The sequence below is a fragment of the Pan paniscus genome, chromosome 6 (assembly GCF_029289425.2).
Source record: "Pan paniscus chromosome 6, NHGRI_mPanPan1-v2.0_pri, whole genome shotgun sequence".
In the NCBI taxonomy this organism is placed as follows: domain Eukaryota; kingdom Metazoa; phylum Chordata; class Mammalia; order Primates; family Hominidae; genus Pan; species Pan paniscus.
The window spans coordinates 91,505,278-91,992,864 of NC_073255.2; the positions used below are offsets into that span (position 1 = coordinate 91,505,278).

The 487,587-nt window shown below is 44.6% G+C and overlaps 6 protein-coding genes, 1 long non-coding RNA gene, 1 other non-coding gene and 2 pseudogenes across 26 annotated transcripts; 5 read left to right on the forward strand and 5 right to left on the reverse strand.

The window, feature by feature from the left end:
• Positions 1-38,269: 38,269 nt before the first annotated feature.
• On the reverse strand, positions 38,270-68,091 carry FKBP6 (FKBP prolyl isomerase family member 6 (inactive)). Of its 4 annotated transcripts, none has more exons than XM_003815576.4 (9): positions 67,770-68,084; positions 67,563-67,680; positions 66,793-66,882; positions 65,890-66,092; positions 64,466-64,585; positions 56,118-56,312; positions 55,568-55,677; positions 54,054-54,146; positions 38,270-38,727 (listed from the first exon to the last, which is right to left on the reverse strand). In XM_003815576.4, the coding sequence occupies exons 1-8, from the start codon at positions 67,824-67,826 to the stop codon at positions 54,056-54,058; spliced, it is 984 nt and encodes a 327-aa protein (XP_003815624.1). In that variant the 5' UTR covers positions 67,827-68,084; the 3' UTR covers positions 38,270-38,727; positions 54,054-54,055. The 4 variants fall into 4 exon arrangements, with proteins under 4 accessions (XP_003815624.1, XP_008966786.1, XP_054970483.1 ...); XM_055114508.2 differs by lacking the exon at positions 38,270-38,727 and adding an exon at positions 52,943-53,571 and having other exon boundaries at positions 67,770-67,978; XM_008968538.4 differs by lacking the exon at positions 64,466-64,585 and having other exon boundaries at positions 38,283-38,727; positions 67,770-68,091.
• On the forward strand, positions 57,751-57,857 carry LOC112440540 (U6 spliceosomal RNA). Its single transcript, XR_003028577.1, has one exon. It is a non-coding gene; the product is annotated as a U6 spliceosomal RNA (small nuclear RNA).
• TRIM50 (tripartite motif containing 50) lies at positions 68,020-87,014 on the forward strand. Of its 3 annotated transcripts, none has more exons than XM_055114507.2 (7): positions 68,020-68,128; positions 71,445-71,861; positions 75,996-76,091; positions 77,185-77,415; positions 77,528-77,550; positions 79,545-79,669; positions 82,718-87,014. In XM_055114507.2, exons 2-7 carry the CDS (start codon positions 71,463-71,465, stop codon positions 83,305-83,307), a joined length of 1,464 nt encoding a protein of 487 aa, XP_054970482.1. In that variant the 5' UTR covers positions 68,020-68,128; positions 71,445-71,462; the 3' UTR covers positions 83,308-87,014. The 3 variants fall into 3 exon arrangements, with proteins under 3 accessions (XP_054970482.1, XP_034807965.1, XP_034807968.1); XM_034952074.4 differs by lacking the exon at positions 68,020-68,128 and adding an exon at positions 68,173-68,348; XM_034952077.4 differs by lacking the exon at positions 68,020-68,128 and adding an exon at positions 68,173-68,348 and having other exon boundaries at positions 77,531-77,550.
• A 344-nt stretch (positions 87,015-87,358) lies between these two features.
• Positions 87,359-97,069, forward strand: NSUN5 (NOP2/Sun RNA methyltransferase 5). 5 transcript variants are annotated; one of them, XM_034952068.3, is made up of 10 exons: positions 87,359-87,523; positions 87,669-87,791; positions 88,469-88,643; positions 88,724-88,832; positions 90,987-91,125; positions 91,222-91,337; positions 91,675-91,853; positions 92,047-92,257; positions 92,343-92,483; positions 92,554-92,854. In XM_034952068.3, the coding sequence occupies exons 1-10, from the start codon at positions 87,431-87,433 to the stop codon at positions 92,666-92,668; spliced, it is 1,401 nt and encodes a 466-aa protein (XP_034807959.1). In that variant the 5' UTR covers positions 87,359-87,430; the 3' UTR covers positions 92,669-92,854. The 5 variants fall into 5 exon arrangements, with proteins under 5 accessions (XP_034807959.1, XP_063461974.1, XP_063461976.1 ...); XM_063605904.1 differs by lacking the exon at positions 92,554-92,854 and adding an exon at positions 96,909-97,069 and having other exon boundaries at positions 87,364-87,523; XM_063605906.1 differs by having other exon boundaries at positions 87,364-87,523; positions 91,679-91,853; positions 92,169-92,257.
• On the reverse strand, positions 92,853-149,626 carry POM121 (POM121 transmembrane nucleoporin). Of its 7 annotated transcripts, none has more exons than XM_063605903.1 (14): positions 149,447-149,626; positions 139,842-139,939; positions 114,811-115,026; positions 114,325-114,483; positions 112,817-112,897; positions 111,171-111,342; positions 102,603-102,694; positions 101,876-101,949; positions 101,317-101,438; positions 100,768-100,870; positions 100,291-100,467; positions 97,776-99,443; positions 95,442-95,564; positions 92,853-93,704 (listed from the first exon to the last, which is right to left on the reverse strand). In XM_063605903.1, exons 1-14 carry the CDS (start codon positions 149,537-149,539, stop codon positions 93,667-93,669), a joined length of 3,216 nt encoding a protein of 1,071 aa, XP_063461973.1. In that variant the 5' UTR covers positions 149,540-149,626; the 3' UTR covers positions 92,853-93,666. The 7 variants fall into 7 exon arrangements, with proteins under 7 accessions (XP_063461973.1, XP_034807955.3, XP_054970490.1 ...); XM_034952064.3 differs by having other exon boundaries at positions 92,853-95,014; positions 111,165-111,342; positions 149,447-149,506; XM_055114515.3 differs by lacking the exons at positions 139,842-139,939; positions 149,447-149,626 and adding an exon at positions 127,160-127,178 and having other exon boundaries at positions 92,853-95,014; positions 111,165-111,342.
• Positions 149,627-149,813: 187 nt separating this feature from the next.
• Positions 149,814-160,872, reverse strand: LOC129398159 (uncharacterized). The gene is made up of 3 exons (XR_008955801.1): positions 160,597-160,872; positions 158,870-159,031; positions 149,814-149,931 (listed from the first exon to the last, which is right to left on the reverse strand). It is a non-coding gene; the product is annotated as an uncharacterized LOC129398159 (long non-coding RNA).
• Positions 160,873-166,927: 6,055 nt separating this feature from the next.
• LOC117978805 (speedy protein E18) lies at positions 166,928-174,967 on the forward strand. Of its 4 annotated transcripts, XM_055114519.2 has the most exons (8): positions 166,928-167,403; positions 168,355-168,452; positions 169,957-170,107; positions 171,140-171,198; positions 172,420-172,505; positions 174,542-174,645; positions 174,706-174,785; positions 174,908-174,967. In XM_055114519.2, the coding sequence occupies exons 1-8, from the start codon at positions 167,244-167,246 to the stop codon at positions 174,965-174,967; spliced, it is 798 nt and encodes a 265-aa protein (XP_054970494.1). In that variant the 5' UTR covers positions 166,928-167,243. The 4 variants fall into 4 exon arrangements, with proteins under 4 accessions (XP_054970494.1, XP_054970491.1, XP_054970492.1 ...); XM_055114516.2 differs by having other exon boundaries at positions 168,355-168,573; positions 169,877-170,107; positions 174,542-174,785; XM_055114517.2 differs by having other exon boundaries at positions 168,355-168,476; positions 170,005-170,107; positions 174,542-174,785.
• A 32,582-nt stretch (positions 174,968-207,549) lies between these two features.
• Positions 207,550-216,340, reverse strand: LOC117978804 (ribosome maturation protein SBDS-like; annotated as a pseudogene).
• Positions 216,341-216,534: 194 nt separating this feature from the next.
• TYW1B (tRNA-yW synthesizing protein 1 homolog B) lies at positions 216,535-486,878 on the forward strand. The gene is given in 16 exon segments (XM_063605909.1): positions 216,535-216,877; positions 218,290-218,420; positions 219,043-219,181; positions 234,814-234,915; positions 239,629-239,823; positions 242,931-243,221; positions 253,333-253,455; positions 278,395-278,512; positions 312,814-312,863; positions 312,865-312,932; positions 328,474-328,583; positions 343,599-343,776; positions 362,701-362,836; positions 428,398-428,508; positions 440,372-440,539; positions 485,672-486,878. Coding segments are annotated over 14 exon segments (1,962 nt in total). The 5' UTR covers positions 216,535-216,877; positions 218,290-218,420; positions 219,043-219,091; the 3' UTR covers positions 485,894-486,878.
• Positions 286,409-287,106, reverse strand: LOC103785385 (DGAT1/2-independent enzyme synthesizing storage lipids-like; annotated as a pseudogene).
• Positions 486,879-487,587: the final 709 nt, after the last annotated feature.

Genomic DNA, 487,587 nt, shown 5'->3' on the forward strand with positions numbered 1-487,587 from the left:
AGGTGATCCACCCGCCTCAGCCTCCCAAAGTGCTGAGATTACAGGCATGAGCTACCGTGCCTGGCCCCAGAGCTACATTTTAAACAACTCCCCATCCCCGTGCAGCTCCAAGAGCCACTGTCCCTGCCTTAAGTATCCCAGGCCCTCCCGACCTCCACTCTGATGCAGCCCCCACCAGAAGACTGGCGCCTTGGGAGGTGGGAGGCGGGACAGGGTCAAGGTGTCCCTCTGTGCCCTCCCTGCCATCCCTTCCCCTTGGGCCAGCCAGTTTTCCAGCTGTCTCTAGGTCAACAACTGTGGGAAAAAGTGACCGGGTGGAAAAGCAACCTATTTGGGGCATGATCACACTCTGCCCTGGTCACCCAGTTCTCGCGTGTCCCAGCCTCTCTCTGAAGGATCCATTCCTGGCTGGGGGTGCAGGGATGCAATCTTCCTAGGGATCAGGCTCCGGGTCAGGTCTGGGAAGGGCCGGTGGGGAAGGACCTGCTAGGGGCCATTCATAAGCACATTCATTCAATCCACACAACACGTTTTTGCAGCAGCTATTATTATCTCTATTTTTACACACTGGGATTTGAACTGGGGTCTCTCCAACCACAACCCAGGGTCTAGATCACAGTGGAAAACTCCAAATTCCTTTTGTGTCCAAGCTCAGGACTGTCACACAGCTGCCTCCAGCGTCTCTCTCCCATAATGTCCAGGGTGTGGGCGTCCAGCCTCGGCCTGACCAGCGGGTGGCAAGGTGCCCTCTCCACCCTCTCTGGAGTCCTGGAGTCCGGCCCTCTTCCAGGGCAGTGGCCTCTGCCTGGCAGAACATCACCATGCCCTGGGCACTGAGGGGAGAGGCTCTCGTCCTGGCAGAGGCTGCAGGCACTTAATTCATCTAATTGGACTTCAGCGGTGGTTCTGGCCACACCACACCCCAGGAGACCTCGGAGGAGTTACTCTTCTCTGAGCTTCCTTTGTGTAACTGTCAGAGCCGTTTGAACCAGAGTGACTCCACCTTGAAGAGCAGCTGGGTAAAATGAGGCTGACACTGGCTGGGCTGCATTCCCAGGTGGTTAAGGCATTCTAAGTCACAGGATGGGATAGGAGGTCGGCAAGTCCGATATCACAAGATACAGGTCCAAAGACTTTGCTGATGAGGCAGGATGCAATAAAGAAGCTGGCCAAAACCCACCAAAACCAAGATGGCGACTAAAGTGACCTCTGGCCACCCTCACTGCTCATTAATGGTAATTAAAATATATTAGCATGGTGTCTAGGCACAGTGGCTCACTCCTGTAATCCCAGCACTTTAGGAGGCTGAGGCAGGTGGATCACGAGGTCAGGAGTTCAAGACTAGCCTGGCCAATATGGTGAAACCCCATCTCTACCAAAAATACAAAAATTAGCCGGGCGTGGTGGCGCACGTCTGTAGTCACAGCTACTCGGGAGGCTGAGGCAGAAGAATCGCTTGAACCCAGGAGGTGGAGATTGTAGTGAGCCGAGATCGTGCCACTGCACTCCAGCCTGGGTGACAGAGCGAGACTCCGTCTCAAAAACAAAATATATATATACACACACACACATATATATTAGCATACAAAAGACACTCCCACCAACCCCATGACAGTTTACAAATGCCATGGCAATGTCCAGAAATTACACTATATGGTCTAAAAGGGGGAGGAACCGTCATTTCTGGGAATGGCCTGCCCCTGTCCTGGAAAAGTCATGAATAATCCACACCTTGTTTAGCATATGATCAAGAAATAACCATAAAAATAGCCAGTCGGCAGCCCTTGGGTTTGCTCTGCCTATGGAATAGCCATTCTGTATTAGTCTGTTTTCACACTGCTGATAAAGACATACCCAAGACTGGGTAATTTATAAAGAAAAAGAAGTTTAATGGACTCACAGTTCCATGTGGCTGGGGAGGCCTCACAATCATGGTGGAAGGTGGAAGGCATGTCTTACATGGTGGCAGGCAAGAGAGCACTTGTGTAGAGAAAATCCCCTTTATAAAACCATCAGACTTGTAAGACTTATTCACTATCATGATAACAGCATGGGAAAGACCCACCCCCATGAGTCAACTACCTCCCACCGAGTCCCTCCCAGCACATGTGGGAATTGTGGGAGTTACAATTCAAGATGAGATATGGGTGGGGACACAGACAAACCACATCACATTTTTTTATTCCTTTACTTCTCTAATAAACTTGCTTTCATTTGATGGACTTGCTCCAATTCTTTCTTGTGCAAGGTCCAAGAACCCTCTCTTGGGCTCTGGATCTGGACCCCTTTCTGGTAACACAAACAACACTTGATGAGCACAGAACCCACAGACAGGCCCCTCTTATCCAGTTCTAAACTGGGAATTCTCTCATTCATTCTACAGGCATTCATGGAGGACCTCTTATGGGAAAGGCGTTATTCCTGGGTTGGGGGTAGAGCAGGGGACAGGACAGGCAAGGTCCCTGTACACCTGGCACTTACATTCTAGAGAACATCAATGCTGGACACAGTGTCTCACGGCTGTAATCCCAGCACTTTGGGAGGCCGAGGAGGATGGATCACCTGAGGTCAAGAGTTCAAGACCAGCCTGGCCAACATAGTGAAACCCCATCTCTACTAAAAATACAAAAATTAGCTGGGCGTGGTGGCGTGCACCTGTAATCCCAGCTGCTTGGGAGGCTGAGGCTGCAGAATCACTTGAACCCAGGAGGCTGAGGTTGCAGTGAGCTGAGATAGTGCCACTGCACTCCAGCCTGGGTGACAGAGTGAGACTCTGTCTCAAAAAACAAAAAACAAAAAAACCAAAAGGACCCGCCCTGACCTTCTCCCCAGATTGTTTCCCTTGGGACCACAATTGACAACCTCCCAAACGCTTATGCAACTGGAAGAAGGGCTTGGGATTCAGCAGAGAACACAGATATCTCCTTCTGCCTGACGTGGCTCAGTTTTTATATTTCTGTTAATACAATCTGTTCACAAGTAGACATTTGACAGTTGTTTACCTTCTGCTTGCTTCCCGTTAGCATCATGTTGGGAACGTGACTTAGGTCTGTCGGTTCCCCAAGAAGCAAAACCCCTAGTCCAGCCCCAATGGGAAGAGAGGGATCTATAGTCGCAAGGCCCCTGTGTCTGTATGCAAACAGGACAGAGCTCCTTTCAGCTCTGCGGGGTCCAGCATGCTGACTTAGAAAAGCAGGTAAGAGGCCGGGCGCGGTGGCTCACGCCTGTAATCCCAGCACTTTGGGAGGCCAAGATGAGTGGATCACAAGGTCAGGAGATCGAGACCATCCTGGCTAACATGGTGAAATCCCATCTCTACTAAAAATACAAAAAAATTAGCCGGGCGTGGTGGTGGGCGCCTGTGGTCCCAGCTACTCGGGAGGCTGAGGCAGGAGAATGGCATGAACCCGGGAGGCAGAGCTTCTAGTGAGCCAAGATCGCGCCACTGCACTCCAGCCTGGGCGACACAGCGAGACTCCATCTCAAAAAAAAAAAAAAAGCACGTAAGAGTGTGGTGTCCAGTTAACAGTCCTGTCCCGATGACTGACTGTCCTCGGCAATTGGTCTGAGCTATAAGTGGATCAAAAAGTAATAAAAGAAAGGTTAGGTGTGGTGGCTCCCATCTGTAATCCCAGCACTTTGGGAGACTAAGGTGGGAGGATCACTTGAGTCCAGGAGTTTGAGACCAATTTGGGCATCATAGTGAGACCCTGTCTCTACACACACACACACAGACACAGGCCCCCGCCCCCCACAAAATTAGCCAGGTGTGGTGGCGCATGCTTGTGGTCCCAGCTACTTGGGAGGCTGAGGCAGGAGGACCGCTTGAGCCCAGGAGGTTGAGGCTGCAGTGAGCTTTGAGTGCACCACTGCACTCCAGCCTGGGTAATAGAAGGAGACCCGGTCTCTTAAAAAGAAAAAGAAGAAAAAAAAATTTATAAGAGACAGCTGAAAATGCTGGAAAATCTAGTCATCTGGGCTCTTCCAGTAAAAGGGCAAATAGTATTAAATCTGAAAAACCAGAGCGAATCTTTACATTAAGAAAATCTTGGGACATATTAACAATACTAAGACTGCCTGTGTGCCAGACACTATTCTAAATGCTTTTCAGATCTTAATGCAATAACTTGTAACTGTTTTATGAAATAAACACTATTGTACTATTATTTATCCCCCAGTATCAGAGAGGATGGGCTGGAGCAGTGGTTCTCAAAGTGTGATCCCTTGACCCCCAGCATGGACTTCCCTTGGGAACTTGTTAGAAATGTGAATTCTGGCCGGGCACAGTGGCTCATGCCTGTAATTCCAGCACTTTGGCAGGCCGAGGCGGGCAGATCACTTGAGGTCACGAGTTTGAGACCAGCCTGGCCAACATGGCAAAACCCCATCTCTACTAAAAATACAAAAATTAGCTGGGCATGGTGGTGGGTGCCTGTAATCCCAGCTACTTGGGAGGCTGAGGCAGGAGACTCGCTTGAACCTGGGAGGCGGAGGTTGCAGTGAGCTGAGATCATGCCATTGCACTCCAGCCTGGGCAACAAAGCAAGACTCTGTCCCTCCCACCAAAAAAGAATAAGACCAGAAATGTGAATTCTTAGACACCAACCCAGATCTGCCGAATCAAAAACTCTGGGAGTAGGGCCCAATTTTCACAAGGCTTCTCGATGTTTCTAATGAATGCTCAAGTTTGAGAAGCACTGAGCTAGATTTGCTGTCGTATCGAAAACTCTCTAAGGAGCTTAACACAGCAAAGAAATAGTTCTTCCTCATGCTTCTTGTCCACCGGGGGTGGAAAGCTCACCACAGCACTCAAACACCCTTTGGAAATGGTCCTAAAGGCATTTCAAAAGATGAATAAACATTTATTGAACAAATCTACTCAAATTTAATGAGAACAGTGAGAGTCTGTGGTATTGAAATTAAGACCCACTCCCCACCCCCTGAGCTCAAATAGATGGAAATTCCATTCCAGACTAAAGGTCCCCTCCCTCCTGCTCCCAGTAGGAAAGATTTCCTCCCAGGAGGGGCAGGAAATCAGAATTTCTCACCTTGTCCCCAGCTACTGGTTGGTGAAACATTGTTCTGGGCAAGTATGCCTGTAACCGCCCAAGGGGTTCACCTTGCCCACTGCAGACAGAGCCCATTTACTGAGACAGGGGAATTGCAATGGAGAAAGAGTAATTCATGCAGAGCCAGCTGTGTGGGAGACTGGAGTTGTATTAATTACTCAAATCTGTCTCCCCAAGCATTCAGGGAGCAGAGTTTTTAAGGACAACCTGGTGGGTAGGGGGAAGCCAGTGAGCCAGGAGTGCTGATTGGTCAGGGATGAAATCATGGAGAGTTGGAGCTGTCTTCTTGCACTGAGTGTGTTCCTGAGTGGAGGCCACAAGATTAGATGAGCCAGTTTATCGAACTCGATGGTACCAGCTGCTCCATCAAGTGCAGGGTCTGCAGAATATCTCAAGCACTGATCTTAGAAGCAGTTTAGAGAGGGGTCAGAATCTTGTAGCCTCCAGCTGCATGACTCCTAAACCATAATTTCTCATCTTATAGCTAATGTTAGTCCTATAAAGGCAATCTAGTCCTCAGACAAGAGGAGGTCTGCCTTGGGAAAGGGCTGTTACTGTCTTTGTTTTAAACTATAAACTATAAACTAAGTTTCTCCCAAAGTTAGTTCAGCCTATGCCCAGGAATGAACAAGGACAGCTTGGAGGTTAGAAGCAAGATGGAGTCAATTAAGTTAGATCTCTTTCACTGTCTCAGTCATAATTTTGCAAAGGCAGTTTCATGCCCAAGAGGTGAGGTCTCCCACCTTCCACGCAGCCCCTACTCTGCTGTGGGCATGGCACCACTGAGGCTATTGGGGTCCTCAGCCTCTTTGTTCTGGCTTGTAAGACAGAAGTCACTTGGCTGGGTGCGGTGGCTCACGCCTGTAATCTCATCACTTTGGGAGGCTGAGGCGGGCGGATCACCTGAGGTCGGGAGTTCGAGACCAGCCTAGTCAATGTGGTGAAACCTCTCTGTACTAAAAATACAAAAATTAGCCAGGCGTGGTGGCGGACGCCTGTAGTCCCAGCTATTTGGGAGGCTGAGGCAGGAGAATCGCTTGAAACCAGGAAACGGAGGTTGCAGTGAGCCAAGATCATGCCACTGCACTCCAGCCTAGGCGACAGAGCAAGACTCCGTCTCAAAAAAAAAAAAAAAAAAAAAAAAAGACAGAGTTTCTATGGTGGGAGAAGCAAGCCAAAAAGACCTGAGGCTACTTCTCCTCCACTGAGTGCTCAGCCCCTAAAGCAGGAGTGTCATTCAGAGAGAAGCATAGATTGTCCCATCCCCCAGCTATACAGCAATGGCACAGAGATTTTGCCCAGAAAGTGAGGTGGGCTGTAGCACAGAGATTTCCAAGTCTCTTCCCAAAGGAACTGACTTCATTGGCAACTGAATGTAGAAAGGTTGAAGCCTAAGGGTGCTCTCAAAAACAGTAGAGGTTGTGGTGAAAGATAATTGGAAAGAGATTGGTAGATTCATTGGAGAGGTAGGCTAAACTTTAGGCTGGCTAGTTTTCTGGAAAGAGCCAGGGAAGGAGACCACTGAGAGGTGTCCTTCTGGGGTCAGAACAAATCTCAAACACTGACCTTGGGACCTATTTCTTTAAAAATGAGCCTGAATTTTATTGGATTAGTCTGATTGGGACAATTTATGTCCCAGGGGAATGTTGAGAACAATAGAGCTCTATCAGGTATAGGTTTTATTTAAAAAAAAGAGAGAGAGAAAGAGAGAGAGACAGAGAGAACAATAGAGCAATCAACTAACAATTAGTAGAGCTTAACAACTGGGTGTGGTCAGGGAAAAAGATGGTCAAATAGAGACCTTCCCAGACCACTGTCATCTCAGGGCGACTGGGGCATATCCAAGGCTGCATCCCCTAAGAAGCAACATCAGAGGCCACACGCTTAGGAGAGGAAGAGGGTGGAATAGACTATGCTAAAATCATCCATCCAGACCAGCTGTGGTTGTTCATGCCTGTAATCCCAGCACTTTGGGAGGCTGAGGCGGAGGATCTGCTTAAACTCACCTGGGCAACACAGAGAGACCCTGTCTCTATAGAAAAAAAAAAAAAAAGGAAAGAAAAAAGGTTATCCGGGTGTGGTGGTGCATGCCTATGGTTCCAGCTACTTGGGAGGCTGACTTGGGAGGATCACTTGAGCCAGGGAGGTTGAGGCTGACGTGAGCTATGATTGCACCACTGCACTCAAGCCTGGGTAACAGAGTGAGACCCTGTCTCAAAAGGAAAAAAAATCCATCCAGTCATTAAACAAATAAGCAAGTAACAAAAATAACCCCTGGAAGTGGATGATCAGTACTGTGTTGCTACACTATATTATCTAAAGTGTTTAGTTTCCAACAAAAATATATGAGACATGCAAAAAAACAGATGAGTATGACCCATACACCAGGAAAAAAGCAGGTAACAGAAACTGCCTGTGAGAGTGACCAGATGTCAGATTTAACAAAGACCTCAAAAAAGCTGTTAAAAATGTGTTAAAAGAACTGTCAGATGTGAGTTCTAAATTTCTCTTCAAAGAATCAATATGACCCATCCTGGCTAACACAGTGAAACCCCGTCTCTACTAAAAATACAAAAAATTAGCAGGGCGCTGTGGCAGGAGCCTGTAGTCCCAGCTACTCGGGAGGCTGAGGCAGGAGAATGGCGTGAACCTGGGAGGCGGAGCTTGCAGTGAGCAGAGATTGCGCCACTGCACTCCAGCCTGGGGGACAGACGGAGACTCCGTCTCAAAAAAAAAAAAAAAGAATCAATATGTCAGTATGTTCAATTCTTTGCTTTCTACTTTTAAACTTAAATTCCTTGTAAAGCAACCTTTTCCGATTACCTGCTCCACCCTGACTCATTCTGATTACCTGCTCCACCCTGAATCATTCCGATTACCTGCTCATTCTCCACCCTGACTCATTCCGATTTCCTGCTCTGCCATAACAATTTTTCCCGCCCAACCACTCACGCCGTCACTCTCTTTAAATTAGCCAATCGGAATTAGTTTAGTCTGTGTGGTCTACCCCTAGCCAATAGGGGAATGACACAGCAGCAGGGGCCACGTGCGTAAGGGGTAAGAACCCCTTCCCCTCCCTTGTCCAAGTGTGCACTTACCATTGCTCCATCTGTAAGGGTGCACCCTTCTATAGAAGTACATTGTCTTGCTAAGAATTAAAAAGAAAATTTTATATTTGAGTGCTGTTTCTTTTGCAGCACCGAAACTTTATTTATAACAAGAACTAAAGAAAACCATGATTAAAGAATTAAGGGAACGTATGATGACAAAGTTGCATCAAGTACAGAATATCAATAATGAGATAGAAATTATAAAAAAAATGGAAATACTAGAATTGGAAATACAACAACTAAACTGAAAAATACACTAGAAGTACAGCAGTAGATTTAAACTGGCAGAAGAAACAATTAGTAAACTTGAAGATAGCTTAATAAAGATTGTGCAGTCTGAAGAACAGAGATTTTTTAAAAGTGTGAAGAGAAATGAACAAAGCCTCAGAGAAATGTGGGACATCATTGAACACAATGGCAGTACCAGAAAGAGAGGAGAGGGAGGAAGGAACAAAACAAAATATTTAAAGCAAGAATGGCTGAAAACCACCAAAATCTATTGAAAAACATTAATTTACGTCTTTAGGAAGCTCAACAAACTCCAAATAGGATAAAGAGATCCACAAATAGGCATGTCGTAGTGAAAATATTGAAAGCCAAAGCCAAAGAGAAAATCTTGAAAACAGGAAGAGGAAAACAACTCATCACTTATAAGGGAACCTCAGGAATGACAGCTAGGCCAGGTATCGTGGCTCATGCCTATAATCTCAGCACTTTGGGAGGCTGAGGTGGGAGGATTGCTTGAGGCCAGAAGTTCAAAATCAGCTTGGTCAACATAGCAAGATTGTATGTCTACAAAAGAAAAATAAAAAAATTGGCTGGTAGCACATGTCTGTAGTTCTAGCTACTCAAGAGGCTGAGGCGGAGGATTGCTTGAACCCAGAAGTTCTAGGCTGCAGTGAGCCATGATTATGCCACTGTACTCAGGCCTGGGTGACAGAGTGAGACTCTGTCACAAACAAACAAACAAATAAACAAAAAGAATGAAGGCCAAAAGGCACTGAGATAGATAAAAAATATTCAAAATGCTCTAGGGAAAAAAAAAAAAATCTGTCAATCAAGAATCCTATATCCAGCAAAGCTATTGTTGGAAAATGAAAGCAAAATAAAGACATTCCCAAATAAACAAAAAACTGGGATAATTAGTTGTTTGCTGGCCTTCCTTATAAGAAATACTAAAGAAAGTTCTTCAGGCTGAAAGCAAGTGACCCCAGACAGTAAATCACATAAAAAACAAACAAAAAAAATCAATAAAGACAATTATGTAACTATAAAAGACAGTATAAAGTCATATTTGGCCGGGTGCAGTGGCTCATGCCTGTAATCCCAGCATTTTGGGAGGCCAAGGCAGGCAGATCACTTGAGGTCAGGAGTTCGAGATCAGCCTGGCCAACATGGTGAAACCCTGTGTCTACTAAAAATACAAAAAAATTAGCTGGGTGTGGTGGCATGTGCCTGTAATCCCAGCTATTTGGGAGGCTGAGGCAGGAGATTCACTTGCACCTGGGAGGCAGAGGTTGCAGAAAGCCAAGACCATGCCATTGCACTCCAGCCTGGGAAACAAAACAAAAGTCCGTCTCAAAAAAAATGAAAAAAATAAAAATAAAGTCATATTCCTTCTTCTTTCTTCTCTTAACTGTTTTAAAAAGCAAAAGTATACATCTGTATAGTATGTATTGTTGGGCCTATGACATATGGAAATGTAATATATTTGCCAATAACAGTGCAAAGGAGATGAGCGGGAGGAAAGCTGTATTGAGTGAAGAAAATGACTCAAGATAGTAACTTTATTATTATTATCACTATTATTTGAGACAGAGTCCCACTCTGTCGCCCAGGCTGGAGTGCAGTGGCATGATCTTAGGTCACTGCAACCTCTACCTCCCAGGTTCAAGCAATTCTCCTGCCTCAGCCTCCCAAGTAGCTGGGACTACAGGCACCCACCACCATGCCTGGCTAATTTTCGTATTTTTAGTAGAGATGGGGTTTCGCCTTGTTTGCCAGGCTGGTCTCGAATTCCTGGCCTCTAGTGATCTGCCCACCTCGGCCTCCCAAAGTGCTGGGATTACAGGTGTGAGCTACCATGCCTGGCCTTAATCTAATTTTTACCTTTGCTGTTCAGTAATAATTTAGTTAAATAAATAATTCTAAGTTCATTCTTATTTTCTCTTAGCACTTTAAAGATAATTCTTCAAGATAGTCTTTATTTTTAAAAAAGAATTTTTTTTTTTTTTTGAGACAAGTCTTGCTCTGGTTCCCAGGCTGGAGTCCAGTGGCACAATCTTGGCTCACTGCAACCTCTGCCTCCCGGGTTCAAGCAGTTCTCTGCCTCAGCCTCCCGAGTAGCTGGAATTACAGGCAGCTGCCACCACACCCGGCTAATTTTTTGTATTTTTAGTAGAGATGGGGTTTCACCATCTTGGCCAGGCTGGTCTTGAACTCTCGACCTCAGGTGATCCATCCGCCTCGGCCTCCCAAAGAGCTGGGATTACAGGCGTGAGCCACCGCGCCTGGCCAAGTTTTTTTAAAGTTTTAGAGAAGGAATGAAAGGAAGTACACTTGGAAGAGGGCCAAGTGGGTGACTTGAGAGATTCAAGTGCCCTGTCCAACCCTTGCCCTGGGTTTTGTCTTTTGAGACAGGGTCTTGCTATGTTGCCCAGGCTAGACTACTGTGGCCATTTACAGGTGCATCCACTGTGCCCTCCAGCCTCAAACTCCTGGGGCCAAGGAATCTTTTTGCCTCAGCCTCCCATGTAGCTGGGACTGTAGGTGCATGCCACTGGCTATTCATTTATTTGTAATTGACAAATAAAATTGTCTATATTTATAGTGTACAACATGATTTGAAATATACATACATTGTGGACTATCTAAATGAAGTTAATAACAAATCCTTTGCCTCGCATATCATTTTCTTGTGGTAATACTTAAAACGTACGCTCTTAGCAAGTTTCAAGTATCCAATACATTGTTATTAACTAAAGTCACAGCTGAGTGTTGTGGCTCATATCTGTAATCCTGGCACTTTGGAAGACTGAGTAGGGAGGAATGCTTGAGCCCAGGAGTTCGAGACCAGCCTGGGCAACATAGTGAGACTCTCATCTCTACAAAAAGTAAAAAAAAAAAAAAAGAAAGAAAGTTGGGTGTGGTAGAGTGTGACTGTAGTCCCAGCTACTTGGGAGGCTGAGGCAGGAGGATTGCTTGAGCCTGGGAGGTGGAGGCTGCCATGAGCTATGATTCTGCCACTGCACTCCAGCCTGGGCAGTAGAGCGAGACTCTGTCTCAAAATAAAATAAAATAGTCATTATGTTGAACAATAGATTTATTGCACTTATTCCTTCTGTCTAGTTGAAATTTTGTATCCTTTGACCAACATCTCCCCAGTCCTTTCCCACAGCCTGTGGTAACTACCATTCTACTCTGTTTCTATGAGTTCTGCTTTTTAAAATTTCACATATAAGGGAGATCATGTGGTATTTACTTTTCTGTGCTTCGTTATTTCACTTAATATAATATCCTCCAGGTAGTCACAAATGATAGGGTTTCCTTTTATTTACTTTATTTTTATTTATTTATTTTTTTGAGACGAGTCTTGCTCTTGTCACCCAGGCTGGAGTGCAATGGCCCAATCTTGGTTCACTGTAACCTCTGCCTCCTGGCTTCAAGTGATTCTCCTGACTCAGCTTTCTGAGTAGCTGGAATTACAGGCATGCACCACTACACCCAGCTAATTTTTGTATTTTTAGTGGAGACAGGGTTTCACCATATTGGCCAGACTGGTCTCGAACTCCTGACCTCAGGTGATCCACCTGCCTCGGCCTCCCAGAGTGCTGGGATTACAGGCATGAGCCACTGCACCCTGCCAGATTTCCTTATTTTTAAAGGCTGAATGAATAGTATTCCACATTTTATTTATAAGACAGTCTCTGACTCCTTTTTTTTTTTAAGACAGAGTTTCACTCTTGTTGCCCAGGCTAGAGTGCAATGGCGAGATCTCAGCTCACCACAACCTCTGCCTCCTGGGTTCAAGCGATTCTCCTGCCTCAGTCTCCCGAGTAGCTGGGATTACAGGCATGCGCCACCATGCCTGGCTAATTTTGCATTTTTAGTAGAGATGGGGTTTCTCCATGTTGGTCAGGCTGGTCTCGAACTCCCGACCTCAGGTGATCTGCCCGCCTCGGCCTCCCAAAGTGCTGGGATTCCAGGCATGAGCCACCACACCTGGCCGACAGTCTTTTGACTTCTAATGTTGCTATTGATGAATCTACTGGCAGAATAACTGTCATTTCTTTGAAGGCAATCTTTCTTTTCTTTTTAAAAATAGAGACGGGGTCTTGCTATGTTGGCCAGGTTGGTCTCAAATGCCTGACCTCAAGTGATCCTTCCACCTCAGCCTCCCAAAGTGCTGGAATTACAGGCATGAGCCACTGTACCTGGCCAGTCTTTTCTTTTTCTTTTCTTTTCTTTCTTTCTTTTTTTTTTTTTTTTTTTTTTGAGAGGGAGTCTTGCTCTGTCTCCAGGTTGGAGTGCAGTGACACGATCTTGGCTCACTGCAACCTCCACTTCCTGGGTTCAAGTGATTCTCCTGCCTCAGCCTCCTGAGTAGCTGGGATTACAGGCATGCACCACCACACCCAGCTAATTTTGTATTTTTAGTAGAGACGGGGTTTCTCCATGTTGGTCAGGCTGATCTTGAACTCCCAACCTCTGGTGATCTGCCAACTTTGGCCTCTCAAAGTGCTGTCATTACAGGTGTGAGCCACTGTGCCTAGTCTGTCTTTTCTTTCTGATTGCCTTTTAGATCTTTATGATGTTTGACAGTTTCATAGTGATGTGTCTAGGTGTGGATTTATTTATATTTATCTCACCTAGAACCAGTACTTTTTGAAACTGAGGACTGATATTTTTCACAGAAGCTGCGACTTCATAGACATCATCTCTTTGGATATGTCCTCTCCACCATTTGCCTCTTCTCCCTTCTATAGAACTCCTTGTAGATGTATGTTGGAATTTCTCATTCTATTCATGTCTTTTATTCTCTCTGTATCAGCAAGCTTTTGCTCTGTAACAAATCATCCAACATTTACAAGCTTAAAATAACAACTGTTTATTTATCTCATGATTCTGTGGATCATTGGTTTGGGCTAGACTCAGTGGGGCGGTTCTTCTGTTCTTGGCTGGTTGGCTGGGGTCACTCATGCATACACAGGCAGTTTCCAGGTCAGCTGGGAGCTGGCTGGTCTAGGTTGGCCTCAGTTGGAATTTTCTTTGCTTCACATAGTCTCTCATCCTCCAGCGGGCTTGTCTGAACGTACTCACTAAGGGTTTCAAGAGAATGAGCAGAGTTGTGCAAAGCCTCTTGCAGCCAAGGCTCAGAAACCATCACTTCTGTTTTTTTTGTTGTTGTTGTTCTTTGTTCTTTTTTTCCTTTTCTTGAGACAGGATCTCACTCTGTCACCCAGGCTGGAGTATAGTGAATTGAACACAGCTCACTGCAGCCTAAACCTCCTGGGTTCAAGAGGTCCTCCTGCCTCAGCATCCCCTGCTGCTGGGACCACAGGTATGTGTTGCCACATCTAGCTAATCTTTTTATTTAAATTAATTAATTAATTAATTATTTTTTTAGACAAGGTCTTGCTCTATTGCTCAGGCTGGAGTGCACTGGTGTGATCACGGCTCACTGCAGCATCGAACCCCTGGGCTCAGGTGATTCTCCCACCTCAGCCTCTTGAGTAGCTGGGACTACAGGCACACACCAGCATGCCCAGCTAATTTTTGTATTTTTTGTAAAGAGAGGTTTTGCCATGTTGCCCAGGCTGGTCTCAAACTCCTGGCCTCAAGTGATCCTCCTGCCTCAGCCTCCCAAAGTGCTGGGATTACAGACGTGAGTCGTCATGCCCAGCTTTACTTCTGTCACTTTTATTGGTCAAACAAGTTGCAAAGTGGTGGAGGAGAAGACTCTATTTCTAGATGTTAGAAGCATTAAAATCACATGGTGGAAAACTGAATTTTATAAAATAAGAAAGTGACATTTATTACACCTTTGTATTGGTGGCCTATATGTGACAGTGGTTTAGATCATAAACTCTGGGATCAGGCTGGGCACGGTGGCTCAAGACTATAATCCCAGCACTTTGGGAGGCCAAGGTGGGTGGATCACCTGAGGTCAGGAGTTTGAGACCAACCTGGCCAACATGGCGAAATACCATGTCTACTAAATATACAAAAATTAGCCAGGTGTGGTGGCGGGCGCCTGTAATCCCAGCTACTCAGGAGGCTGAGGCAGGAGAATTGCTTGAACCTGAGAGTTGGAGGTTGCAGTGAGCCAAGATTGCACCACTGCACTCCAGCCTAAGTAACAGAGCAAGACTCCACCTCAAATAAATAAATAAACAAACAAACTCTGGGATCAGAGTGGAATTTTGGCCATTTTTGCATGCAATCTACCATACTCTCTGTCATGGGTACTTTTTTTAAAAATTCTGTACTTCCTTGTAGGGAAATCATCTCATATCTGTCTTCTAGTATACTAAATCTCTCTTCAGCTATGGTCAATGTGGTGTTTAACCAGGCACTCAAATGTTTAATTTCAATTACTATATTATTCATTTCTAGAAGTTCCATTTGATTTTTCTCAAATCTATTCTTTTTTCTTTTCTTTTTTTCTTCCTTGGGATGGGGTCTCACTCTGTTGCCCAGGCTGGAGTGCAGTGGTGCCATCTCAGCTCACTGCAACCTCTGCCTCCCAGGTTCAAGCGATTCTCCTGCCTCAGCCACCCAAGTAGCTGAGACTACAGGCATGTGCCATTATGCCCAGCTAATTTCTGTATTTTTTGTAGAGACGGGGTTTCACCATGTTGCCCAGGTTGATGTTGAACTCCTGAACTCAAGCAATCCTCCTGCCTTGGCATCCCAAAATGCTGACATTACAGGCATGAGCCTTCTTCTGTAAAGAAGAATCGGCCAAACCCATTCTTCTTTCCTAGTGTTAGTTCTCGCTCTTGTGTTTTTGACTTCTTTGATCAGTTCATTGTCTCTATGAGATTGTTCTTGGGTCTTTATTCTGCTGTTAGTGTACCTCCCGAGTTTTCGTCATGCCTGCTTCCTTCTGTCCACATCAACAGGGCTTTATCAGTGGGAGCCCCACACAGATATCATTAGTCCAGGATCAATATTTATGTCGATTTCTGAGTTTTAGGATGAAAAGGGTGGAGTTCATTTGAATCTGAAACATGTGAGCACTGGCCCACGGTAACAAATCCGCAGGATAAATTTTTTTCTTTTTTAATATGGGAGAGTTTTTTTTTTAAAATGGTGTCTCACCCTGTCGCTCAGGCTGGAGTACAGTGGTGTGATCTCAGTTCACTGCAGCCTCCGCCTCCCGGGTTCAAACGATTCTCCTGTCTCAGCCTCTTGAGTAGCTGGGATTACAGGCTCCTACCACCATGCCTGGCTCATTTTTGTATTTTTAGTAGAGATGGGGTTTCACCATGTTGGCCAGGCTGGTCTCGAACTCCTGACCTCAAGTGATCCACCTGCCTCGGCCTCCCAAAGTGCTGGGATTACAGGCGTGAGCCACCCACCGTGCCCAGCCTTTTATGGGAGGGATTTTTTTTAAAAACAAACTCCACCAGCTCAGGTTGAGACAGGCAAATTTCTTTCTTATCTTTCTATGCCTAAAAATCTTCTTTCTCAAGCATTTGTTTCACTGAGGGGATAGCTTGGATAGCCTCATTTTAGTTGATGTCACCATTTCAATCCCTACTTTAGTTTTTTTTGTTTGTTTTTTGTTTGTGTTTTTTTTTTGAGACAGAGTCTCACTCCGTTGCCCAGGCTGTAGTACAGTGGTGCGATCTTGGCTCACTGCAACCTTCACCTCCCATATTCAAGTGATTCTCCTGCCTCAGCCTCCCAAGTAGCTGGGACTACAGGTGTGCACCACCACGCCTAGCTAATTTTTGTATTTTTAGTAGAGACAGGGTTTCACCATGTTGGCCAGGCTGGTCTCAAACGCTGACCTCTAATGATCTGCTCGCCTTGGCCTCCCAAAGTATTGGGATTATGAGCGTGAGCCACCATGCCCAGCCTCTTAATTTTTTTGAGATGGAGGTCTCATTCTATTGCCCAGGCTGGAGTGCAGTGGTTCGATCATGGCTCACTGGAGCCTAGAATTCCTGGGCTCAAGCAATCCTCCTACCTCAGCCTCCAGGAGAGCTGGGATTATAGCCCTGAGCCTCTACTCCCAGCTGCATTATTTTAAATTAAGAAATAAGTGGCACGTGCTTGTTATCTCAGCACTTTGGGAAGCTGAGGTGGGAGGACTGTTTGAAATTAGAAGTTTGAGACCGGCGGGGCACAGTGGCTCACGCTTGTGATCCCAACACTTTGGGAGGCTGAGGCGGGTGGATCACAAGGTCAGGAGTTTGAGACCAGCCTGGCCAACATGGTGAAACCCCGTCTCCACTAAAAATACAAAAATTAGCCGGGCGTGGTGGCGGGCGCCTGTAATCCCAGCTACTCTGGAGGCTGAGGCAGGAGAACGGCGTGAACCCGGGAGGCAGAGCTTGCAGTGAGCCGAGTTCACGCCACTGCACTCCAGCCTGGGCAACAGAGCAAGACTCCGTCTCAAAAAAAAAAAAAAGTTGGAGACCAGCCTGGGTAACAGACCAAGACCCCGACTCTGGAATTAAAACAAAAAACAGGATGTGGTTGGTGTTTTGTAACCAAGACGTTTAGAGTAGGATGGTTTTCAGGCTATCGAATTTACTACTATATTGCTCACACCAGAAGTCCAAATATACACACAAATTAAATATATTTTTTTGAGATGGAGTCTTGCTTTGTCACCCAGGATGGAGTGCAGTGGCACAATCATAGCTCACTGTCTCCTCCAATTTCTGGGCTCAAGGGATCCTCTTGCCTCAGTCTCCTGGGTAGCTGGGACTACAGGCATGTGCCACCATGGCCATGCCCAGCTATTTTTTTTTTTAATTAAAGAAGATTTTTTTTTTTTTTTCTGAGACCAAGTCTCACTCTGTTACCCAGACTGCTGTGCCGATCTCAGCTACTGCAACCTCCTCTTCCCAGGTTCAAGCGATTCTCCTGCCTCACACTCCCGAGTAGTTGTGATTACAGGTGTGCCACCACGCCAGGCTAATTTTTGTATTTTTAGTAGAGATGGGGTTTCACCATGTTGGCCAGGCTGGTCTCAAACTCCTGACCTCAGGTGATCTGCCTGCCTCAGCCTCCCAAAGTGCTGGCATTACAGGTGTGAGCCACCGCACCCGGCAGAAGGTTACTTTTGTAGATGGGGTCTCACTATGTTGCCAGGCTGGTCTCAAACTCCTGGGCTCGAGCAGTCCTCCCACCTGGACCTCCCAAAGTGCTGGGATTACCAGCATGAGCCACTGTGCCTGGCCTAAATATATATATTTAGATAGTTAGAATCATACTTTCCAGGACCCCCAATATGAACAAAAGCTCTGCAGAAAACAGTTTGAAAACCAGGCATCCAGCAGGGAGAACCTGGGCTTCCCATCACCCGCTTTTTCATCCCTACCCTAGCACCCTCATGCTCCACAACTTGGGGACAAGCTAGTTGTCTTCTCTGAGCCTTCTTTTTCCCTTCTGCGAGGATAATCTTACTTGACTTCCCTGACCACAAGAGACTTGCCTGGGAACATGCATGGAAAGCTCTGTGATGAGCCCTGAGATGTTTGAAGTGAGAACTCTCCAAACAGCCACCGTGGGTATAATCTGGAAAATTCCCTCAGGTGTAACGCCCCTCTGCCCAGCAAGTGAACAAAGGGCTGACTGGTGACAGTTTCCGGACACTGTGGCAGGCTATTTAAGCCCACAAGCAAGCATCAGCACAGAGTAGGGTATAGGGCTGGGCACGGTGGCTCACACCTGTAATCCCAGCAATTTGGGAGGCCAAGGCAGGAGGATTGCTTAAGGCCGGGAGTTCAAGACCAGCCTGGGCAACATAGTGAGACCCCATCTCTAAAAAAAAAAAAAAATCAAAACATTAGCTGGGCATGGTGGCACTGCCTGAAGTCCTAGTTACTTGGGAGGCTGAGGCAGGAGGATCATCTGAGCCTAGGAGGTAGAGGCTGCAGTGAGCTATGATTGCACCACTGCACTCCAGCATGGGTGACAGACCAAGACCCTGTCTCAGAGAAAAAAAATAAAAATAAAAAAGAGTAGGGTCTTTCCTAGCAGGACTGATGTCCTGTCTCCCTTCCTACCCGCTCTGGGAGGACAGCCCCCGCTGGCCACACCTGGTGACACCATTCTCTGACCAGCTCCGGGGAGGGACCCCTGGAGGAGGCGCCCACCCCTCCCTGCTGACCCCAATTTCCAAAAAGCCCGTTCATTCACCTCGGGGTTGGGGATGTGGGGGTGGTCGGAGGAGGACCCCCCCCATCCTGTCCTGCACCCCCAGTCCCCGGAGAGGGGGCGCAGGATGGGGGACCTTAGCAGCGGTGGCGACCCCGAGGAGGCCCGGGCACAGGAAGAAAGAAAGACATTTCTGTCTCCCTCCCTCTCCGCCTCGGGTTTCGCCCTTCCCTTCCCGGGGACAATCCCGACCTTCACCGTCAAGGCCTTTTGCAAACACACACGCACGCACATGTATTTTTGGAAGAAGGGGAAAAATTCCAAGAGAACCTCCGCTGGGTTAAAAATGAAGTGAAGATTATATTAAGAGTGAAAGGCAAGCGGGGCGGCTGGGGCGCAGACAGAGGCCCCTTTCATGCGCCCGGCCGCGAGCCGCGGGCCGCTGCCAACACAAACGCGGGCGGAACCGAACCCGCGGAGCGCCGGCCGCGCTGCCAGGCCCCATCCAGCCCGCCCCGGCTGGCGCTGCTCCGCGTTTCCGCTCTGCTGACGCGCAGGAATTGCGGGGCGGCCGGGCGGGCGGCGGGGACCCCTGTGCGCCCCAAGCCCCCGGGTGGGGGCCGCACCACTGCCCGTCTCCCCTCCCTCTGCTCTGCTCCATCCGTTTTCTTCCAGGCCCTGGCGGATCATGGGTGCCCAGGGGCTCGGAGGCCGCCTCCTCTGGGAAGCCTGCCCAGGTTCCGATGGACTCCCACAGGCAATACCCCTGGGCCTTCCTCGCGGCCCCTGTTGGCCCCAATTCCCCCACCCCCTGCAAGGTCTGTGCCTCTCCTGCAGCCCCGCTAGCAACTAGGGCGAGAGGAGCTCGCCCCCACCCAAACGTATTGGTGTGATGAAGGAAGCGCCCCTGGTTCTGCCACTGGCCCTGGACACCCAGTGCTGGTTTCCCGTAGAAGTCCCCCTGGACTGAGTGGTGGCTGGGTGCTCTAGTGATTTGCGACCTGGGGCCTCTGACTCCCGTCATGTTGGGAAAGTCGTTGAACCTCACCGGTGAAACGGGCACAGTGAAGTCATTTCCCCGAAGTCTCAGGACTCTGTGTAAGGCTGGGGACAGGGGCTGTGGGGGCCTAAGGGCACCTTGGGAACTGCAGAAGCCCGTCCTGCCTCCATAAGACACTCACTCCTGGCAGGGTCCCCTCTCTGGGCACAGCCCAGATCCGCCGCCATCATCCCTCTCCATCTGTGGCTCCCTGCCCCTCACAGAGGGTTCATCACTCTGTTCAGAATCCCCAGGACTCCCTGGGGGAGGAGGTCACAGCCTGGCCTCCCAAGACCCTGCCTCCCCAATTCCAGGACCTCCTCACGTGGCTCCTACCTCCAGCGCAGAAGCAGCACTAAACCAGGTGGTCAATCAGGGAGCACCACCGAGCTTCTGATTGGTCCAGGGATGAGCAGTGATGAGTCAAGCTAAGCCAATCAAAGCCTTCCCTGGGATTTTCTGGGTCTCAGTACTGGGAAAGGGTGAGGCTGAGGCTGCCTGCTGTCCTGGGGGCCTCACCCTGCCACCAACAGGAAGCCACACAGAGGGAAGCAGAAATGAGACGCAGCCAGTGAGGGCAGGGGACAAAGGCGAGATCCCAGAGAGACAGATGCTGGGACATCATCCTTGGGTACTGGATCCAACAGTGCCTGCAGATGGAGCCAGCCTCGGACAGTCCACAACAGCAGCCAATCCATTCTGTGCCTGTCTGAGCTACTTTAAGTCGGGTTTTTGACTGTTTGAATGAGAGTCCCATCTTGGCTAGGCACCATGGAGCAACAACTGGGGAGGTGGAGGTAGGAAGATTGCTTGAGGCCAAGAGTCCCAGAGCAGCCTGGGCAACCTATCAAGACGCTGTCTTTACAAAAAGAAAAAAAACTGGCTAGGTGTGGTGGTGCGTGCCTGTGGTCCCAGCTACGGGGGAGGCTGAGGTGGGAGGATCGCTTGAGCCCAGGAGGTGGAGGCTGCAGTGAGCTATGATGGCACCACTGTACTCCAGCCTGGATGACAGAGCAAGACCCTGTCTCAAAAATAAATAAATAAATAAATAAAAAAGAAGTCCCACCGAATACCTTCACTGCGTGAAGGTCACCCCATCTGAAAAATAAAGCCTGGGCACTTGGACTTGGTATTGGTGGCCTTTGCAAGGTGTAAGATGCGTTCCCCTCCTTGGGCCCCCCTTAAGCTTGTCCTGCACATTTCATTTACAAAGAATGAATAGAGGTGATCCCCACCACACCTCAGGTTTCGGATAAGGAAACCGAGGCTTCAGTAGGAAGTACTGTAGCCCACGTCACGCAGGCAGTGGGGGGGATATGAATGAACTTGAGCCCCTCATCTGACTCCACCCCCCGCTCTCACCTTCACTCCCCTGCTCTCCCGCCTCCCCTGAGGACTGACTGTTCCTGACCCCCCGCACTTGGGCGTCTTCACCATGCATCGTGACTCAAACGCTTCCTTCTCCTCTCTGCTGATTCAGACCAGCTCAGTGTGTGCCACCTCCCTTAGGCGCTTTCTGCAGAAGCCCCTTCTCCTGCCCTGGTCTTGCACCTGCCTCAGGTGTTGACACCTGAGCTCCCGATGCTTAGGGCTGGGTGGCTGCCAGCCATCTTGTTACCCAGTGTGCAGAATTGGGTGCTGGAGGCACCAAATAGAGTCTGCTCTATACATCTTTTTACAATTTTTAAAAATTATTATTATTATTATTATTATTATTATTATTTGAGACGGAGTTTTGTTCTTGTTGCCCAGGCTGGAGTGCAATGGCACGATCTCGGCTCACCGCAACCTCCGCCTCCCAGATTTAAGCGATTCTCCTGCCTCAGCCTACCGAGTAACTTGGAATACAGGCATGTGCCACCACGCCTGGCTAATTTTGTAGTTTTAGTAGAGACGGGGTTTCTCCATGTTGATCAGGCTGCCCTTGAACTCCTGACCTCAGGTGATCTGCCCGCCTTGGCCTCCCAAAGTGCTGGGATTACAGGCGTGAGCCACTGCGCCTGGCCAATTATTCTTATTTTTTGAGACGGAGTCTCGGTCTGTTGCCCAGGCTGGAATGCAGTGGCACAATCTCGGCTCACTGCAACCTCCGCGTCCTGGGTTCAAGCAATTCTCTCTGCCTCAGCCTCCCGAGTAGCTGGGATTACAGGAACCCGCCACCACGCTCGGCTAATTTTTGTATTTTTTAGTAGAGACGGGGTTTTGCCATGTTGGCCACGTTGGTCTTGAACTCCTGACCTCAGGTGATTTGCCCGCCTTGTCCTCCCAAAGTGCTGGAATTACAGGCGTGAGCCACCACGCCAGGCCTCTCTTTAGAGCTGGTTTAAATTTATTTTTATTTTTATTTTTTTTTTTGAGACGGAATCTCGCTCTGTCACTCAGGCTGGAGTGCAGTGGCGCGATCTCGGCTCACTGCAAACTCCGCCTCCCGGGTTCAGGCCATTCTCTTGCCTCAGCCTCCCGAGTAGCTGGGACTACAGGCCCCAGCCACCACGCCTGGCTAATTTTCTTTCTTTCTTTTTGTGTGTGTGTGTGTGTGTGTGTGTGTGTGTGTGTGTGTATTTGTACTAGAGACGGGGTTCCACCGTGTTAGCCAGGATGGTTTTGATCTCCTGACCTTGTGATCCACCCGCCTCGGCCTCCCAAAGTGCTGGGATCACAGGGGTGAGCCACCGCACCTGGCCAATTTTTTTTTTTTTCAAACAGGATCTTGCTCTGTTGCCCAGACCGGAGTGAAGTGGCATGACTGTAGCTCACTGCAGCCTTGAACTCCGGGCTCAAGTGATCCTCCCGCTTCAGCCTCTCCAGCAGCTGAAACTACAGGCACACACCACCACGCCCAGCTAATTTTTATTTTATTTTTTTGTAGAGACGGGGTTTCACTATGTTGCCCCGGCTGGTCTAAAATTCCTGGCTTCAACCAATTCTCCTGCCTCCGCCTTCCGAAGTGCTGGGATTATAGGCTTGAGTCACCACTGTGCCCAGCATAGATCTGCTTTCTGAATATTTGAGAGGCAGAAGGCACAAGGCGTGACAACTGATGGGATTTGGGATGTAAAGAGCAAGAGAGGACTCAAGCACAGTAGGCTCGAGGTTTCTAGCCCCGGCTGCTGTCACCAACCACTCTCAGGAAGGTAGGCAGAAGGTTACGCCGGAGAAACCGGAAGGGGTAGTTCTGAGGCCCCGGCAGAGGTAGTTCTGAGGCCCCAGGGGTGCGGAGCTGAGAGTCCAGGGAAGAGCGGTGAGGCTGGAGGAAGGTGAGGCTGGAGGAGCAGGTTCAGGAGGCTCTGAGGTAAAGATGGAGGCTGGGGCCTTGGGAGTCGAGGAGTTTACCCAAGACGAAGCATCTGTGTGGAAGAAAAGATGAGGCTAGGCGCAGTGGCTCGCGCCTGTAAACCCAGTACTTTGGGAGGCCGAGGTGGGCGGATCATCTGAGGTCAAGAGTTCGAGACCAGCCTGGTCAATATGGTGAAACCCCTTCTCTACTAAAAATACAAATATTAGCCGGGTACCGTGGTGCGCACCTGTAATCCCAGCTACTCGGGAGGCTGAGGCACGAGAATCGCTTGAACCCGGGAGGCGGAGGTTACAGTGAGCCGAGATCATGCCACTGCACTCCAGCCTGGGTGACAGAGCAAGACTCCCTCTCCAAAAGAAAAAGAAACTACAAACATCATTGAAAGAAACTAAAGAAGACCTAAATAAATGGAAGGAAATCATGTTCATGGATTAAAAGACTTAATATTATTAAAATTTCATTACTTCAGAAGTGATCTACAGATTCAACACAATCCCTATCAAAATCCCAGCTGTGGCCGGGTGTGGCGGCTCATGCCTGTAATCCTGGCACTTTGAGAGCCAAGGTGGGAGGATTGTTTGAGCCAAGAAATTTGAGACCAGCCTGGCAACATGATCTCTACAAAAAATATAGAAATTAGCCAGGGGTGGTGGTGTCAGCCTGTAGTCCCAGCTACCCAGGAGGCTGAGGAAGGAGGATCGCTTGAGCCCAGGAGTTCGAGGCTGCAGTGGGCTATAATCACGTCACTGCTCTCCGGCCTGGGCAACAGTGCAAGGTCGTGTCTCAAAAAAACATCCCAGCTGCCTTTTTTTTTTTTTTTTTTTTTTGAGATGGAGTCTCGCTCTGTCACCCAGGCTGGAGTGTAGTAGCGAGATCTCAGCTCACTGCAACCTCCACCTTCCAGATTCAAACGATTCTCTGGCCTCAGCCTTCCAAGTAGCTTGGGACTACAGGCGCCCACCAACGCTCCCAGCTAAATTTTGTATTTTTAGTAGAGATGGGGTTTTCACCATGTTGGCCAGGCTGGTCTCGAACTCCTGACCTCAGGTAGTCCACCCGCCTCAGCCTCCCAAAGTACTGGAATTAAAGGTGTGAACCACCACGCCCAGCCTGAAAATAAGTGTTTAAATAAAAACATACACAAATGTTCATAGGAGCTTTATAAAAGGCAAAAAGTGCAAACATGCCAAATGTTCACCAACGAATGAACAGATAAAAGATGTTGAGTAGCGCCATATAATGCAATATTATTCAGCCATACAAAAGAATGACAGGCTGGGCGTGGTGGCTCACACCTGTAATCCTAACACTTTGGGAGGCTGAGGCAAGCAGATTGCTTGAGCCCAGGAGTTCGAGACGAGCCTGGGCAACATCGGGAGAACCTGCCTCTACGAAAAATACAAAAATTAGCCGGGCGTGGTGGCACGTGGCTGTGGTCCCAGCAACTTGGGAGGCTGAGGCAGGAAGATGGCTTGAGCTGGGGAAGTCGAGGCTGGAGTCTGCTATGATTGCATCATTGCACTCCAGCCGGGGTGACACAGTGAGACCCTCTTAGAAAAAAAAAAAAGCTGGGGGGGTGCCAGGTGCAGTGGCTTATGCCTGTAATCCCAGCACTTTGGGAGGCCAAGGTGGGTGGATCACAAGGCCAGGAGTTCGAGACCAGCCTGGCCAGCATGATGAAACCCTGTCTCTAATAAAAATACAAAAAATTAGCCGGGTGTGGTGGTGGGTGCCTGTAGTCCCAGCTACTCTGGAGGCTGAGGCAAGAGAATTGCTTGAACCTGGCAGGCAGAGGTTGCAGTGAGCTGAGATCGTGCCACTGCACTCCAGTCTGGGCGACGGAGTGAGACTCCATCTCAGAAAAAAAAAAAAAAAGGAATGACGGAATGACATATGGACATGGATGAACCTGGACAGTATTGTGCTAAGTGAAAGAAGCCAGACACAAAAGTCTACGTATTTAATGATTCAATTTTTTTTTTTTTTTTTTGAAACAGTCTGGCTCTGTCACCCAGGCTAGAGTGCAGTAGTGCAATCTTGGCTCACTGAAAGCTCTGTCCTCTGGGTTCAAGTGATTCACATGCCTCAACCCCCCGCGCCCTGCCTCAAGGTAGCTGGGATTACGGGCGCCCAACACCACACCCAGCTAATTTTTGTATTTTTAGTACAGATGAGGTCTCACCATGTCGGTCATGCTGGTCTCAAACTCCTGACCTCAGGTGATCCACCTGCTTCGGCCTTCCAAAGTGGTGGGATTACAGGCATGAGCCACTGCGTCTGGCCAAATATGATTCCATATCTATGAACCATAGAAAAGGCAAATCTGGGCCGGGCGCGGTGGCTCATGACTGTAATCCCAACATTTTGGGAGGCAGAGGCGGGCGGATCATTTGAGGTCTGGAGTTCGAGACCACCCTGGTCAACATGATAAAAACCCGTCTCTACTACTAATAAAAAATTAGCCGGGCGTGGTGGCGTGTGCCTGTAATCCCAGCTACTCGGGAGAGTGAGGCAGGAGAATCACTGGAACTCAGGAGGCAGAGGCTGCAGTGAGATGAGATTGCGCCACTGCACTCCAGCCTGGGCGACAGAGGGAGACTCTGTATCAAAAAAAAAAAAAAAGTATATCTGGAGTCAGAGTTGGGGAGTGACTGTTGTGGGGTGAGGGTTTCTTTTTGAGGTGATGAAAATATTCTGGAATTAGATAGGGTGATAGTTGCACTGTACTTAAAAAACACACTCCCTGTATTGTATACCTTAAAAGAGTAAAATTCAGGGTATGTGAATATCTCATTTTATTTATTTATTTGAAACAGAATCTTGCTCTGTTGCCCAGGCTGGAATGCAGTGGTACAATCATGGCTCACTGCAGCCTCGAACTCCTGGCCTCAAATGATCCTCCTGCCTTGGCCTCCCAAAGTGTCAGGATGATAGGTGTGAGCCACTGTGCCCAGCCAGTATCTCAATTTTTTTTTTTTGAGCTGGAGTCTCGCTGTCTCGCCCAGGCTGGAGTGCAGTGGCGTGATCTTGGCTCACTGCAAGCTCTGCCTTCCGGGTTCACGGCATTATCCTGCCTCAGCCTCCTGAGTAGCTGAGACTACACATGCCCGCCACCATGCCCGGCTAATTTTTTGTATTTTTAGTAGAGATGGGGTTTCGCTGTGTTAGCCAGGATGGTCTCGATCTCCTGACCTCATGATCCGCCTGCCTCGGCCTCCCAAAGTGCTGGGATTACAGGCGTGAGCCACCGCGCCCAGCCCTCAATTTTTTTTTAAATAGGGAAGAATATATAAAGATATTGTCACGTAAAAATTGCTCACTCTCAGCTGGGTGCAGTGGCTCACGCCTGTAGTCCTGGCACTTTGGGAGGCTGAGGCAGGAGGACTGCTTGAGGCCAAAAGTTTGAGACCGGCCTGGACAACATAGCAAGACCTCATCTCTCCAAAAACTAAAATAAAATAAATTAGCCTGGTGTGGTGGTGCACAGTTCTAGTCCCAGCTTCTTGGAAGGCTGAGGTGGGAGGATCACTTGAGCCTGGGAGTTTGAGGCTGCAGTGAGCTATTATTGCGTCACTGCGCTTCGGCCTGGGCAGCAGAGCTAGACTCCATTAAAAAAATATAAATTGGGTTGGGCACAGTGGCTCACGCCTGTAATCTCAGCACTTTGGGAGGCCAAGGCGGGTGGATCACCTGAGGTCGGGAGTTCGAGACCAGCTTGACCAACATGGAGAAACCTGCTCTCTACTAAAAATACAAAAAATTAGCCGGGTGTGGTGGTGCATGCCTGTAATCCCAGCTACTCAGGAGGCCGAGGCAGGAGAATCGCTTAAACCCAGGAGGCGGAGGTTGCGGTGAGCCGAGATCACGCCATTGCACTCCAGCCTGGGCAACAAGAGTGAAACTCCGTATCCAAAAAAAAAAAAAAAAAAGTCACTCACTCTCCTTGAGGCATGACTAAGAAAATGCTAACAGTGAGAAGGGCCTAGAATGGGTGAGACACAAGGATGAGTGGGAGGGCACTTGTTGAACCTCAGTTTTGAATTGTGTGAATGGATTACATTTTCAAGACATAAATAAGTGGAATAAAATGAACGGATCTGGCTCTGGGTGAGAGGAAGAGGCAGGCTTGGAGGACTGTCACATTTGGAAGGAGGCACGGGGCTGTGCTTGCAGGTAGAGGATGGCAATGGAGCCGGTGGGGCCAGTGTCACTGGCACAGACGAAGAGGCATGTCTGCCCCTCAAGGACCCAGAGGAGGCAGTGAGGGTGGGTGAAGATTCAGGAGTAGGAGGAGGTGTGAGGGAAGGGGTCTTTGGCCCATGGGAGGGCTTATTTCCCGCCTGGTGGCTTTTATTTTCTCTGGGCCTGGAGAGGCGTGGGGCTGCCTGGAAGGGAAGGGGGATGTGGGCGTCAAGAGGGAAGCTGGGAAGGGCCTCCTTGCAGAATCAAAAAGGAGCCAGTGACACAGGAAAGGGCTGCTGAGTAATTCTGAGGTTGGAAACACACCTCGGTGACTTTCACGTCTATTCCATGGAGCCGGAGTGAGGCTCTCTGTACGCACCGTGGAACACTGTGCTATTGATGGCTGTGAGCTATGGGCTGTGTCCACACAGGGTCGCCCATCTAGGCGCCTGCTTTATAGTCCAAATGCCAGGTGGGGTGGGGCAAGTGGACCTTCCAGTGCCCTTTGAGGAGCTGCTGCCAGGAGGCAGGGCCACGTGTGTGTGTGAAGAGGGGATGGAGGTGCCTGGCCCAGGCAGAGGTGCACAGTGTCCATGAGGGTCAGGGGTGCCCCCTGTGATGGCTCCTCCTCTAAACTGGGTTGGGGGCTGGGCGCGGTGGCTGATGCCTGTAATCCCAGCACTTTGGGAGGCCATGGCAGGTGGATCACCTGAGGTCAGAAGTTCGAGATCAGCCTGGGCAACTTGGTGAAACCGCGTCTTTACTAAAAATATAAAAATTGGCTGGGCGTGGTGGCGGACACCTGTAATCCCAGCTACTCAGGAGGCTGAGGCATGAGAATCGCTTGAACCTGGGAGGCAGAGGTTGCAGTGAGCAGAGATCCTGCCACTGCACTCCAGCCTGGGCGACAGAGCGAGGCCCTGTCTCAAAAACAAAGCAAAACAAAACAAAAACCAACCTGGGTTAGGGACCCAAATTGGTTAGGGGACGTAGAAGAGGTAGGTGACATGGCTTAGGGTTTCAATTCTTCCAGTCAACTGTGATTTTTCTTTTTTTTTTAAGACAGGGTCTGGTTCTGTCACCCAGGCTGGAGTGCAATGGTGTGATCTCCGCTCACTGCAACCTCCACCTCTCGGGTTCAAGCGATTCTCCTGCCTCAGCCTCCCGAGTAGCTGGGACTACAGGTGCGCACCACCAAGCCTGGCTAATTTTTGTATTTTTAGTAGAGACAGGGTTTCACTATGTTGGCCAGGCTGGTTTTGAACTCCTGACCTCAAGTGATCCACCTGCCTTGGCCTCCCAAAGTGCTGGGATTACAGGCGCGAGCCATCGTGCCTGGCCTCAACTGTGGTTTTTCTGACAATTATTCACAACTATGTTTCAAAACCTCCCTGCATTTCTAGCCAACGGGTTGCTTTCGGAGGCCCTGGGGCTCTCCCGACACCCCCTCTGTGTGTCTGGCAATGCGCAGGTGCACCTGAGGGTGTCATCGGATCTGAGGGCCACAAACAGCATCAAAGGAGGGAGCCCCGTTGCCCCCGGTGGAGAAAAGCCACAGAGCATGACTTTGTTCACTCCATGTGCCCCCCGGCACTTCCCTGGGTTGGTGACTGTCTTCAGAACGGCAGCCTGCAGGCCTGCCTGGGGTCCCGTGGCAGGAGTGTGACCTGGCACACTCCAGGGGCCACCACCAACCTGGATGGTGGTCAAAGAAGGCTGCCCAGAGGAGGAGGTGGAGCTTCAGCTGTTTTTTTCTGTCCAGGTTTGTGTGTGTGTGTGTGTGTGTGTGTGTGTATGTTTGAGTCAGAGTTTTGCTCTTGTTGCCCAGGCTGGAGTGCAGTGGCGCAATCTCGGCTCACTGCAACTTCCACCTCCTGGGTTCAAGCGATTCTCCTGTCTCAGCCTCCTGACTAGCTAGGATTACAGGCCCATGCCACCACGCTGGCTAATTTTTGTATTTTTAGTAGAGATGGGGTTTCATCATATTGGTCAAGCTTGTCTCGAACTTCTGACCTCAGGTGATCTGCCTGCCTCGGCCTCCCAGAGTGCTGGGATTACAGGTGTGAGCCACCGTGCCGGGCCTATGCATGTATTTTTAACTACCTTCTATGCATGGTTCTTGTATAAGGAAATGAAAATATTTCTTTGAAAACATGAGAAAGGAATATTTTAATACCAGGCAAAGAGGAGAGTTCCTGTAGTTTTGTTTGGACTGGGTAAGAGTTCACTCCTGTGCTGAGGGGCCCCTTTTCCATGGCTGCTGGGGCAATGGTGCCTGGACTCCTGGGTCCTGCCCCCTGAGGCTTGTGAACTGTGGGACCTCTGCTGTTTTGGAAAGAGGCGGAGATGCAGTCCAGGAGGATCGAGCCGCTGGCGGGAAGGCACGGGGTGGGGGTGGCCGCTGTGGACATTCAGGACCCGCAGTGGTTCAGTGCGGCTGGAAGGCAGAGAGCAGCTGTTGTGGGGGGTAGCGGGTGGGCTTCTGTGCTAAATAGAGAGTTTGGTCTTGGTCTCAAAGGCTACTGAGGCGACTCAAGGACTTCCAGCTGGCGGGAGGCAGGGCTGGCAGGTGGAGAGGGGAGGCCGTGGGGACAGTTTGGCAGTAATCAATCTAGGTGAGAAGTGTTAGCATCCCATCCGGGCAGGGCAGAGAGATGGAAAGGAGGAGTGGGTACCTAAAGCCACAAAGCCCAAGGCCTCAGAGACCAGTCGGATGGGGCTGTGGGGAGGAGGGGCAGCAGGACAGAGTCTGGCTCAGGGGCTGGGCAGCAGGTGGAGATAAACGACCATTTTTTTTTTGAGCCAGGGTCTCGGTCTGTCGCCCAGGCTGGAGTGCAGTGGCACAATCATAGCTCACTGCAGCCTCAACCACCTGGGCTCAAGTGACCCTCCTGTCTCAGCCTCCCGAGTACCCAGGCCACAGGCACACGCCACGACCCCTGGCTAATTAAAACAATTTTTTTTTATAGAGACAAGGTCTTCCTATATTGCCCAGGCTGGTCTCAAACTCCTGGGCTCAAGCGATCCTCCCGCCTTGGCCTCCCAAAGCTCTGGGATTACAGGCGTGAACCACCATGCCTGGCTGATAAGTGACTTTCCTGTACCTTGTGTGGAGGGTACTGAGGTCCACACTGTGTGTGTGGCGGTCTCTTGACCTGTGTAGGAGGCGTTTTGAAAAAAACCAACCAACCCAAGTTTGGCGAGCCTGTTCAGGAACAGACCGCGACTCCAGCCACCTCTGAGACTTCTCCATCTCATCGCCTACCTCAATGTGAGAGCCCACATGGTCAGCGTCAGCGACTTCACACTCCACTGGCACTGCTCGAGCACCCACAGCGCGCCCAGCACAGAGTGACAGAAGCTCCCTTGGGACAGCCCTCATGGGCGCCACTGCAGTGATGCTGGGGCTGTCACCTGGCAGGAGAAAGTTCAGGGCTCTTTCTGGAATGCCATATGGCCCCTTTTCCAGAATCTACCTTTTCCACTGTACTTGTTTTCCAGAGACTGGCCTCCTGGTGCTGCTCCTGTCTTTGGGATTTCTCCAAAAGCAGCTACTAAACCTCCAGCACCCCCAAGCTCTTTCCCTTTTTGGGAGGCGACTGTCTGGGTCTGAATGGTTCTCCTAACTAGAGGGGCCGTTCTGCCTTGACCTGAGCAGTGGGGTAAGCTCAGCAGGAGGGAGCGGGAAGAGGGGCAGGATGGGACAATGGAGATTTGACTCAAGCCCCCCCACACCAATGCCCCTCCGCAGCACATTTATATTTTTATTAATTCCATTTTTTCCCCCCAAGATGGAGTTTTGCTCTGTCACCCAGGCTGGAGTGCAGTGGTGTGATCTTGGCTCATTGCAACCTCCGCCTCCTGGGTTCAAGCAATTCCCCTGCCTCAGCCTCCTGAGTAGCTGAAATTACAGGCACCCGCCACCACACCCAGCTATTTTTTAGTATTTTTAGTAGAATTAGTATATTTAGTATTTTTAGTAGAGATGGGTTTTCACCATGTTGGCCAGGCTGGTCTCGAACTCCTGACCTCGTGATCCACCCACCTCAGCCTCCCAAAGTGCTGGGATTACAGGTGTGAGCCAATGTGCCTGGCTTTCATTTTTATTTTTAACAATATTTTCTGGCCGGGCGCCGTGGCTCACACTTGTAATCCCAGCACTTTGGGAGCCCGAGGTGGGCGGATCACTTGAGGTCACGAGTTCGAGACCAGCCAGGCCAACAAGGTGAAACCCCCATCTCTACCAAAAAATACACACACACAAATTAGCTGGGTGTGGTGGCGCATGCCTGTAGTTCCAGCTACGCGGGAGGCTGAGGTGGGAGAATTGCTTGAACCCAGGAGGTGGAGATTACAGTGAGCTGACATCGCATCACTGCACTCCAGCCTGGGCCACAGAGTGAGACCTTGTTTCAAAACAAAACAAAAAACAAAAAAAATTTTGTTATTTAAAAAAATATATAGAGGTGAGGTCTCACTCTGTGGCCCAGGCTGGTCTCAAACTCCCGGGCTCAAGCAATCCTCCCGTCTTCGCCGCCCAAAGTGCTGGGATTGCAGGCGTTAGCCACTGTGCCCAGCCTCAGCTGCACTTTCAGTTTGAATGGTTGGGAATTAAAGAATATCACACATATAAGATGAAACACTTTTTGGTTTATTACAATATTTATATTATATATATTATATATTGTTATTTATCTGCTGACATTTGACATTTCTGTCTCTTTCTACAGTGTTTGCCTCCTGGACACACACACACACACACACACACACACACACACACACACACACACACACACACTGGCTTAGCGGTCGCCGTGGGTGAAGTCCCTCTGCTGAGCATTACTGCGACCTTATCACGACTGCGGTGGTCACAGCAGAGTGCTTAAGGGAAGCTTCTTCACCTGCCAGGAGAGAGCAGGTGCCAGGAAAGCAGCTCCACCTCTTCTCCGCACCAGCCCGGTTCCTGAGCCCGTAAAAGAAGGGGCCTCTAGCACTGATTTTCCCCGGAGGCTCAGGGCCCCCTAGGGCTCCCCTCTGCAGACAAGAGGGGCTGGCTGCCAACATTTCCGGGCTCCTGCCACTGTGCCTGGAGGACTCCCCGTGACCATGCCCGCCGCCTTTCCTACTCTTGGAGGGCAAGGGTGGTCTTTGTGTCAGCCCCCAGTGCCCTTTCCTGGGGACTGTGTCTAGCATTTGGGTGGCAGAGAGAGGCCAAGTGCCCTTCTCAGCAGCGCCCTGGCACCCAGGCTCAGGCCATAGGCAGGGGGCCGAGGTGGGTGATGAAGTTCCCTGGGGCCACCAGGCTTGCCCAGAAAGCAAGGAGTGGGTTATGTCACCACCTATTGCCGGATCTGCTCAGCAAAGGTCAGCCTACCCTGAGCCCGAATCCTCTCTTCAAGAGAAGGACCCAGGTTCGGGGAGGAGAGGACTCGAGGGCCCAGTGGGAAAAGCCTGCGGCTCCAGGCTGCAACCGGGGTCTCCCTCAGCGCTGCCTCTGTCCCCCGGGGCAAGTCCTTCCTGCCCAGGGTCTCATGACCTTCCCTCTGAAATGACCGTGGAGATTCCACCGCGGGGAGAGGTGGGGCGCCACAAGGCAGGCCCCCAGGGCGGACCCAGCCCACTATGCCCCGGATGAGGCCAGAAAGGCAGCCCCCGATGCCGGGATCTGACAAGTAGGGGGTCTCTGGGAAGCCTCTGGGCCCCTCTGAGCCAGCCTCCTCCATCCTTGCAAAGTGCAGAGACTTCAGTGGTCTCCAGTGTTGCTGGGGGAATGAAGGGAAGCCCCGGCAGAGGCGCTGTCACTCCTGCACCATACTGTCCCACAGGCCACCGGGAGGCTGGCTGGCTTCAGGACATCCACGGTGGACACGTTTTGCAAGAACACTCTCAAAGATATACACGAAGCACGTGGGCACGGCTGCCTGTGGGAGAGTGTACAGGACTAGAATAATGAGGGTGTCGTGGACGGATGCGGTGCTGTGCATGACTGTGGGGCGTCATCAACTCCATGCTCTGCATCTGAGCTTAAAAAGGGGGCACTCAACCCCGAAATCCACCTCAGGGGAAAGGTTGACTGAGAACTGTGATGCCCTAGACAAGGTCAATGCCACCTGGGGACCTGCGTGGGGGCCTCTTCGGCAGCTGGTCTATGGACCTCCAGCGTGGAATTTGGTTTCATGTGCTTCAGGGACCACGCGTCTCCTTGGCAGACACAGGGCACACCACCATCCCACTGACCTCCTGCGCGATGGGTTAGGGGCACCCAGCTTGCCTTCCTCCTTGGTGCTCCCTGCACGTGCCTCCAGCACAAGGCCCGGGCGAGCTGCGGCAGAAGGACCCCACCGCACTCCTGCGCTCCCCAGCTCCAACCCCACAGTCCACGAGGCAGGCAAGTCACATTCCTTCTCATTTCTAAAGTGCACTAACAATACATGGATGCATCTCAAATTGTATAGAAGCACCCAGGAGAAAACACGGGACCTCTTTCCCCTCCTGGTGCTGTGCTCGCCGTAATGACAGTACATTTGAGCCTGTGTCCTCTGGTGCTGTGTACACACACGAGTCTCCGTGTTTTTTTTTTTTTTTTTTTGAGACAGGGTCTTGCTCTGTCACCCAGGCTGGAGTGCAGTGGTGCAGTCACAGCTCACACAGCCTCCAACTCTTGGGCTCAAGTGATCCTCCCACCTCAACCCCGCGAGTAGTGGGACCACAGGCATGCACCACTAAGCCTGGCTTATTTTCTAAAATATTTTCTGTATAGACAGGGTGTCTTTATATTGCCCAGGCTGGTCTCAAACTCCTGGCCTCAAGGGATCCTCCTGCATCAGCCTCTTTTTTTTTTTTTTTGAGACAGAGTCTCACTCTGTTGCCCAGGCTGGAGTGCAGTGGCGCAATCTCAGCTCACTGCAGCCTCCATTTCCCAGGCTCAAGCGATTCTCCTGCCTCAGCCTCCTGAGTAGCTGGGATTACAGACGCCAGCCACCATGCCTGGCTAACTTTTTGTATTTTTAGTAGAGATAAGTTTTCGCCATGTTGGCCAGGCTGGTCTCGAACTCCTGACCTGGTGATCCGCCCACCTCAGCCTCCCAAAGTGCTGGATTACAGCCCCTTATTATTTTTAAAATGCAACATACTAACTTTATTTAACAAAGGTAACAGAGTAACAGGTAAAGCACTTATCATGAGAGAAGAACTGACTGGAAGAAATGTTTGGAACACCATGCAGCTTCATCTCGCCAGGCACTGGGGCTGTCAAAAGCTCAGTGCAGCGCAGGGCTAGGGGGTCTGTACCTTCCTCAAGTGCTCACTGAATACCCCCCTTACATACACGTGTGTTAAATTTGAAAAAGATGTAATGGGGGCCAGGCACGGTGGCTCACACCTGTATACAATCCCAGCACTTTGGGAGGCCAAGGTGGGTGGATCACCTGAGGTCAGGAGTTTGAGACCAACCTGGCCAATGTGGCAAAACCCCGTCTCTACAAAAAATACAAAAATTAGCTGGGCGTGGTGGCGCACACCTGTAATCCCAGCTAGTTGGGAGGCCGAGGTGGGAGAATTGCTTGAACCTGGGAGGTGGAGGTTGTAGTGAGCTGAGATTGCGCCACTGCACTCCAGCCTGGGCGACAGAGCGAGACTCTGTCTCACCAAAAAAAAAAAAAAAAAAAAAAAAGCCATAGAGTCCTCCCCAGGCAGCTGTGCTGGGGTCTCTTTCACCAGTCCCTCTGAAGGCCTCACAGCGGCCTCCAATTTTATGACCTCATCAGCAATGGTGCAATGAATGAACATCCTCTTAGTCCACAAGTGTGCATGTCTTTGAAGGCAGAGTCCTACGAGCAGAAGTGCTGCGTGCAGTGTTTTCTTCCATTTTTAATATTCTTAAGTCAGAAGAGCGACTTCCTGAAACACCCATCTCTTCACGGCACTTCTGTGCTGAAGTCCTTCCAAAAACCCTCTTCCAAGGAAAAGCCTAGAAAGGAGGCTGGACAGGGGGCAGGCAGTGATCAGTCAGCTCCCACCACTGCAGGCTGCAGGGGGCATGCCTGTGCTGTGGGGCAGGAGGCTGGGCTGGGGACAGGGAGCCAGGCCACAAGAAATGAGGCAGAGGAGGCCCAGGAAGGTAACCACAGCACCATTTAGAGATGACGGGGCCGAACTTTAGAAAGACCATTCCGGGGGCCAGGTGTGGTGACTCATGCTGATAATCCCAGCACACTTTGGGAGGCCAAGGTGGGAGGATCGCTTGAGTACAGGAGTTCGAGACCAGCCTGGGCAACATGGTGAAACCACATCTCTACTAAAAATATTTTAAAAAATTAGTTGGGCACAGTGGTGTGCACCTGTATTCCAGCTACTCAGGAGGCTGAGGCAGGAGAATCACTTGAACCCGGGAGGTGGAGGTTGCAGTGAGCTGAGATTGCAGCACTGCACTCCAGCCTGGGCAACAGAATGAGACTCCATCAAAAACAAACAAAACTTTTTTTTTTTTGGTCCTTATTTACAATTGTGATGTTTTTTATGTTTTTTTCTTTCCTTTTTTTAATTATATTTTAAGTTCTAGGGTACATGTGCACTATGTGCAGGTTTGTTACACATGTATACATGTGCCATGTTGGTGTGCTGCACCCATTAACTCATCATTTACATTAGGTATATCTCCTAATGCTTTCCCTCCCCCCTCCCCCCACCCCACAACAGGCCCCAGTGTGTGGTATTCCCCTCCCTGTGTCCAAGTGTTCTCATTGTTCAATTCCCACCTATGAGTGAGAACATGCAGTGTTTGGTTTTTTGTTCTTGCAATAGTTTGCTGAGAATGATGGTTTCCAGCTTCATCTGTGTCCTTACAAAGGACATGAACTCATCCTTTTTTATGGTTGCATAGTATTCCATGGTGTATATGTGCCACATTTTCTTAATCCAGTCTATCACTGATGGACATTTGGGTTGGTTCCAAGTCTTTGCTATTGTGAATAGTGCTGTAATAAACATACGTGTGCATGTGCCTTTATAGCAGCATTATTTATATTCCTTTGGGTATATACCCAGTAATGGGATGGCTGGGTCAAATGTTATTTCTAGTTTTCGATCCTTGAGGAATTGCCACACTGTCTTCCACAATGGTTGAACTAGTTTACAGTCCCACCAGCAGTGTAAAAGTGTTCCTATTTCTCCACATACTCTCCAGCACCTGTTGTTTCCTGACTTTTTAATGATCGCCATTCTAACTGGTGTGAGAGGGTATCTCATTGTGGTTTTGATTTGCATCTCTCTGATGGCCAGTGATGATGAGCATTTTTTCGTGTGTCTGTTGGCTGCATAAATGTCTTCTTCTGAGAAGTGTCTGTTCATGTCCTTCACCCACTTTTTGACGGGGTTGACAAACTTTTAAAAAGACTGTTCTGGCTGTATGGGCATGTTAGAGAAGGCTGAAAAGAGACAGCTGGGCAGGTGACAGTGCTGGTGGCTGATGCAGGGCTCAGCAGCAGGCAGAGTGTGGTGTGGGGTCTGGGCCTTCCTGAATCAGGAGGGACTAAGGGACGTCTCATGCCAGATGAAGCCAGACCGTGGTCATGAGGTCTGGAGGTGTAGATGTGGCAAACATTGCCAAGTTCCTGGTGACCTCTGAGAAAGCCACTCTTCTAGAGCCACCACTCCAGCAACGCGGGTTGAAGGGAGCACTGGGGGAGGGCAGGCACTTCCAGGGGAGGCCTCTTGATGATACCCTGGTCCCCTGGTGGCATTACCCACCCTCCTCCTCCACAAAGAGGGGCAGTGCAGCCTGCTCCCCCAGGACTTGGTTTCTGCTCTCTAAGCCGATTCTGTCAGAAGGTGAGGCCCTGGAAGGTGGGGGCACAGGCCAGGGGCCTCCTAGGCCAGGCAGCACGCCCAGCCCTCGAGAAGGACCCATGGCCTGGATGGGTCCCTTTCCCAGCCCTTCGCCGCTGGGTTACATCTGAAATGCTCTGAAGTGTTTTTGGGGTGGCGGGAGGCAGGCAGTGAAGAGAGTACAACCAATGGGCAGCCTTCCCAAAAGAGGAGCCAGGAAATCCCGGAGCTGGAAGCTTGGAAATTCAAGGAAGACAGTGTCTTGGGGAGGAGGAAGTTTCAGAGTAGTAAAGTCAGGTCCGATCGGGACAAAGAAATGCCTGCTGGATCCCATGGCCCGAGCAGATCAGCAGCGAGATGGGACGGCAGCGGGGCAAGGAGTCACTGGCTGAGAGTGGAGAAGCCAGTGTAGACGGCACCCTTGAGGAAGGAGGGTGACCAAGGTCAGGGAGGATAATGAGAGGGGACACGGGGTCGAGAAAGGCTTCGGGGCAGTGTGGGCACTGTGGGGGAGACCTGGAGGCACAGCTGTGGGTACTCGTGGAGGCTGAGAGGTGGGGCAGAACAGGGGAGGGGAGCCTCCTGCCTCAGCCCCATGAGGGAGCGTGGGACCCTGGGAAAGGCTCAGAGACGCCTGTGTGGGGCAGGAAGCCCGGGGTGTCGGGGCGCAGGAGGGTGAGGTGGCCTCAGGGCTGTGTGGGGCAGGGAGCCCGGGGTGTTGGGGTGCAGGAGGGTGAGGTGGCGTCAGGCCTGTGTGGGGCAGGGAGCCCGGGGTGTTGGGGTGCAGGAGGGTGAGATGGCCTCAGGCCTGTGTGGGGCAGGGAGCCCGGGATGTCGGGGCGCAGGAGGGTGAGGTGGCCTTAGGGCTGTGTGGGGCAGGGAGCCCCGGGGTGTTGGGGTGCAGGAGGGTGAGGTGGCCTCAGGCCTGTGTGCGGCAGGGAGCCTGGGGTGTCGGGGTACGGGAGGGTGAGGTGGCCTCAGGGCTGTGTGGGGCAGGGAGCCCGGGGTGTCGGGGCGCAGGAGGGTGAGGTGGTCTCAGGGCTGTGTGGGGCAGGGATCCTGGGGTGTCGGGGTACAGGAGGGTGAGGTGGCCTCAGGGCTGTGTGGGGCAGGGATCCCGGGGTGTTGGGGTGCAGGAGGGTGAGGTGGCCTCAGGGCTGTGTGTGGCAGGGATCCCGGGGTGTCGGGGTACGGGAGGGTGAAGTAGCTTCAACTTTCCATTAAGCTGCTGGCATCAGCTCCCCACACTGGGAGCGGGCTTAGGGAACCCCAAGCCTGGTGTGCAGCGTTTCGTTATCAGGCGAATCAGAACCGCTGGCTCCAGAGCTTGAGCCCCAGCCCCACTGGCAAATGGCCTCCGCCTGCCCACCTGGGGACTCTGGAAGCTTAGCTGAGTCCACGCAATTTACTTATACTGGATCTTGCAAGGACAAGGAAGTGTTTTATTTATTTACAACAAAAACATTTGTAACATAATTCTGTCTTCAAAACAGAGAACCCTACAAAATACACAAAGCAATCTCTATTGGTGTTGACTCAGGGACATTCGCAGCCGGAAGCAGGGCTGGGACTGGGAGGGAAGCCAAGGACTAATTCCGTCTAAAAAAACAAGAAACTGCCTTAAAAAAAGTAGCAGTGTTCTACTTGTCAGTAGCTGCGCTTTCCCCTCCCTTCTGTTACGAACACGGAAAACAGAAAACAGCACCTGTGAAAACACGTTTCAGCCGCGTCCATGAGAGATGCGGCCACAGGACATTCCAGCCCCTGCTCCTGGAAGGTGGCTGCCACGGCTGCGCTGGGAGCTCCCTTCCACTCCCCCAACGATGGAGAACCACAGCTCTCTCCCCTCGTTGGTAGGTGAAGAACCTGGGAATCAAACAGCCATTAAAAACATCTCAGGACTCAGCAGCTGCCACACGACGTCACAGTCACATGTGCTGAGGGCTAGCAACTGAGGTCAGGGAAGGGCATGGCCGGTGACCACACAGGAGCCAAGAGACAGATGCCATCACTGTGTGGCCCTACTAGATGGGCTCTGGGAAACTTTTTTTTTTTTTTTTTTTTGAGACAGAGCCTTACTCTGTCACCCAGCTGGAGTGCAGTAGCACAGGCTCTGCTCACTGCAACCTCTGCCTCCCGGGTTCAAGTGATTCTCCTGCTTCAGCCTCCTGAGTAGCTGGGATTACAGGCACGCACCACCACGCCTGGATACTTTTTTTTGCATTTTTAGTAGAGACAGGATTTCGTCATGTTGGCCAGGCTGGTCTTGAATTCCTGACCTCAAGTGATCTGCCTGCCTCGGCCTCTCAAAGTGCTGGGATTACAGGCATGAGCTACCCTTTCCCTTCTCTTTCCTCCGGACCCCAATGCAACCAAAGGAGCCAGCATCTGAGAGAGGGAAAAGGAGGTGGGGTGTCAGGAACAGACCCCTTTCCAGTCAGACTTCCAGAACCACAGGCAACGCGACAGAAGTAAGTAAAGACTGAGGTGGTGGCCAGGCGCACTGGCTCACACCTGTAATCAAAGCAGTTTGGGAGTCTGAGGCGGGCGGATCACTTGACATCAGTAGTTCGAGACCAGCCTAGCCAACATGATTAAACCCCATCTCTACTAAAAATACAAAAATTAGCCAGGCATGGTGGCTGGTGCCTGTAATCCCAGCTACTTGGGAGACTAAGGCAGGGAGAATTGCTTATACCCGGGAGGCAGAGGTTGCAGTGAGCCAAGATCGCACCACTGCACTCCTGCCTGAGTGACAGAGTGAGACTCCGTTTCAAAAAAAAAAAAAAAAAAACCAAACCAAACAAAAACAAACATTTCCATAACATGATAAGAAAAAAATACAGCTCAGCCAAAGCCAGCATGGTGTTTAATGGTGGAGCGAGCAGCAGCTCCATTACGGTCATGAGGCACACCCATCGCTACTGTTCTGGAAGCATGCACCCCACCATCAGGCTCTGAATAAGACATGAGAGGAGGGCCAGGCACAGTGGCTCATGCCTGTAATCCCAGCACTTTGGGAGGCCAAGCTGGGGGGATCACCTGAGGTCAGGAGTTCAAAATCAGCCTGGCCAACATGGTGAAACCTCGTTTCTACTAAAAATACAAAAATTAGCTGGGCGTGGTGGCAGGCACCTGTAATCCCAGCTACTCGGGAGGCTGAGGCAGGAGAATCGCTTGAACCCAGGAGGCAGAGGTTGCAGTGAGCCGAGATCACGCCACTGTACTCCAGCCTGGGTGACAAGAGTGAAACTCTGTCTTGTGAGGGGAAACAAAAAAGATACAAGAGGAGAAGACAAAATGACCATTACCGGCATATGGTATCACATACCTGATGCATGCAGTGAAACTGCTGATAGAACTCACAGAATTAATGACAGAGTTATCAAAAATAACTTAAAAACATCAGAAAGGTGTTTGGTTATAGAGAAACAATTAGGCAATTTACAGAGAGGCCACCTCAGTCTGGAAACATGTGAACAGAGACCTGGTCAGGGAACTGCTAATGCTAGTAATGAGATCCTATTTGAGATACACCAACCTGGCAAATATTAAAAAGTCTAGCAATCCAAATGATGGCAAAGCGACGGAATGGAATCTCTCAGACACTACCAAGAGCAAACTGGTACAGCCACTGGAGAGGTCAGTTTAGCATGACCTAGTTCAGGCAAAGACACACCCATCACAACCAGTGATAGGACTTTGACTGTCACAGGAAAGTCAGGCGTGAGGATAGCTCCATGACCATGTTTCTGTGTGTCTATCTAATCTCTACCTACCTACCTGCCTACTAATCACTGTGAAAACCATTTCCATATCCTGACAGGGTGGAATGCTATCCAGCCACTTCTTAAAAACGACATAGTTCTCTTTGTGTTAACTTAGAAAACACTCAAAATGCAATAAAAATATATTCTAGTACAAAATGTATAATTCTTTTTGTGGACAAGTTACATATACACTCACATTTTTTTTTTTTTTTTTTTTTTTGAGACAGAGTCTTGCTCTGTCGCCCAGGCTGGAGTGCAGTGGCACGATCTCTGCTTTCTGCAAGCTCCGCCTCCCGGGTTCAAGCCACTTCCTTGCCTCAGCCTCCCGAGAAGCTGGGACCACAGGCGCCCGCTACCACACCCAGCTAATTTTTTGTATTTTTAGTAGAGACGGAGTTTCACTGTGTTAGCCAGGATGGTCTCAATCTCCTGACCTCGTGATCTGCCTGCTTCGGCCTCCCAAAGTACTGGGATTACAGGTGTGAGCCACTGCACCCGGCTGGCATGTGGCATTTTTATAATTCAAAATTAAGTACTACCAAAAAATTGGAGAGTGGGTACAGGAACAGCAGAAAGATGTTCACTGTCAAGCCTGGGTAATGATACATGGGTAGTGATCATGTTATCATTTTTTTTTTTAACCTTTGGAGACGTTTGAAAATGTCCATAATGACAAGTTTAATAATAATCAAGTGAAAAAAGAAAGTTTTGATCTAGGGTGTGTCCCATGAAATGACTTTAGGAATAAGCCCTAAAATCAATATTCTCCAGGCATGAATGCAGATGGGGGGAGATCAACTTCAAGCTCCCTACAGACGAAGGGATCCCACGAGGTTCAGGTAGTTGAATTTTCAAATCGGAGCCAATAAAAAGTAACACTTTAGCATAAACGAGAATGCGCCAACATAGGAAAGCTCAGCTCACATTTCATTTTGAAAACCCAATACATGTAGCGCACAGAGGTGCAAAGTCAGAAAAAAGCTGTATCCGTGGCTCAAGGAGAAATAAGTCCGGAGATCAACAAAGACAATGGCAGTCAGGCTGAGGCAGCGAACACAGACAAAGGTCCACAGCCGACTCCAGCTGAATCCATTCCTACGAACCAGGCTGCTTCCACAGCGGGCGGGCCCCAGGCCTCGGAAAAGGCACAGGGACTGTGAACTAGAAACCCAAGCAGCAATGCCAGTGGTGTCCACCATAATCGCACAACATAATAAGCAGTAATCAAAGAAGGGTGTGAAATGTAACAGAGAAGACAGAGGAGTGATGTAATCGCGGAGCCACGGGCTGGAGGCTGTAGAGCCCAGGATGTTTCTGTCGGAAATCTGAGGACAAAGAGCTGAGGATCAAGGCTCAGCAGGTGCCGTTCCCACGGTGGCGGTGGGTGTCGTGTGCCAGCCCTGCCTCGCAGCCCCAGCCTCAAGCACTTCCCTGTACCCTGCAACGGGGAACTAGAGTAAACTCAGCCATGAACATCATCTGGTGAGAAGACCCTGGAACCCTGCATGGGTCACTCAGCCCTTCAAAAACACTGATCAAAGTTATGGCTGCCTCTTCAAAATCCCAGCAGATGAACCAAGGCTGTACATAGTAAACGTGGAGATTGAAAGACCTTCCTGAAACCATTCAACTGGTTCCCCTTCCCAAAATGCATTACTCAGCCAATCTTAAGAACCTAATCTGGATATCTCCAAAAATATCAACTGAGGGGGAAAATTTTTTGAGGAGTCCTCACCCCTTGGGACTCTGCTGTGACACTCTGGCCAGCCTGCAAGGCGGCAGTCCTCCGGCCTGCTGGGTCCTCCACCTGCCCCTTCCACTCCTGCCAGGCGGCTTCTCAGAGCCAACCCTCATTGCAGGGACTCCCTGACCTGCTTCTCCCCACCCACCGTGTGGCCCTGGCTCTCTGGCGGCCACTCCATGCTGACTGCTGAGCTTCCCGCAGCCACCCTCGTGCTCCACCAGCCCAGCTCTCTGCTCCTCCCTTGGCCACATCCCTCTGCAGGGAGTGCGATTACTTCCCCACTGTCACAACTGGCCACCTAGTCCCATGAGAATGCGCATGGAGCTGAGTGGTCTGGAGCCCACCCTTTCCAGGCTGACATGGAATGAGAGCGCCTGCAGGTACCTCCCGGTTTTGGGGGTGGGGCCAGGCCTCACAGCATGGCTCTGCTGCACTTCCTCCAACAACTGCAGCTCACCACCACCAGCTGCCACTGTGCTGTGATACATGGTCAAAGAAGGGTCAAAGTGCCATCCAAACTGCCACGCTTGTTTAAAAACAAGGTTTAGGGAGGCCAAGGCAGGAGGATCACTTTAGGCCAGGAGTCTGAGACCAGCCTGGCCTACATGGTAAAACCTCGTCTCTACTAAAAATAACAAAAATAAGCCAGGCGTGGTGGCGCACGCCTGTAATCCCAGCTACTGGGGAGGCTGAGGCAGAAGAATTGCTTGAACCTGGGAAGCAGAGGTTGCAGTGAGCTGAGGTCGTGCTACTGTGCTCCAGGCTGGGCAATAGAGCGAGACTTTGTCTCAAAAAAAAAAAAAAGAAGAAAAAAAGAAATACTGTGATAATTACCAAAATGTAAATCAGAGAAATAAATTCAGCACATGCTGTTGGAAATATGGCACCAACGGACTTGCTTGATGTGGGGTTGTAGCAAACCTAGCATTTGTTAACAATGTAAACAGTACAGCAACCCTCAAGTGCAGTAAACAAACAGCAGAAAGATGAGGTGAGCTGTGTCCATCAGGCCCCAGCCACCAGAAGGGAGCACGAGAAAGGAAATGTTCTGAAAGACGGCTGTCAGGATGATCTCATCTGGGATGGAAAGGATTAAGCCGAGAATGCTGAGGATGCAGAGTGCTGAGTTATCTCTGCATTGGCAAGATGTGTAGTCCCTCGCAGATGCTGATCTGTAACAGAGTATGAGAGATGGGAAAATGCCCCCCAAGATATCCTTGTTCCAATTCCCGGAACCCACGAATACATTACCATACATGGCAGAAGGGATTCTGTGGTTAAATGAAGGATCTTGAGCTGGGCGATTATCTTGGTCAGCCCAATGTAATCAGATCCTCGTAAAAGGGAGGCAGGAGGGTCAGAAAAAGGAGGAGACAAAATGACAGAAGCAGAGGGGAGAGAGGGGCTGAATGAGAGATTCACAGAGAGGGTGAGAGAGAGGGAGAGACAGAAAGGGAGAGAGGGAGAAATATTGGAAGATATCATGCTGCTGTCTTTGAAGAAGAGGAAGGGGCCACTAGCCAAGAAATGCAGGCAGCCTCTCTAGGCCATTTCTTGGAGAAGCAAAAGGAAGTTAGTGCAGATTTGCTCGCATTCATGGCCATGATATTCAGCTCACCAAAAAAATGAAGCTGTATGACCTCAGGATGCCAAACATCCTGGAGATGCCCCTCTGTCTGCCTCTTGCTGCCTTTTCTGTTTGGACTGATGCTGACAATGACTGCTGTGGGTGCACTCACAGTGACGGCAGACCACATTCTTCTCACCTTGTGAATGTCTGAGTGACCTCTGAGCTAGAGAGAACTTTTGCTCATAGCTCTTCACTTCTTTTATCTATTAGATTTGAAAACCCTTCTCTGGATTCTTGAGCCTCTGAGGCTCACCCCAGTTCATCTCAGCTTCACCCTGGGTCGGTGGCTGCTTGGGAGCGTAGGGGAGCATCAAAAGTATGACAGTCAATAACAGCTACAACCAAAGGTCTTGAGAACAGGATCAGCACCTGCAGAATGGGGGTCAGCCAGCAAAGCTGGCGGGGACTCATGCTTTCCCTAGAAGGTACAAGGCACTGGCTTGATGTCAATTCCTTATTGCTTAGGCTCACTTCTTTCACTCACTACCTGTACACTTAATTATCCAGGTTGGTGTTTGGGATTATGTATGCTTGGAGGCAGGGCTTATGCACCTAATGAACCCAAGAAATTAAAAACAGACTAAGCCGATATCTGACGGTCTTCAAGAAGCATAAACAACTCCACAGTGATCTTAAAGATGTGACTGCTCCATGGCTGGGCCCGAATCCCAGCACTCTGGGAGGCCGAGGCAGGAGGATCACGTGAGGCCAGGAGATCGAGATCAGCCTAGGAAATATAATGAGACCCCATCTTACAAAATAAAAAAAATCAGCAGGGCATGCTGGCACACACTTGTAGTCCCAGCTACTCCAGAAGCTGAGGCAGGAGGACTGCCTGAGCCCAGGAGGCTGCAGTGAGCTATAACTGCACCACTGCACTCTAGCCTGAGTAACATAGGAGACCTTGTTTCTCTCTTAAAATAAAAAAGTGATTCAGCTTCACCCTGCAGACAATGCAACCAAGGCCCAGAGAGGTGAAATGACTTGGCTAATGTCATAGCAAGAGATGAAACTGAGGATCCAAACGTTCTGTCTTTCAACCCCATCATGAATCATAAAGGGCACTTCCATGATTGTGGACGATCAGCAAAAGGAACCCAGTTATCTCCAGGATTGAACTTAGTAGCTGTCATTCGTACCTCATCCGCAAAGAACACAGAATCCACAACAGTAAATCTTAGCAGGAAGCAGGGTTGAGGCCTATTACGGCTGCCAAGAGAGGATGTGGAGAGGGAATGAAGGGCCAAAGCAACCCTTCCAGAGGAAATGCCTTCCCAGGAAGGGGTATGATGAAAAGGCAGCCACCGAAGTTGAGGTATTTATAGCCACACAACAAAGGGATGACTTCAGGGACACCTCCAGAGCTGGGAGAAAAGGCACTTCACAGGTACGTGGAAGATTAAGAGCCCAGGTCACACAGTTTGCCTGGAACAGGGCATGGCCTTCATCTGACAATAAGAGAATGCCTTCCTGGCCCAGATGCCCGGCAGAAGATGCAACGCCATTTAGAGGAGGGGGAAAAAAAAAGTAGAGGCATAGGGAAGGAAAGTCAGAAAAATTAATTACAAAAATTGCCAGGTGCGGTGGCTCACGCCTGTAATCCCAGCACATTGGGAGGCTGAGGCGGATGAATCACCTGAGGTTAGGAGTTCGAGACCAGCCTGGCCAACATGGTGAAACCCCGTCTCTACCAAAACTACAAAATTTAGCTGGGAGTGGTGGCGCATGTCTGTGGCGAAGGTTGCAGTGAGCTGAGATCGCGCCACTGTACTCCAGCCTGGGTGACAGTGCAAGACTCCGTCTAAAAAAATAAAGGAAAAAAAAAATTACAAAAATATATTTAAACAAGTCTTTATTCAGGACTCAGAAGTGTCTCACTGGATGCACGAAGTAACTTTGAGAGACTCAACACTAGATATTTCTTAATCTCTTTGGGAAGAAGGGGATCAAACAGATTCCCTACCTAGATCCAGTCACATACCGAGAGAGATGATGATCTGCTCCCGGGGTTTCCTGGCAACTGAGCAGGACAGCCGGGTCACAGGAAGGCTATTTTGGAACCAGGGAACCCCTGGCCCCAGAGGCCTCCTGTGGCCTCGGCGTTGGCACTGGGCTGAGGGCCTGCTGCTCCGGGGCTCACCTCAGGCCAGCTCTGAGCCAGGACCAAACCCCAGAATCTCAACCGACCAGAGAGTACTCTCCACAACCTCGCCTTTACTTCCACTTGGGCCTCCTGACTTTCCAGAAAACATTGTTTTTAGTCTGTTAAGATCCTCTTTCCCCAAGGCTGGCCAAGTAGCAGGGCTCAATACTCTACAGCCCAAAGGCTTCAGCTTCTCTTCAACAGAAAAAGCAAAGGAGGGGGGAATTTCCTCAACATCTGAGAGAAGGATAAAAGTGCATGGCCGCTTCGGGGTCACGCACCACCTGAATACAGCAGCTGAATATGTTTGAGGCTTCAGGCATCATCTGGGGCTTAACATTTCAAATCCAATGAAAACACTCAGTTGTTTATACACACAGAGGCCTCCTCAGGGAAAGGGTCCTGGTTCTCTAAGCTTTACTCCTTCCCCAATCTGAGGCAGAAACAATCATTCTTCCTCACAAGAATGTCAGGAAAGTTAAGTGGGTTTACAGACATGATGATAAAGCACTAAAGACAGGGGATGACACTTCCACTCTGGGCCCACATGACGATGGACTGGACTCTTTATTCATGGCTACATGGGATTCTAGTAATATGCCAGTACCTCTTAAGCTGCACATCATTTTGCTATTAAGGGGTCTGTGGCCGGACAGCAGGGGGTGGACTGTGACATAGTCAGAAATATATATTTGGTCTCTATCCATTTCCTGACACACAGTTCCTAAAACCCCCAGAATCTCTGAAATGATGGGTGTTTCTTTGTATGCTAATGACATGACTGGTGGCTGGGGATTCTCGGACAGCCTCAGAATGGGGGCTGGTTGCCAGGGAACCAACCATGGGACAAGGGAAGGGCTGAAGCAACCTTCAACTGGCAATCACCAATGGCCAACCATTCAACCAATTGTGCCAGAAAGAACAGGGTTTGGAGAGCTTCCAGGCTGCTGAACACGTGTGGGTGCTGGCGCATCCCTTCCCTCACACCATGCCCTGTGTGCCACCCCATGTGGCTCTTCATCTTTTTTTTTTTTTTTTTTTTTTTGAGACGGAGTCTTGCTCTGTTGCCAGGCTGGAGTGCAGTGGTGCAATCTGACCTCACTGCAACTTCTGCCTCCTGGGTTCAAGAGATTCTCCTGCCTCAGCCTCCCAAGTAGCTGGGACTACAGATGTGCGCCACCACGCCTGGATTTTTTTTTTTTTTTTTTGTATTTTAGTAGAGACGGGGTTTCACCATGTTGGCCAGGATGGTCTCGATCTTCTGACCTCGTGATCCGCCTGCCTCGGCCTCCCAAAGTGCTGGGATTACAGGCGTGAGCCACTGCACCTGGCCTTTTTATTTATTTTTTGAGATGGAGTTTCGTTCTTGTTGCCCAGGCTGGAGCGCAGTGGTGTGCAGCTTACCGCAACCTCCACCTCCTGGGTTCAAGCGATTCTCCTACCTCAGCCTCCCGAGTAGCTGGGATTACAGGCATGCGCCACCACGCCTGGCTAATTTTGTATTTTTAGTAGAGACGGGGTTTCTCCACATTGGTCAGGCTGGTCTCGAACTCCTGACCTCAGGTGATCTACCTGACTCAGCCTCCCAAAGTGCTGGGATTACAGGCGTGAGCCACCCTACCTGGCCACCCTTTTTAAATTTTTTTTTGGGACAGGGTCTCACTCTGTCACCCAGACTGGAGTGCAGTGGCGTGATCTGGGTTCACTGCAGCCTTGACTTTTCAGGCTCCAGCAATCCTCCTGCCTTAGCCTCCCAAGTAGCTGGGACCACAGGCACACACCACCACATCCAGGTAATTTTGGTATTTTTGGTAGAGAAGGAGTTTCACCATGTTGCCCAGGCTGGTCTTTAACTCCTGACCTCAAGCGATCTGCCCACCTTGGCCTCCCGAAATGCTGGGATTACAGGCCTCAGCCACCACGTCTGGCCCATTTGTATCCTTTTAAAAACCTCTGTAATAAACTAGTGACTATAAGTAGGTGTTTCTGAGTTCTGAGCACCATTCCAGATGACTCAACCCAAAGGAACAGGTATGGGAACCTCTGATGTATAACCAGTTAGTAAGAAGCACAGGGACAACCTGGAATTGTGACTGGAGTCTGAAATGGGGTCAGTCTTGTGGAAATGAGCCCTTAACCTGTGGAGTATGCACTAAGTCCAGGTCAAGTGTCAGAGCTGTAATGTAGGACACTGAGCTGCTCTCAGTGTAATGTAGCTGAAATGGAGGACACTGAGCTGCTTTCAGAATTGGTTGGTGTGGGGAAAATCCCTACATGTCTGGTGTCAGAAGTGAAATGTTCTGGAAGTCCTGAGTGTTGTGAACGAGAGTATAGAAGGAAATAGGCTTCCCTGCTATACAGGGAGGATGTGGGCAGAAGCCTAGAAGGAAACCTTGGCTTTACCTTGGTAACTGTTAAAGCCAGAGGTTGAGCACATGGGGGAATCTTAGTATTATTTGTTACGTAACTTTGAGATTTTTCAAAGAAGGGGGGGAAAGGCGTGGCATTATGAAAAAGACAAATCTGAGAAGAGCTCTTAGATTCAAACATTTGATTGATGAAATGAAGATGGAAGAGTTGGAAAATTAAGAACATTTCACAAGGGAGAAAAAAAAAGATTTTAAGGAGACAGAATAGGAGATCCCTGAAGGAGGTCCAACTTCCAGTCAATAGGTGTCCCATAACAAGATGACAGGGAATAACGAGGAAGACGTGATTTAAGAAATAGTATAGAGAAATTTCTCGGCTCTTAAAAGCTTAAGCCTCTAGAAGTAAGGGACCTATCTAAAGGACTTGAGCAACAGGGAGTACCTGGACATGCTACTGTGTAATTTTAGATGAATCAAGAATAAACAGATATGGCTGGGTGCTGTGCTCACGCTCATAATTTCAGCACTCTGGAAGGCCAAGGAGGGAGGATCACTTGAGCCCAGGAGTTCCAGACCAGCCTGGGCAACATGGTGAGACCCTGTCGCAACAAAAAATAAAAAAATTAGCTGGACATGGTGGCACATGCCTGTGGTCCCAGCTGCTCAGGAGGCTGGGGAGGGAGAATTGCTAGAGCCTGGGAAGTTGAGGCTGCAGTGAGCTATGATCATGCCACTGCACCCCAGCCTGGGTGACAGAGCGAGACTCTGTCTCTAAAAACAAAGTGGAGCACAAGAAATACTGTCTTTAGCTGTATGAAGCCAAGAACATCAGTATTGAATTATTTTTGTTATAATAATCTAACAGAGGATCTACAAGTAGTAATGTAAGAGAAGAAAGAGTTATATTATAGCAGGAAGTCAACAGATAAATATCCAAAACATAAATCAAGAAATGGTAATAGAAACATAGTATTGAGCCCTGTGGAAGACTCTCCAGAAGAAACTGAAATTCAATTCGGGTTCCCTGTGTATATGCAGTGTTTGACTCCGGCTCTATCACTTAGGAGCTCTGCAACCTTGGCAATTACATAGCTTCTTCACATCTAATTCATCAACTGTAAAATGGGGATCATATCTACATTATGCAGATCTTACATTAAAAATATTAACACATGTGAAACATGTAGAAGAATACCTGGCATTTAAAATATGATTAATAAAAATTTTGACCAAAATTAATAAAAATACACTAAGAAAAAAGTATAAATGCTAGGCAATACTAGCAAAACAACCTAGAAGAAAAATGTTATGATAAACCAAGAGCAAAAGAATGAAAGCCACGCGTAGGTAAGCTGACCGTGTGGGTGGTCACCTCGCCCTGCACCCCTGGTCCTGCCAGGTAACCCAAGACTCCCTCAAGTTCTGGCCGCCCCTCATGGAGTTTTCCCAGTCACTCCTGGTACATGGGGACCAGCCCTGGACTCCTGGTTCTGGCCTCTGCCCACCCACCTCTGTTAGCAGATGGCTGACATGTCACTAAAGCTGCCCTCCTCCACAATCAGTAACTTCGGTTAGGGCATCTTCAGCCCCTCAGGCACTATGGTCATGCTCCCTCAGGTAAGGTCTGGTTTGTCAGGAGAACTCTTCACAGAGAATACCCTCCTGTCAGTTCCAGATGGGAGGCTGCATACTCCTGCCACCTTTCCGCTCTTGCCAGTAGGTTCACGTCCAGGCTGCCATCACCTCTTACTCAGACACCTGCCACCTGATGGACCTGCCACTTTAAATGTGTCCCCACGCTGCCCCTTTAGCCCCTCAGAGCAGCTCAGCTCTGGCCAGGTCTTCTCCTCCTCTATAATGCCCTACAGGATGCCACCCACATTCCAAGGAGGCCCCAAATGAAAGGACAATATCAGGACCTCTCACAACTCCCTCCTGGGGCCCCTTGGGCCCATCCCCCAGGCCTAGCTCAGCAAAGCCTCTTTCTGATCAGGGGTGCTCCCTCACAGCCCACTCTTGAACACTGTGATTTAATGGACTTATCTTGTTGTCCCTGTTTAGACCCCCAATCCCTGCAGGTCAGGGCTGCAGAAGTGGTACTGGAACTCTCTCTATATGCCACATAGCATCTAGAGTGCCCACCAACAGTCGGCTCCCCACAGGGATGGCAGGAGACAGTGTGAAGGCGGGCCACGCGGGGCAGGGCAGGCATGGCTTTCCCCCGTTCGGAACACTTTCCTCTGGCAGCCATTCCTTGCATTTGGTATGTTTGGGAACAGCAGGCAACAAAATCTGTCTGCTCTTGAACGAGGCCCCTCCTGCTACTTCCTTTCCTCGGGTGGTGTTTTTTGATGCTAAGTATAGGATGTCATATTTCATCTCTGCTGTGTGCCTTGGGGATGGGAGCTGCTACCTCTGCCTTGAAGGTCTGCAATTACCTGATGGTAAAAACGACCAGGAAGGTGATCTAATTTCTCCCTTCACCCACCTCTCAGGCCCTCCAGCTCTGCTCGGATAGACCCTAACAGGGACTGCACCAGCTCCCGAGATGCCCCACAGCCCCGTGGAACACAGTGGAGTGGCCCGGGAACAGATGTTTCCCCAAAAGCAGTCAAAAGTGGCCCCTTCCACTGTGTACTCCATGGTGGGAGAACTCATGGCAGGACATTTGACTGGTAAATCTCCTATCAGGTCAGATTCTGTCTTCCTATTGTGTCAGCTTACTGGTGCTGACCTTTGGAAACCACAGAACAAATTTCACCTGTTGTATGTTAACCATTTAAATGCCTGAAAATAGCTATAGAGCTCCCTTCACAGCTCCTTTCCAGACACAGTAAAATGATCACAAGGGCCTCAGATACCAGCATGTCAGGATAGGAAGGACAAAACACAAACTCCCATTCATGGGGTTCTACATAACCCCAACCAGGCCGGAGTCCTGCCCAGGATCTTTCAAACTGAAGAGTTATGTTTGGGGCAGGAAGAGGAGGGACTTTTAGGGTACAGAACTCTCACTCCATTAGGGAGGAGGTTGCAGAAAGGGATGTATGGGCACTCCCTACAGGGGGAGAAAACAAAGCCGAGGGGAGACTGAGTCCCTAAGGCCCTCAGAGCTGCCTGGTCACTGTTTGCCCAAGGACTGCCAAACTCCTCCTCAACTCTGTGAGCCACTCCCAGGACCCCTTCTGCAAATCTTTTTTTTTTTTTTTTTTTCTGGCTGATGCTAAAGATAGGTTTCTGTCCCTGGCAATACCAACGGTCCAACAGCCAATCCCAGAGCCAGCCTGGAGGATGTTTTATTAGAGGCTGGTCTATTGCTTCGGCTATTTCACACTTAGTCCAACCAACATTTCCTGAGCACCAATCGTGCACCTGGCATGGCTCCAGAAGCTAGAAAATGCAAAGATGGAAAAGGCATACTGTCTACTATAGTCAGAGGCTTAGAGCACATAACTAATACTTAAGAGAACACTCATTCCACCAGAAGTAATCTTACAAGTCAGTGGTATCTAACATCTAAGATGAAAAGAACAAAAGTTAAAATTGTCCTAAGCCAGGTGCAGTGGCTCAGGCCTGTAATCCCAGCACTTTGGGAGGCCAAGGCGGGAGGACCACCTGAGGTCAGGAGTTTGAGACCAGCCTGACCAATATGGTGAAACCCTGTCTCTACTAAAAATACAAAAATTAGCCAGGCGTGGTGGCTCACACCTGCAGTCCCAGCTACTCGGGAGGCTGAGGCAGGAGGATCACTTGAATCTGGGAGGCAGAGGCTGCAGTGAGCCAAGATTGTGCCATTGCACTCCAGCCTGGGTGACAGAGGGAGACCCTTAAAAAAAAAAATTGTCCTGGTTAGTGACAACTAGGTTGTCAAGATGACCGGATTTTTAGCTTATTTTAAATGACTAGGCCTCAAATACTACAGAAAAAAAGGGGAGCAGGGAGAGCAAAGACACAAAAGCTAAAACTTATCACAGCTGTGACAGCAGTGGCAATATGACAGTGGTGGCTACTTTAGAACACAAATACAGTCATTGCTGATGGTAAGATAAATGCTGGAGTTGGAAATCTGGGGGAAAGCACCTGAAGATCAGCAGCCTCCAGTCCTACAGACTGAAAAGGCTGGGAAGCAAACATGATGGCGAGGAAAACTGCTGCCCAGCTGGGCTGCCCAAGCCCTTGTCTGGGATGGACCCTGGCAGACCTGGGTCTTCATTCATGACAGGACTTGTGGGGTCACAGTCCAAAATGTTTGGCAAACAGTCACTGCCCTTCATTTTTACTGGATACTAGAAGTGACCAAACAAGGGAAGTCCTCTGGCTCACATCTCAGTTCTGAAGACCTGCAAATATGTACTCCAAAGGCCACTGAAAGACCTGAAGGCCAGGGTTCACATGGCCAGCATCAGTGACAAAGGCAACATTTACCTGTGATGCTGGTGGGCGCATCTGAAAGTGCAGATAGCAGCAGTTTATGGACCGCTGTGAAAATGTCGGGGATGAATAGGCCTTTTCACTGCCTCCTCCTCTCAAGCCCCTTTTGTAGGGAGATGGAGGAAGCAACAAAGGAGAGATTTATCACCATGAGCCCGTTCAGCAGCTGTTTTCTTGTTGTTCCTTGTTTAACTTCTCTGAGAGAGCAGAGTTATCTGTGCAGCTAAGCAGGTGTTTCAGGCAGGTGATTTTGTTTCCATTAATTTTATTAAATAGTAGACCAGACTGGAGGGTTCAGACTGGAGGGTTATCTCATGTGCTTGGGAACTCCCGCCCTGTGCCTGCAAAATTACTAGGTGTGATCTTGGGAGGAATGCTATATTCTGCTCCCTGTTGCTTTCAGCATCTTCAAATCTCTAAGTCTAATAGGAAGCAGAATTTAAGAGCCACAGCCCATCCCCACCCTGCGATCTTGTCTGCTTTAGTAATGTGTTAGAGACACAGTCAAGTTGGAGGCTTTCGAGTTCTCAGGAGAAAGAAGATGAACAGAAGCTTGACACGTCAAAGCCCAGCTCTATCAACCATCACATTCATGACTCTATTCAGTCTCATGTTCCAAGCAACTGCAAGGAGAGTTTCACATAAAACATGAAAAAAAAAAGGTTTTTTAAAAAATAAATTTAGGCTGAGCGCCACAGCTCACAGCTGTAATCTCAGCTACTCAGGAGGCTGAGGCAGAAGAATCGCTTGAACCTGGGAGGCGGAGCTTGCAGTGAGCTGAGATCGCACCACTGCACTCCAGCCTGGGCAACAGAGTGAGACTCTGCCTCAAACAAACAAACAAACAAACAAATAAATAAATAGCTCAAGGCCCCCCTGAACCTATACATTTAACCCACAGGTCTGGGCGAACTTTCTTCTCACGGGAAAGGTAGGCGTACAGCACGTGCATCCTGCACTACCGTTGTGTTGTTCTTTACAGCAAGGAACTTGTCTACCCCTCGTCCACCCTCAGCTGCAGACAGCCACCATTCACTTGGGGGCGGAGGAGAGCAGCACGCTTCTCCATCCGGAAGCCTGTGTGCCACCCTGGCCCTTTGATTACCTTCAACTTTCTCCTGCTGTAGAACCATCACCACAGGGCGCGAACATGCGGTGCCACATTTCTTTCTCTTTATCCACATAGTCCCTGTAACAGCTGGAGAGGGAAATACACACTCATTAGAGGAGGTCTGTGTTTGGAGGAGGTGACATCTGGTGGCTGGAATTCTCCACTCACATCCAGAAACACTGAAAATTTATCAGGACTCAAACTGAGTTGGGAGGGATGGAAGTAAGCTGGAGAGGTGGGGAGGCAGGGAAGGCTCCCACAGCTGGCCAAGGAGCCAAGCCCCTGGACAAAACCCCCTAACTGGAAAGGACAGCTGCCTTGAAGGGCAGGTGCCTCTGGCCACCAGGCTCCGGGCTGAGTCTCGCCAAACGACCCCTCACCCTCAGCAGCCTCTAATCTCTCCTGATTTTCTCACTAAAGAATGACCAGATCTGACAGGATACTTTTAAATACCAGAAAGGAAATTGCTGGCAAGTCCTAAAAGGCTTGAAATGTAACCTAAGAGATACTCACATCTCAGACACTAATGCCAAGCAAGCTTTAACTAGCAATCTGGACTGAATGTTTAATATTAAGACAAGTAGAGAATTTCACCATTACAGAAGAAGATATACCTTAAAAGCCATGGACCTATTACCAAGTGATGGAGTTATGGGGGACTCCTATTTATAGGTAGACATTTTCAAGGTTTTCTACAATGGACACAAAACTTCTATAATGAGAAAAAATTACATCACTAAAAGACTGGTGTGCTTAGTCACATGGTAACAAGGAGGTCAATCCATGGGTATGAGTCAGACCCGAAACACCTGTTTCTGGTCACATGAGGACCTACGAGGGGCCTTTCTGCACTTGGTTAGGAGCAGTGGTTCTCGGTGGAGCACGCAGGGAAAAGCGCACCAGAAGACTCTTTTTAAGTGACACCGGGGCCAGTTGTGGTGGCTTGTGCCTGTAATCCCAGCACTTTGGAAGGACGAGGTGGGGGGATCACCTGAGGTCAGGAGTTTGAGACCAGCCTGGTCAACACGGTGAAACCCTGTCTCAACTAAAATACAAAAACAATTAGCCAGATGTGGTGGTACACGCCTGTAATCCCAGCTACCTTGGAGGCTGAGACAGGAGAATCGCCTGAACTTGGGACGTGGAGGTTGCAGTGAGCCGAGATCATGCCATTGCCCTATAGCCTAGGTGACAGAGAGGGACTCCATCTCAAAAAAAAAAAAAAAGTGACACCCTCCCGCCTCTCTAGGGGTTGTTTATTTGCGGTAGGGGAAACAGAAAGGTGGGCAATGATGGAGATGTATAGTCTGGCAGTCTGTCTCACCTGCTTGCTGGGAACTGCTGGTGCAGCGCACGGCCGAGCACTTCAGAAACCCAGCTGTAGAGGGGGCTGCCTCCTAACACTCTGGGCAACACCGCCAGACTGTCCTTTGTTGGGGGGGGTTGGGGGACAGACCAGAGTCACAACCCCACCCATCTCTCTTCATGCTCCTGCAAACACAGCTCACCTAGCCAGTTTCTTCAGCTCATTATTGATGTCATGATTGAAGGGTTGCTCCTTCTGGGCTCGAACTAGAAAATCCCGGGCCTTTTGATACTCAGTCAGGAGAAGACAAGCCTGTCCCAAGGAGAGAACTTTAAAAGCACAGTTAGAAAAGATATCATTTGGCTGGGCACGGTGGCTCATGCCTGTAATCCCAGCACTTTGGGAGGCCAAGGCGGGCGGATCAACTGAGGTCAGGGATTCCAGACCAGCCTGGCCAACACGGCAAAACCCTATCTCTACTAAAACTACAAAAATTAGCTGGGTGTGATGGCGCATGCCTGTAATCCCAGCTACTTGAGAGGCTGAGGCAGGAAAATTGCTTGAAGCCAGGAAGCGGAGGTTGCAGCGAGCCGAATTTGCGCCACTGCACTCCAGCCTGGGCAACAAGAGCAAAACTCTGTCTAAAAAAAAAAAAAAAAAAAAAAAAGACAGCATTTTTGCAGTAGCTGAGTTGAGCACTGCTACTACCTTTTCCTGGGTGTTTATTCCCAAGTCACTGGCTTCCAACTCACCTGTCCACACCTGAAGAGGGCCTTGGCATTCTTTTGGTCAATGATCAAAGCCTGCTCTCCATAGCACAGGGCTATGGTGGGTCGGTCTAGCTTCAGGTATGTAAAGGACAGGTTCAGGAGAACAGGAAGCTTGGCGGCCTCCACCAGGTGCTGCTCTTCAGGGGGTGCTGATCGCCGGCGCAGAAGCAACAGGGCCTGTGGAGAGGGAAGGCAGATGGTCAAGAGGAGTAACAGTCTTATGTACAAAACCCTAAAGAATCCACACACAAAAACTATCAGAGCTAAAAATCGGCTGTTACAGGTTGCAAGACACAAGATCAACATAAAAAGTCAGGTATATTTCTTTTTTCTTCTTTTTTCAGATGGAGTCTTGTTCTGTCGCCAGGCTGGAGTGATCTCAGCTCACTGCAACCTCCGCCTTCTGAGTAGCTGGGACTACAGGTGTGCACCACCATGCCTGGCTAATTTTTTCATATTTTAGTATGACCATTTTGGCCAGGATGGTCTCGATCTCCTGACCTCGTGATCCACCTGCCTCAGCCTCCCAAAGTGTTGGGATTACAGGCGTGAGCCACCATGCCCGGCCAAAAGTCAGGTATATTTCTATGCTCTAGCAATGAACTACCCAAAAATGAAATTAAGAAAACAACTCCATTTACAATAGCATCAAAAAGAATACAGTAAGTAGCAATAAACTTAAAACAACGGAAAGACTTGCACACTGAAAACTACAAAATGTTGTTGAAATAAATTAAAGATGATTCAAATAAAATGGAAAAATATCTCATGTTCATTAATTGGAAGACTTAATATTAAGATGGTAATATTTTCCTAACTGGTCAACATATTCATGCAACCCTACCAAAATTTCAACAGCCTTTTTTGTAGACACAGACAAGTTGATTAGATAATTCATATGGTGGCCAGGCACAGTGGCTCATGCCTGTAATCCCAGCACTTTGGGAGGCTGAGGCGGGCAGATCACCTGAGGTCGGGAGTTTGAGACCCGTCTGGCCAACATGGTGAAACCCCATCTCTACTAAAAATACGAAATCAGCTGGGTGTGGTGGCAGGTGCCTGTAATTCCAGCTACATGGGAGGCTGAGGCAGGAGAATCACTTGAACATGGGAGGCGGAGGTTGTGGTGAACCGAGACCACACCACTGCACTCCAGCCTAGGTGACAGTGCAAGACTCCACCTCAAAAAAAAAAAAAAAAGAAGAGTCACATGGAAATTCAAAGGACCCTGAATAGCCAAAATACTCTTGAGAAAGGACAAAGCTGGAGAACTCATATTTCCCATTTCAAAACTTACTAAAAGACAAAAAATAAACAAAAAACACAAAACTTCCTAAAGCTACAGTAATTACGCCAGTGTAGCACCAGCATAAGGACAGACATGTAGATCAATGAAATTGAACACAGAGTCCAGAAATAGACTTATATATCTACAGTCAACTGATTTTCAATAAGGGTGTCCAGACCATTCAATGGGAGAGAACTGTCTTTTCAACAAATAATGCTGGGATGAGAGACTATCAACATGCAAAAGAATGTTTACCTTACACTAGATGCAAAAATTAACTAAAGTGGAGCATAGCCCTAAAAGTAGGAGTTAAAACTCTAAGATTCTGCGCTGGCTTCGGCAGCACATATACTAAAAATTGGAAAGACAGGGAGAAGATCGCATGGCCCCTGTGCAAAGATGACATGCAAATTCATAAAGCATTTCATATATATTTTTTAAAAACTATCAGACTTTAGAAGTACACATAGGTGTAAATTTTGTGACCCTGGATTAGAAAATGGTTTCTTAGATATAACACCAAAAGCACAAATAAGCAAAGAATTAGACTTCATCAAAATGTAAAACTTTTGTGTTTCAATGGACACTGCAAAGAAAGTGCAGACAGCCCACAGAACAGCATAGAGCATTTGCGCATCCTGTGTTTGTTGAGGGTGTAGTATCCAGAGCACAGCAGCAACATTTACTCCTCAGTACAAAGACAGATGACCCAACTTTCAGATATGCATAGACTCCGAATAGACATTTTTCCAAAGAAGACAGACAAATAGTCATTAAATGCATGAAAATATGTCCAATGTCATCAGTCATCAGGGAAATGCAAATCAAAACCACAGTGAGATACCACTTCACATCCGCTAAGATGCCTAACTTTAAAAATATAAAATAAGTGTTGGTGAAGATGTGGAGAAATTGGAAGCTTCACACATTACTTGTGGGAATGTAAGATGGTACAGCTGCTGTAGGAAGCAGTTTGGCAGATCCTCAAAAATTTCGACAGTTCCCACACAATCCAGCAATTGCACTCCTAGGCACATACCCAAGAAAACTGAAAACGTGTTCACACGAGAACTTGTACATAAACGCTCACTGCATCAGTCATAATAATCACGAAGTGGAAACAACCCACATGTCCAACTGATGAATGGACAAAAAGCAGCAGAGCCATCCAACGGAAAAGTAGCCTTACAAAAGAACGAGGGTCCGGGTGCGGTGGCTCATGCCTGTAATCCCAGCACTTTGGGAGGTTGAGGTGGGCGGATCATCTGAGGTCAGAAGTTCAAGACCAGCCTGGCCAACATGGTGACACCCTGTCTCTACTAAAAATACAAAAATTAGCCAGGTGTGGTGGCAGGTGCCTATAATCCCAGCTACTTGGGAGGCTGAGGCAGGAGAATCCCTTGAACCCGGGAGGCGGAGGTTGTAGTGAGGCCGAGATGGCGCCAGTACACTCCAGCCTGGGTGATAGAGTGAGACTCTGTCTCAAAAAAAAAAAAAAAAAAAAAAAAAAAAAAAAAAAGAACATGGAAGAACTGGAGAAAATGTGTCAGGAGATGGCAGCACAGGCAGAAAGTCATGAGCCTTCCTTGGTCCTCCCTTCCATCTCTAAACTCTGGGAATTCACCAGGCAAGTTCCCATCAACTGTCTCCACACCTTCTGAATGGATTCAGCTCCCATTCACATCACCAGCTGGAACCTCACGCCTGAACCCTGCTCTCATACCCAAATGAAATCGTGAAGCAAGTTGTCAGCTGGAAACAGTTTTCTACAGGCCCTGCTTACCTGCTCATTCCCATGAGTAATCAAAATTGAAAGTAACACATTTCTTTCCCAGTTATTCCTTGGTTTAAATTTTTTTCTCAGACCAGGAAGTTTCAAGTCATTCCCTTCTTCTGTTTCCTTGATCTCTTATATATACAACTTCATCATATACAACGTCATCAAGTCTAACCATCCATTTTGTGGGAGTACTTCCAGAGCTTTTTCTTCTATTTGCACAACTCACAGCTGCTTTAACACATTCCCGGACCCTGTTAACAGATTCAGCCGCAGCACACCCAGCACGGTGCCTAACATGAAACAGAGCCTCATTAAAATGAAGTTTGTCATTTGACATGTCCTGCCCACAGTGGTGTGCTGGTACATGTTTAATAGCCAGCTCTCGGGGGAGGTGGACCCCTGTTTGTAGCATTTGCCTATTCCTATGCTGTAAATATTCCTCCCAGAGCTGATTTCAAACTACCAAAGTGACATTAACGAGGGCACAAAACTCCTGAAAATTTTACAATTGAAATTTTGAGTTTTCACGAGCTCCAGCACAACTACTGCCTCTTCCCCGAATATGACTTTTATCAACACACTCTTCCTCAGTGGTTCCCTGCCATCCACTTCATCAAGTCCAAATCCATCCACACATATTTGAATGTCTTCCTGAATCTGGCCGCCTCCTATCACCTATGATTCCTTAGATGTAACCTATGTTTCTGACTAGGAATCTACCAACTGTGGCCTGAATAGGTTCTGATCACTTTGTTCATCTTTTTTCCTGCCGAAAATTTATGGTGGAAAGGACAAGACAGCTCTCAGGGACCTCTTTTATAAGGCCACTAACTCCATGCAAGAGGGTTTCATCTTCATGACCTCATCATCTGCCAGAGGCCTCACCTCTTAATATCACATGGATGATTAGGTTTCAACATACACATTTTGGGGAGACACAAACATTCAGACCATAGGTATTGGTTAGCTGTTGGAGCTGCATTTAACTCCCTAACTAGATTCAAATCCCTTGAAAGCAGGAAACCCCATACTTGTGTGACCCAGACAATGCTGAGCAAAAGGTGGAGACACAGTGGTGCTGACAATGTCAGTCCGCTGCTCCAAAGACTGAGAAACTTTCCACTAGGAAAAGACGTGCAAAACCTCTGGCTCAGCAAGGCAGGCTCCACACACATCCCTACTTTCTCCAACCCTAAGGGACTAAGACAGGTAGTACTCCAACACAAGCAAAGGACAGGAAAAGGACCAATAAACCCAAAGGGTCAGGGTGGGTGGCAGTGTGATGACTGATTTGGCAGAGTGGTGCCAATGTAAAAGGGACCGGTCTGCCCCTCAGAGCCTGGAGAGACCTAGGAACTGATGGAACCAGGAATTAGAGCTATCTGGTGGGGCTGAATAAAGGAGGTCAGGTCAAATGTTCCCCACCCCGTCCACTGCCCCTATGTGTCCAGATGGCCTCAGCAATCACGAGGTCTCCTTTCTGGGAAAATGGAACCAAAGAGGCCCTTGACTTGGGGGCAGGCTGGAGCAGACAGCAGGAAGGTGGTATACTGGTAACGCGGCTATGAAAAGGAATCTCAATAACAGACAGTGAGAACCTCTGTCCTGCTGCCCAGCTTGGCTCCCAGAATGCCGGTCCCTTGGCACACACACGGGGCAGAAAGAGGAGGACTCAGTGGACCCTGAGGAAACACCTACATACTTTAATGTGTGCAGGCTGTCTTTGACCACACTGCAACCTGCCCCACCAAGCACCTGGAGCTCCCAATCAGCTTTGTGATGTCTCTTTTAAATCTTAGTGGTCAAAGATCACCAGCCATTTGAGGAAAGCCTCTGTGAAAGAGGTGGCCTCCTGCCTCCCAGCAGCTGCCCTCCCTTCATAGTAATAGGACTTTTTTTTTTTGGCCAGGAACACGTACAACCAGAATTTAGATATTTGCTAGGCTTCTTTGCAGCTAGGCAAGGCCTGGAGAACAGGTTCTGGAAAACATAATTCAGTAGAAGCATCATATGAAAAGGACCTTCCTTAACAGAGCTGTACATGCCTCCAGCCTTTCTTCCCTTCTGCTGCTAGAACTCAGAGACCCTCATCTTGGACTACAAGGCCAGAGTCTCACCCCAGAAATGAGAACTGGGTATCTGAAAATATCTGGAGCAGAGTCACCAACTGGCCCTAGCTTGCATGCCTCTACTCTAGCCTTTTACATGAGTGAGAAATAAACCATCTTTAGGTCATTGACAAACTTAGTGCAAAAGGACACAGTCCCCAATATGCAGAAGAACCAAACAGAAAAAGAATGAGATTAAATTATAATCGACAGTCTAAATATATAAAATAATATACACATGAAACAAGAACAGAATGCTAGGGAGGGGAAGAACAAATAGCCCTTCAATTTTCTAAAATTTATTTTTTGTAGAGATGGGATCTTGCTATGGTGCCCAGACTGATCTTTAACTCCTGGCTTCAAGCAATCCTCCCACCTTGGACTCCTGAAGTGCTGGGATTATAGGTGTGAGTCACTGTGCCTGGCCCCCCAATTTTAAATGAAAAATTCATCAGAAGAGGTGGCAAAAAGTCAAGGAAAGCTTCCATACATGACACAAACAGGAGAAAAGATGGAAACTAGGTGGGGAGGGGGGAGGGACAGCAGCCAGAAGCTCAGTGCAGGAGGTCTGATAATAGGAGTTCCAGACAAAGAGGGCAGAGGGAACAAGAGTAAATTATCAAAGAAATAACTCAAGAAAGTTTCCCAGAGTGGAGGAAAAGTTTCCTGAATGAAAAGATACACACACGCAGAGGCACATCACCGTAAAATTTAGGAATGCCGGGGAAAAACGATCTTCGTCTCTACAGAAGAAAAAACAGGTCACATAGAAAGGAATAAAGAACCTAAGTAGTAGTAAGATTTTTTTGTTGTTGTTGTTAGCTTTGAGCTCAGAACTAACAAGACCTTTTTTTTTGAGATGGAGTTTCACTCTTATTCCGCTGGCTGCAGTGCAATTATGCCATCTTGGCTCACTGCAACCTCCACCTCCCGGGTTCAAGCAATTATCCTGCCTCAGCCTCCCAAGTAGCTGGGACTATGGGCACCCACCAACACGCCCAGCTAATTTTTGTATTTTTAGTAGAGACGGGGTTTCACCATGTTCGCCAGGCTGGTCTTGAACTCCTGACCTCAGGTGATCCACCCGCCTCGGCCTCCCAAAGTGCTGGGATTACAGGCATGAGCCACCGTGCCCAGCCAAAAGACTTTTTAATAACAACTCTAGACAAATATGTATTTAAAAAGCAAGAATATTTTAGACATACATCAACATACTCTGTTAAAACAAAGGAGTAAGTTGAGAAAAAAACAGGAAATCCACAAACTAGCATTATAGGGCAGCCCCAGGACAAGAGCTGTGTGGCGGGCCCCAGGGAGATTCTCCCCTGGCCACGCATTGCGGGGTCACTTGGGTGGGAAGGAGGGAGGGGAGAAGAGTCTGGTGCTTGTGTTATGTTAAGAGCTTTCTGGAAGACCCTCCAGAGGTTTCCCTTTATGTCTCCTTGGCTAGACCCTTGTTACAGGGACACCCTAAGCTCATGGGAAGCTGGGAAGATGTAGTTTTTTAATTAGTACACGGATGCTTTGAGTGAAATGGGAGGTTCTGTTAGGAGAAGGGGGAATAGATATTGGGTGACAGGGTCGGCAACATTTGGCCTATGTGAGTATGTTCCAGAGACAGCGCACGCATGTGTGGTGTTTTGTTTTGTTTTTTTTTTTGGAGACAGAATCTTGCCCCGTTGCCCAGGCTGGAGTGCAGTGGCGCGATCTTGGCTCATTGCAACCTCCGCCTCCTGGGTTCAAGTGATTCTCCTGCTTCAGCCTCCCAAGTAGCTGGGATTACAGGCACCCACCACCATGCCAGCACATTTTTGTATTTTTAGTAGAGACGGGGTTTCGCCACGTTACCCAGGCTGGTCTCAAACTCCTGACCTCAAGCTATCCACTCGCCTCAGCCTCCCAAAGTGCTGGGATTACAGGCATGAGCCACTGCGTCCAGCCATGTTTGTTGAATGAATAAAATTAAAAAGGAAACAGAAAACCCCTCAGCATAACCTACACAAGAAGCAAAATCACAACAGGAGGCTTGATGAGGCTGCAATTGCCTCAGGCTAGAATTGCCAAACGAGCCTCCACTGTCAGAGACATGAAATGATGATGGCAAAGGGGTAGAGAAATCGGTTGGTGGAGGACCTAATAAGCACTGGGATGAGAATTTTTAAAAGTTAATAAACTGAATTGTTTTAGAGCAGTGAGATGGAAATTCTAAACACTTCTAGTTCAAGTACATATACAGAGGCAAATGTTTTTCACAACCTGAACACACCCATGTACCCAAGAACCACATCAAAACACAGAACATTCCCAGGTGCCTCCCAATCCCGTGAGTCCTCTCTCCAGCCCTTATCCCCCCGAGAGTCCCCTCTTCAGCCCTTATCCCCCCGTTAGTCCCCTCTCCAGTACTTATCCCTTTGGCATGAGGATTTTTTTTTTTTTTGAGATGGGAGTTTTTTCGCCTTTCTTGCCCAGGCTGGAATGCAACGGCACAATCTCGGCTCACTGCAACCTCAACCTCCACCTCCTGGGTTCAAGTGATTCTCCTGCCTCAGCCTCCCAAGTAGCTGGGATTACGGGCACCCACCACCACGCCCGGCTAATTTTGTATTTTTAGTAGAGACGGGGTTTCACCATGTTGGCCAGGCTGGTCTCAAACTCCTGACCTCAGGTGATCCACCTGCCTTGGCCTGGCATGAGGGTTTTTTTAAATGAGATTTTTCTTAATGGCTGCTCATGGAAAGTAGGGAGAAAGACAAAAATCTGTGTTTTTTGCCGGGCGCGGTAGCTCACACCTGTAATCCCCGCACTTTGGGAGGCCGAGGTGGGCAGATCACGAGGTCAGGACATTGAGACCATCCTGGCTAACACGGTGAAACTCTGTCTCTACTAAAAATACAAAAAAATTAGCCGGGTGAAGTGGCGGGTGCCTGTAGTCCCAGCTACTTGGAAGGCTGAGGCAGGAGAATGGCATGAACCCAGGAGGCGGAGCTTGCAGTGAGCCGAGATTGCGCCACTGCACTCCAGCCTGGGCGACAGAGCGACACTCTTGTCTCAAAAACAAAACAAAACAAAAATCACAACAAAACAAAACCTGTGTTTTTTAAACAAGGAAGTTTTCAGGATCTAAACTTACACTTAACTTTCAAAGCATTCTCACCCTTTTATATCTCACTTTGGCATCATAGAAACGATTCTGGCGGAAAAGGTAGTTGCCAAACTCCCGTTCCGTAGCTGCCACTTTCAGGACCTTCTGAAGTGGAAATTGGTCTTGCTGCTCCTGAGGACCAGAGACAGGAATATTCAGCAAGGAAACCAAAAGCAGTAATGCCACAATGGAAGTGTTAGTACACGTGAGCCCAGGAGTTCGAGACCAGCCTGGGCAACATAGTGAGAACATGTCTCCATTTAAAAAAATAGTAATTGAAAGAAAGGAAGTGTTACTACAGCTGTGAGCTCTTCTTTTTCAGATCATGCACTTCTGTTTACAGCCTTCTGTGTTGGAGTCACCTCTGAATCTGACAGAAGCCACACCAGTGTTATAACCTGTCCCATTTTACACCCTAGAGCCAGAAGGAAGTCTACGTCTTCAGTCTTCCCCTGATGTTCTCTGAGGAAGCAGTGTCCCATGGAATCAAAAACTGACGGAACTTGCCAAGCACAGAAGTCAGTGCTCAAAACCACTATTTGGCCACCAAGCACTGAACAGGTCTTGGTTCGCTCAGGGCCCTGGCGGTCTTTATGGTCATGATGCTCTGCCCTGGCCATCTTCAGAGTCACCCATAGAGCCTCTCTGGTCCCGGCCCCACCCCCCAGATCCTAAATGAGTTCACCACAGGTGGGACGAGGCATTTGCAAGAAACTCGAATCTCAGAATGATGAAAAAGGGTGAGCTCCCTCACTTGGAGTGCTGACAGTTTAGCTGGGGAGACTCCATGTGAAGATATAAACCCTGGCATGGACCTCTAAGGCCACAGATGGAGTCAGTGTGAGACAGCATGATAAAGACAGTGCCTGTGACCGCTGACAGGGTCAGAAGCCCTGCATCTACGGGACAGGGTTAAGTGAAAGGCTACGAAGAGGAGGCAAGACTTAAGTGGTGAGGACAGTGGCCATACATCCCAGTTTGCCTGGGACTGTCTCAGTTTAAACCCGATGTCATGGGTAACCCCTCCAGTGAACAGCCCCTTTTACTCTCACCTGTGCTGGGCTGGACAATCAATTATTCAGTCACCCTAGTTATGAGCTACCAATGCCTGCCTTGCTGGAAACCAAACGATGAAAAGCAAGTGTTCACTGTCTCACAGGGAGAACTAGGCAAAGGGTGACTGGAAAATCAGTTCAAACCACTAATCCTTAAACTCACAGCCTTACCTTGCCCAGCACATTTATCTACACATGAGAGCCATTACTAAGACAAACACAGACTAGGAAGCAGAGGAACTCCGCCGCCACCGCACAGGAGCCGCGGGGGTACCCTGGAGCGGACGATCAGCCTCAGGGCAGGCCATCTAGAAGAATTACCAATAACACCAACCCATTCGTCTCTCTATAAAGTGCTGACATCTGTGCTCTGGAACTTACAGCTGAGAGAGCACAAAACTTGTCTGACTCAGCACAGTCTAGGAAGTCAAGCAGCTCAATCTCAAACAGGACAGTGGTGTTTGGGGGGATCAAGGGAGGGCAGCCCAGCGTTCCATAGGCGTAGTTCGGTTTGAACAGAAACCTGGCCAGCTCTCCTCTCCGCATGCTCAGAAGGCCCAGCTCCATGCCCCACAGTGTAATATCTGTAAGAACGGACAAAGAAGGTGGGTGAAGCTTGCTCAGTATCCTGCTCAGTGCTATCAGTTTCTTCCCCCTCTAAGTCAGCAGTACTCTGGCCTCCATGTCTCCCTCACACAGTTCCCTCTTCCTGCAATGTCTTCCTCCTGAGCCTGTGCCCAGCTTCTACTGATAGAAATTTTATTCAAACTTCCGGGCTCAGTTCAAATGCCCCCACTTCCAGGAAGCCTTTCCTGAACCTCCCAGCTAGAATTAATCATGCCTTCATTAAGCACACCCACAACACTGCTTTCACCTCCCAGGCACTCATCCGATTCTACCAAGTGAGCTGAGTGCAGGTCAGTCTCCTCCACTACATTGTGAGGTCCTTAAGGGTGGAGATGTTCTAATCTTCTGAGTACAACCTCCCTTTTCACCATGTATTGTGGGAAGTAAGTATTCGATTGAGTTTTACTTAATAAATGAACAAAGAAACATTCCCAGTGGTTAGTTAAGTCAGAGTGCAAAGATTATACCTTGCCCGTTAAGCCATCTCCCAAATGCCTAGGTCTCAAGGGGAGAGAACATGGCTGTGTTACCAAAACCCAGCCTCAGCAAAGCCAACTCAAAGAACCTGCGCTCTGAGCAGTCTTCCCAGCCTGAGGCATCGTGCCTCATCTAGCCCCTAAACAATTCCTTCTTCTCCAGCTCCCACTCTGAACCTACCCTCTCCAAGTTTCATTAGCCGAGGAGTTTTCCTAAAGTAATTAGAATCGAAGGGTCTGTCCATGTGTTCCAGGTATCCCGAGTATTTCACTAGGATAGAAGAAAGAATGTAAGGAAAATGGACCAAAAACACCCACGCCTCCATAATATCGAGTCTCTCATGATCACACAGAAACAATGTGAACAGATGAGCTTAAGCTGCCCGACACCCGCCCGACACCCCGAGGTACAGGAATAAATCTTCTCTCTGCATTTTGGGTGCCGGCCCTTTGGCTCAGAGGTTCAAGAGCTTTGCGGAAGCATCACACAAAGGGGACATAGGGGTCCCTAGCTTTCGTCTTAAAAAAACTAATTCAGGCCGGAAGCAGCGGCTCATGCTTGTAATCCCAGCTACTGGGGAGGCTGAGGTGGGAGGCTCACTTGGGTCCAGGAGTCTGAGACCAGCCTGGGCAACATAGAGTCCCCCATATCTACAAAAATATTAAAAATCAGCCAGGCATGGTGGATCGCGCCTGTAAATCCCTTATTTGGGAGGCTGAGGCAGGAGAATCACTTGAGCCCAGGAGGTGGAGGCTGCAGTGAGCTATGATCGCACCACTGCACTCCAGCCTGGGCAACTGAGCAAGACCCCGTTTCAAAAACAAAAAACAAAAATCCACTTCAAACAAAGCATTTCCAACCCCATTAAGTGCTTTTTGAAAATGAGGCCTCTCTCTTCCCAACAGAGTGCGATGACATGGATCCTGCGGACAAACCGCCCCAGGGCGTACCTAGCACCGAAGCATCAGGCGCCACTAGGTCTCCAGCTCCTTCTCGGATGACGTCCTTCAGCACGCCCCGGTCCCCCGAGATGTCCAGCATCCTCTGACTTAACCGCTCGTACAGGGACTGATGGAGAATGAAAGCCAGGCCTCAGAGCCGCAGACCCACCCGGCCACCCCTCAGCGTCTACGCCCCCGAAACGTCCGGGCCCTCACCTGGCCGGGGGCGTCGTCCCTTTCCAGGACTCCCTGGTTTAAGGCGCTTCCCCCCATGTCCTAGCTGCCCTCCCTGTGGCGTGAGCCTTCGGCCTGGTGCGCCCCGCTGCCCTCCTTGGCTGTGACTCTGGTGGGGTTCCGAAGGCCCCTTTATGCCCGGCAGACCCCTACCGACGGCGGCATTCCATTCTGGGGCCACGAGGAGGCACTCATCGTTTCGTTCCAACCGCCGCCAACGGCCCTGGCCCTCGCGAGCTCTGGAACTACAGAGGCCACGCGGTGAGGTGCGAGGTATGACCAGTAATGGGAGCGCACGAAACATGATGGCACACGTAACGGGACCACGCAGGGCACGTTGGGTACGTGCAGGGGCGCGAGGTGGCGGCACGTAATGGGAGCGCGCAGAGCATGATGGGGCACGCGCGGTAGCGCGAGGCGGGGCATGTAACCATAGCGTGCCGGTCATGATGAGGCACGGACGTGGGGGGGGGCACGTAATCGGAGCTCGCGGGGCAGGATGGGGCATCTAACTGGAGCGACAGAGAGCACGATGGGGCACTTACAGGTGCCGGAGGCTGGGTACGTAACGAGAGCGAGCGGGAAATGATGGGGCACCTAATGAGCACGCAGAGCATGATGGGGCACGGGTGCGAGGTGGGGCGCACAGTGGGAGCGCGTGGGGCATGATGAGACACATGGCGAGGCCATCAGGGCATAGGGGAAGCACTTTTGGAATACGTGAGTGACAGGGCTGCCGCCCTTGAAGGAGCCCTCGGAGTGGCTGCTTGGTGGGGCACGTGGGGCAGGTTCAGGAAAAAGGATGCAGCATGTGATTGCAGGGCAACCTGGTGAGGACACGAGAGCCACCTGCCACCAGCAGGGTTCAGGGCTCCCAGCTGTGGGTTACTTCCACCTTCTTTCACTTTCTCTCTTCCATTGTGTTCTAGAGAATTTAGGCCCAGACAAGACACTGATTGATTGATTGATTGATTGACAGAGGCTCGTTCTGAGCCCAGGCTGGAGTTCAGTGATGGATCTCAGCTCACTGCAGCCGCCACTCCCTGGGCTCAAGAGATCCTCTTGCCTCAGCCTCCCGAGTAGCTGGGATGACAGAACTGCACCACCAGGCCCAGCTAATTTATTTTTTAGTTTTTAATTTGCTGGAAAGATGGTTTGTAGCTTTGTTGCTAGGCTGGTCTTGAACTCCTGGCTTCAAGTGATCCTCCAGTCTTGGCCTCCCAAAGTGCTGGGATTATAGGCGTAGGCTACAGCCAACTTTCAATACTGCCCCATTGGGGGTTAAGTTTCCAACACATGAAATTAGGAGGATACATTCAAACCACAGCAGTATATTATGACCATAATATTCATTAACTGTATAATAGGCCAGGCGCGGTGGCTCACACCTGTAATCCCAGCACTTTGGGAGGCCAAAGCCGGTGGATTGCTCCAGGTCAGGAGTTTGAGACCAGCCTGCCCCACATGATGAAACCCCATCTCTACTAAAAATACAAAGAATTAGCCGGGCATGGTGGCAGGCGCCTGTAACCCCAGCTACTTGGGAGGCTGAGGCAGGAGAATCACTTGAACCCGGGAGGCGGAGGTTGCAATGAGCCAGATTGCGCCACTGCACTCCAGCCTGGGTAACAAGAGCAAAACTCTGTCTCAAAAAACAAACAAACAAAACCTGTATAACAGAGTATCATTGAATTTCTAAACATTGAAAGACTTCACATTAAAAAAAAAACTCACAATTCAATATTATTGAGTGAAAGTAACCAGACACAAAAGAGTACATTCTATATGATGCTGTTTATGTGAAATTCAAAAACAGTCCACATGACAACATGGTAATAAGGACAGTGGCTGTCCTTGTTAGGAGTTATGACTGGGAGGAGGCAGGAGGGAGCTTTCTGGAAACATTCTACATCTTGTTCTTGAGAGTGGGTGTATATACATCAAGTGTTTATCAAGCTGTGTGGTTAAGATTTGCACACTTGTATATGTTATACCTTGATTTAAAAAATCTAAGTAAATAAGGATACCTTTGAATATCTTAAAAAAAAAAAAAAAAGAGGCCAGGCTTGGTGGCTCACACCTATAATCCCAGCACTTTGGGAGGCTGAGGTAGGAGGATTGCTTGAGGCCGGGAGTTCAAAACCAGCCCAGGCAACAAAGCAAGACCCCTGTCTCTACTAAAATAAATAAAACAATAAAATGAAAAAAAATAGAGAGATTGAATCATCATCTTCCAGTTTGTATTAGAAAAAAAGAGAGAGAGAGGGAAGGCTGGGTGCAGTAAGGCTCACGCCTGTAATCCCAGCACTTTGGGAGGCCAAGGTGGGAGGATTGCTTGAGCCCAGAAGTTGAAGACCAGCCTGGGCAACAAAGCAAGACCCGGTATCTAAAAAAATTTTTTAAATATTAGCTTGGCATGGTGGCATGCACCTGTAGTCCCAGCTACTCAGGCAGCTGAGGTAGGAGGATGGCTTGAGCCTAGGAGTTGGAGGCTACAGTGAGCTATGACCACGCCACTGCACTCCAGCCTGGGCAACAGAGCAAGAAGCTGTCTTTCCCCACCCCCCAGCCCCCCCGCCCAAAAAAAGGAGAGTAAGAGCAAGAGTTTGAGATTCAGAAAGAACTGTTTCCCAGCACCTATCTGCTCCTGTTGGGGTCATGAGGTGTGGACGGTGTACCCAGTCCCTCTGTTTCTGCCCCTCCTCCACAGTGGCCAAGGCCAGCACCTGAATGTTATCAGAGCAGGCCCAACAAAGGCTGCCTCCCCAGTCCCGTGATGTAACCCAGTTTCCACCTGATTCTGGTGACCTTGGGGACACAGGGGTGTTGCTGGGAAAGGGGAGGAGAGAAGGGGCAGAGACCAGGCAGTGGTGCAGGCATCCAGCTGCATTTCCCACTTCTGACTCTGTGCCTGCTGTTCCCTGCTGGGAAGAAGGAAAGCCAGTGATGCTGGCTTGAGGCTGTAGTGGGAGGCCCAGCGGATTGTGAGAAGCCAGGTACTCCAATGTCGGGCTCCCCCGGGGGCTGCTGGTGCTGCTTCTGTCTCATTGACAAGCTTTCATAGGGGAGCAGATGGGAGATCAGGGTAGAGGCCTTGTAGGTTCCAGGCTCTCTAGAATTACCTGGGAGTGTCACCTATAAGTGTAGAGTTCTGGGTCTCACTGGAGACCCCCTGAAGAAGATCCTTTGAAGGTGGGCCTCTAGAATCTCTATTACACCTATGCTTTCAACAGTTTCCCGAAAGTTTGGGAACTGATCTAGAAGGTGGGGAGCTTGCCTGGGTTTTGCTGTCCAGTTCTAGGTCCGGATGCATGCTGGGGCTGGACCTTGCATTATTAGTGTCACTGCAAATGACCCTGCAGATGGCCCCTTTCATGCTTGTCTCCAAATTTGAGTAAAAAATGTAGACACACACACACACACACACACACACACACACACACACACGTATCTTCAAGGGACCAGTTTTTTTCACTGCAGTCTTTTGTTTTACAGCTGCGGAAACTGGGGCCCAAGGTCATGTGGGTTAGGACTGGGATCCAGGACTCAAAGTGTTTCCTCTAAAATTCTGGTGCTCCTTAGGGTTGAGGGTGGTGGATGAGTGCTGGACAGGGGGAGGGGAGGGGACAGGACTGAGGTCGGATGCCTGTGTTTCAGCCCGGGCAGTGAGTGTGGATGGCTTGGCAGGTGAGCCTGCCAGAGCTGGAGGACCGGCTTCAGTGTCCCATCTGCCTGGAGGTCTTCAAGGAACCCCTGATGCTACAGTGCGGCCACTCCTACTGCAAGGGCTGCCTGGTTTCCCTGTCCTGCCACCTGGATGCCGAGCTGCGCTGCCCCGTGTGCCGGCAGGCGGTGGACGGCAGCAGCTCCCCGCCCAACGTCTCCCTGGCCCGGGTGATCGAAGCCCTGAGGCTACCTGGGGACCCGGAGCCCAAGGTCTGCGTGCACCACCGGAACCCGCTCAGCCTTTTCTGCGAGAAGGACCAGGAGCTCATCTGTGGCCTCTGCGGTCTGCTGGGCTCCCACCAACACCACCCGGTCACGCCCGTCTCCACCGTCTACAGCCGCATGAAGGTGGGGAGTGAGGGTGCAGGAGGGGCTGGAGAGGCCCGCGGGGACCAGATCCTGTGCTCTCTGGTGCCATCACCTGGCACCAAAAGGATCCAGCTATCCTCAATTTCCCTGCAGCTGTGCCCTGGCGCATTCATTCCTTAGCGTTTGAGCTGCAGCTCAACCCAGGTGCCGGGGATTGAAGCCACACGCACAGGATGGGAGCTCCCTGGTGTCACGTGCTCACCCCTTCCTGTTTTTTTATTTGCAGTTCTGGTTTGTTCCTTTTTCTTTTCTTCCCTCTCCTTCCCTCTTCCCTCTTCCTCTCCCTCTCTCCTTTCTTTTTTTTCTTTCTTTTTGGAGACAGCATCTCACTCTGTTGCCCAGGCTGGAGTGCAGTGGTGTGATCATGGCTCACTGCAGCCTCCAACTCCTAGGCTCAAGCAATCCTCCCACCTCAGCCTCCCGAGCAGCTGGGACTACAGGTGCACACCACCATGCCCAGCTCATTTTTCATATTTTGTAGAAATGGGGTCTTGTTATGTTGCCCAGGCTGGTGTTGAACTCCTTGGCCTCCAATGATCCTCCTGCCTGGGCCTCCCAAAGTGCTGGAATTATAGGCATGCACCACTGCCCTAGGCCCCTTGTTTGTGTCTGGACACTCCCGTTTGCACTCTATGGTGCATGAGGGTGGGGACTTCATTTTGTCCCCTGGTGTATTTCAGTGCCTGGAGCCATGCCTGGCACATTGTAAATGTCCAAAATGCTGAATCAGTGAATTCCTGCCTTTATAGGCCATCACCAAACCTAGCAGATCATTCTTTAAGACGAGTAATAATAATACCTGACTGGGTGTTATATATATAAAACACCTGTTATAAAACACGTGACTGGGTGGCTTATGCCTATAATAACAGCACTTTGGGAGGCCGAGGTGGGTGGATCACTTGAGTCCAGGAGTTTGAGACCAGTCTGGGCAACATAGTGAGACCCTGCCTCTACAAAAGTTTCAAAATTAGCCTTGTTGGCCAGGCACAGTGGCCACTCCTGTAATCCCAGCATAAGGCTGGAGGGAACATCGGTGGGGGTGAGATAGGGCCAGCGAGGTAAGCTGCGGCCGGGGCATGGAGAGGCCAGTGTGACCCGGGAATGGATTTGGAGTTTATTCACAGGATGAGGGAGCAAGGCGGAGGCTGGAGGGTTTTAAGGCAGTGATGACATGCTCAGATCTCTCTGGCAGAGGGGAGCTTTGAGGGTGAGGCAAAAGGACAGTGAGAGATGAGGGTGCCAGGACCTAAGTCGATGGGAACTAGGACAAAGGCCTGGGGCAGACCAAAGACAAATTTCAAACAGAAAAAAACCCTGACAACTGTGTGTGGCAAGGAGGGTGAGGGACGGGAAGGTTGACTCCAGCTCTGTAATTCCCCCTTGCACAGAGGAAGTGATCGCAGGGGAGGATCCAGCGTGGGCAGGTGGAGCCGGAGGTGCCTGGATATGTGCAGTCGGGTCGAGGGGTGTGCAGACCAGGACAGCGGTGGGGCTCAGGGCAAGAGGTGTGGAGGGTCCTTCCTCCTGGTGGTCACTGAAGTCCCCTTTGGTGGAGAAGACCAACCCAGGAGAGTCTACATAGTGATAAGGGAAGACACTGATGATGACCCCAAGGGGTACCAGACTTAAAATCTGGATTGAGAGAGAGCCCTGAAAAAAGGGATAGAAAGAATCCTCAGAGCGGGAACACCAGCTGAGTGTGGCCTCCCGGAAATCAGAGAGACAGAGACTGAAGGAGGAGATCACGTGTGTGAAATGTCTCTGAGGACTGAAAAGTGTTAGATGTAGCAGTAAGAACTGATTATCTTGGCAAGAGCAGGTTTAGGGGAGTATGGAAGGTGGAAGCTGACTGCAGGTGAGGAAGCCGAGTTTATGTTTTATTAGTTAATGGGAAGGAGGGAGGGAAACAGGCTGGGAGCTTATCTGTCCTTTGTGGTTAGGATCCAGCAGCCCAGCTTGGGTCCCTGTTTTAGATTTGGGCTTAATTTTGTTGTTGTTGTTGTTGAGACAGAGTCTCGCTCTGTCGCCCAGGCTGGAGCGCAGTGGTGCGATCTCGGCTCACTGCAAGCTCCGCCTCCCGGGTTCACGCCATTCTCCTGCCTCAGCCTCCCAAGTAGCTGGGACTACAGGCGCCCACCACCATGCCCGGCTAATTTTTTGTATTTTTAGTAGAGGCGGGGTTTCACCGTGTTAGCCAGGATGGTCTCGATCTCCTGACCTCGTGATCCACCCGCGTCAGCCTCCCAAAGTGTTGGGATTCCAGGTGTGAGCCACTGTACCCGGCCAGATTTGGGGTTTGATGATCCCGAGGCTCTTCTCTGTTGCAACACAGAATACAACTAAATTGCACTCCTTTATTGCCCTCTTTTAGGTGTTCCCGTTGCCCCCTGTTTATTGAGATTTTGAGATGCTCGATTGATGGGTGCATTGATTTGCATAACTTAGTTCCTCTCACGGGGAAGGAATGAGTCACGTCTGTCTGCCTGGGGAGAGTGACATTGGAATGTCGTTCTTGGGCCGCTGTGAAATATTCTGATGCCTCGTTCTCCAGAGCAAGGACTCTGTCCGTTTATGCCAGCAAGTGCTTGATTCTTTACCCAACTCCCTTCCTGAAGGCCCCTTGCAGCTCTCTGGTGCTTGGGCACGATCCAAGCCAAAAATTCTGTATATTGCATGGGTACAAACCGATGGGGGCTCTGGTCAAATCGTGCAGTAGATGGTGGTCCAGGGGTCCCGGTTGGCATCCCCAAGGCTAGGTCAGATTTGGGGCCCGGGCAGTCCAGGAGAAGTGCATTTATGTCAGCTTGGGGAGGTCGCAAATCCGTGCTGTGTCCAAGCCCACCAGGAATGGATTCAGGTGTTCATAGGTGTGGGGATTCACCAGGTTTAACCCAGGCCCGTGTGAGCACCACTGGCCCTAGAATTAGTCTCACCTGGCGCCGGCCTTTTTGTGATGGCTCCTGATTAAGTACCCACTAATTCTGGATCTGCTGGTGACCACAGAGTTCACCTGATGGGTCCCCTACAGGCAGCATTCAATCCAGGAAGTGCCAGCATCACATGGTGACTTCTGGTAGCTGTAACGTTTAGTGACTCTCTCCATGTCATGCAGAGGGGTGACATTGAGACCCTCTTATGCCTGGGAAGTTCCTGCTGTCAATGCAGAATATTCTTTAAAAAAAAATTAGAGATGGGATCTCACTGTGTTGCCCAGGCTGGTCTCAAACTCCTATCCTCAAGTGATTCTCCCACCTTGGCCTCCTAAAATGCTGGGATTACAGGCACGAGCCCTTGTGCCCAGCCTAGAATATTCCTTTTTTTTTTTTTGAGATGGAGTTTCGCTCTTGTTGCCCAGGCTGGAGTGCAATGGCGCGATCTCGGCTCACTACAACCTCCGCCTCCCAGGTTCAAGCAATTCTCCTGCCTCAGCCTCCTGAGTAGCTGGGATTACAGGCATGCACCACCACGCCTGGCTAATTTTGTATTTTTAGTAGAGACAGGGTTTCTCCATGTTGAGGCTGGTCTCGAATTCCTGACCTCAGGTGATCCACTCGCCTCGGCCTCCCAAAGTGCTGGGAGTACAGGCGTGAGCCACTGCGCCCAGCCTAGAATATTCTTGAATTAATTTATCTTATTTTTTATTTTTATTTTTTTGAGACAGAGTCTCACTGTGTCACCCAGGCTGGAGTGCAGTGGCATGATCTTGGCTCACTGCAACCTCCACCTCCCAGATTCAAGCGATTCTCGTGCCTTAGCCTCCCAAGTAGCTGGGACTACAGGTGTGTGCCACCACGCCTGGCTAATTTTTGTATTTTTAATAGATAATGGGGTTTCACTATGTTGGCCAGGCTAGTCTCGAACTCCTGACCTCAAGTGAAGTCCCACCTCAGTCTCCCAAAGTGCTGGAATTACAGGCATGAGCTTCTGCGCCCAGACTATTCTTGAACAATTTAACCTGTTTTGGACTCAAGGGTACCTGGGTGGCTCTGGTTCCCGCCCTGGTTTCCCTGGGAGTGCTTGTGGCCATTGGGATACTCCCAAGAAGGTGATCCAAGGAGCTGAGAAGGGGAGGGATCAGAGGCTCATGGGGCCATGGCCTGTTGCCTCCAGGAGGAGCTCGCAGCCCTCATCGCTGAGCTGAAGCAGGAGCAGAAAAAGGTGGATGAGCTCATCGCCAAACTGGTGAACAACCGGACCCGAATCGTCGTGAGTGCCCCTTTCCTCTGCCCCTGCCTGGGACCGGCCACCTTCACTTTCCTGTAGAGCTCAGTTCTCATTGGTCCTTTACAGAAAACCATGCCTTCCATATAAAGCCAGAACTCAAAGCATTCCGGGGCGGGGTGGGGAAAGCGCAAATCCTCTCAGGGGAATTCAACCCAGTTGTCGTTAGGACTGGCTCCAAGTTGGCTTTTGCCCTCTGTGTCCTTGAGACTGAGATAACCCAGGACTTGAGTCTCAGGGGGTAAACAGCTCAAAGCATGGGCGTGACTCCTCCGCCCCTGTGCCACCTGTGTCTGCTTGACCTTGCCAGCCTGTCATGGTGCCCTCCCAGTACCTGGGTGCGCAGGCTTGGAGAGGCTGGCAGCCCTGGGCCCTGGCTGATCTCCCGAAATGAGAGGCACATGGGGCTGGGAGGCATAGTGCCCCGGCCCTGGAGGTGGCTGTGAAACAGAAACAGGAGCCGAGCAAGATCCAGAAGCACTCGGCCTCCCTCATTTACCCTCCTCACCCTTGCGCTGCAGGCGGTACCAGCCCTGCCTGGTGGAGGCGGAGCTCAGGGTTCTGCAGGGAGTTCTGGCTCCCTCACAGCAAAGCCTGCTCGCCCAGGGCCTTCCTGCTTTCCTTCAGTTGTGGAACTCTGGGATATGCACATTTAATAGCTGAAATAGGCAAAGTGGGGTGTGGTGGTGTGCATCTGTAATCCCAGCAACTCGGGAGGCTGAGGCGGGAGGATTGCTTGAGGCTGGGAGGTCAAGGCTACAGTTAGCTATGATCGTGCCACTGTGCTCCAGCCTGGGCAACAGAGTGAGACCCTGTCTCTTAAAAAAAAAAATTAAAACAGGCCAAAACAGAGCCTCTCCATTTGAAACGGGAGCTGGGGTCACCCTCCCCACGGCCACCGCCAGGGCTCCCCATGCATGGGGTGAACTCCCTGCCCGGCGCCAGGCCATGCAGCCTCCCCTGAGACTCAGATCCCAGGACCAGCCCAGTCAGGAAGGCCCTGGGGACACCGAGGCCAGCCAGACAGAGCCTGGCAGCTCGGCTGTGACTCTGCAGTGACCAGCCCTCCCTGTCCCAGAATGAGTCGGATGTCTTCAGCTGGGTGATCCGCCGCGAGTTCCAGGAGCTGCACCACCTGGTGGACGAGGAGAAGGCCCGCTGCCTGGAGGGGATAGGGGGTCACACCCGTGGCCTGGTGGCCTCCCTGGACATGCAGCTGGAGCAGGCCCAGGGAACCCGGGAGCGGCTGGCCCAAGCCGAGTGTGTGCTGGAACAGTTCAGCAATGAGGACCACCACGAGTTCATCCGGGTGAGTGGACAGGGAGGCGTCCCATCCCCATACCCGCCAGGGCCTTCCCCTTCCCAACAGTGCCCTGGCTTCCCACCTTCTAGCCTTAACCTCCCTCTCTCTTGCCTTCCAGAAGTTCCACTCCATGGCCTCCAGGTAATAACCTTGGAGAGAGCTCAGCCAGGGTCTGGTGGCTGCGGGCACGGGCATCTCAGCTCCACTGGTTCCTCCATTCGGTTTAACCAGCGCCTCCCAAGCAGCTGCCTATAGCTGGCTCTATAACTGAGCCTGGGGAAGACAGAGGAAAGTCATGTCCCTGCCTTCAAGGGTCTCGCAGACAGGTGGGGAGGCAGATGGTGAACTGTGGGTACCTAGAACAGCAGAAGTTCACTCAAGCTACAGAAATACTAGAGGAGGGTAGCTCATGCCTGCAATCCCAGTACTTTGGGAAGCCAAGGCAGGAGGATTGCTTGAGGCCAGGAGTTCGAGACCAGCCTGGCCAATGTAGTAAGACCCCATCTCTACAAAAAATACAAAAATAAAAAAATTAGTTGGGCATGGTGGCATGTGCCTATAGTCCCCGCTACTCATGAGGCTGAGGCGGGAGGATTGCTTGAGCCCAGAAGTTTGATGCTGCAGTGAGTCGTGATCATGCTACTGCATGATCCAGCCTGGGTGACGGAGCGAGACCCTGTCTCAGAAAACAAAACAGAACGCTAGAGGAGGAGCAGGTGTCTGGGGGACCTGGCAGAGGGGCACAGGCCTGATGGCTGAGAAGGACCCAGGACCTGAGTTTGCCAGGCAAGCCGAGGAAACGGTCCTGTAAAAGGGGGAGAGGCATGTGGACTCTGGTTATGAGTTCAGGGTGGCTGGGTGTAAGGCAGGATATCACCAGGAGTCAGAGCTGGGAGAGGTGGGAAATGGCCAGAAGCAACATCCAGGAGCACCGGGCATCCCTTGCTTACCGTCCTCACCCTTGCGCAGCAGGCAGTATCAGCCCTGCCTGAAACTTGCTCTGCAGATTGTGGGAAGAGAGTGGATCCATGTTCTAGACCCAACAAACGAACACGTGCAGTTCCCAAGCCTTCCTCACTCCCTGTTTATGGGAGACTCCGTGTTTCTCACATTTCTTTTAGTCTTAGAGACAATTTGGTCAGAAGACATGGGTTTAAATGAAGGGACAGAGGCTGGGCATGCGGCTTACACCTGTAATCCCAGCATTTTGGAAGGCTGAGGCAGAAGGATGCCTTCAGGTCAGGAGTTCGAGACCAGCCCAGCCAACATGGTGAAACCCCATCTCTATGAAAAATACAAAAATTAGCTGGGTGTGGTGGCGGGCACCTGTAATCACAGCTGCTGGGGAGGCTGAAGCATGAGAATCACTTGAACCTGGGAGGTAGAGGTTTCACCGAGCTGAGATCACCCCACTGCACTCCAGCCTGGGCGACAGAGCAAGACTCCATCTCAAAAAAAAAAAAAAAAAAAAGTCTTGGCATGGTGGCTCATACCTGTAATCCCAGCACTTTGGGAGGCCGAGGTGGGTGGATTGCTTGAGCTCAGGAGCTCAAGACCAGCCTGGGCAACATGGTGAAACTGTCTCTACCAAAAATAGAAAAAAATTAGCTGGGCATGGTGGCACATGCTTATAGTCCCAGCTGCTAGATAGGCTGAGGTGGGAGGATCACTTGAGCCCAGGGGGTTGAGGCTGCACTGAGTCGAAATCATGCCACTGCACTCCAGCCTGGGTGACAGAGTGAAACTCTGACTCAAAAAAAAAAGACACATTACTTGGCCCCCATAATTGGTTTCTGATTGGCAGGTCTGGTGTGGGGTCTAAGAACCTGCATTTCTGACCATTTCCCAGGTGGACCATTGACTTTCTACTGGGAAGGGGTTGGACCATTTTCCAGCCAACACTGCTGGTCCCCAAACCTGCACTCTAGAAGCACTGCTATAGAGCGTTTCCCCTTCTAGGAAGGAGATGGGTCCTCCCTGAAGGGGCTGTGCAGGGGAGGGGATGATGGGCATTGATGGGCATTGTGACTGCAGTCCTGCACTGTGGATCTGGCTGGGCAGACATAGATAGGATGGAGGGGTGGGGTGGGCTACGTGATACCTCACTCTCTTGTACTGTGAACTGTCACCTGCAGAGCAGAGATGCCGCAGGCCCGGCCCTTAGAAGGCGCATTCAGCCCCATCTCCTTCAAGCCAGGCCTCCACCAGGCTGACATCAAGCTGACCGTGTGGAAAAGGCTCTTCCGGAAAGTTTTGCCAGGTGAGGCCCTGACCCGTCCTCCTTCCTGAGGGCTGCCGCCCAGGGCAGGTGGCAGTTCATCGATTGTATCAGAGAGATAATAAGCTACAGAGAACTCAGATGGAGGTTTGTGGAGGGTCTAGTGAGAGCATGGGACTGAGTTTCCGAACAGCTTGGGTTCCTGCTTACTCTTTCCTTTCCTAGCTGCTGGCTGGGCAAGTTGTGTCATTTCTGAGCCCAGGTTCCTCATCTGTAAAGTAGGGCTATTAGCACCCACCCGGCCAGGCTGCAGAGCTTGTATATAGACATATGTATGTTGCAGCTTAGTGCTTCATAAATGGTATTAGGTTGGTGCAAAAGTAATTGCAGTTTTTGCCATTACTTTTAAAAGTAATGTACTTTTTGGCTGGGCACAGTGGCTCATGCCTGTAATCCCAGCATTTTGGGAGGCTGAGGAGGGCGGATCTTCTGAGGTCAGGAGTTTAAGTCCAGCTTGGCCAACATGGTGAAACCCCGTCTCTACTAATAATACAAGAATTAGCCAGGCGTGGTGGTGTGCGCCTGTAATCCCAGCTACTCAGGAGCCTGAAGCAGGAGAATCACTTGAACCAGGGAAGTGGAGGTTGCAGTGAGTTGAGATCGCGCCATTGCACTCCAGCCTGGGCAACAAGAGCAAAACTCCGTCTCAAAAAAAAAAAAAAAAAAAAAGTAATATCCTTTTAAAAATGTCCTTCCTACTCAAAGGACAAGTGGTCTTCAAAGTAATGGCAAAAACCACAATTACTTTTGAACCAACCTATTAGTTCTTGTTCTCTGTCAAAAACAACTCAAACACATTTCATTCCTTTATTACTAGCATGCTGTCTTGTACATAAGGGAGACTGCTAACAGAGCGATTTCATCCACCAGAAGCAAAAATAGGGTTTATATAAAAGAAGGGGCTGGGCACGGCGGCTCACGCCTGCAATCCCAGCACCTTGGGAGGCCAAGGTGGGAGGACTGCTTGAGGCCAGGAGTTCGAAACCAGCCTGGGTAACATAGTGAGACGCCATCTCTACAAAAAATAATTAGTGGGGTGTGGTGTTATGTGCCTGTGGGCCCAGCTACTGAGGAGGCTGAGGCAGGAGGATTGCTTGAGCCCAGGAGTTGGGAGGCTGCAGTGAGCTATGATTGCACCACTGCACTCCAGCCTGGGTGACAGAGGAGACCTCATCAGTAAAAAAGAAAAGAATGAAAAAAAAAAAAGGAAAGGAAAGAAGGAAAAAAATTGCAGTTTGTGAACTGTGAATCCTGTTTGTACATCTCACATTTCTTTTTTTTTTTTTTTTGAAGGAAAATTTGTATTATTTTCATGTACAGAAAACTCAACAGTGTACATTTTACCCAGTTTAGTGGTAGTTTCTTTAGTCTTTGCCTTTTTGAGCTTGGCAATGTGAGCCACAGACTTGGGACCCAGGACACTGCCTCCCCAGTGATGGCGGATCTCATCACATTTGTTGTTGTAATTGGTCCTGGTAGCTTCCACCAGCTTAGCCCAAGCTCCTTTGTCTTCCAAGTTAACCTGTGTGAAGGCGACAGTGGTGCAGGTCTTCCTGGGGACTAGACATCCCAGGCTTGCCTTCCCCTTGATGATGCAGTCAGGGACCCCAGTTTACAACACAGGCACAGGCAGGAAGACAGCCAGCTTGATGGGACCCATGTTGCGTGGAGTCACCACCAGCTGAGCCTTCCTTTTTTTTTTTTTTTTTTTGAGACAGAGTCTCTGTCACCCAGGCTGGAGTGCAGTGGTGTGATCTCAGCTCACTGCAACCTCCGGCTCCCGGGTACAAGTGATTCTCCTGCCTCAGCCTCCTGAGTAGTTGGGACTATAGGCGTGTGCCACCATGCCCGGCTAATTTTTGTATTTTAGTAGAGACGGGGTTTTTCATTATGTTGGCCAGGCTGCTTGCAAACTCCTGGCCTCAAGTGATCCACCCGCCTCAGCCTCCCAAAGTGCTGAGATGACAGGCATGAGCCACTGTGGCTGGCCCAGCTGAGCCTTCTTGTTCTTCATCAAGGTGGTGACGGTGTTAATTCCTGCTCCAAGGACAGGTGGCCTCTTAGTGGGGACGTCCCCTTTGCCAGCAGCTTTCTTCTCAGTCAGGGCCAACAGTCTCTGCTTCTTCTCTTGCTTTGCCCCTGGTCTGTATTTCTGGGCCAGCTTAAGCAGCTGAATAGCTGTTTGGCGGTCCAGGGCCTGGGTGAACTGGTTAATAGCAGGAGACAGTTTCTGCTACTTATACAGGATGGCTGTCCGCCGCTGCACCCTGACCGAGCAGGACCATTGCACAAAGTGGGTGAGGTCCCTTTTGGCCTGGAAGTCCTGTCCAGTGCCAAAAGTCTTAGGCCTTTTCTCAAACGGGATAAACCACTTTCTTGGCCTCCTGCTTCTTCACGCCAGCAGGGGCCGGAGCCACCTTCTTCCCCTTGGCCTTCTTTCCTTGCGGCAACTTGGGTGGCGGGAAGGGGTGGGAGGCGGGCAGGGGGGAGCACATCTCACATTTCTGGGGTAAACGGATCAGCTGGTAACTAGCAAAAAGCTCAGGTGGGCTAGTTCATCCTTGAATAGGCTGACTAGGCTAGCAAATCCAACAGCTGCAGTTGTTATGGGTTCTCCAGAAATCCCTGAGGGCTGAGCTATAGGCTCACGGGACAGGTGTCTTCCGGGTCCTTTCCACAACACCTCTGCGTCAGGCAGGCAGGCCAGAACCCCGAGCCCAGTGTCCATTTCTTTCTCCAGCCACCTCAGCCCCCCACAGCCCATCAAGCCGCTCCCTTTTATATAAACACTGTTTTTGCCTTGGGTGGATGCAATCAGTCTGTGATTGATCTTCCTTATGTAAAACTTCATTCATTCATTCATTCATTCAGGGAGCAGCCCTGTACTGGCCCCTTCTAGACCCTGGGGCTAGAGAGATGAGGAAGACACAGCCCCTCTCCTTGGGGAGTTCAGGGCCTCCATCAGCTTCTGTGGGCCGGGTCTGCTGCCCTCCACGTGGCCTCACAGACCCTCTGTGATCTCCCTCCCAGCCCCGGAGCCTCTCAAGTTGGACCCTGCCACTGCCCACCCACTCCTGGAGCTCTCCAAGGGCAACACGGTGGTGCAGTGCGGGCTCCTGGCCCAGCGGCGAGCCAGCCAGCCTGAGCGCTTTGACTACAGCACCTGCGTCCTGGCCAGCTGCGGCTTCTCCTGCGGCCGCCACTACTGGGAGGTGGTGGTGGGCAGCAAGAGCGACTGGCGCCTGGGGGTCATCAAGGGCACAGCCAGCCGTAAGGGCAAGCTGAACAGGTCCCCCGAGCACGGCGTGTGGCTGATCGGCCTGAAGGAGGGCCGGGTGTACGAAGCCTTTGCCTGCCCCCGGGTACCCCTGCCTGTGGCCGGCCACCCCCACCGCATCGGGCTCTACCTGCACTATGAGCAGGGCGAACTCACCTTCTTCGACGCCGACCGCCCCGATGACCTGCGGCCGCTCTACACCTTCCAGGCCGACTTCCAGGGCAAGCTCTACCCCATCCTGGACACCTGCTGGCACGAGAGGGGCAGCAACTCGCTGCCCATGGTGCTGCCCCCGCCCAGCGGGCCTGGCCCCCTCAGCCCCGAGCAGCCCACCAAGCTGTAGGGCCGCCCGGAGTCCTGCCGGCCCACAGGCCCATCCCGGCGGGGCACCGGGGACTCACGGGCTTCTGCTGGGTCCCGCCTGAGGTGATATCGTCACTGTTTAGGAAGGTCTTCAGGCCTGTGTGTCCCTGGAACATGTAATGATAGGGAACAGGACCCCAGTCCCTTTCCCCTCAGCCAAGGGTGTATTTGTAAACTTCGGCCCCCAGGCCTTGGCAGCCAGGGACACACTGAGCTCCCCATGGTTCCTGCCACTTGCTAACCATGCTATCTGCGCAGACGCTTCCGAGGGCAGAAATAGTCCCATGTATACCTTTTCCATATTACTGTGAACTTTCAACTACTATCAAGGATAATAAATTTGACATTATTTCTTTCTCTTTAAATGATTTGCAAATATTAGTTGCTATACATACTGCTTTATGCTCGAGTCTTTTTTTTTTTTTTTCCTGAGATGGAGTCTCTCTCTGTCACCTAGGCTGGAGTGCAGTGGCACGATGTAGGCTCACTGAAACCTACACCTCCCGGATTCAAGTGATTCTCCTGCCTCAGCCTCCCGAGTAGCTGGGATTACAGGCGTGTGCCCCATACCCAGCTAATTTTTGTATTTTTAGTAGAGATGGGGTTTCGCTGTGTTGGCCAGGCTGGTCTTGAACTCCTGACCTCAAACGATTTACTTGCCTCAGCCTCCCAAAGTGCTGGGATTACAGGCGTGAGCCACCGTGCCCAGCCTCGAGTCTTTAGTTTTAGAGACAGGATCTTGCTCTGTCACCCAGGCTGGAGAGCAGTGGCACAACTGTAGCTCACTGCAGCCTTGACCTCTCAGGCTCAAGTGATCCTCCTGCCTCAGCCTCCTGAGTAGCTGAGACAACAAGTGTCTGCCACCATACCCAGCTAATATTTAAATTTTTAGTAGAGACAGGATCTTGCTATGTTACCCAGGCTGGTCTGGGCCTCAAGCAATCCTCCCACCTTGGCCTGCCAAAGCGCTGGGATTACAGGTGTGAGCCACTGTGCCTAGGCTCTCATACCCCTTTGACTCACCATACCCACAGGCTAAGTGGGTCCTGGAAGCTCCGGGGTAGTCCTCTAACCAAGATGCTGGCTCTGGCCACTGGAAGTCAAACTGGGTGCACAGACCAATAAGAGGGCCTGAGGGAGACTAGCTGGGGCAAACAGCAACCCTCAGCCTCCCCACAATCCTGACTTTCCTCCCTCCTCTCCTCAGTCTCCTTCGAGGATTCAGCCTCTCCTCCTGGCCACTCATGGCCTGAGGACCTCCAGGCTCCTCTTCTGGCTGTCTACCCCTCCACACCCACAGCTCCAGTCATCACTTCCACAGGGATGACTCAGAAGTTCCTTCTCCAGGAGACCCGTCCCTTACATGCCACATCCAGTAGCGCTCCAGCCATTCAGCAGCTCCGCCTGGACATCAAGGGCATGTCCAAAACCGCACTCATGATCTTCCTACTCCCCCATCCCTGAGATTTATCCTGTGGCTGTGGTGTCCTGTGGCTACTGTAACAAATGACCACAAACTTGGTGGCTTCAAACAAATTTAATCTCTCATGGTTCTGAAGGCCAGATGTCCAAGATCACGATGACGGCAAGGCCGCGCTCCCTCTGGAGACTGTCGGGGAAAACCTGCCCCTTTCCTCTTCAGCTTCAGGTGGTGGCTGCCATGCCCTGGTGTTTCCTGGCCTGTGGCCGCATCATTCCAATCTCTGCCTCCGTCTTCACGTGGCCTTTTCTATATGTGCCGGTCTAATCTTCCTCTGCTTCTCTCTTATTTTTTGTTTTTTGAGACAGAGTCTCACTCTGTTGCCCAGGCTGGAGTACAGTGGTGTGATCTCGGCTCACTGCAACCGCTGCTTCCCAGGTTCAAGCAATTCCCTTACCTTAGCCCCCTGAGTAGCTGGGATTACAGGCGTGCACTCGGCAAATTTTTGTATTTTTAGTAGAGACGTGGTTTCACCATGTTGGCTAGGCTGGTTGTGAACTCCTGGGCTCAAGGGATCCACCAGCCTCAGCCTCCCAAAGTGCTGGGATTACAGGTGTGACCCACTGCGCTTCTCCCTATAAGAGAGGCCTTCCTCTGCCTCTCTCTTATAGGGATACTTGTGATGCCATGCAGGACCTGCCCAGATAATCCAGGATAACCTTCTCTCCAAATCCTTCCCCTGATCACTCCTACAGATCTCTTCCATAGAAGGTGACATTTCCAGGCTCTAGGAATTAGGACCTGCTCTCTCTGGGTGGCGGTTGTTCACTCCACCACCCCAGGTTTCCCCATCCTACCAAAAGACACAGCAGCATTGTGTCAACTGCCCAAACTGAAAACCTACGAGTTATTCTCAACCTGTCCTTTTTCCTGAGCAAGTTGTGTGGATTTAACTTAGCGGTCACACTGCCAACTTCAACCTAACTCCACTGCCACCAACTCAGTCCAGGCCACCAGTTCTTGTTTAGGTGACTCCCATGACCCCCATTGGTCTCTCCCTGCCTCAACTCTGCCCCCTCCATCCTATATCCCCACACTGTAACCAGACTGATTATTTATTTATTTTTTGGGGAAAGAATCTTGCTCTATCCCCCTGGCTGGAGTGCAGTGGCACAATCTCAGCTTACTACAACCCCAGCCTCCCAGGTTCAAATGGTTCTCCTGCTTCAGCCTCCCAAGTAGCTGAGATTACAGGTGTCTGCCACCATGCCTGGCTAATCTTTGTATTTTTAGTAGAGACGGGGTTTTGTCATGTTGGCCAGGCTGGTCTTGAACTCCTGGCCTCAAGTGATCTGCCTGCATTGGCCTCCCAAAGTGCTAGGATTACAGGTGTGAGCCACCGCACCTGGCCAGACTGATCTTTTAAAGAAGTATATGTGAGCACAGCACTCCATGACTTAAAAACCTTAAGAGGACTACCATTTCTTTCAAGATAAAAGAATAAAATCCTCGCTGGGCACAGTGGTTCATGCCTGTAATCACTGCTTTGGGAAGCCGAGGTGGGAAGATCACTTTAGGCCAGGAGTTCAAGACCATCCATGGGCAACATGGTGAGACCACATCTCTACAAAAGATAAAATTAGCTAGGAGTGGTGGTGCATGCCTGTAGTCCCAGCTACTTGGAGAGTGAAGTGGGAGGATCGCCTGAGCCCTGGAGTTTGAGACTGCAGTGAGCTATGACGGTGCCACTGCACTCCAGCCTGGGTAACGGAGTGGGACCTCATCAAAACAAAAACAAAAACAAAACCGTTATTGTGGCTTTGAGGCCTGGATCATACCTACATCACTTAATTTGGCCAAACCAGCCCATTTCAGGTACCCAAATACCCCACGTGCTTTCTTGCTTGGCTCTGGGACTAATGTGGTTACTGGTGCAGGGTGAATGGCAGGTATTGTAAACCACATTGTGGACCTAGAGTTGCTAGGACCTTTTTTGCCATTACACAGAAGCCTCCCTGAGAACACAGCCATTGGATGACACATGGCAGAGGAAGATAAGACAATAAACGGAGACACAAAATTATGGCCAGCGCGGGGGCTCATGCCTGTAATCCCAGAACTTTGGGAGGCCAGGGTGGGCAGATCACCTAAGGTCAGGAGTTCGAGGCCAACCTGGCAAACATAGTGAAACCCCATCTCTACTAAAAATACAAAAATTAGCCAGGTGTGGTGGCGTGGGCCTGTAGTCCCAGCTACTCGGGAGGCTGAGGCAGGAGAATTGCTTGAACCCGGGAGGCGGAGGTTGCAGTGTGCCGCGATTGCGACACTGCGCGACAAAGTGAGACTCTGTGTCAAAAAAAAAATTATATATATATATATATATATATAATGGCTAATACACATGTGAAGATATTTAACCTCAGTAACTTCAGTTAAACAGCAGTAAAATCCCATTATTTGCCCATCAGATTGGCAAAAACTTAAGAACTAGAGAAGAAGTGGCGAAACGGGCTTGCAGCGTCGCACTCCCTACCCCGGCAGGTGCGCGATCACACACACGCCTGGCAGGGGGACTTCGACCGGCACTTCCGGTCCCGGAAGGTCGTGCTTTTTGACCCCGGAAGTCCGGGCGGGCGCCGAGCCGGGTGCGTTTTGCCACAGAGCCGTAAAGGCGCGCGGGAACATGGGGCTGTACGCTGCAGCTGCAGGCGTGCTGGCCGGCGTGGAGAGCCGCCAGGGCTCTATCAAGGGGTTGGTGTACTCCAGCAACTTCCAGGTAGCGGGCCCGGGCGCGAGTAGTAGGGGTGGGGAGTGAGGAACCCGGGTTGGGGTGGGACGGGCCCGGGTGGGGTCGGGAGGTGGGGCCCGGCGAGGAGGGCCGGGGGAGCCCCCGACCCAGCTTGTCTTCCTCGGCCACACAGAACGTGAAGCAGCTGTACGCGCTGGTGTGCGAAACGCAGCGCTACTCCGCCGTGCTGGATGCTGTGATCGCCAGCGCCGGCCTCCTCCGTGCGGAGAAGAAGCTGCGGCCGCACCTGGCCAAGGTGAGCGGAGGGGAGGGACGGGGAAGTGAACCCCGACGGTCAGCGCTTTGTCATCTGGTCTCAGCTCTGCTGCCGTGCACGGCGGGACTGGAGCAAGTCGCTCATCTGAAATGAGTATGAGCCGACCTTCCCTGGTTTACGAATTAAGATGGGATGAAAATGCTTTAACTTTGAGTGTTCTGAAGGATTAAATAACCGAAGTACAAAGTGGTAGTGGCGGAGACTGTAAGGAAGTCGGGCGTGGCGGCGCGCACCTGTGGTCCCAGCTACTCGGGAGGCTGAGGGGGGAGGATCACTTGAGCCCAGGAGGTCGAAGCTGCAGTGAGCTATGATCTGGCCACTGCACTTCAGCCTGGGCGACAGAGCTAGACCCCATTCTAAAAAAAAACAAAAACCCCAAACCCACACGCACGAAAGGGTAATGTTGGCAAGAAGTTGGGTGCAGAGGTCTACTGGTGAACATCTGTGGGGAAAGGGTCTAAGGCTGGGAAGCGAGACGCCAGGTTCCGATCCTGTTCTGTAGTTAATTTCTGGTGTGATCTTGGATAAGGTATCCCACCTGTATCTTGTCAGGTGATCTGTTTAGCCATTCCATTGCCGGGGCTCCATTAGAGTTAGTTCTAAGGCATTCATGCTTCATGCTTAGGGGGTTTTTGTTTTTGTTCCCTCATTCCCAGGTGCTAGTGTATGAGTTGTTGTTGGGAAAGGGCTTTCGAGGGGGTGGGGGCCGATGGAAGGCTCTGTTGGGCCGGCACCAGGCGAGGCTCAAGGCTGAGTTGGCTCGGCTCAAGGTTCATCGGGGTGTGAGCCGGAATGAGGACCTGTTGGAAGTGGGATCCAGGCCTGGTCCAGGTGAGCTGGAAGGAGTTGGGGGGTGGGGGAGGTGGGGAACTTTGCTCCTGCCTACTCACTGCTCATTGCGTCCTACCTAGCCTCCCAGCTGCCTCGATTTGTGCGTGTGAACACTCTCAAGACCTGCTCCGATGATGTAGTTGATTATTTCAAGAGACAAGGTTTCTCCTATCAGGGTCGGGCTTCCAGGTGAGAGCTTAGAGCCCTGGCTGTCCTCATTTAGGGAGGTGTCTGGGGTACTGGGAAGAGAAGTGGCTGGACAGTTGTGACTTTGCTCTCTGGGCTTTCTTCCTACCTTTCCAGCAGTTTCTCCATCTCCAAGGTTTGTCTTCCTGCCATCCCTTAAACATCGAACTCCTAGGAGCCTCATCCTACATTCTTCTTGATCTCTCTGTTTTTTCTCTAGCTTTAACTCCTGCCTCCCACCTGGTGATTCTCACCACCCAGTGTAGACTTCCCTCTTGCATTCTTCCCTCCTCAGGTTCATACGAACGCACCACAGATGCTAACAGTCGCTGCATTTGTCATCTTTCCTCTCAGACTTTACACCTAGTACATCCCCAGTTAAATCTAACAGATGTCACCATCTTCCACCCATTTGGTCCAGCCAGAAACTGAGTCATCCTAGGTGCTTCCTTCTCCTCCCTCCAATCATTTACTCCCCTACCTTGAGCATCTTTCTCAGCTCCACTCCTCTCTTTTTTTTAGACTGAGTCTCACTCTGTCATCCAGGCTGGAGTGCAGTGGCATGATCTTGGCTCACTGCCTCCCGGGTTCAAGCGATGCTCCTGCCTCAGCCTCCTGAGTAGCTGGGATTAGAGGCTCCCACCACCATGTCCAGCTAATTTTTGTATTTTCAGTAGAGATGAGGTTTCACCATGTTGGCCATGCTGGTCTGAAACTCCTGAACTCAGGTGATCTGCCTGCCTTGGTCTCCCAAAGTGCTTGGATTACAGGCGTGAGCCACCACATCTGGCCTCCACTCCTTTCTCTTCAGCCCCTCGGACACTGCCTAGGTTAAGCACTCATTTCTTATTGGGATGACCACAAGAACTTCCCAGACTGGTTTCTCTGCTTCCAGACTGTCTCACTGCATTTTCCTTGAGGTTGACTGTAGGAAGCTCTAAAGCCAGATCTGATGCTGTTACTCCTCTGCTAAGCGTTTGTTTTTTTTGTTTTGTTTTTGTTTTTGTTTTTTTTGAGACAAGGGTTTTGCTCTCGTTGACCAGGCTGGAGTGCAATGGCGCGATCTCGGCTCACTGCAACCTCTGCCTCCTGGGTTCAAGCAATTCTCCTGCCTCAGCCTCCTGAGTAGCTGGGATTACAGGGATGCAGCACCACGCCCGGCTAATTTTGTATTTTTAGTAGAGACGGGGTTTCTCCATGTTGGTCAGGCTGGTCTCGAGGCTCCTGACTTCAGGTGATCTGCCCGCCTCGGCCTCCCAAAGTGCTGGGATTACAGGTGTGAGTCACCGCGCCCGGCCATGCTAAGTCCTTTCTTGGCTCCATTGTGCTGTCCCTCCTGCTTCCTCTCCAGGTCCATCTGCCACGGTGCTACGTGCACCAGCGTGCCAGCAACAGTGGCTGGTCCCTGCCCCGTGCCTCCTCCACTGGGCTCACACCTGTCTCGTTTTGTCCATTGTTGGCTCTGAGAAGCAGCCTCTGCCCCTCTCCCTTTCTCCCACTCTTAGTAAGATCCTCTTCCTTCTGCCTCTACCATGTTGCTTGGACACCAGGGTGGAATAGCAGAGAACGGCTGCTTGCGTTTGAATTCCAGCTCTGCCGCTTTGATAGATTTCTTAACTGAGAGATGTGACTCTCTAGGCCCATTTCTGCATGGGTCGGGGAGAGTGGGCGGGACTCCTTTACTGAGTTATAGTGAATGTAGTTTTAACCTAAGCGCCTCACATGACTAACTCCTCATCCATCAAGAATGAGCTCAGCTCTCACTTCCCCGCATCCCCTCACCCCCCTGTAAAGTAACCTTTCTCCAAGGTTATGCTTCAACAGGAATAGCTAACATTTATTAATTTGTGCCAAATAAGTATCTTGAATATATTGGCTCATTGAATCCCCACACCTACTATTTTACAGAGATGCCAGTGGGGCTTGAGATTAAATCACTTGCCCAGGCTCCCACTGCTGGTAAACAGTAGAGGGGGCTCCTGACCCATCAGTCTGGCTTGACAACCCATTCCCTCAACTGCGGATTCTGCCGTCTCTAGCTTATCACCCTGTTGATTTCTCCGTAGCTGTGGTAACATTTGTTGCATGAATGGACCGTTGAAATGGGGCCTGGCAGGGAGAAATTCAGGAAATGAATGAATGGTTCTTCCCTGGCAGCCTCGATGACTTACGAGCCCTCAAGGGGAAGCATTTTCTCCTGGACTCCTTGATGCCGGAGCTGCTGGTGTTTCCCGCCCAGACAGATCTGCATGAACACCCACTGTACCGGGCCGGACACCTCATTCTGCAGGACAGGGTAGGCAAGAGGAATAGAAAAGGGAAGAATGTGTAGGCACGGGAAGGGCCTAGCCTGGGGTCTCTGTTTACCTGGCCCCTGTGCTCTGCCTGCCAGGCCAGCTGTCTCCCAGCCATGCTGCTGGACCCCCCGCCAGGCTCCCATGTCATCGATGCCTGTGCCGCCCCAGGCAATAAGACCAGTCACTTGGCTGCTCTTCTTAAGAACCAAGGGTGAGTGCCACAGTCAGGAGCAGGAGGAGGACATGGGGTTTGATTCTGTGCCTTTCAGTGGGTAAAGGCTGAAAGGATGACTTTCGCTTAAGTCTTTCCTGCTGCACCAAAGCAGTTCACGGTATTTGCCCCAAGCTGCTTTCCCCACTGTAGGTGTGAGATGTGGATCCCTTAGCCCTTGGGGCAGAGACCCCAGGCCAGTTACCTCTGACTGTGAGCCCTTTAAACGTAGGCCATTTCAATATTGTGTGTCCTGGCTTAACCTGCATGTTCTGGTTGGCTGTGACAGGCCCTTAGCTGCTCCATGCATGCTCAGCTCACCCCTGCTTTGCCCTAGGAAGATCTTTGCCTTTGACCTGGATGCCAAGCGGCTGGCATCCATGGCCACGCTGCTGGCCCGGGCTGGCGTCTCTTGCTGTGAGCTGGCTGAGGAGGACTTCCTGGCGGTCTCCCCCTCGGATCCGCGCTACCGTGAGGTCCACTACATCCTGCTGGATCCTTCCTGCAGTGGCTCGGGTGAGATGGCGAGAAAGCGTGGCCGAGGGACTCGCAGGTCCACAGCAGCTTAGACCTGGAGTCATTTGTTTTGGTCTTAGTTCTGACACTAATGGGCTTGGGACCCTGGGACAAAAGTTCTCCTCTGTGAAGCGAGGATTTCAGGACTGAGGCAGCCTGTGAAGCTGTGTAACCAAGACACGCTTTTCCTTAGGTATGCCGAGCAGACAGCTGGAGGAGCCCGGGGCAGGGACACCTAGCCCGGCGCGTCTGCATGCCCTGGCAGGGTTCCAGCAGCGAGCCCTGTGCCACGCGCTCACTTTCCCTTCCCTGCAGCGGCTCGTCTACTCCACGTGCTCCCTCTGCCAGGAGGAGAATGAAGACGTGGTGCGAGATGCGCTGCAGCAGAACCCGGGCGCCTTCAGGTACAGGGCGTGCGCCAGGGTCGTGGGGAGTGGGGGACGGGGTGAGCTGCTCTCTTACCCAGCATTGGGGCTGTTTCTCTTGCAGGCTAGCTCCTGCCCTGCCTGCCTGGCCCCACCGAGGCCTGAGCACGTTCCCGGGTGCCGAGCACTGCCTCCGGGCCTCCCCTGAGACCACGCTCAGCGGTGGCTTCTTCGTTGCTGTAATTGAACGGGTCAAGGTGCCGAGGTGAGTGAGTGGGGGCGTGCTTGGGAGGCGCAGGATGGCACCGGCACATCTAACATCTACACTTCTCTAGCTCAGCCTCACAGGCCAAAGCATCAGCACCAGAACGCACACCCAGCCCAGCCCCAAAGAGAAAGAAGAGACAGCAAAGAGCCGCAGCCGGTGCTTGCACACCGCCTTGCACATAGCAGAGGCTCCAGGCTGACTCCTTCCTGGTGGGAAAGGAAGATGCCTGTCTTCTCCGTGGAGGACCCTGGGCCCTCACCGCAGGCAGCAGTTTGGGTTTTGAAAGGTTATTGGGTCCCTTCCTCGGGCTGTGTTCTTGCTGGTGAGCAAAGTGTTGCCTGCAAAAATAAAATGCAGAACGTACTCTACGATAGATCACAGTTTTTTATTCTTAATGTCACAAGCAGGAGAAAAATCTCACATTCATACTAAAAATTCCAACTAGACTCAACAGGAATGAAGTCTCTATTTGTAATGGAAAGTCCCAGCCTCCCGCTGCCGTCCAGTGCGTGTACTGTACACATCCACACTCACACTCACTCAGGGTTCCCGGACTGGCTGTCCTGCCTGCGGAACTGAGGTAAACTAGCTCAGGTACTGACACTAGGAGGGTCTACCTTACGTAAGGTACAGGTAGAAGCTTGATTGCTAGGCCCAGGCCCACCCTGACCCTCCAATCCTAACAGGTATTTAGGCTTAAGGTTCACTCCTTCCTCAGCTGCACACGCAGCCAGGTATTAACGAGGATCAGAGCTGTTCTGAGGGGTGGGAAGGAGCAGCCCCGCCACCACTCACTCACCCTCAGTCACATCGGGGAGGGGGCACCAGTTACATTTACATCACATTATTTATAAAATAAGAATTACATTTCATATAACATGGCCAGAAGGAGCTCTAGTCCCCCAGGAAAGCTGCCGGGGACAGCATTTGAGCCTCTTCTTTGCACAGGCATAACTTAACTATACAGCTAATTCCTAGTTAATAGCATTTATACTTAACCACCTCAATGAACCAAGCTTGAAGGAGTTTAAAAGGCAATTTAGCTTAAATACAAAAATAAATTTTTGTTAAAAAATGTTTAAATAAATATTTTTTTATTTTAATTTAGACACACGCATTCATACTTCTCCCAAAGAGGTTGGGCGTGGCAGCAAGGCGCTTGGGCCTGGGGTATGTGGTTTCAGAAGGACGGAAGGAAAGGATGAGCTGCAGAGGGCCCTGTTTGGGAAAAATAGGATTTTAAAAATATGGTTCATTAATTTAGGTTTTCTAACATCTACTTTGGGTGATGTAGCCTCCAGTGAGGTCAGTTAAGTGGGACAGAAACAGCAGAGGGAAGAGGTCTTTGCTTCCCCTGGGCCCATTCTCCCTGGCTGCCAGCCCTTGAAGTCAGAACACCATGGGAAAATTCAGGAGTCGGCACTTGTAGCCGTCAAGTGGTGCTACTTTCCACATTCAATTAGCAAGGCCCCAGAAAACTTGAAACAGGAAGTCCGGCACTACCAACATGCCGCCACTCATACAACTCAACTCTTCCTCCAAACTCGATTCAAAAAGCAATACACTGAGCATCAGACAAAGGAACACAGGACAAGGCTTGAAACATACAATCCTGGAGAGGCAGACATGGGGCCAAAGGGTAGCTGGGCAAGGAGGCAGCTAAAGCAGCGGTGGGCATCCTGCCTGCTCCAAGAGCTTCTCCCTTCACCCCCGGCTCTGCCAGGCTAACAGTCTTGAGCCACCAAGCTTTGAGGGGCCAAACTGGCAGAGGGTTGGAGATGAAACATTGATTCAGGCTTGGCAGGAAGAAAACGGCAGGAGCAGCACCCACTGGGGTCTCCAAGGCAAAGCTAGATTCAAGGGCATTTAAAAACGAAGGAATCCTGCAAGGAACCGGTGAGGGACACAGCAGCAAGAAATGGGGAAACAGAGTCCCCAGAAGGGACCAGAGGAAAAGAACCACTTCTCACAGCTAAGCCAAGCAAGATAAAGCTTTAGGGATAACCCATTTCCCAAATCCCATCAGGTGCACACCACCGATCCAGGCGGGCTGGACCCTGCACCCTCCAGCGACGACGGCTCTCAGGGAAAGGTGGAAGGGGCGCCTGCCTAAGGGTGTGCTAAGCCGGAGTCAGGGCAGCGGACACTATGTACAGGTGTTTCCTTAGTTCTCCAGCCTCCCCAGTGGAACTGTTCAAGTAGAGGTCCCGGGCTTCGGCCCTCCGCATCCTGCTTCCCCATCCCTGAGGCTTGTGCTTCCTCCAGGAGAAGGGAAAGGGCCCCAGGGCTGCCACTACCCCCTGGCAGCTGAAGCCAGAGATCCGGGGTAGGTTTGCTTTACGCAACTGGAAGGGTCCAAGGCTCTTCCTAGCAGGTGCCAAGGTCCAGATTTAGGGAAGGGGTGGGGGGAACAGGGACAGGGGACAAAGGCTACTTTTTGCGGGTGTGCTGCCTTCGGGCCTGCAGTCGCTGTCGAGCCCCTAGGGTCTTGGATCCCACACCAATGGAAAATGAAAGGGCTGCCGATCCTGGAAAGATTCAACAAGACCTCATCAGGGCAGCTGCTACCTGAGACTCTGACTCTGGGTGCCCAAATCTCTGGAAGGCCAGGCCAGTAATAAAACACAGGGTGCCTCAATAGGGCTTTCCCCGCTGCATCAGAAACACTGTACGAGAGGAGCCTCCTGAAATGCAAACTCCCAGAGAGTCTCAGAGCGAGGCCCACGAATCCATTTTTACCTGGCTTCCCATGGGAGGCAAACTTCCACCCCGGACAGCTCCTCTCTGATCTCTGCCATCCAACTCCCATGCCTGGGCTGTGGGGACTCCTAACCCAAAATGTCTTTCCTGTGCTGAACCTCATCTTCACGGGGCCTCAGAGGACCAGGAGCCTGCCACCCCGCCCAACCCCTCCTCAGACAGACGAGCAGGGCCACAGGGTGGCTTGCTGCTTACCGAAAGGTGCAACACCAACAAAGCCTTGGGCGGGTGCTGAGGATGCCCCAAAGGAGAGGCTGCTGCCCGATGTGCCCACTCCAGGCGCAGGGGTGTTCAGACCAAAGGTGGGGGTGGCGGTGCCTAGAATGAAGAGAACAGAGAGCTGGCCAGTGAGCAGAGGGCGGAGGCAGGCGAGGAGCCGGGCAGGAGCCTGTGCTCCGCAGGGCACTTCCCACGGGACCCTCAGCCCCACTTCTGCTTCTGGGGCACTCCTCCATCAGCAGCTGAGCCAGACAACCGAGTCTTCATGCCTGGTGCCCCAGCTCAGCCTGCTTCTCCCACCCGCTAATGGCCACGCCAGGGCAGAGAAAAAGCCCCCCTGCCCCGCAGCCACCTCGTGGGCCTCCTGACCATTGCTGCAGAGGGGAGTACTCTGGGGCCCCCGCCTCCTAGCGTACCTGGGTTGGCCACCTCCTCTGTTCAGGCCTTTTCCCCCTAGCCACCGTCCCCTCCCCTCTGAAGCCTGGTTTGTCCGTCCCGCGTCTTTTGTGATGCCCCGTGGTACCCTCCCTTCCCCGGCCTTGCCCTGACGTACCTGGGTTGGCTACCTCCTCTGTTCAGGCCTTTTTCCCCTAGCCACCGTCCCCTCCCCTCTGAAGCCTGGTTTGTCCGTCCCACATCTTTTGTGATGCCCCGTGGTCCCCTCCCTTCCCCGGCCTTGCACTGACTGGCTCTGGCTGCCTGCCCGAGGCCCTCTCTGGCAGCCCCTCTGCAGGGTTGGCTGCTCTCAGGGCTTGGCCTCCGGCCCGGACAAGGGGAAGCTCCCTGTGCTCCCACGCTGCTTCCACACTGTTTCTCTTCCTTTCCTAAATACTGTAACTCAAGTTCAGATCACTTTAATCTGCCATGTTCTCATGTCACCTGTCAACTGCCAGGTCACTCCCTGATTCACAGAGGACCCTTGGCTCACTGGCTTCCTCCCCATCACCACTCACGGTGACTTCGCCCTGTGGGGCTGACTGATGGTCCTCTCAGCCCCTCGACCCTGCCACCCCCATGACCTCCTCTCCCCGACCCCTGCCACCACTCCTGCAGCCACACTGTCACCACAACTGCTCCGGCTCCCGAATCTCCTGCAGGCACCACCCCTCCTGCAGCTGACTTCACCCACTCTCCGCTCCTGCACCCCCTGAGCTGCATCAGGGCACTGACCCGCTGCCCCTCCTGCTGTGCTTGCTGGGGTCTCCACAGCCGGGTGGCACCAGCTGTCTGCTGACCTTAGGTCTACACCCACAGTGTCGCTGGGAAACACACGCCATGCTAACTGGCCTCACTTTAACTTCACAATCACAATTTTCCAGCCCACAAACTGCCTGGAAACTGATCACACTTTTTAATATGATGTTCCTTTCCCCCACTGTCCAAAATGACTATTTCAAAAGACCCCTTTTTTAATACACTTTATCCTGACCCTCTCTCTCCCAGATTTTCTCTACTTCACGAAGCAAACAGAAGCCATGGATCTACACTCATCTTCCACACGGGAGGAACCATCACTGCATCCTTCTGCCTGATTCTGCAATGGTTTTCCTGAACACTTAAGACCCAAACACCCAACCCTGGCCACAAACAATCCTTGCCTCTTGGCCTCCTTCCACACCACTGCTTTAGCTCCTGCCCTCCTGCCATGCTTGTCTTTGTTCTGCTCTTCAACATACCAAACATGTTTCTGCCTCTAGGCCTTTGCATGCGCCATCCTGGGCCTGAAAGGCATGTCCACTTGTGCTGTGCCCACCCCCACCCCACCCCCATATTCAGCTTACGGTTTGTTTTTTGAGACAGAGTCTTGCTCTGTCACCCAGGCCAGAGTACAGTGGCATGATCTTGGCTCACTGCAACCTCCAACTCCTGGGTTCAAACAATTCTTGTGCCTCAGCCTCCCGAGTAGCTGGGATTACAGGTGGGTACCACCATGCCCGGCTAATTTTTTGGTATTTTTAGTAGAAACAGGGTTTCGCCAAGTTGTCCAGGCTGGTCTTGAACTCCTGGCCTCAAGTGATCCACCCTCCTTGGCCTCCCAAAATATTGGGATTACAAGCGTGAGCCACTACGCCCAACCTTCAGCTTACAATTGTTACCTACTCAGAAGGCCTTTGACCAGTTAAATCCACAATGGCTCCTCCAGTCATTACTACATTAGCAAAACATGTATCGTGCCCTGGCATCTCACTGAGTTCTATATTCAGTGCCTGTCTCTTCACTGCCACAGCATAAGCTCCCCGAGAACACAGGCTTCGCAGGCACAGCTTTTCAGTGTCCGGCCCGGTAGCCCAAGTCCACGCCCCTCCTTACCTCCAAACACAGGTTTGCTCTCAGGTGTGCTGCCCACGTTGAAGGCAAACGGTGTGCTCTGGCCGGTGGTGCCCAGGGCGTTCTGACCTAAGCCCCCTGCGAAGGGGGTGGAGGTGGCTGTGCTCCCACTCTGTCCTGCTCCAAAGCTGAAAGCTCCGGCGGTGGTGCTGGAGCCTGGGGTGGCCACATTGATCCCAAAGCTCCCACTGCCAGCGGGGGCTGCCGAACCCCCAAACGTGAAGGGTGATGGTGTTGTGCTGCCAAACACTGAGCTGCTGCTCCCGCTGCTGGCGGTCTGGGTGGTGGCTCCAAAGCCGGAGCTGGTGGCTGCACCGAAGGGGAAGACAGCAGTGGAGCCACCAAAGGCGGGCTGTGAGCTGGCGGGAGTGCCGAAGGCCGAAGCCGTGGCTTTCAACCCAAACGCCGAGTGCGTGGCACCACCAAAGATAGGGTGGATGGGCGTAGGCACGTACGCAGGCACGACCTTGATCATGGACACAAGTGCAGGTGTGGGTGCAGCAGCCGGGGCTGCAGAGTTTCCAAAAGTGAAAGAGCTGCCAAAGCTGGGGGCAAGGGCCGGCTTGGCGGCCCCTGGTGGCTGCCCCTCAGCAGCCCCAAATGTGGGCTGGGGGTTGGCTCCCGGATATGATGGGAGCAGGGACTTGGCGCTTGAGCCAAAGGGAATGTTGAACGTGGGGGTGCTCGTGTTACTGCTGGTGGCCGGGGCGGAGGTGGTGAGGGTGCTGCCAAAACCGCTAAAGCCGGCAGCGCCGCTGCTGGTGGCCGTTGGCACGGCAGTGGGCAGGGACTGGCTGAAGGTGGTGACTGTGGTGGTTGTGGGCAGGGCAGGAGGTTTGCCAAACTGGAATATGGAGCCCATGGCCGGGATGAAGCTGGCAGCAGAGGCCTGGGGCGCCCCAAAGAGGAAAGGCTGTGAGGCGGCAGTGGCGGTGCTGGTCGTGGTACTCACACTGCTGCTGCTCACACTGTTTATGCCAAAGCCAAACGCAGGCTTTGAAGCAGAGTCTGTGGATGGACTGGCAGAGGTGATGGGAGCCACAGCAGAGGTGGCGCTGGCCAGGCCAGTGAAGAGCGGGGCAGTTGTGGTGGGAGCAGTGGTGGGAGTAGTTGTCTGCTTGAAGAAGGGAGCAGGCAAGGGCACAGATGCAGGTGGCCCCATGCTGCTAAAGACAGGCTGGAAGGTCGGGGCTGTGGTGCTGGTGGTCGTGGGGAGGGAGGAGCTGGAGGGCGCTGTGGCTGTGACTGAAGGGCCAGGTGGTGTGAGGCCTTCCTTCTCACTCTTGGGTGGGGCCGTGAAAATGGGCTTGAACATGGGAGATGCTGAAGATGCAGCAGGGGCGGCAGGGCTGGAAGGTGAGGTGTTCTGTGTTCCAAACAGGAAGCTTTGCTTGGGGGCGGGGGACGGGGCAGATGTGGCTTGGGGTTTGGTAGCCGTCTCTGCCTGAAGGGTTGGAGGTGCCTTGGTGTCAGTGGCTGGTACCGTGGATGGAGCAGGGATCAGCCCCAGCAAAGTGGTCAGGGGTTTGGAGTCTAAGGAGGGGCTGGGGAGTGGCCCTGGCGGCCCTGACTGTGATAAACCCAGCGGGGGTAGGAGGCTGGGTGTCTTTGGAGGTGAGAGGGCCTCAGTGGTTGCTGCTCCAGCAGATTCTGGAAGAAGAATAGAAAATGTGAAATTGGAATAAACACTTCAAAGATGATGGTATTCAGTATTTCAGTGTCCTCCCCATGCCTACCACAGAGCCTGGGATCCAAGAGTCAGTCAATAAACTCAGCTAAGTCTACACTACAGGCCTGTACAGTAAATCAAGGAAGTGTTCATTATTTCTACCTCACAGATCATCAGACAGAAGGGGATAAAATGGGGCCTAAATGGGGGCCTAATGTGTAGAGACTAAGACAGTCCAATTGTCTGAACTCTGAAGTTCATGTATGAATCTAGATACACTTTATTTGCCTACTAAGCTCACCTGCCAGGCGCTAAGAGCACGCAACTATGAATGGGGAAGTCTCTGCCCTTGAGCAGGAAGGGTGAGTACGAACCCCAGGTTACTGTCTGATAAAGAGGTGTGCGCGCGCAGTGCCGTGAAGGCCTGGGCCGGGAACACCAGCAGCCCTCGAAGTGCTGGAGGGAAAGGAAGCAGTGCTGTTCTGGACCGGTGGTTCTGACAGGCAAGGATATCCTGACCACGCCACCACATTCACACTTCAGAGGTGCTGCACCGGGAAGATCATTCTCATCTGACAGATGAGGAAGGCGAGGCTCAGGGCAGCTACGAGCCAGGCTTCAGATCCTGAGCGCCGCAGCACCCCTTCTCTAACACTTCCTGATGCGGGCTCCGGCGCTGTTAAACGTGAGCCCGCTCCAGTGTGCTGAGCCAGGGTGCGTTCGGCCTGCAGAGCAATCTCCAGCGACTGACAGGCACGACGCCCTTATTCCAACCCAAGCCGGGGATGCTGCTCAGAAGGCTGGATCCACGGCCCCACTCCAGCTCACCTGGGCAGGGTGGCAGGCTCGGGGGAGTCTGCATCTTCTTCAAGCTCTCTAACAGTGGGTTGGTGCTTGGGGCCAGGAGGGAGGTGGGTGGGGAGGCAGTTGCAGCAGCAGGCAGGGTAAAGGTAAATGAAGGCTGAGTGATAGGTGGGGTCTCAGTGACAGAGTTCGAGGCAGCATCTAAGAAAGAAAGAAAGGTGAAGCAGTCCTGGCTTGTCTGGGACTTCTTTCCACATGCCTGTCGGACAGCAGACTCTCAGCACAGCTCATGGAGGAATGCCTGCCCTCAATTGCAGTGGTCCCTGCTGTCCAGTTCCCGTGAAGACCAACACGGATATCTCAGGTGAGAAAGACCACAAGAAAACATGGAACCCTACTTGGGATTTTCCCAGAGAAACCCATTTTTCCAAACACCAAAATAAAACCAAAGAAAACAGACACCTGAAACCTCTCGAGTGTGCAACGATCTGTGCTCCTTACCGCTCTTGTCCTCCAAGGCCTGGTTGAACCACTGTAATGCAGCCTTCTTCTCTAAGTCTAGGTCCTCGGCAGTGATCGAATAGCCAAGCTGGGGAGGTGGAGGCTACCAAAGAGAAAAAGAAGAAGTCAGGCCAATCAGAAAAAACGGGAAGGCTGGGCATGGTGGCTCACACCGGTAATCTCAGCACTTTGGGAGGCCAAGCCAGCTGGATCACTTGAGGTCAGGAGTTTGAGGCCGGCCTGGCCAACATGGTGAAACCCCATCTCTACTAAAAACACAAAAAATTAGCCAGGCGTGGTAGCAAGCGCCTGTAATCCCAGCTACTTGGGAGGCTGAGGCAGGAGAATTGCTTGAACTCAGGAGGCAGAGGTTACGGTTAGCCAAAATCGAGCCACTGCACTCCAGCCTGGGTGACAGAGGGATGTTGTCTCAAAACACAAAAACAAAAATAAATTAGAAAAAAAAAACAGAAGAAACTTGTCCTTAGCATTCCTAATACTTAGGAGAGCTAAGCCGGGGAGGGCAGGAGTAGATGGACAAGACCATACCAAGGTCAGCTGTTCCCCTCGCCGAGAAGGCAGCAGCTGAACTTTCCGCTTACGCTGCCCAGAGCTGCCAGGTGTAGACTGAGAATTCGAGTTTTGTTTCTTCCTTGGGGTTGTATCTGCAGCTAAAGAAAGAAATCAAGACTCGTTTGCTTCCTTCCCTCTTCCAGAAATGGATGGTTGTGTCTACCCACTTGGCATTTCACACTGAGTTTTCAATGGGTATCTCTGAAAAGATTCAATCTTCTATGGTTTGGTTGCTTGGATGATGTTTGCAAGATTAAGGCGCGCACACAAACCGCTTACTGTGCAGTAATTACTGGGATCACCCACAGGTGACTCAAACTGAGCTTACCTCTATCCAATCGTTAGCCCCCGTCTATAGCCTTTCTCCCTCATCAGACTATAAACTTCTGAAGGAGAGGAAATCTCTCTCTTTGTATCTAACATGCCTTAGACATAGCAATGCTCAAGACCTTTTTTCAATAGGTATTAATCTCTACATCCTCCACAAACACCTCCACCACCAACAGCAGCCCCTCCTCCTGGCTCAGCAACCTACCCTTTTCTCCCTGGGACTCCTTGTCTGCTGCCAATGGAGTTGAAGAACTGGAATGATGACACAGCTCCTCTTCTCTGTCAGGAAAAAAGGAACAATTTAGTCTAGAAAGACTTCTTGGCTGAAGTATTAAATAATTTCTCACACCCTCCTAACTACCAAGTGGCCAATGTCTAAAACAACCATCATTTAAGATCTCAGTATGCCAGGATAAAAAAAGTCAACAGGAAATTCCAACAGAATGAAGGGAGGCTGTTCACAGAGGCCATGAAGACAGCTTTTGTCTTAAAACAAGCACAAAACAATAATCTTCAGACCTTACTTACAACCTACCAAGTCCCTGGGAGTTCTAGACACAGATGTGATCCCTGAGGGAGTGGCATTCCAGCCAACTGCAAGCACCTAGGGGGTCAGCTCGAGTCAAGAACCTGAAGGCGACTGCCCGCTGACTTGACTCTCTCTGCTCTCCACTCTGCATGGCCTCTGTGCTTGCACCCGATCCCTCATGCTGGAGTGGGAGGCGACAGCCAGAGGCCACTGGAGTCAGTATCCAAGACTGTAGGGATGACAGCACTTCGGGTGGGTACTGCATTGTCCCTCTCAGGGACTTAGTTTCTTTGATTCTCCAAGTCACAGCAGCACAAAGCCTAAGAGCCAGGTTCGTTTCCCACCTTTCCTCACCCCCGTCTGTCCACGCAGCAAATGAAAACTGCAGGAGAATGCCAAGTACCTTATTTTCTTTGCTGGCCTCTCCGGTGTCTGGGAGCGGGAGGAGGCTGGGCTAGAGAAGGGTGATGAACTGGGGCCATTTCTCTTCCAGAGCTAAAAATCAAGAGGGACATGACTGAGCCTGCTGATAACTCAGCATCTGACCCTCAACACGACAAAGTCTCTTTTCAAGTGACTAAAAAAACATTCTTTATGGTTAAATGGTTAGTCATGCCTGTAATCCTAGCATGCTGGGAGGCCAAGGTGGGAGGATCGCTTGAGCCCAGGAATTTGAGCCCAGCCTGGGTAACATAGCGAGACCCCTGTCTCTACAAAAAAACTGAAAAATCAGTTGGGTGTGGTGGTTTGCATCTGTGGTCCCAACTACTCAGGATGCTGCAGTGAGCTGAGATTGCCCCACTGCACTCCAGCCTGGGTGACAGAGTGAGACCCTGTCTCAAAAAAAAAAGAAAAGAAAAGAAAATGAAAAAAATTTGTTTATGAAGAAAGACCCCTGAAAAGAAAGTCAACTGCCAGTATTAATTATGAAAGCAAAAGAAGAAAAGTCTATAAAAGTAATGGAATGTGAATAAAGGTAGAAGGGATGGACACACTTTTGCATATATTAGGTGGAACGTTAGCCTCAGTAATGAAGAGCCAGGACACATTCAAACCTGTGCCAGACTGTCTACGGAAAGGATAGAAGTAAATTAAAGAAGATAACCCAGTAAACTAATTTAGTCTTGCTTCTATTAAATTTTCTATTTTAATTTACTAACTTCATTTTAAAAATATGCTGTCGTAATGTTTATGACTTTTGCAACAACGATGGCATTTATCATCATGTGATGATTATCCATACATCTGCCTCTTCCACCAGGTGAGTTCTTGACAGCAAAGACGGTGTTTTCATCTCTGCTTCCTCCACAGACCAGCAGCAAAGTAGATGGCACAGAGCGGACACTGCAAATAGTCTCGTAAGTGCTGAGCCTAATTACAAAGCCACTAAACTGTCACCTCAGACTGTCTTTCCTACTTGAAAAGCTGCTAGTGATTTCTTACCCAGTACCAGCTACATCATATAAGTACAAACAAGAAGCCAACAATGCTTAATAAGAGTTCAAAAAGGGAAAAGAGGAAGCTTCAGACAAGTGGTAAGCAGCAGAACAGTTCAGTGAGGCCACCATCAGGAAGCCGGGCCCAGGAGGAGCTTGAGAAGACTGCTCACGGCAATAACAGTTGAAGTTACGCTCAAACAGCAAGAAAGGCCAGAGCACAATGGTTTAAAAAACATGGGATTACAGGCATATAAAAGAGCAGAATACAAAAATTCATCAAAGGATCCAAGGATTGAATATATAAGCGGCATTTTCAATCACTTCAGATCCCTGACACTACCTCACTGGTTCTCAAAGGACGGCTCAGTCACCTGTGGAACTTCTTTTTTTTTTGAAACGGAGCCTTGCTCTGTTACCAGGCTGGAGTGCAGTGGCGCGATCTCAGCTCACTGCAACCTCCGCCTCCCTGGTTCAAGTGATTCTGCTGCCTCAGCTTCCCGAGTAGCTGGGACTACAGGAACATGCCACCACACCCAGCTAATTTTTGTATCTTTAGTAGAGACAGGGTTTCACCATGTTGGCCAGGATGGTCTTGATCTCTTGACCTCGTGATCTGCCTGCCTTGGCCTCCAAAAGCGCTGGGATTACAGGCGTGAGCCACCACACCTAGCCACCTGTGGAACTTTAAAAGCACATAGATGGCCTAGTGCGGTGGCTCACACCTGTAATCCTAGCACTTTGGGAGACTGAGGCAGGAGAACTGCTTGAGCCCAGGAGTTTCAGACCAGCCTGGGCAACATAGCAAGACCTTACCTGTAGTTAAAGTAATAAAATTAAAACAATAAAAACCATAAACCTTACATTTTTCTTCACAATGTGCTCCAGACACTGAGGGATACACATCACTGAGCAAGCAAGGGTCAGAAATGCCAAAGGGGCCGGATGAGGTGGCTCACGCCTGTAATCCTAGCACTTCAGGAGGCTGAGGCAGGAGGATCACCTGAGGTCAGGAATTCCAGACCAGCATGGCCAACATGGTGAAACCTCATCTCTTCTAGAAATACAAAAACAAGCTGGGCGCGGTGGCTGACGCCTGTAATCCCACCACTTTGGGAGGCCAAGGTGGGCGGATCACGAGGTCAGGAGATTGAGACCATCCTGGCTAACATGGTGAAACCCCGTCTCTACTAAAAATACAAAAAATTAGCCGGGTGTGGTGGCAGGTGCCTGTAGTCCCAGCTACTTGGGAGTCTGAGGCAGGAGAATGGCTGGGAGACAGAGCAAGACTCCGTCTCAAAAAAAAAAAAAAGGCATACAAAAATTAGCCAGGTGTGGTGGTGCACGCCTGTAATCCCAACACTTTGGGAGGCCAAGGTCGGAGGATCACTTGAGCCCAAGAGTTTTGAGACCAGCCTAGGTAACATAGTGAAGTCTCATCTCTACCAAGAAAAAATAAAGAAAAAAAAGAAATGCCAAAGGAGACTGTAATGATTAGCTAGGACTGGAAGACAACTGAACAACTCGTTTAACAATTAGGGGAAAAAAGTATTACTCCTCTACTTCATTGACTGTACATACACACTCATTTCAGATCTAACAAGACAAGGATGTTTATTATCATGTCTATTCAACTTAAAGTCCTAGCCAAGTGCAGCAAGACATAAACAGAGTAAGATTGCAAAGGAAAGGAAAAACTCATTATCATAGACATGAGTGTATGTACTAAAATCCTAAAGAACATACAGATTTAGCAAACTGTCTGAATACAAAATGAGTTCTATTTCTATACACCAGCACAGTCAATCACATTTTGAAGGCACTATTTAGAATAGCATATATGAAGGCACTATTTAGAATAGCATATACCTAGGGCAAGGCGCCGTGGCTCACGCCTGTAATCTCAGCACTTTGGGAGGCAGAGGCAGGTGGATCACCTGAGGTCAGGAGTTTGAGATCAGCCTGGCCAACAAGGTGAAACCCTGTCTCTACTAAAACAAAAATTAGCCAGGTGTGGTGGCATGTGCCTGTAATCTCAGCTACTCGCAAATCTGAGGCTGGAGAATCACTTGAACCCAGCAGGTGGAGGTTGCAGTGAGCTGAGATTGTAAATCTAATAAAAGAGAAGTAAAACCTCTACAGAGAAGAATTAGAGATGATGTAAATAAATGAAGGAGGCAGGACATGGTGGCTCACGCCTACAATCCCAGCACTCAGGGAGGCCAAGGTGGGAAGATTGCTTGAGCTCAGGAGTTTGAGACCAGCCTAGGCAACATAGTGAGACTGTGTCTCTATTATAAGTTTTTAAAAATTAGCTAGGTGTGGTGATGCATGCCTGTGGTCCCAGCTACTCAAGAGGCTGAGGCAGGAGAATCACTTGAGCCTGGGAGTTCAAGGCAGTAGTGAGCTATGATCATGTCACTGCACTGCAGCCTGGGTCACAGAGCAAGACCCCTTGTCTCAAAAGTTAAATAAATAAATGAACGACATTCCATGTTCACAGATTAGAAGTAAACAAGGTCAATATTATAACAATGTTAATTCCATCCAAAGTAATCAGTAGATGAAAGGCAATCCCAATCAGTATCTCAGAACTTTTTTTGTGTGTGTGGAAACTGACAAGTTGATCTAAAAATTATATGAAAATGCAAAAGGCCAAGATACAAGACAGTCCTGAAGAGAAATGAGAAAGTGGGATGACTGACTCTATCAAGACTTAAAGTATAAGGCTAGGGGTAAAACAAAGACTGGCACAAGGGTAGGTAGAAAAATAGACCAATGGAACAAAACAGAGTCTAGAAATGGACCCACATATATACAGACACTTAAATTAGACAAAGACGGTGCTGCAGAGAAATAAGGATGGTCCTTTCAATAAATGTTGCTAAGAGAAATGGGTATTTCTACAGTAAAAAACAACAACAACAACAAAAACCACCAACACCACCAAACACAAAAAAAACTAATTTTGATCCCAACCTCACACCATATACAAAAATTAATTTCAGGTGGTTTATGGATTTACATATAAAAGTAATAATAAAATAATAAAGCTTCTAGAAGGTAGCACAGAAGAAAATTATCATGACCTTAGGTTAGGTAGGCAAAGATTTCCTGAATACTACACAAAGTATGCTAACCACAAGGAAGTAGAATGGCAAGAGCAGGACACTTTTTTGTTGCAACACATACATGACAGACAGCTTGTATCTAGAATATATAAAGAGCGTATTCAAATCTCTAAGAAAAAGACAACAACTTGGGGCCAGGTGTGGTGGCTCACGCCTGTAATCCCAGCACTTCGGGAGGCCAAGGCGGATGGATCACCTGAGGTCATGAGTTCGAGACCATCCTAGCCAACATGGTGAAAACCCATCTCTACTAAAAATACAAAAAGTAGCCGGGCGTGGTGGTGGGTGCCTGTAATCCCAGCTACTTGGGAGGCTGAGACTGGGGAATTGCTTGAACCCAGGAGGTGGAGGTTGCAGTGAGCCAAGATCACAGCACTGCACTCCAGCCCGCGCGACAGTGCGAGACTCTGTCTCAAAAGAAAGAAAGAAAAAAAAAAGACTGTACAGCAAAAAGTAAATTTCCTTTTTATCTCAGTAACGATTGCCAGTTTTTAATATATCCTGTAAGAATTATTTTATGCATATTAAAAGATTTTTAAAAGCCCGAATAATAGAGGATACTATACAGTTCTGAGCCTTGTTTTTATGTAATTGCTTTTTGAGATCATTCTCATGAGTACTTCTTCAGTTGCCTTATTCTTTTTCATAGTTACATAGTATATTCCAACTTACACCAATACTGTAAGTTATTCAATCAGCTCCCTGAAAAGATAACATGTACATTGTTTCCAAGCTGCTATTATTAAAACAATGTTACATTAAATCCTTATATCCATTTCCCAGTATGTGTGTAGGATAACTTCCTAAAGGTAAAGCTGCTTGATCAAAGGGTGCATGTATCTCTTATGTGGACAATTCCTGTCACAAAGCCCTCTAGAGAGCTGTACCAACTGACACTCCCACCAGCAACGCGTGAGGAGCCTGTTTCTTCTAACACTGCACTTCTATGGTTTCTATTTTACGTTCAAAACTTTGCTTCATTTGGAATAGGTTTCTCTACTATAGGAAAAACTCTTGAACATGAGATTTGGCTGGTAGCCCTTCAGAAAAATGGGTAAAGGATATGAACTAAGACTCACAGAAACAGAACTGAAAATAATCATTCAACATATGAACAGGTGATCAAACTACTCATAAGAGACAAAAATTAGATACCTTTTTTTCTTTGAGACAGAATCTCACTCTGTCGTCCAGGCTGGAGGGCAGTGGCGTGAGCTCGGCTCACTTGACCTCTGCCTTTCAGGGTCAAGCAGTTCTCCTGCCTCAGCCTCCCAAGTAACTGGGATTACAGGCACACACCACCACGCCTGGCTAAATTTTTTGTATTTTTAGTAGCGACGGGTTTTTGCCACGTTGGCCAGGCTGGTCTCAAACTCCTGATTTCAGGTGATCCACCTGCCTCGGCCTCCCAAAGTGCTGGGATTACAGGTGTAAGCCACCAAGCTCGGCTGGCTTTTTTTTTTTTTGAGATGGAGTCTCACTCTGTCGCCCAGGCTGCAGTGCAGTGGCACTATCTCTGCTCACTGCAACCCCTGCCTCCCAGGTTCCTGATATTCTCCTTCCTCAGCCTCCTGAGTAGCTGGGATTACAGGCATGTGCCACCATGCCCAGCTAATTTTTATGTTTTTAGTAGAGACAGGATTTCACCATGTTGGCTAGGATGATCTCGAACTCCTGACCTCCGGTGATCTGCCTTCCTCGGCCTCTCAAAGTGCTGGGATTACAGGCATGAGCTGCCACGCCTGTCTTAGATACTATTTTTTACCTGTGAAATTGGTAAAAGCCCAGAGCTACAATAACCAAATCTGCTGGTGAGGCCATGGAGAAATGGTCCCTCTCATACAACGCTGAGGGGAATGCTGAGTGGTGCATGCTCTGTAGGGGGATTTAACAATATCCAGCAAAATTACATGCGCATTTAACCTTTGACCTGGGAAATCTGACTTCTAGGAACTTTCCAGAGGCAAAATTGCCAAGGGTGAAATGATATATGAACAAATGTATTCTTTGCAGCATTATTTGTGATAGCAGAAGACTGAAACAACCCAACATTTGTCAACAGAGGACTAAAGTACCTATGCAGTTGTAAGACCAAAGATGAGTTTCTGTGTACTGCTATGGAATGACCTCAACTATCTATTATGTAAAAAAGCAAGGTTCAAATCTGTATATACTGTCTACTACCTTAAATGTTAGAAGGTGGTGGTTTTCAGATACACTGATATGCATATCGTTTAAAAAACAATAAAGGATAATCAAAAAATAAAAATGGAGAGGAAGGAAAAATGTAGAGTGGAAAGGGATGGAAACTGAATTTTTGAGTGTATCTTGTTTTAGTGTATTTTTTTTGAAACAACTTATTGTTTCAAAGATTTTACATAATTTAAAACAGAACTATTTCAAAAAGGAAAACATGGAAATCCCTGTAACTTTCAAACATACTGAACAAACGAACCTCACTGTATATAAAGTTGGTGTACCCAAAGGACAATTAACATTACTTTAAAACACGATATATTGATTACATGTCCCTAGGATTCACACAGGGATATAAAGACAAATGAATCACAATTCTTAAACTGACTTCAGCCATCTTAATAATGACAGTGTTAACAATGACACTGATACCGCTATTTTGAAATTGCATGGGCCAGGCATGGTGGCTCATGCCTGTAATCCCAGCACTTTGGGAGGCCAAGGTGGGTGGATCACCTGAGGACACGAGTTCGCCAGCCTGGCCAACATGGTGAAATCTCGTCTCTACTAAAAATACAAAAATTAGCTGGGCATGGTGGCGGGCACCTATAGTCTCAGCTACTTGGGAGGCTGAGGCAGGAGAATCGCTTGAACTCAGGAAGCGGAGATTGCAGTGGGTCAAGGTCGCACCACTGTGCTCCAGCCTGGGCGACAGAGTAAGACTCTGTCAAAAAAAAAAAAAAAAGAAATTGCGTGTTACTAGGATCAAAGTAATTATAAACCGACATTTTTGGTGTAATACATAAAAATATAAAATCAAATAAATTACATAAAAAATCCTACTATCATAAATTTGAATTTGGAATATTATGAATTATTTACATTCCCCTTTCTAGAGGATCTGTCTATCTTATCTCTCCTAAAACTTAGACTGTAGTCTCTACAGTTCTAACTGGAAGAAACCAAAGCTTTTTGAAGAAACACCCAACTTCGGTATAGGCTAAAAATGGACTTTGGGAAGGTGGGCAAAAAGCAATGAAGCTGTCTGTCAAAGACTGCTGGGATCAAAATAAAGGATACAGGAGCCAGTTTGGAACCCATAGTCCAAAGCTGGAAAAGTTTGCATATCAAAAATAATAACTAGATATTAAATAATATTAATTATCCCTCTTAAATTATTAAGAGGGATAATGATATTACGGTCATTAATGTTCATTTATATGACTGTCAGAGCCTTCTGGGCTGATGAACTCGTCTCAAAATCTTCCTCCTCTCAAAAACATTTCTCCATACATGCTTTACATCTTTTTGTCTGGCTGCTGTATACTGGGTACCCACTTACTGACAGCCACTGTAATAGGTGCTTTTTAAATATTACCCTCAATCACTGCAACAGCACTTCAGAGATAAGAAAAACAGATGTTATGTGATTGTCTGCCCAAGACCTTATAGCTACTAGATGTCAGAGCCAAGCATTTTTTTCCTTTTCTTTGAGACACAGTCTCGCTCTGTTGCACAGGCTAGTCTTGAACTCCTGGACTCAAGAGGTTCTCCCACCTTGACCTCCCAAAGTGATGGGATTACAGACATGAGCCATCCCGCCCAGCCTCAGAGCCAAGATTTGAATCTAAGTCTGTCCAGCAGCAAAGCCCGCCCTGTTCCCTATACTATGCGATAATCCCTTTTCCAAAAAATCATGACCACTTGTTTAAAAACCCTGCGCTCAATTCTAAACGCCTATAAGATAAATCTCTTTTACGACCCAATACAAGCTGGACTCAGTCTACCTTTCGAATCACCCTCTGTCCGTTTATCTACAACACAGCTCTGTCTGGAATCAGCTCGCACACATGCACTGCTTTACATTCTGGGCTTTCTACTCCCTTCCGCTGGCCTATATTGATCACTCAATGATCTGTATTTTCTATTAGCTTAAAGACAATTCTAATGTCTGACAGATAGAAGGTGATTAGTAAACCTTTGCTAATCAATTACTTTATTTAAAAAATTTTCTTTAAAAATTCTTTTGTACAGACAAGGTTTCACTATATTGCCCAGGCTGGTTTTGAACTCCTGGGCTCAAGCAATCCTCCCGCTTTGGCCTTCCAAAGTGCTGGGATTACATGGCTAAGCTACCATGTCTGGCCCTAATCAATGAATGAACGCTGGGAATTCATGTCCCCCACATTACAAGAGCTGTACCTCTACCTGCGAGATGCCTCGAGTGGAGCTGTAGGAACTGGTAATGGCATTGCGGCTGGAGCTAGGGATGCCATTTGTGTAAGCGCCTGTCAAGAAGCTCATGGAAGAGCTTCGGGATCTCTTATTCAAGTGGTCATCTGAGCTCTGAGAATTGAGGCCTCTCTTCAGAGACCCAGGCCTAATAAAAGAGAAGACAGTTAGATGCTTTATTGAAGGCAAAATTCTTTTACGATTTCATCCACGGTCATGACATCTTTCTTAATAACATGAAGGGAAGAGAATAATGCTTTTAATTTTTACTGCTAACAATCTGGCCAAATCTATCTGACAAAATCAGTAAAAAAAGCCAAATATTTAAAACTTAAATGTATGATTTCCATTTATAGAATATTCTGGAAAATGCATACCTATCTACAGTGACAGAAGACAGATCAGTGGATGCCTGGGAACAGGGGTGGAAGTAAAGAGAGGGATTACAGGCATGTAGGAACTTTTGGAGGTGATGGATGTTCATTATCTTAGTGGTGGGATGGTTCCACAGGTGTATGTGTGTCAAAATGTCACATGCTTTAAACAAGTACGGTCTATTTTATGTCAATTATACCTCAACAAAGCTGTTAAAAAAAAATCAGAGTTAAGAGGAACCCATCATTTTACTAAACCTCCAATGGAAACAGAAATCTCCTACGCATCTTTTCTGTAGGACAGTCATCCAACCTGTTACAATATAGACAACTCTCTCCTAGAGTGACCCACGTCAACCATGAACCAGTTTATTCTTACAGTGGATTACAGTGTATTTCCTCTTTCACCCACGGATCCTATTTGAAGTCAAACAGAGCAAGTTATTTTGCTTCTTTCAAGGGACAGTCCTTTGGTTTTTTGGAGACCATTGTCCTTCCCTCACTTATTTCTTTATTCCCCCTGAGACTTTTCTCCTCTGGGCTAATACTTCCATACCTCCAAAACCCCATCATCCACCACCACCCCTTTGGGCTGTTGCAAATCTCCTTAACATCTTCGTTGCTTCACTGGGAATGAATTTCCGTTTGTGTACATCCTCCCTAGCAGTGCAGTACACTTATCTGACCACAGTGCTCCACGGACAGTGAGCAGAACTACGGAAGGCAGGAATACCATCCACCTCCCTCATTCTAGTCTTTCTTCTAACAGCACAGACCAGGAGCACTTTAGCTTTCCTGGCGGCCACATCACACTGCTGACTCAGATGAGGTACCTAAGGTATCCTAAGTCTTTCCACACATACTTTTGAGCCACTTTCCTTTCCACCCAATTCTTCCTCAAATTTGTTTTTAAACTGACATGCAGAAATTTAACATTTAAGTTTCATACTGTTTTATCCACTGCACAAACTTTGCAATCCTTCTGTGTATGTGCTTGGTTATTAAATATATTTATAAAACCTCTTAAGTCTCAGCATATTTCATCCATATTAATGTAAGAACATTAAAAGGAATTAGACAGAAGGCAGTTAACTGTGGCAAGTTACTCAAAACGTTCCTAATTTCAAAGACGTGAACCTGAACTAATTAAGCAATGCAAAAAACAAAGAGGAAAATCTATAGGGCAACAGCTCTGATCAGGCCTTTTTCCAAACAGTTGGTATTTCATCCGGATGGACTCGCACTTACTTAGGCACAAAAGAAGCGGGGACTCCATTGGCCACCAGGGGCTCAAATGCTGAATGTCCACTGCCACTGCTATCATGGCACCTGCGACAAATCAAAAAAGTCTCAATGAAATGACATGACTTTTTTTGTCCCTTTAAAGTGTATTCTCATATTTCTGGGACCTTATACTATCTCTATGGAGCACAGATTCCATGCTAGACCAGAAAATGGTTGTTTAAAATCCCTAAGCTTCTGAAAGGTAAATTTTTTTTTTTTTCAGACAGAGTTTCGCTCTTGTTGCCCAGGCTGGAGTGCAATAGCACGATCTTGGCTCACTGCAACAAACCTCTGCCTCCTGGGTTCAAGCGATTCTCCTGCCTCAGCCTCCAGAGTAGCTGGGACTACAGGTATGTACCACCACACCTGGCTAATTTCTTAACTTTTTGTAGAGGCGAGGTCTCACTATGTTGCCCAGGCTGGTCTTGAGCAACTGGGCTCCAGCGATCCTCCCATCTTGGCCTGTCAAAGTGTTAGGAGTACAAGCGTGCAGCACCACACCCAGCCTTATAAAATGGTGTTTCCCTCAAGAGTCCCATGAGAGCAGGGATTTTCTCTTGTCCACCACTCTATCCATAGCACTTGGAGTAGGGTCCCATACACAGTGGGTGCTCAATAAATGCTCAGCCACTTCAACTTCCTTTCTTTCTATACTTAGAAAACTATTTATTTATTCCATTTTCATTAGCTTATTCTATAAACCACATAAGGATTTTTTTTTTTTTTTTTGGAGACAGTCTCGCTTTGTCACCCAGGCTGGAGTGTGGTGGCAGTCTCGGCTCACTGCAACCTCCGCCTCCTGGGTTCAAGCAATTCTCCTGTCTCAGCCTTCCGAGTAGCTGGGATCACAGGCGCCCACCACCACATCCAGCTAATTTTTGAATTTTTAGTAGAGATGGGGTTTCACCATGTTGGCCAGGCTGGTCTCGAACTCCTGACCTCAGGTGATCCACCCGCGTCGGCCTCTCAAAGTGCTGAGATTACAGGCCTGAGCCACCTTGCCCTGCCAGGAAATTGGTTTTAACCTCATTACTGATAAATCTACCAAACTCTAGTTTTCATTTTTCTTTCACAAGCATTTCCTTCAGCACAATTAAGACACTGGAACATGGAACTGGTGGTTACCCAAGTAACTGAACACCACAAAATTCCGACGGGAAGACTTAGAGCCTTCTTTCTTGAAAATAAACTTTAACACATTTCTACAAAAGTATGAGGGTAGCGTGGCTAATAGCAGTCAGCTTATCTCTACTACTCATGGAAAAGGTAAATTACAACAGCGATCTAACCTGTGCCTTGAAAAGAGCAGCATTAAAACCCTTGTTATTAGATTCCTCCATGAAAGCCAAAGAAGGGGGCCTACGAAGGCTCATAAACTGGAGATGGCCTCTGTATCTATATGGGAATGTCTACATCTCATCCCATAGGAGTCCAAGCGCGAAACCGGCTTAGTACTCTCCTGAGCCTGTTACCTTCTTTTATTTCCCTGGCCATCAAGGAATATTTGGTCTTCTTCCTCCACTGTCCTTTTCTTCTCCTCTTTGAGGGCACTCAGTACAGTCTCCTTTGCACATGGGTCTGGGGCGTTACTTGATGGTGAGGACAGTGTTGAGCTGATTATCTGCTCTGGTCTACAATGAAAGACAAGATTCTAGCTGTAAGATATTTTAATTCCCATGCCATATAGCACAGACTTCAGAAACAAGAAATCAGAAGCTAACCAACAGGCCAAAGTATAATTTATACACTCACAGCAGTTCCCGTTAGCAAGTAAAGCTACTTTTTCGTTAAGGGCAAAAAGTAAAAAACAAAAGGGTTTACTAGAATTTGGTATTTCTCATAAAATAAGCAGCTTCGTCCTTTCTTTGCTGCGTTGTAGTCATGTTGTCATAGGAACAACTGGAGAAGAATAAAGTGGACACGAAAAGGGAGAGTATTCTTCCAACGATAATACTCACATCGCAGAATGCGAAAATCTTCTGTCAGGAGGGGCGATCCTCACAGTCACTGGGCTACACACCATCCTGGAGTTGCGAGGGGACAGCACAGCCTTCTTGTGATAACCATTCCAGCACACTGTGGGAAGTACCCCCAGACAGGAATACTGGGCCTGATGGATCGGATAGCGTCTTCGAGGTGTTATTACAAACCGATTTGGTAAAGTCCCACGATCCCTGCAGAGAATGCGAGACAAATCACGGAACCAAAGCATAAAAGAATGTCAAATTTTTAAACGGTTAAAAACCCACCAGTTCAGACATTTTCCAAAGAACTTAAGTCTCTTTCTAAGCAACACAGAACACGGTGTTTTTATGGCAACTTTCCCTTATTCCATCTAAGGCCAGAGAGTGACAGCTGCTTAACAGCTATCTCAACAATGGATTTCAACAGTTTGAGAGGGAAAATCTAAATCTAGACTACATCTAGGCTGCACTAAAATTCGAGGAGTTTTTAGAACTGGAAAGAAGAGAATCGTTTTGGCAACACAACATCTCATTCCAAGAGTTAGAGGCCATGAGACAGCTGGCACACACCAAGGTGTTAAGGAGGGCAAAACCACACACAATCCCCTTGGGACTTGATGAAAAAGCAAATCGGATTTAAAAGTCAAGTCCTCGATTTCAAGCCAGCCGAGCCAGAGGATGATCTGACAAAATCAGCGCATCTTACCGTGGGGAAGGCCTCCTGGAGAGTCGGAGAAGAGGAGTGGGGAGAGAGGGGTAAACGTGGTGAACGCGATGGGCCGGCGGGGAGGGCGGTGGGGAGCGCGGCGCCGGGCGGGCGGGTGGGCGGCGGCCAGGCCTATTCCGCAGGTCCTGGCCCTCCGGAGCGGGGGCGGGCTGCGGCGGCCCGGGCTTGCCCATGTAACTGCCCATGAGTAGCAGTTCCGCAGGGTCAGGTCCTTCGAGCAGGGTCCGCGGCTCTAGGAGGTTTCCGTTGGCTGTCGACTTGGCCGGAGGCGAAGCGAACAGTGTTCGACTATGACGCGCCTTCCGAACGAATGAGGACAAGGGGCGCCGATGACGCGCCTTCCGAACGAAGGAGGACAAGGGGCGCGAACCTCGGGGCTCGCGGCTCAGTCCCCACCAGGCCGCGGTAGCCCCCACGGCCAGCCAGGCCAGTGCAGCCGCAGCCGGCACGAGGTACAGTAGGAGGCCAACCAGCGACAGGCCCAGGAGCGCCGTCCCGGCCGGCCCGCCGCAGCCCCGGCCCCGGCCGTCCCTGACACTCGCTATGGGCCACCGCCGCTCGCCTGCTCCAGCCGCCGCAGCCGCCGGAGACATCGCGGCTCCGCGCCGCGGAGGAGACTTAAATATCCCAGCGTGCACCGCGCCGCGCGTCGCGTCATCGCGCGCCCTCTACGTCATGCGCGCGCGACTCCGGGAGACGCTACCGCCCGGCAGCGCCCGAGACCCAACTGGTTTGGAAAATGCCGCCTGCCTTTAACGCCTGTTTCTGACTCTTGAGGTTTTCCGCGTGGCTCCCAGCGCCACATCCATCCGGAAGCGATCCCGTGGAAGGATCGCGTCCAAGATAAAAGGGCCCGAGACCTATGCTTACGTAATTCCTAATCCGTGATCTTTTATGGGGGCTGAATTCCCCTCCAGCACAGCCTGTTACCAGGTACTTTTCACAAACGCTACTAGCGGTTGTGAGTCCCTACCCCCTCCATTTCTATGTTACAAATTGAAAACGTGGGACGATTACCTACCAAATTTCACATCATGGCCCAGATATCGGGTGGATTTCGTGGCTCTGTGATCGACTTATACCTATGCTAAAGTTAACGGTCTGAGAAGGTAGATTAGTGGTTGCCTAGGGCTAGGGAGTGGGTTTGGGGGTGGGGAATAGAAAGTGACTGCTCATGGTTATAGGCTTTTTTGTAGCACCATAAAGATAGTTTAAAATTAGATTGTGGTGGTGATTGCACCACCCTATGATTTGCATGGTATGTGAATTATATCTTAATAAAGCTGTTTAAAAAGTCTGGTAGTCTGCCAATACACTTTGGTGTAGTTCAGTTTCCTCAGCCATTCATTCATTGATTTATTCATTCCATTGTTTATGTACATTAAAGAGATTAAGGGGGAAAATATAGGATCTCTGATCTTTAGAAACTGTTTAGTTAGGAAGATGTGTAAGTAGAAGATTGCAATTCAGGCCGGGCGCGGTGGCTCACGCCTGTAATCCCAGCACTTTGGGAGGCCGGGGTGGGCGGATCACAAGGTCAGGAGACCGAGACCATCCTGGCTAACATGGTGAAACCCCATCTCTAATAAAAATACCAAAAAAAAAAAAAAAAATTAGCCGGGCGTGGCGGCGTGCGCCTGTAGTCCCAGCAACTTGGGAGGCTGAGGCAGGAGAATGGCGTGAACCCGGGAGGCGGAGGTTGCAGTGAGCCGAGATTGCCCCACTGCACTCCAACCTGGGCGACAGACCGAGACTCCGTCTCAAAAAAAGAAAAAAAAAATTGCAATTCAGTGTTATCAGTGTGATAACGGGAAAAAAATAAGAAGGCCAGGCGCGGTGGCTCGTGCCTGAATTCCAGCACTTTGGAAGGCCGAGGTGGGCGGATCATCTGAGGTCAGGAGTTTGAGACCAGCCTGACCAATATGGTGAAACTCCGTCTCTACTAAAAATACAAAAATTAGCTGGGCATGGTGGCGCCTGCCTGTAGTCCCAGCTACTCGGGAGGCTGAGGCAGGAGAATTGCTTGAACCTGGGAGGTGGAGGTTGCAGTGAGCCGAGATCGTGCCTCTGCACACTCCAGCCTGGGCTGTCGACAGAGCAAGACTCCGTCTCAAAAAAAAAAGTTATGATAAAGGGGAAGGTAGACAGGGAAGTGCTCCTGGAGCTGAGAGGTCTGGCAGGTTCAAGGCAGATGAAGGAGCACTGTGCAGAAGTCCAGAGATGGAATTGTTCAGTATCGCTGGAGATTAGGGTGTTTAGGGGGATAGAAAAGTTGGAAAGGTATAGATCCCTCTGGGGCAACACAGAGAGATGAGAAGAAAGCGCAGTTTGGGTTCCAGATCCTCCCCAACCCAGTCCCAAAGCAATTCTGCTTCTATTTAATATACTGCGATTTCACATAAGACTTAACTTGGAAAAAAAAAAAAAAAGGCGGGGGGGGGGGGGTTGGGGGGAGCTGTGTTGCTTAAGAAAAAAATCTCACTATCAGTAGACTAGTGGGACAAAAGCCAGGCTGCTGTGGGTTGAACAGTGACTGGAAGGTGAAGAAATGGAGGCAGTGACTGCAGACTCCCTACTCAAGAAACTTGGGTAACAGGGGAAGAAGAAACATAGTATCTAGGTCAGTAGGGGCTCTTTAAATTATTGTATATGGCTGGAGTTAAGTGGAGGAGCTACACATGAAAGCCGTCAGGGTACAGATCTCCTGAAACCAAGCAAGATGATTGAGAATTAATGTAAATAGAGCCATAGCCTGAGCCCTCGGGGCACTCTTGTGTTTAGAGTTAAAGAGATGAACACACAAAGGGCACAAATCATTTAGGAAAATATAGATAAATATGACTACATTAAAAGTTAGCACTTCTGGGCCGGGAATGGTGGCTTACACATAATCTAGCACATTTGGAGGCCAAGGTGGGCGGATCGCTTTGAGCTCAGGAGTTCGAGACCAGCCTAGGCAACATGGTGGAACCCAGTCTCTGATAAAAAAAAAAAAAAATTTGCCTGGTGCCACGTGCCTGTAGTACCAACTACTCAGGAGGCTGAGGCTGGAGAATCGCTTGAACCCAGAAGGCAGAGGTTGCAGTGAGCTGAGATCGCACCACTGCACTCCAGCCTGGGCAACAGAGTGAGACTCCGTCCCCCCAAAAAAAGTTAATACTTCTATATGGGAAAAGACAAGATATGCATCTAAAAGACAAGCCAAGACTGGGAAAAACAACTCTAATACATATAACCAAAAAGCGATTAGTAAGTAGAATTTAAAAAGAACTCCAAAGAATCAATAACAAAAAGATAACCCAATTTTTAAAAAGGACAATTGATACAAAAAAGCTATTGAATGGGAAACACAAATACCTAATATACACATATGTGCATATATATACATACACATATACATTTAACCTCACTAGTAATCTAGTAAAGACTAAAGTAACAGGATTTTGCACTCATTTACACACTAGAAAAATTAATTTAACAAGATCAAGTCTTGGTATGGATGTGGAACAAACAGAACTCATGCCGTTGTGGATATATGAAACAGCACAATTTGGAAAGCAATTTGGCAATATCTAGTAAAAAATAAGGGTGAAGAAGTATGTATCCTATAAACCCACAATCCCATTCTGGGTAGATAGTCACTGAAGCATTATTTGTATCACAAACAATTCGAACATACTTCATGGGTAATGTTTATCAACACAAGGATGGGCAAACTGGTATAATTCATATAATAAAATACTATAGAGCAGCTGAAAATTAATCTTTCCAGCTATAGGTTAGTCCTCCCACCATAAACAACTGTAGACATGGACAAAATGTATTGATTAATAAAGCTGTTAAAAAAATCTGGTAGTCTGCTGAACCAGACTTTGGTTTAACGCATGCTGTGGTGGATATATAAAACGGTACAACTTGGCAAGTACTTTCAGGCAGAGGACAACAGGAAGCAAAAGACTGATCCCTAAGTGTAAGGAAACTTGTGAGATGAGCCCCAAAGTCACCTAGTTCCTCTACCTGGGGATAATTTCCCAACTGCAGTGCAGAGAGCTGGAGTCTGAGCAGAGTAGGGAGATCTCACTGGGCTGAGGAGGCAGAGATCAGGCTGAGATGGCTGAAATGGCAGAGAAATGGGGCAGAAAAAAGAAAGGAGGGCACTATGCAAAGAGGGAGTTCTAGAAATCTATATATGAAACAAACCCACGGCTGAAGGCTGGAGTGATGGGTAATTTCAAGTGTCAACTTGAAGGGACCACGGGGTGCACAGATACTTGGTTGAACATTTATTTATGGGTGTGTCTATAAAGGCATTTCTGGATGAGGTAGTCTTTTCTTTATTTATTTACTGATTTTTATTTTTTGAGATGGCGTGTTGCTCTTGTTGCCCAGGTTGGAGTGCAGTGGCGCGATCTGGGCTCACTGCAACCTCCGCCTCCCAGGTTCAAGCGATTCTCCTGCCTGAGCCTCAGCAGAGTAGCTGGTATTACAGGCACCCGCCACCACACTCGGCTACTTTTTTGTATTTTTAGTAGAGACTGGGTTTCACCATGTTGGCCAGGCTGGTCTCAAACTGCTGACCTCAGGTGATCTGCCCACCTCGGCCTCTCAAAGAACTGCTAGGATTACAGGCATGAGCCACTGTGCCCAGCCTCTTTAATTTTTGTAGAGATGGGGGCCACCACAAGTCAGACTGGAAAAACTCACAATTTATAGGGCTCTGTGTGGAGTACTCAAGCACCGCAGGAATGGGAAAGAATCAGTCTTAGATTGAGCATTGCTCTGGACCCACCTAATGAATCATAAAAACAAGACCTGAAAGGATCCAACTTTCCAATGATCTTAAATACATCCCAAAACAAAGCTCAAGAAAATGTATATAGGAATAAAAAATTGGCTGGGCACAGTGGCTCACGCCTGTAATCCCACCACTTTGGGAGGCCAAGGCGGGCAGATCATGAGGTCAGGAGATCGAGACCATCCTGGCTAACATGGTGAAACCCCGTCTCTACTAAAAATACAAAAAATCAGCTGGGCGTGGTGATGGTGACTGGTGCCTGTAGTACCAGCTACTCAGGAGGCTGAGGCAGGAGAATGGCGTGAACCCAGGAGGTGGAGCTTGCAGTGAGCCGAGATTGCGCCACTCCACTCCAGCCTGGGTGACAGAGCCAGACTCCAACTCAAAAAAAAAAAAAAGACCATTACTCAAACAAGGTAAAATTTCCAATGTGTGGCATCCTGACATCCTATTACTAGGCATATAAATAAGCAAGAAAACACAGCCCATAATAAGAACAACCAATCAATCCTTATTTTGATCCAAACTAACCCCAAACTGACACATATTAAAATAAGCAGAGAAAGACATTAATTTTAACTATATCCCACATGTTTACAAAGTTGAGACATAGAAAAATATTAGAAGAAATAATGGCCAAACATTTTCCAAACATAATGAAAAATATAAACCCACAGACCCAAAGCTCAACATCAAGTACAAGAAATACAAAGAAAACTGTAACAAGTCACATAATCGAATTGCTCAAAACCAATGATATAGATCAAATCCTGAAGGCAGCTGGGAAAACAGTACATGTTATTTACACAGGAACAAAGATAAGAATGATACCAAATTTCTTGTCAGAAATAGTGCAAGTGAGAAGACAGCAGTGCAACTTGATCTTTAAAGGGCTGAAGGCAAAAACTGCAAACCTAGAATTTTATGTGTGATGAAAATATATTTTAGCAAAGTGAAATAAAGATATTTTCAGACACATAAAAGCTGGAAGACACTTTAAGGCTGAGGTGGGCAGATCGCTTGAGCCTCAGAGTTCGAGACCAGCCCGGGCAACATAGTAAGACCCTGTCTCTAAAAAAAATACAAAAATTAGCCAAGCACAGTGGCACACGCCTGGAGTCTCAGTTACTTGGGAGGCTGAGCCTGGGAGGTTTGCTTGAGCCTGGAAGGTCAAGGCTCCAGTGAGCCATAATTGTGTCATTGCACTCCAGCCTGGGTGACAGAGCAAGACTCTGTCTCAAACAATAAATAAAAAGCTGAAAGAATTCATCACCAACAAACACTATAAGAAATGTTAAGGGATGTCTTTCAGGCAGAAGAAAAATACCAGATGGAAATCTGGATCTACACAAAGGAATGAAAGGAATGACAGGCATTGAAAATGGTAACTACCTGGGTAAATATATATGCCTGTTTTTCCTTTTTAAATCTCTTTAAAATATAATTGAGGAATGATATCAGCAAAAGGGCAGAGTAAGACAGCTCCAAGCTCCCATCACCCAACAGAAACATTTAAAAAAAAAAAAAGGCTGGGCATGGTGGCTTACACCTGTAATCCCAGCACTTTGGGAGGCTGAGGCGGGTGAATCACCTGAGGTCAGGAGTTCGAGATCAGACTGACCAACATGGTGAAATCCCACCTCTACTAAAAATAAAAAATTAGCCTAGCACTTTGGGAGGCCGAGGCGGGCAGATCACAAGGTCAGGAGATAGAGACCATCCTGGTTAACACGGTGAAACCCTGTCTCTACCAAAAAAATACAAAAAATTAGCCAGGTGTGGTGGCGGGTGCCTGTCATCCCAGCTACTAGGGAGGCTGAGGCAGGAGAATCGCTTGAACCCGGAAGGTAGAGGTTGCAGTGAGCCGAGATCGCGCCACTGCACTCCAGCCTGGAGACAGAGCAACGACTCCATCTCAAAAAAACACAGAAGAAACAAGCAGAAATGCCAGAGACGTGCAGAGAAAAGGTCACATGAGGACACAGCAAGAAGGCAGCTATCTGCAAGCCAACGAGAGAAGACTCTGAAGAAGTCAGCCCTGCTGGTGTGGGCAGCAAGCCATCCAGGTGCCGAGGCAAGAGACCGAGGGCACGAGCTGTTCCAGTATAATAAAATATATAAAACAACAAGAGTTATACTAGATCTTGAGCATAGACATGATTATATATGAATATCATTAATCATTAGTTTGTAGCAATTACTCTTTATTCCAATATTATAATAATCCTCGCTCTACAATCATAACCTAGGAAAAACCAGGCCATACAGAGATAGGAGCTGAGGAGACACAGTGAGAAGTGACCAGAAGACAAGAGTGCGAGCCTTCTGTTATGCCCAGACACGGCCACCAGAAGGGCTCCTTGGTCTAGCAGTGACGCCAGCATCTGGGAAGACGCCTGTTGCCAGGCAGACCGTGGTCTAGCGGTACCAAAAAGTGTCAAGGAAAAACACCGGCTACTTAGCAGACCGGGAAAGGGAGTCTCCCTTTCCCCAGGGGAGTTTAGAGAAGACTCTGCTCCTCCACCTCTTGTGGAGGGCCTGACATCAGTCAGGCTTGCCCGCAGTTATCTGAAGGCCTAATTGTCTCCCTGTGATGCTGTACTTCAGTGGTCACACTCCTAGGCCGCCTTCATGTTCCATCCTGTACACCTGGCTCTGCCTTCTAGATAGCAGTAGTAAATTAGTGAAAGTACTAAAAGTCTCTGATATGCAGAAATAATGGCGTAAGCTGTCTTTCTCTTTGTCTCCTCTCTCTCTCTCTCTGCCTCGGCTGCCAGGCAGGGAAGGGCCCCCTGTCCAGTGGACATGTGACCTTACCTATCATTGGAGATGACTCACACTCTTTACCCTGCCCCTTTTGCTTTGTATCCAATAAATAACAGCGCAGCCAGACATTCGGGGCCACTACCGGTCTCTGCGCATTGGTGGTAGTGGTCCCCCGGGCCCAGATGTCTTTTCTTTTATCTCTTTGTCTTGTGTCTTTCTTTCTACACTCTCTCGTCGCTGCACACAGGGAGAAGCCCACCGACCCTGTGGGGCTGGTCCCTGCAGCTGGCACCTTGATCTTTGACTTCTGGCCTCTAGAACTGTGAGAAAATAACTTCCAGCTGTTGAAGCCACATGGTCTGTGGCATTTCGTGATGGTAGCCCTAGCAAACTAATACAGACTTCCTAAATCCGAGAAGGAAAGCTGGGGAGAATTCCTCTGGGAAAGCAGGGCAGTCACAAGCACTCAGGTGTTACACGGGCTTTGTCCAGGGCAGGATGCTCGCTCAGAAAGACCTAAGCTTTCACCTTGGCCTGATTACGAGGGTCAGTGCAGGCCTAGCTAAGTGCTGAAGAAAAGCTGTTGTGCAAAGGCAAACTTCAAAGACTGGGAGAGGTGTTTTCTTCCATTTTTAGCTCCTAGTATTCAAGAAAATCTCTATCAAAATGTGAGCTGAACACAAGCTAAAAGAATCAGAGACTTCAGTGACCACACATGAAAATGATAAATCTTTGCAAAAATAGTTTGGAAGTCACTAAATGTATGTACTACTACAGCCTTCAATGATTAAAAACACACTCACTCACAGACACATAGCAAACAATGAGAAGTATCATCTAAATGCCAGAGTTACTACCTTGCAATATTCAAATGTCCATGTTTCAATGACAGTCACAAATCATGCCAAGACGAAGGAACGTATCCAAAATAACAAAATAAATTGATGGAAATCAGCCCTTAGGAAGCCCAGACGTTGGACTTAGCAGACAAAAACTTTTTAAAAACTCTCACAAATCATGAAGTACCTCTTCAAGGAGAACTACAAACCACTGCTCAAGGAAATAAGAGAGTACACAAACAAATGGAAACACATTCCATGCTCACAGATAGGAAGAATCAATATTGTGAAAATGGCTATACTACCCAAAATAATTTACAGAGTCAATGCTATTTCCAACAAGCTACCACTGACTTTCTTCGCAGAACTAGAAAAACTACTTTAAATTTCATATGGAACCAAAAACGAGCCTGTATAGCCAAGACAATACTAAGCAAAAAGAACAAAGCTGTAGGCATCACGCTACCTGACTTCAAACTATACTACAAGGCTACAGTAACCAAAACAGCATGGTACTGGTACCAAAACAGATACATAGACCAATGGAACAGAATAGAGACCTCAGAAATAACACCACACATCTACAACCATCTGATCTTTGACAAACCTGACAAAAACAAGCAATGGGGTAAGGATTCTCTATTTAATGGTGCTGGGAAGACTGGCTAGCCATATACAGAAAGCTGAAACTGGACCCTGTCCTTACACCTTATAAAAAACTAACTCAAGATGGATTAAAGACTTAAATGTAAAATCCAAAACCATAAAAATCCTAGAAGAAAACCTAGGCAATACCATTCAGGACATAGGCATGGGCAAAGACTTCATGACTAAAACACCAAAAGCAATTGCAACAAAAGCCAAAATTGACAAATGGGATCTAATTAAACTAAAGAGCTTCTGTATAGCAAAAGAAACTAGCATCAGAGTGAATAGGCAACCTACAGAACGGGAGAAAATTTTTGCAATCTACCCATCTGACAAAGGTCAGGTCCAGATCTTGTAGATTCGTGTAGATCCAGAAACTACAAGGAACTTAAACAAATTTACAAGGAAAAAACAAACAACCCCATCAAAAAGTGGGCAAAGGGCCAGGCACAGTGGCTCATGCCTGTAATCCCAACACTTTGGGAGGCCAAGGTGGGTGGATCACCTGAGCTCAAGAGTTCAAGACTAAAAATACAAAAATTACTAAATTACTCTACTAAAAACACAAAAATTAGCCTGGCATGGTGGTGGGCGCCTATAATCTCAGCTACTTGGGAGGCTGAGGCAGGAGAATCTCTTGAACCCAGGAGGCGGAGGTTGCAGTGAGCCTGGATCACGCCACTGCACTCCAGCCTGGGCAACACAGTGAGACTCTGTCTCAAAACACAAACAAAAAGCTTGGGCGCAGTGGCTCATACTTGTAATCCCAGTGCTTTGGGAGGCCAAGGCAAGTGGATCACCTGAGGTCAGGAGTTCAAGACCAGCCTGGCCAACATGGGGAAACCCTGTCTCTATTAAAAATACAAAAAATTTAGCCGGGTGTAGTAGTGCACACCTGTAATCCCAGCTACTAGGGAGGATGAAGCAGAAGAATCGCTTGAACCTGGGAGGTGCGAGGCGGAGGAGGAGCCGAGATTGTGCCACTGTACTCCAGCCTAGGTGAGTGAGACTAGTCTCAAAAACAAACAAAAAGCAGTGCATGTTGGCTAGTTTGTTAATCAATATTAGTTAGTTATTAGCTCTGAATAGATGCCAGGTAATATGCTAGGCACTGATGACATACTCATGACGCAGAGCTGGTCCCAATGCTAGAATGATCTTTGTTCCTGAGATCCAGGTTGCTGCTGCCACTAGAGGGCAGCCGAAGCTCATCTGTAATGGTACAGTAATGGTTAACCCCAACAATCTAACATTACCAGGGAAGAACTGTCCTGAAGGGCAAAGTACCAAGCTACCTAAAGTTTGTATTGATTCTCTCAAGATTGTTGCTAACAAAATTGTAAAACTGGTCAAGTTTGTGTTTGGAGCCCCTAAGCCTCTCATTTCTTCACCCTCTTCCCTGTAGAGGTGGAGGGAATAATACAGGTACCACCTGTAAGTAAAAAATGTGGCAGAAACAGTCAGTTGCATCTCACCAACAGGTGGGTCAGGGTGGGGAGGGAGAGGAGATTCCTGGAGAGGAACGGATCAAGCTGGGAAGCACAGAACTGCAGGCCAGAGACAACTCTGGAAGCAGAAACAGGTGTGTGCTTCCAGGCGTGCAGACACCAACTGTGTGACACCCACAGGAAAAGGAGAAACACACACCTTCTACTCGCAAACTCACTATTGACAGTGCACCTACTACCACCACCTGCTTTGTGCAACACAGGAAACACCAATAAACACTGGAGACAGTGTCAGGCCAGGCATGGTGGCTCACGCCTGTGCTCCCAGCACTTTGGGAGGCTGAGGTAGGAGGATCGCTTGAGGCCAGAAGTTCAAGACCATCCTCAGCAATACGGCGAGACCCTATCTCTACAGCGAGACCCTATCTCCACAAAAAGTTAAAAAAAAAAAAAAAAAGACACAGTCTCATTCCTTAATGAGTATAAAGAAGTAAAGTCTGTTTCAGTTACTAATTGCACCAGAAACCAATCCAAAACATAGTGGCAAAAAACAATTATCATCATCAGGGATTCTGTGATTCCAACAGGCCTGGCTTGTCTCTGGTCCACGACATGTGGGGCCTCAGCTGGGAAGACATGGAGTCTTAAGTGTGATCAATGGGAGGGGGCTGGAATCATTTAGAGGCATCTTCATTCACAAAACCAGGAGCTGATACTGGCTGTCAGCCAGGACTTCAACTGACCTATGTGGAACCTGTCCATGTGGCCCCTCCTTGCAGTCTCCCCATTTCGGCTGGTTTGGGCTTCATCACAGTCCGGCAGCTTACCTCTAAGGGCAAGCATTCCACGACAACACAGCAGAAGGGCATGGCAGTTTTACAGTGCAGTTTGGCAATCTCATAGCGTCGCTTCTGTCCTACTTTATTTATTGGTCAGGGCAATCACAAAGATGTGCATAGGCTCAAAGAAAAGAGACATAACCCCGATCATGCGATGGAAGAAGTGACAAGGTCATGTTATGAGAGGAGTGTGTGGGATGGGAGATAGGGCTGTGGCCACCTGCAGAAAACAGCATCTGCTACAGGCTGTCATGGTAGCACAGGATGGGGATTTAGCCTACCTGAGGGGTCAGTCAGCAAAGGCCTCTGGGAGGAAGTGAGATCTTCGGCTGAGGATGTGAGGGGCTAAAAGGAGAATGAGGAAGAGTTTCAGGGAGAGGAATCAATGAGACGAGTCCAGAAAGGCTGGTGAGTTGGATGGTTTGCTTCAGTATGATGACAATACAGAGGGGCAAGGAGACTGGTGCAGGAGAAGAGAGAAGGTGCCATGTGCTCTGGGTCGTGTCTTCTATGCCAGACTCCCTTAGAAGAGGAGCAGCCTCCAGTCAGCGGTGTCCCAGGAACACGGAGGCTGGACAGGACAATGGCAGCCAATCCCTGCTCCCAAACTGGTGACAGTGGGGAAAAGCTGCATGGTCTAGATCCACCCTGCTCCCTGGCCCCAGTATAGAAGATCAAATTCAATCTGCCCAATCTTATCCAGGTAAAGTAAAGGAAGACTGGAAAAAAGAACTAATCCATGGCTCCATCTGCCCATGACTTTCTCTGCTGACGCCGGAGGCAGCTATGGATAAAGAGACGGCACACAGCATGTCCCGACGCAGTGGCGGTGGGGAGACCCCACAAGTCCACAGGAAAAGAGTTAAGTTGCTGCCACCTGGGCATCCGCTATTCTCTGCTCTTCTGCCTCATCCTCAATTCAGACCATGATGGAGCTGATTTTCTCCCATTTTATACCTTGGATTGAATGGTCTCGAGCTTCTGGTCTTGTCTCCAGAGTCACATCCAAGAGGTTTATCTTTCAAATAAATGCTGTGTATCAATGTACAGTATATATAATTAATGCATGATATCAGACTAAATAATAGATAAGACAAGAGATGAAATTAGAGTTAAGTAGGGACCTGATGATGAAGAGCCTTGTAAATCAGGGAGAGTCTGGGTCATGTGCTTCTCCAGACACAATTTCGACATGGCCGTAGGCATGTACCACTGATGACGCGGACACTGAATTACCCGCCGTGCTGGTCTGTGGCTGTCAAGTTTTGCTCATTCTGCTTCTGCGGGAAATGCCCTGACTCAACTTGGGAAAACCCACTTAGATCTTGTTTTGAAACGGAGTCTTGCTCTGTTGCCAGGCTGGAGTACAGTGGCGCGATCTCGGCTCACTGCAACCTCTGCCTTCCGGGTTCAAGCGATTCCCCTGCCTCAGCCTCCCAAGTAGCTGGGACTACAGGCATGCACCACCATGCCCGGCTAATTTTGTGTGCGCGTTTTAGTAGAGACGGGGTTTCACCATGTTGGCCAGGATGGTCTCGATCTCCTGACTTCATGATCCACCTGCTTCGGCCTCCCAAAGTGCTAGGATTACAGGTGTGAGCCACCACGCCAGGCCGGAAAACCCACTTATCTTTTAAGATTCAGCCCAACTGTCACCACCTCTGGGAACCTGTCCTCAGTCCCAAACATATGGCCACCCTCCCTTTGGGGTCCCCTCTCTCCCGTGTCTCTTTTCATTACATTCCTATCAGTTTACTGCACTGTGCTGCGTGTCTTATTTCTCCCACTCTGGCCTGTGGGCTCTTTGAAGACATGGGCTGTATCTCGCCTATCTTTTGATCCCTCACGTAGGATATGGTGCATGGCGAGCACTCACTAAAGGTGTGCAGAGTACTGCATGAGGAAAAACTTCATCCAGGCCAGGCGCAGTGGCTCATGCCTGTACTCCCAGCACTTTGGGAGGCCAAAGAGGGAGGACTGCTTGAGCCCAAGAGTTCAAGACTAGCCTGGGCAACATAGCAGAGATCTCGTCTGTACCAAAACAACAACAACAACTAGCTGGGCATGGTGGCGTGAACCTGTAGTCCCAGCTACTCAGGAGGCTGAGGCAGGAGGATCCCTTGAACCCAGGAAGTCAACGCTGCAGTGAGGTATGATCGCTCCACTGCACTCCAGCCTGGGTGACAGAGTGCAACCCTGCTCTTAAAAAAATAGAAGGTTCATTTATAAACAGAAGTGAACAGGAATCTGACTCTTGTACTTTGGTGGGAGTTGGGGTTATCTTTTACTTGAGGCTGAGGCTATGTCAAAACTAGGGATATAACAACAAGCACCATGTACCGAGTGCTGCTTCTGTGCCGCAGGCTCTCCTACATGCTTGCCACACATTTGTCTATTTCATCCTCCCAATAGTCCTACTCCATGTCCAGCAAGGAGTGAAAAGGCTGAGGCGAGTCACAGGGAGAAGAGGGCCCCAGTGAACAGACGAAATGAGGAAGAAGATCTGGAGAGGTCGCACGAGCCAGAGCGCAAAAGCACAGTGGCTGCGGTGCAGGCTCTTTAGCAAGGTGCTTTGGGCTGGAGATGGGGTTTTACTGCCTGTTGCGAGATGGGACATGAGACACAATCAACATGCAAATGGGTAGGATGTTTCATCACACGGAAGCAAAATGTATTGCCGCTAAAATGAGAAGTAACACCCTGAAGGTTATCAAGACAACAATTTTCAATGCCAAATGTTGTTTCCAGTTCCATAGGAGATGGAATAAGCACACCCATTACATTCTCTTCTAATTACAACTAAAAACCCTGTTCAAAATACATGAAGCAGCTGGGCACGGTGGCTCATGCCTGTAATCCCAGCACTCTGGGAGGCCGAGAAAGGCAGATCACCTGAGGTCAGGAGTTTGAGACCAGCCTGGCCAAAATGGTGAAACTCCATCTCTACTAATAATACAAACATGAGCTGGGTGTGGTGGCGAGCGCCAGTAATCCCAGCTACTCGGGAGGCTGAGGCAGAACTGCTTCAACCCAGGAGGTGGAGAATGCAGTGAGCTAAGATTGCGCTATTGTACTCCAACCTGGGGGACATAGACAGACTATCTCAATTAAAAACAAATAAATACATACATGAAGCAACAATCCAATCAATCAAACCAACAAATTCTGGAAAGGTAGAGAAGAGAAGGGCTGACCCAGTGGTGAGTTCCCAGGGTGGTTTGATGGTTTGTTCTTTGGCCTCCTATATACCCTGTCTTATCTGTTAGAGCAGAGTCTACAACCAGGAAATCCCAGTGCCCCCTTCATCCCCCAACCCCCGCAAAAGGAGCCTCATCTTTCGAGCCAAATGACAGCAAAGAGGGCGGCCCTGTGGGACAGTGCCCTTTTGACTACACACACCCTACTCTAGGAAAACAGCCTGAAAAAAGCTGCACCTTCCCCTGCCCCAGATACTGTAGAGACTGTAGAACAAAGACCTGTTGACCCTCCCCACCTTGGGCCAACACAAGCAGAGGTGGCATCTCTCCCCTCTCCACCAAGCACTGGAAAGACTGTGTGGAAGGGCCCTGCTGACCATCCACAACCTGCACAAGACTGAACCACAGTAACAAGGTGGCACCCCATCCTCTCTCAAAGACAGTGAGGAGCTAGAAGCAAGGATTCTCCAACCCATTTCCCATTCCCCGTCCCACCCGCCGCAGAATATTCCTCTCTAATCCTAATATAACGTCGTGTACATTTCTGTTACATTCGGATTAAAGACAAGTTCTGTTTAAAAATAACTCCAAGAACAGTTGATATATATTTTTTTCTTTTAGAACAGGAGTGAAAGTATATTAAAAAGCTTTAAAGCAGTAAAGAAAGGAAGGAAGGGAAGGAAAGTACACTTGGAAGGAGGCCAAACCCAGTTTTCATATTTTATTTTCGCATTGAAAATCAGTCAGATTTACTTCAGGCTCAAAAGTGTGTTTATGCAAAATTAAATGAACGCTAGCAGCAAGCTGCACTTTTTTTTTCCTAAATGGGAAATGGGTTAAATATGTGTAGAAGTCCTGGCCATGCCCTCCAAGTGCCCATGTGTGAAAACAACCAGGATCAACACAGCAAAAGCTTTGAGAGCTCAACGGCAATGTGGAATACTCTGAGGTTTCAAACTGGCCTCCAGGGCTGGGTGCGGTGGCTCATGCCTGTAATCCCAACACTGTGGGAGGCCGAGATGGGAGGAACACTTGAGCCCAGGAGTTCAAGATCAGCCTGGGCAACAGAGTGAGACCTTGTCTCTACTAAATATAAAAAATTAGCTGGGCGTGGTAGTGTGTACCTCTGGTCCCAGCTACTCAGGAGGTTGAGAAGAAGGAGTGACTGAGTCTGGGAGGTTACAGCTGCAGTGAGCTATGACTGGGCCATTGCACTCCAGCCAGGGCAACAGAGCAAGACACTGTCTCCAAACAACAACAAAAAAACAAATTGGCCTCTGGGTTGCACACAGGTGTGGGAGGCCAGAAGAGCTCTGCAAAAACTTAGAAAACTAAATTGATCTTAGAACCAGAGCCCTGCTGGCCACAGAAAGTGCAACCCGAATCTAAACAGGTTGAGTGCCTGCTAATATAGAATATTTATACAGGAACTACATACAGCCTCATAACATAACACTCAAAGTGTCCAGGATAAAATTAAAACTTATTCCTCATACAAGAACCAGAAAAATCTGAACCCAGAAAAATTACTCCTCATACTAAAAACCAGAAAAAATCTGAATGAGGAAAGACAATCAACAGATGGTAACACTAAGATGACAAAGATGTTGGAATTATTGCATAGGGATTTTAGATGAGCTATCTTATAAATGGCCCAAGAAGTAATTATGAACACTCTCGAAACACACTGAAAAATATAAAGTCTCACTGTGTTGCAGGAAGTCAGGGACCCCGAACAGAGGGAACAGCTAAAGCCATGGCAGAAGAACATAAACTGTGAAGATTTCATAGACATTTATTAGTTCCCTAAATTAATACTTTTATAATTTCTTACACCTGTCTTTACTGCAATCTCTGAACATAAATCGTGAAGATTTCATGGACATTTATCACTTCCCCAATCAATATTTTTGTGATTTCCTATGCCTGTCTTTAATCTCTTAATCCTGTCATCTTCATAAGCTGAGGATGTATGTCGCCTCAGGACCCTGTGATGATTACGTTAACAGCACAAATTGTTTAAACAATATGAAATCTGGGCACCTTGAAAAAAGAACAGGATAACAGTGATGTTCAGGGAACAAGGGAGATAACCATTAGGTCTGGCTGCCTGAGAGCTGGGTGGAACAGAGCCATATTTCTCTTCTTTCAAAAGCAAACAGGAGAAATAATGCTGAATTCTTTTTCTCAGCAAGGAACAGCCCTGAGAAAGAGAATGCGTTCCTAGGGGGAGGGCTCTAAAATGGCCGCTCTGGGAACCTCTGTCTTTTACGGTTGCAGATAAGGGAGGAAATAAGCTCCTGTTTCCCATAGCGCTCCCAGGCATATCAGGACGAGGAAATTCCCGCCTAATAAATTTTGGTCAGACCGGTTGTCTGCTCTCAAACCTGTCTCCTGATGTTATCAATGACAATGCATGCCCAAAACTTCATTAGCAATTTTAATTTTGCCCCGGTCCTGTGATCTCGCCCTGCCTCCATTTGCCTTGTAATATTTTATTACCTTGTGAAGCATGTGATTTCTGTGACCCACACCCTCATCATAGACTCCCTCCCCTTTTGAAAATTACTAATAAAACCTTGCTGGTTTTGCAGCTTTGGGGGCATCACGGAACCTGCCGACATGTGATGTCTCCCCCGGACACCCAGCTTTAAAAATTTCTCTCTTTGTACTCTTTCCCTTTATTTCTCAGACTGGCTGACACTTAGGGAAAATAGAAAAGGACTCATGTTGAATTATCGGGGGCGGGTTCCCCCGACATCATTGAAGATATGTAGAAGAACTACATTGTAATTTCAGAACTAGAAATTACAATAACTAAGTAAAAAACTCAATGGGTGAACTCAATAGCAGAATGGAGCTACAACAGAGAAAAAAATTAGTGACCTTGATGATAGAGCAGCAGAAATGATTCAATCTGTATCGTGACAATCTTGCCATAAGAAAAAAAATTACATAGAAATAATCCCATTTGACCAACAGAGAGAAAACAAACACACACACAAAAAAAGAACAATGGGACAACAGCAAAAGCTCTCACATTCATGTCACTGAATTCCCAGAAGGAGAGGAAAGAGTGCAGTGCCCAAAAAACATCTGAAGAGGCTGGGCGCAGTGGCTCACGCCTGTAATATCAGCACTTTGGGAGGCTAAGGCAGGAGGATCACTTGAGGTCAGGAGCTCAAGACCAGCCTGGCCAACATGGTGAAACCCCATCTCTACTAAAAATATAAAAATTAGCCAGGCATGGAGGTGCATGCCTGCAATCCCAGCTACTCAACAGGCTGAGGCAGGAGAATCACTTGAACCAGGGAGGTGGAGGTTGCAGTGAGCTGAGATCACACCAGTGCACTCCAGCCTGGGCGACAGAGTGAGACTCTGTCTCAAAAAAAAAAAAAAGCAATGAAGAAAAATCCAGAAAGATTTTTTTCAGAAGGAAAAGTATACAAATTAAATTTTAAAAAAGAAATTTAAAAAAGCAATAAGAGGGTAAATATCTGGGTGAATATAATTTCTTGAGTTTAGAAATTATATTTGATGGGCGAAAGCAAAATCATAACATTATCTCACGTGGTTCTCAACGTATGTAGAGGTGATATTCAAGACAACAACACCATAAAAAAGGGCAGAGGGGCCTAGAAAGCAGTAGAGTTTCTACATTCCACTTGAACTGGTAAAAGGTTGATACTAGCCAACGATCATAAGTATGTATAATATAAATCTCTACAGCCACCTATAAAATCCTATACAAAAATATATACTAAATGGCATACTGAATTGATTTAGCATGGCATATGAAGTTAAATGGCATACTAAGAAATGTCTAAATACCCCATAAAAAGGCAAGAAAAGGCAAACAGGTATAAAAAAACCCTGAGGGAACAACTTAGAAAAGAGATAATAAAAACCCATCTAAAATTAAGTATAAATCTTCTAAACACAGCAATCAAAAAGGTTGTTGGAATCTGTTTTTTTAAAAATGACTCATGGCCAAGTGTGGTAGCTTATGCCTGTAATCCCAGCACATTAGGGGGCCGAGGCGGGGGAATCACTTGAGCTCAGGAGTTTGAGACCAGCCTGGGCATGATAGTGAGACCCCATCTCTACAAAAAGAAAAAAAAAAAAAAGATTAGCCAGGCATGGTGGCACATACCTATAGTCCCAGCTACTCGGGAGGCTGAGGTGAGAGAATCACTGAAGCCCAGGAGGTCAAGGCTGCAGTAAGCCGTGACTGCACCACTGCACTCCAGCCAACAGAGTAAGACTCTGTCTCAATAAATAAATAAATAAATATCAATAGTCACATAAGATGGCAGAGTAGGAAGCTGTAGTGTAGAGATCAGTCCCTTCACTGAAGCAACCACTGAGCTAGAAAGAGTGATTGGAATCAGCTCTTTTGGAACTCTGAAACATGACCAGAAACTCCTAACAACCAGAGACATACTTAAACAATGAAGGGAGAGGCTGCTGATCTTCACCAGTGAGTGGCATGTGCCAACCAGCCAACACTCCCCCATTCCTGAGCCTGAGTTCCCGAAGCAGCTGGCTGATGCCAGGGTGAGCAGCGGAACTCTGTCCTCCAAAACCGTGGGTTCTGCACCTTGGTGGGTCCAATGGGTCTCTGAGGACCAGCCTGGATGCTTGCCTTGGTTTATTTGGCCCTCTCAGCAACAGTGGCTTCCCCAGGGACATCCTTCAGAAGATTTTATTAAAGAGACAAAATCCTCCTCTGCCCCACCCCATTTAAAGCCCCCTATTTAAGGAAATCGATGTTAGGTGGCTGGCTGACTGCAGAGATAATGAAACAAATTTCAGTGACCACACAAGCACAAGGAAGAAACGCTTTGCAAAAATAGTTTGGAAAAGTAACAAACGGAGAGCTCCAGACCTCAACAAGAAAACCCAGCAATCCCAGGTGACTGAGAGAATCACATTTTGAGGGTCATTACATTGTAACACTTAAAATGCAAGGTTCTCAACAAAAAACTATAAAATATACAAAGAAACAGGATATACGGAAGCTTAGACCATTACAGGAAAAAAACAGCAAAGAAAATCAGCAAACAATACAGTAACTGAACACCATCATCGACCAATGGAACCTAACTGACATTTACAGGAGACTTCACACAGCAACAGCAGGGTACACATTCTTCGCCCATAGAAGATTCAGCAAGATTTACCAGAACCTGTGTCATAAAATAAATTTTTTGAGATGGAATCTCGCTCTGTCGCCCAGGCTGGAGTGCAGAGGTGCAATCTTGGCTTACTGCAACCTCCGCCTCCTGGGTTCAAGAAATTTTCCTGCCTCAGCTTCCCGAGTAGCTGGGATTACAGGCATGCACCACCACGCCTGGTGAATTTTTTTATTTTTGAGACGGGGTTTTGCCATGTTGGCCAGGCTGGTCTCAAACTCCTGACCTCAGGTGATCTGCCCACCTCAGCCTCCCAAAGTGATGGGATTACAGGTGTGAGCCACCATGCCCAGCCAAAACAAATCTTAAGAAATGTAAAATAAGTGAAATCATACAAAATATGTTCTGTGACCGTAAAAGAATTAAACTAAATCAATTTAAAAAAGAAACCAGAAAATCTCTAAACACATGGAAATTAAATACACTTTTAAATAATTCATGGGTCAAAGAGTAAGTCGCAAGGGAAACTGGAAAACATATTGAATTATTTAAAAGTGAAAATATAACATGTTGACTGATCTCAGCAAAAATGGCAGAGTAGGTAGCTCCAAGTCCCCATCCCCCCACAGAAACATTGATAAACCAAGCAAAACTGCCTGAATCAACTTCATGAGAACTGTAGAAAAATAATCAAAGGTTTACAATAACCAAATCATCTGATGTGGCTCTTTGTCCCCACACACATCTCATCCTGAATTGTAATCCCCAGGGGTCAAGGAGGGACCTGGTGGAAGGTGATTGGATCACGGGCGCGGTTCGCCCTATGCTGTTCTCGTGATAGTGAGGGAGTTCTCACGAGATCTGATGGTTTTTAAGTGGCAGTTAAACTTCCCCTGCACTCTCCCCTCTCTCCTGCCAGCCAGTGAAGAGGGTACTTGCTTCTTGTTAGCTTTCCACCATGGTTTTAAGTGTCCTGAGACCTCCCCAGCCAAGTGGAAATGTGAATCAATTAAAACTCCTTTCTTTATAAATTACCCAGGCTCAGGCAATTCTTTCCAGCAGTGTGAAAACTGACTAATACTCCAAATGAACACTGAATCAAGAAAAAAGCAACTTCAAAATGGTAGGAAAACTGGGTTTTTTTACTTGCCCTTGCCCCACAACCTTCCATGGTTCAGTGGGAGCCTTGAAGATGGCAGCCCACATTCCCAGCATGGTTTCTGGTATTGAAGGCAGCAGAGCAGACCTTATTTTCAAAGCATTGTGTTTTCCTGTTCTCAGCTGCCCGAGGGCTGCCAAAAGGACTGATCTGCCTTTGTTTCACCTAACCCAGAACTCACGCAGGGCAGAAAAGTGGCCACACAGAGGGTATTCCTTGAAAACACTGTAAATCAAATGCATACCTCACTGATGCCTAGGCAAAAGATTACAGTTGAGGCAAACTAGAGGTGTGCTAACAGCATGGGAGAAGAAGTTGTGGAGTTTCTATGGGAAATTCGGGTACTGAAATTTGGACCTGCCCATGTGTACTATGGAATTTCAGTAGCCATGCACATGCTGAGTGCAGAGCACATTCTCAGAATAGACCTGAGAAAGGATGCTGAGCTTTCATCTGTGGCTCCTCTCCATCCTCCCTGCAGGGAGGGAGTAAAGCCTAGGGCAAAGCTGTACACAGACTGGGCCGGGTGCAGTGGCTCATGCCTGTAATCCCAGCACTTTGGGAAGCCGAGGCGGGCAGATCACTTGAGGCCAGGAGTTCGAGACCGGCCTGGCCAACATGGTGAAACCCCTGTCTCTACTAAAAAATACAACAATTAGCCGGGTGTGGTGGAAAATTAGCCAGGTGTGGCGGCACAAGCCTGTAATCCCTGCTACTCAGGATGCTCAGGCAGAGAATCACTTGAACCTGGGAGGCAGAGGCTGCAGTGAGCTGAGATCGTGCCACTGCACTCAAGCCTAGGCAACAGGGCAAGACTCTATCTTAAAAAATAAATAAATAAAAAGTTGTACACAGACTGGCTAAGCCCTGAAGGACTGCTCCAGTGCCCCAGCACAGTGGCAATCCACAAAGAGGGAAAGAGCTGGGTTTTTCTTTTTTTTTCTCGTTTTTGGCTCCTGGCATTCAAGGAAATCTCTGTTAAAACACTAGTTGAACACAAGCTAATGGCAGAGAGACTTTCAGAGATTGCACATGTAAAAGAAGACACACTTTGCAAAAATGGTTTAGAAAGTCACTGAACAAACAGCTACAGCCCACAGCAAAAGCAAACCCAGGGATGGTGGGGAGGATAAAATAATTTCCAGTTACCCCATTATAATACTCAAAATATCTGATTTTCTTTTTTGAGACGGAGTCTTCGCTCTGTCGTCCAGACTGGAGTGCAGTGGTGTGATCCCACTCACTGCAACCTCTACCTCCCTCATTCAAGCAGTTCCCCTTCCTTAACTTCCCAAATAGCTGGGATTATAGGCGCATACCACCATGTCCGGCTAAGTTTTGGGATTTTTAGTAGAGATGGGATTTCACCATGTTGGCCAGACTGGTCTTGAACTCCAGACCTCAGGCAATCTGCCCACCTCGGCCTCCCAAAGTGCTGAGATTACAGGCATGAGGCACTATGCCTGGCCTCTTTTTTTCTTTTTAATTTTACTTTTTTCTTTTTTTGGGGAAAAGGGATTATAGGTGTGAATCACTGTGCCTGACTCCAATTTTCAAAAAAAAATTACAAACCATGCAGTGACATAAAAGAGTACAGCCCATTCACAAAAGAAACAAATTGTCTTTAAGGAAGCACAGACATTGAAAGTACTAGACAAAGACTTTAAATCAGCTGTCTGAAATCTGCTCAAAAAGCTAAAAGAAACGATGAATAAAGAGTTAAAGGATACAAGGAGAACAATGTCTCAACAAAATGCAGAACATCGATAAAGAAATAGAAAATATTATAGACAGGTGAGGGGCAGTGGCTCATGCCTGTAATTCCAGCACTTTGGGAGGCTGAGGCGGGCAGATCACCTGAGGCCAGGATTTCAAGACCAGCCTCAGCAACATGGTGAAACCCCCTCTCTACAAAAAATACAAACAATTAGCCAAGTGTGGTAGCATGCGCCTGTAGTCCCAGCTACTTGGGAGGTTGAGGTGGGAGAATTGCCTGAGTGTGAGAAGTCAAGCCTGCAGTGAGCCAAGATTGCACCACTGCACTCCAGCCTGGGTGACAGAGTGAGACCCTGTCTCAAAAAAATAGAAAAGAATGTATTATAGACAAACTAAAGCTTACAGAAAAAAATAAAAAAGGAAAAAAATAGAAATTATTGAAAGGAATCAAAGTCTGAAGCTGAAAAGTATACAAAAATTAGCCAGGCATGGTGGTGGGTGCCTATAATCCCAGTTACTCAGGAGGCTGAGACAGGAGTATTGCTTGAACCCAGGAGGCAGAGGTTGCAGTGAGCCAAGATCGCACCATTGCACTCCAGCCTGGGTGACAAGAACGAAACTCCATCTCAAAAAAAAAAAAAAGAAAAGAAAAAGAAAAGTATAAAAATGGAAATGAAAAATTCACCAGACTATTTTGAATTCATTTGAGCAGATGGAAATCACTGAACACACGAAGACAGGTAGATGAAACTATCCTGTCCATGGTTTTTTTTTTTTTTCATGAGTTTCATTCTTGTTGCCTAAGCTTGAGTGCAATGGCGCGATCTCGGCTCACTGAAACCTCTGCCTACTGGGTTCAAGTGATTCTCCTGCCTCAGACTCTCAAATAGCTGGGATTACAGGCATGCGCCACCATGCCTGGCTAATTTTGTATTTTTAGTAGAGATGGGGTTTCACCATGTTGGCCAGGCTGGTCTTGAACTCCTGACCTCAGGTGATCTGCTCGCCTGGGCCTCCCAAAGTGCTGGGATTATAGATGTGAGCCACCGTGCCCAGCCTGAATTGTATGCTTTAAAATGGTATGTGGACTGGGTGTGGTGGCTCATGCCTGCCTGTAATCCCAGCACCTTGGAAGGCTGAGGTAGGAGGATCGCTTGAGACCAGGAGTTCAAGATCAGCCTGGCAACACAGTGAGATCCCATCTCTACAAAAAATAAAAATAAAAAATTAGCCTGAGTCGGGCCGGGCACAGTGGCTCATGCCTGTAATCCCAGCACTTTGGGAGGCCGAGGCAGGTGGATCATGAGGTCAGGAGTTCGAGACCAGCCTGGCCAAAATGGTGAAACCCCGTCTCTACTGAAAAGACAAAAATTAGCCGGGCACGGTGGTAGGCGCCTGTAATCCCAGCTACTCTGGAGGCTGAGGCAGGAGAATCGCTTGAACCCAGGAGGTGGAGGTTGCAGTGAGCCGAGATCACACCACTGCACTCCAGCCTGGGCCACAGAGCAAGACTCTGTCTCAAAAAAAAAAAAAAAAAATTAGCCTGAGTCCTAGCTACTCAGGATGAGGTGGGAGGATTGCTTCAGCCCAGGAATTAAAGGCTGCAGACAGCTATAATCACACCACTGCACTCCAGCACAGGCAACAGAGTGAGACCCTGTCTCAAAAAAAAAAAAAAAAAAGGTGCGTGACTTTCACCTCAATTAAAAAAAATAAAACATATAAAAACCTGTCAGCAGGGCATGGTGGCGCATACCTGTAGTCCCAAGTATTTGAGAGACTGTGGTGGGAGGATTCCTGGAGCTCAGGAGTTTGAGGCTTCAATGAGCTATGATTGCACCACTGCAGTCTGACCTGGGCAACAAAGGGAGATGCCATCTCTTAAAAAACAATGCCAAATTCTGTGAGATGCAGCCAAAGTAAACTTTAGGTAAATTCATAGCCCTAAATGCTTACAGAAGAAGCAATAATAAAAAAAAAAACTTAAGAATCTGAGCTTCCATTTTAAGAAACTAGAAAAAGAGCAAAATAACCACAAAACAAACAGAAAGAAGGAAATAGAATTAATATAAGAGCAGGCTGGGCGGGGGGTGGCTCACACCTCTAGTCCCAACACTTTGGGAGGCTGAGGTGGGCAGATCTCTTAAGGCCAGGAGTTCAACACCAGCCTGGCCAACATGGTAAAACTCCATCTCTACTAAAAATACAAAAATTAGCCAGGCGTGATTGCATGTGCCTGTAATCCTAGCTACTCCCAAGCTGAGGTAGGAGAATCGCTTGAACCCAGGAGGTGGAGGTTGCAGTGAGCCAAGATTGCGCCACTGCACTCCAGCCTGGGTGACAGAGCAAGACTCCATCTTAAAAAATAAAAATAAAAAAAAAATGTAAGAGTAGAAATCAGTGAAGTTAAAATAGAAACATTTAAAAAATCAATTAAACCAAATGTTGGCTCTTCAAAAAGATCAATTAAAAATAAGAAATCCCTAGCCAGACTAATCAAAGAAAAAAAAAAAAGCAAAGAGAGAGGATGCAAATGACCAGCATCAGGAATAAAAGGGAGGCTATTAGCACAGACCCTGCATGCATCAAAATGAGATCAAATATTACAAACAAATCTAGGCACCCAGCTCCCACCCTCATTTTTTATAAGTGGGAAAAAGACCCAGAGATCAAATGACTCACTCAAAATGACAGTCAATGACAAAGCAGGGCCTGGGGCCTTAGGACTGATTATCCAAATGCCATCAGAGAACGAGCTAAATCAGAAGCACCTAGTGAGCTTTTAAAAAATAATTCTCCAGGGCACAACCCCTGAGATTCTGATTCAGTACGTTTTGGAGTGATGCCTAATATTCTGAAAATGCCAAAAGCTCAACAGATGGTTCTCTTGCTTGGCCAGGTTTAGAAAATGCTGTGTCCCACATTACCACCTTCACTCATATGACGACTGTAGAGAAAAGCATAAAAATCTGGTGCTCAAATATGTTTAAATTTAATATAAAGCACCGGGCGTGGTGGCTCACGCCTGTAATCCCAGCACTTTGGGAAGCCGAGGTGGGTGGATCACGAGTTCAGGAGATTGAGACCATCCTGGCTAACACAGTGAAACCCCATCTCTACTAAAAATAGAAAAAAATTAGCCAGGCGTGGTGGCACATGCCTGTAGTCCCAGCTACTTGGGAGGCTGAGGCAGGAGAATGGTGTGAATCCTGGAGGCGGAGCTTGCAGTGAGCCGAGAGTGCGCCACTGCACTCCAGCCTGGGCGACAGAGTGAGATTCTGTCTCAAAAAAAAAAAAAAAGTAATATAAAGCAGGCAGAATAAATCCTGTGATGGTGACCGGGTGAATGCTCTTGAGAGAAATCATGATCTGGAACACCCGTCTCCGACATTTCCCATGGCAGTTAACATTTTTCCACTTTATTCAAATACACATTTATTTGTCAAATATTTGCTGGGTACCAATCACTCTGTGCTAGGTATTGGGGATACAGTCATTTGCATCACAAAGTCCCTGCTCAGTGTAATAAGCACTCATTGAGCACCTACCTATGTGTGAGGAACTGTGCTAGGGGGTATCAGAAACACACAAAATAGGCCGGGCACTGTGGCTCATGCCTGTACTCCCAGCACTTTGGAAGGCCAAGGTGGGCAGAACACCTGCGGTCAGGAGTTTGAGACCAGCCTGACCAACATGATGAAACCCCATCTCTACTAAAAATACAAAAAAATTAGCCAGGTGTAGTGGTCGGTGCCTATAATCCCCAGCTACTCAGGGGCTGAGGCCGGAGAATTGCTTGAACTGAGGAGGCAGAAGTTGCAGTGAGCTGAGATGGCACAACTCCACCCCAACCTGGGCAACAGAGACTCTGTCTAAAAAAAAAAAAAAGAAAAGAAAAAGAAACACAGAAACACAAAATAAAACAGAGCCTCTCCTCTCAAAGAATTCACCCTCGCCAGTCGGAGACAAACTATACAACGCCTTCCCAGGTATCTCATCCCGTTTCTTAAGTCCAAATTCTGTTTCCACATTGAAGACTCCAGCTTTTTTTTTTTTTTTTTTTTTTGAGACAGTCTCACTCTGTCGCCCAGGCTGGAGTGCAGTGGTGCAATCTCGGCTCACTGCAACCTCTACCTCCCAGGTTCAAGTGATTCTCCTGCCTCAGCCTCCCGAGTACCTGGGATTACAGGCGCCCACCACCACACCTGGCTAATTTTTTGTAATTTTAGTAGAGACAGGATTTCGCCATGTTGGCCAGGCTGGGCTCACACTCCCGACCTCAGGTGATCCACCCACCTTGGCCTCCCAAAGTGTTGGGATTACAGGCGTGAGCCAACACGCCTGACTGACTCCAGCATTTTTATCTTCATCTCAATCTCATCCCTAAACTCAAAACCAACATATGCAACTGCCTACTTGATGTTTCCATTTGGATATCTAACTAACACCTCAAACTAAACATGTGCAAAGCCAGGTGCAGTGGGTCATGCCTATAATCCCAACACTTTGGGAGGTCAAGACGGGAGGATCGCTTGAGCCCAGGAGTTTGAGACCAGCCTGGGCAACTTAGTGAGACCCCATCTGTCTATTTATTTTTAAAACATTAAAAATTGTTTTTAAAGAAAAAAATAAACCTAACACGTGCAAGACCAAATTCCCAATTTCGCACTCTCCCACCAAACTGGTTTCTCCCGCAGTCTTTGCCAACTCAATAAATGACAACTCCATTCTTAAAGTTCACCTAACAAAAATCCTGGAGTCATCCTTGACTCCTCTCTTTCTCTTACACACTGCATGCAAAGCATCTGCAAATCTTTTGGGTCTACTTTCTTTTTTTTCTTTCCTAGACAGGGTCTTGCTCTGTTGCCCAGGCTGGAGTGCAGTGGCGTGATCACAGCTCACTGCAGCCGTGACTTCCCAGGCTAAAGCGATTCTCTCACCTCAGCCTCCCAAGTCCCTGGGACTACAGGCACGCACCACCAAACCCAGCTAATTTTTTATTTTTTTAGAGACAGGGTCTTGCTATGTTTCCCAGGCTAGCCTTGAACTCCTGGGCTCAAGTGATCCTCCTGCCTTGGCCTCCCAAAGTGCTGGAATTACAGGCCTGAGCCACCACACCTGGCCAGGTCTACTTTCAAAATACATCCTGCATATGACCACTTCTATCTGCAGCCGCCTCTCTCATCCATACCTCTGGCTTGTTTTGCCTGGAGTGCTGCCTTATAACCAGGACCCCTGTTTTGACCAGAGTTCTCCTATGAACTGTTCTCAACAGAGAGGCCAGAGAGATCTTTTTAAAAACACTAAGCTGAATCTCATTAGTCCTCTGTTCAACCTGCAAAGATTCCCATTTTATTCAGAGTAAAAGACAATCCTTATGATCCTCACCAAGGCGTGACATGACTCCCTGCTCCCTCTTGGATCTCAACTCTCTCCACCTTTGCCTTTGCTGAACTTCACTCCAGCCTCATTGGCTTTTTCTGCTGTTCTAAACATGCCATGCATATTCCTCTCTGGAATGCTGTTCCTTTGGAGGTAAGCATGGCTCTCTCTCCACCTCTTTCAGCTCTCTAAGTATCTTATCAGTGAGGCCTTTCTCAACCATCTTATAAAAAGTAATCACTTCCACTCCCAAGGAACTTTTTTCCCGTCACAGTAATTGTCACCATTTGACACATATATTTTATTTTGTATATTATTATTATTTTTTGAGACAGAGTCTTGCTCTGTTGCCCAGGCTGGAGTACAGTGGCACGATCTCGGCTCACTGCAACCTTAGCCTCCCAGGTTCAAGCGATTTCTGGCTAATTTTTGTATTTTTAGTAGAGATGGGGTTTTGCCATGTTACCCAGGCTGGTCTCGAACTCCTGACCTCGGCCTCCCAAAGTGCTAGGGTTACAGGCATGAGCCACCACGCCCAGCCTTGACACATATATTTTAGTGTCCATCTTTTCCTGCAATAAAGTGTAAAATTATTAGGGTAATGTGTTCAGTTCACTATCTTATTCCCAGTGCTTAACAGTGGCAGGCAAACAGTTAATGATCAGTACATATTTTGTGAATGAATGTGACATGTTCTAATAGAAGTAGGAAATAAACACTTCGTGGGATGGGTAAACAGTGGGAGTCATGGCCAAAAATAGTTTAGAATGGATCATTTACTGCAATGGTTTTCAAGCACTTTTCTTTCTTTTTTTACAGAATCAGGGTATCACTCTTGCCCAGGCTGGAGTGCAGTGGTACAATCATAGCTCACTGCAACCTGAGAACTCTGAGCTCAAGCAATCCTCTTTTACCTCAACATTCCCAAGTAGCTGGGACTACAGGTGCGTGCCACCATGCCCAGCTAATTTAACTTTTTTTCTTTTTTTTGAGAAAGGGTCTCACCCTGTCACCCAGGCTGGAGTGCAGTGGCACTATCACAGCCCACTGCAGCCTTGACCTCCTGGGCTCAAGCAATCCTCCCACCTCAGCCTCCTGAATAGCTGGGACTACAAGTGCATGCCACCACTTCTGGCTAATTTTTAAATTTTTTTGTAGAAATGGGGTCTCCCTATGTTGCCCAGGCTGACCTCGAACTCCTGGGCTCAAGTGATCTGCCCACCTCGACCACCCAAAGTGCTGGGATTACAGGCATAAGCCACCATGCCCAGTCCAGCATATATATATATTTTTAAACTGGAACTCATTTTTTTAAATGGAAGCACAATCTGAAAAAGGAATAAAACCCAAAGATTGACAATGGGCTAGAAAACCAGAAATCCGCAATTCAGCTTCTTCCCCTTACTCTCCCGTTTGAACTCATGATGCATCTCAAAGCCCAGCTTGAAAGCCACAGATCTAGAGCTTGGATGGCATTCTAATGAGCTAAGCATCTAAACCGACCACAGTTGGGAGCCACTGAAAGTTTTTGAGCAGGTAAATGATAGATTGATTGATTTATTCATTTTGAGACAGTCTTGCTCTGTCACCCAGGCTGGAGTATAGTGGCGCGATCTCAGCTCACTGCAGCCTCTGCCTCCTGGGTTCAAGTGATTCTCCTGCCTCAACCTCTGGAGTAGCTGGGATTACAGGCGTGCACCACCACGCCTGGCTAATTTTTCTATATTTAGTAGAGACGGGTTGGCCAGGGTGGTCTCGAACTCCTGACCTCAGGTAATCCACCTGCCTCCACCTCCCACAGTGCTGGGATTACAGGTGTGAGCCACTGCGCCCGGCCTAAATTATATATTTAGATCCATGCTTTAGGAAGATTAGTCTCAAGAGAATGGGTAGACTGAACAATGACAGAAGAAGATGGCAATCAGGAATATCAAAGAGAAGACTGCTGCAATAGGCAAGCTAATACTTAAAAGTACAGAAGGAGGGGCCAGGGGAGAGCAGTGAGAATGCAAAGAACAGAAAAATGGAGACAGCTGTCTAGGACCCGGCACCTCCCAGAAGGAAAAGGACGTTCAGAGTAAAATCTGTCAGTTTCATGCCTTAGTGACTGGTGAATTTAGTGAACGCACAGGAGGTGAAAGGCTGGGAGAGGAAGCAAATACCACCACTTCAGATTTAGACAGGGTCTGAGGTATGAAAAAGGTACATACAACTGTCCTACAAACAGATGAAATGCAGTCCTCACATGTTATGCCCTGTTGGGAGCCTTTAGGAGCCATCTGGACAACCCTGGTCATTGAGATGGTGTGGAAGAGCAAGAAGTGCTCCAAGTGTGTCCAGAACAGACAGGCCGGGTGCTGTGGCTCATGCCTGTCATCCCAACACTTTGGAAGGTGGAGGTGGGAGGACGGCTTGAGGTCTGGAGTTGGAGACCAGCCTGAGCAACACAGCAAGACTCCACTTCTATAGAAAATTTTTAAAAATTAGCTGGGCGTGGTGGGCAGGCCTGTAGTCCCAGCTATGTGGAAGCTGAGGTGGGAGGGTTGCTCGAGCCCAGGAGTTCAAAACTGCCATGAGCTATGATCACGCCACAGCACTCCAGCCTGGGCAACATAGGGACATCCCATTTTTACCAAAAACTTTTAAAATTAGCCAGGCATGGTCAGCTGTGTGCACCTGTATTGCCAGCTACTTGGAAGGTGGGGTGGAGGATCTCTTGAGTCCAGGAGTTGGAGGCTGCAGTAAGCCATGATAGCACCTCCGCACTCCCAGCCTGGGCGACAGGGATGGAGATCTCTCTCTCTCTCTCTCTCTAGAAAGTTTTTTTTTTTTTTTTTTGAATGAAGTTTCACTCTTGTTGCCCAGGCTGGAGTGCAATGGCACGATCTCAGCTCACTGCAACCTCCGCCTCCCAGGTTCAAGCGATTCTCCTGCCTCAGCCTCCTGACTAGCTGGGATTACAGGCGCCTGCCACCATGCCCAGCTAATTTTTGTATATTTAGTAGAGACGGGGTTTCACCATGTTGACCAGGCTGGTCTTGAACTTCTGACCTCAGGTGATCCACCCACCTCGGTCTCCCAAAGTGCTGGGATTACAGGCGTGAGCCACCATCCCTGGCCTAGAAAGAGTCTTTATTTATTTATTTATTTAAGACAGAGTCTCGCTCTGTCGCCCAGGCTCTGCACCAGAGTGCAGTGGTGCGTTCTCTCCTCACCACAACTGCCGCCTCCCGGGTTCAAGCAATTCTCATGCCTCAGCCTCCAAGTATCTGGGACTACAGGCGTGTGTCACCATGCCCAGGTAATTTTTGTATTTTTAGTAGTCTCACTCTGTTGGTCAGGTTGGTCTGGAACTCCTGACCTCCGGTGATCCGCCCGCCTCAGCCTCCCCAAGTGCTGGGATTACAGGTGTGAGCCACCAAGCCCGACCGAGACCTTGTCTCTTAAAAAAGACAAAACGGGGGTACGGGGAGGGGGCAGCACAGAACAGAAACAGAACTCTGGGGAACAGAGACACGGCGCCGAGTTGAGCAGAAACCAGGGCAGGAGCACCAGGCAGAGATGGAAGACTGAGTTTCATCGAAGGAGTGGGATCCTGGGACCCAAGGGAGCGGGAGCACAGTAAGTAGGGATGAAGATGGCGAAAGCACGACCTGCCAGAGCACTTGCTGACGAGCCACACTCCACACCTACTACGTGCTGTCACGTGCTTGACAAAACCGACACACAACGCACAACGCTAAAGTTTATTGCTCAACAATGCAAATACAGTTAACATTACTGTACGCTTAAAAATGGTTAAGACGGTAAATTGTATGTTATGTTTTTGTTTTTTGAGATGGAGTCTGGCTCTGTTGCCCAGGCTGGAGTGCAGCGGTGCAATCTCCGCTCACTGTAAGGTCCGCCTCCCAAGTAGCTGGGACTGCAGGCGCCCACCACCACGCCCGGCTAATTTTTTTGTATTTTTAGCAGAGACGGGGTTTCACCGTGTTTGCCAGGATGGTCTCGATCTCCTGACCTCGTGATCCGCCCGCCTCAGCCTCCCAAAGTGCTGGGATTACAGGCATGAGCCACCATGCCTGGCCATGTTACCTGTTTTTTTAACCACAATTTAAAATTAAATGAAGGGGGCCAGGTGCAGTGGCTCACGCCTGTAATCCCAGCACTTTGGGAAGCTGAGGTGGGCAGATCACAAGGCCAAGAGTTCAACAGAGTGAACTCCTGGCCAACAGACTGAAACCCCGCCTCTACTAAAAATATAAAAATTAGCCAGGCATGGTGGTGTGCACCTGTAATCCCAGCTACTTTGGGAGGCTGAGGCAGGAGAATCGCTTGAACCTGGGAGGGGGAGGCTGCAGTGAGCCGAGATCATGCCATTGCACTCCAGCCTGGGCGACAAGAGCGAGACACCATCTCAAAATGGAAGCAAGGAAGGAAGGGAGGGAGGGAGAGAGGAAGGAAGAGAGGGAAGAGAGGAAGAAAGGAAGGGAAAATATGTATTATCTGGGCAAGTAAAATGCAGATGAAGGAAAAGGACAATGATCATTTGAATGGAAGATGGATCCACTGTAATCCAGGTATGGGAGAATACTGAACACTAATGTCAAAAGAAACAGAATGTGCTGACGATCTGCAAGGCATTTCACAGAAGACAAAGAACACAAACCATGGAGAGAAGACTAGCACAATCAAATAGTGGGAGGTGAGGAAGGTAGACAGAATTCATGATTTTGGAATGTGCACAGTTTATCATCAGACATTCTGAGAAAGAAGGAAGTGAACTATCTCACTGGTACTGCTATATTGTCAAGTAAAATATTCAACTAGGTTAAAACTGTCAGACATATCAATTTGGAGGCAAGCTGCAAAAATACACAGGAAAAAAGGTCTTAGAAGTTGAGATTAGATAAACTCTTTTACGGGATACAAAGAAAACCAAAAAAGTGGAAAATGGGTTCTAGGAGGACACTCCTGAAAAGGCAAGAAAAGGAACCGACATTCACTTATGAAATTCACACTTCCTGAATGTCTACTATGGACAGAGCATGATTCCAGTTATGGGGAAGGGGAAATGAACACACAGACAGGTCATAAATGATCACTGGGGAAAGAGGGGAAAGCTGAGGGAGCACTATATCATCACATCAACTGAGCATGGACTTGGGGAAATAAGGTACACCACAAGCTGTGACTCAATTCACAAGCACAGGTGGAGGACGAGGTTTTGGTATCTGAATGTCTAAAGAAATAAATAAAATCGAGGGCAGAAAATAAGTCCAAGGTATTTTTAAAGCAAGGAAGGAAAGAAAATGGAAGATAAAAAGAATGAACATAAAGTCTCAAGTTAATTTTTATGTCAGACTTCTGAATGCCCCAAAACGAAACAATTCTGTAAGGCCGGGAGCAGTGGCTCAGGACTGTAATCTCAGCACCTGGGGAGGCTGAGGTGGGCGGATCACTTGAGGCCAGGAGTTCAAGAACAGCATGGCCAACATGGTGAAACCCTGTCTCTACTAAAAATACAAAAATTAGCCAGGCTTGGTGGCATGTGCCTGAAATCCCAGCTACTCAGGAGGCTGAGGAAGGAGAATTGCTTGAACCTGGGAGGCGATGGTTGCAGTGAACTGAGATCATACCAGTGCACACCAGCCTGGGTGACAGAACAAGACTACGTCTCCAAAAAACAAACAAACAGCCCACAACAATTCTGTAATGGCGAGGGAGTAAATAAGTGACCAATAATGCTGGAGGAAGAGGAAGTGAATGGGTCCCCAGTATAGGTTAGAATGAAAAAATCCCTACCAATGTAAATCAAATATAAAATAAACAAAAGAGTTCATGTATGTGTGCGGGAAAGAAAGTGATATTTGGGGGTTGGGAGGTGTTACTGAGGGTACCAAATACATATAAACAACTCCTTAGTCACTCCCAAAGGTCTGGGATGAGCATTTTTTAACATTTGATACTCTACTAACTTACCTGGACTATGCTGACATGGAAATTCACCTCCCGTGATCCACGGCTCCTCTCCCTGCTCCAACTTAATGATGACATTTGGCTTGGTGATATCATATCTTGTTAATGGGAAAAGAAGAAGGACTTGGGCAAGTTGCTCGGCTTCAGAATCTCCGAAGTACAAGATGTTGCCACCTCATAAGCTGCAAAATAGAAATGCTCCATTTTTTACCTAATCAAAGTTAGAACCTTAGAATGAAGAATAATATAAACACTGCAGCTAGTGCCCACAAGGAATTAAATGGTGTCGTCGCTTATTTCTTCAAACTCGAGCATAAAACCCCATTCAACTGAGAGCATTCAGAAAGCAAGCTATCCTCACCCATGGAAACTAGATGGCTGTAGTTCTCCAACATCACATCCCCGTATGTTATCTTCTCATCAGGGTCCAGTTGCCGCCACTCCTCCTGGGTGAAATCCACAGCCACATCTTTGAATGACACTGGCCCCTGTAATGGCAACATGATCAGAATTGGGAGATATGGAAAAGGGATAGGGGGATAACATTTTACAAAGCTCACCGGTGAAGTTAACCATGAACATTGTATACCTTATTTTATGTTACAGATTATGGAAGGGAAATCATATTGGAAACACATATCCTTTGGGGTCCTTTATATATATACAAAAATAAAAACCCAAAACACAACTGAGCTCCTATTTTGCAACTCAACTGCGTTTTGGGGATATGAGATGAGTGAAACACCATGCCTGCTCTTAGAAAGCAGACAACCTAATAAGGAGATAAACATGTAAACAAACACAAGCATTTTACTCCTTGTCACTTCTTTTAGTCTTCTTCGCTGCCAGGCCCTCCCCTTCTCCGGGACCTCTTCATGTTGGAGTGCCCACCACTCAGTTCCTGGTCGTCTTCTTCCTAACTCACTGCTCTGGGGCTCTCACCTGGTTTCAGCTCCTTGTTCTTTTGGCTCTTTTATTCTCATAGCCAGTGGCCTCTGGCTATCTGCATGACTGATTTTATCTCAAACATCTCAATCTCACAGCAATAAATATTCGTTAAATGAATGAATGCCCAAAGCTGTTATTAGAGTAATGCAGACAAGGTGCAGAATGATTTAACAAAAGAGGATCAAATTATTTTAACTTTATGCCATCAGATTAGGCTTCACAGACTCAGTTAACTTGAAATCCTTAAAGATGAATTGTGTATTCTATGGGATGAAGGGGAGGAAGAACATGATGAGGTGTAAAAAGTACCAATGGCAAACATGAAGCAGCTTCAATTTTTAAGAGGTTGGGGCTGGGCATGGTGGCTCATGCCTATAATCCTAGCACTTTGGGATGCCGAGAAGGGAAGATCGTTTGAGCTCAGGAGTTCGAGACCAGCTTGGGCAACATAGTAAGAACTTCATCTCTGCTAAAAATAAAATTTTTTTTAAAAATTGGCTGGGCATCATGGCACATGCCTGTACTTCCAGCTACTTGGGAGGCTAAGGCAGGAGGATGGCTTGAGCCTGGGAGGTCAAGGCTACAGTGAGCTGTGAATGCAACACTGCACTCCAGCCTAGGCAAGAGAGCAAGACCTTGTCTCAAAAAAAAAAGAAAAATGCAAAGCTCCTGGGCTCCAGCAATCCACCTGCCTTGGCCTCCCAAAGTGTTGGGATTAGAGGCTTGAGCCAGCATGCCCCGCCCAAACTTGTAGTTTAGAAAAAGGAAGTGCCCAGTAAGCACATTGCATTATCCTATTATTTATAAAGAACATATCAACAAGGGGTTCAAACCCAGTGATACAGCTAGGACCATGTAGATCCCAAGAGATAGCAGAGGCAGAGCCGCTAGGCTGGTGGGCTGAGAAACTAAAGCAGAACATCCAAGCTTATCCACAGGCAGGCCACAGGAGCTGATAAAATCACCGAGAGAGAGTAATAACTTTCTGGTTTAAGTTAGTCCAGAAGGCAAGGAGGTGGTAGGGGTTAGAACACTGATCAGCCAATAAATAACATAAAATTACATGTCAATACCACTTACATCAATACAAATACCCAAAATGAAACATAACCAAACAAAATCCAGTACCAGATTAAAAACATAATATACAAGAGACAAATAGGACTTATTCCAATAATATAGACTAGTTTAATATTCGGAAATCTATTAATATGATAAGCCACTATAACACAGCAAAAAAGAAAAATCTTGTATCCATGAAGATACTTGAAAAAGCTTGACAGAAAAAGCTGATTTAAAAAAACAAACTAAAGAAAATAGAAACTGATGGATACTTCATTAACATCAATATTATTATATACACAAATATAAATATTACACCCTAATATGCAATAGTACGTATGATATGTGACGTATGTATTTCAATTACACACAAGCACATATATACAGTTTGCGTGTATACACACACACACACACACACACACACACATACACTCTTATGCCTCAGTCTTCTCGGTCCGAAAGTCAGGATTTTACTTAACAGGGAAAAACTACGTATCTTCCCACTAAGATCAAGAACAAGGTATTAATAAAATGCTCATTATCTACAATTAGAGAAGAGAAAACAATTAGAGGAATATAACTAAGAAAAAGTAAAAGTGCTTGGGCACAGTGGCTCACGCCTGTAATCCCAACACTTTGGAAGGCCGAGACGGGCAGATCACCTGAGGTCAGGAGTTCAAGACCAGCCTGGTCAACATGGTGAAACTCCATATCTACTAAAAATCCAAAAACAACAACAACAACAACAACAACAACATTAGTTGTATTATTAAGGTCAACTTAATAATACAGAGATATCAGTTTCCCTAAATTACTTTATAAATATGCAATCCCAATAAAAATACCAAAAAGCTTTTTCCTGGAACTAGATAAGCTGACACTACAGTTCATATGAGGTGGAAGAAAACCAAAAACAGCTCAGGGAAAAAAAACATTTGGACATGGATAAAACTGGATCCAGGCCAGGTGTGGTGGCTCATGCCTATAATCCCAGCACTCTGGAAAGCTGAGGCAGAAGGATTGCTTGAGGCCAGGAGCTTGAGACCAGCCTTGGCAACATAGCAAGACCCTATCTCTACAAAGAAAAAAATATATATATTAGAAAAAACATATATAGAGAGACATGAGGACTTCTGCCCTCAGGTGTGACAAATTAACAGGTACTGGATATACCCTCCAACCTGAAACAGCACACACCAAAGAACAACAAAATCAAAAACAGAAAGAAAAATAAAACGGAGAACATATATGAAGCAATGATTTTTTTTTTGTTTTTTGTTTTTTGAGATGAAGTCTTGCTCTTGTCTTCCAGGCTGGAGTGCAATGGCACAATCTCGGCTCACTGCAACCTCTGTCTCCTGGGTTCTAGCAATTCTTCTGCCTCAGCCTCCTAAATAGCTGGGATTACAGGCGTGCACCAACACACCCGGCTAATTTTTATATTTTTAGTAGAGATGGGGTTTCACCATGTTGGCCAGGCTGGTCTTGAACTCCTGACCTCGTGATCCGCCCACCTTAGCCTTGTTGTTGTTGTTGCTGTGATTACAGGTATGAGCCACCACGCCTGGGCTGAAGCAATGGTTTTCAAGGCACTGATTATCAGGCAGTAGAGTTATCTATGAGTGATGGGAAATAAACAAGGTGAACCAATCAACTTCTGCCTTGAGCATTTCCAGGCCATGGAGCAGGGAAGAAGAACAGAGGCAGATGTGAGGAGAAAGAGTTGTGAGATGGGAAAATGGGCAGGAAATTACAACCCATAAGGAAGAAAAGAATCAGTCCATCACAACTGGCCCAGAATTGACACAGAGTTCACAACCGGCACAGAGCACTGAGAGAGTTCATCGTTCTATTCCAAATGTTCAAAAAAATCAAGACAGGCAAGATGTAAAAAAGACCCACGCTAACCTTCTACAGATAGTACAATATCTGAGATGAAAATTATACTGGAAAAGATGAACAGCATCGTGGAAAAAAGAGATTAGAGAATATAAAGACAGCAACAGAAGTTACATAAAATGAAACAGAGAAAAAAGAATTAAAAGCAAATAAAGAGCAACAGTGTGTTGTGGGAAAATTTCAAGTGGCCTAATATACAGGCAACAAGAATCAATGGAGGGGAGGTGGTGGGTACTTGAAGAGATAATGATAAAAATGTTCCCCAAGTGATGACACCATAAACCCAAGATCCAAGAAGTTCAATGATCCCCAAAACAGAAACATGAAAAAAATGATACCATGACATATTGCAATCAAACTGTCCAAAACTAGTGACAAAAAGTTTAAAACAGTAAGGGGTGAAGAAAAAAAGATATGTTATATATAGGGGAACAAACATGAGTATGAGATCAGATTTCTCTTAGAAAAAAATGTAAGCAGGAAGACAACAGAGAAACATATTTAAAGCACTGTGGAGAAAAATCCAGCAAAAACACCTTTAAAAGCAAAGACACAATGAAGACATTTGCAGACATATAATAATCATCAACTAGAAGAAATGTTAAAGAAAGTCCTTCAGGCAGAAGTAAAATGACAGCAAATAAAAATTTAGATTTACACAAAGGAATGAAGAGTACCAGAAATGGTAACTGTGTATTTTCTCTCATTACTTATATCTCTTTAAAAGATACCTGGGCCAGGTGTGGTGGCTCACACTTGTAATCCCAGCACTTTGGGAGGCTGAGGCAGATGGGTGACCTGAGGTCAGGAGTTCGAGACCAGCCTGACCAACATGGCAAAACCTCGTCTCTACTAAAAATACAAATATTAGCCGGGCGTGATGGTGGGTGTCTGTAATCCCAGCTACCCAGGAGGCTGAGGCAGGAGAATCACTTGAACCCGGGAGGCAGAGGTTGCAGTGGGCCAAGATAGCACCCCTGCACTCCAGCCTGGGGGACAGAGTGAGACTCTGTCTCAAAATAAATAAATAAATAAATAATAACTGTTTAATTAACAACGTAATAGATAGTGTGTGGCACTGATACCACCTGTAAAAATAAAATGAACAACGGTGTAAAGACCAAGAGGAGAGAAATGGAAGTATCCTATTGTAAGCTTCTCTTACTCTAAGAAAAATGGATATTACTTAAGAATAAACTATGATAATTAAAGTTGCATACTACAAATTCTAACTCACTAAAATAACAAAACAGTGTGATAGCTAAAAACCCAACAAAAGATATAAAGTAGAATCATAAAAAATTCTCAACTAATCAAAAGGAAGGAAGACAAACAGAGACATTTTAAAAAGAAACGAAGATGAGACTAAAAGAAAGCAAAGACAATGGACTATAACCTAACTTGTTTCATCAATAATCACATTACATGTAAACGGTCTATACATCCCCAATTATGAGACAGAAATAGACTGATGAAAACAAGCAAGATCCAAATTTTGCTTCCTATAAGAAATAATACTTTAGATATAAAGATGCAAATAGGTTAAAAGTAAAAGGATGGAATAAGATATACCATGCATGCATTACTCAAAAGAATGCTACATAAATAACAAAGTACATTTCACAGCCTGGAATATTAGCAGGGATAAGGAAGGCCATTTTACAAAGTGGTTAATTAATCAACAGGACGTAATAACCTTGAACATTTATGTATCTAATATAACACATAAAGCAAAAAGTGGTAAAATTGCAAAGAGAAACAGAACCACAACTGCAGCAGATTTCAATCCCCTCTCCCCCACAATTGATACAAGTGGGCACACAATCAACAAGGATATAGTACACCTGAACAACAGAACCAACCCACTTGATCTCATTAACATTTATCAAACACTCCACCCAACCAGAGCAGAACAAGCCATCTTCTCAAGCATGCGCAGAATTTTCCCAAGACAGATCCTATTCTGAGCCATAAATTTAAGAGGTTCCATGTAGCATTCCAGACAAAAATTCACAATCTAAATCTAATCATGAAGAAAGATCAGGGAAGCCTAAATTTAAAGACTTCTATAAAATCACTGGCCTGTATTCTTCAAATATTTTAATGGCACTGAGGAACAAATCCATATTAAACAGACTTAAAAAGCATGAAAACTAAAGGCAATTAACAGTCCTAGACTGAACCTTCTACCAAAAATTAAAAATTGCTATAAAGGAAATTATTGGGAAATTGGCAAAACTGGAAAATGAACTATAGTTTAGATAAAAGTATTAAATCAACGATAAATTTCCTGAATTCAATTACTGTGCTATGGATATTTAATAGAATGTTCTTGATTTTATGAGCTATAATCTAAAACTTTATAGGGTAAAGAGGCATGACATATTATACCCACTCTCAAATAGTTCAGAAAATATATATATATAAATATATATATACACATATGTATATAGGCATATAAATGATTAATGTGGGAAAATGTTAAGAATGAAGTATCTGAACAAAAGGAAGTATCTGGGATTTCTTTGTAAAATCCTTGCAATTTTTCTGAAAATCTGAAATGATTTCAAAATAAAATGCTAAATAGAAAATAATGCTATCAAATATATGTATACATTTGCTATCAAATATATATTATATGTATATATTTGCTATCATATATATCAAATATATTTCAAAAGGACTCAGAAACCAACTTAAAGGGATTCCGTCTGGCCAAAGATGGAACCACTTAATTTTCAAAAAGAATCACAACTTCTATGTACTGAAATATTTACTATCTGTTTAAACCCATGAGCTCATGATGGTAACAAAACAAAATACCCTCCTGCTTAAAAGCCTACTCAATATTTTAGAAACTGTCTTTCCTGCATGAATTACATAAACAAATAGAGAATAGAAATTTATCTTTAGAAAAGTATTCTAGGCCAGCCGTGGTGGCTCATGCCTATAATCCCAACACTGGGAGGTCAAAGAAGAGGATCACCTGAGCCCAGTTCAAGACCAGCCTGGGCAACATAGAGAAACCTGTCTCTACTAAAAATTTAAAAAATCCGCTGGGCATTGTGGCATATGACTATACTCCCAGCTACTTGGGAGGCTGAAGTTGGAGGATCACTTGAGCACAGGAGTTTGAGGCTGCAGTGAGCCATAAACGTGCCAGCCTGGGCGACAGAGTGAGACTCTGTCTCCAAAAAAAGAAAAGAAAGGTATTTTGGCTAGTAAATAAAGAAGAAATGGTAGAATTAGCAGATCACCATTTTGCCTCTCCTAATGAAGGCAAATGACAGCAATAGTAAATCACAGCAATCATCAACAGTCAATAGTTCTTAACTTCACAAAAACAAAGAAGGTAACACGTGCCTCCAGAAGTAGACAAATGCCACGTATGGTATAGTTGTGTGAAAAGAACTGAACATAAACCTGATTAGACTTCCAGATCAAACTACCAATTTTACCAAGGCATACAAGATATTTTTTAAAAATGTGCTAAAGGTGAAACAAGGGTAACACAATCCAAACTGAGGATAACCAACCCAGTTTCTTCAAAACAATGAGCACGCAGGAGACATACTATGGGAACTATTAAAAGATTTAACCCAACTGCCACGTGTATTAAGGAAGAGAGTATTATGGGTTATTCCTAGCCCCTTTTAAAAAGATTACTTACTGGCCAGGTGTGGTGGCTTACACCTGTAATCCTACCACTTTGGGAGGCTAAAGTGAAAGGACTGCTTGAGGCCAGGAGTTTGAGACCAGCCTGAGCAATACAGTGAGAATACATCTCTAGGCCAGGAGCCGTGGCTCACGCCTGTAATCCTAGCACTTTGGGAGGCCGAGGCAGGCAGACTGCCTGAGCTCAGGAGTTCAACATGCATGACACGGTGAAAGCCAGTCTCTACTAAAATACAAAAAAAATTAGCGAGGTGTGGCAGCGTGCACCTGTAGTCCCAGCTACGCGGGAGGCTGAGGCAAGAGGATCGTGTGAGCCCGGGAGATTGAGGTTGCAGTGAGTTGTGTTCACGTCTCTACACTCCAGCCTGGGTGACAGAGCATGACCCTATCTCAAAAAAAGAAAAAAAGAAACAAAACAAAACAGACTTCACCATTTAAAGACAAACAAATACTTACAGATGAATCTTTTTAAAAGCCAAGAAAAGAGAGACTCCATGGAGCAACTATCAGTTTGAAAGTAACGGATGTCAAAGGCAGACAAAGGGTCCTGTGAGGAAGGGGCTAGGAAATGCCCGCTGGATTTGACTGCAATTAAATCACTGGTCATCTTTACTGACTGACTTAGCAAAGTGAAAAGGACAAAACGAAAACACTGAGAACTGAAATGAGAAACAGAAATGAGGAAATCTTCACAAGAGAGTAACTGTTTGTATTGTTTGCTGTGCAACCCGAACAAAAAGACGAACAAATATTTGACGGATGATCACGTCATTCATTCCCCCCATGATCTAGGACTCAACAGTAAAAACAGAATTGTTTACTTGGATCACGGTATTTCCGTCCCTGGAAAAATTATATGCACCAAGTTCTCCTTGGGCAGCAGGCCCTCTGCTTACATAAGCACCAAGAATAAGCCATAAGTTACAGTAATTTAATGGTTGTTATTAGGAAAGCTATCCACAATTGTATCAACTTGAATGAAGAAATTTTTCCAAGTCCTAGAAAATCTTTTAAAACCACAAGTAACAAAACTGGTTTCTCCTTATAATCAATGCAAACGATGTCATGCATGGTGATATGGTTTCGGTGTGTGTCGCCGCCCAAATCTCACGTTCAACTGTAATCCCCAATGTTCCCTCTTCCTCCTGCTCTGGTGATGGAAGATGCACCCGCTTTCCCTTCACCTTCCACCTGACTGTAAGTTTCCTGAGGCCTCCTCAGCCACGCTTCCTATGATAGAGCCTGCAGACGTGAGCCAATTAAACCTCTTTTCTTTATAAATTACCCAGTCTTGGTTATTTCTCTATAGCAGTGTGAGAATGGACTAATACAGATGGCATTTTCCTTTTGTGATGACTGCCAAGAATATCAGTCCTGGGTGCAGCTCAATTTCAACAGCCTTAAAATATACTACCCATACATACAAGCTTCACAAATCATTTTTGGTGCTGATCTGCCACACTAACTACATTTTACAGGATAATGTCTATTTCCACGTTCCCATTTTAAAGTATGAATCCTGGCTGGGCTCGGCAGCTCATGCCTGTAATCCCAGCACTTTGGGAGGCTGAGGCGGGAGGATCACCTGAGGTCAGGAGTTTGAGAACAGCCTGGCCAACATAGTGAAACCCCATCTCTTCTAAAAATACAAAAAAGTAGCTGGGCATGGTGGCGCACGCCTGTAATCCCAGCTACTCGGGAGGCTGAGGCAGGAGAATCACTTGAACCCAGGAGGTGGAGGTTGCAGTGAAGCGAGATCATGCCACTGCACTGCAGCCTGGGCAACAGAGCAAGACTCCATCTCGAAAAAAAAAAAAAAAAAAAGTATGAATCTTTACAAACCTCTTAAAATGCATCATAAAATAAAGTTGAGGAACATATACACAAGTAGGAAAACTCATCTGCAATGTGTTCATTTTCTGCTGCTCTTGAAAACTTGCAGAGACTGTGGCTGATAGACCTAGAGGAGCAGAAGCAGGTCACTGAAGTCATGAGGGCTCCGGCCTGCAAAGGCAGAAATCACCTGCATAAGAACCACAAAAGAAAGCTCAATAGGCTAACACCCTGTGAACACTCAACCTGCAAACACTCAGAAGGGTCTAAAAGAGTGATACAGGGTTTCGCCATGTTGGCCAGGCTGGTCTTAAATTCTGGCCTCAAGTGATCCACCTGCCTGGGCCGACATGGCAAAACCCCGTCTCTACTTAAAAATAACAAAAAAATTAGCCAGGCATAGTGTCACATGCCTGTAGTCCCAGCTACTCAGGAGGCTGAGGCACGAGAACCCTTTGAACCTGGGAGGTGGAAGTTGCAGTGAGCCGAGACCACGCTGTTGCACTCCAGACTGGGTGAGAGACACTGTCTCAAAAAAAAAAAAAAAAAAAAGATTGATAGGGGAAGCATGGGCCTGTAACTCTAAGATTATCAGGTAGTAATTAGATGAGTTAGACTCTCATGGGTAACACGACTCCTTTTACAAATAGTCTGCCATCATCATCAAATACAAGGTGCAAAAAGAAAAAAAATTCCCATTATACGGCTCATGTTTTTTGTGGTTTGTTGGTTGAGACAAGGTCTCAATCTGCCACCCAGGCTGGAGTGCGGTGGTGCATTCACGGCTCTCTGCAGCCTCGACCTCCTGGGCTCCATCCATCCTCCCACTTCAGCCTCCTGAGTAGCTGGGACCACAGATGCATCCCAGCATGCCTGGCGACTTTTGTATTTTTTGTAGTCAGGGTCTCCCTATGTTGTCTAGGCTGGTCTCTAACTCCTGGTCTCAAGGGATACTCTTGCCCTAGCCCCGCAAAGTGCTGGGATTACAGGTGTGAGCCACTGCATCCCGCCCACATTTTCTTATTGTCTCTTTAAACTGCTTAAAATAAAATAAGCCATAGGAATTGAGTATGTGAGCTCTCAGAAATGAAATGAAATGAATGTGTATAAAATATGGTTTTGTTTCTAAATTATCTAACTGAACTTGGTTATTGCTGCACCTAATAATCTTCTATTAAGAAAACTAGGATATGAGAGATAGAACACTGGCCTGGGAGATAAGACTCCTGAGTTCTACTATGAGCAGCTCTACCCACAAAGCCGGTGACCTGGTCAAGTCACCCACCGGCTAAGGCCCAGTCTCTTCCCCTAGCAACTGAGGCAGCAGGAGAGAATCCCTGCAGACTGTTCCTGCATTACTAAGATTCTCCTAGGGCAGATCTAAGGGGGGAATCAGCAGACACTTAAGTGAGAGAATAGAAGTGCTGACGGACGTTTAGAGGCGGTCGAAATCTGGAGCACGGAGAGGAGGAGGAAGGACTGTTAGGGGTTAGGGGGAGTGGAGACGACGTCCGCAGCTGAGGCTGGTGACACCCTCCACGCCCCCGTAAGCCTCGTCCTCCCAGATCTTCCCATGCAGCGCCTAGTTCGGTGCAGCCCGACCCTGCCCTCAAACCCAACACACGTCTCTCCGGCAAGCAATCGGGACCCTCCCTCTGCCCCACACTCTAAGGTCCCCAACACACGGTGACTTCACCCAGGCCTTTCTCGCTCCGGCCCGAAAACCCAAGACTTACCCTCCTGGGGCTCCGCAGCCTCTGCCCCACGGCTCCCGAGAGGCCGGGGCGGGCTGCTGTCGCTGGCGCGCGCGTCTGCTCGCGAGGTCCCCTCCTGTCCACCTCACCAAGGCTGTTCTGCTCCCGAAGGGCCCGGGCCGGGCCTACGGGGCAAATCCAGGCGGGTGTCCTTCTCGGGGCCCAGATCCGCCTCCCTGGGGCTCACCGTACAGCGACGGCCGGGGCCAGGCCGCCGAGGACACACACACGGGCCAGGCCCAGGTCCCGCCACCCCCTCGCCTCCACCGCCACCTCCGCCACCTCCCGCCCAGCCCCTCTGGCCCGAGCGCCGCCGGCTCCGGGGTTCACGCTCGGGGGTCCCGGCTCGAGCTTCTACCCGGCCCGCGCGAACCCTGGGCCGCACAGCTCCCGCCCGCCTAGGTGCTGGCTCGGGCGGTCAGCGTCCAGCCCCGCAGACTCGGTGATTCTCGTCCACTAGAGGCCAAAGCCTGGGAACGAGAGCAAGCGATGACCTGAAGACGCGCAGGAAGTGAGGGCAGTGCGGAGGTGGCGCGCATGTACGAGCACGCACGCGCGAACACGCACGCAGGGAGAGGTGCACACGCGCAGGAGTGCACCGGAAGTCCGCCTCCCAGGACACCCACCGCTGGTCCCGGGACAAGTAATGGATTCTATTTCCCATGAGGCTACGCGCCCCCCATGTTTAGGGGCCGTCTTAAATGTTTCTACCCTGCCTAAAGGTTAAGAAGCTCCAGCCTACGAGCTTTACGCGCACTCCAAGTTTAGGGGCCGTTTTAAATGTCTCTACCCCGCTTAAAGGTTAAGGAGCTCCAGACTATGGGCTTTGGCAGCCCTGAACCCCGGACTGAACTTCACCTTTGTCTTTACTCCCTTTTAGGGTCAAGTCCAGGGCTGCGTTACTGGGTCCTGGAGCCCAAGTCCTCTGGGTCAGAACCGAGTTTCCCATAAGGAGAAGGAAAGGAAAGGGTGTATCATGGTCACTGCTCTGAAATGCTGAGAAGTTTCACTCAAATACTAGGACAGGATAAATGCCCAGCGATGCTTTCCAGGGAAGAAAAAGAAAATAGAATTTGTAGCCGGGCATGGTGGATCACGCCTGTAATCCCAGCACTTTGGGAGGCCGAGGCGGGCAGATCGCGAGGTCAAGAGATAGAGATCATCCTGGCCAACATGATGAAACCCTGTCTCTACTAAAAATACAAAAATTAGCTGGGTGTGGTAGCGCGTGCCTGTAATCCCAGCTACTCGGGAGGCTAAGGCAGGAGAATCACTTGAACCTGGGAGGTGGAGATTGCAGTGAGCCGAGATCAGGTCACTGCACTCCAGCCTGGGAAACAGAAGAAGACTCCATCTCAAAATAAATAAATAAATAAATAGATTATTTATAAATAGATAAATAGATTATTCTGTTAACCCAGAATATTCTCTCCACAAATTCAGAGAATAAAGAAAACAATTTTATTGTTTATTGAATAAGCATTAAACAAACCAGACTGTGATGCCCATCACAGGTGATCCATTAATGAGATGCAAAGAGAAATAAACCCTCCTTTTTTTTTTTTTTTTTTTTTCTGAGACAAAATCTTGCTCTGTCGCCCAGGCTGGAGTGCAGTGGTGCGATCTCGGCTCACTGCAACCTCTGCCTCCCCGGTTTAAGCGATTCTCCTGCCTCAGCCTCCCAAGTAACTGGGACTATAGGCACGTGCCACCACACCTGGCTAATTTTTTGTACTTTTAGTAGAGATGGGGTTTCGTCATGTTAGCTAGGATGGTCTCGAAATCCTGACCTCGTAATTCGCCCGCCTAGGCCTCCCAAAGTGCTGGGATTATAGGTGTGAGCTATGGCGCCCGGCCAAAGCATCCTTTTTATATAGCCTGGCAGATACAATCCATTGCATACACGCTCTCAAGATAAATAGTAACTCATCCTCATGCAAAAGGACTTGCTATGCAGTTTTTTTTGTTTGTTTCTTGTGGTTTTTTTTTTGAGACAGGGTCTCATTCTGTCATCCAGGCTGGAGTGTAGTGGTGTGATCTTCTTGGCTCACTGTAACCTCCACCTCCTGGGTTCAAGTTATTCTCATGCCTAAGCCTCCCGAGTAGCTGGAATTACAGACATGTGCCATCATGCCCAGCTAATATTTGTATTTTAGTAGAGACAGAGTTTCGCCATACTGGCCAGGCTGGACTCAAACTCCTTCTTTCAATTTCTGTGTGGCTTCAAGTGATCCGCCCATCTCGGAGTCCCCCAGAGTGCTGGGATTACAGGTGTGAGCCACCGCCCCGGCCTGCTATGCATTCTTAAACATTCATCCTAAATTCACCTGGAAATCAACGTGGCCATCCATGCTAGTTAATTACCTGTATCCAATGAAAAAATAAAACTTCTCACATCTCCTTGACAAGCAGGTAGTAACAGCTCAAGGTGCCTGGGCTAAACTCCCTAGGCAACAGGAAGATAGGGACACTACCTTCCTCGAGGTTTACATCTCAAAGACAAGAGTCTTAGGCTCTTAAGAAAAAAATTCCTGGTTTGTGACCAGGCACAGTGGCTCACGCCCATAATCTCAGCACTTTGGGAGGCCGAGGCTGGTGGATCACTTGAGGTCAGGAGTTCAAGACCAGCCAGACCAACAAGGTGAAACCCTGTCTCTACTAAAAATACAAAAATTAGCCAGGTGTGGTGGCAGGTGCCTGTAGTCTCAGCTACTCAGGAGGTTGAGACAGGCGAATTGCTTGAATCCGGGAAGTGGAGGTTGCAGTGAGCCAAGATTGTACCCCTGCACTCCAGCCTGGGTGACAGAGCGAGATTCTGTCTCCAAAAAAAAAAAAAAAAATTCCTGGGTTGTAATGTTGGCAAGAAGTTCATTTACCTTTTTAAAAGATTTAGATACATATCAAAGGCACAAAAGAAGTTATTTATATTACAAGGTTTATCAAGGAAATACTCTTTAAAAAGGAGAGGAGATAAGGTTAATTTCCCTTTTGGCAAGTAAGACAAATGTAATCTTGTTTTTTTTTTAGAAAATCCATACAGTGAGGGCTGGGCATGGTGGCTCACATCTGTAGTCCCAGCACTTTGGGAGGCCAAGGCAGGTGGATTGCTTGAGGCAGGAGTTCGAGACCAGCCTGGGCAACATGGTGAAACCCCATCTCTACCACAAATACAAAAATTAGCTGGGTGTGGTGGTGTGTGCCTATTGTCCCAGCTACTCTGGAGGCTGAGGCACGAGAAGTGCTTGAACATGGGAGGCAGAGGTTGCAGTGAGCTGAGATTGAGCCATTACAATCCAGTCTGGGCAACAAGAGTGAAGCTCTGTCTCAAAAAATAAAAAAATGAAAAATAAAAAACAAAAACAAAGAGCCTCTTTTCCCTCTCCCTGCCAGAGAGTTGTCTTCGGTAATTTCATTCCCTTTTTTCCTGAGGGTTCACTGGGTTTCTGGGTCCCACAAGGGGAAGTTCTCTTCAAGGTACAGAAACCACGACTCCACAGAGAACCGCAGAGATGGCAGCATGACCAGACCTTGGACAGGTGTGGGGAGGCTGCTGGCCTGAGACTTGGACTGAACTTCCGCTGCAGGTCGACTGATTCTCATCAGCACCAAAGCCACTGGAGGGGGTCATCCACTAAAAAATGAAGAGGGGGTGTGGCTTCGAGGCTGTTTCAGAAGGTCCCACTGAGCCAAGCACTCAAGGCCTGGCCACAGCCCTCCCAAGTGAGGCCCAGATTATATTTCACCATGCTCAGAAAACCTTGTCTGCTCATTTCAGTCCATAGTGATTTTGCTTTCTTTAGGATCTCTCTTGCACTGTCCAACCCAGAGAGTTTCAAATCTGAATGGATTCCAATGAGGGAGCTAAATCAGGCCCCACCTCAGTTTTTGAATTACAATCAATAGGGCTGGGTCCCAGCATCTGTATCTTAACGTTCCTCCATGTGATCCTCATGCTGAAAGGCTGGTATTTGCAAATCCCTTTTTTTGGGGAGTGAAGGGTTTTTTTTTTAGAGAGAGGCCTCACTCTGATGCCCAGCCTGGAATGCAGTGGTGGATCACAGCTCACTGCAGCCTTGAACCCCTGGCCGCAAGAAATCCTCCCACCTTAGCCAACCAAAGTGTTGAGATTGCAGGAGTGACCACTGTGTCTGGCCAGGAAACCCTTCTGTTTCACTTGAATGATATTTCTGCAGCATACCTACAGCCATTGTTGTATTCAACTGCATCACTGCGGGAAAAGAAAAGGTGAGAGGTGACTGTTTTGCTTTTTTCTGAACATATCAGACCAAATCTGGGCTGTTTAGCCTTTTTTTTTTTTTTTTTTTTTTGCGATGCTGTCTCACTCTGTCACCCAGGCTGGAGTACAGTGGTGCAATCTCGGCTCACTGCAACCTCTGCCTTCCAGGTTCAAGCAATTCTCCTGCCTCAGCCTCCCAAGTAGCTGGGATTACAGATGTGCACCCCCACGCCCAGCTCATTTTTTCTGTATTTTTAGTAGAGACGGATTTAAACATGTTGGACAGGCTGGTCTCGAACTTCTGACCTCTGGTGATCTGTCTGCCTCTGCTTCTTAAAGTGGTAGGATTACAGGCATGAGCCACCGCGCCTGGTTTGCCAATTTTTTGACAACGTATCAACATCATTTACGATGGGCACAGCCTCAGTGTAGTGTGTCTAGACAAGGTGGCCGGAAGAGAGAGGAATATGCAAACCAGGCTTGAAGATGGGTTAAATCAGAGCTTTTCATTCCACAAAAGAGAAATTTTAATGGGGTCAGAACATTGATCTTCTAATATTTGAAAGCCTGTTAACTAGGAGAGAGAGAGCAAACTATTTTGTTGTAGGAGGACCCACCCAGCTCTGACGGTTTAAAGCATCATGAATGCGAATTTGAACTCCAGAAAAGCAGAGCTTCCTAACAATGGGACTTCCACAGCAATGGGATCGGCTTCCTCTTTCAGTGTGTGCCTTTTCTATGAGCGAGAGACTCCTAGGAAAGCAGCAGCCCATTAGGAAAATGTGTGGGAACTCACTCGCAGGTTCTTTATTTTTTTTGAGATGGAGTTTTGCTCTTGTTGCCCAGGCTGGAGCACAATGGTGCGATCTTGGCTCCCTGCAACCTGCGCACCATGAGTTCAAGTGATTCTCCAGCGCCCTCTCCTGAGTAGCTGCGATTACAGGCATCCACCACCATGCCTGGCTAATTTTTTGTATTTTTAGTAGAGATGGGGTTTCACCATGTTGTCCAGGCTGGTCTCAAACTCCTGACCTCAAGTGATCCACCCACTTTGGCCTCCCAAAGTGCTGGGATTACAGGCATGAGCCACTGAGCCCAGCCGGGAACCCACAGGTTTTTTGGATGGTCTCTGAATGTCATGTAACTCTTTCATTTTTTATCAAAAAAAATTTTTTTGACACAATATCTTGCTGTGTTGCCCAGACTGGAGTGCAGTGGCAAGATCATGGCTCACTGCAGCTTCTAACTCCTGGGCTCAAGTGATCTTCCTGTCACATGAGTCTCCCAAGTAGTTGGAACACAGGTGCCAGCCACCACACCTGGCTAATTTGGTTTGGTTTTGTTTTTTTAGAGATGGGCTCTTGCTATGTTGCCTATACTGGTCTTGAACTGCTGGCCTCAGGCAATCTTCCTCCCTTGGCCACCCAAAGTGCTGGGGTTACAAGCATGAGCCACTGTGCACAGCTGAAATTTTTTGACTTAGTCTTTTTGTACATGTGATATTTTATTCATAGAATCCATAAATGGAAGGGAAATTTCTGAGTTCAGAGCAATACATATGATACAAAACTTGATATATAGACTAGAGTTTCTTAGCCGAACTGGAGGGGCTGGCTTAGGTAATCCATGGATTCCCTGAAATTGGGGACACCATTGGAAATATGTGTGAGCTCAGGGGCAGTTTCCTATGATTTTTAGGCCTCAAAATGTCTCTTGGACTCAAAATTGCCTTAGGGCAGAGGACGTGTGTACCCCCAGTATAGAATCTCGGACAGTGAATGTGAGTAAACATTCGGCAGAAAAGCTCTGCCAAACTGAGTGCTCTGATATGACTTTTTCATCAAGTCAGTATTCCTGGGATCTCTTGTACATGATAATCTCACTCTTGTACATGATAATCTCACTCTTATAAGGTTTCATCGTTTCTGCTTACCCTAGTTTTCTTTCCCACTCTGTTCCCTCTCCCACCAGACTGGACTCTGAAATGGGCATGTACAGAGACGAAGAGACCCCAACATGCTTCAGGCTTTGAGTGGAGAGGACACAGCCTCTGCTGGGACAGGGAACAGAGGGATGTGGAGTCCCTGAAGATGCTTTTGGACAATGGTCTGAGGTTGGGACAGTGGCAGGAGATACCATTCACCCAGGATCTCCAGGACAAGAGATCAGCCTGGCAGTTACATGTGTTTTTTTTCAAACTGGTTGCCAGGTTGGCATGAGCCATGACATCAGAGATTCCGACCTTCCTGATTGGAGGGACCGGACTCCGTGGTGCCTGGAGATCAGTTGGACAACAGTATCTTCTCAGAGCTATTCTCCACTCCTGACTTCTCCTAGGCTTGAGAATTGATAACATAGTCTTCTGGATCCTAGCAGTGTCCAGAAGAAGGCCATGGACAGAACGGAGACTAGGTTCTGTAAGAGGGGACAGATTACGGGAAAGATCACGACCAGCCGCCAACCGCACCCCCAGAATGAGCAGAGTCCCCAGCGGAGCACCTCGGGGTACCCCCTCCAGGAGGTGGTGGATGATGAAGTGTTGGGACCATCAGGTGAGGGGACTGGTGGAAGAAGAGGTGGCATAGGATTGACTAAGACGAAGGAAGGGGGCCGGGTGTGGTGGCTCACGCCTGTAACCCCAGCACTTTGGGAGGCCGAGGCGGGCGGATCACCTGAGGTCAGGAGTTGAAGGCCAGCCTGGCCAATATGGTGAAACCCCATCTCTACTAAAAGTATAAAAATTAGCCAAGTGGTAGTGGTGCACACCTGTAATCCCAGCTACTCAGGAGGCTGAGACAGGAGAATCACTTGAGACTGGGAGGAAGAGGTTGCAGTGAGCTGAGATCACACTACTGCACTCCAAAAGAAAAAAAAAGAAAAGAAAAGAAGGGTCAGCGGTCAGGAAGGAGAACCTGAGGAGGGTGTGTGGGAAGAATGGAGAAATTCAGGCTGGGTGCGGTGGCTCACACCTGTAACCCCAGAACTTTGGGAGGCCAAGGCAGGTGGATCACTTGAGGTCAGGAGTTTGAGACCAGCCTGGCCAACATGGTGAAACCCTGTCTCTACTAAAAGTACAAAATTGAGCTGGGCATTATGGCAGGCACCTGTAATCCCAGCTACCTGAGAGGCTGAGGCAGAAGAATAAATGGAATCCAGGAGATGGATGTTGCAGTGAGCTGAGATTGCACCACTACACTCCAGCCTGGGTGACAAAGCAAGACTCTGTGTCAAAACAAAACAAAACAAAACAAAAAAGGAGGGACTCAGAGAGCCAGGGACCAGGGAAGGACATGAAGCAGTGTTCGGAGGACAGAGAGAGAGAAGAATGGGGAGGGGAAGGAGCGGCACATGGGGTTGAGCAGAGGACAAAATCAGAAAGATGGCTTAGAGAAGCCAGCAGTCTGCGAGTCTGGGGAGGATGGAGAGTGGTTTGGGGTTTGGGGTCGGGGTCTAAGGTGATCAGATGCAGAAGCATTACACGGTGGCCTGGTTTCTTTACTCAGCCCCTGGGGTAGATCCCAGCCCCCCATGTAGGTCCCTTGGCTGGAAAAGGAAGAGGGAGTGGTCAGATGAATCTGCGGAGGAGCTGGAGAAGGAGCTCGCCCCTGAGCCTGAGGAGACCTGGGTAGTGGAGATGCCATGTGGGCTCACGATGAAGCTGAAGCAACAGCGAGTGTCACCCATCCTCCCTGAGCACCACAAGGACTTCAACAGTCAGCTTGGTAGGAGGACACCCCAGAGAGCAGCTCCAATCCTGTTCTTTCTAAAAAGAGGAAACTTCCAATAACCACACTTTTCCAATGGGAAAGATACGCCCCCAGTGGGTGAGCTCTCCACGCAGGAGGACTCAGAAGTGATCACTCATGAGGGACACTTAGGAGACGATAGAGGACTAGGCTAGACTTGATAAAGGTTGGCGCTTGGGATGAGAAAGCTTGGTTTCGGGCCAGGTGCAGTTCCTCACGCCTGAGATCCTAGCACGTTGGGAGGCTGAGGCAAGAGGATTGCTTGAACTCAGGACTTTGAGGCTGCAGTGAACTATGTATGACTGCACCACTGCACTCCAGCCTGGGTGACAGAGCAAAACCCTGTGTCAAAAGAAAAACGAAGGCCGGGTGTGGTAGCTCATGCCTGTAATCCCATTACTTTGGGAGGCTGAGATGGGTGGATCACTTGAGGTCGAGACCAACCAGACCGATATAGCGAAACCTCATTTATACTAACAATACAAAAATTAGCCAGGCATGCCTGTTATCCCAGCTACTCGGGAGGCTGAGACAGGATAATCGCTTGAACCCAGGTGGAAGAGGCTGCTTTGAGCCAAGATAGCACCACTGCATTCCATTCTGGGTGAGAGAGTGAGACGCTGTCTCAAAAAAAAAAAAAAAAAAAAAAAAGGAAGGAAGGGCCCAGAAGTCAGGAAGGAGCACGTGAGGAGGGTGTGTGGGAAGAATGGAGGTACTGAGGCAGGGTGCAGTGGCTCACACCTGTAATCCCAGCACTTTGGGAGGCCAGGCAGGCAGATCACTTGAGGCCAGGAGTTGGAGACCAGCCTGGCCAACATGGTGAAACCCTGTCTCTTCTAGAAGCACAAAAATGAGCTGGGCGTTCTGGTGGGCACCTGTAATCCCAGCTACTTGGGAGGCTTAGGCAGGAGAATCACTGGAACCCAGGAGGCAGAGGTTGCAGTGAGCCAAGATCGCACCACTACACTCCAGCCTAGGCCACAAAGCAAGACTGTTTCTCAACAACAACAACAACAACAACAACAACAAAAAAGGGACTCAGAGAGCCAGGGACCAGGGAAGGATATGAGGAAGTGTTCTGAGGACAGAGAAATGGGAGAATGGGGAGAAGGAGCGGCACATGGAGCTCAGCAGAGGAGACAGACAGAAGGAAAGATGGCTTGGAGAAGCCAGCAGTCTGCGAGGCTGGGGAGGATGGAGAGTGGTTTGGGGTTTTGGGTCGGGCTCTAGTGTGATCAACTGCAGAAGCATTACACCGTGGCCTGGTTTCTTTACTCAGCCCCTGGGGTAGATCCCAGTCCCCCGCATAGGTCCTTTTGCTGGAAAAGGAAGATGGAGTGGTGGGACGAATCTGAGGAGTCGTTGGAGGAGGAGCCACGGAAGGTGCTCGCCCCTGAGCCTGAGGAGATCTGGGTGGCGGAGATGCTGTGTGGCCTCAAGATGAAGCTGAAGCGACGGCGAGTGTCGCTCGTGCTCCCTGAGCACCACGAGGCCTTCAACAGGCTGCTTGGTAGGAAGACACCCCAGAGAGCACCTCCAATCCTGTTCTTTCCAAAAACAGGAAACTTCCAATAACCACACTTTTCCAATGGGAAAAATATGCCCCAGTGGGTGAGCTCTCCATGTGGGAGGAATGTGAAGTGATCACTCATGAGGGACACTTAGGAGATGATAAAGGATTAGGTCAACTTGATAAAGGTCAGCGCTTGGGATAAGAAAGCTTGGTTTCGGGCCAGGCGCAGTGGCTCCCGCCTGAGATCCCAGCACGTTGGGAGGCTGAGGCAAGACGATTGCTTGAACTCAGGACTTTGAGGCTGCAGTGAGCTATGACTACATCACTGCACTCCAGCCTGGGTGACAGAGCAAAATCCTATCTCAAAAGAAAAACCAAGGCTGGGCACAGTAGCTCATGCATGTAATCCCAGCTACTCGGGAGGCTGAGACAGGAGAATCGCTTAAACCCGGGAGGCAGAGGTTGCAGTGAGCCAAGATCAGGCCACTGCATTCCAGCCTGGCCCACAGAGCAAGACTCTGTCTCAAAATAAATTAATAAATAAATAAAAATAAAAATCAAATAAAGAAAAACAAAACCAATAAACAAAGAAAGTGGTTTCAGCTGTGCCCTCTGGAACTTAATGTCTCCTACCGACTTTTCTAAACCTAAGTGTCTCCATCCATAGTGGGGGATCCCAAGGCCATGGTCACACCCTGATGTGTGACTGTCTCATGAGGAAATGATGGGAATTCCTTTATGACTCTGCAGTGGTCCCTCCGTGTCTGCTGGAGGGGGTCCTGGCTGATTCCCAGCTCTACATCCTGTAGATTCTCACACCCAGGGCCTCCTTCGGCCTCTTCTCAGGGGAGTCTCAGAGCAGGAGCCTCTCTCCCTTGCCCAGTGAAAGTCATTCTCCCCTCTCCCATCCACCTCACCCGCGGCCACAATCCTGAGACTTCCCCCCGGGAGGCACACTTCTCCTCGCTGCCCTGCTGCTCCCATGGAAACCCTGTCCTTCTCACACTGACATCTGCTCTCTAATCACAGAGGATCCTGTCATTAAAAGATTCCTGGCCTGGGACAAAGATCTGAGGGTGTCGGACAAGGTAAGGTTGTTCTCCATGTAACTGTTCCTGTTCCAACGCATGGCTGGGGGGAGGGCGCAGCTTCCAAACCCACAGTTCTCCCTCCACCACCTCCCACCAGATGCTCCTACAGTCTTTTTTTTTTTTTTTTTTTTTTTGTGAGACAGAGTCTTGCTCTGTTGCCCAGGCTGGAGGGCAGTGTCTCGATCTTGACTCACTGCAGCCGATGCCTCCCGGGTTCAAGTGATTCTCCTGCCTCAGCCTCCAAGCAGCTGGGATTACAGACATGAACAACCACACCTGGCTAATTTTTGTGTTTTTAGTAGAAACGGGGTTTTGCCATGCTGGCCAGGTTGGTCCTGAACACCTGACCTCAGACGATCCACCCGCCTTGGCCTCCCAGAATGCTGAGATTATAGACGTCAGCCACTGTGCCCGACCAGCTCCCATGGTCTTGAGTCTTGGCACCCACAAATTTTTTTTCTGAGACAGAGTCTAGCTCTGTTCCCCAGGATGGCCTGCAGTGGAATGATCATAGCTCATTGCAGCCTCTAATTCCTGGGCTCAAGCAATCTTCTTTCCTCAGCCTCCTGAGAAGCTGGGACTAGGCACATGCCACCATGCTCAACTAATTTTTGAAATGTTTGTAGAAACAGGGTCTCACTAGTTGCCCAGGTTGTTCTCAAACTGTTGGGCTCACGTGATCCTCCTGTCTCCACCTCTCAAAGTAATGGGATCACAGGCTTGAGCCACCACTCCGAGCTATTCTTGGTCTTTTTATGATTTGCCAGCATCTCCCTCAGGATTCTGCTGGTCTCTTGCAGAGTGAATGAGTGGCCCCTGCCTGTCCTATGGGTCCTTTGGGATCTGAGCTCTGGGCCACAGTCTGGCCGCAGCCTTGAAGCTCCTGGCCCCTCTACTCTCAGCTCTTCGGACAGTTCTCTGCCTGGCACACAAAAGACCCTCCTGACACCAGCCGACCTAGACACACCCCCTCCAAAGATCCCATCGGAGCCCACCATCCTGGGAGCATCACCCAAAACCCTTCCTCTGGCTTCTCGGATTTGCATCCGACCTTCGAATACCCCTCCATCCCGCAATTTCCAAATGAGTACAGTCACCCCAACACTGAGGTCCCTTCTCTGATGGGCAGCCCCTCCCCAGACCCTCATTCCCCCTCTCCACAATCTTCCTCTTCCAAGATGTGACCTCTCCCTCTCTGTGTTCCTTTCTCTCCATCAGTATCTCCTGGCTATGGTCATAGCGTATTTCAGCCGGGCCGGCCTCCCCTCCTGGCAATACCAACGCATTCATTTCTTCCTGGCTCTGTGAGTGGTTTGCTGCCTCCTATCCATCAATATCCAATGCCCTGGGACAGCGGAGGAAGTGGGATTCCAGCCTTTCATTTATTCTTTCACCTATTTGTCCTCTTTACTCTGTGTACAAAAAAGAGAGGATTATACTATCATAGACTGTTGTTTCTAAAAAGAAACTCAGGCTGGGCACAGTGGCATACGCCTGTAATCCCAGCACTTTGGGAGGCTGAGGCAGGCGGATCACCTGAGGTCAGCAGTTCGAGACCAGCCTGGCCAACATGGCCAAACCCCGTCTCTACTAAAACTAGAAAAATTAGCTGGGCGTGGTGGTGTGCACCTGTAATCCCAGCTACTCGGGAGGCTGAGGCAAGAGAACCCTTTGAACCCAGGAGGTGGAGGTTGCAGTAAGCTAAGGTCGAGCCACTGCACTCCAGCCTTGGTGACAGAGTGAGACTTTTTCTCAAAAAAAAAAAAAAAGCCAAAAAACAAACTCCAATGCCAGTGTACAAATAAAAGAATAAAACAAAAGGAACCATAAACCGCTCATAAGGGGAAAAGAAAAGGAGTGGAGGAGCGGACATGCCGCATCCTCCAGCAAGCAGATGTTTCTGGTTCTTCTCTCTCTCTCCTTCCCACATCAACCACAAATGCCATCGACCTCCTCTGGGTTCCCATGACAGAGGCCACAGTTCAGGTCCCCCTCGCTTCACTCGAATCCACTGTCAAATGCTCCCTGCTGGGGTCTCCTGGAGTCTCTCCCCAAGCCAGGGGGCTTCCTAGTGCAGCCTGAACATCTTTCCAAAGCACGACAACCTCACTGCCCACCTGAACAACTTCCTTAGCTGATGCCTTTCTCTATCGAGGCCAGGGTCCACAGTGTCAATTCTACCTCTCTACAATGTCTACAAGCACATTGGCTCACCATCTTGGTATTTCCTGGCTCGGCTTCACTGCTCCTTCCAAATGCCCTCCACTCGACTTTGTGTTTGTGTTTTCTGTCTGGGTGTCCCGCACACATGTGGCTCTGAAGGGAAGGACCCATTCCTTGAAGTCAGTTCACCCCACAGCCTCTGTGATGCCTTCCCTCATCTTCCAACTTCTGCATGCCCGTAGCTCTCTAGTTACATCCTGGACACTGGGATTAGGTCATCTGCCTTGATTACTCCCAGTCCCATTAGACTAGATGCCTGTAGAAGGCAGGGTCCTGGCAAAATATCAATGTATTCAATTTCTTTTATTTTTTTGAGACAGACTTGCCCTGTCCCCCAAGCTGGAGTGCAGTGGTGAGACCATAGCTCACCGCAGCCTCCATATCCTGGGCTCAAGCGATCCTCCCACCTCAGCTTCTTTATTAGCTCCGACTACAGGGCTGTGCCACCACACCTGGACAGTTTGTTTGTTTGTCTGTTTATTGAGACAGAGTCTTGCTCTGCCTCTCAGGCTGGAATGGAGTGGCCCAATCTCGACTCACTGCAACCTCCGCCTCCTGGGTTCACACAATTCTTATGCTTCAGCCTCCTGAGTAGCTAGGCCTAACGGGTGTGCCACTGCACCAGGCTGATTTTTGTATTTTTAGTAGAGATGGGGTTTCTCTGTGTTGACCAGGCTGGTCTCCAACTCCTGGTCTCAAGCGATCCACCTGCTTCAGCCTTCTAAAGTGCTGGGATTACAGGCATGAGCCACCGCGTCTGGCATATTTCTTATATTTTTAATGGAGACGAGGGTCTTGCTATGTTGCCCAGGCCTGTCTCAAACTCCTGGCCTCAAGTGATCCTCCTGCTTTGGCCTCCCAATGTGCTGGGATTCCAGGCGTAAGCCACCACTCTCGGCCACCAGTTGGGTTTTTGTCTCCATCCTGAAGGAGTGGGAGACGCCCTTGATCAGGTCTCTGTCCAGCAGAGCCCTCCTGAGGAAGGCGTGGCTCTCTGCATGGTGGGTGCCAGTCCTGAGCTAGGGACAGTCCCTTACCTTCCTCTCTGGGAAGCTGACCTCAGCCGGAGGTCTCTCCTGGTGGTGCCTCTGAGCAGCAACCTGATTTCTGTCCTCAGCTACCTGGCCAATGACATGGAGGAAGACGACGAGGACCCCAAACAAAACATCTTCTACTTCCTGTATGGGAAGACCCGCTCTCGCATACCCTTGGTCCGTAAGCGTCGGTTCCAGTTATGCCGTTGCATGAACCCGAGGGCCAGGAAGAACCGCTCTCAGATAGCCCTGTTCCAGAAACTTCGGTTCCAGTTCTTCTGTTCCATGAGCGGCAGGGCTTGGGTTTCCCCGGAGGAGTTGGAGGAGGTGAGTGGGGCCTGGGGAGGTGGAGGAGGTGGGGAGGAATTGGGTGGGCTGGAGGCTGGATGAGGGGAGACAGGGGTATCCTGGCGAGTCCCCGTCTTCTCAAAGGGCGTTTGTTTTTCCAGATCCAGGCTTATGACCCAGAGCACTGGGTGTGGGCGCGAGATCGCGCTCACCTTTCCTAGAGCTCCAGGGACCGTGGAGGCCTGAGGTCATCGGCCTGAGAGAAGGTACATCTGCATCCTCCGGGGTAAAGGCAGAATATTGGGGTCTATTTTGGAAATCCGAGGAACCCAATTGCTTGATCCGGCTTCAAGCCTGGGCAACATGGCGAGATCCCCTCTCCACAAAAATACAAAAATTAGCCAGGCGATGTGGGACGCATCTCTACTCCCAACTACTCAGGGGGCTGAGGCGGGAGGATCGCTGGAGCCTGGAAGGTCAGGGCTGCACGGAGCCCTGATCCTGCCACTGCACTCCAGTCTGGGTGACAGAGTGAGACCCTGCCTCAAAAATAATCATAAATACTGAGATTGGGGAGGTTCATTATGATTGACGCACTTGAGTTACCGATTTGGGTCGAGGGTTCAGTGAAGCTTTGGTTTACATCTTGTGTGGCTAACCACGGTGAGCACAGAGCATGAGACTTCATCATGAGGAGGTAGGATTAAGGATTAGGCTTCTGGACTTGTGGTTCGTGATGTTATCACATTAGAAACACATCTAGCATGGTTACAAGTTTAGATCTTAAGTGACACAAAAGGCCCCAGCTGTGATGAAGTCCAAAGCCACATTCTCTGAGGGTGCCCTACTCCCTGGGCAGACCCACCCAAAGTCCTTGCTATGAAGCAGATCACTGGGGCTGACCTTGGGTGTATTAAGTGAGTTTTGGAGTCATGGTCACCAAAGTGTGAGTTTCACAGTTGAACACGATGGTTCAGAAGCAGGGTATAGAATGAAAGGCAGGAGATAAAATTGCATTTCTCAATTGCTCTGAACTCTAGACTTGACATGGGATGTGAATAACCTTCCTGTCTAGAGAGCTGCCTCCTTGAAGTGTGACATCGTCTCTCTCACTTCCAGAACACCGGACCCAGGGGAGATGTGGATTTTCAGCAGGAACTTTATTCCAATGCTAATGGCAGACACCAGGAAGGAGGAGAGGAACCATTTGTGCAGATCATCTAGAAGAACCTGGACCATTCTTGATGGAGCTGAATACAGTGATCATGTTGTCCTCCTAGGAGCAGGGGTAGGGGGAAGGGGGTGGGGTCCTTCTAGGAGTCCTTGGAGAAAAGCAAGAAACCAGGAGTATTTCCAGTTCCACCCTTTCCTGCGGCAGCACCACCACCCTTTTTATGTTGCTGAATGCCCACCTCCTTGGGGCAGAACCTGGAGGTCCTCTTTCTTACGGACTTGGTTGCCACAGTCCAGGAGCATTTGAAGGCACAGGGCAGGGGCTCAGATTGGCACAGAATTCTTTGTGAAATATCAGTGCCACAGATTGTAACAGATAGCTTCATGCACACTCTGCATTTTATTGGTTTGTTTGGAAAATGTTGGCCATTGAATTATTCATAGATTTATTTCAAATAGTTTGGAAATTGTTGTACTTTTGAAAACATGCTGTTCCTGTAGTTTTTTGATGAGAGTTATAGCTGTTATATATACATAATTTTCTTTTCATTTTTAAGAGACGATTGTTTTTATCCTAAATATTTTATTATCTTTAAATTTGTTTCTGTATTATTATATGTGCTCCTGAAGCAAGCACTCTTTTTATCTATGATACTTCCATAATAATCTCTTCTATTTATAGCTATTGGTAGTTCCCCCAAATTCTGCTCATAGAAATTTTTATTTGCTGTTTAGGTTTGTGACTGAATTGTGAGAATTCAGTTGTGATTTTTAACATGTCTCAGATATATACACTAACATGTCTAATATATACTATCTATTTTATTGGTTTATTTTGAAAAACATGGGCATAGAATTATTTAAATATTATTTTATTTATTTAAATATTTATTAAATATATTTCTTTATTTAAATATTATTACTTTAAATATTATTTTAAATATTTTGGAAATACTGGTATTTTTGAATAGATGCTGTTTCTATAAAGCTGTGTGATGGGTGTTATAACTGTTGTATACACATACATATAATTTTCTTTTCCTTTTTAAGAGAGGATTATTTTCATCCTAAATCTTTTACCTTTCAATCTTTGTATCTATTATTACACGTGCTGCTGAAGAGAGCATGGTTTTTATCTATGATACTTAGTTAACATATATATTACATTTATAGCTATGTAGTAGTTCCCCTAAATTCTTGTAAAAATAAATTTTTATTTGATATTTCGTGTATATTTGAAATGTGATAATTTAGATGTAATTTTTTACCTTGTTTTGGCATGTTTGTATGTTACTTTAAAGAGGATGTGTGTTCTAAAGGAGGACATGAGCTGTGTGTTTTCAAGAGAACAATAGAGTGCGTCTCTTGGGGAAACGTAATAAAAATGAACTTTTCTCACCTTCACAGCAATTGTGATCATATTGGTCTGGATTGATTATTTTCTGCCCAGTGATATTTTTCCTTAATCGGGTTGTGGTTATTTGAACATATTTATTAGCTCTGGAAGATAATCCTGTGCTGTTTTTTATGTAGAAAAAAACAAAAGGCTGGGTGCAGTGCTCACACCTACAATCCCTGCAGTTTTGGAGGTCATGGCAGGAGGATCACCTGAGGCCAGGAGTTTGAGGCCAGCCTCAGCAACATAGCATCTACATCTATTTTTAATTTTTATTTTTTAAAGAAAAACAATAGAAGAGAAGGCTGATCCCAAGCTACAGGGTTTTTTTGTTTGTTTGTTTGTTTTGGAGATAGAGTCTTCCTCTGTCTCCCAGGCTGGAGTGCAGTGGCACAACCTCGGCTCCCCGCAACTTTCACCTCTGGGTTCAAACAAATTCTCCTGCCTCAGCCTCCCAAGTAGCTGGGACTACAGGCACCAGTCTGTATGTCCGACTAACTTGTAAAAATAGTAGGGACAAGGTTTCACCATGTTGGCCAGGCTGGTCTCGAACTCCTGACTTCAAGTGATCCACCCACCTCGGCCTCCCAAAGTGCTGGGATTACAGGCATGAGCTACCGCGCCCAGATGCCAAGCTAGAGTTTTAAACCAGGAAATGAGAGAAAGATATTGAGAGAGGAAACCCAGGTGGTAAGAAAACTCTAAAGGTGGCCGGGTGTGGTAGCTCACGCCTATGATCCCAGCAGGAGTTTGAGACCAGCCTGGCCAACATGGTGAAACCCTGTCTTTACTAAAAATACAAAAATTAGGCAGGCGTGGTGGTGCACGCCTATAATCCCAGCTATTTGGGAGGCTGAGGCAGGAGAATCACTAGCAGAGATTGTGTCTCCTCACCCCCTCTCAAAAAAAAAAAAGAAAGTTCCTGCAGCAGTTAAAGCTGTGAAAGACAGGCACTGTGCCATGCAATTCTTTGTGATTTTTCTTTTTTCTTTTTGGAGTTGGGGTCTTGTGCTGTCACCCAGACTGGGGTGCAGTGGTGTGGTCATAGCTCACTGCGGCCTCAGACTCAAGCTCAAGCGATCCTCTTACCTTGCCTTTCAAATTGCTGGGATTATAAGCATGAGCCACTGCATCTGGCCTGTGTGACACAATTCTGTTTTTTGTCTTTTTTTTTGGGGGGGGGGATGGAGTCTCGCTCTGTCACCCAGGCTGGAGTGCGGTGGCGCGATCTTGGCTCACTGCAAGCTCCACCTCCTGGGTTCACGCCATTCTCCTGCCTCAGACTCCCGAGTGGGACTACAGGCGCCCGTCACCATGCCCAGCTAATTTTTTGTATTTTTAGTAGAGACGGGGTTTCACTGTGTTAGCCAGGATGGTCTCGATCTACTGACCTCGTGATCTGCCCGCCTCGGCCTCCCAAAGTGCTAGGATTACAGGCGTGAGCCACCACGCCCAGCCTGTGTGATGCAATTCTGATGTCAACTCCCTGATGTTACCTCAAATGCCACAGGTCAAGGCCACCAGCCCCCACTAGGCTGCCCTCGCTTTAGACACAGCTGCAGGCTTGGGTGTCCTCAGACCACAAGTACTTCTCACCAACTGGCTGCAAATTTGGAGGTTCCCACCGTGCCCTCAAGTTTGATAATTCACTAAAACAACTCACAGAACTCATAAAAGCATGATACTTTCTTTCTTTCTTTCTTTCTTTCTTTTTTTTCTGAGACGGAGTCTTGCTCTGTTGCCCAGGCTGGAGTACAGTGGCCACCATGCTTGGCTCATTTTTGTATTTGTATAAGAGACGGGTTTTCGCCATGTTGGCCAGGCTGGTCTAGAACTCCTGACCTCAGGTGATCCGCCTGCCTTGGCATCCCAAAGTGCTGGGATTATAGGCATAGCCACCATGCCCAGTCGACTTCTAGAGTTTCAATAACAGAGATGTGATTCAAGAAGAAAAGGGAGACATGTTTTGTAGACGGCAGGAGCTTCATGAAAAGACGCCAATGAAGGGCAAGGATGTGTAGCTGTCTACCTATGGGAAACCAGCCAAGAGCCTCCCTGCAGGGACTTCAGCACAGAAGGCCGGGAAAATCTGCATTAACCTGAGCTCTGGACCTAAGACAGGACAAGGACTTGACCGTTTCTACAGACTCCCAAGATGCAATCTCTGCGGTCCATGCCCGTGGTGTGATCTGGGAAACAGGGGGCCTTCTAAATGCCAACAACAAGGAAATCAAATGTGCAACAGACAGAAATACTGGCATTGACGTGGGCCATGGAAAGGCCTAAACAGATGACTGCAGTCCACTGCCAAGGTCATCAAAGAGGTGACTCTGAAATAATAAATTTCAGATGCCATGGCCCAAATAGCTGCACAAGGTGGGGAAGTCCTCTACATGCCTCTGCTTCCTTCAGTACCTCTTCATGAAATAAGCCAAGGTACTTCCCTGGGGAATTTACTTTCTCTTTCTTTCTTTTGAGACGGAGTCTTGCTCTGTCACCCAGGCTAGAGTGCAGTGGCGTGATCTCACCTCACTGCAACCTCTCCCTCCTGGGTTTTAGCAATTCTCCTGCATCAGACTTCTGAGTAGCTGAGATTACAGGTGCGTGCCACCATGCCCAGCTAATATTTGTATTTTTAGTAGAGACAGGGTTTCACCATCTAGGCCAGGCTGGTCTTGAACTCCTGACCTCGTGATCCACTCATCTTGGCCTCCCAGAGTGCTGGGATTACAGGTGTGAGCCATCACGCCCGGACTTCTTTATTTTTCGAGATGATGTTTCGCTCTTGTTACCCACGGTGGAGTGCAATGGCACGATCTCAGCTCACTGCCACCTCCTCCTCCCAGGTTCAAGCGATTATCGTGCCTCAGCCTCTCGAGTAGCTGAGATTATAGGTGCATACCACTATGCCCGGCTAATTTTTTGTATTTTTAGTAGAGACAGGGTTTCACCATGTTGGCCAGGATGGTCTCGATCTCCCGACCTCTTGATCCGCCTGCCTTGGCCTCCCAAAGTGCTGGGATTACAGGTGTTACAGGCATGAGCCCCCACGCCTGGCCGTTTTTTTTTTTTTTTTTAATAGAGAAAGGGTGTCACTCTGTCACCCAGGCTGGAGTGCAGTGGCGCGATCATAGCTCACTGAGGCCTCCAATTCCTGGGCTCAAGCAATCCTCCCACCTCAGCCTCCTCAGTAACTGGGACTGCAGGTGAACACCACCACGCCCAGCTAACTTTTGTAGGCTTTTGTAGAGATGGGGGCCTTGTTATGTTGCCCAGGCTGGTCTTGGCCTCCCAAAAGAGCTGAGATTCCAGGCATGAGCCACTGCACCTGGCCCATATTTCTAGTATTACCATAGCACATGGTATTGCGGTTTACTGCTGTAAATATTTGCTTCCCCTCCCCAACCCAGATGTGAGTCCCTGAGTCAGGGACGGTGTCATCACCACTTTTTTTTTCTTTCAGTGCCAGATTTGTCACTCAGGCCCTCTGCAAAGCCATCATAACTATCTGCCCAAGAACAAATGTAGGAATTATTTCCTTTGGCAAACTCCCAAAATAACAGATTTCTAACTGCCCTAATTGTCCTCCATTCCCTCCTATTCAGCCAGTTCTCAGAGCTCTAATATCTCATGAATACTTTGTAATGGGCTCATTTATAAAATCATTTGCTTTTTTAATAAGTCAGAGGTAACTTGCCATGTCTCTCACTAATGGTCTCTTTCAAAATGCCTTGGCACCTCCTTTGGTTTTGAAAGGCCCTAAATGGTTTTCTGAGTTTGAGCAGGATTGATTTATCCTTTTAAGGTATACTAATCTGCCACGAGAACATTTTGGAATGAGTCATAATATCTATATCACAGCTTTCTTCCAGCGGATTCAAATTATTTTTGTATCTTTGATATTTTTGTCTGTGATGTGATGTCAGCAGACCAGGGCCCCCCTTTCAGATGTCTAAGGCTCCCCAGGATCTGCAGTAGTGTAGCTTATTTTTATTTTTATTTTTATTTTTTTGAGACAGGGTCTCACTCTGTCACCCAGGCCGGAGTGCAGTGGTGTGATCTCACCTCATTGCAACCTCCGCCTCCTGATTCAAGTGATTTTCTTGCCTCAGCCTCCTGAGTAGCTGGGATTACAGGGGTGCACCACCGTATCTGGCTATTTATTTATTTATTTTTTGAGATGGAGTCTCGCTCTGTTGCCCAAGCTGGAGTGGAGTGGTGCAATCTTGGCTCATTGCACCCTTTGCCTCCCAGGTTGCAGCAATTCTCCTGCCTCAGCCTCCCGGGTAGCTGGGTTTATAGGCACTCACCACCACACCCAGCTAATTTTTGTATTTGTAGTAGAGACGAGGTTTTGCCATGTTGGCCAGGCTGGTCTCGAACTCCTGACCTCAGGTGAGCCTCCTGCCTCGGCCTCCCAAAGGGCTGGGATTACAGGTGTGAGCCACTGTGCCTGGCCTGCAGTAGTGTAGTTTAGATAATTTGTCCCAAATATTCACTGCCCCTCTCTGGACTAATCACTTGTGCCATCCCTGCTGCCTCCCCTAGAATGTGGTGTACTTTCTTCTCATCCCATTGGTGTAAGGGATGGCTTTTTGACTTGCCAATGGCCAATGGCACGTGAGGCGACATGACAGACATCATAACCCAGCAAAAGTTATTTAAAAAAAAATTTTTTTTTTGAGATGGAGTCTCACTCTGTCACCCAGGCTGGAGTGCAGTGGTGCAATCTCGGATCACTGCAAGCTCCGGCCTTCCGGGTTCATGCTATTCTCCTGCCTCAGCCTCCTGAGTAGCTGGGACTACAGGCGCCCACCACCACACCCGGCTAATTTTTTGTATTTTTAGTAGAGATGGGGTTTCACTGTTTTAGCCAGGATGGTCTCGATCTCCTGACCTGGTGATCCACCTGCCTCGGCCTCCCAAAGTGCTGGGACTACAGGCGTGAGCCACTGTGCCCGTCTATTTTTAAAATTTTTTAAAGACAAGGTCTCACTCTGTCACCCAGGCTGGAGTGCCATGGCACAATCATGGTTAACTGCAACCTCCAACTCCTGGTCTCAAGCAATCCTCCTGCCTCCAGCCTTCCAAGAAGCTGGGACTACAGATGCACGCCACTACCTCTGGCTAATTTATGTTTTATTTTATATATTTTTTGTAGACATGGGGTCTTTTTTTGTTAACCCAGGCTGGCCTTGAACTCCTGGCCTCAAATGGTCCTCCCACCTGGGCCTCCCAAAGTGTTGGGATTACAGGTATCAGCCACGGCACCTGGCCAGCCCCCAGCATTCTGATGAATCATGTGTGCTCTGAGGTTGTTAAATTAAAACCAGTGCAAACAGTCCACATCTCTGCCAGGGGCTGGCATCAATCATTCTTCCCTTCTTACGTGGAAGACTTGGTTTTGGTTATTGCTTTTGTTTCACTAAAGAGATATACCTGGATATTTTAAAAGAGAAGATTCAGGCCGGGTGTGATGGCTCGCGTCTGTAATCCCAGCGCTTTGGGAGTCCGAGGCAGGTGGATCACCTGAGGTCGGGAGTTTGAGACCAGCCTGGCCAACATGGTGAAACCCCATCTCTACTAAAAATACAAAAATTAGCTGGGCGTGGTGGTGGGCACCTGTAATCCCAGCTACTCAGGAGGCTGAGGCAGGAGAGTCGCTTGAACCCGGGAGGTGCAGGTTGCTGTGAGCCGAGATCATGTCACTGCACTTCAGCCTGGGCAACAGAGTGAGACTTCCTCTCAAAAACAAATAAATAAGAAAGAAGTTTCAATCCTGGGCTGTGGAAATCAACAGCCTTATAACTTTCCATGCTTGCACCTGATTCTGATGGTTGAAGTGACTTGTGCCTGTGCCATTGCACACGTACCCTATTCTTGCAAGCTTGGCTTTGAGGCACCACAGGAGGGACTCCGTGACATGGGCCTGCAGCTGGGGAGAGAAGCCAGAAGCAGACCCAAGGCTGGCCCCCAGGAGTCTGCAGGCATGGCAGTGCCAGAGCTGGGCCACTCCCTAGCATCGGAGCAGGCCCCACGAGGCAGGGGCACACACAGCTGAGGACGGAAGCCTCAGAGGACAGAGGCCTGCATGTTGTGCACTGAGGGTCATGCATTTTCAGCCAGACTCTCACCAGCAGCTGGAGCAGGAGGAGAGGGTTGGAAAACAAATCCCAAAGAAATTGGGTGCCTAGGCCAGGCACGGTGGCTTACGCCTGTAATCCCAGCACTTTGGGAGGCTGAGGCAGGCAGATCATCTGAGGTCAGGAGTTTGAGACCAGCTTGGCCAACACGGTGAAACCCCATCTCTACTAAGAATACAAAAATTAACTGGGGGTGATGGCAGGTGCCTGTAATCCCAACTACTTGGGAGGCTGAGGCAGGAATAATTGCTTGAACCTGGGAGGCGGAGGTTGCAGTGAGCCAAGATCACACAACTGCACTCCAGCCTGGGAAACAGAGGGAGACTCTGCCTCAAAAAAAAAAAAAAAAAGAAAGAAAGAAAGAAAAAAAAGGGGAAATGGGTGCCAGGAGGTAGGCAGGGGAGGTCCCATTCTAGCAGGCAGGGCTGAACTTCCATCGCACCTGCCTGGAGTACTCTTCTGCAAGGCAGAATTCTCAGCCTGGTGCAGTGGCTCACATCTGTAATCTCAGTGGAAGGCCAAGGAGGAAGGATTGCTTGAGCTCAGGAATTTGAGACCATATTGGGAAACATAGTGAGACCCCATCTCCTAAAAGAAAGAAATAATAAGCCAGGCATGGTGGCACTTTCTTGTGGTCCAAGCTACTAGGGAGGATGCAGTGGGAGGGTCACTTGTGTTTGGGAGGCTGAGGCTTCAGTGAGCCATGATCGTGCTGCTGCACTCCAGCCTGGGTGACAGAGCAAGATTCCATCTCAAAAAGAAACAAAAAACAAACAAACAAAAAACTTTCAAAACACATACAAGTCAAACTTGCATGGCAGATTTGCACTGAACTGTCATGCTAGGCAATGCTGAGGGGAGAGTCCTTTGACTGAGCTTTAGGGGGCACCCGAGAAGTCCATGCACAGAGCTGTTGGTACAACATGCCTATTCCAGCCTCGCCAGTGGCCAGCCAGCTCGCTGCCCCAGCTGTCATGAGGTCCTTGTGGACCGTGGGAGGAGAAGCCCTCAGCCTAGGAGGGCCCTTCCAAGGCCACCCTTAGATTTGGGCAGCCACTCACTTCTCTCTCTGATTCTGGAAACTTCCTCTGATGGTTTCACTCTCTCAGGCTGATAAAATGTTCCATGTTTGTTCAGGTACAAATGGAAATTAGATGGAATAACATGCCCTAGAATTAGTTCATGTTTTTCTGATTTGAGTCCCGACAGCCTCTCAATCTCATCGTCTCATCATTGCCACAGAACAAAATGTGAAAACATTAATGAGGGATTTGGTCTCTTTCCTTTCTGCACAGAAACCGAAGCACATCCTTGAGAGAGAGTCTCCTCTATTTTGTCATAAATAGATGGATTCTATAAATTCATTGAAAGGCATTGAGTTATTTCTAAAGGAAAACCAAGAGAATTGTGTTCCTTTTTATGATCAACTTTTCTTTTCTTTTTTTTTTTTGGAGACAGTCTCGCTCTGTCATCCAAGCTGGAGTGCAGTGACTCCATCTGGGCTCACTGCAACCTCCACCTCCTGGGTTCAATCGGTTCTCCTGCCTCAGCCTCCTGAGTAGCTGGGATTACAGGTGCCCACCACCACGCCCAGCTAATTTTTGTATTTTTAGTAGAGATGGGGTTTTGCAATGTTGGCCAGGGTGATCTTGAACTCCTGACCTCAAGTGATCCTCCTCCTGCCTCTGCCTCCCAAAGTGCTGGGATTACAGGCGTGAGCCACCATGCCCGGCCTATCATCAATTTCAATCCATTTCCTCTTGTGTGTTTCTCCGGGGGAAGGTGTCATTCAAGAGTTATAGCAATCATGGAGGTTTGACCATCCTGAGATGTGCAGGATGCTTTTCTTATCAATCTGAGTGAATATTCCTATCTGTCTTCTATGTAGAACAGGGGCCTGGGTTGGGTATCGGATGGTGGTTTGCTTAGTTTCTCATGATAAACTTGGAAAGAGTGTCCTGCTGTACTTTCACCTGGGGTAGGGGTAGCAACTTCTGTCGTAGGCTCAGCAGGTGCCTGGGCCTGGTTGAGGGGCAGGTACATCTTTTCCAAAACAACTTCCCATGTTTCTAATGGAAGGCAGTGCAATGAGGGTTGATAATATCTGAATTTTCTGAAATGGTTTGGAGTGAGGTATTCAGCACATTGAGTAGGGTCATGCATCACTTAACAACCGGATTATGTTCTGAGAAATGGGTCGTTAGGTAATTTCATCATTGTGCAAACATCACAGGGTGTACTTACACAAACCTAGATCATATGTATGGCACACTACACACCCAGGCTGCTTGGTACAGCCTCCTGCTCCTAGGCTACAAACCTGTACAGCATGTTACTGTACTAAACACTGGAAGCAATTGTACACAATGGTAAATATTTGTGTATTTAAACATATCTAAACATAGAAAATGTTGTCCAGGCATGGTGGCTCATGCCTGTAATCCCAACACTTTGGGAGGCAAGGTGGGTGGATCACTTGAGGTCAGGAATTTGAGACCAGCCTGACCAACATGGTGAAACCCCGTCTCTACTAAAAATACAAAATTAGCCGGATGTGGTGGTGCACGCCTCTAGTCTCAGCTACTCAGGAGGCTGAGGCAGGAGAATCACTTGGACTGGGGAGGCGGAGGTTGCAGTGAGCTGAGATCACACCATTGCACACCAGCCTGGGCAATAAGAGCAAAACTGTCTCAAAAAACAAAAACCAAACCAAACCAAAACAAAACAAACAAAACAAAAAACAAAACGTAGAAAATGTCCAGTAAAAATTTGGTATAAAAGATTAAAATGGGCCGGGCATGGTGGCTCATGCTTGTAATCCCAGCACTTTGAGATACCCAGGAGTTTGAGACCAGCCTAGGCAACACAGTGAGACCTTGTTTCTACAAAAAAAATTAAAAAAAATTAGCTGGGCGTGTTTGTGCATACCTGTAGTCCCAGCTACTGAGGAGGCCGAGGTGGGAGGATCACTTGAACCTGGGAGGCTGAGGCTGCAGTGAGCCATGATTATGCCACTGTACTCAGCCTGGGTGACAGAGTGAGACCTGCTCTCAAAAAAGAAAGAAAGAAAAAAAGATTAAAATGGTACACCTGTCTAGGGCACTTGTCATGAATGGAGCTTGCAGGACTGGAAGTTTCTCTGGTGAATCAGTGATTGTCTCCCAAAGGCCCACTATCATATTAGGGAATAGGTTTACAAGATACATTCCTTCCGTCCTAATAGCCCCAAAAGTCTTATAGGTTGATGCAAAAATAATTGCAGATTTTGCTATTATTTTCAATGGCAAAAACCTCAATTACTTTTGCACCAACCTAATAACTCATTCTAGCATCAACTCAAATGTCTGAAGTCTAAAATCTCATCTCTCCTCTAAATCAGATATGGGGCCGGGTGAGGTGGCTCATGCCTGTAATCCCAGCACTCTGGGAGGCCGAGGCAAGTGGATCACCTAAGGTTAGGGGATCGAGACCAGCCTGGCCAACATGGTAAAACCCTGTCTCTACTAAAAATACAAAAATTAGCCAGGTGTGGTGGTGCACAACTGTAATCCCAGCTACTCAGGAGGCTGAGGCAGGAGAATCACTTGAACCCGGAAGGCAGAGGTTGCAGTGAGCTGAGATCGTACCACTGCACTCCAGCCTGGGTGACAGAGCAAGACTCCAACTCAAAAAAAAAAAAAAAAAAAAATCTGATATGGATGAGGCTCAAGGGAGGATTAATTCAGAGGCAAATTCTCCTTCCTCCATGTGAGTAGCCACACGCACACAAACATGTAGAGGTTTTAAGTAGAAAAGTAAAGACTTCAATGGGTTGAAAAGATTTTCAAAATCCCAGAAATACCCAACCAGTGTTTCAATTATTTCTAAAGAATCCTAACCGGATGGTTGTCCAGTTCATAACTGAATACTTCTAGTGATGAGGACCTTACCACACTCAGGGGAGCACACCTTTACAGAGATGAAATCACTGAAGATTTGAAATAAATCTTTTCCAGTAGTTTCCATCATTACTAGGCAATGAATGGGCTTGTTTCTCGATGTGCAGAGTGGCCAATGCCATGGGACAAGCTTTTGAGGAACGGAAAGCAAGTAAGGACTGGTAAGGACATAGGAAGAAACGTTCAGATCTGCCTCCCTGAGCTGAGAGCTGGGATAGGTTTTATAAGCATAGGGTAATGAGGTGTGATCAGATTGGATCTTGAAATGAGGTGATAAGGTGATACCGGGAGGCGTGATCTGACTGGATCCTGCCATGGGGTGATGCCAGGGATTCATCTGATTGGATCCTGACATGTGATGTCCATTTCTTAATTCAGTCCTCATTACTTGGGCCAGACACTTAGGTTCTGCTCATGGTTGCACAGTTGGTTCGTCTGGGCATGCTCAGATTATGTGACCTTTAACCCGGAGGTACATGGCAACTGAAAACTCTCCATTTTATTACACAAAGTTGAATTGAATTGGGCTGTTTTGGTGGTTACGGCATGTCCTGGTCCTGGTATGGGGAGCATAGAGTCAGTTAAAACTGCTTACTGAGCTTCTGTTCCCTCTTCTCCAAACCCATATACCAGTTACTTCCATCATTATCTGTGTGACAAAGGCTCAAATCCCTCGGATTTCTGGCACATTCTGCTTATCAGGTCTAAGGCAAAACCAGGAGCCTAGGTTTTCTGAACAGGTCTGTCACTCCCTCCACTTTGAGAACATGATGGGCAACCTATTTGGAAGCCACAGAACTCTGCACCAATCAAGCAACAACTTCTCTCATGTCTCAATGCAGAAAGAAGCCACTTGCTAATAGCCAAGTGGCTTGCTGAGTACTTCAGACTCCAGGAGAGGACCCCAGACTTTGGACTGAGAACTTTGTTGTTGTTACCAATGAATTTATTGAGATATAACTGGCCTATAATAAATTGCACATATTTAAAATACAAAGTGATACATTTGACATATGTATACACTCATGAAACTATCACCCTAAGCAAGATAGTGGACAGGTCCATCACCCCCACCAGTGAAATTTCTTTGTGTTCCTTTATAATTCCTCCTTTCATTCCCCCTCCCCTGCCCTATCCAGTGATCTGCTTTCTTTCACTAAAGATTAGTTTGCATCTTCTGGAGTTTTACATAAATGGAATCAATCATACAGTATGTACTCTTGTTTTTTGTTTGTTTGTTTTGCCAGGGGGCAGGGGGCCTGGCTTCTTCAACAAATGATGCTGGAACAATTGGATATTTATATGCAGAGGTGATGAGGGAAAGAGAGAAAGAGAAAGGAAAGTGGAGTTTGATCCATACCTAGCTCTATATGTAAAAATTAATTCAAAATGGATCAGAGACCTAAATATAAAACCCAAAACTACAAAACCTCTAAGAGAAAACAAGGAGAAAAACCTCTGTGACCTTGAGTTAGACAAAGATTTCTTAAATACAATACTAGAGGCAAAATACTACATGTATTTTGTAGATACTCTTGGTCAGGTTGAGGAAGTTTCCCTCTAGTCCTAATTTGCTGTGACTTTTTATCAAGAATAGACGTTAGAATTGTTCACATGCTTTTCTGCATCTGTTGGGATGATGGTATGTTTTTTCTTTTTTAGTCTGTAAATATGGTGATTTCCATGATTGGCTTTCAAATGTTAAACCAACCCTGCATTCCTGGGCTAAACTTCACTTGGTCATGATATATCCTTTTTATGTCACACAATTTTCTAAACTTTGTTAAAAATTTTTGCATCTATATTCATGAGAAATACTGAGCTGTGTTTTATTTTCTTTTAGTGTCTTTGTCTAGTTTTGATATTAAAGTAATGCTGAATTCATAGAATGAGTTGACAATTATTCCCTCTTGTTAAATTTTCTGGTTGAGATTGAGTAGAATTGGTTTTATTTCTTCATTAAATTTCTGTAGAATTCAACAGAAAAGCCACCTGGGCCTAGCAGTTTCTTTGTGTAAAGTTTTTGAACTACAAATTTAATTTTTTTGATATAAACAGTTCAGGTTCTCAATTTTTCCTGAGTAAGCTTTGTGATTTTCAAGGAATTTGTCCATTTGATCTAGGCAATTGCATTTATAAGCATGAAGTTGTTAATATTTCTTTTTTATCTTTGTAATATCTGTTGAATATGTAGTAATATAACCTCACTTATTTCTGATATCTTCTCCTCATGACTTCAGTCCCTTTAATTTATTGTGATGTGTTTTTATGGCCCATAATATGATCTATCTCAATAAATGTTCTCTGTGCCCCTGAAAATAATATGCAGTCTGCTATTGTTGGATGATGTGGTCTACAAATGCCAATCAGATTAAATTAATATTGTTCAACTCTACTATGTCTTTGTTGATTTTCTGTCTACTTATTCTATCAGTTACTAAGAGAAAGGGCATGGAATTTTCTGACTGTAATTGTGGATTTGCTGATTTCTCTTAGTGATCTCTCAGTTTTTGCTCATGTATTTTAAAGCTCTATGATTAGGTATATTCTCATTTAAGAATTTCTATGTTGACGGGGCACAGTGGCTCACAACTGTAATCGTAGCATTTTGGGAGGCTGAGGCAGGTGGATCACAGGGTCAGGAGTTTGAGACTAGTCTGGCCAATGTGGTGAAACTCCGTCTCTACTAAAAATACAAAAATAAGCTGGGCATGGTAACATGCGCCTGTAGTCTCAGCTACTTGGAAGGCTGAGGCAGAAGAATCGCTTGAACCCAGGAGGTGGAGGTTGCAGTGAGCCGAGATTGCACCACTGCACTCCAGAGTGAGACTCTGTCTCAAAAAAAAAAAAAAAAAAAAAAAAAAGAATTGCTATGTCCTCTTGCTTAATTGATCTTTGTATCATAATGAGACCTTCTTGGTAATCTTCACTCTGAAATCTACTTTGCCAATATTAATAGAGCCATTTTAGATTTTTTTTTGCTACTGTTATATGATACAACATTTTCAAATTGCTTATTTAAAAAATGTATATGTCTTCATTTATTCATATTTAAGTACAATTTAATAGCAGCATATCATTAGGTCTTTTTTTTTTTTTTTTAGGTTTTGATTTCTTTTTAACCATTCTAACTACTTCTGCCTTTTGAGATATTTAGAGCAATTCACTTTTTTTTTTTTTTTTTTTTTTTTTTTTGAGATGTAGTCTTGCTCTGTGGCTCAGGCTAGAGTACAGTGGTGCAATCTTGGCTCACTGCAAACTTTGCCTTCCTGGTTCAAGCTATTCTCCCACCTCAGCCACCTGAGTAGCTGGGATTACAGGCGTGCACAACCACACCCAGCTAATTTTTGTATTTTTAGTAAAGACAGGGTTTCACCATGTTTCCCAGGCTGGTCTTGGACTCCTGACCTCAAGTGATCTGCCCGCCTTGGCCTCCCAAAATGCTGGAATTACAGGCCTGAGCCAGCAAACCTGGCTTAGAGCAATTTACATTTAATGTGATAATTTAGTTAGGTTTATATCTATACTATTGCTATGTGTTGTCTAGCTGTCTTATCCACTCTTTGTTCCTTTATTTTTTTTTTCATTTTTTCTGCCTTCTTTTGGCCTAATGAGTATTTTTGAATAATCCTATTTCAGCCTCCTTCATTGACTCATTAGCTCTAAAACTTTAAAAAAGTTCTAGTGGTTGCTTCAGGGTTTATTGAATACATCAAGCGACATTATACAACTTCACATAGAGGATAAGAACCTTTCAATACTGTACTTTCATTTCTCCTCCCTCAACTTTGATGTGATTGCTGCCCTATATTTTACTTTTACATATGCTATAAACTTCACAATACATTGTTTTCAGGTGTTTTTTTGTTTTTGGTTTTGTTTTTTTGAGACAGAGTTTCACTCTGTCGCCCAGGCTGGAGTGCAGTGATAAGATCTCGGTTCATTGCAAGCTCTGCCTCCCGGGTTCAAGCAATTCTCCTGCCTCAGCCTCCCAAGTAGCTGGGACTACAGGCACCTGCCACCATGCCTGGCTAATTTTTTTGTATTTTTAGTAGAGATGGGGTTTCACCGTGTTAGCCAGGATGGTCTCAATCTCCTGACCTCGTGATCTGCCCACCTCGGGCTCCCAAAGTGCTGGGATTACAGGCGTGAGCCACCGCGCCCGGCCTCGTGTTTGTTTTTTTGAGATGGAGTTTCGCTCTGTCACCCAGGCTGGAGTGCAATGGTGCAATCTCGGCTCACTGCAACCTCTGCCTCCCGGGTTCGAGCAATTCTCCTGCCTCAGCCTCCCAGGTAGCTGGGATTACAGGCACACACCACCACACCCGGCTAATTTTTGTACTTTTAGTAGAGATGGGGTTTCACCATGTTGGCCAGGCTGATCTCAATCTCCTGACCTCAGGTGATCCACCTGCCTTGGCCACCCAAAGTACTGGGATTACAAGTGTGAGCCACCATGCCCGGCCTCTTAGCTTTTTAAAATTCTTTTTTTTAATCTGTGTGTTTTATTTTGGATAATTTCTCTTGCTAAATCTTCAAGTGTATGTATTGCTCTTTTCTTCTGCCATGTTTAATCTGCCATTAATCTCATCCATTGTATTTTTCATCTTAAACATTGTAGTTTTCATCTCTAGAGTCTTAAAAAAATATCTCCCATGTCTCTACTTAACATTTTGAACTTAAAGAATATAGGTCGGGCGTGGTGGCTCATGTCTGTAATCCCAGCAGTTTGGGAGGCTCAGGCAGGTGGATCACTTGAGGCCAGGAGTTCAAGACCAGCCTGGGTAACGGGGCAAGACTGCGTGTCTACAAAATAATACAAAAAATAACCAGGCATGGTGGCATGTACCTGTAGTCCCACTGTAGTCCCTTGTGGGGCTGAGGTGGGAGGATTGCTTGAGCCCAGGGAAGTGGAGGTTGCAGTGAGCCATGATCATGCCACTGCACTCCAGCCTGGGTAACAGAGTGAGACCCTGTCTCAAAAAAAGGAAAAAAGGAAAAAATGCCAGGCGTGGTGGCTCTTGTCTGTAATCTCAGCACTTTGGGAGACCGAAGTAGGTGGATCACTTGGGACCAGGAGTTTGAGAGCAGCCTGGCCAACATGGCAAAACCCCTTCTCTTCTGAAAATAGAAAAAATTAACTGGGTGTGGTGGGGCGCCTGTAGTCCCAGCTATTTAGGAGGCTGAGGCAGGAGAATTGCTTGAATCTGAGAAGTGAAGGCTGCAGGGAGCTGAGATCGTGCCACTGCACTCCAGCCTAGGAGACAGAGCAAGAGTCTGTCTCAGAAAGGGCAACAACAACAACAACAACAATAAAAAGAATATAATTATAATAAATATTTTAATGTCCCCATCTGCTAATTTGAATATATTTGTCAGTTCTGGGTCATTTTCAATTGACTGGCTTTTCTTCTCATGATGGGTTCTGTTTTCCTGCTTCTTTGCAAGCTTTCTATTCTTTGATTGGCTGCAAGACATTGTACATTTTATCTTATTGAATGCCGGGTTTGTTTTTTTCGAGACGGTGTCTTGCTCTGTTGCCCAGGCTGGAGTGCAATGGCACGATCTCGGCTCACTGTAAGCTCCGCCTCCCAGGTTCACGCCATTCTCCTGCCTCAGCCTCCCGAGTAGCTGGGACTACAGGCGCCCACCACCACGCCCGGCTAATTTCTTGTATTTTTAGTAGAGACGGGGTTTCACCGTGTTAGCCAGGATGGTCTCGATCTCCTGACCTCGTGATCCACCCGCCTGGGCCTCCCAAAGTGCTGGGATTACAAGCGTGAGCCACCGCGCCCGGCCTAAATGCCAGATTTTTTGTAATCCTATATTCATGACATTTCTTGTGGAATACAGCTAAGTAACTTGGAAACATTTTGATCCTTGCTTTTATGATTTGTTAGGTGGGGCTGGACGCAGTGGCTCACACCTGTAATCCTAGTACTTTGGGAGGCCAAGGTGGGTGGATTGCTTGAGGTCAGGAGTTTGAGACCAGCCTGGGAAACATGGCAAAACCCCATCTCTACTAAAAATACTAAAATTAGGCTGGACGCAGTGGCTCACGCCTGTAATCCCAGCACTTTGGAAGGCTAAGGCAGGTGGGTCACCTGAAGTCAGGAGTTTGAGACCAACCAGGCCAACATGGTGAAACCCTGTCTCTACTAAAAATACAAAAATTAGCCAGGCGTGGTGACAGGCCCCTGTAGTCCCAGCTACTCAGGAAGCTGAGGCAGGAGAATTGCTTGAACCGGGTACGTGGAGACTGCAGTGAGCCGAGATCACGCCATTGCACCCCAGCCTGGGCGACAGAGCAAGACTCTGTCTCAAAATAAATTAAAATAATAATAACAAATAAGAAAAAGAATACAGGTGGGCAGCCAAAGTTAGTTGTAGGCTCTCAGGATATCTCGCTGAATCCAGGGGCTGATTTGCTATGAGACAGAGGAAGGTGCTGAACCTGGCTCAGGAGAGAGCTGGAAACTCAGGTAACAGACCCCAGAGTCCTCTTTTTCTCCACGTGCAGAATGGGTTCTTTTGGCATCTGTATCCTTGTAGAGAAGCATGGCTGCCCCACAACTCCTGGAGTCACAGAAGACAGGTTCAGCCATCTGCGAAAATCCATGATTATTGTTCTGTCCATATGCTAAACTCCTTAGACAATTGTATCTTCTTAGCAAAGGTTATTCATTTTATGTGGTTGCATAAGTGTCTGTCTCTCTCTCTCTCTCTCTTTCTTCCCCCTTGTGTTGAGAGACAGAGATTCTAGAGAAGAAATGGAAGAATCGTGGGCTGGGCAGATACCCTAAAATGTGCCTGCTGCATACCAACTTTACACAACTAGTAAGGTTTAAATTCCTGTCTTTCCAACTCTGTTTCAAATAGACTCTGGACTGGTCAGCCGCAGTGGCTCACACCTGCAATTGTAGCACTTTGGGAGGCTGAGGCGGGCAGATCACTTGAGGTCAGGAGTTCGAGACCAGCCTGTGCAACAGGGCGAAACACGGTCTCTACTAAACACACAAAAATTAGCCAGGCGTGGTGGCAGGCGCCTGTAATCCCAGCTACTCAGGAGGCTAAGGAGGGAGAATCATTGAACCCGGGAGGCAGAGGTTGCAGTGGGCAGAGGTCACATCACTGCATTCCAGCCTGGGTGACAGAGCGAGACTACCCCAGCCTGGGCAATAGGGCAAGACTCCGTCTCAAAAAAAAAAAACAAAAAAAACCACTATAACAGGCCAAGCGAGGTGGCTCCCGCCTGTAATCCCAGCACTTTGGGAGGCTGAAGGGGGCGGATCACCTGAGGTCAGGAGTTTGAGACTAGCCTGACTAAAATGGAGAAACCCCATCTCTACTGAAAACAGAAAATTAGCCAGGCATTGTGGTGCATGCCTGTAATCCCAGCTACTCGGGAGGCTGAGGCAGGAGAATCATTTGAACCTGGGAGGCGGAGGTTGTATTGAGCTGAGATCGCCCCATTGCACTCTAGCCTGGGCAACAAGAGTGAAACTCTGTCTCAAAAAGAAACAAAGAAACAAACAAATGAACGAACAAACACCTCTGGCTGGGCTATTCCCACTTCCATAATATTTTAAAACAAATCTGATACTTTTTTTTCTTCCCGAGATGGAATCTCGCTCTGTCACCCAGGCTGGAGGGCAGTGGGGCAATCTCGGCTCACTGCGAGCTCTTCCTCCCAGGTTCACGCCATTCTCCTGCCTCAGCCTCCCGAGTAGCTGGGACTACAGGCGCCCGCCACCACGCCCAGCTAATTTTTGTATTTTTGGTAGAGACGTGGTTTCACCATGTTAGCCAGGATGGTCTTGATCTCCTGACCTCGTGATCCACTCGCCTCGGCCTCCCAAAGTGCTGGGATTACAGGCGTGAGCCATCGCACCTGGCCTGATACTTTAAGTCTCTGTCAGCCTCTCAAGAGGGCCATCACATCTATAGCCATATCCCTCTGAAACATCCCATCTCACCAAAAGGACCACCAGGGTTTGAGAAAATCTGCGGCAGATCTTGCTGGGCTGAAGTCTTACGTACGTTTGATCTCGGCATTTCTGTTGTGTTCCTCCCTACGCCCCCAGCTCTGAACTGTCTAAATGCCTGTTCTTACCTTAAAATATTGATCTACAAACTAGAATAGTGGTTCTGAAACTTTAGCACGCATCAGAGTCATTTGGAGAGTTTACTGACTTATAGATTTACAGTTTATTGAGTTTAAAAATTGCTGGGCCCTGTCTCTGATTGATTAGGTTTAGAATGAGGTTTAAGATTTTTCTTTTTTTTTTTTTTTTTTGAGACGGAGTCCCGCTCTGTCACCCAGGCTGGAGTGCAATGGTGCGATCTCGGCTCACTGCAACCCCCGCCTCCCAGGTTCAACCAATTCTCCTGCCTCAGCCTCATGAGTAGCTGTGATTGCTGGCGTGAGCCACCACACCCAGCTAATTTTTGTATTTATAGTAGAGATGGGGTTTCGCCATTTTGGCCAGGTTGGTCTCGAACTCCTGACTTCAGGTTATCTGCCTGCCTCGGCCTCCCAAAGTGCTGGGATTACAGGCGTGAGCCAGCACGCCTGGCCAAGACTTTGCATTTGTAACAAGTTCTTGTTACCTACGCAGTGGATGAGTTCAGTCGCTTGGTGGATTACAGACAGCTCCCAAAACATTGCCACTTGGAGAGTGGGGGCTGGGTTGGCTTTTATAAGCCTAGGCTAATGAGTCATGATATGATTGGATCTTGTAGTCAGGTGATGGCCAGGAGGTGTGATCTGACTGGATGCTGCAATGGGGTGATGCCAGGGCTCAATCTGATTGGATCCTGGATCCTGGTGGGCTGTGTCTGCTTCTTAATTTAGTCCGCATGCCCCGATCCTAGCACTTAGGTTCCCCCTGTGGGTGCAGGCTTGGTTCGTCTGGGCATGCTCAGGTTACATAATCTGAGGGTTCCAGGCAACTGATAAACTAACAACTTTGTTACATAAAAGTTGAACCAGGCAGGGCGCGGTGGCTCATGCCTGTAATCCCAGCACTTTGGGAGGCCGAGACGGGCGGATCACGAGGTCAGTAGATCGAGACCATCCTGGCTAACACGGTGAAACCCCGTCTCTACTAAAAATACAAAAAATTAGCCGGCCTGGTGGCGGGCGCCTGTAGTCCCAGCTACTCAGAAGGCTGAGGCAGGAGAATGGCATGAACCCAGGAGGCGAAGCTTGCAGTGAGCGGAGATTGAGCCACTGCACTCCAGCCTGGGCAACAGAGCGAGATTCTGTCTCAAAAAAAAAAAAAGAAAAAAAAAAAGTTGAACCAGATTGGTCTAGTGCAGCTACAGGCGCGGTGGCTCACGCCTGTAATCCCAGCACTTTGGGAGGCGGAGGCAGGCGATCCTAATGGTGTATCCCCACTTTGAGAACTACTTAACTAGAAGAAGCCAAAGTCACGAATACATCCCCTAACGCAAAGCCTCACAACTAGCAGGTGATCAATACATGCTTATTGTGTAAACTTCCTAAAGCAGAGAGTCCAATTTTTCTCTATTTCTTCACGTTGATTTAATTACTTAGATTGGAGTCTTTGTCAGCCGGGCACGGTGGCTCACGCCTGTAATCCCAGCACATCGGGGGGCTGAGGCGGGGGGATCACCTGAGGTCAGGAGTTCGAGACCAGCCTGACCAACATGGAGAAACCCCCATCTCTATTAAAAATACAAAATTTGCCGGGCATGGTGGTACATGCCTGTAATTCCAGCTACTCCGGAGGCCGAGGCAGGAGAATCGCTTGAACCTGGGAGGCGGAGGTTGCGGTGAGCTGAGATCACACCATTGCACTCCAGCCTGGGCAACAAGAGCGAAACTCCGTCTCAAAAAAGAAAAAAAAAAAAGATTGGGGTCTTTGTCCAAAACATTTTAGAATTGGGGCGGGGGGGGGGGGGGAATAATTGTAATAAAAAGTTCTGTTTGCCTTTATTATTTATGTATTTATTTATTTTCAGGACGGAGTCTCTCTCTGTCACCCAGGCTGGAGTGCAGTGGCCTGATCCTGGCTCACTGCAACCTTCGCCTCAGGGGTTCAAGCGATTCTTCTGCCTCAGCCTCCTGAGTAGTGGGGATTACATGCATGTTCCACCATGCCTAGCTAATTTTTGTATTTTTAGTAGAGACAGGGTTTCACTGTAACAGGACGAGCCACAGACAAAACCTCTCAGACACCGAGTTGTAGAAGGAAGGGCTTTATTCAGCTGGGAGCATTGGCAAGCTACTGCCTTAAAATCCGAGCTCCCCGAATGCACAGTTTCTGTCCCTTTTAAGGGCTCACATCACTAAAGATTTCAATGAAAGGGTCGTGATTGATTTGAGCAAGCAGCGGTATGTGATGGGGCTGCATGCACCGGTGGTCAGAGAGAAACAGAACAGGGCAGGGAGTGTCACAATGTTCTTCTATACAATGTCTGGAATCTATGAATAACATAGGTTTCTAAGTTATGATTTGATTTTTAACTACTGGGTTTAGACCAGGCAGGCCCAGGCGTGGTTTTGGGCATGGCGCTGGGCTGCCTGTCTTTGGTTTTACTTCCTTGTTGTTTTTTCTTAAAACAGGTACTGAGTATAAAACAATATAAAACAATATGAGAGGATCTCTCTCTTCTCTCATCACCGTGTTAGCCAGGCTGGTCTCGAACTCCTGACCTCAGGTGATCCATCCACCTTGGCCTCCCAAAGTGCTGGAATTACAGGCGTGAGCCACTGCACCTGGCCCCACGTTTGCCTTTATGAATAAGATTTATTTTAGTTCTTCTTTCTTTCTAATGCAAAGTACTTTAACACTTAATTTAAAAAAATTAAGTGTTTCAATCGGGTGGATGTGGTCCTCACGCCTGTAATCCCAGCACTTTGGGAGGCTAAGTCAGGAGGATCGCTCGAGCCCAGGAGGTTGAGACTAACCTGGGAAACATTGCGAGACCCCATCTTTATTTTTAAAAATGATTTCAATGCAGAAAATGCCTGTTATTGCCATAAAGAGCTATCTTGATAGCTGGGCCATTGCACTTCAGGAGTAGCTGTTGTATGGCAGCCGTGGAAGTTGTGCAGTGCTCAGCCTGTGCAACCACATGTGGCAGCCTGTTGGAGAGCTTCTCTGCAATAAATAGTAATGAAATATTTCTCTCCCTCCCTGCTTTTCAAAGCTTTTTTTTTTCTTTTGAGATGGAGTTTCACTCTTGTGGCCCAGGCTGGAGTGCAATGGCATGATCTCAGCTCACCGCAACCTCCGTCTCCCGGGTTCAAGCAATTCTCCTGCCTCAGCCTCCCGAATAGCTGGAATTACAGGCATGCGCCACCATGCCCAGCTAATTTTGTATTTTTGGTAGAGACAGGGTTTCTCCATGTTGGTCAGGCTGGTCTCGAACTCCTGACCTCAGGTGATCCGCCTGCCTTGGCCTCCCAACTTGCTGGGATTACAGGCCTGAGCCACCGCCTGGCCTCAAAGCTTCTTTTGTTAAAAGGTTTGGGCTAATTTTTAGTAACTTTTACGGTCTCATTTAATTTTTTCCCTGCTTCTTTTCTTTTTTTTAAAAAAATTATTTTTAAATTTTTTTTTTAAATTGAGACCGAGTCTTGCTTTGTTACCGAGGCTGGAGTGCAGTGATAAAATCTTGGCTCACTCCAACCTCCACCTCTCAGGTTCAAGCGATTCTCTTGCCTCAGCCTCCCAAGTAGCTGGGATTACAGGCGCCTGTCAGCACACCTGGCTAATTTTTGAATTTTTAGTAAGACGACATTTCACCATGTTGGCAAGGCTGGTCTCGAACTCCTGACCTCAAGTGATATGCCTGCCTCAGCCTCCCAAGTGCTGAGATTACAGGCATGAGCCACCGCACCCAGTGCTTTCCTTTTCTCTTTATGTGACTTGCTAAACCACTTGACAAAGAAGCTGAGGTTATTAGGTTTTTCTTTTCACAAATAAGGTGAATGAATCATAAGCCCATGTCTGCTGCTTTATTTACTGAATTAGTGTTCTAAAAATAAAACAGCACTCTTTAAGTCCAACATTTATACCTAAATTCTGGGCCCTGAAATGTAATTGTGCACCTGGGCCTGTATTTAACTTCAAATTCTCCATCTGTGTAAGATGCATAATACCAGGTCTACTTTGCAGACAGTTACGGTAAGTCAGATGATGTCTGAAAAACACTTGAGACACACAGTTGCCATGTTCTGTGTACTGACGGAAAGTATGAAATTAGCAAAACATGCAGGGAATATTCAGCTGTATTCATTACTGTGTTTGGGCAAAATACGGTAAAGAAATTGCTCAGCATAGTTTCTCTGAAGATGTTTGGGTATACTTAGCATGCTTTGCAAACCTTGGAATTGAATTTAATTTTTACTTAGAGAATTAAGCATCTAATTATTGCCACAAAAAATAGTAGATTAAGGCCGTGCACAGTGGCTCACGCCTGTAATCCTAGCACTTTGGGAGGCTGAGGGGGGTGGATCACCTGGGTTCAAGGGTTCGAGACCAGCGTGGCCACTGTGGTGAAACCCCGTCTCTACTAAAAAAAAAAAAAAAAAAAAAAAAAAAAAAAATTAGCCAGGCATGGCAGGGGTCGCCTGTAATCTCAGCTACCTTGGGAGGCTGAGGCAGGAGAATCGCTTGAACCCAGGAGGCGGAGATTGCAGTGAGGAGAGATCGCCCCACTGCACTCCAGCCTGGGCAACAGAGTGAGACTCTGTCTCAAACAAACAAACAAACAAACAAAATAGTAGATTAAGTTTGGGCAACATAGCAAGACCCTGTCCCTACAAAAAATTAAAATAATTAGCTAGGCGTGGTGGCACAAGCCTGTAGTTCCAGCAACTCTGGAGGCTGAGGCAGGAGGATTGATTGAACCTAAGAGTTCTAGGCTGCAGAGAGCTATGATTGCGCCACTGCACTCTGTTACAGATGTATACATGTACTGAGTCATGATGGAAAATGGATTGATTTAGAAATGTTTGGGGATGATGGCTTGCTCATTTGCCCTTCTATGGTTCACTATAGCCTAGGCTATTGGAGAAAAGCAAAACATTTGAAAGCTGAAACATTCAAAACATTCAAAGATTCAAAGCTGAAATCTGCGATCCATGCCATGAAACTCAAGGACAAAAAAAAAATGTGGCAGTTATTTTAGTGGCACGAAGTCCTGGGGCTGCTGGATCCCAGCCTAGGAGGAGAGGGACATGAAGAAAAGTAAGGGCCAGCACATTTTGACTGTTCTGGGGAAAAGGAACCGCAGCAAGAAGTAACTGCTCTGCTCAAAACATTCCTATTCTCTCTCTCTCTCTCTCATCTCACTCTGTCGCTCAGGCTGGAGTGCAGTGGTGCGATCTCGGCTCCCTGCAACCTGTGCCTCCTGGGTTCATGTGATTCTCCTGCCTCAGTCTCCCTAGTAGCTGGGATTACAGGTACCTACCACCACTCCCAGCTAATTTTGTATTTTGTATTTTAGAAGGGATTTCACCGTTTTGGCCAGGCTGGCCTCGAACTCCTGACCTTGGGTGATCCGCCTGCCTCAGCCTTCGAAAATGCTGGGATTACAGGTATGAGCCACCATGCCCGGCCAGCCTCTCTTTATTGGGAGCTTTCCATCCACTCTCCATCTCTTCTGCCTTTTCTTTTTAAATCTCCTCATCACTCCCTTGCAAACTCTCCATGCCTCCTAGTGCCTGAGGTAGGTATAAGACAGCTTGAAACCAGTAATCTGCAATTCTTTCCTGGGCTTTCCGTTCTCACAACAGAGTCTGTGTCACCTGCTAAGGTACTGAAACTGACTCAGTTCTTTCATAGAGCAGATGTTTATGGTTTCTTTTGAATAAACATAGAAATTGATCCTTCTAGCCTGGTGTGGTGGAGTGTGCCTGTATTCCCAGCTACTTGGGAGGCTGAGGTGGGAGGATCCCTTGAGCCCAGGAGTTCTGGGCTGTAGTGCGCTATGCCAATCAGGTGTCTGCACTAAGTTTAGCATCCACTTCCTGGGAGTGGGGGACCACCAGGTTGCTTAAGGAGGGGTTAACCAGTTCAGGTCAGAGACTGAGCAGGTCAAAACTCCCATGCTCATGAGCAGTGGCATCACGCCTGTGAACAGCCACTGCACTTCAGCCTGGGCAACATAGTGAGACCCTGTCTCAAAACAAAACAAAAGCAAAAGCAAAAGCAAAAGCAAAAAGAGAAACAAATTGACCTTTCCAGTCTTGAAATTTGAGAAAGTGACATTTGCCTTATTTGAGTTCCTTTCTCAGGAAATCAACCATCAGGCCTCCCAGATGGTATCAAGGAACTGAAACTTACCAGATCACTGCATTTGGACAAGGAGATGCGGGACCCCTCATCTGTCATAATGGCCTAACAGACCACCTGCTGCCTGTTGATCAACTCCTCTTCCTTACCCCTCCCTAATTCCTGTTTTACTGCATGTAGTTACATTTCTTCCTTCCTGTATAAACCTCTAATTTTAGTTGGTCAGGGAGACGAATTTGAAACTGATCTCCCATCTCCTTGGCTGGAGCACCCAATTAAAGCCTTCTTCCCTGGCACTACTGATTGGCTTTCTGTGCAGCAAGCGGCAGGACCTACACCAAACCCCCGGCATTTTGGCAACAGCACTGGTCATGCTAGGGAAAAAGTTCAAGATCTCAACTTCCAAGACCCAGGGAAGCCTCTCACAATTTTTAAAGGGCAGGGCAGAAGAGATCTTTGAAAGTGAATCTGAATGAGAATAAAAGTGCAGTTTCACTTTGAATTTTCCAAAAAGCTTATTAAATTAGTATTTTCATATGCTTTTGAAAACTTTATTTATTTATTTATTTATTTATTTAGAGACAGAGTCTCACTCTGTCACCCAGGTTGGAGTGCAGTGGCGTGCTCTCGACTCACTGCAACCTCTGCCTTTCAGGCTCAAGCAATTCTCCTGCCTCAGCCTCCTGAGTAGCTGGGATTACAGGTGGCACCACCACCATGCCCAGCTAATTTTTGTATTTTTTTTTTTTTGAGACAGATTTCGCTAGTTTCGCTCTTGTTGCCCAGGCTGGAGTGCGATGGCGCAATCTTGGCTCACTGCAACCTCCACCTCCCTGGTTCAAGTGATTCTCCTGCCTCAGCCTCCCAAGTACCTGGGATTATAGGTGCCCGCCACCACATCCAGCTGATTTTTTGTGTTTTAGTGGATGTGGGGTTTCATCATGTTGGCCAGGCTGGTCTTGAACTCCTGTCCTCAAGTGATCCACCAGCCTTGGCATCCCAGAAGGATGGGATTATAGGCATGAGGCACTGCGCCTGGCCTAATTTTTATATTTTCAGTAGAGATGGGGTTTCACCACTTTGGCCAGGCTGGTCTCGAACTCCTGACCTCAGGTGATCTGCCTACCTCTGCCTCCCAAAGTGCTGGGATTGCAGGTGTGAGCCACCGTGACTGGCTGAAAACTTTATTTCAAAACTAATCATGCTGGTTGTAATATGCTTGTGTAGGTTACATGTGTATTTTTCCACAGATTTTTCTATGCTCTTTCAACCGTATATAAACCTGTACACACATATTTAGGGTTTTTCCTCCAAAAAAGTGACAAAAATGGGATCACACCATAATACATTCCTCCGTAGTTTTATTCCCTCTTCCATCTCTACCCCTCCTCCACTTATTACCATGGACATCCCTATAGGACATACGGGAAGATGTCTCATTTGTTAAAATATACTTAATATTCCACAATAGGCTGGGTGCAGTTGCCCACACCTGTAATCCCAGCACTTTTGGGAGGCTGAGACAGGCGGATCACCTGAGGTCAGGAGTTCAAAACTGGCCTGGCCCAAATAGGGAAACCCTGTCTTTACTAAAAATACAAAAATTAGCCAGGCATGGTGGTGCGCACCTGTAGTCCCTACTATTCAGGAGGCTGAGGCACGAAAATCGCTTGAATTCGGGAGTTGGAGGTTGCAGTGAGCTAAGATTGCACCACTGCACTCCAACCTGGGCAACAGGGCAAGACTCCATCTCAAAAAAAAGAAAAATCCACAATAAGGAGATGTTACAATTCATTTAACTACAGGTTGAGTATCCTTAATCCGAAAAACCCCCAAATTAGAAACATAATGCTCAAAGGAAATGGTCCCTGAGTATTTTGATTTTTGAATTTTTTTTTTTTTTTTTTTTTTTTTTGAGACGGAGTCTCGCTCTGTCGCCCAGGCTGGAGTGCAGTGGCGCCATCTCCGCTCACTGCAAGCTCCGCCTCCCGGGCTCACGCCATTCTCCTGCCTCAGCCTCCGGAGTAGCTGGGACTACAGGCACCCGCCACCAGGCTGGCTAATTTTTTGTATTTTTAGTGGAGACGGGGTTTCACCGTGTTAGCCAGGATGGTCTCGATCTCCTGACCTCGTGATCCACCCGCCTCGGCCTCTCAAAGTGCTGGGATTACAGGTGTGAGCCACCGCGCCCGGCCGATTTTTGAGTTTTTGAATTAGGCATGAAAATATGCCAAAATCTGAAAAAATATCTGAAATTTTAAATACTTCTTTCCCAAGCATTTGGAATGAAGTGATACTCAGCCTGTATTTGCTGTTGATGGCCATTTTCAGTTTTTACTAATACAAGCAGAAAATAACATTGTACACATATCCTTAGAATCTAGGTAATTTTATTTCTGGCAGACAGATGCCTAAAGAGCCATCAATTGCTGTATCAAATAGTGCACATGGCCAGGTACAGTGGTTCATGCCTGTAATCTCAGTGCTTTGGGAGGTCGGTGTGGTAGGATTGTTTGAGGCCAGGAGTTCCAGACCAGCCTGAGCAACATAGCAAGGCTCTGCATGTACGAAAAAAAAAATTAGCCGGGCATGGTGGTGACTGCCTGTAGTCCCAGGTACTCAGGAGGCTGAGGTGGGAGGATCACTTGAGCCCAGGAGGTTGAGGCTTGTAGTGAGCAGTGATCTTGCTACTGCACTCCAGCCTGGGCGGCAGAGCAAGACCCTCCTCCTCAAAAAAAAAAAAAAAAAAAAGTGCACATATTTAAAAATTTTAAGATACCACCAGGCCAGGTGCAGTGGCTCATGCCTTAACCCCAGCACTTTGGGAGGCTGAGGCAGGTGGATCTCCTGAGGTCAAGAGTTTGAGACCTGGCCGGGCATGGTGGCTCATGCTTGTAATCCCAGCACTTTGGGAGGCTGAGGCAGGCGGATCATGAGGTCAGGAGTTTGAGACCAGCCTGGTCAACACAGTGAAACCCCGTCTCTACTAAAAATACAAAAATTAGCTGGGCATGGAGGCGAGTGCCTGTAATCCCAGCTACTGGGGAGGCTGAGGCATGAGAATTGCTTGAACCCAGGAGGCAGAGTTTGCAGTGAGCCAAGAACGTGCCACTGTGTGGAGGTTGCAATGAGCCAAGATCACACCATTGCACTCCAGCCTGGGTGACAGAGCTAGACTCCATTTCAAAAAAAAAAAAACAAAAAAAACCACAAAAAAAACAGAGTTTGAGACCAGCCTGGCCAATATGGTGAAACCTCGTCTCTACTAAAAATACAAAAAAAAAAAAAAAAAAAAAAAAAAATTATCTGGGCGTGGTGGCACCCGCCTGTAATCCCAGCTACTTGGGGAGGCTGAGGCAGGAGAATCGCTTGAACCCAGGAGGCAGAGTTTGCAGTGAGCCAAGAACGTGCCACTGTACTCCAGCTTAGGCAACAAAGGGAAACTCCATCACAAAAAAAAAAAAAAAAAAAAGATACCACCAAATTACTTTCCTGAAAGGTTAGAGCCAGTTATACTTCTATCAGTAAATGCATGAAAGTGCCTGTTCCTTCACTTACTTGCCAATATCACAATTAATCTTTTGCCTTTTCTTCAATATGATGGGTAGAAAATGATTTCTCATTGTTTAGCATTTCTAAGGGAAGTTGAATATCCTATTTTGCATTTAATTTTAAATTAATGTACCAATTTTCCCCATGCTCAGGGGTGAATATTAGACCTTTTTCTTGGTTGGTCATAAGTTATTGGCATTTTACCTGTCTTACCTGTTGCACATATTTTCTCCTAGCCATTTTTTTTTTTTTTTTTTTTTTTTGAGACAGTCTATTCTCTGTTGCATAGGCTGGAGTGCAATGGCACAATCTCAGCTCACTGCATCCTCCGCTTCCTGGGCTCAAGAGATTCTCCTGCCTCAGCTTCCCGAGTAGCTGGGATTACAGGCGCGTACCACCATGCTCAGATAATTTTTTTTTTTTTTTGTATTTTTAGTAAAGACAGGGTTTTACCATGTTGCCCAGGCTGGTATTGAACTCCTGACTTAAAGTGATCCACCAGCTTTGGCCTCCCAAAGTGCTGGGATTACAGGCATGAGCCACTGTGCCTGGCCCACATGTTTATTATTTCAGACATTTACTCCACATCTACTAGGTCCAAAGCATGGTGGGATATACACACACATTGCTAACTCCCTTTCCCTTAAGGAGCTCACAGTCTAGCCTGAAGGCAGATAATTAAGCAGCTCTAATACAAGTTTGAATAAATCTAGACCCATGAAGGAATTTAAGTAGAGTACTGGGTTCCAGCAACTGGAGCAAATACTTCTGTATGGGGTACAAGGGAAGCTTCAGAGAAAAGAACTGTGGTAAAAGAAGAGGCCGAAGTCTGAAATGTCATTGTGACCAAATGCACACACCATCAGCTTGCACTGAAAAAGTCAAATCAATCAATCGTTAAAATAATCCATTATGGCTGTGGTACTGGGAAGATGATCATGAACCAAAAATGTTAAGTTCTTTGATAATGAAATTAGTATAAAATTAAAAAAATAAGTTTAGATGATGACTCAGATGTGATCTACATTTGACATTTCTTGAAGTTCCAGCTTTTTAGAAAAAAATGAATATTCAGAATCAGAAAATCTTTGTTTTGAGATGGGGTCTGGCTCTGTTGCCCAGGTTGGAGTGCAGTGGGGTGATTTTAGCTCACTGCAACCTCCGCCTCCCGGGCTCAAGTGGTCCTCCTGCCTCAGCCTCCCAAGTAGTTGGGACCATAGGTGCACACCACCGTGCCTAATTTTTTGTATTTTTGGTAGAGATGGGGTTTCACTGTGTTGCCCAGGCTGGTCTTGAACTCCTGAGCTCAAGTGATTCACCCGCCTTGGCCTCCCTAAGTGCTGGGATTACCAGTGTGAGCCACTGCGCCTGGCCCCAGAAAATCTTAAGGAAATGTTTCATTAAATGTTTATATTTTCTTACTAAGATAGATAGAGCTATTGATATATTAAACAAATAGCTGTATCAAAACAGCAGCCTAGCTTTAGCATTAACAGAAAAAGAGTTCATTCCCATGTTATCAAACAAGAATATATTTTAACACTGTAAGAAAAAATTTTGACTTTATAATCTCAATTATTTTAAACTAAGGGAACATTTCTGAGAGCTTGTATTAGCAGGGAGTTCTGTGTGCTTATAAGTCAACAGGCTTCTTGACTTATAAACCAATCAGTACCTTTTTAAGTCAAGAAGCCTGTTTTCAGTTAAAATAAAAACTGCTGTCCAGAAATACATCTGTATATTTATTTTGAGTGAATTTGATTTATATTCTAGAATGTATCTCTTTTGAAATAGATTTTTTTTTTTTTTTGGAGCCAAATTTCACTCTGTCACCCAGGCTGGAGTGCAGCGGCACGTTCTCAGCTCATTGCAACCTCTGCCTCCTGGGTTCAAGCGATTCTCCTGCTTCAGCCTCCCGAGTAGCTGGGACTACAGGCATGCACCACTATGCCTGGCTAATTTTTGTATTTTTAGTAGAGACGGGGTTTCACTGTGTTGCCTAGGCTGGTCTCGAACTTCTGACCTCAGGTGATCCGCCTGCCTCAGCCTCCCAAAGTGCTGGGATTACAGGTGTGAGTCACCTCCCTGGCCTTGAAGTAGATTTTTAAAAGCTTGCACCTTGTCCATTTACGTGTTTAAATACTAAAATAATACTTCAGTTACATCCCAAGTGTTAGCAAAAATTTTTCAGGCGTTTACAAGTACAGGCCCTGTTCTAAGCACTCTTCATATGGACTTATTTAGTTCTCCTAACAACTCCCTAACCCTACCACAGACACAGGCAGAGAAAAGAAAGGGAGTTAGGAAGTTGTCTAGAAACACAAGCCATAGTTTAATAAACATAAGAGTGGTTTTATTGATTACATACAATTTTAGCTATATTAATATATATTACAAACTTTAAGAATTAGAAATAAAGTGACTTTTATTTTTTAACCAAGAATAATCTAAGTTATGGCAGCATGTTCAACGAAAATTATTTAAGTCCGGCACAATTTTTCTATATCTGTTTCTCAGATAATCAGGAACATCATCCAAGCTTTATATTGCGATACCATAATGACCCTCAGAACACAAGTTCCATTAAGTAGAGATGAAGCATCATGTTTTCCTTTTTAGGAAAGACCCCCCTTTTGTCATATAGACATACCCCTAATAATCTTACTCTACTGTACAAATAACTTTTCACCCACAAGAGCTGCCTCAAGTAACTTTCATTTTGGAAAGCTATCAAGGCATGAGACAGAGTAGCAAAATGCCACTCTGGACTTTGCATCCTGGAGTTTCAATTTTGCTTTAGGATTTAGACCCCAGTTTATAATGAAAACCAAATCATTCCCACATTATTATACTTATGTAGGTAGGCCTTGCTGTGTCCACTGTTAACACAAAGATAGAAAATGTCAAATAGTTTGAGCAAGTATTTGGCAGACCACAGACATGAAACAGTGCCGTCGGAAACGAAAACACTTTAGTGTTTTAGAGGTGAAGAGACTGATGGGTGTCATTCAAATTTCTCATCTCCTTCTTCCAAATCTTTCAGATTGAGTACTTCCAAAGAACCTTTGCCTTTGGTTTCCTTTTTTATTAGCTCATCAATTTCTCGGAAGCAGCCCAGGTCAATCAGACATACCTGAAACATTTAACGTAGCAGTTCACCACATGAGGATGAGCAAGACACAGAATAAACTCAGCCTTAACTTCCTTTGAGGCAAGCACAATGCTGTCCAGATCTCTAATAATACCACAGTTCTATGGTGCAATAGATAAGACAATGGGTAGGGCAGCACACTGGGTTCCAGTTCAGCCTCTGCCCTCAAGTATCCATGTAGCCCCCTGTGACAAGGCATTAATCCCTATGTTTAAACACTTATTCTGATTCTTCAGCTGTAAATGGAAGGGACAAACTAGAAAACTCTGATTCTTCTCATACTAAAATTTAACATTACATTTTATAGCTCAGTAAAGTCACCTCCACGTATGAAGGAGAAAAAGCAATGTGAAGACTTATGTAGACACCATGTGTATGTTTTTTTAAAATTTTTTTTGAGATAGAGTGCAGTGGTGTGATCTCGGCTCACTGCAGCCTCCGCCTCCCAGGTTCAAGTGATTCTCCTGCCTCGGCCTCCCAAGACACTGGGATTACAGACGCCCACCACCACACCTGGCTTATTTTTTGTATTTTTAGTAGAGACAGGGTTTCACCGTGTTATCTGCTCGCCTCGGCCTCCCAAAGTGCTGGGATTACAGGTATGAGCCACTGTGCCTGGCCCACGTGTACAGTTTTGCAAAGATTTTAGAACTTCAAGTAGTGTCAGATGGGTTAGTTCACATCTACAGTGGATACTCACATACTCAACACTTCTCTACAGGTCATTTACTTTTAAAAAGAAGCTGCAGACAGGGCGCGGTGGCTCACGCCTGTAATCCCAGCACTTTGGGAGGCCGAGGCTGGTGGATCACCTGAGGTCAGGAGTTCGAGACCAGCCTGACCAACATGGAGAAACCCTGTCTCTACCAAAAATACAAAATTAGCTGGGCGAGGTGGCACATGCCTGTAATCCCAGCTACTCGGGAGGCTGAGGCAGGAGAATCGCTTGAACCCGGGAGGCAGAGGTTGCAGTGAGCTGAGATCACACCATTGCACTCTAGCCTGGGCAACGAGAGTGAAACTCTGTCTCAAAAATAAATAAATAAATAAATAAATAAATAAATAAATGAATGAATAAGCTGCAAAGCCTTGAAAACATGAATTTGTAGACAGCTGAATTTACACTGTGTTTGAAGCTGTGGGGTGAGGTCATAAGGACATAATGGTTTCGCTGCTTCTTTAAAATGTTCTGTGTTTAGTGTCACCAGGTTCACACACTAATATCCTCTGGAAACACCCTCACAGACATACCCCAAATAATGCTTTATCAGGCTTCTAGGGATTCCTTTCCAGTCAAGTTGACACCTAAAATTACATCCACAATTCCACCCCTTATCAACTTGGCACCCAGACTCATCTCTTTAAACCATTTTTAATTTTCAAATGAAGACAATAACAAGGTCCTAGCTTTTCCTCACATGATGCAATTAACCAGACGCGACTATCCTGCATACAACTCAAAGAGTGCTAATCCTTTTGCCAGAATTCAGCTTTCAGAATTTCATCATTCAGGATTCAATCTTTTTTTTTTTTTTTTTTGAGATGGAGTTTCGCTCTTGTTGCCCAGGCTGGAGTGCAATGGTGCAATCTTGGCTCACCGCAACCTCTGCCTCCCATGTTCAAGTGATTCTTCTGACTCAGCCTCCCAAGTAGCTGGGATTACAGGGATGTGCCACCACGCCTGACCATTTTGTATTTTTAGTAGAGACAGGGTTTCTCCATGTTGGTCAGGCTGGTCTCGAATTCCCGACCTCAGGTGATCCGCCTGCCTCAGCCTCCCAAAGTGCTGGGATTACAGGCGTGAGCCACTGCGCCGAGCCAGGATTCAATCTTTTGGAACTGTGATTTTCAAGATATTAGAAGTTCAGGCTTTGGACTTTAGAGATTTTGATTTTTTTATGATTTCAACATTGGGATTGTGGTATTTGGGATTGCCTTTTAGGATTATGATCAGCACTGGAGTAAAGCACGCAATTGAGCTATCTCTGAAAACTCAATATAAATTCCCATAGTGTGCTTTGTACTAATTTTTGCAAAATTTTTCAGGTAATTGGAATTATCAATCTTCCACTAAAATAGCAATTTTTAAGTGGCTTATTTTAAATAGTTGCTAAATTTGCTAAAATCATGTATCTAAAACACTATGCATAATATATGACAAAAATAAATGCTGGGAAAAAAATAAAAGGATTTGTGGTAAACAAGGCTGACCAACCTTTAGTCTTAAGAGAATATCTGGCTGGGCACAGTGGCTCACGCCCGTAAATCCCTGCACTTTGGGAGGCCGAGGCAGGTGGATCATGAGGTCAGGAGATCAAGACCATCCTGGCTAACACGGTGAAACCCCATCTCTACTAAAAAGTACGAAAAATTAGCCAGGCGTGGTGGCGGGCGCCTGTAGTCCCAGCTACACGGGAGGCTGAGGCAGGAGAATGGCATGAACCCGGGAAGCGAAGCTTGCAGTGAGCCGAGATTGCGCCACTGCACTCCAGCCTGGGCAACAGAGCAAGACTCCATCTCAAAAAAAAAAAAAAAAAAAAAGAAAAAAAAAAGAAAAGAAAATATCTGACTGTTTACAACGTCTGAATGTTTGCTACAAATTTATTACTAGAGAATACAATATTTAGGTAACATGAAGCAAAGAAAATATTTGACTCTTACGATTTCTAACTGTTGGCCATAATCTTTACTTTCTATGACCTTGATCAGCGGCTTGAGCTTTTCTTTCAGCTTCTTGCCTTCATTCACTGGAAGGATGAACCGAAGCCTCATGTGAGCACGTTCTATCTGCATTTTCTCTTTTAACTGCTTTATCACTTCCAAAGCCTACCAAGACAAAATCGAGAATGCAATTTCTTCTACTATATTATTTCATAAGGTTTTCAAAAACAAAGTAGTTTCCATGTAGTTGGATTAGGTAATGGTTTCTTAGGTATAACATTAAGAACATAAGTGACCGTTAAAAAAAAAATAGAAAAATTGGACTTATCAAGAAGAAAAAAATTATGAAGAAAGTGAAGGCCAGGTGTGGTGGCTCACGCCTGTAATCCCAGCACTTTGGGAGGCCGAGGTGGGTGCATCACAAGCTCAGGAATTCGAGACCAGCCTGGCCAACATGGTGAAACCCCGTCTCTACTAAAAATACAAAAAAAGAAAAATTAGCCGGGTGTGGTAGCACACGCCTGTAGTACCAGCTACTCAAGAGGCTGAGGCAGGAGAATTGCTTGAATCCGGGAGGCAGAGTTTGCAATGAGCCAAGATCGCGCCACTGCACTCTAGTCTGGGTGACAGAGCAAGAAAAAAAAGGGAGCAAAGAACCTGAACAGAGATTTCTCAAAAGCAGACAGACGAGGCACCAATAAGCACATGGAAATATGCTCAAATCATTATTAAGGAAATGCAAATCAAAACGACGACAAGATACCACCAGGATGGCCATCATCAAAAAGGCAGACAATGACAAGCATTACTGAGGATGCGGAGAAACTGAACTCTTAAACGCTGTTGGTGGTAATGTAAAATGGTGCAGCTGTTTTAGAAATAGGTTTGGTAGTCCCCAGGTATACAGAAATGAAAACATATGTCTACACAAAAACATACAAGAAATTTTATAGCAGCATTGCTCATCATAGCTCAAAAGTGAAAGCAACCCAATGTCTATCAACTGATAAATGAATGAACAAAATATGTTTTTTTCCATACAGTGGGCTATTATTCCGGCATAAAAAAGAAATGACATGCTGATGCAGGTTACAACATGTATGAACCCTGAAAAGGCCATATATTGTATGATTCCATTTATATGAAATGTCCAGAATTGACAAGTCCATAACGACAGGAGATTAGTGGTTGGGAGGGGCCTGTGGGGGGAAAATGGGGGATGGCTACTAATGGACACTGACTTTCTTTTTGTGGTGATGAAAATGTTCTCAAACCAGGTAGCAGGGAAGGTTCCCAAACTTTGTTAATATACCACTTAAAGTGTACACACTTTATGAGTGTGAAATTTATTGTATGTGAATTATATGTAAATTAAAAAATTCAAAAAGAGGTGTTAAAATGACCCTTTAAAAACTCAAGTTTTGTCTTTAAAAGTTTGATTTGGATAGGAAGAAGAAAGTCCTATATACATATTTGTGTTTACTTGAAAAAAAAAACTACTTATCTTTACAACCCCGTCCTTTTCCTCCATCTCTTCCACAAAACTTCTACCCACTTGCTTCCATGCAAACCCATTTTTTTAAATTTAATTTTTTATATTAAAAAAATTAGAGGTAGGGTACGGTAGCTGACGCCTGTAATCCCAGCACTTTGGGAGGCCAAGGTGGACGGATCACCTGAGGTCAGGAGTTCAAGACCAGCCTGGCCAACATGGTGAAACCTCAACTCTACTAAAAATAACAAAATTAGCTGGGTGTGGTGGCACGTGCCTATAATCCCAGCTACTTGGGAGGCTGAGGCAGGAGACTTGCTTGAACGCGGGAGGTGGAGATTGTAGTGAGCCGAGATCGTGCCACTGCACTCCAGCCTGGGCAACACAGTGCGACTCTGTCTCAAAAAAAAAAAAAAACAATAAATAAATAAAAAAATGTAGAGATGGGGCGTCCCTATGTTTCCCAGGCTGTTTCCAGGCCTCAAGCAATCCTCCCATCTTGGCTCCCAAAGTGCTAGGATTACGGGTATGAACCATTGTGCCTGGCCCCAGACCCACTATTTTAATGATTTCTTCAGAGAAAACTGATTTTCATGGCTATATTTTGATGACATGAGAGACCACTCACCTGCTGTTTTGTACTCCTGTTGGTTTTCACCGAATAGTGGATGTCCTTCATGGCTCTCTCAATAAGGATCACGGTGTATGGTCTCTTTGTTTCAGGAGTCACACATTTGTCTGCCACAATAGTTGCAATGTCCCTAAACATCTGCTCCAGTTGTGTGTGTCTTTATCTGATACTTGAACTTCTCCTTTAGTCAAAATCTAAAAAAATGCCAACACAGTTAAGAAATCACTATCTTTCTTTATCACACACTATTTATTAACTGACGACAAAAAATGAGTAACTGGGGAGAAAATTAAATTTCATCCTCTCCAGCTATTAATATGTAAGTAATGGTTTGAGCTTTGCCCAAAAGATGCAAGAATCTTTTGGCTGGGCGCAGTGGCTCACATCTGTAATCCCAGCACTTTGGGTGGCTAAGGTGGGCATATCACCCAAGGTCAGGAGTTTGAGACCAACCTGGCCAACATGGTGAAACCCCATCTCTACTAAAAATCCAAAAATTAGCCGGGCAGGGTGGTGGGCACCTGTAATCCCAGCTACCCTGGAAGCTGAGGCAAGAGAATCGCTTGAACCCAGGAGGCAGAGGTTGCAGTGAGCTGAGTGCAGTGAAGTGCACTGCACTCCAGCCAAGGGCAACAGAGCAAGACTCTGTCCCCCGCCAAAAAAATAAAAGGGTCTGAAAGATGAAATACTTGAAAACAAATTCAGTTTTCAGGTATACCACATTCTATAAATGAGGTAATTTATAGAAAAATGAGGTAATTTAGTAGAAAATCTGATTTCAGGTTTTGGCAAAAAAAAAAAAAAAAAAACCACACAAAAAAACAAAACCACCAAGTTCTTTATTATTAGAAGTGATATTGTGCAGTTCACATTATTGCTTGGTTAGTCTTTCCTCCAGAAAAACAGGCTTTAATGTTTAATATATCTACAAATACGTTATAAATGGTTATTAGGGTTAGCTATGCTGCAGCTGTTACCCGCCTGCTTACAGATTTCAGTTTGGTCATCTGTTCCAAACGCACTGATGAGATCTTCCTTCTCGGCAACCTGACCTTAGGAAACATTTACAAACACTGAGTGGGTCTGCAGAACTTCATCAAGGTCTTTTTCCCTTGTGAGGGCAGGAGAGAAAGTCCTATGTGAATATACTTGAAACTTGGACATGCATTTACATTTAAATACGAGATGGCAACAACATGAACGGCAAGACACAACAAATCCCCCTGATGATCTTTAGTGTAGAGGGCAGTTTTCTTTTTCTTCCCCCCCCACCCCCGCCCCTAGATGGAATTTCACTGTTTTTGCCTAGGCTGGAGTGCAATGGCGCGATCTCGGCTCACTGCAACGTCCGCCTCCCGGGTTCAAGTGATTCTCCTGCCTCAGACTCCTGAGTAGCTGGGATTACAGGCATGCGCCACCACACCCGGCTAATTTTGTATTTTTAGTAGAGATGGTGTTTCATGTTGGCCAGGCTGGCCTCGAACTCCTGGACTCAAGTGATCTGCCCGCATCGGCCTGAGGGAACATTTTCAAAACTCAGAACTGTATTTGCCCTACCATTTGCTCACTGGAGAAAAATGTCATGGGAGGACGTAAGAAACACAAGGGTGGGGTGCAGACAGCTGCTGCCACGGAATGCCAGTCCCTAGATGGCAGCAGTGAAGACACTACGCACTTTAAACTGCTAGGGCTACTGAGATCTATGACAGTATTCGGAACACTAGGTTCTCAGCCATCATTATTCTAGGAAAAGGACCACAATTATGAGATTTCTTGGCTGCAGCTTTTATGACACCAACAAAACAAAACCCCAAACCAACAACCCAATCGGAACCAACTAAATAAAGAAACCCTTGGCTTAGGCGCCAAGCTCGGACAGCGACGTCTCATGCTCACAGCCGGAATGTTCCATTTCCTCCCCGGCCAACAAACACCCCAGCCTGGCCCATTCACTCGACTTGGGCAGAGACAGGCCGCCTCGGAGGTGACGGCTCAGGCCCAGGCCCAGGCCCGAGGGAGGGGGCTACTCACACGCCGCTCCGCCAGCCGACGACCTTGTTTTTGTAGCAGGCGATTTCGAAGCGCTTCCCGGCGCGCTTCATCCGTACCACGGCCACATTGGTTAGGCGGATCTGGTTGGTGGGGGTGAAGATCGACATCGCGGCTGTTCAAAGACCCAGAAGCCGGCGAACCAGGGCTGACCCGCGCTGCCCAGCCTGTAGGCCACCAGCGCCTCGCGGTAACGACCGAGCGGCGCGCGGCACTGACCCAACCACAAGTGCGCGGTGCCGCGACTCACTAGCTTCAGGCAGCCGCCACAGCGTGTCTGGCAGGCTTACTTACTGCGCAGGCGTCAGGTGGAGCAGAAGCCGGGAGGGGAAAAGTGAGCGATGACGCCTGCGCATTGTGGCTTTTTATGCCATCTTTCCACGCCCAAAAAGGGAGGTGCTTTTCCTTGGCGTTTTACTTTCGCCAATGAGCTGAGAGCTCTGACAGGATGCTCGCGGATGTTTAGTGACCGGGTTGAAACACAGCGTTGGCACCACCTCGTTCCGCGGAATTCAAGGGCCAGACCCACTTTATAATAGAAATTTTTTTATAATAGAATTATTTTATGATAAATATTTTTATTTACTCACCCTTTTATAATAGAAATATTTTAACATAAAATGTAGACAAAAAAGTGTAATGAACCTTCCATGTACCCATCACCGCGCTATCAACATTTTGCCATCCTTGTTTTATTCTTTTTTCATTTTTTTGTTGCTTTTTTATTTACTTTTTTTTTTTTTAAAGTCAGTCTCACTCTGTCACCCAGGCTGGAGTGCAGTGGCAGGGTCATGGCCCCACTGCAGCTTCGACCTCCTGGGTTCGAGCGATCTTCCAGCGTTAGCTTCCCAAGTAGCTGGGACTACAGGTGTGAGCGGCCACGCCAAGCTAATTTAATTAAATAAATAATTAAAAAAATTTTTTGTACAGACGAGGTCTCACTATGTTGCTCAGGCTGGTCTCGAACTCCTGGGCTCAAGCGATCCTCCCGCTTCGGCTTCCCAAAGTGCTGGGATTACAGGTTTGAGTCACAGCGCCCGGCCGGTTGGGGGTATTTTAAAGAAAGCATCATATGGTTTCAGCATTAAATACTCCAGCCTATAGCCCTTAACAGATACACGCGACGAGATTAACTACAATTCCTTAATATCATCTAATAGCAAGTCCATCCTCGGGTTTCCCAAAAATAATGCCTTTCTACAGTCTGTTTATTTCAATTAAGATCCAAACAGGCCCACATAGCATTTCCCCCGCTCCCCACTCCTTTCCTCTTTTAATTTTCCCATGCCAATCATTTCTCTCTGGACCCGCCTTTTCCCAGTCTGAGCCAATCCAAACGGAGGCGGAAGCGCTCCGCCTTCATCGCCCGGAACTCCGGGCGGTGCTTATTTCTGGACACGCCCCCTTTCCCCTCTGAGCCAATCGGAGCAGGGTCGAGAGCGCACCGGGCACTGGCTTCCTTTCCCGGAGCTCCGGGCTTTCCTCTGGGCCCACCTCTTCGTCCTCTGAACCAATCAGGACCGGCCTGGCAGCGTCATAGCTGCCCACAGTTCTGCAGGCACTCGGTACGCCGCTAACGCGGCGAGGTAGCTCGGTGCGTCTCGCAGTACCAATGCGAACCTTCGGGCTCTCCAGGTCCGAGATCGTAGTCTCCTGTCGGCTCTGAGGAGGATGGGTAAGGGCACTCGGCGGGCAAGGACCCTGGGGCGGCAGGGGAGGTAAACGTTTTACTGAGACCCTCTCCGGGCGGAGTGGCGTCCTCGGTCCCCTTCCTTCGGAGACTGTTGCACTTGACAGCACCGGCTAGCCGCCGCTGAGAGCAAGGAGGACTGATCCCTACTTTTGACCTGGCTTTTTGCCTTTTGAGGCTAGGGGGTTAGACAGAAAACTACCCCTCCCACTTTACCCACGTGTATTAGGACTTTTGCACCTGTAAAGCCTAAATTTCAGGCTTCGACTTTTGAAATTGCTCCCAGGTTGAACGTTTGAAGCCAGGTCCTTCCATATCTCTCTTAAAAAAAAAATGAGGCGTAAGGTCAGTTACTTGAGAATCTTTTACAAGTTTAACCGTGAGCCTTTGAAAGTACAGTTAGTAAAAAGAGTACTTTTACTACTTAAGCTTTTTTTATGGAGCAAGCACGACAAAACAATTAACTTAATTTCACATTAAGTATTTTTACTTTATGTTCCTTCTCTTGCTTCTAAATGCTCATTTCGAAGTGAAGATACAATTTTATATTCTGTTTTTTCTTTGAGTTAGTGTTAACAGTATGATAATTTTATTACGTTACTACATAGTGTGTTATTTTTATTACAGTTGATTTCCTCCCCCCCCCCCCGAGATGGAGCCTTGCTCTGTCGCCCAGGCTGGAGTGCGGTGGCGCAATCTTGGCTCACTGCAACCTCTGCCTCCCAGGTGCAAGCAGTTCTCCTGCCTCAGCCTCCCGAGTAGCTGGGATTACAGGCGCGCGCCACCATGCCCGGCTAATTTTTGTATTTTTAGTAGAGGCAGGGTTTCACCATGTTGGCCAGGCTGGTCTCGAACTCCTGACCTCAGGTGATCTGCCCGCCTCAGCCACCCAAAGTGCTGGGATTACAGGCATGAGCCACTGTGCCCGGCCAACAGTTGATTTTTAAATTAGATTTCTTAGCTGGGTTGTTGAATGTAAGGTTGGTTTTGTTTTCTTCTTAAAATCGGGAAGGGGCCGGGCGCGGTGGCTCACGCCTGTAATCCCAGCACTTTGGGAGGCCGAGGCGGGCGGATCACGAGGTCAGGAGATCGAGACCATCCTGGCTAACACGGTGAAACCCCGTCTCTACTAAAAATACAAAAAAATTAGCCGGGCGTGGTAGCGGGCGCCTGTAGTCCCAGCTACTCGGGAGGCTGAGGCAGGAGAATGGCGTGAACCCGGGAGGCGGAGCTTGCAGTGAGCGGAGATCGCGCCACTGCACTCCAGCCTGGGCGACAGAGCGAGACTCCGTCTCAAAAAAAAAAAAAAAAAAAAAAAAAAAAAAAAAAATCGGGAAGGATATCTTTGTATATGTAGCTTTAAATGAAATTATCTGTGTGTGTCATTTTAAATTTAGATCCTTCTGCGGATACATGGGACCTCTCCTCACCTTTAATATCATTGTGGATAAACAGGTTTTACATTTATTTGGGCTTTGCTGTTAGCATTAGCCTTTGGATTTGTGTCCAGATTGTCATCAAGATGCAGGTAAGTGGAGTTATTTTTTTTAATAGAGTATTTAGGCATCAGATTTTATAGAGGATTTAAACACTAAAAGGAACCTTTAATTACTTTTGTGTTTGGTCTTTAGACATTTTAATGAAATGCCTAAAATAAATTTCTTCTCTAAGTTTTTGGAGACTAAGTTATCTTGGATTAAGTTATTTACTTTTTCTTTGATAGGTGTGTCTCATTTTTAAGATACAGGAAGATTTTTGTAATGAAAAGTGAACCTTTTATATGAAAAACAAATTTGTTTTATACCTTTAAGGGTCAGTAGTCCTCTCTTTCCTTTCCATTAAGGATCAGAAAATAAGTTCCTACTATTATTCTACTAAAATACCTTATAGGATAAAAGTATGTAAAGTTTTTTCTTGGAGGGAAAGGAAATCATGAGCCTTAAAAATGTGGGTCCTGCCTATTAAAGGACCTTATTATACCAAGGGGCTAATATTTGAGGAATACAACCAGAAAGATTTAAGAGAAAAATACAGGTGTGTCAGATTAAGAGAAAAATAAAGTGTGTCAGTATCTGTGCTAACTTTCATCCCTGCTGAAGTTGGGAAACGATTTAGACTTGATGGATTTTGTGTAATTATTTGTCTTCAAGGGCAGGAACTTAACAGGAAAAATCTGTTCCAAAAGCAGCTCAGGATTTGATGACAAATGGTTATGTCTCCCTTCGAGAGAAAGACATTTTTGTGTCTGGAGTGAAGATTTTTTATGATTCTCAGACTGGAACAGCAAAGGTAAGAACTTTATATGATGCTTTTCCTTTGGTTTCCTGACACTTTAAGAAAATCCCTTTAGCAGTGAACTTTAGCAGTGAACTGTCCTTTAGCAGTGAACTGAATTGGTCATCTAACCTTCTTTATTCTTTCTCCCAGCCTTTTCCTCTCAAATATTTTTCCTTTCTGCGATGGTAGGCGGGTTTCATCTCCCGTGCCCAGTTAGAGCTGACTGGTGGTGTCTGGTGGTCACTGTCTTGAGGGGGCCTTTGTTCTGAAGCTTGCTTCTGCCTCAGCAGGCTAGAGAAAGTTGTGAGTCCATTATCGATGCCCATGGGTATGGAAGTAGGGAATAGGGAAAAAAGGATGGCACCAATAGTTCCAATATGGGCCTGACTTTCACATCACACATCTATGTTTATTTTTTATTTTGTTTTTTGAGACAGAGTCTCACTCTGTCACCCAGGCTGGAGTGCAGTGGCACGATCTCGGCTCACTGCAACCTCCACCTCCACCTCAAGCGATTCTCCTGCCTCAGCCTCCCGAGTAGCTGGGATTATAGGTACCTGCTACCACGCCTGGCTAATTTTTGGATTTTTAGTAGAGATGGTTTTTTGCCACGTTGGCTAGGCTGCTCTCAAACTCCTGGGCTCAGGTGATCCGCCTGCCTCGGCCTCCCAAAGTGCTGGGATTACAGGCGTGAGCCACTGCACCTGGCCTCACGTCACACATCTATGTAATGAAACTTGTTTTGATTTCTGATAGTGCTAAAAGTGTTAAAGGTAGACACTAAAGTAAATACAGCTGATATCTAGTTGAAAGATGCTTCCTATTCTCTCTCTTTTTTGGGGGGGAACAGTGTCTGGCTGTAGTGCCATCTAAGCTTCAGTTGCTTATCTGTGAAATGGTAAATTGCAGATGGTAATAGTATGGTTATCTCAGATGGTAATAGCATGGTTAACCGTGCAAAGGTAGCATAATCACTTGTTCCTTAAATAGGGACTTGTATGAATGGCTCCACGAGGGTTCAGCTGTCTCTTACTTTCAACCAGTGAAATTGACCTACCCGTGAAGAGGCGGGCATAACATAGCAAGACGAGAAGACCCTATGGAGCTTTAATTCATTAATGCAAACAATACTTAACAAACCCACAGGTCCTAAACTATTAAACCTGCATTAAAAATTTCGGTTGTGGCGACCTCCGAGCATAACCCAACCTCCGAGCAATACATGCTAAGACCTCACCAGTCAAAGCGAATTACCACATTCAATTGATCCAATAACTTGACCAACGGAACAAGTTACCCTAGGGATAACAGCGCAATCCTATTCCAGAGTCCATATCAACAATAGGGTTTACAACCTCGATGTTGGATCAGGACATCCCGATGGTGCAGCCGCTATTAAAGGTTCGTTTGTTCAACGATTAAAGTCCTACATGATCTGAGTTCAGACCGGAGTAATCCAGGTCGGTTTCTATCTGTTCTAGATTTCTCCCTGTACGAAAGGACAAGAGAAATAAGGCCTACTTCACAAAGCGCCTTCCCCCATAAATGATATCATCTCAATTTAATACCACACCAATACCCACCCAAGAACAGGGTTTGTTAAGATGGCAGAGCCCGGTAATCGCATAAAACTTAAAACTTTATAATCAGAGGTTCAATTCCTCTTCTTAACAATATACCCATGACCAACCTCCTACTCATTGTACCTATCCTAATCGCAATAGCATTCCTAATGCTAACCGAACGAAAAATTCTAGGCTACGTACAACTACGCAAAGGCCCCAACATTGTAGGTCCCTACGGACTACTACAGCCTTTCGCTGACGCCATAAAACTCTTCACTAAAGAACCCCTAAAACCCTCCACTTCAACCATCACCCTCTACATCACCGCCCCAACCTTAGCCCTCACCATCGCCCTCCTATTATGAACCCCCCTTCCCATGCCCAACCCCCTAGTCAACCTTAACTTAGGCCTCCTATTTATCCTAGCCACCTCTAGCCTAGCCGTTTACTCAATCCTCTGATCAGGGTGAGCATCAAACTCGAACTACGCCTTGATCGGCGCATTACGAGCAGTAGCCCAAACAATCTCATACAAAGTCACTCTAGCCATTATTCTATTATCAACACTACTAATAAGTGGTTCCTTCAACCTCTCTACCCTTATCACAACACAAGAGCACCTCTGACTAATCCTGCCATCATGACCCTTGGCCATAATATGATTTATCTCTACACTAGCAGAAACCAACCGAACCCCCTTCGACCTTACTGAAGGAGAATCTGAATTAGTCTCAGGCTTTAACATCGAATATGCCGCAGGCCCCTTTGCCCTATTTTTCATAGCCGAATACATAAACATTATTATAATAAATACCCTCACCACTACAATCTTCCTAGGAACAACATACAATGCACACTCCCCTGAACTCTACACGACATATTTTGTCACCAAAGCTCTACTTCTAACCTCCCTGTTCCTATGAATTCGAACAGCATATCCCCGATTTCGCTACGACCAACTCATACACCTCCTATGAAAAAACTTCCTACCACTCACCCTAGCATCACTCATGTGATATGTCTCCATACCCACTACAATCTCCAGCATTCCCCCTCAAACCTAAGAAATATGTCTGATAAAAGAATTACTTTGATAGAGTAAATAATAGGAGTTCAAATCCCCTTATTTCTAGGACTATGAGAATCGAACCCATCCCTGAGAATCCAAAATTCTCCGTGCCACCTATCACACCTCATCCTAAAGTAAGGTCAGCTAAATAAGCTATCGGGCCCATACCCCGAAAATGTTGGTTACACCCTTCCCGTACTAATTAATCCCCTAGCCCAACCCATCATCTACTCTACCATCTTTGCAGGCACACTCATTACAGCGCTAAGCTCACACTGATTTTTTACCTGAGTAGGCCTAGAAATAAACATGCTAGCTTTTATCCCAGTTCTAACCAAAAAAATAAGCCCTCGCTCCACAGAAGCTGCCATCAAGTATTTTCTCACACAAGCAACCGCGTCCATAATTCTCCTGATAGCTATCCTCTCCAACAACATATTCTCCGGACAATGAACCATGACCAATACTACTAATCAGTGCTCATCATTAATAATTATAATAGCCATGGCAATAAAACTAGGAATAGCCCCCTTTCACTTCTGAGTTCCAGAAGTTACCCAAGGCACCCCCCTAATATCCGGCCTACTCCTCCTCACATGACAAAAATTAGCCCCCATCTCAATTATATACCAAATTTCTTCATCACTGAACGTAAACCACCTCCTCACTCTTTCAATCTTATCCATTATAGCAGGCAGCTGAGGTGGACTAAACCAAACCCAGCTGCGCAAAATCCTAGCATACTCCTCAATCACCCACATAGGCTGAATAATAGCAGTTCTACCATACAACCCCAACATAACCATTCTTAATTTAACTATTTACATCATCCTAACTACTACCACATTTCTGTTACTCAACTTAAACTCCAGCACCACAACCTTACTACTATCTCGCACCTGAAACAAGCTAACATGATTAACTCCTCTAATTCCATCCACCCTCCTCTCCCTAGGAGGCCTACCCCCACTAACCGGCTTCTTGCCCAAATGAGTTATCATCGAAGAATTCACAAAAAACAATAGCCTCATTATCCCCACCATCATAGCCATCATCACTCTCCTCAACCTCTATTTCTACCTACGCCTAATCTATTCCACCTCAATTACACTACTTCCTATATCCAACAACGTAAAAATAAAATGACAATTTGAACATACAAAACCTACCCCCTTCCTCCCTACACTCATTACCCTTACCACACTGCTTCTACCCATCTCCCCTTTCATACTAATGATTTTATAGAAATTTAGGTTAAACACAGACCAAGAGCCTTCAAAGCCCTCAGTAAGTTACAATACTTAATTTCTGCAACAGCTAAGGACTGCAAAACCCCACTCTGCATCAACTGAATGCAAATCAGCCACTTTAATTAAGCTAAGCCCTTACTAGATTAATGGGACTTAAACCCACAAACACTTAGTTAACAGCTAAACACCCTAATCAACTGGCTTCAATCTACTTCTCCTGCCGCAGGAAAAAAAGGCGGGAGAAGCCCCGGCAGGTTTGAAGCTGCTTCTTCGAATTTGCAATTCAATATGAAAATCACCTCAGAGCTGGTAAAAAGGGGCTTAGCCCCTGTCTTTAGATTTACAGTCCAATGCTTCACTCAGCCATTTTACCCTATCCTACTGATGTTCGCCGACCGCTGATTATTCTGTACAAACCACAAAGATATTGGAACACTATATCTACTATTCGGCGCATGAGCTGGAGTCCTGGGCACAGCTCTAAGTCTCCTTATTCGGGCTGAACTAGGCCAACCAGGCAACCTTCTAGGTAATGACCACATCTACAATGTCATCGTCACAGCCCATGCGTTTGTAATAATCTTCTTCATAGTAATGCCTATCATAATCGGAGGCTTTGGCAACTGGCTAGTTCCCTTGATAATCGGTGCCCCCGATATGGCATTCCCCCGCATAAACAACATAAGCTTCTGACTCCTACCCCCTTCTCTCCTACTTCTGCTTGCATCTGCCATAGTAGAAGCCGGCGCCGGAACAGGTTGGACAGTCTACCCTCCCTTAGCAGGAAACTACTCCCACCCTGGAGCTTCCGTAGATCTAACCATCTTCTCCTTGCATCTGGCAGGCATTTCCTCTATCCTAGGAGCCATTAACTTCATTACAATAATCATTAATATAAAACCCCCTGCCATAACCCAATACCAAACACCCCTTTTCGTCTGATCCGTCCTAATCACAGCAGTCTTACTTCTCCTATCCCTCCCAGTCCTAGCTGCTGGCATCACCATACTATTAACAGACCGTAACCTCAACACCACCTTCTTCGACCCAGCCGGGGGAGGGGACCCTATTCTATATCAACACTTATTCTGATTTTTTGGCCACCCCGAAGTTTATATTCTTATCCTGCCAGGCTTCGGAATAATTTCCCATATTGTAACTTACTACTCCGGAAAAAAAGAACCATTCGGATATATAGGCATGGTTTGAGCTATAATATCAATTGGTTTCCTAGGGTTTATTGTGTGAGCACACCATATATTTACAGTAGGAATAGACGTAGACACACGAGCCTATTTCACCTCCGCTACCATAATCATCGCTATTCCCACCGGCGTCAAAGTATTTAGCTGACTCGCTGCACTCCACGGAAGCAATATGAAGTGATCTGCTGCAGTACTCTGAGCCCTAGGGTTCATTTTTCTCTTCACCGTAGGTGGCCTAACCGGCATTGTGCTAGCAAACTCATCATTAGACATCGTACTACACGACACATACTACGTCGTAGCCCACTTCCATTACGTCCTATCAATAGGAGCTGTATTCGCCATCATAGGAGGTTTCATTCACTGATTTCCCCTATTCTCAGGCTACACCCTAGACCAAACCTATGCCAAAATCCAATTTGCTATCATGTTCATTGGCGTAAACCTAACCTTCTTCCCACAACACTTCCTTGGCCTATCTGGAATGCCCCGACGTTACTCGGACTACCCCGATGCATACACCACATGAAATGTCCTATCATCCGTAGGCTCATTCATTTCCCTAACAGCAGTAATATTAATAATTTTCATGATTTGAGAAGCCTTCGCTTCAAAACGAAAAGTCCTAATAGTAGAAGAACCCTCCACAAACCTGGAATGACTGTATGGATGCCCCCCACCCTACCATACATTCGAAGAACCCGTATACATAAAATCTAGACATAAAAGGAAGGAATCGAACCCCCTAAAGCTGGTTTCAAGCCAACCCCATGGCCTCCATGACTTTTTCAAAAAGATATTAGAAAAACCATTTCATAACTTTGTCAAAGTTAAATTACAGGTTAAACCCCGTATATCTTAATGGCACATGCAGCGCAAGTAGGTCTTAGTGAGGATTTAGTGAGATTATCTGGTATGTACTTTGATTTCTCCTTTTTGCTTTGCTTTTTTTTTTTTTTTTTTGGAGACAGGGTCTCTCTCTGTTGCCCAGGCTGGAGTGCAGTTGTGCCATCTTCACTCACTGCAACCTCTGCCTCTCGGGCTCAAGGCATCCTCCCACCTCAGCCTCCTGAGTATCTGGGACTATAGGTGCATGCCACCATACCCAGCTAATTTTTGTATTTTTTGTAGAGATGGGGTTTTGCCATGTTGCCCAGGCTGGTCTTAAACTCTTGGGCTCAAGCAATCTGCCCACCTGGCCTCCTAAAGTGTTGGGATTACAGTCGTGAGCCACCGTGCCCAGTCCCATTCTCTAATTATATCTAGATGCTACCTGTTTCTGTGTTACAAGGTCACAGCTATTTAAAAAAAAATTATTTTATTTTTGAGATGGTATCTCACTCTGTCCCCCAGCCTGGAGTGCAGTGGTGTGATCTCGGCTCACCACAACCTCCGCCTCCTGGGTTCGAGCAATTCTCCTGCCTCAGCCTCCCTAGTAGCTGGGATTACAGGTGCCTGCCATCACATCTGGTTAATTTTTGTATTTTTAGTAGAGACGAGGTTTCACCATATTGGCCAGGCTGCTCTCGAACTCCTGACCTCAGATGAGTCACCCGCCTCAGCCTCCTAAAGTGCTGGGATTACAGGCGTGAGGCACCGCTCCCAGCCAAAAAATTTATTTTATTTTTTTGTAGAGACAAGATCTTGCAATCTTGTCCAGGCTGGTCTTGAATTCCTGGCTTCAAGATATTCACCCACCTTGGCCCTCAAAGTGCTGAGATGATAGGCATGAGCCACCAGGCCTAGCCGGGTCACAGGTAGTTAGTGCTTTCTAGGAAAAGATTTTAAGGAAGGCTAGCATGAAAATAAATTAGAGGAAAAATCAAGGTCTGTTATTTTTGTGGACTACTTCAGAGGGTTCTACTGCCCTCTTGTGGAAATTGCGCAGAATAGTACTTCTTAGGTTTTCACTACTTGAGTGCAGATACTTTGCTTCATTTTACAGTCGAAGGTCACTTGTTAAGTTAAACCTTAAGCAATGGAGGTGGGAAACCTGAAAAAAAGCAAAAAGGTGTCTGAGCAGCCAAAGCAAAGTCCTTTTAATGTTACTCATAAAAAACCTTTTTCAGAGCCTCTTTATGCATGTTTTTACGTTTTTTAAAAAAATGATCAAAAAGATCAAACGAATACTTGCAGATGGTAACAAATCCAGGTGTACAGAAAGTTAATAATGAAATGTACTCTCCAGAAACCTTTTAACTATTTCTATTTTTAGTTCCTCTGATGCTTATGCTGTGTTTCTAGATTTATCAACATTACACAAAAGTTATTGACTATATTAATTAGTTTATACAAACAACCCTCAAGTCTCAGTGGCTTAATGTTGCTGTCCATATCATAGTTGATTTTGGGGTAGATAGCCATCTTCCACCTTAAAGCTGCGCCATCTGAATTTATTTTTATTTATTTTATTTTATTTCATTTATTTTTTATTTATTTATTTTTTTGAGATGGAGTCTCGCTGTGTCGCCAGGCTGGAGTGCAGTGGCGCGATCTCGGCTCACTGCAACCTCTGCTTCCCGGGTTCAAGCGATTCTTCTGCCTCAGCCTCCTGAGTAGCTGGGACTATAGGCGCCCACCACTACGCCCAGCTAGTTTTTGTATTTTTAGTAGAGGTGGGGTTTCACCATGGTGGTCTGACTGGTCTCGAACTCCTGACCTCGTGATCTGCCCGCCTTGGCCTCCCAAAGTGTTGGGATTACAGGCGTGAGCCACCGTGCCCGGCCTTTATTTTTATTTTTTAAGAGACGAGGTCTTGGCCCGGCGTGGTGGCTCACGCCTGTAATCTCAGCACTTTGGGAGGCCGAGGTGGGCAGACCACTTGAGGCCAGGAGTTCAAGACCAGCCTCGGCAACAAAGCAAAACCCCATTTCTACTAAAAATACAAAAAATTAGCTGGGCGTGGTGGTGCACACCTGTAATTCCAGCTACTTGGGAGGCTGAGGCAGGAGAATTGCTTGAATCTGGGAGGTGGAGGTTGCAGTGAGCTTAGATTGCACCACTGCACTCCAGCCTGGGTGGCAGAGTGAGAACCTGTCTCAAACAAAAAAAAAAAGGAAAGAAGAAAAAAAGAGATAGGGTCTTGCTCTGTCACCCAAGCTGGAGTGCAGTGGCATGATTTTAGTTCACTGCAGCCTCGACCTCTTGGGCTTCAGCAATTCTCCTGCCTCACCCTCCTGGATAGATGAGAATATGGGCTTGTGCCACCATGCTGGGCTAATTAAAAAATTTTTTTTTGTAGAGATGGGGTCTCCTTATGTTGCCCAGGCTGGTCTTGACTCCTGGCCTCAAGCGATCCTTCTGTCTAGGGTTAGAGGCATGAATCACCATGCCCAGCCCATCTCAATATTGGGCTAGGATTACAGGTGTGAGCCACTGTGCCCAGCCCATCTCAATATTTCTTCGTTCTGCTGTTGGATTTGATTGATTCGGATTTGGTCGTGTATAGAAGACTATTAAAAACTTTTGCCTCAGAAGGCGTAACTTCATTGTCTTCCAGCATGTTAGTATTGCTAATGAGAAGGCAAATTTGTAGATGACTTGATTATTTTGTTTCTGGAAGATTTTCGGATCATTTCTTTGTCCTTGATTTCTGGAAATTTTATGGGAAGGTGACTATTTGGATCTTTTTCAGCTATTGTTCTGTATACTTGATTTTTTTTGTTTTGACAATTTGTATGCATTTTGACGATTTGTGTGCATTAGTTCTGTTAATATTTCTTGGATGAATTTTTTTTCCCTTTTCATTTCTTTTTTTCTTGGATTCCTGTGGGATGTTCTACCTTTTGGATCGTCTTCTGTGTCTCAGATCTTTTCTCTTATATTTTTGTAACTTTTTCTTTTTCTTCTTCTTTTTTCTTCTTCTTCTTCTTTTTTTTTTTTTTGAGGCAGGGTCTTACTCTGTCACCCAGGCTGGAGTGCAGTGGCGTTGGCCTCCCAAAGTGCTGGGATTTTTGTATTTTTAGGGGAGACGGGGTTTCTGCATGTTGGCCAGGCTGGTCTCAAAGTCCTAGCCTCAAGTGATTCACCCGCCTCGGCCACTGAAAGTGTTAGGATTACAGGCTTGAGCCACGTGCCTGCCCCTAAATTTCTGTTTCTAATCTTAACTGTTTCTCTCAACTCCAGACTTTCATATCGAGTTACCTTTCTTAGAGCATCATATGAATGTCTAGTAAGCATCTTAACATCAGTGTGCTCAAAACTGAACTCCCAATTTTCTGCCCAAGCCTGCTCTACTTGTAATCCTTACAATTTCAGTAAATGACAACTTTATCCTTCCAATTGCTTGGTCCAAAACACCTTTTGACTTCTTTTTATACAACCCATGTCCAGTTTGTCAGCAGATTCTGTTTGTTCTACTTTAAGAATAGATTCAGTTTCCAATCACTTCTTACCACCTTCACTGCTACTCCCCTGGTCCATGCCATTGTCAACCTAAATACCATAGAGAGGCTCTCCAAAAGAAAAGATGTTTGTTTGGGAATAGCACGTACATTGCAATGGGGATACAATTGCCATAGTAAACTGCATGTATTCAGGGAAGTAAAGGAAGGCAAAGATTTTTAAGGGAAAAAATGAGGATTACAGAATTGTTTTGAAATAATTATTCTTGCCTACAAAGGTTAATAACAAAGGTGACACAATCCAAGGTTGGACATGAAGTTGCTGGGCAGATGTCCTTGCAGTAGTATTTTTTGTGTAAGGTTGCAGTGGTCTTTGTGCAAGGTTGTATTTTTTGTAGAATCTTTCTCATTATCAGGAATTTGAGTGTGAGGCCAGGTGTGATGGCTCACGCCTGTAATCCCAGCAGTTTAGGAGGCTGAGGCAGGTGGGTCACTTGAGGTCAGGAGTTTGAGATTAGCCTGGCCAACATGGCAAAACCCCATTTGTACTAAAAAATACAAAAATTAGCCTGGTGTGCTGGCACATGCCTGTAATCCCAGCTACATGGGAGGCTAAGGCACGAGAATCACTTGAACCCGGGAGGCAGAGGTTGCAGTGAGCCAAGATGGCGCCACTGCACTCCAGCCTGGGGGACAGAGTGAAACCTTGTCTCAAAAAAAAAAAAAAAAAAAAATCTAAGTGTGCGAATTCTTTGTCTTCCGTAGCTCTTACTGTCAGGGATATTTTCGCATAAGTAACTCCATGTTGTTGATTCTCACAGCTTTGACACTGCCATGATATTTTGTCTGGATTCGGACAGTCATCTCACCATTGACTTCTGCTATAATTTGTTGTTTGTTCCCCCAAAACTGATGTTGAAATTTGATCCCTCGCATTGGTGATGGGCCTAATGGGAGGTGTTTGGGTCCTGGGGGCAGATCCCTCCTGAATAGATGAATCCCTGGGGGAAGGGTGAGTGAGTTCTTGCTGTCTTAGTTCCCAAGAGAGCTTGTTGGTAAGAAGAGCCTGGAACCTCTCCTGCACTCTTGTTTCTTCTCTTGCTATGTGATCTTTGTGCTTGCCAGCTCCCTTTCACTTCTACTCTGCCAGGAGTAGAAGCAGCCTGGAGCCCTCACCAGATGTAGATGTCCAATCTTGAACTTTTTCAGATATCAGAATTGTGAACCAAATAAACCTTTTTATGGTGGCCCATAACAGTTTTTCCTTTACATAGTTAGCACTTCCTTAAGGACCTCTTGTAAGGCAGGTCTGGTTGTAATAAATTCCCTTAGCATTTGTTTGCCTGAAAGGATCTTGTTTCTCCTTCGCTTATGAAGCTTAATTTGGCTGGATATGAAATTCTTGGTTGAAATTTCTTGTTTTCTTTTTTGAGACAGAGTCTTTCTCTGTCACCCAGGCTGGAGTGCAGTGGTGCGATCTCAGCTCACTGCAACCTTCGCCTCCCGGGTTCAAGTGATTCTCCTGCCTCAGCCTCCCGAGTAGCTGGGACTACAGGTGTGCGCCACCACATCTGGCTAATTTTTGCATTTTTAGTAGAGATGGGGTTTCACCATGTTGGTCAGGCTGGTCTCTAACTCCTGACCTCAGGTAATCCACCCATCTTTGCCTCCCGAAGTGCTGGGATTACAGATGTGAGCCACCATGCCCTGCTTGAAATTTCTTTTCTTTAAGAATGCTCAATATAGGCCCCAATCTCTTCTGGATTGTAGGGTTTCTGCTGACAGGTCCACTGTTACCCTGATGGGATTCCCTATGTAGCTGACCTGCCCCTTCTCTCTAGCTGCCTTTAACATTTTTTCTTTCATTTCGACTTTGGAGAATCTGATGATTTTGTGTCTTGGGGATGGCCATCTTATGTAATATCTCACTGGGGTTCTCTGCATTAAATAAACCTTTTTAAAACATAGATTGGGCTAGGCACAGTGGCTCACGCCTATAATCCCAGCACTTTGGGAGGCCAAGGCAGGTGGATCACTTGAGCCCAGGAGTTCGAGACCAACCTGTGCAACATGGGAAAACTCTATCTCTACAAAAAATTCAAAATTTAGTCAGGCATGGTGGCGTGTGCCTGTAGTCCTAGCTACTCGGGCGGCTGAGGTGGGAGGATTGCTTGAGCCCAGGAGGTCAAGGCTGCAGTAAGCCGTGACTGTGCCACTGCACTTCAGCCTGGGCGACAGAATGAGACCTTCTCTCAAAAAAATAAAAGACATAGATTACCCAGTCTCAGGTACTCCTTTATAGCAAAATGGACTAAGACAGTCTTTCTGATTCAGTACCACTCGGCCCTCTTCTGACTCCAGTATACTCTCAACTCAGCAACCTCCATGACTGTTTGAAAACTTAGGTGAAATCATGTCATCCCTCTGCTTAAAACCCTGCGCTGACCCCTTCATTCAAGAGTCAATGCTTGAGTCCTCACAGTGGCCCAGAGATCCTACATGTGTGGCTCTTTGTTAACTCTCTTACCCCATCTCCTTGGTTCCCTTTTTTTCAGTCTTAATAACCTCCACTGGGCCTTTGCAGTTCACTGTTCCTGCCACCTGGGATAACCTCATGGTTCTCCCAGTTCCTTCAGCTTTGGCTCAAATCTCACTTTATCCTTGTGTTAGTCTCTTTTGCATTGCCATAAAGGAATACCTGCAACTGGGTAATTGATATGGTTTGGATCTGTGTCCCCACCAAATCTGATGTCGAATCGTAGTCCCCAGTGTTGGAGGTGGGGCTTGGCGGGAGGTGCTTAGATCTTGAGGGCAGATTTCGCATGAGTGGTTTAGCACCATCTCCCTTGTACCGTCCTCGTGACAGTGAGTGAGTTCTCATGAGATCTGGCTGTTGAAAAGTGTGTGGCACCTCCTCCTTCTCTCTCTTGTTCCTGCCATGTCATGTGCCTGCTCCTCCTTTGCCTTCCACCAAGATTGGAAGCTCCCTGAGGCCTCCTCAGAAGCAGATGTCGTTACACTTCCTGTATAGTCTGCAGAACTGTGAGCCAATTAAACGTCTTTTTTTAATAAATTGCCCAGTCTCAGTATTTCTTTTTTCCTTTTTTTTTTTGAGATGGAGTCTCGCTCAGTTGCCCAGGCTGGAGTGCAGTGGTGTGGTCTCGGCTCACTGCAGCCTCTGCCTCCCAGGCTCAAGCGATCCTTCCACCTCAGCCTCCCAAGTAGCTGGACCACAGGTATATGCCACCACGCCCAGCTAATTTTTTGTATTTTTGGTAGAGATGGGGTTTCACCATGTTGCCCAGGCTGGTCTCGAACTCCTGACCTCAAGTGATCCACCCACCTCAGCCTCCCAAAGTGCTGGGATTACAGGCATGAGCCACCATGCCCGGCCGGGTATTTTTTTATAGCAATGCAAGAATGGACTAATACTGTGATTTATAAAGAAAAGAGGTTTATTTGGTTCATGGTTCTGCAGACTGTACAAGCATGGTGCCAACATCCACTTGGCTTCTGGCGAAGCTTCAGGAAGCTTCCACCCATGGAGGAATAGGTACCACATGGTGAGAGAGGGAGCAAAGGAGTAGGGAGAGATGTGAGGCTTTTTTTTTTTTTTTAACAGCCAGCTATGAACTAATAGGGCAAGAACTCAACACCAAGGGGAGGGCGGCAAGCTGAGGTAGGAAAGTAGAGTCTGGAGACAGAGCCTAAGGCCAACCTGTGGCTGACTTCCTTGAATTAAACTGAAAGGAAAGCTTTAGCCTCTGATTGGCTGTGGGCTAATTCTTTATTTGCAGAGGGTGTAACTCCACTGCAGCCTGTGATTGGCCATGAGCCAATTCTTCATTTGCATAGGGTGTAACCAATTGGAAGCCTCCAAAGGGTACCTGGGGGTGTTACCAAATACTTCTAGCTTAATAAAAACCCAAGGAACATTACAACTGGAGCTCTTGAGCCACTTGCTCAAGCCTGCCTCCTCTCTGTAGAGTGTACCTTCCCATCAATAAATCTGTGTTTTTGTTGCTTCACTTGTGCATTTTTTTCAATTCTTTGTTCAACATGTGAAGAACCTGGACAACTCCTAGTCAAGACCCTCCACTGGTAACAAAGCCACTCATGAGGGACCCACCCCCATGACCCAAACACCTCCTATTCGAGCTCACTTCCAACATTGGAGATTACGTGTTAATGATATTTGGAGGGGACGAATATCCAAACCATATCAGTCCTTGAGGCCTGCTGCAGTACTGTTTTCTGACCCCCAAATACCTTTTTTCTTTTTTTTTGAAATGGAGTCTCGCTCTGTTGTCTAGGCTGGAGTGCAGTGGCACGATCTCGGCTCACTGCAACCTCCGCCTCCTGGGTTCGAGCAGTTCTCCTCCCTCAGCCTCCCAGGTAGGTAGCTGAGATTACAGGTGCCCACCACCACTCCCGGCTAATTTTTGTATTTTTAGTAGAGATGGGGTTTCACCATGTTGGTCAGGCCGGTCTCGAACTCCTGACCTCAGGTGATCTGTCCGCCTCGGCTTCCCAAAGTGTTGGGATTACAGGTGTGAGCCACCACGCCCGGCCAACCTGTCCTTTTTCTATACCAGTTCTCATGCTTACTATTGGGAGTTATCATTAGCCCACAAGACTGCCCCCACTTCAGACACCAGTCACAAGTCCCAGCTTTAAATTTAGGGTTCCACACCACTGCCTCCTCAGGTTCTATAGGATGACTCACAGACCTCAGGAAGTTGCTTGACTTATGTTTACTGGTTTATTATAAAGGATGCAACTCAGGAACGGCCGAATGGAAGAGCTGCACAGGGCCAGCTATGGAGGGGTGGGGGTTGAGCAGGGCTTCCAGGCCGTTTCTGGCCGTGTCTTCTCCCCAGCACGTTGGTATGTTCACCAAGTCAACAGTCTCCATTGTTCAGGGGTTTTTCTTGGAGGCTCCATTACATAGGCACGATTGATTAAATTATTGGCCTTGGTGATTAAGCTCAATCTCCAGCCCCTCTTCTTTCCTTAGTGTTCCCTGTTGGGGCTGGGGTAGGAGGTGCTGAGTTTAACCTCTCATCAGTTTCTCTGGCAATGAGCCTCTGTCCTGAAGCTACCTGAGGCCTCGCCCCAGTAAGTCATCTCATTAGCGTACAAAAGATATTCATTCCATCTTTTGTTGTAGTGGCTGCTCCCAACCCAGAGCTTCTCTGGGGTTCTGACAGCCCTGTGAACTCTTCCCTAGGGCTTTTTCCTGTCTGTCAACCGGCTTCTTTTCATGTTTCCCATTCTTTTCACTCTTCACTCTTTCTTTTCTTTTCTTTATTTATTTATTTTGGAGATGGAGTTTTGTTGCCCAGGCTGGAGTGCAATGGTGCAATCTTGGCTCACTGCAACCTCTGCCTCCTGGATTCAAGTGATTCTCCTGCCTCAGCCTCCCGAGTAGCTGGGATTATAGGTGTGTGCCACCACGCTTGGCTAATTTTGTATTTTTAGTAGAGATGGGGTTTTACCATGTTGGTCAGGCTGGTCTCGAATTCCTGACCTCAAGTGATCCAACCGCATCGGCCTCCCAAGGTACTGGGATTACAGGTGTGAGCCACTGTGCCCAGCCCATTCTTCACTATTTCTTTTTGCACTTCTTTGTGTTTATTGTTTTTTAATATGTTATTTTCTTTATGAGACAGGATCTCAGTCTGTGGCCCAGGCTAGAGTGCATTGGTGTGATCATAGCTCACTGTATCCTCTAACCCCTGGGCTCAGGGGATCCTTCCGTCTCAGCCTCTTGAGTAGCTGGGACTACAGGTGTGTACCATCACACCTGGCTAATTTTTAAATTTTTTTATAAAGATGAGGTCTCACTTTGTTGCCCAGGCTTGGCCTCAAGTGATCCTCCCACTTCAGCCTCCCAAAGTGCTGGGATTACAGGCATGAGCCATCTTGCCTGGCTGATATGTTTATTCTAGTAGGGCAAGGCAGATTGATCATCCAAAGCCAAATTAGATTCAGTCCTACGTAAACCCTGATCGGGTGAGAACAACACAATTGAATGATCTCGGTAATAGTGCCCAAGAAAATGGTAAGAGTGCGGATAGAATTTGGGTTCATATCAGTCACTGAAAACATTTTTCATGAGGAATGCCACATTCTTGTGCCAACAGGGGTAAATGAGGGCTATATTTGGCTCATTGAAGACTTTATTTGATGTTTTTTTTTTGTCCTATTAGGGATTTGCAACAGTTCTTGCTGAAGCAGTTATGTCCCTGGATCTGCCTGTGGCCATTATTAATCTAAAAGAATATGATCCAGATGATCATCTGATAGAAGAGGTTGGTAATTGTCTTTTTCTTCAATCAAAACTCTCAAATTTAACTGATCTGCAATCTTCACAGTAAATTTAATTAGATAACTAGAATCTTCAGAATAAATTTAATTTTCGTGCTAAGGGATTTCAGTTAGTTGAATTCCAGTGTGAATCAGAGAACTGAATGTGGGGTGAGGTTCACTGATTCTCACGTGGTGTGGGGCTTGTTCTTCAGGTGTGTTAAATTCTCCTGGGGCAGGGCTAGAGGTGAGAAAGCTTGGGTGGTTGGAAGTTCACTCCTTCCCACAATTTTCTTTTTCTTTTTTTTTTTTTTTTTGAGATGGAGTCTCACTGTGTCACCCAGGCTGGAGTGTAGTCGTGCAATCTCAGTTCAGTGCAGTGTCCGTCTCCAGGTTCAAGTGATTCTCCTGCCTCAGCCTCCCAAGTAGCTGGGATTTACAGGCATGCGCCACCATGCCCAGCTAATTTTTTTTTTTTTTTTTTGCTAGAGTTGAGGTTTCACCACGTTGGCCAGGCTGGTCTCAAATTCCTGGCCTCAAGTGATCCACCTGCCTTGGCCTCCCAAAGTGCTGGGATTATAGGCGTGAGCGACTGTGCCTGATCCCTACTATTTTTATTTTTTTTAAATTTATTTTATTGAGACAGGCTCTCATTCTCTCACCCAGGCTCTGGAGTGCAGTGGTGCAATTTCAACCTCCCGGGCTCAAGTGATCCTCTTTCCTCAGCCTCCTAAAGTAGCTGAGACTATAGGCATGTGCTGCCATGCCCTGCTAATTTTAAAAGATTTTTTTTTTTTTTTTTTGAGACAGAGTCTCGCTCTGTCACCCAGGCTGGAGTGCAGTGGCGCGATCTCGGCTCACTGCAAGCTCCGCCTCCCGGGTTCACATCATTCTCCTGCCTCAGTCTCCCGAGTAGCTGGGACTACAGGCACACGCCACCACGCCCGGCTAATTTTTTGTAGTTTTAGTAGAGATGGGGTTTCACCGTGTTAGCCAGGATGGTCTCGATCTCCTGACCTCGTGATCCGCCCGCCTCGGCCTCCCAAAGTGCTAGGATTATAGGCATGAGCCACCGCGCCCGGCCAAAAGATTTTTTATAGAGAGATGGTCTCACTGTGTTGCCCAGGCGGGTCTGGAACTCCTGGCCTCAGTCTCCCAAAGTACTAGGATTACAGATATGCCCAGCCTTCCCCCGTATTTCGAATCTCTTAATCAAGGAAGGGTTGTTATTGATGGCAGTGTGCTATGCTGGTAGACCATGGGCGATCCAACCAAAAGGTCAAGAGCAGAGAGTATGGGTTTCGGAATCAGAGAAATCTCTTATTAGCTGTGTGACCTCAATGCATTGGTTAATATCTTTTTTTTTTTTTTTTAATGGAGTTTTGCTCTTGTTGCCCAGGCTGGAGTGCAATGGTGTGATCTTGGCTCACTGCAACCTCCAGCTCCAGGGTTTAAGTGATTCTCCTGCCTCAGCCTCCTGAGTAGCTGGGATTACAGGTGCCCACCACCACACCTGGCTAATTTTTGTATTTTTAATAGACATGGGGTTTCATTATGTTGGCCAGGCTTGTGTCGAACTCCTGACATCAGGTGATTTATTTGCCTCGGCCTCCCATAGTGCTGGGATTACAGGCATGAGCCACTGTGCCTGGGCGCATTACTTAATATCTATGAAGATTTAATTTCTTCATCTGAAAAATATTCCTCCCCTTTTTTCTCCAGTCATGCCCAGTTAGGGGATTTCACCCTACAGCAGTGGTTCTCAAAGTGTGGGCCCTGAGCCAGCAGCATCAGCATCTCCTGTGAACTTGCTAGAAATGCAGAATCTCAGGTCTTAGCCTAGCTGCACTGTAGAGCTTAAACAATGCTCCTGGTGATGCTGATGCAGGTAGAGTTAGAGAAGCAGTTAGAGGCTGGGCGTGGTGGCTCACGCCTGTAATCCCAGCACTTTGGGAGTCCAAGGTAGGTGGATCACCTGTGGTCAGGAGTTCGAGACCAGCCTGGCCAACATGGTGAAACCACGTCTTTACTAAAAATACAAAAATTAGCTGGGCTTGGTGGTGGGTGCCTGTAATCCCAACTACTCGGGAGGCTGAGGCAGGAGAATTGCTTGAACCTGGGAGGTGGAGGTCGCAGTGAGCCGAGATTGCACCATTGCCCTCTAGCCTGGGCGACAAAAGCAAATCTCTGTCTCAAAAAAAAAAAAAAAAAAAAAAGAAGAAGTATGTAGAGCTGGGGTTGACAGACTTTCACGTAAAGGGCCAGGTAGTATCTTCACCTTTGTGGGCTGGGCAGCTACTCAGTTTTGCCACTGAGGCACAAAACAGCCATAGATAATATGTAAATGAATGAATATGGCTGTGTTCCACTAAAACTTTCTTTAAAAAAACAGAGGCCAGGCGGGGTGGCTCTTGCCTATATAATCCCAGCAAGTTGAGAGGTCAAGGCTGGTGGATCGCTTGAGCTCAGGCATATGAGAGCAGCCTGGGCAATGTGGTGAAACCCTGTCTCTATTAAAAATAGAAAAATTAGCCATGGTGGTGCACGCCTGTAGTCCCAGCTACTTGGGAGGCTGAGGCATGAGAATTGCTTAAACTCGGGAGGTGGAGGTTGCAGTGAGCTGAGATCATGCCACTGCACTCCAGCATGGGTGACAGAGTGAGACTCTGTCTCAAAAAAAAAAAAAAAAACCCAAAAAGGCAGCAAGCAAGATGTGGCTCGTGGATTGTAGTTTACCGGCCCCGTCTTAGTGGTTAAATATCTAGCTTTAACTCTGTCCATTTCTTTGTCCCCCAAGAAAACGTATTGGTGTGCACATGAGTGAGCTTGAATGTGCTCTAAATTATTTGTGAAAAATTATTAGCAAACTTTGATACTTGTAACTAAGAGATTACTTGTAACTTACCTCATGACTTGGAACTCTTAAGATGAATTCAAACACCAGGCTATCAAGACTAAGGATACACAGGTTGAGAATCCCTAAACCGCAAATTGGAAATGCTTTAAAATCTAGACTTCTGGAGCACTGACAGGAGGCCACAAGTGGAAAATTTCGCACCTGACCTCCTGTGATGGGTCAAGGTCAAAACGCAGTCGAAACTTTGTTTCATATATGAAATTGTCAAAAATATTGTATAAAGTTATCTACAGGCTATGTGTGTAAGGTGTATATGAAACAAAGGAATTCTGTGTTTAGACTTGATACATCCCCAAGGTACATCATTATGTATATGCAGATTTAAAAAAAAAAAAAAAACCTCTAAAATCCAAAACACTTCCCATCCCAAACATTCTGGATAACGGATACCCAGCCTGTATTTTGTTTCCCTGGAATTTGCAACAGTTCTGTTTAGATAATGGTGCCAAGTGTTAAATTACTTAATGTTTAAAAATTTTTATTGCTTTAATTTATTAGATACTTTTTTAGAGATCTCTCTGTATTTTTTCTTTTCTTTTCCTTTTTTTTTTTTTTGAGATGGAGTCTTCGCTTCGTTGCCCAGGCTGGAGTGCAGTGTGCAGTGGTGTGATGGTGGCCCACTGCAGCCTCTGCCTCATGGGCTAAAGCAGTTTTCCTGCCTCAGCCTCCCGAGTAGCTGGAACTACAGGCACCCACTACCACGCCTGCCTAGTTTTTGTATTTTTAGTAGAGACGGGGTTTCACTCTGTTGCTTAGGCTGGTCTTGAACTCCTGACCTCAAGCGATCCACCCGCCTCAGCCTCCCAAAGTCCTGGGATTACAGGTATGAGCCACTGGGCCCAGCCAACATCCACTGCCTTGATATGGATATTCACAGCTTCCTGCCTGAGGAGATGGTAATGAACCGAGAACATGGTTCCCCTATTCTTTGGAGATTTCAGAGATTTAAAACAATCTCAAACACCAAATACAACTCTTATTGGATAAGCAAGGTCACCACATTCCTCGTCTTTCTGACACCACAGAGCAGCTTCCACTCTAAGGAAGCAGGAACATGAACTGTTGTTTTCTGTTCAGGTTTGAAACTCAGGTGCCTTATTTTCCCCAGGTGTGTTCTTCCATTAGTAGCCACCGTGCCTGGCCATCTCTCTGCATTTTTTCTTCTCTTTTTTCTTTTTTCTTTTTTTTTTTTTTTTGAGATGGAGTCTTGCTCTGTCGCCCAGTCTGGAGTGCAGTGGCGCGATCTCGGCTCACTACAAGCTCTGCCTCCTGGGTTCACGCCATTCTCTTGCCTCAGCCTCCTGAGTAGCTGGGACTACAGGCGCCCACCACCACGCCTGTCTAATTTTTTGTATTTTTAGTAAAGACCGGGTTTCACCGTGTTAGCCAGGATGGTCTCGATCTCCTGACCTTGTGATCCGCCCGCCTCGGCCTCCCAAAGTGCTGGGATTGCAGGCTTGAGCCACCGCACCCGGCCTGTATTTTTTCTTGATTGATTTGGATTTTGTTTCCACTGTGGCAAATCAGCAATGATGAGAATGTATAGTCTGGATAATGGAATGGCGTATATGATGAAATATACCAGGAGGTATATTGGCAGGAGCAAGGGACTGGGTTTTCTCCCCTGTGCAAGCTGTTCTTGCTGTGTTTCTTAGTCATGCCCTTCACTTTCGAAAATGAGCCATGTTTATGAAGGTGCCCTTTGTTCTTTGAGATGAGTATGCTTTTTTTCAAAGGATTTTCTTCATTGAGATAATTTATGCCTTGTATGTTCCACTGAAACAATTACTTTCTTGGTTAGGTGACTAGTAAAAATGTCTGTGTCTTCCTGGTTGTGACATACACTGACGGCCTACCAACCGAAAGTGCAGAGTGGTTCTGCAAGTGGTTAGAGGAAGCATCCATTGATTTTCGATTTGGCAAAACTTACCTGAAGGGTATGAGAGATGCGGTATTTGGCCTGGGAAATTCTGCCTATGCTAGCCACTTCCACAAGGTAGGTCTATATTGAATTATAGGAATAAATTCTCCCCATAAACACACACACACATGCACACACACGTACACACAAACACACGTGCACACACGTACACACACATAAACACACATGTATGTGAAATAATCCACAAACTTTGGTAGCTAGTAATAAATACATTTCTTCTATTATTTTATTGATTGATTGATTGAGATAGAGTTTTGCTCTGTCGCCCAGGCTGGAGTGCAGTGGCACCATCTCAGCTCACTGCAACTTCTAGCTCCCGGGTTCAAGTGATTCTCCTGCCTCAACCTCCCGAGTAGCTGGGATTACAGGCATGTGCCACCACGCTTGGCCAATTTTTGTATTTTTACTAGAGACGGGGTTTCACCATGCCGGCCAGGCTAGTTGTGAACTCCTGGCCTCATGTGATCTGCCCAAAGTGAGCCACTGTGCCCGGCCTCTTCTGTGTTTTTTTTTTTTTTTTTTGGAAACAGAGTCTTGCTCTATCCCCCAGCTGGAGTGCAGTGGCGTGATCTCAGCTGACTGCAACCTCCGCCTCCCGCGTTCAAGTGATTCTCATTTATCAGCCTCCCGAGTAGCTGGGATTACAGGCACCCACCACCATGCCTGGCTAATTTTTTTGTATTTTTAGTAGAGACAGGGTTTCACCATGTTGGCCAAGCTGTTTGAACTCCTGACCTCAGGTGATCCACCCACCTCGGCCTCCCAGAGTGCTGGGATTACAGGTGTGAGCCACCATGCCCAGCCTGCTCAAGCTCTTTATGCAGGTGAACTCTTAAAAAAAATTTTTTTTAAAATTATGTTTATTTTTTTCAGGACAGGGTCTTGCTTTGTCATCCAGGCTGGAATGCAGTGACCTGATCAGCATTCTCTGAACCTTGAAGTCCTAGGCTGAAGGGATCCTCCCAAGTCAGCCTCCCTAGTAGCTGGAACTATAGGCGTGCACCACTACCCCTGGCTAATCTTTCAATTTTTTTAGAGATGAGGGTCTCACTGTGTTGCCCAGGCTTGGTTCAAACTCCTGGCCTCAAGCAGTCCTACCCACCTCAGCCTCCCAAATTTCTGGGATTACAGGCATGAATGTGTCCAGCCTGAGCTCAGTTTTAAAAAATGAATTTTTCGGCTGGGCCTGGTGGCTCACGCCTGTAATCCCAGCACTTTGGGAGGCCGAGGCAGGCAGATCACGAGGTCAGGAGATCGAGACCATCGTGGCTAACATGGTGAAACCCTGTCTCTACTAAAAATACAAAAAAATTAGCCAGCTGTGGTGACGGGCGCCTGTAGTCCCAGCTACTCGGGAGGCTGAGGCAGGAGAATGGCGTAAACTTGGGAGGCGGAGATTGCAGTGAGCCGAGATCTCACCACTGCACTCTAGCCTGGGCGACAGAGTGAGACTCCATCTCAAAAAAAAAAAAAAAACACATGAATTTTTCAAGGGAAATGGAGGAAAAAATTAACTTGGCTCCTTTTTCATCCTGTTCTCTACACTTGAAAAAATGAAACGATGGAGCCTCTCAGTTTCTTGGTCATTTGCATTGTGTACCTCTTCCTAGGGATGGGCCCTGCCTAGCTGTCTGTCTCTGGTGGAGTGTGAGTGACGGTGGAGGTGGGGAGTTTTCTTTAAAAGCTGTTTACGGCCGGGCGCAGTGGCACACGCCTGTAATGCCAGCACTTTGGGAGGCAGAGGCGGGCGGATCACCTGAGGTCGGGAGTTTGACCCCAGCCTGACCAACATGGAGAAACCCTGTCTGTACTAAAAATACAAAATTAGCCGGGCATGGTGGCGCATGCCTGTAATCCCAACTACTTGGGAGGCTGAGGCAGGAGAATCACTTGAACCCGGGAGGTAGAGGTTGCAGTGAGCCGAGGTCGTGCCATTGCACTCCAGCCTGGGTAACAAGAGTGAAACTCCGTCTCAAAAAAAAAAAAAAAAAGTAAAATAAAAGCTGTTTTCATTCTATTGTTATGTAGATTTTGCTCCATATTTTCATTAAAAACATTTTTGATTATGTGTTTTTTGAGACAGGGTCTCACCATGTTGCCTAGGTTGGAGTTCAGTGGCTTGCTGCAGCCTCGACCTCCCTGGGCTCAGGTGATCCTCCCACCTTAGCCTACTGAGTAGCTGGGACCACAGGCGCCCACCACACATCCAGCTAGTTTTTGTATTTTTTGTAGAGATGGGGTTTTACTTTGGTGCCCAGGCTGGTGTTGAACTTGGGCTTGAGCATTCTTCTCACTCCGGTCTCCCAAGGTGCTGGAATTATAGGCGTGAGCCACTGCATCTGGCCTCTCCCCATATTTTCAAATAAATTAGACTATGATTGGGAAAATTCAGATATGTAAATTTTTTTTTTTTTTTTTTTGAGACAGAGTCACTCTCTTGCCTAGGCTGGAGTGCAATGGCACAATCTCGGCTCATTGCAACTTCTGCCTCCAGGGTTCAAGGAATTCTCTTGAACTCCTGGCCTCAAACAATCTGCCTGCCTCAGCCTCCCAAAGTGCTGGGATTACAGACGTGAGACACTTCGCCTGGCGTAGATATGTAAATATTTTGTTTAATGCCTTGCCACTCAGGAAGCTTATTAAGTTTTTGAACTCTTAACTATGCCTCTGATAACCCCTGTTCCTCAGCTTAATTGCTTCATATCACAGTGAAATAAATTACTGAGTTTAGGAAATTACGAATCTTGCCAAATTGATTACATTTTCATTTTATAACGGAATAGGCTTAGGCCCCATAGGCTTTGTTACATTTTTGGAACTCATTTATTTTGTTAACTCCTGTTTTGTTCTTATCATGATATAGAATGGTAAGTTTCAAATTTTTTTTTAGTCATTAACCCTTCATTTGATAAAGGGGGTTTGTTTGTCCTTTTGTTTAAAAAAATAAATCTAAGGCAGAAAAGTAGAATACATTAAATGCAGCTCTTCTGGGTCAAGGCTGGAGCTTGAAGGCTTGAAGGTCATTTTGCCAAGCAATTTCCTCTTTCTTAGTGGCAGCCCATGACCAGGGGCCCCAGAAAGACTTTGGGCTTTTGCAGAGCAGTCTGGAAAACCCTGATTTAGAGAACCGTGCTTTTAGCCTATCTATCTTTTCCTCGCAGGTTGGCAAAAATGTTGACAAGTGGCTCTGGATGCTTGGCGCGCATCGTGTGATGAGTCGAGGGGAGGCCGACTGTGACGTGGTTAAAAGCAAGCACGGCAGCATTGAGGCCAACTTCAGAGCATGGAAGACCAAGTTCATCTCCCAGCTGCAGGCACTTCAGAAAGGGGAGAGAAAGAAGTCCTGTGGCGGCCACTGCAAGAAAGGCAAATGTGAATCTCACCAACATGGCTCAGAGGAGAGGGAGGAAGGATCTCAAGAGCAGGACGAATTGCATCACAGGGACACCAAGGTATACCGCCTGTGTGTTCATCTCTTGAGGCTTTCCCCCTCTGCTTGGAGATCTCGAGCTTGAGCTTTTCCTCAATAAACCATCTCGTTGGCTTCTGGTTAGAAGGAAGATCTGGCTGAGTGCAGTGGCTCGCACTTGTAATCCCCACACTTTGGGAGGCCAAGGTGGGGGTATTGCTTGAGTCCAGGAGTTCAAGACCAGCCTGGGCAACATAGCAATACCCTATCTTTACCACAATAATTTTAAATTTAGCAAGGCATGGTGGTGCATGCCTGTTGTCTCAGCTACGTAGGAGGTGGAGTTGGGAGGATTGCTTGAGCCCAGGAGTTTGAGACTGCAGTGAGCTGTGATCATGCCACTGCCCTCCAGCCTGGGCAACAGAGTGAGACCCTGCCCCAAAAACAAAGACAGAAAAAATAACAAAAAAAGAAGGAAGATGTGAAACTCATGTGGTGGTGTTTCAGAGAGAGAGAGAGGCCTTAGAAATTAAGCCATATCGTGCTAGATGCTTTCCAGAATCTCTTCTTTAGGCCGGGCATGGTGGCTCACACTTGTAATCCCAGCACTTTTGGGAGGCCAAGGTGGGTGGATCACTTGAAGTCAAGAGTTCGAGACCATTCTGGCCAACATGGCGAAACCCCACCTCTACTAAAAATACAAAAATTAGCCAGGTGTGGTGGCGGGCACCTGTAATCCCAGCTACTCGGGAGGCTGAGGCATGAGAATCGCTTGAACCTGGGAGGTGGAGGTTACAGTGATCTGAGATCACGCGACTGCACTCCAGCCTGGGTGACAGAGTGAGACTCAGTCTCAAAAAAAAAAAAAAAAACCACACACAACCAAAATCTCTTCTTTAATCCTTGCATTGTTAGAGTCAAGTAGATTTTTACCACATTTTGCAAGTTGCGAAACGGAGCCACAGAGAAGTTAAATTTGTCCCAGCCTGAGCTCACGTCTCATTATCCTGAGATCACACATACCTCCTGACTTCAGTGACTCCATTAGTCACTCAAACTGAAGGCTGCAAGTCATCCTAGATTCCGCTTTTTCCCTCACATTCTGAGCATTTCTCTTGCTTCCTTCTTTAAATACCCCAATTCCTTTGAAGCTCCTGTCTTCAGGCTGTAACACTCCTGTCATCTTCACAGCTGTTATCTTTTGGCCACCTGGTCAGTTGCATAATTCAGCAGCAACTTTACATTCTGACTCATTGTTTCTCTCTCCATCCCTGTTCCTATCATTATTCTTTGAGGCTGTGGCATCCTTGCGGATGATCTGTCTAGCACCCTGGCCTGCAGTTTCTTGGCCTTCACACCTCCAGCAACCATTTCTCCACTGACCTTGGTCTCTCCCTTACATAGGCACATCTGAAATTCAAGTTCCTCTCATGCTTACTATGACCTCATTCTGTGGCCTCTACTTTAACAACATTCCTTTTTTTTTTTTGAGAAAGGGTCTCATTCTGTCACCCCCCAGTCGGAGTACAACGGTATGATCATGGCTCACTGCAGCCTCAACCTCCCCAGGCAGTGGTGATCCTCCCACTTCAGCCTCCCAAGTAGCTGGGATTATAGGGATGTGCCACCATGCCTAGCTAATTTGTCTATTTTTTGCAGCGATGGAGTTTCACCATGTTGCCCAGGCTGGTTTTGAACACTTGGGCTCAAGCGATCCACCTGGCCCAGCCTCCCAAAATGCTGGGATCATAGGCATGAGCAACTGTGCCTGGCCTTTAAAATTCTTTTGATCTGGCCGGGCGTGGTGGCTCACGCCTGTAATCCCAGCACTTTGGGAGGCTGAGGCGGGTAGATCACCAGGTCAGGAATTCTAGACCAGCCTGGCCAACAATGGTAAACCCCGTCTCTACTGAAAATACAAAAATTAGCTGGGCGTGGTGGCAGGCACCTGTAATCCTAGCTACTCGGGAGGCTGAGGCAGGAGAATCTCTTGAACCCAAGAGGTGGAGTCTGCAGTAAGCCCAGATTGCGCCACTGCACTCTAGCCTGGGCGACAGAGCAAGACTCCATCTCAAAAAAAAAAAAAAAAGCTTTTGATCCCATCTGAACCTATACCTTTTTTATTGAGTAGTAGAAACTACTTACTTTATTTCCCTCCTTAAACTCCATTTTGAGTTTTATCCGCACTCTGTTATAAATCTCTTCAATTTTTTTTTCTTTTGTTTGAGATGGAGTCTTGCTTTGTTGCCCAGGCTGGAGTCAAGTGGCGCAATCTTGGCTTACTGCAACCTCTGCTTTCTGGGTTCAAGGATTCTCCTGCTTCAGCCTCCTGAATAACTGGGATTACAGGTGTGTGCCACCATGCCTGGCTAATTTTTGTATTTTTAGTAGAGATGGGGTTTTGCCACGTTGGCCAGGCTGGTCTCAAACTCCTGACCTCAGGTGATCCACCTACCTCGGCCTCCCAAAGTACTGGGATTACAGGCGTGAGCCACCGTGCCCAGCCTTAACCTTTTCAGTTGCTTTACCTCTCACTCACTCTTGTAACCCGATTGGCCAAACCCCAAGCCAGGCTGAAACCATCCCCTTCACATCAGCCTTCCCTGTGTCTGCTGCTGATTGTTTGACTACAGATTCATGACCACAGGCAGAAGTGCTCTACAGGCTCACAACTTCCCTTGCAGATTCCCCTTCTTACTCTCCAAGTTGACTGTTTCATACTCATTTCCTCCCCACCCCTTCCCCCAGCTCCCATCTGAAGCCATCAGAGGGGAGCTCTCTCAGTGTCTCCCCAGCCCATCTCCAGATCTTTACTACCTCTCCTGGCTCAGAAGACCAAGTATTTGGTTCCTGTCCCAGACTACATCTGTCTATGCTGTGGAATCAAGGACTGGGTTCCTTCATTGATTGCTTCTCTTCTCCTGTATCATTCATTTCTTCTCTCTACTAGATTGTTTCCATAAATTTATAAACACGCCCTGGAATTATATGTGTTTAAACAAACTTAAAAAAAAACCAAAAAACAAGTTGGGTGCAGTCGCTCACAGCTGTAATCCCGGCACTTTGGGAGGCTGAAGTGAGAGGATTGCTTGAGCCCAGGTGGTCAAGGTTGCAGTGAGCAATGATCTCACCACTGCACTGCAAGCCTGGGTGACAGTGAGATTCTGTATCAAAAAAAAAAAAAAAAAAAATCAGACTGGGTGCAGTGGCTCACGCCTGTAATCCCAGCACTTTGGGAGGCCGAGGTGGGCGGATCGCTTGAGGTCAGGAGTTCGACACTAACCTGGCCAATATGGTGAAACCCTGTCTCTACTAAAAGTACAAAAATTACCCAGGTGTGGTGGCACGCGCCTGTAGTCCCAGCTACTCCAGAGGCTGAGACAGGAGAATCCTTGAACCGGGGAGGCAGAGGTTGCAGTGAGCCAAGATTGCATCACTGCACTCCAGCCTGGGCAACAGAGCGAGACTCTGTCTCAGGAAAAAAAAAAAAAAACAACCCTTATTTAGTTTGTGTTGTTTTCTGCAGGAGAGTTGTTGAAAGTGTGCAGTCTATTATATGGCTGGGAACAGAAGTCTCTGTCAACTCTCAGCTACTCCAGTTTGGCTTTCTCTCCCCCTGAACTGCTCTTTTCTACACCCACGGGACTTCATGTCATCAAGCCTGAGGGGGATTTACAAAGGAAAATAGATTTTATTTAAGAGATGAAAGCTTCTTATTTGTATTTTATTATGTTATTTTATACAGGGTCTTACTTTGTTGCCCAGGCCAGAGTGTCATGGAGTGATCATAGCTCACTGCAGCTTTGAACTCCTGAGCTCAAGTGATCCTCCTGCCTTGGCCTCCTGAGTAGCAGGGATTTACAGGCCTGAGCCACCATCCTGTCTACTTTTAATTTTTGTTTTTGTAGAGACAGGGTCTCACTATTTTGCCCAGGCTGATCTTGAACTCCTAGCCTCCAGCGATCCTCCCACCCACCTTGGCCTCCCAAAGTGTTGGGATTAGAGGCATGAGCCTCCACACTGGCTGCAAGCTCTTTAAGTTATGGGACCCATAATCTGAATTGAAATTGATGTTTCATTCCAATTTCATTGCAGTCATAGCTTGGACTGAAATGAAATTGGAATGAAACATCTGTCATATCACTTCCCGTTTAGCTAAATAATTATCTCTTGAAGCCATCTGCTCTGTGGGCTTGACTCAGACTGACTGACTCCAGGTAGCCATAAAATGCTATTTGCATTGCACACCATACCTCATATCCTGTCATTCAACAGTGCATAGCTAATCACTAATCAATATTATCGCTATAAAGCAATGAGAATTTCTGTCCAACAACTTGGTATCGACCTCTCCTTGTTCCCTTTGCTTTTAAAAACCTGCTTGTAAGAAAAGCTAATGGAGCAGTCCCTTCAGCTGCAAAGTGTGTCTGAGGCAGCTGCCCTCATTTTGGCTCAAATAAACCCTTTAAATCATATTTTCGCTAGGTGCAGTGGCTCACCCCTGTGATCCCAATCCCAGTGCTGTCCGCGGCCAAGATGGGAGGATTGCTCGAGGCCAGGAGTTAGAGACTAGCCTGGGCAACATAGTGAGACACTCTCTCTAATTTAAAAAAGGGTTTGGGCATGGTGGCTCATGCCTGTAATCCCAGCACTTTGGGAGGCCGAGGCGGGCAGGTCACCTGAGGTCAGGAGTTCGAGACCAGCCTGGCCAACATGGTGAAACCCTGTCTCTACTGAAAATACAAAAAAAATTAGCTGGGTGTGGTGGCGGGTGCCTGTAATCCCAGCTACTGGGGAGGCTGAGGCAGGATGATTGCTTGAACCTGGAAGGTGGAGATTGCAGTGAGCCGAGATTGTGGCACTGCACTATAGCCTGGGTAACAAGAGCAAAAACCGCATCTCAAAAAAAAAAAAAATTAAAAAGAAAATAATGTTTTGTGTCTCACCTTCTTCCTTTTAGATCTACAAGTCTCATGGATATTTCTGTTTTTATTTTACTTGACTTCTCAACAGCATTTGTCATAGTTGATTCCTTCTTTGAATCTATCCTCCTGACTTTCATGACGTCATTGTCATGGAGTTTCTCCTTTTTTACTTGGGGTCTTTTCCTTTTCTTTGTTTAGCCTCTGCATGTTGGAGTGATTCAGGTTTGGTGCTGGATTATGCATTGACACTTTCTTCCTGGGTGATCTCATCCAGTTTCACGACTTTAAACATTGTCCATGTGCCAGTTATTCCCACATTTGTATTTCCAGATGCAGGGTCAACCCTGAATTCTCTTCTCATATATGCAGCTGCCTTTTTATAATTTATTCTTGTATATCTGATGCTTCACAAATCCAAAATGGAGCTCTTTATCTCCACCCTTCTGTTCTGTTCCGCTGTCGTGTTTCCCATCTCAAGAAACACTCCCACCATCTCAGTGGCTTAAAAAGAAACCTAAGACCTGTACTTGATTCTTTCCTTTTCCTCATTCCTGCATTGAATTCCTAAGTAAGTCTGGTTCCTTCTTTGTCTAAAACAGAGGTAAACAAACTTTCTATGAAGGGCCAGTTAGTCAATATTTTCAGCATTGTGGGCCACATGGTTTTTGTTGAAACTGTCAAGTCTGCCATTGTGTCAAGACAACAGCCATAGGCGACATGTAAATGAATTGTCATGTTGAGATCTGGCCTGAGGCTGCTTGGATTTGGCCATAGTTTGCAGACCTCTGGCTTAAAATATTTCACATCTGTCCAATTCCCTCCATCTCTACTGCTAACCTGCAAGTTCAAGCCATATTGCTTGACCAGACTACTGCAGCAGCCACCTATCTTGTCCTTCTATCTCTTCTCCATCTATCATTCAGAGTAGTCTTTTTTGGGGGCGAGGGGTGGGGAACAGAGTCTTTCCCAGGCTAGAATATAGTGGCACACTGTTGGCTCACTGCAGCAGCCTCCTGGGCTCAAGCGATCCTCCTGCATCAGCCTTCTGAGTAGCTGGGACTACAGGTGTGCACCACTGTGCCTGGCTAATTTTTGTATATTTTGTAGAGACTGGGTTTCACTCTGTTGCCCAGGCTGATCTCAAACTCCTGGGCTTAAGCAATCTACCTGCCTTGGCTTTCCAAAGTGCTGGGATTATAGTGGTGACCTGCCACACCCGGCCTCAGAGCAATCTTTTTTTTTTTTTTTTTGAGACAGTCTCGCTCTGTCTCCCAGGCTGGAGTGCAGTTGCGCGATCTCGGCTCACTGCAAGCTCCGCCTTCCAGGTTCACACCATTCTCCTGCCTCAGCCTCCCGAGTAGCTGAGACTACAGACGCCCACCACCATGCCCAGCTAATTTTTTATATTTTTAGTAGATACCGGCTTTCACCACATTAGCCAGGATGGTCTCGATCTCCTGACCTCGTGATCCACCCGCCTCGGCCTTCCAAAGTGCTGGGATTACAGACGTGAGCCATTGTGTCCGGCCAAGTAATCTTAAAAGTACAAATCAGACCATGTTACCCTCCTGTTTAAAAGTGATTTTTCATTGCTGCTTTCATAAAAACTTCATTGCTTAGTGTGACCTTAGCACCTAATCTGACTCTTGAATTTCTCCATCGTCATCCTATTATTCTCTCTCTTCCTCTCCAGCCTCTAGCCATGTGGTCTCCTTGGTTCTAAAAATATTTGTCAAGGCTGGGCGCGGTGGCTCATGCCTGTAATCCCAGCACTTTGGGAGTCCAAGGCGGGCGGATCATGAGGTCGGGAGTTCGAGACCAGCCTGACCAACATGGTGAAACCCTGTCTCTATTAAAAATACAAAAATTAGCTGGGCATGGTGGCAGGCACCTGTAATCCCAGCTACTCGGGAGGCTGAAGCAGGAGAATCGCTTGAACCTGGGAGGTGGAGGTTGCAGTGAGCCGAGATTGCGCCACTGCACTCCAGCCTGGGTGACAGAGCGAGACGCTGTCTCCAAAAAAAATAAAAAACAAATTTGTCAAATGAGTTTGAATATCCAACCTTCTGCTCACCTGTTACTCTTTAGTTCAGGCCAACATCTTTTCTTCCCTAGGGGATTGTCGTACATTGTTCAGATTTATCCTTGTCTATAGTCTTGTTTCCCTTAAATTACCTTCTGTCTTCCCAGTTGAGTGAGCTATTGAAATGCAGGTCTGTGTTATTTCTCTGTTCAGACCATGTTAGACACTTCTCCTTCTCTCTTTCCAGGACAGGCAAGATCCTTTGCAGTCCGGCCCACATCTTTCTCTGCTACATTTTCTCCCCATGTCGTGTGCTTTATTCTCCATCTGCTGGAACTTTCTGAGTGACTGATAGTAGCTGCATGCCTCCTGGTGCTTGCCTAAGTGACTTTGCCCATCCCCTTCCAACAGCGTTCCCACATGTCTTTCCCTGGCCAGGCCTGTTTACTTACCCTTCACATTTGACTCAGGTATCGTCTCATTCAGGCAGCCACCCGTGGATTTGGAGCCCACTGCATGGCTCCTTTTCATATTCATAAACCCTTTCATTAAAGCATTGCCCCTTTTGATGTAGTATCTGTGTGTCTCTTACTGGATTGGAATCTTTGTGAGGACCAGGGGAATGTGTCGAATTAATTTTCAAGCACTACTGGCTACCATGAGTATATGCAGTGTTCAAGATAACTTTTGAAGTTTCCCAAGGTCGCAGAACCAAGTTAGCAGTTTTGATTTGATTTGATGTGAAGACGAAATAGGTTCCTTTTGGAAAAAGTAAATTCTCGACATGAGTCTTTCCATTAGAAACTTGAGTCTAAGGAGAAGTTATCAAGGAGAGTCTAGGACAGGGATCAGCAAACAGGCTCACTGGCCAGATCCAGCTTATTGCCTGTTTTTTTTGAGACGGGCTAGTCTGTCCCCCAGGCTGGAGTGCAGTAGTGCATAGCTCACTGCAGCCTCTAACTCCTGGGCTCAAGTGATCCTCCTATCTCAGCCTCCTGAGTAGCTGGGCCTACAGGCATGCACCATCATGCCCAGCTAAGTTTTTTAAATTTTTTGTAGAGATGAGGTCCCACTGTGTTGCCCAGGCTGGTCTCAAACTCCTGAGCTCAAGCGATCCTCCTGCCTTGGCCTCCCAAAGTGTTGGGATTATAAGTGTGAGCCACTGCACCCAGCTTGTTTTTTAATTTTTTAAAATAAAAGTTTTGGGAGCATAGCCATGCTCATTCATTTATGTATTGTCATAGCTGTCCGTGATAATCCTATCATCTGGCGCAGGACAGGCGTGACCTCGCCTAAGAGGGGCTGTTTTATTTTGTATTGAACACTTGATCAGCAGCATCTGATTATATGACATCTCTCTGCTATACTGTGGGGCATATTGGCCAGCATATGGTTATTGACACTTTGTTTGTTTTAATTTAATTTTTTTCTTTTTTTTTTTTTTGAAATGGAGTCTTGCTCTGTTGCCAAGGCTGGAGTGCAGGGTCACGATCTCAGCTCACTGCAACCTCCACCTCCTGGGTTCAAGCAATTCTCCTGTCTCAGCCTTTGGAGTAGCTGGGACTACAGGCGCACGCCACCACGCCCAGTTAATTTTTGTATTTTTAGTAGAGACAGAGTTTCACCATGTTGGTCAGGCTGGTCTCGAACTCTTGACCTCAGGTGATCCATCTGCCTCGGCCTCCCAAAGTGCTGGGATTACAGGAGTGAGCCACTGTGTCCAGCCTGTTTCTTTTAAAGTGACCCTTGAGTTACTGAGAAAGTACCTGCTGTTGAAAACAAACAACTACTTCACCTCTTAAAAATCTCTTTATCAGCTGGGCACGGTGGCTCACATTTGTAACCCCAGCAATTTGGGAGGCTGAGGCAGGCGGATCACCTGAGGTCAGGAGTCTGAGACCAGCCTGGCTGACATGGTGAAACCCTGTCTCTACTAAAAGTACAAAAATTAGCCGGGTGTGATGGTGCATTCCTGTAGTCCCAGCTACTCTGGAGGCTGAGGCATGAGAATTGCTTGAACCAAGGAGGTGGAGGTTGCAGTGAGCCAAGATCACACCACTGCACTCCAGCCTGGGTGACAGAACGAGACTCAACAACAACAAAGAACAAACAAAAAAATCTCTCTAACGTTTGATTCTGCCTTATCCTTCATTGGAGAAAGGGATGAAGGCTGCCACGTATTAGCCGTGATTTCTTAACTTCTCTACCTTTAATTTCCTCATCTATGAGATGATGTTGAACCTGTCTACATCATAAGTAGTTAAGGATGAAATGAATGGGTATATGAACATTGTGTTGGGGTACGTAGTAGATACTCAGCAAATGTGTCTTCCCAGTGATGTCACATTTCCTCTACTTCTGCTTGGCATGTGTCTCGTTCCCCTGAGCCCAGCTCATGTCACTGTGACGTGAGAGGGCAGGTGAAGTGTTAGTTGTTCCCACTCCGTCATGCCCTTTCACAGTTGTTACTCTGATGCTAAAGACTTAAGATTTATTTCTTCATTGTTGTTGTTGTTTTTGTAGAGATGAGGGTTTCACTATGTTGCCCAGGCTGGTCTTGAACTCCTGGCTTCAAGTGACACTCCTGCGTCAGCCTCCTAAGTAGTTGGGATTATAGGCATGTGCTACCACATCTGGCTAATTGTATACATTTTTTGTAGCAATGTGGTCTTGCTATGTTCCCCAGGCTGGTTTCAAACTCCTGAGGTTTCAAAGTCCTCCCATCTTGGCTTCACAAAGTGCTGGGATTATGGGTGTGAGCCACCATGCCCAGCCTAGATTTTATTTTTAAAGTAAGAATTTATAGACAGCCGAGCGCTGTTGTTCACGCCTGTAATCTCATCACTTTGGGAGGCTGAGGTGGGTGGATTACCTGAGGTCAGGGGTTCGAGACCAGACTGGCCAACATGGTGAAACCCTGTCTCTACTAAAACTACAAAAATTAGCCAGGCGTGGTGGTAGGCGCCTGTGATCCTAGCTACTTGGGAGGCTGAGGCAGGAGAATCGCTTGAACCTGAGAGGTGGAGGTTGCAGTGAGCCGAGATGACGCCACTGCGCTCCAGCCTGGGCGACAGAGCGAGACCCTGTCTCAAAGAAAAAAAAAAAAGAATTTAGAGACATAGTGAATTCTCAGTGTGGGAGGGAGGGTAAGAGAACTTTGCCTTTGCCCCTTTGAACAATGTATTTCTGAAGCATTTCTCTGCCAGGAGGAAGAACCCTTCGAGAGCTCCAGTGAAGAAGAGTTTGGTGGTGAGGACCATCAGAGCCTAAATTCCATTGTTGATGTTGAAGATTTGGGCAAAATTATGGATCATGTGAAGAAAGAAAAGGTACCATTACTTTGGGAAATGTTGCACTTGGCTCCCGCAGTTGGTTAACATTTAGTATTTCTTTATTACTGTGTAGTCCATCTGAGCTCACAAGAGGAGTTTCATTTCTCTAGCTTCTGTCTTGAGAGTTTTATAATTTTTTTTGCCATTTTTCATGAGCGTGGTGAGCATCTCCCCTCTCAGGCCTGTGAAAGTCAGCTCATCAGAGGATAAGCAGGAGATTTGAGAACAAGGACTGAGGACATTGTAGATCGGGGGTGTCCAATCTTTTGGCTTTCGTGGGCCACATTGGTAGAAAAAATGTCTTGGGCCGCACATAAAATACACTAATGATAGCTGATGAGCTAAAAAAAAAAAAATTGCAAAATAAATCTCATAATGTTTTAAGAAAGCTTACAAATTTGTGTTGGGCCAGTGGGCTGTGGGTTGGACAAGCTTGTTGTAGATGGTTAGAAAGATTTTATTCAGGGCTATTTGAAGATGAACAGCATGATAGGACTTATTATGGTTGAGATTCCAAGTGAAACTCCAGTGTAAATTTGCTTCTCTGCTGTATAGACTAAGTGGTGTTGGGGCTTAAGGATGGCAGCCTGGTCTGTGGGTGTGGAGATCAGCATGAGTGGGGCCCCTAGGAATCCAGGAAATACCAATCTGGGATGTGACTGTTTCAGTGACTAGATGAATGTGAGAATGTACGATGCAGTAGGATTTCATGCAGATTCCAGTGATCTAAAATTGAAGTAGTATTGTACATACTATACTATAAAAATAACAGCCTCAATTTAACTGTGAGTTTTGGAAAATGAGACTCCCCTAAATTAAAATTATATGTAGTCCATAAGCCTTAAAAAAAAAAAGCTACTAGAAAATCCAAGAAAATCAATGCTAAAACCTATACAAATTCAAATGAACTCAGTAAGGTTAGCAGGATATCACAATGTAGAAAGTCAATAGACTTTATATATTTCCAAACAATAACCAGTTAGAAGCTATAGTAAAAGAGAACACCTCATTTGGACTAGCTACATAAAGGATCAATAATTACCTACCGATTAATTTATTTTTTATTTTTTTGAAATGGAGTCTCATTCTGTCACCCAGGCTGGAGTGCAGTGGTGGGATCTCGGCTCACTGCAACCTCTGCCTCCTGGGTTCAAGTGATTCTCCTGCCTCAGCCTCCCGAGTAGCCGGGACTACAGGTGCACACCACCACGCTGAGCTAATTTTTGTATTTTTAGTAGAGACGGGATTTCACCATGTTGGCCAGGCTGGTCTCGAACTCCTGACCTCAGGTGATCTGCCTGCCTTGGCCTCCTGTGGTGCTGGGATTACACACATGAGTTACCACACCTGGCCTACCTACAGATTAATTTAAAAAGAAATGTCTTAAACCTACGTTGGAAAACTTTAAAACATTCCTGAATGATATCAAAGTGGACTCGAACAAATGGAAAGACATTCCTTGTTTTAGGTAGAGTGACTCAATGGTAAACATGTCAGTTCTCTTAATATATAAGTTTGATGGAATCCCAATAAAAATTCTAGTAGGTCCTCTAGCCTCCTAGATCTAGGTTGATCTAGTCATGTGGAAAAAATAAACATGGAATAATAGTTATGAAAACCCTGGTGGAAGTAGTGATGAGAAGGATAAGCCACCACACCCAGCCAGGTCTGCCTTTTTTTTTTTTTTTTGAGACTTTTCGAGTCTTGCTCTGTCAAGACTCCCACATATTGAAACATACCACAAGGTATCTCTAATTAAAACTGTAGTACTGGCTTATGATGAGACAAAGACCCTTGCAACAGAATAAAATTCTAAGAATATGTAGGAATTTCATATATATTAAAGGTGGACTCTGAAGACCTGGAGTTTAAAAGGGACTCTAAAAATAAATTATGTTGGCTGAGTGCGGTGGCTCACCCTGTAATCCCAGCACTTTGGGAGGCTGACGTGATGGGAGGATTTCTTGAGGCCAGAAGTTTGGGACCAGGCTCAGCAACATAGTGAAACCCCATCTCTACAAGAAATAAAAAAAATTAGCTAGATGTAGTGGCATGTGCCCGTAGTCACAACTGCTTGGGAGGCTGAGGTGGAAGGATTGCTTGGACCTGGGAGTTTGAGGCTGCAGTGAGCTGTGATTATGTCACGGCACCCCGGCCTGCATGACATTGGGAGACCTTGTTTCAAAAAAAAAAAAAAAAGATGTGAAACATCTGTTAGCTTGTATATATGTCAGAATAATTTCCAAATGGATGAGCGAGCTAAATGCTGAATGTTGAAAAAATTATATAGATAGTAGAATCAGATGGATTATTGTATAACCTGGAGAAAGCTTTTCTATATGATTCAAAATCTAGAAGCAATAAAAAATATTAAATTTATGAATGATTTTAAAGTGTTTTATGTGGCCATAGTAGAATCAGATGGATTATTGTATAACCTGGAGAAAGCTTTTCTGTATGATTCAAAATCTAGAAGCAATAAAAAAAATTAAATTTATGAATGACTTTAAAGTGTTTTACATGGCCATAAGGAAAATCAAAAGGCAAAACAGGAGGAACTATTTGCCCCTTATATCTCAGACAAGGTGTTAATCTTTTTACTATACAATGAACTCTTTTAAAAAAAGGCAGACCTGCAGGTGCGGTGGCTCATGCCTGTAATCCCAGCACTTTGGGAGGTCGAGGCAGGCAGATCACGAGGTCAGGTGATCAAGATCATCCTGGCTAACACGGTGAAACCCCGTCTCTACTAAAAATACAAAAAATTAGCCAGGTGTGGTGGTGGGCGTCTGTAGTCCCAGCTACTTGGGAGGCTGAGGCAAGAGAATGGCGTGAACCTGGGAGGCAGAGCTTGTAGTGAGCCGAGATCGCGCCACTGCACTCCAGCCTGGGTGACAGAGCGAGACTCCGTCTCAAAAAAAAAAAAAGGCAGACCTGACTGGGTGTGGTGGCTCATGCTTGTAATCCCAGCACTTTGGGAGGCCGAGGTGGGTGGATCGCTTGAGGTCAGGAGCTCGAGACCAGCCTGGCCAACATGGTGAAACCCCATCTCTACTAAAAAATACAAAAAAAATTAGCCGGGCATAGTGGCGCAAACCTGTAGTCCCAGCTACTTGGGAGGCTGAGGCACGAGAATCTTTTGAACCCTGGCGGCAGAGGTTGCAGTCAGCCAAGATCATGCCGCTGCATTCAAGCCTGGGCAACAGAGCAAGACTCTGTCTCAAAAAAAAAAAAAAAAAAAAAAAAAAAGGCAGACCCGGCCAGGTGCCGTGGCTCATGCCTGTAATCCCAACCCTTTGAGAGGCCAAGGCAGGTGGATCACTTGAGGTCAGGAGTTCGAGACCAACCTGACCAACATGGTGAAACCCTGTCTTTTCTGAAAATGCAAAATTAGCTGGGTGTGGTGGTGCGTGCCTGTAATTCCAGCTGACCAAAAACCTAGTAGAAAAAGTTGGCAAAACACATGAATAAGAATTTCTCAGAAATGGCTCTACAGAGAGATTTAAACATGAAAAGATGCTTAACTTTACTCATAATAAGAGAAATACAAATGAAAACTACACTGATAAACATTTCTCACCTTTCAGAATATAATAACTAAACTCCAAAGCTGGATGACATACTCAGTTAGGCGAGGCTGTGAGTAAACAGGCACTCATACCTTGCAGGTGGGAGTCCAGGATGGTCTAGCCTGTATGGAAGGGCTTTTGACAGTTTTTACCAAAATCACATATGCATTTATCCATGATCCAGCAGGCCCAGTTGTATGAATTTGCCTTAAAGATACGGCTTCATTAATGCAAAACAGCATTTCCACAGGCTTATGCATTGCAGCATACATAGCAAACAACTCTGTCGAATACTGGTTGAAAAAAGCATGGTATATCCACACAATGGAATATTGTTGTGTGGCTCTGAATAATACTATGGTGGATTGATATGCATTAATGTGATTTCCAAGTGGTGTTGGATTTTATTTGGAGGCTGATATCAACTTTTTTTTTTTTTTTTGAGACGGAGTCTTGCTCTGTCGCCCAGGCTGGAGTGCAGTGGCGCGATCTCGGCTCACTGCAAGCTCTGCCTCCTGGGTTCACGCTGTTCTCCTGCCTCAGCCTCTCGAGTAGCTGGGACTACAGGCGCCTGCCACTGCGCCCAGCTAATTTTTTGTATTTTTGGTAGAGACCGGGTTTCACCGTGGTCTCGATCTCCTGACCTCGTGATCTGCCCGCCTCGGCCTCCCAAAGTACTGGGATTACAGGCATGAGCCACCGCACCCGGCCGACTGAGACGGACTTAAGATTTAAAAAAATGTGCATTTATATTTGCAAACTTAGTTTAAATATGCATGTATATATGTGTGTGTGCGTGTGTGTGTGTGTATATATATAAATAGTATTTTCTAGCTGGGTTCACTGAAAGACTTTGCATGTTCTGACATCGATCTGTGGCACCAAATGGGTATCCTGTAGTTCAATTCAATTCTGATATGTCCTACCCAGAGTTAGTGTCTGACTGGACAGGTTTAGGGCAGAGTCCTGTAGAAGACTGCCCTGACTTCAGATACCTGCTGGAAGTCTCACGGCTACCTACTTTTCTGCCGGAATGACTCACAGAACTCCCTGAAAGCACTATAGTTAAGATTGCAGGTTTGTTTTTTGTTTTTTGATGTTTTTGAGACAGGGTCTCACTCCTTCATCCAGACTGAAGTGCAGTGGTGTGATCACGGCTCACTGCAACCTTGAACTCCTGGGCTCAAGGGATCCTCCCATCTTGGCCTCCTGAGTAGCTGGGACTATGGACATACACCACCATGCAAAGGTCATTTTAAATTTCTTTCTAGAGACAAGGTCTCACCATGTTGCCCAGGCCGATCTAGGTTGCAGTTTTATTATAAAGGCCACAGATCAGAAACGGTCAAATGGAAGAGATACTCTCGGGCAAGGAAGAGATACTCTGGGGAGTGGGCATGAGGGAGAGACACAGAACTTCTGTGTCCTGTCCTCTTGGAATCCAGGCACATCAGTGTGTTCCTCAACCAGGAAGCCCCACTGAGCTTCAGTGTCCAGGGTTTTTATTGGTACCCCATCATGCAAGCACGATTGGTTAAATCATTGGGCAGTTGATTAAGCTCAATCTCCAGTATACTTCTTTTCCTCAAAGGTCAGGCTGGCCCTAAATTCTAATCCTCTAATCACATGGTTTCTTTCTGGTGATCAGCTTTCATCCTGAATCTATTACTTAGGAAATGCCAAGGTTTTTTGAAGCTGTGTACCAAGAACCAGGGTCAAAGACCAGATATATATGGCTGGGTGTGGTGGCTCATGCCTGTAATCCCAGCACTTTGGGAGGCTGAGGCAGGCGGATCACCTGAAGTCAGGAGTTCGAGACCAGCCTAACCAACATGATGAAACCCCATCTCTATTAAAAAAATACAAAAATTAGCTGGGCATAGTGGTACGTGCCTGTAATCCCAGCTACTCAGGAGGCTGAGGCAGGAGAATCGCTTGACCCCTGGGAGGTGGAGGTTGCAGTGAGCCGAGATTGCACCATTGTACCATGACTGGCCCAGATATATTCTTTATTGTGCCGCAGACCCAGAAATAACCAATGTACTAAGCACTCAGATCTTGTTTTTCTGAATAGCATTCCTTATGATAAATGGCTGGTTTCAGGACTGGTGAAAGAAGGGTTAACAGATGAGCCCTGGGACATCTTATTGAACAAGTGGGGCCTCAGAGACTTATGGAGACCTGCCAAAAAGACATAGGAACCAACTCGAAGGGTTTCTTACAGGCCAAACTTGGAACAATTTGAGCTTCAAAAAGATTAATGAATGTAATAGATTATATTACATCAAATTAAAAAAAAAATTAGTTGGCCGGGCGCAGTGGCTCATGCCTGTAATCCCAGCACTTTGGGAGACTGAGGTGGGTGGATCACCTGAGGTCAGGAGTTCAAGACCAACCTGGCCAACATGGTGAAACCCTGTCTTGACTAAAAATTAGCTGGGCGTGGTGGTGCATACCTGTAATCCCAGCTACTCGGGAGGCTGAGGCAGGAGAATCACTTGAACCCGGGAGGCGGAGCTTGCAGTGAGCTGAGATTGCGCCATTGCACTCCAGCCTAGGTGACAGAGCGAGACTCCATCTCAAAAAAAAAAAAAAAATCAGTCTGTGTGCTGCTCAAACAGGAGGCGTGTAGTGTAGCAGAAGGCTTCTAGATACTAACTATGTAAGGCATGAGAGAATTAGAAAATCAGCTGTTTGCAATTCCTAGTGTAATAATTGATTTAAGCAAGGATTCAGCCGGGTATGGTGGCTCACGCCTGTAATCCCAGTACCTTGGGAGGCTGAGGTGGGCAGATCACCTGTGGTCAGGAGTTTGAGACCAGTCTGGCCAACATAGTGAAACCCCGTCTCTACTAAAAATACAAAAATTAGCCAGGCGTGTTGGCACACACCTGTAGTCCCAGCTACTGGGGAGGCTGAGGCAGGAGAGTCACTTGAACCTGGAAGGCGGAGGGTGCAGTGAGCTGAGATTGCACCATTGCACTCCACCGTAGGCAACAGAGCAAGATTCCTTCTCAAAAACAAAACAAAACAGAACAAATTGATTTAAGCAAGGATTGTGTGAAATGTCTTTGGGGAATAGATATTCAGTGTCTCAAAATATCATCCCACAAACGAAACCAACTAGAAATGAGGAATGAGTGGGGAAAACCCCCCACATACTAGTTTCTAATTACAGAGGGAACAATGTGCCTTTACAAATGGAGAGATCAGGTGATTCCCACCTATACCAAGCAACTAAATTTAGCATCATCATTTCTAGTAAAATTTGACCCATGTTCCTCCCGATATGATGTGTAGCAAGATACACACACATGATCATCTCTGTAGTTTCGCGTCAAAAAATGTTTAGCTTGAATCTCATCATGGGGAAACAATGAGACAAATCCAGTATTTGCCACAAGCCTTTTAGACTTTGTAAATGTCAATATCATAAACAATAACAAAAAAACATGGCGAGGCGATAACCGTTCTAGGATTAAAAGAGACAATGAAAAAAACCCCAAAAGCATTTTGTAAATTTTAGTCTTGGATCAAAGAGAAAAGACCATTGTCTGGACATTTTGGGAAATTTGCAGTGGATTTTTTTGTTTTATTTTAATTTTATTTTTTTTGGAGACAGGGTCTCACTCTGTCACCCAGCCTATTTGTTAGCTGCTGTTTTGGATCTCCGTAGGGTTTGGGAGCAGCTGGGGGGAGGCAGGACAGATAAACAGAAGTAGGAGGCCGGGCGTGCTGAATTGCACATGTAATCCCAGCACTTTGGGAGGCCGAGACGGATGGATCACTTAAGCCCAGGAGTTTGAGACCAGCCTGGGCAACATGGCAAAACCCTGTCTCTACCAAAAATACAAAAACAAAAATTAGCCAGGTGTGATGGCGCCTGTAATCCCAGCTACTCGGGAGGCTGAGGTAGGAGAATCGCTTGAGCCTGGGATTCAGAGGTTGCAGTGAGCCGAGATCGTGTCACTGCACTCTAGTCTGGGCGACGGGAGTTAGACCCTGTCTCAAAAAAAAAAAAAAAAAAAAGAAAAAAAAGAAAAGTGGGGAAGTTCTTACTTGATCACTGCTGTCATAGAGGTCTTTGTGCTCACTCTCCTAGTCATGTGTTTTGAGTTGACTCTCTTTCCAGGGAATGTTTTCATGGCTTCTTTGGAGATATCTTCCATGACCATCTCCCTGGCAAGTCCCTTGCGCTGAGCAAAATGTACTCTGAGAAGCTGAGAAGTGTACTTTGTCTTTCTTTTTCCTTCTTTTTTGAGCCCATTTTCCGGCAGCAGAGAAGTATACCTTTTTTTTTTTTTGAGACAGAGTCTCGCTGTCTCATCCAGGCTGGGGTGCAGTGGCACAATCTCAGCTCACTGCAACCTCTGCCTCCCAGGTTCAAGCGATTCTCCTGTGTAAGCCTCCTGAGTAGCTGCGATTACAGGTGCGTACCACCACGCCCGGCTAATTTTTGTAATTTTAGTAGAGATGGGGTTTCACCATGTTGGCCAGGCTGGTCTTGAACTCCTTACCTCAGGCGATCCTCCTGCCTGAGCCTCCCAAAGTGTTGGGATTCCAGGCGTGAGCCACTGCACCTGGCCAAGAAGTATACTGATGGCTGCTTAGTTCCTCCTCTGTGCCCTGTCCCTCTGGCTTCTCTTTTGAAGTCTGTCACCTGCTCTCTGCTCTACTTGACCAATGGGTCAAGATCTGAGATCTCCCTTGCCCCCATCCTGCTGTCAGGGGAACACTCCTGAGTTCTTTATTTGGAGGGGACAGGCCAATTCCTACCCAGCAGCAGTGCTCACTTGCTAATGCAAGTAGCTGATCCGTTTGCTTCTGAATTTCCTAGGCAGCAGCCGTACGTCAATCTGTAATCCTCTGAGGGTGGGGGATACAGCGCAACTTCTTTGAGAGGCTGGATTGGCAGTTTTCTTGTGGGGCTAGAGGTAAGAGGCTGACAGCTCCCTCTAGCCTCTCTCTTTTTGAGGGAGTGGAGAGAACTTACAGTACCTTACCAACATTCTCTAGAGAAATCTTCAAAAACCCTCTCTCATTACCTCCATGCTCTCTACTCTTTCATCTCTGTGATCTGCGGGAGCATTTTTTTTTTTTTTTTTTTTGAGACGGAGTCTCGTTCTGTCGCCAAGGCTGGAGTGCAGTGGTGTGATCTTGGCTCAATACGACCTCCGTCTCTGGGATTCAAGCAATTCTCTGCCTCAGCCTCCCGAGTAGCTGGGATTACAGGCGCCTGCAACCATGCCTGGCTAATTTTTGTATGTTTAGTAGAGATTTAGTAGAGACGGGGTTTCACCATCTTGGCCAGGCTGGTCTTGAACTCCTGACCTTGTGATCTGCCCACCTCGGCCTCCCAAAGTGCTGGGATTACAGGCGTGAGCCACCGTTCCCGGCCAGGGGAGCCATTTTTAATGTTGTAAAACTGTTTCTCAGATATTTCTTCGAAAATTTTTAACTTGATGTGATCTTCTCTTTGTAGTTTCATTTAATTAATTTATTTATTTTTATTTTTTATTTTTTTTTGAGATGGAGTCTTGCTCTGTTGCCCAGGCTGGAGTGCAGTGATGCGATCTCAGCTCACTGCAGCCTCCTCCTTCTGGGTTCAAGCAATTCTCCTGTCTCAGCCTCCCGAGTAGCTGGGATTACAGACGTGTGCCACCACACCTGGCTATTTTTTGTATTTTTTTAGTATAGACGGGGTTTTGCCATGTTGGCTGGGCTGATGTCAAATTCCTGGCCTCAAGATATCCACCTGCCTTGGCTTCCCAAAGTGCTGGGATTACAGTTGAGAGCCACCGTGCCCGGCCTCCTTTAATTTAAAACCCTGTTGACATGTGTTTTAAAATTTCACAGACAGCAGTCCTCTGTTCCTGTTTTTCCTGGATCCGCTTTTCATAGTAACCACAGTTTTCAGTTTGACAATATTCTTGCAGGTATTTTATTGCCTTTTATAAACACATTTGTTTTGGTATAATTTTGTTTTTTGGCTACACAAATGGGATCATTTTGTACTCCTGGTCTACAGACTGCTTTTCTTTCGCTTTAACATGACAGCTTTCTGGTCCTGTCATATTAGATGAATTCAATGTAAGGTTCATTTTAAGGTAGTTCGTAATGATGGCCCACAATTTATTTGGCTCTTGTTCATTAACATTCAGGTGTTTTCTCATTTTTGTAATGGATACTCTTGCTCATATTTTTTGTGGCTGATATAAACTTATCTGAAGAATAAATTCCTAAAATTGAAATTCCGGCATCAAAGGGAGTTTGTAGTTTTGATATTTCCAAATCGCCTTGTAAAAGTTGCAAAAAGTTTCCCTTCTGTTTCCATTGTAGAAGAGAAATGAGAGTACTTGTTCTCTACATCTGAGATGTTATCAATCTTTCAAATCTTGTCAATCTGAAAAATAGTAGCTTTGTGTTAATTTGCATTTTTAAAATTTTGAGTGAGATTGGATGCATTTTGTGTTTATTGTTCATTTGCATTTTTTCTTTCTTTTTTCTTTTCCTGTGAAACATTTCTTTCTCTTTTTTTTTTGAGATGGAGTCTTGCTCTGTTGCCCAGGCTGGAGTGTAGTAGTGTGATCTCGGCTCACTGCAACTTCCGCCTCCCAGTTTCAAGTGATTCTCCTGCCTCATCCTCCCGAGTAGCTGGGATTACAGGTGCATGCCACCATGCGCAACTAATTTGTATTTTTTCTAGAGATGGGGTTTCACCATGTTGGCCAGGTTGGTCTCAAACTCCTGGCCTCAAATGATCACCCGCCTCGGTCTCCCAAAGTGTTGGGATTACAAGCGTGAGCCACTGCGCCTGGCCTGAATCATTTCTTTCTGTCTGCCTGAAATTAGACAAACTGCAAGGTCTGAGACCACAGTCTCCAAGACTGCTCCCATTTTTGACACCAGCTACAGATTTGTTGCGGTCCTTAGACCATCCTCAGGTTGATAATTTGCTAGAAAAACGCACAGAGCTCCCTGAAAGCTTTTATACTCAAGGGTATAGTTCATTGTGAGGAAAGGATACAGAAAATCAGCTAAGGGAAGACATGCACAAGGCAATGCCTGGGAAGTTCCATTGTTCTTTTTGTTTGTTTGTTTGAGACGGAGTCTTTCTCTGTTGCCCAGGCCAGAGTGCAGTGGCGCCATCTCGCTCACTGCAACCTCCACCTTCCAGGTTCAAGCGATTCTCCTGCTTTAGCCTCCCGAGTAGCTGGGACTACAGGTGCATGCCACCATGCCCAGCTAATTTTTTGTGTTTTTAGTAGAGACGAGGTTTCACCGTGTTAGCCAGGATGGTCCCGATTTCCTGATCTTATGATCCGCCCACCTTGGCCTCCCAAAGTGCTGGGATTACAGGCGTGAGCCACTGTGCCTGTCCTGTTCTATTGTTCTTAAGTCCAAGGCTCCCATTGTCCTCAGTTCAGAATAGTTTTGATATTTCCTTTTTTTTTTTTGAGGTTTAGCATCAGTCTTTAATGCTGTCGCGCTGCATTGACAACTCACACACTTTGGTGTCATGTTGGCAGTGGCAACTTATAATGAGTCTAAAGGTCTGAGCACCAGACTGGGCTCCAGGGAATAGACATTTGTTCCAACTCCCCCTCCCTCCCCAAGGTTTCTTTGGAATCCTATTATGGCCCTATACAGAGAAGAGCGGCTGCTGGGGACTGGTATTATGTGAGTGCATACCAATTATACATGGGATTATAAAAACATGTTTACAGACGTTCCATAGCGCTCCTCTAATCAGAAGCAAAGACCCTTTTATCAAAAGAGATTATATCTAGGGCTGTGCAAAATTCAAAAGGATCAGATCCCTTTGAAACAGTCCATAGTCCATGAAACAAAAATTACCTGGGCCACTGGTAAGCCCCAGGTGTGCCAAGATTCTTTACAGAAATGGAAAGAGTGTGACCCATAAAGTGAGGACATTCAGCTTCACTAGAGCCAGATGTCAGGAGGGCCCCTTGCTGGGGCCAGGCTCCCAGACCCTCAAGGGAGAGGTGACCGCACTTGCTGGAGTCACTCACTGGAGGCTGGCTCCCTTGGTCGTGCTGGAACAAGAGGTATTGCTTGTGGGTGCCAGCCAGGCAGTTCTGCAGGAATAGTTTAGGATTTCAATTTGAGATGGCCAAAGAGAAGACAGGATTCTTCAGGGGAAAAGGAAGACATGAGAGACAAATAGAGAATAAACCATGAACTGGTCACACAACAGAAGTTGAGTTGTGTACAGGGTCTGGCAGCCAAGGCAGCAGGTTGACATCATTTACCAGCCAGAAGCAAAGAGACTACAGAGGGATCAAGTGCAGCTGCTGGGCAGGGACTGGAGGAGGAGGGTGTGGGCCCATCCTGGGAGGGCTGCCAGACCCAGTGGGGCAGACCAGCAGCTGGTGACAGACGTCAGCCACTGTGCCTGGCCCAGTTTTTATTGAGCTATCATTAGCTAGGCATGATTGATTAATTGATTGCCTCTGTGGTAGGGCTCAGTCTTGAGCACCCCCTCTTCCTCCTGAATTTTGGGCTGATACCACATTGCCCTAGGGGTCCGCCATGAGACACCTAATTAGCATAAAATATCAGATGTAGTCTGAAGGGCTCACCATGAGTAACAAAGATACTCCTGGCCGGGCACAGTGGCTCACACCTGTCATCCCAGCATTTTGGGAGGCCGAGGCAGGTGGATCACCTGAGGTCAGGAGACCAGCCTGACCACCATGGTGAAACCCCGTTTCTACTAAATAAAAAAAAAAAAAATTAGCCAGGCGTGGTGGTGCATGCCTGTAATCCCAGCTACTTGGGAGACTAAGGCAGGAGAATCCCTTGAACCCAGAAGGTGGAGGTTGCAGTGAGCCAAGATTGCACCATTGCACTCCAGCCTGGCCAACAAGAGTGAAACTCTGTCTCAAAAAAAAAAAAAAAAAAAAAAAAAAAAGATAATCCTATCACTTGAGAATGTTCAAGGATTTAGAGGTTAATTTTCCAGGAGCTGGGGACAAAGGCTAGACATCTTATTCTTTATTGTACACTGTGTTTCATCTATTTTTATATTGGATTATTTGGTTTCTTTTGTAAAGCTTATCATAAAAAAATATTCCAGGCTGGGTGTGGTGGCTCTGCCTGTAATCCCAGCACTTTGGGAGCCTGAGGTGGGAGGACTTGCTTGAGCCCGGGAATTTGAGACCAGCCTCGGCAACATAGCAACACTGTGTCTCTATTAATAAAAAAAATTTAAAAAATACTGTGATGAATATAATACTCTAACTATAACATTATAGTTATTTTCTAAATTTAAAATTAGCATCTTTCTCTTGTTTTAGCATTTTGTTACTTACTTCCTAATACATGTCATGTGTCCTTAATCCAAAAGTCTGAAATCCAAAATGCTTCAAAATATGAAACTTTTTGAGTCCTGATATGACATTCAAAGGAAATACTCGGGCCAGGCTTGGTGGCTTATGCCTATCATCCCAGTACTTTGGGAGGCCGAGGCGGGCAGATGACCTGAGGTCAGGAGTTCGAGACCAGCCTGGCTAACATGGTGAAACCCTGTCTCTACTAAAAAAATATAAAAATTAGCCTGGCGTGGTGGCACATGCATGTAGTCCCAACTACTCAGGAGGCTGAGACAGGAGAATCGCTTGAACTCGGGAGGCGGAGGTTGCAGTGAGCCTAGATTACGCCACTGCACTCCAGCCTGGGTGACAGAGTGAGACTGTCTCAAAATAAATTCACGTCCGCACCAGGCCGGGCTTGGTGGCTCATTCCTGTAATCCCAGCACTTTGGGAGGCTGAGGTGGGTGGATCTCTTGACCCCTGGAGTTTGAGACCAGCCTGGGCAACATAGTGAGACCCTTGTCTCTACAAAACATAAAAAGTTAGCTGGGCGTGGTGGCTGGTACCTGTGGTCCCAGCTACTTGGGAGGCTGAGGTGGGAGGATTGTTTGAGCCTGGGAGGTCAAGGCTGCAGTGAGCTATGATCACACCACTGCACTCCAGCCTGGGCAACAGAGTAAAACCTTGTCTCAAAAATACAAACATGTGGCCGGGCATGATGGCTCACGCCTGTAATCCCAGCACTTTGGGAGGCTGAGGCAGGCAGATCACCTGAGGTCAGGAGTTCGAAACCAACCTGGCCAACATGGCGAAACCCCGTCTCTACTAAAAATACAAAAATTAGCCGGGTATGGTGGCGCATGCCTGTAGTCGCAGCCACTTGGGAGGTTGAGACAGGAGAATTGCTTGAACCCCGGAAGCGGAGGTTGCAGTGAGCCAAGATTGTGCCATTGCACTCCAGCCTGGGCAACACAGCAAGACTCCATCTCAAAAACAAAACAAAACAAACAAAACAAAGGAAATACTCATTGGAGCAGTTCAGATTTTGGCTTCGAAGATTTGGGATGCTCAACTGGTAAGCATAATGCAAGTATTTGAAAATCTAAAAAAAATTCTGAAATCTGAAAAACTTCTGATCCCCTAAGCATTTCAGCTAAAGCTACGCAACTTGTACTTCCATGTGGCCATGTGGTCTTTGTCATTTTCAGTAGCTTTTGTATTTTGAAGCCCGGGAAGAGGAGCTATTAAGAATGACAAGGAGGCCAGGTGCAGTGGCTCACTCCTGTAATCCCAATCCTTTGGGAGGCTGAGATGGGCAGATCATGAGGTCAGGAGATCGAGACCATCCTGGCTAACACAATGAAACCCCATCTCTACTAAAAAATACAAAAATATTAGCCAGGTGTGGTGGCAGGCGCCTATAGTCCCAGCTACTCGGGAGGCTGAGGCAGAAGAATGGCGTGAACCCAGGAGGTGGAGCTTGCAGTGAGCCGAGATCGTGCCACTGCACTCCAGCCTGGGCGACAGTGTGAGACTCCATCTCAAAAAAAAAAAAAGAATGACAAGTAGATGGAATATGGGTACAAGGTCTGGTCCAGCGAGATTATAACTTGGTGATCTAAAGGTACAGTTTAACCTTCCCTAGCTTTAATCTCCTTTCCTGAGGAACATAGAGTTGTTGTATATGAAAGTGCTTTATAATCTTGAAAAGCCCGACAGACATTGAAATGAGCATTTTATTATTTTTTAATTACTTTTTTTTTTTTGAGATGGAGTCTCACTCTGTCATCAGGCTGGGGTGCAGTGGCACGATCTTGGCTCACTGCAGCCTCTACCTCCCTCTTTCAAGTGATTGTTCTGCCTCAGCCTCCCGAGTAGCTGGGACTGCAGGTATGCGCCACCACGACCAGCTAAGTTTTGTATTTTTAGTATAGACAGGGTTTCACCGTGTTGGCCAGGATGGTCATGATCCATTGACCTTGTGATCCACCGACCTTGTGATCCACCTGCCTTGGCCTCCCAAAGTCCTGGGATTACAAAGGGGAGCCACCATGCCTGGCCTATTTTTTTTTTTGAGATGGAGTCTCACTGTGTCGCCCAGGCTGGAGAGCAGTGGTGCAATCTTGGCTCACTGCAACCTCTGCCTCCTGGGTTCAAGCAGTTCTCCCATCCCAGCCTCCCGAGTAGCTAGGATTACAGGCATGTGCTACCATGCCTGCCTAATTTTTGTATTTTTTGTAGAGACGGGGTTTTTACCATGTTGGCCAGGGTGATTTTGAACTCCTGATCTCAAGTGATCCACCCACCTTGGCCTCCCAAAGTGCTAGGATAGCCACCGGGCCTGGTCTTGCTTAGACATTTTAAATTTGCTTATACATTTTCTTAGAGTTGGTCATTTGATGTGCTTTCAAGTTTTCTGCTCTTATAATTAACACTGGTCTGAGACCTTTCTTACTTTTGAAAAATGTATGAATGTTTTCCTACGTTTACACATTCCCCATATTGATATACTGGGTCAACGTGAATGTGTAATGTTATGACTCTTAATTAAAAATCTGAGTAATTTTCTTTGGTGAAATTGTCTGAAAATGATGCATGTGATAGCTGATTGAGAGATTTTTGTATTTTCTACCAGGTTAAGCTTTATTTAAAAGCTTTGTTTGGCAGGGCGCAGTGGCTCATGCCTGTAATCCCAGCACTTTGGGAAGCCTAGGCAGGTGGATCGCTTGAGCTCAGGAGTTCGAGACCAGCCTGGGCAACATGACGAAACCCTGTCTCTACAAAAAATACAAAAATTAGCTGGGCGTGATGGTGCGTGCCTATAATCCCAGCTGCTAGGAGGCTGAGGTGGGAGGATTGCTTGACCTCGGGAGACGGAGGTTGTAGTGAGCCGAGATCACGCCACTGTACTCCAGCCTGGGTGACAGAGCGAGACCCTATCTCAAAAAAAAAAAAAAAAAGAAAAAAGAATTTAAAAACTTTGTTTATAGTGGGTGAAGAGTTTGCGATAATTTGTGGGTATGTATTTTTCTTTGCTTTTTCATCTTATGGCCATTAGAGGGCACTGGAGAAAACACTAATGAAGATTTCAGACATCCATGTACATTATTTTTTTGAAATGAAATGATTTTGGGCTTTATGAGCTTTAAGCAGCTGGTTTATGATATTTCAGCTTTCTCATAAAAATCTCTCATAAAATCATCAGATCTTTGGGAAAGATACCTATTTTTTCCCAATTTTAGTATGACACAAAAATAAGCTACCAGTTTTCGTTTTTCATGATTGTTAGGTTACAGCAGAGTGTTCAAATAGATCTTGTTTTCAATTTCTAGGGGATATGGGATACTAAACATGGCAATGAAGGTTTTTACTGCTTGGCTTTTCTTTTTCTTTTTCTGGCATTTTGTTTTTTCTTTTCTTTTTTTTTAGACAGTCTTGCTGTGTCGCCCAGGCTGGAGTGCAGTGGCACAATATCATCTCATGGCAGCCCCCGCCTCCCGGGTTCATGCAGTTCTGCCTCAGCCTCCCCAGTAGGTGGGATTATAGCGCCCGCCACCACGCCCGGCTAATTTTTGTATTTTTAGTAGAGACAGCGCCTCGCCATGTTGGCCAGGCTGGTCTTGAACTCCTGACCTCAGGTGATCCACCTGCCTCAGCCTCCCGAAGTGCTGGGATTACAGGTGCGAGCCACTAAGCCTGGCTTTTTCTGGCATTTTCTTTGGGGCTGGCTGACACATTCCCTGAGTGCTTTCCGAATGATCATCCATGACACACCACATGAAATTGCCTTAGTTGTTACTGTCGAGGGAAGTAGTATGTGCCAGTGCTTAAGAGTTGGGCCGAAGCACTGTCATTGTAAGACTGGTTTTTGAGTAATATTCACTAACTTTTATGGAGTCATACATCTCAGCTTGTGTATCTGGACAAATTATTTTACCCCTCTGTGCTTCTGTTTTCTCATTTGGAATGTGAGAGATAACAGTATCTGCCTTATAAAGTTCTTATGTAGATTAAAGAAGTTAATCCAGCCACACTGTATTTTCTTGTATAGTAGTTAATATATTTTTTATATAATAATAGTATATTCTAATTCTAATTATATTAGAATTAATATATAATTATATTAGAATTAATTATATAATTATTATATTAGAATTATATAATTAGAATTAGAATATAACTTTAATTAATATAATTATATATTAATATATATAATTAGAATTAGAATATATATTAACTATTCCAATATAATTAGAATTAGAATATATTAACTATAATAATTAATAATTAACTTATATAAGAATATGTCTTCAAATAGGATAGATTTGGTCCTACCAAAACACCACCTTGGTATTCTACCTCCCTCTCTCTGTAGTACTATCTAAGACTTCTTCTAGGACTGAAGATAATTTGAAGTATGAGAGTGGTTTCTAAGAACTAGAGCACTAAAGTTTGAAACACTGGAATGTTAGGGAGACAGATGGAGATATGGGGGGAATGGGGTGTTAGGGGTGGCATGTTTGGGGAACCCTAAACAGTTTGGTGTGCCTAGAGTTGACTGGGGGGTAGGGATATTTGGAGCTGTGACATAGAGAAGGAAGATGGGGTAGGATCCTAGAGGCTTCTCAGGTCCTGCAGTGGAGGGGGCTGAGCTTTCTCCTGAAGGCAGTGGGAGGCAATGTGATTTGATTGAATTGGAGAATGGGTTAGGGGGTGTGGGGAGAGAGGAGAGTTCCAGTGTAGGTTTAAAATATTAGGAGGCCGGGCGCAGTGGCTTATGCCTGTAATCCCAGTGCTTTGGGAGGCTGAGGCTGGTGGATCACCTGAGGTCTGGAGTTAAAGATCAGCCTGGCAAACATGGTGAAACCTTATTTCTACTAAAAATACAGAAGTTAGCGGGATGTGGTGGCACATGCCTGTAATCCCAGCTACTCGGGAGACTGAGGCAGGAGAATCGCTTGAGCCTGAGAGATGGAGGTTTCAGTGAGCCGAGATTGCGCCTCTGTACTCCAGCCTAGGCAACAGCCTGAGACAACCCTGTCTCAAAGAATAAAGGAAAAAAGGAGAAATCAAAATACATAACTAGATTATCTCACTCAATCCTCACAGTGACCTTGAGATGATCAAACTATAATCATCTGCTATTTACCATTTAACAGATAGCAACTGAGGCTTAGTTTAAGCAATTTGTCCATCATCAGATGGCTGGTAAGTTGACAGCCTCAAGCCTGGACTCCATCTGTCTGTGTCACTCCTCTTGGCTGCTTCCCCAGGGAGGAGTGGTTCTCAGAAGAGAAGCTGTAGTGTTTAGAGAACCATGAGTCAGGAGGAGCCTGATAATTTTTATATTGTTTATTTTCTCTTTCTCTTATGTTGTGATTTGTAAATGTAAAGCCTATCGCTACTTTTTTTTTTTTTTCTGCAGTAAATAAATGTTGCTAAATACTCCCCACAGCAATGTTCTGGCTAAGCAGACAAACACTAACATCAGCATCATTAATTTTGGAAATAAATGGCAAATGCTTGACAGTTACTCACTAGAGAAACATTTCCATTTGCCAGCTATTTAAATTGCAGAAGGATCTCAGTATGTCCAGTTCTGATTATAAAGTTCTGTTGGTATTGCAGTGGAATAACAGGAAGCTAGTTTCAGAATTATTTTTAAGGCTTTGGAGTGTTTACTTCACCTAGAAACAAGAGGTGATATCCTTTCAACCCCAATACGCTGCCCTTAAACCATCTTGACTCACCATGGTCTCTGTAGCTAGGAGCACTTAACAATGAGTCCCCATGTTGTCTTGTTAAGGTAGGTTATCCAAAATAGAATTACGGTGTCAGAGTAAAGCTCTTGACGTGCTTGGGCACGCTGCTTTTCCACCAGTTCAAAAGGCATTTTTAGAACTCAGTATATACAAAAGCTTTGAGTAATGGTGAAAATTGGTCATTTTAAAACTGAACCGTGACCAGTGAGTGATATCTTAGAGATTCATTTATTAAAGAAATAGGAATCTAAATGTGGGGTTAAATTGCAGCAAAAGTTATTAAATATTAATAATTTACTTAACTTTTTTACCATTACTCCTTTTCAGTGATATAATTTTTGTTAGTTTAGATTAATATTAAAACTCTACTTCATGTATAATTAAACATGAATAAAAGTTTCTTTCTTTTTTTTTTTTTTTTTTTGAGATGAAGTCTTGCTTTGTTGCCCAGGTGTGATCTTGGCTCATTGCAACCTCCGCCTGCTAGGTTCAAGTGATTCTTCTGCCTCAGCCTCCTGAATAGCTGGGACCACAAGCGCATGCCACCACGCCCAGCTAATTTTTGTATTTTCAGAAGAGATGGGTTTCATCATGTTGGCCAGGCTGTTCTCGAACTCCTGACCTCAAGTGATCTGCCCGCCTCAGCCTCCCAAAGTGCTGGGATTACAGGCGTGAGCCACCACGTCCGACCTGAGTTTTTAATATTGAAAGTTACCAGGTTTAGAATTAGTTACTGAAAGAAATGTGGTCTAAATGTCTGGGTCTAGAAATAGCTGTCTGATAGTTTTGAGGCATTTCTTCATTTATTCAGCCAACATTTACTGAATGCCCATCCTGTGCTGGCATGGCTCCAGGTCTAGCCAGGTTAACTGTCTAGAAAAATGACCTCTAGAGAATTTGGGCATTCTATAGCCAATCTTCTCTTTTTCTTTTCTTTGAGACAGAGTCTGTTGCCCAGGCTGGAGTGCAGTGGCACCATGTCGGCTCACTGCAACCTCTGCCTCCTGGATTCAAGTGATTCTCGTGCCTCAGCCTCCCCAGTAGCTGAAATTATAGGCCTTTGCCACCATGCCTGGCTAATTTTTGTATTTTTAGTAGAAATGGGGTTTCGCCATGTTGGCCAGACTGGTCTCAAACTCCTGACCTCAGGTGATCCACCCACCTCCACCTCCCAAAGTGCTAGGATTACAGACGTGAGCCACCACACCCGGCCAAGCCAACCTTTTCTATAGGAATTGATAAGAAAAGGAATCACCTGATGGTAAAAAAGGATCAAACAATCAGAAAGACTCTTTCCCAGGAGAAATGTATGTTTTGGTAAGAAAAAGCTTGTTTGTTGTAAAACTCCTGTTTATCAGTTTCCGACTGTATAGCATTTTACCTTAAAGTCTTCAGCAAATCAGTTTTCGGCCTTGTTTTTATCCTAGGCAAAATTGGATGGTACTGTGGTTTCTGGGATGATGGTATCAAAATGAATTAAGTGGTATTGTGTGATTTTTAAAAATTTTTTTATTTTTAGAGACAGGGTCTTGCTTTGTAACCCAGGCTAGAGTGCAGTGGTGTGATCATAGCTCACCACAGCCTTGAATTCCTGGGCTCAAGTGATTCTGCCACCTCAGCCTCCCAAGTGGCTCGGATGACAGGCACGTGCCACCACACCTGGCTAATTAAAAAAAATTTTTTTTTGTAGAGCTGGGATCTCACTATGTTGCCCAGGCTGGTTTCCAACTCCTCAGCTCAACCAGTCTTCCTGCCTTGGCCTCCCAAAGTCCTGGGTTTACAGGCATGAGCCACTGCACCCAACCAGTAATATATGATATTTAAAACAAAAACAAATAAAAAACATTAGTAACACTGCTTTATACCTGTTATTGTATAAGACTCATGTAGTCCTGTCAGTTTATAAAGAATGTTTTGTGTATTCATTGCCATTTTCATAAGTGCTTAGGAAGTTAGCTCATAATTGACTTTCCTGTTTGCATGTCAGACCACTGCAGCTTGGCGAGGATATGAGTTTTCTTTCAAGGCAAGTGTGATGGGTATGGGAGATGGGAGGAGTGGAAGTAGAGGTTGGAGACAGGGAGGCCATTTAGTTTGGCTTTTGCCGTCGTCCCTTAGGAGAAAGCAAGACCGTGGACAAGAACGGTGGCATTGTAGGTGGAGAGAACAGTTATGTTGGGAAATGAAACCCTAGAACTGTTTTACTGGGCAATGGGCTCACTGCTGGATGTATATAGAAGCCAATACTGTGGCACTGGCTTTTGAAAAAAGAAAGGCTTTATTGGGAGTCGACTGGCAAGGAGATAGGAAGAAACACTCAAATCTGTCTCCCTGAGCTGGAGGCTGGGGCAGGTTTTATAGGCAGAGGGATTACCATGAGGCAATATAATTAGTGAAGCGTGATCTGATTGGATCTTGCAACAAAGTGACGCCAGGAGGTGTGATTTTATTGGAGCATGCCGTGGGGTGATGCCAAGACATGATCTGATTGGCTCATGCCCTGAGGTGATGCCGAGGCTTGCTTCTTAATTCTTTCTTTTCCCTGATCGGAGCCCTTTGGTTCTGCTTGTGGTTGACTTTTTAGTTCTGATTGCCTCTGGTATCACGCGTTGGGCACACTGGGTTCATCTGTGCTCGAGTTACCTGACCTACAACCTGGGGGTTCATGGCAACTGAAATACAACTTACTAGTTTACTGCACATAATTGAACCAGATTGGGCTAGTTATGTGGTTACAGAACTTGGCCACTCATCTTTAAATGGGATGGTACAGGAGAGGAAGAAATCAAGGTTGGCTGATTCTGGGATCTTATTTATTTCTGTTTAGGCCATGTAACAGCTATAAATGAATAAATACACAAAAATATATGGATCTTACATGGTTGTTATATTGTTACATTCTGGGCAGAGAGTAAACAATGTCTGCACCTAGCAGATTAGAGTTAGAATTTGAATGGTGCATTAAACTCCCTTGCGGAGTGTTATAAACCATTACATTTCTTTTCAGAAACGAAATTACTACTGCATATGGAGGTTAGGAGTGAGCTGCCTTAGTGGGAAGGAGTGATGAATTTTGTTTGTCCTGAGTGCTCAAGACCTTTAATCATAGCCCTTATGACTGACTCTGGGGTTGCAACACTCACATTTTATACTTTCTCTAGTGAAGGGACAGAGACAGTATTCCATGGCCGTCCTTTGGAGTCTGTTCATTTTGCAGGGGCCAGAAGTCTCTGTTTAAAACCCCAAGAGGGTGTCTGTGGAGCTTTGGGCATAGTGGTCAGAGGCCAGTGTCATGGACCTCGGTCCAGTTTTGGATTTATCTGGCCTTTGGGTTAAGCAAATAAGCTTGTGATGTTTTGTGGTGACAAGGCTTTTGAGGGCAAATACTGCCATGTCTTATCAATTTTTTACATGATTTGTAGAGGAATTATAGAGACTCGCTATAGAATTGCTTCAGAGAATTCAAATGCTTTCAAGGTTGAGATTTGTTCATTTTGCTTCACCACAAGACTTCTTTATCAAGCTCACACCTTTGCTTTTAGATTAAAAAAAACAAAGCAAACTACTTGGGTAGCTGAGGCGGGAGGATTGCTTGAGCCCAGGAGTTTGAGACCAGCGTGGGCAACATAGCGAGACCTCATCTCAGAAAACAAAAGGCAAAGGATTCCTTCTATTTTAAACTATCTTAACAAAATAATAACTGGAGCCTTTTTATTTGTATAAAAGGCCTAGCATTAAGCTAATTACATTTATTATAAGAACACATGATTGATGTTTGTTTATGAATTTTTTCAGCTCCATCCAGTAATGTGTAATTAAGAACCCTATTACTGGAAGCAAAAATGTTCATTTGCCTTGCATTTTGATTATATTTAGTAATTTGGAATGCTGACTTTTAGGACAGATAGGACTTAATGCGGCTTTTTTTTTTTTTCTCATTTGGTACATTTGATTCTCTAAAGTACTTTTTTCACTGATCTCCTATTTCAGAGCAAGTCCCTGAAGTAACAGAGAATGTAGAGATATTGACTCCAAATTTCACTTAGTTTCTGTGAGTGTTAATTTTTTTTTTTTTTTTTTTTTTTTTTTGAGGCAGAGTCTCTGTCACCCAGGCTGGAGTGCAGTGGCACAATCTTGGCTCACCGTAACCTCCGCCTCCCGGGTTCAAGCGATTTTCCTGCCTCAGCCTCCCTGGTAGCTGGGATTATAGGTGCCTGCCACCATGCCTGGCTAATTTTTGTATTTTTAGTAGAGACAGGGTTTCACCATGTTAGCCAGGCTGGTCTCAAACTCCTGACCTCAGGTGATCCAGTTGCCTCGGCCTCCCATAGTGCTCGGATTGCAGGCGTGAGCCAACGTGCCCGGCCACGTGTTAAAATTTTTAATCTGTTTTATATATGGGGGACATCGAATATTCTCAAAAGTACACAGAGTGATATAGTGAATTCTTATTACCTATTGCCTGGCCTCATCAACCAGCAACTTATGGGCCATCCTCCCCTAGGTACCCTTTGTATACCCCTTTCTGTTTTAGTTTGAAGCAAATGTCAGACCTCATCTGTGAGATATTCTCGTGTTAAAGTAGAAATGGTGTTACAGTGAGTCCATTCACTTATTCACTTGGGGGCTGGATGGCTGGACATTTAAAATAGACAGGGACCAAGGGTGGTCTGGGGCTTGGTGGTAGGGCCACTGCCAAGATGAGTTATTGTGAATTTCTGCAGCTGTCAGTAAGATTTGATGAGTATCTCCCCTAAAGTGTAACACAGATCTTGTGTGTTGTCTCTGAAATTATTACTCAGCACTCTGCCATTCCCAAAAAGATAGGGAGATATCCTTAAAAATATACACAAATAAACTTTTAAAAAGAGAAGAAGAAATCAGTGGAAAGAGTGAATGAGGGTCATCTTGTCATATCAAGCCAGTTACAATGAATAGAAGACCAGCATGCTGCAAGGTTTTGTAACAGTAATTAAAGGTGTGCTGGTGAAATTTCCTGGTGGCCAAAGTCAACAGAAAACACAATTATTTTTATATTATCCTTTGGATTTCTTAAGTGTTTCTTTTTCTATCACTGAAGAAAAATATCCTGCATAGGATCTTCTAGAAGTAGACATTGGCCAGGAGTTTCAGACCAGCCTGGCCAACATGGAGAAACCCTGTCTCTACTAAAAATACAAAAAAAATTAGCCAGGCATGGTGGTGCACGCCTGTAGTCCCAGCTACTTGGGAGGCTGAGGCATGAGAATTGCTTGAACCCGGGAGGTGGTGTTTGCAGTGAGCCAAGATCGTGCCACTGCACTCTGGCCTGGGCGACAAAGCAAGACTCTGTTTCAAAAAATAAAATAAGGGACAGGGAACCATTGGAATGGCTGTTGGTGGTAGTGGGGTAACTTGGTCTCTGAGCTGATGGCTCTCAGCGTGGCTTAGATTACTTTTTTTATTTGTTTTTGGGGTTTAGAGATGTAATACCAGCAGCAGCTATAATTTGTTGAACGCCTATTGTACATCAGGGGTTGTGCTGTGATTTTATTTCATTTAACCTTCAACATATTTCTTCTCTATTGCTATTATTATTTTTCCCCCTTTTCAGGTGAGGAAATTGAAATTCAGAGAAAATAAACAACTTGCTAAAGTTAGGCAGCTATCTGTACTCAGATTGCTGAAAATGTTTGACACTTAGTTAAGTGAATTGTAGATTTATGGTTTTTGGATGTGTATGTTTGAGTATATAGTTACTTAACAAAAGAGCATCCTGGCATGTCTTTAGATTGTTGTCTCATTGGGATTGTGTTCACTTTGCAGAGGATGGGTTTTGTGGGCCATGGTTCATAACAGCCCTTTTTTAAAACAATTTTTAAAAATTATTTATGATTATTTATTTTTTGAGACAGAGTCTTTCTCTGTTGCCCAGGCTGGAGTATGGTGGTGTGATCTTGGCTCACTGCAACTTTCGCCTTCCGGGTTCAAGTGATTCTCCTGCCTCAGCCTCCTGAGTAGCTGGGATTACAGGTGTGAGCCACCATCCCTGGCTAATTTTTGTATTTTTAGTAGAGATGAGGTTTCGCCATGTTGGCCGGGCTGGTCTCGATCTCCTGACCTCAGGTGATCCGCCTACCCTGGCCTTCTAAAATGCTGGGATTACAGGCGTGAGCCACCATGCCCGGCCTCATAATGGACCTTTTTATTGATGCTAGGTGTTCATGATTGTGCTGTTATTTACATTGCACATTGCCAATTCTGGATTTCATTCTTTTATTTTAATGCAGAGAGAAAAGGAACAGCAGGAAGAGAAGTCTGGTTTGTTCAGGAACATGGGGAGGAATGAAGATGGTGAAAGAAGAGCTATGATAACTCCTGCTCTCCGAGAAGCCCTTACTAAACAAGGTGAAAATCTTCAAGAATTGTTGTTATATGACTATAGTCTTAGGCATTCTCATTTGATACCTAGAATGAAGTCTCTCTCTAATTAGCTCAGCAGCTGTTCATAGTGGCAGATATAACAGTCTAAAGATTTACCTTCTTACTTCTGTGGATCGCTTCTGTTGGCTGCCTGCACCAATGAGTTACCTTTTTTCTTGGTTTATTGGGATATTACTATCAGTGTGGGTCAAGTTCACAGATCAAAAGTGCTGTCATTGGGAAAGCTATTAAAAATGCATAGAAAAGCTTATATGATATGAGACTGGGTTAATTAGAAGTGTTTATGTAGAGGTATCATATCTGGATTTTTGTGGTCTTACCTTATTAAGGAGGTTATAGTTGCATGAATGATTAATAATATTAGTTTCCTGTGGAGGAAAGAGTAGTAAAATGGGAATCAGTAGACCGACCTCCTTTCCTTCTTCCCCCTCCCCACTTCCCCTCTATATTTATGAGAGGCCTTTTACGTGACAGTTCTGGCAATGCAGAGAAACACAGGAAACTATATCTGCTTCAAGAAACTGTCGGTCTGGTACGCTAGAGAAATATATATATATTTGTATTTTAATATCTATGTCTATATTTTAATTAGGGTAGATTATATTAATGTGGTTTCATTATAGATTTAAATTTATCTTGCTATTTTCTATTTCATCTGCTTTTTGATTTCCCTTTTCCTGTTTTTCTGTGTTCTTTCAAATTAATTCATTTTTAAAAAATGACTCTATTTTATATTTTGTTTGCTTACTAGCAATAACATTTTTGTTAATAGTTGCCCAAGGTTTTACACTATACCTCCTTTTTTTTTTTTTTTTTTTTTTTGAGACAGAGTCTCTCTCACCCAGTCTGGAGTGCAGTGGCATAATCTTGGCTCACTGTAACCTCTGCCTCCTGGGTTCAAGTGATTCTCCTGCCTCAGCCTCCTGAGCAGCTAGGACTAGAGACATATGTCACCATGCTCAGCTAATTTTTTTGCCATGTTGGCCATGCTGGTCTTGAACTCCTGGCCTCAAGTGATCTGCCACCTCAGCCTCCCAAAGTGCTGGGATTACAGGTGTGAGCCACTGCACCTGGCCTACACCATACTACTTTATCATTTCATAGTATATCTTTGAGTGATGTTATCTCACTTAATGTGTAGAAGAACCGTACAGTACGATACTTCCATTATTTCTTTCTTAACCTGTATGTAATTTTTATCACACATTTTACTTTTACTTTTGTTTTTTGGTTGAGTCGGGTCTTGCTCTTTTGCCTAGGCTGGAGTGCAGTGGTATGATCATGGCTCACTGTAGCCTTGAACTCCTGGGCTCAAGGAATCCTCCTGCCTCAGCCCCCTGAATAGCTGAGACTACAGGTGTAAGCCACCACACTGAGTGTTTTACGTATGCTCTAAAGCCTACACTTTATTATTTTTTCTTCAACAAAAATATCTATTTTTATATCTAACTCAATCAAAACATCTATTTAATTATGTACTAAAGATTTATATACTTAGAATCTTAGAATCTCACATATTTATTTATGTAGTTACCATTTTCAGTACTCATGTAGTTACCATGTTCTATTCATGTAGGTCTGCGTTCGTCTGGTATCCTTTTGCATCTGCCTGAAGGACTACTTGTTTTTTGTGTTTTTTTTTTCTAATTTAAACTTACCTGTGGCGACTCCAAGGACTTTTTGAAGATCTCTCATAGTGCAGGTTTGTTGGTGATGAATTCTTTCAGCTTTCATATATCTGAAAATGGCTTTACTTTGCCTTCATTTTCTATCACTGTGTCTTCAAGTTCAGTAATTTTTTGCTGGATATAGAATTGTAGGTTGACAGCTGTTTTTTCTTTCAGTGTTTTACAGATGTTACTGCACTGTCCTCTTGCTCACATTGCTTCTGATTAGAGTTCAGCAATCAGTCATCCTTTTGTTTGTTCCTTTAAATAGGATCCTCCTTCTCCCAACCTTCCTGCTACTTGGAAGATTTTCTCTTAATGCTGATTTTGAGCAATTTAATTATAATGTGCCTCAGTTTAGTTTTCTTCATGTTTCTTTTATTTGGGTTTTGTCGAGTGTCTTGGTTTTGTGGATTTATGGTCTTCATGAAATTCGGACAAATTTTGGCTATTATTTCTTCAAATATTCTCCTCCCCACCCACCCACTTGCTTCCTAGAAGACTACAGTTATATATGTAATAATCTGCTTGAATTTGACCCACAACTCACTCATGTTCTATTCATTTAAAAAAAGTTCTTTCTTCTGTCTCACTTTTCATTTTGGATAGTTTCTATTGCTATGTTTTCAAGTTCAGTTATCTTTTCTTCTGTAATGTCTCATCTTCCATTAATCCTATATAATATGTTTTTCAACTTAGACATTGTAGTTTTCATTTCTAGAAGTTCAGTTTGGGTCTTTTTATATTTTCCACATCTATTACCTTTTTGAGCCTATAGAATACAGTTATAACTGTTTTAATGTCCTAATCTGCTAATGTCTTTGTCATTTTTGGATCAGCTTGGATCGATGGCTTTTTTCCCTCATTCATCATGTTTTCCTGTCTGTTTGCATGCTTCATATCTTTGATTGGATGTCAGACCTAATTTTACCTTATTAGGTACTGGGTATTTTTATTTTTATTATTTATTTATTTATTTTGAGACGGAGTCTCACTCTGTTGCCCAGGCCGGAGCGCAGTGGCGTGATCTTGGCTCACTGCAACCTCTGCCTCCTGGGTTCAAGCGATTCTCCTGCCTCAAGTGATTCACCTGCCTCAGCCTCCTGAGTAACTGGGTGCCACTACCACGCCTGGCTAATTTTTTGTATTTTTAGTAGAGACAGGGTTTTACCATGTTAGCCAGAATGGTCTCTATCTCCTGACCTCCAGATATGCCCACCTTGGCCTCCCAAAGTGCTGGGATTACAGGCTTGAGCCACGGTGCCTGGCCTGGATATTTTTATATAAACACTCTTATAAACAGTTTTAAACTTTTTTTTTTTTTCCCCTGGGACAAGGTTAAGTTACTTTGAAATAATATGAGCTTTATATCTCACTTTTATGGCTTCTTAGGTGAGACAAGAGCCGGCTCAGTATAGGGCTAATTATTCTTCACTGTTGAGGCAAAACACTTCTATGTAGTCTACCTAATGCCTTGTGCATCTTTAGATTTCTAGTCTGACTGGCAGAAACAGGTACAATTCTCAGCCTGCTGTAAGCATCAGGCATTACCCCCAGTCCTTCCCTTCCTCTCTCCCTCTTTTCATTTGGGATAGTTTCTTTGTTTCTTTCTTTCTTTTTTTTTTTTTTGAGATGGAGTTTCACTCTTGTTGCCCAGTCTGGGGTGCAGTGGTGTGGTCTTGGCTCACCACCTCCTCCTCCTGAGTTCAAGCGATTCTCCTGCCTCAGCCTCCCGAGTAGCTGGGATTACACGCATGCGCCACCACGCCTGGCTAATTTTTGTATTTTTAGTACAGACAGGGTTTCACCATGTTGGTCAGACTGTTCTCGAACTCCTGACCTCAGGTGATCCACCCGCCTTGGCCTCCCAAAGTGCTGGGATTTACAGGTGTGAGCCACCATGCCCGTCCCATTTGGGATAGTTTCTATCACTGTGTCTTCAAGTTCAGTAATTGTTTCTTCTCTAAATGTCTAGTCTTCCAAAAATGGTTCTTTCCCATCCTTGGGTAGTGTTTCTCTTGTGAATGTGCTAAACAGTACTTGGGCAAATACTTGAGAGAAACCCCCTGTAGACTCTTGGAGTCTCTTTGTAGGTTTCATCTCTCTAGCTTTCAATCCTGCAAACTGTAGCCACCTTTGTCTCCCCAGGCTCTGTTGCATTTTCCAAACTCAAGAGTCCAGTGGGCTTCACTTGGGTAGTCTCTCGTTGCTACATGGCCTGGAAGGTTTCAAGACAGTAAGCCGAGGTAATGGGAGGGCTCACCTTAAGTGTTTCCTATCTCTATGGGATCACCATCTTTTGTTGCCTGATGTCTCATGTTCTGAAATCTGTTGTTTCATATATTTTGTCCATTTTTTGGTATTTCAAGTAGGATTGTAAATCCTCTCTGTTACTCCATCTTGGCTAGAAGCAGAATTCCACACTATGATTTTCAGCAACTGTACACTGTTGGCTTATATTTGTGCTGTGGTCAACTACAGATCTCTCCATTCTGTAATGTACAGTTTTTTTTCTTTACCTAAATGCAAAATTTATAGAAACCTATGTATCTTGGGAGAGAAAAATATAAAGAGTTAATAGAGGATGATTTCTATGATAGTATGAACAGTATAATATGGAATTCCAAGAGAGGAACTAGAATTTCCTCTGGGGATCTTTTAAATGCATATTTGGTATCAGAGATGAGTTATTCAGTTGGACTCAGTTCCACCTTCGAATACATAAGCAGTCCTTTGTTTATTTATATGCAAGATGTTTACATAAATACAGAAGAGGATACAAGACAAAGCCCTGTAAATGTTACCTCTGGAGACTTGTAATCCAAATTGACATTGCTCCAATAATCATCACGGTGTGAATATGGATGTTTAACCAGCCACTGATCCACTTATGCTGTCATCCAGACTGTATTTCTCCATTTGCCTTATTTGCCTGCAAGAGTCTTTTTGTGAGAGTGACTCATGATAATTGTGGCTTATTACCTGAAGCCTCATGAGAAACGGTATTGAATGCTTTCTGAAATCAGAATGTACTACTTGTTTGTACTACTAGTTTGTTTAAAAAGGAAATGAGATTACTTTGGCCTGGCTTTTTCCATGCTTTTCATGTCCTATGTAGCTCAAAAATTTGAAATGACAGGTTATAGTGCTACTGAGAATTCACGTTTAAGATGTAGTTCCTAGAATTTGATTTTTCTCTCTTTGGGTCAACATTACTTTGTTTTAATCTCCCACTGACATCTGGTTCTTCATCTTCTTTCAAAGATTACTGATGATAGCTCCCCATTCATTCATTTGAAATATATCATTACTTTTGTTTTATGGTCCAGCATACCGTTCATTTTTAAAAATGTTTCACTGGTCCATGAAAAGAATGTAAATTCTGTAGTTGATGAGTGCAGGGCTCTGTGTGTTTTTGGTCAAGTTTATGTGTTGTGTTGCTTACATCTTTTAGAGCTTTACCGAGTTTTTACCTATGAGATCTGTTAGAGACAGAGAGGTTAAAATCTCCTCGTATAATTTTTGGATTAATTTATTGTTTCATGATTGGGTGTGGTGGCTCACGCTTGTAATCCCAGCACTTTGGGAGGCGGAGGTAGATGGATCACTTGAGGACAGGAGTTCGAGACCAGCCTGGCCAACATGGTGAAACCCCATTCCTACTGAAAATACAAAAAAATCAGCCTGGCAGGGTGAAGCACAACTGTAGTCCCAATTACGCGGGAGTCTGAGGCATGAGAATCGATTAAACCCGGGAGGCAGAGGTTGCAGTGAGCTGAGATCAAGACACTGCACTCCAGCCTAGGTGACAGAGCGGGACTGTCTTTAAAAACAAACAAAAAAAAATCATTTCTTTATGTATTTTGAGTCTATATTATTAGATACATGTAGATTTTAAATTGTTTTCTCATCTTGCTGAATTAAATCTTTAATGTTTCCAGCCATGGGTTGGTTGACTGCAATAATTTAGCAAAAAAAAAAAATTTTGCTAAATTTTAATGTCACTTTTTGATATGATGCTTTGGATCAGTCCAACTTTGTGTTCCCTGCTTTTCCACTCAGGTTATCAGTTGATTGGGAGCCACTCAGGGGTGAAGCTTTGCAGGTTTTTTTTTTTTTTTTTTTATTCAGTATGTCCATTACATGCAACTTTTAAATAGCTATTATTATACACTGTCAATAAATTTACTATTTAGAGGTATAATTTACATTTAATATGCACAGAATTTTAAATGATTCTTTAAAGTGAGTTCAGCAAATTTTGATAGATGTAGAACCTATATTCACCAACTCCAATTAAGATATAAGTTATTATCCCCACCCCAATGAATTTATTGTGCCCATTTCTAGTCAATAGCTCCTTTTCCCTAGGGAATTCTTGTTCTAATTGCTATTACTGTTACTTAGTTTTGCCTTTTTAGAATTTTATATGAGTGGCCAGATGCAGTGGCTCACGCCTGTAATCCTAGCACTTTGGGAGGCCAGGTGGGCGGATCATTTGAGGTCAGGAGTTCGAGACCAGCCTGGCCAAAATGGTGAAACCCCGTTTCTACTAAAAATATCAAAATTAGCCAGGTGTGGTGGTGGGCATCTGTAATCCCAGCTATTCGAGAGGCTGAGGCAGGAGAATCACTTGAACCCAGGAGGCAGAGGTTTCAGTGAGCCCAGATCGTGCCACTGCACTCCAGCCTGGGTGATAAGAGTGAGACTCCATCTCAAAAAAAAAAAAAAAAAAAAAAAAAAAAAAAAAAAAGAATTTCATATGAGTGGAATCATGTAATGTGCAGTCTTTTGCAACTGGCTTCTTAAACTCAACATATTTTTGAGATGCATCCGTGTCGTATCATGTAACATGCATCAGTAGTTCATTCACTTTTATTGCTCAGTAGTATGCCATTGTATGAATATACCAGTTTTTAAAGAGCTGTAAATAGACATTTGGTCTGCTTTTAATTTTTGGCTATTATGAAAAAAAGTACTGTGTGCATTCTTCACAAGACTTTGTGAATGTACATTTCAGTTTTCCTTGGGTAAATGCCTAGAAGTGCAATTGTTAAGTCATAGAGTAGGTATATATTTAACTTTAGAAGAAACTCCCAAACTGTTGTCAGTGTGGTTGTACTACTTTATACTTGCTCAGCAATTTATGAAAGTTTCATTTGTTACACATTCTCACCATCATGTGGTATTGTCTTTTAGGCATTTTTATGGTTGTGAAATGGTTGTGAAGTGGTACCTCATTGTGTTTTTTCTTTTTTCTTTTTTTTTTTTTGAGACGGAGTCTCACTCTGTTGCCAGCCTGGAGTACAGTGGCATGATCTTGGCTCACTGCAACCTCTGCCTCCTGGGTTCAAGTGATTCTTCTGCCTCAGCCTCCCGAGTAGCTGGGACTACAGGTGCGCACCACCACGCCCAGCTAATTTTTCTATTTTTAGTAGAGATGGGGTTTCACCATGTTAGCCAGGATGGTCTTGATCTCTTGACCTCGTGATCTGCCCACCTCGGCCTCCCAAAGTGCTGGGATTACAGGTTTGAGCCACCGTGCCTGGCCCTCATGGTGGTTTTAATTTACATTTTGCTGGTGATGGTTGATGATTGGGAACTTTTTTTTTTTTTTTTTTGAGATAGAGTCTTGCTCTGTCACCCAGGCTGGAGTGCAGTGGTGCAGTCTTGGATCACTGCACCTCCTGGGTTCAAGTGATTATCATGTCTCAGTCTCCTGAGTAAGTGGGATTACAAGCATGTGCCAACACGCCCAGCTAAGTTTTGAATTAGTGTATTTTTAGTAGAGACAGGGTTTCACTATGTTGGCCAGGCTGGTCTCAAACTCCTGACCTCAAGTGATCCACGCGCCTCAGCCTCCCAAAGTGCTGGGATTATAGGCGTGAGCCACCATGCCCAGCCAAGAACATCTTGTGTTGTGCGTATTGGCTGTTTATACTTGTGAAATGTCTGTTCACATCTTTGTTCAGACTCAGTTGTTTGACTCTATATTATTGATTTCTAGAAGTTCTTTATATGTTGTGGATGTGAATCTTTTGTTGAATGTGCATTGTGAATATTTCTCTAGACTGTGGCTTTTCTATTTCCATAAAGGTATCTTTTGAAAATTTTAATTTGGATACAGTTCACTATATCATATTTTTCTTTTATGGTTAGTGTTTTTTGTATTTCTGTGGTGCAGGACAGGAATTCTGCCAACCACAAGGTCACAAAGATATTCTAGATTTTCTTCTAGAAGCTTTGTATGTAGTTTTAATTTTTTAAAGCAGTTTTCTATAGTTTTAATTAATCAGTCTCTTACTCTTTTAGATGTGTTAAATATACATTTTCACATGTCAGCTTATAGTCTACAGTGCTGCGTGGTTCTCTGTTTAATGGAAACTAATCTCTGTGGGAAAACTCATTTTAAGGAAGACACATACATATGCACGATGCATGCAAACAGATAACAGGGAATAGTAAATATCACTTCTGTTATATTTTTCAGTATCTTCTCAGTCAATAAAATGGCATGGTAACACAGTTCCAATGCAGCAGACATGAACGGCAACACAGAGATGAAAGCATCCTCGCTTACCATGCCAAACTGCTGCATGCCCATCCCACAGACTTGCCTCCGTGTTCCTTGCACCATCCCATAAATTATGAGAGTAGGCTTCTTTTAATACGTTCTTTCTCTTATAAGTGTGTAGGAAAATAATAGTAAGGTAGAGAAGAAAGATAGTAAAGTAAGGAAGTATTAGAAGTGTTAATGGTGTAAAAACCCACAAGAGATAGTTTGCAAAATTCAAATAGTCTTCCAACTGCTCCACAGTAAACCATTCTTAAGAGTTTGTGAATCAGAGAAATCATATAGGGCACAGGATCCTGTCCTGCACCACAGGTTTGATTTTTTTTTTATTTTTTTGAGATAGAGTCTCGCTCTGTTGCCCAGGCTGGAATGCAGTGGCGCAATCTCGGCTCACTGCAATCTCCGCCTCCCGGGTTCACGCCATTCTTCTGCCTCAGCCTCCCAAGTAGCTGGGACTACAGGCGCCCGCCACCATGCCTGGCTAATTTTTTGTATTTTTAGTAGAGATGGGGTTTCACCATATTAGCCAGGATGGTCTTGATCTCCTGACCTCGTGATCCACCCGCCTCGGCCTCCCAAAGTGCTGGGATTACAGGTGTGAGCCACCGCGCCTGGCCTACAGGTTTGATTTTTGTCTGTCGTTTTTCTTTAGGTGAAAATGACAAATTCAGTTTCTTTTTTCACTGGCATAGCAGGTCTTTAGTTTTGATACAGAAATTAGATAAACATATTGTCCCCAAACTTCAATGTCTGTATTCCTAGAGCGGTGGCAGGAGCTCTTCGGGGGGTCAGTGGCCGAGGGGGCGGACAGAGTTGCTTGGGTGGATTCCTCCTAAGCAACCTGTGTGGAAGAAGCCATTTTTAAAAATTGTTTATTTTTTTGAGGTAGGGTCTTGCCCTGTCATCCAGGCTATAGTGTAGTGGTGCATTTTCGGCTCACTGCAGCCTCCCACCTCCTGGGCTGAAGCGATCCTCTCTCCTCAGCCTCCCAAGTAGTGTGCCACCATGCCTGGCAAAAGTTTTTTTTGTATTTTTTGTAGAGACAGGGTTTCATCATGTTGCCCATGCTGGTTTTGAACTCTTGGACTCAAGTGATCTGCCTGCCTTGGCCTCTGAAAGTGCTGGGATTATAGGCATGAGCCACTGTGCCTGGCCCCATATGTAGTTTTAACTTTTATGTTTGGGCCTGTGATTCGTCTTGAATTAATTTTTATGAATGGTGTGAGGTAAAGGTTAAGATTTATCCCACCTCTGCCAATATGGATAGCCACAGTAAACTGTGTTTTTGGGGAGGTACAGGAAGACAAAGTTTACTTTTTAATTTTTTATGAGTTACTATAAGTCAATGAAGACAAAGATTTTTTTTATTTTTTTATTTTTTTATTTTTATTTATTTATTTTTTGAGACGGGGTCTTGCTCTGTCACCCAGGCTGGAGTGCAGTGGTGTGATCTCAGCTTACTGCAGGCTCCGCCTCCCAGGTTCACACCATTCTCCTGCCTCAGCCTCCTGAGTAGCTGGGACTACAGGCACCCGCCACCACACCCGGCTAATTTTTTTTTTTGTATTTTTAGTAGAGATGGGTTTCACCATGTTAGCCAGGATGGTCTCGATCTCCTGACCTCGTGATCCACCTACCTTGGTCTCCCAAAGTGCTGGGATTACAGATGTGAGCCATCGTGCCTGGCCAAAGACAAAGATTTTTAAAGGAAAAATTGAGGAGGATTATGTAATTGTTTTGAAATAATTATCCTTGGCTGCAAAGATCAATAACAGGGGTGACGGCAGTCCGAGGGTAGGCTGGCAGTTGCTGGGCAGATGACGTTGGCAGAGAAGCATTTTTTTGTGTAAGGTTGTGGTAGCCTTTGTGCAAGGTTGTGGTTTTTGTAGAGTCTTTTTCATTTTGTAGAGTCTTCAGGCACACAAGATAACTCTCCTCATGGTCTTCCCTGCTTCTGTTTTTCTTAACATTAGTGACTCCATTTTGATTTTGACAACTTTTACATTTCTTCCTTTTGATCAAGATCTTTTTCAGAAAGCATGACTGATCATTCATCCTGTAGTTATTTTTATTTATTTATTTTTTTGAGACAAAGTCTTGTTCTGTCACCCAGGCTGGAGTGCAGCAGTGTGATCTCAGCTCTCTGCAACCTCCACCTCCTGGGTTCAAGGAATTCTCCTGCCTCAGCCTCCTGAGTAGCTGGGATTACAGGTATGCACCACCACGCCTGGGTAATTTTTGTATTTTTAGTAGAGACAGGGTTTCACCTTGTTGGCCAGGCTGGTCTTGAACTCTTGATCTCAAGTGATCCACCTGCCTTGACCTCCCAAAGTTCTGGGATTACAGGTGTGAGCCACTGCGCCCGGCCCTGTAGTTATGTGTTTTGTTTTTTTTTTGAGACTGAATCTCACTCTGTTGCCCAGGCTGGTGTACAGTGGCGTGATCTTGGCTCACGGCAACCTCTGCCTTCTGCGTTCAAGTGATTCTCCTGCCTCAGCCTCCGGAGTAGCTGGGATTACAGGCAAGTGCCACCACTCCCAACTAATTTTTATATTTTCAGTAGAGACAGGGTTTTGCCACGTTGGCCAGGCTGGTCTCGAACTCCTGACCTCAAGTGATCCGCCCGCCTTGGCCTCCCAAAGGTGGGATTATAGGCGTGAGCCACCGCGCCTGGCCCAGATTCAAAGTTTAAAAAGGGAAAATAAAAGGTAAACTTAATATGACAATGTCAGTTTGCATAATGGCTTTGAGTCGTGAATCTAGGCTTAAAGAAAACCAATTGAATAAGTTAAATCACCACAGGGAATTAGGTGAGACCTGCTGTAACGTTATGAGCTGTTTTGTTTTGTGTATATGGGTTTCAGCTTTCCCAGAGGAATTTATCCAGGTACAGCTTGTAATATTAGAAATAGCGCAGACATTTTCTTATTTAATTAATCCATACAAAAGTATTTCTTAAGTTAGGTTTTGTTAAGTTACCAGCAGAGGCTATTGATTGTAAAATTTCAATTACAAGTCTGCCAAGTGAGAAAAGTAGCATTAAGAGGAGTAAAAGTCTCATTATGATATGAAGTCTTATTCCAGCCTCTTGGAGAAAGTTGTTTACAGTGTGAAAATAGCAACTTTTTCTTCCGGTTTGTAGTTTGAATATCTTTGGTCATGACATTGGGCAGTTGAGTGAACCTTTTTTGTGGTTCATAAATCAGACATGAGGCTTGTTTCTTAAAATTTATCCAGTTTCAGCCAGGTACCAGTTGGTCACACTGGTACCAATCTGCCAAGGCTGGCAGATCACTTGAGCTCAGGAGTTCAAGACTAGCCTGGCCAACATTGTGAAACCCCGTCTCTACTAAAAATAAAAAAGTTAGATGGGTGTGGTGGTGTGTGCCTGTAGTCTCAGCTACTCGAGAGGCTGAGGCACGAGAATCATTTGAACCTAGGAGGTAGAGGTTGCAGTGAATCATGATCGCACCACTGCACTCCAGCCTGGTCGACAGAGTGAGACTCCATCTCAAAAAAAATTATCTAGTTTCAGCTAATAAAGCTTTTTAAGCCAGCTGGAGAACCGTGACCAAGTATTGGAGGAAATTAGAAGAATTCAGAATCTAGTCCAGTCTACACGTAGATAACAAGAACTTTAAAACAGTGCATGGGGCTACAATCTATAATAAGAATAGGTATATTATAGTTTTTCTATAGAGACATAACTTTTTCTTCCCACATTGATCACACAGGAATCTCAGATTTAAAAACCTCCTGAGCTAGGAAGCCAAACCAGGGCAGATTTTAGATCTCACGTACAATCTTAAGGATCGTGAGCCTTCCAGGAAGTGACCATTTTTACTGACTCACTGGAGGTCTGGGAACTCTGGAAGCCAGGCATTCAATGCACATTTTCAAATAAGACATTTCAGCCAAAGCCTTGGTGGTATATAACCGATGTTTATATTTCCAATTGTATCCTACTTGAGAGCAGATTTTTATTGAATTTATATAAATAAAAATAAGAATAGTAATGTTTGTGAATTTTGGGAGGAATCCAATAGGAAGGAAAAGCAAATGGTTCCATCTTTGTTCACAAAAGTATACTTTACCAAATTGTTGTATACTATAGATAGCTTATGTGAGAAAAGTGTCTTAAATCTGTAAGACAAAATATTTAAGTAAAGAACCAAAAATGAAAAGTCACAAACACATCATCGTCATTAATTACTTAATTTGAAGTCATTAAATTTTAGTTTTGCTTGATCTTGATTAGCAGTTTTATGGAGTCAGACGCAGTACCGTTGTACTGTGAGGTTGGCCATTAACAGTTTTATGCACCAATCAGTTTTTTTTTTTTTTTTTCTTTTTTATTGATCATTCTTGGGTGTTTCTCGCAGAGGGGGATTTGGCAGGGTCACAGGACAATAGTGGAGGGAAGGTCAGCAGATAAACAAGTGAACAAAGTTCTCTGGTTTTCCTAGGCAGAGGACCCTGCGGCCTTCTGCAGTGTTTGTGTCCCTGGGTACTTGAGATTAAGGAGTGGTGATGACTCTTAACGAACATGCTGCCTTCAAGCATCTGTTTAACAAAGCACATCTTGCACCGCCCTTAATCCATTCAACCCTGAGTGGATACAGCACATGTTTCAGAGAGCACAGGGTTGGGGATAAGGTCACAGATCAACAGGATCCCAAGGCAGAAGAATTTTTCTTAGTACAGAACAAAATGAAAAGTCTCCCATGTCTACCTCTTTCTACACAGACACAGCAACCATCCGATTTCTCAATCTTTTCCCCACCTTTCCCCCATTTCTATTCCACAAAACCGCCATTGTCTTCATGGCCCGTTCTCAATGAGCTGTTGAGTACACCTCCCAGATGGGGTGGTGGCCGGGCAGAGGGGCTCCTCACTTCCCAGTAGGGGCGGCCGGGCAGAGGCACCCCTCGCCTCCCGGACGGGGCGGCTGGCCAGGCGGGGGGCTGACCCCCCCACCTCCCTCCCAGACGAGGCGGCTGGCCGGGCAGAGGGGCTCCTCACTTCCCGGTAGGGGCGGCCGGGCAGAGGTGCCCCTCACCTCCCGGACGGGGCGGCTGGCCGGGCGGGGGGCTGACCCCCCCACCTCCCTCCCAGACGAGGAGGGAGGACGCTCCTCACTTCTCAGACGGGGTGGCTGCCGGGCGGAGGGGCTCCTCACTTCTCAGACGGGGCGGTTGCCAGGCAGAGGGTCTCCTCACTTCTCAGACAGGGCGGCCGGGCAGAGACGCTCCTCACATCCCGGACGGGGCGGCAGGGCAGAGGTGCTCCCCACATCTCAGACGATGGGCGGCCGGGCAGAGACGCTCCTCACTTCCCAGATGTGATGGTGGCCGGGAAGAGGCGCTCCTCACTTCCTAGATGGGATGGCGGCCGGGCAGAGACGCTCCTCACTTTCCAGACTGGGCAGCCAGGCAGAGGGGCTCCTCACATCCCAGACGATGGGCAGTCAGGCGGAGACGCTCCTCACTTCCCAGACGGGGTGGCTGCCAGGCAGAGGCTGCAATCTCGGCACTTAGGGAGGCCAAGGCAGGCGGCTGGGAGGTGGTTGTAGCGAGCCGAGATCACGCCACTGCACTCCAGCCTGGGCGCCATTGAGCACTGAGTTAACGAGACTCCGTCTGCAATCCCGGCACCTCGGGAGGCCGAGGCTGGCGGATCACTCGCGGTTAGGAGCTGGAGACCAGCCCAGCCGACACATCGAAACCCCGTCTCCACCAAAAAAATACGAAAACCAGTCAGGCGTGGCGGCGCACGCCTGCAATCGCAGGCACTCGGCAGGCTGAGGCAGGAGAATCGGGCAGGGAGGTTGCAGTGAGCTGAGATGGCAGCAGTACCGTCCAGCTTCGGCTCGGCATCAGAGGGAGACCGTGGAAAGAGGGGAGAGGGGAGAGGGGGGAGGGGGGAGGGGAGAGGGGAGAGGGAGCTCTATCTACCACACAGTCCTTCTCTACCAATCAGTTTTTTTAACATATTAGAGTCCTGGAAGTTGTCATTTAGTCCATTGATCTTAAAATTATCAGAAATGTGTTCAAGAGTACTTGTTGGGCCGGGTGCGGTGGCTCACTCCTGTAATTCCAGCACTTTGGGAGGCCGAGGTGGGCGGATGACGAGGTTAGGAGTTTGAGACCAGCCCGGCCAATATGGTGAAACCCTGTCTGTACTAAAAATACAAAAATTAGCTGGGCATGGTGGCGGGCGCCTGTAGTCCCAGCTACTCAGGAGGCTGAGGCAGAAGAATCGCTCAAACCCGGGAGGCAGAGGTTGCAGTGAGCCGAGATCGCCCCACTGCACTCCAGTCTGGGCGACAGAGACTCTGTCTTAAAAGAAAAAAAAGTGCTTGTTGAAGTCATTTCCATAAAAAGCAGTTTTGGAATGTAGCTGATTGCAGTTGTTTTCAGAGAATAATTCAGAACATTAACAGTGGTTCACAACAACAACTTAGGAAAGCCATGGTTAAGATCCGATGAAATTTCCCAGATGACAAGGAATTTAGTTATTTCTTACATGCAGTATTTTAAGATAACAACCAGGATCATAGGGCCATCAGACTTCTATAAATTTCATATAATCTTTTGAATATTCACATTAATAACATATCCCCATACAAATATAACTTTAAAAAAGAATCAATTATGACTGATAACATATTTTAATGAATTTATATACTTTTTAGAATATTTATATCAATAACATACCCACAAAAATAACTGAAAGAAGATCTAATATCACTTACCATTTGTCAGTGCATTCCATATAATTTTCCAAGTAAGACAAATAATTTAATATCTCTATAAGATGTGACATACATTCTTTGAAGCTTTTCAGGGGCCTAACTGGACAATGCCAAAGTTAATTTTAGGTCAGAAACAATTTTGGATTTTGATTCTGTGGAAACCTGCCAGAGATGCCAAAAGGTTCAAAACACTTGATCAAAACAGAATCATAGGTCACTCATAAATAGTAGTTACTCATTTAATCAGAGTGATAATTAAAATACGTCAAAAGCAATATGGAAATTTACATAGATAGAAAAACCTTAATCTGGCAGGGTGCGGTGGCTTACGCCTGTAATCCCAGCGCTTTGGGAGGCCGAGGCAGGTGGATCACAAGGTCAGGAATTTGAGACCAGCCTGGCCAACATGGTGAAACCTCATCTCTACTAAAAATACAAAAAATTAGCCGAGTGTGGTGGTGGGCGCCTGTAATCCCAGCTACTCAGGAGGCTGAGGCAGGAGAATCGCTTGAACCCAGGAGGCGGAGGTTGCAGTGAGCCGAGATTACGCCACTGCACTCCAGCCTAGGCGACAAGAGCAAGACTCCATCTCAAAAAAAAAAAAAAAAAAAAAAAGAAAAAACAAAACCTTAACCCTCTAAAGCTCAGTTTTCCCAAGTAATCGAAAATCTAATAAAGATAGCATAGGAAATTATCTTGATAAAACATAAAATCTTTTGTTTTTTTTTTTAAAGGCCAGTTACCAAAAATGCAAAGAAAACTTTTTGTGGTGTGATTGCCTCTCTTTATGGGAAACCCATTTAGGTAACCTGGAAGACAAACCTGATTAAAAGTGTACTTGAATTTAATCAGAAACAGAAAGAGCATATCGAGGGTCATGAGTGTATACTATATTATAGAGAAATGTAAAAGAAAACTAGTACCTTGTGGCTGGGTGTGGTGGCTCACGCCTGTAATCTCAGCACTTTGGGAGGCCATGGCAGCTGGATCACTTGAGGTCAAGAGTTCAAGACCAGCCTGGCCGACATGGTGAAATGCCATCTCTACTAAAAATACAAAAATTAGCCGGGCATGGTGGGGTGCGCCTGTAGTCCCAGCTACTCAGGAGGCTGAGGCAGGAGAATTGCTTGAACCAGGGAGGCGGAGGTTGCAGTGAGCCAAGATCATGCCACTGCACTCCAGCCTGGGTGACAGAGTGAGACACTGTCTAAAAAGAAAAACAAAACATAAAACACCCTAGTACCTTGAGTAGAGGAATACATGACTCTTAGTAACAACATGGGAAGTTTCCTCATTACAGGGAACAATTCAGACATATCAAGAAAAGCCAAGAGTACAGAATCAAATTATACTGAAGGAAAACATTGCTTTCTAGGCTTTTAAGATAAACATGTTAGTTTCAGGCCCTAACAGCAGAGTTAGAACTAGGAAAAACAGAAGTTACAGGAGTTGACAAAAAGGTTGAAGGAGAGAGTTATCACCCCAGCCAAGCAAAAAGGTATATACCTTTTTAAGAGGAGAAAGAACAGAAGGCAATGATGTGTGACCTGCAAATCATTTGCAGTGAGGGTACAGCAAAGGTTGAACTTCTGATATAAATTTGAGAAATTTCAAAAAGAAAGAACTTTTCCTCACAAAGTGAAATGAAAAACACTACATCTCCAACCTGAGAGTAGGAAAATTAATTACATCTCAGGAAGAAATAGAAATAGTTTAGAAGATGAGTGTTAAAGAAACAGATTTCAGAATTAAAAATCAAAACCTCTTGCAATTTTATTAAAAGCAAATACTTTAGGTAAACCATGTTGTTTTAATATAGGTAACCAAATTTTAAAATTTTTGTATTAGTGTATTTTTAGCATAATAGATCAGTTTTTAGAAAGACTAAATATAAACAATCTCTTTTAATTATAGCCAACTTAATCACGTGCAAAATTCCTTTTATGAATTGTGTTTTCATGAACCTTATCATGACTTTTCTCAGATCATTGTTGATGTGCTGGGACTTTCTGCTTTATCCTACACTTCCTTAACTTAAATAAGCAGTCATTTTAGTTTAGAACAAAAATGTATCATACGAGATTCTTTCTCATACAAAGTTATTCTTTTCTTTGTAACCTTTCTTAAAAAATATATCTTCATATCCATAACTTTTTTCACATCTCTCTCTCTCCCTTTCGGTATTCTATTTCTTTCCATATCCATATTTTGAAATAGCCTTTAAATAACCTCTACGTTAGACAAAATTATTCTTTAAAAAATTTTTAAATTAAAAAAAACTTTAATTTTTTTTTTTTGAGACAGGGTCTCACTCTGTCAGCCAGACTGGAGTGCAGTGGCACAATCATAGCTCACTGCAGCCTCAAACTCCTGGCCTCAAGTGATCCTTCTACCTCAGCCTCCCTCGTATGAGCCACTGTGTCTGACTCAAAATCATTCTTTTCTCAATAAGGAACACATTTTTATGCCCATCTTATACTTTTTTCCTATTAAAAACATACCTTATATATTTTAGGCACATTTTATATATAGAATTATACATATTCATTAGAATTTTTAACTGTTCGTAACCTTTACTTTTAGTGAAAACCTAGAAAGCAAGATCTTGAATTGTTTTTCACTTATAACTGTTTTATAGATGAGAACCATTTTATAATTTTTAGAAGTTTCTTTCCCTGTAACATAATTTTAAAAAGCTTAGTTGGAAATAACCCATACATTTAATGAGTATTTATTATTTAATTGAACATAACTTTAAGATTTCAAATTACTTGAAAATTTTATTTATAAGCATTTATCCCATTTACATTGGTGTAATTTATTTATTAACAATTTACCTAGATTTCTTATGAGAATTGAGATATTAGACAAAGCTAGTTGTCATTTCAAGTTATTTCTCTATTAATCATTTTTATAGCCTGTGAATATCCGGTGTCCAATAACTCAGGATATACACCTGTTTTTTTTTTTTTTTCAACCAACAGTGATAAATTAGTCCTATGTATCAAAACATTACACAAACGAAGATCATTCTGTTGTAGGCTGGGTTTATAGTTTTATAACCTTGTTGTGAAACCCTGATGTCTTAAAATGTCTAGTAGAGACAAATATAAACTGTCTGAGCAGTAAACCTAGGCAAAGATGCCTGCTGACAAATTTGAAGATATTTTAATTTTTATTTTACCAATAACTTTAAAACCAGCTTATTGATTAAAGGTTTACATAAGTCATGTGAACTGAAAGGCATTTGGGTTAATTAGTATATATTTTATGTGAGCACTCCTTTCTCTTTAAGGGACTTCTTGCCAACTAACTATGCCAAGTTATACAATGTAGACACAACATACAATACATGTGCATATGTATAAACACATAAATATGCACACAAATAAAGATCTTATAGTTTTCATTTTTGAATTTTCATCATGAGATTATAATACAAACTCACTGGTTTATAAGACGGTTGGATCCAAATTATATTTCTGGCAAAACTGGAACCTGTTCATATGGCTAAACTTTATTTGCCTCAATAGCTAATCTAATGAAGGCCATGGGCCAAAATTTTGGGTACAGCAGTTTTCATGCACTTTGATTTTTAAAACATCTTTTATACCATCCCCCAACCCCTGCCACTTTTTTGTAGTTTCAGATGAATTTAGGCTTAAATTTTCAACATTTACATAATAGCTAGGACTGGTTGAATTGTATAAGTAAAATAAAATCTCCAGGTAGCCTTGGATTAGTAACAGATCTATCTTTTGTTTGCCTGTCTGGTTTGCTTAATTAGCAAATATAGGCAGGGAAGAACTTTAGCAGGGTTTTTTTGTTTTGGCTTTTTCTTTTTGCCTCTGTGTGCCGGAAAAAGCAAGATTTTTTGTGTGTGTATATGCTGGACAGACATACCTTTTATTATTGCTCTGAGCTCAAGATTTTGACCTGTTTGACTTGAGTGTCTAGCATTATAAACATCTATCTAGTTCTTTTTCTTTTAGAGATTAATTTTTCAATTAAGTGTTTCATCACCATACACAGTTGCTAGTTAGGCAAACCTAAATTTATATTTCTAAAAGGTGTCAAAGTTGTTGGTTACCATGGAGCTGTTGTAATTCGTAAAGGCATTAATTTGAAAGCCCTTTAAAAGACTTCTCTCTCTCTTTTTAAAAATATCTTGGCTGGAATGCCATAAGCAGTGAGTTTCATCTCAACACCAATAGAAAAATCAGCAGATTTAAAGTAGGCAGAAAAACAAATAGAGAGATAGTGAGTTAGAAGACTCAACATGTTAACTCCATAGTTGCAGGTCTTTTTGAATAATGATCCTTAGTGCTCTGAATTTTCCTTGTAATTTGCCCATCAATTGAAAAATGTGCAGAAGAATGGGCCATAATATATAGCCTTCTATAGTCCCGGGAAACCTGGCATGCCTAAATGTTTGAGAATCTTATTCCATTTCTTATTAACCTCTCAAGAGCAAAGAAAATTCTGTAAATTCCATGAGGAATTCAGACTGTTGTTTTAGATGGTGGCAACCACCCTAGTAGCTTTTTTAAAATTTTGAGATGGAGTCTCATTCTGTCACCCAGGCTGGATTACGGTGGTGCAATCTCACCTCACTGCAGCCTCCACCTCCCGGGCTCAAGCGATCTTCCCACCTGAGCCTCCTGAGTAGTTGGGACTACAGGTGTGCGTGCCACCACGCCTGGCTAATTGTTTGTATTTTTTGGTAGATACGAGGTTTCGCCATGTTGCTCAGGCTGGTCTCGAACTCCTGAGCTCAAGTCATCTGCCTGCCTCGGCCTCGCACGGTGCTGGGATTACAGGCATGAGCTACCGCACCTGGCCACCTAGTGGCTTTTAGTTAGCCATTCTGTGCCCATTATCCAGAACATTTATTTTGGTCTCAGAAAGTTTTCTGAAAGAAGCATGGGAAAAGAGTCAAACCAAATGAAAATAACCCAAGATAAGAGTGTTCAAAAACATTTTAACCTAGGCATGCAGATCAAATGAGATATTAAATGAGGCACACAAACCAGAGAAGTCATGCCTCCCAGACAGAATGTCGATTTTGTAGAAACCAAGAGTACTTAATCCAGAAAGACACTTTTCTTTATACTAGAAAATACTTTCCAGAAAAGGTAAAAGTCTATCATCCCAAGAGGGATGTGTGATTCATTATTAAGGTGGCCTTATCCAAACCACATTCCAAATAAAGTAAAAAAGCCTCTACTAGAAGGAAGGAGGTTCAGACTGAGAGAAGACATACCAGGGCAGGAAAGGTGAATCATGGTGGTGGAGAGCTCAAGGGCTCAAGTGAGTACTGCAGTGGTGCCAAGAATCAGCAATTCTTAGTGCTCTCTTTCAGGTCCCATTTCTGACACCAATTATGTGAACCAGATAACAAACAGAGAGAGAAAAAAATGTTTATTTGGGAATAGAACATAGCAATGGGAACATAATAAATTAGGTCCACTTTCAGGAAGACAATGGGTTTTGTTTGTTTGTTTGTTTTTTAAGAGACAGGTCTTGTTACGCTGCACTTGAACTCCTGAGTTCAAGTGATCCTCCTGCCTTGTCCCCTCAAATAGCTGGAACTATTGTACCTACTACACCCAGCTTTTTTGTTGTTGTTGTTAGAGAGTCTTCCTCTGTCACCCAGGCTGGAGTACAGTGGCGCAATCTTGGCTCACTGCAACCTCTGCCTCCCGGGTTTAAGGGATTCTCCTGCCTCGGCCTCCCTAGTAGCTGGGATTACAGGCGCACGCCACCACGACTGGCTAATTTTTTTGTATTTTTAGTAGAGATGTGGTTTCGCCATGTTGGCCAGGCTGGTCTTGAACTCCTGACCTCAACTGATCTGCCCACCTCGGCTGCCCAAAGTGCTGGCATGAGCCACCACGCCCGGCCTACACCCAGCTATAAAGGAAAAAATGAGGAGTGTTACAGAATTGTTTTGAAGTCATTATTCTTAGCTACAAAGATCAATAACAAGGGTGATGCTGTTGAAGGTTGGGCAGGCAGTTGCTGGGCTGATGTCCTTACAGAAGTATTTCTGTGTAAGGTTGTGATGGCCTTTGTTCAAGGTTGTGGCTTTTGTAGAATCTTTTTTTGTTATCAGGCATACAAGCATGATAGCCCTCTCTTCATGCCCTTCCCCAGCTCTGTTTGTCAGGGCTTTCTTAACATCAGTAACTCCATATTGATTCTGATAACTTCATACTTTCCTTTCTCCATCGAATTGCTTTCTAGGCCATTGTAGACAGTCAGTCCATCATATGGGCAGGCCTATTTCTGGTCTCTCCAAATTCTGTGCCACTGATGTATTTGTCTATCCTGTGCCAATACCACATTGTCTTGATTATGTGAGCTTTTGTAGTCAGTCTGAAATTATGTAGTATAAGTTCTCCGTTGTTTTTTTTTATAGCCAAGATTACTTCCACTCTTCTTAATTCTTTGCATTTCTGTTTTTTTTTTTTTTTTTTCCATAGACGGAGTCTCGCTGTGTCACCCAGGCTGTAGTGCAGTGGTGCGATCTCGGCTCACTGCAACCTCCGCCTCCCAGGTTCAAGCGATTCTCCTGCCTCAGCCTCCTGAGTAGCTAGGATTACAGGCGCGCGCTACCATGCCTGGCTAATTTTTGTATTTTTAGTAGAGACAGGGTTTCACCATGTTGGTCAGGCTGGTCTCGAACTCCTGACCTCAGGTGATCTGCCCACCTGAACCTCCCAAAGTGCTAGGATTACAGGCATGAGCCACCATGCGTGGCCGACATTGTTATATGTACATATTTTCGCATGGAGATACGTTTTCATTCATTTCCTACCTGTGTGTATGAGGGTTCCGATTTCTCCTCCGCCTTGTCAGCATTTGTTATTGTTCATTTTTTTGATTATTGCCATCCTAGGGCATGTCAGATGGTATCTCTTAGAGGTTTGCATCTTCCTAACAACCAGTGATGTTGAGCATCTTTTCACTTGCAAATTGGATGTTTGTATATCTTCCTTAGAGAAACGTCTCTTCAAATCCTTGGCCCATTTTTACATTGGATTATGTGTCTGTTGTTGGATTGTAAAAGTTCTTTATATATTCTGGCTAAGGGCTCTTTATCAGGTACCTGATTTGCATCTCTTGTCACTGTTTGTGGCTGTATCTCCAGGAGCTGAGTGACCGCAGGCTACCAGTAACTCAGTTCCTGGTGACGAAGCACCTCCAGTCCTGTCTGCCAGACCTTTTCTCAGCCTGTTCTGCCCTAGCAAGATTCCCCATACAAAACTCAGTCTGTTTACTGTTACTGGTTAGCTCAAATCTGACGGTACTAGGCCGGGTGTCGTGGCTCACACCTGTAATTCCAGCACTTTGGGAGGCCGAGGCAGGCAGATCACCTGAGGTCAGGAGTTCGAGACCAGCCTGACCAATGTGGTGAAATCCCGTCTCTACTAAAAAAAAAAAATTAACTGGGCATGGTGGCGCATGCCTGTAATCCCAGCTACTTGGGAGGCTGAGGCAGGAGAATCGCTTGAACCCGGGAGGCGGAGGTTGCAGTGAGCTGAGATTGTGCCACTGCATTCCAGACTGGGTGACAGAGCCAGGATCCTTCTCAAAAAATAAAATAAAGTAAAATAAAATAAAATAAAAAAATAATAAAGTGGCAGTTCTAATTAAGCCAACTTTTCTTCTCCAACCATGCTTGACTTTTTACATTCTTTATTACTGTTCTTAAACATTTCTATCCTGGGTTCATACTTATGTTCCCTTCTGCTGACTATGTTTCACTCTCCATTTCTACATGCTCCTTCCAGTGTGAGCCCTGTCTCTCCCTGTGCCAGCCTTTTCCATTGTGCCATCTTGGGCTTTGCAGGAAACATCCCTTTGTCTTTATTTTTCTCCGGGACTGCCCCTGCCCGTTTTCACAATCCACACCTGATCTTTGCTTGATACTTCATTTACCTTGGTGGTCCTTCCTAATAAAGAACCCGATTCTTAGCCTCTGCCATTGTCAAAATAACATTCTCCAGATTTCTCTGTTGAATCTTTTTAGTACAATCTGCTCCACAGGCCTGTTGCTATTATTTGTGGATATTTGAGAAACTCTTCTTCCTGTTTTTCACTCCTTTTCCTCTGGCTTTATCCTATGGGGCAGGAATATTCTGACAGACGACACTTCCTTCTTTTTCAGTTTGAGACAGGCTCACTCTGTCGCCCAGGCCGGAGTGCAGTGGCACGATCTCGGCTCACTGCAGCCTCAGCCTCCCAGGCTTAAGTGATCCACCTGGAGTAGCTGCGATTATAGGCATGCACCACCACGCCTGGCTAACATTTGTATTTTTTATAGAGATGGGGTTTCACCATGTCTCCCAGGCAGGTCTTGAACTCCTGGACTCTCATGATCTGCCTACCTTCGCCTCCCAAAGTGCTGGGATTACAGGCATGAGCCATCATGCCCGGCCAGGCTGGAGTGCAGTAATGCAGTCATGGCTCACTGCAGCCTTGACTTCCCTGGCTCAAGTGATCCTCCCAACTCAGCCTCCTGAGTAGCTGGGACTATAGGTGTGCACCACGATGCTTGGCTAATTTTTAAATTTTTCTGTAGAGACAGGGTCTCCTTATGTTGCCCAGGCTGGTCTTGAACTCCTCCACTGAAGTGATCCACCTGCCTTGGCCTCTCTAAATGCTGAGATTACAGGTGTGAGCCACTGTGCCCCGCCAGATGACACTTCTGTTATTCCATCTACTCTTGATAGCAATGTGCTAAACCCTGTCACTTTATTTTATTTATTTTTAATACTTCGCATATCCCAAGTTTCTTCTTTCCAATATAGTGATTTTCAGTAATATCAGACTCAGTGCCTTTTGTTTATACCATACTCTATGCTATTGTTAAAGTAAATTTACGGATAATATAATATCACATACATAATTTTACAAAATTTGTGTTTTGCCCAAACTATAAGATGAGAGAAAAAGGGAAGTCCTTATATTAAATATTATGTATTTCTGTACAAACATAGTCTGGCATTACTACATTAGAAGGTGTCAAGAAGCAGTTAGCTATTTGCACCATCTTATAATGGGTAAGTTTAGCTTTAACAGAGGTAAAGTGGCTGGCTGCAGTGGCTCACACCTGTAGTCCCAGCACTTGGGGAGGCCGAGGCAAGTGGATTACATGAGGTCAGGAGTTGGAGACCAGCCTGGCAAACATGATGAAACCCCATCTCTTCAAAAAATATAAAAATTAGCCAGACATGGTGGGATGTGCTTGTAGTCTCGGCTACTTGTTGGGGCTGAGGCATGAGAATTGCTTGAACCTGGGAGACGGAGGTAGCAGTGAGCTAAGATTGCATCACTGCATTCCAGCCTGGGCGACAGAGCAAGATTCTGTCTCAAACAAAAAAAACAGGCCTAGTGCAGTGGCTCACGCCTGTAATCCCAGCACTGTGGGAGGCCGAGGTGGGCAGATCCCGAAGTCAGGAGTTCGAGACCAGCCTGGCCAATATGGTAAAACCCCGTCTCTATTAAAAATAGAAGAATTAGCCAGACGTGGTGGCAGCGGGCACCTGTAGTCCCAGCCACTCAGGAGGCTGAGGCAGAAGAATTGCTTGAACCCGGGAGGCGGAGGTTGCAGTGAGCCGAGATCGTGCCACCACACTCCAGCCTGGGCAACAGAGCAAGACTCCATCTCAAAACCAAAACAAAAAACAAACAAAAAAACAAACAACAGAAGTAGAGGGACTAGTGGTTATTGTTATTATTTTTTTACAAGAATATCAAGACAGGCTTGTTTATATGTGATAAGAGAGGGAAATAACCCTTGTTGAAGTAGGGCTAGCATGCCAACAAATGACAGGCGTACCTTGGAGATATTTCAGGTTTCGTTCCAGACCACTGCAATGAAGCAAATATCACAGTAAAGTGAGCCACACAAATGTTTTGGTTTCCCATTGCCTATAAAAGTCATGTTTACACTATACCATAGTCTGTTAAGTATGCAATAGCATTATGTCTAAAAAAAAAGTAATTTAAAAAATCATAATTAATTAAAATATACTTTATTTCTAAAATTGCTAATGATTGGGCCGGACGCAGTGGCTCACGCCTGTAATCTCAGCACTTTGGGAGGCTGAGATGGGTGGATCACGAGGTCAGGAGTTCAAGACCAGCCTGGCCAAAGTGCTGAAACCCCGTCTCTACTAAAAATACAAAAATTAGCCAGGCGTGGTGGCACACACCTGTAATCCCAGCTACTCTGGAGGCTGAGGCAGGAGAATCGCTTGAACCCGGGTGGCAGAGGTTGCAGTGAGCCAAGATTGTGCCACTGCACTCCAGGCTGGGCAACAGAGCAAGACTCTGTCTCAAAAAAAAAAAAAAAAATTGCTAATGATCATCTGACCCTTCAGCGAGTCATAGTCTTTTTGCTGGTCAGCCCACCATTTGCGATGCTAATATTGACAGTTGAAACACGGTAATGATACTCTACTGCTTCCTTTGTTCAGTTATGCTTTCTTCTATGTCTTTAGAACTTTATTATGGAATTATTATAACATCTAGTTTTCTGTCAACCATTAAGCGAATGTTTGTCTTAAAAAAATCCCACCAGTTGATAATACTAATACTTCCCTGAAATAATATATAATTAGAGTTTGTAAAATCATATTTTTAATTCTGTCATTTATTCTGCATTTACTAGCTAGCATTATTCTGTAAAGGTGAGCTCTTCTTTCTTTTTTTTTTTTAATCAACCAAGAATATTTAGTTACTCTGAAATACAGTTCCTATTGATATGGCATGATAAATGCCTGATTTGTTTTCTCTTAAATTACCAATTTTCAAAGTAGGAGTTGTTTTACTTGAAGCTTCAAATGGTGACTTTTTCCCTTGTTTTTGAATGTAATGATGCATTTTCATCAACTCCATCCATTACAGTTATTTTCTGTTTTGATCATCAAATTTTCACACTTTGGCTGGTGGGACATTTTTCAGCGGATTCCTGTGTCTTATTTTTAAATTTTAAAATGCTTTCAGTTTTATTGCTGTATAATTGACATATGAGAAATTGAACATATTTAAAGTGTACAAGTTGATGAGTTTTTTTTTTTTTTTTTTTTTTTGAGACGGAGTCTCATTCTGTCCCCCAGGCTGGAGTGCGGTGGTGCAATCTTGGCTCACTGCTACCTTTGTCTCCTAGGTTCAAGAGATTCTCCTGCCTCAGCCTCCCGAGTAGCTGGGATTACACGCTGCTGCCACCATGCCCGGCTAATTTTTTTATTTTTATTAGAGACAGGGTTTCACCATGTTGGCCAGAGTGGTCTCGAACTCTTCACCTCAAGTGATCCACCTGCCTCGGGCTCCCAAAGTGTTGGGATTACAGGCTTGAGCCACCCTGCTCTGCCTGATAAGTTTTTATACATGTATATGCCTGTGAAACTATCACCATAGTTAAGATAATATTTCCTTAATACAGAATGTTTTGTATTTCCAAAATACAAAAATTTCCTTGTTCTTAGTTTATAATCCAAATTTCTCTTTACTTCCTGGAAACCACTGATTTGCTTTCTGTCACTGTATATTAATTAGAGAGACACGATCCTTCTCCCCAGCCTGCAGCCCCCTCAAGTGGCCTGGCCTGTGAAATGCTGTCGATCCCTGCTGGGCCTGAGACTCTCTTCCCCACCAAGAGTTACGATGTTGGCTGGGTGGCACTAGCAAGAGGGACCCCACCACCACAAGTGGCCCAGCTGGGGGACCCTCCTTGTCCTTGTGGGTCTGAGACTTCCCTCTCTACCCAGAGATACTGGGGCTGCCAGAGGGCATAGGCCAGACAAGCTGCCACAAAAGCAGCCTGGCCTTGGAAGTCAGCTGGCCTGACATTCTCCTTCTCCACTGAAAGACTCCCAGTGGGCCAGTCTGGAGGAGCCCCTCCCTCCCCGTCAGATAGCTCCAGCAGGGACCAGTGGGAATCTAAGAAAAATTACACTGCAAAGGTTCTGAAAATTAAACTGCCATTGGAACCATAGCACATAGAAGTAGGCCAGGACCTGCATGCTAAATTGAAATAATGTACTAAAATAAAAGAATGAATGAACCAGGGTCTAGAATTTCCAACATAATAGACAGAATGTCTAGGACACAAGAAAACATCTCTTGCCATACCAAGGAACAAGAAAATCATACCTTGAATAAGAATAATCAACTGACAGCAACACCAGATAAATCAAATGATGGAATTAACTGACAAGGATTTTAAAGTAGCTGTCATAAAAATGCTTCAGCCATCAGTTACAAATTGTCTTGAAACAAATGAAAAAGAAATCTCAGCAAAGACAAAGAAGTTATAAAAGAAACGAGGGAATTTTAAAATTGAGATGTACAGTAAGAGAAATAAAGGTATCTCTGATTGATTGGCTCAGTAGTCAAGTGGAGATGACAAGATAGAATCAGTGACCTTAACAGATCAATAGCACGATTGGTGAACAGGACAGAACAAGAGAATTTACCCAATCTGTGCCGAGTGTGATGGCTCACGCATGTAGTCCTAGCACTTTAGGAGGCCGAGGCGGGTGGATCACCTGAGGTGAGGAGTTCAAGACGAGCCTGGCCAACATGGTGAAACCCCATCTCCACTAAAAATACAAAAATCAGCTGGGTGTGCTGACGCACGCCTGTGATCCCAGCTACTTGGGAGGCTGAGGTAGGAGAATTGCTTGAACCAGGAGGTGGAGGTTGCAGTGAGCCAAGATCATACCACCGCACTTCAGCCTGGGTGACAGAGCTAGACTCTGTTTCAAAAAAAAAAAAAAAAAAAAAAAGGGAATTTACCCAATCTGAACAACATAGACAAAAGTAGACTTGAAAAGAACATTAAGTACAGCCTTAGAGATTGCGTGGCAGTTTAGGCTGAGTATCCCTAATTTAAACATCTGAAGTTAGAAATGCTTCAAAATTCAAAATGTTTTGAGCACTGACATGATGATCAAAGGAAATACTCATTGGAATGTTTTGGATGTCGGATTTTTGGATTAAAGATGCACAACCAGTAAGTATATTGCAAATATTCGAATATCTGAAAAAATTTGAAATCTGAAACACTACTGGTCCCAAGCATTTTGGATAAGGGATGCTTAATTTGTGGTAAGAGATCCAATATTTATGTCATCAGAGTTGCAGAAGGAGAGTGAAATTTCATGAGTGGTGCTGAAAGAGTATTTGAAGAAATAATTGGTTGAAAGTGGCCCAAATTTGATGAAAGACATCAACCTACAGCTTCATGAATTTGAGGGAACCCCAAACAGGATAAAACCAAAAGAATCCATACCAATACTTTATATAACTAATCATCTAAAAACTGAAAAAGGAAAAAATATGTAAAGCACCTTGAGAGAAACAATCTATTACCTATAAGGTAGCACCAATTTGAATGACAGCACGTTTCTCATCTGAAACCATGGAAGCAAGAAGGGAGTAGCACAATAGGATTTCAAGTGTTGAAAGAAAAGAACGATGAACTTTGAGTTTCATATGCAGCAAAATATTGTTTAAGGATGAAGGATGAATAATGGCATTATCAGATGAAGGAAAATGGAAAGAATTTGTTGCTAGCAGACATGCCCTTAAATATTGGCTAAAGAAAGTTCTTCAAGCTGAATTCAGGGCTGGGTGCAGTGGCTCACGCCTGTAATCCCAGCACTTTGGGAGGCTGAGGCGGGCCAATTACTTGAGGTCAGGAGTTTGAGACCAGCCTGGGCAATATAGCAAGACCCCATCTCAAAAAAAAAATTATACACATACCCACCCCCCCACCAGGTGTTCAGATACGTGTCTTGTAGTCCCAGCTACTTGGGAGGCTGTGGTGGGAGGATCATTTGAGTCCAGGAGTTTGAGGCTACAGTGAGCTATGATGGGTGACAAAGTGAGACCTTGTCTCAAAAAAAAAAAAAAAAAAAAACCAACATAGAATTAATGAAAATGAAAATTAAACGTATCTGTAGGATGCAGCTCAAGCAGTTCTCAGAAGAAAATTTACAACATTAAATTCTTACATTAGAAATGAGGAAAGGTCTCAAATCAGCAATCTAAGTTCCTACCTCAAGAAACAGAAAAGAAGAGCCAAGTAAAAAAAAAACGAAAATGGAAGGAAGTGAAGAATAGAAATCAATGAAACTGAAAATAGTGTAATAAAAAATCACTATAAAACAAAAAGCTAGTTCTTTGAAAATATCAATAAAATTGATAAATCTTTAGTTAAGACTTGAAAGAGGCTGGGTGCGGCGGCTCACGCCTGTAATCCCAGCACTTTGGGAGGCCGGGGTGGGCAGATCACGAGGTTGGGAGATAGAGACCATCCTGGCTAATACAGTGAACCCCGTCTCTACTAAAAATACAAAAAATTAGCCGGGCTTGGTGGTGGGTGCCTGTAGTCCCAGCTACTCAGGAGGCTGAGGCAGGAGAATGGCGTGAACCCAAGAGGCAGAGCTTGCAGTGAGCCGAGATCGTGCCACTGCACTCCAGCCTGGGTGACAGAGCGAGACACCATCTCGAAAAAAAGAAAACTCAAGTCATCAATATCAGGAATGAAACAATATTATTACAGGTCCTGCAGCCATTGAAAAGATGATAAGGGAGTGCTGCAAACAATTTTATGTTGATAAATTTGGCAACTTAGGTGAAATACATCTATTCCTCAAAAACTGTAACTTATCAAAACTCAACCAAAATATATAATCGGAATAATCCTGTAATCATTGAAGAAACTGATTTTGTAATTAAAAGCCTCCCCAAAGTGAAATCTTAGTTTTCAGTGGTTTTCCTGAAGAATTCTACCAAATATTTAATGAAGAATTAATGCCAGTTTTACTTAATATCTTCCCCAAAATACAAGAGGTGGGGAACATTTCTGAACTCATTTTATGAGGCCAATATTAACCCGATAAAACCTGACAAAGACAATGCACTAAAAGAGGACTAAAGACTAATCTCTCAGGAATTTAGATGTAGAAATCCTCAACAAGATATGAGCAAATAGAATTCAGCCAAGTATAGGAAGAATTATATGCCATAACCAAGTGGAATTTTTCCCAGGTATGCAAGGCAGGTTCAACATTTAAAAACCAAAGCAATCCACCATATCAAACATGCTAAGAAGAAAAATATCAGTCAGTCATATCAATTGATTCTGAAAAAGCATTTGGCAGAGTCTAACCCTTCATCATTAAAAACTCTTAGCAAGTTAGAAATAGAGGAATATTAACTTAATAAAGAGTATCTACAAAATTCCTACAGCTAACATCATACCTAATTTGAAAGAGTAAATGCTTTTCCCATTAGATTGGGAACAAGACAAGTATGTCTGTGTTCACCACTCCTGTTTTACATAGTATTGTAAATTCTAGCCACTGGAATAAGTCAAGAAAAAGAAAATGCATACAGGTTGCAAAGGCAGAAATAAAGCTGTCTTGTTTTGCAGGTGACGTGATTGTTATGTAGAAAATCTCAAGGAAATGACAAATTTCCTAGAACCTGAGTTCAGCAAGGTCACAGGATACCATAGCAAAGCACAAAAATCAATTGTATTCTGTATTTTTTTTTTTTGAGGCGGAGTCTCGCTCTGTCACCCAGGCTGGAGTGCAGTGGCGCGATCTCGGCTCACTGCAAGCTCTGCCTTCCAGGTTCCCGCCATTCTCCTGCCTGAGCCTCTCGAGCAGCTGGGACTACAGGCGCCCGCCACCAAGCCCGGCTAATTTTTGTATTTTTAGTAGAGACGGGGTTTCACCATGTTAGCCAGGACGGTCTCGATCTCCTGACCTTGTGATCCACCCGCCTCGGCCTCCCAAAGTGCTGGGATTACAGGCGTGAGCCACTGTGCCCGGCTGTATTCTACATATTAACAATGAACATGTGAAAACCAAAATTAAAAATTTCATTTACAGTGACTCCAACGAAAGTAATATGCTTCGATTTACATTTAACAAAACATACACAGGACTGGATGCTGAAAATTTTAAAAATGCTGATAAAAAAATAAATGAAAATCTAAACAAATAGACATAGCATGTTCATGGATTAGAAAACTCAGTATAATAAACTGTCATTTCTCCCCAAATTGATTCTGTAGGTTGAATGCAGTTCTTACAAAAATACCAATAAGACTTTTGTAGAAATAGGCAAACTTACTCAAGACTTGAAAGACACAGGCCCTAGAATAGCTTAAACAATGTTGACAAAGAAGAAAGAACTGGGAGGAATAGTTCACTCTGATCTTGTAGCTTACTATGCTGTCACAGTTTTCAAGACAGTGTGGTACTACTGGTAGAGAGATAGACATAAATCAAGGGAGAGACTAGAGATCCCAGAAATAGACTCACAAAATATGTTTAACTGTTTTTTTTACAAAAATGCAAAAGCAATTTTGTATTAGTCCGTTTTCATGCTGCTGATAAAGACATACCCAAGACTGGGAAGAAAAAGAGGTTCAGTTGGACTTACAGTTTCACATGGCTGGGGAGGCCTCAGAATCATGGCAGGAGGCAAAAGGTACTTTTTACATGGTGGTGGCAAGAGAAAATGAAGAAGCAAAAGTGGAAACCCCTGATAAACCCATCGGATCTTGTGAGACTTACTCACTATCACAAGAATAGTACAGGAAAGACCGGCACCTGTGATTCAGTTCCTCCCCAGGTCTCTCCCACAACACGTGGGAATTCTGGGAGCTACAATTCAAGTTGAGATTTGAGTGGGGACACAGCCAAACCATATCAAGTTCCATGTTGAAATTTTCAACAAATGCTGGTGGAGCAATTAGATATCCATAGGCCAAAACCAACAGAAAAAAATAAAAGACCCAAATACTGCTCCTCCCAACAAATTACAAAAAAGAGTGTCTTAAACCTCACACCTTATATAAAAATTAATTCAAAATGGATCACAGACTTAAACATTTGGAGACATCATTTTTTAAAACGAAAAACATTCCGTCCTCTTCTCACATGCTTCTATGCCTGTGTGTTAGAGAGTCCTTTTGAAAAATCCTTTTAGTCCTTCAGTATTGGATTTGGACCGCACACCTCTGGGAAGCTCTCACTGGTCCTTTCGCGAAGCTACCTTGGTTGCTCTTCCATCTTATGGGCTCTAGTTCTTACATGATCTGTCCTCTGTGCACGTGCAGAGAGATCTCTGGTCTCTCTTCCTGTTCTTATAAGGACAGTAGTTCTGTTAGATTCGGGTCCTACTCACCTGACCTCACTTAACCTTAAATACCTCATTAAAGAGCCTGTATCCACATGCCATTGCATTGCATTGAGGTTTAGGACTTCAACCTGAATGGGACAGGGGAGCATAGGGCAGTTCAGAACAAAGCGTATTAACTTCTTAATCAATAGTGATTGAAGTGGACATTTCTTCAACTTTGTTTCTCTAGTGGCATGAGATTTTGTGGAAATTACTCTGTGACTAGCATTTGTTGGACATTTCGGTTTTCAGTGCTATTTTCAAGATTTGAATGTTTTGTTTGCTGCCTTGTACATTTTATTAGGAACTTGGAAGAGGTTTGTAGGCACAGGTTTTCCCTTCACTCCTTTTTTTCAAATGCAGTACTAAGATGGACAGGGAAACTTTTTTTTTTTAAATTAGAACAAAAAATAGTTAAAAGGCATCATGGTCAACTGACAGTAAATAAGCTAGTAGACTTTTATGTAATGTTCTTTCACTGTGGACAGGCTTATATTAATAACAGTACCTTGGGAGGTCGAGGCGGGCAGATCACTTGAGGTCAGGAGTTCAAGACCAGCCTGACCAATATGGCAAAACCCTGTATCTACAAAAAATACAAATACTAGCCAGGCGTGGTGCGACATGCCTATAATCCCAGCTACTTGGTAGGCTGAGGCAGGAGAATCACTTGAACTGTGAGGCAGAGGGTGCAGTGAGTCAAGATCACACTACTGCACTCCAGCCTAGGTGACAGAGTGAGACTCTGTCTCAAAAAAAAAAAAAAAAAAAAAAAGTAGTACACACATACACACACAACACCCCCCCCCCATACATGTGTAAAGGCTACTCATTCGTGTCTCCGCTTTCCTTCTGCTTGTTCGTTGTTGGTATTGTTAATTCCATATTATTTCAGTCACTTGGCCTCAAAATCAGTTATTTTGGATGACTTCCTCTGTTTTGCCCCTCAGTGGGGAATGACATTGATTTCACTTCTTTAGTAACCTACCCGTTCCACTGATCTTAGGAGAAAGTCATCATTACCTGTCTGACATAACCTCCTCCCAGGCTTCACTGCTTTCACTTGTACTGAAATCAAGCTCATCTTACCCAGAGCTCTGGACAGATCTGGTTTTACCTTTTAAAGCTTGATATTATCTTGATTCCATCCCTAGTTGATCTAGATATTTCTTTAGATTACCTACTTACTACATGTACCAACTTATATGACTCGTGATATTTGTTTTTATCCCTTGCATCATCAAATAGTGATCTTTTTGGAAATGGGAATAATGTATTTCTTGTATACCTGCTGCTTGCTTCCACAATGTCTCAAATATGTATGCTCCAGGGCTGGGCACAGTGGCTTGCTCACAGCTGTAATCTTAGCATTTGGAGAGGCTGAGGTGGGAGGATCGCTTGAGACCAGGAGTTCAAGACCAGCCTGGGCAACATAGTGAGACCTCATCTCTACAAAAAATTAAAAAATAACCAGGCATGGTGGCTCACACCCATAGTCCCAGCTACTTGAGAGTCTGAGGCAGGAGGATTGCTTGAACCCAGGAGTTGGAGGTTGCAGTGAGCTATGATTGCACCACTGCACTGCAGCCTGAGGAACAGAGCAAGACCCTGTCTCAAAACAAAACAAACAAAAGAACGACACTCCAGGATGCATTCCCTTACCCATCCTTCTTTATTCAGAGCAGGGATATGCTTGCATAGCCAGACAGCCCCCATTTTTTAGGAGTCTGTTTTATCTGTTTCCTAGCATTATATACTATTGTACTAATATTATTTGAAGGAGTCTGATGGATTTGAAAATGAAAGCATTAGTGGTTCTCCCTGTAGAGTTTTCAGAGTTAATGAATCATAGGTTTATTTCATTGGGCTTTAGTAAAAACCCAAAGCACTGCCAAAACACTAAAATGCTCTGATGCGAATTTCCTGCGTCATGCAGATACTAGTAGGAGTGTTCATGGTTACGAAACACATGGTTTCTCTTAAAAATGATGCCTTGGTGGTTTGTTTCTGTTCTTTGACGATTTTATTCAAATTGTGATTTGTTTACTTGTCATAGTCGATGCTCCGAGGGAGAGGAGCTTGTTACAAACACACATTCTATGGAATTGAGAGCCATCACTGCATGGAAACCACCCCGAGCTTGGCGTGTGCTAATAAATGTGTCTTCTGTTGGCGGTAAGTAAAAATGAAAGGTCATGGTGATCGAATATGTAATGAGCTGTGGTAATCAATCTGCCCAGCTCACACTCAGACTTACCCAAGAGCTCTGCTGTCTTGGTGATTAATCTTTTTCACTGTGAATGTTAGTGTATAAAAATTTTGTAGACAAATATTTTTGTTTCTCTTGGACAAACACTGTGAGGAATTGCTGGATTTGTAAACATCCATTTGGACAGTTTGTCTTTTTTAACTGGTGAGTTTAGTTTGTCTTATTTATAGTGATTATCGATAAATAGTGATACATTAGTGATAAAAATTTATTTTTATTCTATCCTTTTGTGCTTTCTGTTTATCTTGCTCTCCTACATTGTTTTCTTTTTTTTCTATCTACGACTAGTTTTATGCTAAGGTATCAGCTTGGGTGTCTTGTTATTGGAGGCTTTTCAGTTTATCTTGCTGGAAATACAAACAGTGAATGTTGTGTTTCAGCTGGTTACAGCCCATTGTATGCAGAATTGAGTCTTTACAGCAATTGGGAATAGTTTAAGTGAAAGAAAATGGCTAAATTGCACAATTCTGCCTCTCTCTTTTTGGGGGTGGTGGTGCTTGCTACTAACCCATTTCTTTTTCTTTTCTTTTCTTTCTTTTTTTTTTTTTTTTTGAGATGGAGTTTCGCTCTTGTTGCCCAGGGTGGAGGGCAGTGGCGTCATCTCGGCTCACTGCAACCTCTGCCTCCCAGGTTCAAGTGATTCTCCTGCCTCAGCCTCCCAAGTAGCTGGGACTACAGGTGCGCATCACCATGCCCAGCTAATTTTTGTATTTTTAGTAGAGATGGGGTTTCACCATGTTGGCCAGGCTGGTTTTGAACTCCTGACCTCAGGTGATCCGCCCACCTCGGCCTCCCAAAGTGCTGGGATTACAGGTGTGAGCCACTGCACCCAGCCTACTAACCCATTTCTTTCCTTCACTTACAACTGATTACTCTTCAACTCCTAGTTCTCTATGCCAACTCATGTCTTCATAGCAGCTCATTTTGTTGTGGTCACTAATGACTTCCTTACTATCAGATCTAATAGAAGCTACTTAATTCTTATCTTAGTTGAACTCCAGTGAGGCATGCTAGGAAAGAAGGGGGACGCCACTCCTTCTGTTGGATTCAGAGATACCAGTCTCTTCTAGTATCCCACCTACCTTTGTCAGTTTCTTTTCAGTTTCCCCTGTTAGCTCTTCTTTCTGCTTCTGTCCTTCAGCTGTCTTTTATGACTCTGTGTTATGATGGTAGGAGAAGTAAACCATTTCCGTGGCTTCATTTACCTGTAGTTTGACACCTTTAAATACTTTATCTCCAGTCTCAGTCTCTTTTCTGAGTTTTCCTTCTCCATTTCCAATTTCCTGTTGCATGTCTTCTCTTGGATCATCTACAGTCATTTCAAGCTTAATGTATTTATCATGGAATTTATTAGGCTTGTGTTAACTTGTTCTGTTTTGGGTAATGGCACTATTAGCCATCTGATGGCCCAGAGTAGACATTTCTTCTCTTTTTCTCAAACCCACTATATCCATTTGCTTATCTAATTCTATTGATTATGTTTCAGATTCTCATTATTTCTCCCTTTAGCAACCAAAATGATTTAATACTTTCTAGTCAATGTCATCTCTTAATTTATCTCCATATTGGCACAAGAGTTATAATTCTTTTTTTTTCCAGTTATTAAAAATATTGTTTTGATTATTATAAATGCTTATAATAACTTGATTTGGGGGTTATTTTGTTATGATTATTGGGGATTACAAATAAATTTTAGCAAGTAGACAATGTTACAAATATGAAATCAGTTATTAATGGGATTGACTATTTTGAATTAGTAACACTATTTTGAATTGATATTATTTGACTCAATAATAGTCAAAAACTTTGCCCATAAACAGCTCTGTCCCGCCTCCTTTATGTCATTGTCACAAATTACAACTTTATATACTGTATGCCCATTAACATAGATTTATAATTGCTGTTTTATACATTTGTCTTTTACGTCATCAAGAGAAAAAATAGAGGAGTTACAATCCAAAAATACTGGCCGGGTGCAGTGGCTTATGCCTGTAATACTAGCACCTTGGGACCCCAAGGTGGGTGGAGCACTTGAGCCCAGGGGTTCAAGATCTGTCTGGGTAACATGATGAAACCTTGTCTCTACGAAACATGCAAAAATTAGCTGGGCATGGTGGTGCATGTCTGAGGTCCCAGCTACTCCAGAAGGCTGAGGTGGGGGTGATCATAAGCCTGGGAGGTGGAGGTTGCAATGAGCCTTGATTGTGCCACTGCACTCCAGCCTGGGTGGCAGAGCAAGACCCTGTCTCAAAACAAACAAATGAAAAACAAACACAAACAAATAAAAATCCAAAAATACAACCGTGGTGACTTTTGTATTTACCTATGTATTTTACCTTTATGTTGTTCTTTGTATATTTGTATGATATGGGTCTGTTTAGTGTCCTTTCATTTTTGTCTGAAGGACTCCCTTTAGCATTTATCGTAGGGCAGGTCTGTTAGCAGTGAACTCCCTCAGCCTTTATTTGTCAGTGTCTTAATGTCTCCTTCAGTTTTGAAGAATTGTTTTGCTAGATATAGAAATCTAGACTGACAGTTTTTTTCTTGTAACATTTTAAATATACTCTCCCACTGCCTTCTGGCCTCCATGGTTTCTGCTGAGCAATTGGCTTTTAATTTTACTAAGGATCCCTTATACGTGATGAGTGCTTTCTCTCTCGCTTCTTTCAAGTTACTTTCTTTGTCTTATTCTTCCAGCAGTTTGATTATAACATATCTTGGTATGGATCTCTTTGTGTTTGTACTACTTAGAGTTTGTTGAGCTTCTTAGTTCTGTGAATTCAAGTCTTCTACCAAATTTGGGGATTTTTTCAATAATTATTTCTTCACATATTCTTTCTGTTCCTTCTTATCTCCTTCTGGAACTTTTATTATGCATATGTTGGTATGCTTGATGGTGTCCCCCAGCTCTTTTCAATTTGATGGTGTGCTAAGGCTCTGTTCAATTTTCTTCACACTTTTTTTTTCTACTTAGGCAAGATAATTCCAAATGGATTTGTCTTCCACTTCACTGAGGTTTTTCTTTTGCCTGTTCAAATCTTCTGTTGAAACCCTCTAGTGAAGTCTTCATTTCAGTTATTATTCTTTCACATCTTCTGTTTGGTTCCTTCTTATCATTTGTATCTCTTCATTGATATTCTGGATTTGTTTAGACATTGTTTTCTTGGTTTCCTTCATCTCTTTGTACATGGTTTCCATTAGCTCTTTGAGCATGTTTAAGATAGTTGGCTTAAAGTATTTTTTTAGTTGGTCTAATGTCTATGCTTCCTCAGGGAGAGTTTTTGCTAATACATGCTGGGAATGGGCCACACTTGTTTCTTTGCATGGTTTGTATGCAAAGAAATGTTTTGTTGAAAACTGCATATTTTGGCCTGGCATGGTGATTCATGCCTGTAATTCCAGCACTTTGGGAGGCCGAGGTGGGCAGCTCACAAGATCAGGAGATTGAGACCATCCTGGCTAACACAGTGAAACCCTGTCTCTACTAAAAATACAAAAAATTAGCTGGGCGTGGTGGTGGGCACCTGTAGTCCCAGCTACTCGGGAGGCTGAGGCAGGAGAATGGCGTGAGCTCGGGAGGTGGAGCTTGCAGTGAGCCGAGATCACGCCACTGCACTCCAGCCTGGGCAACACAGCAAGACTCTGTCTCAAAAAAAAAAAAAAGAAAACTGCATATTTTAATTATTAGAATGTGTTAACTCTGGAAGTCAGATTTTTCTCACTCTTCAGGGTTTGTTTTTTATTGCTTGCTCTGGGTTTTGTTTGTTTAGTGAGTTTTCTAAACTATACTTGTAAAGATTTTATTCTTTGTTTTATATTATCTCTGAAGTCTGTATCTTAAGCTCAGGGGTCAGCTAATGATTTGACAGAGATTTCCTTGAGCTCATGAAGCCAAAGGAAAAAAATTGGGAAAAAAAAAAAAAAAAGCTTCTCCCAGTCTTTGCAGATTGACTCTGTCTTGGAACATTTCTTTCGCTTTTTTTTTTTTCCTTTTGAGACAGGGTCTTGCTCTGTCACCCAGGCTGTAGTACAGTGGTGGAATCTTGGCCCACTGCAACCTCCACTTCCTGGGTTCAAGCAATTATCATGCCTCAGCCTCCTGAGTAGCTAGGATTACAGGTGTGTGCTACTATACCTGGCTAATTTTTTTTTCTTTTTTTTGAGACAGAGTCTTGCTCTGTCACCCAGGCTGGAGTGCAGTGGCGCAATCTCGGCTCACTGCAAGCTCCACCTCCCAGGTTCATGCCATTCTCCTGCCTCAGCCTCCTGAGTAGCTGGGATTGCAGGCGCCCGCCACCACACCCGGCTAATTTTTTGTATTTTTAGTAGAGACGGGGTTTCACTGTGTTAGCCAGACTGGTCTCGAACTCCTGGCCTCAAGTGATCCACCCGCCCTGGCCTTCCAAAGTGCCGGGATTACAGACTTGAGCCACCATACCCGGCCTGGAACACTCTTTTAATGTTTAGCCAGGCGATTTACAACTCTGCCTTAGCCTTTGCTTCCTGCTTGTGCTGAGCCTAAAGATCGGGCAGAGGTGAAAGTTTAGACTCTTCCTAGGCCGCTTCTTAGCATGTCTCCTGTCCAGTGTGCCTTTCTAAATCCCAGGAGCATGCAGGTGCTTTTCAGTGCTCCAGTTCACCACATTAGCCTTGGTGCCTAGCTCTTCTTCCCAGGCATTCAGCTGTGTATTGTTTACCTCAACTATAATTTTTTTCTTAACAGCAAATTGTTCATGTACCTACTGAGACCTTTGTTAACCCCTCTACCCACTTTTTTTTTGTTTTTTGAGATGTAGTCTCACTCTGTCACCCAGGCTGGAGTGCAATGGCACGATCTTGGCTCACTGCAACCTCTGCCTCCCGGGTTCACGCCATTCTCCTGCCTCAGCCTCCTGAATAGCTGGGATTACAGGTGCATGCCACCATGCCCTGCTAATTTTTTGTATCTTTTACCAGAGACAGGGTTTCACCATGTTGGCCGGGCTCGTCTTGAACTCCTCACCTCGTGATCTGCCCTCCTTGGCCTTCCAAAGTGCTGAGATTACAGGAGTGAGCCACTGCGCCTGACCCCTCTCTACCCACTTTAAAAAAATTCTTATTATAGAGTTTTTTTAACGTAAGCAGAGAGAGAATAGTATATTAAACCTTGGTGAACGTTTATCATCATATGGATAATCATATTCCATTTACCTATTTTAATACAAATCCTTGCCATCATATTGTTTTATCTGTACATACTTCAATTGACAGATCATGTAAAATGTAAATAATAAGATCTGTTAAAAAATAATATAGCCACAATACTATCATCCCATATTAAGCCCTGTCACCTAGGCTAGAGTACAGTGGTGCAATCATAGCTCACTGGTACCTTGAACCCATGGGCTCACGTGATCCTCCTGCCTCAGCCACTTGAGTAACTCCAGCTACAGGCTTGTGCCACAATGCCTATCCAGTTTATTACTATTATTATTATTTTTTGATAGAGACAGGGTCTCGCTATGTTTCTTAAGCTGGTCTCGAACTCTTGGCCTGAAGCAATCCTCCCCTCTTAGCCCCCCAAAGTGCTGAGATTATAGGCGTGGGCTACTATACCATATTCTTTTACATGTATTTCCTCTTTTAGTTATCTAGAGATGTGGTAAAAACAAACAAAAAACAAAACACTAAAAGTATCTCTTAGGTCATCCTGTTAAATCGGTGGTTCTCAACTGGGGGCAAAATTGCTATTTCTTGTCCCACACAGAGATTTGGAACATTTGACAATGTCTCGAGATATTTTTTATTGTTAGAACCAAGGAGAGTGCTGCTGGTATCTGGTGGGTAGAGGCTGGGGATGTTGCTAAGCATTCCCTAATGCATAGGACAGTGCTCCGCAACAAAGGATTATCTAGTCCAAAATGGCAATTGTGCTGAGGTTGAAATAACCTGTGCGCCATGGTCTACAGTCACTATTTCATTGAAGGGTATTGCTGGAACATGGCAGCATTGAAACAGAATGTGACGAGGCCGGGCGCAGTGGCTCATGCCTGTAATCCCAGCACTTTGGGAGGCTGAGGCAGGCGGATCACGAGGTCAGGAGTTCAAGACCAGCCTGGCCAACAGAGGGAAACCCCGTCTCTACTTAAAAAAATACAAAAAATTAGCTGGGCTTGGTGGCAGGCGCCTATAATCCCAGCTACTTGGGAGGCTGAGGCAGGAGAACTGCTTGAACCCAGGAGGTGGAGGTTGCAGTGAGCTGAGATCACGCCACTGCACTCCAGGCTGGGTGACTGTGCGAGACTCCTCAAAAAAAAAAAAAAAGAAAGAAATATGGCCAGGTGCGGTGGCTCACGCCTGTAATCCCAGCACTTTGGGAGGCTGAGGCAGGCAGATCACAAGGTCAGGAGATCGAGACCATCCTGGCTAACAGGGTGAAACTCCGTCTCCACTAAAAATAGAAAAAATTAGCTGGGCGTGGTGGCGGGCGCCTGTAGTCCCAGCTACTCAGGAGGCTGAGGCAGGAGAATGGTGTGAACCCAGGAGGTGGTGCTTGCAGTGAGCCGAGATCACGCCACTGCATTCCAACCTGGGCTACTCCATCTCAAAAAAAAAAAAAAAGAAGTAAAATGTGACCAAAAAACCACTTTTTAGGAATAGAGTATGTGCTTACAGAGTTTGAGATATTATAAGGTGAGCGCTTGCAAGACAAAAGTATGTTAGCCATATGATTATGTAGACTGAAGTATTGGGATCACATCATACTGAGGTTGTAGGACAAATAATCAAGTATTTTGTGTTCTAGTTTTTCTTGTTTCACAGTTTACACTAAGTATAAATCCTAATCTCTTCTTAAGATTGTTGGCATAAGTAGTTGGTTTTTTTACAGGTCAGAATTCAAAAGAAATAACAGGATCTAATGGGTAGTGCTCCTCAATCTTAATTTCCTGTTCATAGCCAACAATGCAGTCTTTCAGTTTCTTGAGCAGTACATTTACCCAGAGTTTTGGAAAACAAACAGTATGATTAACACATTCCTTAATGCGATTTTTAGAAAGGTCGAATTAAATGGAGATATTTCATTTACCATGGCTTCTGGTAAAGAAGGACTAATATATGAGCTTTTAAAATTAGAATTTGCCATCTGTTTCCATGAAATATATAACAAGAATTTCAGAAAAGGTTCATTGAAAATTGATTTAAATGTTACATAAATGCTTTTATTATTGTCCTTTTCTTGCAGTGGATTCTTAAAATAGCCTCTGAGCCTCAGTTTCTCAACTGTAGAATAAAACAACATACCTTCCTTACAGGGTTGCTGTAAGGCTTAATTGCTTGAGTGAGGTTCTGTATATGACAGTGGGTTTTTTTTTATTCTTTTGAGACGGAGTCTCGCTCTGTCACCCAGGCTGGAGCGCAGTGGTGTGATCTTGGCTCACTGTAACCTCTGTTTCCTGGGTTCAAGCGATTCTTGTGCCTCAAAAAGATATTCATAATATCCAAAAAGTAGATATACTCCAGATGTCCGTTAACTGATGAACAGAGAAACAACATGTGGTGTATCCATTCCAAGGAATGTCATCTGTCAATAAAAAGAAATTAAGTACTGATACATGCTACAGCATGGATTAATGTTGAAAATATTATACTAAGTGAAAGAAGCCGATCACAACAGGCTGCATCTATAGTAAGATTGCATTTCTGTGCATTGCCTAGAATAGACAAATCTGTAGAGACAGAAAGTAGATTAGTGGTTGCCTAGGGCCGGAGGGAATATGGGAGTTGAGGAGCAATACCCGAGGGGATGGGGTTTCTTTTTGGGAATGACAAAACGTTTAAAATGGATTTTGGTCATGGATGCATGTAAAAAGTGAAGTAGAGGCTCCTCTTCAAAGAGATTTTCCTCCCCATCTAATTAAGAATAAATAGTCACTTCTCTTAGAAGCAAAATTTATTCAAAGACCTGTGCTAACATTCTTAGATATCTGCTAGCCGTAATAAAGAAATCAATGTACTTTGTATTCTTAGCTCCCACAATTTAGCCTAAATATTTGCCCTGGCATGCTTATACTGGTCCAAGCAAGCATTAGGTCGTAGCCTATTCCTCTTTCTTTTTTGGAGGTGTTTTTACCTTTCTGAGCATTCCACAAGTTACTTCCTCCTTCCTTTGTTCTCTGCCTTTGCCTCTTTTGAAAAGTTCTAAGTTGCTAGCCAATTGGGACAAATACAGAATGTGAGGTCCCATTCCAGCCAATGGAAACTGGTAACAGCAGTAGGGTGAATGTGTCAGGTTATAAATGTCCCTGTCTCCTTTGTTCAGTGTATTCTCGTGGCAGAAGTGCTGGCGAGTGTACCCTTTCTGCAGAAAGTAAAAAAATGGCCTTGCTGAGAAAATTAAATTTATGTTCAGTTGCTATTTCTTTGTAGCACTGGGGAGCAAGCATTTCTAACAATGCACAACTCTGTGAGTATAGCAAAAGCCAATGATTTATAAACCTTAAATAGGATAATGTTATGGTATGTGAATTTTTTTTTTTTTTTTTTAGACAGAGTCTCGCTCTTTTGCCCAGGCTGGAGTGCAGTGGCCTGATCTCAGCTCACTGAAATCTCTGCCTCCCAGGTTCAAGCGATTCTTGTCCCTCAGCCTCCCAAGTAGCTGGGATTACAGGCACATGCCACCAAGCCCAGATAATTTTTGTATTTTTAGTAGAGGTGGAGTTTTGCCAAGTTGGCCAGACTGATCTTGAACTCCTGACCTCAGGTGATCTGCCTCCCTTGGCCTTCCAAAGTCCTGGGATTACAGGCTTGAGCCACTGCACTTGGCCTTTTTTTTTTTTTTTTTTTTTTTTAAGGCAGAGTCTTGCTGTTGCCCAGGCTGGAGTGCAGTGACACAATCTTGGCCCACTGCAACCTCCACCTCCCAGGTTCAAGTGATTCTCTTGCCTCAGCCTCCTGAATAAGTGGGATTACAGGCTCGTGCCACCACGCCTGGCTTAATTTTTTATATTTTTAGTAGAGACGGGATTTCACCAAGTTGGCCAGGCTGGCTTCAAACTCCTGACCTCAAGTGATCCACTGGCCTCAGCCTCCCAAAGTGCTGGGATTACAGGCGTGACCCACTATGCCCAGCCTCATTCTTTTTTATAGGGCTAAATAATATTCCATTGTGAATATATATCACATTTCCTTTATCCATTTATCTGCTGATGGACACTTAGGTTGGTTCTGTATCTTGGTGATTGTGAATAGTGCTGCAATAAGCATGAGAATGCAGCTGTCTCTTCAACATACTGATTTCCTTTCCTTTGGATGTATATTCAGTAGTGGGGTTGCTGGATCATATGGTAGTTCTAGCTTTAGTTTTTTGAGGAATCTGCATATTGTTTTCCATAATGACTGTGGTAGTTTACATTGCCAGCAACAGTGTATAAGAGTTCCCTTTCTCCACATCCTTGTCAGCATTTGTTATTATTTGATAATAGTCATTTTAACTTGGGTAAGATGGAATCTCATTGCGGTTTTGATTTGCATTTCTCTGATGATTAGTGATGTTGAGCATTTAAAAATGTATTTGTTTGCTACTTGTATACGTTCTTTTGAGAAATGTCTATTTACATCATTCGACCTTTTAAAAATCAGATTATTTGTGGGTTTTTTTGCTGTTGGGTTGTTTGAATTTTTTGTATATTCTGGATATTAATCCCTTGTTTGATGAATGGTTTGGAAATATTTTCTGTCATTCTGCAGGTTGTCTCTTCACCCTGTTGATTGTTTCCTTTGCAGTGCAGCAGCTTTTTAGTTTGATATCATCCTATTTATTTGTTTTTACTTTTGTTGCCTGTAATTTTGAAGTTTTATTCATAAAATCATTGCCCAGACCAATGTCCTAAAGTGTTTCCTCTGTGTTTTCACGATATGTAATTTCACAGTTTCAGGTTTTACATGTATGTCATTAATCTGTTTTGAGTTGATTTTTGTATATTGTCTTTCCCCACTGCATGACCTTGGCACCTTTGTCGAAAATTGGTTTCCTATAAATATTTGGATTTATTTCTGGGTTCTCTATTTTGTTCTGTGAGTCTATGTGTCTGTTCTTATATCAATACCATGCTGCTTTGGTTACAATAGGTTTATAGTTTTTTTTGTTGTGTTTTTTTTTTTTTTTTTTGAGATGGAGTTTTAAACTGTTGCTTGGGCTGGAGCGCAATGATGTGATCTCAGCTCACTGCAACCTCCACCTGCCTGGTTCAAGGGATTCTCCTGCCTCAGCCTCCCGAGTAGCAGGGATTACAGGCGCCTGCCACCACTCCTGGCCAATTTTTTGTATTTTTATTAGAGATGGGGTTTCACTATGTTGGCCAGGCTGGTCTTGAACTCCTGACTTTGTGATCTGCCTGCCTCGGCCTCCCAAAGTGCTGGGATTACAGGTGTGAGCCACCGCATCTGGCTATAGTATATTTTGAAGTCATGTACTGTGATGCCTTGAGCTGTGTTCATTCTGCATAGGATTTCTTTGGCTATTTGGGGATTTTAGTGGTTCCATGTGATTTTTAGAATTGTTTTCTATTTCTGTGAAAAATGTCTTTGGTGGTTTGGTAGGGATTGCATCAAATCTGTAAATTGCTTTGGGTGGTATGATAACTTTAACTATGTTTATTTTTCCAACCCATGGACATGGGATGTCTTTCCATTTTTGTGTGTGTGCTCTCTTCAATTTCTTTCCTCAGTGATATGCAATTTTCTTTTTTTTCTTTCTTATTTCTTTGAGACGGAGTCTCGCTCTGTCCCCCAGGCTGGAGTGCAATGGCACAATCTCAGTTCACTGCAACCTCCACCTCCTGGGTTCAAGCGATTTCCCTGCCTCAGCCTTCTGAGTAGCTGGGATTACAGGTGCCTGCCACCATGCCAGGCTAATTTTTTGTATTTTTTTAGTAGAGACAGGGTTTCACCGTATTAGCCAGGATGGTCTTGATCTCCTGAATTCATGATCCGCCCGCCTTGGCCTCCCAAAGTGCTGGGATTACAGGCGTGAGCCACCGGGCCCGGCCGAGGATTTTTATACCTTTGTTCATCGGGGATATTGGCATGCTATTTTCCTTTTCTTTTTTGTTGTGTTTTTGTCCTGTTTTGTTTTCAGGGTAATACTGGCCTCATATAATACTGAGTTTCTAAGAATTTCTTCCCCCTTAATTTTTTGAAATAGTTTGAAAAGTATTAGTGTGAGAGGTGTGTGTGTGTGTGCGTGTGTGTGTATGTGTGTGTGTGTTTTAGGTTTGGTGGAATTTACCAGGGAAGCCATCTGGCCGTGTACTTTTCTTTGTTGGAAGACTTTATAATTGATTTAATCTTGTTGATGATCTGTTCAGGTTTTCTCTTTCTTCCTGGTTTGTTCTTGGTAGGTTGTGTGTGTACAGGAATTTCTACATTTCCTCTAGGTTTTCCAATTTGTTGGTGTACAGTTGGTTATAACAGTCTTTAATGATTCTTTGTATTTCTATCGTATCAGTAGTAATGTCTCTTTTTTGTTTCTGATATATTTATTTGGATCTTTTTTTTTCTTGGTTAGTTTAATGGTTTGTCGATGTTTATCTTTTTAAAAAATGAACTTTCTGTTTTGTTGATTTTTGTGTTCTTTTAGTCTCAACTTCATTTATTTTTGCTCTGATTATTATTTTTTTCTGTTGTAGTAATTTTGGGTTTGGTTTGTTTTTGCTTTTCTAGTTCCCTGAAGTGCATTGTTAGATTGATATTTGAAATCATTCTACATTTTTGATATAGTTGTTTATTATTATAAACTTCCCTGTTAGTACTGCTTTTGCTCTGTCCCTTAAGTTTTGACATTTGCTTCTACTTTCATTTGTTTTAGTACATATTTAAATTTTCTTCTTGCTTTCTTCATTGACTCATAGGCTGTTCAAGAGTGTGCTATTTGGTTTCCATTACTTTGTATAGGTTCCAAAGTTCCTTTTATGACTGATTTCTTGTTTTATTCCATTGTCCAAAAACATACTTGATAGGATTTTGATTTTTTAACATTTTTTGAGACTAAAATATGGTCTGCCCTGGAGAATATTTTATGTATGGATAAGAAGATTGTGTATTCTGCAGGTGTAGTATGAAATATTTTGTCAGTGTCTATTAGGTCAGTTTGGCCTATGGTTTAAATCTGGTGTTTCTTTACTGATTTTCTGTCTAGGTGATCTGTCCAATTCTGAGAGAGTGTGATGTTGATGCCCCCGACTATTATGGTAGTAGAGTCTATGTTTCCCATTAGATCTCATAATGTTTGCTTTATATCTCAGTGCTCCAGTGTTAGGTACATAAATATTTACAGTTGTTAGATCCTCTTGCTGCAGTGATTCCTTTATCGTTACACAATGACCTTTTCCTTGGTGTCATTTTACAGTTTCTGACTTAAAGTCTATTTTATCTTATACAAGGATAGCTACTCGTGCTTGGTTTTTTAAAATTTTTTAATTTTTTTATTTGAGATGGAGTCCTGCTCTGTTGCCCAGGCTGGAGTGCAGTGGCATAATCCCGGTTCACTGCAACTTCCGCCTCAGGTTCAAGCAATTCTCCTGCCTCATCCTCCTAAGTAGCTGGGATTACAGGTGCCCACCACCACGCCTGGCTAATTTTTGTATTTTTAGTAGAGACGCGGTTTCACCATGTTGGCCAGGCTGGTCTCGAACTCCTGACCTCGTGATTCTCCCCGCCTCAGCCTCCCAAAGTGATGGGATTACAGGTGTGAGCCACCACACCCAGCTGCTTTTGGTTTTGGTTTGTGTGGTATGTATTTTTCCATCCCATTCACTTTCAGTCTGTGTATATCTTTACAGGTGAAGTGAGTTTCTTGTAGGCAACAAATAGTTGGGTGTTTTTTTAAAAATTCATTCAGCCAGTTTATATCTTTTAACAAGGGACTTTAATCCATTTACATTCAAGGTTATTCATGGTAGATGATAACTTACTCATGTTGTTTTGTATATTGTTTTTGCTTTCTTACTCTCTTGTTTTTTTTTTTTTGCAGTTTGGTGGTCTTCCATAGTGGTAACATTTGAATACTTTTTTAAATCTCATTTGTATATCCGCCCTACCAGTGAGTTTATACTTTTGCGTATTTTCATGATGGTAATAATCACTTCCTGATGTAGGATTCCCTAAGCTTTTCTTTTAAGGCCAGTCTAGTGTGATGAATTCCCTCAATTTTTACTTGTCTGGGACAGGCTTTATTTCTCCTTCATTTCCAGAGGACAGTTTTGCTTGGTGGTCTTTTTTTTTTTTTTTCCAGCCCTTAGAATATATCATCCCATTCTCTCCTGGCCTGTGAGGTTTCTGCTGAGAAATCTGCTGTTATTCTTATGGAGGTTTCCTTACATGTGACGTGATGCTTTTCAATTGCTGTTTTTAGAATTCGCTTTGTCATTGTCTTTTGACAGTTTGACTATAATGTGTCTCAAGGAGGCTTTTTTTTTTTTTTTTGGCATTTAATCCATTTTAGGAATTTTTAGCTTGCTTGATCTGAATGTCCATATCTCTCCCAAAATGTGGGAAGTTTTCAGCTTTTATTTCATTAAAACCTGTTAACTTTTCCATGCCTTTTCCCACCTGTTCTCCTTCTGGAATTCCTAAATGCAAACATTTGTTCATGTAATGGTGTCCCATCATTCCTGCAGGCTTTTTTTCCTACGCCTCCTGCTGCTGCTCCTCCTCCTGCTCTTCCTCCTCCTCTCTCCTCTATCCTTTCTCCCTTCTCCCTTCTTCTTCTTTTCTTCTTTCTTTTTCTCCTCTTCTTCTCCTCTTCCTCCTCCTTCTTTTCCTTTTCTTTTTCTTTTCGCCTTTTTTTCTTTCTTCTTCCTTCCTTTTTTTTTGGTCTGACTGGGTCATTTCAAAAGTCCTATCTTCAAATTCAGACATTGTTTGTTCTCCTTGATCTAATATGTTGTTGAAACTCTCAGTTGTATTTATTTCATTCATCGAATTCTTCACCTTCAAGTTTTCTGTTTGGCTCTTTTTTGTGATATCTATCTCTGTTGAATTTCTCATTTAGATCATGAATTCTTTTCCTGATTTCATTGAATTGTCTATGTGTATTCTCTTGTATCTCTCTTGAGTTTCCTTAAGATCATTATTTTAAATTCTGTTATAGGCCTTGATTTTCCTTTCTTTCAGGTCTGTTACTGGAGAATTATCATGTTTCTTTGGGAGTGTCATGTTTTCTTGCTAGTTCATGTTTTTGTTTTTTACTACATTGGTATCTGCACATCTGGTATAACAGTCACCCTTTCCATTTTTATGGAGTAGTTTTCATAGGGAAAGACTTTCCTGGAGAAGTATTTTATAGTGTTGGTTGAATGGGGTGCTTTGACTTGTCCTCTAGACGGGTACAGTAGTGTAGTAGTATAGTAGTGTACATGTGATTTCTTTGGCCATAATCGGTGCCTGTGGTTCCTGTGAGTGCCTCACTGGCCTGGACTGTGGGTGTTTGTGGAGGCAGTGGCATGGCTTTGCTAGGGTCGGTGTTGCTGGGCTTGCTGGTTCTTAGACCCTAGGGGAGCTTGTGCTATTTCTGGCAGCTCTGCTGCTTATGGGGGTAGTGTCTTCAGTGGTGCTGGTTTCTGGGCAGAATGGTCCTTGGGCCTTGAGGGGCCTGTAGGGCACACGGTAGTTCTGCCTGTCGGGAGGGTGAGATGGTTGGCAGTGGTGGACACTGGGGAGCTGGTCCTTGGGCTCTGGCATTGTGTCTGTCTTGGGGGTGGTCTCCTTGCTGTACTGTGCTGCCTGTTTTTTTGGATTACAAGGTTCTGCATGGGCTCAGGTGCTTGGATATGGTTGTACTGCTAGGTATAGCTTGGGTTATGGCATTGTAATCTTTTATATGGCCATGGAGTGATGGCAGTAGAACCTCAGGAATATGGAGATACAGGGGCTTTGGCTCCCAGGGCAGGATACACTCTAGCAGTGGTTTTGCTCTCAAAATGACATTGTGTTGTAGCTGCTTGGGTCCCAGGTGGAGGTTCTTGTCCTTTCCCCAGGCCTGCATCAGGAGAAACTCATTCTCAGGCCCTGTCAGTGTGATTTCCAAGCAAGTGTTCCAGCTGTCCTCACTCACTTTATGAAGTGTCGACGTAGATGACAGTAACATGGTGATGACAGTTTGCCTTGTTTGTGTACATTCATAGTTAACATGGTTAAAGCAGCAGAGAGTGTTCTGTCAACCTGTAACTGGAATTGAGTGAATTAGGTGCCCAACATCTCTGGGAAGAGTTGAATGATTTCTCTATTCACCCCTCGCTGTTGGGTGTCACGATTTAAAATAAGTTGGAAAATACCACTATACGTGGTTGAACTCTTAGGAGGAAACCAGTCCTGATTTTGTGATTTTTAAAAATGGACGACTTCATCATAAATGACTAGCCCAGATCTTATTACAGAAGGGTCTTTTAGAACTTTGCGTCTTGTTCCTAGGCACCACAACAACCGCGTGGGCACTGAATGGCGGTGGAAGATGGACCAGCCTGAAATGATCTTGAAGGAAGCCATTGAAAACCATCAGAACATGATTAAGCAGTTTAAAGGTATTTATCTTCCCTCTACAGAGGAATGCTAATACCTGTTAATAGTCTGAATCAGACTGGCAGAAGAATTGCCTCTTTGGTAGGATTTTGTCCCCACTGGCAAATTTTCCTCTGAGGAAGTGAAAACTTTGTAGGAATATTATATATATTTTGCCTTTTTAGCTTTTACTTCCCATATGATGGAAGAACTAAAAATTTAAAATGTAGCAACTTGGCCAGGTGTGATGGCTCACGCCTGTCTAATCCCAGCACTTTGGGAGGCCGAGGCAGGCGGATCACCTGAGGTCAGGAGTTCGAGATGAGCCTGGCTAACATGGTGAAACCCCGTCTCTACTAAATATGCAAAAATTAACTGGGCATGATGGTGGTTGCCTGTAATCCCAGCTACTTGGGAGGCTGAGGCAGGAGAATTGCTTGAACCTGGGAGGCAGAGGTTGCAGTGAGCCGAGATCTCTCCACTCCACTCCAACCTGGGCAAAAAGAGCGAAACTCCATCTCAGAAATAAATAAATAAATAAAAAGTTTAGCAACTTATAATATGCTGCATTCAACTTGAAAGATTTACCTGGGAATGTACCATCAATCTTCCTAGAAACCTTTGCTATTGTTCTGTCTCGTTGAGCTGAGCAGCCTTTTGAATGGATTGGAAGTTTTAGGTTAGTGGAAAGTCTTAAATAATGTTAGTTAGTGATGGGAAAACGGTTTTGAATGAATTCCTTATTTAAAAAAAAGGAGGGATAATATAAATAACAGTTTCTTCCATCTAATGCACAGTAATGTGGTAAAAATTCAGCCACTCCATTTTTTTGAATTTCCTGATTTAATTCTGTCTCATATTAACAAATATTGACTTCACTGGAGGTTACTGGTTCTCAAACTTTATCATGCATCGGAATCATCTGGAGAGCTTGTTAAAACACAGATTGTTGGTTTCCTTTCCCAGAGATTGGGTCAGTAAGCCCAAGAGTATGCTTTTTTGTCTTTCTTTTTTTTTGGACCGGATCTGACTCTGTCACCCAGGCTGGAGTATGTGGTGCTATCTTGGCTCACTGCAACCTTCACTTCCCAGGCTCAGATGATCCTCCCACCTCAGCCTTACCTCCTGAGTAGCTGGGGCTACAGGCGCTGGCCACCACGCCTGGCTAATTTTTTGTGAAGATGGGGTCTAGCCATGTTGCTCAGGCTGGTCTCAAACTCTTAGACTCAAGCCATCTGCCCGCTTTGGCCTCCCAAAGTGCTGGGATTACAGGTGTGAGCCACCTGAGAATGTGCATTTCTAACAGGTTTCTGGTTGGTGTTGATGTTATTCAACTGGGGACCACGCTTTGAGAACCACTACTGTACATGTGATGGCTTCATAAAGCAACAGCTGTAGGTGATGAATTGGAATTTGTTAGGTTCCCTGTTGAATCTGTATGCTCTGGTCTCTACCTACCACTGGTGACTCCTTCTCTCCTGTATTCTTCTTTTCCGTCATATGCAACCATTAAAAAATAGTCCCAGCCAAGACTGTTTTAATATAGACACTCTTAAGGTATTAATAGCACATATGGGAGTCTTTAGAAACCTCAGTAATTAGCATTCTGAAGATCAGGTGATTCTTTCACGTAAGGAAATTTGTTCTGTTCTGGCCACTCATTCATAATTTTATAATACTCCTTACCACTTGATATGGTTAGGCTTTGTCCCCCTCACCCAAATCTCATCTTGAATTGTAATCTCCATAATCCCCATAATTCCTATGCGTCGAGAGAGACCGGTGGAGGTAATTGAAACGTGGGGGCCATTTCCCCCATGGTGTTCTCGTGATAGTGAGTGAGTTCTCACGAGATCTGATGGTTTTATGAGGGGCTCTTCCCCCTTTGCTCTGCACTTCTCCTTCCTGCTGCCTTGTGAAGGAGGTGCCTTGCTTCCCCTTTGCATTCCGCTGTGATAGTAAATTTCCTGTGGCCTCCCCAGCCATGCTGAACTGCGAGTCAATCAAACCTCTTTTCCTTTATAAATTACCCCGTCTCCGGCAGTTCTTTATAGCAGTATGAAAATGGGCTCATACTTATTTCTCATTCTTATGAGAAATGGAGAAAAGTCATGCAAATAATGGTTCAAGATCAGTAGTAATTTATAAAAGATAATTATTCAGTAGGCTCGGCACGGTGCCTCACGCTTGTAATCCCAGGACTTTGAGAGGCTGAGGTAGGCGGATCACCTGAGGTCAGGAGTTTGAGACCAGCCTGGCCAACATGGTGAAACCCCATCTCTACTAAAAATACAAAAATTAGCCAGGCATGGTGGTGTGTGCCTTTTAATCCCAGCTACTCGGGGGGCTGAGGCAGGAGAATTGCTTGAACCCGGGAGGCAGAGGTTGCAGTGAGCTGAGTTCACACGCCACTGGACTCCAGCCTGGGTGACAAAGTGAGACTCCATCTCAAAAAAAAAAAAAATTAGTCAATAATTATACTTTTATTCTTTATGAATTTTCTAGGGAAAGTTGACCTGTACATATTTGTGTATATCTGTAGGTAGGCTGACTTTTTTTTGTACATTTACAAAGATGCTAATGATTATTTTAATTTCTCATCTTGATTTTTAGTTTCAAGCATTTTTCGATGGTGGGAGGTAGGGGTACAAATTACATTCTTATACTTGGATAAAGCAGTGTCTCTTACCAGTGTTTTGGAAAATTAAATGAAACTGTTGGTAAAGAACTAGTAAGCTCCACATCTGGAATTTGACTGGCTTTTCCTAGACTCATTGTTGGTTTAGTTAATAATTGATTGTTGATCTTCAAGTAAGCTATGTGTCTTTTTAATTTCAAGGCAAAGTCGTATTTTCCTTTGGAGAGTGTGTTAGGGTTCTCCAGAAAAACAGAACCAATGGGTGTGTGTGTATGTACGTGTGATGTGTATGTGTATGTGTGTGCGTGTGTGAGGGGAGAGAGAGAGAGAGACAGAGAGACTGAGATTGAGATTCATTTGTTCATTTTTAGGAGTTGGCTCATGTATTTGTGGAGGCTTGGTGAGTTCAACATCTCTTGAGTTGACTGGCAGGTTGGAGACTCAGGGAAGAGTGGGAGTTCAAGTTCAAAGGCATTCTCCTGGCAGAATTCCTTCTTGCTTGGAACAGGTCAATCTTTTTATATTAAAGCCTTCAAATGATTGGATGAGGTCCATCCACATTATGACGGGCAATCTACTTTACTGAAAGCCCAGCAATTTAAATGTTAATCTCATCCAAAACACCTCCACAGAAACATCCAGAATAATGGCTGAACAAATATCTGGACGCCGTGACCCAGACAGGTTGACACATAAAATTAACCATCACAGATAGTAATATCAGAAGCAGGAAATGCCAGTACTTTTATTTTTATGTGAAGTTGATTTTTGAGTTAGTGCTTAAGGAGCTAATGGGACGATGACTGAGGATGTGTGTTTCCTGGACATCCTGGAGTCTCCCTGAATGAACTGTGTCTCGGGCAGTTTGTGTGAGGAGGAATCAGCTCTGCCCTGAAGAATAGACACCTTCATTTCTTTATGCTGGGATGTCCTTCCTACAGAATGATGATCTGAGTTTGGATAGTAATTTTTCTGACAGGAGCGTTTTTGCAAATGCACTTTAGATGGAAATATGTAATGAATAAACCATGAGGTAGACTTTGTTGATGTTAATAAAATGTGTTAGGTGAGTTCCGTGAGCACGTGTTTTTCATTGTCTGCTGGGCCTGTTGAGGGTCCTGTCCTGTGCAGAAAGGGGTGTCCAGTAGTGACCTTAGGCTTAACGTTAATCAGCAGGCATCTCAAATGGTTTGTCTATGGGTTCTTACGATGTGAGGAAAACAAAAGAGTTTTAAAATTTAGATTCTCTTGAGTGATGATAGGATGCAGGATAGCAGAGAGAAAGAATAGAGCACGTCTATGGATGCATGAATCCTGAGTAGGCATTAGAATGCATAAGACAGAAGGAATGATCCCCAGAAATTCAGCAACTGCCACCAATTTCATTCTTAAAAATGGTATTTATACAGTATCTGTTTTACCCTGGTAATTCCTACAATGGATTTTTTTTTCATATCTGAATGGATTGACTTGATAACATGTTACCATGTCAGGAAAACATCAGTGTATTTAATCAGCAACAAATTTGTTGGAAGGGTTTTCAGAGTGGAACTGGTTGATATTTGTGCATTGATGCTCTTCAGGTTAGCAAAGCAGTTTTTCTTGAAGCTAGTAGAAAACAGGTGCATGTTTGAAGGTGTGGAGGGTGTAGACGGGTCAGCACGTAGGCATAAGGGAGCCTCATTTGTTTTATTTTTATTTTATTTTACTTTATTTATTTGCTTGGAGACAGGGTCTCACTCTGTTGCCCAGGCTGGAGTGCAGTGGCACGATCTTGGCTCACTGCAACCTCTGCCTCCTGGGCTCAAGTGATCCTCCCACCTCAGCCTTCCAAGTAGCCGGAACTACAGATGCATGCTACCGCGCTTCAGCTAATTTAAAAATTTTTAATAGAGATGGGTTCTCCCTATATTGCCCAGGCTGGTCTTGAACTCCTGGGCTCAAATGATCCTTCTGCCTGGGCCTCTCAAAGTACTGGGATTACAGGCATGAGCCACCGTGCCTGGCTCTCATTTGTTTTACATTTTCACAATGAATGAGAGATCCCTTAATTTGTAATTTTGGAGCCCTGGTGACTATTTGTTTAATGCTTTTTTCTGTGTTCTAAGTTAGGTTAAACAAGCCATTATTTTTGAAAATCCATCTTATTGCTATAATAGTCATAGTAAATCTTGCTGTAAAATTATGATAATAGAAAAGAAAAAAAAAACCCTAATTAGTAAAGGGTAAAGTGCATAATTTGTAAGAATCCAGAGCCCTTCTGGAAAACTGGTGGTAGTCTGTAACACTTCAAAGAAAAAAATGTTATGTGATTTCTTTTAAAATGATAACTTTGACAGCATTATAGAATTTTAGTACTTCAGAATATTGATTATATTTTCTGTTCTCTTGGCAGCAAGTAATTTCAACTGAAAAAGACCATAAAGGGATAGGGTCTTGTTCTGTTGCCCAGGCTGGAATGCAATGGCATGATCATAGCTCACTGCAGCCTCAACCTCCTGGGCTCAAGCGGTCCTCCTGTCTCAGCCTCTCAAATATCTGGGATTACAGGCACATGCTACCAAACTCAGCTAATATTTTAAAAAACATTTTTGTAGATATGGGGGTCTCACTACGTTGCCCAGTCTGATCTCGAACTCCTGGGCTCAAGCAATCCTTCAGCCTCAGTCTCCCAAAGTGCTGGGATTATAGGTGTGAACCACTGCACCTGGCCTTAATTTTCATTTTAATAATATTGTATCTATGGGAATAGAAATTTCAGGCTTAAACAGAAATGCTTACGAACAGATTTCTTGTATAAATGGCAATTATAGTCAATTTCAAAGGCTTGAAGGCATTTCCTTCGTAGTTTGTGATATTCCTGGTATCTCCACTTTGGCCTCTTTTTGGAAGTCCACTCTTAGCTCATTAATTATTATTTTTTTTTAAATCCTTTTATTACTCTTTTTTAACAAATAGCCCCAGGGACAGGGGACCAGGGGAAAGGGAAGGAGGGGAAGTGAGGCCCCAGCCCCACAACCCCTCCCTCGCCACCCCTTTCCCCCTTATATATTTATAATCTATATACAAGCCCTGGGGATAGGGGGCAAGAGGAACTCCCTCAGTGGGGTGGGGGCAAACCAGGCTCCTTGTCCCCTCGGGACCCAGGCTCCTCTGCCTTTTGGGAGGGCCCTTCTCGAGGTGGCGGCCCTGTCCATTCCCAAGGCTTAGGTATCCAGTGCAGGGCATCTGGTGGGGAGGCCTGCTGGTAAAGGTCGAAGCGCTGGGTGCGGAAGACTCCGCTGCAGGTGGAAGGCGTGGCCTTGAGACAGGAATGCTCATTAATTATTTACCTCACTCTGGCTTGGAGAGTCCTTTGCTTTCTAGTGTGAGTTCCCACCCCATGACAAAGAACGCCTGCCGTCTGTCCTGGGTCTGGTTCAGTTGTGTGAAAGGTGGAACTGGCTGTGGGGATTGTTGCTTATTGTCTGAGTTCCCCAACTGGAGCTAAGTGGCCAGTCCTGAGCAGCTTTGGAAGATAATTCCTGATGTTTTCAATGCTTGTCTTTTGTGTTCTTAATTCTGAGGGCAATCATTGTCTTTTCAGTTATTTCACTGAGTTATAAAAATATCTTTCTTTTCCTGACCTTTATTAGCTTTCCTTTTATATACATACAAAATTAACTTTGCATTGATTAAAAGTGGGTCAGAATTTCAGTGCCACTCAGCGTCTATTCAAAATGCTGCCTGCCCCCTTCTAAGTACTACCATGGCAGGGAGAAATAGTTCCCAGAAAATGGGGCTGAGGTTTCTTTAGCTCAGTTTTCCACCCGTTCAGCAAACATCAAGTGATTGCACCGTCTTTGTCAGGAACGTCCTCGGTACTAAAGCTGCAAAGATGAAAAAGACATCATTTATTGCTAGGTGTTTTTATCTATACTTTAGGCTAGAAGCAAAGTACTGCAAGAAATAAAAGATCTCCAACAGATGGTTTTCACAAGCTAGGTGTGCTAACATACACATCATAAAGAAAATGTGAAGGTGGGGAAGAGAACACCACCTGTTAATTGTTTTCAGAAACTAATTTATGAAAAACCTCAAGTGGAGTATCTATATCAAACAGGTATTATTTATGACTTTTAGTCAGGACAGGTTGTTGGGAAGATTTTTGGCCCGGAACTGCATTGTTATGAGAAGAAAGAAGAGAATGTTTTATTTCTGATCGGCCCAAACTTTAGAAATAGGAATATACTGAGCATTACATCATGTTTATTTGTGTGTTATTTGGTTTATCGCTATGACATTAGAATGAAAATTTTAGGATCTTAAGTTCTGGCTTTGTCATCTTTCAATGAGATGAAGTCCGCTTGTTAGTTACTCTGCTGACTGTAATTGTGATTATCCAAGATCAGAAAGGTGTTCAGAATAAGAAAAATGTCAGAAAACTTGCTTAACCAAAAAACCCAAAGAATTAGAATAACAAAGCAGAGTTTAGTTGTGAAAGGGTTAAGATTTGGGCACCATGAAGAGAACAGATCGTGTGTGTGCATGTGCGTGTATGTGTGCCTGTGTGTGTGTGCGTGTGTGTGTGTGCATGTGTGTGTGTGTGTGAGTGTGAGATAATGGGAAACAGCACTATCGATTTGCTGTTGAAATGTCCTGTGTCTCATGTGGACTCTTTCTTTCTTCTCCAGGAATCCTTTCCATTAGAAATTTAGAGGCTATTACCAGAGAAATGCAAATCAAAACCACAATAAGATACCATCTCACACCAGTTGGAATGGTGATCATTAAAAAGTCAGGAAACAACAGGTGCTGGAGAGGATGTGGAGAAATAGGAACACTTTTACACTGTTGATGGGACTGTAAACTAGTTCAACCATTGTGGAAGACAGTGTGGCGATTCCTCAAGGATCTAGAACTAGAAATACCATTTGACCCAGCCATCCCATTACTGGGTGTATACCCAAAGGATTATAAATCATGCTGTTATAAAGACACATGGACACGTATGTTTATTGCAGCACTATTCACAATAGCAAAGACTTGGAACCAACCCAAATGTCCATCAATGATAGACTGGATTAAGAAAATGTGGCACATATACACCATGGAATACTATGCAGCCATAAAAAAGGATGAATTCATGTTTTTTTAAGGGACATGGATGAAGCTGGAAACCATCATTCTGAGCAAACTATCGCAAGGACAGAAAACCAAACACCGCATGTTCTTACTCATAGGTGGGAATTGAACAATGAGGACACTTAGACATAAGAAGGGGAACATCACACACCAGGGCCTGTCATGGGTTGGGGGGAGGGGGGAGGGATAGCATTAGGAGATATACCTAACGTGAATGACGAGTTAACGGGTGCAGCACGCCAACATGGCACATGTTTACATATGTAACAAACCTGCACATTGCTCACATGTACCCTAGAACTTAAAGTATAATAATAATAAAAAAGAAATTTAGAGGCTGTTTCAATTTCTGTCATATTTCCTTGAGGCCAGTGCAAGAAGACATGAAGTGGAGTCCTTGAGGCTTTGTTTTTGGGAGGACCAGTGTAACAGACTCTGGCAGAGAGCAAGAAATAGAAACATGCTCTTATGAAGGAGAGAACCAAGGTTTTACATAAGCTTCTCAATATCTTACTTGTGAGAGAATCAGGATAACTTTAAAATCTAAGAATCCATTACTTTAAAAAGTTGATCATCAAGAATTTTTTTTGTCTTGTATTTTGTTTGTTTTTGTGATTGTCTAAATGGGGGAATATGATTATGATATTTTTATTTGTAGCTTTCTGGAAAGGATGGCTTTGGTGTCTTTGCTTCTAGGTTTCCTCCTGTCCTCCCTGGCTGCTCTGTGGTGGTACCCTTTGTTGATCCCTCTTCCTCTCCCCAGAACTGTGAGTGCTGTAGGACTCAGTCCGTGGTCCTCCTCCCTGTCCTGTTAGCCCCAATGCTTGCTTTGTCTGAGTTGATGGCAGCCATGTTGCTGGAGCCAAACACTTTGTAGAAATCATTGAGCCCTCTCGCTCTCTCATAGCCTACATCCAATCCATTTGAAAATCCCTCTTGATGATACCTTGAAAGTAGAGCCAGCTGACTGACTTTGCCACCTCCACTATCGTGCCACCTCCAGTGTCACCACCTTGGTCCAAGCCACCATTTCCTTTTTGTATTATATTATAGTCTGTCGGCAGATTACCCTCTCTCCTTGCCCCTCTGTTCTCAACGGAGAACCCGATGTGATCTACTTAAAACAAAAATTAGTTTATGCCACCCTCTTCTCAAAATCCTGCATTGGCTACCCATGTGACTCAGGTTCCCTAGACATAATCAGGCAGGCTCCCACCTTGGGGTCTTTCCTCCGACTGGAATGCTTTTCCGTCTTTGCCCTCTTGGCCTACTCCCTCACCTCCTCCAGCTACACTCCCCTTTTCAGCAAGACTTATCCTGACCAGCCTGATTGACAGGTCAGCCTGCCTCTTTTTCCTCTTGGCACGCCACATCTTCATTGCCCTGCTCTTTCTTTTCTTCTCCACGTGCCTATCACCTTCTTTTTTTTTTTTTTTTTTTTTTTTGAGACGGAATCTCACCCTGCTGCCAAGGCTGGAGTGCAGTGGTGAGATCTCGGCTCACTGCAACCTCCGCCTCCTGGGTTCAAGCAATTCTCCTGGCTCAGCCTCCCGAATAGCTGGGATTACAGGCACCTGCCACCATGCCCGTCTAATGTTTTTATATTTTTGGAAGAGATGGGGTTTCACCATGTTGGTCAGGCTGGTCTCGAACCCCTAACCTCATGATCCACCCGCCTCAGCCTCCCAAAGTGCTGAGATTACAGGCGTGAGCCACCACGCCCGGCCCAAAACTTCGTCTTTACCAAAAATTTTAAAAAAATTAGCCAAGTGTGGTGGCATATGCCTGTGGTCCTAGCACCTGAGGAGGCAGAGGTGGGAGGGTCACCTGAGCCCAGGAGATTGAGGCTGCAGTCAGCTTGATCACATCACTGCACTCCAGCCTGGGTGACAGAGGCAGACCTTGTCTAAAAAAAATAAATAATAATAATTGAATTTATTTTTCAGTTCACAAAATAAAAACATTTGCAGCTAGCACGTTTTGAATGTGTATGTGCTGGGCCTGGCACCTCATTAAGTATTTCATGTAGCTTATTTCATTTAATTGTTATAATAGCTGTATGTGTGTGTGTAAAATCTCCATTTTAAAGATCAGGGAATGGGCTTGGAGAGGGTGAGAGAGGCTTGACCAAGGATATAAAACTACCTTCGCGGTGGAGCTAGAGTGTGAACCCGGTGCATCTGAATCCCAGTGGCCAGGGCCTAGCCGATGCTCCTTCCACTTTCTGAGTTTTAGGTTGGTTTTGGAGTTCAGGTTCAACCTGCCTTTCTACTCAGCTGCTCATGGTGGGGATTATAGTTAATGATATGCTTTTTGAAAAGCAAATGTTATGCTTAATGCTGAGTTGTCTTGGCAACATAGAATGAGCTTAAGGATCAAATTTTATTTAAAAACCTTGTTTTACTTGAGTTAAGATCTTAGATTTCAATAACCTAAAAAATTATCCATCCAAAAATACTGACACGAAATGCATTCTTACAATTGCAGTTACATAGTCATAAAAGAAGACATCACCTGTCATGCTTAGATTGTTCTCATTTTGGTCTGTACTCTGTTGCTTTGATCTCTTGGGGATTTACTTGCACTTTGTGTTTTATTTTATTTATTATTTTGTATTAGGGGTACATGTGCATGTTATTTACATCGGTGTATTGTGTACCGTGGGAATTAGGCTTCTTGCATACCCATTACTCAAATAGTGAACATTGTACCTGATAGGCAATTTTTCAACTCTCACCCCGTCCCATCCTCTTTTGGAGTCTCTAGTCTCTATTATTTCCATCTTTAGGTCCATGTGTACCCATTGGTTAGTTCCCACTTAAAAGTGAGAACGTGTGATATTTGATGTTGTGTTTTTTAGTTCACCTAGGATGATGGCCTCCAGCTTCATCCATGTTCCTGTAAAGGACATGATTTTGTTCGTTTTTATGGCTGCATAGTATTCCATGGTGCATATGTACCATATTTTCTTTATCCAGTCAACCATTGATGGACACTTAGGTCATGGTTTCATGACTTTTAGCTATTGTGAATAGTGCTGCGATGAACATACGAGTGGGTACAGGTTTTTTTTAATATAATGATTTCTTTTCCTTTGGTTAGATACCCGGTAATGGGATTGCTAGGTTGGATGGTAGTTCTATTTTTAGTTCTTTGAGAAATCTCTCTATAGAGGTTGAACTAATTTACATCCCCACCAACAGTGTGTAATCCACGCCAATTCTGTTGTTTTGCTTTAATAATAGCCATTCTGACTCGTATAAGATGATATCCCATTGTAATTTTAATTTGCATTTCTCTGCAAATGATTATTAGTAATGCTGAGTGTTTTTTTTCACGCAACTTACACTTTCGTATTTCTAAGGTGTGGGAGGAAGAGAGAGAGAGAATTAGAGTGTGTGTGTGTGTGTGTGTGTGTGTGTCAAGCACAGCTGACACCAATACCTTAACTTAAACATACCCAGAGAATGACATATGTTCTAAGAAGAATGTGTGTTCTGAGCTCTGAACTAGGAGATCCAGGAGTGGCCAACCCGGGGATTCATTCTCTTTGTTTTTTTCTGTGAAGGCTTTATTTTGGACAGATCATTCTCTATCTATGAGGAACATCTGAATCCCTAGCGCTTCCTGTGGAATGCAGGTTGTACAGGGAATCAAGGCCCGTTGTTTTGGGTTAAATAAAGTGGTGCCTGGTGGAGATTGCTGGTGGGGGGGTACTAAGTGAAAATGCTGTATAAACTGCATGATTTTTTTTTTTTCCAGACAGGGTCTTGCCCTGTTGCCCAGGCTAGAGTGCAGTGGCGCAGTCTCAGCTCACTGCAACCTCCGCCTCCCGGGTTCAAGTGATTCTTCTGCCTCAGCCTCCCGAGTAGCTGGGCCTACAAACATGCACCACCACGCCTGGCTAATTTTTGTATTTTTAGTAGAGATGAGGTTTTGCCTTGTTGGCCGAGCTGGTCTTGAACTCCTGACCTCAATTGATGCACCCATCTCGGCCTCACTAAGTGCTGGGATTACAGGCATGAGCTGCCGTGCCCAGCCGAACTGCATGCTTTTTACAAGCAACTGTGGTTCTCCTGCCCAGCCTACTGCCACTGGACTGCCCTGTTTGTGAGTTTGTGAGTCCCTTCAATAAACCCTATGTCTTGGCTGGGCATGGTGGCTCACGCCTGTAATCCCAGCACTTTGGGAGGCTGAGGCAGGCCAACGTAGTGAAACCCCATCTCTACTAAAAATACAAAAAAAAAAAAAAAAAAAATTAGCCAGACATGGTGGTGTGCGCCTGTAGTCCCAGATACTGAGGAGGCTGAGGCAGGAGAATTGCTTGAACCCGGGAGGCAGAGGTTGCAGTGAGCTGAGATCACGCCATTGCACTCCTGCCTGGGCAACAGGGCGAGACTCTGTAACAACAACAACAACAACAACAACAACAACAACAACAGCCACAGCCCCTAAGTCTCGTTCACTGGCTCTGAATCTCTTTGCCAGCCCCTCACACATGGTGCTATCCCTACTGAAGTCAATCAGGGTCTGGCGGAAGAGTGTGTCTAAAATAAAATCACTTTCTGAAAACTGAGGCACAACTGAGCAGTGAAATTTAACTTTATTTCGCCCACGTTCTTTGTTACTGTTGTTAAGGTGACAGTGACTGGGATTGAATCAGTTTCATAAACTAGGATAAAGGTGGTAATAGCAAATTGTTAATGAACGTTTCTTGTGTGCCAGACACTCCGCTAAGGCCTTTACATGCATTATCTCATTTAATCCCAACAAAAATTCTTCAAGGTACTTACCATTCACAGCTAAGAAAGTTATGTTTCAAAGATGGCCAATAATGGCTGGGCATGGTGGCTCACGCCTGTAATCCCAGCACTTTGGGAGGCCAAGGCGGGCAGATCATGAGGTCAGGAGATCGAGACCATCCTGGCCAACGTGGTGAAACCCCATCTCTACTAAAAATACAAAAAATTAGCCGGGCATGGTGGTGGGCACCAGCCCGGTGTAGTCCCAGCTACTCGGGAGGCTGAGGCAGGAGAATGGCTTGAACTGAGGAGGTGGAGCTTGCAGTGAGCTGAGATTGTGCCACTGCAATCCAGCCTGGGTGATGGAGCGCAACTCCATCTCAAAAACAAACAAACAAACAAACAAAACAAAGATGTCCAATAGGAGTCGGAGAAGACACATGAACACGCTTCTCCCCTAGGCCCAAGCTCCATGAGGAACCCCTGTCCTGCAGAGAGAATATATTCTTCAAAAGGAACCTAGAAATCATTGATTTAGAACTATCAGGAGTCAAGGTGATATATACTTTTTCTTTGTTTTTTTTTTTTAACTCAAGTTCAGGGGTACAAGTGCAGGTTTGTTACATAGGTAAACTTGTGTCATGGGGGTTTGTTGTACAGATTATTTCATCACCCAGGTATTAAGCCCAGTACCCATTAGTTGTTTTTCCTGATCCTCTCCCTTCTCCCACCCTCCACCCTCTGATAGGCCCCAGTGTGTGTCATTCCCCTCTATGTGTTCATGTGTTCTTAGGATACATATTTTTGCCTGTTTACACTCTTTCCGAGTCTTTCACATTCTCTGTTAGACTGAAGGACTTTTAGGACAGCATATCTCTTAATGCCTTCTACATTGAGTCAAGAGGAGTACCTGACAAACCAAGCTGCATGCTGGAATCACACGGAGAGCCCTTTAGAAATCCTGATGCACGAGGCCCCTCCCCAGAGACCGTGATTTAATATGTTTGGGATATGGGCTGGACATTGGGATTCTTAAATGTTTTTTGGGTAATTCCAGTGTCCAGCTAGGATTCAGAACGAGTGGTGTGTGCTAGTGGCTACTAAACTTGTCTACACATTGGAATCACCTGGAGGGCTTCAGAAACCGCGAATTGCCTGCACCCCTCCGCCAGAGATTGGCGTTTAGTTGATCTGAGCTGTGGCCTGGATTGTGGGAATTTTAAGATTCCAAGGTGATTCCAATGTGCAGACAGGTTGGGCCCCTCTGGTTTCATGCAGTGGCTTTTAGCCTTGGCTATACGTAACAACCATCTGAGAAGCTTTAACAAAACTTATTGCCCAGCCTTGCACCCACTCTGATGAAACAGACTCTTTAGAGGTGGACCTAGGTGGCAGTATTTTTTTTTTTTTTTGGAGACGGAGTCTCACTCTGTTGCCCAGGCTGGAGTGCGGTGGCACCGTCTCCTCTCACTGCAATCTGTGCCTCCTGGGTTCAAGCGATTTCTCCTGCCTCAGCCTCCCGAGTAGCTGGGATTACTGGCATCCGCCACCACGCCCAGCTAATTTTTGCATTTTTAGTAGAGACAGGGTTTCACCATGTTGCCAGGCTGGTGTTGAACTCCTGACCTCAAGTGATCTGCCCACCTTGGCCTCCCAAAGTGCTGGGATTACAGGTGTGAGCCACTGCGCCCAGCCTATTTTTTTTTTTTTGAGACAGGCCTTGCTCTGTCATCCAGGCTGGAGTGCAGTGGCATGATAGTGGTTCACTGCAGCCTCAATCTCCCAGACTCAAGTGATCTTCCCACCTCAGCCTCCCAAGTAGTTGGGACCACAGACATGTGCCACCATGCCCAGCTATTTTTTTTTTTTTTAATTTTTAGTAGTGGCAAGGTCTCACTATATTGCCCAGGCTAGTTTTGAACTCCTTGGCTCAAGCAATCCTCCTGCCTTGGCCTCCCAAAGTGCTGGGATTACAGGTGTGAGCTACTGCACCTGGCCTGTAGAAGTATTTTTTGCAGCTCCTCAGGTGATTCCAGTATGAAGTATGAATTATGAAGTATTCCAGTATGAAGCCAAAGATAAGAACGATTAGGTCTCTTCTTTTTCTCTCCTATACAGCTTTGGACCAACTACATTTACTTTCCCAGTTCAGGATACTTGAGGAATGATTGGTCTAGAAGAAGCTTGTTCTTATGCAGATATACTGACTTCATTTTCTTAGATCAACATGAAAGAATGCAAAGCTAAGCAAATTATGCAAACGGACTTATTCTGCATTCCAAATAATTAGCTAACAAAGCTAGTTTTGCCTGCTTGTATTGATGTAGTTTAACTGGTACCAAAACTAAGAATGAGGTTACTGACTGATTTTTCTGATTTAATAATTCTAGTCCTGCCCTGCCCTTTAGCCTTTGTTTTGTATTCTTTGGTATCAAAAATGAATTTGCTCTATAAAATCAAAGCATCATTAAGAAAAACGTGACATCCTCTATCTGTACCTTATGTAGCTGGGTCCTTCTCACTGTATTCTCCAGGAGTACCGGGCATCAAAGCAGAACGCTTTGAAGAAGGAATGATGGTAAAGCACTGTGCATTGTCCCTCGTGGGAGAACCAATAATGTACCCAGAGATCAACAGGTTTTTGAAGCTATTCCACTAGTGTAAAATCTCCAGCTTCCTGGTCACAAATGCACAATTTCCTGCGGAAATCAGGTGAGTTCTCCAGCCTATGGAGAGATGCTGCTTGAATCTATGTTTCACTGCAAAGTAAAACTAATAGGCATTAATGCAATCAAATAGGATTTATTGATTACTTACTACATACAAATGTTGGGCTTTGGGAGGTGAAGATGGTCCTGCTCTTCAAAATCTGTTCTATTAGGCACAACAACATTAGTAAAAAGACTAGAGGCACAGATACGTCGCTAGGGGAATTCAAAAGACAATGAATTTTTTTTTTCCAAATGGGAGAGGCAGGGTAAAACTTACCAGAGAAGCTGTCGTTTAATTTTTTTTTTTTTTTTTGAGTCGGAGTCTCACTCTGTCTCCCCGGCTTGAGTGCAGTGGCGTGATCATGGCTCACTGCTACCTCCGCCTCCCAGGTTCAAGTGATTCTCCTGTCTCAGCCTCCTGAGTAGGTGGGTCTACAGGCGCCTGGCACCATGCCCAGCTAATTTTTTAATTTTATTTTTTAATAGAGATGGGCTTTCACCATGTTGGCCAAACTGGTCTTGAACTCCTGACCTCAAGAGATCCTCCCGCCTCAGCCTCTGAAGGTGCTGGCATTACAGGTGTGAGCCACTGTGCCTGGCCTAATTTTTATCTTTATGTCTGGGATTGGTACTTGAGAAGGTTGGAAACTATATTGTTGTTAATAAGGAACTTCCTGAGAAAGACGTGGAGTTGGGGTATTTGTGATAACCATTATGTAAGTGTAGTTTATTTAGACCACAGAATGTGTGAGAGTGGCAGGTGGAAGTCAAGTTAGAAAGGTTGGGATTAGATGGTCTAGGACTTCAAATGCGGTCCTTTGGAAAGATCTTGCTTCCTGCAGAGCAGTCTGCTGGCATGGTATGCAATTGGGGAGACAAGAAGCAGCAGGAACCTAGATAGGAGATTATGATGTTTGCTTAGGTCAGAGTTATAAGGGTGGAAGCAAGTCAATGTGAATGAGGGAGTCTTAAAAAAGATGCTGTTAAGCCAGGCGCGGTGGCTCATGCATGTCATCCCAGCACTTTGGGAGACTGAGGCCGGTGGATCACCTGAGGTTGAGAGTTCCAGACCAGCCTGACCAACATGGGGAAACCCCATCTCTACTAAAAATACAAAATTAGCTGGGCATGATGGTGCATGCCTGTAATCCCAGCTACTCGGGAGGCTGAGGCAGGAGAATCGCTTGAACCCAGGAGGCGGAGGTTTCAGTGAGCCGAGATCGCACCATTGCACTCCAGCCTGGGCAACAAGAGTGAAACTCTGACTCAAAAAAAAAAGATGCTATTGAAGGATTGCTAGGTATGATTGTCAAACTGCTTGTATGGCTCTGAGAGGCTAGCGGAGAAGAGGACTAGGTAATTACACTGAGGGTTCCAGCCATGTTGATTGCTAGGATTATGGGGCCCCATAACAGCAGAGGGCTCTTGTAAGGAAGGTCAGGTTTAGGTGGTAGGATGATGAGGTTGGGTTGGATGACTTAAGGGAGGGCTCTCCTTATAGGGATGATCAAAGGCATCTCCTGGGGCCTCTGGGGAAATGATCTGTTTTTGTGTCATACTGGGACTAGGCACACACTGTAACACCAAAAGTATTATTACATTTACTCATCTGTTATGTATTGGTGTTTTCCCCGATTAGACTGCAAGTTCCTTGAGGTCAAGACCTCTGCTTATTTATCTCGGTGCATTTTTTGCCTGGTGCACTAAAGGTGCTCAGTACATGGGTAGTGAAATATTGGGGAAATAGGAAAAAAAAAAAAAGATCTTTTTGAATTCAAGTTTGTTTCATAAACACTGGCCAATAAAGTATAAGATTGTAAGAATTAAAGGGGCAGGGTGCAGTGACTCACGCCTGTAATCCCAGCACTTTGGGAGGCCAAGACAGGTGGATCACCAGGTCAGGAGATTGAGACCATCCTGGCTAACATGGTGAAACCCCGTCTCTACTAAAAATACAAATAATAATAATAATAATAATAATAATAATAATAAGCCAGGCATGGTGGCAGTTGTCTGTAGTCCCAGCTAGTCGGGAGGCTGAGGCAGGAGAATGGCGAGAACCTGGGAGGTGGAGCTTGGAGTGAGCCAAGATCATGCCACTGCACTCCAGCCTGGGCTACAGAGAAAAAAAAAAAAAAAAAAAAAAAAAAAGAATTAAAGAAAGAGGAGAGAAACACGAAGCGCTGCTGAACAGTTAACAGGTTTATTCTGAACCTGGGAGGGAATTCTGACTGAGTTAGGTCAGAAGCCACACTCTGTTACAGACTAAGAGTTTTCAAGGATTCAGGGCGGGAGAGTTTATCAGAAGCCTGTACTGCTTCTGTGTCTCTTTGTGGTGCTTATGCTTATCTGGGAGGGAGAGGTGTGTGTCTGTTCCCATACATCTTTCTGCGCGGCAGGCATAGCCCCGAGTCTGCTTTTAGCCTCCCTATCTTAGTGCACCTGAACGGAAAGGAATGTGCTTATTAAGGCCCACTGTTTTTCTGGGGCCCAGTGTATGAGGGTGAAGTTTGGCAGTTACCCAAGAGACTTTTCCCTCACCTCCCTCTGTGCCCCAGGGGTCTTATCTGTGTTTTACTGTCTGCTGTTTCTGGCTGCTTGTAGTTGGAAGTGATTTCCTTGAAATTCATGAAGCTAGAAAGGGAGGTGGAACTTAAAGTGGCGGGGTTTGTCCGAGATGACAGTGCTCCTGCTCTGTCAAAGATGTGAAAAAAGGTGAAAATATTTGCAAAAAATTAAGACCACGGTTATTTCTAGAAAGATTGATCACATACATTCACACACACAGAGTCAGCTTGAAATATTTATTTATTTACTTTTGAGACAAAGTCTAGCTTTGTCGCCCAGGCTGGAGTGCAGTGGCACAATCTTGGCTCACTGCAACCTCTGCCTCCCAGATTCAAGCGATTCTCCTGCCTCAGTCTCCCCAGTAGCTGGGACTACAGGCGCACGCCACCACACCAGCTAAAAGACAGGGTTTCACCATGTTGGTTAGGCTGGTTTCAAACTCCTGACCTCAAGTGATACACCCACCTCGGCCTCCCAAAGTGCTGGGATTACAGGCGTGAACCACCGAGCCCAGCCTGAAATTTAATGTCATAGGAAGTCGAAGAGTTGATTAAAATTATTAGCTACCAGGCAATAATATGAAAATCAGTGTATTGTCATAAAGATAACTAAGCTATTACTTTTTGAAGTTGTATAAAAAGGTGAAGTTAAAATGTTTTTTAAAAGTCAATGTGTCTATTTTACATAGTGTTGCCATTTCTGTTTTTAAACTTTAGTTGGGTTTTAAATTCCTGAATTTTCACATGGCTGATGTGGGGGACATTGGGATAGAGTGGTGTTTGGGGTGTATGCATAAAGAAAGGGAGTCTGTCTTAAATTAAAGGCATATATCCCCAAAAAGAATGGAATCTGTTAGTAGTAGGATATAGTAATTTTTTGCAAAATGATAACCAGAGAAGATGATTCATTGTGTGATCATGAATGGAATTGTCTGGGAATGCCATCATGGATTGAGGAAAATTATAGAGTATGATATAAGATATTTACCCGAAAACGTCCAGCAAAATGCCGGGCACATTTGTTAGATGTTATCGAGTCTCTCTTTCCCTCTCTTACTGGTGAGTCTTCTCAGGCCTGCAGAGGGATCGTGGAATACGACAAGATGTTCGTACTAGCCTTGATTGCCATCTTCAACAAACAAATGAGATAGGATGGCATATGATTCCAAAGAAATAATTCTTCATTTACTAAACCTGACTGGGAAATGAGGAGGGAGACAAAAAGGAAGAAGTAAGGTGGCAGGATTGGGCTAATAGGAAGATTAGCAAATTTCTCCGATCCTGAAAATGAGAGTTTAAAAAGTGGATGGGTTTACTCTATCAGGAATCATCAAGAAAGAAGGAATCCTTAGGAAATAGAGGTTACGCTTTTGGAATTTTTTTTTTTTTTTTTTTTTGAGACCAAGTCTCGCTCTGTCACCCAGGCTAGAGTGCAATGGCGCCATCTCGGCTCACTACAAGCTCCACCTCCAGGGTTCAAGTGATTCTCCTGCCTCAGCCTCCCGAGTAGCTGGGACTACAGGCACCCACCAGCACCCCCAGCTAATTTTTTGTATTTTTAGTAGAGACAGGGGTTTCACCGTGTTAGCCAGGATGGTCTCAATCTCCTGACCTCGTGATCCGCCCGCCTTGGCCTCCCAAAGTGCTGGGATTACAGGAGTGAGCCACCACGCTCGGCCACGCTTTTGGATTTTTAAAGCATCCTTGAATCTCCTAATATGAAGGGTGCTGTGCTTCAGGGAATAAGCAGGCAAATTGTGTTGCATTTTTTAGGGTATGTCCTTCCCTGGAACAAGACAGAATATGTAGAAAGTAGCCATTCTAGATTTAGATCTCAAAAAGTGGGCACGTCTTTGTTATCCATTGAAATACCTATCTAGAAAGAGAAGAACAAAAGCAAGTCTGAGATCTGCAGATTACTGCTAGGATATGGGAAGAATTTCTGATAATGGAAGTCTGGTAGACATGGGTTGAGGACATAGTCTTTCAGCTTACCTTTTTCTGAAACAGAGCAGTCCTCCTGGCTTGGGAATAATGTGTGTCCAAATGTTAGGAAGTCCTAAGTATAAGACAACCCTCCTAGCCCCACATTTTTCCAGTGAAAGATGTGAATTATCTAGAAAAAATTTCAAAAACAAAATGATTAGGATTGCCATGCTAGATATTATGACGTGTCATGAAACCACAAGTTTCAAACACTCTGGGCTATAGAGTAGTGAAACAAGATAGTCTTCAGACAGCCTTTACTTTTAAACTAATTCTTTCAGGACTTGAGGCCTCTCTGAATTAAACTAAGGACGCTCCCTGCCAACCCTGATATCCCAAGAGAAAACAGAAAGAAAAAGTTTTCTAAGAGGAGATAATCTTACTTATTTCTGTGGATAGGAGGAATCAAAATACCAGCTGTCTCTGGTGTCTCAGTTTCTTTCAGAAAAATAAGGCTGTAGATTAACTAATAGAACACAGAGGCCATGTATTTTGGAAGTTTCCTTTAATGTTGATAATGCTAATTCTATACAGCAAGTCAGCTCATACAGCAAGTCAGCGAGTTCAGCTATTTGCTGAGCCTCTTGCAGCCATTTCATCTTTGAGCACACTGTAAGAATTAAAGAAGAGAGAAACAAGAAGGGCAGCTTGACAGTCAATAGGTTTATTTTAAACCTGGGAGGGGCTTTTGACCTTACACATACACTAGGAAGTAATAATGTTCTCTTGTGGTTGGGTGGCTTATTTATTTTTTAGTTTTTTAATTAGAATTTTTTTTTCTAAGTAACTGCAATACCACCTGTACTCTGGTATCTTTTCAGGGGAATCTAGACTTTGTCAATAGTCTGTATTATATTCAGGCTAGTGGCTTTTTCAGGGTACTAAACCTTTCCCTAAAAGGGTTTCAGTCTTCCCTCCAGCTCCAAAGCATGTAACTGTGTATTAGTCTGTTCTCGCATTGCCATAAAGAACTAACTGAGACTGGGTAATTTGTGAAGAAAAGAGGTTTAATTGGCTCACAGTTCTGCAGGTTGTAGAGGAAGCATGGCAGGGGAGGCCTCAGGAAACTTAAAATCATGGCGGAAGGCAAAGGGGAAAGCAGGCACATCTTCACACAGCAGGAGGAAGAGAATGAAGGGGGAAGGGAAATGTTGCACACTTTTAAACAACCAGATCTCGTGAGAACTTACTCATTGTCACGAGAACAGCAAGGGGGAAGTCCCCATCACCCAGCCATCTCCCACCAGGCCCCTCCTCCAACATTGAGGATTACGAATTCAACATGAGATTTGGGTGGGGACAGGGCCAAATTATATCAGACTCTTTACTGACAGTTCTGCCCCTTAGAGGAGTTTTCACAGTGAGTAGTCCACCAGGACTTTTGGGAGAGCCAGGTATTTGTTGTGGATGCTGTGTAGAAGCAAACACCTTAGGCAAATGAGAAAGCTTTTGCTCTCTGAGTAGCTGTATGCTTTTGTCAAAACAGAGGTTAATAAAAGTGACAAGAATGTGTAACACACTTCATGTTAATAGGCCTGGTGGTGATTAGACAAGAAAAAAACCATTTCTTGAAAGGAAGGTACTGATATATTTTAGTATGTGTCAGTTCTCTTTTGCTGCAACCACCCACCTCAAACTAACTAGCAATCATTTATTTAGCTCATAATTCTTCAGATCAGCCTGGAAGTCTTTTGGTCTTGGGCAACTTTGCTGGTTGATGATGGGCTGGGCTGGGGCCCAGGGGCCTCTATTCACATGACCTCTCATCCCCCAGCAGCTATGCTGCACTTTATCACAGGGTGGCAGGGTTTCAAAGAGCAGCGATGGGGGCAAGCCCCAATGCACGAGCATCTTTCAAGCCTTTGCTTGTATCACCTTTGCTCACTTCCCATGGACCAAAGCAAGTCACACAGCGGAGCTTCAAGTCAATGAGAAGGCACTCAGATCTACAGGGCAGGGGCACTTGGGTACTGGGACAGGAGGAGTCGATGGCCACATTTACAGTCTACATACAGCACAACAGACCACACTTGTCAAGGAGTATAACCTTGAACCTACTGGGGCTCAGTATTCTTCAGAAACTCAGTTGATGATTATAATTATGTGAATAGCCCAGATGATATGCAATCCATTTTCTCCTTAAGCCCAGAGGTCTCAAACCCTCAGTTGGTAAGAAGTAGGTTTTGCTTTTCCTACAGCCTGTTTATCACTTTTTTTTGGAGCCAACATTGAAAAACCAAGAGGTTTTACATAAAATCTGGACTTTTGACTTTGAAAAGATGATCTGGCAAAAGTTGTCAAGAGCCAAGGAGTAGTTATTTTTTCCAGGAAGCCCTGTGGTTTTCAGTTTCCCACACTCCTCCCATCTTGCTGTTTCTTCAGCCCTGAGGCTGAGTGTCATCTGCCACTTGTCAGAGGAATTGCACGGTTGATTTTCTTATAGCAGAGAAATTCCTGTCACCATTCCTAAAAAAGTGAAATAATGAAAGGTAGACTGAGAAGCCACATAGTCCCAGAAAAATGGAAGAAAGCATATCACTTTGAGTAAGGAGAGAATATTCTTGTGTGTTTCATATGCAGTCTCCATTTTGGTGCCCAAAGAACTTTTGAGAGAGGAGAGAATATTCTTTTTTTTTTTTTTTTGGAGATGGAGGAGTTTCGCTCTTGTTACCCAGGCTGGAGTACAATGGTGCGATCTCGGCTCACCACAACCTCCACTTCCTGGGTTCAAGTGATTCTCCTGCCTCAGTCTCCCAGGTAGCTGGGATTACAGGCATTTGCCACCACGCCTGGCTAATTTTGTATTTTTAGTAGAGACGGGTTTCTCCATGTTGGTCAGACTGGTATCAAACTCCTGACCTCAGGTGATCTCCCCACCTCGGCCTCCTAAAGTGCTGGGATTACAGGCGTGAGCCACTGTGCCTGGCCGGAGAGAATATTCATGTGTGTTTCATATGCAATCCACATTTTGATACACAAAGAATTCTTTTCCCTTTTAAAAGTGGCTTACTTGACTCACATTATTTCCTGGTCCCTGTAGACATGTGAGTTTAGAACTTTGTTCCAGAACACTGTACCATCTGTGCATTCAGCTTTGCAGTCCTAGAGAGGTGCATCATAGCTGATGTTATTGCTGCGATGGAAGACTCCATGGAGTCATTTCTTATACATAGCTCCACGCTGTAATGCTGACGACACCTTGTAAAAGCAGATCTCTGTATGGCATCGTGTTGTAAGGCAAGGAAGTTGTTGAGGAGGATGTTTCCCAACACTGAATAGCTTCTTCCCTCTGAGGAACCTCAGAGAACTGGTTTGTTCTGATCTTGTGGACATTTGAATCCTGTAACAGCATCTCCCACTTCATGAGTGTGCCAGAGTTCAGAGTCAAATTTGTAGTCATTTGTAGACTCACAAACTCTTATCTTCATATTTAGTCCACGTTAACTGTTATGTATCATAATCATCTATTTTACATTATTTTAAAATTTACATTTAGAATCTCATAGCTCTTTTTTGGTGAGTACTATAAATCTAAAGCTTTTTAGCTGCCAGCAGGTTTATCATAAGAAGACAGAGCTGTGTTCAGCATTTAACTATGACATGATTAACTTCTCAGACTCACCTCCTGCTCCCAAATTTCATCCCTGTGTACATTTACTTTCGAACACCTTTTCATTGAAACTATGTAGGAACTTTATTCTCTTTCCTCTGCTACTTCTGTATTTCTGTTTTGTTTGCTTTGTGTTTTTTCTCTAGTTTTTGCTGAGACATTCACCCCATCTTTTAGAGAACCTCTATAAACTGGATGTCTCTTTACGTATTAGGTGCATAGTATATGTTTGAAGAGATGAGTGAAGTTTAATAAACATGCAGTTTTCTTGTATGAGTTAGCTCAAAATGGTTCCAGAAAACAGCTACAATGAAATGAAGATTGAATACTGCCTGAGCCTTTCAATAGAAGTTTCTTTCAATAGAAGTAAATACGGCCTGATTCTTTCAATAGAAGTTCCCCGCCCCCCGGCCTATCTTGTTTGCACTAAACATATGAAGTTTAAAATCTAATTTTCTCTCCTGTCTTTGAATTCATGGAATATTTTTCTGAAACATGCATGTCTGGATGGGCTAAAGAGAGAGAGAGAAAGTGCAGAGAGGTGGCAAAAAGCTTGGGCTCTGGGCTAGAAAAGATCTAGGTTTGAATCTTGACTGGATCTCCTGGTGTCTTTCTGACGTTGGAGGATAACTTTTCAGTGCCCACTTTCCTCATTTGTAAAATCATAATAATAATAATGACTACCTTATGGTGGCATTGCGAGTATGTGAGATAAGACATGAAACACGGAAGTTTCACCTTTGGCAAGGCAGGCTAAGTAATGTTGGTCAAAATATACTTTAAGGCAAAACCCATTACTTGAGATAAGATTGACTTTTTTTTTTTTTTTCTTCAGAGACAGGGTCCCATTATATTGGCCAGGCTGGTCTTGAACTCCTGTGCTCAAGTGATCCTCCCACCCTGGCCTCCCAAAGTGCTGGGATTACAGGTGGGAGCCACCATGCCTGGCCAAAATGGACTTTTTTTTTTTTTTTTTTTTTTTTTTTAAGATAGAATCTCATTCTGTCTCCTATGCTGGAGTGCAGTGGTGCGATCTGGGCTCACTACAACCTCCACCTCCCAGGTTCAAGCAATTCTCGTGCCTCAGCCTCCCGAGTATCTGGGATTACAGGCATGCACCACCATGCCCAGCTAATTTTTGTATTTATAGTAGAGACAGGGTTTCACCATGTTGGCCAGGCTGGTCTCAAATGCCTGACTTCAAGTGATTTGCCTGCCTTGGCCTCCCAGAGTGCTGGGATTACAGGAATGAGCTACTGCGCCCAGACAAGATGGACATTTCTGAATAATAAAACGTTAAGCCCACCAGAAACATAAAATCATATAACAACTCAAAATTTTTAACACTGAATAATATAGTCTCAAGAATGACAGACTACAAAGGGGGAGGAACAGTAGTAGATTTTTAACTGATTTCTCTCAAACTGATAAAATTAGTAGGAGTATTGAAGATTTGAACAATGGAATTAACAAATTTAACCTATATCACAGAAATAGAGCATTCCAACCAGAAACTTTGGAATACAGATTTTTTCTTTTTTCTTTTTCTTATCTTTTTTTTTTTTTTTGAGACAGGGTCTCACCCTGTCACCCAGCCTGGAGTGCAGTGGTGAGATCTTGGCTCACTGCAGCCTCTGCCTTTCGAATTCAAGTGATTCTCCCACCTCACCATCCCCAGTAGCTAGGACTACCGGTGCGCGCCACCACACCAGCTAATTTTTTTATTTTCTGAGAGAAACATGGTTTCACCATGTTGGCCAGGCTGGTCTCGAACTCCTGACCTCAGCTGATATGCCCGCCTTGGCCTCCCAAAGTGCTGGGATTACAGGCATGAGCCACCGCGTCTGGTCTGAATACAAATTCTTTTCAAGAGCACAGAACTTGTTCACAGAAAAATTACCAAATGGCCATTTGCTGAACATTATAGACATTTCAAAACAGGGTCGAAATTGTATAGAGCATGATATCTGAACACAATGGAATTAAACTGGAAACCAATACCAAGAGATAATTAGAATATTCTGGAATTTAAGCAACACACTTCTTATTTACTTGTGGGTCAAAAAGAAGTTACAGTGGAAATAGAAAATATACTGATAAGCCAGGTGCGGTGGCTCACGCCTGTAATCCCAGCACTTTGGGAGGCCGAGGCGGGCGGATCACGAGGTCAGGAGATCGAGACTATCCTGGCTAACACGGTGATACCCTGTCTCTACTAAAAATACAAAAAATTAGCCAGGTGCAGTGGTGGGCGCCTGTAGTCCCAGCTACTCGGGAGGCTGAGGCAGGAGTATGGCGTGAACCCGGGAGGCAGAGCTTGCAGTGAGCCGAGATAGTGCCACTGCACTCTGGCCTGGGAGAAAGAGCGAGACTCCATCTCAAAAAAAAAAAAAAAAAAAAAAAATATATATATATATATATATAGATGAATGATGATAGATAAGAAAACAAAATATGTGGGTTGGATGTCAGCAGAAATAGCAGAGCACAGACCTTAAAAATCTTGTTTCTCTGTGAAAACAATGAGAATACTGGCAAAAATGATCACAAGCGACTTTTTTTTACCTGTGGAAATTAACCAAAGGCATGCAACAATGTGAGGAGCATATATTCACGAAAAAATGGTTGCATCTCAGTAAGAAAAAAGAGCTTTGTGATGTTAACTTGTTCTATTCCTTTCTCACTTTCCCTAACCTTGAAAACCAGTATCTCGGCTGGGAGCAGTGGCTCATGCCTGTAATCCCAGCACTTTGGGAGGCTGAGGCGGGCGGATCATTTGAGGTCAGGAGTTCAAGACCAGCTTGACCTACATAGTGAAACCCCATCTCAACTGAAATATAAAAATTAGCCAGGTGTGGTGGCGGGCACCTGTAATCCCAGCTACTCAGGAGGCTGAGGCAAGAGAATCGCCTGAACCCAGGAGGCAGAGGTTACAGTGAGCTGAAATCACACCATTCCACCCCAGCCTGGGGGATAGAGCAAGACTCCCTTTCAAAAGAAAATAAAAAAGAAAACGAGTAGCTCACAACCACGGTAAAAACCAGCAGCCCGGCAGCTGTGGGAGGGGGCAAAACAGAGTGGGAACTCCTTCAAAGTCTCATTCCTGGGAAATTGTCATTATATATGACTTGTATGGCAAACCTGGAAACTTTCTCTCACAGGGGTTGTGTTTATTTGAAGTGACTCAAGTTTGTCTGGTGCAAAAAGCCTTTGGATATTTCTCCTAAACAATTATAGACGATTGTTTAGCTTCACAAAGCTGCCTCAAGTGGCATTAACAGCTAGGGCAAACAAGAAGCTCACCAATAAATGGAAAAGGAAAAGCTGGGCCATGAGATGTCATAGGGGACTTTGAAAAGCTCCATCGTATTCCTGGGAATCTCCAACCCCACTCACACGATCAGGGCTGTGGGCATGCCAGAGAAGACTTGAGAAGGCCCTGTGCTCTTGGTTCTTACTGAGTAAGCAGGCAGCGAAAACCAAGGCAGAGTTGCAAACTGCCTGTCTGGGTGATGAAGGCATCCCCTAACAAAAACAAGAGCCCCTTGACAAACGCTGGGAGGCTTACCAGTTGGAAGCATTTAAGGATATCTCTGTCCATTAATGAGCTGACCACTAAGCTAACCAAACAGAGACTTCAGTGGCTAAACACAACAATGAATATCGAATTTACCAGATTATTTCAGCAAAAATAAACACAACAAACAGCAAAAAAGAAAACCAAGAAATGAATGAAACAATATGCCCCGGTGAAACCCCGTCTCTACTAAAAAAAAAATACAAAAAATTAGCCAGGCGTGGTAGCGGGCGCCTGTAGTCCCAGCTACTCGGGAGGCTGAGGCAGGAGAATGGCGTGAACCCGGGAGGCGGAGCTTGCAGTGAGCCGAGATCGCGCCACGGCACTCCAGCCTGGGCGACAGAGCGAGACTCCGTCTCAAAAAAAAAAAAAAAAAAAAACAACAATATGCCCAAAACCAAAGTAACCAACCAAACCAAACAAACCTGGGTTGAGAGGTATCTGATTTCCGGAGTTGCCACTAATGATATTTAAAACAATAGCCAGGCATGGTGGCTCATGTCTGTCATCCCAGCACTTCGGGAGGCTGGGACAGGAGGGTTGTTTGAGGCCAGGAGTTTGAGACTGGCCTGGGCAACATAGTGAGACCCTGTCTCTACAAAAAATTAAAACATTAGCCAAGTGTTTTGGTGCATGCCTGTAGTCCCAGCTACTGAGGATGCTGAGTTGGGAGGGTTGCTTGAGCTCAGGAGTTCAAGATTGCAGTGAGCCATGATCATGCCACTGCACTCCAGCCTGGGGGACAGAGTGAGACCTTGTCGCAAAAAATAAATAAAAAGAAAATGTCTAGTGTTTAAAGAAACCGACAAGATATACAAAGAAATAAGAATGTGGCCTATACAGTTGAAAGGAAACAGAATAGAATCCATCTACAAGGAAGCCTAGATGTTGGACTTACTAGACAAAGATTTGACATTGGCTATTTTAAATGTGTTCAAAGAACTACAGGAAAGCATTTTCTTTTCTTTTTTTTTTTTCCGAGACGGAATCTTGCTCTGTCACCCAGGCTAGAGTGCAGTGGCACAATCTCAGCTAACTGCAACCTCCGCCTCCCCGGTTCAAGCAATTCTCCTGCCTCAGCCTCCTGAGCAGCTGGGATTACAGGCATGTGGCACACCTGGCTAATTTTTGTATTTTTAGAAAAGACAGGATTTCATCTTGTTGGCCAGGATGGTCTTGAACTCCTGACCTCAAGTGATCTGCCCCCCTCGCCCTCCCAAAGTGGTGGGATTACAGGCATGAGCCACCACACCTGGCCAGAAAAACATTTTCAAAGAAACAAAAGTATGAAAATGATGACTCATCAAATAGACTATCACTGAAGTCTCTCAGAGACCCATGGGGCACCTTCAGGCGTGCCAACATATTTATAAAGGGAATTCCAGAAGGACAGGAGAGAGAGAAATGAGAAGAAAGAATATTTGAACAAATCCTAACCAAGAACTTCACAAACTAGAATTTGGGAAACTCACAAATATGTGGAAATTAAACAACACACTGTTAAATAACCAGGATATCAAAGAGAAATCACAAAGTGCATTCTTTGTAGTTGTTAGAAAATCAAAGAAAGGTCCAGGCGTGGTGGCTTACACCCGTAATCCCAGCACTTTGGGAGGCTGAGGCAGGTGGATCACCTACAGTCAGTTCAAGAACAGCCTGGCCAATGTGGCGAAACGCTGTCTTTACTAAAAATACAAAAAATTAGCTGGGCATGGTGGTGGGTGCCTATAATCCCAGCTACTCCAGAGGCTGAGGCAGGAGAATCGGTTGAACCTGGGAGGCAGAGGTTGCAGTGGGCCAAGATTGTGCCATTGCACTCCAGCCTGGGTGACAGAGTGAGACTCTGTCTCACAAAAAAAAAAAAAAAAAAAAAAAAGTGTAAAAGCTCTTTATGTATTGATATGGAATGATTTCTACAAGTTCACAATCTCTTATCCCATGTGCCCAAAAGTGTTTCAGAATTTTAGAAAGACAATACAGTTTATCCACTGTATTTTATGGAATATCTCCACCACCCTAGAGCCACACACATGTAATTAGTTCTACAATAAAGTATGCTTAGTCACAGAAATGGAAAAATTTGGCCAGGCACAGTGGCTCATGCCTGTAATCCCAGTACTTTGGGAGGCCGAGGCAGGCAGATCACCTGAGGCCAAGAGTTTAAGACCAGCCTGGCCAACATGGCGAAACCCCATCTCCACTAAAAATACAAAAATTAGGCAAGTGTGGTGGTACGTGCCTGTAGAACCAGCTTCTTGGGAGGCTGAGGTAGGAGAGTTGCTTGAACCCGGGAGGTGGAGGTTGTGGTGAGCCGAGATCACGCCCCTGCACTCCAGCCTGGGTGACAGAGCAAGACTCTGTCTTTAAAAAAAAAGAAAAGAAAAGAAAAATTAAGAATACAAACAGCTTTGTAAGTCAGATTCTACTTCAAGGTAAGTATGTCTCCAAACTTAGAAAAGCAACCTTTCGGTTATTAGAGCTTTTTGGATTTTTAAATTGTGGTTAAGAGGTTGTTGGATTGGTGATAAGTGGGAGGCACAGGGGAGCCAGATGCAGAACGGTGCACTGTGCTGGCTTTTTAATCCGTCCATCACACTGGAGCCACGTGACTTTCATCAGCACTTATCTGACTGTGTCACTGGCTACATAAAAGTTCAGTAAGACAAACCTAACCCTGGCAGGACATGAGACCTGGCTGCAGGCATCCCCCAATTCCATTTGCCATGTTAGAGCCATGGGGGATAGTTTGTGTTTCCTTTATCCTGCTGCATCTCACAGCTGTGGGCCTTTGCATTTCTTCTTTGGACATCCCTGGAAATGATCTCATTCTCTTCCTGATGAACTCTGTGTCCTTCAGAGATCAGCTTTGACTTTGACCTTGTTACGTCTTTTGTATGATTTTGCCAAGCAAAATCAACTCACTCCTCCATTTATACCCATTACATTTTCCCCACCTTAGTCATGGTGCTGCGTGGTGGGACTCTCATCCATCTTCTGTTCCCTCCAGAATGTAAATATTAAGGGCTGAGCCTCTTGGCCTCAGTGTCCAGTTTGTAGTAATCCCTGAATAAATGTTGAATGAAGTGCATAAGCCCCTGAAGAGAATTAAGTTCAGAATTTCTTCCTGAGGACTTGTTGTTTTGGCTTCTCTTAGGACTTTGCAGTCAGAATCTGCATTTCACAGATCATCCGTATTCTCTTGGATTTTTCATTTATGGAATACTGTTTGTTACATGTAACCGCTGTGACTTGAACACTGAGCCACACTGTGGATTTTGCCATCATGGTGCAGGGTTAGGAGAAAGGCTCTGGGTTCATCTCTGGACTTGAATCTCCTTGACACTTACTGTTTTTCTTTTCTTTCTTTCTTTTTTTTTTTTTTGAGATGGAGTCTTGCTCTGTTGCCCAGGCTGGAGTACAGTGGTGTGATCTCGGCTCACTGCAGCCTCCGCCTCCTGAGTTTAAGTGATTTTTGTGCCTCAGCCTCCTGAGTAGCTGGGATTACAGGCGTGCGCCACCATGCCTGGCTAATTTTTGTATTTTTTAGTAGAGATGGGGTTTCACCATGTTGGCCAGGCTGGTCTCGAACTCCTGACCTCAGGTGATCCTCCTGCCTCAGCCTCCCAAAGTGTTGGGATTACAGGCATGAGCCACTGTGCCCGGCCTGATGCTTATTCTTTATAGATCCTTGCACATGTTACTTAACCTTTTGAACCTCAGCTTCATCGTCTCTAAAATGGGCATAAGTAGCAACTACGTGGTCGTTTTATTGTGAGGATTCAGTGAACTGATCAAGAAGGGTAAAGCACACGGCAGAGTGTGCCAGCTCGGTGAGTGGTAAATAATTCTCTCCTTCTCTTTCACCCTCCTCCTCTCTTCCTACTGAGCTATTTGGCTTGTTCTGACAGCCCCAGTTAGGTTTTAATATCATTGCTTGTTTGGGTCCCTCTGCTTATTTTTTTTATCCCAAGGAGGAGCTTCAAAGTCACTGTTTACTTGAATTTCTTACAAACATAAATCTCTCTCCTTTTTTTTCCTGCAGATATGTCAGGCCTCATTCTACCTTCTGAGCCTTGGAAGGTAGAAAGAGGCCTGATAATCTCTACAGAAAGGCAACATGGGAGAGGGATTTTTATGTTCATCAGCACATTTTTATATATGATAATTCTTCACTCAGAGATTTAAAATTAAGATGAAAGGTCCTTACAGTACTCACATCAAGAATCCTGGGGCATTTGTACAGAGGATTGGGCTTAAGGTTGTCTATCTTAAATATTGTCTTTTTTTGGGAGAGCAGAGGATATCCTTTTTAATTACTCCCAGCAGTGCTGTGAGATTCTCAGATACAGGAATTATTATGGTGATTTTGATGATGTAAGACTTTTTTGCTATTTGGGAACATTTGTTATCCTGTATAGAATAGAGACAGATAAGTGACTCTACTGGGAGCCTCATTATCTCTTCTGGGTGAATAGAGACCAGTGTGAGGCAGAAATAAGATCCCTAAAGCTCAGAAAATATCTCCAAAAGTCTCTTTACTAATTTTGAGCCCTTTAGAAATGAGCTCTGTAATTCCTGGGGACCTTTTCCTCTTCTCCATTCTTCCTCTGCTCCTTGACGAGAGATCTGTAGACTTCCTTGAGTGCAGCATCTCAGACATCTGGTATTGACTAGAATTCCTTATTGGACTTCCTTGGGTGTAGCATCTCAGACATCTAGTATTGGCTAGAATTCCTTAGTAGTAGTGTCAGTGTCCAGGGCTTCCTATTTTGTAAATGATAGAGGTTTGTAAAAGGAGTATGGCCTTTGGAATGTACTGTTCATAATCTTAAGTAGTTATGGAAGCATAGTGAAAAGGTCAGGGCAGTTCTCATTTTGCATCAGGAAGCTTTTGACAAAGTCCTGTTAGTTATCAGATGATGATAGCCAGCAGTAACCATTAAGACAGTCCTTTTTTTTTTTTTTTTTTTTTTTAAATAGAAGTCCAGTTAAGGAAGCATAGCTTGTCTTTTATTAAAGAGGCACTCAGCAAAGGGGTGATGAGACAGAATGCTGTTATTACTGATGCTTTTGTTTTACATTTTCAGTAATTAACGTGCTTTGCTCAGTAGTGACACATTACCTGAACTTTGAAGGATCCCCTTAGTACATCAGTATTGCAGAGGCATTAAAGCAATGAGAGCCTGCCAGGATCTTAATCACCTCTGTCCTACATTTGGTCAGAGCCTCTCCACTTTTAACAGAAGTGAACAGAAGTCTAGACACTTGTGATTTTTCTATATATCACTAAGCCACATCATTGCAAGCATCTGTTTGGCCTATATTCCCTTAAAAATTCTGTCTGCTGAAATCAACAATATCTCCTAAAAAGTAGCTTTAATATCTGCCTGTGTGGCTGGATAAAAAGAAAAACAGGATTCTTGCTCTTCAAGATCTTACACTCAAAGATTGATAAGGCTGCTACTGATACGTATATAAAGCACATAAACCATTTTAAAGTGGTGAATTGTATGGAATGTGAATGATATTTTCATTTTTTAAAAATGCATGGACTTTGAAACAAAAAATGCATAAAACTTCTAGGTGGAAATGTGGAATAAATTGTGGAATCCTTATAGAAAAAGAATATTGGGAAAATTTGATCAGAAGATGATTAAGGGGGAATTTGTTTTTTCTAGTTCTAAATTTACTGAAGAGATTGAATTATGAGACCTATTTGAAGAGAGAAGGGGAGAGGCTTTAGAAAAAGTACAGTCTAGGCCAGGCACAGTGGCTCATGCCTGTAATCCCAGCACTTTGGGAGGCCAAGGTGCGTGGATCACCTGAGGTCAGGAGTTCAAGACCAGCCTGACCAACATAGTGAAACCCCTTCTCTACTAAAAATACAAAAATTAGCCGGATGTGGCAGGGTACACCTGTAATCCCAGCTACTTAGGAGACTGAGGCAGGAGAGTCACTTGAACCCGGAGGCAGAGGTTGCAGTGAGCTGAGATTGCACCACTGTACTCTAGCCTGGGTGGCAGAGGGAGACTCCATCTCAAAAAAAGAAAAGAAAAGAAAAGAAAAAGTATAGTCTACGTTTAATGTATAACTTGCAAGAAATCTAGTAGGGTCGGGTGCAGTGGCTCACGCCTCTAATTCTAACAGTTTGGGAGGCTGAGGTGGGTGGATCGCTTGAGCCCAGGAGTTCCAGACCAGCCTAGGTAATGTAGTGGGACCCCTGTCTCTACAAAAAAATTTTAAAAATTAGCCGGGCGTGGTGGCACATGCATGTGGTCCCAGCTACTTGAGACACTGAGATAAGAGGGTCACTTGAACCTGGGAGGTTGAGACTGCGGTGAGCTGTGATTGCGCCACTGCACTCCAGCCTGGATGAGAATGAGATCCTGTCTGGGGACTGGGCCGGGGGAAAAGACCTACTAGGAGAAGGACCTACTAGAAATCTAGTAGGTAGGAATGAAATTATGAAATGAGGAAGTGAATTTGAGAGAAGCGGAGAATGAGTGGTATTCATGGAAACTGATTGTAAAGGCAAGGAAAATAAGAATTCATTTTTTTCTTCTGGGCTGTGCTCCTGTGTAAGTATGAGGTTTCTACTGTTTTAGGTCTGCACTACTTAAAGTTCCCCAAATGGATCATTGTTTGCCCACCCAAGGCTTGACATGAAACCCAGTCCCGCTTTTGGAAGCATAGGTGTGACTCTGCGTTCTTTGAATAAGGCCTGAGCTTTTGGGATTGTTTCTTGTTCCTTAGAAGACTTCCGTCAGTGATTGATGGAGGGAGGTGGCCCAGCAGCACAGACCCCATGTGGTTGGCAGAGTGTGTGGGTGGGGGGAAGTTAGATCAGAGAGCCCCTCTAATTGTGCTGGGCTGATGCTGTCATACCTGAAGTTAGATCACATTTTGTTTATTTTCCATTCAAACTTAGTATTTGAAGAAGGACCAATTTTAAGTAATTCAATATTTTCAATGTATTAGGGATGGTTTCCAGTCATTTAAAAAATAACCAGAGGCCGTCCCATTTTGTCACATGATTAAAATCATTAGTTCAGTCTTTTGGGGGAAGTGGAAGTCTCTAGACCCAGTGAAGTGTTTAATCCCCATGTCTATTACAGGTTTTATATCATGGAAAGCCTGATAGAGGAATAATTTTTCTTTCTTCCTTTAAAAAAAAAAATTACTAAGGAACCTCGAGCCAGTTACTCAGCTGTATGTCAGTGTGGATGCCAGTACCAAAGACAGCCTGAAGAAAATCGACCGCCCACTCTTCAAGGATTTCTGGCAGCGATTCCTTGACAGTTTAAAAGCCTTGGCAGTCAAGGTAAGAATTATGACATCTTAAAAATAAATAAACAACCCTCAGGTGTGTACTGAAGTTAAGAAGAAAGAAAGATGGAAGAAAAGAACAGAGGTACTTTTTCCTCTTTTCTCTTTAAAATAAAAAAAGATGAAATATAGCGTTCAACTTTTTAGAGACTTCCTTCTTCAAGGAATTTTGAACATTTACTATTTGTTAAATAATTATTGAGTTCCTCTTAAGTTTGTAGCACAATGCTTTGTACGTATCATTTGCCTTTCATTCATTTAAGGAGAGAGGTATATATACTCCCAAAGTTAATTAATAACAATTGGTCCTGGAACCAATTCCCCATAGATACCCAACCCGGAATCTATGGAAGATTGGTTGTAGGACTCCCCATGGGTACCAAAATCCACAGATGCTCAAGTTTATATAAAATGGCATAGGCCAAGCATGGTGGTTCACGCCTGCCTGCAAACCCAGGACTTTGGGAGGGCGAGGCAGGCGGATCACTTGAGGTCAGGAGTTCAAGACCAGCCTGGCCAACATGGTCAGACCCCATCTCTACTAGAAATACCAAAAAATTAGCCAGTTGTGATGGCATGCACCTGTTATCCCAGCTATTTGGGAGGCTAAGGCAGGAGAATCACTTGAACCTGGGAGGTGGAGGCCACAGTAAGCCAAGATCCTGCCACTGCACTGCAGCCTGGGTGACAGAGTGAGACTCTGTCTCAAAAACAATAAATAAATAATAAAAATAAAATGGCATAGTATTTGCACATAATCTACACTTATCTTCCTGTATACTTTAAATCATCTCTACATTACTTATAATATGTAGTACAACGTAAATGCCATGTAAGTGGTTGTTATACTGCATTTTAAATATTTGTGTGATTTTTAATTGTTTTATTTTTTCCAAATATTTTTCATCCATGGTTGGTTGAATGTGTGGAAATGGAGCCCACAGATATGGAGGACCGACTGTACGTAACCACCTTAAAAGAGGTGTCTGCAGGCCAGGTGTGGTAGCTCACACCTGTAATCCTAGCACTTTGAGAGGCCAAGGTGGGCAGATCGCTTGAGGTCAGGAGTTCAAGACCAGCCTGGGCAACATGGCAAAACCCCGTCTCTACCAAAAAACAAAATACAAAAATTACCTGTGGTCCTAGCTACTCAGGAGGCTAAGGTGGGAGAATCACTTGAGCCTGGGAGGCAGAGGTTGTAGTGAGCCGAGATTGCGCCACTGCACTCCAGCGTGGGTGACAGTGAGACCCCTATCTTAAAAAAAAAAAAAAAGGTGTCTGCAAATAGTATACATTTAAATATAAAGTTAATTTTCCTGAATTTCTAGAACCACGTATCCTAAGCCATCAATAGCCTCAGAATGTTCACATTGAATGTCATTTTCTGCAAACATTTGGCCTTTCTTGTGTGTTTTCATATGGCATACTTACCTTCCTTTTCTTTTTCACCTAAAGTAACCCTCTGGTTCTGCTTTTCCATTAATCCTCCTTCCTTCCTTCCTTGCTTCCTTTCTGTCACTTTTCTAAGCGTTCTTTGTGCCTTCTTGACATCTGACTGATAATGAGAATCACCCCAGGAGCTTAAAAAAATGACAGTTTCCTGGTCCTCATGGCATCTGAGATCTGCTTGTTAGACATCCCAGGCGTCATTTGGTATGCAGCCAGATATGGGAGTCACTGTCCCAGAAAACTTGCCTTTCTCTCCTGTGCCCAGTGCTTACTTTGACATTCCTAACCCATCACTGTCTGGCCTCGATGTACATTTCCTGGCTCATTTTTCACCTTATTCCCCAGGAGGGCCATGCTTCCCTGCTTACGTTGCCATTTCTGCACATGTGCCCACCACCTTCTCCCTTCTGAGTCTTCGGTTACTGTCTCCCCAGATTTTGGAAGGAATGTTCTTTCTTTCCATTCTTTGACTTGTAGAAATTCTATGCACCTCCTAGACCCAGTTTTGTGATTACCACTACTGCAAAGTCTTTTCTGATTACAATTAGCTGCCCCTTTTTCCCTTCCTAAGTTTTATATCTATTAAAAAACACTGTTTTTCTTCTATTTTGTCTTAGCTGCTCTCTCCGGAGCTGGATTCCTTCCTTATGTCTGAATTCTGCACAATGTCTAGCATAGTACACTTGAAGGTATTTGATAAATGCTTCCATTTTTTTCTCGGAGACTGGGTCTTGCTCTGTCACCAAAGCTAGAACACAGTGGCACCACCATAGCTCACTGGAGCCTCCAACTCCTGGGCCCAAACAGTCCTCCTGCCTCAGCCTTCCAAGTACTGGGACCACAGGCACATACTGCCATGCCTAATTAATTTTTTGATTTTTTTTTTTTTGTAGAGACAGTCTCAAACTCCTGGCCTCAGGCAATCTTCCTGCCTTGGAAGTGTTGGGATTATAGGCATGAGCCACTGCTCCAGTCCTGATAAATGTTTCTTTTTTTATTTCTTTCTTCTTCTTTTTTTTTTTTTTTTGAGATGGAGTCTCTTTCTGTTGCCTAGGCTGGTGTGTGGTGGCGTGATCTTGGCTCACTGCAACGTCTGCCTCCCGGGTTCAAGTGATTCTCATGCCTCACACTCCCCAGTAGCTAGGATTACAGGTGCGTACCACCATGCCCGGCTAGTTTTTGTATTTTTAGTAGAGATGGGGTTTCACCATGTTGGCCAGGCTGGTCTCAAACTCCTGACCTCAAGTGATCCGCCTGCCTCAACCTCCCAAAGTGCTGGGATTACAGGTGTGAGCCACTGCACCCAGCCTGTTTCTTAAAAGAATGAATGGGTGGAAACTCAACAGAGATTTGTAAAGTACTATATGTGTTTTACCAGTTGTCCAGCTGATTAAATCTTTGTGGGTTTCTTTTGCTGTTTTATGCCCGGGAAGTTAAATCCATGCCTTCTTTGGTTATTAATACTGATGTTATTTAAGAAATGCAAAAAGGCCTCTTTACTTTAGTTTCTAAGCGGTCTTGGATTTACATAGCATAAAAATTAGAATGGATTTAAATGGGAGTAAACAGCAGGAGCTGGCAAAGTCAGGCCCATCTGACATTGTTATCTAGGCTGTGTTCTTTGAGTATGGAAGATGACAAGGAAACATTAACACAATAGCTTAATAGTTTACTTCCTGTCTTTGGTCAAAATGTTCCAAAAACTGAATTCTTACCTTGAAGTCACTGGCCTTTGGGTGATGAATTCAATTGTAATTACTTTGGGTTTGCTCATGACAGTAATGCAGTAACTTAAAGTTAGAAAATAATTTCAACCCAGGAGCATCTTAAATAGAAGTCATTATTGTCTCTATGTAATTCTTGCTGGAATGTTTCTTTGGGCAATTTAAACTGCCCACACATTAGGGCAATGACTTTCTGAGCATTTTGTAGCAATTAGAGTTGTTGTTTCTTGTTCTTGGCATTGTTTTTGTTGCCTTGTAAGAGAAGATCTGTGGCAGGATGCTGCTCTTAAAAATTTTCCTTTAAATTGACTCAAGCTGTTACTTCCTTCTGAATGTCTGATCTTATAAGACATAGTAGATGCTATTAAGAAAGATTTGTTTTATTGTTGTTTAGCACTTAAAACATATATTTTGTAGTTATATGTGTTAGCTAGGGTCAAACATATAAAAACTCAAATGCTGGCTGGGCGCAGTGGCTCACGCCGGTATTCCCAGCACTTTGGGAGGCCGAGGCGGGCAGATCACTTGAGGTCAGGAGTTGAAGACCAGCCTGGCCAATATGGTGAAACCCCGTCTCTACTACAGATACAAAAAAACAATTAGCCAGGAGTGGTGGCAGGTACCTGTAATCCCAGCTACTCGGGAGGCTGAGGCAGGAGAATTGCTTCAACCCGGGAGGTGGAGGTTGTAGCAAGCCGAGATCACACCATTGAACTCCAGTCTGGTCAACAAGAGTGAGACTGTCTCAAAATAAATATATTACAATAAAAAATAAAAACTCAAATGATACCAGATTACTATAAATAAGAGTGTTATTTCAGATATTTTAATTAGAACATCCATACTGTTATCTTCTGTTATTTGATTAGACTTTTACTATGCCTGAGCAAGGAAAGGCATTTGAAGAGAATTTCTTAAACTTTATAAACAAAAAATTTTGATTTGTCCCAAGATTTTCAGCCTATTTCTGATCTAGTACTACCCAAAGAAGAAGGTAGCATATTTTGTTTTTAACTCTTGGCAAGTACAGTGTTTACATTTCCAGATCTTTATCCTTTGTCAAAATGTTCCTTTTCAATATGAGGAGAGAAATATATTGGTACTTGAGTATGTGGGCTAAAAACCAATTCCATCAAGATACCAGAGTAAAAAATGTGTTAGCTTCAATTTCCGTCCACGATAGCTACTTGTCAAACAGTCCTTTTTTTAAAAAAAGAGAAATATATCTTATACAAGAAAACGCTGCCAGCTTTTAGCAGTAAACTTTTATCAGCAATGTGACCAGATGTGTTTCTGCTGAACTATGATTATGCCAAGGTCAAGATCCAGTAGTAAACTGAACTATTTAATTCTTTTCTCTGTTTAAGTAATAGCATTAACATTCTTGAAACCTCATATTTAAAAAAGAAAAATGACCAACATAATTTCTTGCATTGCACGTTAACAATGACCATTGGCCCTCTCTCTACAGATGTTAGGATACTCTGACCTGACATCATTATCTAAATAATGGTTGTTCCATTGCTACGAGGGGCTTATTGTACATTAATGAGATAGCCCTCTATCTAATATTTAAATAAACCAATTTATGTGTGTGGCCCACAATTTGCAAATTAAAAAACAAACATTTCACATTTGACCTTATATCAGATTATAAAAATATTATGTGCTGCTTATGGAAATTTGGGGGAAGTAAAGAGAAATACAAAGAAGCAAGGAAAGAAATTACCTATAATTCCAGGACCTTAACACAGTAATTAACATTTGAAGTACTTCTACTTAATCCACTGGGGGAGGGCATGCTTTTTTGCAAATTTAATTCCATCTTATATGTTACTTTCGTTTTTGTTTAACATCGTGTCATAAGTATTTTTCCTTGTCATTACACTTCTCTGTGATGGTCATGTTAAAGACAGTGTAGTCATTCATCCTGCTCAGTTTCCTGCTTGTTGGCCAGTAGTAGGGAGCAGCAGGAGTGTGTGATGTCCCGGCATCCTTCTTCCCATCCTAGAGGCCTGACAGTCACATTTTCTGTCCTTAGCACACTGAGGACAAAGTCTCAGCTACTCCTGAGTTGCAGCATGCACATTTTGTCACTTTTGAACATTTTGAAAATTGAATGCAGCCAGAAATGACATGTTACATTTAATTGGTGGCATTGAGACTTTCACAAAGGAGAAAAATAAGATAATGATACATTAAATCATGGCATGGCCTTTATCCTAGAGTTTCTTGTAGTCGATGAAATATATCTTCTTCTTTCCTTTCCTTTAGGATGAGCTCGTCTCCGTTTCATGGTTCTGACAAGTTTCCCTTCTTATTGACCTATTTGGTTTATTTCCACCTCTCATCATCGGTGCCAAAGTCTATTCTTGAGCCTTAACCCATCTGGCTAATCTGGATATCTGTTTCCTACCACTTTTTTGAAGGCTTTAACTTTCATGTAAACCGTGGGACCCCTATCCACAGGCATACATCCCCCAGGGCTGATTCCATTCAGCTTGGATTTAATGCCATTTTACCCTGCTCTGCTTAGCTAAAATGTTACCCTGCTTTCAGCCACTTCTGAAATCAGACAAGACTGCTGTGCTTGATTTGTGCAAATGTGTTGTCTAAAGTCAGTGTCTGCAAGCTGGCTAACTCCTTAGTAAACTGGTTCCCTCCAGACCTTTTACCTAATATCGTTTTAGAGAAATGTAAGTGTATTGCATCTTAAGTTCGTGTTGAGGCATCAGGTAATGTCTAGTGGATAATAGCTTCTATGGGTTTGGAGACTCAGGAGAACATTGGGGAAGGAATACCGGGGTAGATCGGAAAGTCATCTCTTTAGCAACGGATTGTAGTTAAAGGCAAGTAAGCAGACGGGATGACCCAAGAAGTGCCTAAAGAAGGCAAAGAGGGAGCCTGCGGGAACAAAAGTGTTGAAGCTTTCAACGTGAAGCACATAGAGAGTGAGTCTGGGAAGAATTTGATAAAGATATTGGTTCAATTCCATGCAACTCAAGGAAACAGTGAGTTTCCAGAAAGATTACCAAGTAAAGGTACGACAAAAAAGAAAACAGCTTTACCAGTTGGTCTTTAATTACTATGTCAAAAAGAAAGTATGGTGCAGCGTTTTGTGTGGAAGCCATTGTATGGAGGGATGAATGGGAAAGATGGAAATGGGGAGAGCAAATAATAGATCTGAATGTAATGAATACTGACCTTTTGAACCAAGAGTACCAATAATAAAGAAGTCAAAGGCATTTCCTTTCATCAGCTTAAAGAATTGCATAGCATATCTGCTAAAAACTTTACATTTAGAAAATAAATATTGAAGAAAATGACTCATACTTTACCAGAATTCAAAGGTAAACAGTTACTATATTGTATTACATCTTCTACAGTTTTTATGCATGTTCATACATATGTGTCTATATTTCACTTATAAAATTGAAGTCATGTTGTACATATTTTTGCAACTATATATATGTTATTATTATTATTTTTGTGGAGATGGTGGTTTCATTTTGTTGCCCAAGCTGGTCTTGAACTCCTGGACTCAAGCAATCCTCCTGCCTCAGCCTCCCTAGTAATTGGGATAGAGATGTGCTCCACCACACCTGGCTAAAAATTTTTTTTTTGAGAGATGGGGTCTTGTTTGTTGCCCAGGCTGGTCTTGAATTCCTGGTTTCAAGTGATCCTCCTACCTTGGCCTCCCAAAATGCTGGGATTACAGGCATGAGCCACTGTGCCTGGCCTTCAACTATATTTTTATATAGTTTATATATTATGAACAATTATGCCAACTTTTATCATCGTAGATTAATTTTGCCTATTATTGAACTTTTGAATTTATTTTTGTTTTGCTTGTTTTTGAACTTTATATAAATGAAATGATTGTTTATGCCTTTGTGTCTGATTTCTCAACATTATAATATAATAACTCAATTATAATATTATAATAACATTCAACATAGTGTTCAGAGATTCCTCCATGATTTTGCAAGTAATAGTGGTTCTGAATACAAGTCCAGATACAGGTACTGAATGTATCTTCTCCCAGTCTGTCTTTACCAGTTTATTTATTTATTTTATTTTATTTTATTTTTTTGAGGTGGAGTTTCACTCTTGTTGCCCAGGCTGGAGTGCAATGGTGTGATCTTTGCTCACTGCACCCTCTGCCTCCTGGCTTCAAGTGATTCTCCTGCCTCAGCTCCCAAGTAGCTGGAATTACAGGCATGCACCACCATGCCCAGCTAATTTTGTATTTTTAGTAGAGATGGGGTTTCACCAATTTGGTCAGGCTGATCTCGAACTCCTGATTTCAAGTAATCCACCCACCTTACCCTCCCAAAGTTTTGGGATTACAGGCGTGAGCCACTGTGCCTGGCCTGTCTTTGCCAGTTTAAACTCTTAATATTGCTTGATAAACAGAGCTCCTCATTTTAACAAAGTCTAGTTTATCACTTTTAAAAAAGTATATGTTTAGTGCTTTTCCTGTCCTATTTGTGAAATCTTTGCCCACCCCAAGGTCATGAAGATAGTTTCTTATGTTTTCCTCTTTCAGAAATGTTGTTATTATTATTTTTCAATTTGGTCTGTGAATCATCTGAGATTAATTTGGGGGTATTGCATAAGGTAGGGGGTCTGGATATTTTTTTAATGGACTTTATATTTTAGAGCAGTTTTAGACTCAAAACAAAATTGAGCAGAGGGTCCAGAGATTTTCCATATCCCCCCTATTCCATGCATGCATACATTACCTCCTTATCAACATCACCCACAAGAGTGGCACATTTATTATAACTGGTGAACCTACATGGATCCATCATTATCAGTCACAGTCTGTATTTTACATTAGGGTTCATTGTTGTGGTTGTACATTCTGTGGGTGTGGACAAATGTATAGTGACATGTATCCACCATTACAGTGTCATATGGGGTAGTTTCACTGCCCTAAGAATCTCCTGTACTCTGCCTGTTTATCTCTCCCTCCCTCATCCCTGGCAACCATGGATGGATCTTTTACTGTCTGCGTAGCTTTGCCTTTTCCAGAATGTCATATAGTTGGAATCATACCGTATGTAGCCTTTTCAGATTTGCTTCTTTCACTTAGCAATATGCATTTAAGGTTCCTTCCATGTGTTTTCACATGGATAGCTCATATTTTTTTAGAGCTAAACAATATTCCATTGTCTGGATGTACCACAGTTTATTCACCTACTGAAGGACATCCTGGTTTCTTCCAAGTTTTGGCAATTTTTGAACACAGCTGCTATAAACATCTGTGTGCAAGTTTGTGTTTGAATATAAATTTTCAACTCCTTGGAGTAAACACCAAAGAGTGTAGTTGCTGGGTAGTTTCATAAGAGTATTGTTTAGTTTTTTAAGAAACTGCCAAACTGTCTTCCAAAGTGGCTGTACCATTTTGTATTCCCATGAGCAATGGATGAGAGTTCTGTCACTGTTGCTTTATTTTGCATTCCCCTGATGACAGGTGATGTGGAACATTTTTTCATATGCTTATTTGCCATTCATATATCTTTGATGAGATGTCTGTTATGGTCTTTGGCCCATTTTTAATTGGGTTGTTCATTTTCTTATTGTTGAGATTTAAGAGTTCTTTGTATATTTTGGAGTTCTTTATGAGATACGTCTTTTGCAAATATTTTCTCCCAGTCTGTAGCTTGTCTTTTCATCTCTTGGCAGTGTCTTCTGCAGAGCAAAAATGTTTAATACTTACTAATTTTTTCTCTCATGGGTCATGCCTTTGGTTTGCTATCTAAAAAGTTATTTCCAAATCCAGGGTCATCTAGACTTTCTCCTGTGTTATCTTCTAGAACTCTTACAGTTTTGCCTTTTACATTTAATTTTGTAATCCAGTTAGAGTTAATTTTTGGGAGAGGTATAAGGTGTTCGTCTAGATTCTTTTTTTTGCATGTGGATTTCTAGTTCCAGCACTATTTGTTGAAAAAAATTATCTTCTCCGCATTGTATTACTTTTTTCTCTTTTGCTAAAGATCAGTTGACTACATTTGTGTGACTCTTTTCCTGGGCTGTATTCTGTTGCTTTGGTCTATTTGTCTGTTCTTGCAACAATATCACATACATTTCAGGGGATCTGATATAGTTGGATTAACATCTACTGTATTTGTTAATGTTTTCTATTTGTTGGTCTTGTTCTTTGTTTCTATTTTTGTATTCCACATTTTTTCTTTTGTGGTTTTGAGTATGTTAAATATGATTCCATTTTCTCTCTTTTCTTAGCATATTAATCATACTTCACTTGTTATTTTTTTAGTGTTTTCCCTAGAGTTTGTAATATGGGTCTACCAGTAATTGAAGTCCATTTTCAAAGAACACTATATTTCTTCCTGAGTAGGACAAGTACTTTATGATAACAAAATAATCTTTTTTCTTTTTTTTTTTTTTTCGAGATCAAGTCTCACTCTGTCATCCAGGCTGGAGTTCAGTGGCCTGATCTTGGCGCACTGCAACCTCTGCCTCCCAGGTTCAAGCAATTTGACTATCTCAGCCTCCCAAGTAGCAGGGATTACAGGCGCTCGCCATTACACTTGGCTAATTTTTTAAATTTTTATTAGAGACAGGGTTTTACCATGTTGGCCAGGCTGGTATTGAACTCCTGATCTCAAGTGATCCGCCTTCCTCGGCCTCCCAAAGTGCTGGGATTATAGGCTTGACCCACTGTGCCCGGCCTCCTTACAATAACAAAATAATCCTGATTCTTCCCTCCTGTCCTTGTATCATTGCCATCACTCATTTTACTTATACATAGGCATGCATAATCAATATATTGTTGCTGTCTTATTATTTTGGCCAAATTGCTATCTGTTAGATGAATTAAGAATAAGAAAAATAAACATTTTTATTTTACTCCTTCTCTGATGTTCTTCCTTTCTTTTCTTAGATCTGAGTTTCTGACCTATATCATTTTCCTTTTCTCTGAAGAGCTTCTTTTAACATTTCTTTCAAGGAAGATCTACTGGCAACAAATTCCCCCAGTTTCCGGTTGTCTGAAAAAGTATTTCTCCCTCAGTGTTGAAGGACATTTTCATAGGGTGCAGATTCTAGGTGGTGATTTTTTCTTTCAGTACTTAATTATTTCACCCTGCCGTCTCCTTGCTTGCATGGTTTCTGGGTAGAAGTTGAAATCATTCTTTCCTCTTCTATAGATAAGGCTTTTTTCCCTCTGTCTTCTTTCTGGATTTTGTTAAATATTTGATTTTCTGTGGTTTGAAACTTACATGCTTATCTATAGTTTTTCTGGCATTTATCCTACTTGGTGTTGTGGGAGCCTCCTGACTGTGGTTTGGGGCCTGACATTAACATGGGGAAATCCTGAGTCATTATTTGTTCAAATACTACTTTTGTTTTTTTCTCTCTTTGTTTTCCTCTTGGCATTCCTGTTACACATACATTACACCCTTTGTAGTTATCCCACAGCTCCTGAATATTCCATTCTGGTTTATTTCAGTCTTTTTTCATTTTGCTTTTCAGTTTTAGAGGTTTCTGTTGAGAATCCTTAAACTCAGAGATTTCGTCCTCAGCCATGTCTAGTCTCAAGGCCATTCTTCATTTCCAAAGTTAGAGTGTTTTAGAGCTCCAGCATTTCGGTTTTGTTCTTTCTTAGGATTTCGATCTCTGTTTACATTGTCCATCTGTTCTTGTGTGCTGTGTACTTTATCCACTGGAGCCCTTTGCATCTGGTCGGGTTATCCCAACATCCCTGCCGTGTCAGAGCCTGGTTTGGATGCTTGTGCTATCTCTTTAAACTTTGCTTTTTGCCTTTTAGTGTGCCTTGTAACTTCTTGTTACTGAATGTGATATCCTGGGTAAAAGGAACTGCTCTCACTAGACCTTTAATAATGTGATGGTATGGTACATGGGGAAGGGAAGCATTCTGTAGTCTTATGATTAGGTCTCAGTGTTTTGTTTTGTTTGGTTTTGTTTTGAGTCGGAGTCTTGCTCTGTCACTCAGGCTGGAGTGCAGTGGCACGATCTCGGCTCACTGCAACTTCTGCCTCCCAGGTTCAAGCAATTCTCCTGCCTCAGCCTTCCAAGTAGCTAGGATTATAGGCACCTGCCACCATGCTCCACTAATTTTTGTATTTTTACTAGAGACAGGGTTTTACCATGTTGGGCAGGCTAGTCTTGAACTCCTAACCTCAAATGATCCTTGGCCTCCCAAAGTGCTGGGATTACAGGTGTGAGCCACTGCACCCAGTCTAGGTCTCAGTCTTTTAGTGAGGCTGTACCCCTGGACTGTGAACTTCACAAATACTTCTCAGTTTTTTCTTCCCCCTTGGGACAGGTTGGCTAGAGTGTGCTGCAGTTGGCTATTTCCCTTTTCTTACATGGAAGGCCGGTGCTGGCTGGAGTTGGATATTTCTCTTCCACTTGGTTAGTTAGGCTCTGATAAAACCAAGCAAGTTAGGTTCTGGTTAAATCGGTTCTCCTGAGAGCAGACCTTGTTATCAACACAATGCTCTGACACATGTCAAATGGTTCCTGTTTCCCTCCCCTTACCAGAAGCACAAGGGATTTCCCCCTGTGTATTCACTGTGAGAATCTGGCAGAGCTCCAGTAGGTAAAACTCACAAAAGTGTAGGGCCCCTAATGGCTGGGTCTGTCTGGAATTTTTATGTGTCAGACTTGTCCACACTGAGCCTCCAGCACTTCGTCAATTACAGTTCAGTTTCCCTGTGTTGGCGCTGGTCTCTGTGGAGGTTTCTGCTCCTGTTAAGTTGTGATTCTCTGTGCCTGCCTGTTTTTCCCTCCAATTATGGGGACAGCAGGTTTGCCCTGTGACCTCACTTCTCTGATGGATCTAAGAACAGTTGTTGATTTTTCAATTTGTTCAGCTTTTTACTTGTTAAGACACAGTGATGACTTCCAAGCAACTTTCTTGCTGCATTGGAAACTAGAAGGCTCGTAGGGGTTAATTTTAAGTTTTAAAATCTGATAGTATAAGGCTCACAGCTTTTTTCTTTAAGACCTAGTAATTTTTGTCTTTGTGAATTCTCCTTTTAGTGTCATGCTTAGACCCTTAGGATATAAAAATACTTATGTATATTTTCTGGTTCTTTCCTAGCCCGGTTGTTTAAATCTCAACTCTTTAATCCAGTTGGGATATAACTTAGCATTCATTTTTATGTCGTTCCCAAGTACCATTTATTGATGAACCATCTTTAAAGTACAGATTTGATAAGCTATCATTACTACGTATTGAAACTTGATATATGTGCTGTTCCATTCCCAGAAGATGCCCTGTGTGTTGATTTCTACTTTTTTTTTTGTTAACAGAGTGTCATATCTTTCTATATAAGTAATTATAGGCCATGCGTGGTGGCTCATGCCTTTAACTCCAGCACTTTGGGAGGCTGAGGCGGGTGGATCACCTGAGGTCAGGAGTTTGAGACCAGCCTGGCCAACACAGTGAAACCCCATCTCTACTACAAATACAAAAATCAGGTGGGTGTGGTGGTGGGTACCTGTAATCCCAGCTACTCGGGAGGCTGAGGCAGGAGAATCACCTGAACCCGGGAGGCGGAGGTTGCAGTGAGCCGAGATTGCGTCACTGCACTTCAGCTTGGGAGACAGAGAGAGACTCCATCTAAAAAAACAGACGGCCGGGTGCGGTGGCTCACTTCTGGAATCCCGGCACTTTGGGAGACTGAGGTGGGTGGATCACGAGTTCAGGAGGTCGAGACCATCCTGGCTAACACGGTGAAACCCTGTCTCTACTAAAAATACAAAAAATTAGCTGAGCATAGTGGTGGGTCCCAGCTACTCGGGAGGCTGAGGCAGGAGAATGATGTGAACCTGGGAGGTGGAGCTTGCAGTGAGTGGGGATCGTGCCCCTGCACTCCAGCCTGGGCGACAGAGCGAGACTCTAACTAAAAAAAAAAAAAAAAAAAGTAAATATAACACTCCAACACTCTTCTTACTGTCTGGATAATATTTTTTAATATGGATTTAACAAATAGCCTCACAAGTCTTATCTTTGGCAGCCTTCCCTAACTCCTTCCCTCCTCCCAGAGTCTGCATTTGGCACTTCTGGGTGAAGGGTACTTGTGCTTTCTTTTACCACCCAGGACAGCAGGGGTTGGTGTGACTGCTTATTTAATTGTCCTTGCTCTGAATTGTAAGGTCCCCTAGGGAAGGCAAGATGTGTGTTATGCCTTTTTGTTCACTGTGGTATTCAAAGCCCTTAACACGGTGACTGACACATGATTGCCACATAAGTATTTGGTGAATGAGCAAATTGCATTTATCTGATCTCCTCTTGGTGTATATTCTGTTATTTCCCAACAACCTGCTTGGTTTAGTAATTGAAAGCTTGGGTCTCTGAAACAAGGCTACCAAGGTTTGGATACTGGCTCTGCCACCTATTGTGTGTGTAATTTTGGGCAAGGGACTCACTTTTCTCACCTGTGAAATGGGGTAAATAACAGTGCCTACCTTATAGGGTCTAGACAAAAACACCTAGAAACATTACAGAGGGTAATTTTGTTTGAATTTTACAAAATGATGCCCTCTACTATCATTTTTGTGTATATGATTAAATATTTTATACATATGAAAAGATACAGTGAATAAGATAGTCAGTACCACTATAACTATAGTCTAGCTTAAGAAATAAATATTACAAATTCATTTGCAGTCTCTGTGGACCTCATTTCTATCATACTTCTTTTTCCTTCTCTTTCTTTCAGAGGGAATCAGTATCCTGTAATTGGTGTTTATCGTTCCATATTGTCTTCAGTATTTCATGTTTGGTGTTTATCATTCCATATTGTATTAATGAGGGTTCTCTAGAGGGACAGAACTAATAGGATAGATGTACATATGAAGGGGAGTTTACTGGAGAATTGACTCGCACTATCACAAGGTGAAGTCCCAAATAGGTCATCTGCAAGCTGAGGTGCCAGGAAGCCGTTCCAAGTCCCAAAACCTCAGAAGTAGGGAAGCTGACAGTGCAGCCTTCAGTCTGTGGCCAAAAGGCCTGAGAGCCCCTGGCAAACCACTGGTGTAAGTCCAAGAGTCCCAAAGCTGAAGAACTTGGAGTTTGATGTTTGAGGGCAGGAAGCATCCAGCACGGGAGAAAGATGAAGGCCAGAAGACTCAGCCAGTCTAGTTTTTCCACGTTCTTCTGCCTGCTTTTATTCCGGCTGCACTGGCAGCTGATTAGATGGTGCCCACCCAGATTGAGGGGTGGATTAGATGGTGCCCACCCAGATTGAGGGGTGGATCTGCCTTTCCCAGTCCACTGACTCAAATGTTAATCTCCTTTGGCAACACCCTCACAGACACACCCAGAAGCAATACTTTGCATCCTTTAATACAATCAAGTTGACACTCAGTGTTAACCATCACACAGGGTCTTGCTCTGTTGCCCAGGCTGGAGTGCCACAGTATGATCATGGGTCACCACAGCCTTGAACTCCTGGACTCAAGCAGTCCTCCCACTTCAGCCTCCCAAGTAGCTAGAGACAATAGGTGTCCGCCACTGCGCCCGGCTAATTTTTGCATTTTGTAGAGATACGGTCTCACTGTGTTGCTCAGGTTGGTCTCGAACTCCTGGCGTCAAGTGATCCTCTCGCTTTGGCCTCCCAAAGTGCTGGGATTACAGACGTGATCTACTGCTCCTGGCCTATCATTCCATATTTATACTTCACTCTTATGTATAACTCCATAAGTAACAGAGCATAGTGTTTTCCATATTTTAAAACTTTATATAATAATGTAACCCTGTATGTATCCTTATGCAACTTGATTTAATTTTTGACCATTTTTTTAAAAATAAAAAATTACATTTTTACCATTTTAAAGTATTCAGTTCAGTGGTATCATGTACATTCATATTATATGCAACTATTACCACCATCCATCTCCAGAGCTGTTTCATCTCCCCATTCTTTCCCCCAAACTATGAAACTTCATACCCATTAAATAGTAGCCTCCCTCATTTCTTCCTCCCTGCAACCTGTTTTTCTTTTGTTTGATATTATGCTCGTGACGTATTCATATTGTTATATTTAGCCTTTGAGACTTTGTAACTGCTATGTAGCCTTCTATCCTGTAAATATTCCCTGATGTAGGAGAAATTCATCCTCCTACAGATGGGCATTTGGATTGTTTCACAGTTTCTAACTCTGCAGTGAACATTATTGAGAGTGTCTCTTTGTGCACATGTGCAATAATTTCTTTCGGAACTAACCTGTGGTTGGAAGTTGCTGGATCATAGGATATGTACATCTTAAACTTGAACTTGATTAGATTTTTGTCGCCGTACCCTGTCCTACATGATTATACTTAGGAGACTACTGCATTAAATTTCTATTTTCTATCCTCACGAATACTTGGTCTTGTTAGTTGTTGATTCTATTTTATTTATTTTTTGAGACAGGATCTTGCTCTATTGGCAGACTGGATGCAGTGGTGCCATCGTGGCTCACTGCAGTCTCAACCTCCTGGGCTCAAGTGATGTTCCCACCTCAGTCCCCCAAGAAGCTCGGACTACAGCCATGCACCACCATGCCTGGCTAATTTTTTTGATTCTTTAACTTGTACAGATGGAGTCTCACTATGTTGCCCAGCTTGTCTTAAACTCCTGGCCTCAAGTGATCCTCCTACCTTGGCTTTCAAGAGTGCTGGGATTGTCCGGGCACGTTGGCTTATACCTGTAATCCCCAGCACTTTGGGAGGCTGAGGCAGGCGGATCATGAAGTCAAGAGATCGAGACCATCCTGACCAACATGGTGAAACCCCGTCTCTACTAAAAATACAAAAATTAGCTGGGCGTGATGATGCGCGCCTGTTGTCCCAGCTACTTGGCGGCTGAGCAAGTTTCCATCTCAAAAAAAAAAGAAAAAAAAAATTGCTGGAATTACAGGTGTGAGCCACCATGCCTGGCCATTGTCAAGGTTTTAGGTTTTGCCAGTCTGATTTGAGGTTTTATTTTATAATCCTCCCAGGAGTGGGTGAGCATTTTGTTGTGTTTGGCCATGTCTTTAATAGCCTTTCCATACCTTGCCCATTTCTCCATTGGCTGTTTGCCTTTGTCTAGACTCTTAGAATTCATTCTTTCTGCCTATAATGGGCTTCTCTATGTTGATATGGTTTGTTTTCTCATTTCCTTCAGGACTCCACTCAAGTATCACCTTATCAGAGAGTTAGCCCCTCCTCATCCTGTGGAAAATAATATCCCTCCTCAGCAGCACTGCCCATCCCTCTTTGATTGTTTTTTCCATAGCAGCATCAGCACCAGACTTGCATGTTATTGGTTTTTATTTCCTTTCAACTGTGAAAGCAGAGACATTCTCTTATTCCCTGCAGTATCCTCAGTGCCCCGGATAGTGCTTTGCCTGTAGTATGCATTTAATAAAAATAGAATTAATATAATAATTCATGCATCCTAGTATTCAGGTTCCCAGAAATGATTACCTTCACCTTGGGCTAGGTGGAGTAAACAAGTGCTAATAGATAAATAAAAGGGGCTGGGTGCGGTGGCTCACGCCTGTAATCTCAGCACTTTTGGAGACTGAGGTGGGTGGATCACTCGAGGTCAGGAGTTCAAGACCAGCCTGGACAACATGGTGAAACCCTGTCAGTACTAAAAATACAAAAATTAGCCGGGCATGGTGGCAGGCGCCTGTAATTCCAGCTACTCGGGAGGCTGAGGCAGGAGAATCACTTGAACCCGGGAGATGGAGGTTGCAGTGAGCCAAGATCACGCTACTGCACTCCAGCCTGGTGATAGAGCAAGACTTCATCTCAAAAAAAAAGATAAATAAAAGGATACCATATATCCAAACAACTCTGTGAACCTTAGCAGGGTGCATGTCGGAGAACCCAGGGAAAAGCAGAAAAAGTTTCTGCTAGGCCAGGAAGCGGAAGCTGTCAAAGATACAGGTAGCCATTTTTCATTCCGCCAAGGGCTCCCAACCTCCCTCAACTGTATAAAGACTCAGAATCCTGAAAATCAGGAGACAAATGTTCCATGCCCATGTGTTTTTTTATAATTGAGGTATAATTTACATATCATAAAGTTCAGGATGTGGTGGCTCACGCCTGTAATCCCAGCACTTTGGGAGGCCAAGGTGGGAGGATTGCTTCAGCCCAGGAGTTTGAGACCAGCCTGAGCAACATAGCAAGACTCTTTCTCTACCAAAAAAAAAAAAAAATCAACCAGGTGTGCTAAGGCATTCTTGTAGTCCCACCTACTCAGGAGGCTGAGGTGGAGGATCAGTTGAGCTCAAGAGGCCGAGGCTGCAGTGAGCTATGATTGTGTCGCTGCCCTCCAGCCTAGGTGACAGAGTGACACCCTGTCTCGAATGAATGAATGAATCAATGAATACATGCATACATACATACAGAGAGAGAGAAAGAAGAAGTTCACCCTTCTAAAGTATGGTTTTTAGTATATTCACAAGCTTGTGAAATCATCACTACCTAACTCGAGAACATTGTCATCACCCCAACCAAGTTTCTTTTTGAATATGATGTTAAAACAGTTTTTTGGTTTGTTTGGTTTTTTTTTTGAGACAGTCTCTCGCTCTGTCACCCAGGCTGGAGTACAGTGGCGTGATCTTAGCACACTGCAACCTCCGCCTCCTGGGTTCAAGCGATCCTCCCACCTCAGCTTCCCAAGTATCTGAGATTACAGGCACATGCCACCACACTGGCTATTTTTTTGTATTTTAGTAGAGATGGAGTTTCCCCATATTGGCCAGGCTGGTCTTGAACTCCTGGCCTCAAGCAATCCACCGCCTCGGCCTCCCAAAGTGCTGAGATTATAGGCATGAGCCACCACGTCCAGCCAAAAGTTTTTTTTTTTAAAGCCTTTATGGTTTATGCTGAAGCATCCAACTAACTGGGTTTCTCTGTAAATAAAGCATGTGCTCACTCCCAGGGCTGCTGCTCTTCCAGCACCTGGCCAGCAAATCCACCCTGCCCAGGTATGGCAGCCCCACCAGTTCCTGCTGTCTGCCCTGGGAAGCCAGTCACTGTACCACTCAGGGTTTGCTGTTGAGACTCTGTTGTGTTTCATTATTGAACTAAATATAGTGTACAGCAGACATTGGGTCCTGCAGAGAACATTCTTATCATAAGTTCTTTTATTTAATAATCATAGCTCTAATAGCTAACATCTGTTAAACAACCTCTTACTAAATTCTGGTACTGCTAATCCTGAGTACGTATCATCTTATCTTCATACCTTTTATATGAGTTGTAGATATTGTTCACCTTGTTTTACAGATGAGGAAATTGAAGGTCACAGAGCTGTTTGGCTTCATGGTATACTTTTATTATCTTTTAGCACTTGTTTATTTGACATAGCCCAAAGTGGAGGTGATCGTTTCTGGGAACCTGAATACCAGCCACTAAAATCAAACTGGTATTTGAATCCCTGTTTAGCCCCAAAGAGCTTCAGTTTGTTAACCATAACCGTTTCCAGAACACAGAAGTTAGTCCTGCTACCTAAAGTTATCATTTTTCCTTCTCTTATTTATTCTTTGAACCAGAACAGCATAGTTTGTTTCCATGTTATGTAGTGTGATGTTAAGATTTTCATGGGTTAGCATATGAAACTATTACAGTTATGAAATATTATGTAATAGTTATGAAACTATTACATTATTCTGTAATGATCTGTTGCCAAGGTATTATTAGTACTAGAGGAAGATTTCATCTGATCTGAATAATCTCTTCTATTATAAATTGGCTTTTTTTTACATGAGAAGAAAATTGTTTTGTATTTAATCATTGTAATTAATAATGTGACATTTAAAGTGTTAGCTGATGAACTATGATGACTGTGGAGTAGTGTTTGTAATTTGATGAAGCGTAGATCCACATACCATATATTAGTATGTGTGTGTGTATATACAGTGCGTGTGTGTGTGTATATATATATATGTGTGTATATATATGTGTATATATATATGTGTGTATATATATGTGTACATATATATATATATATACTGACATCACTGTATTAGGGCAACATAAAAATACTAAAACTATTGACTGTCAAAACTAATAATGTGTAGTTGTCCTTTTCCAGTTGACTTAGTGATTGGAAAAAATTGCAAATTTTCCCATTTTCTTTTTTTAATTTTTTTGAGACAGAATTTCACTCTGTCGCCCAGGCTGGAGTACAGTGGCACAGTCTCGGCTCACTGCAACCTCCACCTCCTGGGTTCAAGCAATTCTCCTGCCTCAGCCTCCTGAGTAGCTGGGATTACAGGTGCCTGCCACCACACCCGGCTAATTTTTGTGTTTTTAGTAGAGACGGGGTTTCACCATGTTGGCCAGGCTGGTCTCAAACTCCTGATCTCAGGTGATCCACCCACCCCGGCCTCCCAAAGTTCTGGGATTACAGGTGTGAGCCACCGCACCTGGCCTTTGTTTTGTCATTTTCCTACAGGTTTTTCATTGGGAATCGGTTGTTTCAAGCAAACTCCTTCCTCCAGCACTTTCTAGAAAGAAAGATGCTAGAACTAAAAGTTATTCTAAGCAGGTCCTTGGAATTCCCACTTATTTGCAAGTCATCCCTTATTTTTTGGTACTCTTTTTATTCTAAGGCTAGAAATCCGTTTCTAAGGACAAGTATAGAAAATTTTAAGCCAGCCATGGTGGCTCACACCTATAATCTCAGCACTTTGGGAGGCCGAGGTAGAAGGAACTCTTGAGCCCAGGAGTTTGAGACTAGCCTGGGCAACATGGCAAGACCCCATCTCTTTAAAAAAAAAAAAAAAAAGAGAGAGAAAAGGAAAATTTGAAACCGTGCTTTTTGAAAGATTATATTTGATAGCCTACCTAACAGGAAACAATTCCATGGGGTAAAATGCTTTTAAGCACAGGAATCAACCTTAGTTGGAGTGGAATGATTCAACACTATGTGGCCAGTTTAAACAAGGCTCTGGGAGGCGTGGTTGGGTGACTTGGTCTGCGTGGCTGAGCATTACAGCTTCTCTATATGGAAAGATTGGTGTGTATGGAGGTGTGGATTAAGACCTAATTAAAAAAAAAATCTTTGAGTTGGAATGGAATCTATAGGAGGAATCTATGAAGACGCCCTGCATCAGACATCCTGTCCGAAGGGCCTGGTTTTCTCATCTCTGTGGTGCTTAGTAAGTGTTTCTCTAAGGAGACATCACAGCCACTGCCGAAAACAACCTCATCTTAGCAGCAGAGAGAGGCCCACACTCTCACACCATGCACTTCTTCCTCTTGATCCTAGGGTACCGAAAAAGACTTTTGGACTAAGAAACCTGGGAGGTTGCTGCCAATCTGGACTAGGCCTTGTGCTCTTGTTAATGCTTAAAGTGACTTTCTGAGAATGGGCTGGCCAGCTACCTCCTTGTGGCTAAGGGCTTGCTTTGCTGACACTCCACACTTCACGGAGAGGAGTGGGGTTGTATCATCCCCTATGAAGCCTAGGCAGTGTCCTAGCAAGCCATCTGTGTGATGCCCACAGGGAATGGTGGGTATTGAACTGGTAGTCCTCCTGGTTTCTCTGCTTCAGGTGTTTATTCTCTAGACCAGAAATTACCTTTTAAAAAAAAAAATAATAACTCTATGAAGGAGGAGGGTTCTAAAAAGAGTTTTGTTTTTAAATTTAAGTTTTGTGGGTACATAGTAGGTGTATATATTTATAAGGTACCTGAGATACTTTGATACAGGCATATAATATGTAATCATTACGTGATAGAAAATGTGGTATCTATCCCCTCCAGCATTTATCCTTTGTGTTACAAACAATCCGATTATACTCCTTTAGTCACTTTTAAATGTACAATTAAATTAAGTTTGACTATATAGTCAACCTGTTGTGCTATCAAAGACTAGGTCTTATTCACTTTTTCTATTTTTTGTACCCATTAACCATCCCACCTTCCTCCCAACACCCCCACTACCCTTCCCAGCCTCTGGTAACCATCCTTCTACTGTCTGTCTCCATGAGTTGAATTGTTTTGATTTTTCGATCCCACAATTAAGTGAGAACACGTGATGTTTGCCTTTCTGTGCCTGGCTAATATCACTTAGCATAATGACCTCCAGTTCCATCCATGTTGGAGATGACAGGACCTCATTCTTTTTTTATGGGTGAATAGTACTCCATTGTATATAAATACCACATTTTCTTTATCCATTCATCTGCCATTGGATACTTAGGTTGCTTCCAAATCTTGGCCATTGTGACTAGTGTTGCAATAAACATGGGAGTGCAGATGTCTCTTCCATGTTCGATATACTGATCTGAAAAGAGTTTTGATACAAATATATGTAGTATATAAACTTCTCTAATGCCTTACTTCAAAACCTGTAGTTATTTGTGGATCTTTTTATTTTATTGAGACGGAGTCTTGCTGTGTCGCCCAGGCTGGAGTGCAGTGGCCAATCTCGGCTCACTGCAGCCTCCACCTCCTGGGTTCAAGCAATTCTCCTGCCTCAGCCTCCAAGTAACTGGGACTACAGGTGCACGCCGCCACACCCGGCTAATTTTTGTATTTTTAGTAGAGATGGGGTTTCACTATGTTGACCAGGCTGGTCTCCAACTCCTGACCTCAAGTGATCCACCCGCCTTGGCCTCCCAAAGTGCTGGGATTACAGGCATGAGCCACCATGCCCGGCCTATTTGTGGATCTTTTGAAATCTTGAGTTTCTAAAATAGAGCAAGTATTTGTAATCTTTGAAACAAAATGTACACACGTGTATGCACACATACATATGCATGCACACATATGTGTATATATGTACATATATACTGTTGTCTCTCAGTATCTGCAGAGGATTGGTTCCAGGACCCCCGTGGATACCAAAATCTACAGTTACCGTCCTGCAGTTCACCCTGCAGAACCCACAGATATGAAAAGTTGGCCTTCTCTATTCGAGGTTCCTACATCCCTCGAGTACTGCCCTTTCTATTTGCAGTTGGTTGAATCTGCAGATGCTGAAGGAACCCAGAAATACAGAAGGCTAACTGCATATTACATACCTGTGTATACAGGTGTGTGTGTGTGTGTGTGTGTGTGTGTGTGTGTATGCCCAAATAAATTCAGGTCCTCAAACTGTAATGATCACCATATTTAAAAAAGATTTCCCTCTTAAAATTATCTTTTTTTGTGAATCATCATTTTGCTTCATGCTCTGTTAATGTAAGAGGAACAGAATCCCTTGGGTATTAGTCCATTTTCATGCTGCTGATAAAGACACACCCGAGACTGAGCAATTCACAAAACAAAGAGGTTTAATGGGACTTACAGTTCCACACGGCTGGAGAAGCCTCCCAATCATGATGGAAGGCAAGGAGGAGCAAGTCACGTCTTATTACGTGGATGGTGGCAGGCAAAAAAATGAGAGAACTTGTGCAGGGGAACCCCACTTTTTCAAACCATCAGCTCTCGTGAGACTTATTCACTATCACGAGAACAGCATGGGAAACACTTGCCCCATGATTCAGTTACCTCCTACCAGGTCCCCCCACAACATGTGGGAATTCAAGATGAGATTTGGGTGGGGACCCAGCCAAACCATATCACCTTGTTCTTTGCCTTTAGACTTTATAAAATATTTATCCAGTCTCCTATTCTTTCCTTGAATTTTTCTTACTTACATAATGGTGTGTTTTGAGATTGAATAGTTCTGAAAAAAAAAAAGACTTTTTAAATACAATTTTAAAAGAAATTAAAGTTAATAAAGTGAATAAAGTTGGTACACTTTTAAAAAAAGTTTAAAGTTGGTACTAAAATGTCCTAAACATACTGAAAATACTACTGCCAATCATTAAATAAAGACCTATAAGCCAATAGAAAATAAGAAAATAGAAAAATAAGGAAAAGAAATCCTTTAATGAAATCCACACAGCCCTTAAATATAGATAAAAATATTAGTGAGGAAGTAAGTACTCTCATACACCTGGTGAGACTATAAATTGCTTCCGCTTCATCTTTGAAGGTCACTTTTATGGTAGCTGTTAAAATAAAAATGTGCACTTTGAGTCAACAGTTCATATCTAGTAATTTCCCCTGAGACATACATTCATGTGAAGAAAAATATATACAAGATTATTCATTGTGACATTATTTATAATAGCAGAAAATTAGAAGCAAACTATCCATCAGTCAGGAGCCAGTTAAAATAAGTTACGGTTCAACCACACATTGAATTGGTTTTGACCCAAGTGTCTGGGGGTGGAGGGAGACCTTTGGCTGTATTCTTCCTTGTACCTTTTCTGAGTGTTACTTATTTTTAAAAAGGACAACTGTCAGAAGCCACCCCTAAGAAGATCATTTTTCTAAGGAATAATAACCTAGAAAGCTAGTATTTTCTATTTTGTAGGTTATTTTTCTGGGGAAAAATAGCCTGTAAGTGTTTATCTTTGTTCATTTATTTTCTGTCTCTCTGACCAGAGAACAGGGCCCTTGTCAGCCTTAGTCACTGGTCCCCAGAAACTAGAAGAATTTTTACCAGATATTAAACGTTCAATAAATATTTGCTGAGTGAATCAATACAGTTTGTGCAGTTTAGTTCTTTTTAACATTTATTTACAGACCGGAATATTAAGCTTTATGCAAACCTAAGAGGCCATCATAAAAATAAAAATACATCATGTATATTTATTTTCCCTAAATATTCTAACCAACACGCAAAATAATTTTCCAAGTCTTAGACTAGTAATTGCTCAACTTGAATATGTTGTTTGAGCACCATTTGGTACAGTGGCTACTGAAAAGCACTGAGTGTTTCCTTTCATACTCCATTTATTCCCTTGCCTTTTGGAAGTGTTCAGACATTTTTAGAGTTCGTGTTTGTCTAGCCAAAATATTTCACTGGAAGCCCATGGGGGTCTTTCTACTCCTCAGAAAGCGAGCAGAATGCGAGTGTTTGACTCCCAGGGCACCATACTATAATAGCTCTGCAACCTTGGCCAAACCACTGAACCTCTGTGAAGTCTTTGCTTCCTCACTGTAAAGTGGGGTTAAGAGTACTTCCTAATTGGAATTAAATGATAACACATGAGGCCAGACGTGGTGGCTCACACCTGTAATCCTGGCACTTTGGGAGGCCAAGGCGGGTGGATCACTTGAGTTCAAGAGTTCGAGACCAGCCTGACCAACATGGGGAAACCCCCTCTCTACTAAAAATACAGAATTAGTTGGGCGTGGTGGTAGGCGCCTGTAATCCCAGCTACTCGGGAGGCTGAGGCAGGAGAATCGCTTGAACCTTGGAGGCGGAGGTTGCAGTGAGCCAAGATCATGCCATTGCATTCCAGCCTGGGCAACAAGAGTGAAACTCAGTCTCAGAAAAAGATAACACATGAAAACTCTGAATACATTGCTTGGCACCTGGGCTCAATAATGTCAGTGCTATTACTATTTAGAGACAGGGATTCATTCTGTCACCCAGGCTGGAGTGCAGTGGCACAATCATGGTTCGCAGCAGCCTTGAACCCCTGGGCTCAAACAATCCTCCCACCTCAGCTGCCGGAGCAGCTGAGACTACAGGCATGTGCCACCACAGCCAGCTAATCTTTATTTATTTATTTATTTATTTATTTTGTAGAAATGGGGTCTCATTGTGTTGCATAGGCTGGTCTTCAGCTCCTGGCCTCAAGTGGTTTTCCTACCTTGGCCTCCCAAGGCACTGGGATTATAGATGTGAATCACCACATCAGCCAGTGCTATTATTATTGTTATTTATTTATTATTATTTTTTTTCTGAGACAGAGCCTCGCTTTATCACCCAGTCTGGAGTGCAGTGGCGTGATCTCAGCTCACTGAAGTCTCTGCCTCCCGGGTTCAAGAAATTCTCCTGCCTCAGCTTCCCAAGTAGCTGGGACTACAGGCACAAGCCACCATGCCACCATGCCTGGCTGATTTTTTTTTTTTAAGAGGCAGGGTTTCGCCATGTTGGCCAGGCTAGTCTTGAACAACTGGCCTCAAATGATCTGCCCACCTAGGCCTCCCAAAGTGCTGGGATTATAGGCATGAGCCACTGCGCCTGGCCAGCCAGTGATATTATTAATAAAATTAGTTCAGAATTAGGCCAGGTGCAGTGGCTTATGCCTGTAATCCCAACATTTTTGGGAGGCTGAGGTGGGTGGATCACCTGAGGTCAGGAATTCAAGAGCAGCCTGGCCAACATGGTGAAACCCCATCTCTACTAAAAACACAAAAAATTAGCCGGGCGTGGTGGCAGGCGCCTGTAATCTGAGCTACTTGGGAGGCTGAGGCAGGAGAATCTCTTGAACCCGGGAGGCGGAAGTTGGAATGAGCCGAGATAGCGCCATTGCATTCCAGCCTGGAACAACAGGAGCAAAACTCCATCTCAAAAAAAAAAAAAAAAAAGTTTAAAATTAAATAGTGGTTGTTTGCCTCTTAGAATAATTTTTGTGTGTAAATGACTGTCAATATTTTGGAGACTTTGTTTATACTATAATCATTTCCACCAACTCTTGCTTTGTGTGTAGTATATTTCAAGTTCTGTGCTAGGCAGGGGGATATGGTTACAACTGGGATGTGGTCTTTGCCTTAGAGGAATTGTTTGTGTGGGAGACAGATAGTTTCAGGACTTGGTGACAAGTGCTGGGCTACAAGGAGCATGAGGAGAGATGCTGACATTGACATCAGAAAAGGCATTCTGCAAGAAGTGATAGCGGAACTGAGCCTTAAAACCTAGTGTTATTTAATGCACACTTTATTCATCTGGCATAAACTTAAAATGTCACAGACTGATAGGGAGTTAGAAGTAAGCTTTCCCTCCACTCTGACCTCCAGCTGCTCTGTGTTCCTTAAGAGCCACCACTGATTACTAAAGAGCCTTCCTGTTTGCGGAAGCAGGCAGAGTTTGGCGATTTGGGAAAGCACGTGTGGCTTGTGGAGCAGTTCAGTTCCACCAGAGTCCAAGAGCATGGGGTCGGATGGGGAGTGGAATGACAGTGGATAAGCTGGGGTGTTGAGAAGGAGTTTTCTCAGCCTTCATGTTAAAAAACAAATCTACACTACTCCAAAAATGGGAAATGGTCTTAACGATCTAGCTGTCCACAAGCTGATAGTGGCTAGCACACTGAGAGAGCTTTTAAAAGGCTGTTTAAATAATTCTGTGATTCTAAAAACATTCAAGTAATCATTTGACAGAAGCTGAGAAAGAGTTTTTGATATATATGCTAATTAGCTAATTTTTTGACTTAAAAACGGTTGAACAAAAACATCTATAATAGTGTATAAGTATTGAGTCACGGATGACATTTTCTCCTGTTTTCCAGTTTCCACTGAAAACAAACAAAATCTATGATAACATTACAGAAAAACAGTTTGTATTTTATCTTTAAAAGTTTAATGAAATTTTATATAGGTCATTAATGTAGCAGTGGATCATTAATTCAGTAGACATTTCTAGGACTCCAAGGCCTAGATGACCAAATACATGGGTAGTGTGTGTCATGGGAGGGTGACTTAAAGACTTTTTTCATTTGAGAAAGTATCTTTTATGTGACGCTAGCTGTGTATTAAGGTCAACCTTGAGTAAATTATGGCTTGAATAGTAGTGACACACAACTACCTAAAAAATAAGAAAAATGGTTTTAAAGATCTGGCTAGCCACAAGGGAATAGAATTTTCTCTACCCTTTGACTTTTGCTTCATATATCATCAGATTGCCTGAAGAGTATAGGAACAGACATCTCTTCCAAATACAGGCATACCCTACAGGTCACCTCTTTGTGTTGCTGGTTTTCCACTACAACATCTCTTTGTTTTGTTTTGTTTTTTTGAGCTGGAGTCTTGCTCTGTCACCCAGGCTGGAGTGCAGTGGCATGATCTCAGCTCACTGCAGCCTCCACCTCCCGGCTCAAGCGATCCTCCTGCCTCAGCCTTCCGAGTAGCTGGGACTACAGGCCTGTGTCACCACACCTGGATAATTTTTGCATTTTTTATAGAGACAGGGTTTTGCCGTGTTGCTCAGCCTCTTCTAGAACTCTGAGCTGAAGGTATCTGCCCGGGTTGGCCTCCCAAAGTGCTGAGATTGCAGGCATGAGCCACCGCGCCTGGCCTCCTCTTTGTTTTTAATATCCAAACTTCCTACAGCACAGCAGTCTTTCAATACAATGCTTTTAATTGATACTTACAAAGGCAACATTTATATTTATTTCCAAAAACTAATACAGCATTTTAAACAAAAACATATGCAGGAAAAATCCAGAATGCCAGCTCCAAATATAATCAGTCAATGATGAGAGTCAGATGTGGGTGATTTGAAAGGCCTACTAATTTGCTTCTTGCTGGTGCTGGCACTGAGAGAGGTCACTTTCCCATCCTGAGCAGTTGATGTGAATCTTGTTTTTTTGTTTTCAGTTGTTAGCAGTCTTCTACATATTTTACAGACCAATACAATGGTTATTGTACATATGGGCATTTTACCCTGTTTTAGTTTCTTTTTTTTTTTTTTTTTTTTTTTTTGAGACGGAGTCTCGCTCTCTCTCCCAGTCTGGAGTGCAGTGGCGTGGTCTCGGCTCACTGCAAGCTCCGCCTCCCAGGTTCATGCCATTCTCCTGCCTCAGCCTCCCGAGTAGCTGGGACTACAGGCGCCTGCCACCACGCCTGGCTAATTTTTTTGTATTTTTAGTAGAGATGGGGTTTCACTGTGTTAGCCAGGATGGTCTTGATCTCCTGACCTCATGATCCACCCGCCTCGGTCTCCCAAAGTGCTGGGGTTACAGGTGTGAGCCACCGCGCCCGACTGGTTTCATTTTTAAAAACTGGAGATTTTGAGTTGATGTATAACACATTTTAATTTTTCCCAATTAAAATAGTGTGAAATATGCTTCATTTAGCATTTTCAGGAACAGGTTGGTGCTCTCAACTAGGAGATTCCTGTGTTACTATTGTTTCATCATAGATCAGCCAGTGATATGGTGGTTCTTTAAATGTATTGGGTATATATTTCCTATGGTCATTTTTTTCTGAATGCCTTCCTGCTGCCCACTGTATTTCAATAGCATTTTTCAAATTTATAGTATTTAGCTTATCATTTTTATGTTTTGTTTCTTTGGGGTTTTTTTGAGACAGGGTTTTGCTCTGTCGCCCAGGCTGGAGCATAGTTGCACAATCACAGCTCACTGCAGCCTCCGCCTCCTGGGCTTAAGCAATCTTCCCACCTCAGCCTCCCAAATAGTTGGGACTACAGGTGCGTGCCACCATGCTCAGCTAAATTTTTATTTTATTTATTTATTTTTTTTAGAGACAGAGTTTTGCCACGTTGCCCAGGCTGGTCTTGAACTCCTGGGCTCAAGCAATCTGCCTACCTGGACCTCTCAAAGTACTGGGATTATAGGCATGAGCCACCATGCCTGGCCTTTGTTCTTTTTTATTATTTTTATGGTACTTATTTAGATATAAGTTTAAGTTTGGGGTTCATAGTTATAATCATACTATGTGCATAACTTTATCTCCTTTGTAACATAAGTAGTTTTCCATCCTGTGATAGAATCTTGCTCTATTTCTTCATAGTGATAGATTGCCTTCCTCCAGTACTTACCCATTTTCCCTTGTGTTTTTATTTTTATGATGCCTTCTTATGTTTGCATAACATTTAATATACTAGACCATAAACAAATGTTAAAAAGATCTGAACTGTCCAAACTGTATTCATTCACTCAACAAATATTTATTGAGTGCTTAATGTCTGGTAAAGATTCTTCTAACTTCTGAGGACAAGCAAATAGGCAGATAAGGCCCCTGTTTTCTGATAGGAGAGACAAAAAATAAAAATATAACATAGGCTACTGCCACTGAACACAATGGAGCAAGACCAACAAAAGTGTAAACAAAGCCCAACCACTTGGTAATTCAGAAGAGTCACTTTTAATTTTCGTTAAGTGAAAGGGAATTCAAAACTACAATTACAGGTACTTGTAAGATAGTGAAAGTAAGAATATTATATAACAATATTCAGAATTGGACCAAACATGAATTATATCACTTGGGATTCAGATCAGCTGCATATAACATCCCCAGATAGTGAGTGGGTTAATCAAATTAGAAATATCTTTTCTCCTAATGTCACAGAAGCCTGATTGTAGGTGAACCAGAGGTTGATACAGTGGCTTCACAGTGTCATCAGAGACTCAGATTCCTGTCTTCTTTGACATTGAACAAATGACTTTCATTCTGCAGTTTACTTCATGGTTCATATTGGTTGCTAGAGCTCCAGCCATCATGTTGGCATTCCAGCCTTCATTTTGAGTAGACAGTACAAAGATGTGTACAAGAAGGGCACGTCTTCTTTTAAAATTATTTGTATAACTCTTCCATTTACATCTTGTTAGCCAGAACTAGGTGTCTTAGCCACCCCTTGCTAGAGGGAGACTGGGAAATAGGTTCTTTCAGCAGAGCAGAGTCGGCCCTCTGTATCCACAGGCTGTGTCCTTGCAGATTCAACCAACCACACATTGAAAATATTCAGAAAAAAATAACAATACAACAATAAAAAAATACAGTGTAAAGACTACCTAGCGTTTACATTGTATTAGCTATTGTAAGTAATCTAGAGATTATTTAAAGTATATTGGAGAATGTGCATAGATTAAATGCAAATATGACATCATTTTATGTAAGAAACTGGAGCATCCATGGATTTTGCCGTCCATGAGGTTCCTGGAACCAATCCCCCATAGATCATATATTGCTGTGACCAAGTAGCTCAAGCATGCTCTGTATTTTTTTTTTAAAACTCTTAAGTTCAAAGGTATATGTGCACATTGGTTACATAGATAAACTTGTGTCATGGGAGTTCGTTGTACAGATTATCTCATCATCCAGGTATTAAGCCTGCTACCCATTTGTTTTTTTCCTGATCCTCTCCTTCCTCCCATTCTCCACTCTGTGATAGGCCCCAGTGTGTGTTGTTCCTCTCTATGTGTCCATGTGTTCTCATCATTTAGCTCCCACTTATAAGTGAGAGCATGTGGTATTTGGTTTTCCATTCCTGTGTTAGTTTGCTAAGGATAATGGCCCTGCAGAGGACATGATCTTGTTCTTTTTTATGTCTGCAAGGTACTCTGCTTCTAAGGACAAAGGGGAGAATAGGGATTGGTGGGCAACTAGTCATCTACTAGTTACCTCAGTAAGCTAAGCATTAAATCTAAGAAACAGCAAAATAAGCCTGTGGAAATTAGGAAGAAGGAAAGAATCAAGGTAAAAGAAAAAATAAATTAATTTGGAAAAAAAAAAAAACCCAAATATTTGACAAATCGGAGATTATTGATGCCTGTTACCAAAGTAATCTCAATGGTTTGGTGGAGATGGACAGCAGATTGTCATAATGTTTGGCAAGAAAGAATAGATGGTCATCTTGGGAGGAAGGGTCACAGAAGGCTTTGGGGTTTGTGGGGGTGCTTTGAGGGGAGGGTTGTTGGTCTGTTGGTTTGAAGTGGGGAGACTTGAACATGGACACGTAGGTAGAGAAGAAGATGTAAGAGAGTTGATGTTTATATATCTCAGTAGAGATATGTTTTATTTCTAATATCTAGAATAATGGTTTCACCTGTTTCTCAGGATTCTTGAGTTATTGTGATATATGTGTAAATGGTTTGTACTCGTTCAACAGAGTGTCGTAAGATTAAAAAAAAAATTAACATGAGTCCGAGACTCCAAGTTGGAACTAAGGTCACTTAACAAGGTTTACTTGAAAGTGATTTTTTTTTTTTTTTTTTTTTTTTGAGATGGAGTCTTGCTGTCTCCCAGGCTGGAGTGCAGTGGCGTGATCTCGGCTCACTGCAAGCTCCGCCCCCCGGGTTCACGCCATTCTCCTGCCTCAGCCTCCCGAGTAGCTGGGACTACAGGCGCCTGCCACCACGCCCGGCTAATTTTATATATATATATTTTTAGTAGAGATGGGGTTTCACTGTGTTAGCCAGGATGGTCTCGATTTCCTGACCTCGTGATCTGCCTGCTTTGGCCTCCCAAAGTGCTGGGATTACAGGCGGGAGCCACCGTGCCCGGCTTTTGAAAGTGATTTTTATTTGTTCTAGGTCACACAGATAATGGATTTTCACCTAGCAGAGAACTGGGGGAGGGGGCACTCCAAGAGCACCCAGGTGGTTTGAACTGACATTTTAAAAAATAACCATTGCTTTCAATTTGTTTTTAATGATATTTACTTTGAAATTTCAAATAGCATTGAAGGAACATTTTCATGTTTATCAAAAGTGGTTTGGGATTTAAAATGATTGTGACCCATTGCCACAAACAGATAACAAAGAAGTCATCGTGCCGCCTCCCCTCCACAACCCCCCGCCTTGACTAAGAGACCAGTGGCATTTTACCCCGTTACCAAGTAGATTTCATCCTCCTTAATTTCTTCTAAATGGAATCATTCACGGCCATTCACCTCACCACTTGTTTAAAAATTTTTAGCCTGGCTATTGCCATTTTGGAGATTAGAGTTGAACCTTTTTATGAGAATCATCATGTTTGATTTATGAAAAAAAGAATTTACAGGAAAGGGAAATAAAAAAGAATGATCAGAAGCTAATTTCTTTTGCTCATTGAAACTAGAAAGAAGGAAGCACTTTCTCAAGTTGACATTTGAAAACCTTTATTAGTGCATTTGGGAAATGAAGATAATAGAAACTATATGGGTTCTATTTGATTTATGGCAGCGTGAAGATGGCTTGCTCTTCTGATGTGGGTCCATAAGAAACTCATATACATGGCAAAAACTCATTTGCCACTTTCATAGGAATAAAAAAAATTATGCCATTAGTTCCTTCATTGTCTGAGATATTGGATTGAAATAAATACCATTTATATTCAGCCATTTGCACCTTCCCTTCCACACACTGGGGGAAAAAAATGTGTTTTGCCTGTTAGAAATGTTAAAAATCATGTAAATAAAATTTGAGCAGCTCTTAGAGTTTGTTAGCTTTTTCTCTACCAGTTTTAGAATCTTTCTGATGTGATATTTTTCTAGCTTTGGAGCTTGTGAAAAAAGGAAAAAAATTATCTATCTATCTATCTATCTATCTATCTATCTATCTATCTATCTAATCTATCTATCTATCTATGTTAAAAACCTGAAGGGATATATCATCATTCATTTCTTCTCCTAACACGTGAACCACATCACGAGATGTGGGGAGACCCTGACCTTGTCCAGTGGCTGAAGGAACACTTCATTTTATTTTTGTTCACTGTTATCTGTTGACTCCATTGACTTTCAAAGGTAACTATTTAAAGATTTATATCACCAGAAAGCACATTTCCCTTCTTTTCTTCTCCTGGCTTATGAAAGCAAATTACCATCTTTTGCCTTTATGTTCTTTGAAAATATCTGGTAGACCCTGAAAAACACTGGAGAATTCCCAGGTTGTGGGTCCATTTGTCTGTTTATAACCCATTATGACATGACCATGTCTTCACCATTCCTCCTAGCGTAAAGGCAGTGATTCTTTTTGGACTCCTGGTTGCCATTTTCTGGGTGTGGTAGGACTGAGGACAGGGATTAGAGGAAAGCTAGAGACTGCCTAGTTTTCTAGAACTTCCTCATAATCTCTGAAAGGGAAATAGGGAAGTAGAGAAGCAGAGTCCACAACTAACACAAACCTACCACCTTTGGTGTCATTCTCAGATCAGGAAAACAAAACAAAACCCAAAACAAAAAAGCTACCACCTGCCCATCTCTTAGTGGAGGTGCAGTTTGAATACAGTCATTTCATTATCAAACACAAAGATTATATCCTACAACATCTGTGTGATAGGAGAAGTCAAGTTTGAAGAATTAAGCTCTTTAAAGCAAAATTTAAATCAAAGTTGGGAATTGTAGCAATCAGTGAAAACCCTTCTAAATATTATGTTCATTTAGTAAAAGGACCAAGGAAATAATGTTGAATAGAGAATATTAGTAACATTTTATACACCTTTAATTAGTAATGAGTACTATTCAGTGAATTTCTACTTTTCTGTTTCTTTCTTGCAACTAAAATTTCAGATTCTCCTACAGCATCCACGTGATAATTATAAATTTGTTTTGTCCTGTATTTGTGCATAGTAAATACAGGCCTTGTCTTTTTTTCCCCCCTGTCTGACCCATGACTGAGCTGTTGACTTTCAGGGTCCACTGGGCTCAAGAAACCCCGAGAATTTCATGCTTGAAATTAAAAACCTGTGGGTAAATTTTATTTAATCCATTTAACATATCCTATTTGAAACTTAGTTTCTAACACATTAGTTACCTATAGTGCCCCCCCAGCCCCGCCCACCCATGGTAACTTTACACCAGACCTCCCTAGAATTCAGCAGAGCTGCTCCAATTATTCAGCTGATTCTTTTCCTCCCATTATATTCTTCTTCTTCTTCTTCTTCTTTTTTTTTTTTTGGAGACGGAGTCTTACTCTGATGTCCAGACTGAAGTGTAGTGGCGAGATCTTGGCTCACTGCAACCTCCGCCTCCTGGGTTCAAGCGATTCTCCTAGCCTCAGCCTCCCGAATAGCTGGGATTAAAGGTGCGTGCCACCACGCCTGGCTAATCTTTTGTGTTTTTAGTAGAGATGAGGTTTCATGTTGGCCAGGCTGGTCTTGAACTCCTGATCTCAGGTGATCCACCCGCCTCAGCCTCCCAAAGTGTTGGGATTACAGGTATGAGCCACTGTGCCTGGCTCACCATTAGAACCTAATTCTAAAGTGCATTTTTAAGGCCTGGGTTTGTTTTGTCTTTTAATTCTTACTTGTGACTGTAATCCAGAACCTTCTACTGCTCTGCCTTTTATTTTATATCCCTTTCTCTCTTACCAATACCTAGGTCTTTCTTTTTCCTAATGTCTCCTTTAGGAGTGATTCAGAATTCTTATATATTTTCATTTAAATCTTCACAGTTAAGGAAAATACATAGAGGAATATATCTATAAGCAGTAGCAGGATTTTGCAAACAGGAAACTGGTGTTCAAACAAGAATCATTGTGTCGGATGGCAGAATCTGAAAGTAGTTCTTTCTCAACAGAAATGGTAGAGACTGGTGTGAGGGGTTGGGAAACTGCAGCTCAGGGCCCAGATCTGGCGTGACTTGTTTTTATAAATAAAGTTTTATTGGAACAGCCATGCTGCTGCTCCTTTTTTGTTTGTTTGTTTGTTTGTTTGTTTGGAGACAGGGACTTGCTCTTTTGACCAGGCTGGAGTGCAATGGCCCAATCACAGCTCACTGCAGCCTCGATCTCCTGGGCTCAAGCGATCCTCCCACCTCAGCCTCCCCAGTAGCTGGGACCACAGGCATGCACCATCACACCTGGCTAATTTTTAAAATTTAATTTTAGTAGAGATGAGGTCTTGCTATGTTGTGCAGGTAGGTCTCAAACTCCTGGCTCATGTGATCTTCTCACCTTGGCCTCTTAAAGTGCTGGGATTGTAGGTGTGAGTTGCCACACCTGGTCGCCATGATTCTTGTTTACATATTGTCTGTGGTGCTTTCCTGCCACACTGGCAGAGTGGGGTAGCTGCCACAGAGACCATTTGGTTCTCAAAGCCTAAAATATTTACTATGTTCACATGTTATTTATAGAAAAAGTTAACTGACCCCTGGATTAGACTCACCATTAGGATACTCGGAAACTGCTCTGCTAAGACTTTACTCATGAATTGCCATATCTATAACGGCTTCCTCGTTCATCCTCCTGAATGCAGTGCTATTTCACCTTGCTCACCATCAGTTTCCTCTTGAAACTCTCTCCTTTGGGGGTTTTAGAAGATTTTGCTCTCATTGTTTTTTTCTTCTTTGCTGGCATCTTCCCCTCGTCTTTTGACAGTCTTGCTTGAGCTTATCATTGTATCCTCCCTCACCCCGCCACCCTGTTTGCACACCTAGGTTCTGTTTCCGTATTTTGAACTCAACTTGCCTCTTACACATATTCACCAGTTTTTTGTTTTTTTCTTTTCTTTTCTTTGAGACAGAGTCTCCTTCGGTCACCGAGGCTAGAGTGCAGTGGCATGATCTCGGCTCACTGTACTCTCAGCCTCCCGGGTTCAAGTGATTCTCCTGCCTCAGCCTCCCGAGTAGCTGGGACTACAGGTGTGGGCCACCACGCCTGGCTCATTTTTGTATTTTTAGTAGAGACAGGTTTCACCATGTTAGCCAGTTTGGTGTTGAACTCCTGACCTCTGGTGATCCGCCTGCCTGGGCCTCCCAAAGTGCTGGGATTGCAGGCGTGAGCCACCACGCCCTGCCATATTCCCCAGTTTTTTGCTGGCACCTTGGAATCTAAAGGAACACAACTGAGCTTATTGTCTCTGTTCTCAAGCCTGCCTTCCTCCTTGCTAGCTCCAGCTGTGTAGTTCTCCAGTCACACCACACCAGGGGGAGGTCATTTTTCTATTCTTGTAACATTTAGCCCCAGCCTTCACAGTTGCTAGATGATGTTTATATTAGGTTTCTTGGGCTTTCTTCCTAATGATTAAGGTAATACATGCTGAATGCATGCTTTTTAAATCTTCTGTTTATGGGTGGGTGTGGTGGCTCATGCCTGTAATCCCGGCACTTTGGGAGGCCAAGGTGGGCAGATCACTTGAGGTCAGGAGTTCAAGACCAGCCTGGCCAACATGGCAAAGCCCCATCTCTACTAAAAATACAAAAATTAGCTGGGTGTTGTGGTGCACGTCTATAATCCCAGCTGCTTGGGAGGCCGAGACAGGAGAATCGCTTGAACACGGGAGGTGGAGGTTGCATTGAGCCGAGATTGTGCCACTGCACTCCAGCCTGGGTGACAAAGCAAGACACAGTCTCAAAAAACAAAACAATACAAAATAGTCTTATGTTTATATATGTAGATGTATATTTGTACATACATGTCCATATTGTTTTAATGTATCATGCTATGTATAATGTAGTTTCTTTTTAAGGAAAATAATTACTTTATCAAATTTGCTCTCATAAAATATACAGAAATATAAAAATGAAAACCACCCTGGTTGGACCCCCATTTCCTTCCCGCTTAAGTTTCATTTCCTAGAAGGAGTATCTATTTATAATTTAGAAACTATCTTTATTGACGTGTTTAGTTTATACTAACTATACTTGAATTTTTAAAGTACAAATTGGATCATGCTTTGCATACTGCCTACAAGTTGCTTTTTTTGTTTGTTTAACAATATATTTAATGTGTTTTACCTCTTTGTATACAAGCAGTTTTACCTCAGTGTTTAATTAGTTGCATTTTATTCCATGGATATGTCATTCATTTTAATGACTTTCTTTTTTTTTTTTTTTTATTGAGACGGAGTCTCACTCTGCCACCCAGGCTGGAGCACAGTGACGCGATCTCAGCTTACTGCAAGTTCCACCTCGTGGGTTCACACCATTCTCAGCCTCCCAAGTAGCTGGGACTACAGGCGCCCGCCACCACACCTGGCTAATTTTTTTGTATTTTTTTAGTAGAGACGGGGTTTCACCGTGTTAGCCAGGATGGTCTTGATCTCCTGACCTCATGATCCACCTGCCTTGGCCTCCCAAAGTGCTGGGATTACAGTTGTGAGCCACCGCGCCTGGCCCATTTAACGACTTTCTGATGGTTACTTCCATTTGTCTGTGATTATACACAGTTGAGCATACTTTTATTTTTCAATAAACTTGTATTTTGCAACAGTTTTATGATGGTAGATATTCTTTCACTTCCAGATATAGGACTCCCTTAAACATTTCTTGTACAGTCAGTCTAGTGGTGAAGAATTATCTGTTTTTACTAGTCTGGGAACGACTTTATTTCTCCTTCATTTCTGAAGGATAGTTTTGCTGGATGTAGTATTTTTGATAAGTGGTTTTTTTCTTTCAGTACTTTGATTGTATCATCCCATTCTCTCCTGTTCTATAAGGGTTCTGCTAAGAAATTTGCTCTTAGTCTAATGGAGATTCCCTTATATATGACTTGACACTTGCTGTTTTTAGAATTCTCTTTCACTTTTGACAGCTTGACTGTAGTGTGCCTTAGAGAAGACCTTTTTGGATTGAATATATGTGGGGATCTTTGAGCCTACTGTATCTGGTTATCTATATCTCTCTTTCAAGACTTGGAGAAATTTTAAACTATTATTTTATTAAATAGGTTTTTTATACCTTTGTCCATTTCTTCTCTTTCTGGAACTCCTGAAATTCAAATATATGTTTGCTTTATGGTGTCCTGCATGTCACATAGGCTTTCTATATACTTTTAAATTATCTTTTTTAAAAAAATCTGAGTTGTTTCAAAAGCCTTGTCTTCAAGTTCAGAAGTTCTTTCTTCCACTCTAATCTCTTGTTGAAGCTCTTGATTTTATTTTTTATTTCATTCATTGAATTCTTCTGTTCCAAGATTTCTGATTTGGTTCTATTTTAGGATATCTGTATCTTTGTATTGTTAATCTGTGTTATAATCCACTGAGTTTCCCCAAGATCATTATTTTGAGTTCTTTTCAGGCATTTCATAAATTTCCTTTTCTTTGAGATCTTTTACTGGAGAATTACGATTTTCCTTTGGAGGAGATATTGTTTGGTTGTTTGTCCCCTCCAAATCTCACGTTGAAATGTGATCCCCAATGTTGGAGGTAGGGCCTGGTGGAAGGTGTTTAGGTCATGGAGACAGATCCCTCAGGAATGAGTTGGTGCTGTCCTTGTGATAGTGAGTGAGTTCTTGCAAGACCTGGTTGTGTAAAAGTGTGTGGCACCTTTCTCCTCCTTCGCTCTTGCTCCCACTCTCACCATGTGATGCACCTGCTCCCCCTTCACCTTCCACCATGAGTGTATGCCTCCTGAGGCCTCACCAGAAGCAGGTCGCAGCACCATGCTTCCTGTACACTCTGCAAAACTGTGAGCTAATTAAACCTCTTTTCTTCATAAATTACCCAGCTTTAGGTATTCTCTTTTTTTTTTTTTTTTTTTTTGAGACAGAGTTGCTCTGTCACCCAGGCTGGAGTGCAGTGTCGCGATCTCGATCTCAGCTCACTGCAAACTCCACCTCCCAGGTTTAAGCGATTCTCATGCCTCAGCTTCCCAAAGTGCTGGGATTATAGGCATGAGCCACTGAGCCCGGCTAAGTATTCTTTTATAGTGGTGCAAATGGACTAACACAAGAGGTATCATGCTTTCTTGCTTCCTCATCATTCTTGTGTCCTTATCATTGATATCTTACACCTGGTTTAATGGTCCCTTCTTCCAATTTTATGGATTAGCTTTCAGAGGCAAAGACTTTTTCCTGTAGATGTATTTATACTGTTGGTTGGGTAGTAGTTCTGGGTGGGTGCAGCAGTGTAGTCTTTTTATGACTTTTTGGATTGTAATCAATGTCAGTGGTGTGTGAGAGTTCCTCTCAGTGGCATAGGCTGTGGTTGTTAGTGGAGGCTGTGGTAGAGCTTTGCTGGGAAGGGGATATCAGCCCGATCATTTGTAAGGCGCCAGTCAGTGGTGGTGGCAGCATGGCCCTGGATGGCAGACAAAGATGCCAGTGGTGGCTGTGGGGTCCTGGTCGGGCCAGTCTTTGGGCCTCCAGGTGGCATGCTCATGCAATAGTGGTGGCAGTCATGGGCTGGGCCTGTGGGTTCTTAGGCCCCAGGCAGTGTGCCATGGCGCTGGCTCTAGCAGTAGTGGCAGCGGACCAATCCTCAGGCCCCTGGGAGACATGCAGTTGGTGACAGTGGGCGGTGACAGGTGGAGTGGGTTGATCCCCAGGCTCCTGGACAGTGTGTGCAGATGGGCAGACACATCTTCATGCCCAGAGAAACCACATTTTCAGGGTACCTGAAGGTGTGTGCAGGTACATTGGCAGCCCTGCCACGGTTTGCTACTGGTGACTATGGCCCTAGGCAGGTAGCTCCCAGGCTTTGGAGAACACATGTTTTGGCTCTTTTTGTCCTGGGAGTAGTCATCTTGGTGTGTTGGCCATCTGTTTCCCAAGGTATAGGACATGGGGTGGACTAGAGTGCTGGGGACCTGGCCACATCACTGGGTCTGGCTGGCGTTGTGCTGCTACAGCCTTCTGGAAGAACATGGGGGATGCCAGCAGGGCTCCAGGGATGTGGAGATGCAGGGGCTATTGGGCTCCAGGGCAGGATGCAGTCTGGTGGGGGTTGAGCTCAATACGGTGCTGTGATGTAGTTGCTTGGGGCTCCTGGTGTGAGTGGGACCCAGTGTGAATTCTCTCTCTGGAACGGTTAGTCATATGGATTCCAGAAAGCCTCCTGTACCAGGCTTAGGGCTTGTGAGAGCTGAGGGACTCTTCTGGGGGTAGGGTTGCAGGTGTCAGTGGTGGGGATGTGGGCCACTGGGGACCTCTCACTTACCTTTCCCCTCTCCTTCTGTATCTTAGACATTCCCAGTCACTTCCCTGCCAAAAATCCCATATTGTCTCTTAGATGCTCTTTTCGAGGTGTGGTTATCTACTTGCTATTCTGGTCCTTCTTTGTGGAGGAGGTGAGTACCAAGCGCCTCTAGTCAACCATCTTGATGACATCTCCTATGACAGTTTTAGATTTACAGAAAAATTACAAAGATAGTACAGAATTCCCATGCACACCCCCTTTCCCAGCACACACCGTTTCTGTTATTGTTAACGTCTTACATTACTACGGTTCATTTGTTACAATTTATGAACCAATATTTTTTGTTGTTTATTTTTTGAGATGGAGTCTCTCTCTGTCACCCAGGCTGGAGTGCAATGGCACAATCTCGGCTCACTGCAACCTCTGCCTCCTGGGTTCAAGCAATTCTCCTGCCTCAGCCTCCCAAGTAGCTGGGATTGCAGGTGTCAACCACCACGCCTGGCTAATGTTTGTATTTTCAGTAGAGATGGGGTTCCACTGTATTGGCCAGGCTGGTCTTGAACTCCTGACCTCAGGTGATCCACTCACCTCAACCTCCCAAAGTACTGGGATTACAGGCGTGAGCCACCGTGCCCGGCCTATAACCAGTATTAATACATAAAATTCATACTTTTATTTAGATTTCTTTAGGTTTGGCTGAAGGGATGCCCCTTTTATATTCCAGGATCCCATTCAGGATAGCACCTTACATTTAATGGACTTACTTCCTTAGGCTTCTCTAGGCTGGACAGTTTCTCAGACTTCCCTTGTCTTTGATACCTTGACAGTTTTGAGCAGGACTGGTCAGGTATTTTGTAGAATGTCCCTTGATTAGGATTTTTCTGATACTTTTCTTATGATTAAATTGTGCTTATGTGTTTTGGGGAGAAGACCAGAGAGCTGTAATAGAATTTGTATATATTAAGGCTCATTCTTTGTGCTATAAAGTTCTGTGATTTTGATTAGTAAAGACTTATGTTTTAGGGGGAAAGTATGCAGTTTCTTACTGTTAAGTTTGCTATTAGCTGTAGGTTTGCTGTAGATACTCTTTATTATGTTGGGGAAGTTCCCCTTAATTCCTTGTTTGCTGAGGATTTTTTTTTTTTTTTGTGATGGAGCCTTGCTCTGTCGCCCAGGCTGGAGTGCAGTGGCACGCTCTTAGCTCACTGCAGCCTCCGCCTCCTGGGTTCATGTGATTCTCCTGCCTCTGCCTCCTGAGTAGCTGAGATTGCAGGTGTGTGCCACCACATGTGGCTAATTTTTGTATTTTTAATAGAGACAGGGTTCAGCTATGTTGGTCGGGCTGGTCTCAAACTCCTGACCTTGTGATCCACCCGCTTCGGCCTCCCAAAGTGCTGGGATCACAGGTGTGAGCCACCACGCCTGGCCTGCTAAGGATTTTATCATGAATAGACGTTGGCTTTTGTCAAATGCTTTTCATCGTCAATTGATATGATCATATTATTTTTCTGTACTAGCCTGCCAATGTGTGATGTTGAATGAATTTTGAATGTTGAACCAGCCTTGCATACCTGGAATAAATCCCAGCTGGTTAGCAGGTATATTATTATTATTATTTTTTGAGACGGAGTCTCGCTCTGTCGCCCAGGCTGGAGTGCAGTGGCATGATCTTGGCTCACTGCAATCTCTGCCTCCCAGGTTCACACCATTCTCCTGCCTCAGCCTCCCGTGTAGCTGGGACTACAGGTGCTCGCCACCACGCCTGGCTAATTTTTTGTATTTTTAGAAGAGACGGGGGTTTCACTGTGTTAGCCAGGATGGTCTCGATCTCCTGACCTCGTGATCCGCCCGCCTCGGCCTCCCAAAGTGCTGGGATTACAGGCGTGAGCCACTGCGCCCACCCTCTTTTCATTTTTGATATTGGTAATTTGTGTCTTCTCTCCATTTTTCTTGTTTAGCCCGGCTAGAAGTTTTTTAATGTAATTTTATTTTTCCAGAGCCAAATTTTTGTTTTGTTGATTATTCTCTTTTGGTTTTCTCTTACCTATTTTATTGATTTCTGCTCTGACTTTTATAATTTCTTTTCCTCTGCTCGCTTTAGCTTAAATTGCTCTTGTTTTTCTATTTCCTAAAATGAAGGCTTCGATTACTGATTTTTTTCACTTAGTAATATATCATGATCCTTTGTCTAAGTATTATATTACCTCAAGTTTAAATTGCTGCATATTCATTAGTTGGGTTTGTCATGATTTTCTTAACCCATCTACTATTAAATAGCACTGCAAAAATTTACGTACACCTTTGCACATATTTCTGATCATTTACTTAAATTCTGGAAGGCAAATTCCAGGGATAGGAGGCTACAGTTGTAAAGTTTAACAGATATTTCCGAATTTGCCCTTTAGTAAGGTTATATCTCATGGTCTTGTCATTTTTGCACATTCTTACATGATGAAGTACAACTCCACATGTTAATATTTCATCATTATCAGCTTTATAAACAATAACATATATAAGTCTGATTTTTAATGTTAATGTTTTACAGTATACTATATCACTAAGGTGTATAGAAAGTGTACAGCTGACTTCACTAAGGTGTATAAAAAGTGTACAGCTGACTTTCTGTAAGTTCAATTCACCAGTATAACTAGCACTCCAAAAGCATTTTTCCTGTTTCTTCCCTGTCATCCCCCACCTCCAAAGGTAGCCACTATTCCCAATCATTCAATATAGTCTTTTATTTTGACTAGCTTCTTTAGTAGCATTATGTCTATCATTTAGCCATGTTGTATGTAGTAATAGTTAATTTTTTTCATTGCTTTGAAGAATTCAATTGTAACAATGTCACAATTTTTTTTTTTTTTTTTTTTTTGAGACAGAGTCTCGCTCTGTCGCCCAGGCTGGAGTGCAGTGGTGCAATCTCGGCTCACTGCAAGCTCTGCCTCCCGGGTTCACGCCATTCTCCTGCCTCAGCCTCCCAAGTAGCTGGGACTACAGGCGCCCGCCACCACACCCAGCTAATGTTTTGTATTTTTTTAGTAGAGACGGGGTTTCACTGTGTTAGCCAGATGGTCTCGATCTCCTGACCTTGTGATCCGCCCGCCTCAGCCTCCCAAAGTGCTGGGATTACAGGCATGAGCCACCACGCCCGGCCCCAAACATTTTTAAGTTGTGCCAGAGGTGGTGGCTGGTGCCTGTAGTCTTACCGGGAGGCTGAGGTGGGCGAATCTCTTGAGCCCAGGAGGTTGAGGCTGCAGTGAGCTGTGATTGCACCACTGCACTCCAGCCTGAGCCACAGAGCAAGACCCTATCTCTTAATTAATTAATTAAAATTGTTTCCAATTTGTGTCTATTATGAACATTGCAACTCTGAATATTTTTATTACATGTGTCTATTGTAATATGTGTTTAATTATTTGTGATATTGAAATAATTTATATTTTTGTTAACAATTTCTATTCTTTTTGAAGTATCTGTTTTGGTTCCTTGCCAGTTTTTTCTTTTGAGATGTTTGTGATTTTTTTATGACTTGCAAACGTGTTATAAGGACTTAAGGACTTAAGGTATGTATATACATATACGTATACATGTACACACATTTATCTATATATTTTTAAATTTTTTAACTTTTTTGAGTTGGAGTCTCACTCTGTTGGCCAGGCTGGAGTGCAGTCATGCGATTTCGGCTCACTGCCACCTCTGCCTCCCGGGTTCAAGCAGTTCTCCTGCCTCAGTCTCCTGTGTAGCTGGGATTATAGGTGCCCGCCACCACGCCCAGCTAATTTTTGTACTTTTAGTAGAGATGGGGTTTCACCATGTTGGCCAGGCTGATTTCGAACTCCTGACCTCAAGTGATCTGCCCACCTCGGCCTCCCAGAGTGCTGGGATTACAGGCGTGATCCACTGTGCCTGGCCTCTCTATTTCTTTTTTAAGGTGTGATAAGACACAGGGATATTTCACCCTCCCCAAGTGGATAAATGATTGAACCAGCATCATTTGTTGGATAATTCATTCTGTACTTCCATGTTTTGTAATGGTTGCCTCCTCTCATAATTAAGTTTCCGTATATGCATGAATCTATTTCTGAGCTTTCTACTGTGTTATATCGGTTAGTTTTTCTCTCTTGTCACATTACCTCACTAAGTTAGCATAGCTTTATAGTAAGCCTTGTTTTCTAGCATAAAAGACATGCTATGTTCTTCAAAATTGTTTTTTTCCAAAATGGTCTTGCCTGTGCTTAGCCTTTAATTACATTTTCATATTTATTTTAGAATCAGTTTTTTGTTTTCACACACATACAACTTTGAGATATTGATTAGAATGCATTGAATTTGTAGGTTAATATGGAAAAGTTGCCATCTTTATGAAGCCATGTCTTCCATTTATTTTAAAATTGCCTGTCCTGTCACTTTAATTTTCTTTCACTAAAGCCTATGTTCTAATTGTAGATTAGGTTGGCTCTCTTTCTGAAATGTTAGATTACCACGTATCTTTTGGAATTTTGGTTTGCAGGCTCATCTTGAGTAGGTGTTATTTTTGCATGCATGTGTGCTGTAACAGGCAGCTAGGTCCAATTCCTGGCCAGGAGCTTGTTTCATTGTATGTTTTAACCAGCTTTATTTGATTTTCATTTTATCTGTGTTGCAGTGGGGATGTCTCAGGAGATGAATTTATAGCACTTATTTGACCATGTGTCCATTATATATATATTATTTAGTAAATAATGCACATTAGATAAAGAAGGATTTTGCATGGAAGGCTTAATTTTTGGCATCCTAATGTTAGTGTAAGTGTGGTCTACTCTTCTTTCTGGGCTCATCTTCCTATCATTCCAGATTCACTTTCTTATGTGTCAGACATAAAGTAGAGTGCTGTACCCGCAGGCACATCTTGTCACTAATAAGCTTTCCAGGGAGGAAACTTTATAGGCTTACTTCAAGGACTGAGTCACCTTCTAATGAGTCTGGTTTTTGTTTTTGTTGTTTTGCAAGACCAAGCTTCGGCACAGGGAGGTTAATTGATGGGTTAAAAACATTCTGGACTGGGCGTGGTGGCTCACTCCTGTAATCCCAGCACTTTGGGAGGCCAAGGTGGGTGGATCACGAGTTCAGGAGATCGAGACCATCCTGGCTAACACGGTGAAACCCCGTCTCTATTAAAAATACAAAAAAAAAAAAAAAAAAACCGAACAAAAAAAATTGGCCAGGCGTGGTGGCGGGTGCCTGTAGTCCCAGCTACTCATGAGGCTGAGGCAGGAGAATGGCATGAACCCGGCAGGCAGAGCTTGCACTGAGCCAAGATTGCACCGCTGCACTCCAGCCTGGGCAACAGAGCAAGACTCTGTCTCAAAAAAAAAAAAAATTCTGAACATCCCTGTACTGTAGAGTTTTTGCATTTGAATGATTAATTTTCCAGGGAGGGAGTATTTGCTGTAATATTTGGGACTTTGGGAACTTGTAGATTGGTACAAGTAATATTTCTGGAGAAATAGACCTGCTCTAGAGCTTATTGATTTTAGAGATGTATAGTTTGGGCTGCCCTATATTCCTTTAAAATTTACTTTGTCTCAGTCGTTTTGTGAAGCATAATTTGGCTGTCTTAAATATCCTTCTCATACCCTGTCTTCTGCACACATGGACTCCAATTACTTCTATTCATTTGTATTTGATGCAGGAGTGATGGATAGATTTTGTGTGCAGGAACATTGCCAGAGATTTTACTTTTGTCAGTATCCTCGGACATCCAAGTCAGTACGTTGCTTGAAGTCATGGGAGTCTGAGATGACATCCTGGTTTAGGCAATAACATGATCTTCTGCTGATTGATTTTTATGACATTGTTTCTCTTATTTCTGTTTAGTATTCTGTAGATAGGGCACCTCTCTTGTTCATCTTGTGGTGGTGGTTTTAGATTTTTCAGAAAGCTCTTCTCTCAGATGGAAAGTATATAGAGTAGCCCTTAGGATTTTATAGTTGCATCTTTCTTTCTCTAGAAACCTTACCACTTATTTATTCTCTTTCAGCTATTTTGTCTTCAGCTCTTTACATTTTGTATTCCTTACTAGTCATTCGTTCTTTGAGTATTCTCATTTCTTTGTCCTTTTCCATACAATTCCCATGTTGTAAATTTCTGCGTTCTGCTTCTCAGGGCACATGTCATTTTCATACTATGGACTGTCTTGTTCAAAATGTCAGTAAGCACCCTCACCTAATTTCTCCCAACCTCCAAAGGATGAGGAAACATTGCTCCATACTACTCATTTGATTTTCCCAAAGTGTAAATACCACAGTAGTATTTACACTAAAATTCCAGTGGGAATTTTATTTCTGCCATTACATGGTTACTTTGCTTACAGTACCTCTTTTTCACATTCTGCTGCCAGTGCTCTGAGCCTCTTCTGTGTGCATCTTGCGCCTCTCAGCTTTCTTGCACTCATCTCTTCTTGTGGTTTCACCCTCCGCTTACTCCTTCACACAGGTGATATCTTCCTGCACACTAACCAAGTTGCCGGGTGGATGTCAAGCTCTGTTTTTCTCTTTCCTGTTGTAAGTAACCTGTAGAGTACATGACTCTTCAAACTCTGGCCACACTGTCCTACGATTCAGTTGATGTGCATGATCTTCTTAGGTTCTACTGAACTCAAGGCATGTCTTGTCTACTCTCTACCAAATTTCTGATCTTTAAGCAGGAGAATTTTTTTTTTTTTTTTTTTTTTCCTGAGACAGAGTCTTGCTCTGTCGCTCAGGCTGGAGTACAGTGGTGTGATCTCAGCTCTCTGCAACCTCCGCCTCCTGGGTTCAAGTGATTCTCATGCCTCAGCCTTCCGAGTAGCTGAGTTTACAGGCGTGCGCTACCAAGTCCAGCTAATTTTTGTATTTTTAGTAGAGATGGGATTTCACCATGTTGGCCAGGCTGGTCTCAAACTCCTGACCTCAGATGATCCGCCCACCTTGGTCCCCCAGAGTGCTGGGATTACAAGCGTAAACCACCACGCCTGGCAGAGCAGGAGAGTTTTAAGTATCTACTGTAATGGATAGCGGAGATCAGGCATATCAAGAGACTGTTAAACCCAATCAATCTCATCTTAAGTATCAATACTATTAAAAAGTGTGTATGTATACATGTTTTCTGATCCCAAAACTTTTGTTGTATTTCTTTCTAAACCTTAATTTTTTTGGTGTAGATATATTTATATTATTAATGCCATGCTGCATGTATAAGTTTGTTTTCAGCTTTTAAAAAATTCATCATTGTAACATAAAAATTACCCCTTGCAGCCAGGTGTTGTAGCTAAGGCCTGTAATCCCAGCATTTTGGGAGGCCGAGGTGGGTGGATCACTTGAGGTCAGGAGTTCGAGACAAGCCTGGGCAACATAGCGAAACATCTCTACTAAAAAATACAAAAAAAATTGGCTGGATGTGATGGCATGTGCCTGTAGTTCCAGCTACTCAGGAGGCTGAGGTGGGAGGATGGTTTGAGCCTGGGAAGTCGAGGCTGCAGTGAGCTATGATGGCACCATTACATTCCAGCCTGGGCGACACAGCAAAACTGTCTCAAAAAAAAAAAAAAAAAAAAGTTACCCCTTGTCAACATATACTCCTCTAAAACAGTTATTCTCAATGGGAACGAGGTACAAAAACATAAGTCTCCCTCTCTTTCTGAGAGTCACATCTAGATTGACCCTGCTGTTGTTAGGAGGATGTTCCTCAGATATGTTGGGGTTCGTGACCATTCTTCTGAAATAACATCTTTAGTGTTAGCTAAAGGGTGATATCATAAATCATCTAGCCATTCCTTGGGATTGAACATCTTGTCATCATCTTGAGTTTGTAATGTCTCATTATTATAAAGCTAGAATAAACATGCTTATTCATCAGTCTTTGTTCATAATTTTCATCATGTCCATAGGCTACATTTTTAGAAATGCAATTACTAGGTCAACAGATTTGAATATTTTTCAGATTCTTTAATCATCTTGCCATGTTACTTTTCTAAACGTTGGTACTGAATTACACTCCCACCGTCAATGAACAAATATGCCTGTCGTGCTAAACTCTAGGCAGCACTGAATATTGCTGTTTAAAAAAAAATCTTTGCCAATTTGATAAGCCCAAATAGTACCTCATTACTGCTTCAATTTGCATTTCTTTGATTACCAGTAAGTCAGTACCATATTTTAGGAGACCATTTTATCTTGTTTTGACACAGCCTCAACTACAGTATGTCTTGAATTGCAACTGTCAAGATAAATCATTGAAATTAAAAGCTGTAGTCCTGGGTTATAATAACCTCATCCAGTCTATGTAGCACTGAAAGCTGCCTAATTAGAAGCAACAGAACTCTAACTCATGACTATATATTTTTAAACTTTTTATTGTGGATTTTTATAATACTCAAGAGGAGAGAGAATAATATAACCAATTCCTTGTAGCCATCATCTTAGCTTTGACAACCATCAGCATTCTACAGTTCTGATTTTGTCTATCTTCCCAGTTTTTGCAGTAGGGAAGGCATTGGAATATTTCAAATCTAATAACAGACATAATATCATTTTATCCGTGAATACTTCCGTATACAACATATAAAGACTTTTTAGGGCCGGGCGTGGTGGCTCACACCTGTAATCCCAGCACTCTGGGAGGCCGAGGCAGGCAGATCGCTTGAGCTCAGGTATTTGAGACCAGCCTGGGCAACATAGCAAAACCTCGTCTCTACAGAAAAATTACAAAAATTAGCCAGGTGCGGTGGCACACACCTGTAGTCCCAGCTGCTTGGGGGGCTGAGGCAGGAGGATCATTTGAGCCAGGGAGGTGAAGGCTGCAGTGAGCCAAGATCGTGCCACTGCACTCCAGCCTGCACAACAGAATGAGACCCTGTCTCAAAAATAAAATAAAATAAAGACTTTTTAGGCCAGGCACAGTGGCTTATGCCTGTAATCCCAACACTTTGGGAGGCCAAGGTGTGCGGATCACTTGAGGCCAGGAGTTTGAGACCAGCCTGGCAATATAGCGACACCCCATCTCTACAAAAAAATTAAAAATAAAAAAATAAGCTGGACATGGTGGTGTGCACCTGTAGTCCCAGCTACTCAGGAGGCTGAGGTAGGAGAATCTTTTGAGGAGCCCAGGAGTTTGAATTCCAGGTACAGTGAGCTATGATTGTGCCACTGCTCTCCAGCCTGTGTAACAGAGCGTGAACCTCTCAACAAAAAACAAACGAAAAGACTTTTAAAATTTGGATGCCTCCTCCCAGTACTTTATATATATAATATATATAATATATATAATATATAACATATGTAATATATATAATATATAATTATATATAATACATATATACATGATTTTTAATAAGTTTTTTAATTGGAGTATACCATACACACAGAAAAGGGCACAGATCTTACATGAACTGCTGGATGAATTATTACAAAATGAACACAGCCAGCAAATAGCTCAAGAAATAGAATGTTAATAGCACCTTCAGAGTTCTTTCCTGGTCATCAGCCCCTCCCCTCTCTAAAAATAATTGCTATTTTGATTGCTAACACTGTAAGGTAGATTTGCCTGGTTTTGAACATTGTGGAATCCTAACAATTTAAATTCTTTTGTGAATATATGTGTTTTTTCTTTATGTATGTTAGATTCATCCATGATGTGTGCAGCTGTAATTCACCCATTTTCATTGCTATATGTCAATATATGAGTATGCCACGATTTATTCCTTCCACTATTGAGGGATATTCACATTGCATCCTGGTTGGGGCTATGATGAATAATTGCACTAATAACCTTTCTGTACATGTTTTTTGATATACACATGGACTAACTGATGTTCACTGTGTATTTGGAAGTGGAATTGCCGCCTCATTGGGTGTTCTGCATTCAGTCATCATTAGTAGATAGTGCCAGACAATCGCAAGGCCATATAAGAACATTCAAGGCTTTGGTCAATGTTTCTTTTGCATTGTCTTTTTCCTATTGGTTTATAGGATTTTTAAATGTATTCTAGATAGGAGTAAATGTCCCTTTCTGCTCTATATCTTCTCTCTCCATTGCTTCATGACTTTTGATAAGAAGTAGCCAATTTCAATGTAGTCAGTTTATCAGGTGTCTTTATCTGGTGAGTGCATTTTATCCTGTTTAAGAAAGTCATGGCCGGGCGCGGCGGCTCACGCCTGTAATCCCAGCTCTTTGGGAGGCCGAGGTGGGTGGATCATGAGGTCAGGAGATCAAGACCATCCTGGCTAACATGGTGAAACCGTATCTCTACTAAAAATACAAAAAATTAGCCGGGCCTGGTGGCACATGCCTGTAGTCCCAGCTACTTGGGAGGCTGAGGCAGGAGAATCGCTTGAACCCAGGAGGCAGAGGTTGCAGTGAGCCGAGATCGCGGCACTGCACTCCAGCCTGGGTAACAGAGAGAGACTCTGTCTCAAAAAAAAAGGAAAGTCATGAAGAGAATTTCTTATGTAATTTTCTAGACATTGTGTTGTTTTTCCTTCCTTTCGCATTTTGAAGTCTATAATTTTTTTAAAGTCATTAAAGTGGGGATTTTTTTTCCCACTGCAATGGGTATCCATTTGATTCAATGCTGTTTGTTTTTTTAAAAAACAATCCTTTCCTGCCCTGTTCTGCAGTGTCAGTTTTGTCATAAATTAAGTATCCTTACATGTTTGGGTCTGTTTTTATTTGTTTTTATTTATTTATATTTATTGATTGATTGAGACGGAGTCTCACTCTGTCGCCCGGGCTGGAGTGCAGTAGCACGATCTCAGTTCACTGCAACCTCTGCCTCCTGAGTTCAAGCGATTCTCCTGCCTCAGCCTCCCAAGTAGCTGGGATTATAGGTGCCCACCACCACGCCCAGCTCATTTTTGTATTTTTAGTAGAGACAGGGCTTCACCATCTTGGCCAGGCTGGTCTCGAACTCCTGACCTTGTGATCCGCCCACCTCGACCTCCCAAAGTGTTGGGATTATAGGTGTGAGCCCCAGCCCCCTACCTACTGTTGATTTTTTATAAATACTCCACCATACTGAAGAAATTTCCTTTTATTCCTAGCTTTATGTGACTATCTATTATCAATGGCTATTGGGTTTTTATCATATCATTTTTTTGCGTCTATTGAGATTATATGATTTCCTTTATTCTGCTAATATGGTGAATTGCATTGATTTTCAAATAACAAACCAAATTCTATTCATGCAATAAACTCATCTTGGTTACTATGTATTATCTTTTTTGTGTATCTTGGGATTCTTTTGTATACTATTATTTAAAAGATGTTTCCATTTCTGTTCATGAGAGATGCTGAACTGTCATTTTCTTTCTTTTAATGACTTTAAGTTTTAATATCAGTATTATGGTGACCTCATAAAATGAGTAAGGAGAATAGGCCCTCTTTTTCTGTTCTCTGGAAGAGTTTAGTATTTCAAATCAAACACCATAAATAATTATAGGACCATTTAGATTTTCTGTTTATCAATTTTATTAAGTTGTGTTTTCTTTAGGACTTTGTACATTTCATTTAAATTTTCAAAATGACTTTGTGTAACTGCCTGTAATATTCAAATGCCAAATATCAAATATCAAATGCCAATTTGATAAGCCCAAATAGTACCTCATTCCTAATAATAGTATGCATATTTTTATTTCTTATTCTTTTTTTTTTCTTTTTTTCTTTTAAGATGGAGTCTGGCTCTGTTGCCCAGGCTGGAGTGCAGTGTTGCGATCTTGGCTGACTGCCACCTCCGCCTCCCAGGTTCAAGCGGTTCTCCTGCCTCAGCCTCCCGAGTAGCTGGGACTACAGGCATGCAACACCATGCCTGGCTAATTTTTGAATTTTTAGTAAAGACGAGGTTTCACAGTGTTGATCAGGCTGGTCTCGAACTCCTGACCTTAGGTGATCCGCCCACATCGGCCTCCCAAACTGCTGGGATTACAGGCGTGAGCACTGTGGCCAGCCTGTTTCTTATTCTTTCCATTAATTTGTAACTCTTGTTAAATTTTTTTACAAGTAATTTTTGGAATACTTGCCATCCTTATTTTATGGCATTTCTTCTATTAATTCCTGTTCTTTTATTTCCTTTTTTCTTATATTTATATTATTGTTTACTTTTTAACATCTTGTACATAGTAAATTGTAGATGCACATCCTTTCCATTTTAAAATTAAGAAATAATTTACTTTGCATAAAAATGACTTTTTAAAGTATATAATTTAGTGGCTTTTAGTTTATTTACAAAACAGTGTGACCGTATGGATTATTTAATTTCAGAACTTCCAATAGTGTCTGTCTTCTTACAGTTAGTATAATGTTTTCCAAGTTAGCGCGTGTTATAGCATGAATCAGAACTTCATCTTTTTTTTTGAGATGGAGTCTCGCTCTATTCCCCAGGCTGGAGTGCAGTGGTGTGATCTTGGCTCACTGCAACTTCTGTCTCCCGGGTTCAAATGATTCTCCTGCCTCAGCCTCCTGAGTAGCTGGGACTACAGGCACCCTCCACCACACCGAGCTAATTTTTGTATTTTTAGTAGAGATGGAGTTTCACCATATTGGCCAGGCTGGTCTCGAACTCCTGACCTTGTGATCCACCTGCCTTGGCCTCCCAAAGTGCTGGGATGACAGGCGTGAGCCACTGCGCCCAGCCTAGAACTTCATCTTTTTTGCTGAATACTATTCTCTTGGGATGGATATGTACTATATTTTCTTTGTCCGTTCTTCAGCTGATGGACGTTGGCATTGTTTCCAGCTTTTGGCTGTTATGAGTAATACTGCTGGGAATATTCATGCACAGGTTTTAGTGTGAGTATATGTTTCAGTTCACACTTATGAGTAAAATTGCTGGGTCATATAGTAATTCTATATTTAACTTTTTCAGGAGCTGCCAACTTGAAGCACAAAAAGTTTTAACTTTGAAAAGTGCATTGTATCTTTTTTTCCTCCTTCTGTTGCTTTTGTTTTTGGTGTCATATCTAATTGCCTAATGCAAGGTGACAGAGATTTACCTTATGTTTTCATCCAAGAGTTTTATTGTTTTAGCTCTTTGAGCAGTTTTGAGTTAATTTTGGTGGACAATGTGAGAGGTTCATTTGCCTGTGAATAACTAGTTGTCTCAGTACCATGTGTTGAAAAGACTATTTTTTCCCCATTGAATTGTCTTTGTACCCTTGTCAAAATCAATTGGCCGCTAAGTGTATGGGTTTTATTTGTGGACTGTCCAGTTCTGTTCTTTTGATCTTCACTTTTATCCTTATGGTGGTACCACATAATCTTGATTAACATAGCTTTGAGTACGTTTTGAAATCACAGTGTTTGAATCTTCTTTCTTCTTTTTCAAATTATTTTGGGTCTTTGGGTTCCTATGCATTTCCATATGCATTTTGGGATCAGCTTTTAAAGCCTGCAAAACAGGCAGCTGGAACTTTAACAGGGATTTAAAATTTTTTATTGAGGTAGCATTCACGTAACATAAAATGAACTGTTTTAACATGAACAACGAAGTGGCATTTCATACATTTACAGTCTTGTGTAATTATCACCTTTATCTAGTTCCTAAACATTTTTATTACTCCAACATAAATCCTGTACCCATTAAGCAGTTACTCCCCATACGTCATAAACCAGTCCCTTATAACCACCAATCTGTTTTCTGTTACTATGGATATAGCTGTTCTGGAAATTTCATATAAATGGATTCATGTATTATGTGACTTGCTTTCATTCCTGGAATAAATCCCACTTGGTAATAATGTAAAATATTTTAATATGATGTTGTATTTGGTTTGGTAGTATTCTGCTGAGAATTTCTACATCATAAGGGATTGGATTATAGTTTTCTTTTCTGGTGATGTCTTTTTCTGGTTTGTTATGAAGATAATGCTGGCCTCGGAGAAGGAGGTGTGAAGTGTTTCCTCTGCTATTTTTTTTGGAAGAGTTTGAGAATATTCTTCTTGAAATGTTTGGCAATGAAGCCATCTGCTCTTAAGCTTTTATTTGTTGGGAGTTTTTGATTGTTCAATCTCTTGACTTGTAGGTCTGTTCCGATTGTCCATTTCTCCTTGAGTCATTTTTGGTAATTTACATATTTCTAAGAATTTGTCCATTTAATTTAGGTTATCCACTTTTTTTGGTATATAGTTGTTCATAGTATTTTCTTATAATTCCTTTTATTTGTGTGAGGTTAGTAGTAGTATCTCCACTTTCATTTCTGATTTTAGTTATCTGTGTCTTCTTTTTCTTAGTCTAGCTAAGGGTCCGTTTAGTTGATTTTTTCATAGAACAGACTTTTGGTTTCTTTGTTCTCCCGAGTTGTTTTTCTGTTCTCTATTTCTTTTACCTCTGTTCTAGTCTTTGTTTCTCTTTCCTAACCCTGTTGGTTTAATTGACTCTTCTTTTGCTAGGTCTTGGAGGAGAGTTAAGTTAATCATATGTCGTTCATATGTTCTGTGCTTTTACTCCTTTGTCTTTAATTGTTAGTTACGGAGAAAGTTCTTTTGTCTTATATTATTGGTTACTGAGAGAGATGTGTACAAATGTTCCATTGTGACTATGGCTATGTTAATTTCTCATTTTAGTTATGTCAATTGTTACTTCATATTGATGCTATATTTTTAGGTACTAGTATATTGTTTATACTAGTTAAGAATTGTTACATATTTTTGGTGAATCGGCCTTTTTATAATGCCCTTCTCACCTTCTCATCTTAAAGTCTGTCTAATACTAGTAAAGCAACACTAGTTTTTTTTTTTTTAGGTCAATGTTTGCATAGTACAACTTTTTTCTTTTTGTTTTTATTTTCAGCCTTTTTTGTATCTTTATATTTAAGTTATATCTCCACAAGACATTACCATTTTTGTGTCATGCAGTCAGTATTCATGATTTACCCAAAAATTTTCTCTTTAGTCTTTCGTGTGTCTCTGCTTCCATCTGAAGGACTTTTTAATAACATGTAATTGGGTTTGTTTTCTTAAACATTTGGAAAATCTTCATCTTTTTGAGTGTTTATCTGTTTGCATGAAATACGATAATTGATATATTTGAATTTAAATTTAGCATCTAATTATTTGCATTATTTTCCTCCCCTTTTCAGCTGTCTTTTTCTCTATTTTTTTGCTTTCTTTTGTTTTTAACTAAGGAATTTTATTATAAGTTTTCCATTCTGTTGGTTTTTATTATTTATTTTTTTATTATTGTTCTTTTAGTTGTTGCCCTCGTGATTGACGCAGGCATGCTTGACTTATTAAAGTCAATGTAAATTAACGTTTATATCATTTTATAAGCAATAGTACTTAGAATACTTAACTCCATTAACTCCATCCCAACTTTTATGCTGTTTTTGTTGTGCATTTTACTTTTGCATATTGTTTGAACCTCACATGACCTTACCATTCTTTTTTTTTTTTTTTTGAGATGGAGTCTCACTCTGTTGCCCAGGCTGGAGTGCAGCAGCCCAATCTCAGCTCACTGCAGCCTCTGCCTCCTGAGTTCAAGTGATTCTCCTGCCTGAGCCTCCCGAGTAGCTGGGATTACAGGTGCGTGCCACCACGCCTGGCTATTTTTTTTGTATTTTTAGTAGAAACTGCATTTCACCATGTTGGCCAGGCTGGTCTTGAACTCCTGACCTCAGGGGATCTGCTCACCTCGGCCTCCCAGAGTGCTGGGGTTACAGGCATGAGCCACTGTGCCCAGTTAAGACCTTACCATTCTTGTTTCATACAGTCAGTATTCATGATTTAACCACAAATTTTCTCTTCAGTCTTTCCTATGTCTCTTCTTCCAGCTGAAGGACTTTTTAAAAAACAAACAAGCTGGATGTGGTGGCTCACACCTGTAATCCCAGCACTTTGGGAGTTCAAGGTAGGAGGATCACTTGAGTCCAGGGGTTCAAGACCAGCCTGGGCAACATAATGAGACCCTGTCTCTACAAAAAGTAAAAAAATTAACTGGATATGGTGATGCACCAGTGCACTCCAGCCTGAGTGACAGAGTGAAACCCTGTCTCAAAAAAACAAAAAATTTAAAAAATTTAAAAAAAAAATAAACACAATACCATTATCACTCCTAATACAATTAACAATGCATTTTAATGCATTTCCTGAAAATTCAAATGTATCTCATTTTCTCTGATAGTTTCCAAAAGAATGTGTTTTTATAACTTTTTTTCTCAGAGTAATATCTAAACAAGATTCTCACTTTGTACTTTGTTTATACTTCTTGTAATGTGATTGCTCCAATCCTGTTTCCCTTACTTGTGTGCTACTTATTTGTGGAAGAAGGTGGGTCATTTGTCGTTAGAATTTGCAACATCCCAAATTTGGCTGATTGAGTTCTTTTGGTATCTTTTAATATAGTCTGTGTTTCTTTGTAATTCCTGTAAAATGGTAGTTACAACTAAAGGCTCGATTGACGATATATTCAGTTTTTGGCAAGAATACTTAATAATTGTTGCTGTACTGTTTCCTGGTGCATCAATCAAGTGGCACACAACATCTGGTTGTTAAGATTGATTAGTGGATTTTCTACATAGATAATCATGCTATCTCTAAACAGAGACCGTTTTATTTCTTTCTTCCAAATCTGTTTTCTTTGTATTCCCCTGTCTTGTCTTACTGCATTGATTAGGACTTCCAGTACCATGTTGAAAAGCAGAGGTGAGAGAAGACATCCTTGCTTTGTTCCTGATATTAATGGGAAAGCTTCCAGGTTCTTGCCATTAAGTATGATGTTAGCTGTAGGTTTTTTGTAGATATCCTTATTAAGTTGAGAAAATTTTCCTAGTTTGCTGAGAGTTTTTATTATGAATGGGTGGTGAATGGTGTCATATGCTTTTTGGCATCTATTGATATAATCACGTGATTTTCCTTCTTTATCTTGTTGATGTGATGGATTACATTAACTGATTTTCAAATGTTGAATCAGCCTTACCTACAGATGGGTTGCAGACAAACAACCCATTTTGTTTGCTTACCTACAAATGGCAAATGGTTTTCCTGGGAGTATTTTAGTGGAGAACTGTGAGATGCTCTATTGCATAGTGCTGGTCTTTTGTTTGATAACCAAGATGTCTGTAGTTAGACTGTTTGGGACATTTGTCACATTAGGACCCCCTTCCCCCATGCTCTTGGGATATTCTGAATTTACCATTATGCTGCTTATCAGATTAACATTTCTGCATGTGCTTTTTTCCCCCATTACAAAAGTTTTACTCATTTACTGTAGAAATTTGGGGCAATACAGGAAAACATAAACCCAAGCGGGATAAATAAAAACATTTTATGAAATTTTTAAAAGCAGGCAGAGATAAAGAGAGATTACTTTCAAAAGAGCAACAATAGGCCAGTACTTGATTGTACAACAGAAATGAGAGCACAAACCATGGAGCCTCAAAGGGCTGAAATTTGCCAAGAGCTGCCAATCTAGAAGTCTGTTCCCAATGAAAATATTTTTCAAGAGTGAAGGAGAAAAAAAAAGTTTTGAAGAAGACAAAATGCCTACTTAGTAAAGGAAATAGGTTAAAAATCAATAAGCTAAATGCATATATTAAGAAGTTAATTGGTACCCACAATGTTTTTTTTTTTTTAAAAAGAAAAGAGCAGTAAATTAAACATAGAGTAAGTACTTGGAAGGATATAAAAAGAGCAGAAATTAAGGAAATAAAAAACATCCATAAAATAGGATTATAAAAAAGCGAAAGTTGGTTATTCAAAAAATCTTACAAAACTGATGATTACGTGGCAAGTTTAATCAATAAAATGAGAGATGGTACAAATAAGTAATGTTAGAAATGAAAATGAAACATCACTATAGATCCTATAGACATTAAAAAGATAGGAGGATATTTTGAATTACTTTATGCCAATTAATTTGGGAATTTAGATGAAATACACAAATTCCTAGAAAATGAAGCTTAAGAAAATTAATACTAGATGAAATGATCTACATGGACTTATAATTGTTAAATAAATTGCTTTTTTAAATTTAAAACCTCGTCCAAAGGAAACTCCAGGCCCAGATGATTTCATCGTTGAATTATACCAATTCTTGATGATACCAGTCATCAGCAGAACTAACACCAACCCTACACAACTATTCCAGAGAGGAATAGTAGCACTTTCCATCTCACTTCATTAGTTCAGAATAATTTTTTTTTGAGATGGAGTTTTGCTCTTATTGCCCAGGCTGGAGTGCGATGGCGTGATCTCAGCTCACTGCAACCTCCACCTCCTGGGCTCAATCACGCCCAGCTAATTTTGTATTTTTAGTAGAGATGGGGTTTCTCCATGTTGGTGAGGCTAGTCTCGAACTCCCAACCTCAGGTGATCCACCTGCCTCAGCCTCCCAAAGTGCTGGGATTACAGGCATAAGCCACTGCGTCCAGCAAGTTCAGAATATTTATACCAAATTCTAAGAAGAGTAAGACAAAAGCGATTTTTACTCATAAGCATAGAAGCAACCATTTTAAAGAAAAGGTCAACAAACTAAATGCAGCAGTCTATAAAACCATGAAAAACTGGCTTTATTCTAAGAATGCGAGTTTTGTTTAATGTGTAAAAATCAACCTATTTATGATGTCATAATAAAAAGAAAGCTGGTAGGATAAGGTTAATAGATGCATAAAAAGAATTTGACAGAAATCAATATTTATTTATGATTAAAATCTTGTAGCCAATTAGGATTAGAAGGAAACTTCCTAATCTGATAAAGATATTTACCCATAAAAGTCATACTTCTTGAGTAAATGTTTAAAAGCTTACTGTGCAGAATAAGACAAGCATACCCACTATATTTATCACGACTTCCATTTAACATGGAATCAAAGTTCTGGCTGGTGCTAAAAGACAAGAAAAAGGGGAAAAAGTTATGATTGGAAAGGAAGATGTCATTTTTAGTAAACAAATGTGTACATAAACAATCCTTTCCAAAATTTGTAATTATTCGCTTTAATAAATGTATTTTGCAAGACTGCTATATAGATACACAGTCAGCTTACAAAAATCAGTTATATTTCTGTATACCAGCTATTAAAATATCAGTTAAATATTAGTTAAAAGAGGAAAAATAGAAAAGATACTACCATAACAAAGCATCAAAAGTATATTACCTTGGAATAAATCTATGGATAGATGTTTTTGACCTTTATATTGAAAACTATAAAATATTATTGAGAGAAATTTTAAAGGATCTAAATAAAGGTAATTATTTTGGCAGATTCAGGGTTGTAAAAGTATCATTTCTCCATACACTGATTATATTTATTTATGGTAGCCACAAGCTACATGTGACCACTGAGTACTTGAAACGTGGCTGCCCTGAATTGAGCCGTGCTGTGCATTGGAATTCAAAGACTACACTTGATCTTAGCCAAAAGGCCAAGAAGCGATGGAATTCAAAGACTTAGTCTGGTAAAAAGAATGTCAGGTATCCCAATATTTAAATATTGATTTCTTCTTGAGTTGATAATTTTGAGGATATGTTAAGTTAAAATACATTTTAAAAAATTTCACCTGTGAACTTATATTTCTATTGAGCAACACTGGCTTATAGATTCAATGCCATATCAGGCAGAATCATAAAGGGTTGTATATGTTTGTGGAAATTAATAAGCTGATTCTAAAATGTACATGGATATGCAAAGGGCCAAGAATAGCCACCATACTCTTTCAGAAGGACGACATAAGAGAACTTGCTCCACTGTAGGATTTTTCAACGTTGGCACCATCGACATTTTAGACTGGATAGTTCTTTTTAGGAAAAGGGTTGGGGAGACTGTCCCGTGCATTGTAGGATATTCAGCAGCAGCCCTGGCCTTTACCCACTAGATGTCAGTAGCAGCCCCCATTTGTGAAAACCAAAAAATTTTCACAAGATGTTGCTAATTGTCCCCTGCGGTGCAGAATCGCTCCTGGTTGAGAACCGTCTCTATTGGATATCAAGTCTTAGTGTAAAGCAACAGTAATTAAAAGTGTGATATTGAGACAATGAGAAACAATTAGATCAGTGGAACAGAATAGAAAAAACCAGAAGCAGACCCTCACATGCATAGACAATGATTCTATCATATTTATTACAGTGGACTATCCATATGTTAAATAAGTTTAACTTCTCAACACCACACGCAGAAGTCAGTTTTGGTGGATTTTTGACACAAATGTGAGTGGCAATATGATAAAACTTTAGAAAAAAATGTAAGAGCTTATCTTCATGCTCTTGATAGCATGGAATGATCCTTTAAAGAGACATAAGAAACACTAATATGAAAGAAACGCTAATAAAGAAAGAAAGTGGAAATGTATGAAAGTTAGGAATTCTTATTGATCAGAAGACATTGTGAAAAAAAGGAAGCCATAAAGTGGATGAAATTATTTCTAATACGTTTATAACAGAGCTTTTCTTTCCAGCAAATGCAAATAATTTATTGAAAATCAGTTGGAAAAAAGACAAATATTCCAACAGAGACATATTCAAGACATTTGAACCAGTACTTCACAAAAACAGAGATACAGATAGCCAGAAAACATATGAACTCAGCTTGCTTACATCTGCAGGCAGATGCAAAACCAAAACAATGCAAAAGTGGTGAAAACTAGCAACACTAAGTGTTGTTGAAGATAACAACCAACCAAAACTCTGATACAACGTGGGTGAAAGTGTGGCAAAATGACTTTGGCAATCAGATTGCCAATATCTGCTAAGGTCGAATGTATACATATCCCCCATGACCCAGCATGTCCATATTTAGGTAGATCCTAGAAAATGTGTGTTCTTGTGCATCAAGAGACAAGTACAGCTGGGCACGTTGGCTCATGCCTGTAATCCTAGCACTTTGGGAGGCCAAGGCAAGAGGATTGCTTGAGCCCAAGAGTTCGAGACCAGCCTGGGCAACAAAGTGAGAGCCTGTCTCTACAGAAAAAAAAAAGAAAAAATAAAAAAGCTAGGAGTGGCAGCATGTGCCTGTAGTCCCAGCTACTCAGGAAGCTGAGACAGGAGGATCCCTTGAGACTGGGAGGTTGAGGCTGTAGTGGGCCGTGCTTATGCCACTGCACTCCAGCCTGAGTGGTGGAGCCAGACCCTATCTCAAGCCAGAAAAAAAAAAGGAGGTGGGGGAGAGGGAGAGAGAGATGAGTACAGTAGCACTCATGGCAGCAGTATTTTCTAAGAAACCCAAAGTAGGGGGTTAAAATCGTTCACTAGTAGTGTGTTCATACAATGTGGCCATAAAGATGTATTTATGGTGACACATAAGTACCATGCACTCTACTGGGCCACTGGAGCTCCAGTTACATCAACAGCATGAATGAATCTTGCAAACATCAAATTCACTGAAAGAAGCCAGACACAAAAGAACGTATGTCCCAGTAGCATTTTATAAAATTTCCTTAAACAGGCAAAACTAAACTCTGGTGTTCAAAGAGATAACCACATTGTTTTATAATAGCTAAAACCTGGACATAATCCAAATGTTTAGGGAATGGTTGAATAACTTGTTGTATATTCATGCAACCCAATACTGGATAATGAAAATGAACAAACCTAAACATGGAGCAACATAGGTGAATTTTATAAACACAGTGTTGAGTGATAGACACCAAACACAAAATAATGTATGATTCCACTGACATAAATTCCAAACACAGGCAAAAACTAGACTATTATGTTAAAGTCAGGATATTAGATATTAGTCAGGTGAAGGGAGTGGATATTCACTGGGAGGAGCAGAAGGGTGTCTGGGTGATGGGCATTTTGTGATAATCCCTGGAGTTATACATTCGTGTTTTGTGTACATTTCTCTTTGTGTTTCATCTCACAGTTTTAGAAGATTTAGCAAAGTGAGAGAGAGCCTATTCTGGTTCCTACTGTTGCATGACAGGTGAGCCCCAAAACCGGGGCTTAGCTTGGGAGGGTTTTTGGCTTTGTCCAGTAAAGAATTCAAGGGCAAGCCGGTGGTGTTAGACGGGAATCTTTTATCGAAGGGTACAGCTCCTTGCAGAGCAGGGCTAACTCATAGGCAGCGCACCCAGAATGGGCATTGTATGGGCTCCTGGCAACTGTATTTATGCACATATTTACATGCAAATTAAGGGGCAGGCCAATGCAAATAAAGGGGTGTGTTATTTAGAACTTTCTAGGAAAGGGGCAGTAACTTCTGGGTTGTTGCATGGCATTTGTAAACTGTCATGGCCCTGGTGGGAGTGTCTTATGCTAATGAACAAGAAGGCTATCTTGGGATCACCTTAGTGGCCATCTGCTGGTTCCTGCTGGTTTCTTCACTTCATCCTGTCTGGACCTGTTTTGGTCAGCAGGGTTGTGACCAGAAAACAAGTCCTGCGAGTCTCCCACCTCACTACTGCTTGGGTTCACACCCCAGCTTTGCTGCTCTCCAGCTGTGTAACTTCAGGCAATTTACTTAACAGCTGTCAGCCTCACCTTCATATCTGTAAAGTGAAGATAATAATCCAATCTATTTTGTGAGATTTGTTGTAAAGATTAGACAAATATTGGAATCTTTGCCAAGCTACAAAGCACTTTATAACAACAGCTGCCACATAGTAAGGGCTGAGTAATTGCAAACTCCTGCTATTATTTTTATGGTTACTGTTGCCAGTTTATTTGTTCAGATGAATTGTAAACTCTCATTGGAATTACATTATATTTATAAATCCATCATGGCTCTCCATGTAGATGGGTTTTTGTTTAGGTCTCTTAGAAAAGTTTATTTTACTCACTGTCCTGCATGCTATTTCATAATTTAATCATTAGGAATATATATATATTATATATATACGTATATATATAATATATATACGTATATATATATATATTTTTTTTTGGAGACAGGGTCTTGCTCTGTCACCCAGGCTGGAGTGCGTTGGTGCGATCATGGCTCACTGCAGCCTCCACCTCCCAAGCTCAAGCAATCCTCCTGCTTCAGCCATGCCCGGCTATTGTATTTTTTGTAGTGATGGGGTCTCTTTATGTTGCCCAGGCTGGTCTCGAATTCCTGGCCTCAAGTAATCCTCCCATCTTGGCCTTCCAATGTGCTAAGATTACAGGCATGGGCCAGTGCACCCAGCTGAAACACTAGGCATTTCATAATTATAAGTAGAATATGCTTTCTCTTGAATTTTGTAATTACTGATTGCTGGCATATAATAGCTAATACTTGGTATGATACGCTGCTGCCAAGCTTGGTTCTAGATTCCACATGCTAAATGCTACATTCAGGTAGAAACTAAGAACAGAGAGGTAATGATACCTAGTACATGGGTTGGGATTCATTCTGGCCCCAGTGTCCACATTTAACTCACTACTGTATCCTTGGAAAGCTGTTCGTTTTTATATATATATATTTTTTGGTAACTGGCCTAATCTCATTTTTAGTTGATTCTCTTAGGTTTCCAAGAAACCAGTCATATTATTTACAATTAATTATTTTTCGTATATTCTCCAGTAATTCTTATCCTGGCCTTGTTGCTTTGATTATAACTTGTAGAAAAGTGTTTTTTAAGAAAGAGTAGAAATTCTTCTGTTAGTCCAACTAAATAGAAATGCATTTATTTATTTATTTATTCATTTATTTATTTGAGACAGAGTCTCACTCTGTTGCCCAGGCTGGAGTGCAGTGGTGCAATCTTGGCTCATTGCAACCTCTGCTTCCCAGGTTAAAGCAATTCTCTTGCCTCAGCTTCCCAAGTAGCTGGGATTACAGGTGCCTGCCACCATGCCTGGCTAATTTTAGTATTTTTATTAGAGATGGAGTTTCACTATGTTGGCCAGGTTGGTCTCGAACTCCTGACCTCAAGTGATCTGCCCACCTCAGCCTTCCTCCCAAAGTGCTGGGATTACAGGCATGAGCCACCGCGTCCGGCCCCTCTATTTTTTTAGCCAGTAAGAATAGTGTTGACTATTGACTGGAGAATGTGGATTTTTTTTTTTTAATGTTAAGGATGTGTTTAATTAACTGAATTTACCAAATGGCGTTTGATTTGCTCATTCTGTTTTGTTTTAAAAGCAGGGATGGCTTTTAAACAATATCAGATACCTTTGGGTATCTATGAAGATGATCTTGTGGTTTTTCTGTGTTGAACTACTAGTATAATGAATTGTATTACTGTATAGCCTAATATTGAATTGTTTTTGCAATCCCGGAATTTTTAACAAAATGCTGAATTTTACTTGCCAAAATTTCTATAAGAATTTTACATATATAAGTATGAGTGAGATAGGTCTGCAGTTTTCTACTATTTTTGTTAGCTTTTGGCATTGGAAGAATTATAAGTATGTAAAGGGAATCTGGAAGATTTCTGAATTATAAGTATGTAAAGGGAATCTGGAAGATTTCTGTCTTTCCTTGCATGATATACTGCATTTTAGAAGGAACTTTTGAGTACACATGAGTAAATATGCTTGGAAAACATTAATTTCTGGTGTGGCTGCCTAATATTCCTTATTAACGACCTCTTAGTTTCCTTCAATGAAGATTTCAAGTGTTTCTTCTTTTTTATTAATGTTGGAAGTCTTCAAACATAGACTAAAGTAATAAGATTGGTATCATTTTGTGCATCCCTTTCACTTTACTGTTTTTTTTTTCTTGAGTATTTTGAGCATTGCTACTTAAGGTGTGGTTTGAGGGTGGGCAGCCTGAGTGTTACCTGGGCATTTGCTACAGATGCATGTAATCATGTACCTAGAACCACATACATCCCATCACCTTTGCCATAGTCTGTTGGTTATAGGCAAGTCACAGGTCCTGCACCTACTCAAGGGGTGGGTCTCACTTTAGATTTTAAGCCATTCTTCTTATTATTTTTATTTATTTATTTATTTTGAGACAGTCTTGCTCTGTCTCAGTGCAGTGGCGTGATCTCAGCTCACTGCAACCTTCACCTCCCAGGTTCAAATGATTCTCCTGCCTCAGCCTCCCAAGTAGCTGGGATTACAGGTGCACGCCGCCACGCCTGGCTCATTTTTGTATTTTTAGTAGAGGTGGGGTTTCACCATGTTGGCCAGGCTGGTCTCAAACTCCTTACCTCAGGTGATCCCCCCGCCTCGGCCTCCCAAAGTGCTGGGATTACAGGCATGAGCCACCACACCCGGCCTTAAGCCATTATTAATAATGTTGTCCTGAGATTTTTTAGTGTTTTTGAATGTTTAATCATTTGTTTTGGGTTCTAAAAGGGAGCTACAAAGTCAGAGTGTAAGCTTTTTAAAGGCTTTAATGCCTATTGTCTAATTACATTTTCAGAAATCTAGCTTGGCTCAGTGGTGTGCGCCTATAATCCCAGCCCTTTGGAAGCCTCAGGCATGAGGGTCACTTAAGGCCCAGAGTTCGAGACCAGCCTGAATAACATAGCAAGGACCCCATCTCTAAAAAAATTTTTAAACTTAGCCGGGCATGATGATATGTGCCTGTAGTCCCAGCTACTTGGGAAGCTGAGGCAGGAGGATCACTTGAGTCCAGGAGATAGAGGCTGTGGTGAGTTACGATTGCACCACTGCACTCCAGCCTGGACAACAGAGCGAGACTCTGTCTCTAAAAAAATAAAGAAGAAAAGAAAGAAAGCCAGTCCCTCTTGTGGTTATGTGGCACACAAATGGCAACATTGATAATCCATCCATGTACCTTTTCTGCCAGCAAGAAATGCCAAGAGATCATTAAATAATGAGGGAGTAGGAAAGAAGACAGGACTTGCTAACAATTCTTGTCACCAACAACTTGGATGATTATTACCTGAAAGCCTAGAGGGCATTTCAATTAATTTTTTATAGCCTAACACTGTTTGGTCAGTTTATCATTCCTTACTAAATGTAATTCAGTGTGTCTGTGTCAAGAAACCTCTGGGTGCCTAGCATAGTGTTAAATGTTGTGGGGCAGAGAAAAGAAATATGTCAGTATCTCATGTGCCTTCCATAAGGCACGTTAGAATCATAGTGTTTATTTTTGTTTCATCTTTCCTCAAAATATAGCTTCAGTTTACAAAAGTTCATGATGAGTTTTGCCTGCCCTGGGTTCTCTGGGTTGAAAAAGCTTGAGAAACCCTCTAGGTTAAGAGGTGACGTCCACCAAGATAACAACGAAGTTGGCTTTTCCTTTGTTTTAGCAACAACAAACTGTCTACAGACCGACGCTCGTGAAAGCATGGAACATGGACGAGCTCCAGGCCTACGTGCAGCTCGTGTCCCTGGGGAATCCTGACTTCATTGAAGTGAAGGTAAGCCCCTGCTGACTCTGGTGGCCGTGGTGGAGTGACAAAGAATCGTGGTGCTTCGTTGGCCATCGTGGAGTTAAAACCTTGTAAAACTCTAGAGGTCCCAGGAATTTTATTGATGTATTCATTTCATAATCAATATTCATCAAGAACCTGGAATTGTTCTAGGCCTTGGGGATAATAGCAGTCAAGAAGACCAAGCTCTTGCTCTTATAAAGCTAGTACTTTAGTGGGAGGATGGACAGTCCACACAAAGTGAGTCATTAAAAACCATGTAGTGACATGAATATGCTGAGAAATAAAATAGTGTGGTGGTGAGTAATTGGTTGACTTTTACATAAACCTTTATTTCAGACATATACGGAAATAGAGAGATTGGTCTAATGAACTCCCATCCACCCATCACTCACCTTCAAAAATGATCAACTCATGACCCAGAGTTGTTTCAATTATACCTTTACCCATTTTCTCTGCTCTTAGCCCAGATTATTTTAAAGCAAACCACCAAAATTATATCATTTACCCAGAATTATTTCAGCATATATTCCTAAAAGATATCTACTCTTATTTTATTTACTTTATTTCATATTTTATTTTATTTTATTTTGAGACAAAGACTCACTTTGTCACCCAGGTTGGAGTGCAGTGCTGTGATCGTAGCTTACTGCAGCCTCCAACTCTTGGGCTCCAGCAGTCCTCCTGCCTCAGCCTCCTGAGTAGCTGGGACTAGAGGTGCACACCACTATGCCTGGCTATTTTTTGTAGAGAGAAGGTCTCACTGTTTTGCCCAGGCTGGTCTCAAACTCCTGGCCTCAAGCGACCGTCCTGCCTCGGCCTCTCAGAGTGCTGGGATTATAGGTGTGAGCCACTGTGCCCAGCTGATGTGTATTCTTTCGAAACAGTTATTCAGAGTACTGGGCTCATACCTAAAAATTTTCAACTAAAAATTTTAATTTCGTCTTCCATGTGTTTTGTTTTTCCTCTTAGAAATCACTTTGCTGTAGAAAATGGATCATGCATCTTGGCTGATGCCCTATGTTTATATTTTAGATTTTGTTGATTGCATGTTTCTGTGCATCCTGTGGATTGGTGCCTATAGTTAGATCAAGAGAAGATTGATTAAATTCAGGGGTGCATGTGTGTATGGGTTTGTTTGTATTTCAGGAATATTTCACTTGTGGTCCTGTATACTCCAATCAGGAGTCACATAATGTCTGCTTGCCTCTCACATTTTTGCAAGTGTTTCTTTGGGATAGATTCCGATGAGTGTATTGCTGGGTCAAAGGGTAAATGCATATATTATTTTACTAGATATGGTGGTTGACTATTTTAGGGAAGCTTTTCTGAGATGACATTTTATTTTATTTTATTTATGTTATGTTATGTTATGTTATTGTTTTTTGAGATGAAGTCTCACTCTGTCACCCAGGCTGGAGTACAGTGGCGTGATCTCGGCTCACTGAAACCTCCGCCTCCCGGGTTCAAGCGATTCTCCTCCCTCAGCCTCCCAAGTAGCTGGTGCTACAGCTGCCCACTACCGCACCTGGCTAATTTTTCTATTTTTAGTAGAGACAGGGTTTCACCATGTTGGCCAGGCTGGTCTCGAACTCCTGACCTTGAGTGATCCACCCACCTCAGCCTCCCAAAGTGCTGAGATTACAGGGTTAGAACTACCGCGCCGGGCCTGAGATGACATTTTAAAAACTGATACGTAAATGGTAAGCAGAAACCTGGGGTAAGGGCGTTCCAGGCAGGTGGTGCTAGTGCATGGAGGTCCTGTGCTATCCTAGTGGAGTGGCTGAGGTTGGCAGTGGCGTAGGATGAATCAGAGCAGTGGGCTGGGGCAGCTTTTATGAGGCCTTTCAAGCAACGATAAGGGGATTGGATTTTAAACTAAGTTTGATGGTAAGCTTTGTAAATATAGGTGCACTAGGAAAGGGCGTGAAGCTGGGGAGAGATGCAGTCTGATTTGTGATTTTAAAAGATCACCCCACTGCTGCAGCATGGCTTGGTTATAGAGGGCAGTAGAGTAGGCACAACAGTCACAAAGTGAGTGGTTAGTCCAAGCAAGAGATGGTTTGGGGAAGGTCAGTGGGACTAGGGCTGGAGAGCAGTGGGTGCATTTAGGATTCCTTTTGGAAGTAGAACCAATAAAACGTTTTGCTAGATTATAGGTACAGGCTGAACGAAAAAAGAATCAAGAATAGCACCTGGGTTTTTGGCTTAAGCCATTGCGTGGATGGTGAAACTGTTTGCTGAGATACAGGAAACCAGGAGGGAAAAGGGGACATATTTGGGGAGAAATGTTGAGCTCCCTGTTGGCCACATTAAATTTGAGATATCTTTTAAATATCCAAGTAGAAGTTTAAATAGATCATAGGTTTTATCAGCTCGAAGTTTCAGGGATAAGATAGGGCTAGAAATAATGATTGGAAGTAATGGCTTTTTTGGGCAACTAAGAGTCCACAAGACAAGAGAAGTGTTGAGAAAATGTACCCTGTCTGGGAAAGCCAACTCTGCTCATTTCCGTTTATGGCTTTGAAACTGAACCCTGTCTGTGTCATATCAGAGGTTTTACAGCTGTCTTTTGGTGAGTTTAGCTTTTGGTGTTACTCTAGGGGGTGGGGAGGTGGGAACAGATGAAATACTGCTGTCTGAGTACGTAACATTTTATCTCTGGTCAGGCTGAAGACACTCTTGAAATTGCACTTAATTTCAAAAGGCTACTCTTGGCAGGAGCTCTAATGATGCAAAGATACAAACTGCAGCTGAAAATATATGGATCAGCTTAAGCAAACCTTGCCAACATCAGAGATTAGTGGTGTTTTAATTTATGATTTAGCTATTAAAGAATGCTGCCTCAAATTATGTTGCAGTAAAACCTCTATTATAATAAAGCAGCTTGGCTGGATCTCCCCTTTTTTCATTTCCTTCCTTTCTTCCCCCCCGCCCCACCTCTCCCCCCTCCTTTCTTACTTTCACAGTCATGTTTTTCTATAAAGAACAGGTATTTTAAATCTGAAAAAAATCAGTCAACATTATTTTTTAAAGAAAGACAGCTACTTGGTAAACAGTATAATTCTCTGATGGGTATTATTTGGTTCACCAAACTATGAACATCACTAGGAAATAGATAAAGCCTTCTGTCTATAGCTGAGATGTTTTGTTTTTCTGAGACAGTCTTGCTCGGTTGCCCAGACTGGAGTGCAGTGGTGCAATCATGGCTCACAGCAGCCTCCAGCTCCTGGGCTCAAGTGATCCTCCCACCTCAGCCTCCCGCTCCTGGGCTCAAGTGATCCTCCCACCTCAGCCTCCCAAGTAGCTTGACGACAGATGCACACCACCACACCTGGCTAATTTAAAACATTTTTGTATTTATAGAAATGGGGTCTCACTATGTTGCCCAGGCTGGTCTTGAACTCCTGGCCTCAAGCAGTCCTTCTACGTTAGCCTCCCAAAGTGCTGGGATTACAGACATGAGCCACTGCACCTGGCCTAGCTAAGATATTAACAACAGAGTTTTCTTTCCAAATTTCCATTTTACTATTTTGTCCTTGCATTCAACAATATTTTTGAGCTCTCTCCATGTGATAGGCCTTGTTAAAGCTCTGGAGATGAAAAATTTTATGTGAATGTGCTATTTGGGAAATGAATGTTTTATTGAAAATAGGCAAAAATCTATAAAAGTAAAATGACCTACTCTGAGAGATTTTATAATTGAAAACTCTCGGAGAAATGTATAACCACAATTAAATTTTTTTTTTTTTTTTTTTTTTTTGAGACAGGGTCTTACTCTGTCTCCCAGGCTGGAGCGCAGTGGCACAATCTCGGTTCACTGCAACCTCCGCCTCCTGGGTTCAAGCAATTCTCATGCCTCCGCCACCCAAATAGCTGGGATTACAGGTGTACACCACCACGCTTGGCCAATTTTTGTACTTTTTGTAGAGACAGGGTCTTGCCTTGTTGCCCAGGCTGGTCTTGAACTCCTGAGCTCAGGTGATCCACCCGCCTTGGCCTCCCAAAGTGTTGGGATTACAGGCGTGAGCCACCACGCCTGGCTTAAAATAAATATTTTGATGATAAAATATAATGTAATAAATAACAGTTCATGTTACTTCAGAGGGAGGCACATTCAGTCATGTCATATCTTTGATAAAAGACCCCAGGGAGAAATGTCCTGCAATGAATGTCAAATGCCTGGTCACTGGAGGTCAGTCTCATGCTTTGTTAACTTACCTGTCATTTGTCCAGCAAGTTAATGAGATTCTTCCTTTGATGCTGTAGTCGCAAAAGGGATATTTACAGAATATAGCATACTGCTACTAAGAGGCAAAACAAATTCTAGAGTAATATTTATTATGCAATTCCATTTTTTAAATTTTAGTTTGCATTTTTACATCCTTGATTACATTTTCAATGTTGTATGTTCAGATGTATTTATGTAAGAAAAGTATGGAAGGATATCTGTCAGATTGTTTACAGTGACCTATTTGGGAGAAGGGGAGGGAAATGTTTATTAATTTTACTTTTTGTAATTATGTAGTGTGTGGATTATTACAACGAGCATGCATTGGTTTGTAATTCAAAAGACAAATGAAATCAGTAAATGGAGAAGGCATGCTTTTCCTGTTCAATAGGTTTAAACTACAGAATGTCTGAAAATACATCTTTTTGTCATTGTTGTCTTATTAATTAAAGTTAAAAATTTCTAAAATAGAGGAGTTTTAAAAATCATTGGCTGGGCCTGGTGGCTCATGCCTGTAATCCCAGCACTTTGGGAGGCCCAGTCAGGCAGATCACTTGAGGTCAGGAGTTCGAGACCAGCCTGGCCACATGGTGAAACCCTGTCTCTACTAAAAATACAAAAATTAGCTGGGCGTGGTGGCAGGTGCCTATAATCCCAGCTACTCGGGAGGCTGAGGCATGAGAATCACTTGAATCCAGGAGGCAGAGGCTGCAGTGAGCTGAGATCGTGCCACTGTACTCCAGCCTGGTCAAAAGAGCAAGACTCTATCTCAAAAAAAAATTAATAAATAACAACAACAACAATAATAATAAGACCTCTCCATAAAACATTTGATAAGAACTAGCAATATGGCAGGCTATAACCTCAAACCTCTCTAAGGATTAACACTTAGAAGTGAATCTGTTATGAAAACCATACGTTTGGGAAGGTGCATATCTGTCAGGGCTGTAAGGGAGACACTCTTGGAGCTGGAAGAAAAGAGACCATTCTGGAAGTACTCCATGGTCCTAGTAGACAGGACTCGGGTTTAAAGGACAGAAGACTAGGCCCTTTCACCTTCAATGAAAGGATGGATTAGGGAAAAACTTACCCACGGACACGGTAACACTTGGAAGGCTTGTTCCCTACCCGTGCGCTTGGTAAAAAGGAAAAGTCTCTCCAGGGCCTTACTCTCAAATGGCCTTGGAATTCAAATTTAGTATTATGGTACCTCAAGGTCATATAAATGCCCCCAAGATGTGAAATCAATAATACAAATTGGCCCTAGATTCACAGATATGCCTGGAGCTCCCTGCAGATGCAGACACAATGCTGTTCATACCCTTTGTATTTCAATTGAGTTGCTTATCTTTTTGTTATTAAGTTCTTTGATTTTAAAAGGGAAACACACACGTATGTGTATGTGTGTGCATTCAGAGTACTGTACTGAATTGTTGACAAATTTCTAAATCCAGTTTGAGGAAGGTTTCTAACATGTATGTATCACCCCATTCAACTTCTTTTTCTCATTTTGCTTGTAGCACTAACCTAATTGGATTTAGGAAACTCTTCCTTCCTTTTTCTATCTACCCTGTGTGCAGTTTCTCTTTTGTGAGTCAAAGGAAAAATCATCTTAACTTTGGTCATAGAAGTGGTAGCATGAACAACCCTTGGGTCAGGAAGGGCGACTGTAAATGCGGGAGTGGCGTCATGGCCAGGCATGCCCTCGGCATCTTTTCTCCCTGACATGTGTGAGTGCGTGGTGTGTTTGTGTGGTGTGTTTGTGTAGTGTGTGTGCATGTGTGTTGTGTGTGTTGTGCATGTGTGTGGTGTGTGCACTTGTGTGTGTTGTATGTGTGCACGTATGTGTGTTGTGTGTGTGCATGTGTGTGTGTTGTGTGCATGTGTATGTGTTGTGTGTATGTGCATGTGTGTGTGGTATGTGTATGTATGTGTGTGTGTTTGTGTGTGTCCGTGTGTGTGTGTCAGATCTGGGGTCTCCCATAGTCTGCACTTACTAGAGTCTCATGTGGGGTGAGAGGCAGTGCCCAGTTTTGATACCTACGTAAAATGTGCCAATGTAGCCTAGGACAGGTTATTCATCCTCCTTGAGCCTAAATTCTGTCAATATTAAAATTAGCATAAGAATATCTCTTTAATAAGTTTGTTTTGAGAATTCAATGGGGTAATGTATGCCCAGATTCAGTAAGTTTTTAGATCACTTTCCATTAAGCACATTTATTTAAACGAAATCAATAGAGGCTATTGCTTTATCATATCGATTTCCTCTTTTCTTTCCTTACCAGTCTTGTAAAATATTTTTCTGCTGTATTCCTTGTAAATTAGCATGTATCTTAGCTTCATTAGGCTTAAAGAGGCCTTTATTTGCTAGCCTGAGAATCTTCCTTGTCATTATTTGCTTGCTTGCTTGTGAAAAGGTTTCATGTTACAACCATCTGTCTTGCTGAAAACTTTTGTAACACAATCCATTTGTAAATGAAATACTGTCTGTGTGTTCTCTGCCTAGCATTACACCTTGAGAATAGGACGTGCTCAGTAATTATTTGTTGTCAAATGATTTAAAACTACTTACTGTTGGCACCCTAGCTGTGTGTTAGTGCTCAATCCTTGCAGAATGCACCCTGCAAAATGATTGTCTTAGCATAGCCTCACTCTCTCCCACAAAGGTGAGGAATACTGTCAGTTTTTCTTATACGTAGCAGTCCCTAACCAGCGTTTATCAGCTGGTTCATACCTGTTACAGAGTAGAAAACTCCTGAGTCATGTGAATGAAATTTTGTATTGGATTAGAAAAGAGTTGTGGAGTTTAATGTCGTAAAGAATGTCTGACTTGATTTTTTGATCATTTAGCATAGATTGATTTGGGGTGCCAAGAAGAGCAAGGCACAGCCCCTGCCCTCAAAGGGCTCAGAGTTTTGACGCTTCTTTATACCAGTTACCTGGTAACAGATAACTACACAGGATGTGATAAGATCAGGGTCAGATAGCGTAGAGGTTCCTGAATGGAGGTTAAAGAAATGATGGGTCGGTTTAGCCAGGTGCAGACAGGATGCTGAGTGGGCAGTCCAGCTCTAGAGTTACTTGTGCATATGGCCAAAGACAGGGGCTTGAATGGCTGATGGTCCATTGTTAGCGCAAGCTACGGAGGCAGGTGAGGAAGGCCTCGTGCCGTGGTGAGAAGCTCGGGCTGGTTTAAAGGGGAGTTATTGAAGCATTTTTAGGATAAAGGAATGAAGTATTTGGGGTATATTGTGGGGGAAAAAAAATCATAAAGTCATTATTTATTTTCTCATCAAACTATAGGTGACAAAAACAGTATTAGGAGTCTTTTGACACCCAGTTGGTTTAATTAGAATATCAAATAGTCAAACCAGCAAAATACTGCTTTTCCCACAGACCATGAATCCCAAGGCAAACTCTCCAAGCAGCCAGTGAGGAAGACTTTATGGCCCCTTCTTAGTCTGTTTGCATCACTATAAAGGAATACCTGAGGCTGTGTAATTTGTAAAGAAAGGAGGTTTGTTTGGCTCATGGTTCTGCAGGCTCTACAAGAAGCATGGTGCCAACAGCTGCTTGTGGTGAGGGCCACAGGCTGCTTTCAGTCATGGCAGAAGACAGAGAAAGAGAGACAGACGGACGGACAGAGAGACAGACAGATGGACACTGCCCTTGTGACCCAAACACCTCCCACTGGGCTCCACCCCCAACACTGGGGATCACATTTCAGCATGAGGTTTGAACACTCAGATAGCCACAGTATAGCAGCCCCCATCTCCTAGGGCAGTGGGGTGGGTCCAAAAGCCACAGGTTATAAAAGTGTGGGTTATGCTTTTCACTGCAAACTCAAGGATGCATAAATGATCCTGTTCTTCACGAACATTCTTGGGGTCTGCTTGTTACTCCTCAGCCTGCAGATTCTGATGTGAGTGACTTGGCTTTTCCATCACCACGCTGTACCCATCTATTTTCTTCAGACTGTTCTTTATTCAGAGTTTTGGGTGAAGAACTTGCTGCTTCTGATAAATGGAGTTGGGGGTGAGGGTGAGGGTGAGAGTGGGTGAGAAGGTGGCAGACAGCTGTGATATGAAGGGAAAGTTTTAGATAATTCTGTGCTCAGGAATAAAGTCAGGGCAAGCCATCAGTAGACTAGAGGGTAGGATGAAGTGGGGCAGTCGCAGCAGAGAGAAAACCAGACAGAGCCATTGGGCTGTGAGTGAGAGCTCGGGGTCCCTGAGGTGACCCCCAGTCTAAGTCACCAAGAACATTTTCTGCCCAGAGCATTTCTGTCACGGTGCAGCCTCTGGCTTTGCGGTTGACTCAGGAAGTTACCCAGGACTGCTTCCCTCAGAGGGTTTTGTTGTTGTTGTTTGGTTTTTGTTTTGTTTTGTTTTGAGACAGAGTCTTGCTCTGTTGCCCAGGCTGGAGTGGAGAGGCACTATCTCAGCTTGCTGCAATCTCCGCCTACTGGGTTCGAGCGATTCTCCTGCCTCAGCCTCCCAAGTAGCTGGGATTACAGGTGGGCACCACCACGCCCAGCCAACTTTTGTATTTTTAATAGAGACAGGGTTTCACCATGTCGGCAAGGCTGGTCTGGAATTCCTGACCTCAAGTGATCTGCCCGCCTCAGCCTCCCAAAGAGCTGGGATTACAGGCATGAGTCACCGTGCCTAGCCTCCTCAAAGGGTTTTATCTGGCAAAAATGAGAACTTTTATGTGAAAATACCATAAAGCATCATAGAGTCGTAAGGAATGGGTGGAGTCATGATAATGAACCGCAGCAGGCATTCTCTCATTCCATTCCCAAACTAAATCTCCCCTCAGTGTTTCATGGCTATTTTTGCTGAGTAATAAAATATTAAAATATTTTCAAAAGCTGTTCTCACGAAGACAAGATCTTATCTAACAACTCTGATTCAGTGAACTAACTTTTTAAATATTAAAAAGAAAGTCCTTTGAAGTAGCTACTGCATACATGGTTGTTTGTGTAATCCACACATAAGCAGTATTTAAATTGAGATAGAGTACACTTTTATGACTAATGCTTATCAATAAATAATTTTCATGTTTTTTATGCACTTGGTAAGGCTAGCAGTTTTTCAGCCATGCTTTCGTAATGATTTCTTGAACCATATCATTATTTTCCTTTTTTATTCACCTTAAGCTCTGTTACTGAGCAAAAGGGGCTCACTGCCTGATGCTCTGGAAGCCAATACTAATTGACATAGGGTTTTTGAGGGGGGAAAAGAAAGCTTTTTTATTGCAAGTCGACTAATAAAGAGACACTAAGTCCAGCTCAAATTTGTCTTCCTGTGCAGGTTTTAAGGCAGTGATTTTATTAGGGGATGGATTCTCAGATTAGTAAGTGATTGGTGGAAGGAAAGGGAGATCTGGAAAGTCCTCGGACACGCGCAGTTGTCTGTTTGATCATGCTTGCTCGTGGTTTGCATATGCAAGTTTAGGGGGAGTTAGTATGAAATGTGGTGGAAATTCGGGCTGTGACGTCAGCAAGCTCTTTCTACTCAGACTCCATTGGCCATGTTGGTTCCAACCAATTTCATCCATTTTTTTTAAATCTCACAAGCAGAGGGAGTTTCAGCAGTTTTAGCAAGTTGTTTATTTTCTTACACTGCCATCCTGCAAACACAAGGATTTCTGTTAGTCGTTGGTTTCTTTAACTCTGTGGGGCACAGTTTCAGCTCCAACTCCGTTTAATGAATTCTCTAAATCACTGGGCAAACTGAGAAGATTCTCTTGTTTATTGTAATTAAGCTGGGTGGCTGTGGTTTATATTCCACAAAGGCCATCACAGTTTAGTGCACCAGTCATCTTTTTGAACAGCTGTCTTGAGTCGAGTGTTTGGCAAAGCTCATGTGAGTCTTCATCCAAGTCCCAGCTCTGTCATCAGGGTCAGGGTCACTCTGCTCATTTGTTGGTTTTTAAAAATTAAGTGTTGGCCAGGCGTGTTGGCTCACACCTGTAATCCCAGCACATGGTAGGCCGAGATGGGCAGATCATTTGAGGTCAGGAGTTCAAGACCAGCCTGGCCAACATGGCAAAACTCCATCTCTACTAAAAATACAAAAATTAGCTGGGCATGGTGGCACATGCCTATATTCCCAGCTACTTGGGAGGCTAAGGCAGGAGAATCGCTTCAACCCAGGAGGCGGAGGCTGCAGTGAGCCGAGATCAGGCCACTGCACTCCAGCCTGGGCAACAAAAAAAAAAAAAAAAAAAAAAAAGTGTCATTCTGCATTCTCCAATTTGTCTGTGGTGTGTGTGTGTGTCCTGTCTTTATATGTATTTGTGTGTGTTTGTGTGTGTGTGTGAGTGAATGTGTATGAGGGGTGCCTTTCTCCCCACTCCCTCCCAGTTATTCCCCACTTAGCAGAATCATTTCTGCGATTTTCTCAACAAGTTGTTGAGAAAAGTTTGATTTGTGGGTATTTGAAGAGCCCACAGAGTTAAGATTTATTTCAAGAAATAAGATAAATCTTTTAGCATTAGAAAATTAATCATTTTACCATTATGTAATTTACCAAATAAAGAACTTAGTTATGAAATTCTGGGGTCTTGTGTGCCTTGGCTATTAGGTAGAGTCCAAAAGAGTTAGATAATTTAACTTTCTGCAGTTGTACTTAAGAATTTCTGTGTTGGTGAAATACATGTGTATATGTAGTTGTGTGTAAAGGTATATAGGTACATGCACAAATATATTTCCCTTTTGGCATGATTGTTTATGTAACCACATTCAAAGTGCATTACAAAATGAACTCCTTAAAGAATAATTTTAGGCCAGGTGTAGTGGCTCACACCTGTGATCCCAGCACTTTGGGAGGCCGGGGCAGGTAGATTGCTTGAGGCCAGGAATTCAAGACCAGCCTGGTCAACATGGCGAAACCCCATCTCTACTAAAAATACAAAAATTAGCCAGGCGTGGTGGCAGGCGCCTGTAATCCCAGCTACTCGGAAGGCTGAGGCACGAGACTCTCTTGAACCAGGAAGTGGAGGTTGTGGTGAGCCGCGATTGTGCCACTGCACTCCAGCCTGGGCGACAGAGCAAGACTCTGTCTCAAAAATAATGATAATAATAATAATTTTAAAGGGATCCTTATCTGTCACTTTAAGGAAAAAGTTTGCCAGTTTCAATCTCAATTATACTAGAAAATGGAAGCTCAGCTTATTTTCCCAGTGAATCAATTACTTGGTCAGTGAATTTTTATGAGTGTCCACTATGACCCCATTATTGTCCTAAGGGGTGATAACCCCTTCATAATTCCTCAATTATAGTGCACAGATGAATCTGAATCAAAAGACATGCTATTGATTCAAATACATTATTGTTACCAGACAGCCTAGATTGTGACAACGGTAGAAAGCGCAGGTACTTAAGCCCCAGCAATGTCATAGAGTAGCAAGAGCATCAGCCTGCTGTCTTTGTCAGTAGCTACTTGTATGGTCTCCTAGGCAGATTTTATCATCTCTATATTCACTTTCTTCACTGTAAAATACGGACTGGATTGCATTGGTTGACCTCAAGAAGGCTTTCCGGCTCTGAAAGTCTTCTTCTATGACATGCAGGTAGGTCTGTAGTCATCTCTGATGGTTATACTGTTTCCACAGGGTGTTACCTACTGCGGAGAAAGTTCAGCAAGCAGTCTTACCATGGCCCACGTGCCCTGGCATGAGGAAGTGGTACAGTTTGTCCGCGAGTTGGTGGATCTGATCCCCGACTATGAAATTGCATGTGAACACGAACACTCTAATTGCCTCCTGATAGCACACAGAAAGGTAAGAATAACTCAAACATGGATTCTTCTGTTCCCTGACCCTGCCGTTCTTTCCTTCTCTTCTCTCTTTATTTTCCTCTTACATTGTTATAGGGATTATCTGCTTGCTTGCTACCTTTCCCAAAACAAAAATAAGAAAGCACTAAATTCTGTCTGCTGGGCTCATAAACTCTTTTCCATGTGAAATTGCTTCTTGTTTAGCCCTCCTCTGGACATCTTGAAGTACTTTCTGGTTTGCAATTTTTAGAAGGTGCATGCTAACAAAACAAAAGCAAAATGCCCTTGTAATAACCTCTAGTCCTTTCCTGGAATGACAGGGAAAAGCTAAAATAGTAAATAGTCCCCATATGGGTTTCTAGCTGTCAGAAGCAATATTGAGGTATCTATCAAATTTTAGATTGCTTGAATCTTGGCATCTGGAGAATTTTGTTTGGGATTTTAGTTTATAACACTATTTCCATTTTTCCCCCTTTAGTCCTTTTATTAGATAGAACAAGTATATGAATCTAGTATCTTTCTTAAGTAAATAACTCCTAGCAAAGGAAAAATCCAGTTCTTGATAGAGGTGGGCCACTAAAATAATTTGCTAATTTTCTGGAGAAGTTCTGGAAAATTTCTTAGTCTTTATTTCTTTAAATACTTATTCTTTCTCATTGTATGTTCTCCTCTAGGACTCCAATTAAACATATGTTAGACGTCATTATATTTTTTTTTTATATCTCTTGCCTTCTCATTTGTATTTTTTGTGCTTTTGTCTCTCCATCTCTCCATATTTCATTTTGGGTAGTTTCTATTGATTCATCTTCCAGTTCACTAAGTCTTGCTTCAGCTGTGTCTCCTGTGCTATTGAATTCAACCATTAATTTCTTAATTTTGTATTTTATGTTTTTTTAATTGTATAATTTCTGCTTGGTTTATTTCAAAAATGCTATTTTGTATAATTTCTATTTCCCTGCCGAAGTTTTCAAGCTTGGGTTTTATCTTCTTGAGTACTGGAAGTGAGTTGTTTTATGGTTTGTATCTGATAATTCCAATGACTAAAGTTCCTGTGGGCGTGTGTCTGTTGTCTGTCATTTCTGCAGGTTCTCATTCATGTTGCCTTGTCTTCTCCAGTGCCTTGTTACCTGTGATTGCATTCTGTACATTGTATTTAGAAGATTATTTCTAGAAATCAAGTCAAGCCTAGGATCAGAAGATCTCTTCTGAGGTGTTTTAGATATGTGATTTAACCCTCTCACTTTTTCCGTATGGAATCTGAGGTCTGAACTGTGAAGAAACTGGCTTAAATGGCTATGTCAAACTGGAATCACAGCCTTCTCTCCCTCTAGTCCATTGATCTTTTTTATACTACAAGGCATCTTTCAAAACCATTGGCAGTATTCAAAGGAACATTTAAAACAGGACAATTTAATTTTAGTGTAATCCTTTACTTCAGTCTGTAAGATTTCTTCTCTTTTCCCATGAGGATAGAGGAAATAGATAGCAAACCATCTCATTCAAGCCAATTCAGTTCTTCAAGTGTTTATTGAATGCCTGCTGAGTTCTGGACACCAGGCTGTGCAGCAAGGGACACAGTGCTCAGACATGAAGAACGGAAAGCCACAGGGTTAATTGAAAAGTAGACTTGGCACAAATCTTACACTGCCACTTGTTGACCAGGTGACTTTGTGCAAGGTCTTTCATCTTTCTGTAGTGTAATGAATGAGAAGAGATTATGCGTGGAGTCAGATTGATTAGAGGGCTTTAATCTTGGCCCCTGTCTAGCTTTTCATCTGGAAAATGGGTATATTGCTAGCCGAGGCCATTGTTATGAAACACTTTGTTAACATAGCTTTGTTAATACATTGTTAACACAGCACCTGGCTCATAGCATGATTCAGTTATTGCTGCTTCAGTTATTTTTATTTTTATAAAACCACCTGATTTGGTGAATGCTTAATATGTGACAGACACCGCCAAGTGTATTTTTAAATCCTCACAGCATCCCTACAAGGTAGGTACTATCAAGACCTCTGTGTTTTTTTTTTTTGTTTTTTTTTTTTTTAAGATGGAGTCTTGCTCTGTTGCACAGGCTGGAGTGCGGTGACGCAACCTCGGCTCACTGCAACCTCTGCCTCCTCCCTTCAAGCGATTCTCCTGCCTTAGCCTCCTGAGTAGCTGGGACTACAGGTGTGAGCCACCACACCCATCTAATTTTTGTGTTTTTAGTAGAGACGGGGTTTCACCATGTTAGCCAGGCTGGTTTCGAGCTCCTGACCCCAAGTGATACGCCTGTCTCAGTCTCCCAAAGTGCTGGGATTACAGGCATGGGCCACCATGCCCAGTCTGACTTCTGTCTTATGGATGAGAAATTGACACATCAAGGGGTTCAGTAACTTGTTCAAGATGAAACAGCCAGTAAGGAGTAGAAATGGGATTTAAGCCCTGGCATCTGAGTCTAGAGCCTGTATTCCCTTCTTTCCTTCCTTCTTTCTTTTTCTTTTGTTTTAAATTTGGAAATTATTTCAAATTTACAAAAAAGTGCAATGATAAAAATAGAACAAAGGACACAGATTTGCAAAATCACCTGTTACCATTTTTCTGCCATTTGCTTGTTCTCTTGCTCTCTTTTGCTCCCGTTCTCTCTCGTTCTCTCTCCCTCCCTTCCCCACCCCCGCCCCCTGCCCCCCAGCATACATGTGCACACATCGTCTTTTCTGAACCATTTGAGGAAATGTTGCATTGGTCATGGTCCTTTGCCCTAAATGTTTCAGTGTGAATTTCTTAAAACTAGGAATATTTTCTCTTACAACCACGATACAGTTATCAACTTCAAAATTGTAAACTGATACATGACTTTAATCTACCATCCATATTCAAATTTTGTCAGATCAGCTTGTAATGTCCTTTATAGCATTTCCTCCTCCAGTTCAGGATCTACTCTATAGGAGTCAGCCAACTTTGTTTATAAAGAAAATATGGGCCCGGCGCGGTGGCTCATGCCTGTAATCCCAGCACTTTGGGAGGAAGGCTGAGGTGGGCAGATCACTTGAGGTCAGGAGTTCGAGACCAACCTGGCCAACATAGTGAAACTCCATCTCTAATAAAAATACTAAAATTAGCTGGGTGTGGTGGCGGGGGCCTGTAATCTCAGGTACTCAGGAAGCTGAGGCAGGAGAATCCTTGAACCCGGGAGGTGGAGGTTGCAGTGAGTCGAGCCTGGACGACTGCACTCCAGCCTGGGCGAAAGGGTGAGACTCCATCTCAAAAAAAAAAAAAAAAAAAAAGAAGATATAAAGTAAATATTTTAATTTTTATATAAAGTAAATATTTGAGGTTTGCAAGGCACATACAGCCTCTGTCAGATATTCTTCTTTGCTTGTTTACTCATTCTACAACCTTTTAAAAATGCAAAGACTGTCCTTAAAACAGGTTTGTGAGCTAAATGTGGCCAGATTGGGCCTACCAGCCACAGTTACCCAACCCCTAATCTAGGCAGATACTATATTTTCTTCTCAAGTCTCTGTAGTCACCTTCAATTTGGAACATTTCCACAGTCTTCCTTTGTCTTTTATGATGTTGCTATTTTAAAAGAATACAGTTCCCCCCTTCCCTTTCTTTTAATAGAAATGTTTCTTGGTGAGGTGCAGTGGCTTACACCTGTAATCCTAGAACTTTGGGAGACCGAGGCAGGTGGATCCCTTGACCCCAGGAGTTCAAGACCACTCTGGGCAACATAGTGAGACTCCATCACTATTTAAAAATAGAAAAATTTCCTGGGCGTGATGGCACGAACCTGTAGTCCCAGCTACTTAGGGGGCTAAGGTGGAAGGATCATCTGAGCCCAGGAGGTCAAGGCTGCAGTGACCCGTGATTATGCCATTGCGCTTTATTCTGGGCAACAGAGTGAGACCATCTCAAAAAAATAAATAAATAAATAAAAGAAATGGTTTTTGTTTTATATTTGCCTGATTTTTCCTTGTGGCTAGATTGAGGTTGTATATCCTCAGATGGAATACTGTGTTGGCGATGTGTCCTTTTCAGAGTGTCACACTTGGTACCTGGTGTCCACATCTCCCTCGTTAGTGGTGATGATTTTGTTCAGCCAACTACTTTGACCCAGTTCTTCTGTTTCTCTCCTTTGCACCTGATAAGCTATCTATGAAAAGGTACCTTAAGACAATGCAGTATCTCGCTTCTTACCAAAGTTTCCCCATTGACTTAGCACTTATTGATGGTTCCTGCCTGATAAAATGTTTTATTGATTGTAAAATAGTGATTTTTGTAAGTGTACCACTCCTTCCACATTTGCCTTCAGCATTCTGTTGTAAACAAAAGCCCTCCCTTTCCTCCCATTTATATATTTATTTATCAGTATGGACTCAGGAATTCTACTCTTTGTCCCAGTGGGTCATTCTTCATTACTGTACTGATTTTAAACCACTCTTCTAGACTCCCTGTTCCTCTCTCTCTGTCTCTCCATTCTCTCTAATTAAATCCCTCCTATCCTTATTCAAAATTGATACTAATAGTATTGCTTTCAAGGCCATTATCAAGATTAAAAGTAACATATTTAAAGTACCTAGAAGGATTCCAGCCTGGGCGACAGAGCGAGAACCCATCGAGAAAGAAAGAGAGAGAGAGAGAAAGAAGAAGAGAAGAGAGGGAGGGAGGATGGAAGGAAAGAAGGAAGGAAAAAGAAGAAAGAAAGAACTTAGAAGGGAACCTGAAGTGAAGTAGGCAGTTAATAAATAGTTGTTACTGCTGCTTTTATTGGTCTTCCCCCACCCACAAGGAGCTCGCGGTTTAGTGGGGAAAACGACTGAAAATCAGTGTGATCCGTGCAAAAGCAGACATGGCACCAAGTGTGCGCCAGGACAAAGGAGAGAATCTGAGATAGACCCTCATTATTCTCTATAATGTTTGTTGAATACCCATGTGTGCCAGGCACATGGGTATTCTGAGAATACAGAGGGCTGGGTACTCTGAGAATACAAAGATGAGTAAACAGTGGTCCCTGTATTTGTCCGTTTTCACGCTGCTGATAAAGACGTACCCGAGACTGGGTAATTTATAAAGGAAAAGAGGTTTAATGGACTCACAGTTCCACATGGCTGGGGAGGCCTCACAATCATGGTGGAAGGCACCTCTTACATGGTGTTAGATGAGAGAAAAGAGGGCCAAGCGAAAGAGGAAACTCCTTATAAAACCATCGGATCTCATGAGCCTTATTCACTACCACAAGAACAGTATGGGGGAAACCACCCCATGATTCAGTTATCTCCCACCAGGTCCTTCCCACAATTCATGGGAATTATGGGAACTGCCATTCAAGGTGAGATTTGGGTGGGGACACAGTCAAACCATATCAGTTCCTGCCTTCAAGAATGGGCTAACAGAAAAAGACAAATATCTCAACAAAAAAAGTGCTGAGAAGTGTAATCAGAGCTATGATGGAAGAATGGAATGGAGCTCAATGGGTGCATTCTGAGGACTACTTGGTCCCATCAGGAGAGGCTTCACAGAGGAGGCGCCATTTAACTGGATCTTAAATGATGGCTGAAGTAGGAAAAACATTTAAGCAGAAACAGTACAAGCAGAGGTCCAAGGAGAAGCACGGAGACATGGCACATTGAGAACCACAAGTAGTTTGGGATGGCTGAAGGTCAAGAGAAGGGTTGCAGGGAAAGGAGATTATTAGGCAGGGTTAAGATCACAGATAGCATTGAATGGCATCCTAAATGTCATTTTCCCTATTTCCCTAAAGGGCATGGGGAGGCACTGAAGAGCTTTAGGTAGGGGAGTGCCACAGTGAAGATTTGTGTTTCAGAAAAAATTGTCTGGCAGCATTACAGGGGATGGATTGAAAAGCTGCAAGACAGAGAAACCAGTTAAAACACTGTTGCGATAGCCAGCTGTGGTGTTGTGTGCCTGTAGTCTTGGCTACTCGGGAGGCTGAGGCGGGAGACTCACTTGAGTCCAGGAATTCTAGCTCAGCCTGGACAACAGAGTGAGACCCTCCTCCATTTCTAAAACAACAACAACAACAAACCTGTTATAACCCTCAGGTCCAGCAACTGTTTCACCCTCAGGTCTAGCAATCTGAGGGTGAAATGGGGGTCTGAGACAAAGGCTGTGATGAATGAGAGTGGTGAGTGGTAGACCTGGCAAAGTATTAAATGAGGACCATTAACGAGTGTGCAGGTTCAGGCATGACTCCCTGGCCTCTAACCTGGGAAATGGGTGATTGTGATGGTGTCGTCCATGGAGATGATGTTACTTGCATATTTATTTTTCATGTAGGTAGAGAGTGAATGGGTTGACTCGGTGACGTCAGGAAGAAATTCCAGCAAAGATATAGATATCAAATTATGGAGTCCAGATTATAAGTTGTCCTTAGAATGCCCAGAGTGAGACAGATGGTCAAGCATCCAAAATGATTGAAATTAATTACTTAAACACCAGATATACCCTAACGTGGAGGTTTCCAACTTGCACATTCATAGTGCTCTAGTGCCTCAATAGCTTTTTCACAAGACCTGTAGGTCAAAAGAGATACCTAGCAGTTCTATTTGTTATGACATCATTGAAAGAAGTGTGACACAGCCTAACGTTGAAACTGGGAACTATCTCAAGCTAACAGTTGTTGAAATGCCCAACAGATGTCCAGTGTCACTGCGTTCCTCTTTAAAATTCAAGATACCCTGCAGTGTCCCAGTGAGTACTCTGTTCCCACTGCTTGGGAACCACAGCCATGAGGAAATAATACAGAAACCCATCCAAAAAGTAAAACAAGGCTCATTTAGATTCCTTCCAATTATGTGTTTTCTGGCGCGTCTTTTCCTTTTTGTTGTTGATCTCGGAGTATGCAGATCTTGTCATTTTCCAGTCATGGCCTCTCTATTCTTATACTAGTGTCTAGTGAAAGAAATGAAAATACGGTACCATTTCTTAGGAAGTAGTCACTTCTCAGGCCTGGTCCATTGGCCCTTTCTTCAAGCTCCTGAGCTGGGTCAGGTGACCTGAAACCAGAGAGGTCCGAATCATCAAATACCTGTTTATCATTCTCAGCTTTCTCAGGAGATTGCTCAATTTATTTATTTATTTATTTTTATTTTGGAGACAGGGTCTCATCTCACTCTGTCACCCAGGCTGGAGTGCAGTGGCGTGAACATGGCTCATTGCAACCTCAACCTCCCAGGCTCAAGCAGTCCTCCTGCTTAAGCCTCTTGAGTAGCTGGGACTATAGGCATGAGCCACCATGCCCAGCTAATTTTAAAATTTGATATTGAGATGGGGTCCCACTGTGTTGGCCAGGCTGCTGTCAAACTCCTGGGCTCAAGCAGCCCTCCCACCTCGGCCTCCCGAAGTGCTGGGATTACAGACATGAGCCACCGTAAGCCCAGCCTCAATTTCTACTAATAATCCTGGGACTTCTGAAAGAGAGTGCAAGCTGCTGCAGTCATGTTGAATGAAGGACTACTTTCCTATTGTTATACCAAGACAGCCACAAAAGAAAACTGAATACCAAGTCTTTACTTTAAAACAATTATAGATTCACAGGAAGCTGCAAAATGGTACAGAAAGGTCTCAGGTACCCTTCATGTAGTTTCCCCCAGTGATAACGTCTTACGTGATCATAGTACGTTATCAAAATCAGGAAATAGACGTTGGTACAACCCATAGACCTTATTCAGATTTCACCAATTTTAAATGCACTCACATGTGTGTGTTTAGTTCTGTGCCGTTTTGTGTGTAGATTTATGTAGCCATCACCACGACCCAGATAGAAAACTGTTCTATCACCACAAAGATCTTTCTCATGCTATTCCTTTGTAGTCCGATACCAACTATCCCTAGCCTCTGGCAACCGCGAATCTCCTCTATCTCTGTAATTTTCTCATTGCAGGAAGGATATATAAACAGAAGTTTACTCTATCTGACAATAATAGAGCCACTTCGGCTTTCTTTTGATCAGTGTTTGCATGGTATATGTTTTTCTGTCCTTTGCCCTTCAACCTGCGTGTATCATTATATTCGAAGTGAGTTTCTTATAGGCAACATACAGTTGTCATACTTTTTTAGTCTACTCTGCCAATCTATTTTAGAATTCCATTTTTATTTCTCTGCACTGTTGTTGAGTGCGTCTCTTCATATAGACTTTTTAGTGGTTGATTTACATATTACATTATGCATATGTAATGTATCACAGTCTACTGGTGTCAACATGTTAGCAGTTTGAGTGAAATGTGGAAACTTTACCCCTCTTAAATCTCTTTTCCCTCCCTTACTTAGAATGTCTTAGGTGTTTCCTGCACCCACAGTGAAAATCACATGGCATCATATTACAATTTTTGCTTCAACTATCAAAGGTAACTTAGAAAACTCAGAAGAAGAGTTTATTGTATTTACTCATATTCTTACTCCTTCTGTTGTTCTTTCTTTCTTCCAGATGGTCCAAGTTTCCTTTGGAATCTTCCCCATCTGTTTGAAGAACTTCCTTTAGCAATTCTCTTAGAGCCAGTGTGATAGCAACCAGTCCTCTTAGTTTTCCTTCATCTGCCACTGTCTTGGTTTCCTCTCCGTTCCTGAAGGATATTTTTGGTAGGTAAAGTATTCTGGATTGACAGCTCTTTTCTTTCTTTCTGACTTCTCTGGTATCTGATGAAAAATCCTTTGTCATTTGATTGTTTTTCTCCTTTAGGTAAGACATTTCTCTCTCCCTGCTTTCAAGATTTTTAAAAATATTCAGGTCTTGAGTTTTCAGAAGTTTGATTACAGGTTGCCTTGGCCTGGATTTCTTTGGGTCTGTTGTTTTGGAGGCATGCTCAGCTTCCTGAATCTGCAGGTATATGCCCTTTACAAATTGGGGAAATTTCTAGTTGTTCTCCAGATACTTTTTTCAGCCTCATCTTATTTCTCTTCTCTTTTTAGATCTCTGATGACATAAATGTTAGATTTTTTTTTTTTGTTATGGTCCCACAGGTATCTGAGGCTTTGTTTGTTTCTCTTTTAGTCTCTCTGTTTTTTAGACTCTTGTCCTAACTTTAGATTGATTCATTCTGTCTTTTTACTCTTCCATTCTGTTGAACCATTTATTATTTTAGTTATTGTATTTTTCAGTTCTAAAATTTCCATTTGATTATTTTCCTATTTCTATTTAACTGTTTCTCCTTCCTTCCTTCCTTCCTCCCTCTCTCCCTCTCTTCCTTCTTCTCTTTTCTTTCTTCTTGTTCTTGTTCTTCCTCTTCCTCTTCTTCTTCCTCTTTCTTCTTTCTTCTTCTTTTCGTTTTTTTTTTTTTTTTTTTTTTGAGAGACAGAATCTCACTCTGTCATCCAGGCTGGAATCCAGTGGCACAATCTCGGCTCACTGCAACCTCCATCTCTGAGTTCAAGTGATTCTCCTGCCTCAGCCTCCTGAGTAGCTGGGATTACAGGCGTGTACCACCACACCCAGCTAATTTTTTCATTTTTATTAGAGATGGGGTTTCACCATGTTGGCCAGGCTGGTCTTGAACTCTTGGCTTCCAGTGATCCACCCATCTCCACCTCCCTGGGATTACAGGCATGAGCCACCACACCCAGCCAACTTTCTATTTCTTGTGTCCATTTTTAATAGCCCATTGAAGCACATTTATGATGGCTACTTTAAAATCTTAATCAGATGATTCCAACACACATACCACGTTGGCATCTTTTGATTGTCTTTTCTAATTCAAGTTGAGATTTTCCTGTTTCTAGGTGTGATAAGTGATTTTCAGTTGTTTCCCAGACATTTTAGGTGTTATGTTAGGAGACTCTGGATCTTATTTATTAATAAATCTTCTGTCTTAGCCGGCATCCTTTGACACTGCACTGTGGGGAGGGCATGAGAGGGTGTTACCTCCTTACTTCCAGGGAGAGGTAAAAGTCCAGTTCCCCTCTCAGCTTCTATTGACCTACTGTAGGAAGGGTGCCTTGTTACTACCAAGTAGGGGCAGAAGTTCTGGCTCCCGTCAGCCTCCTGTGATACCATTCTGATGAGGAAGGGAGAGCCATCTTGTGACTGTTCCCCCCTTAGACTCCACTGACATTATAGGATGGAGGCGGGGGGGGGCCTTATTGCTGCTGGGTGGTGGCAGAAGTCCTGGTTCTCCACTAAGCTTCTTCTGACACCACTCGAGTGTATGGGGGAGAGGTGCCTTGTTACTGCTAGGTGGAGTGAAAGTCCAGGCTCTCTGTGTAGTCTGTATGACATTACAGCTGGAGGGGAGGAGGAGGGCAGGATTCCCCAGTCACCTTCTCTGATACCGCCCTGGTATAGTAGGAGTCAAGAGGGGTGCCTCGTTATAACCAGGTGAAGGTGGGAGTCTAGGTTCCCCACTCAGTGTTTGCTGACCGGATGGGAATGAGGCCCGTTTTTCTCATGGCCTAGGTTGGTTATTGTCTAAAAGTTTTCTGTCTTGCTAGGCTGCCCTGTTCCTGCTGTCCTAAGAGAACAGCCTTTACTTGGGACTCTTTTTTTTTTTTAATCCAATAATTGTCTGCAGCCATTGGTGTTTCTGGCTTGCAGCCAAGTCCGGGATATCTGAGCCAAAAATAAAACTCAAGAAACTCACCACCATGTTGTTCCTCAGATCCCAAGGCCCCTAGCCAGTGTGCCTTCTTATCTCTACCTTTGAGAATCTTTTTGCTTGCCTTATATGTAATATCCTCTATTTTTAGCTGTACTTAGCAGGCAGAATAGGGAGAGGTACGTCTGCTCCATCTTGTCCAGAACCAGACATTATACCACTGTAGAGTTGGGGTTCGCATCTCCTAGTGAACAGTAATGCCAATCCAGATGGGACTATTTGATATTGGTAGATTATTTCCAGGTGAACTCATTTTCTTTATTTAATTGAAAGGTGTCGTCCAGTTAAGGTTGTATGGCTGCTGTTGCAGTGTTACTGGAAAGAATTTCCTGACACTTACATGAAAACATCTTTTCCTAATCCTAATCAGATCTCATCAGATCCCATTTAATAAATGGCTAGCAATTTACTCTAAGGGTACTAGTGTTGAAAAGCAGAGATGTGGCCAGGCACGGTGGCTCACACCTGTAATCTCAGCACTTTGGGAGGCCAAGGCAGGTGGATCACCTAAGGTCAGGAGTTCGAGACTAGCCTGGCCAACATGGTGAAACCCCATCTTTACTAAAAATACAAAACTTAGCTGGGTGTGGTGCCTGGCGCCTGTAATCACAACTACTTGGGAGGCGGAGGCAGAAGAATTGCTTGAACCTGGGAGGCGGAGGTTGCAGTGAGCCAAGATCGTGCCACTAGGCGACAAAGTGAGACTCTGTCTCAAAAATAAATAAATAAAATAAATAAATAAATAAATAAAATGAAGCAGAGATGTAACTAAAAGACAAAGGAAAGAAGCAGAAAAGGAGCAAAACAAACCCTAAAGACTAGAAGAATCCACTAAAATGATCATACAATCCATACATAACCGAGAGCAGATATCAACTATTCAACATCTTCCTTGTTTATGCCGCTAATTCCAAGCTTATTGTTTCTCTACATTTTGGAACATGTGACATATCACATAACATGCAAGAGAAACACCTAATCATTTTATTGGATTTGTAATGGCCTTCACAATCGGGTCCTTTTTCACTTCATTTCATGCTCCCTCCCTGAGCTTTTAAATGGTACTGCCATATTCCTTCTTTCTTCTGTGTATTTATTTGCTCAAGGTATTTCTTCGGCCAGAAATGCCCTCCTTTCCCTATCCACCCCAATTCACCTTGTGTAGTTCCACTCTTTAAGATTGTAAAACAAACTTCTCTTCCTTTGAGTCTACTTCTGTCAGATCTATATGCACATATAACAAGGATGCCTCCTCTAGGAAGCTGTGGGTTACTACAACACCAGGACTGTTATTCCCAGTACTTTCTAGAGTACCTGGTACATATCAGATTCTCAGTGTGCTTAGTGGATCAATAGCCCCCTTTCCTTCATCTGCTTTCCTTTCTCGTTGTCTTCCCTTCTGGAATCAGAAACTTTGTTCCATCTTCTTTGCTAGTTTTGGTACCTACCGACCTTCTTCCTTATCATTCATTCACTCACTCCATTTATTCAGTAAATATTTACTGGGCTGAGTTTGCTATTTTATATGTCATCAGTGACCTGCTAATTGTTAAATCCAGTGACCTTTTCTCATTCACCATACCTTCCTTTTTCTGCAGCAGGAAACTGATGCCATCCATGCTTGGTGAAAGTCATCCCTATCTACTGTACTGTACTTTTTTGATTATAGTAAAATTGGCTAGCAGAAATAAGAATACTGTTACAAAGTAGAACATTGAAAATTCCCCAGTTGTGGCATTTCTTTATCCACTTCACAAATTTTGTTTGCCTTTTTTTTTTTTTTTTGGAGATGGAGTCTTATTCTGTCTCCCAGGCTGGAGTACAATGGCACAATCTTGGCTCACTGCAACCTCTGCCTCCCAGGTTCAAGTGATTCTCCTGCCTCAGCCTCCCCCCAGCACTTTGGGAGGTGGAGGTGGGAGGATCACTTGAGGCCAGGAGTTTGAGACTAGCCTGGGCAACGTAATGAAACCCCATCTCTACAAAAATTAGCCAGACGTGGTGGCATGTGCCCATATAGTCCCAACTGCTTGGGACGCTGAGGCAAGAGGATCGCTTGAGCCTGGGAGGCAGAGGTTGCAGTGAGCAGAGATTGTGCCACTGCACCCCAGCCTGGGGAACAGAGCCAGACCTTGTCTAAATAAAATAAAATAACAAAACATACCATCTGATTCATGATACCATATAATCCAAAATGTAAAGTGATTCTTTAAAAAAAAAAACCCACAGCCACCGGGCGTGGGGGCTCACACCTGTAATCCCAGCACTTTGGGAGGCCGAAGTGGGTGGATCATGAGGTCAGAAGTTCGAGACCAGCCTGGCCAATATGGTGAAACCCCATCTCTACTATAAATACAAAAATTAGCCAGGCGTGGTGGCACGTGCCTGTAGTCCCAGCTATTCAGAACGCTGAGGCAGGAGAATCGCTTCAACCTGGGAGGTGGAGATTGCAGTGAGCCGAGATTGCGCCACTGCACTCTAGCCGGGGCAACAGAGTGAGACGCTGTCTCAAAAAAAAAAAAAAAAAAAAAAAGAAAGAAAACCCACAACATTCCAGACATCAGTTGAATATTTACATTTACATGACCTTTAAAGATCCTGCATTAAATTTGTAAGATTTTCACAACATGATATAGCCTCTGGAGAGTGTCTTATGATCTGTATCACCCTATTCATACCTGGAATACTTCGTGGTCGTTGGCAGTGCAGTGATACTGTCATTGTCATATTCTGTGCCACATGCAAATCATTTCTTAATTGTAGTGAAATGTTTTTGAAAATGGATGATTTATTTAAATATCCTTCTGAGTTTTGTCATGTAGATACAATGTCAGAGTCTAGAGAGTGGAGCTTCTGCATTTGATAAGAGGCAGGCTACTTAGTGGCTAGGATAGTAAGTATGACTTTCAATGGCAAAGACCGCAATTACTTTTGCACCAACGTAATAGAAGGGTGCAGAAAGCTCAATGACCTTGGCTTTGAGCAGCGGAAAGACAAATCCCACTCACATTCAGGTAAATGAGCCTGCATGTTTTAGTTTCAGGGTTAAGCTAGAGGGACAAGGAGATGACCACAGTTGCCTACAGGGGAGGGTGGGCCTCTGTGCTTTGGAGGGGGTGGCTGGCACAAGGTGGTACAGTCAGCTGTTTGTGGGCTTTCAGCCTAGCAGCTTAAATGTAACTTTGGTCCTATCAGTCTAGAAATTAATTAGACCATGAGAATCCAACAAGCTTTGATAATTTTAGTGCAGAAACACTGAAATTCCCTCCACGTATTGGCAATATCCTAGTACAGCGGGTCACAGCCAGTGGAAGCTGAGTGATAAGTGATATATATGGCTTGCGGAATCCACATAGCAGTGTTTCAAAACTTCATTCTTCCTGTAAAATTTTTTAAAATTTTTTTATTTTTTGAGACAGAGTCTCACTCTGTCGCCCAGATTGGAGTGCAGTGGCGTGATCTCAGCTCGCTGCAACCTCCATCTCCCAGGTTCAAGCAATTCTCCTGCCTCAGCCTCCTGAGTAGCTGGGATTACAAGCGCACGCCACCACGCCCGGCTACTTTTGTATTTTTAATAGAGACAGGGTTTCACCATGTTGGCTAGTCTGGCCTTGAACTCCTGACCTCAAGTGATCCACCCGCCTTGGCCTCTCAAATTGCTGGGATCACAGGCATGAGCACTGCACCTGGCCAATTATTATTATTTTTTTCAATAGACTTTATGTTTTACAGAAGTTTTTGACTTACAGAAAAATTGAGACTGTATTATAGAGAGTTCCCATATACCCTAGATTTGTCCTATTAGCATCTTACGTTGGTGTGGTACGTGTGTTACAATTCGTGAGCCAATATTGATTTGTGATTGTTAACTGAAGTCTACAGTTTATTTAGATTGCCTTAGGTTTTACCTAATGTCCTTTTTCTTTTCTAGGATCCCATTACATTTAGTTGTCAGTTCTCTTTAGGCTCCTCTTGGCGTGGCAGTTCTCAGACTTTCCTTATTTTTGATGACCTTGATAGCTTTGAGGGGTACTCGAGGGATTTTGTGGAATGCCCTATTATTGAAATTTGTCTGATGTTTTTCTCATGAGACTTGGGTTATGAATTTTTAGGAGGAAGATCACTGAGGTGAAGTGCTGTTTTCATCACATCATGTCAAGGGCACGCACCTACTGCCAGCATGGCTTATGACTAACAATGCTGACCTCGATCCGCCAACTGAGGCAGTATTTGTCAGGTTTCTCCACTGTCAAATTACTGCCTCTGCTCCTGCTTTTCATACTGTGCTCTTTGGGAGGAAATCACCGTGTGTGGTCCATATCCAAGGGGCGCAGTGTTAGGCTCCCCGTCCTTGAGGGCAGAGTATCTATGTAAGTTATTTGGAATTCTTCCATACCGAAGGTTTGTCCCTTCTCCCTCATTTATTAATGTATTCAGTTATATATCTGTATCACCATCTCTGTCTTTCCATCCTTCTGTGCATCCATCCATCCGTCATCTGTCTATCCGTCCATTCGTCCATCCATCCATCCATCCATCATCTATCTGTCCATCCATCAATCATCTGTCATCTGTTTGTCTGTCGTCTGTCTGTCCATCCATCCATCCATCCATCCATCCGTCCGTCCATCATCTGTCTGTGTCTATCTGTCCAGCTAATCTCTGTCGGTCTGTTCATCCATCTATCCATCCATCCATCCACCTTCTATCATCTATCCATCTGTCCATCCATCCATCCATCCATCCATCCATCCATCATCTGTCTGTCTGTCTTTCTGTGTCTGCCTGCCTGCCTGTCTGTCTATGTGTCTATATCAGTGTGAATGCATGAATATTTATTTTTTACCTAGGGTTATAATCCAGTACTACCTTATTTCTTTTGATGCTCAAATTGTCCCAGCTTTGGCCATTCGGATCTCTTTCAGTTGGCTCCTGTGTTACTTTGCCATACCCCCATCAACATTGTGTGTGTGTGTGTGTGTGTGTGTGTTTTGAGCACTTTCTTTCTGGCACTACAAGATTCTCCAGGATTATGTCACACACAGATGGTCCCAACTTACAGTGGTTCAACTTACAGTCTTTTGACTTTATGATAGTGTGAAAGCGATACAAATTCAGTGGAAACTGTACGTATGCTGCCATGCTGGGCACTGGCAGTAAGCCGCAGCTCTCAGTCAGCCACGTGTTTTTGACTTATTATGGGTTTATCAGGACATAACCCCATTGTAAGTTGAGGAGCATCTGTATTTTCTGCCTCAGCCATGGTTTATTGGAGAATGGTGTTAGAAATCAAGCTCTGGGGAAGGTATGCTCATTGTTGGGCTGTCTTTTTAGGCCCTCTCAGCTGACAGAGCAGAGAAATACATGTGTGTATCCACATTTCTATATTTCTGTCTATACCTATATTCAAGTGAACACACCGATGTCTCTAATCCATCCCCCCATGGATCATTCTAGCCTCCTCCCCTTGCTCATCTGTAAATTCCCAACCCAACAGTGAGAGACCTGGCTCCCACCCTCAGCCATCCATTTACTTCACTATTCGACTGCAGTGTATATAGCGGCGTTGGAGTTGTTAACCCTGGAGCACAGCGCTATGTGCACTTCCTTTTGCCTCTAGTCTTGCAGACTCCACCCGTTTCCAAAATGACTTAGGTCAGTGTCTTTCCCCCTCTGTGCCCTTCAGCGAGATTATTTCATGCATTTGTAATAGAATTCCATTCTCTTATCAGTCTTCACTCCTTCCTGGGATCTCCTAACTTCTGCATTTAAAAAAATTTGCATACATTAAGATTCAGCATTTCAGCTATAAAATGCTATAGATTTTGACAAGTGCATAATGTCATACATTTATCATGACAGTATCACTTAGAAGAATTTTCTGCCCTAAAAATGCCCCTGCACTTCCTCTTTTTGTCCCTCCTGCCAAACTTGGAACTACTGGCAGCCACTGATTATTGTTCTATATTTATAGTTGTGCCTTTTCCAAAGGCCGTATAATGGGAAGTATATACTATGTAGTTTTATCAAACTGGCTTCTTTCTTTTTTTTTTTTAACCTTTTTTTTTTAACTTAGCAATATGCATTTAAGATTCTTTCGTGCATTTTCCTGGCTTGATAGCTCATTTTTTTTTTTTATTGGCAAATAAAACTCCCATTGTGTGGATGTACCACAGTTGGTTTATTCATTCACCTATTGAAGGACATCTTGGTTGCTTCCAGTTTGGGACAATTATGAACAAAGCTGCTATAAACATTAATGCACAGGTTTATATGTGAATATGTTTTCAAATTAGTTGGGTAAATATCTAAGTGCAATTGCTGGATCATATGGTAGGATTATGTTAAGTGTTGTAAAAAACTGTCTTCCAAAGTAGCTGTGCCATTTTGCATTCCCACCATTGATGAATGGCTGTTCCTGTTGCTATACATCCTTGCCAGAATTTGGTGTATATCAGGTTTTTTTTTTTTTTTTGAGGTTTAGCTATTCTAATAGATTTGTAGTGGCATATCGCTGTTGCTTTAATTTGAAATTTCCTGATGACAAATAATGATGAGCATCTTTTCATATGCTTATTTGCCATCTGTGTATTTTGTGTTATGATGTGTCTGCTCAGATCTTGTGCCCATTTTTTAATTAGGTTGGTTTATTTTTATTTTTTATATTTTGAGACAGAGTTTCACTCTTGTTGCCCAAGCTGGAGTGCAATGGCGAGATCTCAGCTCACTGCAACCTCTGCCCCCCGGGTTCAAACGATTCTTCTGCCTCAGCCTCCCAAGTAGCTGGGATTACAGGTGCCTGCCACCACACCCAGCTAATTTTTTGTATTTTTAGTAGAAACAGGGCTTCGCCATGTTAGCCAGGCTGGTCTCGAACTCCTGACCTCAGGTGATTCGCCCTCCTCAGCCTCCAAAGTGCTGGGATTACAGTTGTGAGCCACCACGCCCGGCCCTTTTTTTTTTTTTTAAGAGACAAGGTCTCTCTCTGTCGCCCAGGCTGGAGTGCCATGACACAGTCATGGCTCACTGCAGCCTCTAATTCCTGGGCTCAGGGGATCCTCCCACCTCAGTCTCTTAAGTAGCTGGGACTACAGGTTCATGCCACTGTGCCTGGCTTATTTTTAGTTGAGACGGGGTTTCATTTTGTTGCCTAGGCTGGTAGTTGGTTATTTTCTTATGGCCGAGTTTAAGAGTTCTTTATATATTTTGGATGCAAATTGTTTAGCAGATATGTATTTTGAAAATATTTTCTCTTAGTCTGTGGTTTGACTCTTCATTCTCTTAATTATGCCCTTCTCAGAGCAGATGTTTTCAATTTTAATAAAGTCCAACTGACTAATTTTTTTTCATGGATCCCACTTTTGATGGTGTATCTAAAAATTCATTGCCACATTCAAGGTCACCTAGATTTCCTCCCGTGCTATTTTCTAGAAGTTTTATGTTTTATGGTTAAGTCTGTGATCCATTTTGAAAGAGATAAATTAGATCTGTATCTAGATTTATCTTTCTTGCATGTGGACATCCAATTGTTAAAGTACCATTTGTTGAAAAGGTTATCATTTCTTCATTAAATTACCTTTGCTCCTTTGTCAAAGATGAGTTGACTGTATTTGTGTGAATCTATTTCTGGCCTTTCTATTCCACTGCATTGATCTATGTGTCTGTTCTTTCCCCAATACCATGCAGTCTTGATTTCTGTAACTTTATAGTAAGTTTTGAAGCTGAGTAGTGTCACTCTTCTAACTTGTTCTTCTTCACTATTATGTTGGCTATTCTACATCCTTTCCCTTTCCATATAAACCTCAGAATCAGTTTGTCAATGTCTACAAAATCGCTCTCTAGGATTTTGATTGGGATTGCCCTGAATCTACAAACACAGTTGGGAAAAACTGACAACTGTATTGAGTCTTCTAATCCGTGAACATGGAATATCCTGCCATTTACTGAAATATGTCTGATTTTTTTAAATCAGACTTTGTTTTCTACATATATATATCGTGTATATGTTTTGTTAGATTTATATTTCAATTTTTCGATGCTAATGTAAACATGATTGTTTTGAATTTCAAATTCCAGTTGTTCCTTGCTAGTATATAAGAAAGCAATTAATTTTATATATATGTTAACTTTGTGTCTTACAACCTTGCTATAATCACTTGTTAGTTCCTAGAGGGTTTTGTTTTTCATTGATTCTTTGGGATCTTCTACATGTATAATCACGTCACCTGTACACAGAGAGTTTTATTTCCTCCTTCCTAATCTGTATATCTTTTATTTCCTTTTCTTGTCTTATTGTATTAGCTAGGACTTCCAGTATAATCTTGAATAGGAATGGTGAGAGGGGACATCCTTGCCTTATTAAGATCTTAATGGGGGAATATCTAGCTTCTCACCATTAAGTATGATGTTAGCGGAAGGCTTTTTGGTATATATTGTTTATTAGGTTGAGAAAGTTCCCTTCTGTTTCTAGTTTGCTGAGGGTTTTTAATCATAAATCAGTTACAATTTTGTCAAATTGATTTTCTTCAACTATTGATAAGATCATGTGATTTTTTTTTTCTTTAGCCTATTGATATGATGGATTACATTAATTGATTTTTGAATGTTGAACCAGTCTTCCATACCTGGAATAAGTCCCACTTGGTCATGGCATATAATTCTTTTGATACATTGTTGGATTTGATTTGCTAACATTTTATTGATTTTACATCTGTGTTTATGGCAATTATTGTTCTGTGGTTTCCCTTTCTTGTAGTATCTTTATCTCATTTTGGTATCAGGGTAATGCCAGTCTCAGAATGGGTTAGGAAGTGTTTCCTCTGCTTCTGTTTTCATGAAGATACTGCAGAGAATGGATGTTATTCCTTTCTTAAATGTTTGGTAGGATTCACCAGTGAACCCACCTAGGACAAGGAACTGGGAAACTATCAGGCCACTCTTCGCCTCCACCTGTCTGTCTGTCTTCCTCCACCTGTTTATCCCTTCCTCCTTCCTCTCTGGGCTCTTTTTGCATTTTAATTTTTCAAATCACCTGCTGTAGCCCCAGATTAGCTCAAGCACCCACCCCGACTTGACTCAGTCACAAGTCCCAAATTCTCAAGACAAAATTAACCTAGTTTAACTCTTAACAGCCCATTCCCTTTGATCCAGTTGAGTAGCCCACTCTTACTTGTAATAACTCCTCAGGCTATTAAACTTACTAAAGCCATTACTGGACAAAATGAATTTTTCTTCACATTTCTTCCAGTTCATTTACTTTTTAAAAGTTCTTCTACATAAACCTGCTTTTCAGCCTCATTGAGAGCTCTGGCCTCAAGACACCTCCACTCTTCCTGTCATCTCTCCCTTTTCTGTACAACTTTTCCTGCATATTTTGGATTTTGTTGTGTAATATTTTACTTGGTATGTGTATTAGTCAGGGTTCTCTTAGAGGGATAGAACTAATAGGGGAGTTTATTAAGTATTAACTTACACGATCACAAGGTACCACAATAAGCTGTCTGCAGGCTGAGGAGCAAGGAGAGCCAGTATGAGTCCCAAACCTGAAGAACTTGGAGTCCGATGTTCTAGGGCAGGAAGTATCCAGCATGGGAGAGAGATGTAGGCTGGGAGGCTAGGCCCGTCTCTCCTTTTCATGTTTTTCTGCCTGCTTTATATTCACTGGAAACTGATTAAATTGTGCCCACCACATTAAGGGTGGGTCTGCCTTCCCCAGCCCACTGACTCAAATGTTAATCTCTTTTGGCAACACCCATACAGACACACCCAGGATTAATACTTTGTGTCCTTCAATACAGTCAAAGTTGACACTCAATATTAACCATCATGTTCGAATCTGTCCTCATGAGATTAATCTGTTCTTTTTCCTTTCTGTACTGTCCTTATCTACCTTGGACTTAAGGTAATATTCAGTTCATAATAGGAGATAGGGAGTGTTTTCTTTCTTTTCCCTGAAGTTGCTTGTTCTTTGAAGTCACCTAGGGCTGCTGCCTTCTATAGATAATTTTTTTCTTTAATGGATATAATATGATGCAAGTTTTTCTCCTTGAATCATTTTTTGTAATGTGTATTTTTCTAGAATATTGTGCATTTCATCTAAGTTCTCAAAATTTTGGCAAAAGTTACTTATGATTTTCTCTATGATAAAAAATTTCAAATCTGTAATCCTATCATTGTCACTATTGGTCTCATCTCATCTTTTCTTAATTGTCTTGCCCAGAGGTGTGTCTAGTTCAGCCGAGATCGCGTGCGTTCAGGGTGGTACCGCCATAGACGAGGTGTGTCTATTTCAGTGTGTTTACAAAGAACCAGCATTTGGAATTTTTGCTTATTTCTCTTGTTTGCTATTTCACTAGAATGCTTTTTATTTTTATTGTTTCTTTCCTTCCTACTTTCTTTGAAATGACTCTGTTATTTTTCTATCTTGAGTTGATTACGTTGCTCATAATATTTTACTCTACCTCTTTTTTTCTAAGCTAACATGGGCATTTGGGGCCATAACTTTCCCTTTAGGTACTACTTTAGCTGCATCCCACAAATTTTGCCCTATAGAACTTTTCTTGTCATTGAGATCTAAGTTTGTTACAATTTCCATCATGATTTCTTATTCAATCTATGAATTATTTAGTAGTATTTTTTTAATATGTCATATGAATATTTTTCATTATTTTGATTTGAATTTTATTGCATTTTATTCATATGTAGTGGTCTGCCTTATATTTATCTGGAGTATTTTTTGAGACTGGTTATGTGGCTTGGTGTGCAGATAATTTTATCAATACTCTGAGTTCTTATTGTAGTTTTGACATATTTGCCTAATAAGTGATGCTGAGCACTTTTTTTCTGTGCTTATTGTCCATTTCTATATCTTCTTTGGAAAAGAATTGGGATTTTGTTGTTGTTGTTGTTGTTGAGTTTTAGGCATTCTCTATATATTTTGGGTAGTATTCCTTACCAGATACATCATTTGCAATTTTTTTCCCCATTTTCTGAGTTGCCTTTTTACTCTGTTGATACTGCCTTTTGATGCATGCCTTTTAAAATTTTTCATAAGGTCCAGTTTGTCTATTCTTTCTTTTCTTGCCTATTCTCCATACCCACGAAATCACTGCTGTGTTCAATGTCATGAAGCTTTGCCGTATGTTTCCTTCTAAGAGTCTTATAGTTTTAAGTCTTATGTTTAGGTCTTTGATCCATTTTGAGTTAATTTTTGCATATGGTGTTAGATAAGGGTCCAGCTTCATTGCTTTGCATGTAGTGTTTTTCCAACACCATTTGTTAAGGACGCTGTCCTTTCCCCATTGAGTAGTCTTGGCACCCTTGTCAAAGATAATTTGACTATATTTGTTAGGATTTATTTCTGGGCTCTCTATTCCATTGTTCTACATATCTGTCTTTATGCCAGTATCACACTGTTTTGATTATTATAGCTTTGTTGTAAGTTTTGAAATCAGGGAGTGTGAGTCCTCCAGTTTTGTGTTCTTTCTCAAGATTGTTTTGGCTATTAAGGGTCCCATGAGAATCCATATGAATTTTAGGATAGATTTCTATTTCTACAAAAAATGTTTTTGTTATTTTGATAGATACTGTATTGAATATGTAGGTAACTTTGGGTAGTGTTGATGTCTTTTTTTTTTTTTTTTTTTTTTGAGACAGAGTTTTTCACTCTTGTCGCCCAGGCTGGAGTGCAATGACGTGATCTTGGCTCACTGCAACCTCTGCCTCCCGGGTTCAAGTGATTCTCCTTCCTCAGCCTCCCAAGTAGCTGGGATTACAGGCACCTGCCACCATGCCCATCTAATTTTTGTGTTTTTAGTAGAGATGGGATTTCACCATGTTGGCCAGGCTGGTCTCAAACTCCTGACCTTAGGTGATCTCCCTGCCTTGGCCTCCCAAAATGCTGGGATTACGGGTGTGAGCCACCGTGCCCGGCCAGTGTTGACATCTTAATATTAAATCTTTCAATCCATGAACATGGGATGTATTTCTATTTATTTATGTGTTCTTTACTTTCAGTAATGTTTTATACTTTTCATTGTATAAGTCTTTCATCTCTTTGGTTAAATTTAATTTGAAGTGTTTTATTATTTTTGATGCTATTGTATTTTTAATTTTGTTTTATTTATATTTATTTATTTTTTTTTTGAGATGGAGTCTCGCCCTGTTGCTCAGGCTCTAGTGCAGTGGCACGGTCTCAACTTGGTGCTACTTCCACCTCTGAGACTCAAGAGATCCTCCCACCTCAGCCTCCTGAGTAGCTGGGACTACAAGTGCATGCCATCACACCTGGCTAATTTTTGTATTTTTTTAGAGACAGGGTTTTACCATGTTGACCAGACTTGCCTCAAACTCCTGAGCTCAAGCAATCTGCCCACCTCAGCCTTCCAAAGTGTTGGGATTACAGGCATGAGCCACCACTCACTATGGTGGCTATTGTTGATGAACCTGTTTTTGTTTTTGTTTTTTCTTTTCAGATTGTTCATTATTATTATGTGGAAATGCAGCTGATTTTTGCATGTTAACTTTGTATCCTGCCACTTTGCTGAATTCCTTTATTAGTTTAAACAGTTTTTTGGTTGAATCTTTATAATTTTCTACATATAACATCATAGCATTTAAAAACAAAAATTATTTTACTTTTTCCTCTCCAATTTGGATACCTTGTATTTCTTCTTCTTACCTAATTGCTGTGGTGAGAACTTCCATTATTATTTTGAAGGAAAGTAGTGAAGATGGTCATCCTTGCCTTGCTCTATTTTAGAGGAAAAGCTTTCAGTGTTTTACTATTGAGTATGATACTCACTGTAGGTTTTTTCATATGTGGCTTTTATTACGTTAAGATAGTTTCCAGCTATTCCTTCTTTGTTGAGTATTTTTATCATGAAAAACGCGAAAGGGTGTTGTTTTATCAGATGCCTTTCCTGCATTAATTGAGATGATCATGTGGTTTTTGTCCTTCATTCTATTAATGTGGTATATTACATGGATCCATCCTTGCATTCCAGGGATAAATCCCACTTGTCCAGGGCATATAATTCTTTTAATATGCTGCTGAATTTGGCTTGCTGGTGTTTTGAGGATTTTTGTGTCAGTATTCAAAAGTGATATTCATATACAGTTTTCTTCCAGTACGATCTTTGTCTGGCTTTGGTATCAGGATAATGCTGACCTCACTGAATGAGTTGAAAGTATTCCCTCCTCTTCAGTGTTTTGGAAAAGTTTGAGAAAGATTGGTGTTAGTTCTCTTTTAAATGTTTTGTAGAATTCACAAGTGAAGCCATCAGGTCCAGGGCTTTTCTTCGTAGGGAGATCTTTTTTTTTTTTTTTTTTTTTTTCTTTTTTATTGATCATTCTTGGGTGTTTCTCGCAGAGGGGGATTTGGCAGGGTCACAGGACAATAGTGGAGGGAAGGTCAGCAGATAAACAAGTGAACAAAGTTCTCTGGTTTTCCTAGGCAGAGGACCCTGCGGCCTTCCGCAGTGTTTGTGTCCCTGGGTACTTGAGATTAGGGAGTGGTGATGACTCTTAACGAACATGCTGCCTTCAAGCATCTGTTTAACAAAGCACATCTTGTACCGCCCTTAATCCATTCAACCCTGAGTGGATACAGCACATGTTTCAGAGAGCACAGGGTTGGGGGTAAGGTCACAGATCAACAGGATCCCAAGGCAGAAGAATTTTTCTTAGTACAGAACAAAATGAAAAGTCTCCCATGTCTACCTCTTTCTACACAGACACGACAACCATCTGATTTCTCAATCTTTTCCCCACCTTTCCCCCCTTTCTATTCCACAAAACCGCCATTGTCCTCATGGCCCGTTCTCAATGAGCTGTTGAGTACACCTCCCAGATGGGGTGGTGGCCGGGCAGAGGAGCTCCTCACTTCCCAGTAGGGGCGGCTGGGCAGAAGCGCCCCTCACCTCCCGGACGGGGCGGCTGGCCGGGCGGGGGGCTGACCCCCCCCACCTCCCTCCCGGACAGGGCGGCTGGCTGGGCGGGGGGCTGACCCCCCACCTCCCTCCCGGACAGGGCGGCTGGCCGGGCAGAGGGGCTCCTCACTTCCTAGTAGGGGCGGCCGGGCAGAGGCGCCCCTCACCTCCCCGACGGGGCGGCTGGCCCGGCGGGGGGCTGACCCTCCCACCTCCCTCCCGGACGGGGCGGCTGGCCGGGCAGAGGGGCTCCTCACTTCCCGGGAGGGGCGGCCGGGCAGAGGCGCCCCTCACCTCCCGGACAGGGCGGCTGGCCGGGCGGGGGGCTGACCCCCCCACCTCCCTCCCGGACGGGGCGGCTGGCCGGGCGGGGGGCTGACCCCCCCACCTCCCTCCCGGACGGGGCGGCTGGCCGGGCGGGGGGCTGACCCCCCCACCTCCCTCCCGGACGGGGCGGCTGGCCGGGCGGGGGGCTGACCCCCCCCACCTCCCTCCCAGACAGAGCGGCTGGCCGGGCAGAGGGGCTCCTCACTTCCCAGTAGGGGCGGCCGGGCAGAGGCGCCCCCCACCTCCTGGACAGGGCGGCTGGCTGGGCGGGGGGCTGATCCCCCCACCTCCCTCCCGGACAGGGCGGCTGGCCAGGTGGGGGGCTGATCCCCCCACCTCCCTCCCGGATGGGGCGGCTGGCCGGGCGGGGGGCTGACCCCCCCACCTCCCTCCTGGACGGGGCGGCTGGCCGGGCAGAGGGGCTCCTCACTTCCCAGTAGGGGCGGCCGGGCAGAGGCACCCCTCGCCTCCCGGACGGGGCAGCTGGCCAGGCGGGGGGCTGACCCCCCCACCTCCCTCCCGGACGGGGCGGCTGGCCGGGCAGAGGGGCTCCTCACTTCCCGGTAGGGGCGGCCGGGCAGAGGCGCCCCTCACCTCCCGGACGGGGCGGCTGGCCGGGCGGGGGGCTGACCCCCCCACCTCCCTCCCGGACGAGGAGGGAGGACGCTCCTCACTTCTCAGACGGGGTGGCTGCCGGGCGGAGGGGCTCCTCACTTCTCAGACGGGGCGGTTGCCAGGCAGAGGGTCTCCTCACTTCTCAGACAGGGCGGCCGGGCAGAGACGCTCCTCACATCCCGGACGGGGCGGCAGGGCAGAGGTGCTCCCCACATCTCAGACGATGGGCGGCCGGGCAGAGATGCTTCTCACTTCCCAGATGTGATGGCGGCCGGGAAGAGGCGCTCCTCACTTCCTAGATGGGATGGCGGCCGGGCAGAGACGCTCCTCACTTTCCAGACTGGGCAGCCAGGCAGAGGGGCTCCTCACATCCCAGACGATGGGTGGTCAGGCGGAGACGCTCCTCACTTCCCAGACGGGGTGGCTGCCAGGCAGAGGCTGCAATCTCGGCACTTAGGGAGGCCAAGGCAGGCGGCTGGGAGGTGGTTGTAGCGAGCCGAGATCATGCCACTGCACTCCAGCCTGGGCGCCATTGAGCACTGAGTTAACGAGACTCCGTCTGCAATCCCGGCACCTCGGGAGGCCAAGGCTGGCGGATCACTCGCGGTTAGGAGCTGGAGACCAGCCCAGCCGACACATCGAAACCCCGTCTCCACCAAAAAAATACGAAAACCAGTCAGGCGTGGCGGCGCGCGCCTGCAATCGCAGGCACTCGGCAGGCTGAGGCAGGAGAATCGGGCAGGGAGGTTGCAGTGAGCTGAGATGGCAGCAGTACCGTCCAGCTTTGGCTTGGCATCAGAGGGAGACCGTGGAAAGAGGGGAGAGGGGAGAGGGGGGAGGGGAGAGGGGAGAGGGGAGAGGGGAGAGGGAGCTCTATCTACCACCAGGGAGATCTTAAATTACTGATTTAATCTCCGTAATAGTTATGAGTCTAATCAGATTTTCTATTTCTTTGTGACTTAGTCTTGGTAGATTTCATGTTTCTAGGAATTTGTCTATTTCATCTAGGTTATCCATTTGTTGGCGTACCATTGTTTATAGTACACTCTTACAGTTTTTTTTTTTTTTTAATGCAGAATTGGTAGCAAAATCATTTCTGATTTTGGTAATTCGAGTCTTATTTCTCTCTTTTTAAAAATTCATCCAGCTAAAGGTTTGTCAATTTTGTTGATCTTTTAAAAGAACCAGCTTTGGGTTTTGTGGGTTTTGTTTTGTTTTTTTTCTATTCTCTATTTTGTTAATCTCTGCTGTAATCTTTATTATTTCCTTCTGCTAACTTTTGGTTCAGTTTGTCCTGTTTTTAGTTCCTGAAGTTTTGAAGTTAGGTTGTTGATTTGAGGTCTTCTTTTTTAAAAATCAGTGTTTATAGCTATAAGTTTTTACCTTAGCATTGCTTTCACTGTGTCCCATACATTTTGATATGTGGTGGTTTCATTTTCATTAGTCTGTAAGCATTTTCTAATTTCCCTTGTGATTTCTTCTGTGATCCATTGGTAATATTTAGGGGTGTGTTGCTTAATCTCTACAAATTTGTGAATTTTTTAGTTTCATTCATCTATTGATTTTTTTTTTTTTTTTTTGAGACAGAGTCTGGCTCTGTCACCCAGGCTGGAGTGCAGTGGTGCGATCTCAGCTCACTGCAAGCTCCGCCTCCCGGGTTCACGCCATTCTCCTGCCTCAGCCTCCCGAGTAGCTGGGACTACAGGCGCCCGCCACCATGCCCTGCTAATTTTTTGTATTTTTAGTAAAGACGGGGTTTCACTGTGTTAGCCAGGATGGTCTCCATCTCCTGACCTCGTGATCCGCCCGCCTTGGCTTCCCAAAGTGCTGGGATTACAGGCCTGAGCCACCACGCCTGGCCTCGTTTATTGATTTTTAACTTCATCCCATTGTTCTTGGAGAATATGCTTTGTATGATATCTATGTTTTTGAATCTAGGCCTAATTGGTAGCCTAACTTACCGCCTTTCCTGGAAAATGTCCCATGTGTACTTGGGAAGGATGTGTATTCTGTTGTTGTTAGGTATAGTGTTCTGTGTGCCTGTTAAATCAAGTTGGCTTATCGTGCCCTTCAAGTGCTTTATTTTCTTTCTTTCTTTTCCTTTTTTTTCTTGAAATGGAGTTTTGCTCTTGTTGCCCAGGCTGGAGTGCAATGGCGCGATCTCGGCTCGCCACAAACTCCACCTCCCAGGTTCAAGCAATTCTCCTGCCTCAGCCCCCCGAGTAGCTGGGATTACAGGCATGTGCCACCATGGCCAGCTAATTTTGTATTTTTAGTAGAGATGGGGTTGGTCAGGCTGGTCAGTCTTGAACTCGGGACCTCAGGTGATCCACCTGCCTTGGCCTCCCAAAGTGCTGGGATTACAGGTGTGAGCCACCGTGCGCATCCAAGTGCTTTATTTTCTTGCTTATCTTTCTCTGGTTGTTGTATCTATGAAAAAGAATGAGGTATTGAAGTCTCTGAGTATTGTTGTAGAATTGTCATTTCTCCTTTCAATTATATCAATATCTGTTTTGTATATGTTGATTATCTGTTATGAGGTGCCTAAATGTTTATAATAGTTACATGTTCTTGCTCTGTTGAACCTTTTATCAATATGTAATATTTTTCTTTGTTTCATAACCTTTTTAATTCAAAGTCGTATTTTCTTTTATATTAGTAGAGCCGCTCCTGCTGTCTTTGGGTTACTGTTTGCATGGAATACGTTTTTCCATCCTTTCCCTTTCAATCCACTTGTATCTTTGGGTTCAAAGCGAATCTATTGTAGATAGCATAGAATGGGATCATATCTTTTTGTTTATTCTACCAATCTCTGTCTTTGGATGGGAGGGTTTAATTAATAGTCATCGAAAGTAATGACTGATATGGAGGGATTTACTTCTGTCATTTTGTTATTTCTCATATGCCTTACAGCTTTTTTGTCTCATTTTCTGAATATTGTCTTCTTTGTGTTGAGTTGATTCTTTGCAGTGAAACATTTAAATTACCTTTTCATTTCCTTTTTTGTAGATGCTGTAGCTATTCTCCTTGTGCTTACAATGGACATTGCATTTAACATTCTAAAGTTTTAATACACTAATTTTAATTTATACCAGCTTAACTTCAACAGCATACAAAACTATGTTCCTTTACAGCTCTGTCCCCACCCATTTCAGTTGTTGATGTCACAGAATAACACCTTTTTGATACATTGTGCGCCCCAAAACATAAACTAATACTTGTCTTTTTTTTTTTTTTATTAACACATTAGTGTGTTAACATAGAAAACAAAACATAGAGGCTGGGTGTGGTGGCTGACGCCTGTAATCCCAGCACTTTGGGAGGCCGAGGTGGGCAGATCATCTGAGGTCAGGAGTTCGAGACCAGCCTGGCTAAATGGCAAAACCCCATCTCTACTAAAAATACAAAAATTGTCCAGGCATTGTGGTGGGCGCCTGTATTCCCAGCTACTCGGGGGGCTGAGGCACGAGAATTCCTTGAACCTGGGAGATGGAAGTTGCAGTGAGCTGAGATCACACCACTACACTCTAGTCTGGGCGACAGAGCGAGACTCCATCTCAAAAAAATAAAAAGAAAAGAAAAAATATACAGAGTTACGAAACAAAGCTATAACAATCAATTTTATATTTGCCCATATATTTACCTTTACTATGATCTTTACTTCTTCATGCAGCTTCAAATTACTGTCTAGTGCCCTTTCATTTCAACCTGCAGGACTCCATTTAGCATTTCTTACAGGGAAGATCTAGTAGAGTGATGAACTCCCTCAGCTTTTGTTTATTTGGAAATGTCTTATTTCCTTCCTCGTGTTTTGCCAGTATAGGATTCCTGGTTGACATTTTTTTTCTTTTAGCACTTTAAACATTATTAGCCTTCTGAGCTCCAAAATGTCTGATTAGAAATCTTCTATGACCATATTAAGTATCCCCTGTGTGTGTGACAAGTCACTGCTCTCTTGCTGCTTTCAAGATTCTCTGTCTTTGACTTTTGACAGTTTGATTATAATGTGTCTTGGTGTGTGTCTTTTTTAGTTCATTATCCTTGGAGTTCCTTGAACTTCTTCAATGTTTATATTTATGTCTTTCATTAAATTTAGGGAAAATTTTGACCATTATTTCTTCAAGCATTCTCTCTGTCGTCTTCTGTCTCTCTCCTTCTGAGATTGCCACGTGCAAACGTCAGTTCACTTGATAGTGTTCATGGTCCCTTAATCTCTGTTCACTTTTTTTCTTTTCTTTTCTTTTTTTTTGCTATTCAGACGTGATCATTTCCATTGTCCTGTTTTCAGGTTCACTAATCCTTCTGCCTGTAGAAATATGCCTTTGAATTCTTCTAATGAATTTTTCATTTCAGTTATTATACTTTTTAGTTCCAGAATTTCTTTTTGGTTTCTTTTTAGGTTTTCTATGCCTATTGATATTTCTGTTTTGTTCATATATCCTTTTCTTGACTTTTCCCACATATTCCTGTAGTTTTTAGAGCATCTTTAAGATCGCTGTTTTAAAGTCTGTTTCTAGTGGATCTGCCATCTACCCTTTCTCAGGGTCAGTTTCTGTTGGATTTGTAGTTTTCTTTTGGATGGGCCATACTTCACTGTTTCTTTGTGTGCCTTGTGATTTTCTTGTTGAAAACTGGACATTTGTATCCTATCATGTGGCCACCGTGGGAATCAGATTCTTTGCCTCTCAGTGTTTTCTGGAGTTTTGTTTTGCTTTGTTTTGTTTTGTTTGATTATTGAAGGCTGTCTCTGTGCCAAGGATCAGCCCGAGGTATGAACTTAGTCTTTTCAGTTCTCTTTGAAGACTGTACCTTTCCCTGGGCATCCATGGTAACTATAATTTCCCTATAAATATGTTTATTTTTTAATGTCTTAGTCTTTAATGTACACCTCCCGAAGGTGGGAAAGAGAAAAGTGAAAGAGTAGGGATGGGGGAAGCACTGGCCCTTGAAGTCCCCAGGGAGTCACTTAAGCTAGATGGGGAGGGGCTTGGCACCCTGACTGGCTGCCTCTATTCCGCCTTTCCATGACAAGAACACAGATCCTTAATATTTTGAAGACAGTGTTCTTATTGCCTATCCTGGCTCTTAGAAGCTACATGCAAGCTGCTCCCATAACATGTACACAGCTGCCTGCCATGGGGCTGAGTCGTTGGGGACTGGTAGCGGCTTTGGAGCTAAGAGCGGAGATTGACTGAAAATAACTGCAATTTACTGTCAAGCCTTCCCCTGAATGTTACAAGCCTTCAATAGACTCGAGAGTTCCAAAATAGTTACATCAGACAAATTCTGCCAGTGTAATTTTTGTCTGGGTGGGGTAAAGTATTCCTAGTGCTTTCTACTCCAGCATCTTCCCAGAATCCTCTACCTGGATATTTTTAAAATTTATACTTAGTTGAATTCTGAAGTAAATTAACTTTGCTATTCTCCTTCAGCACAACACAAGGACTTTCCTGTGCTTTTTCCTACAAGTTTCCTTTTAAACAAGTTGATACTTGTTTGTTTGTTTGTTTGTTTGTTTATTTTTGAGACAGAGTTTCGCTCTGGTTGCCCAGGCTGGAGTGCAATGGCACGATCTCAGCTCACTGCAACCTCCGCCTCCCGGGTTCAAGTGATTCTCCTGCCTCAGCCTCCCAAGTAGCCGAGATTACAAGTGTACACCACCACACCTGACTGATTTTGCATTTTTAGTAGAGATGGGGTTTCACCATGTTGGTCAGGCCGGTCTTGAACTCCTGACCTCAAGTGATCCGCCTGCCTTGGCCTCCCAACATGCTGGGATTACAGGCGTAAGCCACCATGCCCGGCCGATACTTGTTTAGATGTGTCCTCGTACATACCACTTTCTCAGTTCACCTTTGTTTCTGGCACTCCCAGCTGTTCCTGCTGGCACAGTTTACTTCTTACTGAACTCAGTGGTAAACTTAGCCTTCTTTTTTCTCCCCAAAACATCTTTATTTCACTTTCTTGAATAATAGATCACCAGAGTAGAAATTCTAAATCGAGGTATTTCCTATTAGCACTTTGAAGATATTCCTCTATTGCCTTCCCACAAAATTATTTCATTATCTTCTAGTGTCTTTCATCACCACGAAGAAAATGTCTGGTGTCATTCCTTAGTTTTGGAGTCTGCTGATAAATTCAGCAACCAGTAACATTTATTAAGGTTACCATGGTGAGCACTACACATGCCATAACTCATTTAATCCTTACAAAAGTCTATTGGATCATAGATACTATTTTTTCTCATACTCCAAAGGAGGAAACTGAGGCTTAAACGAGTACAAGTCTAGCCGGGTGCAGTGGCTCATGCCTGTAATCCCAGCACTTTGGGAGGCTGAGGCGGGTGGATCACCTGAGGTCAGGGGTTCAAGACCAGCCTGGCCAACATGGCAAAACCCCATCTTTACTGAAAATATAAAAATTAGGTGGGCATGGTGGCACTTGCCTGTAATCCTAGCTACTTGGGAGGCTGAGGCAGGAAAATCACTTGAACCCAGGAGGCAGAGGTTGCAGTGAGCCAAGATTGCACCACTGTACTCCAGCCTGGATGACAGAGCAAGACTCCGTCTCAAAAAAAAAAAAGTACAAGTCTTGTCCAAGGGCAAATAGGACACGACTAGAATTCAATCCCAAGTGTTTCCAAATACAAAGTCTACTTTGAACAAGTACATTGTACAGACAAGGTAGGGAAGGTGAAATGTCCTTTGGAAACAGGAGACAGAGTCCCTGTCCCAGCACAGCCAACAGCAGTCTCCTTGATCTCCATGATCATTAGCTCTGAGAGTCTGGCCATAATTAAGACCCTGTAGATAATTAGGCACTGATCACAGGGACCTCCTTCTTGGAGATAATAAAACTTGTAGTCTGTGAAGGGAGGGGAAGAAGAGCTATCACCACCCCCACACCCTCCCATGTTGGAATAAGAAGGGACTTGTGTATCTCCATTTAGGTTTTGCACAGTATTCTCTTAGCAAAACCTAGTGACTGTGGTACATGTGGAACTCACCCTCATCAGAGGCCTGATTGCTCCCAGCAGCAGTTGCTTTTAGAGAAGTATCAGAGGAAATTGGCATTTTGGTAACGCTGCTCAGAGGATTTAGCTCCACTCCAACAAAATTGGAGATTAAAGTTGAAACTTCAGAAAATGAGTTTCCAGATAAACTTTTAGAATTGCACTTGGCTATGTCAAGAATGTAATCTTATGGTTATAGTTTTGTCTGTGAAAATGGTTCCACGGGCAACTGTTACCATGTGAATCCTACTTATTACCAGTAAACTCAGAAGAAGGTGGCAACAGCTCTCAGCATTCCACTATTGCAGGCAATCACAAGTCTGCCCTTGTGATCTCTGCCTCTTCTTACCCAAAGAAGAAACTATACAGTTGTAGCTACAACCGGCAAGAACAAATTTTGGTAAATCTGGGAAGTTCAAAAGATACCACTGTAATGAAACCACCATTGCAAAATTATGACTGAGACAATGAAAGAGATCTCACCTAACCGACTGCATCTTGCTTCTAACCTCCAAGCTGTCCTTCTTCATTCTTGGGTGTAGACTGAACTAACTTTGGGAGGAATTTAGTTTATAGTTTATAATTTAAAACAAAGATGATAATAGCCCTTCCCTAAAACAAACCTCCTTCTTGCTAGGGACCCGATGGCCTTTGTAGGACTAAGAAATTAGCCAAACGATTAGAAATTAGTGTTTAGGAGTCATGCAGCTGGAGGCTACAAGATTCTGACCCTCCCTAAACTGCCCCTAGGATGAGTGCTTGAGAAATTTTGCAGACCTTGCACTTGATGGATCAGCTGGCACCACCCAGCTCGATAAACTGGCTCATCTGATCTTGTGGCCACCACCCAGGAACTGACTCAGCTCAAGAGGACATCTTCAGTTCCCAATGATGTCATCTCTGACCAATCAGCACTCCTGGCTCACTGGCTTCCCCCCACCCACCAAGTTGTCCTTAAAAACTCTGCTCCCTGAATGCTCAGGGACACCGATTTGAGTAATCATAAAACTCCGGTCTCCCGCACAGCTGGCTCTGTGTGAATTACTCTTTCTCCATTGCAGTTCCCCTGTCTTGATTAATTGGCTCTGTCTAGGCAGTGGGCAAGGTGAACCCACTGGGTGGTTTCAGTAACACTCTTTTTTGTAGTCTAAAAATCACCCGTCAGTATTCCAAAATCACTTCTCCCTCAGACGACCCCTGGACTTCCTCTACTCCCACGCAGTTAACATTAATTTTGAGTTGTGAGAAGGTCCGGTAGCCTCTCTTCTTTCATCAGTACTCCCCCTGCTCCGTGGCTTGTAAGTATGATTGTATGTTTGGAAGACCCATTTAGAAAATAATAATTGACACTAAGATTACATAAAAGCCCTTGAGTGTAGAAATGAAAATAATATGAATGATTCGTTTTGCATTAGTGTTCTTTTTTATTTTTGTTTTATTCCGTTTTGTCTATTATATATGGCCTTTGAAATGCTGATTGTGCAGATAGATGAATTTTACCCAAACAAAGGGCTGACCTTTGCCCTCAGCTTCTAGGAGGTGACCTCTAAGCCCTTGGAATGTCCTGCCTGATAGAGTACCTTTCTTTATTTGTAGGCCTTAGGCCACACCAGCTATTCTATTATTATTATTATTATTATTATTATTATTATTTTGAGATGGGCATCTCACTCTGTCACCCATGGTGGAATGCAGTGGCATGATCTCTGCTCACAGCAACCTCCGCCTCCCAGGTTCAAGTGATTCTCCTGCCTCAGCCTCCTGCGTAGCTGGGATTACGGGCATGCACCACCACACCTGGCTAATTTTTGTATTTTTAGTAGAGACGGGGTTTCACCATGTTGGCCAGGCTGGTCTCAAACTCCTGACCTCAGGTGATCCTCCCACCTCAGCTGCCCAAAGTGCTGGGATTACAGGCGTGAGCCACCAAATCCAGCCCCCACACCAGATATTCTCTGCCAACCAAATGATTTCATATAGTTGGGGCTTTGGGCCGTGCAGTTATTGGCTCAACCTCTGGAGGGGCTGGAAATTAAGGTCAGACATGTAGCAGTCAACTGTGTCTAGGTGACTGAGCTGCAGTAAAATCTTTGGACACCAAGACTCAGGTGCATTTCCAAGGTTGGCAGCACTCTGTGCATATCATCACACATCCCTGCTGGGAGAAGTTAGCTCTGTCTATAACCCCTCTGCGATAGGACAACTGGAAGCTCCAAGCATGGAATTCTCCTAGACTCGGTCCCACATGCCTGTTCCCTCGGTTAGCGTTAATGTGTGTCCTCATGCTATAATAAAACATACATGAATATAACAGCTTTCAGAGAGTTCTGTGGGTCCTTCTAGTGAACTGTTAAATCTGGAAGTGGTCTTGGGGGCCCCTGAACTTTGCACTGGTGAATATGTTTTCCCATCCTCGTTTCACAATTTCTCATTCTTAACTGCAATATGGGAGTAGCTCTGTTTTCTGGGGTGATTGTGATGGCTAAATGAAGTGAAGTATAAAAAGCATCTAGAATTGTGCCTTGCCTATAGCAGTGTATTAGTCTTTTCTCACGCTGCTGATAAAGACATACCTGAGATTGGGTAATTTATAAGAAAAAAGAGGTTTAATGGACTCACAGTTCACGTGGCTGGGGTGGCATCACAATCATGGCGGAAGCTGAAAGGCATGTCTCACATGGAGGCAGACAAGAGAAGAGAACTTGTGCAGGGAAACCCCCCTTCGTAAAACCATCAGATCTTGTGAGATTTATTCACTATCTCCAGAATAGCACAGGAAAGGCCCTCCTCCATGATTCAATTACCTCCCACCTGGTCCCTCCCACAACACATGGGAATTGTGGGAACTATAATTCAAGATGAGATTTGGGTGGAGACACAGCCAAACTGTATCAAGCAGTTTCTTAATAAAGGCTTTTTCCTAAAGGTTCTGACCATTTGCTTTTTAAATAAAGAATGGCATAGTGTTACGTGGAGGAATAGTCATACAAACCACCTCCAATGTTGATGCTAATAAATAGCTTGTGGGATACTCTTTTTTCAGCTCATATATAAGATTTCCTTCTTATTTCAACTCTTGAATGTGTAGAACTATGAGACCTTTGTATGATTAGAACTTTTTTCAGTGACTCTGCGGTATTTGTAACAAAAGCTGGAACAACTTTTAGCAGAACCTGGTTTGAGACAGTGGCTGGGGGCCAGCCGAATGATACAAGTTTTTTCTTTGTGACATTTTGAGTTTGAGGTGACTGGATCTCCCATATAGATGACTCTATGGAGAAGTTACAAGGGAAACTGATGGGAAGTCAGTTCTTCATCTGCAACCTCTTTCCTGTAACTGTTAGGAACTAGTTCATGTAATGGGAGGAGAATATACTTCACTGTGGCAGTTTTATTTTTTTGGTTATTATTTTCTGAGAAGGGATGGAAGCTTGTAAATAAAATCAAACAAATCAAAGGCAGAGCACACTGACTTTAGAGGTCTGCATAAAAAGCTTTCGGCTCCCCTCGTTTGCCTAAGGCCTCTTGTGCTGTACTTGAGTAGAGAAATAATTAACAGACAGTAGGCTTTTTAGTGCATTCATTGTGTAGACTGAATGCCAAGAGAAGTTGAAGTACCTTAAGAATTTGGAATATAGGCCGGGTGCGGTGGCTCATGCCTGTAATCCTAGCACTTCAGGAGGCTGAGGCAGGCAGATCACCTGAGGTCAGGAGTTCGAGACCAGCCAGGCCAACGTGGCGAAACCCCATCTCTACTAAAAATGCAAGAATTAGCTGGGCATGGTTGGGCATGCCTGTAATCCCAGCTACTCGGGAGGCTGAGACAGGAGAATCTCTTGAACCTGGGAGGCAGAGGTTTCAGTGAGCCAAGATTGTGCCACTGCACTCTAGCCTGGGCAACAGAGTGAGACTCCATCTCAAAAAAAAAAAAAATTGGAATATACACTGTTTTCTGTAAGTTTTAGATAAGTTAAACAAAGGGAGTTAACTTAGGGATATTGCACACAAATAAGGGGTAAAACAAACAAACAAACAAAAAACAAAAAAACAATGCTCTGGCCAGGTGAGGTGGCTCACACCCATATTCCCAGCATTTTAAGAGGCTGAAATGGGAGAATTGCATGAGCCCTGGAATTCAAGACCATCCTGGGCTGCATAGCAAGACTGTCTCTCTACAAAACATTAAAACATTAGCTGGATATGGTGGCATGCACTGTAGTCCCAGCTCTTCCAGAGACTGAGGAGGGAGGATCCTTGAGCCGAAGAAGTTGAGGCTGCAGTGAGCTATGATTGCACAACTGCACTCCAGTCTGGACGACAGAGGAAGACCCTGTCTCTAAAACAAAACAAAACAAAAAGCCTCTCTTTGCAGTTTCCTTGAGAAATATTTGAAAGACATGACTATTAGTTCTGTCATTTTCCAGTTTGAAAGCTACCAGTAGCATGGGATCATGTAATGGCCACGGTCTCTTTAACACCCTCCAATTTGAATCTTGGCCCTTCTACTTCCTGAGGATATGGCCTAAGCACATCTATCACTTAGCTTTTTTTGGACTTTTGCTCTCATTCTAAAGATAGGAATGTGACTACAACATGTTTATTATGTGGATTACACAAGATAGAGAACCAAACATAGCACCTAGTACCCAGTAGGACACTTCACAAGGATTTGTCACTACTGTTTGCCTGCCAGTCCTCTCCTTTCCTCTGCCCTACATTTTTTGGCTGAGGTTGTTGATGTGCTTTTTCCTTTCTTGGATGGATACAGTCACCACTATTTTAAACCTTATTTTTAGTTTTGTCAAAATTCTACATGGACAGTTAAAAAGTCCAAGTTTATTAAAAAACAAAACAAAAACAAAAAACAGCAGTTCCTTGTACCCTCTTCAAACACAAACACACCTCCATTTCCCCCTCTCAAGCAACAACCACTTTCAGATTTTCTAGGTGATTCATTTGGTATTTATCTCCGTATCTCTAAATAGCATACTTATATTGCTGCTCGCCCCTGCACCCCCAACCCGCCATTTTGCTAATTATCTTTCTTATTTTGAGGCGGAGTCTTGCTCTGTCCCCCAGGCTGGAGTGCAGTGGCGCGATCTCGGCTCACTGCAACCTCCACCTCCCGGGTTCAACCAGTTCTCCTGCTTCAGCCTCCCGAGTAGCTGGGACTGCAGGAGGCTGCCAGTTTTTGTATTTTTAGTAGAGGCGGGGTTTCACCTTGTTGGCCAGGCTGGTCTTGAACTCCTGACCTCAAATGATCCACCCACCTTGGCCTCCCAAAGTGCTGGGATTACAGGTGTGAGCCACCATGCTTGGCCGCTTATTATCTCTTTATTGTGTACCATGGAAGATGAGGCTCGAGCTTGCTTCTACCTTCTCCTGGAACATCCTTTCCCATTCCCCCACCCTCCTAACATACACATACCAGATTTTTGTTTAGATGATTTTTTTTGCATTATTATAACCACGTGAACACTGTTCACAGTCAAGCCATGCCATCTCCTGCAATTGCTATTTGTTTCCAGTGCCACCTTTGGTTAACTTTTAGTATTTTCTTCATCTAGATTTCTGTGTTCTTTTGTTAACAACTCTCAAACTCTCTGCCATCTCAAATATATTGCCTCTCAGACTTTCAGATGCGTTGGATTTGCTATCAGGTTCATCTTTTTGAAGAAGTCTCTGCAGGACACTTACTTACCCACCTACCTTGGACAGTTCACTCTCTACCACCTAGTTCACAGCTGTTATCCTGAGATCACCAGCTCTGTCTTGAGTGACATGTCTCTGGGATCCCGTGTTTCCTAAAATTACTCCTTCATTCACAGGAAACACAACTTCTAGGAGATTCCTAAGAAACTGGCATGTAAAAAGTACAACTTTTTGAGACCTTTAATGTCCAAACGTGTTTTCATTCTCCCTACGCATTTGATTTGGATATAGAATTCTTGGCTGGAAACTATTCCCCCTTTGAGGTTGGACCTACTGTCTTTCAGCTTTCCTTGCAGTAATTGAGAACTCAAAAGGCATTCAGATTCTTAATCCTCTGTGTATGACCATGTTTTTCTCATTCGATTTTCTCTTTGTCTCCATTGTTTTGAAATTTCACTATAATGTGCCTCAGACGGTGTGTCTGGTTTTATCCATTGTAGACACCTTTAATGTGGAAACTCATGTCCTTCACTTCTTAACATTTCCAGAATTATTTCAATGAATATATCCTCTCTTCTTTTTTTTTTTTCTCCTTTCTGTCTAGAACTACTAAAAAGAAAAGTTTTAAATTGGGTCTTATGGACTAGTTCTTTAATATTTAAAAAAAAAAATCTTTTTTGCCAGGTGCAGTGGCTCACACCTGTTATCCCAGCACTTTGGGAGGCCAAGGCGGGTGAATCATCTGAGGTCAGGAGTTCAAGACCAGCCTGGCTAACATGGTGAAACCCCATCTCTACTAAAAATACAAAAAATTAGCCGGGCGTGGTGGCATGTGCCTGTAGTCCCAGCTACCCTGGAGGCTGAGGCAGGAGAATCTCTTATACCTGGGATGTAGAGGTTGCAGTGAGCTGAGATCATGCCATTGCACTCCAGCCTGGGTGACAGAGTGTCTGCGCCCGGCCACTGCCCCCAGCCTCTTTTTATTTTTATCCCTCTATCATGTTAGAAGTTTTTCTGAGGTGGCTGATGGTCATTGGTTATATGCTTGTATTTGAGAGTGGGAGACTAAAGACCAGCCTGGCCAACATGGTGCAACCCCATCTCTTCAAAAAATACAAAAATTAGCTGGGTATGGTGGTGCACGCCTGTAATCCCAGCTACTCGGGAGGCTGAGGCAGGAGAATCACTTGAACCCGAGAGGTGGAGGTTGCAGTGAAGCCGAGATTGCGCCACTGCACTCCAGCCTGGGCAACAGAGCATGACTCCGTCTCAAAAATAAATAAATAAAAATGATAATAAAAAATAAAGAGCACCCTTATGGTATGGGGTTGACTCTATCTTGGAGTGATCTGCTGGATCATTTCCTTAGGGAATCCCAACCTCAGTATCTTGTCATCTGTCTTCTTGGGCTGGTCAGTAGGGTCTTCTCATTTTCTGCAGCTTGCAATGGTCCCTGGTGGTCCAGAAACAGGAAAGGAAATAGTTTTATTATGGCAGCCCTGCTCTCAGCTATACCTGCTGTCCCACAGACCATAGATCCTTTCTGAATTGTCTTCTGAGAAGAAACCTCTAAGCATCTCTCAGGGCATGGAGTGGGCAGGTGCTCAGCTGTGAATATATGCAGGGGGCTCAGGAACTTGAGATTCTAATCATGTCTTAAAGAGAATATAAACCTGCCTTTGGGTTTTTGGTGGGGAGTGGGTTTGGTACCTCCTCAATCCATGCTTCCTGTCGGGGGAACTAGTGCAGCCAGTTTCTGAGCCTTTGAGGAATTCTAAAGCATAATTTGGGCTGAATCTTGGATTTCTCTATTTGCTAGCTTAGGATTCAGCTCTCTTGGGTCTGCTAAACCAGTTTGCTCACCCATCATCTTTTCAGCTTCTAAAAGTCCAATACTGTTTTCTCCTCTCCTGGTAGCTTTGTTTTTATGTTATATATCTTTTTTAAATGTTCTTACTGTCATTTTAGTGGGGTTTCAAGAGGAAGTAATAGTAAATGCATGCGTTTAATCTACCATCTTTAATAGAATCTTTTAAAACATTTACACTAACAGAGAACCTATGCCATTATTACTGTTTAGTGAAATTCTCCCTGTGTGAAAGAGGAGAACATAAGGAGAACAAGGCCCTTTGTACAGCAGTTTGATTCTTGCAGAGAGTGGGAGCCTGCATTGCCTCATCTAGCCAGCAAGGCCACAGACCCTTAGCAGCCTGGCTTTTTTAAGTCAGGCTGTATCTTATTGCGCTTGTGTGTTTTTAAGATCATTTATGACCTTTTGAGTTTATTTGTAATTCTGCATAGATTCCGTTCTTCCCTTACTGTTGGATTCGAGGGATTCTTTTAGCAGGGTGACCTCGTGTCTCAGGATACTTAACCTCAGATTTTACGATTTGGGGTTTCATGCCTCTGTTTATGCAGCTGTCTCTCAGCGCTGTTTGTGTGTCAGTCATACCAAATTTTGCTCTTTCAGCTTCTGCCTTTTACATGGAACACTTTGATTTTTTCTGAGCTGTGATTATTCGGTATGATTCGTCTCCGATTGCCCTGAGAGGCGGCACATGTGGTTCAGTTTTGTCTTTTGGGTCTAGTGGCTCTGTTCATTTCAGAATAACTTACTCTTAAGGACTGAATGTTTGTGGCCCCCCTCCCCTCCCAAGTTCATAGGTTGAGGTCCTAATTCCCAGTGTGGCTATATTTGGAGATGGGGTTTCAAAGGAAGCAACTGGGATTAAATGAGGTTATAAGGGTAAGCCCTGATCTAATAGGATCAGTGTCTTTATAAGAAGAGACATCAGGGCTGGGTGCGGTGGCTCATGCCTATGATCCTAGCATTTTGGGAGATCAAGGTGGGAGGATCACTTGAGGCCAGGAGTTCAAGAGCAGCCTGGGCAAAATAGCTAGACCCTTTCTCTACAGAAAATTTAAAAATTAGTTGGGCATGGTGACATGTACCTGTAGTCTCAGCTACGCAGGAGGCTGAGGTGGGAGGATGGCTTGAGCCCACAAGATTGAGGCTGCAATGTGCAATAGTTGCACCGCTGCACTCCAGCCTGGGTGACAGAGTGAGAACCTGTCTCTTAAAAAAAAGGAAGAAGAAGAGACATGAGAGGGCCCAAGTCACTTGCTCACTCACTTTCCGTGTACATGTACCAAGAAAAGGCCATGTGGGACAAAGCAAGAAGGCAGCCGCCTGCAAGACAGGAAGAGAGCCCTCACCAGAAACTGAGCCAGAACCTTGGAATTCCAGCCTCCAGAACTGTGAGAAAAGAATTTTCTGTTGTTTCAGTCCCCCACACTATGGCATTTTGTTACGGCAGCCTGAGCTAATACTCCTACTTTGTCCTGCATTTACTTGGTCTTCCAGTTAGTTTTTTTAGACTTTGGGAATCAGAGCAGTCAGTTATCAGATTTTAGCTTACAGTTGTCCTACCTGTGCAACGGAAATTTCTTCCATTTTAAACCAGAGCAGAGTTTTAGAGTCAAAAGAAACCAGATCTTTTAGTGCAGAAGCTTTCACACTGCATTAGAAGTGAGGAAGTTGGTTTTGTGAGTTGCAGCCAGCAGTTCTCTTATGAAGTGCATTGCCTGCAGTTTTGTGAAAGTTGTATTCCCAGCTTGTGTGTGTATATTTGCGTGTACTAGATTGAGATATAAAGTATATTTTTGACTGTAAGTATGGTAAAAAAAAAAAATTAAGTCCATTGTATTGCTCAAACCAATCCTTTACTCTCTCTTAGAACACCCATGGTAAATGATCATGTTAGAGTTTGAGGGTGAAGGAGCATCAGGATTATGAACCAGAGGGGTCAGACTTCAGACCTAGAAATCGAAACACCAAAGGGACACAAATAGGGAAGAAGAGAGTATGGTCATCTCTGTCTTTCAGCAAGCAACACTGGGATCCCGAAAAAGACTCCTCTACGGGGCCAAGCTTCTGTGATTTATCACACCTGTCCCTGTACTCCCCAAGTGCCTTGTACATAACCTCACCCACTATACACGCTATGTTGTATTATAATTATTTTCTAAATGTATGTAACTGGGCCAAGTCCATAGTTGGCCCATGTTGATGGATGGATCATGATTTTTGGCCTCATTTGACTGTCATGCATGTTAAATTACATGTTAATGTCATGTCAGTCACCCCAGGCTCAGTCAAGGGTGAGTGTCATGCCTCTGTCATGAATACACAGTGAAGGCAGTCCCTTCTATTCTGTGGAGCCAGTAGCAGCAAAATCCCATCGTGTCTCAAGATGTCAGTAGAACAGGTGGAATTTTGATTCTTTGTATGGTCTTCTAGCTTTGTTAAGAGGTGAGGAAGGGCTGGGTGCAGTGGCTCATGCCTGTTATCCCAGCACTTTGGGAGGCCGAGACAGGCGGATCACGAGGTCAGGAGATCGAGACCATCCTGGCTAACACGGTGAAACCCCGTCTCTATTAAAAATACAAAAAAGATTAGCCAGGCGTGGTGGTGGTCGCCTGTAGTCCCAGCTACTCGGGAGGCTGAGGCAGGAGAATGGCAAGAACTCGGGAGGCAGAGCTTGCAGTGAGCCGAGATTGCGCCACTGCACTCCAGCCTGGGTGACAGAGCGAGACTCCGTCTCAAAAAAAAAAAATGGTGAGGAAGAAAGGCTGGGCCCTCACCTGTCCTGGGTGACGGCATATGTTGTTAAGTTCATATATTCACAGAGCCAGCAGGCTTGGTGGGGTGGAATGCAGGAGGAAACTGCAGGGGCCATTATAGTGTCTGTGGAAGTTCAGGACAGTGAGGTCCTGTGGCCAGAAAACTGACAGAAACTGTCTAACACGGGAACTGTCTCACTGCAACCGAACTAACAGGATTTAGGAAGACTTCCCAGAGCAAAGGATGAAGGACATGTGAGTTAGACAGAAGGAACAGCTTGGGCGTCACGTGAGAGGACCACAGCTCACCAAGAGATGCAGATTTGATACTCAGACTTTACATTCAGGATCGTAGGAATCAATTCTGCTGTTGGCACAGTCTCAGGCCGTCTGTGGGAAGTTGAGAGAAGCCACAGCTGGAATCAGAAGGTCAATTGGCTGGAAGACAGTGGCTGCGGCCCAGAGGAAGGGCCTGCGTGACCAAGTCACGCCACCGGCGGCAGAAGTGCTGCCCAGGGAGAATCGATGGAGGTGTGAGGGGCCAGGGAAAAGGAGGTCACCTTTGACTCTGCAGTTTCGAGGCTCAGTGCCTGGGAATGACAGTGATTACCTCCACAACAGTAGACAACACTTCAGGGACAGTCTGTCTTGGGAGAGAGAATGATGGTGAGATATAAATTTTACATCTTGGGTTGTAGAGTTCACAGGGCCCTTGAGGCACCATTTCCAAGAATGGTCTTATTACAAGAAAATTTCTTCTAATTCATAGAGTAATTAAACTTTTCCACATATTCAGCATTTTCCCCCTAGAAAGCTCTTAGCTAGTGGGTAAAAAATCAGATGTCATTTAAATTCAACATAATTTAATATTCTAAATTCAGGAACCTATGTATTTTCTTTTCTTTTTTTTTGTGGCTAGAACAGGAAATTTTTCCTTAGTTCATTTAGTTAGTCGGAGTTTTCTTATTTTTATTTTTGAGACGGAGTTTCACTCTCATCACTGAGGCTAGAGTGCAGTGGCATGGTCTTGGCTCACTGCAACCTCCACCTCCCAGGTTCAAGTGATTCTCCTGCCTCAGCCTCCCAAGTAGCTGGGATTACATGCACGCACCACCACGCCTGGCTAATTTTTGTATTTTTAGTAGTGATGGGGTTTTACCATGTTGGCCAGGCTAGTCTTGAACTCCCGACCTCAGGTGATCCACCTGCCTCGGCCTTTGAAAGTGCTGGGATGACAGGCGTGAGCCACCATGCCCGGCCATTAGTTGAAGTTTTTTAAAAGACAGTGGCATGGGCCGGGCGTGGTGGCTCACGCCTGTAATCCCAGCACTTTGGGAGGCCGAGGCCGGCGGATCACGAGGTTAGGAGATCGAGACCATCCTGGCTAACACGGTGAAACCCCGTCTCTACTAAAAATACAAAAAATTAGCCAGGTGTGCTAGCGGGAGCCAGTAGTCCCAGCTACTCAGGAGGCTGAGGCAGGAGAATGGTATGAACGCAGGAGGCGGAACTTGCAGTGAGCCAAGATCAGGCCACTACACTCCAGCCTGGGCTACAGAGCGAGACTCCGTCTCAAAAAAAAAAAAAAAAAAAAGACAGTGGCATGACAAGTACTTGTCTGTTTATGAGTCAGGTATCAGCGTATTAGTTAATACATTTACACAAATGAATGCCAAACAAATGCTTTGAATTAAAAGCCTTCACAGTTCAATTAGTATTTCCTTCTGAGCCTCTTCAACTTTCTTTCTGTTTTCTCATTCCAGGTCATTATTCCACCGTGACTTTTGAGAAGCAATTTTCTTAAGAGAGTACAAATTGGATTATCCCCTCTTACTGAATTGAAATTGTTCAGGCTTTCCACTAATGAGATACTGTATCCATGTTAGGCCAGAAAAGCTAGTTTGAGTCATTTAGTTAGCATGTTTGAATTAGAAGTTATTGATGAAACCTTCACTAATAACTCAAGCCAAGTTGAGTCTAAAAAGGATTCCACGAGGTGCTGTTAACACAGCCTTGAAAATTTGTAACCGATCAAAAGCGGCAACAGCAGGAATTAGAATGAGTTTGAATTAGTCACATGGTAACACGGAAACATTTAACCCTGTGTCAGCAGGACTGCTTGAGATAAACTTGACTTGTCTTCCGGGCCCAGCAAAACTGCAGGCCCAAGGGAAAGGAAGCTCTCCTGTGATTGTAGCGCATCTTGCTTTGATAGGAAGTCATGTCTGGAACATGGAAGAGGTTTTTTTGTGTTTGTTTTTGTTTTTGTTTTCTTGACGTGATAGGGAGAAAAGATCAGACTTGTTCATGATTTTTAAAAACATTCATATTTTTTTTTCTAGGGATGTTTTTACTTCTGACTTGACACTTTTTTTTCTTTCCAGTTTAAAATTGGTGGTGAATGGTGGACATGGATCGATTATAACTGCTTCCAGGGGCTCATCCAGGAATATGAAGACAGTGGTGGATCAAAAACGTTCAGCGCAAAGGATTATATGGCCAGAACTCCTCACTGGGCATTATTTGGTGCCAATGAAAGAAGCTTTGATCCCAAGGACACAAGACATCAGAGAAAGAACAAATCAAAGGCTATTTCTGGATGTTGAGATTATCTGATTTCAAGGTACTGAAGGACAAAAACTTGGATGGCCTCAAAAGGTTCTTGAACACCACTGTGATTCTCCAAGGACGAATTACGTAAATTATACTTTCATACAAAGGAGACGATAAGGCAGTAAACACGGGGACACGGGGGACAGCGTCCACACTCAGAGGGCCTGGGCCACAGCCCCGATGTTTCTTTTCAGAACTCAGCCCCTTTCCTGATTTTACTTCTAAGAGGAAAATTATTTTGGGGAGGAACTACACAGTCGTGATTAGAATTTAACTGATGGTTTTGTATTATAACTTCTAAGACCTGCCAGAATGCTAGTCCTGAGAGTGTCAGACAAGGAAGAAATCCCTGGGCCTCTTCCCCTTACCCGGCCCTTGGATTTCATGGAGCAGCCACTTAGCATTGAATTGCACTACCCTGAGCTAAACGTGTCTGTGCTTTCTAAGATAAGAGCTTGATCTCTTTCTTCTATCTTAAGACAGCACCTCCTGAAAAGAATCGAAGTTGTCACAACTCTCAGTTATTTTTTAAATACTGCATAGATTGAGTTTTGGTTTATTACTAACCCTTCCCAAAATTGCATCGGATCTAAAACTGTACTAGATCTCATCCCATTCCCATATAAATTACCACAGACCGCAGTACCGGGGCCGGAGCGGAGTGAAGCTGTCTGCTGTAAGAGGAGTGGCCATGTGAGGGCATGGAGTCATTAGTCTCACAAACACACTTTGGACTGAAGAGGATAATTTCTTTTTGTTCAGGAGGTCACTGTCCGGGCCTCTCATATCACGACCAGATGGCGGGTCTCCATCTTCTTTCACTCCTGTGGCCCTGGCTGCTTTACACAATCTGCTCTTTAAGGTTCAGGTGTTTTCAAGTTGGAAAGATCATAAGTACTGAAAATTGTTTTCAAGTTAGCAAATTCTTTTAACAGTCTTTTATGCAAAAATTGAATTAATAAAATAATATTTTGTAAAGACTTGCAGCATGAGTTTTTTTAAATTTTTATTCTAATTATTGTGGGTACATATTAGGTGTATATATGGGGTACATGGGATGTTTTCATACAGGCATGCAATGCGTAATAATCACATCATGGAGAATGGGGTCTCCATCCCCACGAGCATTTATCCTTTGTGCTAAAACCAATCCAATTATACTCTTTTAGTTATTTTTTATTTTTATTTATTTATTTATTTTGGGACAGAGTCTCACTGTCACCCAGGCTGGAGTGCAGTGGTGTAATCTTGGCTCACTGTCACCTCTGCCTCTCGGGTTCAACTGATTCTCCTGCCTCAGCCTCCCGAATAGCTGGGATTACAGGCATGCACCACCACGCCTGGCTAATTTTTGCATTTTTAGTAGAGATGGGATTTCACCATGTTGGCCAGGCTGGTCTCGAACTCCTGACCTCAGGTGATCCTCCTGCCTCAACTTCCCAAAGTGCTAGGATTACAGGCATGAGCCACCACGCCCGGCCAATCCTGCAGTCCTAAACCCTCTTAGACCCACCTTTTGTAACTCTATCCTCTATTCTGTGCCAAAATAAAATTCATAGATATATAATCTACCTACCCAGTTGAAAACTGGACACCTTTTTTTTTTCTTTTTTTTTTTTGGCAACAGGGTCTCGCTGTGTTGCTGAAGCCGGAGTGCAGTAGCACAATCACGGCTCACTGCAGCCTC

What these genes read in the sequence shown, in the direction of transcription:
- FKBP6 (XM_003815576.4), bottom strand. Translation starts at nt 67,826, where the DNA reads ATGGGGGGAAGCGCCTTAAACCAGGGAGTCCTGGAAAGGGACGACGCC. An exon ending in AGTTTTGTGCTCTCTCAGCT is followed by an intron (nt 64,586 to 65,889) that starts GTAAGTTCCAGA and finishes TCTGGTCCTCAG; the next exon opens with GAGCAGCAAGACCAATTTCC. An exon ending in GAGCTGAAGAAACTGGCTAG is followed by an intron (nt 54,147 to 55,567) that starts GTGAGCTGTGTT and finishes TTCCCTCTCCAG; the next exon opens with CTGTTACAGGGACTATGTGG.
- TRIM50 (XM_055114507.2), top strand. Translation starts at nt 71,463, where the DNA reads ATGGCTTGGCAGGTGAGCCTGCCAGAGCTGGAGGACCGGCTTCAGTGT. An exon ending in ACCACCACGAGTTCATCCGG is followed by an intron (nt 77,416 to 77,527) that starts GTGAGTGGACAG and finishes CTTGCCTTCCAG; the next exon opens with AAGTTCCACTCCATGGCCTC. An exon ending in CTTCCGGAAAGTTTTGCCAG is followed by an intron (nt 79,670 to 82,717) that starts GTGAGGCCCTGA and finishes TCTCCCTCCCAG; the next exon opens with CCCCGGAGCCTCTCAAGTTG.
- NSUN5 (XM_034952068.3), top strand. Translation starts at nt 87,431, where the DNA reads ATGGGGCTGTACGCTGCAGCTGCAGGCGTGCTGGCCGGCGTGGAGAGC. An exon ending in TGCGGCCGCACCTGGCCAAG is followed by an intron (nt 87,792 to 88,468) that starts GTGAGCGGAGGG and finishes CCTCATTCCCAG; the next exon opens with GTGCTAGTGTATGAGTTGTT. An exon ending in TCCTTCCTGCAGTGGCTCGG is followed by an intron (nt 91,854 to 92,046) that starts GTGAGATGGCGA and finishes GCTTTTCCTTAG; the next exon opens with GTATGCCGAGCAGACAGCTG.
- POM121 (XM_034952061.2), bottom strand. Translation starts at nt 116,136, where the DNA reads ATGTCTCCGGCGGCTGCGGCGGCTGGAGCAGGCGAGCGGCGGTGGCCC. An exon ending in AGATTTTCGCATTCTGCGAT is followed by an intron (nt 114,484 to 114,810) that starts GTGAGTATTATC and finishes CTTTCATTGTAG; the next exon opens with ACCAGAGCAGATAATCAGCT. An exon ending in GGCCAGGGAAATAAAAGAAG is followed by an intron (nt 112,898 to 114,324) that starts GTAACAGGCTCA and finishes GATTTGTCGCAG; the next exon opens with GTGCCATGATAGCAGTGGCA.
- LOC117978805 (XM_055114516.2), top strand. Translation starts at nt 167,244, where the DNA reads ATGGACAGAACGGAGACTAGGTTCTGTAAGAGGGGACAGATTACGGGA. An exon ending in GGACTTCAACAGTCAGCTTG is followed by an intron (nt 168,574 to 169,876) that starts GTAGGAGGACAC and finishes TTCTTTACTCAG; the next exon opens with CCCCTGGGGTAGATCCCAGT. An exon ending in GGCCTTCAACAGGCTGCTTG is followed by an intron (nt 170,108 to 171,139) that starts GTAGGAAGACAC and finishes CTCTAATCACAG; the next exon opens with AGGATCCTGTCATTAAAAGA.